This window comes from Mastigoproctus giganteus, chromosome 11, assembly GCF_048544385.1.
Source record: "Mastigoproctus giganteus isolate SK-2022 chromosome 11, ASM4854438v1, whole genome shotgun sequence".
Taxonomy (NCBI): Eukaryota; Metazoa; Arthropoda; class Arachnida; order Uropygi; family Thelyphonidae; genus Mastigoproctus; species Mastigoproctus giganteus.
In genome coordinates this window covers 141,788,672-142,276,258 of record NC_143585.1, presented here as the reverse complement: position 1 = coordinate 142,276,258, position 487,587 = coordinate 141,788,672, and the positions used below count along the sequence as shown (strand labels likewise).

The window sequence follows — 487,587 nt, the reverse complement described above, 5'->3', positions numbered from 1 at the left end:
TAGAACCTAAAGTTTTTAAATAACTACATAATGATTTCTAGCATATCAATAAAGTTTGGGCGATCAACAACTAGTATCAACATGCTGTAATATTGTAAGCATTTCCCATAAATAAAACCAATATCAAATAAATTTCTTACCTTACAATGAAAACAATGGGCACAAAATTTAAGTAATTTAAACACAAACACAAGGTAAAATCCAATCTAATTTTTTATAACTTGTCTACTAGTTATTTTCTTAATTGCAATTGCAAAGTGATCTGAAATTTTAATAATTTCGGAATTAAATTAATGAAGTTTCCATTCTCATAAATTAAATTTAATGATAAATATTAATATTTTACTTCTCAGCAACTTACTGAACCATTACAACGCCTAGCGATAATTCGTCGTAAACGATCACTACTACAGAAGCGCGTAAATGCCACAAAACACATGACAAGTCAACATTTGATAGCGCCCTCTATAAAGTAATAGTTTATAGACACCCGTTAGAGGGAGCTTCGAACCTGTACTCTGTTTATTTTGCTTTTTTTCCCCTGTGTGTGTACCCATGATGCTAAGCCTAAACTTTAAAGGAAATTAAAGTGATATGGCGGAAAATTTGGCGAAAAAACCTGCAAAGGGTATTTTAAAGTCGTCTTCTAGCTTTGACCAGTCAGATCCCAGCAAACAGTAAACATCTTTAAATGTTTTCTTTGTCTTTTTCGCATAGTGCCGATACGTTAATGATTTTGTGGCTCTCCTACAGTAGTAATCTGTTTGTTCCTTTCTGCTTATTTACAACAGCAAGATGTATCGTTTTGTGTCTTAACCGCGTATTTATGCAATTGAAAACTTTAATATTGTAAAATGCAGTATAATGTTTTGTTATTGTGGGAGCACCACAACATAATGACGTGCCTGCCTTAGTAATTTGTGCTTTCTCTTCTACATTGGACCATAATAAATGAATAGTCATCTTGAAAAAAATTGCAGTATTTAGATAAATATGAGGATTTTATTTTACTTCTTTTTTTTTTTTTCTTTGCGTCGCTCAATTAGAAATATTTGTATATGTCGACGATAGCGTGAATCACGGTTTAGAAATTAACCTTTGGTTGGGGGTAATTATTTTTATTAGATAAAACAATATCTCTGAACTCTATAATTTGCGCATACTGATAATCGCCAGCATTAAGCCAAAATATTAACCTGTACTGGTCTAGTGGGCGAGGTATTTCCTAAGAAATACTTGGGAAATGCTTTTTCTAATTTGTCTAAATAAAGATAGGGGGTTGGAATGCCGCCTCCGGTATGAGTGTGCTGTTGTCCAATATTTAAATAGGATTTCAGCAAAATTGAAAACCAAATACATACTACCGTAATGTTAAGTAGTATACTATGAATTGGTATTGAATATCTCACAAGTGTACGATTTATGCGTTGCAAATACATAGTGACAATGACATATACGGTTCAGAAATTAGTAGTAGTAATCGCATGTGATGCAAGAAAGCAAATGTATGAGCTTATGCAGCATCAGCCAAAAAAAAAAAATCACACCATTACCTCCAAATGCCTGTCCAGTTCCTCCTTAAATTTATTCAACCTATCAACTTCCACAACGACAGATGGAAGTTTCTTCCAGCAATTAACCACCCGCTGGCTAAAGGAAAATTTCCGCACATCTATTCTACATCTGTCCTTTCTTAATTTGAATTTATGCCCCCTTAGGTTCGTAATCTGAACAAGTGGAAGGATCCCATCAGAATTCAGCGTGCTGAACCCATTCAAGACCTTATACACCTCAATCAGATCACCGCGCAGGTGCCTAGTCTCCAGCCACTGCAATTTGCAGAACTTAAGCCTCTCTTGGTAAGAGGATCCCTTCATTCCCCTCACCAATCTTGTTGCCCTTCTCTGTACACGCTCAAGTAAATCTACATCCTTCCTAAAATGAGGCCTCCAGACCTGTACGCAGTACTCAAGGCATGGCCTGACCATTGCCTTATACAGAGGGATAATCACCTCCTTTTCCCTGCAAAATTCCTATATATCATTGACAAAACCCCATGACCTGCCCTGTCTGCATTGCTCAGAAAACTTCATATCTGCCTGCACAATTACTCCCAGGTCTTTTTCATTTTCTACCACCTTAAGTGTAGTACCACACAATTGGTACGTTTCTCTAGGGTTACTTCTACCCATATGCAGTACTTTGCATTTGTCAAGGTTAAACTTCAGTTGCCACTTCTTAGCCCATCTGCCCAAATTATCTAGATCCTGTTGCAGTAGCACACTGCCATTACTGTCATTAACAACCCTGCCAACTTTTGTATCATCTGCAAACTTCGACACTAAGCCTGATATACCTTCATCAATATCATTGATAAATATACAAAACAACAGTGGACCCAACACCGAACCCTGTAGGACTCCACTAATAACATTAGTCCATGAAGAGCAGCACCCATTGATTACCACCCTCTGTCTTCTCGCACTTAACCATCCTTTTATCCATTGTAGCAACTTACCCTTAATACCATTCTGCTCCAATTTGTACAATAGTCTTCCATGCGCAACAGTGTCAAAAGCTTTCCTGAAATCCAAATATATGATATCAAAATTATTTTTTGCATCCAGTTCCTTTGTAACCACATCATAATATCCTATCAAATTTGTCAGACAAGACTTTCCCTTAACAAACCCATGCTGTGTCTGAATTATTTCTGCAGTCTTCTCTAGATGATCCTGCAATGCATCTTTAACCAGCGACTCCATTATTTTACCCGGAACAGAAGTTAAACTAACTGGTCTGTAATTACTCGTGTCACCCTTCGATCCCCCTTTTTGAATTGGGGATACATTTGCACATCTCCAGTCTGTGGGAACCTTCCCTGAGTCCAAGGATGCTCTCATAATTATGGCTAAGGTTTTGCTTAGTTGCAAAGCAACTAATGCATATATTTGAATCTGTGGTTTTTTTTTTAAGCCTGATTAGCCTTCCCCCCCCCTCCCACTCTGCCTTTTTACCCTCTGAAAAGTATTCAGAAAAAGTGACAGCAAATTTTTGTTCTGCTATATATTTTAATAATTTATTTTTTCATAAATTAGCATTAAACTGCTTAAAAATCATCACAAAATATAATAGGTATCATGTGGGATATATGTCAAAGATATTTAAAAGTTTCAGAATAAAACCTTTTGATGTCATAAGTTTTTCATTATATACTTTGTATTAAAAACAATATTTTAAAGAATTTGAGTATCAGATTTGCTCCTGCCACATTCATGTGCTCTATTAAAGTTCTGCAATCAAGCACATAATGTGAATCAGACAGCAAATAAAAGGTGACAGAGCTGTAAATGAAATCTGAAATATTGGATGCTGATGTAATAATAAAGGTTTCTGTTTTATTATTTTGTGATGTGGATGATAACAATGGGTGCATGTGTAATTGGAATGCCAATTTCATTCAGAAATTTCTTATATCAGCAGCATACTAGTGACTGATATACTTTGCATACTGGGTTTTGCTAGTGGAACACTACTACTTACACAATCAATTGCGCACAATGTAAAATCTGCTAAAAACAACGTTGACCAAAAATTTGTAATTTGAATTATTCACCAGAAAATTGTAATCCTATGAACAAACACACTTCAAACAGGAACAGAGACATACAAGATATGAAACCAAAACTAAATCGATGTTAGACACCTATGCCTTTATAGAAGTGATTTTTCTGACTCATGATGTTCATTTTTATTACAAACTCATGGCATTTGCAACAAATGTGCAAGCCTAACTGTTACATATACCAGTATGCAGAATGCCTAATACCCAGGTCCATTTTTTATATATGTACTTCTCAAATACCAGCAAAATCAGGGATGCAGGTCAAAAATGTTCTGAAGGAATATTAAAATTCACATTTGCTCACTTTGATAGCAATTTAAATTTCAAGCACTCCCCCAGTACATGGGCTTGGCACACCCAGGGTCTTTAGCTGGATATCATCATTCTTCTCTTTCTTGGCAATTCCCTTCTACTTCTGACTCGTGTTTTCTCTCTCTCAGCGTAACTCAGAAATTTTTTTTGGCTGGTGCAGCAAAAACCTCAGGCTTCCTTACATCATATGACTGATAATATGTGATTGCTGGATTAATGAAACGCTCCTTTGTGCAATAAGGATAGGTGGAATACGATGAGAGTATGTCTGCCACGTGCAAAAGGAGATAATGTTGTAGAGCAGATATCATCTTTTAAGGTTACAATGATATTGTTGTATATGTTGCCACTAATGACATTAAGAGTAGATCTGAGGACTGACTTAGCAAATACAGTGCAACATTGAGAAAAAGTAGCATTGGGATTGAATTTGAAAGTGTCTGCGATTCTGCTCAGGTATGATAGGAGGAAGTATATGTTGAGAGCCTTGTCAATCAATTCGGCCCTGGAGAGAATGTGCAAGGCTCATGGGATAGAATATTTTTTCTCAGCGTGCTCTATACTTGTTAACAGGAGAAACTTTTTTTTACAGGGATAGGATATACTTGAATAAAAGGGTTGCAAGAATATATGCTGATGCTATCGAGGCAGTAATAGATGAGTTGGAAAATGCTAGCTTGAAGGGATACACAAACTAATAGCTTAACTACATCCGCAGGCAGAGGCAAAAGTGATTCTTGCACTGTTACTATTGATACATGCAGCAGCCTGGAAAGTAAGTGTTTTGGACTTCAGACTCTACTGTGGGTCATAATGGAACAATACACAGGCCATATTAAAGTAACCAAGAGTAAGAACATGTGTGTGTACACTAATGCTAGGAGAATTAAAAATAAATTTTATGGATTTGAAGTACTGATTAATTCATCAAATGCAAAATGTGACATTGTAGGAATAGCAGAAACATGTTGCCACTCAGACATAAGTGATGCTAAATTCGAATGTGGGGGATAATGTATACAGGAAGGACAGGAGAGGTGGAGGGGTTATGCTCTTAGTTAAGAAGCATATTAAATCTAAGGCAGGGCATCCAGTTGACATGGGTGACAAGTGCAATGTGTCAGTTTGGTGTGATTTTAGCACTAGAAAACAAAATTGAAAGTAGGAGTGTGTTATAGGACTGATGACTGTGATGAGATACCAAACAGCTATAGGGAGAAATAGTGGGCCAGCAAATCAGAATGTCTCATAATGGGGATTTTAACTTTCTGCACATTGACAGGAATTTGTGGGTTGATCACTCACACACTAGCAAGACTTGTGGATTTCTTGGATAACCGTTTTCAACAGCAGCATGTTAGAGAGGCAACAAGAGGAAGCAATTCTGTTGATCTGGTTATCAGCAGTGATTCTTCATACAGTAAGAATCTGCAGGTAAAAGGCCTACTGGGTGGCAGTGATCACAGTGTACTAATGTGTAATTTAATTAAATACATAAGTGCAATAGCATCATTAATACACAGCCATTTCTGAATAAACGGAATATTTATAAGGCAGCATCATTTTAAGTTATATCTCATATTGTGAATACCTTCAAAACGAGTTGCCATGATATTGCACTACTTCGAATAAGTAACGCTTCACCTAAGGAGAAGACTAATGTTACTTATTCTCAGATAGGTACCACCACCCTGACGGCACCGTTTCAGGGCTATTTTGTATATGTGTGCGGGATAATAACTCGACTATCCACTTGTCCCTATTAGACTTAGAAAAGCAAAAAGGTAGAGGGAAAGTAATAGTAGGAGTGGAAGAGGAAAAGAAACGGTGTAGAAGGATGAAAGGGACAGTAACTCCTTCAATTCACACCACTCAAAAACTCAAGACTCCTCGAATAGGCAGCAATGCTTCCCCAGTGAAGAAGGCTGTTGTTACCTATTCTTGGAAACTCCGGACATCATCAGGCTCCCCCTGGTGCCGTTTCAGGGCTATTTTGAATTTAATGTGAAAAAAAACCCATTGGACCAGATCTATTAAATCAAACAAATGAATTATAAAATCCAAACCTAAATCATGAAAAATCTTAATTCAGACGATCATTTCAAAGCTATTTGTGAATTTAATGTGAAAAATTACCCATTGGACCAGGTCTATTAAACCAAACAAATGAGTTATAAAATTTAAACCTATATCATGGAACTGTTTTGACGAGAGCTTAAGAGATCTACATTTTTATCAAGAAAACTGAATTTTGTAATAAATGAAAAAAAGCACAGGTTTTTTTTTTTTTTTCCAAATAACTAAAACCAGTACTTAAGATGAACCTCATCTCCAACCAAACTGCACAGAAGGGGTGGCTCTCCCCACCTTTTCAGAAACTTATCAGACCCTAAACGCCATTTTTCCAACTGTAAAAACCTTTGCATGGAAGCAGACATTGTTTGTTTCAAGTCCCAAAGATATCCCCTAAAAGTCCCAAACTTTTTCCGTTTTCGAAGCTTCCACACGATATTTTGCCTCTGTAATTAAAAATATCGTGAACATTTTTTTTCTTGCCCAAGGGATGATCGAATTGCAAGTAAATTACCTCCTCTAGTGTGAACTGTCTTATCCTCAAAAATCTACAAATTCTTTTCCAAACTTCCTGTGCGAATCGACAGTAATAAAATAAGTGATACACTGTTTCAATTTCGGTACAAAATTTGCATAATCTGTTGACTGTCTGACTAAATCTATACGTAATATTGTTCACTGGTATATTACCCTAACCAACCCTCCACGAAAAATCAATACGCGATGGGTAGTTTCTGCCAATTTTTAGATTTTTAAAAAACAATTGTGCATTATGGTTTCCTAAATTTGGCTTTTCTGGATTTTCTGAGTTAAACAGTGTCCAGTAGAGTTGTTTTAACCACCCTTAAAAGGATCTATATCTTTCTCCCTTAACTGTGTGCACATATCCCGAATTTTTTTGTAATATATAGGAATTGTCTCTGCTTTTGGCCCTAGATAATTGCCGTCTTTAATTAAGGCTGTATTAAATCCCATAAAATATTTTATCAGTACCGCTACTAAATGGTTAGATTGCACCATATTAGCCACATCCAGCAGTCTCTTACAGCTACACCTCAAATTAATTTTTGGAATACTTATTCCCCCATCTTCCCACGATAAAAATAAAAATTTCTGCACTATCTCTTGCCGTTTTCCTCCCCATAGAAACTGAAATGTTGGAACGTAAAATCGTCTCATTGTCCTAGCTGTGATTCCTGTTATAAACACCGTGTATAAGATCATAGGAAGAATTACGGTTCTGACAATAATGGATTTGTTCTCAAAAGAAAATTGTCCCACTTCCCACTCTTTTAAACTTTCCCGTATTTTAGTGGTGAGCCCTCCTACAGGTAGCATGGGACTCTCTCTAAACGGAACTCCCAATATTTGGATCGATTCATCCGACTCCACTTCTCGTTGTGGTAAAGGCCGATGTACCCATTCCCCTAGCAATTTGATCCTAGTCTTGTCTTCGTTTATGTTTAACCTCGACTTCTTACCAAAAGAAGTAAAGAGTGACATAAATTCTTCCACTGCATAACTCGTAGTGAGAGTGGCGGTAACATCATCCGCATACACTATACATTTACATTGCTCTGCCGGCTTTGGCAACGGTATCCCTTGAATGGCCTCAGTTCTGTCTATTCTTCCCAGTAGTGGTTCTAGTGCTAACGTAAATAACAAAGGACTAAGTGGACATCCTTGTTTGACACCCCTATCAATTTTAATATTTTTTGAAATTTCTCCATTTATCAAAAGTCGTGTGCTACTACGTGTATATAGATTTCTCAGGACTGTAAACAACTTAGATCCTATGTTCGTATCTTTAATTATAGAGAAAAGGTAGTCGTGGTCGATTCTATCGAAAGCCTTTTCTAGGTCGATTGCCAACACTAAATTGTAACTCTTTCTTTTCCGATATTCTAATATATCTTTTAATAGCCAAAGGTTATATTCTATCTGCCTCCCCGGTATACCGTAGCACTGTGTGCTCTGACTACCTGGGTTACGTCGCGTTTTAGCTTAGTTGTCAAAATCTTTGCAAATATTTTGTAGTCACAATTAGCCAACGTTATAGGTCTCCAGTTAGCAATTTTCGTTAAATCCCATCCATGCTTCGGAATGAAAGTAGTATAAGCATTTAAAAAGCCTTCGGGTACAACCCCTTCCTGAAAAAATTTGTTAAAGACGGCCAGAAGAATAGGCGCTACAAGTTCCAAAATTTCTTATAAAATTCAACCCCCAAACCATCCGGTCCGGGCATGCGTCGTAATTTTACATGATTTTAGAGCCACAGTTAGATCCCCCATAATTATTTACCTGTCCTGTAATGCTTTTTGCTCGGGTGTGAATTGTCCAATCGTCCAAATGGAGTTGTCTCTCTCTTTTTTCTGCAAAGCAAGCTCTTTTTCATAGTAATTTACAAAACTATTTATAATAGGTAGCATTGTTGAATGTGTGTGTTGTCATCGTCTTTAATTTCCTGAACCGTTTTGGCTAAATTATTTAGCCTTAGTCTTCTTTGGTAAAACGCAGCTGAAGGACTATCAGCCTCCCTAAATTTCAGCTGTATTTTTCGCGCCTTTTCTTTCTCTTCTTCCAATATTATACCGTCAATAATCGCTTGTACTTCCGCTGTTGCCCTTCCATCCCCGCACCGTTGGTAAATTCTTTTTTCTTGTAAGAGATCTTTCAGTCTATTCCTGTGTTGTTCGTTTCTTTCCTTAATTTTGGAGCAATAAAATGATTTAGCACTTTCTTTAATTTTTGCCAACATTTCCCACTCATTTCCACCTTGCTCTACTATCTCTTTAATAACTGTTGTAAAGTCCCAGTCCTCTCTCTCCAGAACTGCAGGGTTGAGCTTCCAATAGCCTTTACCCAGACTAACGTTCGTAAATAAATTTCACTTCCACATTACTGCCATGTGATGTGAAACTTGTCGACCTCCTGCAAATTTCACTGCCGTATCATTGTTATCTTATCCTTCAACTGACTTGTTGCATAAATGCAATCTATCCTAGTTCCTATATTATTGGCTATTCTCGTGGCCGCTCGTTTCCCCAGATTTTTTTCCCTCCAGACGTCTACCAAGTCCAATTTAGTACAAACCTCGATTAATTCACGAACCCCCCCCCCCCGTAGCATGATGCGGGGTACCCGCATCATGCTACAGGGGGGGGTTCGTGAATTTTGTCCATAATGGGGTCAGGATTTTGTCCATAATGGGGTCAGGAATGCAGTTCCAGTCCCCTGCCATTATAACCCACTGCACCCCCCCCTCATATAGTTGCCCAGCCCCTGAAACAGTTTTCCTTCCTAAAGTGGAATTTGGACTATAGACACAGATTAGTCTAATTGTGCGCCCCCCATAATTCCAATCCACTGCCACAACCTGACCTTCTGTATCCCTACCCGCCAGTCGTACACTCCCTAAAATTGGAGGAACCACTACTATTCCCACCCCTGTGGATCAATTTGTTCCAAAATCCTAACAACCGGTATCTGTTTTGAAACTGCTGGATGTCTGCTAAACTTGCGAAGTGGGTTTCTTGTAGAAACCAAATCTTCGCCCCCATGTTCATCATAATTTGCCATATCATCCTTTGTTTGTTAATCGCTCTCAGACCCTGTACATTTAACGACATAAATGTTATTCCGGATATTATGAGCAGAACTTTACTAGAACTTCTGCTAAGATATTCCTATGTTCGGCATTTAACTTTAACTTGTTACTGGTGAGCAACATGGTGAGATCTCCAATATTCTTGTTTTTAATATTGGAAATAACGAAATCGCCCCAATTGAACTGAATATTAACTACTTGACCCTCCTCGTTTTCATTCCAAAGAAAATTCAGTTCTCCTCGAGTTTTAACAATTTCCGCCAAGCTTCACCTATATTCCCTGTATTCCTTTGTGTTTCCTACTACATTTAACCATTCTATTCCCTTGTTTGTATGCCATCTGAATCCGAATCAGACCCCAAAGGTGTTTTGCAATCTTTCTTACCGCCTGACAAAATTGATACCTCTTCCCCTTCTATTTGTTTTGTTTCGGTCTCTTCTTGAATTTCCTCTGTTCCCCCTTTTGCTCTTTTAGTTTTACCGCGTTATTTCTTCCTTCTTCCCCCGCTTACGTACATTTTGTACTGTATTTTCCGCTTCCATATCCTTGGTTATTTCTGCGTGTTCCGATTGTGTTACCGACATATCATACGCTATTGTAAACGTTGGTGTGATTTCTTTAATCTGCTTCTCACCCCTCTGCACTACTATAGTTTCCACGCTCTCAGCGTTAGCATTAGCATTAGCATTAGTAGAGGCATTTGATGCAAGAAAGCAAGCTTATGCAGCATCAGCCAAAAAAAAAAAAAAAAAAGTAACATAAATAAATAAAAATAACCACTTCCACTTCACCACTCTGTTCGTTCGAAATACCTGTCCAGCTGAGCCTTAAACTTATTTAGGCTATCAACTTCCACGACAAGGGATGGAAGTCTGTTCCACCCACCAACCACCCGCTGGCTAAAGGCAAATTTCCGCACATCTATCCTACATCTGTCTTTCCTCAATTTGAATTTATGCCCTCTCAGGTGATTTTTCTGAGCTAGAGGAAGAATCCCATCAGCATTGAGCATGCTCAAACCATTCAAGGCTTTGTACACCTCTATCAGATCACCCCGCTGGTGCCTAGTTTCCAGACACTGTAATTTGCAATACTTAAGCCTTTCTTCGTAAGAGAACCCCTTTGTCCCATTCACCAATCTAGTTGCCCTTCTCTGTACTCGTTCCAGCAGCTCTACATCCTTCCTGAAATGAGGCCTCCAGGCCTGTATACAGTACTCTAGGTGTGGCCTGACCATTGCCTTATACAAGGGAATAATCACCTCCTTATCCCTGCTAGAAAAATTCCTATATATCATTGACAATACACCATGAGCTACTCTTGCAGCTCGTCTGCACTGCTCAGAGAACTTCATATCTGCCTGCACCACCACCCCCAGGTCCCTTTCATTCTCTACCACTGTCAGTGTAGTACCACAGAGTTGATACGTTGCTCTGGGGTTGCTGTTTCCCATATGTAGTACTTTACATTTGTCAATGTTAAACTTCATTTGCCACCTCGAAGCCCATCTGCTCAACCTTTCCAAATCCTGTTGCAGCAGCATAGTGTCAGTAGTGTCCTTGACAACCCTGCCAACCTTCGTATCGTCTGCAAACTTGGACATTAAGCCTGATATACCATCATCAATATCATTTATAAATACAGAAAACAATAAAGGCCCCAATACTGAACCCTGAGGGACTCCACTAATAACATTAGTCCACGATGAGCAGTGTCCATTGATTACCACTCTCTGTCTTCTCCCCCTCAACCACCCCTTTATCCATAGCAGCAACTTGCCTCCAATGCCACACTGCTCCAATTTGTGCAGCAGTCTTCCATGTGCAACAGTATCAAAAGCCTTTCTAAGATCCAAGTATATAATATCAAAGTTATTCCCTGCATCCAGTTCTTTTGTGACTGCATCATAGTATCCAATCAAATTGGTTAGGCAAGACTTCCCCTTAACAAAACCATGCTGTGTCCTAGCTATAACTGAAGTCTTGTCTAGATGATCCTGCAGTGCTTCTTTCACCAGTGCCTCCATTAATTTTCCGGGAACAGAAGTTAAACTCACAGGTCTATAATTACTTGTGTCAGCCTTTGATCCCCCTTTGTGAATTGGGGTCACATTTGCACATCTCCAGTCAATGGGTACCTCCCCTGAGTCCAAGGAAGCTCTCATAATTATGGCTAAGGGTTTGCTTACCTCCTTTGCTGCCTCCTTTAATATAACTGGATAGATCCCATCCACCCCAGGTGCCTTTCTTGTGTTTATCTTCAACAATTTCTCCTCCACTTTGCTGTCAGTTATTACAAGATTCTCTAGCTTACTGCTAGAGTTGAATACACCTCTGGCATTCCCCTCGCTGAATAACTCCTCATGTGTGAATGTCGATGCAAAATATTCATTTAGTTTGTTAGCTACCCGAGCAGGGTCATCAACAGTTGACCCATCGATCTCAAGTGGACCAATCTGATTCATCCCCTTCCTTCTAGAGTTTACATAAGTAAAGAACTCTTTGCTGTTTTTCTTTGCATCCCTTGCCAAGGATCTCTCGTAATCTGCCTTCGCCTGCCTAACCTCCTTTGTAACTTGGTTACAGATCAACTTGTATCTATCATAGGCGTCCGTGTCACGTGTTAATTTGTATGTATCCCATGCATTTTTCTTCTCTGCCATATGCCTCATTAGTTCATCTGACAACCATTTAGGCCTAAACCTTGAACAATATTTCTTAGTTGGTATGTAAAGCCTAGTAGCTTCCACGATAAGTTCTTTGAATGCTTCCCATTTTGAATTTGCTGTTGGCAGTATCATCAGTTGATCCCACTGTATAGAATTTAAATACTGTCTCAGTCCATTGTAGTCGCCTTTACGAAAGCAATACCCCTTCCCTTTACCCCTAATGGTAGTTACCTCTTTCAGTAACTCCCACTTCAGCACACTGTGATCACTGCCACCAAGTGGTTCATTTATCTGCAGATTCTTAATGCATGAAGAATCACTACTGATAATCAAATCAAGAATATTACTCCCTCTAGTTGCCTCCCGAACATGCTGATGTAGAAAACAATCATCCAATAAATCCACAAAAGCCTTGCTACTGTGTGAGTGACCAGCCCCCAAATTCCAGTCAATATCTGGGAAATTAAAATCCCCCATTATAAGACTCTCTGATTTACTGGCCCACTCTATTTCTCCGAACAGTTTCTTATTATACTCATCAGAGTCATTAGGCCTATAGCACACTCCTACTCTCAATTTTGATCTCCCAATGCTTATGTCACACCAAACTGACTCGACACTGCACTGTCCAGCGATGTCGACTGGCTTCACTTCCTTGGATTTTATGTGTTTTTTAACTAATAGCATAACCCCTCCTCCCTTCCTATCCTGTCTATCCTTTCTGTAGACATTGTACTCCCCAAATTCCAGTTCTGCATTTCTTATATCTGTGTGACACCACGTCTCTGAAATCCCCACAATATCTGCCTTTGATGTTTTGAGCAATACCTCAAATTCATCAAATTTATTTACTAAACTCCTAGCATTGGTGTACACACAAGTATACATGCACCTGTTCTTTTTCTTAGCTACCCTAACACAACCCATGTGTTTACTTGTACCCCAATGATTCCCAGCAGTCTCTGAAATATCCTGCATCTTATTTTCCAGGCTGCGGCTCATTCCAATAGAAGCAGTGCAAGAATCACTTTCACCTCTGCCAGGCATATCTTTTGGTGGCTCGCTCGCTTTCTGCTGTCCTCCCCCAAGAGCAACTCTTTCGGCAAACGTGCGTTCCGGGCATTGAATGAATTTATGCGTGGAAGGGCTATTTGGCCCTTCTTCGGTGGGTGGGTGGGTAGGTAGGTACCCAAGTGATGCAACGATGGCAAAACAGTTATGAGGTATAACTCCACAATATGAGAGATGTATGATGTATTTAGACTAAGATGCATTTAGGGCTAAAGCCTCAAGCAGCGAGCAAATTTAGACTATATATATATTAAGTGCAATAGCATCGTTAATACACAGCCATTTCTGAATAAACAGAATATTTATAAAGCGGCATCGTTTTAAGTTATATCTCATATTGTGAATACCTTCACAATGAGTTGCCACGATATTGCACTACTTCGAATAAGTAACACTTCACCTAAAGAGAAGACTAATGTTACTTATTCTCAGATAGGTACCACCACCCAGATGGCACCGTTTCAGGGCTATTTGGCCCTTCTTTGGTGGGTGGGTAGGTACCCAAGGGCCAAATAGCCTTGAAACGGTGCCATCTGGGTGGTGATACCTATCTGAGAATAAGTAACATTAGTCTTCTCCTTAGGTGAAGCGTTACTTATTCAAAGTAGTGCAATATCATGGCAACTCTTTGTGAAGGTATTCACAATATGAGATATAACTTAACACGATGCCGCCTTATAAATATTCTGTTTATTCGATAATGGCTGTGTATTAACGATGCTATTGCACTTAATATATACATAGTCTAAATACGCTCACAGCTTGAGGCTTTAACCCTAAATGCATCTTAGTTTAAATACATAATTACTGTCAAAGGTAAAGTGCTTTTGCTTTTGTAAGGGTAACTACAGGGATCTTACAGTTCTTAAATATTGTGCAGTGGGACCAATTGATGCTGTTACCAACAGCAAATTCTAAATTGGAAGTAATTGCAACGAAGAAATACTGTTCAAGGCTTAGACCTAAATGGATATCAGATAGATTATTGAGACGTGGCAGAGAAGAAACGTGTGTGGGATGCAAATAAATTAGCAGGGGATACAGAAACCTATAGTAGATATAAATTAGTCTATTAATAAAGTCATAAAGGAAGTTGGCAGGCTAAGGCAAATTATGAGAAGTCTCTTGCAAAGAAAAATAGTGCAGGTTTCTATGCTTGTATTAACAGTAGAAGGACAAAGTTGGGTCACGATGTCTGTAGGCTAACTGTTGGTTACGCCGAGCATAAACAGTATAAAAAAAACAGTTTATGCTCAGGTTGCAGACAAATTGAATAGGTATTTTGCATCTACATTCACACTGAGGAATTCTCTAAGAAAGGCAATGCCAGAAGTTTATCAAAATCTCACAAGGAGCTAAATGAGTGTGATAACCGAAAGGAAAGTGGAGGAGAAATTGTTAAAGATGGACATAAAAAAGCACCTGGGATGGATGGAATCTATCCAATTATATTATGAGGCAGCAAAGGAGGTAAGAAAACCCCTAGCCATAATTATGAGAGCTGCTTTGGGTTCAGGGAGATCCCTGTGGGCTGGAGATGTGCAAATGTATCCCCAATTCATAAAGGGGGATCATGAATAATTACAAACCTGTTAGCTTAACGTCTATTCCAGCGAAAATAATGGAATCACTTGTTAAAGAAGTAATGTAGGACCATCTGGATAGGCATGCAATTATACTGCAATCACAGCATGGATTTGTCAATTTGGAGTCCTGTCTAACGAATTGTTACGTTACTGTGACACAGTGACCAAGGAACTGGATGCAAAAAATAATTTTGACATTATATACTTTGATTTCAGGAAGACTTTTGATACTGTTGAACATAAAAGACTGCTGTACAGACTGGAGCAATGTGGCATTAAGGGCAAGTTACTATGGTTAAGTGGAAGAAGACAGATTATGGTTATCAATGGGCACAGCTCTACGTGGACTAATGTTATTAGTGGAGTTCCCCAGTGTTCAGTGCTGGACCCATTGTTTTCAATATTTATCAGTGATATTGATTAAGGTATATATAGGGCTTAATGTATAATTTTGCAATGATACAAAGGTTGGTGGATTGATTAACGACAGTAATCAGGGTAAGCTACTGCAACATTCTAAGAACTTGGGTCGATGGGCTAAGAAATGGCAGTTGAAGTTTAACATAGACAAATGCAAAATACTGCATATGGATAAGAGTAACCCCAAAATAACTTATCAACTGTGTGGTACTACACTCAGGGTAGTGTAGAATGAAAAAGACTTGGGGGTAATTGTGCAGTCGGATATGAAGTTTTCTGAGCAGTGTAGATAGGCTGCCAGAGAAGCTCATGGGGGTCTTGTCAATGATATACAGGAACTTTGCTAAAGCAACATAGCTTGCTTTGGAAAAAGCAACAGCTGTGATTCAGTTGCTTCAACATATAAAGTCTGGAGAGGGAATTTTCTAAATGCTAGAGTAGTAATGCAGATGGTTTGATGATGAACTGGGTTTAGCTATCAGAGTATGCTGTTTCTAGCAGAGGCATATGTGGGACCTGTAATCTAATTTAGATCACAGAAATGCAGCAGTCTGCTCCCCAGTTATTGGATGAGAAGGCACATAACATGTTCAGTCCCATTGTGCACTTTGTTAAAAATTGACAAATATGTCGTTAGAATGTCACCACATATTCGATAGTCAGCTTACTATCGAATATAAGACAAGAATTTTGTCTACTACTGGAATGATGTTTTTTCTAAGCTTTATTTCTGTTCATAGTGAAGGTTCCATTTCTGAAAAAAGTGTACATGGTCATGCTTCTTCTGAGATGGTGACCTGAAAGGATTAGCAGTTGCCCAGGAGGCGAGATGATCAGTGGCTTGTTGCAGTTGCCTTTTGATGACCCTCATATTACATGACTGAGAAATGAAGTGAGGTAGTTGATGGCGTGTTACATTTGCCTTTCGATGGCCCTCATATTACATGACTGAGAGATACTGAAACATCAGTAAAATTGGCACTTTACACTATTAGAGGAAGGCGTTTAGCAATAGAATTAACTTTGACAGCAAAATGCCTAACACTTAGAACTGACTGTTGGGAGAAATTCCTCCTCTTGGGAAAAGAGTGTCAAGAGAGAGATAATGGACAGATGACACAAACTTGGAATGAGCAGTTTAAGAAAATATTTTTAATAAAAAGAGCTAAATGACCTCTAAGAAACTCAGGTGTGTAGGATGTTTTGGCAGACACTTTAGCAAATGTCTTCCCTAGAGTATTTACAATTGCAGTTTGGTTTACAGTTGCTTATCCATTATGTTTTAAGTGATGCCATCTGGGTGATGGAAGATATGAAGTGGATCCAAGGTTCCTTCTAACTCTGACATCTAACTTAAACATGCTTTGGCATGTGCATGTTTGAAGGCTCTTAGAGTATCTGTGGTGCGATAATGAAGAAATATCCCCCACACTATGTTTTGAGCCTTTCTTGCTGCTGCTGCTATGCATTTTCCACGGTGAACTGTGACCTTGATGACTGCATGCTTGAGGCGGTGATCTGCTTTCTGCTTAGCATGAGATAGTGACAACCTTTGGTGAAAGAATAACTGTGAGTATTTATACTACTTTACTACTAGAAATATCTTCCTACATTTCTCTCATGGAAAATTAACATTTCTTACCTTTATTAAATGTTTGCTTAATGTGCTGAGAACATGGAGAGTGGTGTGAAAAGCAATGACTTGCATTCTGATATTGGGGATTTCCCACCCCTCTCCCATTGCTTTCTTGTGCTACACCAACTGATAAAGTTATACTACCAAATATACACTGGTGTTCAAAGAAAGTGCATCACCTAGGAATTTCACATTTCTAACCCTTTTTAGCAATGGTATGTTGCATTAATGACTAGCATCACAAATAGAAATATAAACAAAAGATATTTATTAATAATTAAGGCAAAGCTAAGTAATATTTGACAGGTACTCTCAAAATATTCCAAAAGGTTGCAAATGCTCCAAAATGAGCATTTGCAACCTTTATACAACAGTTTTGGTGAACCAGACAATTGTAGCTGAAATGTTATCAGAAGCCCTCAATTTGCTTCAGTTTATCATGTTAAATGGAAAACAAACTGAAAATTTCACTGGGTGCAAACTGATATTTAGTTGAACCATCCAACTAAATATCATGATGACCCTGATGACAGCAGCACACCGTCGAGGCATTGAAAATATCAATTTCTGAAGATAATCAACTGGTAGTTCGTGGTTCTAAACACGAATTATAGCTTCCTGAAGTTCACAAAGGGTCTTTGGTTTCTTTCTGGCAACTGCAGATTCCACACAATGCCAACAGTTATTATTATTTATTCAAGTTCTCTATAGGATTCAAGTCTGGGCTGTTTCCTGGCCAGCTAAGAGTTGTAATGGACCGTTCTTCCAACCATTTTTGCATATGTAAACACATTACTGTCGAACCTCTAATGCAGAAATGAAGCTAAAGTAACTACAGAAGTGCCTACTTACACTTTTCGCCCAATGACAAGGAGCAGAGTTGTCCTGAAAGATGCAGTTACTTGACAGATTGAAATGGTCTCTAATGGTTGGCAGCAATTTGCCTTCCAGTATAGCCAGGTATCCAACAGAACCTTTTAAAAACTGCAGGTGATACGAAATGCACCCCCCATATCATTTGACTGGTAGGGAATTTCACTGTAAACACCGTACAGTCTAGATGGTATTCTTCACCATGTCTATGGCGAATCGTTTGTCTCTCATCAGAGCCATACAAGTTGAATTTCTTCTCATCCGAGAAAATAACTGACTTCCACTGCTTGGGGGTCCATTTTACATGCTCCTTACACCAAATTAATCGCACCTTTTTCATTTTTTGTGTGAGTAGGGGCTTCTTAGAATGATGGGCTACAAGTCCATTTTTGAAGAGGCGTCTTCTGACTGTTACTGCACTTGCTACCAGTCCTGTATGTTCTTCCCATTCTCTTTTCAGCTCAGATGAAAAAGCTTTATGGTTTTTAAGGCATTAAAAATGCAGTCCTGTTTTGGCGTAGAGACTCATTTGCATCTGATTCCAATTTTTTCCCTATAAACAGAACCAGTATCTTTGAGTTCGGAAAGAAATCTACTCGCTGTCGATTGATTACAACACTCTATAAGCAATATGACGGGAAGAACATCCTTCCTCATGTAATACAACAATAGCTTTGTGGCGTCAATTGCACGTAACTCACTATCCTGACACAAGCAAGGAATGACTGCAACTCTTGCAGATTCATAAATACCGCATTCCAAACCACGTGCGTAGCTATACAATAAAGTGTACCCCGCCTTTACGATATTAATTCGTTCCAGAGACACCATCATAATGTGAACCGAATAACACATTGTTTTTTGGTAATTCATTTCAAGATCTTGGAGCTGACCGGGCTAGTCGGGTGGGTAAAGTGCCTGGCTGGCAACCTAAAGGTCGCGGGTTCGAATACTCGGTCTTGGATCAGAGTAGAAAATGCAAAAACTTGGGAGGTGCAATATGGCCACAGAAGCCGATGCGCCAACAACTAACAAAAAAAAAAAAAAAAAAATCTCGGAAGTTGAAATTTCCGCTGCATAACTAGGCTATTTATCTCTCTAAAATGTCATTTTTAAGGTCACAAGCATGACCTTAAGGCCATATAAAGGGTCGTGAGCATGGTTTCTAAATTGTATTAGTGACCAATTCAAATCATTAAAATGCACTACACTTTCATCATTATCATATGTTCCGTTATAAGAATCAATTTTGAACGGCTTTGTGTTATTTTTCTAAAGCACATTTCTGGAAGTCACGACCATAAAACAATAAAAACAATTTGCACTTTCCGGTTTATTGGGGTTTTCTGTTACTGCAAGCAATTATAAATGGGTAGTAAACTCAATGGTATTGCATTTGTGAAAATACCGAAAGTTGGAATTGTGTGTGTTTTTACGTTATGGTGAAATGTGTTTCCCCTTTACTGAAATCTTCAATCGGCTAAAAAACATAAATAAATTTTCAGAATCTTCTCTTCATTCCTTTTTTTTTTTTTTTTTTTTCAAAGCTTTATAAACTTGTTACTGCATGCGAATCGTGTTAGTTACAATTTGTGTGTGCTGTTAAAAAATGCTTATGCATGCAATCGTGAAATTTATAATTAAAAGAAAAGATTATCTTGGAAAGAAATGCCTCTTGAAGGATTTCTGAAGAAGATGACTCCTTGTGCAACAAACCAACGAGTGCCGAGCCAATAAAGAGTGATCAACAAGTGTGCATTTAGTCGATGATGATGAAGAATAAACATTCTTTAACATTTGTAAGTCATAAATAATTTCTTTATTATTATAATTTGCTTGATTTTACAAACTACGTTTTCATTTCTTTCGATAAATCAATAATTGTTTAAACATAAACTAATTAGCTAACTAATTTCATTGTTAAGAATGCAACCCCTATTTTTAATTATTTTATTTCCCTTATGTCTATGGGAAATAAATTCCTGCTTTATGAATTTTTGCTTTACGAGCGCGCACTAGGAATGAATTGACTCATAAAGTCGAAGAACTATCTAATACTCTACTCGAAACTGCTAATCGACAAGACCTTGAGAAGATAGCAACATCAGAATCTCTTACAAATCTTGTGATCATACCTGATAGGCCAAAGTTGTCAAACCCAAGTATAATCATCTCTGACGTTCCAAAAGACATGACTAAGGTGGATATTGCAGCTAATCTTTTTTTTAAAAACTTACATGATCATGGCTCTACATACAAGGAGATCTTACAGGATATTACTTTTAATTTCAATATTAGTTCAAAATTCAAGACCATAAATTGATAATAGGTTTCTCACCTCGTCTATTATCCCATATTATGAGTTGAAAGAACATATTTAGGCTTTAGTGCCCATAAATACTGGAAAGTTACTATTGTAAATAAGTGTTTTTGATGCTTTGGCCACTCCTCGCAGCACTGTTCCCATAAGAGTTTTCTGCAGCCACTCTGCCAGTGGAGGCCACATTTATGCAGACTGCCCTCATAAGAATAAGGCACCTAAGTGTATTCCATTCGGGACCTTCATTGTCCTAAATATCTCTGGGCATTAGAACTTTCTCGTATGAAAATCACTGCTGGATAATTCAAACAATATACCATCTGCTTTGCAGAGCTCATCTTGCACTCTTTTTAGTGCCATTTCTTTTCTATAGATCAATTCTCACCATCCAAGATTTATTGCTGATGGAATAAGAATTATTACAGCTAAAGACGCTTATGATATCATATTCATTCAGGAACCATTCTTTTCCAAACACATTTTCAGCCATTCTTCTAAAGTCAGGGACTATCCTATGACCTCGATAATTATCCAAACAGCAGACAATGGATATAAATCAGCTATTATTATTATTATGAACAATCAGCTTGATGTAATTATCATTACAGGATTACGTGAACAGAATTCTACCTGTGTGTTAATCTCAATATCTGCTTTTCCTTCTACTTGATTTCATTCTACTGCCATCCTATTGATATAAATATGTCACTCAATTATCTTGAAACGTATTACTCATGCTTCATCCTGCAAATATATTGATCACTGTTGATTCCAATGCTAAATCATTTCTGTGGTACAGTGGTGTTTTAGATAATAGGGCAGGCTCCTAGAAGACTTTTTGCTTACTCATAATCTACACCTCAAAAATCTTAATCAGCTAAGGACTTTCTCTAATACAATTTTTTTCTAATCTGAGAATCCAAAATATAGATCTATCCATCAAAATGCAGGCACAACTGTTAACTAGAATCTCACATTGGTCTGTACATGAAGATTTTAACAATAGTGATCACAGAACAGTTACTTTCAATCTGTCTCTACAACCTACATTCTTATTGCTCACTTCTTTTCCTCGGGTTATCAGAAGGTACTCCACTGAACACATTAAATGGACAAAATTTTTTCTACTGAATTCTATTGATTTGTTTACAGCACATGAGTATGCCTTTTATGTGCAAGCAGAACTCCTTCATGCTACTGCTTGCACTGCAGTGGTGCCTCAGTAGCAAGGTGGGCAGGAGCAGCAGTGCATACACATGCTACTTGATTAGACTTGGGTTCGAGCCCATGAACACCAAATATGGAGGATGCGGAAAGGTCAGGGAATGACCACCGCAACTCCACCCAGCAATATGGTCTTAGTTGCTAATGCTCCTAAAAAAAAACCAAACCAAGCTTGCACTGCAAAGAAAAAGTTCTCAAACCTAATACCATTCCTTGGTGGACAAATGAACTATCAGTATTGCATGTGTTCACACTACACAAAAACTTTTTCAGTGCAGATCTTGGCCAGAGATAGAAGTAAGAAGACTTAAAGATATATACAGGAATCTAAAGAGAGAGAGAGAATATATGAAGGCTCTTACTAAGCAAAAATTAATTACTTGGTAATCCTTAGTCCAAACAGTTGGTAACTCTGATCATCAGATTTTGATATTCAAAATTAGCAAATATAAACTCAACTGACATATCTAATAATGTATGGATGCAGTAATTAGCAACAACATGGGAACAACGAATTGGCAAGACAGAGTAAATAAAGTAAAAGTAAATTGCAGCCATTATCAACCCACTGCAGGATGGAAGCCTCCTCAACAATTCGTGCTGAGCGAAATGGACCATAATCTGCCACGCTGGTCCGGTGCGGGTTGGCAGATCGACCATATTTAGCAGTCAGGGGCTTGAACCCCGGTCTACTCAAAGAGCGTGTGCACTCCCGCTCCTGACCACTCGGCTGCAGAGAGTAAATACTATACTTGAACTGCTTATACCTCAAGATGAACCTATCACAGCTTAAAATCAGAACAGCTAACTCACTGTCCTGAAGACAAATTTATTTCTTATTTATGAACTGAAAACTGCTTTGGAAATAATCAATGTTGACAAACGGTACAAATGGAGGAAAAAAGGGGAGCATACAGAGAGGAGATATATCAGAAACATTGTACTATTGACATATACAGTAAACCCCCACTATTCGCGGGGGTTACGTTCCTGAGAAATGCCGCAAATACTGAGTTATGGCTCCCATAGTAATAAAGGGGTTCCGTTCCAAAGTATGAAATATATAAGAAAAACTAGTCTAAAATTTTGTCTGTGTGTATTATATGTACCTTCATAATATGACTATGTACATAGACAGTACGTAGTGAAATGCAAGCATATGGCATCAAAATGAAAATAAGAAACAATTTAATATTAAATGTAATGTTTATTAGAAATTTCAAAATCTTTCAAACCAGCGCCTTTGCTAGCTAAAAAACTTATCCCGCCAGTGCTATCACCAGTTTCACTAGTGTTGATAAAGGAGTTTTGCCTTTTCACGAATGATGAGTAAACTTAATGGAATTTTATTTTGAGTTTGGTCTTCTGTCCACAGATTTAAAGCTTTTTCCATTTTTTTTCTAATTTAACATCATGAGTTACAGAGCAAATTTTTGAAGCAATTAGCACGTTTTCACAGACACTATGGCGGATTTTTTCTTCCGATTTCTTGATTGATCATACCGTTGACTCATTGATTTTATAATGTTTTGCACTTTCACCATTAGAAATTTTGTCTAATAACTGAATTTTACTCGCTAATATCATCACCTTCTTTGATTTTTTCACAATTCCCTTGTTATTCGTAGCCATATTTTTGTAGGGGTTAGAAAAGAACTTGCCCACAATAAAGTCACTTTTTTCCGTTAACACACTCGAAAAAGTCTGTTTACACTAACACACTGCAAAACGGTAGATTTTTCACTTTTGTAAGCATATCAATTTATAAAATTAAAAGCAAACGACAAAACATTCCATGACAAGCGCACACATAACACATACTGAACAAGGATTAGAGAGAAACATCCATGCTCGCGATTTTGTCACCCCTCTCCCCTCACCCACTGAGCGCTGTTTTGACCGGGAAAGATGATTTTAGCCATGCCCATGTTTTTTTATGGCAGAAAATGTTCATGGCGATTTAAAATTCACATTTTTTTAGGTTTCATTTTATATTAAATCAGCGACCGCGAAACTGCGAATACAGATACCGCGAATAGCGGGGGTTTACTGTATTCAGGTATTCAAATTTTGCAGGGATGCAGAACACTTGAATACCTGTAAGTATACATATAGAAAGGATGTGCGTTTATGTATATATAACTTTGTTACAGTAATTTCTAAGGATTCCCTCAAATTAACCTCATGTCTCTGCTTCAGGCATCTCTACAAAACCACTCATGTACATTGTATTGGCTTATGCACTTAGTGATATCTTGTGTTGTATTCTATGACTGGGCTCTTAGCAACTAGCTAGCAGAAGTACCAGGAAACTTGTTAGCTTGCTCTCAGGCGCCTCCGTAGCCAGGTGGGAAGGAGCAGCGGTGCATAGCACAGGCTTCTTGATTAGACCGGGGTTCGAGCCCGTCGCCACCAAATACGGAGGATGTGGAAAGGTCAGGGAATGACCACCGCATATTCCCTGAGCAATATGGCCTTAGTTGCTAATGCTCCTAAAAAAAAAAAAAAAAAAAAAACCAACCTTGCTCTGTCCCCTGCCACAAGGAAGTGGACCATCTTCTGTACAAAATGAAGTCGATTTTTGGGTCTCTTGCCGCAACCCTGTGGGTGTAGTGAGAGTGCCCGGTAAGGAAAGGAGGGGAGAGAGTAGAAAGGTAGGGTAGACACGCATGCTAAAAAAAATTAATTAATTTTAAAAAATATATATATGAAACATAAAATGCAATACAAAAGGAAGGATTCTGATAGGAAAGATATATCAAGAATAGAAATTGCATTTTCTTTTCCTGAGAGAGAGAGAACTATCATAACACTGTACCTCCCAATTTCCTATTGGGAGGTAATGTTATGATAGAGAAGGCATCTCCCAACAGGGAAAGAGGATTGAAGGCTAAGCATTGGAGCTGGCACAATGCTCCATATGTGCTCTTTGACAGCATCACTTATCCTGTTATTTTAAAATTAGGTTGTGCCATGTGATTATCACATCAAATAGGATAGTCAAGAATACAGCAGGGCAGCATGAGCTGTACCTGAGCAACTGTAGGCATATGCAGTACTGGGACAATTTTGGGAGCCCCATGTGACCTTTTGATTTGTCATCTAAAAATTAACCCATGAGCAGGCATGCCCTGTCATAGAGTATGTCAGATGCAATACCTGTACCTGACATAAAGTCTATCGTATAAGTTAGTGTGACCACTAGAACTGTTTCTTGCTCCAGTTGGCTGTAATCTTGCTTCAGTTAAGGTCTGTGCAGTCTGCCCTATTGTGTCTCTCCCACCCGCTCATGTAAGTAATCCTAGAAACAATATTTTTCGAGGCGCCTCTGTAGCGAGGTGGGCAGGAGCAGCAGTGCGTAGCACATGCTTCTTGATTAGACCGGGGTTCGAGCCCCTGACCACCAAATATGGAGGATGCAGAACGGTCAGGAAATGACCACTGCATATCCCGGAGCAATATAGCCTTAGTTGCTAATGCTCCTAAAAACCAAATAACAACAAAACAACAACAATATTTTTCGAGATATTAAAAAAATCTTTTGCAAATAAATCCCTTGTTAATAATGAGTGTTTTGATACCATGGTGACATTAACCAATAATGAATCTGAACCTTCTGGGTGCCTGCCATTATTTATTATTTTTAGATAATTAGTTTAGTAAATAAGAAATTACTTAGAACTGTTAAAATAAATAATTCTATTTTTACACAGCCCATATGGCTGTGTGAAATTAGAAATTATCAACCAAGAAATTATCGGGAGAACAAAATCGTAAAAGAAGACAGGAGAAGTTATTAGAAATCCAAAAGCAACGTAAGTTATCAAAGTATATTAAAAGTATTGTGATATCCCAGCTGGTTGGTGATTCTCAGTTCTCTTTTAATGACGGAAATTAAGAAAACATAATGGAGAAGGTAACTGAGGAATCTGAAGATTGTGAAGAAAACCAAGAAGTTGTTTGTGATAATTGTAAATGTGAAACTGACTATGTAAAGGGTGCACTTGAACAGTACCATATGTTGAATTCCTAAAATTGTTTCACCATTTCCCATTTTCCTGTAATACATGGAATTCGAAAAATTACAATGGCATATGTCTTTAGGAAAATTAAAAACATTTTTAATAGCTGATGGATCAACCTGCATATGATTTAAATCAGAACTAGATAAATTATCAGCCCATGTGCCTGTGCATCATATTTTTTCGTTAAATTTGTTTCATAAGTAAAATCTAAAAAACTGAGAGTTTATACGCAGTGTTTTGCTTCGGTTGTAAGCTATTCCTTCGAGTAGAAGTAGTTCATTTAGGAAGGGAATGAGTGATTGGAAACATCTTAGTGAATGCTTAAAACTGTTCAAAAACTCTCCTCAATATATAAAAAGCTACAAAATTTGGTTTGAAATGGGTTTACATCTTAAAAGTCGTAAAACACTAGAGAATATTCAGTTAGGTATACAAAAAGAAAAAATCATTGGAGAAGTGTCCTAGAGAGGCTAATAAATATAACTTTATATTTAGCGCAAAATAATCTAGCTTTCCATGGTTCTTTGGATATATTATTTACACCACACAGTGGCCATTTTTTAAGTCTAGTGAAATTACTTGATAAGTTTGATTTAGTTATTAGCGAGCATATCCTATGAATAATATCATGTGAAACTCATGCACATTATGCAGTAAAACTATTCAAAATAGAGTTGATCAATTTGCTTGGAAATGCTGCTTTGGAAAATATACTGAAGCGAATGAATCTGATGAGTATAATGAGTAATTGTGCAGAGAAATAGAGTGGGCCAGTAAATCAGAATGTCTTATAATGGGAGATTTTAACTTTCCAGATATTGACTGGAACTTGTGGATTGGTTGCTCGCACACTAGTAAGACTTTTGTGGATTTATTGGATGACTGTTTTCTACAGCAACATGTTCGAGAGGCAACCAGAGGGACTAATACTCTTGATCTGATTATCTTTAGTGATTCTTCATGCATTAAAAATCTGCAGATAAAGGAACTACTGGGCGACAGTGATCACAATGTATTGATGCGGGAATTATTTAAAGATGTAACTACCATCAAGGCTAAAGGGAAGGGCTTTTGCTTTCATAAAGGTGACTATAGAGGTCTCAGACAATATTTAAATTCTGTACAGTGGGATCAACTGATAATGTTACCAACAGTGAATTCTAAATAGGAAGCCTTCAGGGACTTAATTTTGGAGGGTACTAGGCTTTTCATTCCAACTAAGAAATGCTGTTCAAGGTTTAGGCCTAAATGGATGTCAGATGAATTAATGAGGCTAGTAGCAGAGAAGAAGAATGTACGGGATGCATATAAAGTATCAGGCGACACAGAAGCCTATGGCAGGTATAAACTAGCCTGTACTCAAGTCACAAAGGAGGTGAGGCAAGCGAAGGCAGATTATGAGAAATCTTTGGCAAATGATGCAAAGAAAAACAGCAAGGAGTTCTTTACTTATGTAAATTCTATAAGGAAAGGGATGAATCAGATTGGATCACTTAACATAGATGGGGTGACTATTGATGATCATGATCAGGTAGCTGATAAACTGAATGAGTATTTCACATCTACATTCAATCAGGGGAATGCCAGAAGTTTATCAAATGCTAACCGGGAGCTAAGTGATTTGGTAATAACTGAGAGCAAAATGGAGGAGAAATTGTTGAAGTTAAACATAAAAAAGCACCTGGGATGGACGGGATCTATCCAGTTATATTAAAGGAGGCAGCAAAGGAAGTAAGCAAACCCTTAGCCATAATTATGAGAGCTTCCTTGGACTCAGGTGAGGTCACCATGGACTGGAGGGTGCAAATGCATCACCAATTCACAAAGAGGTTCAAAAGGTGACACAAGTAACTACAGACCTGTTAGTTTAACTTGTGTTCCAGGGAAAATAATGGAATCATTGGTTAAAGAAGCATTGCAAGATCATTTAGACAAGACTGCAGTAATAGTTAAGACACAGCATGGGTTTGTCAAAGACCAGTTTGATTGGTTACTATGATGTGGTCACAAAGGAACTGATTGCCAAAAATAATTTTGATATCATATACTTGGATTTCAGGAAAGCTTCTGATACTGTTGCACATGGAAGACTGCTGTACAAATTGGAGAGGTATGGCATCAAGGGTAAGCTGCTACAATGGATAAAGGGATGGTTGAATGGGAGACAACAGAGAGTGGTAATCAATGGACACTGCTCTTCGTGGACAAATGTTATTAGTGGAGTTCCCTTGGGGTTCGACATTAGGCCCATCGTTGTTTTCTGTATTTAGCAATGATATTGATGAAGGTATATCAGGTTTAATGTCCAAGTTTGCAGATGATACAAAGGTTGGCAAGGTTGTTAACGACAGTAATGACAGTATGCTACTCCAATTGGATCTAGATAAGTTTGGAAAATGGGCTGAGAAGTGGCAACTGGAGTTTAACATACGAGTTTTTCTTATGAGGGAAAACCTCTTAGAAGGAAAAATGACTTAAGGTTATGAAATATTAACTACACAAATAAAAATGAAAAGAATTTTTAATTTTTATTTATAAATATTTTCAGAATTTATAAATATTTTACTCTGCCTATAGAAAACATTTTTAAACTAAGGATTTCTAATTGCTTAACATTCTGTTCATTAAACGATTTACCAAGTAGGAAGGATGAATCCCAAAGGAGTTCAACCCTTCAAATTTGAAAAATATAATATAATCAGTATAACAATGCAATTTTAGGGCAATTGCCTCAGGTTGTGGCGCCTCCGTAGCCAGGTGGGCAGGAGCAGCAGTGCGTAGCACACACTTCTTGATTAGACCGGGGTTCGAGCCCGTTACCACCAAATACGGAGGATGCGGAAAGGTCAGGAAATGACCACCGTATATTCACGGAGCAATATGGCCTTAGTTGCTAATGCTCCTAAAAAAAAAAAAAAAAAAAAAAAACCTCAGGTTTCATAAGAAGTTAACTCATACAAGTTAATGTAAATACATCAGATTTGTACGCAGCCATCTACTAAGTAGTTACAGAATTGGCATCATTTAAGTATATCTCATATTGTGAATACCTTTTAGTAGTTACCATGATATTGCACTACTTCAAATAAGTAACGCTTCACCCTGGCCACCACCCAGATGGCACTATTTTTGAGCTTATTGTCTCCTCGTCGGTGGGTGGGCTGGTATCCTGGTGTTGTGATGATGACAAACCAGTTGTAAAGTATAACCCCACAATATGAGAGATGCCTGATTGTGTATAGTAATTTAAATTACAACTTAATTTTAGGGCAAGTTCCTCGGGTTGCTTAAGAAGTTAACTCACATGCAAGTTAGTGTAAATACATCAGATTTGTGCACAGCCAACTATTAAGTAGTTACAAAATTGGCATCATTTAAGTACATCTCATATTGTGAATCTATAATTTTAGAGTATTTGAATTTATAATTTTAGAATATTTGAACCTAGACAAACTGGTAAATGGCAAACAAACAGATAGCCTTAGATGATGGATGTATTGAGTGGTGCTAGCCCTCGTCAACGTACCATTCAGTGTATCCTTTTATTGGTAATTAGCATCACCATCATTTTATTATTATTTTATTGTATTTTATTATAAATTATGTGTTTGATTATAGGGTATAACAATGAAGTCCAACTTAGGTTACCTAAATACATGGCCTTATAGCCCTATAGGTATACTTTTACTCTGAATACCTTATTCCATATTCTTATTAAATTTCATTTGTCATTCTATTCCCTTGGTATATGGTTCAATAAATACTGTAATATATGTTTTACTGTAATATATGATGTGATCCGATTTCTATTTCTCTAATTCTAATTCTCTATTTTTATCACTTATTTCAGATATATATATATATATATATATATGTGTGTGTGTGTGTGTGCGTGCATGCATGCGTGTAATTGGCAAAACAGAAAGGCACATATTCCACAACATTAGACTGGAAGGAAAATTTTATGATGGCACATGCATGAGATGCAACGTTGAACCTCAAAGGGTTAATGCTAGGAGAAAAGAAATAGGATAGACCACATATTGATCCATTAGATATAAATGTCATAACTATTGGTGATCTCTTTTAGGATATTGGCAAAATATTTTGCATATATATATAAATATAAATTTTTTTTTTCTGGACGAGGATACCAGAAGTATACCAAGTTATAACTGGGAGTTGAATGATTTTATGACAGAGGGGAAAATGAAAGGGGGGAGTTGAATATAAAAATCTAGCAATTAAAGTAAATATCGGTTGTTGAAATCTATCCAATTATATTAAACGAAGCAGCAAAGCAGGTAAATAAACTCACATACTGTAGACACTTCCAGATTTTTCCTAACTCAGCTTTTTCTCAGTACTGTCCTGTAATTGTTAAGTAAATTCGCAGATCTCCATCTCTAATATCATTAGTACCAAGGGCGCCTCCGTAGCCAGGTGGGAAGGAGCAGCAGTGCGTAGCACACGCTTCTTGATTAGACCGGGGTTCGAGCCTGTCACTACCAAATACGGAGGATGTGGAAAGGTCAGGGAATGACCACCGCATATCCTGGAGCAATATGGCCTTAGTTGCTAATGCTCCTAAAAACCAAATAACTAACTAATTAGTACCAACAGGTATAACAATATCATCTTTTGTGCCATTAAAAGATGATAGTTGCTCTACAACATCATAAACTTTAGTCCCTGGCAGACATACCATAGTCCTATTTCACCTATCCTTCTTACACAATATATGAGGGGGTGATCATTTAATTTGTGGGATGGTGCAAGATCTTATCTTAATTATCATCATCTGAATCTGGATTTTTTCTTCTCGAAATACTCTCCCTTTAAATTTACACAATTTCACCACAGTTGTATCCACGCATTAAATGCTTCTTGCAAACTATTTTTTGAAAGACTGCAAAGTGCTTCCATTGTGGCTTTGCGAGCATCATTGTGTCGGACATGAAATGCTTGCCTTTCAGAGCTTTTTCAGACATGGAAAGGAAGACATCATACTGAGCTAAGTCCAGCGAATAAGGGGAATATGCAGAACCTTGAAACTTATGGCAGTGATTGCTGCCTGCACAACATTACCCATATATGACCTGGCATTGTCTTTATGGAGAAACCACTTCACACCAGAAAGTTCATTGACACCAGAATATGGCTGTCCTACCAGGACGCTCATTACCATATGCTGCACTCATCTCTTTAACTGTTTCCAATGCATTTGAGTCATGTCTGACACTATAACAAATCACATATCGCTGTTCAGTCTGAATGTCTGACATGATACTTGCTTCAAAACAATTGTCAGTGACACACTACTAAAAAAAACTCTTCATGCAACACTAAAGTACTGGCATGCGGACACAGTCTGCTCAGAGCAATCAGGGAGAGCACCTGTAGCGGCAGTTATGGAAGGTTCACCCAGTAAACATAAAATCTTGCACCAGTCCATGAATTAAATTTAAATTATCACTTCTTGCATTTGCCTGATAATATTATCACTGATAACTGCTACTTCCTGTGGAACAAGAGACCTTTGCCATTTATGATGTCATTGTGTTGTCTGTTGCTCAAGCATGGGCTCTTGGGTTGAGCTGGTTAGCTAAATTCTTTATGGGTCCCTCTCTTTTATTTCTTTGAGAGCATCAACTATGTTCTTCATGCCCTTCTCTAACCCGTTAGAATGCTAAATTTTCACTTAACATCCTCATGCTATTTACAACAAACATAAACAAAGTCATCAAATGAATTTCCATCTGGTTTTGGGGAAATTCATTTCAATTTGGTTATTTAAATAAATTTAAGGAAGAATTAGATAAATTATTAAATGGAGTTGGTTTTTTTTTTTTTTTTTGTTTTTTTGTTTTTTAATGATTCTGCATAAGCTTGATTATTTCCATCATTTCGCTACCACTAATGCTGTTAATCAATGTGGATGTTGACAAACAGTATATGGACATTGAGAAACAGTAATTCTTGGTGAAGGAGCTAGAAATATTTAAGTTTTTTTGTTATGTAATTTTGAAATGAGTTTTAGTCCATGATGTGAGTCCTTAAAATTTGGACACCACTTGGGGAAAAAGCAGAAAATTCTGATAACAGTTTGAAAAGCAAAAGCTTGTTTAATAAAGAGAAATTAATAGGGCTAATTAATAAGCAGTTCTCCTACAAATCATAACCTAATGAAATGTGTGATGTTTGGAGACCTATCTGGAGTGAGACATGATAAAACCAAAAGATGTCTGTTTGTGTGTGTGTTCGGTTTAAAAAATACAAGGAAATCGGGCACGGACTCGATGTTCTAATGGGCATTTAAAAAAAGCTTTAAAAAACAGAGTGGATGTCCTCAAAGGAATTAAAATTTGGGTCCATCAAGCTCTGCACTGCCCAACTCAATACCAGAGCCCATACTTCTGCATCTGGTAACAGATGCAGAAGGGAATACAACATCAGTTGCAGAGAAACAGTACCCCAAGGAAGAATGCACTGGTCGCAAAGGAAATAGTTATTGTGAAAGTGACTCTGTCATTGGGAAAACAGAAAATATGTTATCCAAAAAGGATGGGTGGAATAGGACTAGGGTGTGTCTGCCAGGAATAGAAGTAGGTGATGTAGAACAGATATCTTTGAAGGACACGAAAGGTGATTTTATTGTATACGTGGGCACTAATGGTATTAAGAGTCTTACTTAATTAATGCAGGGCAGTGTTGGGAAAAGTCAAGTTAGGATCAAAAAAAAAAAAATTGTTTGCAATCCTTCCCAGACACAATAGGAGGGAGTACACAACAGCCCTGGAGAGACTGTGCAAGGCTTGTGGGATGTAATTTTTCTCAGCATGGTCTGTTCTCATTAACAGGAGAGATTGTTTTTACAGGGATGGGATACACTTAAATAGTATAAAACAAGGATATTTGCTGTGCTATTGAGGCATTTTTTGGTGGGTCGGAAAACTGAAAGCTTTGGGGAGATACACAGACTAATATATTAAACAGAACCACAAGCAGAGGTGAAAGTGGTTCTTGCACTGCTTCTATAGGAACATGTAGCAGCCTGGAAACAAGGTGTTGGGGATTTCAAGCTCTGCTGTGGGTCATCAGTAAACAATAAATCCACAAGGTTTTTAGGGTAACTAAGAGCAAGACCAAATGCATATATAGTTGCATGTGCACTAATGCTAGGGGCATAGTAAACAGATTTGATGAATTTGAAGTACTTATTAGGTCACCAGATGCAGACATTGTGGGGATATCAGAGACGTGGTGTCGCTCGGACATAAGAGATGCAGAATTTGTGGAGTGCAATGTGTACAGAAAGGACAGACTGGATGGGGGGATTATGCCTGTATTGGGGTACTTAAACTTTCCATATATTGACTGGAATTTGTGGGTTGGTCACACACTAGACAGACTTTAGTGGATATATTGGATGACTGTTTTATACAATAGCATGTTAGTGAAGAAATAAGAGGTTGCAATACCCTTGATCTAATTATCAGCACAACATGATTGTGTGCTTCATGTATTAAGAACCAAGTAAAAGACACTCTGAATGGCAGTGATCATATGTGCTGATCTGAGATATGCTTAAAGACTTAACTACTGTCGATGGTAAAGGTTTATTTACTCTTGACAGTAGTCAACCTTACAAAAACAAAAGCTTTTGTTTTTGTAAGGTTGACTACTTTGATCTCAGACAGTTTCCAAAATTCTATACACTGGGACCATCTCATATATTACCAACAGCAAATTCTATATGGGAAACATTCAGGAAAATAATCAATGAAGCTACTAGGCTTTTCATACCAGCTAAGGAATACCATACCAGGCCTAGGTGTTTGGGTGGCAGATGAACTAATGAGACTAGTAGCAGAGAATAAAGACGCATAAAAATTATCAGGTGATACAGAAGCCTATGGTAGATATAAACTAGTCTGCAGTCAAGTCACAAAAGAGGTTAGGCAAGCTAAGGCACAGTTGACAAATAAGTCTGCCAAAGAATAGCAAGAAAAGCAGCAAAGACTTCTTTACTTATATTAACAGTAGAAGGAAGGGGTTAATCACATTCATCCACTTGATGTCAATGATTTAGCTGTTGATGATCTTGCTCAAGTTGCTGACAAACTGAATAGGTATTTTGCATCTACATTCATGCATGAGGAGTTGTTTAGGGAGGAAAATTCCAGAGGTTTAGCAAACTCTTAATTGGATACTAAATGATTTTTGATAACTGACAGGAAAGTGGTAGAGAAATTGTTGAAGCTAAACATAAAAAAGGGCACCTGAAGTGGCTTGAATCTATCCAGTTATATTAAGGGAGGCAGCAAAGGAGGTAAGTAAACCCTTAACCATAATTATGAGATCGTCCTTGGATTCAGGGGAGAACCCAATGTACTGGAGATGTGTGAATGTATTCCCAGTTCACAAAGGGGGATCAAAAGAGGAGGCCTTATTTTATGAAGAATGTAGAGCTGCTGGAACTAGTACAGAGATTGGCAATGAGATTGGTGAGGAGTGCAAAGGGGTGCTCTTACCAAGAAAGGCTTAAGTTCTGCAAATTGCAGGGTCTGGAGACTAGACAACTGTGAGGTGATCTGATTGAGGTATATAAGGCCTTGAAGGATTTGAGCAAGTACAATGCTGATGGGATTTTTCTTCTTACTCAGATTATGCACTTGAGGGGGCATTAGTAGAATTTGTAGAATAATTCTGCCCATCTATTCTACAACTGTCAAGTTGTACAATAAATGGGTGGAAATTTGCCTTTGCCTTTGATAGCTTTAATGAAATTCAAGGAAGGATTGGACAAACTTTTGGAGCAAATGGATGGATGAATTGGGAAGTGTTTTTTTTTTTTTTTTTTCTGATGCTGTGTAAGCTTGCTTTCTGGTATCATATGCCTATGCTAATTCTAAAAGGGGACATGAGTAATTATAGACCTGTTAGTTTAATGTCTGTTCCAGGGGAAATAATGGAGTCACTGATTAAAGAAGTAATGCAGGACCATCAATACAGGAATGCAATTATACTGCAGTTGCAGCATGGATTTGTTAAGGAATAACCTTGCCTGACCAATCTGATTGGATACTATAATGTAGTGATCAATCAACTGGATGCAAATAATAATTCTGTTATCATGTACTGGAATTTTAGGAAAGCTTTTGATACTGTTACCGTTAAAAGACTGCTGTAGAAATTAGAGCAGTGTGACATTAAAGGTAAGTTTCTTCTCTGGATTAAGGGATAGTTGAGTGGGAGAAGGCAGAGAGTTGTTTTTAATGGACATTACTCTTCATGTTCTAATGTCATTAGTGAAGTTTCCTAGAATTCAGTGCTCCACCCATTGTTGTTTTCTGTATTTATTAATGATGTCGATGAAGGTATATCAGGTTTACTTTTGAAGATGATACAAAGGTTGGCAGTGTTATTAATGACAGGCAGGGTTGTTAATCAGGGTAAACTACTGCAACAAGATATAAAAAAAATTAGGTAGATGCACTGATTGAGAAATGGCATTTGAATTTAACATCGACAGATGCAAGATACTGCATATGGGTAGCAGTAATCCCAGATTAACATACTGACCATGTGGTTCTACACTCAGGATAGTGAAAAATGAAAAAGAGCAGGTGGAAATTGTACAGTCAGATATGAAGTTCTGTGATCAGTGCCGGCAGGACAGCTCATGGGGTTTTGTCTATAATATACAGGAACTTTGCTTATACAATGGGATAATCACTTAAGGAAGTGATTATCCCCTTGTATAAGGCATTTTTAGGAAGTACGTAGAGGATGTGAGGTATTTCTTCTTGCTCTTTTTCATCTGGTTTCATGTTCTTTGTAGTTGGTTACTCATATCCTGCTTGATTTTTTCCAAGATTGCAGGAGCTATCATGTTCTTTGTGACAATGATCCTTCTCTGGTCTGCTATTTGCTGTTCAGTGTCCTGTCATGTTGATATCTAGTTTTGTTATTTCATAGTGTATTCGCAGGTTGAATGTATTCATTTCGACACTTCATTCCTTGGCATTTTCTTCCTTCCTGGGTGGTCACTAGTGCAGATGTGCAGGAAGCACCTCCAGTTGGTTGGGCTGGATGGTCTTACTCTCCCCTTTTTTATAGCCATACAGGTTAGAGCACTACTTACTCCACTTTGTTCCTTGAGAAACTGTCTGATTTTACAAACTGATCCCTCTACCTAAGTCCTGAATGCAAGTAACTTTATCACTGCAACATTCTCAATGCAGTATGTTCATGGCTTCTCTTTGACATCATCATCCATCTACAGAGGTGGACTTGTTTGGCTTTGGCTGGCATCGAGTGGTGGTATTAGTTCTTTAGATTATTACTGTTATCATTATTATTATTATAATAAAAAATGTTTCTCCTTTATGGGGTTTTTTCCGCCCTATGACATGTAATAGTACCAAGTGCATGGGGGTGGTTGGTTGTGTGCACTTATTATTATTACTGTTGTTCGAGGCACTCTCCTACAGGATTTTAGGATCATGGCTTTCTGGAGTTCCTTGTAGGTGTTCTCTGGAAGACCTACTGCTGCTAGGCTCTTGCGAAGAGTCTTTGGCACCGTACCGGCAGTTGACACAGTGATCTGGATGGTCATTACCTGTAGCGTATGCCACCTCACTTTGATCTCCTGTCTTAGGTCTGAGTACTTCCAGATCTTTTTCTTATATTTTTTTTTCTGGAGAGTGCTGGTGTTGGGCAATGCTAGGTTGTTGATCAGGTAGACAGCCATTTCCTTCTTATCAGTGAGAGTTATGTCTTGTCCATTGTATGGGATCGTCTTGTCCGTTATTGTGGTACGATCCCGTATACTCTGTGAGTAGAGGTCTCAAGTATGGACTGATGCTTATATTTGTAATATGGCAAACTTTCTTGGATCAGCTGGTATTTCTTTGCTAGCTTCTGATGTATTATCCTGGCCACCTAGCCATGTCTCTGAGTGTACTCCGTATGGGTGATTCCCTGCAACCTGCTGTGATGTGCTGGATTGTGTCTGGGGCTAGGTAGCATCGATGACATGTATCATCTGTTACTCCTTGGCGATATTTCTTGGAGTTCCTGGTGTTGCTTACCTGATCTTGGATGGCGAGCATGAATTCTTCAGTCTTATGGAAGAGCTTTCCTTTCTTGATCCAAGTGTTGGAAGCCACCTTATCTATGTAGTCATGATGGAATTCATTGTAGTGTCTGCCATGATGTGTTTTCTTCTTTGCCCATCTTTCTGTCTGTTTCTTCTGCGTGTGTGAATGTGTCTTCTTGTTGAGGTTGAGTGTTGTGTACCATTTGTCTACCTTTCTTATGGCTTGGTAGATTCATTCTGTTTTCCTGTTCAGTGAGGTCAGTCAATCCCTTCTTTATGGGCTATGGTTATTCTCTCGATGGCCGACTTTGTGTGGCGTTTGGCGACTCTTGGTCATCATTATCCTAGTTGATCTCATAATCTCCTCCAACTCGGTGGTGGTCCAATCTACGATCCCAAAGAATTACATTAGTACTGGGACATATAGTGTTCCTACCATTCAGCTTTGATTTTAGCAGGTTTCTCAGTTGGGCAGGCCTTGATCTACTGGTGGGCTTGCATCATCCCCAGATATTTTTATGTCTATCCCTCTATCATGGCTTCAATCTCTTTACTGGTCTTCAACTGGTAGTTTTGTCCAATTGATTACACCAGAATCCTTGGTGTCTACATTTATCTAGGCCAAATTGCATCTTGATATCAGTGCTGTGCCCTTTGGCGATCCGGAGTAGCTGTTGGGGTTTATTCTCGGTTATGGCATAGAGTTTGATGTCATCCATGTACATCAGGTGAGCGAGCAAGAGAGAGAGAGAGAGTGTGTGTGTGTGTGTGTGTACAGTTTCTTCCTCCTTTCTTTTAGGGTATATTCGTACTTGCTGTTACTAAGCATGGTGGACAATGGGTTGAGTGCTAGACAGAACCATAGTAAACTCAGAGTATCTCCCTGGAAGATGATCCCTCTTCTGATGGGTATTGGTCTGGTCATGATGTTTTTGACCTTTATGGTGGTCCTCCTTTTTGCCATGATTGCTTTTAGAAAGTGTATCAGTTTTGGGTTGACTTTGTAGATCTTCAGTGTCTCTGTCAGTCGGCTATGGGACACAGAATCGAAGGCCTTGCAGTAGTCAAAGTAGGCCATCTATAGGTTGCAGGGCTTCTTGCAGGCTTTCTCCATAACTGTAGCATAGTCAATTACACCTTGCACCCTTTGCTCATCTGCTTACATCCCGTTTGCTGATTGTCCATGATGTTCTGTTTCTCCAAGTGGTGTGATATCTTCTCAAGTATGTAGCTGATCAGGATCTTGTACATTGTTGGGAGACAGGTGATTGGTCTGTACTTTGCAGGATTTATGGTATCTTTTGCATTCAGATGGGTGATTCTTTGAGTTAGAAACTCCGAGATTGTGTCAAGGTGCCTTATTATCTGGGTGAACTGCTTCTCTATGTGCCTGTGTGTGTGTGTGTGCAGCTGAACTTATTGTACCAGTAGTTGTGGATCTATTCCTGTGGTTTGCCCGTTGTGTAACTTCCTGATCGACTATTGTACATCTTCCTCCCGAATCTCCCATTGTGTCATCTCTTGTATGTTCTTGGTTTTTTTTTTTCCTTTCAAGATCTATCCAAGGTGCATGGCTATTATTATGGCCAACTTCACTGCTCCAGAGGCTCCCCCAGAACTCCTTGCATACCTTCTGGTTAGGGGTTTGTTGCCTTCCTTCTCCTCTTGTCTGATTTTTCTGTACAAGGCTCTCTGGTTTTCATCAAATGTCCTGTTGTCTGTTTTCCTCTGAGCATGCTCCCTGTAATGGCGACGTCTCTTGCTAAGCACCAGGAGTTTCTGCTTAAGAGTCTCAAGATATTGTTTGATCCTTTGATTATAGGTCTTGCGTTTGGTGGATGTTGGCTTTCTTGAGGATGGCCTTCACTTTTCTGTTTAGCTTCTTACTTCTGTTACCCCATTGATATTGGGTCAGTTGGCCTATCTTCACTCTTGTATTTTCTCTTGTATCTTCTGCCATAACCTTCTTTCCCAGGCTGGTGGTTCTTTTGTTATATTGGTCTCGTTTCCCCTTCTATTAATCCTGGTGGCTGCTACAGTAATCTTCCTATCCTATTTATCCTTCCTGTACACATTGTACTCCCCAAATTCCAATTCTGCATTCCTTTTATCTGTGTGATGCCACATATGTGATATTCGGACAATATCTGCCTTTGTTGTTTTGACCAACACCTCAAATTCATCAAATTTATTTACTGTACTCCTAGCATGTGTACATGCAAGTATACATGCACCTGTTCTTATTCTTAGCTACCCTAGCATAGCCCATGTATTTACTTGTTCCACAGTGATTCCCAGCAGTCTCTGAAATCCCCGGCACATTGTTTTTATGGCTGCTGCTCATTCCAATAGAAGCAGTGCAAGAATCACTTTCACCTCTGCTAGTGGCTATTGTTAATCTATTAGTCCGTGTATCCCCCATCCCGAGCTAGCAGTTTTCCAACCCACCTAATACTGCCTTAATAGCATCAGCAAATATTCTTGGACCCTTTCTGTTAAGTTTATCCCATCCCTGTAGAAGCAGTCTCTCCTGTTAACAAGCACAGATCAGGCTGAGAAAGGTTTTACCCCATGAGCCTTGCACAATCTGTACAGTGACAAATTGATTGACAGGGCTCTCATCATATACTCCCTCCTATTGTGTGTGGGCAGAATTGCAGACATTCAAATTCAACCCTAACTTTTGGCGTTTTTTCAGCATTGACCTGTACTGTTGTTAAGTAATTCTGCTCTTAATATCATTGGTGCCAACATGTACAACAATATCACCTTTTGTGCCTTAAAAGATATCTGCTCTACAACGTCATCAACTTTTGCCTCCAGCAGACTTACCCTGGTCCTGTTCCACCTATCTGTTTTGCACAATATATTCCCCGTTTCCCTGACAATAGAGTCACTGACAACAACTAGTTCCTGTGGGACCAGCACATTCTGCCTTGGGGATTGCTGTTGTGTTGCTTGATGTTCACGTGCAAGCTCTGGCATTGATGTGTGCAGCTGAGAGCTTGATGGACCTCTTAATTTAAATCTTTCGAGGGCATCTACCCTGTTCTTCATGCTCTCATAAAGGCTCATAACAACGCTAAGTTGGCGCCTCATTTCCTCAACTCCTTACATCGAGCACACACAGAGACATTCACCTTGGCAATATCATATCTCATTCCTGATTGCTCCAAAAACATCAAACAAGCAGTACATTTCAAAAGGCTGTGATTCAGAGGACAGACCCACCCCTCAGTTCTCCCCTGAGCCACAGCACTCCCACTACCTTGAGCCTTTTTGCTTTGCTGCTCAGGTCTGAGGCATGATTTCAATTCAGTTTTAATACAATTCAAATATAAATTTAATACAATTAAAAATATTACACTAAACTTCTATCCCAATGCAGCAGTAAAAATATATATATTTCAGTATCGAGTTTTATCTTCTGAATTACATTATATTAAATTCTTGTCTTCTATCAAGTTTAAGTTAAAACGTTACGTTTGTAAAATTGAAGTATTTATTAGCATTAGCATTAGTAGAGCATATGATGCAAGAAAGCAAGCTTATTCAGCATCAGCCAAAAAAAAAAAAAAAAAACACACCACTCCCATTTCACCCCTCCGTTCACTCAAAATACTTTTCCAGTTGAGCCTTAAATTTGTTTAGGCTATCAACTTCAACAGCAAGTGATGGAAGTCGGTTCCACCAACCAACCACCCGCTGGCCAAAGGCAAATTTCCGCACATCTATCCGACATCCGTCCTTCCTCGATTTGAATTTATGCCCTCTGAGCTGATTATTCTGAGCAAGATGAAGAATCCCATTGGCATTGAGCATGCTCAAACCATTCAAAGCCTTATACACCTCTATCAGATCACCTCGCCGGTGCCTAGTCTCCAGACTCTGTAATTTGCAAAACTTAAGCCTTTCTTTGTAAGAGCAACCCTTTGTTCCATTCACTAATCTTGTTGCCCTTCTCTGTACCCGTTCCAGCAGCTCTACATCCTTCTTGAAATGAGGCCTCCAGACCTGTATACAGTACTCAAGATGTGGCCTAACTATTGCCTTATACAAGGGAATAATCACCTCCTTCTCCCTGCTAGAAAAATTCCTGTATATCATTGACAAGACACCATGAGCTACTCTTGCAGCTCGTCTGCACTGCTCAGAGAACTTCATATCTGCCTGCACAATTACCCCCAGGTCCTTTTCATTCTCCACCACTGTCAGTGTAGTACCGCAGAGTTCATACGTTGCTCTGGGGTTACTGTTTCCCATATGTAGTACTTTACATTTGTCAATGTTAAACTTCATTTGCCACCTCTCAGCCCATCTGTTCAACCTTTCCAGATCCTGTTGCAGCAGCATAGCGTCAGTGGTGTCCTTAACAACCCTGCCAACCTTTGTATCATCTGCAAACTTGGACATTAAACTTGATATCCCATCATCCATAGCATTCATAAACACCGAAAACAACAACGGACCCAACACTGAACCCTGAGGAACTCCACTAATAACATTAGTCCACGTTGAGCAGTGTCCATTGATTACCACTCTCAGTCTTCTGCCAATCAACCATCCCCTTATCCATAGCAGCAATTTGCCTCCAATGCCACACTGCTCCAGTTTGTGCAGCAGTCTTCCATGTGCAACAGTATCAAAAGCCTTTCTAAGATCCCAATATATAATATCAAAGTTATTCCCTGCATCCAGTTCTTTTGTGACTACATCATAGTATCCAATCAAATTGGTCAGGCAAGACCTGCCCTTAACAAAACCATGCTGCGTCTGAGCTATAACTGAATTCTTGTCTAGATGAGCCTGCAGTGCTTCTTTAACCAGTGCCTCCATTAATTTACCTGGAACAGAAGTTAAACTAATAGGTCTATAATTACTTGTGTCAGCCTTTGATCCTCCTTTGTGAATGGGGGTTACATTTGCACATCTCCAGTCTATGGGTACCTCCCCTGAGTCCAAAGAAGCTCTCATAATTATGGCTAGGGGTTTGCTTACTTCCTTTGCTGCCTCCTTTAATATAACTGGATAGATCCCATCCACCCCAGGTGCCTTTTTTATGTTTATCCTCAACAATCTCTCCTCCACTTTCCTCTCAGTTATTACAAAATCATCCAGCTCACTGCCAATGTTTACTTTACCTACATCATTCTCCTTCCTGAATAACTCCTCATGCATGAATGTAGAGCAAAATACTCGTTTAGATTGTTAGCCACCTGAGCAGGATCCTCAACTGTTGAACCATCAATATCCAGTGGACCAATCTGATTTATCCCTTTCCTTCTTGAGTTTAAATAGGTAAAGAACTCTTTTCTGTTTTTCTTTGCATCCTTTGCCAAGGATTTTTCGTAGTCTACTTTTGCCTGCCTAATCTCCTTTGTGACTTGGTTACAGACCAACTTATATCTATCATAGGCTTCCATGTCACCCATTAATATGTATGTATCCCATGCATTTTTCTTCTCTGCCACATGTCTCATTAGTTCATCTGACAACCATTTAGGCCTAAACCTTGAACAATATTTCTTAGTTGGTATGTAAAGCCTGGTAGCCTCCAAGATTAGTTCCTTGAATGCTTCCCATTTTGAGTTTGCTGTTGGTAACATCATCAGTTGGTTCCACTGTATAGAATTTAAATACTGTCTCAGACCATCATAGTCGCCTTTACGAAAACAAAAACCCTTCCCTTTACCTCTGATGGTAGTTACCTCCTTGAGTAAAAGAGCTAATTTGCTGATGCTATCGAGGCAGTGTTAGGTGGGTCGGAAAACTGCTAGCTTGGGGGGAGACAAAGACTAATGGATTAACAGTAGCCACTGGCAGAGGTGAAAGAGATTCTTGCACTGCTTCTATTGGAATGAGCAGAAGCCTGAAAAACAAGATGCAGGATATTTCAGAGACTGCTGGAAGTCATTGCGGTACAAGTAAACACATGGGTTGTGTTAGGGTAGCTAAGAATAGAAACAGGTGCATGTATACTTGCGTGTACACTAATGCTAGGAGTTTAGTAAATAAATTTGATGAATTTGAGGTATTACTCAAAACATCAAAGGCAGATATTGTTGGGATATCAGAGACGTGGTGTCACACAGATATAAGGAATGCAGAACTGGAATTTGGGGAGTACAACGTCTACAGAAAGGATAGACAGGATAGGAAGGGAGGAGGGGTTATGCTATTAGTTAAAAAACACATAAAATCCAAGGAAGTGAAGCCAGTCGACATCGCTGGACAGTGCAATATCGAGTCAGTTTGGTGTGACTTAAGCATTGGGAGATCAAAATTGAGAGTAGGAGTGTGCAATAGGCCTAATGACTCTGATGAGTATAATAAGATACTGTACAGGGAAATAGAATGGGCCAGTAAATCAGAGAGTCTTATAATGGGGGATTTTAATTTCCCAGATATTGACTGGAATTTGTGGGTTGGTCACTCACACACTAGCAAGGCTTTTGTGGATTTATTGGATGATTGTTTTCTACACCAGCATGTTCGGGAGGCAACTAGAGGGAGTAATACTCTTGATCTGATTATCAGTAGTGATTCTTCATGCATTAGGAATCTGCAGATAAATGAACCACTGGGTGGCAGTGATCACAGTGTGCTGAAGTGGGATTTACTCAAGGAGGTAACTACCATCAGAGGTAAAGGGAAGGGTTTTTGCTTTCGTAAAGGCGACTATGATGGTCTGAGACAGTATTTAAATTCTATACAGTGGGACCAACTGATGATGTTACCAACAGCAAATTCAAAATGGGAAGCATTCAAGGAACTAATCTTGGAAGCTACCAGGCTTTACATACCAACCAAGAAATATTGTTCAAGGTTCAGGCCTAAATGGTTGTCAGATAAACTAATGAGACATATGGCAGAGAAGAAAAATGCATGGGATACATACAAATTAATGGGTGACGTGGAAGCCTATGATAGATATAAGTTGGTCTGTAACCAAGTCACAAAGGAGATTAGGCAGGCAAAGGCAGATTATGAGAAATCCTTGGCAAAGGATGCAAAGAAAAACAGAAAAGAGTTCTTTACCTATTTAAACACAAGAAGGAAAGGGATGAATCAGATTGGTCCACTGGATGTGGAAGGTTCAACAGTTGAGGATCCAGCTCAGGTGGCTAACAATCTAAACGAGTATTTTGCATCTACATTCACACATGAGGAGTTATTCAGGAAGGGGAATGTCGTAGGTGAAGTAAACATTGGCAGTGAGCTAGATGATTTTCTAATAACTGAGAGGAAAGTGGAGGAGAAATTGTTGAGGATAAACATAAAAAAGGCACCCGGGGTGGATGGGATCTATCCAGTTATATTAAAGGAGGCAGTAAAGGAAGTAAGCAAACCCCTAGCCATAATTATGAGAGCTTCTTTGGACTCAGGGGAGGTACCCATGGACTGGAGATGTGCAAATGTAACCCCAATTCACAAAGGAGGATCAAAGGCTGACACAAGTAATTATAGACCTGTTAGTTTAACTTCGGTTCCAGGAAAATTAATGGAGGCACTGGTTAAAGAAGCACTGCAGGATCATCTGGACAAGAATTCAGTTATAGCTCAGACACAGCATGGTTTTGTTAAGGGCAGGTCTTGTCTGACCAATTTGATTGGATACTATGATGTAGTCACAAAAGAACTGGATGCAGGGAATAACTTTGATATTATATATTTGGATCTTAGAAAGGCTTTTGATACTGTTGCACATGGAAGACTGCTGCACAAATTGGAGAAGTGTGGGATTCGAGGCAAATTGCTGCTATGGATAAAGGGATGGTTGAGTGGCAGAAGACAGAGAGTGGTAATCAATGGACACTGCTCAACGTGGACTAATGTTATTAGTGGAGTTCCTCAGGGTTCAGTGTTGGGTCCATTGTTGTTTTCTGTATTTATAAATGATATTGATGATGGTGTATCAGGCTTAATGTCCAAGTTTGCAGACGATACAAAGGTTGGCAGGGTTGTTAAGGACACTACTGATACTATGCTGCTGCAACAGGATCTGGAAAGGTTGAGCAGATGGGCTGAGAGGTGGCAAATGAAGTTTAACATTGACAAATGTAAAGTACCACATATGGGAAACAGTAACCCCAGATCAACATATCAACTCTGTGGTACTACGCTGACAGTGGTAGAGAATGAAAAGGACCTGGGGGTAATTGTGCAGGCAGATATGAAGTTCTCTGAGCAGTGCAGACGAGCTGCAAGAGTAGCTCATGGTGTCTTGTCAATGATATACAGGAATTTTTCTAGCAGGGACAGAGATGTGATTATTCCCTTGTATAAGGCATTGGTCAGGCCACACCTTGAGTACTGTATACAGGTCTGGAGGCTTCATTTCAAGAAGGATGTAGAGCTGCTGGAACGAGTACAGAGAAGGGCAACAAGATTAGTGAATGGAACAAAGGGTTGCTCTTACGAAGAAAGGCTTAAGTTTTGCAAATTACAGAGCCTGGAGACTAGGCATCGCCGAGGTGATCTGATAGAGGTGTACAAGGCTTTGAATGGCTTGAGCATGCTCAATGCCGATGGGATTCTTCCTCTTGCTCAGAATAATCACCTGAGAGGGCATAAATTCAAATTGAGGAAGGACGGATGTCGGATAGATGTGCGGAAATTCGCTTTTAGCCAGCGGGCAGTTGGTTTGTGGAATAGACTTCCATCGCTTGTTGTTGAAGTTGATAGCCTAAACAAATTTAAGGCTCAGCTGGACAGGTATTTCGAACGAATTGAGGGGTGAAATGGGAGTAGTGGTTGTTTTTTTTTTTTTTTTTATTTTGGCTGATGCTGAATAAGCTTGCTTTCTTGCATCATATGCCTCTGCTAATGCTAATGCTAAATCCCACTTCAACACACTGTGATCACTGCCACCTAGTGGTTCATTTATCTGCAGATTCTTAATGCATGAAGAATCACTACTGATAATCAGATCAAGAGTATTGCTCCCTCTTTTTGCCTCACGAACATGCTGATGTAGAAAACAATCATCCAATAAATCCACAAAAGCCTTGCTAGTGTGTGAGTAACAAACCCATAAATTCCAGTCAATATCTGGGAAATTAAAATCCCACATTATAAGACTCTCTGATTTACTGGCCCACTCTATTTCCCTGTACAATATCTTATTATACTCATCAGAGTCATTAGGCCTATAGCACACTCCTACTCTCAATTATAATAGATATAAATAGGTGGCAATAGATAGCTAATAAATTTAGCTATCTATTGCGACCCACGTGGTTCAAACTCTCGTGCCAGCTATTTATGCCAAATCACCGATTGTAAAAGCTGTACTAATATTATTGTCATCCGTTACATCTACGTACGTGACAACTTAAATTATTAAAACACGTAAGCAGTGCAAAGGATTATAAATTTATAATTTATAATCCTCTGCTGACACTGATTACACTGCTACAAGTTACATAGAAACTTCCAGTATCTGCTATACCGATACGAGAAACAGTGGCGGCAGATTCAAATGCTACTATCAGTCAGCAGAATCGACTGCGGTTTTCTATGCAATTAACAAAGCCGAGTAATGAATAAATGCAATAAATTAATCAAAAAATCACAAAACTATACTAATAAATTTAAATAAAAAGTTATACAAAAACAATAATTTCAAATCAATAAATAAAAAAAGTCGACATAGTGACTTTGATCACAACTGGCTCGCGCTAGCCTCGTCAGCAGACCCCGATTTTTGGAGAGTTGCGATGTATTATTGGGGTATGCACACATTTCTTTCTATTCCTATTGTAAAGATTCTGGGTCTTAGCATATTCTCTCTTCCTTAATCGTTTTCTACTCATCAGATGAGTATTGGTATTGATCTGATGATCTCAAGAACCATCTTGGGATGAACTTCGGTCAAAGGTAGGAGTAGGATCAACTATAAAGGATTTAACATAGTTGTCTAATTCATCTATATCTAATCTGTTATCAAGAGCTTCTGCCAAAAACCTCATTAATTTATTATGATCATATGATAAAAGGGAACTTCAGCTATCAAGGTCAATGTTTGATTAGGCAAGGGCTCCTTAATCATCCAGACAGGAATGCTCTCCCAAGTATCCTTCAAACCTACTGAGCCAACAGATGACCTAATTGAATGACCATGGAAAACTCCACCAGAAGGTGGAGCCAGACCTGGCACCACACGAGGGGAGTCCTTTTTTATTGCCTCGACCTTTTCATATGAAGGTCCCTTCCAGATTTGATGGGGAAGGAACATTGAGAAATGGAGCACAAAAAAGGGCTATCTGACGTAGAAGCTGACGGGAGTCCACCAGCCCTATCAGAGCCAATGTTGAGATTCCGCGGTGGCGATGTCTGGACCAGCACAGGCAAGTATGTACTGCATTAAAGGTACCCAAACATATCTGATGAGAAATTTCATTCCCAATTGCTAATTCTCACCAGTGTTCTAGACCAGCGGTTCTTAACCTTTTTTTGCTCGTGGCCCACTTCCGAGTTTCATTCACTTCTGTGGCACCACCGTTCATATTGTTTAATTATAATAAATATGTGTACTTTATCAACTGCACTTGTTATTTATAACATGTATTATGTCTTTATAATATAAGGAATATTACTAATAAAAAGGGGGTTTATTAACTACAATCTTTATTTATAATAGAATTTTTACTCATAATATTTTGTTTATTCACAATATAGAATTATGCTCCTGTTATTGTCCCTTAGTTTATAATATTTTTGTCCCTTAGTTTATAATATTTTTGTCCCTTAGTTTATAATATTTTTGTCCCTTAGTTTATAATTATAATAAAATTTTATAATATTATTGTCCCTTGGTTTAGTGAGATCCTTGCGGATCTTACTAATTTCTTTTTTATATTAGTAATAATTTTATTTTAGAAGTGAACTTTTCGTGGCCCACTTAACAGTTTCCTTGTCCTCCAATTTTACCACTTTTACCCATGAACCCTCAGAAATATGGCAGGGCTTCCTGGGAACTATATGGCCCCCTTTGAGAACCACTGTTCTTGACCACAGTTGGCCAGTATTAAAGGGTATATATACTGTTCAGTGAGCTGGCTTGTTTCGTATCCCAAGCTTGTTAGATAAATTGTTTGACACCAATATCATGTGCCAAAAATTATCACCCAGATACTGCTTTCTTAGAAAACTAATCATAACGTGCTGTCTTCTCTGGAGCATTTTTTTTTTTTTTTTTTTTTTTTTTTCGTTGGTGTTAGGATAAATGATGCTTTGTTGGCCATGAAAATTGTTCATGGCTGTGGAAAAAATACTCTTCCACAGCCACAGACAGCTCTCATGTCAATCACAGAAAAAAGAAAGGAAACAAAAAATCTGAAATCTTTTACTTTTATTCCTATATGTCAGTGGTTTTCAACCAGGGTGCCTCAACAACATTCCAGGGGTGCCACGTAATTTGGGTTTAAGTTACTTAAACTTATTATTTTTTTTTAATTTATATGTTTATTTCATTATAAAATGGTGTACATTATGGTAGGGGTGCCGCAAAATAAAATAAATTACTTCGGGATGCCGTTATTAAAAAAAGGTTGAAAACCACTGCTATATGTGTATCCTCTCTTTTAATGTTGAAAATATCCCATGTGGTGTTTGTGCTTCTGTTTATTTTTTTCTCCTCATTTTATTATGCAGATCCTCTTGGACTGTTGGTGAACATATCCTGTCTAGTGTTTGTGCTTCTGTTTATTTTTTTCATCATCTTTTTATTTTTGAATGGAACATTATGGAAATGATTTTATAGGTAATCAATTTGATAACAGCACTGTTTCTAGTTTCCAAATTTTTGACTTTCCAAGGGGACAAAAGAATAAGATAATATAGTTAGCAAAAAATAAATAAATCATAAAAAATTGGCAAAAAATAAGAAACCAAGTTGTCGATGCATTCTGTTTATCTGTGCCCAGATATTGCCTTTTATTTTGAAAATTTGTGCTTGATTAAATGCCAGACCTTTCCTAGGGTTACAGTACACCCTAGGTTATAATACCTGTGTGTAAATTTGAAAATGCATCTTTTATTACCAAAACGTTCTGAATGTGAAAGTAAAATTTATCTCCTGTGTATTGATTGTACAATTCCTACTCATTTGAACAGCCCTGGTTAGATTTATTATCCACAAATTGGAATTTGCTAGGTCCCAAGGTTATTGAATTTTGAAGATTGCACCTATCGTGTGTAATTGAAAGGAGCAAAAAAAAAAATTAGAAAAATATATATCAATAAGTAACACAAATAAAAATAGTCTAATGCATTCTATAAAAGGCATTACATAGTGAAACCAATTGAAAGATGGGAAAAGGTACCTGCAGTTACATGTTAGTAATGCTGCTTTATTGCTGATGAATTTACAGCAATTTAGATTACAGTGTGTTTGTTTAGCATTTATTTAACTGTTCCTAATTTGTTTTTGTTTTTCTCATAAGCAGTTCTGCCAAATTTCTGATCAACCCATTTGGATCAATAAAGGGTTAAAGAAGGCTGCTATTAAAAGGAATGGTCCAATTAAGTAAAATAACTTAATTTTATCCACTGTTTTGAATATTCCTTGAATTAATTTTTCCTGTCCATAAAAATCCCATGGAATCTCTTAGACCCCCTCGAGTGCCTCATTTAAAATATTTTATCACTGATGAAGAAAACCACTATTCATAAGTTTACAAAAAAATTGATTTGTAAATTTAAATTAATGCAGTTATTCATGATATCCTTTTTTATGCATCAGTGGAGAGTATACCATATAACTTTCCATCGATAAATCAGAATTACTAACATGTAAATGTATTTTTTTTATCTGTCAACTTTAAAATAATTTATTGCATTTCATAGCAATATGCATAAATTAACCACTGCAGTATATGGTGTGCATTAATTAGTTCCATTAATTTGGAAGAAAAGTCAGAATGCAAGCAATACTGGAATGCATTTCTGGAGTATTCCAACTGTGAAGCCAAATCTCAATTAAAAGCCTTCTGATTTTCAGTTTTTAAAAGTTGGTAGGTATGAATATGTTCATTGAACCTGAATTAAAATGACAATCTGCTCATTGGAATAATCCAGCATCAATTGGCCTCCTGAGACAGTATATTTGTTACTTGAGTGGTGAGGTCTAGTTAGTCCCATCATAGACTTGAGGAATTTCTAAAGGCCTCTTCAGCCACAGATGTAGTTATTCTGATTTCAGGAAGAAAGAGTAGTTTCTCCCCGTTGAGTTTCACCTGGTTTTTCAGCCCACACAGCATGAAAATCATCCTTTGAACACACACACTTGTATAGTCATAATACACTGTTGCAATATGAACTAAGTTGCCGATGTGTCTAAAAACTAATATCAACAATTATCACCCAGACCAAAGGAAGTTTGAAGAAGCCAAGCAAAACAATAGAAGCAGCTATTGTATACATATCCTAAGGTATTCTTTGCATTCATCAGGCTCCACAAGGTTAGATAGTATGAAGAATATCATGTTTTGTTTTTAAAGAAATTTTTGGAAATTTTAATTACAAAAGAAGCAGCCAGACTTGTTAAAATGAGGTCTGAGAAAATTTTGCTTGTGACAGGATGCATGACACTGCATCCCATCATAAGGTCTCTCCAGGGAACCAATTTTTGTAAGAATACAACAAAAGATATTACCCAGTTTCTCTGTCTGCAGTTCCAAATCTTCAGATTTTGATTTGTTCCAGATTATAAATTGCCATTGAGGTGGACAGATTTTCCAGCTGTGGTGAACACTGCATGAATACTCAATTTGAAAGGAGCATTTAATGGTATTATAATTGTTTATAATTGTACTTTTTTCAGATTTAATTTAAGTATCATTTTCTGGACCATTTCTTGGATAATGTCTAAAATTTCCATGCATTAGGATCTGAGAGTATATTGGGTGAATGCTGTGATGTCTTTATCTTTAGCCATGGCTAAAGACAGTATGTTCAGGTAGCCTTCTAAAAAAATAAAAATCTCTTAGTGGCACCAGTTCAGATCGCACATAACAGAATCAACAAAAAAAGTAGGTGTTCATTTAAGCAGGGAGTTTGCTATAATTGTAGGAAGTCTTAGCCAGCTGCATCCATTAGTTATCTCAATAAACCTTTAAGATATTCATTGTGATGATTGGATGAAATGGTGTAGATGTTGTCTCATATGTTACATATGAGACAATTTGTGAAACACAGGCTTTGAAACACAGTTGCCAAGGCTTTTAAGAAATGTGGTATCAGCAATACGTTTTATGGTCCTGAAGATGGTGCACTCTTTGAAGAAAGTAAAAGTTCGGTAATAAAAGCATAGTGATTGTTGTTGTAATGTTATTGGCATTACACAGTGAGCAAAGGCTTCTTTTTGTTACATTGAAATTTTGTTTAGTAAAGACTTCTGAATTTGTATTTCAACCATTCAATCAAATAATTTTTTCCCAAAATTTGTCTAGATTCTAAAAGCATGGGGTGCATCTCATCACCTAGAAAATATGGTGTAATTTATGAACACCAGTGTAGAATTTGCCAATTGTCCCTCATATGGGAAGGGTAAGAATATGCAATTTGTGGGCACAAATTTGTATAATTGGTTTCTTACCTTAATAATTGTGTATCACATCTGTAAAATATTAGGTATGAACATTCTTAAAAAAAAATTACATTTTCACAAATTGCATTGGCCCTGGGTGCCAAGCTTATTTTGAGGCCAAGCGATATTCTTGTGATTTATAAAGCGCTCTTGTTAAATGATTGAAGTTATTTCTTTGTAAGTTCCTACATTTCTATCAACAGTCTTTCTTTAAAACCAGTTCTATACCTGAAATCCACAAGTAAGAGCCCAGAAAGAAAACACACCTTTCTTTTTCCCTATATTTCTAGTTCTATTAATCAACTAACACTTCAACCACTTGGCCTCCGAGCAACACTACTCCTGCCTCCCTATGGTGGGCTGAAAACCTGGTGGAAAAATTATCCTCTAGGACTAAAAGGAGTAACCATGGATATAAATTACTATCCACCTCTAGAGCCTTCAAACTCAAGGCCAGACAAACCCAGTGATGATGACTTGAACCAACCGAAAAGTCTCCGAAGAGAAGTGCAGTGCAATGAGATGCCAAACTTTCTGGTGATACACACTCTGGTTGGAGAGAGTGATATACACTCTCTCCAACCAGCCTGTCGGCAAATTATCACCATTTGTTATCCAAAGATATTTGGAATCCATTGCTGGAATGCCAAAAATGGTTAAATGACTGCAATCCGGAGACCTCCTTATTGAAAAAGCCAACTCCAAACATTCCAAGTGGCTGCTCAAAACAACGACATTTAATGGGCTGCCAGTATCTATTACTCCACACAACACCTTAAATTCCTCGAAAGGCGTCATAACAGAATGGAATCTACTTACAGTATCCGGAGAGGAATTAGTTCAAGAACTGAGTAATCAGTGTCAAACGCATAATGACTAAAAAAGATGGAAATCTCATCCCAACTAGATCAGTCATTTTAACTTTCAGTATCCCCAGATTTGCCATCCTCAGTAAAAGCTGGCTATTTAAACTGCCGAATTCAGCCTTATATCCCTAATCCCACTCATTGTTTTAAATGTCAAAAATATGGACACTTCCAACAAGCATACAGAGGTGATGCCATTTGTCCTATTTGTGGCTCCAAGGAGCATACACAAGCAGACTTGTGCCTCAAGTCCCATTTGCAAAGAAAGTCACCCAGCCTTTTCCAAATCTTGTGAAATGTGGAAAACAGGGAAGAAAATCCAAAAATATAAAATAGAGCACAAAGTCACATATCCTGAGGCACGCAGACAGGTTATGTTGACCATGCCCAGTCTCTCATATGCATCTCACACTCGAAGCTTTCATTCAACAGCAGCTCAAACAGATGTATCAATATCCCCTAGCACATCTGTAGCTAACTGGGTTAAAAATACATTACCAAACTCTGGAAAAGACACACATCAAACTAAAACCAGTGAATCGACCAACACTCCAACCAGTATCCCAACTGATACTCGGACAGTCCCGCATGACAAAGAAAAATTAAAAACTACTAAAGACAACAAGAAACCTGAATCATCCACCAATAGTATGGAAGTAGATGTATACTCAGATCATGAGGAACCCATACTAGAACTTCATGCAAATGACACTATGGATACCGGACGCCCCATCTTCCCAAAAAAAAGACTGAAAAAAATGCTCCTCAAACAAAAATAGTCAGATGAATCATCCTCAACTAAACCTAAATGAACCACAGCATCTTACAATGGAATTTCAGAGGTTTTTGTTGCAACACTGATGATATTCAATACCTAATTAACCGATATTCTCCAGTTGCTCTTTGTTTACAGGAAACTTACCTAACCTCACAAATTTCTCCTTCGATAAAGAACTATTGCCTTTATTGAAGAGATTGAAATACAGCTAATGCTGCTCGTGGTGGTGGTGGTGTAGCAATCCTAGTAAACTCGAAGATCCCAACTAAACGAAGATCCCACTTCGAACTGAAATAGAAGCTGTTGCTGCTCGTGTAACTCTCCATAGTGCAATAACACTTGTCTCAATCTACCTACTGCCAAACCGTACTTGCTCTTTAAAAGATCTTGAAGACCTCTTTATACAGATACCTCCACCTCTCTGTGGAGGTATCTGTATAAAGGGGACATTAACGGGCATCACACCTTATGGGGCTCTCCTGAATTATAGATGGGGTAGCTTAATTGAAAGCTTTTTAGAGGCACTAAATCTCACTATACTCAATACTAGTGCACTGACACACATACAGCTCCCAACAGGACACACCTCAGCAATAGATCTCTCAATTTGTTCACCAGTACTGGTCTCGACCATAGAGTGGTATGTAATAAATGATCCCATGGGCAATGACCACTTCCCAATAGTATGCAACTTTTTGATAGCACAGACTCCTTCAACTGAATCCTGCAGAAAATAGAAATTTGTCCAAGCAGACTGGGAAAAATTTCAGTCATCAGGTGCCCTTGATGAGGAAAAAATCCGCCTGCAGCATATTGATAATGTGACAGATTACATCACTTCTCATCTTCTGAATTTGGCTAAAGATACAATACCACTATCAAATCCCTCGGGCTGAAAGCATTATCATTACTGGTGGAATGAGAAATGCACCAAATCAAAGAGAGCAAAAAATAAAGCCTGGAATTTGTTTCGGCAATGTCCGAGCACAGTCAATCTCATTAACTATAAGAAATCAAGGGCAAAAGCACACTTCATACAAAAGCAAGCCAAGAAAGAATCCTGGACACATTTTGCATCCAGTTTTCACAGAAACGCTGATCTCAAAATAATATGGAAAAAAAAAAAAAAAATTAGACAGCTGTCTGGTAAGTTTCCCACCATACCTTCTCCAATCCTCTCCTGGAATGGGCAAGATCTATCTAATTCCGTAGATATAGCTTAATGCTTTGGGCAATACTTTTGCAGAAATCTCAGCAACATCAGCCTACCTCATTCCAACAAATTAAAAACACTAAAGAAAAGCATGCTATTAATTTTCAAACTGCCCACCTTCTCCCATATAACAAACCTCTCCAATATTCTGAACTGTTATGTCATTAGAACAACCCGCAATGGTGATGCCGGGCCAGATGGGATTTATTATGTCATACTACAACATCTTGATGACAAAGCTTTGTGCCTCCTCCTGGTCTTTTACAATCGTATATTTTTAGAAAATGTTTTTCCAGCTTCTTGGCATTCCTGAAGCCTGGAAAAGATCCATCCAACCCCTGTAGCTATAGATCCATATCTCTCTCAAGCTGCCTCAGCAAAATCCTTGAGAAAATTATCCACAGAAGACTCATCTGGATCATTGAGTCAGAACAGCTAATGAGCCATAGTCAATATGACTTTTGTCAAAACAGGTCGTGCTTAGATCTTATGGTCAAGGCTGAATTTGCTATTCATAATGCTTTTGTCAAACATGAACATCTAGTAATGGTTTCAATAGATATAGAGAAGGCTTTTGATACCACCTGGCGGCTGGTATACTTAGTGATCTGCCGACCGGGCTAGCCGAGTGGGTAAAGTACCTGCCCGGCAACCCAAAGGTCGCGGGTTCGATTCCCGCCTCGGGCTTGGATCACTGTACTGCAAAAACCTTTGGAGGTGCAATATGGCCACAGAAGCCGATGCGCCAACAACTACCAAATCAAAAAAAAAAAAAAAACTTAGTGATCTTTACTTTCTCGGACTAGGCAACCTTCCTATATTTGTTCAGAACTTTCTACATACTAGATCATTTCAAGTTCGATACCAACATGCCCTTTCTGCAACTTTCATCCAGGAAGAAGGTGTTCCACAGGGATCAGTACTGAGTGCCACTCTTTTTGATCTTAGAATAGATTCTATCCCTAAGCAGCTTTGAAATACAGTTGAGACTTACATTTATGCAGATGACCTTTCCATCTGTCATTCTCAAAACATGAGATCTTTTGAAAGACAGCTTCAGATCATCATCATCTCATCATCAGCCATTTTAAATCCACTGCAGGATGAAGGGCGATCCATTTACTACCCACAAACTCATGAATTTCATCTATCCATCTCTGCCATTGTCTTCCAGGTTTTCTTCTAGCTCCTCTTGGGTACCATTCTGTTATTTTCTTAGTCCATTTGTCATCATGTCTTCAAGCTATGTGTCCTGCCCAAGACTATTTTAGTTCTTTAGTTTTGATAAGAATGTCCTTTACTTGAGTTTGCTGCCTAATCCATGGTGTTTCTCTTCTTATCTAACAGTCTGATTCCCAATATAATTCATTCCATTCTTTGCTGTGTAGTTCTCAGCTTCTCTTCCATTCTTTTGGTGAGTTCCCATGTTTCACTTCCATAAGTCGTGGTGGGGAGTATACGTCGGTTCATAATTTTACGTTTCAGACAAATTGAGATATTGCTCCTCAGTATGCGACTGTATTTCCTGAATGCTATCCATCCAAAATTTATTCTTCTCTTGACTTGCAGCCATTTATCATTATTACAGCTAATAACTTGTCCCAGATAAGTATATGACTCCACCTTTTCAATTACTGCTCCTTCAATCATTATGTTCCTTTCTGTGGCATACTTGTTCAGCATTACTTTTGTTTTAGCCATATTCATCTTTAGTCCAAAATCCTTACAAACTGTGCATAACTGATTAAGATTTTTCTCTAATTCTTTAGGATCATGGCTTATGACCACAATTTCGTCTGCAAATCGTAAATGGTTTAGGTACTCTCCATTCATATTGACTCCTTTCTGTGACCAGTCTAATCTTATGAAAGCTTCCTCAAAGGCAGCAGTAAACAACTTCGGAGATATTGTGTCTCCTTGTCAAACTCCTTTCTCAATTTTAAATTTACTGTCTTTGTCTAGTCTAATAAAGGAGGTAGCATTCTCAAATATTTTCTTCAAAATCATGAAGTATGAAGTATCTATGCCTTGTCTTTCCAGTTCCCAAAACATTGCCTTATGCTGTACGGAGTCAAATGCCTTTTCATAATTCACAAATGCCAGGCATAATGGTGTTTTATATTCATTTGCTTTTTCCGTTAGCTTTGATATCAGCTAATGGAGAATATTAATAAAATGCAACAATGAGCAAGACTCAACAGCTGTCGACTCTCTCAGCAGAAAGCAGTTGCTGTCCATTTTTGTAGACAACACAAACTTCATCCAGGTCCTGAACTTCAAATTTCTAACGTCTCCGTCCCGGTCACCAGTAACATCCGATTCCTAGTAATAACCCTTGACAATAAGTTAAATTTCATAGATCATATTAAAAATGTACGGACTTCCTGTCTAAAAAAGTTAAACGTACTCAGAGCTTTATCTGCCCAAATGTGGGGTCCGGTCGTGCCTCCCTGCTTCAGTTATACAGGGCATTAATCAGATCCCATCTATGATTCTGCCAGAAAGAGTGCATTATGCTGGCTTGATTCCATTCAACAAAGTGCTTTGAGAATTGCAATTGGTGCATTCAGAACGTCGCCAGCACAGTCTCTACATTGATGCTCACGAGCCCCCACTAACTTTACGCAGGAAAACACTGTTACTGAAATATGCTGTCAAGATACAAAGTTGTGCCTTTCATCCCGTTCAGTCATACCCACCGTTCTTTTCAACCCACCATTAGAAAACCTATACAGAAACAAACCTAGCATAGTAAAACCAGCTGATCTTTGTCTTCTTGAACTGGCGCAGGTTTGGAATATTTCCATCCATTCCGTACAACGGGTAACAACTTATACTCAACCACCATGGGCTCCTCCTCCTCTTCCAACCTCTGTCACTGGAGAAAGAATATTTTGCAAGCATCAAATGTCAAACAACTTCATGCAGTTCACACTCAAAGATATATTGATTTCTCCTCAATTTATACAGTTGGCTCGAAATCTAATTCAAATGTTGGAGCAACTGCAGTGTTTCTGAATACAGTTGTATCAGTATCCCTTCCATCAGAATTTAGTATCTTTTCTGCTCAATTATATGCAATCAAACTAGCTTTAGAAAATCTCTATTCTGACTGTTTCTTAAAATCTGTTATTTACACTGATTCCCTCAGCTCAGCGCCTCCGTAGCCAGGTGGGAAGGGGCAGCAGTGCGTAGCACGCGCTTCTTGATTAGACCGGGGTTCGAGCCCGTCACCACTAAATATGGAGGATGCGGAAAGGTCAGGGAATTACGATCGCATATTCCCAGAGCAATATGGCCTTAGTTGCTAATGCTCCTAAAAACCAAATAACAAATAACCCTCAGCTCAATCATGTTGTTATGTAATTCCTCAGATAAAGTTCACCCTGTTCTAGATGAAATCAGAAGCTTATTACTACAAATTAAAGAAAGCCACCAACTGTTTACTTTTTGTTTTATTCCAGCACATTCTGGTATTTTATGCAATGAACTGGCCGATAAAACTGCAAAAACCTCAACTACCTTAGATTTAACTAATATCCTTATTCCAGTATCAAATTATGCACTAATGGTTCATGCCACTTACCTATCACAATGGACAGCACTCTCAGACTAATAATAAACTCTTTCAGTTTAAACAAGATCCGAAAATTTGGCGCTCCAGTGTCTGTACATCGAGACAAGAAGTAGTAGTCCTTTCAAGGGCAAGAATAGGTCATGCCCATCTGACCCACTTTCATTTACTCGCAGGGGGTGATCCACCACAGTGTACACATTGTTCTAATAATTTGACTATTAAACATATTCTCATTGGCTGCCCCTACTATAAACAAGACAGAACTTCATCCTTGATCTCACTGGTTAATCTTTGTAAACCAATAACTCATTGGTGATAAGGCAAATATTTCTGAATTTTTTTTGACTTCCTCAGGCAAACTGGGCATTTTAATAATTTCAGATTTTCTTCTGACTTTATGGAAATCTCTAATCTCTTAATATAATAAGTGAATAGGCACATTATAGCCTTAGCAGCTTATGTGCCATTAAGCCTCCATAACAACAACAACAAACTGCATTTGAGTAATTCCGATTATTGGTTTTTATATAAATTATTGACCATCAAAAATGATGGTCAATAATTTAAAGGTGAAAAGTACAAACTAAAATAAGCAAAAAAGTCTCAGTGAACATCAGGCCACAAATGAACCATTTTTGAGATAATGCAAATTTTCTATTAAGATCCGCCACTGACTATGGGAGCACTAGTTTAGCAAAAAGCTGTGAATCCTTTGCTAGGGGTTGATTTTATTAGACTTAAGATAATACATTTTTAATTTTTGGTTTCAACACCACAGGATTTTACAATGTTACACGTTACAGCATGTTACAAAAGGTGTTCAAAATGCTGTCCTTGCATCCGTACGCAGCTTTGTAGTCTTCTCTGCATTGAGTTGCGAATCCTCACAGGCATTCCTGGGTTATTTCTGATTTGCTGAAAGGCTCCTTCAACCTGACGCTACAATTTCTTAACTTTGTTAATGTCAGAAGTGTACACCAAGCCTTTTACATGACTCCGGATACAAAAATCCGTATGATTTAGCTACTCTTTGTTGCTGTAAACTCTTTCCTTTGACAAGTACTAGTATGCCTGCTATGTCTCATAGCATTGAGGGGAAAGGGAAAGAATGAACATAACCTAACCTAAACAAACAAGTCAGTGGTGGATCCCAACTAGAAATGTGCAATATCTCGAAAACAATTCACTTAAGGACCAATGTTTACAAGGCTTTTTTTGCATATTGTTGTCTGTACGGTTCACCTTTAAATTATTGACCATCACTTTTGAAACACTCTGTATATACACTACTGCCTAAAAATTTGGAATCGCATTTTCAAAGTTTTTATTAAAATAGGACCAACTTATTTACTAATTTTAAAAATCAAAAAAACTGAAATAGTATTTAAGAAACTTCTATAATATTTGAGAATATTCCAGAAAGGTGTAGAAGGTTGCTGAATGTTGTAGCAAGTTGTAGATGATTCTAGGAAGTGGGAATATTGTTTCAATATTATAGAAGATTGTAGGTGATTCTAGAATGTTTTGCAATAATATAAATTGAGGAGTAAGAGCTGGAACTTATAAAATCAAGCACCTGTCATCAGAAAGTGTGTTAAGTGTAAGTTTTATGCATTTCGTGATAAACATGCCATGAAATAAGGAACTGAGTGTTGAAAAAAGAAATACTATTATAATTTTGTATAAAAAAAAAAAAGTTATTCTACGAGGGGTATTGGCAAAAAATGAGGTGTTTCATTTAAAAGAGTACAAACTACAATCCAATAATTCAAGGAGATTGGCAATTTAAAGGACAAACCACAATCAGGATCACCACACATTACAGTGGAAACACAAGATAAGACCCTAATACTGATTTCTAAACACAGTCAATGACTTACTGCACCTGAAATCCAAGCTGAGTTCAATGGGAACAGTGAAACTCCTGTGTCTACATCCACTGTAAAACTTAGTCTTAAACAAGCAGAACTTCATGGGCATGTAGCAATCCAAAAAACCTTATGAGCCATCAACATTGGACAATTGAAGAGTAAAAAAATGTAACGTGAAAGGATGAATCCAAATTTGAAATTTTTGGACCCAAGCATAGAGATTAAATGAGATAATCAACTGAAGGAAAATGGAACCACATTGTTTGGTGTCTATAGTCAAGCAAGGTGATAGTTCCATCATGATCTAGGGTTGCTTCTGTTTTCCTGAAGTGGGTGATATCATCAGAATTAAAGGAATTTCAAGAAAAGAAGGATATAAAAACATTCTTTGAACAAAATGCAATAACCTCTGGACTTTTTATATTAGAACAAGACAATGACCTGAAGCACAGCTCTAAGCTGTGCAGGGACTTTCTAATGACTAAACAACAGGAGGGGCTATTGCAAATCATGGTGTGGCCGCCCCTGCAATCATCTGACCTAAACCCAGTCACAAAATTTATAAAAAATCTTGCAGATTGCATGGAATAATGTTAGCCAAGTCACTATTATAAAATTAATCACCTGAATGCCACATCTGTGTACAGCAGTGATAAAATCTCATGGAAGATATTTTGATGAAAATCAGTATAGTTGTTAATATTAATCATTTCAGTTTGTTTTTATTTTTCTCTTTATATATATTTAGTTATATATATACATACACACAGGCAGTTCTCACTTTATGAATTCCCGGGTTTATGAGTTTTTTTTTCAAAGTATCAACAAAATCGAAAATATGAACATTAATTGCAAAAAAAATGAATGTTAAGCATTCTTAAATACCACATTTCAAACCATGCATGTAGCTATACAATACAGTGTACCCCGCTTTACGATATTAATCCGTTATCATCGTTATCATCAGGGTTGAATTTGAAATTGTCTGCAATTCTGCCCAGACATGATAGGAGGGAGTATATGATGAGAGCCCTGTCAATCAATTCGGCCCTGGAAAGATTGTGCAAGGCTCAAGGGGTAGAATTTTTTTCAGTCTGTTCTGTACTTGTTAACAGGAGAGACTGCTTCTACAGGGATGAGATACACTTAAATAGAAAGGGTGCAAGAATGTTTGCTGATGCTATCGAGGCAGTGTTAGGTGGGTCGGAAAACTGCTAGATTGGGGGGATACAAGGACTAATAGATTAACAGTAGCCACTGTGCAGAGTTGAAAGTGATTCTTGCACTGCTTCTATTGGAATGAGCTGCAGCCTGAAAAATAAGATGCAGGATATTTCAGAGACTGCTGGGAATTATTGGGGTACAAATAAACACATGGGTTGTGTTAGGGTAGCTAAGAAAAAGAACAGGTGCATGTATACTTGCGTGTACACCAATGCTAGGAGTTTAGTAAATAAATTTGATGAATGTGAGGTATTGCTCAAAACATCAAAGGCAGATATTGTGGGGATTTCAGAGACGTGGTGTCACACAGATATAAGGAATGCAGAACTGGAATTTGGGGAGTACAATGTCTCCAGAAGGATAGACAGGATAGGAAGGGAGGAGGGGTTATGCTATTAGTTAAGAAATACATAAAATCCAAGGAAGTGAAGCCAGTCGACATTGCTGGACAGTGCAGTGTCGAGTCAGTTTGGTGTGACATAAGCATTGGGAGATCAAAATTGAGAGTAGAAGTGTGCTATAGACCTAATGACTCTGATGAGTATAATAAGAAACTGTACAGGGAAATAGAGTGGGCGAGTAAATCAGAGAGTCTTATAATGGGGGATTTTAATTTCCCAGATATTGACTGGAATTTGGGGGCTGCTCACTCACACACTAGCAAGGCTTTTGTGGATTTATTGGATGATTGTTTTCTACATCAGCATGTTCGGGAGGCAACTAGAGGGAGTAATACTCTTGATCTGATTATCAGTAGTGATTCTTCATGCATTAAGCATCTGCAGGTAAATGAACCACTAGGTGGCAGTGATCACAGTGTGCTGAAGTAGGATTTACTCAAAGAGGTAACTACCATTAGGGGTAAAGGGAAGGGTTATTGCTTTCGTAAAGGCTACTACGATGGACTGAGACAGTATTTAAATTCTATACAGTGGGATCAACTGATGATGTTACCAACAGCAAATTCAAAATGGGAAGCATTCAAAGAACTTATCTTGGAAGCTACTAGGCTTTACATACCAACTAAGAAATATTGTTCAAGGTTTAGGCCTAAGTGGATATCAGATGAACTAATGAGACATATGGCAGAGAAGAAAAATACATGGGATACATACAAATTAACACGTGACACAGAAGCCTATGATAGATACAAGTTGATCTGTAACCAAGTTAGAAAGGAGGTTAGGCAGGCGAAGGCAGATTACGAGAAATCTTTGGCAAGGGATGCAAAGAAAAACAGAAAAGAGTTCTTTACCTATGTAAACTCTAGAAGGAAAAGGATGAATCAGATTGATCCACTGGATATTGATGGTTCATCCGTTGAGGATCCTGCTCAGGTGGCTAACAAACTAAACAAGTATTTTGTATCGACATTCACACATGAGGAGTTATTCAGCGAGGGGAATGCCAGAGGTGTATTCAACTCTGGCAGTAAGCTAGAGAATCTTGTAATAACTGAGAGTAAAGTGGAGGAGAAATTGTTGAAGATAAACACAAGAAAGGCACCTGGGGGTGGATGGGATCTATCCAGTTATATTAAAGGAGGCAGCAAAGGAAGTAAGCAAACCCTTAGCCATAATTATGAGAGATTCCTTGGACTCAGGGGAAGTACCCATGGACTGGAGATGTGCAAATGTGACCCCAATTCACAAAGGAGGATCAAAGGGCGAAACAAGTAATTATAGATTTGTTAGTTTAACTTTTGTTCCCGGAAAATTAATGGAGGCACTGGTTAAAGAAGCACTGCAGAATCATCTAGACAAGACTTCAGTTATAGCTCAGACACAGCATGGTTTTGTTAAGGGGAAGTCTTGCCTGACCAATTTGATTGGATACTATGATGCAGTCACAAAAGAACTGGATGCAGGGAATAACTTTGATATTATATACTTGGATCTTAGAAAGGCTTTTGATACTGTTGCACATGGAAGACTGCTGCACAAATTGGAGCAGTGTGGCATTGGAGGCAAATTGCTGCTATGGATAAAGGGGTGGTTGAGGGGGAGAAGACAGAGAGTGGTAATCAATGGACACTGCTCATCGTGGACTAATGATATTAGTGGAGTCCCTCAGGGTTCAGTATTGGGTCCATTATTGTTTTCTGTATATATAAATGATATTGATGATGGTATATCAAGCTTAATGTCCAAGTTTGCAGACGATTCGAAGGTTGGCAGGGTTGTCAAGGACACTACTGACACTATGCTACTGCAACAGGATCTGGAAAGGTTGAGCAGATGGGCTGAGAGGTGGCAAATGAAGTTTAACATTGACAAATGTAAAGTACTACATATGGGAAACAGCAACCCCAGAGCAACGTATCAACTCTGTGGTTACTACACTGACAGTAGTAGAGAATGAAAGGAACCTGGGGGTGGTTGTGCAGGCAGAGATGAAGTTTTCTGAGCAGTGCAGATGGGCTGCAAGAGTAGCTCATGGAGTATTGTCAATGATATACAGGAATTTTTCCAGCAGGGATAAGGAGGTGATTATTCCCTTGTATAAGGCAATGGTCAGGCCACACCTGGAGTACTGTATACAGGTCTGGAGGCCTCATTTCAAGAAGGATGTAGAGCTGCTGGAATGAGTACAGAGAAGGGCAACAAGTTTGGTGAATGGAACAAAGGGGGTGCTCTTACGAAGAAAGGCTTCAAAGTTTTGCAAATTACAGTGTCTGGAGACTAGGCACCAGCGAGGTGATTTGATAGAGGTGTATAAAGCCTTGAATGGTTTGAGCATGCTCAATGCTGATGGGATTCTTCCTCTTGCTCAGAATAATCACCTGAGAGGGCATAAATTCAAATTGAGGAAAGACAGATGTAGGATAGACGTGCGGAAATTTGCCTTTAGCCAGCGGGTGGTTGGTTGGTGGAACAGACTTCCATCCCTTGTAGTGCAGGTTGATAGCCTAAATAAGTTTAAGGCTCAGCTGGACAGGTATTTTTTACGAACAGAGAGGTGAAGTGGGTTTTTTTTTTTTTTTGGCTGATGCTGCATAAGCTTGCTTTCTTGCATCAAATGCCTCTACTAATGCTAATGCTAATGCAAGAGAGTAGTGAATTGTTTCATCCAGCTCTTAAGTTTATTTTAATTAAATGGTTTTTTTTTTTTTTTTTTTTTCAAATTTTGTTAAAATAGGCAGTCTCCCAATAAAACAGTAATGATATACTGTTTGCAGTAAATGGACTCAACTACTATAGTGGATTTACTTAAGTGAGATTTTCCACTAACAAGTTGGCCTTTTTTGTTTGTATACAATTACGAAAAATAAAATGAAACTGAGTAACAGAAAAACAAGAAAGCAAACTTATATAGCATCAGCCAAAAAAAAACAAAAAAAAACACACACACACCCCTTTCTCATTTCACCCATCCACTCACTCCAAATGTTTGTCTAGTTCTGGACCAAAATATCAGAATGGGCTGCAGAACGTTTATTCACATGATAGTAATTTTATAATGCAAATGTTCGGGGAATTATTAAAAAATTTTTAATGTTATAATGTTTTTTTTTTACTAACTAAATAAACTGAAAGAGAAGTTAGGTTTATTCTGAATTAGATCAAGAGGAAAATTCAGGCAAAGAGGCGTCTGTGTGACATGGTAAAATGCATGTTATAAGAATTTTTAACTGAAAAAAAAAAAAAAAAAAAAAAAAACCAGCAACGGGAGAAGCAGATTCTGAAAAAAAAAAACAATTTGTGACACAGTCTCTAAATGGGCTTAGCAGGCTAATCAAAATGAAAATGTGATTCAATTTTTCAGAAGTGATTGGTCAAATGATTTAAGTTAGATGAAAGCAAGCTATTTAAACAGCTCGTGTAGGGAACCACATAACTGTAAAATAAGGTGACACCATCACTCAGACAGTAATGCTGATAGCAGTAATTAAATGGAGATATTATCATGAGACTCACAACAATGCTATATTTCATTTGGTGCATAATACTATATTTCATTGACAATGCTAAGTTTTCATTATGCTATATTTCATTTGGTACTGAACATGCTGACATTTCAACCTGTTCAGAAACTACGTTGGAAACTCTCTCGTTGTAGAGTTCCACTGTTTGATTTTAATAAATTTCTCCATACGAACTCATAATGAATATTTTAAATGCTACGTATCAAATTCTGAAGTATAAATTTCCCAGTCAAGTACAGCTTTCAATAACACTTTCTCCTTCAGTGGCGGTTTATTGTTCTAAGTGCTAAACACAAAGAAAGGTGGTCGTATTTATTTATTACTTACAGGACAACCTTGAAATCGCAGCAGTCACCATTGTACCCAAACTAAATATGTTGGGCTATAACTAATTCAGCATAAATAGATGGGAAACATTTTTAACTTCATAAACAATGAACACACGTGCGCCTGAACTACACCATCATATTAAAAATACACTGTTCTCTAACTGAAAAAATCATGGACACAGCTGACACTGAACTGGAGGTCACAACCATTAAACAATAAAAACAATTTGCACTTTCCGGTTTATTGGGCTTTTCTGTTACTTACTGCAAGCAATTATAAATGGGTAGTAAACTCGATGCTATTGCATTTGCGAAAATATCGATAGCTGGAATTGTGTGGTTTTTTGCGTTATTATGGTGAAATGTGTTTCGCGTTTATTGAAATCTTCAATCGTATACAAAACATAAACAAATTTTCTGAATCTTCTCTTCATTCCTTTTTTTTTTTTTTTTTTTTTTTTTAAGCTTCGTAAACTTGTTACTCTGTGCAAATTGTGTTAGTTGCAATTTGTGCATTCCGTTAAAAAATGCTTATGCATGCTATTGAAATTTATAAAGAAAAGAGAAGTTTATCTTGAAAAAAAAATGCCTCTTGAAGCATTTCTGAAGAAGATGACTCTTTCTGCAACAAACCAACGAGTGCCGAGCCAATAATGAGTGAGCAATGTGTGTGGAATTAGTCGATGATGAAAAATAAACATTGTTTAAAATTTATAAGTCATAATTTCTTTATAATTTGCTTGATTTTACAGTCTACATTTTAATTTCTGTGGATAAATCAATCATTGTTAAGAATGTAACCACTATTTTTAACATTATGTCTATGGAATTTAATTCCTGCTTTACAAGTGCTCGCTAGGAATGAATTAACTCGTAAAGTTGAGAACTACCTGTATATATATAAGTATAAGTATATATGTATATATATACCTGTATATATACAAGGTGTCTCAAAAATACACGGCATAACTTCAAGAATGAGTTCCTCTTTTGTAGACAATAAAAATATTTTGCAACATAGTTCCGGAAATACTTTGTTCCCGAGTTATTAACTGGGATGTCTTATCTCCCGCAGGTGATTTCCTTCATCACAAGGCACTGACAGAATCTGGTGGTTTTCCATTCCGACCATGTACTCAAATCAGGAGCAAGCGGATACGCACTTTATATACGGTTTGGCAGACGGCAGTGCTCTGGAGGCTCGTCGTTTGTACCATGATAGGTTCCCAGAACGAAGATGTCCAGACAGGAAAGCATTTGAAGGTATCCATCAATGCCTTTGTGAACATGGGACCTTTATACCTCATGCTGCCGACAGAGGACGACCAAGATCTGTGACTCCTGAAGTAGAGGAGGAGATTTTGGATGTTGTGCATGCCACTCCTGGAATCAGCACATGCAGAATAGCAATGCAACTGGCTGTTCAACATTCAACTATTTGGAGAGTGTTGTGAGAACACCAACTGTATCCTTACCATCTGCAACGGGTACAGGTCTTGTCACCAGCAGATTACATGTGCGAGTAATGTTCTGCCAGTGGTTCTTACAGCAGTGTGGTACAACTCCTTACTTTCCTGCCTTAGTGATATTCACAGTTGAAGCACAGTTCACATGAGACGGAATCCAAAACTTTCACAATCAGCATGTATGGGCTGCGGAAAACCCACATGCAATTGCAATTGCAATTCTTCCATCAAATCACCAACAGCGGTTCAGCCTCAACATCTGGGTGGGTGTTTTTGGTGATAAGTTATTTGGGCCCCATGTACTTCCAAACTCACAGGGCAGGCGTACAGAAACTTTCTGGAAAACACCATGCCTGATTTCTTGGATGCCAAGCCACTGATCATTCTTCAATAAGCACACTTCATGCACGATGGCGCTCCCACACATTTCAGCCACCTAGCCTGCAATTACCTGAATCAAAGGTTTCCTGGTCGGTGAATAGGTAGAGAGGTGGACCAACTGCCTGGCCTCCATGCTCACATGATTTAAACCCACTAGATTTCTTGTGGGGCCATTTATAGTCATTGGTGTATTTGACTCCGGTAGCTGATGTGGAAATTCTCCGCAATCAAATTGTGGCAGGTTGTGAAGCAATACGAAACATGCCAGGAATTTGGCACCATCTTCACGAGTCCATGAGACGTCGATGTGAGGCCTACAGAAGGTGGACATTTTGAGCAATTACTATAATGTGATGTGAACAGTTAAGTGTCATAGACAGACCTTCAAAACTCGGAAACCAAGCATTTCCGGAACTACATTGATATAAAATATTTTTATTGTACATATGAGGAACTCATTCCTGAAGTTATGCCATGTATTTTTGAGACACCCTGTATATAAAAGTGGAAAATGAGCAAAGAAACAAATAAATGGGAAAGACAGAAGTAGAAATGGAAGGAGAGTGGGAGGAATGTATATCAAAAAATTTTGGAAAATATTAAGTATGGGGCAAATACAGCCAAAGTTATAACCAAAATTAAAGTTAAAGTTTTACTAAAATTAAAAAATTTAGTCTTGCACCACCTGACCACTCCAAAGCAAAAAAAGTGTGACATGTCACTAATATGATATGATAAATCAACCACAAAAGAAACATGGATATAGGACAAACAAAGCAAGGAACAAAAAATAAACAACAGTTGCATCAGTCTTGTGAGAGGACACTCCGGATACACCATCCGTGAACATTACTGCATTTCAAACATAATGCAAATTATCGCAATGGACAGAGACAGACATTCACCGAAATGCTAGCCTGCCACGGAGGCTCTAATGCGGTAATTGTAAAAGCACAAAAGCTTAAGCACTCACCACTAAAAAGAGACTGTTGCCAAAAGGAAAGAAATGAAGTTGAGAACCAAAAATAAGCAGATTATAGAGGGCAGTATGAGCAGTGCAAAGCAATGGTCATAGCTTTCTTTATTTTTACTATTAAACATTATTTTTACAGTTTTACACACACACATAGATATACATAAACATGTTTAAAAAATTTAAATGGCATTTCATTCTTTTTGTAATTTTATCATCTTTTTACAGTTCGCAAGATATCAAATGGGATGAGATGAATATTCTTCAGACATTACATCCACCAGATAAAGATTATGGCCACATGAGAATTGATGAACCTAAAACTCCCTACAGTTATGATATAGTAGATGGAGAATCAGATCATGAAGGCACAACTTCACTTGATGCTGATCTCTTAGCAGAAAAGTAAGTGTAATGTTAGTGATACTGAAATTTCTCCATTGTCTAGATCAGAGTTTCTCTTGGGATGCTGCAATATGTAATCACAAGACTTTAAAATACTGTTGTCAAAATTCCTAAGGTATTTGAATAAAATATATATTATTCTATGTATCAAATCAAATTTGTTTTGCAAACTAAAAAGAGGTTGCAGTCTCTGATCAAGAACATGATGTATGTTAGCATCCAGCTGAAATGATATAGTAGTAAAATACATAAAAATGAGATGAAACCCATAAACTTGCTCTAGGGTTGATTTTTTTTTTTTTTTTTTTTTTCCCCCTCTCTCTCTCTTGAGTCTTCTAAAAGTGTTCTTTAAACTGTTTCTATTATTTTGTATTCACTTTGAAGTTTTTTCATTATATATACATTGCAGCTGTTGTGATGCCCCCTCCCCACTACATAAACATTGTTCTTACCTAAACAAAAAAAAAAGGTAAGGAACCATTAGGCAAGTAAAAGTATTAATCCATAAACATGTCATTGTCTTTCATTCTAATTATCAGAAATTCACATCCTTCCTGAAAGGGGGGTCTCTACAATTGTATAAAGTATAAGGTTGTGACCTAACCAAAGGTTCTGTATAATGGAATAATTATCTACCCATTCATCGTAGATAAAACATTATATGCTATCCTAACAACCTGTCTGCACTGTTGAGAAAACTTCATGTTAGACTGTACAGTTACTCCTTAGAACCATTCTTTATCAGCTACCTTAGGGTACAGATAACAAGATAATCTGGGATTACTGTTTCCCCTAAGTATAACCTTATCAATATTTCACTTTAAGATCAGCTAAATAATCTAGGTTTTGTGGAAGTGGCATACAGAACTTCCTAGATCTATTTTGCCATATCATATCATTAACAACAATTATCAGAAAAAACAATGACCACATGCTAAACTCTTTGTGACCTTGCTTGACTCATAAGAATAACCATTTGTAGCCAGTCTTTGCCTTCTGGCATTTAGTCAATTTTTTATCCATTGTAGCATCTTCCACTAATGTGATTTCCAATCCATAAAAAAGGAATTCATGTGGGACCATATCAAAAGCCATACTGAAGTCATCTGAATATACTCAATTAGAATCATTCTTTGTATACAGTTCTTTTTTGACAGACTCATAATAAATTATAAGATAAACTCTAAAAAAACAATGCTGACTTTCTTCTATAATTTTATTACTCTCCAGAAGCTCTTGCAGTACACCTGGAAACAAATTCTCTAACTTCATTCATCTGGCACAGGCATTACAGTTACAGGTTTGTAATTGTCTATTTTTCGCCCTTGAACCACCTTTGTAAACTGCAGGAAAATTTGCACATAAAAATTAGATCTTTCCAAGGATCAGTGCTGGTGTTTTTGATTTTTTTTAAATGACATTGATGAAGGGATACAGGACATGATGTCAAAATTTACAGATGATGCCAAGCAAAGCTTCTTCGGGACCACTTAGATTAGATAGACTTAATGGATGGTCAGAAAAGTGACAGTTTTAATGCAGCAAAATGCAATGTCTTACACTTGGTGGGGGCTGAACTAAAAACAGTATAGGGAGAAAGGGATTTTGGAATTACAGTATAATCAAACTTGAAGTTCTCTGAGCAGTATATACAGACAAGGAAAGCTTGTGATGTCCTACCAGTGATTTATCTTAAATTTGCTTGTAGACATCGGAATGTCATTATCTCAAGGCAGTTTTAAGACTGCCCTTGGAATTCTCTGTTCAAGTATGGAAACTGCCTAAAGAAAGTCATCAAGCTACTTGAAAATATCCAACAGGCAACAGTATATTTCCTGTTGGATCCTTTCAACTAGATCCCTTAGAGGAGACCTGATTGAGGTGTACAGTGCTCTGAGAGAAGAAAGTAAAATGAATGAGCATGGAATTTTCACTGTTATAAATGATTCCAGAAGTAGGACCCATAAATTCAAAATACAAGGCAAGAAGTTTCATCTGAACTGGAAGAAGTTGCCTCCATGGGTGGTTGAGGCTGACAACTTAGGAAAATTCAAAGGTCAGCTGGATAGACACTTGCATGAGGAGGGAGTCAAATAATTTATTTTTTTGTTATTAGTTACCTGTTATTATTTTTTTTTATTTACATTTTTTATTTTTTTTTTATTTTATTTTTTTTTTAGCAACCCCAACACAAAACTTATTAGAACCAATAGTACTTCAATACTGCATATGGCTGAAAATTGAGAGGACAGAGAGAGAGCTGCTGAAAAAACTTGACCTGAATTATTGTGATTTCAGTTTTCAGAAAATAGAAGATTTCACAGTTAAGTTCTGGAACTGAGTCAGCTTAAAGAAAACCAGATGTCACAATGAAAAGAATGATATTAATATTTTTTAAAATAATTTGGAACACAATTGAGAGATTGTTAATATACCTATTGGAAATATTTGGTTTTGAAAGAATTTGAGATTTTAATATCTGATTTTGAAAGCATTTGAACTGACTGCCACCAGTTTCTTTTAATGGCCTCTGCACAATTAAATCATTATCCTTTCAGCATGGATTTCAGTTTTGGGTTGAAGAATAATCTAGAGGGGATAAATTAGTATAAGATATGTTGTAGGAGTATCCCCCACAATCCCACACTTTGCCAAAAAAAACTCCTTAATAAGCCAGGAAAAATAATTTCTCTTCCAGGGAAAATAATGGAGTCACTGGTAAAAGAAGTAAAGCAGGATCATCTAGATGAGGCTGCAGTTATACTTCAAACACAACATGGGTTTGTTAAGGGGAAATCTTATCTGACCAATTTGATTGGATACTACGATGTGTTCACAAAGGAACTGGATGCAAAAAATACTTTTGATATGATACACTTGGATTTCAGGAAAGCCTTTGGTACTGTTGCACATAAAAGACTACTGTACAAATTGGAGCAGTATGGCATTAAGGACAAGTCGCAGCTATGGACAAAGGGAAGGTTGAGTGGGAGAAGACAGAGAGTGGTAATCAATTTGCCACTGCTAATGCCAAAAGCCAAACAATCCAAAAGTTATGCATGGTACTTCATGGACTAATGTTATTAGTGGAGTTCCCAAGATTCGATGTTGGGCCCATTGTTGCTTTCTCTATTTGTTATTGATATTGAGGAAGGCATATCAAGCTTAATTTTCAAGTTTTCAGATGATACAAAGGTTGGTAGGATGATTAATGAAAGTAATGGCAGTATTTTACTGAACAGGATCTCAAAAACTTGCCAGATGGGCAGAGAAAATTTAAGTTTAACATTGACTAATGCAAAGTAGTGCATATGGGTAACAGTAACCCCAATATACCAGCAATGACATAAAACTGTGCGGTGCTGCACTCAGGATAGTGGAGAAAAAAAAAGTTCTGAGAGTAATTGTGCAGTCTAATATGGAGTTTGCTGAGTACTGCAGACGGGCTGCCAGGGCAGGTTGTGGAGTCTTGTCAACGATAAGTAGGAATTTTGCAAGCAAGGACAGGGAGGTGATTATCCCATTGTACAAGACATTAGGCTTAAATTCCTCCCCACAATACAAACCCTCGCAATCAAGAATCCACTGCTACTCGAGGAAAAGATACCTATAAGGCATTACCCACCTACGCGCAAGAAACATTTGCACTTAGGCGAGCTAAGATTGCAGAACTCAGAGCCCAAGAACTAAACCGGACTGGCGTGGGATAATTCTCCATTCCCCCCGGAAAAAACGCAGACATAATCATGCAAACCCTAATAGGGTAGGATCTATTGCAGGCACCATCCAAGGTGTGGGATGCTGGCACTCCTCGGAGTGCAGGATTTAAAAGTCATTGCAAATCTGAAATGGGTAGGATATACTGCTGGCACTGACCTCAGTGCGGGGTCTACAGGCACTATGCCATTGGAAATTATACAGGGGCACCTGTCCCCTGTGACTTTTAAACCCATACTCTTTCCTATACTTCTCCTAAATTAGGGTGGATTTATTTTCCCTGTCAACCCACCCAAATTCATTCCCCCTCTAATCCTCTCTTCTTCTATGCTCCTCTCTCTCTCTCTTTTTTTTTTTTTAATTTATTACTTTTTTTACTTATTTTTTTTTATATTTTTTTAAATTTTTTTAAATTTTATTTTATTATTATTATTTATTTTATTTTTATTTTTATTTATTTTTTTTTTTAATGTGTTACTTTTTTTATTATTATTATTTATTTTATTTTATTTTTTTTTTTTTTTGGTCTCCATCAGGAAGCTCAGGCAACCCTGGCAGAGGCCAGCCAGAGTATAATGGGCGGCCTGGCTCACCTCCCAGTGGTGGTGGCGGGAAACGTGGGGTTCCCTTAGGGGCCTTGCAGCTAATCAGCCAGAGACAGAACAACAGACCACAGCACAACTCTGTCACAAACCAGACACCACACTTTTTCTGGCTTTTACAGAGATTCTGTAAATTCTTCACAAAGTACCATGGTGCAGATGTGGGAAACCACCGGTGGCGCCTTCCACAAAACACTATGCCACCATGTACAAGGCAATGGTCAGGCCACACCTAGAGAACTGTGTACGGGTCTGGAGGTCTCATTTTAGGAAGGAAGTAGAGTTACTATGAGTACAAAGAAGGGTAACAAGATTGGTGGTCAGAAGGAAGGGATCCTCTTACCAAGAAAGACTTAAGTTCTTCACTTCAGGTGCTCACATCTGATGAGTATGGGGTTGGCACACCCAAGGTCCTGAGCTGGATATCATCATTCATCTCTTTCTTGGTGATTCTTTTCTACTTCTCTCTCTCTCTCTCTCAGGGTAACTCAGGAATTTTTTTGGCTGGTGCAGCATAAGCCTTAGGCTTCCTTGCACCATATGGCTAATAATAATAAATTCAAATTCAGGAAAGACAGTTGTAGAATAGATGTGTGAAAATTTCCTTTACCAGTGGGTGGTTGATGGAACAAACTACCACAGGAACAAACCTTCTTTGTGGAAGTTGATAGTGTACATAAATTCAAGGAAGAACTGAACAAACTTTTGGAGCGAATGGGTGGGTGAAATGGGAAGGGTTTTTTTTTTTTTTGGATGATGCTGTATAAGTTTGCTTTCTTGTGTCATATGCTAATGCTAATAAGCTTTCTTTCTTGCATCATTTGCCACTGCTAATGGTAAAAGCCAAACAATGCAATCCAAAACTTAGGCATACAATCAAACCTCCCAGATTCAACAGCTTACAACACGATTTTCTGGTTAATTCATCCATTTGGCTATATTTAGTCAAATGGATGAATTCCATTAATAAATTAATTAATCCATGAAATAATCAGTTAAATTAATTAACCTTATTAATTTTCATTGTTAATTAATTAAATTGTATTTAAATGGAAATTGTGCCACATACTAAAGCAGCAAAGCAACGTGCGCAAAGTAGTGGGAGTGCTGTGGCTCGGGGGAGAACTGAAGGTTGCGATTCTCCAACTCATTACAGCCTAAAGAAATGTGAAACTTGTGAAATGTTTGCAGACCTTTCTGGGATGGGATATGATGTTGCCAAGGTGGATGTGTGTGTGTGTGCAAGAAGTGTGAAGAAGTTAGTTGCCAACTCAACGTTGTTAGGGTCCTTTATGAGAGCTTGAAGAATAGGGTAGATGCCCTCGAAGCACTTAAATTGGGGGACCCCATCATGCTCTCAGCTGACCACATCAATGCCAGAGCTTGCACTTGATCATCAGGCAACACAGTGACAAACTTCAGGACAGAATGCGCTGGTCCCACAGGAGCTAGTTATTGTCCGTGACTCTATTGTCAGGGAGAAGGGAAATATATTGTGCAAAAAGGATAGGTGGAATAGGATCAGGGTATGTCTGGCAGGAGCAAAAGTTGATGAAGTTGTAGCGCAGGTATCATCTTTTAAGGGCACAAAGGGTGATATTATTGTACACGTTGGCACTAATGACATTAAGAGTAGATCTGCGGACTTCCTTAGGAAGTACTGGTCAATTTTGAAAAAAGAGAGTTAGGGTTAAATTTGAAAGTGTTGCAATTCTGCCCAGACATGATAAGAGGGAGTATATAATGAGAGCCTTGTCAACCAATTCGGCCCTGGAGAGATTGTGCAAGGCTCGTGGGGTAGAATTTTCTCAGCGTGGTTTGTGCTTGTTAACAGGAGCGATTGTTTATACACGGATGGGATACACTTAAATAGAAAGGGTGTAAGAATATTTGCTGATACTATCGGGGCAGTGTTAAGTGGGTCAGATAACTGCTAGCTTGGGGGGGGGGATTCACAGACTAATAGATTAGCGGTGTCCACAGAACAGAATGTGCTTCTGTTTTTCTTGTTGAGAGTTATTCTTGCACTGCTTCTACTGGAATGAGTAGCAGCCTGAAAAGTGAATTTCTGGGGATTTCAAGGGCTGCTGGGAGACATCATGGAACAAGTAAATACATTGGTTGTGTTAGGGTAACTAAGAGTAAGAACAGGTGTATGTATACTTGCGTGTACACCAATGCTAGGAGGATAGTAAATAAATTTGATGAATTCGAAGTGTGTTGGTGAAGACATCAAAAGCGGATATTGTTGAGATGTGGTGCCACACGGATATAAGCAGTGCTTAAATCACCTTTATAAATAACAGAAAATTTTATATTATTGCGAAGTATTACACTTCCCCACCCGCTTACTTCATAATGCCACCTGGCTCGCAAAATTTTCTGGGGGAGAACACTGCCCTTGTATAAGGCAATGGTTAGGTCACACCTTGAGTACTGTATACAGGTCTGGAGGCCTCATTTTAGGAAAGATTTAGAGCTGTTGGAATGAGTACAGAGAAGGGCAACAAGATTAGTGAATGGAACAAAGGGTTGTTGTTGCCAAGAAAGGCATAAGTTCTCAAATTGCAGCTTCTGGAGGCTAGGCACCTGCAAGGTGATCTGATTGAGGTGTATAAGGCCTTGAATGGACTGAGCAAGCTCAATGCTAATGTGATTCTTCCTCTTGCTCAGGTTACTCACCTGAGAAGATATAAATTCAAATTGAGGAAAGACAATTATAGAATAGATGTGTGGAAATTTACCTTTAGCCAACCGGTGGTTTATAGTTGGAACAAAACTTCCATCTGTTGTCGTGGAGGTCAGCAACTTAAATAAGTTGAAGGCAGTACTAGACAAACATTTGGAGTGAATGGGTGGGTGAAATGGGAAGGTTTTTTTGTTTTGTTTTTTTTTTTTTAATTTTATTTGGCTGATGCTGTATTAGCTTGCTTTCTCGCATCATATGCCTCAACTAATGCCTGATGCTAATTATGGAGCATAATTATGTTCACAATAACTAAACATGCTTTCTGTTTACTTTATGCTTGGTTCTTTATAAACAACTTTGATACAGCAATATCCATCCATGCACTGTTTAAGAGAAAATTATGTAGCTTAGAAGATTGTAGTGCAGTGGTTAATAACAGTAATCAGGGTAGTCTCCTTCAAGAGTACCTAGATAAACTAAACAGAAGCGTTTTAAAATGGCAAATGATTTTAACAGTGATAAATGCAAGGTACTGCATTTGGTTAGGGTTAATTGCAGTATAGAATATCGTGTGTGGCACTAAACTCAAAGTAGTTGATAAGGGAAATGACGTAGGAGTAATTATACAGTCTAATATGAAATTCTCTAAGCAGTGCACACAGGTTACTAGAATAACTCTTGGTGTTCTGGCAATGATATACAGCAACTTTGCCTGCAAGGACAAAGATCTGATCATCGTGTTATATAAAGTAATGGTTAGGCCACATATGGGAAAACTGCACACAGTTTTCCCGATCCTTGGTCCATGAGGCTGTTACATACATTCTCTTGGTAATGCCAAGCTAGGCTTCCTATGTGCAAGTCTAAAACACTGATGGAACTGATATTCAGGTGACACTCAAGTCTTTCTTCCAAGTCCAATCTGTCTATGACAGACAAATCCTCTTCTTGCAACTTCACGATGGTGGGACTGTTAGTAAGCCCTGGGTATAACTCCCATGGACAAGTCCTGAAATACAGCACTTGGTATACTGGAGATGACCAACCAAGTGGGAACAAACATAAGCAAGAATCAAGGTGTACCGCCCACACCACACAGAGAAATGCCACTCGTCTGTGTTACTGGGCAATTTTTTCTTCTACTGAATACATTATGAATTGTCAAACAAATAGGACAAACTTATCTGCAAAAAGATCTGAATCTCAAAAACACTATCTGATCTAAAGCACTGGTCTCCATTCCAATCTCAAAGATGTTCATATTCAGTCTATATAGTCTGCCGAACCCCATGTACTTATTCTGACAAATCCCAGTTATCAGTTAATTCAACCACTGCTCATCTCGCTTGTCCAAATAATTTACTGCTTATTTTATTATAGGAATAATTTATTCCTTTCGCCTCAAAAGTGGTACTTGTGCAGGAGCTTAGAGGGGAACAGGTATTCTGTGTGTTATCAGACACTCAGTCTAAAACATTGATGGATCCAATATCTTTCTATTACAGAAGATTTAGGAGAAGTCCGATTGGCAGGCCAACCGGAACAATAGGAAATTTTGGAATTTGTAAAAGAAATGAAAGAGGTGAAAGACTTGTGGAATTTGCAGAATCTCAAGGATTGTCAGTAATGAACACTTTTTTCAAAAAAAGGGTGAACAGAAAATGGACATGGAAAAGTCCAAATGGATTAACAACTAATGAAATCGACTTCATCCTCACTAGCAGATGATATATCGTGAATGATGTTACCATCCTAAATAAGGTAAATGTTGGAAGTGATCACAGAATGGTAAGATGTACATTTGATACAGATGTAGGAAAGGAAAGGAAAAAAAACTGACTCGAGTAAATAATACAAAGGTCTTTGAGATAACAGAAGAGGAGAAAAAGCAGTATGTACTGGAACTTAAGAACAAGTTTGAGCTTCTGCAGACTGCTCAGGACCAAGATATCAGTGAGGAATATTACAACTTTCTAAGGTGACTCCGTAACCAGGTGGGAAGGAGCAGTAGTGCGTAGTACGCGCTTCTTGATTAGACCGGGGTTCGAGCCCGTCACCACCAAATACGGAGGATGCGGAAAGGTCAAGGAATGACCACCGCATATCCCGTAGCAATATGGCCTTAGTTGCTAATGCTCCTAAAAACCAAACAACAAACAAACAACTTTCTAAAAGTGATAAAGACCAAGAAACCTATAGGGAAAAGGAAATCTAAAGAAGAAAAAAATTAGTCAAGAAACACTTGTTATGATGAACCGAAGGCGACAAATGAAGAGCAAGATAAACACTGACAAGGAGAAAATTGAGTATACTGAGTTATGCAAAGCAATTAGAAAGAGACTCAGAGAGAACATAAGAAGATTTAACACAAGAAAAGTAGAACAAGCATTAAGGGAAAACAAAGGACTTAAATCAGCAACCATGAGCAGTAATACAGAAAGACAAATAATACTGAAACTGAAGAATAGCGATGGTGTACTTATAAATATCAGAGAAGGCATAATTCAAATAGCATAAGACTACTATAGAGAATTATACAAGGAGCGAGGGAATGATGTCAGCAGTGGGGAAGATGGATCACAAATTAGCAACACATACCTGATATTCTTCCTGATGAGGTAGAACATGCATTGAAGAAAATGAAGAATCAGAAAGTCTCGGGGGAAGATGAAATTACTGTAGAGTTGTTAAAATTGGGAGGAAGAGACATAACACAAAAACTGGCAAGGCTCTTCGCAAAGTGCATTAGAAAAGGTGTGACACCTAAGCAGTGGAATAATGCAATCATAGTTTTGCTGCATAAGAAAGGAGATAAATCAGAAATTGGAAATTATAGACCAATTAGCTTGTTATCCCACATCTACAAGTTGTTCACAATGGTCATTACTAACAAGTTAGAAAGAATACTTGATGAGAATCAACTAAAAGAACAACTGGCTTTAGGACAGGATTCTCAACTATGGATCACCTTCACATAATATGAAAGCAAATGAATATAAAACACCATTATGCCTGGCATTTGTGGATTATGAAAAGGCATTTGACTCTATACAGCATAAGGTAATATTTCAGGCACTGGAAAGACAAGGCATAGATGCCCCATATGTTATGATTTTGAAGAAAATATATGAGAACGCTACCTCCTTTATTAGACTAGACAAATACAGTAGGAAATTTAAAATCGAGAAAGGAGTTCGACAAGGAGACACAATATCTCCAAAGTTATTTCCTGCTGCCCTTGAGGAAGCTTTCAGAAGATTAGACTGGTCGCAGAAAGGAGTCAATGTGAATGGAGAGTACCTAAACCATTTACAATTTGCAGATGACATTGTAGTTATAAGCCACGATCCAAAAGAATTAGAGGAAAATCTTAATCAATTATGCACAGTTTGTAAGGATTTTTTACTAAAGATGAATATAGCTAAAACAAAAGTAATGATGAACAAGTATGCCACAGAAAGGAACATAATGATTGAAGGAGCAGTAATTGAAAAGGTGGAGTCATATACTTATCTGGGACAAGTTATTAGCTGTAATAATGATAATTGGCTGGAAGTCAAGAGAAGAATAAATTTTGGATGGATAGCATTCAGGAAATATAGTCATATACTGAAGAGCAATATTCCAGTTTGTCTGAAACATAAAATAATGAACCATTGTATACTCCGCACCATGGCTTATGGAAGTGAAACTTGGGCACTCACCAAAAGAATTGAAGAGAAGATGAGGACTACACAACGAAGAATGGAACGAATTATATTGGGAATCAGACTTTTTAGATAAAACGAGAAACACATGGATTAGGCAGCAAACTCAAGTAAAGGACATTCTTATCAAAACTAAAGAACTAAAATGGTCTTGGGCAGGACACATAGCTCAAAGACATGATGACAGATGGACTAAGAAAATAACAGAATGGTACCCAAGAGGAGCTAGAAGAAAACCTGGAAGACAACGGCAGAGATGGATAGATGGAATTCATGAGTTTGTGGGTAGTAAATGGATGGCCATTGCACAAAACAGAAGGAACTGGAAAGTTGCTGGAGAGGCCTTCATCCTGCAGTTGATTGAAAATAGCTGATGATGGTGGTGATGATGACTTGTGCATATATCCGTTCTGATATTCTTTCAGAGACTTAGTAATTTGTAATTTTCAATCTTTTCTGGCTTAAAATCTCTCTCTGTCTCTACTACAATCTGTCAAATTCATCTGTTGTCCCTATTGTTCTCCCAACTCCACTAATCACTTGGAACTCTTTGACTTCCTCTCTTTGAAACTTGACTTTCTCCAGTCCAACTATCCTAACAGTGACGTAATTTTCCTTAGTGATTTTAATGTTCACAACTCCAGCTGGCTTCCGTTTTATAGTCATTCGGACCTAGCTGGTCGAGATGCTGAGGCTTTTGTAATTGCTAATGACCTTGCACATATTGTTCATTTACCTACCAGAATGCCAAACAATCCTAATCTCACAGCCAAAACGCTTGATCTTTTTCTCAAAGGAGCCTTTTAAGTTAATGGTTGTGGTGAGAGATCTTCTAGACACTTTAGATTGTAACTTGCTGATGGTCTCTTCTCTTGTGGCCATTCTCAGCCTCATGTTGTTTGACATTACAAGAATACAAAATTGGATAATCTGTGAAATTCCTTTTCTTCTTTACCTTGGTTGGATTACTGTTTCAAATCTTCTGATGTCAAGGTTTGCTCAGATTGTGTCAGTGAAATTTTTCTTGTAGGGATGAAATCTTTTATTCCACACTCCACCTTAAAATCTCGTCCTTTATCTAAACCTTAGTTTTCCAAATGTGTGCTAAGGCTGTTCAAGATAAGAATATTGCATATCGCAATTGGCTTACATCCAAACCTCCAGGTTTATTTTGTGCCTAAACTAAAGCTTGTAATGATAGTAAAGCAGTTATTAATCAGTCCAAGCTAGATTTCGAACAGGTTAAGAATAGAAAACTTGCTTCATCTTCAAATGGCAGTCATGCATTCTGGTCTCTTGCCAAAGATATTGGCTGCAACTTTTACTGATCTCTTTTCTTACCTGCCAAAACCAGATAGTTCAATTGCCACTTCAGCCAAAGGTAACACTGACCTTCTGGCATCATATTTTTCTTCCAACTCGTGTATTGATGATCTTGATAAACCACCTCCTGCCATTACAAGTACACTCCGTTCAATGCCTCCTGTGGTCTTCCATCAAACAGATGTCAGAAAGATTTTCAACAATTTTGATGCTAAGAAAGTTCCAGGTCCTGATGGTATTTCTCCATTCGATCTCAAAACCTGTGCTCCTGAACTTACTCCTGTTCTGGGTTGCCTTTTTTCACTTTCTTATTCCAAAGGTGTTTTCCCTTCTGCTTGGAAATTTTATTTGCCCATATCCAGCCAGTTCCTAAAAAGGGTGACAAATCCCTCCCATCCAATTATCATCCAATTGCACTTACTACTACTACTCTTTCTTCCGACCGGGGTAGCCAGTTGGTTAAAGTGCCTGCTTGGCAACCCAAAAGTCGTGGGTTCGAATCCTGCCTCAGGCTTGGATCAGAGTAAAATGCAAAAACTTTGGGATGTGCATTATGGCCACAGAAGCCAATGCACCAACAACTAACAAAAATTAGAAAATTAGAACTTCTACTCTTAGTAACTATCTAGAAACCTTCTGTCTGATCACCAGTATGGATTCCGGCAGTATCAATCCACTGGTGATATTCTCACTCGTGTTACTCATTTATGAACAGAAAAGTTTGGTTAAACTCAAGCAGTTGCCCTTGACATTTCAAAGGTTTTTGATCGTATTGGCATAAAAGTCTTCTAACTAAGCTTCCATCATATGGTTTGTCAACTGTTTTTTTAATAATTGGATATCCAGTTTTCTCTCTGACCACTCACTGCGAGTGATGGTAGTTGGCTCTCTGTCTTCACACTTTTCCACTAATGCTGGTGTTCCCCAAAGTTCACTTCTTTTTCCCCCTCCTTTTCTTGTACATTAATGACCTTCCGTTGACTGGAAAACCTATTTATAGTTTTGCTGATGATAGCACATTCCATTCTACTTTCCAGTCTGAGATACCTTCTCCTGCACAAACATTTTCAACTTCTCAAATATCTCCTACCAATTCCTTAAATGCTGATCTGCAGGTGAGGCTCCAGTCGGGCAAAGAAAACTAAGTTGGTTTCAGTCCTTCTAAAAATCAGTCCTCTCTTGTATTGTGCATAAAGGATTCTTCTGCTTCTATGCTAATATTCAATGACACTCTGATTTCTAGGCATGATCATATATGTTGATTGGTGATTATTGTGACTTCTAATCTCTCTCTCTCCTGGAATAAGCACATTACAAATATTGCTTCCTCTGCATCTGAAAAACTGCATTTTCTCTTTTGTTCTCGGCATTACTTTTCTTCCAAACAGCTTTGACTCTGCTGTTCTCAGAAGAGAGCAGTTAGTACTATGCGGAAAATACTAATAGTATTCGCCACATAGTGCAAGTAAGCCACAGGGTTTTGCTACACTGGCAAAAAAAAAACAAAACAAGTGCATGAGAAAACACAAATTATACGCTTCCCTCCTCAAACAGGTAAGTTTGAGGAGGGAACTGTCAGCCTCAACTACCTGCAAGGGCAACTTGTTCCAGCTATCAACAACTTACTGGCTAAAATAAATATTCTTACAATGTAATCTAAAGCTCAATTCCTGTAATTTGAATTTATGACCTCTAGTTCTGTAATTGTTTAGAATAGAAAGAATTCTGCCTTCATTCATTTTACTAATCCCTTTCAGAGCCTTATAAACCTCAATCACATTACCTCTAAGGTGCCTGGTTGCTAAGCTCTGTAGCCCACATAATCAGAGTCTTTCCTCATATTGTCCTTCTGCCGATCTCACCATTCGAGTTGCCTGTCTTTGTACCCTTTCAAGAAGCCCGATGTCTTTTTCCGTGGGGTCTCCACACTTGAACACAGTATTCCAAAAGTAGTCTTACAATTGCCTTATACAGTGGGATTATGACCTCCTTATCTCTACAGAATAACGTTCTATAAATAATTGATAGAATACCATGGGCTTTCCTGGCTGCCTGTTTACACTGTTCAGAAGACTTCATATCTGCCGTATTGTAACTCTGAGATCCCTTTCCTCCTCCACTATTTTTAATTCAACCCCACTATGTGTATTATTTATTTGTGGGTTACTATTCCCCAAGTATAAGACCTTGCATTTAGCAGCATAAAAACATAGCTGCCATTTCTGACCATCTTAGAGGTCTGTTTGTTCAAGTCATCCTGAAAGAGTGCTGCTTGGCACATCATTAACTACCCTGCCAATCTTTACGTCATCTTAAAATTTTGACATCATGCCTTCTATCCCTTCATCGGTGTCATTTATGAAAATGAGAGACAACAGTGGTCCAAGAACCGATCCACAAGGAACCCAACTCCTGACATTACACCAATCTGAAGAAATCTATTAATCACAACCTTCTACCTATACCCACTGAGTAATCCATCTTAGAATCTTACCAGTAATCCCAACCTGTTCAAGCTTATACAGCAATGTCTCATAAGTGACTGGGTCAAATGCTTTGCTAAAATCCAAATAAACTATGTAGAAATTTTTCCCGAAATCCAGCTCATGAGTAATTGTGTCAAAGTAGTCTACTTAATCAGTTAAGCGTGATTTACCCTTAATAAAGCCATGCCATGTGCCCTTCAGAATGCCATATCTCTCTATTTAATTCCCTGGATTACACTCTTAATCACTGTCTCTTAAGATTTTTCCTACCACAAAGTCACTAAACGGTCTGTAGTCACCAACTTCACTCTTAGAACTGCTTTTATGTATAGGCGATACATTGGCACTTCTCCAATCCAAAGGAATCTCCCTGAGTCCAAAGATGACCTCATAATTAACCTCATCGGTTTAATGCACTCCTCTTTTTCTCCCTCAAACTACAGGTTATATGCCATCAACTTTGGGAGTCTTACTTGCCTTTATGCTCAGAAGTTTTTATAATAAACAATCTGTAATTAGGACATCACTAATTTCATATGGCTCAGCCTCACTCATACAGCATCTTCTCAGCACAAAGGGTCTTTCATCAGTAAATGCCGATCCAAAGTATCTGTTCAGTTCGTCCGCAACATCAGGTGGGTTGTCTAAGATTTCTCGTCCCCAGTGCACAAGGGTGCAATCTGATTCACTTTTTTCTTCCTTGTATTCACATACATGAAAATTTCTTTGTCCCAATTCTTTGCTCTCTTAGCCAGTTCTTTCTCATACACAGTCTTGGCCTCCCTGACCTTATTTGTGGTACTATTACAGATCAACTTGTACATGTTGTAGGCTTCAGTACTTCACTCTGTAACTGTCCCCTGCCATCTTTTTCTGCTCCTTTCGGGAAGGAGCAGCAGTGCGTAGCTCACGCTTCTTGATTAGACCAGGGTTCGAGCCCGTCACCACCAAATACGGAGAATGCGGAAAGGTCAGGGAATGACCACCGCATATCTCAGAGCAATATGGCCTTAGTTGCTAATGCTCCTAAAAAAAAACTAAATAAAAAAAAATAAAATAAATAAAATCTGCTCCTTTTGGCCATCCAGCTCCGCAGTCATCCATTTTGACATCCCCCTCCTCCTGCATTATTTTCTTAAAGGTATGTGTGCATTCATGGCTTTTGTGATTTTTGCTTTAAAAGTATTCCATAATTCAGATGTATTTGCCATCTCTCAGCAATCATTATCCAGTTTGCAGATGCCATATGGCACCTTAACCTGTCAAAGTCCCATCTTCTGAAGTTAAAATTGTGCCTTTACCGTTAACTACTGAAACATCTTTCTTCATCTTCTAGCTGACAAAATTTCCTATACTTTAAGCCATGTGATGTCATCTGAATCATTAGTAATGATGAGGTCAAGAATATTCTCACCCCTAGTACTTTCTCTAACATGCTGGTACAAATAACGACCATCTAGTTTATTTAAAAAGTTTTTCCCCATCGTGAATTTACCTCCCACTTATACCAATCAACCTGGGACAGTTAAAGTTGCCCATAATAAGACATTCACACTTGCTTGCCCATTCCATCTGCTTGTAAAGTCACTCATTATATTCTTCACAATCTTTTGGTCTGTAAATTACTCCCACCGCCATTGTTCCTTTGCTTCGGACTAACTCAATCCACAAAGATTCTATACTGGCAGATGTAACTTCAGACTCAGCAAAAGCTCTTTTCATACTCAGGCTGCTTTTGTTAAGAAGCATAAACCCCTCCACCATATAATTACCATCAGGGGTAAAGGAAGGAAGGGGTTTTTGCTTCCGTAAAGGTGACTACAGTGGTCTCAAACAGTTTTTAAATTCTGTACAGTAGGACCAACTGATGATGTTACCAACAGCAAATTCTAAGTGGGAAGCAGTCAAGGAATTAATAGTGGAAGCTAATAAACGTTTCATACCTATTAAGAAATATTGTTCAAGGTTTAGGCCTAAATGGTTGTCAAATGAACTAATGAGACTCGTGGCAGAGAAGAAATATGCATGGGATGCATATAAATTATCAGGCGACACAGAAGCCTATGATATATATATATATAGGCTATTCTGTAATCAAGTCACAAAGGAGGTTAGGCAGGCAAAGGCAGATTACGAGAAATATTTGGCAAAGGATGCTAAGAAAAACAGCAAGGATTTCTTTACTTATATAAACTCTAAAAGAAAGAGGATAAATCATTTCATCTATTAATTTAAAAAAAAAAAAAAAATCTTGTTTATACTCCAGCACGACCACAAATCAATCAATACAAATGTTAATCGTATTTAGCAGTCACAGGCTTGAACTCTGGTCCACTCAAAGAGTGTGTTGCTACTGCACTCGTGCTCTTGACCACACTGATGCTTGCATAAGTTTATCTTTAAAAAATAATATATCACCAATTTAACTTATCATTAGTTTAAGTTCATTAGCATTTAAATAAAACTTAATTGAATTTAAGTAAGAATTTCTACTTGAGGTCGTAGAAATTATACAGCATCTTACTAATGCTTTGCATAAAATAACAACCTTTTCTATTCTATTTCTAAGAATTAGTCTAAGTTCAAACCAACCACCCAAAGCTATAGCTGAATCTGGAAGTGAATCTGAAGAGGAGGATGAAGAAGAAGAAGAAGAAGAAGAAGAAGAAGAAACTGAAGAAGAACGAGGTATTGTTTTTCAAATTATAAATTATTTATTTGCCCATCTTTCATTATCTTGATTCAGTCATACTTTACTTACAAAAGTGAAAATATGTTTATCAAAACCACTCAGTTTTCTCATTGTGACTTGAGTTAGACTAAAGCAGAAGTGTTAGAAATATCAATAATATTCACCAAATAGTGCAAGGAACCCCAGCCTTTTACTGCAGTAGCCAAAAAAACCAAGTAGATAAGAAACTCTCTGCCCTGAAGCCACTCAGCTATTTGTATTTTCTTATCTAATTGACCCAGTACCTCATGAGGGACTGAGTCGAGTAGATAAGAAAATACAAATTATGTGCTCTCCCCCCCCTCACATAGGTACCTATCCAGTTGAACTTTGAATTTGTTTAAACTATCAGCCTCAACTACCTGAAAAGGTAACTTGTTCCAGCAATCAACAACTTGCTGGCTAAAAGAAAACTTCTTACAATCTAATCTAAACCCCCAACATTATCAAATTACAGAATTTTAATTTATGACCCTAGTTCTAGAATTCTTTATAACAGTAAAAATTCCACTTTCAGCATTTTACTTATCCCTCTCAGAGCCTTATAAACCATAATCAGGTCACCTCGGAATTGCCTGGTTGCCAAGCTCTGTAGCCCACATAATTGGAGTCTTTCCTTGTACAGTCATCCTTTTGCTGATCTCACCATTCAAGTTGTCTGTCTTTGGACCCTTTCAGATAGCTCAATGTCTTTTTTTTTTTTTTTTCCAAACAAGGTCTCCATACTTGAACACGGTATTCCAAATGCAGTCTTACAACTGCTTTATACAGTAGGATTATGACCTCCCTATCTCTACAGGATAACGTTCCATAAATCATCGATAGAACACCATGGGCTTTCCAGGCTGCCTCTTTACACTGTTCAGAAAACTTCATTAATCCCAGATTTATAAAGTTTTCTGAACTTCATAAATCTGGGATTTATGAAGTTCATAAAAATATAGCTGCCACTTTACTGACCATTCGTGAAGTCTGTTCGAGTCATCTCGAAGAAACGCTGCTTGGCACTGATTGTTAATGAATATACCAATCTTTATGTTGTCTTCAAATTTTGACATTGTTATTTCTTATTTTGAAATTGAGAAATAACAATGGCCCAAGAACCAATCCTTGGGAGATCCCGCTACTGACATTATACTAAACTGAACAATATCCATTAATCATAACTGTCTGCCCTGAAGCCACCCAGCAATTCATGTTAGAATCTTTCCAGTAATCTCAACAAGTTTCCATCTTATACAGTAACCTCACGAGGGACTGAGTCAAATGCTTTGCTAAAATCGAAATAAACTATGTGGTAATTGTTTCCTACATCCAGCTTGTGAGCACCTGCCAAAATAGCCTACTGTTTCATGACTCCCTTCCCCTGGAAACTCAGATTTTCATTCTAAAAAATAGTTGACTGGTCAAAGAGTACATATAGTTTACATACACAGTTTGCAGATAGTACACATAGTTTATAGACCTTTACTCATTTATTCTGTCTAGGCTATTCGGGCACGTACCTGCAAACTTGTGATGTATAATGTGTGTTGGTCCCGTATTTAGTAAAGCCAATCAGCATCATGTGGTGTCCACATGCTGTTGCATGGTTTCGTGTTATGTTGTTCAAGTTTAATGATTGCCCTCTTAATGCAGATGACCGCAGAAACTGCTATCATCTGGTTTCTGTTTCTTCCCCATGGAGGCAAGCATCATCTACTTTTTAGTAACTGCAGATTCATAGTATATCAGTTAGATGTTCGCCCCAACCCACAGATACAGGGAAAGATAAAAGAGAGGAAAGCTAAAAGAATAGAAAATCCAGAGGAGCAACAAAGTAGGATGGCTACAAAAAAGAAAAATGTGGCAATATACCATCCACAGTACTTTGCTTCATAGCCTTAGTAGCATTGTGTTTGGTTCTTGAGGCTGTCACAGACATTCTCTCAGGTATGCCAAGCTGGACTTGCTCCCAGGTAGCAAGTCCAGCTTGCTACCTGGACTTGCTACCTGGGAGTCTAAAACACTGTTGAAACTGATATTTGTGTGACGCTCAATTCAAGCGAACCTAATTTCAGCAAAGTCTGGTCAGTCTGTGACAGCCAAATCTTCTGCTTAAACCTTCACAATAGTGGGGCTGTTTGTGACCCTGGGTATAGCCCACATTAGAAAGTCTTGAAATACGGCAGCTAGCATACTGGTGGTACCCATGCCACACGGATGAATGCATCCCCTCTGTTTTACCAGGCAACACTAGTGGTAGGTGACTCTCAACTGGTGCAATATCATCACTTTGCTTATTGGAGGCTTGAAGTGGTGGAACCCATGTTTAGCCATCTCCGGAGCAAAGCTCCAGCAACTCCCTCATCTGTTCCATCATGCAGTATCATTAATGTCTTTTGAGGTATGATGAATATCATGATTAGATCCAGTCTTATTTACATTTTTGAAGGAATAGCTCTAAAGTGTATTCACGGGACAGGTGCTAGAGAGTCCACCAGATCAGTGATGCACAAACTTATTTCGCTCGCGACCCCCTGTATTAAATAAAAAATTAACGTGAACCTTCAATTTAAAACCCGAGGTAAGATGACCAGATTTTTAGCGAGGAAAAATAGCATTTTATAAATTATGTAGTAGAAAATTTTATTTGACTACCAAAAAAGAAATAAAAAATTGTTTCCATTTTAATATCTTTCTATACATTAAAATAATTTTCCTCTTAGTGATATTTATTCAGCCAATGGGAGAAGAGGGATGCGGTAAAACAAGCTTCTGTTTTAGCGTGTTCATGCTAGACAAACCTCGCGCACGTGCTTTTTTTTTATTTAGCATGACCACGCAGTACCATTCTTGAATTTTATAAGTAACATATTTATGTATTCATATCTTAGGAAGAGACACGCACACAGTGTTGAAAGCTTCTATAGGTATTTTGTTTTATTTTATCAAAAGAAGTGAGTGCAACGAGCAGGGGACGAAGCCCCCTAGTACACATTAAAATAATTGTTTAATATTTTAATTGAATACAGCAAAAACAACAAATCAAATTCTTATTCTTCAATTAAGATTGCAAAACAAAACAATTAATGAGAAGGATGAGCTTGGATAACAGATAATATTTGATCCATATTTGAAATTGCTTATCTCATGTCATCTTCTGGATCAAGTCTGGAATGCCGTTTTGTTTTTATGGCTGTTAATTTTGAGAAGCTAACCGCACATAAATATATAGACCCGAAAGGTAGCAATGTTTGTTTTGCCATTTTCTATAATTCTGGATACTTGTCTCGAAGAGAGAGCCAAAATTTTTCACAAGTTGTAAATAGTATTAGTAATAGTTATTTGTTTCTTGCATCACATGATGCAAGAAAGCAAAAAAAAACCAACAATTTCACACAACCATTCTCTCTAAAAGTTTGTCCAGTTCCTCCTTGAATTTATTTAAGCTATCAACTTCCACAATGACAGATGGAAGTTTGTTCCAACAATTAACCACCTTCTGGCTAAAGGCAAATTTCCCCACATCTATTCTACAACTGTCTTTCCTCAATTTGAATTTATACCCTGCCATGTGCATAGTCTGTGCAAGAGTAATCCCATCAGCATTCAGCTTGCCCAACCCATTCAAGGCCTTATACACCTCAGTCGGATCACCTCGCAAGTGCCTAGTCTCCAGACGCTGAAATTTGCAGAGCTTAATCATTTCTTGGTAGGAGCAGTCCCTTTGTTTCCCTCACCAATCTTGTTGCCCTTCTCTGTACATGCTCAAGCAACTCTACATCCTTCCTAAAATGAGGCCTCCAGACCTGTAGTTTTGAAATGAGCATATAATGCTTCACAGCGACAGGTCGATGAGATCTTCCTTTTGCTGAATGGTAGTTTCGGGACATGAAGAAATTTCAAAAGCAAAGGGATCACGAATCCAATACAACTTCTTTTTTTTTCTTTTTTTTCTTTTTCTGGATATGCATTAAATTGTTAGGAAAAATTCTTAATTAGCATTGTTAGGTAGGTGGCAACGATATCCTTAAATTGTAAAATGTCAATGTTATTTAAAAAATCAGAAAAATGTGTGAACATTTCAATATTATTACTCTCAAATTCAGCTGTCCAAAGATTGAGTTTCTTTTTGAAAGCTTCTATTTTATCTTCTTCTTCAAGAGGAGTGTTTCCATTTACAATGGGTTTCCTCAGCCTACGAGTTATTTTTTGGTAGGAATTTTTTCTGGTGCCTTGGTCGGTTAAGCCTTGGGCTGTCATGCACTCCATACGCCATCCATCCATGTCCTCCTAGGTCTTCCTCTTCTCCTTCCAAGGAATTTCCATTCCAGGATAGCCTTTGGATATCTGGTTTCTTGCATCTGTTTTACATGTCTATACTATGTTAAACACTTTTCTTTGATAGTGTCAATAATATTCTTTTTCACTTCCATTTTCTGTCTCTTCTAGAAGTTCTTGCTGAGCGTCTCCAAAAATCCATTTCTGTGGAGAGCAATTTGTTTTCCACTTGCCTATTCAACGTCCAGGTTTCTGGTCCATACAATAGAAGACTTTGTACAATAATTTGAAATATAAGTTTCTTTTTGTTTTATTTAGGATATTTCTGCTCCATAGAACAGAATTTAACATGCCGATAGCCTTTCTGCCGTCTGCAATTCTCTTATTGATCTCTGCTTGGGATGATCCATCACTTTGTTAAGATTGATTCCAAATATTTGAATTTATGAACTTGTTTGATTTTAAAACCTGCAATATTTAGAATGTGTCCTGATCCTGAAGACAACATTTCAGTCTTGCTAAAATTTATTTTTAGACCCCATTGTTTATATTCCTCAAACATTAGTCATTGAGGTTGTCACAGACATTCTCTCAGATATGTCAGCTGTACTTGCTACCTGGGAATCTAAAACGCTGATGAAACTGATATTCGAGTGACATTCAAGTCAAGTGGACCCAATTTCGGTGAAGTCTGGATGGTCTTGAGAGCCAGATCCTCTGCTTGCACCTTCACGATGGTGGGACTGTTAGTAATCCTGGGTATAACCTCCATGCACAAGCACACTGTGGGTGACCACCCAGGTGTGAACCAATGTAAGCAGGAGTTGAGGTGTGGAACCCACACCACATAGTGGAATGCTGCCCTTCTGTGTTACCAGGCAATACCACTACTTTGCTTATTGTGGGCTTGAAGTGGTGGAACCCATGTTTAGTCTCCAGAGCTAAGTTCCGGTCAACCCTTCTCCACCTCTTCCATCATGCAGTATGACTGATGACTTTTGAGGTTATGATGAACATCCTGGCAAGATCCAATCTTACTTACATTTCGAGGGTACAGCTCTAAAACAGTGTTCGCAGGCCGGCCGCCAGTTAGTACACCGAATCGAACCTGTTGGTAACTCTTTAGGAGGCATCTAGATCAGCTAGTGTATAATCTTGCTACCTCTACTCTGCCAGATAGTGACTGGAGGGAATCTGAGTAGTGTGTATGCGGGGGCATTGTCGAGGCCACGTTATGTCAAGGATCTGGGTATATTCTTACCATGTGTACGCCATATCCAAAAATTTCATTATTTCATACATCATGTCTCCCCCCCTACACTTTTTCTTACTATTGAATACACCATGAATTGTCAAACTAATAGAGCAAGCTTATGTGCGAAAAGATCTAAACCTCCCAAACACTTTCTAGTTCGTTTCAAAAATATACGTGGTCGCAATTCTAATCTCAATGATGTCCATTTCCGCTTGCAGTCTGCAAAACTCCATGTACTTTTTCTGATAGAATCTCAGTTATCGGTTGATTCAACTACTGCTCATCTCAGTTGCCTAAATTATTCGCTGTATGATTCCTTTCACCTCAACTTGTGCATATGTCCATTCCGATGTTCCCTGTCAGAGACTTGGTAGTTTGGAATCTCCTCTTTTCGATCTTCTCTGGCTTAAAATGTCTCAACCTCATTGTTCAAATTCATCTGTCTCTACCGCTCTCCCAACTCCACTAATCACTTGGAGATCTTTGACTTTCTCTCTTTGCAACTTGACTTTCTCCAGTCCAACTTTCCTAACAGAGGTAATTTTCCTTGGTGATTTTAATGTTCACAACTCCAGCTGGCTTCCATTTTCTAGTCACACCGAACCAGCTGGTCAATATGCTGAGGCTTTTGCAATTACTAATGACCTTGCACAGATTGTTCATTTACTTACAAGAATACTGGACAATCCTAACCATATAGCCAACACGCTTGATCTTGTAAGTAAATGAACAATCTGTGTACGTAGAACAACAGTTCTACGTACACGGTCGAAGTGAGTGGTCCTTTAGGCACCACAGATCACAACTTGGTGATTCTCTCTTCTCCAATGGAGCCTTTATCTCATGGCTATTCCCAACCTCGTATTGTCTGGCATTACAAGAATGCAAAATGGGATGACCTGCGAGATTTCTTTTCCTTGGTTGGATTACTGTTTCAAAACTTTTGATGTCAACGTTTGCTCAGATCGTGTCAGTGAAATTATTCTTGTAGGAATGGAATCCTTTATTCCACACTCCACTTTAAAATCTCATCCTTTATCTAAAACTTGGTTTTCCAATAAGTGTGCTAAGGCTGTTCAAGAGAAGAACGTTACATATCGTAATTGGCTAGTTTCATTTTCTGCCTACACCAAAGCTCGCAACAATTGTAAAGCAGTTATTAATCAGTCCAAAGATTTTAATTTTGGGAGGTCTAGATTTTGAACAGACTAAGAGTAGAAAACTTGCTTCTTGGCTTAATGGTAGCCGAGCATTCTGGTCTCTTGCCAAAGCTATTGGCCGCAACTTTTGCCCATCTCTGCTCCCACCTCTGTTAAAACCAGATGGTTCTGTTGTCACTCCAGCCAAGCATAAAGCTGACCTGCTAGCACCCCATTTTTCTTCCAACTCGTGTATTAATGATCTTGGTAAAACACCTCCCACCATTCCCAACATGCTCCATTCAATGCCTCCTGTGGTATTCCATCAAAAGGATATCAGAAGGATTTTGTTGAATCTTGATGCAAGGAAAGCTCCAGGTCCTGATGGTGTTTCTCCACTTGTTCTCAAAACCTGTGCTCCTGTTCTTTGCCGCCTATTTTCACTTTCTTATTCCAACAGTGTTTTTCCTTCTGCTTGGAAATTTGCTCATATCCAAACATTCCTAAAAAGGGTGACAAATCCCTCACATCCAATTATCATCCTATTGCAATTACTTCTACTCTTTCTAAAGTAATGGAGAAATCAATTAACCGCCAACCCTTAAACTACGTAGAAACCTTCCGTCTGATCAATTATCACCAGTATGGATTCTGTCAGTGTCGATCCACTGGTGATATTCTGGCTTATGTTACTCATTTATGGACAAATTCAATGGAAAAGTTTGATGAAACACGCAGTTGCTCTTGACATCTCAAAGGCTTTCGATCGTGTTTGGCATAAAGGTCTTCTAAACAAGCTTCCATCTTAAGGTTTGCCAACTGTTTTTTGTAATTGGTTATCCAGTTTTTTCTCTGCTTGCTCACTGAGGTTGATGGTAGATGGCTCTCTGTCTTCTAACTTCTCCACTAATGTTGGTGTCCCCCAAGGTTCAGTTCTTTCACCCACTCTTTTCCACTTGTATATTAATGACCTTCCATCCACTGGTAATCCTATCCATAGTTTTGCTGATTGTAGCACATTGCATTCCACTTTCCATTTTGAGAAACCTTGCCCTGCTTAATCAGCTTCAACTTCTCGAATATCCGCTACCAATTTCTTAAATTGCAGAGTGGGGCAAATACAACTTAGTTGATTTCAATCCTTCTAAAACTCAGTCTTTTCTTATATTTCACAAAAAGGATTCTTCTGCTCCTATGCTTATCTTTGGTGACACTCCGATTTCTTGGCAAAGTGATATATCTCTTTTGGGGATTACCCTGACTTCAAATCTCTCTCTCTCTTGGCACAAGCACATTACAAATATTGCTTCCTCTGCATCTAAAAAACTTGGTTTTCTCTTTCATCCTCGGTGTTACTTTTCTTCCAAACAGCTGTTCACTCTGTACAAATCACAAATCTGCCCTACTATGGAATATTGTTCCCACATCTGGGACGGCGTCCCCAAAACCTCTCTCAGGCATCTAGATTCCATTCAGAAGAGGGCAGTTAGGTTAATTAATGACTCCTCTCTAACAGAGTTTCTCCACTCGCTCTCTCATAGACGTACTATTTCTGCTGCATGCCTTTTCTGCAGATATTTCCATGGGCACTGTTCTTCTGAATTGGCTTCTATAATTCCCGCTCTCTCTTTCAAAACAGTCCGAACACATCCCGCCACCAGCCAACATCCATTTACTGTCCAACTTCAAACTCACAGAACCAACTTTTCATCATCCTAGTTTATTCATTCAACTGCCGTACGTATTGCCTGAAAATTACAGTCTACAGACGTTGAAGTCTAATATCAACAAATATCTGCTTTCATCTTCTCAACCTCCAACCCAAGCACGGTACTAAGTACTATAGGTTCTAATACCTCTCGTGTTTGTGGTTTTCACAAAAAAAAAAAAAAAAAAAAAAAATTGACAACATGCATAGTCTGCATCTTCTAAGTCTTTTACTCTCACCACCTGATCATCTGCAAAAAGTAAACTGTGAATATAGGTGTTCTTATTAATCGACAATCCCATTTTATTGCATTTTTTCTGACCAGGATCTTTGGCAGATGTCGATATAAATTTTGAAAAGTGTTGGTGAAATGCAACAGCCTTTTAAAGTATGGAATTCGGGTAATATTTTAATAAAAAGACACACTGTGCATCAGTATCATCTTTATTTCCAACACGTAAGGCCAAAATTCAAATAAGTGTCATATTTTCGTTTTGGTCTTTTATTGGTTGGTTCTTGTTTTTTCACCTCTGATTTTTGGGGAACAAAAGACTGTGATTGTTCATCCTCGCTTTGAAGTGTCACAGTATTGTGTTCGTTTTCATCGACCACAGTTGCACTACTGGAAATACTTTTCTTCCCATTTTAAAGTTCCTTTTTTCAACCACAAATCCATGGTCATTTATTTTAATAATAATATTTCGAAATACTGATAATTATCAAAAAAATTTATACAACAATACCCCTCATAGCACTGATAATTGGTACCGAAACTATTCCATGTTATGTGAAACTGTGCTGATTGAGGTATAATTATAATGGGTTTTAATTGAATGCATACCAGAGAAACAGTCTACATTATTATAATAATGTAGACTGTTATAATAAATTATAATAAATCTATAAACCACGGATGACCAACTTAATTTGTGATGCGATCTACTTTTTTCCTTCAAAATGTGCCTTAAAAAAGTTAATCAACACATATTGAAAAATGTTGTTTATAAATTTTAAAATTCAATACAACTCAGAATTCTTATTTTAAATTCACACGTATTTAAAATTTTAATTTATTTGAAATTTGTGTCTTCATGTCATCTGCCAAGCTTTCAAAATCGGGGATATATTGTGTTAAGGCCAACCTTAAAAAATCTTCTGTATGCAAGTCCATAAGAACACAGTGATTCTTTGTCTCTGTTTCAAATACAAAAAGGCCGATTCATATAGATATGTGGAACAAACAGTTCACTGCATTTTTTTACATTTGGGTGTACTTTTTTCTGCAAACATATTTCAAAAAGTCTTCTGGTGATCAAGCTTTTAGGAAGATATCGTTTCGCAATATAATAATTTCATGTTCAAGTAATGTTTTCTCCATGTGAAAAATCGCAGCGATTTTTTTCTGCAATTTGTTTCATATCTAAGTGGACATTAAATGGATAAGAAATATATTGAACAATGTTTTCAATTGTTTTAAAATTACTGATTCTGGTTTCAAAATCATCCACAACATTCTCAATTTCAGAAACATATTTCTCACTATTAAATACAAAAACAGGATATTTTTGCAAATGATCTTGCATATCTGCAAAATGGTCGAATTTTTTTTCTTTGAGATCCTTAGCCATTGCCAAAAGATATTTATATGCAGAAATACTACTAATCATGTCACTCACATTTTTATTTTTCCCTTGTAATTCCAAATTCAAATCACTTAATTTACTGGTAAAATCTGCCAAAAAAGCCAGATCACACAATCACTCCGTATCTTGTAGCTGATAATCATCTCCCCTTTGATCAACAAATTTTTTAATTTCATTCAGCAAATTTCGAAATCTCTGTAGAAACTTACTCCGACTCAGCCACTTTACATCTGTGTGTAATGTCCGATCTGGTTAATCTTTTGCTGGTTATTAGATGACGATGTACTGTGAAAATGACACACATTAGATAACAATTAATGTGTAGATAAAATACGCCTCCATCTGCATATTAATCTTCATTCGATGACGATTAACATGCAGATGGAGGCATCACTTATTAGATGACGATGTACTGAGCAGGTGACACACACATTAGATGACAATTAACTACCCTACCCCGCCTACTCCATAGATGACATCACTTATTAGATTTAACACATAAACGTATTTAACACATATTAGATGACGATGTACTGTGCAGATGACACTAGATGACAATTAACATGCAGATGGAGGCATCACTGGTTAGATGATGATGTACTGTGACACATATTAGATGATGACTTGCACTTGATGATGCAGATGATGTCTTAGATGACGATCTAACATGCAAACCAGGATCAAACTGAAATCTCAGTTTCAATGAAACAACCCTAGCTACTGAAATCAGTTCAGTGAATTCCACTCCGAATCTGTGTCTAGAGGAGAAATTCAAAAAGATTTCTTGCCATCGTGTTAGAGAGAAGTTTTGAATGATTGGTTTATATGGAACTGGGAAAGATTGTTTCTGGAGGCTGTTGATTTTGCAGTTCTGTCAGCTTCTTCGTTTCACTTTATTCCTTTGTGTCCCAGCACAAAAATATTTCTTGTTTTTCTTGTTGATTTTGCAGTTCATTTTATTCCTTTGCCCAAGACAGTTGGGCAATATATCCCACCCAGTGATGGGATATATTGTTTGTGGTTTGTATGGCTTGTATTACACTTAATGAATCACAGTATATTATTGTTCTCAAACAATATGTGGTTTTTAAGTGCTTCAGTACTATTTGAACCTCTATTAATAATTCAGTGTGGACAGAAGTTAGGTTGACAGTGTTTCAGAAGTTAGGTTGACAGTGTGATGCAGTGGTTTTCAACCGGGGTGCCGCAACAACATTCCAGGGGTGCCACGTAATTTGAGTTTAAGTTACTTAAACTTATTATTATTTTTAATTTTTTATTTTAATTTCATTATAAAACAGTGTACAGTATCTTTTTAATTTTTTGGTGGTCTATAATTGATGTTTACTTAATACCTCTATATAAAAAGAATAAAATTATTATATATATATATATATATATATATATATATATATATATATATATATATATGTGTGTATATATATATATATATGTGTGTATATATATATATATACATATATATATATATACAGGGTGTTTCAGTTAAACGTTTCAGAACTTCTAAGAGGGGTAGGGTACATCCTGACAACTCGAAATCATATAGCAATGTGGGGTCGGAAATGCTTTCCTGAAGCGGTGTTGTACACAGAAGCACCATAAAGAAAAGAGACCGTAAGTGAGAAATCGTTTTAATAATACATGAAAAGAAGCAAAAGGTACATGGATTAAAGTAAGTGTTCGAAGTTTCTTCCACGGGCTACAATGCACGCCTCACATCTCCGACGCATGGACATCCGAACATTCTGGAATACTCCAGGCGAATTTCAAATTTCTTGAACAAGAATGCCAAGTTAGTAGGATGAATTATTACACGAACGCAGAGTTAGCCGATATGCATTTGGCGTACGGGGCTGCAAATTGTAGTGGGCCAGCCGCACAGCGTTTGTACGCGGAACGATATCCGACGAGGCGTATTCCCAGTCATAATTTCTTTGCAAGACTGCACCAGAGGTTAGCTGAGAGAGGTTCATTTGAAAGAGCTGACAGGGACAGGGTAAGAACAGCACGGACTCCAGCCGTCGAACAGAATGTGCTGCAGCATGTACAGGGGAATCCAAGAATGAGTACACGAAGTCTAGCAAACGCAGTCGGGGTTTCTCATTCCAGCATCTGGAGGATTCTCCGAGAACAAGACATGCATCCGTTTCACGTGCAGCGTGTCCAGACACAGCAACCGGAGGATTATGCACCTCGTATTGCTTTCGTACAGTGGTACCTTGGAAAATGTGCTACAAATCCCCTTTTTCCTGCTGAAGTGTTGTTTTCCGATGAGGCATCCTTCACAAGGGAAGGAATTTTCAACACGCATAACGACCATATCTGGGCGGTCGAGAACCCGCATGCAATACGACGTCGTGCAGCACAGATTCGATTTTCGGTCAATGTATGGGCCGGTATTATGGGAGATCACCTCATCGGACCTTACCTGTTACCGTGTTGTCTAACCGGACCTATCTACTTGATCTTTCTGCAGCAAGTATTGCCACAACTTTTGAGAGATGAACAGATTTCTGCATCGACGCAACAGACAATGTGGTTCCAACACGATGGAGCCCCTGCCCATAATAGCAGAGATGTTCGTAACTACCTGGATGTCACATTTGGTCAACAGTGGATCGGACGTGGTGGTCCTGTGCGTTGGCCTGCTCGGTCACCCGACCTATCATGTCTTGATTTTTATTTCTGGGGTCATATGAAATCGCTAGTTTATGACACCCCTGTTGACAATGCTGAGGAGCTGGTTGCAAGAATCGCAGTAGCTGCCAAAGAAATTCGAAATTCGTCTGGAGTATTCCAGAATGTTCGGATGTCCATGCGTCGGAGATGTGAGGCGTGCATTTTAGCCCGTGGAAGAAACTTCGAACACTTACTTTAATCCATGTACCTTTTGCTTCTTTTCATGTATTATTAAAACGATTTCTCACTTACGGTCTCTTTTCTTTATGGTGCTTCTGTGTACAACACCCCTTCAGGAAAGCATTTCCGACCCCACATTGCTATATGATTTCGAGTTGTCAGGATGTACCCTACCCCTCTTAGAAGTTCTGAAACGTTTAACTGAAACACCCTGTATATATATATGTGTGTGTATATATATATATATATATATATATATATATAATTTGAGAATGAGAGTAGCCTTGTACAGGCAAAGTTTTTACTCCCCCTGGAATAGAGAGGTTTTTTTCTGTTTTATTAGCTTAAATTGGCATATTAACTTATTTTCTAGAGTAGCTTTATATTCCTAGTTACGATACTTAGTTTAAAGTTTAACTTAGATAGAGATTTTGTAGGTATTACTTAGTATCGGTAAGAGTATCAAATCCATGTGCTACAAGTTGCAGCTCCGCTGAATGAGAAGTTTTTTAGCCATATTTAGCCACTTTATTGACCAATTGTTATATTAAATTATTTTCTATCAGTAGCTTATAGGCATAGTCAGGATCCTTAGTTTATTCTGAATTGAGACAGCTAGATTTGGAAGTTAATTAATACTTAAGTGTCCGTAGATTTACCATTTGTAACTTGCCGCCATTGTTATTACGATACAACGTTATATCCCGAACTAGATAGCGTAAATTAGTATAGCATAGTATAGTATATAATATAATATTGTCAATTAATCAGTAAAATCTATTAATCTTGTTAAACTTCATTGTCAATTAAATTGTACTTTTTAACTAAATACATATAACGACTTAGATTACAAACGTAACATAATTAATTAATACATAACTTGATACGGAATTTATATAAACGGAAATCGTAGATAATACTTGATACTGAAAAATATATATAGCATTATAACTGTGTTGGGATACAAGTTTAGGGTTATAATTTTGTACTGAAATTGAAATTTTATTGAAATTAAATCAAAATCATGACTCAGACCAGAGCAGCAAAGCAAAAGGCTCAAGCTAATGGGAGTGCTGTGGCTCAGAGGAGAACTGAGGGGGGCAGTTGTCCTCTGAATCACAGCCTTTTAAAATGCACTGCTTGCTTGATGTTTGTGGAGCAATTGGATACGGGACATGATATTGCCATGGTGGATGTCTTTCTGTGTGTGTGTGTGTGTGCGATGTAAGGAGTGTAAGGAAATCAGGCGACAACTCAGCGTTGTTATGGGCCTATATGAGAGCTTGAAGGACAGGGTGGATGCCCTCGAAGGATCTAAATTGAGGGGCCCATCAAGCTCTCAGCTGCTCACATCAACGCCAGAGCTTGCACTTGGTCATCACACAACACAGCGGCAACCCCCAAGGCAGAATGCACTGGTCCCACAGGAACTAGTAGTTGTTGGTGCCTCTATTGTCAGGGAAACAGGGAACGTGCTTTGTAAAAAGGATAGGTGGAACAGGACCAGGACCAGGATATGTCTGTCAGGGGCAAAGGTTGATGACATTGTAGAACAGATATCATCTTTTAAGGGCACAAAAGGTGATATAGTTGTACACATTGGCACTAATGATATTAAGAGTAAGAGACCGGCAGAATTACTTAACAAGTACAGGTTACTGTTGAAAAAAAGCCGTAAATTAGGGTTGAATTTGAAAGTGTCTGCAATTCTGCCCAGACACGATAGGAGGGAGTATATGATGAGAGCCTTGTCGATCAATTCGGCCCTGGAAAGATTGTGCAAGGCTCAAGGGGTAGAATTTTTTTCAGCCTGGTCTGTACTTGTTAACAGGAGAGACTGCTTCTACAGGGATGGGATACACTTAAATAGAAAGGGTGCAAGAATATTTGCTGATGCCATCGAGGCAGTGTCAGGTGGGTCCGAAAACTGCTAGCTTGGGGGGGGATACAAGGAGTAATAGATTAACAGTAGCCACTGGTAGAGGTGAAAATGATTCTTGCACTGCTTCTATTGGAATGAGCAGCAGCCTGGAAAACAAGATGCAGGATATTTCAGAAACTGCTGGGAATCATTGCAGTACAAGTAAACACATGGGTTGTGTTAGGGTAGCTAAGAATAGGAACAGGTGCATGTATACTTGCATGTATTCCAATGCTAGGAGTTTGGTAAATAAATTTGATGAATTTGAGGTATTGCTCAAAACATGAAAGGCAGATATTGTTGGGATATCAGAGGCGTGGTGTCACACAGATATAAGGAATGCAGAATTTGGGGAGTACAATGTGTACAGAAAGGATAGGAAGGGAGGAGGGGTTATGTTATTAGTTAAGAAACACATAAAATCCAAGGAAGTGAAGCCAGTCGACATCGCTGGACAGTGCAGTGTCGAGTCAGTTTGGTGTGACATAAGCATTGGGAGATCAAAATTGAGAGTAGGAGTGTGCTGTAGGCCTAATGACTCTGATGAGTATAATAATAAACTGTACAGGGAAATAGAGTGGGCCAGTAAATCAGAGTCTTATAATGGGGGATTTTAATTTCCCAGATATTGACTAGAATTTGTGGGTTGGTCACTCACACACTATCAAGACCTTTGCCGATTTATTGGATGATTGTTTTCTACATCAGCGTGTTCTGGTGGCAGCTAGAGGGAGTAATACTCTTGATCTGATTATCAGTAGTGATTATTCATGTATTAAGAATCTGCAGATAAAGAAACCACTAGGTGGCAGTGATCACAGTGTGCTGAAGTGGGATTTACTCAAAGAGGTAACTACCATCAGGGGTAAAGGGAAGGGTTTTTGCTTTCGTAAAGGCGACTACGGTGGTCTGGGACAGTATTTAAATTCTATACAGTGGGACCAACTGATGATGTTACCAACAGCAAATTCAGAATGGGAAGCATTCAAAGAACTTATCTTGGAAGCTACTAGGCTTTACATACCAACTAAGAAATATTGTTAAGGTTTAGGCCTAAATGGACGTCAGATGAACTAATGAGACATATGGCAGAGAAGAAAAATGCATGGAATACATATAAATTATTGGGTGACATGGAAGCCTGTGATAGATATAAGCTGGTCTGTAACCAAGTCACAAAGGAGATTAGGCAGGCAAAGGCAAATTATGAGAAATCCTTGGCAAAGGATGCAAAGAAAAACAGAAAAGAGTTCTTTACCTATGTAAACTCTAGAAGGAAAGGGATAAATCAGATTGATCCACTGGATATTGATGGTTCAACCGTTGAAGATCCTGCTCAGGTGGTTAACAAACTAAACAAGTATTTTGCATCTACATTCACACAATGAGGAGTTATTCAGGAAGGGGAATGCTAGAGGTGAAGTAAACTCTGGCAGTGAGCTAGATGACTTTGTAATAACTGAGAGGAAAGTGGAGGAGAAATTGTTGAGGATAAACATAAAAAAGGCACCCGGGGTGGATAGGATCTATCCAGTTATATTAAGGAGGCAGCAAAGGAAGTAAGCAAACCCTTAGCCATGCCATAATTATGAGAGCTTGTTTGGACTCAGGGGAGGTACCCATAGACTGGAGATGTGCAGATATGACCCCAATTCACAAAGAAGGATCAAAGGCTGGCACAAGTAATTATAGACCTGTGAGTTTAACTTCTGTTCCAGGAAAATTAATGGAGGCACTGGTTAAAGAGCAAGTTCCCAGCAACTTGCTCTCTAGGCTGCTACTCATTACAATAGAAGCAATGCAGGAATCACTTTTGCCTCTACCTGTGGCTGCCGTTAATCTTTTAGTCTGTGAATCCCCCCAATTATCAGTTTTTCGACCCACCTAATACTGTCTCAGTAGCATCAGCAAATATTCTTGCACCCTTTCTGTTTAAGTGTATCCCATGCCTGTAGAAGCAGTCTCTCCTGTTGGTAAGCACAGACCACATTGAAAAAAAATTTTACCCCGTGAGCCTTGCACAGTCTCTTTCTCAAGACTCTCATCATATACTCCCCCCTATTGTGTCTGGGCAGAATTGCAGACACTTTGAAATTTAACCCTAACTCGCGAGTTTTTTCCAGCAAGTAAATCTGCAGATCTCTTACTCTTAAGGTCATTAATGCCAACGTGTTCAACAAATATTCTTGCATTTCTCAGACAACACACAAACAAGTGGATGTAAATCGAAAAGGGATGCCTGTAGGATACGTGTGCGCAAATTTTGTTTCAGTCAGAGAGTAATTGATTGTTAGAACAAACTACCATTTGGGTTTGTGGAAGTGGATAGGCATATTATTAGAGGGGTTGGATGGGTGAGGTGATAGTGGCTTCTGTTTTTTTATTTACAGTATTGTTTTTTTTTTTTTTTTTTTTTTTTTTATGGCTGTATAAGATTGCTTCCTTGCATCATTTGCCAATACTACTAATTCACAATTCTTCCCCAGTCCATTCTTCTTAATGGGTGTCTGAATTTGCCTATCAGTTTGGTGTGGAGTGGTGCTTATTTATTTTTGCTATATTTATTTACTATTTTTATTTAACATTCCGTTTTATTGTTTGAATTTGTTTGTTTCTTATACTTCTATATAGGTAGCAGTTATCACCTTTTCAAGCATTGCTCTTTGCGGATCGTATGGAGTGCATCAAACTATTTTGACTTGAAAGAAACTCCTTAAGTCAGATTATCTAAATAACCTTTGGATCTCTTATGGAATTATTGCAAATTTCTGAAAACAGGAAGATATTTTGGAATTTCTCCATGCATAAATTTCTTTTTTCGATTAGTTTTATTCTTATTAACATATTAAATATTGAATTGAGTAAAAACTTATTTGTTTCAACAGTTATTGGCACAAGCTGTATTTTCAAATACAGCATTTTGAAATTGATATTCAGATCTTCCTCCCCCTTCCATCATTCTCCTTTCAGTAAGATTTTGAGCATAGTCAGCATCATCCATATTGTTATTATTCTACTTTTTGCTTACAGATACAGTTGCATGCAGTTCATAATATCCAAATGGTTTTTGATTCAGATAATGGAATTTCTCTTTAGAATAAATAGTTCACATCATTAGTGCATTTAAATCATTTGGAATCCTAAGGCACTGTACTTTACTGGCCTTTACTGTTACAAAATTTTGTGTATTGGGATGTATATTTCAACTTTTTTGGGGGCTCCGGGTGCACAACTAGTGTAACTTCTGTGTAAATGTACCATTGGTTCACATAATTAAAAATTATGAGAAAAAATAGATATTTCATTAAAAACCTCATGTTTAATTTCAGTGTTTTTACTAGAATTTTTTGAAATGCAAATATAAAAATGCATACATGAAACAGAAGGTATACTGATTAAACAGCGACATAATGCAAGTCTGTTCATTCGCTTCTTTTAGGTTACACCAACTCTCTCTTCATCACTGCTACATTACACCAATGGAAAATTGGTCTTCATCAACACTATTTGTAGGCGTCCTTATTGATTGTGAAGCAGCCTTGACAAACTCTTGATAGTGAAATTTTCAGTGCCATGAAAATCTGAAGAATGTGTGGTATAGCTCTCCTAATGTCATTTTGGCCAATGCAAATGTGTGTATTCCTTGAATGAAATTTTCTTGGTCATTCATTATTTAAAAAAAAAAAAAAGAAAAGAAAAAATAGTGACTTACGGATTTATCGATTATTTGCTTTATTGAGTTAATTGTGGATATTATAGCAATAGTAGTTTCAGAGGAACCTTCTTGAACTTCAAATTATTAACTTGATCCATGATTCATATATGTACTTGGTTGAGTCCCTTTGTTGTAGATGATTTCACATGAGATAAATGCTTGCTTTTTATGTGAAAATCAAATTAACTAAGATATTTTCACTTGGTTATTTTTTTTTAGGTAATCATTCCTTTGCATTTTCACTTGAAATAAAACTGAATGATGCTTCTTATAGAATATATGCAGGGTGTTTCAATTAAAAGGATCTTAGTCACTTATATTTAGGTTTAAACCATTTGTCATCTGGACCTCTTTGTTATGGTTTGGCTGAAATTTTTGAATTTGACGGTTAAAGGAGACCAGTTATTACCATTAAGATCTAAATTAGAATTTTTTTTTTTTTTTTTTTTATGTAAACCCCAAACACGAGAGGTATTAAAACCTATAGTACTTAGTGCAATGCTTGGGTTGGAGGTTGAGAAGACGAAAGAAGATATTTGTTGACATTGGACTTGAACTTTTGTAGACTGTAATTTTCAGGAAATATGTATGAAGGAAAGTTGTTCCAGAAAACAGCAGTTGAATGAATAAACGAGGAAGATGAAAAGTTGGTTCTGTGAGTTTGAAATTGGACACTAAATGGATGTTGGCTGGTGGCGGCACATGTTCGGGCTGTTTTGAAAAAGAGAGCGGGAATTATAGAAGCCAATTCAGAAGAACAGTGCCCATGGAAATATCTGTAGAAGAGGCATGCAGCAGAAACAGTACATCTATGAGACAATGAGTGGAGAGACTCTGTTAGAGATGAATCATTAATTAACCTAACTGCCCTCTTCTGAACAGAATCAAGAAGCCTGAGAGAGGTTTTGGGGGCACCGCCCATGTGGGAACAATATTCCATGGTAGGGCAGATTTGCGATTTATACAGAGTGAACAGCTGTTTGGAAGAAAAGTAACACTGAGAGAGAAAACCAAGTTTTTTAGATGCAGAGGAAGCAATATTAGTAATGTGCTTGTGCCAAGAGAGATTAGAAGTCAGGATAATCCCCAAAAGAGATATATCATTTTGCCTAGAAATCGGAGTGTCACCAAAGATAAGCATAGGAGCAGAAGAATCCTTTTTGCGAGATATAAGACAAGACTGAGTTTTAGAAGGATTGAAATCAACTAAGTTGTCTTTCCCCCACTGGAGAATTACCTGGAGATCGACATTTAAAGAATTGGTAGCAGATTTTCGAGAAGTTGAAGCTGATTGAGCAGGGCAAGGTTTCTCAAAATAGAAAGTGGAATGCAATGTGTTACCATCGGCAAAACTATGGATAGGATTTCCAGTCAATGGAAGAAGGTCATTAATATACAAGAGAAAAAGCGTGGGGGAAATAACTGAACCTTGGGGGCACACCGGCATTAGTGGAGAAGTTAGAAGACAGAGAGCCATCTACCATCACCCTCAGTGAGCGATCAGAGAGAAAACTGGATAACCAATTACAAAAAACAGTTGGCAAACCATATGATGGAAGCTTGTTTAGAAGACCTTTATGCCAAACACGATCAAAAGCCTTTGAGATCTCAAGAGCAACTGCTTGTGTTTCACCGAACTTTTCCATTGAATTAGTCTATAAATGGGTAACATAAGCTAGAATATCCCCAGTGGATCGACACTGACGGACTCCATACTGGCAATCGTTGATCAGACGGAAGGTTTCTAGATAGTTTAAGAGTTGGCAGTTAATTGATTTCTCCATTACTTTAGAAAGAGTACAAGTAATTGCAGTGGGATGATAATTGGATGGGAGGGATTTGTCACCCTTTTTAGGAACTGGCTGGATATGAGCAAATTTTCAAGCAGAAGGAAAAACACCTTTGGAATAAAAAAGTGAAAAAAGGAGGCAAAGAATAGGAGTACGTTCAGGAGCACAGGTGTTGAGAACAAGTGGAGAAATACCATCAGGATCTGGAGCTTTCTTAGCATCAAGATTCGTCAAATTCCTTCTGACATCCTTTTGATAGAAGACCACAGGAGGCATTGAATGCTAGCAGGTCAGCTTTATCCTTGGCTGAAGTGACAACAGAACCATCTGGTTTGGACAGAGGTGGGAGCAGAGATGAGCAAAAGTTGCTGCCAATAGCTTTGGCAAGTGACAAGAATGCTCACCTACCATTAGGGCAAGAAGCAAGTTTTCTTCTCTTAGCATGCTCAAACTCTAGTTTGGGCTGATTAATAACTGCTTTACAATTGTTGCGAGCTTTGGTGTAGGCAGAAAATGAAACTGAAGAATTAGAAACAAGCCAATTACGATATGCAATGTTCTTCTCTTGAACGCCCTAGCACATTTATTGGAAAACCAAGGTTTAGATAAAAGACGAGATTTTAAAGTGGAGTGTGGGATAAATGATTCCATTTCTACAAGAATGATTTCACTGACACGATCTGAGCAAACATTGACATCAGAAGTTTTGAAACAGTAATCCGACCAAGGAAAAGAAATCTCGCAGGTCATCCCATTTTGCATTCTTGTAATGCCAAACAATATGAGGTTGGGCCATGAGATAAAGACTCCATTGGAGAAGAGACAATTGCCAAGTTTTGATCTGAGGTGCCTAAAGGACCACTCACTTTGACCATGTACTTAGAAGGATTGTTTGTTAGAAAAAGATCAAGCATGTTGGCTGTATGGTTAGGATTGTTCTTGTAGGTAAATGAACAATCTATGCAAGGTCATTAGTAATTGTTGCAAAAGTCTCAGCATCTCGACCAGCTGGGTCAGTGCAACTAGAAAACAGAAGCCAGCTGGAGTTGTGAACATTAAAATCACCAACGAAAATTACCTCACTGTTTGGAAAGTTGGACTGGAGAAAGTCAAGCTGCAAAGAGAGGAAGTCAAAGAGCTCCAAGTGATTAGTGGAGTTGAGAGAACGGGTAGAGACAACAGATGAATTTGACACAATGAGGTAGAGAGATTTTAAGCCAGAGAAGATCGAAAAGAGGAGATTCCAAATTACCAATTCTTTGACAGGGAATATCAGAACAGACATATGCACAAGTATGCACTGCCTTTGAGGCGAAAGAAATCATACAGTGAATAATTTGGGCAACTGAGATGAGCAGTAGTTGAATCAACTGATAACTGAAATTCTGTTAGAAAAAGTACATGGGGTTTGGCAGACTGCAAGTGGAAATGGACATCATTGAGATTAGAATTGAGACCACATATATTTGTGAAATGAATTAGGAAGTATTTGGGAGATTTAGATCTTTTTGCAGATAAGCTTACTGTATTAGTTTGACAATTCATGGTATATTCAATAGTAAGAAAAAGTGGGTGGGACATGCTGTATGAAGTAATGAAATTTTTGGATATGGCATATGCATGGTATACACCGTATGGACTATACCCACATCCTTGACATACCAAGAATATACCCAGATTCTTGACATAACATGACCTCGACAATCCCCCCCCCCCCGCATACACACTACTCGGAGTCCCTCCAGTCACTATCTGGCAGAGTAAAGGTAGCAGGATTATACACTAGCTGATCTAGATCCCTCCTAAAGAGTTACCAACAGGTTCGATTTGGTGTACTAACTAGCGGTCGGCCTGCGAACACTGTTTTAGAGCTGTACCTTCGAAATGTAAGGAAGATTGGATCTCCCCATGATGTTCATCATAACCTCAAAAGTCGTCAATCATACTGCATGATGGAAGAGATGGGAAAGGGTTGAGCGGAACTTAACTCTAGACTAAACATGGGTTCCACCACTTCAAGCCTCCAATAAGCAAAGTGGTGGTATTACACCGATTGATGAGAGTCATCTGTCTCCTAGTACTGCCTGGTAACACAGAGGGGCAGCATTCCTCCATGTGATATGAGCGCCACACCTCGATCCCTGCTTACGTTGGTTTACACCTGGATTGTTACCCACCATGTGCTTGTGCATGGAGGTTATACCCAGGATTACTAACAGTCCCACCATTGTGAAGGTGCAAGCAGAGGATTTGGCTGTCACAGACCGTCCAGACTTCGCCGAAATTGGGTCCACTTGACTTGAGTGTCACCTGAATATCAGTTCCATCAGCGTTTTAGACTCCCAGGTAGCAAGTACAGCTTGTTTGGCATATCTAAGAGAATGTTTGTGACGACCTCAAGACCAGCTGATTTTTCCTAATGGGAAAGTTGTTCCCATTGTTTGGTTTACCCTAAAAAAACATCAGTACACAGTGGCGTTTTTTTTAAGTAAAATAAAATAAAATAAAACAAAACTGATATAAAATAAAATAAAATGATTTTATTTGAAGATAGGGAAAAAAATAGAGAAGTAAAAAATGAGTTAGTTGTAGTGTGAATAGTTTCATCATAACTGTGCTTGTAAGGCAGCAGCTGTTCTACACAGCTAAATGACATGCTGAAGAGTGAATATCGCATGCAACTGTTTTATTTGGCTTTTTTCTTTTTTTTTCGTCAAATAAAACCTGTCTAAATTTATTTTCAAAAAGCATACCAGTAACAATTCTACACTAAACTGAGGATGGAGAAAAACTTTTCCTGTTAAGAAAAAACAGTTGATTAGGCAAATTTTAATTTGGAAATTGTGAAATATAAATGTTTATAATTAGTCCAATTTTAACATCTAATTCAAAAAATTTGAACTAAATATGATTAAAAAGGTCCAGATGACAAATAGCCTAAATGTGAAAATAAGGGAAATAAACCCATTGCCTTTCAATTGAAACACAATGTGTACATGTATATATGGCTACATGATTCTTTCTAAATATGTCAAGCACTTTTAATTATTATTGTGTGCAGGTTTCACATAAATTGTGAACTGAACGATTTTTTCTCCTTTTGTTAATTCAGGAGGATTTTTTTTTTTTTTTGTCATGTTAGAAGCCTTTCCACTACCAAAAATGTGGAGTTGCAAGATTAAAGAATTAAAAAATATATCTTTATAATTTAAAAATATTTAAATATGCATAATTATATATATATATAAAAAAAAAAGAGGATTCGAAGGAGGGTTTTAATTTCGTATTTCATTTTTGACCATACCAGCAAATAACTATATTTAGCAGAAGGGCTGAATTAGTTAACTGGGTGGACTCCAGAACTGGAAATGCATTTATGAAATATGCTAGTTTTCACAAGTTTATCTCTGACCTTTACACACATTATCCTGATACTGTAAGTTATGTTAGTTTTCAAAGTTTATCTCTGGCATTTAACACACATTATCATTTTGTGATAAAATGTTTTTCTCGGCTTTGATGACCAAATATGTTTCTTTCATTTCAACTTGATTAGGGTCATTTTAATGTGCTATTAAGGTTTGTCATTTCATGTTTTATTTTTAATTTCTCTCTGTTGTTCCCCCTTTTTTTTTACATATGAAAATACAGTTATTTATCAACACTAATGTAATATAATAAACTTTTGCTCACATAAAAAAGGGATTGGCTTTAATTACTAAGTTTGTATTCTTACTTGATACAGTTTTCTTCTTTAATAACTGCTGCTGTTGTTCTCTGCAAATATTTTAAAAATCCAGAAAAGTTTTGTGCTAGATATTTGTATTTTTATCACATCTCTGGTTAGTAAATGATAACTAACACAATTTTTTAAGAAGTCATATCTAGAAGCAGTGCTCTCTATAATACCCAGCAGAATTTTTTAAGTAGTATTTTTTAAAATATTAATAAGGAAAGTTTACTTGAATTGATAATAGTTTCAGCCCTCTGTGGCAGCATAGTGGCACAGTATGCTGTCTGCCAGTCATTTGGAGGGTCGCCTCCGTAGCTAGGTGGGAAGGAGCAGTGCGTAGCACACGCTTCTTGATTAGACCAGGTTCGAGCCCGTCACCACCAAATACGGAGGATGCGGAAAGGTCAAGGGAATGACCACCGCATATTCCCGGAGCAATATGGCCTTAGTTGCTAATGCTCCTAAAAACCAAATAACAACAACAGTCATTTGGAGAAATCTGAGTTCAGTTCCTCTCAGTGGAGAGATTTTCTCTCACACAAAGTGCAAATTGGTACATAAACACACTTACGTCTATAGATATAAATACAGTTATGAGTGCATGCTTGTATGGGGTGGGGGATTTAATGCCAATATTCATTAACCTATGTTTTAGTGCAATTTCATCATTTTTATACTTAGCCACCTACCAAATTAGACAAATTGGCATCCTTTTAATTGCATCTCATATTGTGAATACCTTCACAATGAATTGCCATGTATTGCACTACCTTGAATAAGTAGCACTTCACCAGTGGAGAAGGTTGATGTTACTTATTCTTGGCAGATACCACCAACCAGACGGCACTGTTTCTTGAATTATTGGCCTCTCTTTGGTGGGTGGGTAGGTACCCTGGTTTTGCAGTAGTGACAACCCAGTTATGAAGTATAACAAGACCAATATGAGAGATGCCTGATGGTGTGCAATAGTTAAGCCTAAAAGCATTCTTGGGCAAGATCCTCAAGCTTTCATAGCTTGAAGACTAAATGCTGACATTTTTGGACAAGGATGTGGTATATCTACATTTATTTTTGTTGAAGTTCACGCAGGGGGTCAGTTTCAAGTCACTAGGTAACTTTTTTTTTTGTTTACTTTGCTCTCTTAGCCATGAATGGGAACAAGGAATTTTTCATGTATGTGACTACAACAAAGAAGAAAGCTAAGTAGATCGTACCCTTGTCCACTGAGTGTGGAATAGTCTTAAATAACCCAGCTGAGGTTGTGGATGAATTGAATAGGTACTTTGCATCGGTCTTTACTGATGAAAGATCCTTCATATTGAGAAGAGGCTGAGCCATATGAAATTAGTGATGTTGTAATTACAGATGATTGTTTTTTATAAAAACATTTGAGCATAAAGGTAAGTAAGGCTCCCAGAGTTGATGGCATATACTCTGTAGTTTTGATGGAGAGTGTGAGGAAGTGTATTGAACCATTGAGGTTGATTATTAGGGCATCTTTGGACTTGGTGGAGATTCCTTTGGATTGGAGAAGTGCCAATGTATCACTACCAATGAAGTCTGACTTCATTGGTAGAAAAAATCTTAGAGCCAATGATTAAGAGTGCAATCCAGGGATATTTAGATAAATATGACATTCTGAAGGATACACAACATTGCTTTTTTATGGGAAAATCAAACTTAACTAACTTAGTAACTAACTTTATATCTAGCGATCATTTTCATAAATGACGTTGACAAAAAAGACATAGAAGGCATGATGTCAAAATTTGCAGATGATGTAAAGATTGGCAGAGTTGTTAATGATCAATGCCAAGCAATGCTCCTTCAGGATAACCTTGAACAGACTTCAGACATGGTCAGAGAAGTGGGCAGCTTTGTTTTAATGCTGCTAAATGTAAGGTCTTACACTTGGGAAATTACAACCCACGAATAAAGTATACACTTGGTGGGGGTTGTCATTTGAATGAGCCGTCATCCTAGTTGCCCATATGCAACTAGTTCTTGGCTGTGACTTGCATCAGAATCTTTTCCAAAGGTTAGTATGTTATATAAAACTCCATAACAAATTTAGTCAAACACAAGTGAACACAATCAAATTCAAAGATAATGAGATAGAACAACCATTTGGCCTCACGGCAGGGACAGCATCTCCAACCCCACCACAAGGAAGTAGGTTGCTCTATCTAGCGATTTATATCTGACATAAAATTACATCCTTAGTAAATTTGACAAATCTGTCAAATTTCGATCAAGACACAACTCCACAACTGTGGACTATATGAGAGCGAGTGTCCCGCCCTCTAGCCTCGCTCATGGGTCTGTATAGTTTGGACGTTTAAGCACAATGTGTTCTCCCGCTCTCCACAAGATTATAAAGCCTAGGTTAGCATTGTAGGACAAATAAAAATTTTTAAATGAAATTATATCTGGAACTAGATTGGAAAAGAATATGACTAAGAAGAGTGCCGGTGTTTTGCAAAAAGATGGTTCTTTATATCATGGCATTATTGCATACTGTGTGTGTGGGGGGAGGGGAGAGGAAATTATGAAGTTAAGCATTTTGTTTGAAAAGTTTGAGTACTTGAAGAAACGGGGTGTTGCCCCTGGAAAGAATTAAATAAGGTGACTGGGTAAGTTACCTACGTATGGAGGGACGGATATAATTTATATTTTATCTGCTTTTTTTTTTTTTTTTTTTTGGCCAGTGCATCAAAAGCTTCCTTGCACTATATGACCAATACTAATATTATTCAGATTATGGACCCCCTGTTGGGTAGAAGTGATCATTTGGAATTTATTCAAAAAATAACTATAGTCAAGAGTAAAGGATGGGATTTTGTTTTTGCAAATGTGATTATAATGTGTTCATTTTTTAGTGGATCAGTTGACATTAAAAAATGAAAATGCAAAATGGGAAGTGAATGCCATATGAACTGATTAGTTTGATAGGAGAGATAAAAGCTGCAAAGGATGATTATAAATTGTCAAGTGATACATAGTCCTCTGATAAGTGCAAACTAGTATTTCCAATTTACTCATGAGACTAGTAAGGCCAAGGTTATCTTGGCCTTACTAGTCTATCAATCCTTGGCTAAGTGTGTGAAGAGATGTAGCATGGAATTCTTTGCATATGTTAATACAAGAAGGAAGGGATGAATCACATTTAGTAGTAGTAATGGCAAATGATGCAAGAAATCTAGCATCAGCCAAAAAAAAAAAAAAAAAAAAAAAACAGTTCACCCATCCAATACCTTCCTAGAATTTGTCTAGTTCTCCCTTGAACTTATTCAAACATCTGATGAGTATGAGCTTGGAACACCCGGGATCCTGAGCTAGATGTCATCATTCTTCTCTTTCTTGGTGATTCTCTCTCAGGGTAACTCAGAAATTTTTTTTTTTTTGGCTAGTGCAGCAAAAGCCTCGGGCTTCCTTGCACCATATGGCTAATTATAATAATAATAATAAACCATCCACTTACACAACAACAGATGAAAGCTTGTTAAAACAATCAACCACCTGCTGGCTGAAGGCAAACTTCCACACATCTGTCCTGCAACCATAATTCCTCAACTTGAATTTATGCCCTCTCATGTGTAGGTCTGAGCAAGTGGAAGAATGCCATTAACATTCAGCTTGCTCAATCCATTCTAGGCTTTAAATACCTCAATCAGATCTCCCCACAGGTGCATATTTTCAAGATATTGCAGTTTGCGGTCTCAAATCTGTAACCTTTCTAGCTAGAGCACTATTTTTTTCAGATCACCAATCTGGTTGCCCTTCTCTGCACCCATTCCACAAGACCTACATCCTTCCTAAAGGGAGGCCTCCAGACCCTGTATACAGTACTCAAGATACAGCCTAACCATGGCCCTATCCCTGCTAGCAAAGTTTTTGTATATCATTGACAAAGCTCCATGAGCTATCTATCCTGGCAGCATTTATCATTAATAAATATTAAAAATGATAATGGACCAAGCACTGAACCCTTGGGCTAGTCCACAAAGAACAGTGTCCATTGATAGCCACTCTGTCTTCTTCCACTTAGCCATTCCTTTATCCATTATAGTAACTAGCCCTTAATGCTACATTGCACCAATTTACTTGTGCAATGTAGTCTTTGCAAGACTACATTGCACAAGTCTTATGTGCAAAAGTATCAAAAGCTTCCTGAAATCCTAGTAAAAAGGGGGAGGGAAGCAGCAGCCATTATCAATCCACTGCAAGATAGAAGCTTCTTCAACAATTCATGTTGAGGGAAATAGACCATAATATGCCACACTGGCCCAGTGTGGGTTGGCAGATCAACCATATTTAGCATTCAGGGTCTTCAACCTCTGTCTACTCAAAGATCATGTACTACTGAACTCTCACTCCTGATCACTCAGTTACGGAGCTGCCTGACCAATTATATGGTGTCAAAATTGATTTTTGCATCCATTTTCTTGATCATTGCATCATAGTAACCTATCAGATTGGTTAGACAGGAGCGCCCCTTGAAAAATCCATGCCCTGATTGCTGTATTATTGAATGCCTCTCCAAATTGGTCCTGCATTACATCTTTAACCATTTATTCCATTAGTTTCTCTCTGTAACAGACATTAAGCTAACAGGTCTGTAATTACTCATGTCGCCTTTTGAGCCTCCTTTATGAATTGGGGATATATTCACCACTTCTCCATTTCATAAGTACCTCCTCTAAATCCAAGGATGCTCTCATAATTATGGCTAATATAATTGAATAGATTCCATCCACACTAGGTGCCTTTTTTATGTACAAGCCCAATAATTTTTTCTCTACTTTCAGTTATCACAAAGTCATTTAGCTCCTCATTAGAGTTTAATAAACTTCTGGCATCACCCCTTCCCTAAAGAATTCCTCATGTGTGAATGTAAATACCAAAAATTCATTCATTCAATTTTTCAGCTACCCCAGCAGGATCATCATCAACAGTCGAAACATCAATATCAAGTGAACCAATCTGATTCATCCCCTTCCTTCTCGAGTTTACATAAGTAAAGACGTCTTTGCTCTTTTTCTTTGCATCCTTGCCAAAGATTTCTCATAATCTACCTCTGCCTGCCTAGCCTCCTCTGTGACTTGATTACAAACTAGCTTATATCTACCATATGCTTGTGTTGGGTGATAATTTTTATGCATCCAATGCATTTTTCATCTCTGCCTGAGTCTCATTAGTTCATCTGACATCCATTTAGGGCTAAGCCTTGAACAGTATTTCTTAATGGTATGAAAAGCCTAGTAGCTTCTTTGATTACTTCCCTGAATATTTCCCATTTAGAGTTTGCTGTTGGTAACATCATCAGTTGCTGTCTTTGTTTATGTCTTTGATTAAATTCCACGTTAGTACACTGTGATTGCTGCCACCCAGTGGGTATTTACCTTTAGATTCTTTAATGCATTGAAGAATCACTTCTGATAACCATATCAAGAGTATTGTTTCCTCTTGTTGCCTCTATAACATGCTACTGTAGAAAACAGTCATCCAAGAAATCCACAAAAGGCTTGTTGGCATGTGAATGACCAACCCACAATTCCAGTCAATATCTGGAAAGCTAAAATCCCCCATTATGAGACATACTGATTTGTTAGCTCTTTCTATTTCCCTGTATAGCTATTTGGTATACTCATCGCAGTCATTAATTCTATAGTATACTCCAACTCTCAATTTTGTTTTCTCAGTGCTTATATCACACAAAACTGACTCAACATTGCACTCTTAACCCAAGTCAACTGGCTGCACTGCCTTAGATTTAATATTCCTCTTAACCGAGAGGATAACCCCTCCACCTCTCCTGTCCTTCCTGTCCACATTGTACTCCCCCATATTCATATTCAATATCACTTATGCTTGAGTGATACTGCATCTTTGCTATTCCTAAGATGTCAGCATTTGATGACTTAATCAATTCCTCAAATTCATCAGTTATTTACAGTGCTCCTAGCATTAGTGTACATGCAGGTATATATGTATGTGTTCCTACTCTTAGTTACCCTAACACAGCCCATGTATTCATTTGTTCCATGATGACCCACAGGAGGGCCTGAAATTCCAGACACCTTGCTTTCCAGGCAGCTGCATGTACCAATAGTAGCAATGCAAGAATCACTTTTACCTCTACCTGCAGCTCTAGTTAAACTATTAATCTGTGTATCCCCAAGCTAGCAGTTTTCCGACCAGCCTATCACTGCCTCGATAGCATTAGCAAATATTTTGTGCCCCTTCTATTTAAGTGTATCCCATCCCTGTAAAAAAATCTCTCCTGTTAACAAGCACAGACCATGCTGTGAAAAATTCTACCCCATGAGCTTGCACATTCTCTCCAGGGCCAAATCGGTTTACAAGGCTTTCAACATATACTCCCGTCTGTCATGTCTGGGCAGAATTGCAGACAGACACTTTCAAACAAAACTGTCAGTAAGCTCCCTCTTACAAAATAAGTGATTTAAACAATGTAGTTAATCTTATTAGTTGCCAGCAAGACTGCTCAGCCAAATGCATGGAGCAAAATTAAGTGAAATATGGTTGAACTAGCATTTCTAATATGTGCACAGGTCAATTAGACAATGCCATAATTACAAATCGTAATATCTGCACTTGCTGATAGCCAACCTGCAGTCGATTTTTTGAGTGTCTAGTGTTTGGATAGAATCAGCCTTCAAAATGGCCAAAATGGCCAATCAGAAGTGAGCTCCTCTGCATCCATGATTTACTCCAAATATATAAATCATTACTTTCAACATATGCATCATGTTAATAACGATTGACAATGGTATCACAAGAAGATTAGTTCTCCACTTTTACCAGTGTGTGTGTGTGTGTGTGTGTGTGTGTGTGTGTGTGTGTGTGTGTGTGTGTGTGTGTGTGTGTGTGTGTGTGTGTGTTAAATTTCCTTTGTTCCTTTTGCTGTGTTTATTTCTATGCATAATAATGGGTACTTTTAAATTGAAACACTTGACTGAAATGCATTGCAGGATAAGTAAAAATACCTTAATGATTCCCCAATTTTTATTGGCCTTTATAATCTGGACATCTAGAGATTTGCAGATTATAGAAGTAATTAGAGAAGCTTTCTAAATATATCTTTTATTTTTTCCCAAATCAATTGATATTTCTTATTATTAGTAGTGGCAGGTGATGCATGAAAACAAGCTTAAAAAACATCAGCAAAAAAAATAAATAATAAATAAATAACCTGCACATCACCTGTCCATTCCCTCCAGGATTTCTTTAGTTCTTCCCTGAATTTATTCACACTGTCCACTTCCACAACAATAGATGGACGTTTCTTCCAACAATCAGCCACCTGCTGGCTGAAGGCAAACCTCCACAAGTCTATCCTGCAACTATCCTTCCTCAATTTGAATTTATGCCCCTCATGTGTGTAGTCTAAGCAAGAGGATGAATACCATTAGAATTGAGCTTGCTCAGTCCATTCAAAGCTTAAACACCTCAGTCAGATCACCTCTCAGATGCCTAGTCTCTGAACACTGCAACTTGCACAACTAAAGCTTGTCTTGATGAGACTACTCTTTCATTCTCTTCACCAATCTCGTTGCCCTTCTGTGCACCCATTTCAGCAGGTCTACATCCTTCCTAAAATGAGGCCTCCAGACTGACCTGTATGCCATACTCAAGACACAGCCTAACCGTTGCCTCCTTATCCCTGCTAGAAAAGTTCATATATATCATAGACAAAACCCCTATGAGCTGGCCTGCCAGCCTGTCTGCATTACCCAGAGAACTTTGTATCTAACTGCACAATTACTCACCCCCAGGTCTTTTTCATTTTCCACTACTTTAAGTTTAGTACCACACAATTGTTAATCTGGGATTATTGCTACCCATATGCAGTACCTTGCATTTGTCAATGTTGAACTTCACCTGCCATTTCTCATCCCATCTGCCTAATTTTTCTATATCTTATTGCAATGATATGTATATACCGCCATTAACCTCCCTGCTGACCCTTATATCTTCTACGAACTTAGACATTAAGCTTGATATACCTTCATGAATATCATTAATAAATATAGAAAACAACACTGAATCCTAAGGGACTCCACTCAACCATCCATTTATCCATACCAGTAACTTCCCCCTTAACATGCTGTGACAGCAGTATAATTGCATTCCTGTCTAGATGGTCCAGCATTACTTCTTTAACCAGTGATTCCGTGATTTTCCCCCAGAACAGATGTTAAGCTAAACAGGTGTGTAATTCATCATGTCACCTTTTGATCCCCTTTGATATTACTTTAGTATTATTAAATAATTTGGACTTAGTCATGCATGGTATGAATTATTAAGATATGATAATCCCTCCCTCCTTCCCTTCCTCCCCTATGCAGCTCTAGCATTTGCACACTGAAAGAAATAGTTTTTATTTCCATTCATTGTTTTGTATATTTTTATTTCATTTCAGCAAAACGAAAAGCCTTTGAGTACAAAAGAAAAATGCATTATAATGAATTTTATGCAGTAAAATTAGCAAGGAAGTTAATGTCACAAGATGGTGATGATGAGGAAGAGAATGAAGAAGAACAGCCAGAAACTGTGGGACAAGAAGATGACAAAGAACAAGAACAGTTATTTCTTGGCTAAAAGTGGTAAGAAACTGAAATAGCCCACACCTAACTTTATCCAGTAGGGAAGTAATACTGTTTGGACAAAACAATTGAGGATGCCATCAGCTGAAATTGAAATGACATTGGCTAACACATTATTTTTCTTTGTATGTGTATATGCAGGCAATAATAATTGTAAAGCAGATACTTGTGATAAAACTCCTGCCTGCCAAATATGCCTTGAACCCAAAATCCTTCTTTAGTAAAATGAGTTATTAAAAAAATTGGAAGTGTAAACAGTGCATTTGCTTTTTACTGATTCTAATATCATCCAAATAAGGAATATTTGTTTATATATAATGGTCATTGAGAAGGTATTTTCTGAGTGAGATATACAGACTAAGGTATCTATACCTCTGTATATGTATAAAACATATTCTTATTAATGTGAAAGTGTCATTATCAGAGTAATCTTAACCACTGATTATTATGTTTCTAATTCTACTGTAAAATAACTAAAATGCTTAATTAGATAATTAAAAAAAAATCAGAAATCTCTAGTCTACTTAAAATTTTGTTGCTTTTTGCTTGCATTTGTTTTGTATCAGTGAAATGAATATTCAGCATGCATAGATATATACATGCAGAGCTTTCCTTTTTGTTCAAACTTCCTGCAATGCTTTTTTGACAACTGTTTGGACAGTTATTTATTATTCTTGTAAATATCAGTTACATTATTATTATTTTTTCCCCTAATAGTGGAGTGGTTCATATTACCCGAAGCCTTCAAAGAACAATCTTGTACTGTTCTAGGAAAACAAAATGTGTGAAATTAATTATTTGGTGCTTTAATTGTATAGAAATACTATAACCTATTAGAAATGAAAAAGAAAGTGCCACTTCTGCAGTAGTATTAATATGACAGGCTTCCAGATTTTTGTTTGCATTACATTACTCTTTACTAAACTGCACCTCTAAAGTGGAGATAGCAAATAATTTTTATTAATGGATTTCTTATGTAAATAAGTTGTGATCAGCTGGTTGTACAGGTCATAAGATTAAAAATAATTTAAGTTAATTTGAATCTCTTTGTCGGCATTATTTAATTATAACTAGTTATCTTGCTTCATACTAAATAACACTGTGTCATATTAAATAACACTGTGAAACCAATTTTAGATATAGTCAACCATCATAGCTCTCTGCCCTGATGGAACTTCTCCCTGTGCCCTTCACTAATATTACCCAGATTTGGTCTGAAAAAAATCAAAGTAGAGAGTGCAACTAATGGAATTTATTAACATTCTCCATCCCATAATTTTCAATCAGCATGTCAACTAGTTCTTTGTGATTTTCACCTAATGATACTAAGAAAGCCATTCACTAAGGCAGAATGACTATCAAGCATTTTGCTCCATATCTGTCATTTTCTCTTCCAGTTCTTGTGGAACAATAAATATGCAAACTTTCACTTTTGCTTTAGACAATTTTGGAAACATAGATTGTATATGCTTGAAGGTGTTACTTTCAGAATTCAGTATTTTAACAATTTGTTTGACCAGTCCCAACTTGATATAGAGTGGTGAAAATGAGATAGTTTCTTGGAACCAAAGGGCTATTTATTATGCCAGGCTGCAACTGACTTTAGACCGACCATTCTCTTCTCCTGTAGTGCTGGTTAATGTCTTGCTATCTCACAGGCAGAAAAAGGAAGAGAAATTATTGAAACCACTTTAAAATTGAAAAGGAACCTTAGCATCTTGAAATCCACCACAGACATCCTGTTTGTACTAGTCATACTTGATCTTCTCATGCTTCACATTTCCATAGTCTTCTTTAATATTTGTCCACTGTTTTTCCACTGTTTTTGATTTTCTTAAATGATATTAACAAAGGGATAGAAGGCATAATGTCAAAATTTTCAGATGATATCATGATCAATAGAGTAGTTAATGATCTGATCAGCAGCTGTTCTTCAGGAAAACTTATACTTCAGAGTTGGTCAGTAAAGTGGTGGCTATATTTTAATGCAGCAAAATGCAAAGTTCTTACACTTGGGGGATTAGTGACCCCAAAATAATATACATGTTACTGGCAAGGTGTAGAATACCTAGGCAATGTATAGAACGCATGCAAAAGTACAAAATAAATATTTATTTATTGCCCTATGATACCACTATTAAATGAAACACGGTTCTGGCTTTTATACAAAGGCATACTAGGGGAGAATATTTCTCCTCATATCCCACTATTAAATGGAATATATACCTGTTATAAATACTAAATATAATATAAAAAAATGTTTGTAACATGGACACTTTGGAGACTTTCCATCTGTTTAACATTTATTGAATGCATTTCCCACTACTATGTTCCTAACAGAATCTTTTAAATTTTTTCTATTTATCTTTTTGCTTATTTATACTGTATATTAATTTTGTACCTTACTTACTGTATTTTATATAGAAATAGTACAATAAATTTTTACATCCACAATATCCTTGTTTTATTTCTAAAATTTTTTTACATAAATGCGGTTCTGTTTTCACCCATAATATGGTCCTCTTTGAATTTTGCAGACAGAGATCATTCAGTAAATTAATTTCTTCGACTCACTTTTCTTTCTCTAAAAAGACTACAGTAACAATTTTTTTTGTTGTTGTTGTTGTGTGAATGTAGTCCTGGACCAGACTATGGCCATCCCGCTGTGGGTATGTGAAGATACTATACTCAGAAAAATTGATCAGTGAAGTTGTGAATATGTAATCTTGCATATTACAATGTAAACAGCACATCCCAAGGTTACAATGTAATCTTGGGATGTGCTGTTTACATTGTGATTGGCCTCTTACCTTAGTGCGTAACAGTGTATACCGCCCATTTGTTTCTTCTCTTGGAGGCAGGCTGGACAGAACCACTGGGTCAGTAAAAGAGTTATCCAAATGGATCATATACTGATAAAACCCACCTTGTTATCCATAGAACAGATTCATAACAGGCAGTCATCCGAAGAAGATCAAATCAAGTCAAAGGTTGTTAACAGTATTCAACTATGGATTTATTTTATAGTATTATTTTATTATTATTTTTTTTATTTGAATTTTAAAATTTGAATCCTGGAATAGAATTCATGCTATGGTATAAGAAAATACATTTAAAAGAATGAGTTTTAGATCATTAATAATATATTGAAGAAATTATTTTGTGAATTTTGAAAAGTTGAAATTATTCTTGAAAAATCCCAAAGCAGATAGTGCATTTCAGAAACAAATGGACATAAAAGCCACTCGGTGCAATTAAGGAAATAGTACAAAATGATAAAAAAAAAAAAAAAAACTGTTCTACAAAATTCAAAAAGGACCATATTATGGGTGAAAATAGAAGCGTATTTGTGTAAAAAATTTAAGAAATATAATAAGGATATTGTGGATGTAAAAATTTATTGTAATACTTTTATACAAAATACAGTAAGGCACAAAATTAATATACAGTATAAATATACAAAAAAGATAAAAAGAAAAAGTTCAAAAAATTCTGTGTGGGAACATAGTAGTAGGGAATGCATATAATAAACGTAAAGCAGATGTGGCAAGTCCCCAACGTTTCATGTTATAAACATTTTTTTTATATTATATTTAGTACTTATAACAGGTATATATTGAATTTTAACAGTGACATGTGAAGAGTAGTATTTCCCCTGGTATGCCTTTGTTTAAAAATCAGAACTATAATTTATCATAAGATGATAAAGAAAAGTTTATTTCATACTTTGCCAGTAACATATATATACACTTATTATTATTATTATTATTATTATTATTATTAATATCCATATGATGCAAGGAAGCCTGAGGCTTATGCTGCACCAGGAAAAAAAAAAAAGTTCCTGAGAGAGAGAGAGAGAGAGAGAGAGAGAGAGAGTCAAGAGTAGAAGGGAATCACCAAGAAAGAGAAGAATGATGATATCCAGCTCAGGACCCTGGGTGTGCCAAGCCCATACTCACCAGATGTGAGCCCCCGGGTGGAGTTGATTTAAAAATGGTAGAGGAAGAAAGGGATCTGAGAATTACAATATGGTCAGACATGAAGTTCTCCAAGCAGTGTAGAAAAGCAGCAAGTAGGGAACATGATGTCCTATCAATTGTTGAATATTTGCTTGCAGAGATAGGTCATAATCCCACTATATGTGGCAATTGTAATTGGAATACTGTGTTCATGAATGGAGGCCACACCTAAGAAAAGATATCAAGCTTCATGAAATGGTTTAAAGACTGGCAACACACCTGGTTAGATCTGCAAAAGAAAATTATCCTTTTACAAAAGACCTGTATGTGAAATCTTGCAGCTGGGGTGCAGCAGATACCACTTTTTTATACAAGATGTCAGAAAATACGCATTGGATTTAGCATTAGTGGTGTAAAATGATGCAAAAAATCAAGCTTATACAGCATCAGCCAAAAAAAAAAAAAAAAAAAACCTCCCATTTCACCTATTCATTCCCTCCAGTAGGTTATTTAGTTTTTCCTCGAATTTATTTAAGCTATCAACTTCCACAACATAGAAGTTTGTTCCGACAATCAACCACCTGCTGGCTAAAGGCAAACTTCTGCATATCTATTCTGCAACCAGCCTTCCTCAATTTGAATTTGTGCCCTCTCATGTGTGTGGTCTGAACAAAAGGAAGAATCCCATCAGCATTGAGCTTGCTCAGTCCATTCAAAGCCTTGGTTACCTCAATCAGATCACCTCACAGATGCAGTCTCCAGATGCCACAGTTTGCACAACTCAAGCCTTCCTTGGTAAGAGTATTCCTTTGTTCCCCTCACCGATTTCATTGCCCTTCTCTGTAGTTGTTCCAGTAGCTCCCCATCTTTCCTAAAATGAAGCTTCCAGACCTGTATGCAGTACTCAAGATGTAGCCTGACCATTGCCTTGTACAATGGGATAATAACCTCCTTATCCCCACTAGAAAAATTCCTGTATGTCGTTGCTAGAGCAGCTGATGGGTCTTCTCAATGACACACAGGAATTTTGGTAGTGGGGATAAGGAGGTTATTATCCCATTGTACAAGGCAATGGTCAGGCTACATTTTGAGTACTGCATACAGGTTTATCATATCTAGAAAAGTCAGGCAGATGGGCTGAAAAATGGCAATTGAAGTTTAACATTGATAAATGGAAAGTACTGTATATGGAAAGTACTGTATAAAATCCTTTTCTAGATCCTGTTGCATCTAGAAAAGGATCTGTCATTAACCATGCTTTGTGTCATCTCCAAACTTGAACATTAAGCCTGATTTTCATCAATTAATAAATATAGAAAACCACAATGGGCCCAACATTGAACCCTGAGGGACTCCACTAATAACATTAGTCCCAGAAGAGCAATGTCAATTGATTTCCATTCTCTGTCTTCTCCTGCTCAACCATCCCTTTGTAGCAGCAACTTACCCTTGATGCCACACTGCTCCAATTTGTACACCAGTATGTGCAACATCTTTTATGTGCAACAGTATCGAAAGCTTTCCTGAAATCCAAGTATATAATATCAATATTATTTTTTGCATCCAGTTCCTTTGTTACCACATTGTAGTATCCAGGCAACTTGGTCAAACAAGATTTGCCCCCCCCTCAAACAAACCCATGATGCTGTGTCTGAAGTATAATTGCAGCCTTGTCTAGATGATCCTACATTAATTACACTAGCCAACATGATTTTTACCTTCAACAACTTAAATACTGCTTTTAACCAATTTTTATGCATAGATTTTGAAAATCACCATGATAGTTTCACATCATGTCACAGTTATTAAATATAGAGGAAGTTACATTTTACTGAAATATGCCAATTTCGCATAATATATGACATACTGATATATTTTAACAGATATAAGCTAATTCTCTTAATTTTAGCAATCGATTCTGGCCTCGATCTTCTTGTGATAAACATAATCAGATTTCTACCTATGGTTCTTAGGTTCAAACTGTGATGCAACAATTTACAATTTGAAGAGAGCACACTTAGCATTTTTGGTGAGGATTTTATAAGCTGTGCCAAGATTTTCCAAGTATTAACTGATTGTGACATGTTCTAAGGATAGTAAATCTATCCTCCAAACATATGATAGAACGTATATTTCTTTACACTTGTATGACAAACTTGAATTATATCTATATATCCCTTTATTTTGACATTAAATTTTGGTACATCTTTTGATGTACCAAAATGTGATCGAGATTTTTTTATGGTGATTTTCAGAATCAGCGCATTTATTTCCTCCAGAATCACATATTTCCATTGCAGAGGTATGATAAAAAATATTTTTTGTTGGCTAGTGTTATTTAACCAGTGATTCCATTGTTTTCCCCAGAACAGATAATAAATTAACAGGTCTATAATTTTTTTTTTTTTTATGAAAACCCCAAACACAAAAGGTATCAAAACCTATAGTACTTAGTACCGTGCATGGGTTGAAGGAGAAGTATGGGGAGAGGGGGATGCCGGAAACTTTGCTCTAGAGACTAAACATGGGTTTCACCACTTCAAGCCTCCAATAAGCAAAGTGGTGGTATTTCACCGGTTGATGAAAGTCATCTACCACTTGTGTATCACCCTTTATCCCACTTTGTGAATTGTGAATACATTTTTACATCTCCAGTCCTTGAGGACCTTCCCTAAGTCCAAGGATGATCTTATAATTAGGGCTCAGGGTCTGCTTACTTCCTTCACTGCCTCCCATAATATAATTTTATAGATCCCATCCACTCTAGGTGCCTTTCTTATGTTTAATTTCAGTAATTTCTCTTCCACTTTCCTCATTTATTACAAAATCATTTAGCTCCCTGTTTAGAGTTTGATAAACTTCTAGCATCCCCTTCCCTAAAGAATTTTTCTTGTGTGAATTCTTCAGAATACTCATTCAGTTTGTCAGCAACATGAGGACAATCATCAACAATCAAACCATCAATATCGAGAACCAATTTAATTCATCCCCTTCCTTCTAGTGTTTGCATAAGTAAAGAAGTCTTTGCTGTTTTTCTTTGCATCCTTTACTTGCCTGACCCTCTTTGTGACTTGTTACAGACTAGTTTATATATACCATAGGTTTCTGTGTTGCGCGATAAATTATTATTATCATCATTAGCCATATGGTGCAGGGAAGCCTGAGGCTTTTTCTGCACCAGCCAAAAAAAAAATAAATAAAATATATATATATATATAAATTAGTGTAAGGGTTACGTTCCGCAGAACTCTACGTAAGTCAGATTTTACGTAAGTCGGAATTTCCCCGTTGCCTGTGCTCACCAAATACAGAGGATGCGGAAAGGTCAGGGAATGACCACCGCATATTCCCGGAGCAATATGGCCTTAGTTGCTAATGCTCCTAAAAAACAAATAACAACAGCAACTGTGCTCGTTGAATTGATTGAATCAAAAAAGAAATGTTCAACGAACACATGAATAGAATTATATATTGTATTTATTCAATTTTTTATCTCATGCACAGGGAAAATTACAAAAGCGTGCAATTTAAAAAATGTCAAAATTATAAAATTACAAAAAGAAGAGACAGGCATACCGTCAGTAAGTTTTACTTCTCGAACATCGTTGCCAGAATTGACATCTGCTGATAATTATGCCACTGCGGAGGTTGAGGGCTGTGGAGATTTAGAAGGGGTCGGCCGCTCAACCTTACTAAAGAGCATATTAATGGATGACTGGAGGGTGGCTTTTTCTTTTCATCATAGCAAGCAAGCATATCATTCACCCTTTTGTTAACTTTTAAAAATCATTCACTGTCAGGATCAATCTTCTCAAACGTTGCCATTGCCGATGCAATTTGATGAAATGCCATTGCCATCTCTCTGGTGATGAAGCATCTCAGCTCCTCATTTAGTTCATCTTGAGCTTCATCAGCATTTTCTTCTTTCACTATCGCTGCCTACAAGTTAGTAAGTTCTTCGTTAGATAATTCCTTCCCTTCTTCCTCTATTAACTCCCCCACGTCGTTGGCAACAACCTCCAACTGAAGTAGCTTTGCAACCTTTACAATCTTATCTGTAACCTCTTCGTATGATTTGTCTTTTTCAAACCCTTTGAAGCCTTTTACGTGCCATGGGCATATTTTCTTCAATCTGCCATTAAAACAACTTTTAGTAATTTCAGACTAGGTTTATTAATGTTTAAGATGTCGTGGTAAATATTGTAAGATTTACAAGTCCTCTAAATGTAAAATTTTTCTCACCGTCTACTGCAGACAATGCCTAAGCACATTTTGTGCATAAATAGTTTGCGTTTAAATTTGAAATAATACCCTGATCCATAGGTTGGATGAACAAAGTCATGTTTGGCCGTAGAAATATGACTGTCACATTCGAATTGAAATCACCTAGGTGCATAGGATGTCCAGGAGCATTATCTAATAGAAGCAAAATCTTGAAAGGAACAACATTGTCTTTACAATATTTTTCAACCTCAGGAATGAAGCACCATTTAAACCAATCTTCAAAGAAAGATATTGTTATCCATGCTCTCTGGTTCGATTTGAAATGCACAGGTAGAGTGGCTTTATTGATGCTCCTAAATGCACGAGGATTTCCAGAATGGTACACAAGCAGTCGTTTTAATCTGTAATCTCCCGCTGCATTAGCCGCAAGCAAGAGCGTGGCCCTATCTTTTCAAGCCTAGAAACCTGGCATTGTCTTTTCCTCTTTGGCAATGTATGTTCGATCTGGCATTTTTTTTTTTTTTTTTTTTTTTTTTCCAATACAGAGCAGTCTCATGAACGTTAAAAATTTGCTGCGTTGAATATCCGCCTTCATCAATCATTTTTTTTCCAAAACATCACAAAATTTCTCTGCAGCTTCAGAATTGGCACTGGCAACTTCACCATATACTTTGTTTTGGAAACCAGCATGATGCTTGAACCTATTAAACCACCCGTTGCTTGGCATGAACTTGACTTGGGGTTCGCTTACTTATCCTTAATATCTTCATAAATACTTCTTGCTTTTGCTTGAATGGCCATTGGACTCGGTGGCACTTGCTTCTGAATCTGATTTCCCATCCATATTAATAGCTGTTCCATCTTCGATATAGAACCTGAACACTGTTTTGTGATCACTGTTGATCTTAAGTGTGTTGATCCTTTGACATGTTCTTTTATACACACGCTGTCCTTTAAAATAGTATTCACTGTTGACGCAGCGAGACCGAATTTCTTTCGATAGATGACAAACTTTGTCCTTCGTACTTAATTATTTTCATCTTCATTTCTAAATCAATTTTGTTTTGTTTCCTGGCACTGCCAGCACTTGCACTTTCTGTTGGTTGCTTTCCCTTCAACATTGTAATACGTAAATAGGAACGAAGAGAAGTTTCTGATAATTTGTTTTTTATATGATTGAAGAGTTCAGTGAATGGGAACTCATTTCCCCATAATACCATAACATAAAAACTCACAGAATTCCAGTTATCAGAATTATCGCAAATGTAATAAGATTGAGTTTACTACCCGTTTATAATAAATTGCGTTAACAGAAAAACCCAATAAACCAGAAAGTGCAAATTGTTTTTATTGTTTTATGGTAGTGACCTCCATAAATATGTTTTAGAAAAATATCGCAAAGGCATTCAAAATTGTTTGTTATAACAGAACATATGATAATGATGAAAGAGTAGTGCAATTTCCATTATAAAAATGACCTTTTAGAGAGATAAATAGCTTAGTAATATAGCAAAATTTTCAACTTCCAAGGACTTGGAACGAATTACAAAAAAAAAAAAAAATGTTATTGCGTTCACATTACGATATTTTCATAATACCTCCATTTATTCCTACAGATGCAAAATACGTTTTCATATTTCTTTTTTCTTTTTTTTTTTTTTCAACGGCCAGCAAAAAAAGTCGAGTTTGTGTAGGTCGGGGAGTTCCTGTATTTCTGAGTTACCGAGAGGGGGGGGGGGGGGGAGAGAGAGAGAACAAGAGTCAAAAGTAGATGGGAATCACCAAGGAAAAGAAGAATGATGATATCCAACTCAGGACTCTGATTGTGCCAAGCCATACTTGCCAGATGTGATCCGCATCCATGCATTTTTCTTCTCTGCCACAAGTTTCATCAGTTCATCCTGACATCCATTTAGGCTTGAACGCTTTCCATTTAGAATTTGCTGATGGTAACATCATCAGTTGGTCCACTTTATAGAATTTAAAAACTGTCTTAGACCACTGTAGTCACCTTCACGAAAGCAAAACCCGCCCCCTTTACCCTTGATGATTGTTACATCTTTAAGTAAATCAAAAATCAGCACACTGATCACTGCCACATAGTGGTTATTTTATCTTCAGATGCTTAAAGCATGAATAATCACTGCTGATAATCACATCAAGGGTATTATTTCCTCTCGTTGCCCCTCTTCTGCAGGGTTGGTTGATTGGTGGAACAGACTTCCATCTTTTGTTGGGGAAGTTGATAGCCTAAATAAATTTAAGGCTGAGCTGGACAGGCATCTGGAACGAATGCTGAGGTGAAACAGGTTTTTTTTTTTTTTTTTTTTTGGCTGATGCTGCATAATCTTTTTCTTGCATCGTATGCCTCTACTAATGATAATGCTCTAACATGTTGCTATAGAAAACAGTCATCCAATAAATCTACAGAAATCTTGCTAGTCTCTGAGTGACCAACCCACAGAGTTTCAGTCAATATCTGTAAGTTAAAATCCCCAATAATAAGATATTCTGATTTATTGGCCTACTCTATTTCTCTGTACAAATTTGGTTAGATCCATTTCATCACTAAGTCGTGCAATTCTTGCTAAGGCACCTCCTTAGCCAAGTGGGCAGGAGCAGCAGTGCGTAGCACACGCGTCTTGATTAGACCGGGGTTCGAGCCCATGACCACCAAATACGGAGGATGCGGAAAAGTCGGAATGACCACCGCATATCCCTGGAGCAATATGGCCTTAGTTACTAATGCTCCTAAAAAACCAAATAACAACAATACTTGCTGATTAAGGAAATGTGATATTTTACTTGAACAGGCTTCTGAGATGTTATCCCAATTATTCTGTTCACTAGATTCATCATCCAGTTCTGACAGACTCTCTGGAAGGTTAATTGGGAATTGTTAGGGTCTGCACTGTATGGCACCAGAGCAATAGAAGGTGCCATGATGGTATAAACTAAAGCAAGTCAATCCACGGCATCTCCGTAGCGTGGACAGGAGCAGCAGTCACAGCACATGCTTCTTGATTAGACCGGGGTTCGAGCCCGTCACTGTTGAAAGGTCAGGGAATGACCACCGCATATCCCCGGAGCAATATGGCCTTAGTTGCTAATGCTCATAAAAACCAAAACAACAACAACAAAGTCAATCCGCAGACTTTTTAAAGTGTTATACCTGCCATATAAAAGTAGCAGAGTTATCGTGATGGCGTCATGATTACTACATTGCTGTCCCTCTAACGTTGGCCTTCAACTCTCACAGAAGAAATGAAGTGCTCACAGTTTGATTACCCATGGGCATTCCAAAATAAGCTTCGTATGCACTGCCAAACTCAGTGACACCAGTAATATTATGTTCACCTGCTTCAGATCTATATAGCACACATAAACATAGAAGAATGAGTCTGGACATAACTTATATCTTCATTTGGCAGCCATAGAAACTGCAGAAAATAAACTTATTATATGAGTACTTCAGATTCTTACAATTCGGAATATTGGAATGCATAAATGTAATATAAATATTGCAAAAACATGATCCCTCCATTGCTACCAAAGTATTGACATTAGAGATAAAACCAACAGACTGTTTTAGATTCAGCAAACAAAATACATATCAGAAACAGTTAAAAATAAGCATGAACTTTTTTGTTATGTAATGTAGTGTACATTAATATATTATTTCTTGAATACAAGAGTTGTTTGATAAGCTGCTAGCCTAGCATAGAAGGAGTTAAACTTCACACTATTATTAAATTTAGTCTCCTTGGAACTAAGTGCACTTTTTCTAGTGATGCTCCAGAGTCATAGTCCCAGTTTTGCAGTTGCTTTCTTGAAGGTCCTGAAAAAAATATTGTGCAATTGTGCAGCAGCTATCAACTGTCCATCCAACCTAAATTGCCCTCCCGAATAGTTGGTTTTTAGTTTGAGAATTGGTGGTAAAAGTTGCTTTGAATTTGAATCAAAGTCATTTCTGATTGGGTGTCAAAAGACAGGCGATGCATTGCAGTAACCTTCCCTTATCTCATACCTAATTACTTGACAGAATATTTTTACCCATGAAATTGAGAGGACTTTAGCCTCTACTAACTTCTAAAAATTACCATTCATCCATCACCATGTCATGTATTGTTGTTTTCTGGAGTAAGTGCTGTTCATCTTTGCTGGTTCTTCCACTGAAATTTATCAACTTGAGATTTGAGAGTTGCATATCATGGGGCAGGCTCTCGTAATATATTTACCATGTCTTCATGAATATTCTTACTCAGTAGCCTACTTTTTTTGTATCATTTTATTGTGGCTTGATGTTAAATTTTTTTTAAAGCCTCTACTAACTTCTAAAAATTACCATTCATCCATCACCATGTCATGTATTGTTGTTTTCTGGAGTAAGTGCTGTTCATCTTTGCTGGTTCTTCCACTGAAATTTATCAACTTGAGATTTGAGAGTTGCATATCATGGGGCAGGCTCTCGTAATATATTTACCATGTCTTCATGAATATTCTTACTCAGTAGCCTACTTTTTTTGTAACATTTTATTGTGGCTTGATGTTAATTTTTTTTTTTCAATTTATCCAGGCTCAAAAAACGTTACGTTATGAACTATAATTTTGCATGTGTTCATATAAAGATTCAAATCACTGGGGGGAAAAAATAATATATATATATGAGCTGGATATCGTCATTCTTCTCTTTCTTGGTGATTCCTTTCTATTTCTCTCTCTCTCTCTCTCTCTCTCTCTCTCTCTCTCTCTCTCTCTCTCTCTCTTAGGATAAATTGGGAATTAAATTTTTATTTGGCCAGTGCAGCATAAGCCTTCCTTGCACCATGTGGCTAATAATAATAATATGAGGCTTAAAACTAATCACAGAATCCTTGCGTAATAAGTATACACAAGCAATAAAAACTTAAAATATTTGCCCTTCTCTTTCAGTGCATTTCTGGAAATATTGAGTAATATTAATAACATCTTACAAGTAATATGCTTTGAATAGCAATGGTGATGTAATCCTATATATTCCTCATTAAAACTCCACAAAAGTCCATTATTTAGTAATCCATTCCGATCTATGGATTTTAGATAACATGCTAAAAATTTACAGGGCAAACCAGTCTTCTTAAATAAAAGGGCACAATAATTACCGCTTCTGCTTCCCACAAATCATTGGAGCAAATCTTGTGGGTAGTGCAGAGAAAGATGATTTCTTTACGCAATACTCCAGTGATTCCCAAACTTTTGTCACTTGAGTCACATGTGAATTTAAATAATGGTATATCCACGGCACACCTTGCCATGTGTGTGAATTTGGGAACCACTGTAGTCTGCCCTCTTAGTGGCACACTCATCAGTACCACATATAGTATGTGTATGGATGTGTCAGTGCCTTTGTAGATTTTCATATTTTGACTACCAATTACATTTTCACATATGTATTTTGGACTTGTAATGCTTCGATAATTGAGTGTGTGTTTTGCCATATCAAATAAAAGTGTAACCTGGGAAGATTATCGAAATTTTGAGTATATATATCACTTTGCTGTAATCTTCTTTCTTATTGGGTTGCCAATCTTATCATCATTTTCATGTTGTTTAAATGGAAAGTTAAGTTTACTTTGTTGTTTCCTTTTTCTCTTTATGAAATTTTTCCACCCAATGACAGGTATTAGTACCAAGTGCATGAGATGGTTGTTTGTGGCCTCTTACCATTATTATTATTATTGTTCTTGGTCAAGGAACTCTTTGACTCTCCTACAGGTGTTCAGGATTGTGATTGTCTTGCTAGTGTTCAGGCTTTATAAACATCCTTGTAGATGTTTTCTGCAAAACACCTACAGGCCAATTGCTGCTGGGCTGGAGGCTCTTTGACACTATTGTGGTGGTTGACACATTGATCAGGGTGGTCATTACTTGTTCCATATGCTACATTTCTTTGACTTCCTTTCTTTGATCTGTGTACTTCCTGATCTTTTCCTCAGGTTTTCTGAGCAGTTGCTGGTGTTGGGTGCTGCTAGTTCAATCAGGTATGTAGCCATTTCCTTCTTGTCAATGAAGGTTTTGTGTGGTCTGTTGTGCAGGATCATCTTGTCCGTTATTATGGTGTGGTCCTACAGCCCAAATATAATTTGAAAAAATAGGGGTCTCTAGCACCTGAATTTCTTACTTGTAATACGGTACACTCGGTGCGTTCCTAGGGTGTGTTGTGTCCAGGTGCCAATTTAAAATTTCTGTCTCCCCCCCCTTTAAAACTTACATTCATATCTGCATGTAAATTTCAGGTTTTCAGGCACCCTTTGAACGTTGGCACCCGGGTGCAGTTCACCCCTTGCACCCTGGACGGCCCGCCTCTGGGTACACTTTCTTTGATCAGCTGGTATTTTTGCACTAGTTTCTGATGTATTATCCTAGCAACCTGGTCATGTTAATGTTAATGCTAATGCCATTATTATTATCTATCTTGTCCTAATGGGTTTTATCCTATCCCGTGATGGGTAGTGGTACCAGCTGCATGGGAGAGGGTTATTATTTCCAGTTACTATTGGTTGAGGAACTCACTGATATCCTAAATGATGTGTTCAGGATCACAGCTTTCTGGCTATGATCAGGCTCTAGCTTGAGAGCGTGTGGTCAGAAAGCTGTGATCCTGTCAAGCCAGAGCTATGGTCAGTCTCTCGATGCACATCTTTGGGTTGTGTTGGTGGCTCTTGGTCATCATTATCCTGATCAGTCTCATAGCCTGCAGCTGTGTTGATCCAATCTGTGATCTCACAGGAGTATTTGCTGATCTCCAGGTGTAGGATTTTCTTTAGGGTGCTAGTGTCTAAATGTGTGGTGATGATGGCTTTATGATATCTGCATTCTAATGAGAAAAATTATTTCGTCAGGGCATTAGATGGGTTTATGTGGGTGTGCCTTGATCTTAGGAGGGCACCTTTTGCAGAGTGCTCTAAGGGAGTTTGTATAGCCTGTAGTGTTGAATGATGGGCCTGACTGTCATGTGGGAGATGCTTCGGTCGTTCCATCTGACAGGTTAATACGCTTTTGTTGACCTTTCTGATGGCTCTAGATTTGCGAGCAAGATTGAGTTGTCTTCTAAATCTAGCTCACCACGTGTTCATGGGCCAGAATCTGGCTTTGAATTGGGCAAGATTTGATAATAAGTTCAGTAACTTAGAGATACATTCCCAATAAGCTCCTACACTTTTTAAGTGATTGGGTGAAACAGAGAGTTTCAATTTGAAAAAGGAGTGGTCTGAGATATAAAATGGGATGTGTGTGATGTTACTGACCAGAGGGATGGTGTGATTTGGGAAGTAGTATCTGTCCGGCTGGGCTTGGTAAGGACCTGGTCTAGGGCTAGCTTATTGCACAATAAGCTAGCCCTAGACCAGGGCTAGACGGTCATCATTATCCTGGTTGCATTAAACGACAACATGCAAAGCATCATTATTGCTGGTATAAAGGTAGGGGTTTTGAGAGCTGTTAACATCATGATTAGTCGTATTGCCCTTTGCCCAACATAGTCCGTTGATTATGTAGTACAGATGCTTGGATCTGTTCATGCCTGCTGTGTCCTTTTTTTCCCTAATTTCGAACAGAGGTTTTTGAGTTGTGAGATGAGCTCTTGTGTATTAGTGGTGAACTTCAGGACTGTCATCAGCTTCCATGTGGAGCTGCATACTTCCGGTAAAAAGGAGTGTATTTTCTCCACAGTTAAAGGGCCTTTAGTGTTGGGAAATTCATTTTCCCCACCTGCATCCTCAGAAGCATCTGAATTGTGGGAATCACAGTTAGTCTCCTCTTCAGCCCCCCCCATAAGTTCGAGTTCTTCATTTGAGTTGTGGGTGGTTTCTAAATGCTTATTTATTTACATGCTTGTTGGTATGAAGGAGGGGCGTATTTCAGATCTGACCATTTATCTTCTGTGATGTTCTGTATATTTTCATCCATCCTGTTGTACTGTCTTGGGATTGATTCCAAGAAATACCTCTTGTTTTGGTATATGTGTCTTCTGGAAGGGGTCCTATCCTGGTCTCCTGTGGTCTTTGGCTTTCATTTTCCGGCATGTTTTGTGTGGGAGGTATCTGCTGTTTGATGGTTTCTTCTGTATCCTCATTGTCTCCAACTGTCAACTCGCTTTGTGCATTTGACAATCATGGTGGGTGTCGCCTGAATTTCGTTATTATTCCCAGAAGAGTTAGTGATATGCGTGCAGTTTTTCCTGATGTGGCCCTCTTCATGGCAGAAGAAATGGAGGTATAAAAGGTGTAAGTGATCCCATTTAAGTCGGCGTTGATAAGTTTTGGGATGATTGATACATCATTATTGGCGAAGTGCATAAATGCTTGCCTGCAGAAGCTTTTTATTGGGGAAAATTCCGGTTTATGGTTGCAGAAAGTGCGTATTTTCCCGGTAACATCTGTATTTGGATAAAATTCCTCGGAGAAATTGATAGAAATCTCAGGTGGGACGTTCGATATCGTAACTTTTCTTGGTGCTAAGGCAATTGGCGCTGCTTCCAGGTGATGATGACCGATGTCTATTCCGTTTTGCTGGATAGTTTGCACCCAGAAGTGGGTGGCTGAAATACACCAGCACAGTTCCTGCTACGCGGGAGTCGTGAGTAAAATTTTTCGGCAGTACGTTCTCCGCAATTCCGGGAAGTATTAGCGGTTGCTTCATTTGTTGGACTGTTCAACCACGGTATATGCTGTTGTATGTCTCAAGAGCTGGGTTTTTGCAGGTGGAAGTACAATCCAAAAAAAAAAAAAAAAAAAAAAAACTTATTTTTAGGCCACCTGAATAATTAAATTCATATGCCATGCATTGTGTATTACGTCTGTAAATTGCATGTGTTTTCTGGTCGATTTGCCTGTTTTGCTGGATGAAAAACCCGAGTTTCTGGGGGTTAAAAACTTTGCTAACTCAGCCACAGAATGAAAAAGACCCATTGAAGTTCCTCGCATCAAGAATTCGAACCCGGGTCTTTTCCACCCTGTGTGGAGAGGATGGTGACAATACCGTTCTGCTACCCACACAGACAGCAAGTACAATCCGCTAGACACAGCATTAGTGAGTATTTAGTTACTGACCTTTTGAAACTTGAGGTATCCTGTTGCTGCAGGGTTTGGTGTCTGCCGTCAGGTTCACTGCTGGTAGTGTCTACTTTCCGTTGCTGTAGTTTGTTCTTCGCTGGCCATAGCTGTTGTCAATTGCTGGGGTGGGTGGGAGAGGGTGGAAAATCTGCAACTGGAACAGCCAGCCTTCCATAGCTAAAGTTGAAAATTAAAATCTAACCTGGCTAAAACTCCGCTAACTTTGCATAAACCAAATTATTACTACTCGAAAGCTCTGCCAAAGAGGAATCAAACAATAAAAGTCGACTGGGATGATTGTCACATACAAACTGAAAAGGGGGGAAAAGGGCAGGAACTCAAAAGCATTTGTCCGACGCGAGAGGGATAGAGTTATCAGTTGCAACTGAACTGTTCCCGTTTTTTAGAGGATATCTTTTCTGTAATGTTCATGATACTAGAAATAATAAATGATGCAAGAAAGAAAGCTTATAAGGCATCGCCCCAAATTATAAATCATCCCACATCATCTATTTCACCCCTCCATTAAGTTTTCTACTTTCAATGGCAACAACAGACAGATCATCATCAGCCATTTTCCACTGCAGAATGAAAGCCTCCCCAGCAACTTTCCAGTTACTTCTGTTTTGCGCAATGGCCATCCATTTACTACCCACAAACTCATGCATTTCATCTGTCCGTCTCCGTCGTCTTCCAGGTTTTCTTCTAGCTCCTCTTGGGTACCACTCTGTTATTTTCTTAGTCCATCTGTCATCATGTCTTCGAGCTATGTGCCCTGCCCAAGATCATTTTAGTTCTTTAGTTTTGATAAGAATGTCCTTTACTTGAGTTTGCTGCCTAAACCATGCGTTTCCCTTATTCCCATTATAATTCGTTCCATTCTTTGCTGTGTAGTTCTCAACTTCTCTTCCATCCTTTTGGTGAGTCCCCAAGTTTCACTTCCATAAGTCATGGTGGGGAGTATACATTGGTTCATTATTTTATGTTTCAGACAAACTTGGATATTGCTCTTCAGTATGTGACTATATTTCCTGAATGCTATCCACCCAAAATTTATTCTTCTCTTGATTTCCAGCCATTTATCATTATTACAGCTAATAACTTTTCCAAGATAAGTATATGACTCCACTTTTCAATTACTACTCCTTCAATCATTATATCCCTTTCTGTGGCATACTTGTTCATCATTACTTTTGTTTTAGCCATATTTATCTTTAGTCCAAAATCCTTACTAACTGTGCATAACTGATTAAGTTTTCCTCTAATTCTTTGGGATCATGGCTTATGACCACAATGTCACCTGCAAATCGTTAATGGTTTAGGTACTCTCCATTCACAGTGACTCCTTTCTGTGACCAGTCTAATCTTCTGAAAACTTTCTCAAGGGCAGCAGGAAACAACTTCGGAGATAATGTGTCTCCTTGTCGAACTCCTTTCTCAATTTTAAATTTCATACTGTCTTTGTCTAGTCTAATAAAGAAGGTAGCATTCTCATATTTTCTTCAAAATCATAATATGTGGGGTATCTATGCCTTGTCTTTCCAGTGCCGAAACATTGCCTTGTGCTGTATGGAGTCAAATGCCAGGCATAATGGTGTTTTATGTTCATTTGCTTTCTCCGTTAGCTGTGACATTATCCAAAGTTCAGAATCCTGTCCTAAAGCTAGCTTGCTCTTTCGGTTGATTCTCATGAAGTATTCTTTCTAATCTGTTAGTAATGACCATTGTGAACAACTTGTATATGTGGGATAATAAACTAATTGGTCTATAATTTCCAATTTCTGATTTATCTCCTTTGTTATGCAGCAAAACTATGATTGCATTAGTCTACTCCTTACGCATCACACCTTTTCTAATGCATTTTGTGAAGAGTCTTGCCAGTTTTTGGGTAATATCTCTTCCTCCCAATTTTAAGAACTCTACAGTAACTTCATCTTCCATTGGGCCTTTGTTATTCTTCATTTTCTTCAACGCATGTTCTACCTCATTAAGAACGATATCAGGTATATTGTATGTGTTACTAATTTGCGATCCGTCTTCCCCACTGCTGGCATAATTCCCTCGCTCCTAGTATAACTCTTTATAGTAGTCTGCTATTTTAATTATGCCTTTTCTGCTATTTATAAGTACCATCGTTATTCTTCAGTTTCAGTAACATATGTCTTTCTGTATTACTGCTCATGGCTGCTAATTTAAATCCTTCGTTTTTCCTTAATGCATGTTCTACTTTTCTTGTGTTAAATTTTCTTATGTCCTCTCTGAGTCTCTTTCTAATGGCTTTGCATAACTCAGTATGCACAATTTTCTCTTTGTCAGTGTTTATCTTGTTCTTCATTTGTCGTCTTCGGTTCATCATGACAAGTCTTTTTTGCATAATTTTTTTCTTTTTGGGTTGCTTTTTACCTATAGGTTTCTTGTGCTTTATCACTTTCAGAAAGTTGTCATATTCCTTATCGATTTCTTGGTCCTGAGCAGTCTGCAGAAGCTCAAACATGTTCTTAAGTTCCAGTACATACTGCTTTTTCTCCTCTTCTGTTAACTCAAAGACGCGTATTATTTACTGGAGTCAGTTTTTCCTTTTCTTTTCTTACAGCTATATCATGTGTGCATCTTACCATTCTGTGATCACTTCCAACATTTACCTTGTTCAGGACAAGGTAAATGCTGGATGTGGTTCACAGAATGGGAAGATGCCTCACTAATAGAAGATATATCATTCACGATATATCTTCTGTTGGTGAGGATGAATTCGATTTCATTAGTTGTTAATCCATTTGGGCTCTTTCATGTTCAGTTTCTGTTCATCCTTTTCTTGAAAAAAGTGTTCATTACTGACATTCCTCGAGATTCTGCAAATTCAACAAGTCTTTCACCAATTCCAAATTTTCCTATAGTTCCCCTTTCTGTGCTGTTTGGTCTCTTTCCAACCTTAGCATTGAAGTCCCGCATAATGATAGTGTACTGAGTTGTGTGCTCCTCCAGAAGACTCAATTTCGGTGTATCCTTAGCACCCTCTGCTTCCACTCTGATCCCTCACTGCCATCATCATGACCCGATGTTGGTCTTATTGGTGATGTATTTTTAAATTCCAAAATGTTGTTTATATCTTTATGGACCAGAAAGCCTACTCCACCTTCACTCCTTTCACTGTTTCCACTGGTGTACAGCAGATATCCACTTGATAAACTTATATGTGATTCATTTCTTCTTGTTTCAGCCAAAGCGATGATATTCAAATTCACATTTTCTAATTCCTTTTCCAGCTCTAATATCCTGTCTTCACCGATGATGATCTTACATTGTAACAGGCCAAATTTACAAAAAATTATTATTATTATTTTAGGGTTGCCCGTAATTAAATACATTAACCCGTATTTGTGTCTGCAAATTGCTAAATTACAAATCCGCACACGACCATCCACGATGTGGAGTAAATAACGTGACTCATCCGACCAGCACACCTTCTTCCAATCTAACGTCCAACTGCATGCTCTTTGCACCAGGCGAGTCTTTTGCGCTGATGAACCTTGGTTAGGAGAGAATGCCGTAGGGGTGTCTGCTCGTATAGCCCATACGTGCGGCGCATGGTCATGCCAGATATTGTTTCGGTTGGCTCATGTTGTATTGGTTAGTCAACTCTTCAACAGTACTGCGCCTGTACGAGTCGTCGGACCCGGCGCTCACCCCTAATATCTACCTTTCGCTGACCTTTTGCACTTTTGTCGTCGCGTCGTTGTTTGATAATTTTGACGCCAGTCCTGGTACACTTTAACTACAGCGGCTCTTGAACACCCCACCAGTTCAGCCGTTTGGGAAATCGAGGCACCATCTCATCGAGCACCCACAATCTGTCCTTTATCAAAGTCCGATAAATTCTTCCTTTTACCCATCACGCTCGGAATTTTACTACTTACTGAACCACTGACACCTTATCTATGTTATGTAGGTACCTCACGTGGTCAACGGGTCGCATTCAGTTTTCATAGGGGTGGTAATAATTCAGTGATCACTCAGTATACACCATAATTTTCGGTATAGTTACAAAAAAAAAAAAAAGTGACACAGGTTGCAACTTAACTTTTGAGCCATCTAGTAGTTGGAGCAGGCAAAGTTACTGTAAGTTGTGAAGAAATTGGACCTTAAAAAAAAGTTACGTGGCGCCATAAGAGTCCAGAAGCCACGCATTGGCTTGTATAGTGTTTCTCGCCTCCCCCCACAAAAGAATAAAAAAATAATGAAAAGAAATTAAAAAAAAAAAAAAAAGTATTGCGAAACGGAACCATCGATGCTTACTATCATCGTTCTGTTTCGGCTATCGCTTCAGAGGGCGATAAGCGCTCCACGTAAATACATAAGAGGGTAGTGGTTGAAGGAAGCTAAGCATAATGAAAAACATCAAGAGGTGAGCGAATTTGAAGATGTAAGCCAATTATTTGTAGGAAGCGATAGGTTTTGTTCTATAAGAGTTATCAATCTTAGTAGCAGCTTGACTAGTTATTGTGGCTTATATGGCAGTTATATAAACAAAGCTGTCTTTTCATCCCTATATAAATATTTATACATATATTGTCTTTCTTTAAAGTTATAGCTCCTTTTTTGAATTCTAGACTGATCAGAAATGGAATTGCGATAAAAAGCAATCAAAATTGATGTTATGGATATGTCACAATAAAGTGAAGTAGCTATTACATTTTCACAATTTATCCAGTGTTCCCATGTGATATTTTTAGAAATAATTAAACTATTTATTTTAATTCCCCTTTCGTGGGGAATTTCGTCCTTATTACTTTCTACATTACATATTGAGTATTGATAATAATATGTACTGTAGTTTTTTTATTATCGAAAACGTTTATCTGTTTTAGTCGCTGGTTTGTAGCTGCTTCTTTGAGTTGTCAAAAGGGCTAGACGTCTTGATGTTAAGTTATGTGTTGCGGTTTGCAAATTCGCTATGATACCTTCTATTATATTTGTGGGGCTGAGGTGTGGATAGTCACAACGTCTTGAAATTTGTGAGTTACATGGCAGTGTTTATTATTATTTTTAAAACATTTGTTGTATATAATGTGATCATATTTGTATACAGTGTAACACGATATCTCGTGTACTGTGTGCGTACTTGAGCGCTTTACCTGGCTGGAGTGAAATAACGACATGGCATGGATAAAACTTTCTGTTATTAGGTTTGTCAATTAAAGTGACTGGTGTGATATTCTATACGTGTAATATTAGCAGTAGCCTTTAATTAACAATGTCTGACAGAAAACAAGTGAGTAAATTTTGTGTTTATTTTCTGTCTTCACAAATAATAAAGCCTTCATGTATTCATGAAGGCTTTATTATATACAAACACATATACAAATACACACATGTTTATCATATTGCATTATTGAGTAATAAGTAAACAAAACGTCCACCCGTCTCATCTTTTGGTGATCAGTTTTATCAGCTTTCTCAAAAAAGTGTTCATATGTTTGAATGGTAATATTGATAGGATATCAACTTAATATAAGAAATTAGACTGTTCTATATGTGAAGTTAGCTGTAAAAAGATGTTATTGTGGATTTGGTGTTTACACATAATCAGAAGATTGTGTTGGGTTCAGTAGGCAAACAGTTCATATTCCAACCGTGAAAATTTTAAATGTATTTCATTTTTGTATCACTTGCAGATATGTGCCTAGGACAAGTCCCTGGTTAACCTGCCCTGGCATGGCTCTGTTTTTGATATTTAGTAATGGTGAACATATATAAAGTCTAAGTTTAATGGTAAATGGAATGGTTAACATTGATAATCAGGATATGCTACTTCAACAACAAAACCTTGATCTCATTGACATGGTGTGGAAAATGGCAGTTTTGGTATATGTTAGTATAGGTGACGACTACCAGTGCCAAACCAGCTCTTGTATTGCTTGATAAACAGGATTAAAACCCTAGATAGGTTTTTACCTGGACCAACACATGACTTTTAATGTCTGTTAAAATTGAGGGTGTGAGTGATATAATTAACTATCTGTCACTCACACCCTCAATTTTAACAGAAATTTGTGTCTGTGCCAAAACTTGTTTGTTTTGATTATAAAAATTTATCTATAGCCTTTTTACTGAATTGCAAATGTTGAACTATTTATTATAATTTGCCAATTAGAAAACATTGAATGAAAATAAATGATGGAAACCAATAGTAATGATAAAAAAAAAAAAAAAAGTTGTATATTGTATTTTTAAAAAAAATATTTTAGGGTTAGCAATCCCCAGATTGAAACCCAGATGTAGTATGAATGTCTGTATTTTTATCAGATGTTCTTGTTTAGCTGGCAAAATCATAGTACTGTGGCAAGATTAGCATCTGTTGCTGGTTTCTCATAGATGCCACATGGGAGTTGCCTAAAAGAAAGTTAGATGGCAAACAAAAATTTCTCAAATTTTTAGCATATTGAAATAAAAACAGAAAATACTGTCTATTTAGAAAATATTGATAGGTAAAAAGGCACACAGGAGGATTTGATTCCATTTACAAATTTAAAAAATAACAGAATTTTTAAAAAGTGGTGCCTGTCAGATGCCATGTTAGGAACAGAGGGTTAAAGGAATTTAACATTGCAGAATGATAAATAGTATAAATAGTATAAAATAGTATAGTATATAAATAAATAGTATAGTATAAAAAGGAATGATAAACATTCCTTTTTGCAGAATGATAAATAGTATAAAACAGAAATCCTAAACACAATATTTGTACACCAGAATAATTGCTGCTTTTTTTGACATTGTATTTTGTATTATAGCCAGTTATCTCTCTCATTTGATGTTTGTACGCTTTACTAGATAATAAGTTTGTAACATAATATGATGTGCTATGTATACAGTGGAATCTTGTTAATACAAAGTTGAAGGGACCTAAATTTTCACATTTTGTAGTAACCAGGTTCCCCAAAAGTGTCAAAAGTTTACCGTTTTTTTTTTTTTTTTTTGTTTTTTTTGTACATACTGTATATCTAAGAATTATAATAATAATATAAAAAATAAATTAATAAAATAAAATGAAAACAAAAGCCTTGTATAACAATACAGTAATAGGAATGACATTTTTTAAACATTTTATTTTATTTGTAAGATAAACTACAAGAAAAGTAATATTAACAGAAATGAAAATATTGTACAATATATATTTTGATGTATACAATATTTTAGTATCACAGTAAAAAGAATTACAATCTTAATATAAAAGGAGACATACAAACCATTAACTTTTTAATAAATTAATCTTATTTAAAGAAAGAATCCAATGTTGTTTGCACAGTTTTTGTCCTATATGCATTTTTAGCTACAGAACAGACGTTATCAAATGCAACAGTTGTTTCTTTATGCAAGCCAACGCATTCTGTATTATGTTCAATGCATTTTAGGTTTTAATTTTTTAGATGGCAGTGTGTGCGCTTCTTCACTTTTGCTGTCGCCGGTAACAAAAACATTGTTTTGTTTGGTACCCAGCAGTTCTTTTGGTTTTGCAATGGTAGCAACTTCATCATTCACCTTTACAAACCCTTCAAATTCACCAACAAAATCCATATGTTCCTTCAAATTCCTCCATTCCTCACTGTTGCTATCACATTCGTCTGCTAGACCATGTTTTTCTATGATGTTCTCTCCAAAGCCACTCTTTCTGAAACAGTTGATTATTATGCTTTATGTATTACTTTCCAAAGCAATAACAAGATTACGGATAGCATCCAAGACATTCCAATTTGGCTGCAAATTGTTCCATTCTATGTTGTGGATCAAGTACCTTATCAGGCGGGCTCTATATGCTCTCTTGAGGTTATAAATAATGCCTTGATCCAGTGGTTGCATTAAACTGGTGGTATTGGGGGGTAAAAACAACAGCCATATATTTGTCAGCTTAAGTGTCTTGGCAGAATGTGCTGTAAAATGGTCTAGAATCATCAAACTGTTCCTTTTTTCTGAAGCCATTCTTCTGTCCAATTTTGATAACCAAGACTTAAAAATTTTGACCATAAGCCAAGCACTTCTATTGGCCTCATAATCACAGGGAAGTTGGTTAACTGCTTTAAAACATCTTGGCTTGGAAAACTTATGGATCACAAGTGGGCATAGTTTTGTACTGCCATATGAATTTCAGCATAACAGAACAATGAGTCTTTGCTTACTTAATTTTCCACCATGACAAGACCCTCCTTGAACAGCAAATGTTTTGTTTGGCAGCAAATTATAAAATAAACCTGTTTCGTCAAGATTAAAAATATCCTTTGCCTCATTTTTGAAGGATGGACCGTACATAACACAACCAGTCTGTAGTCTTTTCTTTGTCGACTAATCCACTTACCGCAAACATTTGCGAAACTAAGTTATTCCTCTCTTTAAATCTTTGGAGCCAGAAACTGCTGCATTTGAAGTCATTAATCCCACGTTGCTGAACTAGATAATTTTGCCTTTTTTTGCAAAATCGGACCTGATATTGGCAAATTAGATGCATGCATTTGTTGATACCACTCAAAGTTTTGTTTCAAGCTCCTCGTGTTTTGCACCATGAATTCTATTCAAGTCTTTTTTGGTTTTTCAGTATTGTAAAGGGATGTTGTATTCCTTTGCAATGTCTGTTTTGCTTCTTTCCATCCTATCAGCCTCTTGTATAATTTTTAGTTTAATTTCCAGGCTTCATTCTGTCCGTCTACGTTTTGTCACCATAACACTGCTAGATAAGATTTAATACAAAAAAAAATTTTAATTAACTTAAAGACACAAGTTCCGAAAAAGACATCAGCTCAGATAAAATGGCACAAAAGATATAGATTGCTGTATAAGATAGCAAAAGACTCTTTGAACTGGGGTAACAATTGCAACTGACCTTTTTTCCGTGGAGAGCAAGAGAGTGCATGTAAACAACTTAGAAAAACTTTTTATTCTTTTATTAATTTAACAACTCATCCTTCAGAAAGATGTTTTTCAGAGTGCACTTGACATTGTAGCTACCATAAACTGCTTTTGTTTACACAAAACTAATTTCTAACAAGTCAGTGCCATCCTTTGGGAAGTAGGGAACCCGGTGGCCGGGGACAATAATTGGATCACTCAGCCAAGATTTGCATTAAACATACAAAATGACAATATTTCTTTCTCACGGGGTGAAAAAGAACTTTGTAATAAATGAGTATATTTACATAGAAAAGCCTATCCTTTAGCAGGGGAATGGTATGTGCTTCATATAAACGAGTACTTTGTATAAACCGCGTTTGTATTAACGAGATTTTACTGTATATATTTTCTGTTTACATTTTATGTACTGTATATGGGCTACATATATTATCTCATTTTATCTGAAAATCCTCTGTCTTTGCCTTCTAGGATATGTATGACTAGATATTTTCATAAATTCATCTACTAATAAACACATTTATTTATTAATACCAGACACACTCCACTTACTCTTGCTAACTAGATGTAACTTAAGTTGGCCTTCTCTTAAAATTTTATTCAACTAGGTGAGCAGCATAAATTTCAGCATTTTTTGATAAAAGGCATGAAATTATTTAAAATTGTGCACATGATGATGTTAAAATACTTATTGATATCACAATGGAGACTGGATACAAATAATTTTTGGTACTTGTGTGCTATCTACCAGCCTTTATGGCAGAGGGGAATTGAAAAACGATTTGTATTCACCCAGAAGTAGTTGTGATAGAGAGATAATTTTTTTTTTTTTTTTTTTATTGTGGGTTGATACCTTGAAGTCTTTATAGTAACTACATAAATTGTTTTGATCTGACAATTTTTTTTCTTTACATTGCTGAATGAAGGGAAGTGTCACAGTGGATAAAGTGGAATATAGATCAGTGATTTGGTTCCTCTTTCTGCAAGGTAAAACACTGAAAACAATCCAAGAAGAAATGGTCACTGTTTGTGGAGAAGACTGCCCAGGTTAAGTGTTATTGCACATTGGTATTAACAATTCAAATGTGGAAGAACCTCAATGCATGATGAAGAAATCCCAGGCTGCCCAGCAACTGCTATAACAGAAGAAAGTATTGCAAATATTGAGGCATTTAATCCTGGAAGTTCACTATATTAGTGTCAAAGAATTAGCTGTAGAGCTCTAACTTAGTGTAGGGTCTGTGGAGAACATCATTCATCAACTGTTGCATATGAGTAAAGTGTCTGCTAGACGGGTTCCCAGACTTATTACCTCATACTAGAAGGAAAGAGGTCAATGTGCCAGGAAAAGCAAGAGGAGTTTTCTTCATGTTTGGTCACCATGGATGCAACTTGGATATGTCATCATGATCCCGAAGCTAAGCTAATGTCAAAACAGTGGACGCATGCAAAATCACCACCGCTCCCAAAAAACGCAAAGGTGCAACCAAGTGCTGGCAAAGTGATGCTGTTAGTTTTTTTGTGATCAGTATGGTGTAATGCTAACAGATTACCTTCAAAAGGATTCTACTGTGACAGTGAAGTATTATTCCAACCTCCTCATAAAGCTATATGCTGCTATAAAAGAAAAAAGATGAGGAAAGCTGTCGAAAGGTGTGCATTTGTTCCACAATAATGTCCCTGCGCATTCCTTTCATCCTGCAGTGAGGTGTGTGCCCACAAATGTGAGTTTAAGATATTGCCACGTCATGCTTATTTCCTCAACTTTGTACTGTCGGATTTCTTCCTCTGTTTTTCCCTGAAGTTCTTTCTTTATGGAGGACACTCTGCTGCTGAGTTGTGGCTAAAAGGACAGTCAGAGGACTTGTACAAAACTGACCGGCGGAACTGTATTGAGAGATGGCAAAATACATGTATGTCATTTTGTCTAGTGACTATGTTGAAAAAGTGTAATACATGGTGTTTGTGTCAGTCTTCTATAACAGCTATTTCTGGGTGAATATAAATCTTTTTGAACCCTACTTCCTCTCATAAGGTACAGTTAAGCCTAACCTAACCAGTATACAGTAATATCTTGACTTACGCGAACTCAGAGTTACGCAGTTCTTGATTTTTTCGTTTGGCAACACTGCCGCCCACTATCTTTAAAGTTGTTTTTCGTATGCTATCGATATACGGTGCAACGGCGGAGAGTGAGAGCGAAAGATGAACAAAATTCAACTTTGCTGCCGCAGGAGTTGCACATATATACAAGAATTTGCATTCTAACTGTCATATTTATGTGTGCGTTCGAATTCATGCTCAACTTTTGTTGGAAATTACATCATTTTCACGAAGAAAAAACTTTCCTGGCTTTAAGGTTTCCAAAGACTGATTAACAGTGATGATTGGCGGGAATGCAGCTGGTGACTGCAAGTTAAAACCTCTCTTAATTTATCACTCCAAAAACCCAAGCGTTTTAAAAAATATATCTAAAATTAGCTTACCAATGATTTGGAAGTCAAATCATAAAGCTTGGGTGACAGCTTCCGTTTTTGACAACTGGTTTGGTCACCACTTCATACCCGAAGTCGAACGTTATTGCAAGTCTAAACAGATTCCATTTAAAGTGATGCTTCTTATTGACAATGCACCCGGTCACCCTCCTACCACCCTAATTAATTTCGACCCACGCGTGAAAGTTGTTTTTGCCTCCAAACACAACCAGCTTGCTTCAACCGATGGACCAGGGAGTCATCAAAACATTCAAGGCCTACTACACGAGCTGTTCGTTTGCATGTCTAAATGAAGCTATAAGACAAAATAGTGAGATATCTGTTAAAGACTTTTGGAAACAATTCAATGTTTTAGATGCCGTAAGAATCATTGAAGAACCTTGGGATGAAATTTTATCCATTTTTTTTTTTTTTTCCAAAAACGAGACGAAAACAGTGCCAGAAACTGATCATGTCGCTCATGTGATAGAAGAAATTGTTAATGTTGCCAGGCAATTAGATTTGGAAGTCAATGGTGATGATGTCAACGAGCTGTTGGATTCACGTAGTCAGAAGCTGACAATGAATGAGCTCATAGAGATGCATGAGCAAAACGTCACTGAAGTATCTGACACTTCAGACCCAGTTCCACCAAAAAAGCACATGACAATTGCAAGCTTGACAGAAGGTCTCAGCTCAATTGAAAAGGGCTTAAAAATTTTAGAAAACATAAGATTCCAACGAAGAACGCGTTATAGCTACAAAGCAAGGAATAAAAAAATTATTAGCTTGCTACGAAGAAATTCTCCGTGAAAAAAAAGAAGGCGTGTTTCATCAGACGAATTTGTTAGATTTTTATGAAGCCATCAACATCGAAATAAATTTTTTATGTAACTCATTTATTTTTTGATACATATTTTGTATTAATATGTATAAAGAATTGCAATTTTATTAAATATATTTTTCTTCTAAACTAGTGTTTTTGTTAGTCCTTGGTCGCAATTAAACAAAATTTATATGTATTTATATGCAAAGTTGTACCCCAACTTAAGCAAATTCGACTTAAGAGATTTTTGTCGGACCTACCTATTGCGTAACTTCGGGGTATTACTGTATATTTATTTATAATATGAATTATATATATAAATAATCCCTAAAGATGTACTGTAACTTACACTTGAGGAAGGATAATACCAGTAACTAATTTTTCTTTTTTCCATATGAATATAGTGAAAAAGATTCCTTTGTTTCATCAGAGTCATAATAGAATATCATTTAAGTGACAAATTGCATGATGTAAAGCAATGGAGTCCAGCTTACAGATGTGGACTAAGACTGGCCCTTAGAGCATTTGGAAATATTTAGCCTTTGTCTGTGTTTCCCTTTAGTGTGCACAGCAGAAATAGATAGCTGCAGCCCTTATGAAATACAAAAGGGATTCTGACTAATGAAAAATATAAATATATAAAACCTATAGGGGTGGACCAATTTCCTGGCCTCAATGCTCACTTGATTTAAACCCACTTGATTTCTTTTTGTGGGGCCATTTAAAGTCATTGGTGTATTCGACTCCAGTAGCTGATGTGGAAAAGATACTTGTTGACATTAGACTTGATTTTCTGAATAATTCAGTTTCCAATGCATGCCTTTTCTATAGATTCTTTCCATGGAAAGTATCTAGAAAAGGCATGCATTGGAAGAAAGTGTGTGTGTGTGTGTGTGTGTGTGTGTGTGTGTGTGTGTGTGTGTGTGTGTGTGTGTGTGTGTGTGTGTGTGTGTGTGTGTGTTCATTAATTAACCTGACTCCTTTTTTGAATGGAGTCAACAACTTTTGGAGAAATTTTGTGGGAATAATATTCTATGGTGGGGCAGAAAAGTAAGTAGAAGAAAAGTAACACCAAGAATAAGAAAGAAAATCCAATTTTTTTGATGCAAGGAAGCAATATTTGTGATGTGCTTATGTCAAGATAAATTACCTAAGTCATAGTAATCCCCTAAAGAGGTACATGATCTTATTGAGAAATCTGAGTGTCATTGAAGGCAATCATAGACGTGAGGAAATTTGCCTTTAGCTAGCGGGTGGTTGGTTGGTGGAACAGACTTCCATCCCTTGTGGTGGAGGTTGATAGCCTAAATAAGTTTAAGGCTCAGCTGGACAGGTATTTGGAACGAACAGAGGGGTGAAGTGGAAGTGGGTTTTTTTTTTTTTTTTTTTTTGGCTGATGCTGCATAAGCTTGCTTTCTTGCATCAAATGCCTCTACTAATGCTAATAAGAGCACAAGACCCATTTTGCGAGAAATAAGATGGGACTGAGTTTTAGAAAGTTTATTAATTAAGTTTTCTTCCCCCATTGGAGAATTACCTGTAGATCAGCATTTAAGGAATTGGTGGTGGATATTCCAGAACTTTTCCCAACGCAGATAGAACATGCCTGTCCGTGCTGGGCAAAGTTTGCCCTAAACTTTGCCCAGCACAGACAGACTTTGCCTAAACAAACTTTTGCCAAAGTTTGTTTAGGTAAAGCTTGTTTAGAAGATCATTTATGCCAAACATGATTGGAAGACTTAGAATGTCAAGAGCAACTGCTTGGATTTCACTGAATTTTTCCATCAAATTTGTCTAGAAGATGAGTAATATATACCAGTTTTTCACTAGTGGATCAACACTGATGGAATTCTTACTGACGAATTGTGTTAGTTTTTTTAAGTGCAGTGGTGCAATAATTATGACAGGAGAGATTTCTGACTCCTTTTAGAAACTGCTGGGTTATGTGTAAATTTCAAAGCAGAATTAAAAGCATAATTTCAAAGCAGAATTAATAAGAAAGCATAAAAAGGCAACACAGAATAGGAGAAAGCGCAGGAGTGCATGTTTTGTGAACAAGTGTAAAAATTCCATTAGAACCAGGAGCTTCCTTGGAAGAGAAATTGTTCAGAATTTTTTTTAACAGCCTTCTCTCAGAAGGCCACAGGTGGCATCGAATGGACTGTATTGGTTATATATATAATTTTTTTATGAAAAAACCCCATACATGAAAGGTATTGAAACCTATAGTACTTAGTACTCTAGGTTAGCTTAGCTTTGGAGATTAAACATGTGTTTCACCACTTCAAGCCTCCCATAAGCAAAGTGGCGATATTACTGATAAAGTTGCGATAATACTGAGAGATGGAATTCTGTGCGTTTTTACATTATTTGGGGAAATATTTCCTCTTCCATGAAATCTTCAATCATATAAAAAAAACAGGAATGAAGAGAAGAGTCTGAAAATTTATTTAAGCCTCGTAAATTTGTCACACAGTATCTCACTTATGCAATTTGTGCATGCCATGTTCGTCATTATTGATTGCTTATCTTTTTTTTACTGTTTTAAATTTTATGATCCAAAATATCAATTAGTAATTATATATTACAGTGCTATATTTACTGTAATATTTATTATAAATTTAAGATGTTTAATTTTTTTTGCTTTTTTGCATCGTATGCCTCTATTAATGCTAAAAAAATGCTAATGTATAGCAGTAGCTAAAAGATTGTGAGCACGGCTTACAATGACATCATATGAGCCTGTGTACACAGTTTTAATTTGTTACCTGCCAGTCTTGCAGAAAACTGCTTTGAGTGAACACTTGTTTTTCTCATTTGTGATATACTGAAAATGATATTAGTATTAGCAATGGCCACATAGTGCAAAGAAGTCTATGGCTATGTTGCATCAGCCAAAAAAATAATCATAAAATAACAAAAAATAAATAAAATAAAATAATAAAGAAAAAAATAGAGAAAAAGAAATAGACAACAACCTATGCGTTTCCCTCCTCCTGTAGGTAATTATCCAGCCGAACTTTGAATTTCTCTAAATTGTCAGCCTCTATCACCCATGCAGGTAATTTGTTCCAGTAATTTATAACTCGCTGGCTAAAATAAAACTTCCTGCAATCCAGTCTAAACATCTCCCCCAGTAACTTGAAATTATGACCCCTTGTTCTAGAATCATTTATAACCATGAAAATTTCATTCTTATTCATTTTGCTTATGCTTCCAGAGCCTTAAATACCTCAATGAAGTCTTCTCTAAGTTGCCTAGTTTCCAAGCTCTGCAACCCACATATTCAAAGTCTTTCCTCATATGAATGCCCTATTGCTGACCTTACCAAGCGAATTACCCATCTTTGTAACCCTTCAAGAAGCTCACTGTCAAAAAGCACAAAATATCTTTCTTTAGGTTCAGTCTCCATACTTGAACAGTATTCTAAGTGTGGTCTAACAACAGCCTTATATAATGGGATTATGATGTCTTTATCTCTACTAGCAGCTATTTGATAAATCATCAATAGGATGCCTTGGGCCTTCCTTGCAACCTGTCTACAATGCTCGGAGACAAGAACTTCTGACTGTATCATAATACCCAAGTCCCTTTCCTCCACTACCAGAGGTAGTAGAGGAAATTTGAACAATATGTGAAATTTTATATTGTAAACTTGGAAATTGAACCATGGAAATATGTGAAATGTTAATTAAGTTTTACAGAGATGATGATATTATGAAAAATGTAATTTCAAAGGTGCATTACGGAAATTTTTTGCTTGAAGATGAAAGAAGTAGTCATCCTTCAACATCCCGAAACAGTTAAAAAAAAATCAGTGAAGTCTGCTTGATCATTTGATAGGATTAATGGCTGATTGAGAAATTGCTGAGGGGAGTCACTTTCATTTGTTTCAGTTCAGACAATTTTGACTGAGGACGTGAGGCAAGCGATGGACAAATTTGTTTCATGAAGTCGCCTCATTTCATCCTATTTGTTCATGTGCACTATGTTAGATCCTGCATTTTTTTTTTTTGCAAAGATTACATGTGATGATTTTTGGGTGTATGTATATAACACTGAGACCAATGGTCATAGCTCCCATTGCAAAATGGTACCCTCAAGGCCAAAAATGTGTGATACTCGAAATCACATGTAACAGTCATGTTGATTACATTTTATGACAGCTATATATGTTGATTACATTTTATGACAGTAATGGTGTTAGCAGAATTTGTTTTGTGAGGTGCCCTTTTTAATTCAGCTTATTACCAAGAAGTTTTAAAATTGTTGAGATATGCAGTCTTCCATAAAAGACCTGAAAAGTAGTGAAATGTTGGTCGTTTAATCATAAAGCACTGCAACACACGCACATCACTTGCCATCCAGTAATTTTTGATTGACAAAAACATTTCTACACCCACTTTACAGACTGGGCACACATTCCATATGACTGTACAATTTATGACATCCCCAGAACACAGCTATCAGCACAGATTGTCCACCGACTGGGCTAGCCAGGTGGGTAAAGTGCCTGCCTGGCAACCCAAAGGTCGCGGGTTCGAATCCCGCCTCGGGCTTGGATCAAAGTACTGCAAAAACCTTGGGAGGTGCATTATGGCCACAGCAGCCGATGTGCCAACAACTACAAAAAAAAAAAAAAACAGATTGGTCCCCTTCCTGCCTGAGAAGAGTATCTGTTCATCACAGAAGAGGAAAATTATAAAGCCTTTGCAACCTTCACACAGCAAGTATTTAAAATGCACAGAACTATCCAAAGAATGTCAATTCAGCTCTACCAGCAATTAAACAATAGTTAAAATTGCCTACTTTTCCCATCATGCCCAGACAATGACTTAAACTGTCAGGATAGTAGCATTCTGTGCCCCCGACAGAAACCTGATATGACAAAACCGGATTGACCTGGATACCCCCCCCCAGGACTACTCTGCCATTTGTGGGAACTTGGGACACCAGGCCAAATAAGTAGCCATGTAGGGGACAGATGTACAGGCAGCCAGGGAAGCAGATTAGGCTGAAAAATATCAGTAAGCTAGTAGCAAGGGGATGCAATGTAGAATGAATGAGAATGAAAGATATAATTAATAGGCTGGGCACGGAGTGAAATAGGAATTATGGTAAAAGGGAATAAATATCAGTTTTGTTGAAAGAAAGAGTGACCCAGCATGAGTGAATGAGTGGAAGAGCAAATGTAATCGGCCGAAAGAATACAAAGTTAATAATAACTTACATTACTTTATATATGCTAACAAACATTTGCTAACAACACACACTATCACTGCATTCTCACCTGGCCTGCAAAAAACTTGCAGCTAGGCCTGCACCACAACTGAAGAATAACAGTAAATTGAGGTGCCCAGAGAGTTCAGTGCAGAAAGCAAGTGTTGAACCAATGAAATGAAGCCAGAAGAATGAATGAGAGTGCAAGTGTGCGAGATAAAGAACACAAACCATAAATTACAGTTAAGTACATACTAACCCTAGTTTTAATCTTTTATATTCTTGCTTAATTTAAATACTATTGTGCATTAGTATTTAAATTTACATTACAGACCATTGCATCCCTCCCTGGTGTGTGAGAAAAAGATGAATCAGTGGGGGGAAAAAAAATAATATATATATATATATATATATATATATATATATATATATATAACAGAAAAAAAAAATACATAAGATGTAAGAAAAAACTATAAAAAAAGTAGAATGGAAGTAGAGTGAGAATGCAGATTATGAATGAAGTAAATGTCTCCCGCCCACTGGCAGCTAACATATCCTACCCCCAGGGCAGGATGAGCAGTTTGACCGGCCGACCGGGCTAGCCGAGGGGGTAAAGTACCTGCCCGGCAACCCAAAGGTCGCGGGTTCGATTCCCGCCTCGGGCTTGGATCAAAGTACTGCAAAAACCTTGGGAGGTGCAATATGGCCACAGAAGCCGATGCGCCAACAACTACCAAATCAATCAGCAGTTTGACCATCCTACTGGATTCAACACTTACATCTTGACGATAAATAAGCTCATACACCAACCATTAATTGAAATAGCTCTTTACTGTGACTAGAATTTACAAATTAAAATAACATATTTACAATAAAATTTAATATATAAAATAAAACTGCTATGATACACTATATAAGAATTAAAACTGTAATAAAATCATTATAATAAAATTACCTAAAATAACTGGATTAAAGGCGATAAAACCTGTAGCTTTTGGAAGCATCAGCTTCCTTCCTCAACAGTAATAAATCTTCTGGCAACACTCCGTTATATATAACAGGCCCATGGTATTTCACCACGTGGTTCCATCGGCGCATGGCCAGAACTGGAAGCGGAAATAGCTCAGGAGCACGAAAAACAAAACCATTCATCCATACTTAGGACAATAGTTTCAAATAGGGGATGCAAACACATATCCCTATTTGATGAACGCATATCCCTATTTGAAGTGCCTGCGAATCAGATGAACAGATTCGCAGGCACTCGAGCCATTTACGGTCCCAGAATCCATGTGCTCGATCTACAATAACTGCATCCCCTAGGGAGATTTGATGCTGCCTCTCCCAATAATGCTCAGCCACAGCAGACTTATTATAATCAGTGGTTTTTATAGCATTTAAATGCTCCCCCAGATGATCCTTTAACCGCCGTTTTGTTTTGCCCACATAGCATTCCCCACAATCCGGGCATTTCATCCTGTAATTAACTCCACTACTAAGGTCCTTTGCGATTGAATCTTTTACCTGGGACACAACTGTGTGCAACCTCCGCCTGGGAAGCTGCACACAGCGTGTTTTGAAACCCCGTAAAATTCTGGTTAACCGCTCAGTAAGGCCCAGATAGTAAGGAATGTATGTGGTAGCCACAGGAACAAACGGTTCCCTACATTTGGACACTGTTCCTTTGCTGTATCTGTCCACGATCCTCTGGGGGTATCCGCATTTTCCAAGGTTTGCTGTGACCCGTTTAATTTCAAATTCTTTATCCTCAGAAGTAGTATGGTGTGACATTGCTCTATCTACTAGAGCTTTTACCACACTATTATGTTGTCCAGCTTGTGCTGAATTGTAGTGGGTGGATTGACCTTTACACATAGGTTTTTTTAAAAACCGAAGTCTTTAGCCTAGAGCCTATCCTAGAGATCAATACATCCAAAAATGCAAGGGTGCCACCTGTGTCCACCTGTGAAGTAGACTATAAATTGGGAGCTGTTGAGCCAATGAAGTGCATCCTCCTCTCTCCCCTTTTGGACCACGGTGAAAGTACACGATGAAAGTGTACTACTTCTGAGGATAAAGAATGTGAAATTAAATAGGTCACAGCAAACCTTAGAAAATGTGGATATCCCCAGAGGTTCGTGGACAGATACAGCAAAGGAATAGTGTCCAACTGTAGGGAACAGTTTGTTCCTGTGGCTACCACATACATTCCTTACTATCCGGGCCTTACTGAGTGGTTAACCAGAATTTTACAGGATTTCAAAACACGCTGTGTGCAACTTCCCGGGTGGAAGTTGCACACAGTTGTGTCCCAGGTAAAAGATTCAATCGCAAAGGACCTCAGTAGTGGAGTTATTTACAGGATAAAATGCCCGGATTGTGGGGAATGCTATGTGGGTGAAACAAAACGGCGGTTAAAGGATCGTCTGGGGAGAGCATTTAAAGGCTATAAAAACCGCTGATTATAATAAGTCTGCTGTGACCGAGCATCTCCCCAGGGGATGCGGTTATTGTAGATAGAGCGCATGGATTCTGGGACCGTAAATGGCTCGAGAGCCTGCGAATCTGTTCATCCGACAACAATACCATGAATAGGGACAGGGATATGCGTTTGCATCCCCTATTTGAAACTATTGTCCTAAGTACGGATGAACGGTTTTGTTTTTCGTGCTCCTGAGCTATTTCCGCTTCCAGTTCTGACCATGTGCTGATAGAAACAGGTGGTGAAATACCGTGAGCCTGTTATATATAAGGGAGTGTTGCCAGAAGATTTATTACTGTTGAGGAAGGAAGCTGATGCTTCCGAAAGCTACAGGTTTTATCACTTTTAATCCAGTTTATTTTAGGTAATTTTATTACAGTTTTAATACTTATATAGTGTATCATAGCAGTCTTATTTTATATATTAAATTTTAATTTGTAAATTCTAGTCACAGTAAAGAGCTATTTCAATTAATGGTTGGTGTATGAGCTTATTTATCATTAAGACATGAATTTACCCAACCACAGAGGCCTTTTTCAGGATATTCAACACTTACATGGACCTGACAACGATCACTGATGGAGACATACTGCAGCTCTGCTGCCGACAAGCCATTTGGCAATCTGTACTGGGTACTCATACCCAGTTCCCTTTAAAACTCCATCTGCAAGCAGAGGGGGGTGTAGGTGGGTCTCTGTCTCCCCCCCCATACTTTGCCTGGTGAGATGCTTCCTCACTGACCTCTTTAGGGATGTCTACTCTATCTTTCTCTTTAACCTTCTACCTGTTTCCTTCAGCCTCCCCTCCCACTCTAACTAAACTGACCGAATATGCCTCTAACAATGTCGCCAAATTCTAATCAAGGTCTAAATCCAACCTCTTTCGGCCTTTCCAAATTTTAGTGTTACCTCCCCCCCGTGCGTTTTTTTTTTTTTTTTTTAATGTGTGTGTGTGTGTGTATATATATATATAGGCCTTGTCACAGAAATCCTCAGATATTAGGTGGCGGGGCCTGCCAGTGTACTTAAATAATCTACTGGGTGCTTGACCTGCCTTCTCGTGATAAAGTGTGGGCAGTGGTGGGTTCCAATAGGGAGCAACAGCTAAATGGTCAGAGAAATAACCAAACATAATGCTACACGACAAACTACTCCCCACACACTTTTTAAATCTCTGACCTCCACAGAGTTCTATGTCACACTTACAAATAATACAAAGTAGAGATGGGAGGGAACCCCTGTTGCCATCAGACAACTAACACACTTTATTTTACCCACTTTATTTACTTGATTTAGCACCATATGCCTTTTTGATTCAAGAAATTCAATAAAACAAGATAGACTGCTTAAAAGTATTCATTCCAAAAATGTTTTCATCAGTGGCAGAAGGAGATTATATTAAAGAATATTAACAGGGTCAACATTTATCATTGAATAAAATTTAATTTTTTGCAACACATGCCAAAGTTTTTGATCAGATCCTGCATGTGTCATGATGTTTAATGAATTTCTCAAACCAGTGACTACATGCATTTGACTTTACATTTTTATATTTTGACTCATATTTCTGCTGAAAAGTATTAGATCTTGTGAGCTTCAATATTTAGAGATAAGTAATATTGGTAACATCCATGCCTCAGCAAACAAATCACTAAGAATTCTCTTTGTGAATTGGACTGCAAAGGAATATGTTGCACTGACAGTTTCATCTGATTTATGAACTTCTAGTAGTTTTTCTGCTTGATAAATCACTGTTTTTAGTGTAGAAGGGTCCAAACCCTAAAGCACCCACCTTTTTCATGTTGGTTAATTATGTCCATTCCTTTTTCCAGAGTTTGTTTTACACATGTTCACACCTTTAGAAGCTTCACCTGTACTACCTACCGTTTTCTTATGATGTTTAGAATTCTCTGTTTATGGAGTTAGCTTGAATAAAAATTTTAAAAATTAGAGGACTATATAACTTAGCTCAATTTTGTCAGTATTATTAGTAATTTATATGCCTGTAAAGAACAGTGGAACTTGATTGGTTGAGTGTAGTTTCTCATTGAAGTCAGTGGATTGGTCAAAAATTATGGGAGGCAGAACTTAGTTGATGTAGGAAAGGTAAGTCATCCGGATTTTAATTTAGAAAAAATTTTGAATGAAACATTTTTTAGAGACATTTTAGTTTCAAAAATTAGGGTTAAAATTAATTGAGAAAAATGCATTTTTCCTTAAAATTTTCAAAACTGACCTTTATACCTGATTAACTGTGTTAGAAATGATATCTGTCTTAAATAAATGAGGTTTACAATCTTAAAGGGTACTACAGAATGACAAATCAAGTTGCTAATTGTATTAAATTGTATGTGGAGTACTCTGTTAAAATGGGATATTTATAAAGTTTTGCTAGGAAAAGGAGGATGTAACAGAGTAGCAGACTTCTATATGTCACTTGTTATCATAAAATTAGAAAGTTTGAAGGTGTAAAATTTAGTTGAATGCAAAATGTTAGTTGCCTCTAAATATCAAAGTGACAACTGACAATGACTTTAAATATGTTATCATATTATATATTTGTGAATATATATAATTTGCAAATAATTGCATGCAAAACAACAAACTGTTCTCTTGTTTTTGTAATCACCTTAAATTTGTTTCAGAAGTTTGATTTTTCAAATATATTACTGTAAATAACAACTTCATTTCAAGAAGCAAGCAGTTAGGCTTCCCAGAAAAGTTCCAGGCATTACAACAGCTTTCTAAAAGCATGGATACATTGAGTCAGACACACCAAAGAAAGCCCTTTGTAAATCATTTATGTGAAAACAACCAGTCATTACTCAAAGGGAAGATATAATTAAAAAGCATTCGCTGTGTGAAAATTTCATTAAACTGAGAAAGATTGACTATAACTAATCATGACTAGGACACAAAAAGTCCTAGGCATAAGGTCATCATGGTATCTATTTTTGTGATGATGCCTAGTATTGTTTTAAAGGTTTCTTCATGTATATATATATCAAACATTCTGAAATTTGCACCTTTCTGGAAGTCCTGTCACATATTTGATGATTAGCTGTGACCATTATGGATGCTTAACTATTCATTCTTAGGGCACTGATCTAATTGGTTGAAAAAGCTGTTATGTATGATGAATAACAGCTCTGCAACTACCAAGGTTCACATTACATTATGATGTTGCATAAAACCAAACAGTTACACTGAGAAGTTTTTTTTTTTATACAGCATATTTTATTGTGTTTTTTTTTTTTTTTTTTATTCTACACAAAATGTGTATTATTCAGTTAATAAGTAATAAATAGTAGTTGCATACAGTATTTCAATACCAAAATGGACTGCTGCTGATAGCTTATATAGTTGTAAAACAAGATTAGATAAGTTATCAGTATCATTCTGTAAGAGTGTTATAAACTTGCCAATTTCACAAGTGGTTTGAAAAAAATGAAAATATCTATTAACAGAACTTTGCAAACCCTGGGTGTCAGGTCACCATGGAACATAAGAAATCCTTTCTTGCATATAGCTATTATGCACTAGCAGCAACATTATTTTCCTGAGAATTTAGCAGTTTTCATAAGTGACCTTAGGGAGGTACCTATGGGCTAGAGATGTGTGATTATATCCCCAGTTCACAACTGGGGATCAAAAGGTGACATGAGTAATTATAGACCTGTTAGCTTAATGTCTGATCAAGAAAAATAATGGAGTCACTAGTTAAAGAAGTAATGCTGGACCATCTGGACGAGAATGCAATTATACTGCAGTCGTAGCATGGATGTGTTAAGGGGCAGTCTTGTCTAACCAATCTGATGAGTTACAATGATGAAGTGACCAAGGAACTGGATGCAAAAAAATATTTTTGTTATCATACACTTGGATTTCAGGCAGGCTTTTGATACTGTTGCACAAAAGACTGCTGTACAAACTGGAGCAATGTGGACATTAACGGCAAGTTACTGCTATGGATAAAGGAATGGTTAAGTAGAAAAAGCAAAGAGTGGTTGTCAATTGATATTGCTTTTTGTGGACTAATGTTATCAGTGGAGTTTCCTAGGGTTCAGTGTTGGGTCCACTGTTTTCAGTATTTACCAGTGATATTGATGAACGTATATCAAGCTTAATGACTAAGTTTGCAGATGTTACTAAGGTTGGCAGGGTGGTTAATTTGACAGTAATCAGGGTAAGCTACTATAACAAGATTTAGGAAAATTGGGTTGATGGACTGAGAAATGGCAGTTGAAATTTAACATTGACAAATGTAAGGTACTGCATATGGGTAGCAGTAATCCCAGAATAACTTATCAACTGTGTGATACTACATCCAAGGTAGTGGAGAATGAAAAAGACCTGAGGGTAATTGTGCAGGCAAACATGAAATTCTCTGAGCAGTGCAAACATGCTGCCAGGACAGCCCATGGGGTTTTGTGACTGATATACAGAAACTTTACTAGCAGGGATAAGGTGGTGATTATCCCTCTGTATAAGACCATGGTTAGGCTGCATCTTGAGTACTGCTTACAGGTCTGGAGGCTTCACTTTAGAGACGATGTAGATCTGCTGGAATGGGTGCAGAGGAGAGAAACCAGATTGGTGAAGGGAACAAAAGGGTGCTCTTTCCTAGAAAGTCTTCAGTTCTGCAAATTGCTGTGTCTTGAGACTAGGCATGTGCAGGGAGGTCTGATTGAGCTGTTTAAAGCCTTGAATGGATTGATTAAACTGAATGTTAATGGAATATGTCCTCTTGCTGAGACAACACACATGAGGGGTCATAAATTAAAGTTGTGGAAAGATGGTCACAGGTTGTATGTGCAGAAGCTTGCCTTCACCAAGCGAGTGGTTGATTGTTGGAACAGGCTTCCATCTGTTGTTGAAGTGGATGGTTTGAATAAATTCAAGGAGGAACTAGACAAATTTTTGGAGTGTATGAATGGTTGAAGTGTGTATAGTTTGTTTTTTTATTATTATTATTATTATTTTTGTTTTGCATAAACTTGCTTTCGTGCATCATTTTGCACACACTGCAAAGGAAAATATAGTATAAGAAAAAAACTGTAGGAAACCTTCTCACTCTGTGATTAGTTAAAGGAACTTTTGTACTCAGTAAGTACTACCATAATTGCTACAGCAAAATGCAAACAGAAGTAGATGGAGGTGTGCTCATACTCAGCAACATAAACAGTATTGTTGATCACTAGTTGCTGTGTTGAGTCCCATGTTTTGTGAGAATATTTTCAACAAAATTGCTCATTCATATGGAATCCAAATATATTTCATTAACTGTCTACTTTGTCAATTTTCCAGACCTATCTTTATGTACATAATGAGCTGGTTTGGTTAGGGAAATGTTAATTGGGAATAAAGCAGTCCATTTTGAATCTATATGAAATTAAAAATATTTAATTCAGGATATAATTAGATGTGAAGTGGAAACATTTGTCTGGCTTTTGAAGGTTTATAAAAAATGAAGAAAGTCCTAATTGCAAATACAATATTTGTTTCAGTAATTTATGCTGTTTAGTCACATGGATCCAGCTGGTTGAGATTCTAAGGCTTTTGAAATTACTAACGATCTTGCACAGGTTGTTCATTCACCTACCAGAAAATCCTAACCATACAAACATAAACTGAGGAAAGGATTTACGACTGTAAATCCATTCCTCAGACTCAGCCTCGTGTTTTTTATCATTACAACAATGCAAAATGGGATGATCTGCTAGAGATTTCTCTTTTTCTGTCCCTAGGTTGGATTACTGTTTTAAATTTTGTAATGTCAGTGTGTCTAGTAAATGTGCTAAGGCTGTTCAAGATAAGAATGCTGCATGTTGTAATTTCCTGTCATCTAATTCTTCAGATTTAATTTCTGCCTACAGCAAAGCTCGCAACAATTGTAAAGCAGTTATTAATCAGTCTGAACTAGATTTTGAACAAGTAGAAAACTTGCTTTTTGTCCAAATGGAAATTGAGCATTCTGGTCTCTTGCCAAAGCTGTTGGCAGCAACTTTTTCCCGCCCATCAAAAAACCTGATGGTTCTATTGCTTCCTCAGCTAAACACGAATCTAACTTTCTAGCATCCTACATTTCTTCTGCTTCTTGTATTGATGATCTTTCTAAACCACCATTTCCAGTACGCTCCACTCAATGCCTCCTGTGGTGTTCATGATTTTTCTGACTTTAAAGTATGTCAAGATTTTTCTTGACATACTTTATCACACTAGTGTTTCTGAGCAAAACATTGAGACATTTATATGGTCACAGAATTCAACCCTTCTGTAGTTGTGGATCACACAACCACAGAAGGGTTTAGAACTGCTATTTTGCAAGAGAATAGGTAATAAATCATAGTTCTAGCACTTAAGAGTTAATTTTTAAATGCATTCTTAAATATTTCAAAATCATCTATATAAATAAAGTATATTTCATACAACTAGAAAACAAAATAGAATGTTATTAGATTACATATTTGTATGTGTTTATTTCAGGCAGTTGCAAGAAGTGTGTGTAATGAATTTGTATACACTGTCTCTGATTTACATTAGGATGCGAATGTTGAATTATATGAAAACTACATAAATCAGACTTTTTTTTTTTTTTTTTTACCTATACATTTATTTGTATTGTAGGGGAAGTGCATTCTTATGATCAAATTTTTGGTCTCATCAACCTGATTTAAGTTTACTAAACTACCGTTTAAAAACAAAAATTAAGCAGATCAGTATAAACAGGAAAGCAATAAAATATACATTTTGTACTGTATATGTAAACATTTATATTACATATGTATTGGTCATAACAAGTTGTACATATTTTAAGAAACCAAGGATGAGGTCTGAACAGAATTTTTCTTCTTCTCATACAGTGCAATACAGCATCACAAAATATCACTCTTCCTTGATTAAATTGCTGTTCTCTTCCACAGTGGGTCAGTCATCCTTACTGAGAATGGTCATCCCTTTCACAAACTAACTGAATGCTTTAGACATTTTTTTTTTTTTTGCCCATGAGCTGTTTTACCCTTACTGCTGGCTATCTTTTATCTCCTTCCTACACTTTTATCCCTCATTGTTCATCAGTTTAGCATTGTGTAAATTCCAGTGCCTTTTTCACTTTACTTATGCTTGTTTCATCAAACCAAATCTCTGCCATTTTCATTTGGTAACTAAATTTTTGGTATTGGAAAGTTCCTTCCTGTACACTGAATTCATGGATCATTTATTCTGCCATATGCCATTTATTGTAGCCCAAGTGGTTTCTTCTGATGATGGTACAAGTTGTTTGTGGATTTCTTGATTTATATCCTCTCCAGAACTCCCAAACTGATGCCTGCTACTCATTGTCTTGTCTCAGTTATCACCTAGTCAACTGACGTAATAAGCTTCGAATGTTGCTATCACCCTTAGGTTCAATGATTACAGCTCAGAGGCATTTGTTGGCTCAAAATGACTTGCATGTTGTCATCCAAATCTTCATTAGTAACCTGGAAGCATGTTGTATGGGATCTACACAAGTTCATATGCTTGCTTTCTTGCATTACATGCCACTATTACTATCTTTGAGTCCTCACATGTTTCCATCAATGCAGTGCTCTGTTTGTTCATTCCCCACAACTGAATCTTCCAGTACACTTAAACAAAGTGTTTTCTTTGATTTTTACATTGAAAATTCTCCCTTATTGCACGAACAGGAAAAATGGAGTAAGTAAAGCTTATTCTTAATAATTGTTTGCATGTGTTGAAAGACAAATTTAAAATTAGCGTAATTTCTTGCATACAAGTGTTGAAGCATCTGGCTTTGTTTTATTGCAGTGCTTCTGATTGTTATACTCTCTGACTTTGTATTATTGAACAGTTTGGCTGGCGTATATGCACATAGGTTTGTATATTTCCAATTTGCTCACTAACATTGAAGATAATTCCCATATAAGGGAGGTGATAAAAAAAAAAAAAATGTCCAAAGCACTAGAGAGGGGCCTTTATTTAAAAGAAAAAAAATTTTAAATGTTTTCACATAAAAAATGGATTTTTCATGACGTTCATACTAGATTGAAAATAAAGGCGGCATCAAAAAGTAAACAATTTTGAATTATTTCTTAGTGATTTTTATGGTCATAAGTGCAGTAACTTTTTTTTTCATGTGTGCATGTGATCCTCAAAAACACTAGTGTGACTGTTTATGGATTAGCAAGAGCTAAGTGTATGGTCAAAAACCAGAAAGCTCTTTCATTGAGATTTGTCTTTTACTATACTTGTTAATGAAGGTAGACAAGAAGTGAGAGTTTTCATATTTATCTGTAATCGTGATTTTAAATGAGTCATTGTCTCTGTATCTTTGGTTTTGTAGATTGGAGATTCACATTGTTCCAGATTACGTTGTGGACTGCTACTTTATTGTGGTGAGGAGATTTAAGAGCACCCCAATGACTGAGAGCTCTGCTAGTGGGAGCTTAATGTTTTGCTACTCCTCAACATAATTTTCAGAATGTTGAGGAGCAGCTCCTTTAATATCTGTCTAAAAATAATTAATGGCTGATAAGACTGGAATTCATCGCTAAAAGTAAACATTTACTTTTGCATCGAGCTGTAATCCGAATAAACCTCAAACGTTTTATCAGAAGCTTATTCCATTTATATAAACTGATCTCAAAGAACAAATAAAACAAAGTAAACTGATCTCAAAGAACAAACAAGCAAAGAACAAATAGAACTGTGTACCAAATTTTTAGTCAGGCAAGGGGGGAATGGCTCCCCAGTTTTTTGCTCCTCGTATTTTTTTTTTGCAGTAGTAACATGCTATAAAAGCTATTGGCTTCAATGGCTATTGCTGTCTAGGTGCCTAAGCCCAGCCCACCCCATTTATAATATGCAGTTCATGATAAAAACCAGGAGTTGCCACAAATAGTACAGGGTTCAACCAGTGTGCTGATATTCGACAGTTGTTAATTTCATCTATCCTTATCAGCACTTGTTTATTGACTGCTTAAGAATGACTGCATATGCATCATACTATGCTACTTTGATGCCATTTGCTGCATATATGTGTCAGCAGAAGTGAACATGGTAAGCTCCTTGTAGAGTCATTCTAACCAGACAGTGTAATTGACAATTGAAGAGAAGAGCTAGCCACCAGCCCTTTAGATGTAAAATTAAAATGCTCTTAGAAAATTAAAGGATAGAAACTAGACTGACAGTAGGGAAGTGATAGGAATGGATTAGGAAAACTCAAAGAAAGAAATAACTGTGAATATGGAAAGTAGGTCTATTAAAAGGAAAGATGAAATGGTTGGAGAACTAGAAAAGAGAAAAACTAGGATTTGTACACTAATAGAAACAAAAAGAAAAGAAGAAAGGTATAATAAATGTGAAATTATATATTAATATACAGGGCATCCCAAAAGTCACTATTTATTAGGCTAAATAGGGCGAATTTCTAAAAAATGTTTTAATGGCTATATTTGGGTCTGGAAAGAAAAAATAATAAATTATGAAAAGTTGTAGAACAATGTAAATGCCTATATTTTGTAGAAAAATATCCGTATAATCATGTCATTTGGACATTTTTTTTTGAAATTCATCGTATTTAGCCAAATAGTGACTTTTGGGATACCCTGTATAATGGCTTGCAAAGCTTAATACATGAATTATTGAAAAAAATGCTATAGAATAATCTAATCTGTAATAAGAAAGAATATTGTGTGTTATATTGAAATTAGAAAAGAAAATATTAAATATATTAAGTGAACATGGTCCAGAAGAGGTGGAAAGAAAGAAGTAGATAAATTCAGTAATCATTTTAAGGATTGAACTAATGAGACGGATAAGAATCAATTAGTCATAATAGCAGACTTATATGCCCAAATAAGGAATAAAATAACATCACGAATTTGTCAGTGGAAATAAATTATTAGTTTTGTTGTACAGATTGTGAATCTAAATTAACCATACATTTTTTTTTTTGATTTTTTTGAACATAAAGAACAACATAAAATAGCACGGACAAATAAAGGAGTGGTAAATCAGCAGTTGATTATATCTGAGGTTTCCAAAGTGTGGATCCCCTTGGGGTGCATTGTATTATGGGGAGAAGCTTGTTTTTATGAAGTACTCTTTTTTTTAACAAAATATGAACAAACTATCCCACTACTCCAGGTACGAAGGTACTTTATTTTACACTTTTGGGATTAAAATGTATTGAAGTACGGTAACCCTCGTATAACGGTAGTTTGGTTCCTATAAAATGTCGTGTTGTGCGAAACCGTGTTATATGGGACTAAGAAAAAGTACAGAAAGGGGGGATTATGTTCCAAAAGGTAACAAAAATACACTATTTCGTTAACAAAAATACACCATTCTCCATTTCGTGTCTCTTCTGCTCTCTTTAAAAAATCAGTAATTTGGTTTTATTTGCTTTTGCTTGATAAATCTTTGTGAATTTCATCATATGGAACTAAGTATTTTTGAATATCCCTTTTGAAATTTGGGCTCCTTTCATTCAAGAATCTGCATTCAAAAAATAAGATTCTAATTGCTCGGCTAACTTAATGCCTTCCCGTATGCTTTTTAGTATAAAATTTGGAAGTTAGAATTTTCATCTGCGCTATCAATCTTCTGAATTGATTTGGTTTTACCTCCAATGTCATTTCCACCAAATATGCTTTGCCAGCCTCTCTTTCTACTAGTAATTCTTGAATGTCTTCAGTAATCATATATATTTTTATTTTTTTAGGAGCATTGGCAACTAAGGCCATGTTGCTCTGTGTATATTGTCTATAAATTGCATATCCTGAGGTCAATTTTCTGTTTTGATGGGCGAAAAATCCATGTTTCCGGGAGGAAAAAACCATGCTACCCTTGCCTGAGCCCAACTAACTCAGCCATGCTGTGAAAAAGACCAATAAAAATTCCTCCCTTCATTGATGGGATTCGAACTTAGGTCTTTTCCACTTGGTGTGGGTAGAATGGCAATTCTATCAACTTTCCTACCCATGAGGGCTTCAGTAGTCATATCATCAAAACCTTCCCCTCCTACCGATGTAGCAAGTTCTACTATCGCACCGATTCTGTTTTCTGCCAGTTCCACTATATTTCCTGAATGAACTGATGCTGGCCAACCATTTTTCCACATTCATTTAACATTGACGATTTTACTTCTTTGAGTGATAAAGCAATGATTCTGATAGGTTAGGTCCACAATTGAGAAATGCCTCCATTACTTCAATAGATTCAGAATCAATTTTTTTCCAAAATCCATTTTAACAATTTTCTGATGTAATGAGTTTTAAAGATGGATCTAATGGGCCTTGATCTAATGGCTGAATGAAAGAAGTTGTATTAACCTAGTAGAACTGTGGCGGTAGAAACATAACTTCACCGTTTGGATGACTTAAATCTTTTGGTTGGCCTGGTGTGCTATCCAATAGTAATAAAATTTAGAAATCTAGATTTTTCTAGTAGTTCAACAAGCACAAATTCAATAGCACAGATTGTAACATGGTGATTTCCCAACAAAATAAAATACAGGGATTTCTCAATTTTTTTTTTTTTTTTTTTTTTTTTTTTTTTTTGACTAGTGAGTCAACAAGAGTGGATTCAAAAAGAGTGGAAACGTTGAAAAATTACATCCTACATAATAGCAGGGTTTTCTCCACACAAAAGCTCAAAAATACCCTGTTATGCGAAGTTTGCAGAATTTCTCTGTGTTGCAGAGAAACCGTGCTGTGCGAGGATTGCTGCAATTTATCAATCGTGTTAGAGCAAAACCGTGTTGTAGAAGTACTGTGTTGTATGGAGGTTGTCTGTATGTTAATTTACAGGCAACCCCCATACTCAGCTAAATTTTATGTTCAGTCTGTTTATTTACACTTGTTCTGGAAGATGGAAGTGAGCATGAAATTCGTGAAATATTTTAAGGAGACGTACAGTATCAAAGTTTGGGAACCTCTGGATTATCTAATCAATAATAGAAATGTAAAACCAGAAAATATAAAGGATGTAAATTTTATCCTTTTTTCCCCTTCCAATATCATTGAATATTGAAAGCAGTCATAAATTGGTAGTGGCAAATGATGCAAGAAAGCAAGCTTATATAACATCAAAAAAAAAAAAAAAAAGCACTACACACTTCTTCCATCCCTACCTTTCAAGAATTTTAGTTCTTCCGTGGTTTTATTCAAACCATCCACTTCCACAACAACAACAGATGGAAGCCTCTTCCAACAATCAACCACTTGCTGACTTCAGGTAAACTTCTGCACATCCTACAACCATCCTTCCTCAACTTAAATTCATTCATGTCCCCTTGTGTAGTCTCAGCAAGAAGAAGAATGCAATTCACATTCAGCTTATTCAATCCATTCAAGGTCTTAAACACCTCAATCAGATCACCCCACAGGTGCCTAGTCTCCAGAAGCTGAAGCTTGCAGAACAGAAGCCTTTCTTGGTAAGAGCACCCATTTGTTCCTTTCACCAATCTGGTTGCCCCTCTCTACATCCGTTCCAGCAGATTTACATCCTTCCTAAAGTTGTTGTTGTTGTTATTTGGTTTTTAGGAGCATTAGCAACTAAGGCCATATTGCTCCGGGGATATGCGGTGGTCATTCCCTGAACTTTCCACATCCTTCGTATTTGGTGGTCATGGGCTCTAACCCCTCTCTAATCAAGAAGTGTGTGCTACGCACAGCTGCCCCTGCCCACCTGGCTATGGAGGTGCCCTTCCTAAAGTGAGGCTTCCATACCTGTATGCAATACTCAAGATGTGGCCTAACCATGGCCTTGTATAAAGGGATAATCATTTCCTTATTCCTGCTAGCAAAGTTTCTGTATATCATTGACAAAATCCCATGAGATGTTCTGGCTGCATGTCTATACTGCTCAGAGAAATTTAAAGATTAAAGATTTAAAGAATCCTTTAAGGAAAAGCAAATAAAGAAACAAAATTGAATTATTATATGATGAAAGTATTAGAAATAAATGAAAATGCTATGGGACATTTCAGAGAAGTAATTATATTCCCCACTAAGCTTTTTATACAAACTAAGGGGTGTTGTACATAATTTAGGCCAAAATTGATCTCAGGTGAACTTATGAAAATATTGGCAGGGAATCAAAATGAATTGGATGGATATGAATTATCAGAGACAGAAGGCCACAGTAAATATAAACTTGTCTGCAGTCAAGTAACTGATAGAGTTAAGCATGTTATGACAAATTATGAGAAGACTGGCTAAAAAAAGTAGCATAATATTCTCTTCCTGTGTTAACATTATAGTTGGAGAAACTGGAGATGTCTAAATATATCTCTCCTATTCACAAAGGGAATGGGATCAAAGGAAAAGTGAATAAATATAGTGTAAGCTTGACTTTGGTAGATAAAATAATGGGGTAAATGGTTAAAGAATCATCTTGATAGGAACTTATTTATGTTGCAATCACAGCATGTTTGAATAATCTGTTAAGGTGGTTACGAAAGAATTGGATGCAAAAAATAGTTTTGACATCATATACTTAGATTTGAGTAAAGCTTTTGATGCAATTCCACATGAGTGACTGCATTATGAATTGGAACAGCGCAGTATTCAGGTAAAGTACTAACAACAGTTGATTAAGTGTTGGTTATGGACTAATGTGATAAGTGAGATATCACAGGGTTAGTCGTTAACCCCTTCCCCTCTCCCACCTACTGTTCAATTTTAATGCCCAAGTCTTCTCAAGTTTGGTAATTAATTAGTGAGCTTTTTTATGCTATTTGTGATTGTAAGTCTTGCATTTGATTTCAAAAGGATATGTGGATCATTCAAAAGGATATGTGGATCTCTGTACTGCTGCGCTCCCTGCTGCAACTCTTGTGGCATATGTATTTTATGCTTCACATTATTGCTATTTTTTTTAAAACTGCTGTAGACAGAAATGGGGGAAAATGTTGGCTTTGAGTTGGATATTTCTCCAGATGCAGAGCATGAATTTCGCAGATCAGGACAGGCAAGCTTTTATTTATTATACTCTTTTCTTATTCTCCTCGTAGTTTTGTTTTAATTAGTTCATCTTTTTTTCATTTTTGGACTTTACTCTATTATTTTTTTCCTTCCATTGATTCACAGGAGGAGTCTGATTATTGTGAACATTCATCTCAGTGCAGTGAAACAGAAAATGAAGGCTCCACATCTGAGGAAGAATATGGAGAAAGTGCTTATCTGGTTCGAGATAAGACAACAAAGTGGAGAAAGGGTCCTGCACCGAGGTGCAGCCCCGCTCGGCAATGGAACATTGCAATACATCTTTCTGGTAAAAAAAAAAAAAAAAAAAAAAAAAAATGGAACCAGGAAGGTTTATTCACAAGTGCCTTGCACTATTTCTAACTGATTATAATTTGCATGATGGTAATGAGCACAAATATGCATATGTCAAAAATAGTTTCTAGTTTTGATAGAGAACAAGATGCAAAGCCCACAACTTTTGAAGCAATATGAGCTATGATAGGCAATCTGATGTTAGCAAGAGTCTGCTGGAATGGGTATCATTTTTACTGCTGAGGTGAGTACAAATCTGATGATATAAACCTCATATAATTTAAAATGATATAGATTTATACCAATCCAAATATATTAGGATTAGTATAAATATACCTGCTAACTCTTCAATTTACTATGGAGATGCTGTCTTTTTTTACTTGTTTTTACCTCTTCTCCATTTCACTGTTAAAACATTTTTCATATATCTCAATAATATTGTGGCTTCACTATGAAATTGAGAATTTTTAAAAAATTCCATGAATTTCTAGTTATTTTCATTAACAAGTTGGCCTTCAGATGTGCAAGTTTACATTGCATAAATTATTTTATTTTTTTTTAATGAAAATCCCAAACACTAAAGGTATTAGAACCTTTAGTACTTACCATGCATAGGTTGAAGGTTGAGAAGATGACAGAAGGTACTTTTAGCATTACCATTAGTACAGGCATATGATGCAAGAAAGAAAGCTTATATAGCATCAGCCAAAAAAAAAAAAAAAAAAATCAACATTGGCTCCATGGAGCTGAAGGTGGATTTGTGAATAATGTCATGTGAAATGAAAAAATACAATTTAAGCTTAATAAAATCAGTTTTATTTTATTTGGTATATTCATTTACAATCATCAATAATAAAGGCTTGTGGTAACTAAAGTATGATACATAGTTCAAACAATTCAAACTATTAACATTGCGATTGAAGACCAAGTTGATACATGATTGACCACGTTGTAGTAGATTTTGTAGGATCTGATGCGAGTTTATGATTGAATGTTGATTCCATGAAGTCGAGAAATGGTGCATTTTCAAGTTTCTTAACGTCAATGTTGAAATCGCCCGCTAAAATTATTGGGATCTTTTGAAAGTTGAATTTCCTTACAACTTTAGGTATGTCTCCAAACTTTGGCATATAAATCGCTAGATTGGATATTAAGAAAACTTTAATCTGCTTCAATGTTGAATTAGGTGAGATGTAGAATGTTACGAGCAAAGTCTTCTGTCCATTTATTTTAACTTCAACTGCACGAATGTCGCCACAATTATCTGTACCAGTAATTTGCCGTAGAGAGTCTGCATCTAATGAGAATATGTGGTGTACATATTGTCGATTCGACTTTACTGTATATCACAACACCACCAGATCACACAGAAGGTGTTTTGAATTGTGTGATACATTTGTATCCTCGAACATCAATATTTTCATCGCTTTCAAGCGATGTTTCATTTAATGCCAAGATATTCGATTCCACGAGAATTGGATCAGTGTTTGTTATGATGTTTCAGACAATGTATATTCAACAATACCATTCTGAAACTCGACGAATACCATTCTGAAACTTGATCCCAAAATTGTAATGCGGTTGTAGAGAGTTTGTTGTTTAAATGTTTCAATTCAGTTCAAAGATTTTGTATCTTAGGTGCGTTACAACCGCGAGCATGGTAGAATGTACAGTCGTCTTTCTGATTTGGGATTTACAGGCCACGATGCTTCTAACTCTTGACAATGCAATGTATATTAGTTGCTGTTTGAGACTTATCGTAATCGAATACGATGTCTTTGAAAGTTCCACCTTGAGATTTATGAACCATCATGGCACAAGCTTCTACCAAAGGAAATTGTATTCTTTTGCATTTAAGCATTTTCCTTTTGAAAAATACTGTGGCGAATGTCTCATAATCGGAGTCCAGCCAAATTTTAATATGCCACAATGCGACAACATGTGCGGGTGAGACTTGAGACAACTCTTAATTCCAACATTCTTGCTTTCGAAATGTAACTACAATCTTTTGATTTCTGTTTCTTCCCTCCCAATGTGCTGTAAAGTTCCATTCACTCCATTGACCAAACCACCTTTAACATCAATGTTTGTAGTGATCATGTAAGGTTTTCTAGTCGATAGATGCAGTACGTATGACAAACCTCTGGTCTCTGCTACGCTCATTTGATGGAATTTTGTTCGCATACTAGTTAACTGTTCATGACTTTTGTAAACGGTGAAGTGATCATGGGCTGTACAATCGATGGTGGTGTTTACTTCCAACGCTTGAGAGTTATATTGAACAACATTGTTGTTATGATGAAACAAATGAACAGCATTTGGTACTTTTTGGCAAAATGATATAAAAGCATTAATGATAAAATTGACAGTCTCGTGTTCTAAATCAACTTTTGATTAATTTCTTTTCTTCAACGTCTAACGTTTTGCCGTTTCCAATTTTAGTTAATATGCCGGAGAATACAACATCACTCTGTCTCATCACTTGAACCAGTAGAAAGAAACTGAGAGACTGCCATAAAATTGCACCACCGACGGAATTCTTATGAGGCTTGAATATTTGCCTTGCATTCACTGGTGGCAACTGACGCAAATCTCCGCAAAATATGGTATCTAAACCACCAAACTCTCGATAGAATTCTCTGGTGATCTCTTGCAGTCTAGTGTTGATTGTATGCAAAATGTCAGCTCCAGTCGTGCTAACTTCATTGATGAATAATACTTGAACGTTTTGAAACATGTTACAACAGAGGTGCAAAGTTTCTCAAGCAAGACCACCATGTATTCGCATCATACCAACTTTGAACGCCAAATGAACTGTAGTACAGCCGCCTTCCCAGTCAACGCGCAGGCGATGAATGCATTGTTAAGCGAGTTGTGCACCTGACTTAAGCGATTGTAAGTTTTCATCATAATTTTCAAGGTAAACATCTTGCCACAGCCTGCTGGACCAGTAAAGAATATTTGAAGCAGTGTTGTGTTTGTCTGATCTGTTATTCAATGTATAACTTCAAGAATCAACTTGCATTGTTCTCTGTTCGTCATTTGAACCAACACAGTAATCGTTGCTGGTCGTGACATTATCTAGCCGACGTACCAGAGCAGATAGCGAGTTTGCCGAAATCATTTCATATCATCATTGTTCTCATGAAGTCTGTTAGTAGCATCCTTTGCAATTTGACTTGGAACACATTCCTCGCATTTTGCTCGAGCATCCTCTATCGTCCATTTTGATTCAAAGTTTTCTGCAATACTCTGTTTTGTCACTATCGATGTCTGACTCGTGCCTTTTTGCAGAAATTCATAAAGTACTCTTCATTTTCATCGTATATCTGAAGAAACTTGTTTGAATCTAAGATATCAACCATTTCGTTTTCGAAAAGCCAGTAAAGTAAAACCATCTCACGTGTTATACTCTGCCAATTCAGACATTTCATAGTGGCAATACCTTATGACTCGCATCTGTTTTCTAGGTTTACATTCTCTCTCTTCACAACACTGTATTTTGCTGCAAAATCAGCCAAGCAAAGCTGACTGAGCTCTCCATCTTTTGGTCTTTTCTCATATATCTGTATAATATTTTCATTCCGTATGTCGGTAGAATCATCATCGAGATTGTCTTCAGGCATTCACTTTTTGCTCTTATTTTTCTGACGCTCGTGAAGCCAAGTATTTGGAATGTACACAACTTCTCTACTAGTCTCAGACACTGGCTGGTGGAGCAAATACCAAGCTGCCTCTTGTGAGCTCATATCAATGCTGTTCAACATTTTAATGCTAATGTGTTTCAACAAGTCAGTGTAGTGTAGTCTTGATTTGGATACTCTTCTTGTAATTTGATCAACTCTCGATGCAAATGGCTTATGCCTCTGTTGGTTTTGTTAACATATTCTACAACGTATGATGTGTATGAATGTTCCTGGAGTATGAACTGTAAATCCACGTTTGAATTTAATATACCAGCTATCCAAGGATTGAAGGTATTAGTCCAAAGTTGTCATATTTCTTTTCATTAGAACGGTAGGTCTCATAAATGCTGATCGAATAACATCCAAGTAAGTTTTCATATCCAACTCGTGCTCTTCTAGAAACTGCTAAAGTATATCGTAATATTTCTTTTCAAGATCTTTCTTATATTGTTGAAAACGCCATTTGAAACTTGAACATCGATTGTCTTGTGTGTTCATCGGTATTAAAACTTGAGTTGGATCCATAGGCCAATATGGAATGTTGAATCTGCATTGATCATCATTCTTGAAACAAGTAAATGTATGTTTGTGCACTTGAATTGAGTAAGACTTCGGAAGAGCCGAAGCATCGATGCTGCACAATTCATCTATTATTTTACAGTCTTTGGCATATCTTCCGAAACCACTTCTTTAGGATTGTTTTGTAGCCACAGCAAAATGTGAGCATGCAGACTGCCATGATGCTGGAACTCTGTACGTTTGAAGAAATAGATTACTTTGAATTTCCCAAAAGGATTGTACCTTTTCGATTGCAGTATATGCATTATAACATCAACTAGCTTAATGAAGTATATTACACATGTGACTGGTTCCTCGTTGACTAGCTTCGTATGCTGCAATGCTGTCAATTCTTTCATTGGATTGTTAACTTTTGTATCTTTGCAACCGTTTAGTCTCTGAAGTGTTTTCAAGAGATGGCCAGCGAACCTCTGTCGCACTCAATGTCAGAAACATGGTCGGTTTACCAAGTTGTCTGATCATAGCAAAGACATCTTTCTTGCTTTGAGACCAGTAGTGTACAGAATTTGGAATGAATTTGAGAAATGACGAGTTGCGTTCTTCAACAAATCTTTGGTCTTCTATCATATGTTTTCTGATCGGTACATTTGCCAATTCTCAGTTTGTGAAGCATGTATTGCAAAGCATAAACTATGCCATGTTCTCTGCTTCTGGAAATTCATCTTCAAGAATTTGTATATGGTTTGGCTTTGGTAATCTCAGATCATTCTGAAACCACAGTCTGTAGTAAACACTGCAGACATATCCAGCAAACCTCTCGCACTCAATGTCAGAAACATGATCAGTTTACCAAGTTTCGCTGATTGCACAGTTCTTTTCGATGTTGATGGCTGGACATCTGCCTTTAATTGATCTTGCTCACGTTTATGTTTACAACTCTCTCTCGTGTGGTCCGCCGCCGACTTTGATGCTTGCTTTTCAATGCTAGATTTGTGATTTTGTCGATCTTTGAACACATTTATTTGACGTAACTTTCGGTATCATCACAACTTGATGAAACACAACCGCACTGCTCGACAAATGCGAAATAAAAGAACGAAGTAGTTACTTTAATGAGTTGTTCAACTCTCAAAAAAAAAAATCTGATTTGAAATCCATTTATACATCCTTGTAGAACTCTCAAAGGGAACAATTTTGTTGCTTACTGTTTCGTCTAACATTTTATAGTTTTCAAGATATTGTGAAAACAAACTTGAAAATGCTCGAATTTTCAACTCTCTCAACTTTGCATCGATATTACTCGGGAACCATAAGAGCTACATCAAAACTATTTATAGATGTAAAAACTGTTTCCTACTGAACAATTTTATCGTTTACTGTTTATGTCTGTCTGTCATAGTTTAAAAGTTATTGAGAGTGAAAGTAACCAAGGCGCAACGGCAAATGGCCAAAATTTGAAATTAAGTTTTTTCGAAAAAAATTATATTAAATATCAAAATTTATAATTTTTTCTTGCATATTCATCGACTGTGTTATATACCCGACAAAATAAGTATAATTGTTTATACTATTGTCTATTAGTTTCAGAGATATAACAGTGGTTAAATGTTTCACTTTTCATGACAGCCTGAGCACCGTAGGGAACCCCCTAGCATAGACATTATTCACATTAAAAAAAATTTACCATTTCACCCATCGATTCGTTCCAAAAGTTTGTCCACGTCTTCGTTGAATTTATTTATGCTATCGACTTACACAATGACAGATGGAAGTTTGTTTCAGCAATCAATTACCTGTTGGCTAAAGGCAAATTTCCAAACATCTATTCGACAACTGTCTTTCCTCAGTTTCAGTTTATGCCCCCTCAGGTTTGTAATTTGAGCAAGAGGAAGTTTTTTTTTTTTTTTTTAAACTTAAATAGAGATTTGGTGAGTTATTTCATAGTATCGGTAAAACTTGTGCCATTCGAAACTTGCCACCATTGTGTAGTATCGATACGGAATAGCATTACGTATATCTCAAACTAGATAATGTAAGGTATAATGTAAAATTAGATAGTGTAATACGTAGGACTGTAGTAGAAATCTATTAGCTTAGTATAGTATTGGCAATTAATCAATTAAATTTATAAATCCCTTTTAATTTTTATTGTTAACTAAATTGTATTTAAATGGAAATCATGCCCCAGACTAGAGCATCAAAGCAACTTGCGCAAAGTAGCAAAAGTGCTGTGGTTGCCGGAGAACCGTAGGGGACAATTCTCTAACGCATCACAGTCTAAAAAAAATGTGCAAAATGCGACATGTTTACAGATCTCTCTCTCGAACAGGACATGGTCTAGCCATGGAGGATGTCTGTCTGTCTGTGTGTGTGTGCGTGTGCGTGCGTGTGCGCTAGGCGGCAACTCAGCATTCTGATGGGCTTCTATGCTGGTGTGCAAAACTTAAGGACCAACAGTTTCTAAAGGTTATAACCACAAAATCAAATGAAACAACATATAGCAATTTGCATAACTGTGGCCGTTCAATACTGGTGCACATTCAAAAATTTGAATTGCAATGAGAGGGCTCAAAAAAAAACAGATAAAAACAGCAGTTCAGCAGTTATGTGCAAATTACCAAATGGTCTGCACGATTGTTGCAGACGTTCAATTGGTTTTATACAGTGCTACAGACAACGAAATGGCCAGTAGACAACATCTGGATAACTTTACCCGGGTTCGAATAATTGGGAAGCTCGAAGTGTGAAGAGTGTGGCTGCAGAGTTCAGTATCGCACATAGCATCCACGTGCGTGGTTGGCCTTCAGAGCGATAGGTACAGCTGGTCAAAAGGACCAGCGGTGGTTGTCCACGAAAAACAACGCCCAATGATGATAGCTATATACTCCTACCGGCCAAGAGAGAGGCCGACAACAGACATCGGGATCCATTGCAAACCAGCTACACAGGATATTGCAGTTTACTGTGGCCAGGCGATTCGACAAAGGTGGACTGTTTGCCCGACGACCCTGTGTCTCTTTAACACCTGCCCATCGGAGACTGTTTACAGTGTTGCATCGAACACAAGGGCTGGGCAGCAGTGCAGTGGGATAAGGTACTCTTTTCTAATGAGAGTAGATTGTCTCAGCAGCGATTCTGGATGTCAGCTAATCTGGTGAGAGGTTGGCACATGGTATCACCTCGCAAACATCACTGAAAGGGATCGATATGGCGGTCGAGGTGTTCTCGTCTGGAGAGGCGTTATATTGGATGGACGTACACAGCTCCAGATACAAGAAGGCAGTACTGTATCCAGTGCATGCTACTGTACTGAGGTAATCCTTCCCCATGTGCGTCATGTTCCAACCATTGGCCCCGAGTTCATGTTTATGGATGATAACACCACACCCCATCACACTGCAGCTGTTGATATGCTTTTGGAAAGTGAGGACATTGTTCATATGGATTAGCCTACCTGCTTCCCCTGATCTAAATCCCATCGAACACATTTGGGATGCTCTAGGGAGATGCCTAGCGGCACTTCCACACCCACCAGAAAATGTTCATCAGCTGAAGATGGTGCTGACTGAGGAATGGATGATATTACCACAAGAATTCACCAACAACATTGTTCTAAGAATGGACAGGCGGTGCAAAGCCTGCATCAACATTAGGGGGTGGCCATATCTCCTACTGAAGACCACCTCTTCCCTTTGTTCCATCTTTTGGAAGTGATGCATCTGTATCATGTCAGCCAGTGCTATGTTGCCATTTTTGAATAAAGTTCCTCTGTACCGTTTTGTTTCCGTTGTTGTGTTGATGTTGTTTCCTTCATCATTTCTGTACTTCACGAGGTTCCTTTGGTATGCTTTTCCCATATACAGGCCACTCCTGTGAGAAGCTACAGGTGAAAACCTGACTGGTCCTTAAGTTTTGCACACCAGTGTATGAGAGCTTGAAGAGTTAGGTGGAAGCCCTCGAAGGAATTAAAATTGGGCCCATCAAGTTCTCAGCTGCCCAACTTGAACACCAGAACACTCTCTTATCACACCAGGCAACACAGTGGCAACCTTCAGGGCAGAATGCACTGGTCCCACAGAAGCTAGTTATTGTTGGTAACTCAGTTGTCAAGGAAACGGGAAATATATTGTGAAAAAAGGATAGGTGGAATAGGACCAGAGTATGTCTGCCAGGGGCAAAAGTTGATATCATCTTTTAAGGGCACAAAAATGTAGATTGGCAGATTTACTAAGCAAGTACAGGTCAATGCTGAAAAAAAAGTCAAAAGTTACAGTTAAATTTGAGTGTCTGCAATCCTGCCCAGACACGATAGGAGGGAGTATATGATGAGAGCCTTGTCAATCAATTCGGCCCTAGAGAGATTGTGCAAGGCTCGTAGGGTTGAATTTTTCTCAGCATGGTCTGCGCTTGTTAACAGGAGAGATTGCTTCTACAGGAATCGGATACACTTAAATAGAAAGGGCGCAAGAATATTTGCTGATTTAATCAAGGCAATGTTAGGTGGGTCAGGAAACTGCTAGCTTATGGGGGGGGGTATTCAGAAACTAATAGATTTTAATGGTAGCTGCAGGCAGAGGTGGAAATGATTCTTCTGCTGCTTCTATTGGAATGAGCAGCAGCCCAGAAAGCCAGTTGCTGTGGATTTCAGGAACTGCTGTGGGTCATGAAACAAGTAAACACATGGGTTGTGTTAGAGTAACTAAGAGTAAGACCAGATGCATGTACACCAATGCTAGAAGCATAGTAAACAAATTTGATGAATTTGAAGTGCTGTTTAAGACATCCAAGATGGATATAGTTGGGATATCAGGGACTAGATGCCACTCAGGTGCAGAATTGGAATTTGGGGAGTACAATATGTACAGAAAGGTTAGGAAGGGAGGAGGGATTATGCTATTAGTTAAGAAACACAAAATCTAAGGACGTGCATCCAGTTGACATAGATGGGCAGTGCAATGTTGAGTCAGTTTGGTGTGACATAAGCACTGAGAAAGCAAAAATGAGGGTAGGAGTTTATAGGCCTGATGAATCTGAGTACAGTAAACAATTATACAGAGAAATATTGGGCCAGTAAATCAAGGTTTTATAATGGGAGATTTTAACTTCCCAGATATTGACTGGAACTTGTGGGTTGGTCACTTGCACACTAGCAAGGCTTTTGTGGATTTATTGGATGATTGTTTTCTCTAGCAGCTTGTTAGAGAGGCAACAAGAGGGAGTAACACTCTTGATCTGATTATCACCAGTGATTATTCATGCATTAAGAATTTACAGATAAAGTAACCACTAGGTAGCAGTGATCACAGTGTACTGATGTGGGATTTACTTAAAGATGCAACTACCATAATGGGTAAAGGGAAGGGTTATTGCTTTCATAAAGGTAATTACAGTGGTCTTAGAGTTTTTAAATTCTGTACAATAGGATCAATTGGTGGTGATGTTGCCAGCAGTGAATTCTAGGTGGGAGGCCTTCAGGGAGTGGGTATTGGCGGGTGCTAGGCCCTTCATACCAACTAGGAGATACTGTTCAATTTTAGGTCTGAATGGACATCAGATGAATTAATGAGACTCATGGCAGAGAATAAAAATGCATGTGATGCACATAAATTCATGTGACACAAATGCCTATGGTAGATACAAGCTAGTCTGTAATCAAGTCACCAAGGAGGTTAGGCAAGCAAAGGCAGATTGTGAAAAATCTTTGCCAAAGGATGCAAAGATAAACAGCAAAGAGTTCTTTACTTAAATAAACTTTAAAAGGAAGAAGATGGATCAGATTTATCCACTTGATATCAATGGTTTGACTTTAGATAGTCATTCTCAGATAGCTGCCGAACTGAATGAGTATTTTGCATCTACATTCACGCATACAGAGTTATTCAAGGAGGAGGGGGGCCAGATGTTTATCAAACACTAACAGGGAGTTAAATAATTTTGTAATAACTGAGAGCAAAGTCAACAAGAAATTGTTGAAGTTAAATATAAGAATAGCACCAGGGGCGGATGGGATCTATCTTGTTATATTAAAGGAGGCAGCAGAGGAAGTAAGCAAATTATTCGCCATAATTATTAGAGCATTATTGGACTTGTGGGAAAGTCCCCATGGACTGGAGATGTGCAAATGTATCTCAAATAATCAATTCACAAAGGGGGGGAATCAAATAATTAAGTAAAGACACAAGTAATTACAGATCTGTTAGTTTGACTTCTGTTCTAGAGAAAATAATGGAGTCACTGGGTAAAGAAGCATTGCAGCATCATTTAGACAAGACTGCAGCAGTAATTCAGACACAGCATTGGTTTGTCAAGGCAAAGTCTTATCTGACCAATTTGATTGGATACTATGATGTGGTCACAAAGAAACTGGATGCCAAAAATAATTTTGAGATCATATACTTGGATTTTAGGAAAGCTTTTGATACTGTTGCACATGGAAGACTACTGTACAAATTAGAGCGTATGGCATTAAGGTCAAGTTGCTACAATGAATAAAAGGATGGTTGAGTTTGTTTATTTGATTTTTACGAGCATTAGCAACTAAGGCCATATTGCTCTGGGGATATGCAGTGGTCATTCCCTGAATTTCTGCATCCTCCGTATTTGGTGGTGACTGGCTCGAACTCCGGTCTAATCAACAAGGGTGTGCTATGCACTGCGCTCCTGGCTATGGAGGTCCTGGATGGTTGAGTGGGAGAAGACTGAGTGGTGGTCAGTGGGTACTGCTCTACATGGACTAAGGTTATTAGTGGTGTCCCTCAGGGTTCTGTGTTGGAAACATTGTTGTTTTGTATATTTATCAAAGATATCGATGAAGGTATATATCAAGCTTAATGTTAAAGTTTGCAGATAATACAAAGGTTGGCAGGGTTGTTAATAACAGTAATGACAGTATACTGCTGCTGCTGCTGCTGCAGCAGTATCTGGAAAAGTTGGGTAGATGGGCTGAGAAGTGGCAACTGAAGTTTAAACATTGACAAATGCAAAGTACTGCATATGGGTAGCAGTAACCCCAGAGAAATGGGCCAACTATGTGGTGTTACACTCAGGGTAGTGGAGAATGAAAGAGACCTTGGGGTAATTGTGCAGTCAGATATGAAGTTTTCAGAGCAGTGCATACACATTGCCAGAGTAGATCAATGGGTCTTGTCAATGATATACAGGAATTTTGCAAGCAGGGATAAGGAGGTGATTATCCCCTTGTATAAGGCAATGGTCAGGATACACTTTGAGTACTGTGTACATGTCTGAAAGCCTCATTTTAGGAAGGATGTAGAGTTGCTAGAACGAGTACAGAGAAGGGCAAGAAGACTGGTGAAGGGAACAAAAGAATGCTCTTATGAAGAAAGGCATAAGTTCTGCAAATTGCAGCTTCTGGAGACTAGGCACCTGCGAGGCAATCTGATTGAAGTGTATAATTATGTGTATTGAAGTGTGAATGGATTGAGCAAGCTTAGTGCTGAGGTGATTCTTCCACTTGCTCAGATTACAAACCTGAGGGGACATTGGTTCAAACTGAGGAAAGACAGTTGTCGAATAGATGTGTGGAAATTTGCCTTTAGCCAACAGATAATTGATTGCTGGAAGAAACTTCCATCTGTTGTTGTGGAAGTTGATAGCTTAAATAAATTCAAGGCAGAATTAGAAAACATTTGGAATGAATGGATCAATGAAATGGGAAGGGTTTTTTTTTTTTTTTTTGACTGATGCTTATTTTTTGCTTGCTTTCTTGCACTGTGTGCCTCTGCTAATGCTAGCTAAATTCCTGTATATCACTGATAAGACCCCATGACCCACTTTGGCTGCCTGTCTGCACTGCTCAGAAAACTTCATATCTGATGGCACAGTTACTCCCAGGTATTTTCCATTCTCCACTACCCCGAGTGTTGGTACATTTCTCTGGTGTTACTGCTGTCCATATGCACTCCTTTGCATTTTGTCAATGTTAAACTTCAGTTGCCACTTCTCAGCCCATCTATCAAACTTTTCTGGATCATGTTGCAGTAGTATACTGTCATAAACAACCCTACAAACCGTTGTATAATTTGTAAACTTCGATATTAACCTTGATATATGTTCATCAATATCATTGATAAATATACAAAAGAACAACAGGCCCAACACTGAACTAGTGCGGAGTCCACTAATAACATTACTCCACGAAGAGCAATGTCTATTTTATTACCACTCTGTCTTCTCCCACTCAGCCATCATTATATCCATTGCAGCAACTTGCCCTTAATGCCATACTGCTCTAGTTTGTACAGTAGTCTTTCATGTGCAACAGTATGAAAAGCTTTCCTGAAATCCAAGTATGTTATCAAAATTATTTTTTGCATCCAGTTCCTTTGTGACCACATCATAGTATCCAATCAGATTGGTCAGACAAGAATTCCCCTTAACAAACCCTTGCTGTGTCTGAATTATTACTGCAGTCTTGTCTAGGTGATCCTGCATCACTTCTTTAACTAGTGACTCCATTATTTTCCTTGGAACAGAAGTTAATCTAACATGTCTGTAATTACTTGTCATCCTTTGTTCTCCCTTTCTGAATTGATGATACATTTACACATCTACAGTCTGTATAGACCTGCCCTGAGTCCAATGATGCTCTCATAATTATGACTAAGGGTTTGCTTACTTCCTTTGCCACCTTCTTTAAGATAACTGGATAGATTCCAACCACCTCAGATACCTTTCTTATGTGTAACTTCAATATCTTCTCAACTTTGCTCTCAGTAACCCACTGTTAAAATTTGATAAACTTCTTGCCTTCCCTGCCCTAAATAACTCCTAATGTGGTAATGTAGATGTAAAATACTTGTTCTTTTTGGAAGCTATCTGAGCAGGATCATCTACAGTCAAACAATCGATATATGAAGTGGAACAATTTCATTCATTCCCTTCCTTTTAGAGTTTATATAAGTAAAGAAGTCCTTGCCTGTTTTTCTTTGCATCCTTTGCCAAAGATTTCTCATAATATGCCTTTACTTGCCAAACCTCCTTTGTGCCTTGATTACAGACTAGCTGATATGTACCTTGGGCTTCTGCGTTGACTGTTAATTTATATGCATCCCATGCATTTTTCTTTTCTGTCGCGAGTCTCATTAGTTTATCTGACATCCATTTGGGCCTATAATAGTATTTCTTAGTTGGCATGAAAAGTCTAGTAGCTTCCAAGATCAATTCCTTGAATGCTTCCCATTTTGAATTTGATGTTGGTAACATCATCAGTTGGTCCCACTGTATAGAATTTAAAAAATCTCTGAAACCACTGTAGTCACCTTTACGAAAGCAAAATCCCTTCCCTTTACCCCCTGCTGGTAGTTAAATCTTTAAGTAAATTCCATATTAGTACACGTTATCCCTGCCACCTAGTGGTTCCTTTCTCTGTAAATTCTTAATGTATGAATAATCACTGCTGATAATCAGATCAATAGCATTACTCCCTCTGGTTGCTTCTTGAACATGCTGCTGTAGAAAACAATTATCCGATTAATTCACTCAAAAGCCTTGCTAGTGTGGGAGTGACCAACCCACAAGTTTCAATCAATATCTGGGAAGTTAAAATTCCTCCATTATAAGACATTCTGATTTACTGGCCCACTCTATTTCCTCTGTATAATTGTTCATTGTACTCATCAGAGTCACTAGGCCTATAAGAAATGCCTACCATCATTTTCTCTTTCCTAGTGTTTATGTCACACCAAACAGACTTAGCATTTTACTGCCCAGCTATGTCAGATGGATGCACTTCCTTACAGTCTATCCTTTCTGTACACATTGTACTCCACAAATTCCAATTAGGCGCCTCCGTAGCGAGGTGGGCAGGAGCAGCAGTGCGTAGCACATGCTTCTTGATTAAACCGGGGTTCAAGCCTGTGAGCCACCAAATACGGAGGATGCGGAAAGGTCAGGGAATGACCACCGCATATCCCCAGAGCAATATGGCCTTAGTTGCTAATGCTCCTAGATAATGACAACATCAACAACAAATTCCAATTCTGCACTGCTTATATTTGTGTGACACCATGTCTCTGGTATCCCAACAATATCTGCCTTTGATGTCTTGACCAGCACTTCAAATTCATCAAATTTCTTTGCTATGCTCCTAGCATTGATGTACATGCAAGTATACATGCATCTGGTCTTACTTTTAGTTATTCTAACACAGCCCATGTATTTACTTGTTTCATGACTCCCAGCAACCTACTTTCTGGGCTGCTGCTCATTACAATGGAAGCAGTGCAAGAATCACTTCCACCTCTACTGACAGGGCTAGCCAGGTGGGCAAAGTGCCTGCCTGGCAGCCCAAAGGTCATGGGTTCGAATCCCGCCTCATGCTTCGATCAGAGTAAAATGCAAAAACTTTGGGAGGTGCATTATGGCCACAGAAGCCGACGTGCCAACAACTAACAAAAAAAAAAAAAAAACCTTCCACCTCTGCCTGCAGCTACCATTAAAATCTATTAATCTCTGAATCCCTCACCCCTCAGCAAGCAGTTTACCGATCCACCTAACATTTCCTCGATTGCATCAGCAAATATTCTTGCCCCTTTTCTATTGAAGTGTATCCCATCCTTGTAGAAGTAATCTCCCCTGTTAACAAGCACAGACTGCGCTGAGGAAAATTCTACCCCACGAGCCTTGCACAATTTCTTCAGGGCCTTAATTGATTGAGAAGGCTCTCATCATATACTGTCTATTGGAAGAATGTCTAATTTTGAATGAGGTCAGGGGTGTGCAGGGTTATCCAGGAGCAAACAGTTGTGTGTGTTATCTTCTATTTTTATTTTCTGGTTTTATGCATTTTAGTTTTGTTTTTAGCTTAGTTGTGATTCTGGTGATAGGTCTTTGATTACTGACTAAGTGTTGCTATCTGATAGGTCAAGTGGTTTTCTGATGTAGTCTCAGTTCCAATCTCAGTAATGTCCATTTCCACCTACAGTCTGTCAAGTCTCACTTTTATCACCGAGTCAGTTATCATTTGCCTCAACCACTAATCTCAATTGCCCTAATTGTTTTCTGATTACTTTTCTTGAAAGGTGATCCTTGTGCATGTTTTTACCCTGATATTCCTTCCCAGAGACTGCTTAATTTGAAATATTTTTCACAGAGATACCTTATTTCAATAATTAACAGCTTTTTGGCTAAAATTACCAACAGTCCAGTCTAAATCTCTTACCTCACCTTAGCATTAGCATTTGTAGAGGCATATGATGCAAGAAAGCAAGCTTATTCAGCATCAGCCAAAAAAAAAACAAAAAACACACCACTCCCATTTCACCCCTCCGTTCGTTCGAAATACCTGTCCAGTTGAGCCTTAAATTTGTTTAGGTTATCAACTTCAACAACAAATGATGGAAGTCGGTTCCACCAACCAACCACCCGCTGGCCAAAGGCAAATTTCCGCACATCTATCCGACATCCGTCCTTCCTCAATTTGAATTTATGCCCTCTGAGGTGATTATTCTGAGCAAGAGGAAGAATCCCATTGGCATTGAGCATGCTCAAACCATTCAAAGCCTTATACACCTCTATCAGATCACCTCGCCGGTGCCTAGTCTCCAGACTCTGTAATTTGCAAAACTTAAGCCTTTCTTCGTAAGAGCAACCCTTTGTTCCATTCACTAATCTTGTTGCCCTTCTCTGTACCCGTTCCAGCAGCTCTACATCCTTCTTGAAATGAGGCTTCCAGATCTGTATACAGTACTCAAGATGTGGCCTAACCATTGCCTTATACAAGGGAATAATCACCTCCTTATCTCTGCTAGAAAAATTCCTGTATATCATTGACAAGACACCATGAGCTACTCTTGCAGCTCGTCTGCACTGCTCAGAGAACTTCATATCTGCCTGCACAATTACCCCCAGGTCCTTTTCATTCTCCACCAGTGTCAGTGTAGTACCGCAGAGTTGATACATTGCTCTGGGGTTACTGTTTCCCATATGTAGTACTTTACATTTGTCAATGTTAAACTTCATTTGCCACCTCTCAGCCCATCTGTTCAACCTTTCCAGATCCTGTTGCAGCAGCATAGCGTCAGTAGTGTCCTTAACAACCCTGCCAACCTTTGTATCATCTGCAAACTTGGACATTAAACTTGATATACCATCATCAATATCATTCATAAACACCGAAAACAACAACGGACCCAACACTGAACCCTGAGGAACTCCACTAATAACATTAGTCCACGTTGAGCAGTGCCCATTGATTACCACTCTCTGTCTTCTGCCACTCAACCATCCCCTTATCCATAGCAGCAATTTGCCTCCAATGCCACACTGCTCCAATTTGTGCAGCAGTCTTCCATGTGCAACAGTATCAAAAGCCTTTCTAAGATCCAAATATATAATATCAAAGTTATTCCCTGCATCCAGTTCTTTTGTGACTACATCATAGTATCCAATCAGATTGGTCAGGCAAGACCTGCCCTTAACAAAACCATGCTGCGTCTGAGCTATAACTGAATTCTTGTCTAGATGATCCTGCAGTGCTTCTTTAACCAGTGCCTCCATTAATTTTCCTGGAACAGAAGTTAAACTAACAGGTCTATAATTACTTGTGTCAGCCTTTGATCCTCCTTTGTGAATTGGGGTTACATTTGCACACCTCCAGTCTATGGGTACCTCCCCTGAGTCCAAGGAAGCTCTCATAATTATGGATAGGGGTTTGCTTACTTCCTTTGCTGCCTCCTTTAATATAACTGGATAGATCCCATCCACCCCAGGTGCCTTTTTTATGTTTATCCTCAACAATCTCTCCTCCACTTTCCTCTCAGTTATTACAAAATCATATAAAAATCACCTTTCTCTTCTTGGAGGCAATTTGAACTTATGGCTTCTATATTCTGGAATCTATTATGACAGAGAAAATTTCACCTTTGATCATTTCATTATCCCCTCTCATTTTACTAACCTTATAGACCTCCAGTCTAAAAGGTGCCCAGAGGCAGATTATCAAGTCAGGTGTAAGTTTCTGAGTTCTGTAGCCTATATTCAAAGTCTTTCCTTGTGTGGAAGCTGTTTTGTTTCACCAAACAGGTTGTCATTCTTTGGAACCTTTCAAGTAGCTTGATCTTTTTGTTTTTGGTATGGTTTGTATATTTGGATGCAGTATTCAAAGTGTGGTCTTACCTTATATAGTGTGATTATGACCCACCCCTACCCTCTCTATAAGCAAATGTTCAACAGATCATTGATTTGATGCCATAGAACTGAACAGTGAATTTCCGAACGTCTAAAAATTCATACGAAAATGCGAGGGATTTCGCCATCTAGTAACTTACAAGAAAAGCTCACCTATATGCACTGCTTGTAGAACTTCATATCCAGTCACATTGTAACTCCAAATCCCTTTGATTTTAATTTACCTGTTTTTAATTTGACCCCACTAAGTGTATACTTAGTTATTTTGGCTTGCTACTCCCTAGACCTTCTATTTTAACACATTAAAACATTGCTGCCACTTTTCTGAACATCCTTGAAGCCCTATCCAGTCATCCTGCAGGAATGCTGCTTTGTGCTGATCATTAACCACTTTCCCAATCTTCGCATAATCTGCAAATTTTTACATCATGCTCTCTGTCCCTTCATTACTGTTGTTTGTGAAAATCATAAAGAATAATAGTCCCAGAACTAATCCTTGCTTGACCCACACTTCTGACATTAGATCAATATGAAGAGAAAGCATTAATCACAAACCTCTCCCTCTTGTACTGCAGAAACCCTGTGAGCTTAGAATCTTATTTGTGATTTGAGTATGTTGCTGCTTATACTATAACCTGTAATGTGGAACAGTCAGATACTTTGCTAAAATTGAAATAAACAATATTTGAATTTTTTCTTGTGTCCAGCTTATGAGTATCTGTGTCAGATTAGCTAGCCAGGTTAATTTGACCTGGTTAGCCATTTTTATTAGAAACTTGGTTTTTCCCTTAGCAAACCATGTTGTACAACCTTCAGATTTACCTCCATGATTTTCCCTAACACTGAAGTGACACTGACTGTTCTGTATTATTCACTTCCCTCCTAGAACTGTCTTTATGTGTAAAAGCACTTCCCTCTTAGAAGTGCCTTTATGTATTGTGAGGATACATTGGCACTTCTTCAATCCAAACGAAACTCTCGCAGTCCATGTGTTGGACAAAGAGGTGAATGATTATCCCATTGCATAAAGCAGTGATCAGGTCACATCTTGAATACTGCATTCATATTTTGGAAACCCATTTTAGAAATGAAGTAGATCTGTTGGAAAGGGTGTAGAGAAGCCACAGAGATAGTACTTGATTGTTGGAATAAACTTTCATCTAGTACAGGGGTGGGCAACTTTTTTCGTCAGCGAGCCGAATGAAATTTTCGCATCATGATGCGGGCCGAATGAAAATTTCGCATCATGATGCGGGCCGGAATAGATTGAACAATTTAATAAAAAAAATCAGAACCTAAAAAATGTTATATTACTTGAATTACCAAATTATTAATGTATTTTAAAAAAAAAATATCTGAATGTCCAATTATCATTGAAAATGCGGCATTCGGCATCAATTTTTCTTTGTTTTTTAATTGGCTCATTTTATGGGCTATAAATTATATTAAATTAAAAATTGTAATAATTAGAAAAAAAAGGCATAAAACATAAAATATCTCGCACCAATATTATTTTTTTCAATAAGAAGTCAAACCCAAAGGAACTTCGTTCGATCGATGCTACAATAATAATTAGGAAATAACTCTTTGACGCTGCGTAGAATCACTTGGTTACTGTTGTACTGGCCGTGATTCCCGATTGAACCGAATTAAGCCGAACGTTTACGGCGAGTGTAGTCAGGTATGGATTTTCTATATTTATGCATTTACCGAGGGGCCGGATTCAACATCGTCGCGGGCCGGATGTGGCCTGCGGGCTGACTGTTGCCCACCCCTGATCTAGTATGTGTAGGCAGGAAATTTGAAAAAATTTAAACAAGTATTGAACAAATTATTAAGAATGGGCATACAAAAGAATTGAGCCAAAGGGTTTTTTCATTTTTTTATGCTGTGTAAGCTTTCTTTCTTGTATCAGTTTGTTAATACTGATAGGTGTAAACCCATAACTCAGAAATCATTTTCCTTAGAAAATAGCTTAATAAGGTGCATTAGCTTTTGATTCAGACAATTTTATTTTTTATAACGTTGGGGTTCTTCAAATTATAAAAGTACAAACAAACTTTATGGTATAATATAATTATGGGGAACACTGAATGAGCTGTGACAAACTCTTACAACATACACGCCATTTGTTAGTTTTCTATGCATTGTGTTACAACTTAAGCAATTTTTGCTATTGCAAATTAGATTTTATTGTCAAGAAAAGGATGTGGCATGATTTGGCATCCATATTTTTAATAATTTACTCTAAATTGAACACGATAATATAGCTGTTTCCTCCCTCTCAGAGATAAATATTTACTTTTAACACTTAAAGTAATTTTCATAGCCATTCATTTCCCCTTTACTTTGAATAACTGAATTTTTTAACACAACATCCCATACACACATGCACTTTTCCCTGTAGTGATCAGCCAATACTTTTGCAAACCACTTCAGTAACTGATTTTCCTTTGAGAGGTTTCTGCAGTATTTGGATTATAGAGTCTTTTTTGCTAGTTTTTGTTATGAAGTGAGTGTTTTTTTTTTTTTTTCTGTAATTCATTCTTTACTAATCTGTTTTCTTTTGGGTTTGGGGGCTCACAATTACAACTGCAGTTTATATGATCCCATGATATAATGAGAGAATTTATAAAAGTTGTACTGCATATATGATAACATGTAAAGACTCCTACTTGGATTAGGAACATTGTGTATTGTAACAGTTTGTTTACAGTTTAAAATTTAACAAGAGGTATTCTTTCTGGAAGCTTACTCCCAAGAAAGAATGCCTTTCCTTAAAAGATATGGGTTGATGATACGTGATGAGTGAAAGAGGGATATGGGTTGAAGGTTTCCATCTTATTTTGTGCATGGTTTACATTGATAATGGAAATATATTGTGAAAACAGCCAGACAGACCATATAATTTATCTGTCCCACCTGATGGTGCAGTACAGTGAATAGCTTCCCTCATTATTAGCAGTAACACAGGGGACTGTTGTAATGGGCCACTGGTACTGCATAGTATTATTAGTTGAGTTGCACACTTTGGAAAATTAAAGTAGAACCACCTCCATGGTTTGTAATGCATAAAAAGGAAAGGCAAATCAATCATTTTGTTTTATGGATAAGGCAACTGCTGAATTATATATTTTGTGAAAAAGGCAGATGTGTTATTGTTGGTATCTAATATGCATTTTGATGATGCCATTGATTTTAATACTAGTGATGACTTCATTTACTAATGATGATGACTAATGTCATATAGTGAAACAAAAGGTGTACAGAGGCGTACGTGCCACACAGTCAATGAACTATGTGAAACCTACTCCTGTTCTATAAAGACCAGAAGATAATGCTGTTTTTTCTGACTTCTTAAGAATTTCTGGGATCAGTGCACAACTCATCTCTTGGGAAAATAATCAAAATGATCCAGTTGTTTGTAGCACATTCCAGCAAGACATTGGAATGAATTTGAAGCTGAATAAAAGAACTCTCAGCCCATGCTTGCTAAACTACATGTGGTCTGTAGCTACCAAGCTGTCTTATTTGAAATCAGAACCATAGATATATATCCACGACTATTATTTAAATCATTTGGGTAGTTACAAATGGCACACTCTCCACTGTAGCCCAGTGGAGGATGTGCCATTTGCCACAACAAGTATTTCAGAAATCAGTGTTCCACTGCTGTAAATATTTTAAAATTATGTAAGTCACATGCATCTGATTAGTGAAAATTGTTTAGCTTATATTAGGGAAGTGCAGATGAGGAACTAATATCTCAGACAGTTTTTAAATTCTATGCAGTGGGATCAACTGATGATGTTACCAACTTTGAATTCTAAATGGTAAGATTTCAGGGACTTAATCTTGGAGGCTACTAGGATTTTCATACCAACTAAGAAATACTGTTCAAGGTTCAGGCCTAAATGGATGTCGGATGAATTAATGAGGTTCGTGGCAGAGAAGAAAAATGCATGGGATGCATATAAATTATCAGGCGACACAGAAGCTTATGGCAGATATAAGCTAGTCTGTAATCAAGTCACCAAGGAGGTTAGGCAGACAAAGGCAGATCAAGAGAAATCTTTGGCAAAGGACGCAAAGGAAAACAGCAAAGAGTTCTTTACTTATGTAAAGTGTAGAAGGAAGAGGATGAATCAGATTGGTCCACTTAACATAGATGGTTCGACTAGTGATGATCCTGCTCAAGTAGCTGATAGACTGAATGAGTGTTTTGCATCTACATTCACACATGAGGAGTTATTCAAGGAGGGGAATGCCAGAAGTTTATCAAACTCTAACAGGGAGCTAAGTGATTTTGTAATAACTGAGAGTGAAGTGAAGGAGAAATTTTTGAAGTTAAACATAAAAAAGGCACCTGGGGCAGATGGAATCTATCCAGTTATCTTAAGGAGGCGGCAAAGGAAATAAGCAAACCCTTAGTCATAATTATGAGAGCCATCATTGGACTCAGGGGAGATCTATACAGACTGTAGATGTGTAAATGTCTCTCCAATTCAGAAAAGTTGAACAAAGGGTGAAAAGTAATTACAGACATGTTAGATTAACTTCTTTTCCAAGGAAAATAATGGAGTCACTAGTTAAAGAGATGATACAGGATCACCTAGGCAAGACAGCAGTAATAGCTCAGACACAGCATAGGTTTGTTAAGGGGAAGTCTTGTCTAACCAATTTGATTGGATACTACAGTGTGGGAACTGGATGCAAAAAATAATTTTGGTATTATATACTTGGATTTCAGGAAAGGTTTGGAAATTGTTGCACATGGAAAACAGCTATATAAATTGGTGCAGTATGGCATTAAGGGCAAGTTACTGCAATGGATAAAGTGATGGTTGAGTGGGAGATGGCAGAGAGTGGTAATAAATGGACACTGCTCTACGTGGACTAATGCTATTAGTGGAATCCCCAGGGTTCGGTGCTGGGCCCATTGTTGTTTGTGTATTTATCAGTGATATCAATGAAGGTATATCAGGCTTAATGTCCAAGTTTGCAGATGATACAAAGATTGGCAGGGTTGTTAATGACAGTAAAGACAGTATGCTACTGCAACAGGATCTAGAAAAGTTAGGCAGATGGACTGAGAAGTGGCAGCTGAAGGTTAACATTGACAACAGCAAAGTACTCCATATGGATAGCAGTAACCCAAGAGACACATACCAACTGTGTGGTACTACATCCAGCGAGGTGGAGAATGCAAAAGACTTGGGGATAATTGCGCAGTTAGATATGAAGTTCTCTGAGCAGTGCAGATGGACTCGAGCAACTTCATGGAGTTTTGTCAATGATATACAGGATGATTCACTACCAGTGCGACAAACTTGCTGGAGGTGTAGGAGGGCACAAAGACGAATCAGAATCACATAGCATTGCAGTGTCCGAAATACGGGAGGTCGCGTGAACAGCGATCCCGCTGGAAGTCAGCATTTGCGAACCGGTTCCTGAGGCAGTAGGATGGACGAGTATTCAAACGTAGAACTGGCTGGCATGCACCTTGCATATGGAGCTGCGGACTGTAATGGACGTGCCGCTCTGTGCTTGTACCAGGAACGTTTTTAGCACAGACGTGCTCCTCATCATACAATTTTTGCATGTGTGCACAGAAGGTTATGTGAGACCGGTTGTTTCACGAGAGGTACCATGAATCGAGAGCGAACGACGAGGACGCCAGACAATGAGGAGAATGTCCTACTTCTTGCAGAAGGCAATCTGAGTATGAGTACTCGACCAATAGGCCAATGATTGGGTATTTCCCAATCCACTGTATAGAGGATACTGTCAACAAACCAAATGAGTTCATACCATTTGCAACGTGTCCAATCATTGAAGCCTGCGGATTATCCACTCCGGAGGACTTTTGCTACTTGGTTTCTTCAACAGAAACGGTTCGCAAATGCTGACTTCCAGTGGGATAGCTATTCACGCGACCTCCCGTTCAACGTCCTCTACCGCATGATGAAGGCATTTCGGACCTTGCAATGCTATATGATTCCGATTCGTCTTTGTGCCCCCTACACCTCCTGCAAGTTTGTCACACTGGTAGTGAATCACCCTGTATAGGAATTTTGCTAGTGGAGACAAGGAGGTGATTATCCCTTTGTATAAAGCAATGGTCAGGCTCCACCTTCAGTACTGTATACAGGTCAGAAGGCCTTATAGTAGGTAGGATGTAGAGTTGCTAGAACGAGTACAGAGATGGGCAATATGATTGGTGAGAGGAACAAAGGGGTGTGCTTATGAAGAAAGGCTTAAGTTCTGCAAGTTGCAGCATCTGGAGATTCAGCACCTGCGAGGTGATCTGATCTGATCGAGGTGTGTAAGGCCTTGAATAGTTTGAGCAGGCTGAATGCTGACGGGATACCTCTGTTTGCTCAGATTGAGAGCCTGAGGGGACATAGATTCAAATTGAGTAAAGGCAGTTGTAGAATCGATGTGGGGAAGGTTGCCTTTAGCCAGCGGGTAGTTGATTCTTGGAACAGACTTCCATCTGTTGTTGTGGAAGTTGATAGCTTAAATAAATTTAAGGCTGAATTAGACAAACATTTGGAGTGACCAGATGGGTGAATTGGGAAGGGTTTTTTTTTTTCTTTTTTCTGGATGATGATACTGTATAAGCTTGCTTTCTTGCATCATATATCTCAACTAATGCTAATATGATGTGTTTATGTTGCTGTATGTTTTGGTTAGTAATCATAGATATTGCTCTATGGTACAATTATTATTTTGTTAGAAATATTTTATTTTATTTTGTTAATAATTTTATTTTGTTAGAAAGCATATTTATGTCTGAAACCTTTAGTGATAATAAATTAATATTTATAAATTCATTAATTTATAATAAATTAATATTAATATACCAAAATGTAAATGGTATAGCTAGAAAAAATCTTACGTAAGTGACCGACATCAAAGTAATTTTTGTATGTGTTGTATAGTATTAAAACTATTTTCTTTTTTAAAATTTTTTTTTATCATAAATTGGTAGTAGAGTAGGTCACCTGAAATCTCGTAGAATTGGCTAAGAATCTGAGTTAAGTAACCTAGACAACAGAGCTCCTGTAATGTAGCATAACTTAGATAATAATATGCCATACTTATATATAATTTAGATATATTTCATCCTTACTTTCAGAAATTCACTTAGGGAGACTTTAAGGACTCCCTAAGTGAATTGTTGTAGGTAAGGAAATATTCACTTACGGAGTCCTTAGGGAATTAGTGGCCAAGACTGTTCTTGGCCACTAATTCCTTCACCTTCATTTATTATTATTAGCTACATGGTGCAAGAAAGCCTGAGGCTTATACTGCACCAGCCAAAAAAAAAAAAAAAAAAAAATCCCCAGGTTATCCTGAGACAGACAGAAAAGTAGAAGGGAATCCCTAAGAAAGAGAAGAATGATGATATCCAGCCTGGGACCCTAGGTGTGCTAAGCCCATACTCACCAGATGTGAGCCCCTGTTTGTTGCTACATTTTTGGACTGTTGATGGCATTGTCCATAATGAATACACACCAGAAGGGACAAATGATTAATAAAGAGCTCTATGTTGAAGTTCTGACACACCTTTGTGATTTAGCTTAAAGAAAAACACCAGAAAAGTAGAATTCCAAATACTGGTTGCTTCACAGTGAGAATTATCACAGTGAAGAAGTGAATGTAGCAGTGCGCATAGTATTAGGGTCCTTAATACTGTGCATAGTATTAATACATATGGCACAGATGTGGTTTCCCACTTCTACACCATATGTACGCTGTGAAGAAATACAGAACACTGTAAATGCCAGAAAGTGTTGTGTGTTGATGACTTTGTATTCTGTTGTGTGTCCTGGCATTTGGCCGCAGGTCCCCGGTGGGACTCCACGTTGCAGTGAAATGCAGCAGTGAATTATAATTCACTGCTGCATTGCTACTTAAGCAAAGTTATTTGGCCAAATGTGTAATTGCTCAAGCCAACAACTTGTATTCACCAGATATAACCTAATGCAACTTTTTTGTTAACTAAACAACAACAACACACAAAAAAAAAACAACTGCAAGGCATCAATTTGATGACAAACAAGCAGTAAAGAATGATACTATGGCTCTGATTTTGGTGATTTTTAAAATCAGCTCCTAGAGCTACTTCCAAGAGTAGGAAAATTGTCCTAAGTGTCCTTAGAAGGATCGTATTTTGAAGAACATTAAGTTGCCTGCCCCACGAGTTTGCTTATTTTCACTGTACTATAGCAATCTAGGTACCTTTTGGATGGCACCTCCGTAGCCAGGTGGGAAGGAGCAGCAGTGCATAGAACACGCTTCTTGATTAGACCGGGGTTCGAGCCTGTCACCACCAAATATGGAGGATGCAGAAAGGTCAGGGAATGATCATCGTATATTCCCGGAGCAGTATGGCCTTAGTTGCTAATGCTCCTAAAAACCAAATAACAAACAAACAACAACCACCTTTTGGACAGACTTTGTATGCAGGAAGAAAACAGCGACACTTGTGGTCCTCTGATTAGTTGAGAAATTAGAGAGAGCTATCTACTATTACCTGCAGCATGCCTGGAGAGAAAATTAGTTACCCAATTGTTGAAAGCAAAAGGCAAAGCATAAAATGTGAGATTGTTTTAGGAGTTTCCAAACACGATCAAAAGCTTTAGAAATGTCAAGAACAACTGCTTTGATTTTTCCATCAGATTTGTCCAAAAATGAGTAACAAAGGATATTACCAGCAGATTGACACTGATGGAATCCATAATGGTAATCATTTATCAGATGGAAGTTGAGGTGGTATAAGAGTTGACAGCTGATGGATTTTTCTATTAGTTTTTAAAGACTTGTGATAAATGCAATAATAAATTAATGAAGTGGGATTTGTCCTCCTTTCCAAAATTGGCTGTTTGTGAGCAAATTTCTGTGCGGAAGGCAAAACAAGTGGATTTAAAGAGGATTAAATGGTGACAAACATGAGTAAACTTTGTAGCACGGCTTTTAAGAACAAGTGGCGGCTAAGGTAAAGAAAGCCAACACGAGAACCACAGCAAACTTCATGAAACTTACTGGACAAACTTTTTTTTCCGCTACTGCAGTTTCTCCTTGCATTCTCGGTAAACAGATGCTGCGTGTTATCGGTAGTGGCAGTTTTTTTTTTTTTTTTTTTATCGTATGATGTGAGCAATACACGAAGGAACCAGTTTTTTCCTGCTTCCTTCGTGTATCGTGGCCATAAGGTCCAACCGGATAGTGCGGCACCATCATGATATCCAAGCCCGAGGCAGGATTCGAACTCGTGACCTTTGGGTTGCCAGGCAGGCACTTTACCCACCCGGCTAGTCCGGTCAGCGGTAGTGACAGTAGAAGTCAATAATGAAGTATTAATTAGTTTTTTCTCATTATTAAAAGCCGGTAATTTATGGGATTAAAGAGTGGGCTGAAATTTACTTATTGGTACACCCTCCAGACTGCCTCAGTCTTAGGGTGTTTGTCCCACCCTTCTGCTGTTTTTAATTAGGAAAACGACTTCTACTGCCACTACCGATAACACGCATTGTCTATAGAAGTTTTCCTATTTTAAAGCAGCTGGGAGGGGGGATAAACACTAAGACTGAGGCAGTCTGGAGGGTGTATCTGTAAGTAAATTTCAGCTGTGAAGGCATTACACTCATGAACTCCAATAATCTGCTTTTAATAATGAGAAAAAACTAATCAGTACATTGTTATCAACTGCTACTGCCACTGCCAATAACATGCACCATCTGTTTACTGAGAATCCAGGGAGAAACTGTGGTAGTGGGAAACGAGTTTGTCCAGTAAGTTTCCAAAGTTTGCTGCAGTTCTCGTGTTGGCTTTCATTACCTTCACCCAAGTGGCTAAAATGGGACCTTTTCTGTAAAGTTTTGTTTCTTGGGAACAGATAGATGCAGCCAAATTAGAGATTGAAGAGAAAATTCTAAAGGATTTGTTTTTCCATCAAAAAAATAGCCTCACTAATAATGAAGTGTACAAGCCATTGCCTTTTCAAAAATGTACCACCCACTCATCTCTTCAACATTCCATAACTGTTGAAGAGATAAGTTAAATGTAACAAATGATAACTATTGCTGCAAATTTTCCTCAGTTTAACTAGAAATCCAGGTTAGTGAACTCTTCTGTAAATTTTCCGTTAGTCATAATAAAGTTGTACATATTACGTTAAATTACCACAGTAATTTAATTTGATATTGTGAGATGTATAACAATACAAGCACCAGTCAATTAGTTTTGTGCAGCTGTCAAATTTCTTATAGCACAAGTAGTGTAAATTGTGTTTATAAAGAATTTTGTTTCTTGAACTTTAGGGAATGTATACTGACAAATAGGGAATATGCTAAAAAATTCATTGTTGTCATTTTATTTGTTGCAGGCTGTGGGGAACAAACAGGAAACTGGAACATAGCTGGCATACAAATGGAATTGACCAAGGAGAGGACCAGAGAGTATTTATGAAATTTCCTCTTGAAATCTGCTGGTCTTCAAAAGGTGTGTTTATGTGCTCCGGATAGAATTACATTGATGTCATAGGTGAATCCAGTGTGCAAAATGAACTACTGTCTGGAAGGCCTCAATATGTGACAATTGACAGAATTATAAAAAAAAAAAAAATCCAACAACTGTTTCAAGAAAATTGAAGATTGATTGTGATGGGATTGCAACAGTTGTTGGTTAATGCCAAATGGTGCCAATCTTCAGAACTCAGGCTCAAAATTTGATGGAGTCAAGGCAAAATTAAACAAATGACCATTGTTGCTTACACTTCTTCAGGTATTCTTTGCAGTCATCAGGTTCTATCTGATTGGTCAGAGAATATTGTGTTATTTCTAAGGAAATTTTTAGAACTTTCACTGGAAAGAAGCATCCAAACTGGTTAAAGCAAAGTCTCTTATAAACACTGCATTACAATGCATCCTGTCACATAGCCTGTTTGGTGATACAGTTATGCAGGAATAATCTTAGATTTTATCTACAATACATCTTTTGGTTCCCTTAGATTTTGATTTGTTTCTACAGTTGAGAACATACAACAACAATGTTGCATAAATACTTGCTATGAAAGGAGTGCTTGATTACATTAGCCTTCCTCAACAATGGAAAGCTGTTATTGACAAGCAGAAGGTTTTTAACTGTGCTTTGTTCATATTTAATGAACTATATAATTTATGAACATCTTTGCTGAATTTACTGATTGCACTTGCAGACAAAGAAATAAAATACATGCTCTGGCAGCTGTCTTGATTGTTGATAGCAAACTGACTATGCTATGGCCATTTGTGGAACTTTCTAGCCATGCCCCTTATTTACAAGAAATAAAGATGAATATGCAAAATCAAAGAAATGCTAAATATTTGTATACTGGTAATGGGTTGAATAAAATCACTGCATTAACTTATGTTTTTGTCTGATTGTTGTTCTAAAAATGTCTATAAATTTTTGTATTTATATAGGGATATATTTTTTAAATGGGGAAAATCTTAAAACCATTAGTATCAAATACAGTTTGAAATGTAAACACTGATTGCATAACAAATTCTGCTACTCATAATTATATATACAAATAATTTTAATTATTTCACCGTACATTGTCAGCAATGTAAAAATTTTTGTTTGATAACTGATGACATTATTGAATGTGATACCTTTTATCTTTAAAATACTTATGGTTATTACTTACCAAGGGTGAAACTAATAATGAGAAATAGAAATACTCATATTATTATACATTATTCATATGTTTGCATACAAAGAAAATTAGACATTTTTATATCATATTTGTACTAACACTATGAATATGATATTTTATTTATAGTGAATACAGTGAGATATCAATTGTCAGAACTTGTTGGCAAATAACTAATTCAGTAAATAATTTTTCTTTTTAGAATATTCTTGTTCATGCTATTGAATGCAATTTTGTAAACCAAAGCTTCTCTTCCTGTACATGACATTTTACTAAATGTCAGCAGATATTCTCCTTATGCCAAAAGTAAGTTAGGTATAATTTAGCTGAAAATTGCAACATGACTTACTGTACAGTATTTCAAAATTAATGGACTACAAATAATATGATGTCTCATTATAGATAGATATCAATTAATGAATATAATTGATTAATTAGTGTGAAAAAATCTATATAAGAAAATTATATGTTGGTGATTGTGCCAAAAATTTTAATGTTGTGATATGAAAATCACCTGTGTAAAACCAATCAAATAAGGAAAGTGAAAAAAAAACAAAAAAAAAAAAAGTTAAAGCATTTACTTTTATTTCTGTGTTTCTGTTTCTGCATACTAAAATATTTTTATGATAAATGTTGATATATTCTCTTCAAGAGAGAGTATATATTACGAAGAATATATGAACTGGGCCAGTGTCTTGCAAAGAATGATATATTACAAACTGGGAACTTACCCTCTCCCATTCCTTTTTTCCATAGTCTTCACACTGACAGTTAATGATTGATTGTATGCACTCTTCTAAGCTTAGAGAAAATATAATCAATTTATCAATATCATCCAAAGGAATAGTCATTAGGAATGTCGTTTTCAGTATAAACAAGCAGATGGTCAGATGTCCAGTTATTAATGTGTATAATCTTTATTTACCTTTTCTTTTTTCTTAAAAATTAGGAATTTTAAGAATACTATGCATAAATTTTTATTTCAGGGACATTCCTTAGACTTCGATTGTAGACTGCAATCAATTAAAGAAGAACAGTCCTTTGCAGTATATTCCATTTATTTCTACAAAGTATTTGTATACTTTGTAGAAGAATAAGAGAAATTTTACCTCAATATGATATGTAGAACACTTCCGTATGATATGCTCCAGATATTAAAACGAATAAAAGATTAACACAAAATTATTTCAATAAAAAATCAGTTGAAAATAATTAAAAGATTTTTACATAAATTCTTAAAGTACTTTTTCAATTAAATTTTTAATTAATTTTTGAATTGACTTTTTACTGTAATCATTTTGTGTTAATCTCTTATTTGTTTTAATTTCTGGAGAGTATCATACGGAAGTGTTCTACATATCATATTAGAGTAAATTTCTCTTATTCTACAAATATTGATATCAATGTAGAGTGTATTTGAGCTTCACAGCTCTGTTATACAGGGTGTTTCAAAGGTGATGGTCAATAATTTAAAGGTGAACTGTACAGGCTACAATATGCAAAAAAAAAAAAAAACCTAGTAAACATGGGTCCTTAAGTGTATAGTTTTCGAGATATTGCACATTTCTAATCAATTTATCTATATCATTTGATATCATATACTTGGATTTCAGGAAAGCTTTTGATGCTGTTGCACATGGAAGACTGCTGAACAGTTTGGAGAGGTATGGCATTAAGGGTAAGTTGCTACAATGGATAAAGGGATGATTAGCATTAGTAGAGGCATACAATGCAAGAAAGAAAGCTTATGCAGCATCAGCCAACAAAAAAAAAAAAAACTGCTCCGATTTCACCCCTCTGTTTGTTCCAAATACCTGTCCAAGTCAGCCTTAAATTTATTTAGACTATCAACTTCCACAACAAAAGATAGCATTCTATTCCACCAATCAACTACCAACTGGCTAAAGGCAAACTTCCAAACATCTCTCCTACAACAGTCTTTCCTCAATTTGAATTTATGCCCTCTCAGGCGATTATTCTGAACAAGAGTCCTATTAGCATTCAGCATGCTCAAACCATTCAAGGCTTTATACACCTCAATCAGATCGCCTTGCAGGTGCCAAGTCTCCAAGCACTGTAACTTAAGCCTTTCTTCGTAAAAGCAACCCTTTGTTCCATTCACTAATCTCGTTGCCCTTCTCTGTACTCATTCCAACAGCTCTACATCCTTCTTAAAATGAGGCCTCCAGACCTGTATACAGAACCCAAGGTGTGGCCTGACCATTGCGTTATTGACAAGATACCATGAGCTACTCTTGCAGACAGTCTGCACTGCTCAGAAAACTTGATATCTGCCTGCACAATTACCCCCAGGTCCTTCTAATTCTCTACCACTGTCAGTGTAGTACACAGAGTTGATATATTACTCTGGGGTTACTGCTTCCCATATGTAGTACTTTATGTTTGTCAATGTTAAACTTCATTTGCCACCTCTGAGCCCATCTGCTCAACCTTTCCAGATCCTGTTGCAGCAGCATAGTGTCAGTAGTGTCCTTAACAACCCTGCCAACTTTTGTATCATCTGCAAACTTGTACATTTAAGCTTGATATTCCATCATCAATATTATTTATAAATACAGAAAACAATAATGGACCCAACACTGAACCATGAGGGACTCTACTAATAACATTAGTCAATGAAGAGCAGTGTCCATTGATTACCACTCTGTCTTCTCCCACTCAACCATCCCTTTTAACCATATTTGCAATTTTCCTCCAATGCTGCACTGCTCCAATTTGTGCAGCAGTCTTCCATGTGCAACAGTATCAAAAGCCTTTCTAAGATCCAAATATATGATATCAAAGTTGCTTTGTGATCACATCATAGTATCCAATCAAATTGGTCAGACAAGACTTCCCCTTAACAAAACCATGATGTGTCTGAGCTATAACTGAAATCTTGTCTAGATGATCCTGCAGTGCTTCTTTAACCAGTGCCTCCATTAATTTCCCTGGAACAGAAGTTAAACTAACAGGTCTATAATTACTTGTCACCCTTTGATCCTACTTTGAATTGGGGTCACATTTGCACATCTCCAGTCCATGGGTACCTTCACTGGATCCAAGGAAGCTTTCATAATTAGAGCTAAGGGTTTGCTTACTTCCTTTGCTGCCTCCTTTAATATAACTGGATAGATCCCATCCACTTATTGCCTTTCTTATGTTTATTTTTAACAATTTCTCCTCCACTTTCCTCTCAGATATTACAAAATCATCTAGCTCATTGCCAGAGTTTAGTTCACACGTGGCATTCCCCTCCCTGGAATTTCTGTTTATACTCCGGGACGACCAAACGGTCAGAGAAGTTCACAAGATGGACAGAATACAAGAAACAGCACCGTATTCAGCAGTCATGGGCTTGAACCCCGGTCACTCGAGGCATGTGTACTTATGCACCCGCATGCCTGACCGTTAGGCTACGGTGGCCTTCCCCTCCCTGAATAACTCCTCATGTGTGAATGTAGTTGCAAAATACTCATTTAGTTTGTTAACCGCCTGAGCAGGATCATCAACAGTTGAACCATCGGTATCAAGTGGACCAATCTGATTCATCTCCTTCCTTCTAGAGTTTACATAAGTAAAGAACTCTTTGCTGTTTTTCTTTGCATGGTTGAGTGGAAGACGATGAGAGTGGTAATCAATGGACATGGTTCTTCATGGACAAATGTTATTAGTGGAGTTTCTCAGGGTTCAGTGTTGGGCCCATTGTTGTTTTGTATATTTATTAATGAAGGGATATCAGGTTTAATGTCCAAGTTTGCAGATGATACAAAGATTGGCAGGGTTGTTAACAACAATAAGGACAGTATGCTACTCCAACTGGATCTAGATAAGTTGGGAAAATGTGCTGAGAAGTGGCAATCGAAGTTTAACATTGACAAATGCAAAGTATTGCATATATGTAACAATAACCGAAGAGAAATGTACCAACTGTGTGGTGTAACACTCAGGGAAGTGGAAAGTGAAAAAGACCTAGTGGTAATTGTGCAGTCAAATATGAAGTTTGCTGAGCAGTGCAGACGGACAGGACAGTGCAGTGCAGTGCAGGGCAGTTCACGGAGTCTTGTCAATGAGATATAGAAATTTTGCTAGCAGGGATGGGGAGGTGATTATCCCATTATACAAGGCAATGTATAATGTACACAGTACCCTAGGTACACCTAGGGTACTGTGTACAGGTCTGGAGGCCTCATTTTAGGAGAGATGTAGAGTTGCTAGAAAGAGTACAAAGAAGGGCAACGAGATTGGTGAGGGAACAAAGAGGTGCTCTTACCAAGAAACACTTAAGTTCTGCAAATTGCATCACCTGGAGAGTATGCATCTGCGAGGTGATCTGATTGAGGTGTATAAGGCCATGAATGGTCGAGCAAGCTGAATGCTGATGGGATTCTTCCTCTTGCTTAGATTAAGAACCTGAGGGGTCACAGTTTCAAATTGAGGAAAGACAGTTGTAGAATAGATGTGCAGAAATATGCCTTTACCCATCAGGTAGTTAATTGGTGGAACAGACTTCCATCTTTTGTTGTGGAGGTTGATAGCCTAAATAAATTTAAGGCTGAGCTGGACAGGATTTGGAATGAATGGAGGGGTGAAATGGGAGGGTTTTTTTTTTTTTTGGCTGATGCTGTATAAGCTTGCTTTCTTGCATTGAATGCCTTTACTAATGCTAATGCTGATTTCTAGTTGGGATCCACCACTGACAAGGTGAACTGTATAGAGTTGAGATCCAACATCGACTTGTTTCTTTAGGTTGGGTTATGCTCATTCTCTCCGTTTTCCCTCTCACAATGCTCCGAGACGTAGTAGTCGTACTAATACTTGTCAAAGGATAGTCAATATGGAAAGAGGTTACAGCAACAAAGAGTATGCAGACATGCACTTTGTGTATTGTAAAGCCAACGCCAGTGCACTCGAGGCTGCACATTTGTATTAAGAAACATTTCCCTGCCGAAGGCATCCAAACAGGCACACATTCATGAGGTTACATCAGTGCTTTAGAGCAGTGGTTTTCAAAAGGGGTGCTGCGGCACTCAAGGTGCCGCAACAACATTCCTTCCAGGGGTGCCATGTAATTTGGGTTTAAGTTATTTAAACTTTTTTTTTTTAATTTATGTTTATTTTATTATAAAAGGGTGTACAGTATCTTTTTAATTTTGTGGTGATCTATAATTGATGTTTACTAAGTACCTCTATATAAAGAATAAGATTATATACTGTATATATATATATAATTTGTATTATGAAATGTAATTTTTATAATTATATTATTGTAAAACTATCATATAACATATATATTTTTTAATATTTTATATATATACAGTGGATTCCGGTTATTTGGGCCACCGGTTAATCGGGGCAGCCGTTTATTTGGGGCAAATCTTAAAAAAACAAAAACCAATCGAGAAAATAGCCATAGTTTACTTCGCTTAATTGGGACAAAATGCCGTTTAATCGGGGCAGGAGACCTCAGCACTGGAGATTACCCTACGATTGTCTCCGACCGTACCACGTAGTTCGGTCGGATTGCTGGAGGTCACAACCATAAAACAATAAAAACAATTAGCAGTCACCTGTTTATTGGGCTTTTCTGTTAGTGCAATCTATCATAAACGGACAGTAAACTCGATCTTATTGAATTTGTTGTAATACCGACAGCTGGAATTCTGTGGGTTATTATAGTAAAATGTGTTTACACTTCCATGAAATCTTCAATCAAATAAAAAAATTAATTTTCAGATCTTCTCTTCATTCCTATTTTTAAAGCTTCGTAATTTGTTACTCCGTTCTCACTTGCGCGTGTTGTGTTACTTGCAATTTGTGTGTGTGTGCCATGTTCTTTGTTATTGATTGCTTATCTTTTTACTGTTTTAAATTTTAACCCCCACCCATAAATGTCAGTGAACAGAAATGTCAACTAGTGTAGTTAGTATGTACACATTATTACAGTACGTATTAATTCTTCTGATTATCACGTATATTCTTCCGATTTTCACGTGTCATTTAATTTTTTAATTGGTAAGGTAATAGAGAGTAAATTTGTGCTTAATATATCTTTACTTTTATAGCCTGTGGATAATATTCCTCCTATTTTCGCTAATTAGAATCGCTGTTTAATAGAATTAAAATTCAATTCACAGTCATGATCACAATGACCGGCGGCCCCGAGTGCCAAGCGATAGTGACAAGTGATTTCCTCTGAGATATATAGTGTGCTATTTCTAAGCGACAAAGTTTAATTTTATTTCTAGTGTCGTTTTCTCTTTTGTTTAGCTAAAGTGGTTCTGTGCTTCAAGCGTTAAAGTAAGAACCAAGAAAGGAAAACTACCTTTCTTTTTTCAGAGTATATATATTAATTACCAACAAGCTACTAAACTTGACAACTGCTTGGTCACTGGTGGCACCGCTCCTGCCTCCACGTGGCGGGGCCGGTAACCTGGGAGAAAAAAGCCACTCTCCCGGGGCGAAAAGGAGCAAACATGGAATTTGACAATTTCCCTCCAATTGAGCCTCGCCTCTCATGTCTTAAATCAAATGATAATGACCATGACACATCACAGTCGAAAAGACTGAGGACTGACACAGAGCAAAAGGAATGTCCATCTTTCCTTATCTTATCTCTCCTTTTCTGATACAGAAATGTTTGAAAACACAGCAGGTTCACCTAAAATGGTGAAAAGACTTAGATCGGGTGATTTACTAATTGAAAGTGTGAGCCGTCAGCAGTCATAGACTCTGCTGAATCTCTCAGCCGTTGCTGGTATTCCCGTGCAAGTTACCCCACATGCGACACTAAATGCCTCCAAAGGGGTCATCACTGAGTGGGATTTGATTAATGTTACAGAAGACGAATTAGTCCAAGAATTAAAAGAACAAAAAGTCACACATGCTAAGCGCATCATGATCAAAAAAGATGGCCAGCTGGTTCCAACGCGGAACATCATCCTTACGTTTGGCACACCAAATTTACCATCGAGTGTTAAAGCCGGCTATCTCAATTGCCGTATAAGACCCTACATTCCTAATCCCATCAGATGTTATAAGTGCCAAAAGTTTGGACACTCTCGGACCGTCTGTCGAGGGGATGCTGTGTGTCCAAACTGTGGTTCAAAATCCCACGCACAAACGGAATGTGATGCGGAAACACCACATTGTTAAAACTGTCAAGGCCAACACCCTGCCTACTCAAAGTCCTGTGAACTGTGGAAAACAGGAAAAAAGATCCAAAAATATAAAGTAGAGCGGAAAGTCACCAAGAAGCAAAGAAGCAGATTATGCTTACTACAACTAAACACACCTACGCAGCAGCAACAAAGAAATATCAGTCAGCAGCCACTCAAACTGACGTGTCAGTTCCCCCATCCATGTCTATTGCAGACTGGGCTAGAGAAATACTCTCAAAATCACAGCAATCTACTATGGAACAGCATGTGAATGATAGTGCCAATAACACACCAATTACAGTACCGCCAACTGCTTTGCAGTCTTCTTCAGAAACTATAAAAACTAAAACAGCAGTCCCAAGGCAGAAAAGTCAGCAAAATGCAACAAATATGGATACTAATGAAAACATCAGCCCGGATGAGCCAATCTTAGATCTGTATGCAGATGATGACATGGACACAGCGCGTCCTATCTTTTCGAAAAAAGAAAGAATAAAATTTGAGAGACAAAAACAGACTGGACCTAAAAAAACAGACTGAATCAAACACAACCGCCAAAATCAAATAATGGATCACATCATACAGTGGAACTGTAGAGGTCTACGTAGTAATATCGATGATATCCATGACCTAATCCAACAGTATAGTCCGGTAAGCATATGTTTGCAAGAAACTAATTTACCTCTGCAAGTAATTCCAAAAATCAAGAACTATACTATGTATCAGCATAATAGAAATAATAATAATACCACCATGCGTGGAGGTGTGGCCATTCTAGTAAACTCAAGAGTCCCTACTAAACACATTCCAATGCAAACTTCCTTAGAAGCAGTAGCAGTGCGTGTCTCCTTAGGAATCATGTTAACAGTAGTTTCAATCTACCTATCACCAAACAAAGAATATACTTACAAAGGGTACTAGGAAAGTTTTGCAATACAGCTTTGTTTATTTAATTTTTTCAAAGTAATTTCCTCTACATTCAATACACCTCTCCATCCTCCGAAACCAATCTTTAAGCCAGTTCTGCCAAGTTTCACTAGGGAGTAAAGCACACTCGTTGTCCCAAGCCCGTAGAAGGTCCTCATCACTGGAAAACCGCCTCCCTTTTAGCTTCATTTTCACATGCGGGAACAGTGCAAAGTCACAGGGAGCAAGGTCTGGACTGTAGGGAGGGTGCTCGAGAAGTTTCAGTCCTGTCGTGGTCAAATATTCGGTGCAGGCTTTGGCGCAGTGAGCTGGAGCATTATCGTGATGGAGGTACCAGGTGTCCATTCTTGACTTTGGCCGCAGGTTCTTCATAGATCCAATGACTTTAGGCAGGCATTGTTCAGTATACCACTTAGCTGTGACTGTCTTCTGCGTGTCCGAAACGACACGTTCCACAATTCCACTCGATTTGAAAAATACAGCTATCATTTTCTTCTTTACAGATCGGGATTTTCTGACAATTACGGGTGTGTCATCATCATCAAAGACCCAAACTTTGTTTTGAGCCTTGGTCGGCAGATCGTAATAGTACAGCCAAGTCTCGTCACCTGTCACGATGTTGTTCACATACCGAGATTGTCCCTTATCAAACGCGCCTCCGTAGCCAGGTGGGAAGGAGCAGCAGTGCGTAGCACACGCTTCTTGATTAGACCGGGGTTCGAGCCCGTCACCACCAAATACGGAGCATGCGGAAAGGTCAGGGAATGACCACCGCACCGGAGCAATATGGCCTTAGTTGCTAATGCTCCTAAAAACCAAATAACAACAACAACAACCCTTATCAAACTTTTTTAACATCTCCCGGCACCAAGTCACATGTCGTGTCCTCTGCTCTTCAGTCAGTTGATGCGGCACCCAGAGAGAACAAAGTTTCTTCACGTGCAAATGATCTTGCAGAATCGAACGAATTGCTGGTGCATTTAGGCCCCAAGTATCCTCTATCTGTTGGTAGGTCACTCGCCTGTTTTCGTCAAGCATTTTCCTCACAGCAGTAACGTTTTCCTCCGTAACTGACGTTCGTGGCCTTCCCGGCCTCTCAGAATCCTCCAGAGCCCCTTTGGAATTCTCTATACCACCTGAATATCGTTGTACGATGTGGACAATCATCATCTAGTGCAAGAGTCATTTCTTCTAAGCACTGGTCTATGGTTAAACCACGCACAAAATTATACCGCAAAACTGTCCTTATCTCATTTCGTGACCACGATGCCATCGCAAGCACTTTACACTCTCACTACTAATGAATAACCGAGCCCATCGACTTGGCGCGGCGGCTACTATGCACGTATGAACATGTCTCAACATGCAGCAACAAGCAGCTTCCTGTGATTCAATGTTGTGTCATATTGCAAAACTTTCCTAGTACCCTTTGTATAATGACCTAGAAGTACTTCTGCTACAGATCCCTCCTCCATTTTGTTTATTTGGAGATTTTAATGCACACCACCCGATCTGGGGCTCCCCACAAACAGACAGACAGACGAGGTAAAGTTCTGGAGTCGCTGCTTGACAAACACAATCTAACACTGTTGAATACTGGTGCTGATACTTACATCCATTTCTCTACTAGAACAACTACAGCTATAGACTTGACAATCTGCTCTCCAACATTGTATCCACTCATCTGCTGGACAATTCTGTACAATCCGCTAAACAGTGACCATTTTCCAATAATTTGCGAATTCCAAATAACTAGAATCCCTCAGGTAAATAATTCCTGCTTAAAATGGAAATTTTCCAAGGCCGATTGGAAGTTATTTGCTCTCAGTATCTCATTCAATGATGAAATTATCAATTTCCATTGATGATGCCACATTGATGATGCCACACAGCACATCACATCTCAGATTCTGAATGCCGCAGCCAAGGCCATACCAAAAATGCGTACTGGTTCGTTTAAACATGCCAATATTTGGTGGAGTGAAGCGTGCCAACTTGCAAAAAAAAAGGGAAAAACAGGGCATGGAACCTGTTTCGTAAACACCCAACTACCGAGAACCTTATAAATTTCAAAAAACTGAAAGCAAAAGCGCGATTCGTAAGGAAAAAGGCAAAAAAAGATTCTTGGATCCAGTTTGCCTCTACTATAAGAAGAATACAAACAGCAGAATAATCTGGAATAAAATAAAAAAAACTAAATGGTAGATTTCTCTCAGCATCCTTTCCAATACTGAGATGGAATGGACAAGATTTATCATCTCCAGTTGAAATAGCTAATGCTCTAGCAGAAAACTTTGCCAATATCTCAGATACAGCTGCATATGAACCATCTTTTCAGCAACATAAAAGGACTGAGCAAAGCAAATTAAATTTCAGTACAAGGATAGCGCTCCCATATAATCAACCCTTTACAATGTTGGAGCTACAGGTTGCCCTAAACAAATCAAGAAATGGGGCATCAGGACCTGATGGTCTTTATTACCTCATGTTACAACACCTAGACAAAAAGGCTCTAAATTCCCTATTGCTTTTTCTGAATTGGGTCTTCTCCGAAAGCTATTATCCTTGCTCATGGTGTCATTCAACAGTGCTAGCTTTTCCCAAACCTGGGGAAAGATCAGACGAATCCATGCAACTATAGACCGATATCCCTTACCAGCTGCTTGGGCTAGACATTGGAAAAGATGGTACACGATAGACTTGTATGGTACATAGAATCCCACTCAGTCATCAGTAGTAATCAATATGGCTTTCGCAAAAACCGATCCACATTAGACCTTATGGTGATAGCTGAGTGTAATACGGAATGCCTTTGTTCGGAAAGAACATCCTGTCATGGTGTGCCTAGATATTGAAAAAGACTTTGATACCACCTGGCGCTATGGTATTCTGCAAGACCTATATGCTATAGGACTGAGAGGTCGACTCCCAATGATCATAGAGAGTTACCTTAAAAATAGAACTTTTCAAGTGATTTATCGTAATGCTGTTTCACAAGCTCTTATCCAAAGAGAAGGTGTACCACAGGGATCGGTACTCAGCGCTACCCTCTTTGCTCTTAGGATAAACAATTTAGCGCAGAACATCTTGGGTAACGTAGAAATCTATTTTTATGCTGATGATCTTGCGATATCTTGCCATTCACAGAATATGCATTCCATTGAACGACATTTGCAGCTTGCAATAAGCAAAATAGTGTCGTGGACTTCACGTAATGGTTATCGTCTATCAGCAACCAAAACTGCAGCCATTCACTTTTGTAAAAAATGCCAACTACATCCAGAACCTGAATTATTACTGGAAAAACAACCGATACCAATTACCAGCAATATCCGATTCTTGGGCATAACTCTTGACACTAAACTGACATTCCAGAAACACATACTAACAAACACGAACTGTCTGTATGAAAAAGCTGAATATACTTAAAGTCGTCTCATCTATGACATGGGGAGCTGATCGCTATACTCTACTCCACCTATACTGGGCCTTAATCAGATCTCGATTAGATTATGGTGCTCCTGTTTATGACTCTTCCCGAAAGACTCTGTTAGCCTGTCTCAACACAATACAACATAGTGCGCTCAGGATTGCTCTTGGGGCATTCAGGACTTCGCCAGTGCAAAGCTTATATATAGAGGCCAATGAACCTCCACTCCACCTTCGGAGAAAGATGCTGCTCCTCAATTATGCAGTTAAAATATATAGCCTTCCATCTCATCCTATCTGGTCATACCTCTATGATCCACAATGGGTAAACCTTTTCAGAAATAAGCCTCTTGAAAACAAACCTACAGGAATCCATCTACGAGAACTGATTCAGCAGTGGAATATGCAGTTGACCAATTTACATCAAGGCAGAGAAATTGTATAGTCTCCATGGAAAGTGTGTATACCTTTGTGTGATGACTATTTCTGACATTGGGGGAAACACTCCCTGAACAATCCAACCATTCAGAAACTACATGCAGCTCACTCTTTGGCAAATGCAGACACTTTGCAAATTTATACTGATGGCTCTAAAAATGACGCAACTGTGGGAGCTGCTGTGGTGCTATCAACATCAACAGTGTCTGTTTCATTACCACAAGAATGCAGCGTTTTCACTGCAGAACTCTATGCCATTAAGATGGGTTTGACCTTACTTGCTCAAGTTTTCACTCCGAAGACTATTATCTATACAGACTCCTTGAGTGCAGTGACAGCCCTCCAAGGCAATTCTCGCTCTCCACATCCACTAATAAATCAAATAAGAACTCAAATATCCGAATTTCATAACAATAGGCAGACTGTCACATTCTGTTGGATTCCGGGGCACACTGGAATACCAGGAAATGAGAGTGCAGATAAAGCAGCAAGAAACCCCACTGATAAAAACCACATCCGGATTCCTTACACAGACTACAAATCAATCATACGACGAATTTGCAATGAAAAATGGCGAGAAATTTGGCATAATCAGGTAAATAACAAGTTACGAAATATAAAACAGAATCCACAACTATGGAAATCTAGTTTCCGTTCAAACAGACACGAAGAGGTTGTGCTTGCCAGAGCATGTATAGGTCATACCCATCTTACACATCACTATTTATTGCGAGGAAATAATCCACCACTGTGCTTCCACTGTAATTCAAAGCTAACCGTAAAACATATTCTTATAGAGTGCAATCACTATCAGTATGCCAGAAACACATCATTCCGATCCCTATCTAATTTAAATGAACTTCTTCAAATTAGACATATGATTGGAGACAACTCCAATTTACCTGAGTTTTTCCACTATCTAAAACAGATTAATATATTTATGCTCCTATAAACCCTTTTATTAATCCTTACTGTGTCTCTCCACAGGAGCAAGCGCAATATGGCCAAAGTAGCTCTTGTGCCAAAAAAACCCAACAACAACAACAATGACTGGCGCTTACTGCACATCGTATAGTGAACGGTACTTTACTGTGGTGAGTTCGTCGTAACGTGATTTGATTGTACAGTGAACCAATTGTAAAGGTGGGGGGGGCATTGTATTTTTAACTATATACGTGAAACTTCGGATAATTGTGGCAGCCGCTTAATCGGGCCAAAATGCACTAGTCCCGATGTGTCCCAAATAACCGGAATCGACTGTGTATATATATATATATATATATATACACAGTCGATTGTGTGTGTGTGTGTGTGTGTGTGTGTGTGTGTGTGTATACACACACACACACACACACACAGGATGTTTCAAAAATTCATGGCATAAATTCGAGAATGGGTTCCTCATATGTAGACAATAAAAATATTTTATATCAAATAGTTCCGGAAATGGTTGGTTCCCGAGTTATTAACTGGAATGTCTTATCTCCCGCAGGTGATTTCCTTCATCACAAGGTACTGACAGAATCTGGTGGTTTTCCATTCCGACCATGTACTCAAATCGCGAGCAAGGAGATATGCACTTGATGTATGGTTTGGCAGATGGCAATGCTCCGAAGTCTTGTTGTTTGTACCATAAAAGGTTCCCAGAATGAAGATGTCCAGACAGGAAAATTTTGAAGGTATCCATTGCCGCCTTTGCAAACAATGGGACCTTTACACCTCGTGCTGCCGACAGAGGACGACCAAGATCTACAAATCCTGAAGGAGAGGAGGAAATTTCGGATTTTGTGCATGCCACTCCTGGAATTTGCACACACAGAATAGCAATGCAACTGGCTGTTCAACATTTGGCTATTTGGAGAGTGTTGCGAGAACAACAACTGTATCCTGTATCCCGGGTAGAGGCCTTGTCACCAGCAGATTACCCTGCGCGAGTAATGTTCTGCCAGTGGTTCTTGCAGCAGTGTGGTACAACTCCTCACCTTCCTGCCTTAGTGATATTCACAGATGAAGCACAGTTCACACGAGACTGAATCCAAAACTTTCACAATCAGCATGTATGGGCTGAAGAAAACCCACATGCAATTCTTCCATCACATCACCAACAGCGGTTCAGCCTCAACGTCTGGGTGGGTGTTTTTGGTGATAAGTTATTTGGGCCCCATGTACTTCCAAACAAACTCACAGGGCAGGCGTACAGAAACTTTCTGGAAAACAATACGCTTGATTTCTTGGACGACACGCCACTGATCATTCATCAACAAGCACACTTCATGCACGATGGCGCTCCCGCACATTTCAGTCACCTAGCCCGCAATTGCCTGAATCAGAGGTTTCCTGGTCGGTGGATAGGTAGAGGTGGACCAACTGCCTGGCCTCCGTGCTCACATGATTTAAACCCACTAGATTTCTTCTTGTGAGGCCATTTTAAGTCATTTGTGTATTTGACTCCGGTAACTGATGTGGAAACTCTCCGCAATCAATTTTTTTTTTTTTTTTTTTTTTTTGTAGTTGTTGGCGCATGGGGTTCTGGGCCATAATGCACCTCCCAAGGTTTTTGCAGTACTTTGATCCAAGCCCGAGGCGGGATTCGAACCCGCAACCTTTGAGTTGCCAGGCAGGCACTTTACCCACCCAGCTAGCCCGGTTGGCACAGTCAAATTGTGGCAGGTTGTGAGACAATACGAAACATACCAGGAATTTGGCATCGTCTTCGCGAGTCCATGAGACGTCGATGTGAGGCCTGTATTCAGGCAGAAGGTGGACATTTTGAACAATTACTATAAGGTGATGTGAACAGTTAAGTGTCATAGACAGACCTTCAAAACTTGGAAACCAAGCATTTCTGGAACTATGCTGATATAAAATATTTTTGTTGTCTACATATGAGGAACTCATTCCTGAAGTTATGCCATGTATTTTTGAGACACCCTGTATACATATATATATATATATATATATATAGAGAGAGAGAGAGAGAGAGAGAGAGAGAATATGAATGAATCGGATATAACAGGCAGAAAATTGAGTAGGGGTGCCACAAAACAAAATAAATTATTTAGGGGTGCTGTTATTAAAGAAAGGTTGAAAACCACTGCCTTAGAGAACATGGGTGCTTTGAAAATGGAGTACCAGCAGGTAGGCCCAGAAGCATAACATGTGATGTTGAGGAAAGGGTGTTAGAAAGAACATCATGTAACATCTGTAAAATGCTGTGGTGTTGAAACCAAAAATTAAAAATTTATTATCTTATGTTTAATAAAACCACCCTTAGCAAAGGATTCATAGCTTTTTGCTAAACTAGTGCTCCCATAGTTAGTGGCGGATCTTAACAGAAAATGTGCATTATCTCAAACGGTTCATTTGAGATATTACTGTGACTTTTTGGCATATTTTAGTTTGTACTTTTCACCTTTAAATTATTGACCATCATTTTTGAAACACCCTGTATATTGCTATTTGTATACTTTCATTCCTAGGTAATAATATGCTCAGTCGTGTTTGAATTTGATACATGAAAAATATTCCTGACTATAAATATATTCTGCTCTGTGAAGTTGTTTATTTATTTTTCCACTTTTTTTTTTTTAGGTTAACTGCTTATAAAAAAAAATTAATTGCTGGTCCTTGCTAAGACCAGCTGTTATTTGATGCTTAGCTGTGTGAGCCCACATTCTTTACCATACTTCAAAAAGGTAATAGTGAACACTAAATTTTTTATTTTATTTTTTTTTTTGTTATATTAGGGTTAAATTTTTTTTTGCTATATTAGGGTTAAATTTTTTTTGCTATACTAAGGTTAATAAACTTTGTGTTTTTTTTTTTTTTTTTTGATATTCTTGAACTGAAGTAAACAGTTTTTGTGAAATACAAGTTGTGTATGAAATAAAAATACCAGAATGGAAATGAAGAAGTTAAGTTATTAAAGGAATAAGTTTCTAATTTTAGTATTGATATTTGTATTATTAGTGACAAATGATGTAATAAAGCAAGCTTATATAGAATCAGACAGAAATAAAAAAATTTTCTTACCTCATTCATTTGCTTAATCCTTCCTTATCGTGCTTGACTTGGCACATTATGGTCTTAGTTGCCAATGTGCAAAAAAAACACCAACCAACCATCCTTATTCTGCAACTATCATTTTTCAATTTAATAAATTTGTCCCTTATGGGTCTTGTCCAAGAAACAGTAAGAATGCCGCTACCATTTAGGTTTACCCAATCCATTTAGTTCCTTAAACAGTTCATGCAGGTTCCTTAGTGCTGCAATTTCAGAACTGAACTTATTTTCATCAATTCCCATTTCTGTCCTTAACTAATATTGCCATTGCTCTTCTCTACACCCACATGTTTCAACAGTTCTAAATCCTTCCTAAAATGAGGCTTCCTTATTTGTATGCAGCACTTTAGATGTGGACAAACCTTTGTTATGCAATGAGATAATCACTTCCTTGTCCTTGCTGGCAAAATTCCTGTATGTCAGAACCCCATGAACTGTTCCAGTAGCCTGACTACTCTGCTCAAAGATCTTCATGTTGAATGTACAGTTATCCCTAGGTCTTTTTTATTCTTCACCATTTTGAGAATGGTACCACTCGATTCGTATGTTATAATGGGATTACTGCTTCTGATATACAATATGTACCTTGCATTTGTCAATGTTAAACTTTAAATATTACTTCTTAGCTCATCTGCTTAATTTTTCTAGGTCTAGTGATTACTGTCATTAACTACCCTGTCGACCTATCAACTCTAGACAGTAAGCTTGATATGCCTCCATCAGTTATTCCAATCAATTATTCTAATAACATTATTCCAAGAAGACCAGTGCCCATTTATAACCATTGTCTTCTTCCACCCAACCATCCTTTTAATCATAGCAATCTTGCTCCAAATGCTACACTGCTCCAATTAGTACAGTAGGCTTTCATTTCGAACAGTGTCAAAAGCTTTACTGAAATTAATGATGGCAAAATAATTTTTTTCTGTCCAGTTTCTTTGTTACTTTATCAACAAATCCATGCTGTAATTTCTGTATAACATCATTCTTGCCAAGATGAGCCTGCAATACTTATTTAACCACTGATTCCATAATTTTCCCTGGAAGTCAAGTTTATGTCTGTAATTAGTTATTTTACTTTGATCCTCCTATGTAAATAGTCATTTGCACATGTGTATTTATAGGGATCTCCCATGAATTCAAGGATGTCCTCATAATTATGGCCAAAGATTTACTTACCTCTTTTTGCTTCTTCATTTAATATAATTGAACAGGTCTGATCAGTCCCTAGTGCTTTCTTTCCAGTTATCACAAAATAATTTAGTTCCCTATTATAACCTGGTATGCTGCAGGCAATTGCACCTCTAAAAACTCTTTTTAAAGTGAATGTAGATGCAAAATATTTATTAGATTTGTCAGCTACCTGAACAAGATCATCAGTGGGTATGTCATTCATATCTAGTGGGCCAATGTTCACCCTTTTCCTTCTAGTTAACATAAGCAAAGAATTCTTTGCTACTTTTCTTTGCATTCTTAGGCAAGAATTTCTCATCTGCCTAACACCCTTAGTTAAATAAAGGAACCAAGCTTAGTGGAATCTGGAAGTTCTTAATGCATGAAGAGTCACTGTTGACAGATCAAGATAATTGCTTTCTCATGTTGCTTATCTAACAAGTTTCACTCTATCTGAAAAATTATATTCCCCATTATAAGACATTCTGATTGACTAAGCTTCTCTAAGACTATTTGTCTGTGTAGTTATTCATTATACTCATCACAGTCAGGCAAACAGCAGATTATTAAACTCATTTTAGTTTTCCTAGTTCATGCCCAGCTGATTCAAGGCTGCACTGGTCACTCACATTAACTGAGTTCATTGCCTTGGATTCTGTTTGCTTCTTAACACAGCATGTGTAATTCCTCTTTTGTAACGAAATGGACACTGGACAGAATCCATACTTCCAGCATGGATGCTGTCCAGTTTTTTTGTCAGTTTTGGGTTTACCCCAAAAGAGGTAAACCCAAAACTGACAAAAGTAAGCCCTCAGCACTTCAGAAGCTACCTAATAGACTCACCAAGACAAAATAATGGCTAAATTCCTACAGTGGAATTGCTCTGGATTCCCAGCAAAATATTGATGACATCAAGGCTCTCCTGCTCAAGTGCAAGCCAGTTTGCTTTTGCTTGGAGGAAACATATTTCAAGGCAACTGAAAACCTTTTCTTTCATAATTCTACTATCATATGTAAGGATAAAAACTTGGGATGGACTTGTCCCATGGAGGAGTTGCTGCTATCCATGTGGGCAACCAGACCCCTTTCCAACCAGTACCGCTTTCCACCAACTTAGAAGCATTAGTGGTTTGCCTTACAGTTGGGTTTTTATTAACAGTTTGTTCAATTTAGTTGCCACCTAGGGCTACATCTCCCAGAGACACCTCGATGATCTCATTGTGCAGATGTTCACCCCTCTATTACTTCTTGGAGATTTCAGTGGACATAACACAAGGTGTTATGTCCACTGAAATCTCCAAGAAGGGTAGTGCTGATATTAATGGAAAGGAACATGTCATAAAGTATATGCCCACTGACAATCTCTCCCTTCTAAATGTGGGAACTAACACCTTTTTCCACATGCCGACCACTAAGTTTTTTGCCATTGATCTTTTTTCTGCTCTCTTTCCCTCCTCCCTTCACTTACTTGGGAGGTGGAGGAGTACCCATATGGAAATGATCACTTCCCCGTGATAACCACTTTTATTAATGGGAGACCGTGTCTTCCTGTTAGGTTACCTTGGTGGAAGATTGATCAGACTGATTGGAATGCCTTTCAAAATTGGGCAAATTTTGACATCACCACAGTCAGTCACGAGCCTATCAATGATGCAGTTACATACATCACAAAGTATCGTTCATGCAAATGCAATTGCAGTTCCAAAAACATCCACCCAGTTTCCAGCTTATTCCAAACCACGGTGGAATGCAGATTGCAAAGCAACAAAAAAAGCTCAAAACAAAGCTTGTTGGTGGTTCCGACGATATTCTACCGTGGCCAACCTTATAGCATTTAAATGTGCACAAGCCAAAGCACACTATATTCGCCGTCAGAGTCAAAAGGAGTCATGGATATGTTTCATATTATCGATTACCCAGATAATCAGCACCAAGGTGATCTCAGAAAATGAAGGGAAAATATACAGCACACTCCTCATCAGTTCTGGAATATAATGGATGTACTGTTCCAGACTCAACTGCAGTAGCCAGTGCTCTTGGGGAAACATTTCCTAACATCTCAGGAGCAGCAGTGTCATCATCTTATTCCCCAGAGGTTCTGGTCCTTAAAAAAAAAAAAACAAAACTGAAAAAGAGGCCTTGAATTTTAAGTCCAACAGTGTTTACCCATATAATAAGCCATTTACCATCCATAAACTGAAAACAGTTCTTACCCTTACAAAGGTAGTGGCATTGGACCAGATGACATTCATTATGAAATGATTAAATGCCTTTCACTAAAATCCATGGACTTGTTTTTCCTATACAACAGAATCTTCCTTGAAGAGCAGTTTCAAGACACCTGGCAACTATCCTTGCCTTTGCTAAGCCAGAAAAGGATCCTAAATTTCCAAAAAATATCATACTATTGCTCTGACTAGCTGTTTGTGCTAAATATTGGAGAGAATGGTTAATGCTTTTTCTTTTACAGTACTTAGAATTGAATTGAATGCCTTGCTCTCTTTCAGTGCAGCTTCTGAAGGAACTATTCCACTTTGAACCACTTACTTAGACTGAAACCATCTATTTGAGATGCTTTCCTAAAAAGAGAGCATCTAGTGTTCATTTTCCTTGACATGAAAAAAGCGTATGACAGAACTTGGAGATTTGGGATTTTAAAAGATCTTTATAACCTTAGTCTTAGATGTCACCTTCTTATTTGTATAAAAAACTATTTGTCTCTTCATTCTTTCCAAGTTTGAGTAGGATCCACACTCTCTCAGCCCTTTTGTCAAGAGAGGGAGTACCTCAAGGATATGTCTTAGGTGTTACGCTTTTTTGCCATTAAAGTAAACTTCATTACTGAGCAACTTCCTCCAATTATAAAAAAAATGCACTCTATGTTGATGACTTCAACATCTTCTCAATCGTTCAACATGAGGGTTATTGAGAGATAACTGCAATAAGTCATTGACCATCTTAACTCCTTGGGCATGGCCAATGATTTCAGGTTCTCACCGGAGAAGATCATTCATGTCCATTTTTGTTGCAATTGTAACCTCCACCCTGAACCTTAATTACGACTTGAACAAAAAGCAAAATTCCTATAGTAAAGTAAAGTAAATTGCAGCCATTATCAACCCACTGCAGGATGGAAGCCTCCTCAACAATTCATGCTGAGGGAAATGGACCATAATCTGCCACGCTGGTCCAGTGCGGGTTGGCAGATCGACCGTATTTAGCAGTCAAGGGCTTGAACCCCAGTCTACTCAAAGAGCATGTGCCACTACACTCCCATTCCTGACCACTCGGCTACGGAGCCTTCCTCCGTAGCCGAAATTGGGCATGGAATTACTCTGTAATTCCTGTAGTAGCAGAGATGAAATTCTTGGCATGAAATTCAGCTATGTACACAGTGCATGAGAGGGCTGAACATTGTCCATGCTTGCTCGTTTGCTCTCTCTCTCTCTCTCTCTCTCTTATACTTCCTGGGATGCAAACCAGTGTACTGTACCCCATTACTAAAAGCAATATCTAACTCAGCCCACAAATCCAGTGAGGCTGTCAAAGAAACGGTGATGACACAATTAAAGTCTTACTTAAAGGGCATAAAAATTAACAGTATGAGAAAAGTGAAAGAAAATGGGGTGCTACTGGAAGAAGCAAATAAAGAGGATTTAAAAAAGGTGGAGGCAATACCTGAAGTCACAAAACTTGGGCTTAAAACAAAAAAGCCAAAAGGAAAAAATCCTCACATCTTAATTTTTGATATACCAGACACAACATTAGAAAAAGACCTAATGATGGATATATACTATAAAAACTTCAGTAGCATAATGACAATAGATGAATTTGCTGCTGAATTCCTTCTAAAAAGAGGAACCAAAAGCAAAAGAAATGGATTATTTAACATAATAGCAGAAATTACACCTAAAATATGGAAGGCACTGCAGGAACAACAGAGAATCTATGCTGGCTGGACCAGCCATAGATTCAGGGAACATTTCCCCATACAAAAGTGTTTTAAATGTCATAAGTATGGCTATACTGCCAGGGACTGCAGTCAAAAAGAACCTGTCTGTTGTCATTGCAGTCACTGGCCACGATTACAAAAGCTGCAAAAATAAGTCTCAGCAGCCAAAATGTGCTACCTGCAAGGCAGCACGGCTGACTGACTATGCACACAGCATCAGGGATGACCAATGCCCCTGCCATAAAAAATGGTAAAACTTATACAATCTAGGACTAATTATGGGCCAGATTGAAAATATAAACGTTGACTAGGGCTCTAAATCTCGTCCAGTTGAATGCTCAAAGAGCAAGAGCTGTTGTAGATCAGATCAAGCTCAGATTAGAAGAAAATGACATAATGTATTGGTACTCCAAGAACCATACACACATATGAGTAGGGCTCAAAGATACCCAAGAAACTACAAAATCATAGAATGCACCTCTGGTGTCCTTTCTACAGTAATAATAGTGAAAAACACTGACCTTACAGTCACAAAGGTGGGTCACCTCTGCTCCCCAGCAGCAGTGTGTGTGTGCTCTCATATCACTAGTGCTGTGGGACAGTTCTGTGTTATCTCACTTTATTCCAGACCTGGCGAAGATATAAATCTTACAATAGAATATTTACAAGCAGTCACAGACCTGCTACCTACAGCAAATATCATAGTGTGTGTGCTGATGTCAACTGCCAGTCAGCCTTATGGCATAGACATACAGAAGCCAGAGCAGGCACACGCACAATGGCCAGATGTTATCAGATTTTATAGCCACTTCACCCTTTCAAGTGATAAATCAACCTAATAACTTACCAACTTTTAGCAGTATCATGTGGGAGAGTGACATTGATGTCACTCTTGCCACGAATTCAATAGCCTATAAAATTACAGACTGGTGTGTTCAGCCAGCCTGGACCACATCAGATCATAGAGCCATCACCTTCAAACTAAACAGGCAATTACAAATAACCCAACACTCCTTGTTGGATACCAAAAGGTATAACCTCAAAAAGGCAAACTGGCAGATTTTTGCAGAACATACAGCAGCTGAGCTGCAAAAACAGGAAAATGAGTGGTCTAGATTAGACAACTGTAGCCCGGATGAGCAAGCACTGACTATGACAAACATTTTAACAAAAACAGCAAACCTGTCTATTCCACGGAAAAAGTCGAAGAAGCAGGCAGTCCCTTGGTGGTGCCCTGAACTGACTATACTCAGGAGAAGGGTGCACCAGGCTAGGAGAAATTTTCAAAGAGCCAAAACATCTTGGCTACAAAATGAGGTGGATGCACTGAGAGATTCTTATAGAAGTCTCAGGAATCAGTATACAGCCCTCGTAAGAGACAAGAAAAAGGAATGCTGGAGGCACTTGGTGGGAACTACTGGAAACAATAACCCTTGGGGAGTTATTTACAGAATAGTGACCAACAAGCTGCCAAGAGGAGATGTCTTGGAAACTACTGTCAAACCAGATGGAACCCCAACCTTGTGTTGGGCGGATTCTGTAAATAACATCCTAGACAGCATTATTCAGACTGAAACTGGGGAACATTCCCCCACCCAGCTAGACATTATAAAAGAAAACACTGAATATGACAATGCCAATATTGAACCGCTATTTACTACACAAGACTTAGATTGTATAAGTTATAGCATTATCTAAAACCAAAAATAATAAAAGCCCAGGTTTTGAACTCTTAGAGGTTGAGATTATCAAAAAATTAGCAGAAATAGCACTATATAATAACTGTATGACAGAAGGTATATTCCCAAAAATATGGAAAAAAAAAAGCTGTGTTAAGATTAATTATCAAAAACCCTGAGAAACTGCCTACTGATCCCAAATCATATAGACCAGGAGTGGCCAACTTAATTTGTGATGCGATCTACTTTTTTCCTTCAAAATGTGCCGCGATCTACCATTTCAAAAATTTCATTGCACATGGTGCACAAATTGAGGGATGACTGTATGTTTAAAATTCGTTGTGATCGACCGAAATTAAATCCGATCCGCTATCAACTGGTAGATCGCAATCAACTCGTTGGCCACCCCTGATATAGACCAATAGCCCTACTCCCTGTACTAGGGAAAATATATGAAAGATTAATATATAGTAGATTAGCTCAGTACTACACGGAAGCAGGTTTACATTGTCATAAACAGTATGGTTTTAAACAGGGCAACTCTATGGAGGCTGCCATGCACCATCAGTTAAACAGTTAAAAACTCTGGAAAAATATGTACTGGAAATTTCTATTGACTTTGCTGGAGCATTTGACTCACTCTGGTGGCCTAGTGTTCTTAGGAGACTCCGCCGCCGCCCCACAAAACCTCTATAAGGTAATAAACAGCTACCTTACAGACAGAAGTGTCTCAGTACGCACAAGGTTCCAGGAATTGAGACGCCCTGTAAATAAAGGCTGCCCGCAGGGTTCAATCCTTGGCCCTTTCTTCTGAACGAATTTCTGGCCTTGGATCTGTGTCCTGTAGAAAGCCTGTCCTTTGCAGATGACATGATTTTCCTTGTAAAAGGTAACACAAGTGGTTGTAGAGCAAAGATCAAATGCCGCCCTCTTGTAGCTGCAGGAGCGGGCACAAATGCACATGCTCAAAATATCGCCTGAAAAAACCAAATACTTTTAAAAGGCAATTTGGACATAAGAAGACGTCCACAAATCAAAATTAACACAACCACTATAAAAATGGTAACAGAACTAAAATATCTCAGAGTGGTCTTTGATTCAAAATTAACTTTTTACCCCCATTTGATCTACTTAGCAAAGAAAGTGAGAAATTATGCAGGTATGATTGCCAGGATCAGTTGAGCAGACTGGGGGATCAAAAGAAAGACCCTGGCAATCATATACCGTGTAATGTTCCTACCTGTTGTCACCTATGGAGCTGGTGCGTGGTTCACCCGCTCGGCCATAGTAAGAAATAGGAATAAATTAGAATCAATACAAAGGACAATACTACTTTCTATTACCAGTGCATGTTGCACAGTAAGCACACCTGTGCTACAGTTGCTGGCCGAAGCTCTCCCACTTTACCTGGAAGTAGGCAAAAGAGGCTTATATTATAGATTTAAAAAGGGCATAGCCACAGAATTTCTGGGGATAGCCCTTGATACAACCAACACCTTCAATGATTAAAAAAAAAAAAAAAAAAAGAATAGCCACAAAGCTCCAAGAGCTATGGCAAACAAAGTGGGAGCAGGAAACCAGAGGACTGGTTACCAAACGGTTTCTACCATGGGTGGCAGTTGTTAGCCCAAAGCCATCTAAGTGGTATGCCCCTGGACTTTTTGCAACATTTATATTGACAGGTCACGGCTCCCTAAAGGTGAAACTTAACCTCCTCAGGCCTGACTGATGACCCAAACTGCACCTGTGGCGAGAGTGAAGACCGAGCACACATTCTATATGAATGTATAATATATGACATCCCCAGAACAGTGCTAATAGCACAGATTGGCCCCCTTCCCAGGGGAGAAGAACATCTGTTCATCATAGAAGAGTCAAGTTATAAAGCCTTTACATCTTTCACACAGAAAATATTCGAAATGTGCAGAAAAATCCAAAGAATGGCAATTCAACCCACCCAACAATTAATCAATAGTTAAAATTGCCCAAGTTTCCCACCACGCCCAGGCGATGACTTAAAAATTGTCAGGATAGCAGTATTCTGCACCCTGACAGAAAACCTGACATGACAAACCTCCCCAGGACTACCCTGCCATGTGTAGGGACCTGGGGGCCCCATGCCAAATAAATAACCACATAGGGGAGGGAGATGTACAGGCAGCCAGGGAAGCAGACTAGCTGAAAAATATCAGTAAGCTAGTAGCAAAGGGATGCAATGTAGAATGAAAGATAGAATGAATGAATGAGAATGAAAGATAGAATGAATAGGCTGGGCACTGAGTGAACTAGGAATTATGGTAAAAGGGAATAAATGGCAGTTTTGGTGAAAGAAAACTTTCCCTAGCATGAGGGAAAGAGAGAGTGAATGGGAATGAGTGGAAGAGCAAATGTAATTGGCCAAAAGAATACAAAGTTAAAAATAACTTACATTATTTTATATATACTAACAAACATTTACTAACAACACAAACACTATCACTGCATTATTCCCTGGCCTGCAAAAAAACTTGCAGCTAGGCCTGCACCACAATTTAAGTTGAGGTGCACAGAGAGTGCAGTGCAGAAAGCAAGAGTTGAATAAATGAAATGAAAGCCAGAAGAATGAATGAAAGTGTAATTGTGTGAGAAAAAGAACACAAACCATAAATTCTACAGTTAAGTACAAACAAACCCTAATTTTAATTAGTATTTAAATTTATTTAATTATTTTTAATTAGTATTTAAATTTACATTACACATCATTGCATCCTCCCTGGTGTGTGAGTGGGAAAAAAAAAAAAAAATATATATATATATATATGAAACTTGAAAAAAAATGTATTAAAAAAAAAAAAATAGAATGCAAGTAGACTGAGAATGCAGATTATGAATGAAGGCAAGGCCTATATATAAAAAAAATAAATAAAATAAAATAAAAAGGGGTGAACACTAGAATTTGGAAAGGCTGAAAGAGATTTACAAGAAAGTGGTAGAATTTAGACTTTGATTAGAATTTGGCGGCATTGCTAGGGACGTACTCGATTGGTTTAGTTTTAGGCGTACTTCGTCTATTTAGGAATGGGGTAGAGACTGAAGACTGGGGGGAAACAGGTAAAAGGATGGGGATGATAGAGTTGGCATCCCCAAAGAGGTCAGCGTGGTGAGCCCCACCAGGCAAAGTGTCAAGTGTGTTTAGGGTCTAACAGCACCAGTGGTTTCCCCCATCTCCGTGTAGTCTACATTGTCATGTGTTACAGAACACTGTAAAGGCCAGAGATTTAAAAGTGTATGGATATTGTTGGATGTAGTGTCGTGTACCGTTGTTCATCTGGCCATTTAGCCGCTGGACCCCTACTGAGGCCCAACGTTGCCCACACTTAGCCAAGCCAGTTACACCAGTATTTTTAAATAAGTACTCTGGCAGGTCCTGCCACCTAATTTCCTGGGATTTCAGTGGCTAGGACCAAAAAAAAAAAGGGGGGGGGTGTGCTAGAGGTTGGGTCAGGCCAAAGGAGTTTTAAGTTATACATTGTGGAATTAAGAATTTTAGGTGTAGGGCTAGGATAATTTTGACATGGGATGAATGCTAGTTGGAAAGCTAGAGGGGGAGGGAGGCTGAAGACTGGGGGGGTGAGAGACAGAATTATAGGGTCGATAGAGTAGATGACCCCAAAATCAGTGAGGCAGACCCATGCCACACCAGAAGGAAAGAGGGGGCGGTGGGGAGGAGACAAGGGAACCTTCCCCTCCTCCCTGCCAGGACAGGGGAGAAACAGGGCCGTGCAAGGGAGCACGGGTTCAGGATCGCCACGTGGCATTGGCAGCAATGCTGCGTGAAGTCATAGTTGGCAGAGTCCAGTCCAAGAAGGTAAAATTAGAGTACTGCAATCCTGGGACAGACAGGTCCCGTTCAGGTGGTGAAGTCATTTCAGTAGTGAGCTGCATGAAGATATATTTGGTAGAATCAATCCGAGAGGATCAAATCCGAGTAGTGTCAATCCTGAGACAAAGAAGTCCCATCCAGATAGTGGAGTCATTTCAGTGGTGAGTCAACTTGGTGGGAGGCGAAGCCGAAGCGGCAGTCATGGTAGATGGAGGTGATGTTGAGGCTGCATTGTAAAGGCACAATTATTGTGCAGTTGAAAGTCTTCACGGGGATTGCAGTATGCTGAAGCAAGTAGTGGTCTTGACACATGGCTGATTAGGCCGTTTCATTGTCTGGTTGGGTCTGATTCTGTGGTTGTGGTAGGGTTTTCCGCCTCGTGAAGAGGCTCTGAGCAAAGTTCGAAAAGGATGTATAGGTATGGTGGTCTTCCAGGAGATGTTGCTCCTGATCTCTCAGGATGAAATGAATTTGTGTGATGAGAGAAGATCTGAGGTCATCATATAGTAGGCAGTCATGCATCAAGTGGTCCCAGGTTTCCTGGGCACCACAGGTGCAAAGGGAGCTGTCGGAAAGCCCAAGAAGGTTCAGTTTGCTGCGAAAGGCACCATGCCCTGTTAGGAGGCACGTGGTTAGAAGGCCTAGGGAGAACTAGGATGGTGATTTGGGATATACTTTGCATATGTCTGGTATAAATTCGCAGGTGATGGGCCCCTTTGGTGGATTCAGACCATCTAGCTTGCCAGGTCTGTTGTAAGTAGGTTAGGAGTATGCTTTTTCACTGGAATAGGTGTTAGCAGGATCTGTGGTAAAATCAATAAAGGTGGTAGACTTTCCTCAGTTGAGCTGGTACAGCATCCCCACATGGGCCACCTCAAGGTCTAGGGGCAGTACACCGGCGAGGACCTGTAGAGCGTGCGTGCGTGCGTGTGTGCTGGAGGTGCAACATGCTCTGGTTGTCGTAAGGAGAATCGGCAGTTGAATGATGTTTAGCTTTCTTCGTCCTACCACAGTGGAGGCTTTGGTGAACCATATGCCAGAACTGTAGGTGATAGTTGGTATGAATGTGCTTTTATACAATAAGGCTAGAGTGCATTTTTTGAGCCCCCAATCTCAGTGGGTCACCCTGGCAACCAGTGCAATGTAATTTCTTATTTTCTTCTGTAGGTAGTTGAGATGTGGGAGAAATGTTAGTTTTCTGTCGATGATAATGCCAAGGAGTTTCAGCTGAGTAACAAGCTTGATGGTTGTGCCTTGTATCTTGATTTGAGGCGACCTCCACGGATCAAGATAGCCCTTCAGGAGAATGGATTGGGTTTTTGTGGATGAGATTCTCAGATGGTTTTTCCGGATCCACTCTTGCAGGGTGGTAAGAGCTCTGTTGGCAGATACTTCAAGTTGAGCCCTGGAGTCCCCTGCCAGGATCAGGGAGAGATCATCAGCATATACCAAGGTCTGGACATCGCCTAAGTCAGTACTGAGAAGCTTGTCAAGTACAGAGTTACAGAAAAGGGGGCCCAGGACAGAGCCCTGAGGGCAACCTCGGTGGACACGACATTCCACACTGGAGAAGGGAGCCTGATCCACAATGCTCTTGTCACTGAGATAGCTGGCAATGCAGTTGTAGAGATTTCCTGGGAGCTCACCGTGTCTCAGCCGTCCGAGGACGCTAGGCCACCATAAGGTGTCAAACGCCCCAGCAAAGTCGATCGAGATGACGAGGAGGTACTTTGGGTGCAGTTTCTGGCACCATTTGTAATGGTCTCCAGCGCATCGACTGTAGACATGCCCGGTTTGAATCCAAATTGATTTTGTGCTGGTAGCTGTGCAGTATTGTAGTGGTTTTTCAGTCTCCGTCTAAGGAGCTGCTCAAAGACCTTACTCAGCACAGAAAGGAGAGCAATAGGTCTGTATGAGTTAGGGCAATTGTGCGGTTTAGTTGGATTTTTGAGTATGAGCCGAATGGACGCAGTTTTCCAATCAGTTGGGAACCATCCCTTTAGCAGGCAATGGTTGAAGAGGTTTAGCAGGATTTCTGGAGTGAATTCGGCAACTTTTTTAATTATTTCGGGCTCAAACATGTCCAGGCCTGGTGACTTGTTATTTCTCAGTCTCTCAACGGCCATAGAGAGATCCTCGACATTGAAAGGTTCTTCCACGAGTGTTGAGTTATAGTTGTTATTGTCGAGGCAAAACTGCTGCTGTTCTGGTGAGTTGTCATCTGGTGGCTGTTTGAAAGAGTGATCAAGTATGTTTGAAATGAAATGCTGCCAGGTGGCCTTGTGGGGTGATTGTGGAGCGAATAACTTCACCTCTTGGCAGTTTATTTGTTGTTACCTTGAACACGACACCCCAGGGATCAGAGTTACCAAGTGCTCCCTGGACAGCCTTTTACGGTGCCTGATCATCGTGTTGTAGGCGTTTCGAGTTTCTCTGTACTCTTGTCAGAGGTATTCAATTTCTGCGGGGGGCCAGGATCGCCTGGCCCGTTGGAATGCATGCCTCTTTTGGTTTACTTCACGTCTGAGGGCCTGAAGCTCCCCTGACCACCAGGGGACTGCCCCAGGGATGGGATTTTTCCGTTTTATTGCTGTATTTGTAGCATTTGTAATTATGTCCGTGACCTTGCGCTGATGGGAGTCTGGATGCTGAACTTGCACATTCTCGGTTTGTATGTGCAATATCCCATTGATGAGTTTTTTTTTAAACAGGCTCCAGTCAGCTTTGTTCAAAGCGTATCTATGTTGCTTCTGTCTGAGAATTGTGGACTGAGTGATCGATCTGTACATGTTGAAAGTTATGGCTCGATGGTCTGAGGTGGGCCAGCCCTCCCGTACAGTCCAATCCGACAGAAATCTAGCAAACGACCTGGTGGAGAGAGTCACGTCAATCGTGGCTTTCCAAAGTGAGCTGGAAAACGTCAGCAGGCTGTTGGGCCTATTTATGACTTCCAGACCACTATTAGCCAGGAACTCCTCCAACAGCTGTCCATTTGCAGTACCTCTACACCCTGGGGGTCTCACTGTGCCAGAGGGCAGAGTGGCAATTTACATCCGCACAGATGACAATCTTTGCACCCGCCAGTTCTGTTAAGACGTGTTGTAGGTACTGGACTGCAGGTAGGATGTCCTCTCCCGGCCTGCAGTACAGGGAAACGGCATAGAAGTCGCCCAGAGAGGAGATGATTTGGGCACAGGTGGCCCATGGAGAGTAGAGATGAGATATCTGCATCACAGTCAAGTGAGGATTCCTCACAGCGATTGCTGCCCAGGGTGTCACACCAGGAACCTGGACAATTTTGTAGGACAAGGGGTATCCCCTCATTTCATTTGAATGAGTGTAGGGTTCTTGTATTAAGAGAATGTCGATGTTTTCCTCATCTGCCTTCTGTCAGAGTTGTCCCACAATGGCCTTTGCTCACTGCGCATTTATTTGCAGGAATTTTATCTTGTTGCTGTTATACTGTTTATGCAGTGTCCCCATAATTTATTCATTGTTGGAGCATGCTCTTGGCCTTGATGTAGATGGCATTTTTTATCCCGAAGTGAGTGGGCATGAAGTAGTTTCTGGCTTTTACAGTTAGCACAGATTGGTTCATTGGCTTTGTTCGGGCAGGTTTCATAGCTGTGGCCTTTATCAGCACAGTGACCACAGGTCTGTTCTGTCTGGGTGCACGTGTGGGTTGTGTGACCGAAACGACAGCATCCGAAGCATTTTGGGACAGCTACATGCTCCTTGTAGCGGTGGGAGCTCCAATTTCTGCACACTCGATTGTGGTGGATCAGTATGTGCCAGGCTGTTGGTGCCAGTTCTCCAACCCAGTTGAAGGAAGTGCCACTTCTAGACTTCGTTTGGTACTTTGGCTTTATTAGGTTAGCTGGGTCCTCTTTGGGGAGTGCATGTTGGAGGTTACGCCTGTACAATTCATCTCGTATGGTTTTGGGGTCCAGGCCCTTGTCGATGTCATAAATTACTATTGAGGCTGCCTTTTTCCTTGGGGGCTCAGCTAGAAGGCCCAGGGTGGGTATCTTAGCATTTGTTAATATCATATCAGTGTCGTCCTTCGATCAGTTTCTATGATGATGCCCGTATTTCGGGTCTTTCGGATGGATTTTATTTTAGTGTTTCTCAGGTTATCAGTAAGGGAAGCGATTACAGTCTTCTTAATCTCCTCGCTTGTTTTTGGTGCATTGGCTGTGGCCGGCTTGAGAACTACCAGGTGTGGTGTTGGTAGTAATGTCTTTCTTTTTGGTGGCGGGTCCATTCTCGTATTTGGCTTTGTGTTCCTCAGTGCATCAGCAAAAGTTGGGGCACGCTGTAGCATTTGTGTGCCCCTACATTCGAGGTATGCCTCGAGTTTGGCCTCATTCCTCTCAGAAGCAAGGTGAACATTGCGCAGGATGGTTTCAAGCTTTGCCCAGATACCAACAATCTCGCCCCAAAGGGTTGAGATAATGCGGCTGGAAGACTTTTTTAGTTTATTTTCTAGTTCAACTCGCAGGGCCAATACCTGCTCATTAACAGTGCCCTCTGGAAGAGTTGGGTCGATGTTAGACGACTCTTGCTGTTTTGTCGTCTTTTCGTGGTTGTCTTGTGTGGGGCCCTGGGATCCCCGGGACTCTTGAGGCTCACTTTGCGAGCGGGTTTCCCTGTTCAGTTGGAGAACTACCCGTTTTCTGTGTTTCTTTTTGGATACCGGTGTCAGCCAGATATCCTCAAAATTATCCGGGATTTCAATGTCAGGTTGGTCACTTTTTGTGCTATAAGTGGTTTGTTGAGCGCTCGATGACTGTTCAGTGACATTACAAATCAATTCGGTGGGATTTGTACTGGGTGTATCCATATTCTCAGATTAGTTGGAAATATCGGTTTATCGAGAATATTCTGATCACTGAGGTTATTGCTGCACAGTTAGATAAAGGTTGAGGAATGACAGTTTGGCGTCAACCACAGGTTTGTGGCTAAATTTGAAGCCAGATAGCGCACGGATGTTGATTTGGGCTACCCCCCACTGTCACGTGAGGGAGGATGCACAAGCGTAAAGATGTTTGCGGAGCAGTCAGGTATGGGACATGATACTGCCATGGGGGATGTCTTTGTATGTGCGCGATGCAAGGAGTGTAAGGAAATCAGGCAACAACTCAGCGTTGTTATGGGCCTATATGAGAGCTTGAAGGACAGGGTGGATGCCCTCGAAGGATTACAAGTGAGGGGCCCATCAAGCTCTCAGCTGCCCACACCAATGCCAGAGCTTGCACTTGGTCATCGCGCAACACAGCGGCAACCCCCAAGGCAGAATGCGCTGGTCCCAAAGGAACTAGTAGTTGTTGGTGACTCTGTTGTCAGGGAAACGGGAAACATGCTTTGTAAAAAGGATAGGTGGAACAGGACCAGGGTATGTCTGCCAGGGGCAAAGGTTGATGACGTTGTAGAGCGGATATCATCTTTTAAGGGCACAAAAGGCGATATAGTTATACACGTTGGCACTAATGATATTAAGAGTAGGAAACCGGCGGAATTACTTAACAAGTACAGGTCACTGATGAAAAAAAGCCGTGAATTAGGGTTGAATTTGAAAGTGTCTGCAATTCTGCCCAGACACGATAGGACGAAGTATATGATGAGAGCCCTGTCGATCAATTCGGCCCTGGAAAGATTGTGCAGGGCTCAAGGGGTAGAATTTTTTTCAGCCTGGTCTGTACTTGTTAACAGGAGAGACTGCTTCTACAGGGATGGGATACACTTAAATAGAAAGGGTGCAAGGATGTTTGCTGATGCTATCAAGGCAGTGTTAGGAGGTTCGGAAAACTGCTAGATCGGGGGGATACAAGGACTAATAGATTAACAGTAGCCACTGGCAGAGGAGAAAGTGATTCTTGCACTGCTTCTATTGGAATGAGCAGCAGCCTGGAAAATAAGATGCAGGATATTACAGAGACTGCTGGGAATCATGGGGGTACAAGTAAACACATGGGTTGTGTTAGGGTGGCTAAGAGGAAGAGCAGGTGCATGTATACTTGCGTGTACACCAATGTTAGGAGTGTAGTAAATAAATTTGATGAATTTGAGTTATTGCTCAAAACATCAAAGGCAGATATTGTTGGGATTTCCGAGACGTGGTGTCACACAGATATAAGGAATGCAGAACTGGAATTTGGGGAGTACAATGTCTACAGAAAGACAGGATAGGAAGGAAGGAGGGGTTATGCTATTAGTTAAGAAACACATAAAATCCAGGGAAGTGAAGCCAGTCGACATCACTGGACAGTGCAGTGTCGAGTCAGTTTGGTGTGACATAAGCATTGGGAGATCAAAATTGAGAGTAGGAGTGTGCTGCAGGCCTAATGACTCTGATGAGTATAATAAGAAACTGTACAGAGAAATAGAGTGGGCTAGTAAATCAGAGAGTCTTATAATGTGGGATTTTAATTTCCCAGATATTGACTGGAATTTGGGGGCTGGTCACTCGCACACTACCAAGGCTTTTTGGATTTATTGGATGATTGTTTTCTACATCAGCATATTCGGGAGGCAACTAGAGGGAGTAATATTCTTGATTTGATTATCAGTAGTGATTCTTCATGCATTAAGAATCTGCAGATAAATGAACCACTTGGTGGCAGTGATCACAGTGTTCTGAAGTGGGAGTTACTCAAAGAGGTAACTACCATTAGGGGTAAAGGGAAGGGTTATTGCTTCCGTAAAGGCGACTACAATGGACTGAGACAGTATTTAAATTCTATACAGTGGGACCAACTGATGATGTTACCAACAGCAAATTCAAAATGGGAAGCATTCAAAGAACTTATCTTGCAAGTTACTAGGCTTTACATACCAAATAAGAAATATTGTTCAAGGTTTAGGCCTAAATGGATGTCAGATGAACTAATGAGGCATATGGCAGAGAAGAAAAATGCATGGGATACATACAAATTAACATGTGACACAGAAGCCTATGATAGATAAAAGTTGATCTGTAACCAAGTTACAAAGGAGGTTAGGCAGGCGAAGGCAGATTACGAGAAATCCTTGGCAAGGGATGCAAAGAAAAACAGCAAAGAGTTCTTTACTTATGTAAACTCTAGAAGGAAGGGGATGAATCAGATTGGTCCACTTGATATTGATGGGTCAACTGTTGATGACCCTGCTCAGGTAGCTAACAAACTAAATGAATATTTTGCATCGACATTCACACATAAGGAGTTATTCAGCGAGGGGAATGCCAGAGGTGTATTCAACTCTGGCAGTAAGCTAGAGAATCTTGTAATAACTGAGAGTAAAGTGGAGGAGAAATTGTTGAAGATAAACACAAGAAAGGCACCTGGGGTGGAAGGGATCTATCCAGTTATATTAAAGGAGGCATCAAAGGAAGTAAGCAAACCCTTAGCCATAATTATGAGAGCTTCCTTGGACTCAGGGGAGGTACCCATGGACTGGAGATGTGCAAATGTGACCCCAATTCACAAGGGAGGATCAAAGGCTGGCACAAGTAATTATAGACCTGTGAGTTTAATTTCTGTTCCCGGAAAATTAATGGAGGCACTGGTTAAAGAAGCACTGCAGGATCGTCTAGACAAGACTCCAGTTATAGCTCGGACACAGCATGGTTTTGTTAAGGGGAAATCTTGCCTGACCAATTTGATTGGATACTATGATGCAGTCACAAAAGAACTGGATGCAGGGAATAACTTTGATATTATATACTTGGATCTTAGAAAGGCTTTTGATACTGTTGCACATGGAAGACTGCTGCGCAGATTGGAGCAGTGTGGCATTGAAGGCAAATTGCTGCTATGGATAAAGGGGTGGTTGAGGGGGAGAAGACAGAGAGTGGTAATCAATGGACACTGCTCATCGTGGACTAATGTTATTAGTGGAGTCTCTCAGGGTTCAGTATTGGGTCCTTTATTGTTCTCTGTATTTATAAATGATACTGATGATGGTATATCAAGCTTAATGTCCAAGTTTGCAGACGATACGAAGGTTGGCAGGGTTGTCAAGGACACTACTGACACTATGCTTCTGCAACAGGATCTGGAAAGGTTGAGCAGATGGGCTGAGAGGTGGCAAATGAAGTTTAACATTGACAAATGTAAAGTACTACACATGGGAAACAGCAACCCCAGAGCAACGTATCAACTCTGTGGTACTACACTGAAAGTGGTAGAGAATGAAAGGGACCTGGGGGTGGTTGTGCAGGCAGATATGAAGTTCTCTGAGCAGTGCAGACAGGCTGCAAGAGTAGCTTATGGTGTATTGTCAGTGATATATAGGAATTTTTCTAGCAGGGATAAGGAGGTGATTATTCCCTTGTATAAGGCAATGGTCAGGCCACACCTAGAGTACTGTATACAGGCCTGGAGGCCTCATTTCAAGAAGGATGTAGAGCTGCTGGAACGAGTACAGAGAAGAGCAACACGATTAGTGAATGGAACGAAGGGGTGCTCTTACGAAGAAAGGCTTAAGTTTTGCGAATTACAGTGTCTGGAGACTAGGCAGCAGCGAGGTGATCTGATAGAGGTGTACAAAGCCTTGAATGGTTTGAGTATGCTCAATGCTGATGGGATTCTTCCTCTTGCTCAGAATTAATCACCTGAGAGGGCATAAGTTCAAATTGAGGAAAGACAGATGTAAGATAGATGTGCGGAAAAATGCCTTTAGCCAGCGGGTGGTTGGTAGGTGGAACAGACTTCCATCCCTTGTCGTGGAAGTTGATAGCCTAAATAAGTTTAAGGCTCAGCTGGACAGGTATTTCGAACGAACAGAGGGGTAAGTGGTTATTTTTTATTTATTTATTTTACTTTATTTTTTTTTTTTGGCTGATGCTGCATAAGCTTGCTTTCTTGTATCAAATGCCTCTACTAATGCTAATATATATATATATATATATATATATATATATTTGAGTTAAGCTGTAATGTATAACATGAGTAGTTAAGTTGTAATGTATAACATGGCTAGTAAAATAGCTACTCAAGAGAAACCAAAAAACCTATACGGGTGCTAAATGTAGCCCGGAAAAAATACATATGCCAAAAATAACATAAAATAAGCAATACAAATGTACAATTAAAAAGTTAATTATAGGCGATCAGATACATTGAAAGGGACTTTTTCAAGGGCTAACCCTTTCAATGTATCAACCATAATTAACGAGCTATCCGTTTCTGTAGTCATCGTCCAGCATAACTTGTCCTGAATGATAGTTAAAATTTAATGGGATAGAGGGCCATAAATATAAAAGGCATATTTGTTGATACATTCCAATTTAGCAGTAAGCTAGCGAGATGACTGTTAGCCCGACGGATAGCCAAAATTTTAATTAGAGAAGGAGATATATCCATTTTTAGGCCTATGTGTATAGTTTAAAATATATGCAGTCTAAGCACTTACCAAGTAAAGTAGAAGCTTGTGCTAACTAAGGCGAACGGAAAATGTAGAAGTATAGGTATAGTACCTCAATCCCCCTCGAATACTCTAATAGTTCATGAGGTATGAAAAATAATGATAAAAAAGAGAAAGCTAAAAAGAATAGAAAAGCTAAATCATAAACTAACTTAGGATACAACCAGGAGCGTAAATTCCTGACCCTTATAGTAAGGGATCCTGGTTATGGCAAGCGATGTAAAGACAATAGAATGCGTTAACATTACGTAGAAAATATAAATGCTTACTACGGTATACCCAAAGTACAAAAAGCCCGCGTGAATCAGCACATGTAGATTATATACATGCCTACCGACCGAAGCCCCCCTCCCTAGGAAAAGTAGTTAAAATAGTTGAACTATATATTTAGTATTAAAATATGCGCAGCGCCCTCTGCAGTTTTTATATGCTGCATAATGTTATACATAGAAAATTCCCACAATTAGATATCTCTCGAAGTAATTGTAGATGTTTACAGAATAAGTTCCTACCCACAGAGCAAATATAGGTACAACGTTTCTAATGTGTGTAAGCTATATAAAACTTACTCCATGTGCAGTGCCTACTATTTACATATATACACATGTCCAACAAAAGCTACGTAAGCCAAAGTAACGTAACTACTATGTGACAAAATAATATTACAGATTAGAAATAATATTATAAAATAGATATAAATTAACAATCCTATTTTCTTTTCACATACTTGGATATATATATATATATATATATATATATATATATATGAACTTTTGATGAGGTAACCTTTTTAAAGGTAACCAAACTCCTCATCTTTTTTGAATTTTAACTTTGTCATGACTTTTTGCACCGTAAAAAATCAAATCAAACCTTTCTTGTACACATTGTACTACTTACCATATTCAATTGCTGCAAACCTTATGTTTGAGTGGCAGCAAGTTTCTAATAATCCTACAGGCCCTATATGATCAACTAACCAGTACTTCAAATTTGTTTACTATACTCCTAGCATTTTTTGAGGATTGTATTAGATCACAGCTGATTGAATCATTCTATAGTGGAGGAAATTGTATTTATTGTTTAAATATTGTAAAAGTTTTGGCCAAAAGTGTAAACGTTGGTTACATCTTTCTTTCTAGCTGTTCTCATCTTTTGAAAAAATGGATGGTGTCCTCCAGCGCCATCTATCCCGTATTTATAGACGAGATTCCAGAGACAGACTTTCTGAAGTAGGGAAAAGACAAGTTCGCTTTGAGAGAGTTTCTGTTGATGGAGATATTCTGAGGTTGGCTTGAAGTAATTTTATAGTTGTTTTGTCACATGCATTATTATTTAGCTTTAAAAATAATTTGCTGTTACAGATGTATTATGACTAGAAGAAGTAACATAGTAAGTTTTGCAGAATGGTTAGGTGTGAGTGAATGTAATGGTTGCTGTGGAAAAAATGAAGCAATCAACATAATCATCCCTAAGGGCTGCATTCTGGTTTCCTCATTTTTTCTAGACCCTTTTTATAGAACCCACTTTTTTGGCCCTCTAACCACTTCCCAACCACACAAATAACATTATTACTTATTACTGCACATATACAATATCCGAGTTGTATTGTGCATTGCTTGATGAAAATGCCACTCAGTCTATTCTGATAGACTATGTAGCGACTTATGCCCACAGAGAAAATAATGAATTCAGCTGAAATCATCATACTAATCTCCTACTAGGATATTAGCTGTTCCTAAAATGTGATGGAATGCAGACTAAAGTAATGTCTTGTTAAATACTCTATAACTAAAAATCTAACACAGTACAAGAAAGAAAGAAAGAAAAAGCTTGCTATGTAAGGAGGCAAAGAAAAAAAAAAAAAGAAAAAAAGAGGCATGGATCTACTTACTTTCCAAATTGATTCAGCAGCATTGACATAGTTTTACTTTCAAAAATACAAAGAAAAAGCTGAAAATATTGGAAACTTTTAATACCAGTCATCTTAAAGTCGATTGCACTACACAACAGCCTCACACGCTCAAAAAATACTGCAGTAGGTCCTGCTGGAATTCAATACATAATGATTAAGCAAAGAATTCCTTAGAATTTTCCTACAACTGTACAACTGAATATACTTGGATAATATCTATGCAAGTAACTGGAGACATTCCTCTGTCCTTTCATTTCTAAAACCAGGCAAAGATCACTTGGATACTTACAGTTATAGGCCTATTGTACTTACCAGTTTATGCAAAATGCTGGGTAAAAAAATTGTTAATGCAAGGCTGGCCTCGTTTCTGGAACCCAGTAATTGCCTAAGTCCACATCAATATGGTTTTCAAAAATTGAGGTGCTCACTAGATTGATGATAAGAGCTAAAACAAATACTGGCAGTTCCCAAATAAAAGATAATGGTATAAAAGATAAAAGAAATATAAAAGATAATCATCAAAGATAATGGTGTGTGTGTGTGTGTGTGTGTGTGTGTGTGTGTGTGTGTGTGTGTGTGTGTGTGTGTGTGTGTGTGTGTGTGTGTGTGTGTGTGTGTGTATTATTAATTACTTATATTTATTATTTTATTGCATTTACCCAAAAATCAATATAAGTATTCACCTAACCATCAATTACAAATTGAATACAGGTTGCCTAGTCACAAATTAACCCTCCCTTAAAACATACATTATAATTAAAAACAGACCAATCAACCAACAAATCAGACCAGATGGCACTCCGACCCCCTGTAAAGCGGCTCCCGGGCAACTTGCACGTCCTTTCTCCCACCAGCCCACAGCCATACTGATCACAGGTAAATACCTATATACTTTTATAGTAACTATGATACGTACCTTTTGGGTTTGGGGTCTCAATCCCAGTTTGCAGCTAATAGTAATCCAAAATTTAAAACTAAAGTTAACCAAAAATTAACAATTACAGATTATAAGATTAATTTGATTTACTTGAATTGTTAACTTTGGACAACCATAACCTAAAACTGAGTACTTACAAAGCAAAACTGTTATTGAGACCACAGAAATGGGTATGCCCATTGCATTCTTTTAGTATGATTATCTATCTGCTCAAAACCCCCGAGGAAGTAGCAGAGAGATGGCCATGTGAAAGAAAGTCACCTTCCTATTTTATTTTTATACTTTATATTTTACACCTTATACTTTTAGTAGAACTACCGCTAGCCAGTTAGTTAGGCCTTAATTACTGATAATACTTCCGGCCAAAAAAAAAATCCCCCACCACCTGCAAAGCAAATTTCTATCAGGATCTTGACCTAATATATCAATGGTGTATAATGTTTAATTGTTCATCCTACAATAGCATTAACGCCTGCATAAACGCAATATTGTCTGAAAAAAAATTTAACAAATATAGAACATTGGCTTAAAAGTTGTGATCAAAAAAAAAAATATATATATATATATATATATATATATATAGTTTCTCTGAACCCTCTACAGAAGTTCTGTGTTGTTTTTTTAGTTACGGTCTCCAGACTAGAATACAGTATCGCAAGTGCCCTATAGCATTGTGTTATAATGACTAATAAATGTCCTTCTCCCTACCAGCAAAGGTCCTATAAATTATAGTAAATCATAGACACCATGTGTTTTCATAGCTGCCTGTCAATCTGACATGAAAATTTCAAGTCAGATTGAATCACAACACCCTTTTTTTTTTTTTTTGCTCTGAACCACTTTTAGCTCTTTAGCTCTTTTTCTTCTAGCTTGTTTGTGACTTAAGCATTTCTATTCCCCAAATGTCTAACCTCTAGGTTTACTGCTTCCCATATAATCTTGCATTTCAGTACCCAGTACCTTGAATTTTTTCAATATTGAACATCAATTGCCATTTCTTAGCAATTCAGGTTAATTTACTTAGGTTTTGTTGCAGCATCATACCCTGATTTCTGTTCTTAAACATCCTGCCAATCTTTGTATCATCTGCAGACTTTGACATTAAACTTTATAGGTCTTCATCAGTATTGTTGATAAATATTGAAAGCAGTAAGGGGCCCAGCACTAAACACTGTGGGACTCTGCTAATAACATATTTCCAGAATAGCAGTGCTCATTAATAACTACCCCTGCTTTCAGCCCAGCTATCCCTTCTAAAAGTTTGTCCAGTTCCTCCTTGAATTTATTTAAGCTATCAACGTTCACAACAACAGATGGAAGTTTGTTCCAGCAGTCAACTACCTGTTGGCTAAAGGCAAATTTCTGCACATCTATTCTACAGCTGTCTTTCCTCAATTTGAATTTATGCCCCCTCAGGTTTGTAAATTTAGCAAGCGGAAGAATCCCACCAGAATTGAGCATGCTGAACCCATTCAAGGCCATCTACACCTCAGTCAGATCACCTTGCAGGTGCCTAGTCTCCAGCCGCTGCAATTTGCAGAACTTAAGCCTTTCTTGGCAAGACGACCCCCTTCGTTCCCCTCACCAATCTTGTTGCCCTTCTCTGTACTCTTTCAAGCAACTCTACATCCTTCCTAAAATCAAGCCTCCAGATCTGTACGCAGTACTCAAGGCATGGCCTGATCATTGCCTTATACAAAGGGATAATCACTTCCTTTTCACTTCTAGCAAAATTCCTACATATCATTGACAATAATTGCAGTAGCACATTGTTAATGACAGCTAATGCCATTACCGTCATTAACAACCCTGCTAACCTTTGTATCGTCTGCATGCTTGGACATTAAGCCTAATCAAAATGAAAATGAACCTACAATTCTTCTTTGATCAACGAAGAACTCCATTATTTTTCTCCTTTATGAATCAGGGAGATATTTGAACACCTCCAGTCAATAGGGATTACCCCCTGAGTTAAAGGATACTCTCATAATAATGGCTAGTTGTTTACTTATCACATTCACTGCTTCTTTTAATATAATTAGATTCCATCAGCCCCAGGTGCCTTGTTTGGTTTTAGCTTCAATAGCTCCTCTTCTGTTTTCTTCTCAATTATCCCAAATCATTTAGCTCCCAGTTATAACTCTGTATACTTCTGGTATTCCTGTTCCAAAAAACTTCGTGTGTAAACGCAGATCTAGAATATTCTTCAGTTAGTCAGCAACATGAATCAATCAGAATCAATATTTATGCATCTATATCTAGTGGGCTAACATTTTATATTCCATTTATTCTAGTGTTAATAAGCAAAAAACTTATTGCTACTTTTCTTTTCATTTTATTGCCAGACACCACCTCCAATTTGCTTTTGCCTGCCTAGCTGCCTTTGACTTGATTGCAGGCTAGTTTTACTTTCTGTATGCTTCTATGTCGCCCTGATAATTTATAATCATCCTATGCATTGTTATTCTCTGTCAATAGTCTCATCAGTACATTTGTCGTACATTTAAGTCTGACCCTTGAACAGTATCTCTTATTTGGTATGAAAAGCTTGAAATATTCAGGACTGTTCTGGTTTAGTGGTATTTCTGGCATTTGGATATCTTAACTCCAAAAGAGTACAGTGCTTAAAAAATGATGTTTTGATGCATAAGCTATGGTACGAAATGAAGGCATCTAAAAAACATGTCTTACAAAACCTTTTATTTAATATGATTGTACCATGCATATTAATTGAAGAATGTATTCAGTTTCTGTTGTCCTTTTGACTTGATCGTAAAACATCTGAGTTTACTTGAAAGCAGAAAAAACAGTGCTACATGAAACCCTAAATATTTAATGATGTAAACATAGTAAATACATTTTTACTTGCCAATTCTTGCACTGAAAAATCAGAATTTGCAGTGTTGCACTCGGTTCATTAAAAAATGGTGAAAAAACATCATGCAATAAATTATATGAAATTTTTATTTACTGGGAAATCCTTGTTGACTTGCAGATGTAGATCTACAGGGGTGTGGCAATACCAAACCAGAAACCAGAAAAGAGGATGATGCAATGGATATTTTGAAAAGATCCGTCAAAGTTATCTGCTTGCTCCTGCTATGCCTTTCATTTTCAAATTGTACTTAGTATAAATGACCATAAATCTCAAATTCCATTAAATTTTCACAACACGAAATAATTTCCGACATGGTCATTTTCTTTGTCTTATTGCTGTTATCACCTATCTTCACTCTCATTTGTTGTAGGTATTGATAACATTAACCTATAATAGTATTGATAATTTCAGAGTCCAATAAATGGGGACATTTTTTTTTTTTTCCACATTCAATCCATTCCCCTATGTCATTCTCATTAAGACTCTGGAACAGCTTTGAATCCCTTCACGTAGTGGACAAATTCTGCAAAATGATCTTTATCTTCAGATAAATTAAATATAAAAAACCCATTGTTGTTATCTGTGAAATCATTGCATTTTGATTCTGGTAATATATTATTCCAACCTTATCCCATCCACATGAAATGCACCACACTGCAATCCTTCAATGTGATTTCCTTTTTAAAACTGTTCATAGCTGAATGAACCATCTGAATTTAAAATTTTTCTGATTAATTCACTTTGACAATTGCTTTTAAAAATTCTTAATTATGCTATGATCCATAGGTTAGATTAGAGATGTGAATTTTGGGGTAAATGTGACACAAAAAGCATTTTCCTTGATGAGTGTATCTACTTGAATGGTGAATGGGACAGTTTGTCTGCTAACAATAGTATCATAGCATTTTCAGAAAGTCCAACCTTTTTTGAAATGATCCCTTAGCACAGGTACAAAAATAATATTAAACCACTCATCAGAATTGTTTTGAGTGATTCAAGGTCAGTATAGTCAGGCTCCCATTAGACTCTCTTACACACAATGCTGCTTTTTCATTACTGGAAGCAAAACAAACCTGTTTCAACCGTGTATAGATTTGCTCTTGACTAAGTCTGTGTTCCACCTTCAACTTTGAAAATCATATTCTCTATAGCTTCATGATTTGCTGATATTTTTCCCGAGAAACTTTTAGATAGGGTTTCATTGGCAATATTTGAATTTCTGAAATCATCGCTTAGAAAAATCACATTCTCTTTTCATTTTTAATTCTTTGTGTTACTTTTGCTTTCTCCATTATCTTTCTGAGAAAGGAATCGCTTCATTCCTATGCTGGTAGAATTATTCATACCACTGATTAGATTGCTATTGTTGGGTTTATGTTGAGTTTTTCCTGGTTTTTCTTTACATTGTTACATGTGGATTAAGGAATGGGATGTGTAATATATAATTTGCACAAATTAAATACATCAAAACAATTTTTACAAACCCTTCAAAACCTATAAATGATGTAAAACCATCACTGTGATTGTATGTTATGATCTGCATCACCCTGTCTGTATTGTGCAGGTTGGGCTGCCATAGTGTCACTGACTGGTCATGGAACCCAGCAGATTATACCATCACCACATGGCATTTGGTGATGGCATAATCTGCAATTGTAATCAATTATTACAATGACATGATTTAAAATATGGAGGATCACACACACAAAAAAAAAAAAAAAACACGACCCTGTTAGAAAAATTCCATTGTTCGGATGCTTCTAGTATTTAGAAATTCAAGGAAATTTAAAAGAAACAAGTTTTTTTAAAGTTTTTATTTCTTGTTATCTTAAATGCAATCATTCTTAATTTAAGGAAGGTGTTTTTAGGATGTTGCAGATATAAAGTGTGAGAGTGAGAGAAATGTTTCAGAGAGTCTGTGATTAAGTGGTGTACTGTAAGTGGTGTACTGTACTAATAGAGGTTCATGGTGTACTGTACTAATTAAGTGGTGTACTGTACTAATAGAGGTTCACGGGTTATTTTATTGTGCAGCTCTAAAATCTAAATGTGCAGTTATAATGTTAGTTTTGTGCAGTATAATTATATAAAAATCAATAATGTACGTAACAATCTTATTACGTTGAATCAGATAGCTGAATGTGAAAAGAATTAATTAAATAAAACACACCTCATATTAACAATATGATGCACTAAAAAGTCAAAAATAAACTATATATAGAGTCTAAGTGCAGTTAATAAGCTGTGTAAAAAAAAATATTAATTTCATGAAGATATAAACAATACTGTCTGTGTTTATGTCTTCTGCACTCAAATGACAAAACCTCAACCAGATGCGCAAGTTTCCACATGCATTGCATGCAACACATGACTGACCCATCAGTTCAGATAACTTCAGTTGGAATCACAGACTGGCAGTTCTTATGTGGTTGCAAGAGAAAGATAGAAATTTGAATTTAACCAGTGACAATGAATCAGAGTGGATTCATTGTCATTGGTTAAATTCAAATGCACAGACTAATCTATTAGTCTGTGCATAGAAATTACAGAGTAATAGAAAGAATCCCCCCCCCCAGTTAGCATTTACCTATCCACCTAACACTGTTCTAATATATTCTTGCATCTTTTCTATTTAAGTGTTTCCCATCTCTGTAGAAACAGTCTCTTTTAACAAGCACAGACCACACTGAGAGAAATTCTCCCCCCCCACAAGCCTTGCATAGTCTGTCCAAGGCACAATCAACTAGGCTACCCTCATGTACTCCCTCCCTCCTGTCTTATATGGGCAAAATTGCAGACAATTTGAAATTTAATCCTAACATGACTTTTTTTTGCTAAATTGCCCTATACAGTACACCCCCGCTATTCGCGGGGGTTACGTTCCTGAGAAATGTCGCGAATACTGAAAACGTGAATACTGAGTTATGGCTCCCATAGTAATAAAGGGGTTCCGTTCCAAAGTATGAAATATATAAGAAAAACTAGTCTAAAATTTTGTCTATGTATGTATTATACAGGGTGTTTCAGTTAAACGTTTCAGAACTTCTAAGAGGGGTAGGGTACATCCTAACAACTCGAAATCATGTAGCAATGTGAGGTCGGAAATGCTTTCCTGAAGCGGTGTTGTACACAGAAGCACCATAAAGAAAAGAGACCGTAAGTGAGAAATCGTTTTAATAATACATGAAAAGAAGCAAAAGGTACATGGATTAAAGTAAGTATTCGAAGTTTCTTCCACGGGCTACAATGCACGCCTCACATCTCCGACGCATGGACATCCGAACATTCTGGAATACTCCAGGCGAATTTCAAATTTCTTGAACAAGAACGCCAAGTTAGTTGGATGGATGATTACACGAACGCAGAGTTAGCCGATATGCATTTGGCGTACGGGGCTGCAAATTGTAGTGGGCCAGCCGCACAGCGTTTGTATGCGGAACGATATCCGACGAGGCGTATTCCCAGTCATAATTTCTTTGCAAGACTGCACCAGAGGTTAGCTGAGAGAGGTTCATTTGAAAGAGCTGACAGGGACAGGGTAAGAACAGCACGGACTCCAGCCGTCGAACAGAATGTGCTGCAGCATGTACAGGGGAATCTAAGAACGAGTACACGAAGTCTAGCAAACGCAGTCGGGGTTTCCCATTGCAGCGTTTGGAGGATTCTCCGAGAACAAGACATGCATCCGTTTCACGTGCAGCGTGTCCAGACACAGCAACCAGAGGATTATGCACCTCGTATTGCTTTCGCACAGTGGTACCTTGGAAAATGTGCTACAAATCCCCTTTTTCCTGCTGAAGTGTTGTTTTCCGATGAGGCATTCTTCACAAGGGAAGGAATTTTCAACACGCATAACGACCATATCTGGGCAGTCGAGAAACTGCATGCAATACAACGTCGTGCAGCACAGATTCGATTTTCGGTCAATGTATGGGCCGGTATTATGGGAGATCACCTCATCGGACCTTACCTGTTACCGTGTCGTCTAACCGGACCTATCTACTTGATCTTTCTGCAGCAAGTATTGCCACAACTTTTGAGAGATGAACAGATTTCTGCATCGACGCAACAGACAATGTGGTTCCAACATGATGGAGCCCCTGCCCATTATAGCGGAGATGTTCGTAACTACCTGGATGTCACATTTGGTCAACAGTGGATCTGACGTGGTGGTCCCGTGCGCTGGCCTGCTCGGTCACCCGACCTATCATGTCTTGATTTTTATTTCTGGGGTCATATGAAATCGCTAGTTTATGACACCCCTATTGACAATGCTGAGGAGCTGGTTGCAAGAATCGCAGTAGCGAAGTACCTGGAGTATTCCAGAATGTTCGGATGTCCATGGGTCGGAGATGTGAGGCGTGCATTGTAGCCCGTGGAAGAAACTTCGAACACTTACTTTAATCCATGTACCTTTTGCTTCTTTTCATGTATTATTAAAACGATTTCTCACTTACGGTCTCTTTTCTTTATGGTGCTTCTGTGTACAACACCGCTTCAGGAAAGCATTTACGACCCCACATTGCTATATGATTTCGAGTTGTCAGGATGTACCCTACCCCTCTTAGAAGTTCTGAAACGTTTAACTGAAACACCCTGTATGTACCTTCATAATATGACTAATGTACATAGACATTACATAGTGAAATGCAAGGCATCGAAATGAAAATAAGAAACAATTTAATATTAAATGTAATATTTATTAGAAATTTCAAACAAATCTTTCAAACCATCGCCTTTGCTAGCTAAAAAACTTATCCCGCCAGTGCTATCACCAGTTTCGCTAGTGTTGATAAAGGAGTTTTGCCTTTTCACGAATGATGAGTGAACTTAATGGAATTTTATTTTGAGTTTGGTCTTCTGTCCACAGATTTAAAGCCTTTTCCATTTTTTCTAATTTAACAGCACAAGTTACAGAGCAAATTTTTGAAGCAATTAGCGCGTTTTCATGGACACTACGGTGGATTTTTTCTTCCGATTTTTTGATTGATCGTACCATTGACTCATTGATTTTATAATGTTTTGCCACACAGGAGACACTTTCACCATTAGAAATTTTGTCTAATAACTCAATTTATTCACTAATGTCATGACCTTTGATATTTTCACATTTCTCTTGTTATTCGTAGCCATATTTTTGTATGGGTTAGAAAGAACTTGTCCACAATAAAGTCACTTTCTTCCATTAACACACTCGAAAAAGTCTGTTTTACACTGCAAAACGGTAGATTTATCATTTTGTAAGCATATCAATTTATAAATTGATAAATTTATTCAATTTATAAGCATATAAATTAAAACCAAACGACAAAACCTTCCGTGACAAGCGCATAACACACTGGCGGATTAAGGATAGTTGGGGCCCCTAGGCAAATCATATTTTGCCCCCCCCCCAAAATAATAATAAAAAATAAAGAATAAAAATTAAAAAGAAGTTAGGTGGCAAATAAATGAAAATTTGTACTTTTGAATTTTTTTGCCTAAATTTTCGCTTAAATTAATCAAGATTTTTATGATGTTTACTGAAAACATTAATCTATTTTAGAACACTATAGGAAAATGTCTTGGCTTGGGGCACCCCCAATGTCTGGGGCCCCTAGGCACGTGCCTCATTGCCTTAATGGGTAATCCGCCACTGATAACACATACTGAACAAGGATTAGCGAGAAACATCCACGCTCACGATTTTGTCACCCCTCTCCCCCCACCCACTGAGCGCTGTTTTGACCGGGAAAGATAATTTTAGCCACGCCCATGTTTTTTTATGGCGGAAAATATTCACGGTGCTTTAAAATTCACATTTTTTTAGGTTTCATTTTATGTTAAATCAGCGAACGCGAAACCGCGAATACAGATACCGCGAATAGCAGGGGTTTACTATACTTGTTAAATAAGTCCTCAGATCTATTCACGGTATTATTAGCTCCTACATTTATAACAGTATCACCTTTTGTGCCTGTAAAAGCTGAGATCTGCTCAGCAACATCATTAACTCTTGTTTTTTCTTAAATGTTGTTATTTAGCCATTCAATTGGGTCCAACTCTTAGCGACTCTGTAGGCAAACTCTTTCCACAGTTATTTGTTTTTTCACAAATGATTGTGGAATGTTTATGGTATCAATCCATCATCTTTGTTGTCCTCTTCTTCGTGTTCTGCTGACTAATCCTAGCACAATTGCTGTTTTTTAAACGAATTAGCGTGCATAATACGCACAAAATAAGTTAGTTTCAGCCTAGTTATTTTAGTTTCTAGTGTGGTTTCAGGCTGGATGCCGTTTAAAATCTTTTTATTCATAACTTTTTCGATCCATGGTATGTGTAGCAGAATTCCCCAGCTACAATGTAAACAAATCAATTTTTCTTCTGTCTGATTTTTTAATTGTCCAGCTTTCGCATTCATAAGTTATGAGAAATATGTTGCTGTTGTCAAGTCAGCACTTAAAAGTACAGGTCAATGTTGAAAAACGCCGTGAATTAGGGTTGAATTTAAAAGTGTCTACAATTCTGCCCAGACACGAGTGTCTACATAAGGGAGTATATGATGAGAACCTTGCCGATCAATTCAGCGCTGGAGAGATTGTTCAAGGCTCAAGGGGTAGAATTTTCCTCAGCCTGGTCTGTGCTTGTGAACAGGGGAGACTGCTTCTACACGGATGGGATACCCTTAAATAGAAAAGGGTGCAAGAATATTTGCTGATGTCGAGACAGAGTTAGGTGTGTCGGAAAACTGCTAGCTTGGGTGAAGACAGATGGACTAATAGATTAACAGTAGCCGTTGCAGAAGTGAAAGTGATTCTTGCACTGCTTCTATTGAAATGCAATTGAGCAGCAGCCTGGAAAGCACGGAAATGGGGATTTCCAGGACAGCTGGGAGTCAATGTATATCAATGCTAGCTAGGAGCATAGTTAATAAATTTGATGAGCTTGAAGTGCTAGTCAAGACATCAAAGGCAGATATTGTTGGGATATCAGAGATGTGGTGTCACAAAGACACATAAGCAGTGTAGAATTGGAATTTGGGGAGTACAGTGTGTACAGAAAGGATAGACAGGACAGGAAGCAAGTACGGGTTATGCTGTTAGTTAAGAAACACATAAAATCTAAGGAAGTGCATCCAATTGAGTTTGTGGACAATGCAATGTTTAGTCTGGTGTGACATAAGCACTGGGAAAGGAAAAATGAGAGTAGGTGTGTGTTATAGGCCTAATGAAATTGATGAGTATAATGAGCAGTTGTGTAGAGAAATAGTGGGTCAGTAAATCAGTGTCTTATAATGGGAGATTTTAATTTCCCAGAGATTGACTAGAATTTGTGAGTTGGTCACTCGCACACTAGCAAGGCTATTGTGGATTTATTGGATGATTGTTTTCTACAGCAGCATGTTCAGGAGGAAATTAGATGGAGTAATACTCTTGATGTGATTATCAGTAGTGATTATTCATGCATTAAGGATCTTCAGATAAAGGAACCACTAGGTGGCAGTGATTGATTACAGTGTGCTGAAGTGGGATTTACTCAAAGAGGTAACTACTATTGGGGTAAAGGGAAGGGTTTTTGCTTTCGTAAAGGTGACTACGGTGGTCTGAGACAGTATTTAAATTCTATAGGGTGGGACCAACTGATGAGGTTACCAACAGTAAATTCAAAATGGAAAGCATTCAAAGAATTAATCTTGGAAGCTACTAGGCTTTTCGTACCAACTAAGAAATACTGTACATGATTTAGGCCTAAATGGATGTCAGATGAACTAATTAGACTTGTGCGGAAGAAAAAAAAGCATGGGATACATATAAATTAACATGTGACACAGAAGCCTATGATAGATGTAAGTTGATCTGTAACTGAGTTACAAAGGAGGTTAGGAAGGCAAAGGCAGATTACGAGAAATATTTGGCAAAGGATGCAAAGAAAAACAGCAAAGAGTTCTTTACTTAAGTAAACTATAGAAGGAAGGGGATGAATCAGATTGGTCCACTTGATATTGATGGGTCAACTGTTGATGATCCTGCTCAGGTAGCTAACAAACTAAATGAATGTTTTGCATCTACAGTCACACATAAGGAGTTATTCAGGGAGGGGAATGCCAGAGGTATATTAAACTCTGGCAGTAAGCTAGATAATAACTGAGAGTAAATTGGAAAAAAAATTGTTGAAGATAAACATAAGAAAGGCACCTGGGGTGGATGGAATCTATCCAGTTATATTAAAGGAGGCAGCAAAGGAAGTAAGCAAACCCTTAGCCATAATTATGAGAGATTCCTTGGACTCAGGAGGAGGTACCCATGGACTGGAGATGTGCAAATGTGACCCCAATCCACAAAGGAGGATCAAGGGGAGACACAGGTAATTACAGATCTGTTAGTTTAACTTCTGTTTCAAGGGAAGTTAATGGAGGCACTGGTAAAGAAGCATTGCAGGATCATCTAGACAAGACTTCTGTTATAGCATTGACACAGCATGGGTTTGTTAAGGGGAAGTCTTATCTGACCAAATTGATTGGATACTATGATGTTGTCAGAAAGGAACTGAATGCAAAGAATAATTTTGATACCATATATTTGGATCGTAGAAAGGCTTTTGATACTGCTGCATATGGAAGTAAAAAAAAAAAGTAAAGTGCAGCCATTATCAACCCACTGCAGGATGGAAGCCTCCTCAACAATTCATGCTGAGGGAAATGGACCATAATCTGCCACGCTGGTCCGGTGCGGATTGGCAGATCGACTGTATTCAGCAGTCAGGGACTTGAACCCCGGTCTACTCAAAGAGCGTGTGCTACTGCACTTCCGCTCCTGCCCACTCGGCTACGGAGGTCGGTACATGGAAGACTGCTGCACAAATTGGAGCAGTGTGGCATTGGAGACAAATTGCTGCTATGAATAAAGGGATGGTTGAGTGGGAGAAGACAGAGTGGTAATCAATGGACACTACTCTTCGTGGACTAATGTTATTAGTGGAGTCCTCCAGGGTTCAGTGTTGGGTCCATTGTTTTCTGTGTTCATCAGTGATATTGATGATGGTATATTAGGCTTAATGTCCAAGTTTGCAGATGATACAAAGGTCAGCAGGGTTGTTAATGACAGTACGCCACTGCATCAGGATCTAGAAAAGTTGAGCAGATGGGCTGAGAGGTGGCAACTAAAGTTTAACATTGACAGATCTAAAGTACTGCATATGGGAAGCAGTAATCCCAGAGTAACGTATCAACTGTGTGGTAATACACTGACAGTGGTAGAGAGTGAAAAGGACCTGGGGGTAGTTGTGCAGGCAGATAAGAAGTTTTCTGAACATTGCAGATGGTCTGCAAGAGTAGCTCATGGTGTCTTGTCAATGATATACAGGAATTTTTCTAGCTAGGATAAGGAGGTGATTATCCCCTTGTATAAGGCAATTTTTAGGGGAGTGGGGGATACGGCATGCTGATTAGGGGGGTACAGTCGGTCCTCGTATAACACGTGTTTACATTACACGAATTCGATCATACACGATTTATAAATAGGGGAACGATATCTTATATAACATGAACCGAATTCGCTTATGCATGATTCGACTGCCATTTCTTGTAAACACAAAAAATGGCAGTCGAACGCAGAATCACCCCAACCGAACGCAACATGATAGGAATGAAGAGAAGATTCTGAAAATGTATTTATGTTTTTTATATCAGTGAAGGGGAAACACATTTCACCATAATAACGTAAAAACCAACACAATTCCAGCTATCGATATAATCGCAAATGCAATTAGATGGAGTTTACTACCAGTTTATAACAGATTCCACTAGCAGAAACGCAACTGGAAATTATTTTATAGTAGTAACCCCCGGAAATGTGCTTTAGTAAAATGTGGGGTGTTAATAGTGTATCTCGGCCTTTACGGTGTTGTTTATTCAGTTGCTACACGGGCGCAGCTTTGTTTATGTGTATCAAGCGTGCCTCCTCGTTTTGTAATTGTGCTTTATTCCCTAAAAATAGTAAAATACTTAAAAGGTGTGAAAAGGAAGCGTCCTGGCGAAGACACTGCAGATTCAGAGAGAGAAAAAAAAAAAAAAAGCAATATCGATAAACAGAGGCAGACTGGGTCAAAAATTCTTACCCAGGGAAAATTTATAGTGGCCTCATACTACGGTTTATGGCCAAAATCACACCGGCCTCCGGCCCACCAGGATTTCCAGGGTAAGGCTTATGGCCAGTCCGCCTCTGTCAATAGAGAAAAAATATGAAATTGTGAAACGCTTTGAGCAAAATGAAAGACCATGTGATGTTGCACGTGCTACATACCTAAATGAGGCAACGCCGAGAATTACAAAGAATGCAGAGAAAATAAAAACAACTTTGATAGCAGGAACAACACAAAGTGTAATTAAGACACAAAGAATTGGAAGAGATGGAACGGCTGTCATCTGTTTGGATAGAAAATCAAACAAAAAACAAGTTTGCTTACGATAGAAGCAAAAGCATTAGCAATATTTTATTATGTAATAGTCGTAATAAAATACGTAAGTATTTTATTACGACTATTTTATTTAATGTAATAAATTTTTTACTATTTTATTAATAAATTTTTATTATTTAAATAAATAATAAAAAATAAATATTTTTTTTATTATTTATTATATTATAATAAAAATATATATTATATTATTTTTTATTACATATTTTAATCGTTATAAAATACTTACGTATTTTATAACGATTAAAATTACCCGATTATTTATTGTGTTTGGTAATGTTTTGGTTCCAAATGTGTGTTCAATCTTGGGTGGTCGGCACCTAATCACACTTTTCCCATAGGGCCTGTTGTTTATATTACACAATTTTGCATTGCACGAGGGTTTCTAGGAACACAACTATCGTGCTATACGAGGACAGACTGTACTTATATATTTATAATCTCTTGCAATCACAACCTTTTCTTATTTTGAGTTTATTTTTCATCCTTTTGAGTTTGTGAATGCATCATATTGGTGGAATTTTTGAAATCAGATAAAGGAAAACCGAAATTATGCTTTAGTGGACATTTGTTTTTTAAAGACAGGCAAAATGAAACAAAAATTCATTGGAAGTGTCAAAATTACTGAAAAACCAAATATGCTGCTCGAGTTACTACGGTAGATAACACCATCGTTAAAACATGGAAGGAGCACAATCACTGTGGAGACGCAGCAGGAGTTGAGGCCACGCAATGTCTTGATACCATTCAGACTTATACAGAAACAACAAATAATACGCCTCATAGTATTATTTCAAATGTTTCGAGAATCTGTATCCAAGCGGTAGCCCCTAAGATTCCAAGTGTAGATACAATGAAACGAACGATCCGAAATATAAGAAATTTAAATTTTGATGGCCCAGTTCTTCCAACGTATCATAGATACATAGTTTTTTCAGACAAATACAAAACATCATGCAATGGAGAATTGTTTCTACAATTTGATTCTGGACCTGAAGACAATCGTATGTTAATTTTCAGTACGAAAAAAAATTTGCAGTTGTTAGCGCGAAGTGAACACTGGTATGCTGATGGGACTTTCAAAACTGTTACCTTACTTTTTTATCAGCTGTATATGATACATGGATTAAAGGACAAAATATTGCTTCCATTAGTTTATGCATTATTGCCTAACAAGTCTGAGGAAACGTATGTATCTCTACTACAGCAGCTGAAAGTATTGGAACCGGCGATGATGAATGCTTGAGGGAAGAGTTTTTCCTGACGCTTCGCAACGGGGTTGTTTTTTCCACTTTTCACAATGTATTTTTCGTTCCATTTCAGAATAATGGATTGAAACAACGTTATGAAACTGATGCTAATTTTGCTTTAAATATGCAAATTTTGGCAGCAATTGCATTTGTGCCCCCTCCAATTGTGACGGTCGTTTTTGAACATTGTGTGAAAATGGTGTTTTTCCTCCAGAATTGCAAGTTGTTGTTGATTATTTTGAGGATACATGGATTGGACGCCAAACCAGACGACATCTTCTTCGACCACCAAAGTAATCCCATGAAATGAGGAACGTATGCACTTGTTCTTGAAGGATTACCAAGAACGAATAATTTTGTTGAAGGGTGGCATAGAGGATTTGAGGAACAAGTCGCTGCTTATCATCCCAACATTTGGAAATTTATCGATTGCATTAAAAAAGAACAAAGTATTAACGAAATGCGTATTGAAAAATATTTAAGTGTAAGTGATCCGAACAACAAAAAAAAAGAAGTATCGCGATTGTGATGAATGAATTAAAAGGCTTGTTAGTGCATTTTACACTAACACTTAAATAGAAAGGGTGCAAGAATATTTGCTGATGCTATCGAGGCAGTGTTAGGTGGGTCGGAAAACTGCTAGCTTGGGGGGGAGACAAAGACCAATAGATTGACAGTAGCCACTGGCAGAGGTGAAAGAGATTCTTGCACTGCTTCTATTAGAATGAGCAGAAGCCTGAAAAACAAGATGCATAATATTTCAGAGACTGCTGGGAGGCATTGTGGTACAAGTAAACACATGGGTTGTGTTAGGGTAGCTAAGAATAGAAACAGGTGCAGGTATACTTGCATGTACACCAATGCTAGGAGTTTAGTAAATAAATTTGATGAATTTGAGGTATTGCTGAAAACATCAAAGGCAGATATTGTTGGGATATCAGAGACGTGGTGTCACACAGATATAAGGGATGCAGAACTGGAATTTGGGGAGTACAACGTCTACAGAAAGGATAGGAAGGGGGGAGGGGTTATGCTATTAATTAAGAAACACATAAAAACCAAGGAAGTGAAGCCAGTTCACATCGCTGGACAGTGCAGTGTTGAGTCAGTTTGATGTGACATAAGCATTGGGAGATCAAAATTGAGAGTAGGAGTGTGCTATAGGCCTAATGACTCTGAAGAGTATAATAAGAAACTGTACAGGGAAATAGAGTGGGCCAGTAAATCAGAGAGTCTTATAATGGGAGATTTTAATTTCCCAGATATTGACTGGAATTTGGGGGCTGGTCACTCACATACTAGCAGGGCTTTTGTGGATTTATTGGATGATTGTTTTCTACATCAGCATGTTCGGGAGGCAACTAGAGGGAGTAATACTCTTGATTTGATTATCAGCAGTGATTCTTCATGCATTAAGAATCTGCAGATAAATGAACCACTAGGTGGCAGTGATCACAGTGTGCTGAAGTGGGATTTACTCAAAGAGGTAACTACCATTAGGGGTAAAGGGAAGGGTTATTGCTTCTGTAAAGGCGACTACGATGGACTGAGACAGTATTTAAATTCTATACAGTGGGAACAACTGATGATGTTACCAACAGCAAATTCAAAATGGGAAGCATTCAAAGAACTTATCTTGGAATCTACTAGGCTTTACATACCAACTAAGAAATATTGTTCAAGGTTTAGGCCAAAATGGATGTCAGATGAACTAATGAGGCATATGGCAGAGAAGAAAAATGCATGGGATACTTACAAATTAACACATGACACAGAAGCCTATGATAGATACAAGTTGATATGCAACCAAGTTACAAAGGAGGTTAGGCAGGCGAAGGCAGATTACGAGAAATCCTTGGCAAGGGATGCAAAGAAAAACAGCAAAGAGTTCTTTACTTATGTAAACTCTAGAAGGAAGGGGATGAATCAGATTGGTCCACTTGATATTGATGGGTCAACTGTTGATGATCCTACTCAGGTAGCTAACAAACTAAATGAATATTTTGCATCGACATTCACACATTCATTTATTCAGCGAGGGGAATGCCAGAGTTGTATTCAACTCTAGCAGTAAGCTACAGAATCTTGAAATAACTGAGAGTAAAGTGGAGGAGAAACTGTTGAAGATAAACACAAGAAAGGCACCTGGGGTGGAAGGGATCTATCCAGTTATATTAAAGGAGGCAGCAAAGGAAATAAGCAAACCCTTAGCCATAATTATGAGAGCTTCCTTGGACTCAGGGGAGGTACCCATAGACTGGAAATGTGCAAATGTGACCTCAATTCACAAAGGAGGATCAAAGGCTGACACAAGTAATTATAGACCTGTGAGCGTAACTTCTGTTCCAGGAAAATTAATGGAGGCACTGGTTAAAGAAGCACTGCAGGATCATTTAGACAAGACTTCAGTTATAGCTCGGACACAGCATGGCTTTGTTAAGGGGAAGTCTTGCCTGACCAATTTGATTGGATACTATGATGCAGTCACAAAAGAACTGGATGCAGGGAATAGCTTTGATATTATATACTTGGATCTTAGAAAGACTTTTGATACTGTTGCACATGGAAGACTGCTACACAAATTAGAGCAGTGTGGCATTGGAGGCAAATTGCTGCTATGGATAAAGGGGTGGTTGAGGGGGAGAAGACAGAGAGTGGTAATCAATGGACACTGCTCATCGTGGACTAATGTTATTAGTGGAGTCCCTCAGGGCTCAGTGTTGGGTCCATTATTGTTTTCTGTATTTATAAATGATATTGATGATGGTATATCAAGCTTAATGCCCAAGTTTGCAGACGATACAAAGGTTGGCACGGTTGTCAAGGACACTACTGACACTATGCTGCTGCAACAGGATCTGGAAAGATTGAGCAGATGGGCTGAGAGGTGGCAAATGAAGTTTAACATTGACAAATGTAAAGTACTACACATGGGAAACAGCAACCCCAGAGCAACGTATCAACTCTGTGGTACTACACTGACAGTGGTAGAGAATGAAAGGGACCTGGGGGTGGTTGTGCAGGCAGATATGAAGTTCTCTGAGCAGTGGAGAAGGGCTGCAAGAGTAGCTCATGGAGTATTGTCAATGATATACAGGAATTTTTCCAGCAGGGATAAGGAGGTGATTATTCCCTTGTATAAGGCAATGGTCAGGCCACACCTAGAGTACTGTATACAGGTCTGGAGGCCTCATTTCAAGAAGGATGTAGAGCTGCTGGAACGAGTACACAGAAGGGCAACAAGATTAGTGAATGGAACAAAGGGGTGCTCTTACGAAGAAAGGCTTAAGTTTTGCAAATTAAAGTGTCTGCAGACTAGGCACCAGCGAGGTGATCTGATAGAGGTGTATAAAGCCTTGAATGGTTTGAGCATGCTCAATGCTGATGGGATTCTTCCTCTAGCTCAGAAAAATCACCTGAGAGGGCATAAATTCAAATTGAGGAAAGACAGATGTAGGATTGACGTGCGGAAATTTGCCTTTAGCCAGCGGGTGGTTGGTTGGTGGAACAGACTTCCATCCCTTTTAGTGGAGGTTGATAGCCTAAATAAGTTTAAGGCTCAGCTGGACAGGTATTTTGAACGAACAGAGGGGTGAAGTGGGTTTTTTTTTTTTTTTTGGCTGATGCTGCATAAGCTTGCTTTCTTGCATCAAATGCCTCTACTAATGCTAATGCATACGATGAACGGGGTGATATTGTTGATTATCTAAGAGGTACAGCGCATAATATAGTATTTCTTATTAATAATGTACATACTGTGTTGTAAATATTAGTTTCTTAGTAATTAATTATCCCAATGTGACTGATTCTGAAGATTGCTTAAACATTCATTTTGAATTTTTGCAGTGTACTATGACATACATAATGTTATAATTAGCATTTTTAGCATTAGCATTAGCATTTAGCATTAGTAGAGGCATTTGATGCAAGAAAGCAAGCTTATGCAGCATCAGCCAAAAAAAAACCCACTTCCACTTCACCCCTCTGTTCGTTCAAAATACCTGTCCAGCTGAGCCTTAAACTTATTTAGGCTATCAACCTCCACCACAAGGGATGGAAGTCTGTTCCACCAACCAACCACCCGCTGGCTAAAGGCAAATTTCCGCACGTCTATCCTACATCTGTCTTTCCTCAATTTGAATTCATGCCCTCTCAGGTGATTTTTCTGAGCTAGAGGAAGAATCCCATCAGCATTGAGCATGCTTAAACCATTCAAGGCTTTATACACCTCTATCAGATCACCTCGCTGGTGCCTAGTCTCCAGACACTGTAATTTGCAAAACTTAAGCCTTTCTTCGTAAGAGCACCCCTTTGTTCCATTCACTAATCTTGTTGCCCTTCTCTGTACTCGTTCCAGCAGCTCTACATCCTTCTTGAAATGAGGCCTCCAGACCTGTATACAGTACTCAAGATGTGGCCTAACCATTGCCTTATACAATGGAATAATCACCTCCTTCTCCCTGCTAGAAAAATTCCTGTATATCATTGACAAGACACCATGAGCTACTCTTGCACCTGTCTGCACTGCTCAGAGAAATTCATATCTGCCTGCACAATCACCCCCACGTCCCTTTCATTCTCTACCACTGTCAGTGTAGTACCACAGAGTTGATACGTTGCTCTGGGGTTGCTGTTTCCCATGTGTAGTACATTACATTTGTCAATGTTAAACTTCATTTGCCACCTCTCAGCCCATCTGCTCAACCTTTCCAGATCCTGTTGCAGCAGCATAGTGTCAGTAGTGTCCTTGACAACCCTGCCAACCTTTGTATCATCTGCAAACTTGGACATTAAGCTTGATATACCATCATCAATATCATTTATAAATACAGAAAACAATAATGGACCCAACACTGAGCCCTGAGGGACTCCACTGATAACATTAGTCCACGATGGGCAGTGTCCATTGATTACCACTCTCTGTCTTCTCCCCCTCAACCACCCCTTTATCCATAGCAGCAATTTGCCTCCAATATCACACTGCTCCAATTTGTGTAGCAGTCTTCCATGTGCAACAGTATCAAAAGCCTTTCTAAGATCCAAGTATATAATATCAAAGTTATTCCCTGCATCCAGTTCTTTTGTGACTGCATCATAGTATCCAATCAAGTTGGTCAGGCAAGACTTCCCCTTAACAAAACCATGCTGTGTCTGAGCTATAACTGAAATCTTGTCTAAATGATCCTGCAGTGCTTCTTTAACCAGTGCCTCCATTAATTTTCCTGGAACAGAAGTTAAGCTCACAGGTCTATAATTACTTGTGTCAGCCTTTGATCCTCCTTTGTGAATTGGGGTCACATTTGCACATTTCCAGTCTATGGGTACCTCCCCTGAGTCCAAGGAAGCTCTCATAATTATGGCTAAGGGTTTGCTTACTTCCTTTGCTGCCTCCTTTAATATAACTGGATATATCCCATCCGCCCCGGGTGCCTTTCTTGTGTTTATCTTCAACAGTTTCTCCTCCACTTTACTCCCAGTTATTTCAAGATTCTGTAGCTTACTGCTAGAGTTGAATACACCTCTGGCATTCCCCTTGCTGAATAACTCCTCATGTGTGAATGTCGATGCAAAATATTCATTTAGTTTGTTAGCTACCTGAGCAGGATCATCAACAGTTGACCCATCAATATCAAGTGGACCAATCTGATTCATCCCCTTCCTTCTAGAGTTTACATAAGTAAGGAACTCTTTGCTGTTTTTCTTTGCATCCCTTGCCAAGGATTTCTCGTAATCTGCCTTCGCCTGCCTAACCTCCTTTGTAACTTGGTTGCATATCAACTTGTATCTATCATAGGCTTCTGTGTCATGTGTTAATTTGTAAGTATCCCATGCATTTTTCTTCTCTGCCATATGCCTCATTAGTTCATCTGACATCCATTTTGGCCTAAACCTTGAACAGTATTTCTTAGTTGGTATGTAAAGCCTAGTAGCTTCCAAGATTAGTTCTTTGAATTCTTCCCATTTTGAATTTGCTGTTGGTAACATCATCAGTTGGTCCCACTGTATAGAATTTAAATACTGTCTCAGTCCATCGTAGTCGCCTTTACGGAAGCAATAACCCTTCCCTTTACCCCTAATGGTAGTTACCTCTTTGAGTAAATCCCACTTCAGCACACTGTGATCACTGCCACCTAGTGGTTCATTTATCTGCAGATTCTTAATGCATGAAGAATCACTGCTGATAATCAAATCAAGAGTTGAGTTTAGTTTAGTTTAAAATTAACCAATTGTTATATTCTTCAAATAATGGATTTTTTACTATTTTTGTGATACATGTAACTATTAAAATACATAATCTACCTATTAAATTACATATTTCCATTCATGTGTTTTTTTTTATTTCCGTACTATTCACTCACAGTTCGTAGAATTCAAAAAATATGCTAATCATAGCTTAAGGCAGAAACTTAAATAAAAAATAACTTTTTATGGTTTGACCAAACATATCTCATTGCTTCTAGATGGTAAAATGCGATAAACTGATGTGGCGGTAAATTGTTTATGCGATAAACTGAAGCGGTGGTAAATTGTTGGCGATAAACTTTCCTAGACTCAGTATTTCTATACACCAATGTGCATATCCCATTCACATTACAGGCTTTACGAACGTTTTTAACAGACGACACCTTAATAAAACGTACCTCTCTTTCCATCAATAATATCCTTGAACTCACTTCACTATTACTAAATGCCAGATATTTCAGATAACAAAATTTTTCAACAAATATTCGATTTACCCATGGGTTTAGGCATTTCCGCTCCTCTATCTGAAATTTATTTAGCTACAATAGAAAATCAAATTTTACAACCCTTTCCTTCAGAAATAAAAGTATACACACGTTACGCAGATGATATACTCATAATAGGTAATAGATCCACCCTAGACAATCTTTTTTCAAAATTTAATTCAATACATGATAGATTAAAACTCACTCTTGAAATTGAAACGAACAATCAAATCAACTTTCTTAACCTTACCATTTACAAAACAGGCACAAAACTAGGTACAAAGATTTTCAGAAAAAATACACGCACAGGAAAATACCTACATTTTGCTTCGCACCATCCTCTTATTACAAAAAAAGCTGTCGTATACAACCAAATCCATAATGCCATAAAATATAGTTCCTCACAAAATTACTTAACTAACGAACTTCAATACCTTACAGAAAAATTTATAGCTAGGAACTACCCAACCCAACTTATCCAACACACCATTTCTGCCGCCAAAAGTAAAATTAACAACCCACCCAAACCCACTACTAAGGCAAATACACGCATCATCCTTCCTTACCCTAGCAAACTTGCCGGACAGTTCCGCCGAGTATTTACAGGCACAGATATCTCCCTCATTTTTTCAGCTTATAATGAACTCAGATCCTTATTTAATACTTACAAAGGCACACATAAGTACCTGACTAGCGATTTGAAAAATATAATTTATCTGATCAAAGCAACCAAACTGTGATGCCTGCTATATTGGTAGTACTACAACAAAGTTTGGTTCTACCAAAACTTCTAATACTCGTGCGTACTACTACTATAATAGTTTTAGAACTGGACAATCTAGCACAGAACTTACAATACATGCCCATACCCACAATCACACTCCCCCAATAGATTTCGCTATCACTATTATTAAACTTAAAACCAGCCACAAAAGTTTTTTCAATATGAAGCTCTCATTATTGAATGGTTCAGACACCATTCTAATCTCAATATATAAATGTGAAACTCCTCTTTAATCTTTCCCTGGCTTGGAATCTTTCACATTTGAGATTCCCACATGTTCCAGAGAGCATCACGAGAGTATAGATAATTCTTTAAATACAGCACGCGTCTACTCCCCCACTTAACTTCTCCAACTGAAGACGTTATAACTTAATGAAAGTCCGTCATTATGACTACTTCGCCAACTGAAGGCGTTATAACTTAACGAAAGTCCATTGTTACGACTATTGGCATTATCAATTTTCTACCTTATGACAACCAGGGACGGAGTGGTGCACTTCTGCTTCCTTGCGCTTATCTTAAATTCTGTTAAATTAACTTATTTTTTATCCCTTCTTAATTCATTAATTTAATTATTCCACCTTAAATTTACCCATCAGTCTCTCCATAAAACTATTGCAGATTATATTCAAGGCGAGTACCGCACATTAAGCGTTTGCTATTTAATACTTAGTCTATTATCACAGTATTGTAAGAATTCTATAACTTTTTTATATATATATATATATATATATAAAATGAAACATATTTTTAGAATATATACTGCCTTTTTTTTTTTTTTTTATGTGAACCCCAAACACGAGAGGTATTAGAACCTATAGTACTTAGTACCGTGCTTGGGTTAATAAAAGTTATATGCCTTTTATACATGTATGCGTTCTTACCTTTTTGGCCAGATAACTTTTTCAAAGTTACTAGATTCTATTATCACCTTGCCTTGGTGCATAATAGCAGTTGTTGCTAATGCACCAGAAAAATCTTATACCAAATCAAATTAAACTTAAAAAATTCTTCAGTTGTATTTTACCAGTAAGCACCTTTTAAAATTTGAGGATTCTTGGTGTTTATAAAATTTTAATTGAATATTCTTTTGTTAAAAATTACATATCAGTGTAAACTTAGGTATAGCAATTCTGAATAGGTCAGTATTTATAATTTCTTTTCAGTTTTATCCATAGGAAGTAATATTCATAGAAACAAATAATTAAATTAAAAAATCTTTTTTGTATATTATTTCTGTATTAAATTTTCTTCTCTAAAATATCTTTAAATTTTTTCTCTAAGTTATATGCCAGATGATGTGGATCGAATTGGTGTTTATTCTGCTGCCGAACCAGTACAGCCTGAAAATAATTACTTTGAGGTAGAAATATTAGACAGTGGTGTAACAGGAAATATCACAATTGGTTTAGTATCAAATAGACATCCAATGGATAGGCATCCAGGATGGGTTCCGGAGTCCATAGGATATCATGCTTTTAATGGGAGGTACAGTAGTTATTTTTTCTTTTATTTCTTATGCAGAGTGATGATTTAAGTTTGGGGATAATCAAAGAGGTCAAATCTGAGTCAAAAATGCAATGAATGTGCATGATTAAACATTATTTTTGTGCTAAATAGCCAAAGTTTATGGCATGTGTAGTGAGAATTCGCGCAGCAGGCTGTGGAAAACGTGTGCAGGCTACATGATATTTTATCCATTGTTTTGATTTCAGCAAAACAATGGTTAAATAATGTATGCTTTGTGTCACATTGTCAAATTACATACTTTGGATATTCTGTAGTCTGCTTCAAGTGTTTTGCATGATGTTCAAGTTATAGGTAGCCACATGGTGGGATTTGTGTAGTAGTACTTTTCAAGGGGGCACAGGTGCACAATAGAAGTATGAATTAAGCTATTGACATGAAATTTGATTTAAGTCGGCAAAAAAAAAAAAAAAAAAACCACAATAAGTCCTGAAATTTTGAAAAGGGTTGGTGCTGCTCTTTCAGATTTATAGTAATGCCTTGTGGGGGATGATCTCTGGGAGATAGCTTTGTAGTTGGAAGCAATTTAAAACTTTCTAAGGTATTAATAAAGCATATACTGAAATTTTAGTGTGTTAAACTTTTTTCTCGAGTAATGCCTAAAAATCTGATGTATAGTTTTACATGTGCAGAGTGGCTAGTTTATTGTGAACCTTGATCTAATGGGAATTAAATACCTTTAGTCCTCAGAATAGTCTTAAGTCATCAGGACATGGACTCCATGGTTTCACATTTGCTCATTCAGTTGGAATCAGAAGACTAAACAAGCCAGTGAGGTGTGTTAAAGTTGTCCTCATGCTCCTGGAACCATTTCTGAATGATCTGTGCCTTGTAACATGATGTATTATCCTATTAGAGATAACAGTTAGCAGATGGATAAACACTGAGCATGGAGGGATGCACCTAGTCACCAACAATGTTTTAGTTGGTTGTAGCATTCAAATGTTGATCCATTAGTATCAAGGGATCTGACCTGTTATGAAAACTCCCCACATGATTGTACTTCAACCAGCTTGCAATGTTGACACTGCACATTGGGTACATTCATTCATGCTGTTATGAGAATGGAACAACTAGAATCATATTTCATCTGACTAGGAAATTTTCTTTTTTACTCATTAAATGTCCAGTGTCTGTGTTCCTCTACCCACACTGCTTCTTTTTAGCTGAAAAGAGTGGAACCTAGTGAGATCATTTGCTGCTGTGCCAAATCTGTTACAGAGTCCAGTGCATTGTTCACCCCTTTTTGTACTGGGCTGTCCTTTGAGTAATTGTGGTCTGTCTATTAAGCTGCACAATTCTCTCTCTCTCTCTCTCTCTCTCTCTCTCTCTCTCTCTCTCTCTCTCTCTCTCAAACATCCAAAAGCTTTCTCTGGAAATAGGCCTGCCATTTACTGGATGTTTTCTGGTTTTTCGTATATTCAACACTATTCTGAGGAAACTCCTCAGTAGGGCAATAGTTTCCTTGATCCTTGAACTGCCACCAGCTAATATACCAGTTGCTAAGTTACTTAGATCATGCTGTTGGCCCATTCTCTCATTTATTACATGTGGCACTGTCTCTGGAGAGGTTGGTTCCATGGATGCTGGAACCAATAATAAACTGGCCATTTGGTGTTTATCTGATAGATAAGAGTAATAAAACTATATTGTCATAGCTCTTGTATCATTGCATGACAATAATGTCCATTACAACAGTGGATTACCCAGGATACAAATCGTTGAAGAATTGTAGCTGCTGTATTATTTCATGTATCACAGTAGTTACCCCTCTGTATTCCTTTCCATGTGAAGCGTTTCATCTGTAAACAGAACCATACCTGTTCAAAACTTTGGTTGTAGCTGATGTGAGTGATGACGTGTCTAATAATAGAATTGCTGTTAAGAAGGACGAGTTGGCATCAGTGCCTGCATCTGTTCGTGTGATAGGAATATTGACACATTCTTGTGGAATGGCCACCACACACACACACACTGTCAAAACAACTTGTGTTGCTACCTGGTAGGTGTTAGTGCTTACCTCATTGTGTACACAGTGAGGCGTATGTGTTCTATTACTGCCAGCATTCCCTAGAATGGCAGTTCCAGCGTCACTGAATTTTGCATTGTCCAAAGACATACAGATGCCAGCATACTCTTTGAAGGACTATATTTCAAAATTGGCTGTGCTTGCACTTCGAGAGCTGCTGTTATATACAGTAAACATTAAAGAACACAAAATTGTTTTTGATCCCATGTTACTTGGACAGATTTGGCTCAACTTTATTTTTTGAGTTAATTTTTTTAAATGAGACATTGGCTTGTGTTAAACGAGAGTATAAATTATATATACAGTTACACCATGATAATAAAATTGGTATATTTTTCATATTACTATATGAAGCCTTTTCCAATTTCTTGTTTGCATATAACCTACAAGTGGCAAAAAATAAAATAAAATAAAATATAAAACTGCTTAGATACATTTCAGCAGTTTGACATTATTTTAAGTAAGGAAAGCAAACAAGCTCTCTCTCTCTCGCTCTCTCTCTCTCTCTCGCTCTCTTTGTTGACACAAATATTTAGCCTATAGGAACAGTATGTTTAGGTGTTCCCCTATTATGTCTAATCTATGAACTATTTTCATGATATGTAATTAATCATATACATTTTTTTTTTTTTTTTTGTATGTTTTTATCACATGTTTTTGCTTTTTTTTGCATGTTTTGCATTCATTTAACCTGTTCTCTGTAAGGATATAATTAGTAACAAATTTCTTTGAAATAGTTCTACGTTCTGTTCACTGACTTGAAAATAACCCCCATCCAGCTAATATTTTTTTGCAGATTCTTTTTTTTTTTTTTTTTTTTTTTCCTTATCCTTTTGTATTACTGCTTTGTTGACTACTTCACTTAAATTATTTATTTTTTTTATTTTGTACCTGTCTTGCATGTCTCTCATTAGTTATGCTCAGTCATTGGCTGTAACGTTTTGTGTGAATCTGTTTTTTATTAGGTATTTTTTAATTATATTTTAGCTCTTTTGGAAGGTAACAATCTTTACACAACTAGTAGTAGTAGTAGTGGCATGTGATGCAAGAAAGAAAGTGTATGAGCTGATGCAGCATCAGCCAAAAAAAAAAAAAAAAAAAAAATTCAAAACAATTCCCTCTAAATGTTTGTCCAGTTCCTCCTTAAAAAGTTATTTAACCTATCAACTTCCACAACAATAGATGGAAGTTTGTTCCAGCAATTAACCACCCGCTGGCTCAAGGCAAATTTCCGCACATCTATTCTACATCTGTCTTTCCTCAATTTGAATTTATGCTCCCTTAGGTTCGTAATCTGAACAAGTGGAAGAATCCCATGAGAATTCAGCGTGCTCAACCCATTTAATGCCTTATACACCTCAATCAGATCACCTCGCAGGTGCCTAATCTCCAGCCGCTGCAATTTGCAGAACTTAAGCCTCTCTTGGTAAGAGGGTCCCTTCATTCTCCTCACCAATATTATTTCTATCTCAATATTTATTGGGTGGTGTGGATTAAAATTCACATAAGTGCCTAAATCAGTTATAACCATGGCATCTAAAAATTGACTCACATGGGTAGTAGAGTTATGAAAAAGCCCCATAAAAATTCCTGACGTCATTGACAAGATTTGAACTCTGGTCTTTTCCACCCAGTGTGGGGTGGGAAAGACCCAGGCAATTCTATCAACTCTACTACCCATGTGAGTCAATTTTTAGATGAATTAGCTGGAAACACTGGTTTTTCGTCCAGCAAACAGAAAATCAACCACAGAACACATGCAATTTACAGACTATATAGGAGCAATATGGCCTTAGTCACTGATGCTCCTAAAACCCTACAACAACAATCTAAAAATTGCATTTCCCCTCCCCACATCTGCATTCCAATTTAAAATTATTCAAACTGTTTAATTTTTGTAAATACCAAAATTTTTGTTGATTTGTTTTCCCCATCTTCCCATGTAAAAAAAAAAAAAAAAAAAAAAATAATAAAATAAAATAATTCATCAGTGCATAATGATGGTTTGGATGAGGTCTGTTCCAATGGCATTTTTTTAAAGGTCTCCATGAAAATAATAGTGTGTAGTCTAAAAATCATTTCTTGGCTATAGCCTCAGAGTATGAAGGAGTTTACTTATGCATGGTTTAATGCACACACATCATTTATACTACCAAGGTAGTTTTAATTATCTCATAGTGTGAATACCTTCACATGGTATTGGTATTGCACTACCTCAAATAAATAACACTTCACCTGTGGAGAAGACTATTGTCACATATTCTCAGTGGATGGCACCATTTCAAATATTTTTTGCCTCTCTTTGGTAGGTGGGTAAACTAAGCCATTGCACACCATCAGGCACCTTTCATATTGTGGAGTTATACTTCATAACAGTTGTCACTATTGCAACATCAGGGTAAACCCACCCACTGAAGAGAGGCAAAAAATGGCATTTTGAAACTGTGCCATCAGGGTGGTGGTGGTGGTATCTGCCGAGAATAAGTAACAATAGTCTTCTCCATAGGTGCAATTTTACTTGTTCAAGGTAGTGCAATAACATGAGAACTCCTGAAGATATTCACAATATGAGATATGATTAAAATGATGCATTAAAACTGGTGATATAAATAATGTGTGTGCATTAGCCCATGCATAAATAAACTCCTTCAATAAAGTGTAGTTTTTCATGCTAACCAAGCCATCCATTTTTGAGCTACACTGGGGAAAATCTTTATGGAACCTGTCGGATTGTAGACTGTCCTTTCAGTATTTGTCTCCGAGATCTATTAAGTGATCTGCATATCATGGCATACATGGATGCCCACTGCCCAAGGCCATCCCTATTACCTCCCCTGAATCTAAGGATACCCTCATTAGTATAATAAAATGTTTTCTTACTTCTTTTTGTATGTGCATTGTGAATACTGTATATGCTTGCTACAGTACTGTTTTTTTTTTTTAATATAATTCTGGAAACAGTATTTCTCAGTTGGGCAATTTTATTGCCTGGCTGAGTAATACACAACATTGAAACTGAACTGGACATCCTAAATAAGTTTGTAAACATTGGTGGGCATATTAGCATTAGTAGAGGCATTTGATGCAAGAAAGCAAGCTTATGCAGCATCAGCCAAAAAAAAAAAAAAATAAATAAATAAAAAATAACCACTTCCACTTCACCCCTCTGTTCGTTCGAAATACCTGTCCAGCTGAGCCTTAAACTTATTTAGGCTATCAACTTCCACGACAAGGGATGAAAGTCTGTTCCACCTACCAACCACCCGCTGGCTAAAGGCAAATCTCCTCACGTCTATCCTCCATCTGTCTTTCCTCAATTTGCATTTATGCCTTCTCAGGTGATTATTCTGAGCAAGAGGAAGAATCCCATCAGCATTGAGCATGCTCAAACCATTCAAGGCTTTATACACCTCTATCAGATCACCTCGCCGGTGCCTAGTCTCCAGACACTGTAATTTGCAAAACGTAAGCCTTTCTTCGTAAGAACACCCCTTTGTTCCATTCACTAATCTTGTTGCCCTACTTGTTCCAGCATCTCTACATCCTTCTTGAAATTGCCTTATACAAGGGAATAATCACCTCCTTATCTCTGCTAGAAAAATTCCTGTATATCATCGACAATACACCATGAGCTACTCTTGCAGCCCGTCTGCACTGCTCAGAAAACTTCATATCTGCCTGCACAACCACCCCCAGGTCCCTTTCGTTCTCTACCACTGTCAGTGTAGTACCACAGAGTTGATACATTGCTCTGGGGTTGCTGTTTCCCATATGTAGTACTTTACATTTGTCAATGTTAAACTTCATTTGCCACCTCTCAGCCCATCTGCTCAACCTTTCCAGATCCTGTTGCAGTAGCATAGTGTCCTTGACAACCCTGCCAACCTTCGTATCATCGTCTGCAAACTTGGACATTAAGCTTGATATACCATCATTAATATCATTTATAAATACAGAAAACAATAATGGACCCAGTACTGAACCCTGAGGGACTCCACTAATAACATTAGTCCATGATGAACAGTGTCCATTGATTACCACTCTCTGTCTTCTCCCCCTCAACAACCCCGCATTTTCAATGGCAGCAATTTGCCTCCAATGCCACACTGCTCCAATTTGTGCAGCAGTCTTCCATGTGCAACAGTATCAAAAGCCTTTCTAAGATCCAAGTATATAATATCAAAGTTATTCCCTGCATCCAGTTCTTTTGTGACTGCATCATAGTATCCAGTCAAATTGGTCAGGCAAGACTTCCCCTTAACAAAACCATGCTGTGTCTGAGCTATAACTGAAGTCTTGTCTAGATGATCCTGCAGTGCTTCTTTAACCAGTGCCTCCATTAATTTTCCAGGAACAGAAGTTAAACTAACAGGTTTATGACATAATATTAATGACATATTATTTTTTTTTGTTAGTTTTTGGCGCATTGGCTTCTGTGGTCATAATGCACCTCCCAAAGTTTTTGCATTTTACTCTGATCCAAGCCCAAGGTGGGATTCGAACCCGCGACCTTTGGGTTGCCAGGCAGGCACTTTACCCACCTGGCTAGCCCGGTCATCTGACATATTATACCATCTGCTATGCAGCAGATGGTATAATCCACAGTCATCACAAGTCTAATTAGTATTACTCTAGTAAAGAGTGATATTAATTAGACTTTACATGCCTTCATTGCAAATGCCCATGGACTAACAAATGCATATAAGTGTCAATTACTCTTGAAAGTGTCTAATTGGGAGGTTTAAATTATTAAATTATTAATATTTTCAATAATATAAATAATTTAATATTTTAATTATTTATATTATTGAAAATATAAAATATTATATTACACTTACTGAAGTGTCTGCATCTCTATTAGAGAGTCCATTTTGAGAGATCATATAACATATAATTTCTAGTACATTTGGACAGGAGCAAAGCCTGAGTGTCTGCAACGAGAGGGTATCCATTGTGGGGGGGGGGGGGGCATTAGTGTATTGCATTTACCAACATTAATCTTCAACTGCCACTTTTCAGCCCATCTGCCTAATTTATCTAGGTTTTGTTGCAGTAATAAGTCTTGATTTCTTTCATAAATTGCCCTGCCAACCTTTGTATCTACCGCGTTTATAGATAATTGTTTTGTTTTGAGTATATATTTATCAAAATATAATAATATTAAAATGCATAAAACATATTTGTGTGAATTCTCTCTGTGTCAAGTTGGTGATAATGTTTAATGTCTATTATAGGTCATATAACATTTGACTATTTATCAAAATGTAACAATACTGTAATAATTATATTTTAATAATATTAAAATAATTGTAATAATTAAATATAATAATGCAGTATCTCTGAGAAAAACATATAAAATAAAAACAAGGTGAAGTAAAATTCCTTTAATAAACTTGGAATAAAACAAAAATAAAAGTAATAAATCACAATAGCTTTCAGACGGAAGGTGTCCTTCAGTTGTAAGCATTATTACAAAATACAGAATGTCATGTGCAGGCAACAACACAGCTACATGTGCAGGGAAACTGCATGATACATGTGCAAATAACAATTAGTTGTTGGAAGCAGAGGCTTGCATTTGTAGCTGTAACGTTTGGCTAGGCTGCAGGTGCCAACATTTGTCATTTAGGAGGATGGTTGCCCTCAGTGATGGAATGGATACGAGCTCCTCTGTTTCAGTTAAGGGAATCGCTGCAACACGAGAAGTGGAGTGATTCCAACCAGACACCGACTGTAGTGACTGGATTAGCCAATTTTGACATCGTGGTGTGGGTCGATGTTGTGCTAGGTAGACTAGAAGTGCTCAGTGATCGCTGAGTGTTCGGCGTCTGCAGAATGAATTGCTTTCTCATGCTCAGAGACTATTTCAGAGTCTTCTGCCAATTTCACCTACTCAGCAACCAGTGCAGTCATGGCAGGAAATGCGGTACACTAAGCCGCTTCGTAGGAGTGGGGGAAATCGGTGTTTTAAAACTCGAAACGAGGGATCGCAACCTGACGCTGCAAGCACTTCATCCCACCCTACAAGATTGTTGTGACATGCTCTGGTAGTATGGGATAAAGGTGGCCGATGTGTGCTGGCCAATTCACCAACTTCTTGGCACTGCGTGAGCCTTACTAATCTGCGCGAGCCTTACTAATCTGCGCCTAACCCACTCCAGTTCTGTGGATGAAAGGTGCACTGAGATTGTTAAAGTAAAAACAGATCTGGCAAAATGCGGCTACCCTGTCAATGCCTTAGACAGGTGTGACTTGTAGGCCTGTGACCACGTTGCCAACTCTAGGGCCACGTGCAGCGATGACCTCACCTTGACTGCCTTTATCCCATACTACCTGAACCTGTCAACTTTCTAGGGTCTTTCAGGCTCACAGGATAAAGTGCTTGCAGCTTCCGGACAGAAGATTGCCATCCATTGTTTCGAGTGTTAAAACACCAATTTCCCCCACTACACAAGCCGCTCCCTACTACGGGGAGCAGCTTGGTGTACCCCATTTCCTGCCAAAACTGCACTGGTTGCTCAGTAGGTGAAATTGGCAGAAGACTCAGAAATTGAGTCTCTGAGCATGAGAAAGCAGTTCGTTCTATGGTGTTGAACACTTCTGGTCTACCCGGCACAACATTGACCCACGTCGAGATTGATCCTGCCACTACCATCATCGTGTCTGGTTGGAATCACTCCACATCTTGTGTTGTAGTGATTCCTTTAACTGAAACAAAGAAGCTCGTATCCATTCCAACAACTATTTGTTGCCTGCACATGTATCATGTGTTTTCCACCTCGCATATCTACCATTGCTGAGCACATGACATTTTTAAGTTGCCTGAAGGTTATTTGGACAACTGAAGAAGGGTATCTTCCATCCGAAAGCTATTGTAATTTATTACTTTTATTTTTTGTTTTAAGTTTATTAAAGGAATTTTACTTCAATCTGTTTTTCTCAGTAATACTGCATTATTATATTTAGTATGAATCCTGAGACCGTAGGCCTGTTTCCATTGTAATAATTAATATTTAATAAATATATGCCTCATTTAATATTTTTTGTCTCAACATAAATAAATGAGGCCCCTTAACTCCTTTTGCATCCAGGCCCCCCAAGTACCTTTGCATTGCCTTGTGCTTCAGGTTCAATTGAAAAATTAAATGTTTGTATGATTCATAAAAAAATTAAATGTTTGTATGATTCATGGTGATTATCAGTTATGGGCTTTTTCATACTATTTCTTAAATGGACATGTTATTTGAAATGTATTTTACCTTTTAAAAACATAGATCTATTACTTGAAGTGAGCTTGCAATACTGAGGGCAACTTGTGGTGAAATGCTTTCACAATATGAGATTAATGCATTTCAGATCATTACTATATAAAATATTGAGCTGTTGCCCTAATCTGTGCAGTAATGTCATCGTAATCTGAAGACTTAAAATTAAAATGATAAAATAGTAACCACTTCAGTATTGTTTTGGGTTAGCTGCGTTTCTTTATTCCTCTTTTATTGTTAATTTTTTCCTTTAGAATTAATTTGCACAATAAATAATAATTCTCATTATTTATTTATTTGAAAACCTTTCCATAAGCATAATGAATGTCACTGTGTTATGATAAGTGTTCAGAGAATTTCCATGCTATAATTATACAAGTTGTCATACACTACATAGTATTGTTATGATTAAATGAATATTTTGCAAATTTTGGATTAATGTATAAATACATTATTTTAATTTGCATGTATCCAAAATATAAATATCTTTTTTGCATATTTATTTGTTTTGTTTTGGTTTTCCTCTCTTTAGTTTGTACAAGGGCACCTCTAAAGGTTTAGTATTTGGACCAAAATGTGAAGCTGGTGATAGAATGGGATGTGGTGTTAAATATGACCATTTACCTCCCCAAGACAACCAGAGGCCTTTTTTATTAGTTTTTTTTACGAGGAATGGAAAAGAAGTAAGAGGGGCTCTTATTAAATTTTGTTTCATTAACTTAATATAATTTTGAAACTTTTTTTTTTCTTTAATAATAATTTCTGATATTAATTGTTTTTACATGGCTTAATATTATATAAAGTAGTGCAACAGTAAATGTGCTGTTGTGTGTGATTACCACATTTTTTACTATCCAGTCATTGTATAACATTGACAATTGCTAAATCATTTGTAAGTAGGTTTTTTAATTTACTGCCATCTTATTTTTCTCCTTATGTCTTATGATGATCAACATCATACCATTTCTTTGAAAGTTTATTGTGTAGAAATCTACTCCTGCTTATATGAAAATGCAATTACATTATAATCTTGGTAATTTGTCACTAGTATATGTAGTGCCACTTATTTCAAAAAAAAAAAATTTTCCCGGGGCCCAGCTGCCCTTCTGTGGCAGACTGATTTTAAGTGCATTAATTGCAGTAGGTTGGCCATATGGAGATGTTCTGTTCCCTCCAAAGATCACTATTAGAAGCCATACTTGGCTTCTAATAGCAAACCCCCTCCCTTTTTTTTATGAAACCCCAAAACAGAAAAGGTATTAAAATCCTGTAGTACTTATAACTGTGCATGGGTGGTAGCAGTAGTAGAGGCATGTGATGCAAGAAAGCAAGCTTATATAGCATCAGCAAAAAAAAAAAAAATTTCACACATCCATTCCCTCTAAACGTTTGCCCAGTTCCTCGACTTTATTTAAGCTATCAACTTCCATAGCCACAGATGGAAGTTTGTTCCAGTAATCAACTACCAACTGGATAAAGACAAATTTCCTCACATCTGTTCTATGGCTGACTTTCCTCAATTTGAATTTATGCCCCCTCAGGTTCATAATCTGAGCAAGAGGAAGAATCCCATCAGAATTGAGCGTGCTCAATCAATTCAAGGCTTATACTCCTCAATCAGATCACCTCACAGGTGCTGTTAGTCTCCAGATGCTGCAATTTGCAGAAATTAAGCCTTTCTCAGTAAGAGGACCCCCTTCATTCCCCTCACCAACCTTGTTGCCCTTCTCTGTACTCGCTCAAGCAACTCTACATCCTTCCTAAAATGAAGCCTCCAGACCTGTTCGCAGTACTCAAGGCGTAGCCTGACCATTGCCTTATACAAAGGTATAATCACCTTTTCTCTACTAGAAAAATTAATGTATATTATTGACAATACCCATGACCTGCTCTGGTAGCCTGACTGCACTGCTCAGAAAACTTCATATCTGACTGCACAACTACTCCCAGGTCTTTCATTTTCTACCATCCTAAGTGTAGTACCACACAGCTGGTACGTACCCATAAGCAGCACTTTGCATTTGTCAATATTAAACTTAATTTGCCACTTCTCCGCCTATCTGCCGAACTTTTCTAGATCCTGTTACAGTAGCACACTGCCATTATTGTCATTAAATGTTGCCCACATTTAAGCCATCAATGATGGCATCAATTTATCAATGATTGTATGATTGTATACCATCATTGATACATTTAAGCCATCAATGATGGCATCAATTTATCAATGATTGTATACCATCATTGATAAATATACAAAACAACAGTGGGCCCAACACCGAACCCCGGCAGACTCCACTAATTACATTAGTCCACGAGCAGCAGCAGCATCCATTGATTACCACTATCTTCTCCCACTCAACCACCCTTTTATCCATTGTAGCAATTTGCCCTTAATACCATGCTGCTCTAATTTGTACAGTAGTTTTCCATGTGCAACAGTATCAAAAGCTTTCCTGAAATCCAAGTATGTGACATCAAAATTATTTTTAGCATCCAGTTCCTTTGTAACCACATCATAGTATCCAATAAAATTTGTCAGAGAAGACATTCTATTAACAAACCATGCTGTGTCTGAATTATTACTGCTGTCTTGTCTAGATGATCCTGCAATGCTTCTTTAACCAGTGACTCCATTATTTTCCCCGGAACAGAAGTTAAACTAACAGGTCTGTAATTACTCTTGTCACCCTTTGATCCCCCTTCGTGAATTGTGGATACATTTTCACATTTCCGGTCCGTGAGGTCTCCTCTGAGTCGAAGGATGCTCTCATAATTTCGAACATCCTTTGGAGTGATAAAGCCCACTTCTGCTTAAATGGAGAAGTGAATACACACAACTGTCGCATTTGGGCAACAGAAAACCCTTGCGTTATCCAAGAGGTCCATTGTATTCTCCAAATGTGACAGTGTGGTGTGGATTTACGGCCACATTCATGATCGGGCCATATTTTTTTGAACAGGTAACACCAACTGGACCCCGCACTTGTTCCGTCACTGGACAGCAATATTATGAAATGTTTTCAAATTTCACAATACTAGAGCTGCAACAATGTGGGTGCCTTCAGGATACCATATTCATGCAAGATGGTGCAGCACCCCACATCCACTGTTGTGTCCAAAGATTGCTAAGGCAACACTTTACAGATGAACGATCATTAGCCGTTGTTTCCAGACATCTTGGTCACCCTGATCACCGGACCTCACCCCGTGCGACTTTTGGTTGTGGGGTTTTGGAAGAAACAGGTGTATTGGGAAGGACTTCGAACTCTGGCAGATCTTAAAGACAGCATTAGACGTCATGTGCTGGCTATTTCAGTTGACGTGTTACGTTCTGCTGTAGAAAATGCTGTTCTTCGAAAGGAAACTGTTGTTGACCAAAATGGAGGACACATTGAACAATTTTAGCACTGTTCAAGTGATTTGTATTGCCACAGCACCATATAGTGACAAATTTTGTAACTTATTTTTTTTTTCCCAATAAATGCAGAGTGCATTCTTTATTGTACCTGTTGTCCAAATTTCTCTTCAGTACGAGCCTTAGAACTCTCTCCAGAACCCTCTACATAGGGATACTTTAATTATGGTATAGTTTAGGGCTAAAGCCTCAGGTTACATAAATAGTTTAACTAATGTACAAGTTAGTGCATTCACATCATTTCTATACATAGCCAACCACATAAGTAGTTATAAATTAACATCATTAAGTATATCTCATATTGTGAATACCTTCACAACGAGTTGCCATGATATTGCACTACCTCGGATAAGTAACGCTTCAAAAATGTAGTTATTGGAGACACAGAGGTTAATGAGATTATTCCAAAAAAACTGAATTACAACCAATAATATGTTTGTATTTATTATAAATTTCATTCAGGACAAATTTCAAAAAATCTTAAGTTAGCTAGGTCTATGCTGGTGAATAGACCATTGAAATCAAAAGTTTGTACATGAGAAATGTTGTCAGTACTCAGGGCATTAATAACTGGAATGTTGTTATTAATTATTCTACTATTAGGAAGGATGTCCATTATAGATTTAAGTAACTTTTATAAAGTTTTTGGGTTTATGGGCGTAAATGTATTTGCAGGATGTAATAAACCTAAATCCTGTAGGGTTTTTATGGAACTTAGGTATAAGGAAAGTTGTAGTTATTAAAGTTGATTTTTAGTTTTTTGCTGAAAGCTATTAACTTCTTTGTGATGGACTTATACAACCTATAATGGACATCCTTCCTTCTGGGACATTAAATTCCCCCATTATAAGACAATCTGATTTACTGGCCCACCCTATTTCTCATAATCCAGGACGTCTGGTCACTTTAGTTTTGGTAAAATAAAAAATTAACAATACAGCAGTACAGTTGTTTGTTGTATTCATCAGATCTATAATACACTTACTCTCATTTCTCCTCTCGCAGTGCTTATGTCACACCAAACTAACTCAACACTGCACTGTCCACCCATGTCAACTGGATTCACTTCCTTAGATTTTGAGGCACCTCCATAGCCAGGTGGGAAGGAGCAGCGGTGTGTAGCACACGCTTCTTGATTAGACCAAGGTTCGAGCCTGTCACCACCAAATACGAGGAATGCGGAAAGGTCAGCGAATGACCACCGCATATCCCGGAGCAATATGGCCTTAGTTGCTAATGCTCCAAATAACAAAACAAACAAACAATCCTTAGATTTTGTGTTTCTAAGTGTTTGCTGTTTGTGTAACTAACAGCATGATCCCTCCTCCCTTTCTATCCTTTCTGTACACATTGTACTCCCCAAATTCCAGTTCTGTATTCCTTATCTCTGTGTGACACGACATCTCTGATATCCTAACAATATCCCTTTTATTCCTTTTTGCTTTTATTCTAAATAAACTGAACTATACATATTATAAAATTTCTTACCAATTGATATAAGCTGTAGTGTTAATTGTTCATCAAATTATTCTAATAATATCCAAATTATTTGTTGATTTTTTGAAATTGTTGATGTGATCTTTTGTTTGACATGGCTGTCATGGGAAATGATCCCTCTGTGTGAGCCATAATTTGATATAGGGAACATCATCAAACTCTTTCAATGATTTGAAAGAGTTTGATGATGTTAAATTGATAGTCATTAGGTGAGTAGTCTCAGCAAGTAAAGAATTTCTCTTAACATCAACAATATTGTTCATGGTGCTGAATCCTTTGTGAGCTTCTGACTGAATGGCAATTACATTCAAAATTTTTCTACCTATTATAATACTGTATGAGACATTTATATATTCAATATCTCTATCGACTAAGTCACGAAAATCATTTATCGAAATGTCACATTTAAGTAGTTGGTTTAATTTTATTAATTTTTGTTCGCCTTCAATCCATGCAGTTCCACAAACTTCATTTGGCCAAGTTTCAGGATTCAATAAATTGAAAAAACTTAAAAGTTCATTGTATTTTTCACTTTTGTCATCACAACAAATGCGTTTTCATATACTTTATTAGACAAAAGTTTTTTTCTTGGAATTGATACTTTATTATTATGGCGTAACTAGAAAAAGTGGTCCCCAATGCAAAGTTTTGTGTGGGCCCTCCTCAAAATATTTGTTTTGGTTAAAGTGACCAGATCCTTAGTATTTCAATGTGGCACATTGATTTTACAACCCCCACCCCCTCTAAAAACAATAAAGATATTTTTAAATTTTTTTATTTATAAAAAAATATTTACATACAAAATATAAATTAAATACATATACGGTACTTCTTTTAACTAAACTTATAAAATAAAATATCACACTTAAAAAAAACAAAACAAATATAGCCTATATATATATATTTTTTTTTTTTTTTTTTTTTTCACATATTTGTTTTATTTCACAGAAATACCTATATTATATAGGTATTTCTGGGAAATAATAATTAAAATACATACTACTTTTAACAATAAGAACAATAGAAATTAAATAATTTTCTTAATAATTCTTCATTATTTGCTGTTTCTTCATAAAATTCTTCACAAGCAATTTGTAAAATTGCACTTAACTTGTAGTATTGCTTTCAGCATTTCTACGGTCAGTTGTGTTTTTACTAATGTTCACAACTTATTTACTACCGAAAAAACTTGCACCATTGGTTCCTAGCAAACATAATGCAAATCATTTGCATTATGTTTGCAATTAAGGACAGAAGCTACATTTCCAGTCCAGAACAATTTCTGGGACAGTTTGCAATACAGGGGCAAATGACTTAAATCCCAGATTATGTCCCACATAACGGTCAAAATAAATTCTGAAAATTAAATGAAGTAATATATTGACTTATTTGATTTAGAGTGGTTTTTGTCTAGATTTAGATTTGGCAAAGTCATTAATTTAGAAACGTCCAGTCTTTCAACTTCTATCAGTGCTAGCACTTATAGACGTTGTCCCATGGTGTTTCTCAAATAGTTCATAATTAATCTTAATTTTGAGAAAGAGCTATGATACAGTAACCTGAATTGTCAAAAATAATAAGGAATAATTCCGAAAAACTAGCACTCATATCGTAGTATTTTACTGACTAGTTCTGAAGATTTACGAATAGTTTTAATTTTTGCAATTTCACTTTTTAGTGACTTTATGCAAAGTAGTAATTGCATTGAAAATTTCTTTTGTATCTTCTTTGAATTTTTTTATAATGGAACTGTCATTCATTTGGATTAATTGAGTGAGGAAGAAATGCAAACAAGTCAAAAATGTATATAGTCCTTAAACTGTTGTGCAGTTCCGTTGCCACCAAGTCAATTACACAATAAAAAAATTCTAACTTTAAAGAGCAGTTCTGCATTTTCAAATCAATAGATCTCTGCCAGTTCGTCAAAATGTTTCTTAACAAAACGCCTTCGTTTATTTGCAAATTGACAAGGTATACCCCATTTCTGCGCAATAGATGCTTCCTTGACGATATTTTCATTTTCAAATTCATTTCTTAATTTTTTCACTTGATTATATGATGCAGCTTGACTGATATCCATATTCATTCTCTACAAAATCGTTGATGTTTGATTAATACTTGATAAGATTTTTTTAATCAGTACAGTGGTTAACACAAAATCAAAATTTTCAATATTATTTTTAATCCAGACAGCTTCCAACTTTTCATCGCTTTTTGACGATGGTATGATAATTTTATTTAATGCCATTAGCAAATTGGGAAATCTCAATTTTATAGTAATTATAGATGCAAGCTGACTAGACCAACAAGTTGGATTTAATTTCTTTAATACAATATCGCATTCACTTGTAATAGCAGTAGTGGCATGTGGTGCAAGAAAGCAAGTGTATTATGCAGCATCAGCAAAAAAAAAAAAAAAAATTGCACCACTCCCTCCAAATGCCTGTCCAGTTCCTCCTTAAATTTATTTAACCTATCGACTTCCACAATGACAGATGGAAGTTTGCAATTAACCACCCGCTGTCTAAAGGCAAATTTCCACACATCTATTCTACATCTGTCTTTTCTTAATTTTTGCCCCCTTAGGTTCGTAAACTGAACAAGTGGAAGGATCCCATCAGAATTCAGCATGCTCAACCCATTCAAGGCCTTATACAGATCACTGCACAGGTGCCTAGTCTCCAGCTACTGCAATTTGCAGAACTTAAGTCTCTTGGTGAGAGGATCCCTTCATTCCCCTCACCAATCTTGTTGCCCTTCTCTGTACACGCTCAAGCAAATCTACATCCTTCCTAAAATGAGGCCTCCAGACCTGTACACAGTACTCAAGGCACAGCCTGACCATTGCCTTATACAGAAGGACAATTACCTCCTTCTCCCTGCTAGCAAAATTCCTATATATCATTGACAAAACCCCATGACCTGCCCTGGCAGCCTGTCTGCATTGCTCAGAAAACTTCATATCTGACTGCACAATTACTCCCAGGTCTTTTTCATTTTCTACCACCTTAAGTGTAGTACCACACAGTTGGTACGTTTCTCTGGGGTTACTTGTACCCATATGCAGTACTTTGCATTTGTCAAGGTTAAACTTCAGTTGCCACTTCTTAGCCCATCTGCCCAAATTATCTAGATCCTGTTGCAGTAGCACACTGCCACCGTCATTAACAACCCTGCCAACCGTTGTATCATCTGCAAACTTCGATACTAAGTCTGATATATACCTTCATCAATATCATTTATAAATATACAAAACAACAGTGGACCCAACACCGAACCCTGTCGGACTCCACTAATAACATTAGTCCAAGAAGAGCAGCACCCATGATTACCACCATCTGTCTTCTCCCACTCAACCATCCTTTTATCCATTCTAGCAACTTACCCTTAATACCATTCTGCTCCAATTTGTACAATAGTCTTCCATGCACAATAGTGTCAAAAGCTTTCCTGAAATCCAAATATATGATATCAAAATTATTTTTTGCATCCATCTAGTTCCTTTGTAACCACATCATAATATCCTATCAAATTTGTTAGAGAAGACTTTCCCTTAACAAACCCATGCTGTGTCTGAATTATTGCTGCAGTCTTGTCTAGATGATCCTGCAATGCCTCTTTAACCAGTGACTCCATTATTTTACCCGGAACAGAAGTTAAACTAACTGGTCTGTAATTACTCGTGTCACCCTTTGATTCACCTTTGTGAATTGGGGATGCATTTGCACATCTCCAGTCTGTGGGGACCTCCCCTGAGTCCAAGAATGCTCTCATAATTATGGCTAAGGGTTTGCTTAGTTGCTTTGCCACCTCCTTTAATATAACTGGATAGATCCCATCCACCCCAGATGCCTTTCTTACATTTAACTTCATCAATTTCTCCTCCACTTTCTTCTCAGTTATTACAAAATCATTAAGCATCCTGTTACAATTTGATAACCTTGTGGTATTTTCAAACCTTAACTCCTCATGTGTGAATGTAGATGCAAAATACTCGTTCAGTTTCTTTGCTATCTGAGCAGGATCATCAACAGTCGAACCATCAATATCAAGTAGACCAATCGGATTCATCTCCTTCCTTTTATAGTTTATATAACTAAAGAAATCCTTGCTGTTTTTCTTAGCATCCTTTGCCAAAGATTTCTCTTAATCTGCCTTCGCCTGCCTAACCTCCTTTGTGACTTGATTACAGACTAGCTTATATCTGCCATAGCCTTCTGCGTCACCTGATAATTTATACACTCCCAATGGCAGGAGTCGTGGAATAGACAGACTGCGAATAAATTATATCGTATAAAGCCTGTAATTGAACCGTGGCAGTCTAGTCTGCGCAGGAATCATAAGGAGGAAGTTGTTCTTGTCCGGATCCGCATAGGACATAGTCATTTGACTCATTTGTTTTTGCTGAGGGCTGATGACCCTCCTATGTGTGAGTCCTGTGGCACAATTTTATCAATTAGACACATTTTAGTTGACTGTCCAGATTTTAGCAATATCCGTTTTACCACTTTTACCCATCTGACTGAGCCGTATATGCTCAGTCAGATTTTATCCGACAATGACCATGTGTCTGCTATTTTTGGCTTTTTGAAATCAGTAAACCTTTTCACTCATATTTAAAAAATCTACCTTGTTATTGTTACTTGTTTACTGATATTTGTCTTTTAGTTTATACTTGTTTTCATACCTTGACTTAGTGACCTAAATCATTAGGCCACTGAAAATGTTACTTTTTATGACCAGGTTTTGGCACGTTATAGCCATAGTCGCTAATGCGCCAATAAAACCCAAGCAACAAACAAACAACCCCTAGTGAGAATCTCTACTGTTACTGTGTTATTCAGGCTTCTCTGCTGGCGAAGCATTGCTTATTAGCATTAGTAGAGGCATTTGATGCAAGAAAGCAAGCTTATGCAGCATCAGCCAAAAAAAAAAAAAAAAAAACTCCACTTCCACTTCACCCCTCTGTTCGTTCAAAATACCTGTCCAGCTGAGCCTTAAACTTATTTAGGCTATCAACCTCCACTACAAGGGATGGAAGTCTGTTCCACCAACCAACCACCCGCTGGCTAAAGGCAAATTTCCGCACGTCTATCCTACATCTGTCTTTCCTCAATTTGAATTTATGCCCTCTCAGGTGATTATTCTGAGCTAGAGGAAGAATCCCATCAGCATTGAGCATGCTCAAACCATTCAAGGCTTTATACACCTCTATCAGATCACCTCGCTGGTGCCTAGTCTCCAGACACTGTAATTTGCAAAACTTAAGCCTTTCTTCGTAAGCGCACCCCTTTGTTCCATTCACTAATCTTGTTGCCTTTCTGTGTACTCGTTCCAGCAGCTCTACATCCTTCTTGAAATGAGGCCTCTAGACCTGTATACAGTACTCTAGGTGTGGCCTGACCATTGCCTTATACAAGGGAATAATCACCTCCTTATCCCTGCTGGAAAAATTCCTGTATATCATTGACAATACTCCATGAGCTACTCTTGCAGCCCGTCTGCACTGCTCAGAGAACTTCATATCTGCCTGCACAACCACCCCCCAAGTCCCTTTCATTCTCTACCACTGTCAGTGTAGTTATTCGAGTTAGTGAAATACCAGGCAACTCACTGTGAAGGCATTCACAATACGACATGTAAAAAAAATATGCTAATTCATCTACTTCAATGATTTACTACGAATTAAATTGAAATGTCTTTGTCTTTCATTGCACTGACGCTTTGCACTAACTGGTTCATCAAGTAAATTTCCCTGTAGTCTGAGACTTTCAGTCTGAAACCCTTTTTAGTACTTACTTACATATTTAAAATTCTAACTGATAATCATAATATTGATTATTAAATATTGCACACAGCAACATTTAAGCTGTGCCTGGCTTGTTTATTGTCTCATACTGCAAAGGAATTAAATGTGCCAAGTTTTGTGAAGTAGTGAGTTGGAATATGAAATGTGCCGCCTTCCACATGCACACATTTCCCCTTTCAGCTGTTCTAGCATATTTCATCTTTGTGATGGTCAACATGCCAAAACAGTACAACTGTGTTGACCTGTGCTATTGATATTATCTTTATTACAGTTTTTTTTTTTGGGGGGGGGGGGACTTTTTGTTGCCAAGTGGATGTTAATTCATAGTCCTAAAAGACTAATATTTAGTGACAATAAAAGCATAGTCAAAATAATGCATTGAGTGCTTTTAATTAGTTTCAAAGTTGCTTTTTTACATGTTTCAACAAAAAGGTTCTGCATAAATTTGATAAAGTGCATCTTTTGTTTTATTAAAAATATGTTAACTTTTTAACCTCCTAAAAAAATCTCATATTCTTATTTATATGGAAGGTGGTTGGATTTTTATGGAAGATATTTCAGCTTTCTATTCAGACACTGCAATTGTTCTAATTAATTTTTACTTTAAAATGTCTGAGATTTTTTATACTGAACATAGTATAAAAAAAAATAAATCATTTCAAAACTTTTATGTCTATCTTTGAAAAGATTGGGACAGTAATGTGCCCGTGGCCCCCTGGTGGATTGTTTCCCGCTGTGAGTCTGCATTCTCCAGGAGAAGAAGTGAGGTTAACATTAAATGTGAAATGGATGGCTGAAGAAGATATGCCAATGTGTGTAGACAGTAATGAAGATGACTGGTCTAGATTACATGACATTAGACTGAATGGTTCAGTAAGTAGGATATATAGAAACCATAAATGTTTAGCTTGTGTAATTTAAAATTTATTTCATTCAAAATTACTGATTTATTCATATACCATAATGCACGTAAATTACCACTGACTCAGTGTTTAACTTGATTCAGGTTAAAAGTCAAACTGGAGTAAACTGCTCTCATGAGTATTTACATACTGATTATATTTAAGAAAAATGTATTTATTCAAAGAATAAATGTTTCAGAACACCTTGGCTTTAATGGCAGCTATAATCCTTTTTGAAATATTTTTAATCAGTTTACAATAGTAGATGGTCGATACTTTTGCTGTTCCATTTCTTGATAGTAGTTGTTATATCTGCATAGTCAGAGGGACTTGCTGACTGTGCTTTATCATAAACTGGTATTCCAGAGTTATTCACAAAAGTAGTATTAGTAGTGGCAAAATGATGTAAGACAGCAAAAAAAATCCACACCCAATTCATTTGCTTACCCATTCCTTCTAATAATTAGTCTAATCCTGCTTTAAGTTTATTCATACTACCCACTGCCACAGCGCCGCATGGAATCTGTTCCAGCAGTCAGTTATTCTTTGGCTGAAAGCATACATCTCTCCTACGACCATCCTTTTCAGTTTCAGTTTGTCCCATTGTCCTCGAAAAAGTTAGGATGTGATGTGATCAGCATGTAGTTTACCCAATCCATTGAAAGTGTTAAATTTTGTAATTAGGTCTTTTTGTAGATGATTAGTTTTGGCAGTTTTGTGCCTCTTACTAATCTTCTTGATATGCTCTGCATTTATTCCAACAGATCCACATCCTTTCTAAAATAAAGCTAAAAAACTATATAGCACACAAGATGCAGCCTATTGCCTTATACTATTATGTACAGTAGAGCATCGGTTATCCAGAATAGTTGATGTCAGACCTCTTCCAGATAGCCAAATTTTCCGGATAATTTTATGATTAAATTAAATAATAAAAAAATATAAACTAATCTCAGAAATAAGAAACATCCATCCAGGCATTTTTATACAAAACAGGAAAATTGAAAGATTTTTAAATGCTCTGTTTTTTCGACTTGCCGATAACGAGCCCGACAATCTGTGTATCCCAGTGACATTTGCGCACATAGCAATTGTAACTTGCTATTTTCTCATCTTAAAACCTGGTGCAGACATTTCTCTTTTAGTGGCTAGGGTTTTCCTCAGTAATGCTTTCCATAATAAGCCGTCTCATCAACATTATAAACGTTTTCTTTCTCCTAATTTGCTTAACTGAAGCGAACTTACTTTTAAAGGACACTGCTGCCGATTTGTCTTCAGAAAGTTTCTCGCCTTGAATGTCTAGTTAATGTATACCCTGTCTCAGTTTAAAATTTTTCAGCAACCTGCGCTTGCCTTAAAATCTTCATTTTCAATTAAAATCCAATGCTTTTTCACACAACATTGGTCCAGGCACTGGTTTAACTTCTCTTCTGAAGGGGGGGGGGGGAGAAAAAAGTGCACAGTCTAAAACGGCATTTTCAGGTGCCAACATTGTCTTTTTCCTGCTAGATCCTCCTTCTGTTATATCAGTGGAATTTTTCTTGATGTAAGTTGTTGAAGCCCCCACATTAAATTTCCTAAATTTTCACCTTTTTTAATTCTATTAATAATTTCTGTTTTTTGTTGCAATGTTAAAACTATGCGTTTTCTTTTCATTCACATTTTACCATAAAAAATTAAGAAAGATAATAAAATCGCACAGTTTCAGGCCAATATTATTCTTACTGAATTTGGAGCTAAACTAATCTGAAATCCAAGAAAACCCAGTAGTCTCTGTGATATTTTTCTAAAACACATTTCTGAAGGTCACAACCACAAAACTATAAAAACAATTTGCAGTTTTCAGTTTATTGGGCTTTTTGTTTGTACAATCTGTTATAAACAGGTAGTAAACTTGACTTTCGCTTAGTATAATTAAAATTCAGTTTGCAAGCTTGATCACTATAACTGACTCTTGCTGTACTACCGTTAATAAAAAAAAAAAAAAAAATCAGTCTTTCAAATTATTCCGGATAACCGATGTTCTACTGTATAATCACTTCCTTGTCCCTGCCATCACAATTCCTGTATATCAATTATAGAGCTGCATGAGCTTCCTTAGCAGCCTGTGTGCACTGCTCACAGACTTTTATATCAGACTATGCAAATTTTTTTTTTTTTTTTGATTTGATTTGGTAGTTGTTGGCACATCGGCTTCTGTGGCCATATTGCACCTCCCAAAGTTTTTGCAGTACTTTGATCCAAGCCCGAGGCGGGAATCGGACCCACGACATTTGGGTTGCCGGGCAGGTACTTTACCCACTCGGCTAGCCCGGTCGGCTAGACTGTGCAATGAGGTTGGTGCTATCCAATTGGTATGTTATCCAGGGATTCTTGCTACCCAATTGTAGCACCTTACATTTATTAATGTTAAATCTTAATTCCCACTTTTCAATCCATCTGCTTAATTTATCTGGCACTTAAAGTAGCATACTCTGATTATGCCAACTTTTGTATCATCAGTAAACTTAGACATTAAACTCAATATTTTGACATTGTATACTTAGATTTTAGGAAGGCTTGTAATACTGTTGCATTTACAAGTCTGCTGTACAAACTTAACCATTATGGGATGGTTAAGTGGAAGAAGACAGAGTGGTTATCAGTGGAGTTCCCCAGGTTTCAGTGCTGGGTCCATTGTTGTTTTCAATATTTATCAATGATATTGTTGAGGGAAGGCTGTTTGTTTGTTATTTGGTTTTTAGGAGCATTAGCAACTAAGGCCATATTGCTCCGGGGATATGCATTGGTCATTCCCTAACCTTTCAGCATCCTCCGTATTTGGTGGTCACGGGCTCGAACCCCGGGCTAATCAAGAAGCGTGTGCTACGCACTGCTGCTCCTGCTCACCTGGCTACGGAGGCGCCGAGGGAAGGCATTCACAATATGAGATGTAACAAAAACTACACCATTTCACCATAGTAAATCAACAAAGTTGATTTACTATGAACTAAAATGATGGTTTGCACTAACTTGTTCATCTAGTAAATTTCCCTTGTAGTCTGAGGCTTTCAGCCTTAAACCATCGCACACTGTCTGGCATCTCTCATATTGTGCAAAGTATAATTTTTACTATAGTATATTTACTGAGTCTGGGAAATAATTCGCTATCATCTTGTGTCCCACTTTGCAAATACTGAAGAACCTGAGAAATACAGAGTTTCAACTGTATGCTATTCTATAGCTACGAGTATTTCAGAATTTGCGTAATAAATTTTATGGCAGCAGCTGCAGTTAAAAGATTTGCTTCTTTGCGGCATACTGAATCTATCACTAACTTTATAGGCATTAGTGTAGATAATTAATTATATTAAAGCTTTCTGCATGCAATAACTCAAATCTTTGGCTTGTTTAATTAAATGTTTACTGAATCAATCAAGTTGTAAGAAGATATAGTATTCCAATGTTAAATATATATATTATTTTATTTATTTTATTTTTTTTCAATATAAATTCTCTAGCAAATTTGTGTATTGTCATGTTATCCTTAAAGTTTTTATAATATAGATCCGTCATCATAGAATCTACCCCTTTTCAGGAGTAGATTCAGTAATGTCGAAGATAATTATGTTGGGATTTCTCCATTGGGCTTCTCAGTTTCTAATCCCAGCTCTGTCACCTCTGGATTACTTTCTGTTTTATTTAAGTCTTCTTTGTTATAGCTAACTCAATCAAAACTCCATTATTTCTAGTTTTTCTTATGTTCACTTTTATGTGAGGTTTCAGCTTGGTCATAAGTTTCCCTCACTGCCTCACTAGATTTAAGTGTTAATTCAGGGTTTGCCTTTTGGATTACTATATTATTTTCCTTGGCTTTGGGTTTTTCTTTTGTCTGCGCTGACTGAGCTGAGCCATTTCTGCTTTACTGGTTCCCACCATTTGAGCATAAAATAGTTCTATAATTATCTTTTTCCCCAAGTACAGACTCTACCCTTGCCTTTAGTACTTCGTTTTCTATTATTCTATGTTCCAGTAGGGTTGTGATCCTGTTTGTCTGTTTATGTAAGAATTCTTCTAGATACAACTTTATTGCATCAATTATGGAATTTAATGCCTCTAATTTTTTTCTCCTCGTCTGTATTTTCTTTGTCTTTGTTCTCAGATTGTGTTTTCTCCTTTTTGGCCACTTTTTATATTAAGTGGCCTGGGGGACAAGTTTCCAGTTCCTCTATATTTTCCTCATTTGGTGGTAGTTTCCTGTGAGTTTGCATCACTTGGCAGGTTAGGAGATACTTGAGACCTTCACGAGGTTCCAGTTACGTTTGTTGCTGGGGCAAGCACTTGTTTCTTCAATGACTCAAATTCTTCTTGTAACACCCCAAGTTATAATTTGAGACTGGTACACTCCTTACATCAGGAAAGAAACGAACGCCAGATGGGTCTGTTTACTAGACCAAGCTATAGAAATAATGAAGTTACAACTCACACCAGAAATGCTCGCAGGTATTTTTGTTTGAGTTCCCATGTCCCTGGACTTTGTAAAGTTCAAATTTTACTTAAATTATGGTTGCTATAAGGTCCACTTACAATACAAAGATTATGAAATTAAAATTTATGTTATATTTCAGAATTAATGTTAACAAAATATCACAGAAGTTATGAAATTCCCGCCAAAATATCAATAACAAAGGCCATCTGAATATTAAGCTGTAGCTTTCCAAATACTTATTTAAATACAAAAATAAACTAACCTACATGACTATAGGAATTCAAACTACAGTTTAATATATTAAAATAAAAAAAATAATAATAAAAATATGAAACACTCAAAATTATTTCAAAAACTAACACCTACAATTTAGAGCTTTGGAAATACGCAGCCACAAGCTGTAGCTTTAATCCCAGAATCCCATGGATCTTTCTTCCTCACCCTGCCGTTGAGAGAAATTCTAAGAAAAATATTAACATTGCTTCTGCAAACCTTATGCTGCAAGGAGGCTTCTCCACTTAAATGACCCAATCTTGGTGGGCAGGGGGAGAAGCTGGTTTTCTCACAAAAAATCCTAGGGACATTAGCTTCCTGCCGAGTTAAGAAGGAAATGATGTATATTGAACAAAGCAGTTCCTGCTCGTTTCTAGTTTTTTTCATGTGATAATATCCTCTCCTACCTTAACCTTTCTTTGAGTGGTAAGATTTGCTTATCTTCAAGGTCACTAACCACGGCAGTTGTATCTTATCTCTTACACAAGCATCTGTTGCTTGTGCAAGAGTTTTCAATGCATGCAGAAAAAAGGCGATCAGCAATTTGAGAACTTAATTGTGCTGGTTGTCTTTTTTGTAACTGTTTGTTGTGTATCAGTAAAGTTTTTTTACATTTTTTAAGCTTTATAGATGTATATATAACTATTGTTCATAATAAATTAGAATTGATTTTGTGGGTGTGGTGAACATTAATAAAAGAAAATCTTATACCATCAAGGAAAAGCTGACTGTAATATCAAAAGAATAAAAAAGTGATGTCTTTAAAGCACAAAGAAAATGGGAGTTAGGTTTGTAGAAGTTAGTATTGTAGAAGAAGGAAGACTACATTCCTTCTTGTATGAGTTGGACAAAACTCAGAGACTGGAAAGGAAGAAATCAAGGCTCTGCAAAAACGAGGCAGTGGATGATTATTTATATATCCAGTTCCTTCAGAAACTTGGTTTAGGGTATCCACTGCCAGGTCACATTCTGAAGATGCAAGCAGAGAAATTTTTTCAAGGCTTGAGAGTGAATTTTCTGCCACTGATGGATGGCTTTGGCAGAAATGTCATGGTGTTGATCTTGCTCCATTACTAACAATTAGTAATGGAGCAAGATCACCAGATGCTGATAGTGCAAAACAATTTCTTAGCGACTTAAAATTTATGCTTGAAGGTTGTTGGACTGTTTTATAGAATGTTACCAACTAAATCTTTGGACTTTGAATCAGCTCTGAAGTTAAGTAAGGATTGTGTACTGTTTTATTTTGCTTGAATAAAACAGCCACCTGTTTAATTGGGAAAAGTAGGAATCCATGGTGCTTAAAAATCCATCATTTGAAAACTTCTCTCTATAGAATATGTGAGCAGCTAAAAGCATGGATGACTGCAAATTTATATTTGACCTGGTTCCACGAAACGTGTACCTTCAGTGCAACTGCATTTGGTAAAAAAAAAAAAAAAAGTTGCTGTTTTCAGATAACTATCCATCACACCCACCTGCTGACAGTCTCATATCCAAAGATGGAAAGATCAGGGCTATGTACTTACCAAAAAATCCCATTGATCAAGGAATCATAATTTTAGGGTAAACCACAGATGCAAGCTACTTTTATTTTTGTTGTCAGATAGTGATGTTCCTCAATTTCTAAAGTTGTTGACTTTAAAGCAAGGAACATACAAAATTGATCTTGCTTTGGAAAGTATTTTGAAAGATTCAATTCAAAATTGTTGGAGGAAAAAGTGATTTTCTGAAAACAGCTTATGGAGAAAATCAAACTGTAATTGATAAAGAGCAAAACAGTGGACACATTGCAATCTACAGGCAGTTAGAGATTTCCTTGAGGAGCAAGAACTCACAGAGAATATGATCAATCATTGGGTTGTTATCGACAAAGAAGAATTAGTGTGTCATTTATTAACAGATGAAAGCATCGCCAACAAGAAAAGGATGGAGGGAAGTGATGTGGAAATGGAAGCACCTATCAGTGTTCCCACAGACCAGGAAGCATTACAGGGCTTAGACTGTGATTGGGTGGTTAGAGGCATATCAGGAAGTTGAGCAAGTAAAGATTTTGCAATTAGTGTCATTAAAAAGATTCTGCAATAAAAAAAAAAAAAACTTTTTAAAGAAGTGATAAAATAAATTGCTTGAATTTTTGTATGTTGGCTTATCGCAACATGTTTTTTGTGAAAATCAAGGATGTTTTAAAATTGTTTGTTCATATTAAACACTACTTGAGTTATCAGTCACTTTGCTGGTGACAGCAAAAGACAAATCTGCACATGTTTGCCATTGCAGACATAAATACAGTACATGCTCTAAATAACAAATTCATTTCATGCAATTTTTTTCATGAAATGAAATGAACAGCAATCTTTTCTGTTCACTTCATTTCATACATGTTTATTTTTTAGTGGTTAAAAAGCACTAAACACAAAGTTACATTTATCATGCTCAACAATGTAACATTGAAAGGATTTTCTTTAGACTTTTAAATGAATTAGAGAAAAATTGGAGAGATCAGTTAAAGCAGTTGTCGTGGGTCACAGCTCATTCCCAAAACCCCGCAGTATAACTGGGGAGTGGTATATTGTTATAAACACAATATAAGTCCAGTTATCTGAAATAGTTGGGACAGTGTTTTGAATGGTTCAATTTTCATAAAATCAATTATAAATGCACTATACATATGAAAAGCAAGCATATAATTGTTCTGCCATTCATTTTATTAATTATACATTACTTACTCTATATACATTATACAGCTTTAAAATAATTCCTGATGTTATGCAAACATGTCAGTTTTTCTTAAAAATTGTCAGTCTTTGTTCCTGTATTACCAGCCATGTAAATTGGTTCTCATTCATTCATTTCTGATTCAGCCCATGTAGTGAAGATTTAAAGGGCATTAACTGCTTTGGAAATGCCTAAATCATCTGGTCCTGCCACTGTCTGTGGGTGAGAATGTGGGAACATTCTCCAAAGTCACCCAACCTTTTAGATTGATTGACTTTGAGAATGTCACTTCAGAACAAGTGACATAGTACACCGCTGCATTTCTGAACAGCATTCACCTGACTTTCATAACTTGACGATGACCATACTGACTGTCCACAACAAAAAGTGCAATGAGTTTGTGGAGGATATAAGCACACACATTGGCTGACTATCTTCTAGAAGTCTACCAAACATTCTTCCACTCACCAAAGTAGAGGACTGGCTACCCAAACCAGTAATCCTCATGTGATAGGACCTGAAACCCAAATAGGAAGTCTACACCAAGGAGCTCTCTCTGTCTCGGTAGGTAACAAGACCAAACAACAAGACATCTTCTTATCAAATAAACTCCCCCACGTCCCCAGTTTTGCGAGGTTAGCAGCCGTGCAACACCACAGAGCATCTGACACCTAGAGAAACCATAAATTTCACCTTCTTTGTGTGGGCCCTACAAAATTGCTCAAGACATCAGTGTTGATGGATTTTGGCAATACAACCAACATTTAAAGTCTGAACCCCAAGAAGCAGTCCTGTATCACAATTCTATCTTGTGCAGACATCATTTTGGCACAATATACTAACAGTAAATGATGTTTTGATGTTCTCTGCACCCACACTCAACAGTCTGATCTGAAGAGACTGTGTAATGAGACTGAGCCCTCCAGTTTGTTTTCACTTTCCTATGGTCCAACTACGATGGACTGGACACTTCTTCAAAAGACGTTGGTGGGTGTTGAGCTTGGAGCAGCATGAGCACTGTTGAGAAAACCCATGCCATGCAGCTCTCCACGGACCATGGATGCACTTACCAACTCGGTGGACTTCTGGATTTCTGTTGTAGTACTTTCTTTTTTTGTGGATTGGCAATTCCTCTCCACAAACACTTACATTATCCTCATTCTTCCATCTTTTCTCTACATTGGCTTCAGTGATTATCACATGACAAATTGCAAATATGGCATCTGACAATTAATCTTCATTGAAATTCTGTAAGAGCCTTGCTGCATGCCATTTTTCTTATCTCTGTTAATGGCTGTACACTTTTAAATCTGTTTCTACTTTGTATACCTCTCATTTTCATCACTCACTTTATTGAGAGAAAGATGAGGGTGTCCAAATACTTAGAGTAATGTATACCCTGATTAATAGTGAATTAAAAAATAAAATAAAATGAAGTTTATTGATTTTATCAAAGTTAACTTGTTAATCTTTAAATACATTTCTAAAGTCTTGATTCATAATTTTGACTTCTTCCAGATACTAGAATATGCTGGGAAAGGAAAGAGCATCATTGATGTAGGTTTGGCTCAGGCAAGATATCCATTAAATACAACTTCTCATTACTTTGAAATAGAAATAATCGATCCTGGAGAAAACTGTTATATAGCTATTGGATTAGCTAGAAGGGTCTGTTCTTTCTCTTTTTTCATATTTTTTCCTTTTTTTTACGATGAAATGTGTGAAAAATGCATGTTTAGCACCTCAAAGAAACCCAGGACAGTATTTTTAAATTTGCCAGACAAAAAAATAAATAAAAATCATCACACTGATAGAGCAGCAACTGTCCTATGAAACTCTGCCAGATGAAGTTTCTGGCCACATGATGATGTTATCACTAATAGTACAATATTAATCAGTTAGACATTGCAGAATGTAGTCTGCTGACTTATTTGTTGGTTATTTCAAAGCCATTGGCTCTACCACTTGGAAGTGATAGAGCCAATGGTTTTGAATTTTAAATAAGGTCTTTTATAGTGCGCTCTGCAATTTGCTTTCTTTTTAGAAAAGAAAGTGACTGACTTCAGAGAATAACATGTGTCAATTTTAGTCTCAAACTCTGAAAAGCCATAACATAGTAGTAGTGGCATGTGATGCAAGGAAGCAAGCTTATAAAGCAAAAACCCATTCCTCATCATCTGTCTTCCCCACTTCCAACACAACAGATGGAAGTTTCTTTCAACAATTACCCAACTGCTGGCTGAAGGCAAACCTCCACACATCTACCTTGCAACCATCCTTCCTCAGTTTGAAATTTATCCCCCCCTTGTGTGTGTAGTCTGAGCAAGAGGGAAAAATTCCATTAGCATTGAGCTTGCTCAATCCATTCAAAGCCTTAACCCTTTGTGGTCCAATATCATGCCTACCACTTGTAGATCAGAACTATAGAAGACAAACTGCAGTGTGGTTTGCCGAGGTTACTGTTGCCTAGCAGTTTTTTGTATTTCTGTCAACAACTGTATGTAATTATTTGAATGAGTGCATATGTCACATAGGTTGTTTTAGTAGATGTCCTGTTAAGCTGGACTTCTTACTACAACTGACAGGACTCTAGACAGAAATGTAGTGATGAGACTTTCATTTTATATTTTAGCTATTTTTTATATTAATCCTCTGGCATTTTCTGCCATGAAGGGAATTTGTCTCATACCAATGTACTACTATATTTATATTTGGTAGGAAAAATAAAGATTCTTATATCATAAAATTCCATTCCCAATGTGATGTCACATCCAATTCACTCATTAGCATTTCCAGTTATGGAATTTGTTTTCTAACTATGCTGGTGCAATTATTATACTGATATCTCTTTACATTTCATATAAACAACCTGAAAAGCTAAATCCATGTTATTTGTTGTTTATATTCAATTGTTGAACACATACAACATTTTTTTTTTATTTCTCTTTCAGTTGGACATTGTGACCATCAATGTTTCTGATTATGAAATTTGTTTGCTTCAAATTCTTTATATGAAGTGTAAATAGATGTCAGTACATCTATTTATACTTCATGTGCAGAATCTGAAAAACTAAATCCATGTTTATATTAAATTATTAACAGCAGGAAGTGGGTTTCTCCCCCCCCCCACTTGAAATCTAAATGTCTCAAGTGGCACAGCTGTTAGTGTTTTCAATTATGAAATTTGTTTTCCTCATGTGCTGGTTCAATTATTGTACTGCTATCTATTAGTGTTTCATATAAACAATTTATAAAATTAAATCCAAGTTTATATTCAATAGTTAATGGCAGGCAGGTTTTTTTTTTTCCTGTCCTCAATTCTGTTGTTGAAATTTGTATGACTGTCAGTGTTTCAGATTAGAAATGTTATTTTCCTGCTGTACTATCTATCCATTTATACATCAATAAACAATCTGCAAAACTAAATGGATGTACAGTGGTACCTCGACATAAGAGTTTAATTCGTTCCGTAACCTTGCTCGTATGTCAAATTGCTCGTATCTCAAAGCAATTTTCCCCATTGAAATTAATTGAAATGCCATTAATCCGTTCCAGCTCCCAAAAAACCACCTCAGTTGTTTTTGTTAAGTGTTTTTGAATAAGAAAAATGTACTGTATTTACAAGAAGAAACATTTATTTATAAATAACAAATACATATTCTATAGAAACATAATAAAAGAAAAGGTGAAGTGCTTACAGAAGCGTATAATTTTCGTCATTGGTCTTCGCTTTTTTTGTCACGCTTTGCTCATTTTCACCTGCAGATCGTTTAAAAAAACTGTCCAAGGAGGTTTGTTTCTTCCTCCCTTTCAGGATATTGCGGAAATGTGTTAGGCAAGTTTCGTTGAACAACTCCGATGCACGACCAGTTGCAACTTTTTCGGGGTGATTTTTATCCACGAACTCTACAACTTTCTCCCACATTCCCAAGATCTCCTTTATATTTCTTGTAGAGATAACCTTCTCCATCTCTGGCTCCTCTTCAGAACTAATTTTTCGTTGAACCACCATATGCTGCTGCGAATGTAGATCGTGTAACTCCTCTGTTGTCAACTCCTGAGTCTGTTCCTCGACAAGTTCGTTCACATCTCTCTCATCCACCTCCAGACCCATGGATTTTCCCAGAGAAACAATCTCCTCTACCACTGACACTTCGGGTTCCAATCCTTCAAAAGCCCTTTCAGCTACAGCCTCAGGCCACAGCTTCTTCCATGCAGATATTAAGGTCCTCGTTGTAACACCCAGCCAGGCCTGATCAATAATTCTTAGCATATCACGATGTTAAAGTGGTCCTTCCAGAACTCTCGAAGGGTAAGGTTTGTGTTCTCCGTCACTTCAAAGCAGCGCCGAAAAATGTGCTTGGTGTACAACTTCTTAAAATTAGAAATCACTTGCTGATCCATGGGCTGCAGGATAGGAGTGGTGTTGGGTGGTAGGTAGAGAACCTTTATAAACTTGAACTCTTCGAGTAAATCATCTTCGAGATTTGTTGGGTGAGCAGGGGCATTGTCGAGGACGAGAAGGACTTGCATGGGTAGGTTGTTTTCCTGTAGATATTTTTTAACAGAAGGGCCAAACACCAGGTTTATCCACTCCACAAAGAATTTCCTGGTGACCCACGCCTTCGGATTTGCCCTCCACATAACTTGTAGTTTTTCTTTTAAAATCTTATGTGACTTAAAGGCTCTGGGATTTTCCGAATGGTATACTAGCAGAGGCTTGATTTTGCAGTCGCCACTCGCATTGGCGCAAAGTGCTAGAGTTAATCTATCCTTCATGGGTTTGTGACCTGGCATCGTCTTCTCCTCTGCCGTTATGTAAGTCCTATTCGGCATCCTTTTCCAGAAACGCCCTGTCTTGTCACAGTTGAAGACTTGCTGAGGGATGTATCCTTTGGCTTCTATCAATTCGGAAAACGTTTTGATGTAAACCTCAGCTGCCTTCACATCCGAACTTGCTGCCTCACCATGCCTGATGACGGAGTGAATGCCGGTCCTTTTCCTAAAGTTGTCAAACCAGCCCCGGCTGGCTTTAAACGAGTCTTCCGATTCCTCGTTTGTGGAAGTGTGTGGGATCTGCTTCAGCAAATCACCGTAAATCGCTCGTGCCTTCTCACATATGATACTTTGTGTTAAGAATCCTCCTTGAAGCTGCTTCTCTGTCACCCACACCATCAGTAGTTTCTCCATTTTCTCATGGAGAGAGGTCCGGAGCTTAGAAATTATTGTAACGCCCTTGGCTGGCGTTATACCCTTTATCAACTTCTTCTGTTTAAGCACAGTACATATCATTGATGTGCTACGCCCGTACATCCTCGCCAAGTCAATTACTCGCACACCTTGCTCATGTTTTTCTATGATTTCACGCTTTAATTCAATAGACATCATCTTCTTCTTCGGACCCATGGTTATAAAAATAAATTTGATAATGTTTTGTAAATGTACAAAAAGCAAAAAACACGAACCCAACTTATCAAAAATGCTACGAAAACGAGGGAAACAAGCACACAGACTGAGGTCTAGTCTGAGGTGGGAGAAACTGTTAGACGCTGCACACGACCCCAACATACACCCCGCATGTTGGGGTCGTGTGCAGCGGTGTAGTGTGCGATTCCTCGTATCTCAAAGCAAAATATCGCTCGCTCGGCGGCTCGTATCTCAAAACACTCGTATATTAGGGCACTCGTATATCGAGGTACCACTGTATATTCAGCTGTTAATGGAAGGTGGTGTTGTTTTTTTTGGTATAGAAGTCACAAAATAACTTAGTCGTAGAGTGAAGTATTTAGACATTACATCAAGATCTGGTTGAGGCCTTTCTGTTGGCAAAATTGAGAAATTGTTAAACCTGTCTGAATTAATTTTCTTCCAGGAAGAAATATTACATGAGAGCTTTTAAACTGTTTTGTCATGTTGTTTTATATATTAGCTCATGTAAACCTGAAAATAAATAATTTTTAAGCATTACATTTCAACTAGACATTTTTCTGGTTGATAAAGCTGGACTGCATGAGGAAAACAATGAAAATAATGCTGTAATGGAAGGTGGTGTTGTTTTTTTTGGTATAGAAGTCACAAAATAACTTAGTCGTAGAGTGAAGTATTTAGACATTACATCAAGATCTGGTTGAGGCCTTTCTGTTGGCAAAATTGAGAAATTGTTAAACCTGTCTGAATTAATTTTCTTCCAGGAAGAAATATTACATGAGAGCTTTTAAACTGTTTTGTCATGTTGTTTTATATATTAGCTCATGTAAACCTGAAAATAAATAATTTTTAAGCATTACATTTCAACTAGACATTTTTCTGGTTGATAAAGCTGGACTGCATGAGGAAAACAATGAAAATAATGCTGGACTGCAAAGGTTAAACACCTCAATCAGATCACCTCACAGTTTAGTCTTCAGAATTGAAGCCTTTCTTGGGAAGACCACCCTTTCATTCCCTTCACCAATCTCGTTGCCTTTTCTGCATCCATTTCAGCAGATTGACATTCTTCCTAAAATGAGGTCTCCAGATGTATTTCTACCATTGCCTTATACAGTGGAATAATCACCTCCTTATCCCTGCTAGGAATAATCTAGCAAGGATAAGGAAACCTCATATGCTGTCCTGGCAGGCCTTTGTATACTGCTCAGAGTATGTTATGTCCAACTGTCATTGCGCTATTTAAATTATTTCAAAATTTAATTTACTGATTTACTTCTATAACTCATTTTTTTTGTTGTGCAACTAAAGAGGCATTCATTAAATTATCTATGTTGACTATGAATATACTTAATCTATAAAAAAACTCTGTTTAATCATACTGTCATAACTGTCTCCATCTCAATACAGAAGAATAGAAAAGATTTAAAGTAGTCATCCCAGAGGAACTAAAAGCTATTTATGATGGTACTGTCCCTTCTGAATTCCAGATAATATTTTTGTCTATTCAGTTGAAATGGGGCAGAGAATCCACAGATGATACTGCTTGGGATGACTAATGGAAGTGGCGGCTCCAGAAGGATAGTATTTTAAATGATTGTTCGCAATTGCCGGAAAATATAATATTTCTAAGGGATCATTACTGACTATCCCTTATGAACACTTCACCATGTCCAAGGTCAGTTCTTGCTGGGTGCTAAGAATGCTCTCACCTCTTCAGAAATAATGCAGGGAAAATTACACAAGTAATGCAAATCCATAAGAATTTCTTTCAAGAATTGTAACTAGTGGTGAAATATGGATTTATCACTCTGGTCCAGAAACCACCACCACCAGAATATTTCAGATTCAACCCTCTGCCAGGAAGATTGGGCTGTCATTTTTTGGGATATGGAAGGAATTCTTTTGACAGCTACTTGCCACATAAGAATACAGCAATATCCCGCATAGCACTGATAATTGGTACTGAAACTGTTCAGTGTTATGTGAAACCGTGCTGATTGAAGCATAATTATAATGGGTCTTAATTGAATGCGTACCAGAGAAACAGTCTATAAACAATTTGTGGTTGATAGCCAATTAAAAATATTGCAAAAATTTTATTAATGAAAGGTAACATCATTAGAAATGAGAAAAAAGCTTTGTCGTTTGTTTAGGTATTTCAATGAAGTCGTTTCTTCTTTTTCTCGGTGTAACAAGTCTTTGTTAGCATCAAAACCCATCTTGTAAAATTTGCCGCATCTTGATGCTATGTTCAACATCTGGATCTCCGTTCATAATCACCTCGCAGGTTATGTCACCCCCCCCCCCGAAAAACTTTCTCCAATTCTTCTGTTGAAAATTCTTTTGGTGCCACTTCAGTGTTATCCACTTCAGAATTGTTTTCCTCTTCTTCATCTGCAGTTTGCTTGTCAATTTCAAGCAGAGTTGCATCATCTAAGTCGATGCAGTCACTTACATTGGCAGTGTCAAAAAGTTTCAAATCCCAAATCTTTTCCGATCTTCACAATGTCTTTGGCAATTGTCTGACTTCGTGATTCAAAACCAGTGAAATAATTTGCCAAATGGAATGCATGTTGTTGGCAGTGATTTCTAGCCAAGATGCAAATATATTTTTCATCGGATTTAAAGGGGTAAAAATTAAATTGTGAAATGAAAAACTATCATGTCGTCCTGTCAGGATGGAATTAAGAATACTGAACACTGCTGCACATTGCCGGTGACTGCCTGGGGGAGCTATTGGCACATGTGCATGTGAGACAATAGAGTTGGCACTGCAGCATATATGTAGAGTACGTGTCTAAGCTGTTGAATGAGTTTTAATATGTACAGTAAATTTTTGATTTAAACTTAATTGAAAACCATGTTATAGTTGTTGTTGTTATTTGGTTTTTAGGAGCATTAGCAACTAAGGCCATATTGCTCCGGGATATGCGGTGGTCAATCCCTGACCTTTCCGCATCCTCCGTATTTGGGGGTGACAGGCTCGAACCCCGGTCTAATCAAGAAGCGTGTGCTACGCACTGCTGCTCCTTCCCACCTGGCTGCGGAGGCGCCCCATGTTATAGTGAAACCCGTGCTGTTTGAGGCCATGCTAAGTGAGGTATTGCTGTACAATTATTGGGAATGCCTATTATGCTGCTGTTCTCAAAAATTTAAGGGGGAGGGGGATCATAAAGGAAAATTGACACTGAGTCTTGCTTCTTCATGACAATGCTCCTGCACACCAGTCCCTCTGAGAGATTACTGATTCTAGGAGTTAAAACCCTTCCTGTTTCACCCATCCATTCACTCCAAAAGTTTGTCTAGTCAGCCTTGAACTTATTTAAGTTGTTTACCTCCACTACAACAGATGGAAGTTTGTTCCAACTATCAACTACCCTCTGGCTAAAGGCAAATTTCTGCACGTCTATTCTACAATTGTCATTCCTCAATTTAAATTTATGCCCCCTCAGGTGCGGAATTGAGCAAGAGGAAGAATCCTATCAGCATTGAGTTTGCTCAAACCATTCAAGGCCTTATACACCTCAATCAGATCACCTCGCAGGTGCCTAGTCTCCAGACATTGCAACCCTTTGTTCCTCTCACTAATCTCGTTGCCCAACATCTTTCCTAAAATGAGGCCTCCAGACCTGTATGCAGTATTCAAGGTGTGGCCTGACCATTGCCTTGCCAACCGGGCTAGCCAGATAGGTAAAGTGCCTGTCTGGCAACCCAAAGGTCGCGGGTTCATTTCCCGCCTCGGGCTTGGATCACAGTAAAATGCAAAAACTTTGGGAGGTGCAATATGGCCATAGAAGCTAATGCGCCAACAACTAATACAAAAAAAAAAAAAAAAAAAAGACCATTGCCTTATACAAGGGGATAATCACCTCCTTATCCCTGCTAGCAAAATTCCTATATATCATTGACAAGATCCTGCCCTGCAGCCTGTCTGCATTTTTTTTTGGTAAACCAGTGTCCTAGTGGACACTGGTTTACCAAAAAAAAAAAAAAAAAGTAACCTTATCCAACATGACAGATAATTTCATGTACCTATGTTATGTTGCCATTTTTGTGCATCCATAAGATATAAAACTGAATTCAGAGTAACTGTTTTTAATGAAACTTATGTTGTTATACATTTACTTATTTTTAATGATATATCAAGCCTCATATATTAGCATTGCAAGGTATGCAAATCTGCTCTATATAGTTTTTATATATGGATGTAATTAAATAGTGAATGGAATAGTTGACCAAATCATTAATGAAAGAAAATAAAGATGCAGCAAATTTGTTCCTCTGCATGATGCTTGTGGTATAGAACTAAAAAAATTATAAAATAAAACAAAACTTATGTCAAAACTGTAGAGCAAAGATAGTCAAAATTAAACCAATAGGGAGGGAAAGAAAGGTAACAAGACTAAAGATAATGGAGAAGCAACACTCCAAAATAATTTTGAAAATCTAAATGAATCTAAATGAAAAAGAGTTCTTTACTTATGTAAACTCTAGAAGGAAGGGGATGAATCAGATTAGTCCACTTGATATCGATGGGTCAACTGTTGATGATCCTGCTCAGGTAGCTAACAAACTAAATGAATATTTTGCATCGACATTCACACATGAGGAGTTATTTAGCGAGGGGAAAGCCAGAGGTGTATTCAACTCTAACAGTAAGCTAGAGAATCTTGTAATAACTGAGAGTAAAGTGGAGGAGAAATTGTTGAAGATAAACACAAGAAAGGCACCTGGGGTGGATGGGATCTATCCAGTTATATTAAAGGAGGCAGCAAAGGAAGTAAGCAAACCCTTAGCCATAATTATGAGAGCTTCCTTGGACTCGGGGGAGGTACCCATAGACTGGAGATGTGCAAATGTGACCCCAATTCACAAAGGAGGATCAAAAGCTGACACAAGCAATTATAGACCTGTAAGTTTAACTTCTGTTCCAGGAAAATTAATGGAGGCACTAGTTAAAGAAGCACTGCAGGATCATTTAGACAAGACTTCAGTTATAGCTCGGACACAGCATGGTTTTGTTAAGGGGAAGTCTTGCCTGACCAATTTGATTGGATACTATGATGCAGTCACAAAGGAACTGGATGCAGGGAATAACTTTGATATTATATACTTGGATCTTAGAAAGGCTTTTGATTCTGTTGCACATGGAGGACTGTGCACAAGTTGGAGCAGTGTGGCATTGGAGGCCAATTGCTGCTGTGGGTAAAGGGGTGGCTGAGGGGGAGAAGACAGAGAGTGGTAATCAATTGACACTGCTCGTCGTGGACTAATGTTATTAGTGGAGTCCCTCAGGGCTCAGTGTTGGGTCCATTATTGTTTTCTGTATTCATAAATGATATTGATGATGGTATATCAAGCTTAATGTCGAAGTTTGCAGACAATACAAAGGTAGGCAGGGTTGTCAAGGACACTACTGACACTATGCTGCTGCAACAGGATCTGGAAAGGTTGAGCAGATGGGCTGAGAGGTGGCAAATGAAGTTTAACATTGACAAATGTAAAGTACTACACATGGGAAACAGCAACCCCAGAGCAACGTATCAACTCTGTGGTACTACACTGACAGTGGTAGAGAATGAAAGGGACCTGGGGGTGGTTGTGCAGGCAGATATGAAGTTCTCTGAGCAGTGCAGACTGGCTGCAAGAGTAGCTCATGGTGTATTGTCAATGATATATAGGAATTTTTCTAGCAGGGATAAGGAGGTGATTATTCCCTTGTATAAGGCAATGGTCAGGCCACACCTAGAGTACTGTATACAAGCCTGGAGGCCTCATTTCAAGAAGGATGTAGAGCTGCTGGAACGAGTACAGAGAAGGGCAACAAGATTAGTGAATGGAACAAAGGGGTGCTCTTACGAAGAAAGGCTTAAGATTTGCAAATTACAGTGTCTGGAGACTAGGCATCAGCGAGGTGATCTGATAGAGGTGTATAAAGCATTGAATGGTTTGAGCATGCTCAATGCTGATGGGATTCTTCCTCTCGCTCCGAATAATCACCTGAGAGGGCATAAATTCAAATTGAGGAAAGACAGATGTAGGATAGACATGTGGAAATTTGCCTTTAGCCAGCGAGTGGTTGGTTGGTGGAACAGACTTCCATCCCTTGTCGAAGTTGATAGCCTAAATAAGTTTAAGGCTCAGCTGGACAGGTATTTTGAACGAACAGAGGGGTGAAGTGGGAGTGGTTTTTTTTTTTTTTTTTTTTTTGGCTGATGCTGCATAAGCTTGCTTTCTTGCATCAAATGCCTCTACTAATGCTAATAAGTTAGAATAACCAATTAAATTTAAAAGCCAATCATATAAGAATTTAACGGCACCCTCCTTGATGAGTACCAGGTTCAAATTCTGTAAAAATCACAAGTGCCAGAGACTTAAGCCAACAACAGTAAAAAATAAAACAAAATAAGCAAAAATAGACTGACCATTATGCCCCATAATGGTCAGGGAATCACGCCATTTAAAACGTTAGACAAATTGCCATAAAGGTGATTTGCTAGTGTTATTTATATAAAGATCAATCTCATCTTTGCTGTAATGTCTAAGTAAAATTTGATGTGTAATTGTTTGTTTGCCCATTTGAGGAATATCTAATCCTGTATGGCAATCAGGACATAAATAAATAAATATTATTATATAACATTGCATTGAGTAATATTCACAGTGTTTCCCTGTTTAACAATAACTGTTCATTACACAAAAATAAACCATATGCTCATCATCAGAGCTTACATACCACATATATATACTCAGTGCTTTTTCTGTAAAAAAATTGGTGCCGGTACTCATTCTGTGCTATCAGGAAAAAGTGAAAAGATATGATAAGTATTTTGAAATTTTTTCTCGCCTGATATTGTTTTCAGAATAAGAACAACAAGTTAAGTGTATTAACACACAGTTTATTATTCAAGTATGTAAAAAATAATAACATAAGTAAAAATAAAGTTGTTGTAGAATATTCCAAATTTTTATTAAGTTCTCATCCGACACCATATGCCAGGGGTCGGCAACCTTTTTTGAATGAAGAGCCATTTTTGATCTAATTAAAAAAAAAATTGGAGAGAGAGCGAATCTGAACAGAGTAGGAAGGTGTTTATTAAAAATATATATATATTTTTTGAAATATTATTTATTAATACTGAAAAAAAGTAACAAACATCCAATTAGGTACAAATTAATGTGACTTTTGCGGATGAAGTTCTTGAGCAAGTGTCTTCCAACATCGTGCGAGTATGTCATAATTAAACATGCTCGCATTGTTCAGATGACGGTTTCTTGATTTATTTTTAATATAGTTCATGTTCAAAAATATTTGCTCGCAGAAATATGTCGAACCAAAAATTGAGAAGTCCAAACACAAATATTTTCAAATTTATATACGGGTCCGGTAAGCTACACCACGCATCGAACACAATTTGGTCTGCATTTTAAACTCATCTATCGCCGTCCATTTGTGTAGAATTGCATGGGCAGCCTTTTGCCTCTCCAAATCCCCAATTTCAGTTTTAAGGCTTTCACTGCACGCCCTTGATTTTTCAGTCCTCTAACTCCATTTAAAATTGTGTTTCATGTGAGTTGTAAAGTTAAAGAGCTGCATATTGCTCGTTAGCTGCAGGTTGCCAACCTCTTTTCTTCCTCTGTGTGTTGGTTGCTGAATGAAGTTTCCAAAGCAGCCACGAATCGACATATTTTGCTGAATCAAAGCAGGTCAGCAGTGGGCCTACAATTTTAAGAAAGAGTAGTGAAGAATTGTTTTTGTCATCAATGAATCGCTGGTTGGGCTGGCGATCAGATTCATTTGTGAAAATCCTCGTTCACATTCACTCGATGAAATTGGTATCTTACTCAGAGCGTTCATCAAATGCTTCAATTCTTCTGCAACCTTATCAATTAGGTATCACCGAAATTGATGAATTGCATCTCTTTCATTTAACTGTTACCTAATTGACAATTTTCTATCTTCACTTTCACCAAATGCTAACAATTCATGTTTAGAAGGTTTAATACCATTATTGTTCTCGTTTTCCTTCTCTCCTCATCGGTATTGTCACTAAATTTGAATTTTTTTTTTTTTTCTTTTCTTTTTTTTTTGAAGCTGTCCAAAATGTCGGTGTCATTCGGATATTCAGGTACTGCGACCATGTAAACAGAAATAAGGAAATGTTACGGAAAAATGTGGATAATGTACTTCCGCGAAACAACAGGTGGTTATTTGTCGGGGTAAAAGAAAATCACTTTTATAATTCTCGAACGGGGAGCTTATGGTTGATTCATAAAGGTGTCCAACCTACGGCCCGTGAGGAAGGTGAACTAAAACAGCATTTTAAATTTTGTTAATTATAAAAAAAATTTTCTCATTAAATGTAATGTTCAGTAGTTGTGTATTGTACTTAATAAAATTTTCGAATATTTCAATTTTACTTTTACATGCAACAAGATATGGAAAATATAACACACTAATAAAGAAATCCAACTGGATTTTTTTGAATATGGCCGCTGTACAGGAAAAGGTTGGACACCACTGCAGTAGAAGGTGGGCCAGAGCCCATTGGGAATACACGATCTGCTCACTCTTAACTAGCACAACTCCGTATGTGGGAAAGGTGGTCGGATAGGTTTTACCAGTAACACTAAGTTGTAGAATGCGTTAGCTCTTAATTCGGGCAGCAGCAGCACTAACAGTGCATACCAAGTTAATTCTCTCTTAATTCGTTCGCTATATGAAAATTTTCTTCACTCAATGGAAACTATTTTAAATGTAACTTCCAAGGGGAATTCAAAATAATTCACTATAAAAGGACTTTGTTAATTAGAGGTCCGATTTGAGTAATTTAGAATTATGAAAATATCTTAAAAATAGACAGCAAAAAAAATGCAAATTTAGTTAAATAATTTTAAGCTTATTTGAATAGTAGGTAAACATGTGAAAAAAAATTTTGAAGTGCACTGCATCCAAATGTCACTGTTAATAAAGGTGCTGTACCGTCCCAAAAAAAAAAAAAGCACTGTATATACTTATTTGACATGATAAGTTATAATGTTACTAATTGTCACAGATAGTATGTTAAAATTTAGGGATTTTAGTGTTTAAGTTTGTTTATGTAAAGAACTTTTAAAATAAGGGTAAAATTTTGGATTATCTTGACATAATTAGTGTCTACCAGACTGGCTAAGACTCTCTGAATTTTATTTTATTCTATTTTTTCAGGATTATCCCAAATGCAGGCATCCAGGATGGAATAAAGGATCCATAGCATATCATGCAGGTAACAGTCATTATACTGTTTAATTTTTATCCCAAACAGAAAGCTTTTTGTGGTAGTGTAGCAACTATGCCACCTGACTCCCATGTTGAAAGTTTCAGTGTCCATTGCTAGGCTGAAATGATTTCAGCATGGTATTCTAAATATTGGCTGAGTTGATCAGAGACTAATGGTTTTTGTGCAGAATTATTGGCAAAATGTATGTGCACTTTATAGACATACTATATAGCCTTGGTTACCTTAGTGCATAATGTAATAACACATTATGATTTCAGCAATGTTAGCCTAATTTTGATGTTTTGCTCAAGTGATTTGCATTTTGTATATATAATCAAATCACCCGGAAATAGAACATTATTTTTATAGTACAAAAAATTTGTGTGTGTGTGTGGTGGGGGGAGATTTGCACTTATTTTTATGAAAATAGTATATCATAACTAGATATTAGATAATTTGCACTAAAAAAACAGGCAAAATATATGAAATATCTTCCAAAATGCTATATATCCATAAAAGAAAATGCTACCCACCTCATCTGTCCATCCTATCTTCCATAACACCAGATGATAGTAAAAGGTAAACTGCAGCCATTTCAACTCACTGCAGGATGGAAGCCTCCTCAACAAGTTGAGGGAAATGGACCATAATCTGCCACACTGGTCCAGTGCTGGTTGGCAGATTGACCGTATTTAGCAGTCAGGGCTTAAACCCCGCTCTACCCACTCGGTTATGGACACCAGATATCTCTGGCTAAAACAATTTTTTCACATCTACTGAACAGTCATCCCTTTTTCATTTGAGTTTATGCCCCTTGTGTGCACTGTCTGAGAAAGAGTTAAATACCATCATTAAGTTTACTTGAACCATTTAATTTTGTTGCCTTGCAAGTGCCTAGTCTCTTAACACTGAAATTTGCAGAAAGGGTACACCTTTGTGTTCTTGACTAATCTGGTTGCTCTTCTCTGCACCTGTTCCAACATATCCACATCTTTTCTGAAATGAGTTATAACCTTTGTCTTATACAGTGAAATAATCACCTCCTTGTCCCTGAATATAATTGACTGAACCCCCATGATTGTTCTAGCAGCCTGTCTGCACTTCTCAGAGAACTTCATGTCTGACTGAACAATTATCCCAGTTCTCTTTCATTCTTCACTATCCTGAATATGGTGCTGTTGGTACATTAATGTGGGATTACTATTACACATTTGAAATAACCCCTGCTTTATGATTGGTTCACTGTATGATGGATGCTCCATAATAAAATACTGTTCACTATACTTTGTGGTTATGTTTGTGAATTAAATTAATTCTATTAAATGGCGATTTTAATAAGCAAAAATAGGAGGAATATTAACCACAGGCTATAAAAATAAAGATATAAAACATACACTTTATTACATTACCAATTAAAATTAAATTATGTGAAAATTAGAAATTATTTTCCACAGGTTAGCAAAAAAATTTACACTTACATAGATTAATTAATACTGTAATATGTACATACTAACTAATTGATATTTCTTGGGTTGCCTTGCAAATGTTCACTGACATTGTTTTGGGCTGTAAAATTTAAAACAGTAAAAAAGATAAGCAATCAATAATAGAGAACACAGCACACAAGTGAAATACAGAGTAACAAGTTTACGAAGCTTTAAAAATAGGAATGAAGAGAAAATTCTGAAAATTTGTTTTTTTATATCATTGAAGACTTCAGTGAAGGGGAAACACATTTAACCATAATAATGTAAAAACCCACAGAATTCCAGCTATCAGTACTATCTCAAATAAGCACAATATGGGCCTTAGTAGAGTAGCCCTTATGCCATTAAACAACATACCAACAACTATCTCAAATGCAATAACATCCAGTTTACTACCCGTTTATGATAGATTGCACTAACAGAAAAGCCCAATAAACTGGAAAGTGCAAATTGTTTTTATTGTTGTGACCTCCAGAAATGTGCTTTAGGAAAAATATCACAAAGGCATTCAAAATTGATTCTTATAATAGAATCATATGGCAATGATGAAAGTGTAATGCATTTTAATGATTTGAATTTGTTTCTATGAAGTGGCTGATTCTGCTAATCGCTGCCTACTTATTTCACTTTATGATTGTCTTCTACTGGACCACGTTGTCCTTCTTCTCAGCGTCTTTAAACATGTTGGCCACGTGTTTTGTTTTGCACCTATGTACAATTTTCATTATAAAAATCTCCTTTTATAGAGAGATAAATAGCTTAGTTATAAAGCGAAAATTTCAACTTCCAAGGTCTTGGAACAAATTATCAATGTATTATTGTGTTGACATTATGATACGATATTTTCTGGAATGGAGTAATATTGTAAAGTGGAGGGAATTCTACTGTACCTTAAATTTGTAAATTGTTCAAATGAGTTAAGGTCAATTTCAATTTTTCAACAGGTTTGGCTAATTTGTTTAGATCTTGTTGCAGTCGTATATCTTGATTAGTATGATTAAACATTGTCTCAGTTTCTTTAAAAAGCCTAATAGCTTCTATGATTACATCATTGGTTATTAGAATCATCTGCTTTAGAGAATCAAATTTCAAGAACTGATTCAAATCAATAAAATGCACTACACTTTCATCATTTATTAGAATCAAATTTGAACGCCTCTGTAATATTTTTCTAAAGCACATTTCTGGAGGTCACAACCATTAAAACAATTTTCAGTTTATTGAGACTCTTTATTTGTACAATCTGTTACTGATAATTTTGCCAAGGAGGAGGAAAATGAAGATGAACCCTAACGAATTCCAGTTACAAAACGGCAAACTCATGAAGCTATAGCTGTCCTGGGGAGAGCGTTGGAAGAAACTGGTACTGTATTCAAGTGATTATATATATAGACTGTTGTACAATATTGAAAAATCTATAAATAGACTTTGTAGTCTATTTATAGATTTTTCAATATTGTACAACAGTATGCCAGTAATTTAAAGCAATCTAAAATAAGTGACTATTTAAAATTATAGTCATATTACAAAGTGTTATGTTTAATTAAGCTATGTATGTAAGTATAAATTTATTTCTATTTTGATAACCTGTAGATAATATTCTTCAGATTTTCATGCATCATTTAATTGGTAATAAAGTGTAAATTTTTGCTTTATATCTTTATTTTTATAGCCTGTGGATAATATTTGTCAATTTTCGCTTATTAAAATTGCAGTTTATTAGAGTTAAAATTCAATTTGCAAACATGATCACTATAACCGGCGCTTACTGTATATCATATTGTCTTGGAGGAATTACTAGTAATAATGCCAGTAATTCCTTGGGTTGAGCTAAGAGGTGATTAATGGTACAGTATGTATTTTTAACATAGTTATAAGCATGGATAAGCACCAGCAACACAAATGTGAATGAATGCCCTACAGAAAGTAGTTCTGAACTGCATGGCATTGTATTCCAAGGTGAGTGGTGTCACATGCACTGAACTTCCCACCCTTCCCTAACCCTATATATTCACATTCCATTTTAAACTACATTGTGTTGGCTGGTTATCTTGCCCGGAAAGGGTAATTATATTTTAACGGTTTTTGAGTGTATATACAAGCATTGACTAATTAGGTATATTTGTTATTTTTCTTATATACAGATGATGGGAAAATTTTTGTTGGCAGTGGTGTAGGTGATCCTTTTGGGCCACGTTGTCATAAAGGTAAGTCTTCCACGATATTGAATTTTGCCGTTTCATCATATTTTGTGTTTTTCTTTTATAATAAATCCCAACACAAAAAAACTTTACACATGCATAGGCTAGTGCCATGGGAAACAAAGGAGAGGAAACTTGTGAAGTAGAGAGCATCTCCCAAGGAATGGAACTAAATTGAAAAGTTAGTTTAATGAGTTAGAAGCATTTTAACTGGCTTTAGAAAACTGTAGAAATAATATGCAGTGAAAATGAGAGGGAGAAATCTTTTTAATCTAGCATTTGTAAAGGGCTGCTTTGGGGACCACTTTAGGTGTTTAAATATTCTATTATACAGTGGATTCAAGAAAGGCTAGTTTTAAAATAGATAAGTTCCCTTTTCTTCTCAACACAGAAGCATTTACAGAATAACAGTGTGCTGTTGTTGTTTTTTTAAGTAGTGTATGGTTTACATCTCACAACGTATATATGAAAGATTATGTATGCTGCCTCAGGACCACAGCCAGCCTTAATAAAAGTATAAATTATTTAAATGGAGTTAATAAAAATTTGCATCAGATAGTGTGACACTAATTGATGTAATTTTTATGAGCAAAATAATAATGTAAGTAAACAAGCATATGTAACACCAGCCAAAACTAAAATTATTGGATAAATACTTGAAAATTTAAGTAGTGGAAGTTTATTCCAACAGTCAGTCACTCTTTGACTTAAGGAACTTATTTTTTTGACATCTGGTTTACAGTTATCCCCTCTGTATAATACATGACTAAGCTTAAAAATTTCTTGTCATTTTGGTTTGCTCGACTCTTTCAAGGCCTTAAACATCTCATTCAGGTCACTCTGCAGCTCACAAAACTCAAGCCTCTCGACGATGTTCACGTCAGTGTATAGTTACTCCCAGATCCTTGATGGTAGTTTAAGGTGCATTATCCTAGGATTACAGCTACCTGATGCAAAAACTTGCATATTTCAGCCCATCTGAATAATTTGTCTATCTTGTTGAAGTACCCTTCTTTGAATCATCAGCAAACATACACATTAAACTTGGAATACCTACATCAGTTATGTTATTGAATATTAGAAATGTAAGGGTTGCACAAAGAACTCTTGAATTCCACTCATAAGGTTAGTTCACATGACCCACTTTACCATCTTTTATTCATTGTAGTCATTTATCCTGAAAGTCAGATTTTACAACAGTCAGTATTGTGTGACTGTATTAAAAGTTTTATGGAAATCAAATTAAAATGGTGTAAAAGTTGGTCCTTCTCTCCAGTTCTTCACTGAAGCTACTAGATCACTAGTGTCCTCAGCATAAGCTCTTTGCATGTAAATGTGGGCAAAAAAGAGCATTATTTCCACATGAATAATACTCTTTACCCTTCTTAAAAACTGATAGGCTAATGGTGACAAATCAATTTTAGCTTCTGTTAGCATAACAGTGATTTCTAGTCTACCTGCCTTTATTGTATCTCCTAACAATAAAATCCTCCAATAAAACCATACCCTTTTTGAAAGGAGCAGTCTACACTTGCTCATTCTCCTCTGAGACTTGAATTGGAAGTGCATCACTTAGAAAGTCACTAGATACTGCTATGGATAAAGGGATGGTTGAGTGGGAGAAGACAGAGTGGTAATCAATGGACATTGTTCTTCGTAGAGCCCCCGCTCCAGAGTTCCATTTTTGTTGTTTTCTATATTTATCGAGGTATGTCAGGCTTAATGTCCAGGGTTGTTAATGACAACAGCATCTATAAATTTGGGCTGAGAAGTGGAAACTGGAGATAATTGTGCAGTCAGATATGAAGTTTTCAGAGCAGCTCATGGGGTCTTGCCCTTGATATTTAGGAATTTTGCTAACAGGGATAAGAAGGTGATTATCCCTTTGTATAAGACAATGGTCAAGTCACTCTGGAGGCTGAGCTGCTGGAACAAATACAGAAAAGGCAGTGAAATTGGTGAGAGGAACAAAAGGATGCTCTTGTCAAGAGAGGCTTAAATTCTGCAAATTACAGTGTCTAGGCACCTGCGAGGTGATCTGATTGGGGTATATATATAAGACTTTGATTGGTTTGAACTTGCTCAATGCTAATGGTATTCTTCCTCTTGCTCGGATTATGCACCTTGAGGAAAGAAAGTTGTAGAATAGATGTTCAGAAATTTGCCTTTAGTCAGCGGGTAGTTGATTACTGGAACAAATTTCCATCTGTCATTGTGGAAGTTTGGTAGCTTAAATAAATTCAAGGAAGAAGTGGACAAACATTTAGAGAAAATGGTTAGGTAAAATTGTAAGTTTTTTTTTGTTTGGCTGATGTTCTATAAGCTTGCTTTCTTGCATCGTAAAGTTTGGTATTGTGATCAGAAACAAGTACTCAAGTGGCTGTTTTGCATCTATAGTTTATTTTTCAGAAAATTAAAATGAAATATGAATTTTCAACAACTCTTATTTTTGAATTTGGCCCATCCTTCAAGAAGTACTACATGAAGTCAGATTATAACATTCTCAAAAACAGTTGTGTGATGATGAGCAGTTTTCTTTAAAGATATTGTTACATGATAACTGTTCAATTCAGTCAGAATTACACTCATTTTCCACAAATGGAATCTTTTTGGGTATCACATGATGCAAGAAAGTATCAGCCAAAAAAAAAAAAACTCCCACATTGCCTGTCCAGTTCTTCCTAAAAGCAAATTTTTCACATCTAATCCTCAGCCTTCATTTTAAGTTTATATCCCTTTGTGCACATTGTCTGAGAAAGAGTTAGAATGTCATTGTCTCTGAGTAAACTTAATGATGATATTCTAACTTTCCCCATTTAAATACTTCAATCAGATCACCAAAAACTGGTGATTTTTTTTTTTTTCCTACAGATTTTCAGAAAGGGGGTAAAGAGAGCATTATTATTCATAAGGGGGACTAACAATATCAAATAACTATGCTTAAAAAAATTCTGCGAGTTAGATCAGGATGTGTGTGTCTGCAATCCTGTCCAGACATGATAGGAGGGATTATATGCTGAAAGGCTTGTGGATTACCTCACGAGTTTAGGGAAATTTTTATTAGTGTGACCTGCACTTGTAGGTAGAAGGCATCTATTTGTTTGAACAGAGGGATTTTTGCTGGTATCATTGAGGATTCCCATTTATTCACCTCAATAATTCTTGTTTGTTGTTACAACAACTGATGTTGGCAACATTTCAAATGAGTGGGAAAAGCCTAAATAACTTCAAAGGGTGGGTGTAAACTATAGAAGAATACTTAGTCTTAATTTGTCTACGGTAATATCAGGAGTGTTGTCAATGAAATAGCTGAATTTGAACTCCTGGTTAGGACAAAATAATAAACATGGTGCCGCTTGGAAATTGAAGATGACAAGTTCCACTGTGGTATGTATAATGTCATAAGAAGCATGACCCCATTGGGTGATTTAAACTACATAATTATAAAGTTTATTACTTATATTACTGCAAACTCCTGTGACCCTTTTAATCATAATATTATTTACACATTTTGTTGTTCACTTTAGGTGATGTTATGGGCTGTGGAATAATTTTTCCATGTGACTATGTCTGCAACTATGATAGTGATGAATCAAGAGAACTTACACCATCTCCTAGTCATGATCTTGATGCAGATTATGATGGATCTCTGAGTGATTCAGAAGATGAAGAGTGGTGGAAAGAAAAAGATAATGTAGAAAATGGTAGCATGGTCCAGGTAAAAGAAAGCCAGTTTATTAGAGAGAGACTTGTCTTTAAGTAAATATCTCTAATTAAAAAGAAAAACCAAATAATATAATCAACTAATCATTTTTGAGTGCTGCTTTCTTATTCTTTCTGTTAAATAATAATATTTCTTTTTATTCCTGCCTGGTTTTTACACAAAGCTGCAAATGCTTAAAGCAAACTATACAAGTTGATTCATATTACTAATTCTAACACTTTTTTTTTTGCCAAAGATATGAGCCACTTATGGGAATACTTCTAGAGCAGAAGACTTGAAATTATGAGCACCTTTCATTATGATCCCATGTATGTTTTCTTTGGGTACAGAAGGAGGGAAATTTTCAACATAATCATTAAGAAATGTGGAAAATATAGTAGAGGGTGTGTTACAGATTTTTTTAAACCGCCTCCCTCCCATTAATTTTCGCTTTAAACTAACACATTTTATGCATTGGTGGACTTCAAAAATAATTTGTACTGAATTCTTCATTCAAATAAGACTTATAAAAGTAAGGGAAGTCAACTGGAAGCACAAAATATTTTTATTGAAATGATATTCATTGTAATAGGATGTTGTTGTAATTTGAAGAGAATGCACACATCAGTTAATTTATCCATCTAATTATTTAACTTAAAAAAAATATTGGAAATGTGCATTTTAATTAGGGGTTGATTTATTTCCTTAGAATGCTGTTTTCAGCAGAAATGTTTGGTGTTAAAAAATATACAGCCAGTCAACATATGTTGTTACAGAATGATGCTGGCATTGCTTCACTTTTGGTTGTGCTTGCAAAGAAACATAGGTCACTCAGTCAGTGCCAGTCAACTGAGTACATTATATTGGTTACAACGAAACTGCAAACTCCTGTGGGTATACTTTAGGATTGCATCCAAGAAAAGGCTGATGCTTATAGAGGGAGTCATAATAATAAAATAAATAGAAACTTCATCCATTACATCCTGTTTTATCTAATCCTTCTCTAGCTGAATACAAATTAGTAGCATTAAGATTAGCCATTTAGTGCAAGGAAGCCCTAGGCTTTACTGTTTTTTTTTTTTTTTACCAGTGCAGCTGAAGACAAATAAAAATCAGCTACGTTATCTCAAACTTTTCCACATATCTGTTCAGCAACTATCCTTTTTCAATTTATGTCTCATCTGAGAAAGAATAAGGATGATATAAGCATTTAATAGTCTTAAACATTTGATATGAATAGTTTCCACAAATAGTCTTTTTTTTGGTTTGCCTTTGTGTTACTCGTCTTTACATTTGTTCCAAGCGATCCACCCACATCCTTCTTGAAATGAAGCTTCTAAACCTATGTAGTCTCTGAATGCAGCTTTACCATCTTGCTGGCAAAATTCCTGTATTATCATTGACAGAATAACATACACTGTTATAGCATTGAGTCTGCACTGCAAAATTACCCATAGGTCTTTTTTATTCTCCACCACCCAAATAGTATGTTATTCTGGGATTATTGCTACCCATGTGCACTGTTTCGTATTTATCAAAACCTCAATTGTCACGTCTTTTTGCAGTATTATATCTTGATTCCTGTCATTAAACATCCTGCCAATGTTTGCATTGCCTACAAACTTAGACATTAAGCCTTCATCAGTGTTGTTAATAAATATTGAAATAGTAAGGGGGCCTCAGAACTGAATCCTGAGAGATTGTACTAATAACATTAGTTCAAAAAGAGCAGTACCATTCATAATCACCCTCCATATCAGTTACTTGACCATAGTGCAATGGCTTTATTGCAATCTGAGTATATGATGTCAGAATCATTTTGTCATAATAGCTAATCAGATCTCACTTTAAAAAGTCCATGCTGTTGTTAATGCATTGCTTCCATTATTTTCCCTGGAATAAAGTCAGCTTGCAGGTCTGTAATTTCTTTATCCTTTGATCATCTTCAATCTGTAGGGACCTTCTCTGAATCCGAAGGTTCTCTCATAATTAAATTATGTTCATGGATTTGCACATGGGGCTGCTATGTAATTCCATCATTTACCACAAAATTATTAGCTCTTAGTTTTAATTTAGTATACTTTTTGTATTCCCATCCCTAAAAACAGTTTCATACACGAATGTCCAGGCAAAATATTTACATCAGTTGAAATAAGACGAAAAGTTGATATTTTTGTCTTATTTTGCTAGTTGCCATCATAAATGGAGTAACACATAATCCATCTTTAAATTTATGTGGATGTCCTAAGTATATCGCTGGAAATGACAGTTCCTCAGCATGTTCGTTATAAACTATCGACATCAGTTGATTGTGTTGTCCAGGAGCAATTGCAAGTCTTCATTCCAAAGTTATGTATTGCTGTGCCATAAGTAATTCGATGTAATCTTCTACATTGTCTACTTTTTTTGCGATTGGTAAGTCTCAGTGAAACTGTAGCAAGCAACTGACGATAAACTGATGTTATAACGTTTGTACAGAGGAGTATTGATTAAATGCCTTAGCCACGATTTGACCATTTCTTTTCTCGCATATCCTTGCAAGTAATCGATTTATGAATCAAATGCTTCTTGATGTGAATGTTGAATGCATAGTCGTAATCTAAAGCATGAGGCAACTCCCTAACCATATTATTCACATTTACTGGAACATTATGACTTGTCTGACGATGCCAAAACCAATCATTCGTTTATACAATCGAGTGGCGGTAAATACGATGGAAACAGATGAAGCTGTTGGACAATGATGGTACATTTCACAATTCTAAGCATGTATTGCAAAGCATAAATGATGCCACCTTCAAGAATTTGTATATGGTTTGGCAATCTCAAATCATTCTGAAACCACAGTCTCTGTTGCAAACACATTCGCTGATTGGCTGACATCTGCCTCTAATTGATCTTGCTCGCATTTACGCTTATGACTCTCTCTCTCTCACATTCTGCCACCGATTTTGTGGCCTGCTTTTCAACACGTTTAGTTGATGTAACTTTCAGCATCGTCACAACTTAACTAATGAAACACAATCGCACTGCTCGACAAATGCGAAGTAGTTACTTTAATGAGTTGTTCAACTCTCGCAAACTAGTTATATATCCTTGTAGAGCTCTCAAAGGACAACAGTTTTGTTGCTTACTGTTTTCAAGATAATGCAAAAATAAACTTAAATGCTTGAATTTTTCAACTCTTAACTTTGCATCACTATTACTCAGGAACCATAAGAGATACATCAAAACTACGTTTCCTACTGAACAATTTTGCGTGTACGCTAGCTATCATAGTTTATTGAGAGTGAAAGTAACCAAGGCACAACAGCAAATGACAAAAATGTGAACTTTTTATTTTTTTCGAAAAAAAAAATATTAAATATCAGAATTTCTAATTTTTTCTTGCATATTCGTTGACTGCATTATATACCCGACAAAATAAGTATAAATTGTCTATTAGTTTCGGAGATATAACAGCAGTTAGATGTTTCTCTTTTCGGGACAGCCTGAATGCCATTCAAGTAAAAAAAAAAAAAAAAACTCCATCCCATATACCCTCTAAGAATTTATCTAGTTCTTCCTTCAAACCACCCACTTCTGCAACAACAGCTAGAAGTTTGTTCCAACAATCAACCAGCTGCTACTGGAAGACAAACTTCTGCACATCCATCTTTCCTCATGTGTGGTCACAAAAGAGGAAAAATGCCATCAGCATTTAGCTTACTTGATCACCTCAATAAATCTCCCCATAGATACCTAGTCTCCAGAACTGAAGCCTTTCTTGGAAAGAGCACCCCTTCAAATGAATGAAGTATTGTTTATATGCATTTTGTGTCCACATGATTGATTTAATTTGGCACAGGTGGTTTAAGCTAATGCTTTCAGAAACTAAATTGGACATACACCAAATTTAGTGGTTTTGAGAATTAACAATGTGTAAATAAGTCTACATAATTTTAAGTTAGGTTTTCTTGTGTTTAAAGGTTTCTGCTATATGGAGAAATGGTGCTTTAAAATCGGCTAGAAACACTGGTCTTTGCCAACCAGTTAAAATTTGCCCTGCTTAACCCAGATTTACTCAGTCCTTTGTTTTTACCTTTTTTTCCATGACCACACAAATCTGCAGTTTATTTATTATTTTTCAATTAATGGATTTGACATTCCAGTATCGAACTATAGAAAATCCATTTACTGTTTTTAGTCTGTACTAAATTGTCCATCCGGCCATTCTTTTGAAAAATCTCAGAGTATTAGCATATATATGATTTAGGAAAACATAAGCCAAAAAAAAAAATCCACACAACCTTCAATAATCTGTCTAGTTCTTCCTTGAATTTATTCAAACTACCCACAGTTTGATTTTATGTCCCCTCCCCCCATGGGTGTAGTCTGAGCAAGAATGCCAAATTCAGCATACTCAATCAGATCACCTTATCCATGACTAAGGTTGCCTTAGTCACAAGACTAAGGCAACCTTAAGAAGAAAATCCCATCAGCTGTCCTGGCAGCCTGTCTGCACAGTTACTCTCAGGTCTTTTTCATTTTCCACTACCCTGAGTGTAGTAGCACATAGTTGGTACATTAATCTGGGGTTACTACTACCCCTTTGCAGTACTTTAACATTGACAAATGCAAACTTCAGTTGCCACCTCTCAGTCCAGCTTTCCTAGATCCTGTTGCATACTGTCATTAACAACCCTGCTAACTTGGACATTAAGACTATTATGCCTTCATCAATATTATTGATAAATATAGAAAACAACAATGGGCCCAACACCGAGCCCTGGAGGACTCCACTAATAACCACTCTGTCTTCTCCCATTAACCATCCCTTAATGCCATACTGCTCCAGAATGTACAGCAGCTAAAGCTTTCCCGAAATCCATGTATATGATATCAAAATTATTTTTTTTGCATCCAGTTCGTTTGTGACTACATCGTAGTATCCAATCAAATTGGTCAGACAAGACTTTCGCTTAACAAACCCATTACTCGTGTCACCCTTTGAGAATTGGGACCTCCCCTGAATCCAAGGATGCTTTCATAATTATGGGTAACAGTTTGCTGCCTCCTTTAATATAACTGGATAGATACCATCCAACCCAGGTGCTTTTTTATGTTTAACTTTCTTCTTCACTTTGCTCTTAGTTATTACAAAATCATTTAGCTCCCTGTTAGAGTTTGATAAACTTCTAGCATCCACTTCCCATACCCAGAATTACCCATTCAGTTTGTCAGCTACCTGAGCAGGATCATCAAGTTAAACCAATCTGATTCATCCCCTTCCTTCTAGAGTTTACATAAGTAAAGAAGTCTTTGTGACTTGATTTCAGACTAGTTTATATCTATAATAGGCTTCTGTGTTGCCTGATAATGCATCCCATGCATTTTTCTTCTCTGCCACTGAAGCCAGCAACGTTTGTAAACAAGCTATTAGAAATCCATGATAATTTGCTCCTTCTGAAAACATGTGTAAGGGAGTCTAAATTGAGGAAAGATGGTAGTTTATTGTTGGAACAAACTTCCATCTGGTGTTGTGGAAACAAGTAGTTTGAATAAATTGAAGGAAGAATTAGACAAATACTAAATGGTCTTCTTCAGTTGCATTGATGATTTTGGCAAATCTAATGAAATAGAATTTTTTTTTTTTTCTCCTCAAGCAAACAAATGCACATTTTGGCCATTTGTTATCAGTAATGTAACTAACAGATACACACCACACATTCTAAATTGTAGACAATAAAGACCAGGAACTGAACCTCATTAAATGCATAGCTAGAAGTTAATAGTTGAGCTCTTGGCAATAATGCAATAGGCATAGTCTAAACAGAAATGAAGTTGTTCTTTCTCATATAGGATACACCCCTCCCTTCACATGCAGTAAAACATTTACTCAGAGACTGCACAGTGTTAAAATTGTTCTAAAGAGTGACATTTCTCTCACATCTTAAAAGATATAGAATGTAAACATTTCAGCTGAGTTAATATGACCTTGAAACGTGTTTCTCTCATAATAGGCGCAGTATGCAAAAAAATGTGGAATTAAATAATGTATTATTCTGTTGTGGTCCTTGGTTACCCATAAAAAAATACTTTTTTTTTTTTTTTTTTATTTTGTACAAAGGGAGAGCTGGGTTAATTTCTTTTTGCATAGAAATTGACTCATTTCTAGCCTGTTCAAGAAGGAGAATAAATCTCCCCCCCCATTTGTCATTATACTTAATTGTCTATTACTTTACAAAGTAATAGAGAATTTCCATCATAAACATTGACTTATATTACTTGGCATAAAGGCCCTTCTTAACAAGTTTCCACTCTATCTTCAAATTTCTAGTTAATCCTGTCTGTAGCATGCTACTTTGTCAAAATGGAAATAATAAGGTCTGCACTACACAAACACCAGTTCCTTAAAAGCTGATCTCTAGATAATTACACACATTCCAAATAAATAACAGCATTACTTTTTATTAGAAATATTGTTGCAGTAACATGGAAAGTCATAGTGACAAAATTCAAACTGTCCTAAATTTAGGAATCTGTAGACTTCTTAGTAAAATCTTTTGATATCTTAATTTTTTTTTTCCTTCTGTTTTTAGGTGTTCTTTACTCGAAATGGCAAGACAATTGGCCAGAAAGATGTGTGTATTCCAAAAGGAGGATTTTATCCAACTGTAGGAATGCTTAGCAGTGAAGAGAAAGTAAAGGTGGATTTGCATCCTTTAACTGGTTAAGATAATATTCATATTGTCCTCTGTATATTTTCCACATGATTTATAGTCCATCATAAGTCATCATTCACCAAGAGTGGTGTTGGTCTTTACACCTTACTTTGAACTTCTAACATCTCATCTTGTTAATTTCTTTACTTAGTCATGTCATTGGTTGTGGTACGATTCAGATCAAAGGAAGCGATTTGTAAATTGTTGGAAAATCTGTGTTAAATAGTTGTAAATATACAGTTCCTGTAAAGTGTATCTTAAGAATGCCGACGCATTTTTCTTATACATTTAAACATAGTGTAATATATTGCTATTTCAAACTACTTAACAGAATTTCTGTTACGCTTTTTAATTTAAAAATCTTCACACCGTCTAATTTGTATAGTGATGCAATTATTTTTTAGAATCACATCAGACAAAAGATTAACACTGAAATTATGTGTCCCTTGTATAAATAAAATTCTGAGTTTATTACATCGGAACTGTGAATAATGTCATTCTTTGCTTTGCATTGTAACAGTTAATGTCAATTATTATGAAGAAATTTTAACTAGTCAAATTTAAGTACTTAAGTAACAGAGAAGATAATGTGCAATAAATATCTTTTAATTGTTTTAATGTCCCTTGTATGCAAATAGGTGATAAGTTAAATTAAAATATATAATTTCAGTGACTTCTGAATTTTATTTTGATATTTGGTAGGTGTTTATTCATTATTTCTCATTTTTTTTTTACCATTAGGGAGCTCTTCATCTTAGAAGAGTTTAATTGCTTGCTCAAGAGGAAGTTTTATTTGATTACAGATCACTTGCAAACTTGGCACTGTCAGTTTGCATGCTTCTAGTAATTATAGATGTGGCTACTATAACAGTGGTACCTGAATGTAAAATTTGCATGTCATAGTTTCATGCAGAATTTCAGAAATGAGCCACTCTTTTACTGCATGATTAATACAAAATTAAGTACTGCAGGCCTTTCAGGATCCTACCATTGGGGGGGGGAAGGAGAAGAAGAAGAAATATGGCTAGTTTCATTACTGAAACTTGCAACAACTGTGTTACACCCATTGCTCGTCTGTAAGCAAGCTTACACAGCATCAGTCAAAAAAAAAATCCCATATCCATCCTCCAATAGTTTGTCTAATTATTCCAACTGTCTATCCACCACCCATCCCCAATTTAAATTTGTCCCCTCATATGCATAGTCTGAGCAAGAGGAAGAATCCCATGTGTTGTTTACTCAAGCCTTAAACACCTCCATCAGATCACCTTGCAGGTGCTACAATTTCCAGAACCAAAGCCTTTCTTGGTAAGAGTGCCCTTTATTTTCCCCTCACCAGTCTCAATTGCTGTACATTCTTAAAATGGCACCTTGAGATATGGCCTTATACGATGGGATAATCACTTCCTTATCTCTGCATATCATTGACAAAACCTTTTGAGCTGTCCTGACAATAACCCCCCCCCCCAGATTACTGCTAACCATATGCAGTACCTTGCATTTGTCAATTCTAAACTTTAACTGTCATTTCTCAGCCCAATATTTCTAGATTGTGTTGCAGTATCTTACCTTCATTAACCACCATTAATAAATATTGAAAACAATGGGTCCAGCACTAATAGTCCTTTGATAACCACTCAAACATCCTTTAATTCTACACAGCAGTATCAGAAACTTTCCAGAAATCCAAAGTATGATATCAAACTTATTTTGTGCATTGAGTTCCATTCAAAGAACAAGTGTTGAATACTGCAGTTAACACTTGTGATGATTTTCAAGAAAAAGTCTTCTTGCATTATTAAAAAAAAAAAAAAAAAAAAAACAGTTCAGTTTCACAAGCAACTGTGCCAAATGCTTATCTAAAAGTCCAAGTATATAATGCCAGAATTGTTTCTTGCATCCAATATAAATTACTATGATCTGTGACCACATCATCATAATTTATGAATGAAGATGATCTTTGAGTTTCTCTGCCAGGGTGTTAATCTAACCAGTGTACAGTTACTTATCTGATCCTTGACCTCATAATTAACTTAAAGATTTGGCACATTCCTTCGAAATGACCAGGTAGATACCATTGATATCTAGGGACTGGCCAAATTTCTAGACTCAACTGTTTAAATATCATCACATGTCCTACAATGCCCAGAGATGTATTGTTTTCTACTGATCTTCATAGTAGACGTCACTGGCAAGCTGGATAATATATTCTACTTCATATTTATGTAATAAAATTCCTTGACAACTGCTTTCTCATAGTCGCTATTCCTGCTGAAACCACTCTGTTCTTAAATTTTCTCATCCATCCTGAATGGGTGCCTTGAAAGTACCCATAGTTTAGCTGTACACTCCTTATATATCAATTGATTGAGTCCAAAAGCCTTCTTTCTGCATCACTATATTTGTTATTATTATGGCATAAGATACAAGAAAACAAGCTTATAAAGCATCAGCCAAAAAAAACCCCCTCCAATAATTATAATTTATTGGAGGAGATGGACTAGTTCTTCCTTTAAACTATCCATCCTCAATTTATGTCTCCTCAGCACTGAGTTTGCTCAAGCCTTAAACGTGTCAATCAGATCACCTCACAGGTGCCTAGTCTCCAGATGCTGCAGTTTGGGTAACCGAGTACACTTAAATAGAAATGATACAAGAATATTTGCTGATGCTATCAAGGCAGCGTTAGGTAGGTGTTCAGACTAATAGATTAATGCTAACTGCTGGCAGAGGTGATTCTTGCACTGCTATTGGAAAGCAAGCTATCAAGAATTTCAAAGCCTGCTGTGAGTCATCATGAAACAAGTAAATACATGGGCTATGTTAGGGCAGCTAAGAGTAAGAACAGGTGTATATATATATACACACCAATGATAGGAACATAGTAAATAAATTTGAATATGGGAAGTACAATGTGTACAGAAAGGACATTGTCACAGTCTCCAGGGTTATCCCTATCCTCCACTGGGTGTAGTGCATTGTTATGTTGTGGTTGGCATTGGTGTTTACCAACCAGGGGATAATAAACACCAGGTCAGCTCCCCTTACCTAACCCACAAGGGGGCACACCATATTCTGCTATCAGGGAGCCTTCTGGACACAGGTTCCAGAACACCCAAGATTTGTTGTGGAAAGGTATAAGAAAGACAAAGGTGGACAGTTGCAAGCTGGAATCCACCCAAGCAAGAGTTTTAAGCAGGGAATCCCCGATTAACAGTCAGGTTCATGAATAGATCACACCCAGTTAAAACCTGGTTCAGCAAAGGTGAATTTCATGGATGGGGTACCCACACTGTACATCATTATCAGCGGCAAGATACATTCATAATGGATTTCAGGGTTGGTCCTTAAGGCACCATTCTCTTATTGTAACTCTAGATATTTTGCCCAGCATTGCTTTTAACTTTTTCCTTAAGCTGTTTGCAATGCAGTAGAAAGGATAAAGGAGAAGAGATGGGCGGGCAGGAGCAGCAGTGCGTAGCACACGCTTCTTGATTAGACCGGGGTTCGAGCCCGTGCCCACCAAATACAGAAAGGTCAGGGAATGACCACCGCATATCCCCGGAGCAATATGGCCTTAGTTGCTAATGCTCCTAAAAACCAAGAAGAGACTGGGGGCATATTTCTTGCCTGCACAGTGGCCCTTATGGCATCCTCCGCACCTTAGTTGAGGTGTTGTGCTTTGACATTTGGAGTTGAGTTTTGTTTTTGAGCGTCGTGCTGCTGTAAAACAACTAAGATTTTCTAGGAACTGGAAGGAGGGTTATAGGACAGTAAGATTCTGTTCTATAGCCTTCCTATAACTGATAATGATGTACCTTGGGGCTTATTTCGGTGACTGGTGTAAGGGACCAGACCCGATAGATTTTATTGCTGTATTTATTTCCTCAAAAGGTAAAGAGGGGTTCTTCTGGATGGGGCGCATGGCAGTCTCTCCAGGAGAGAAAGTTCTGTTTTATAGAAGACTTATGTTTCTCCTGAATGGATCTCGTCTGTGACTAATTTGTAAATTAGTCACAGACGTCAACTTCCTCCGTTTATGCATTTCTATTCCTGTCAAATATATTTTGTTTGGGTTGTGATTACTACAGGAATGCCCTGTAGGGATGACACAAATCGGAGGAAGTTGACTGTTCCAGGAGTAGTGGTACAGGTACTCCCCAACTTCACATAAGTTTTTGTCTGCTGGTGTAAACATCGCAACGTGAGCCCAATAACACGTTTTTTTTTGGTAATTCATTCCAAGACCTTGAAATTTTCGCTATATAACTAAGCTGTTTATCTCTCTAAAAGGTCATTTTTATATTGGAGTGCTACCTTTTCATCATTATCATATTCCATTATAAGAATCAATTTTGAACGGCTTTGTTGTTATTTTTCTAAAGAACATTTCTGGAGGTCACAATCATAAAACCAATTTGTACTTTCTGGTTTATTGGGCTTTTCTGTTAGTACACTCTATCTTATTGCATTTGCAATAATCCTGATAACTGCAATTGTGTGGGTTTCCCCTTCACTGAAATCTTATAAGAAACAAATTTTCAGAATCTTCTCGTCATTCCTATTTACTTATTACAATGATGAACGAAAAGTGCAAGGAAACCAAACAAAATTGATTTAGAAATGATGATGATTAAATTCTGTAGCAGCAGAGAAATTTTGTGATGTGTTGGGAAAAAACCCCATCTAAATTTTCACAGCCCTCAACTAGAGACATTGATTCTGGCAATGATGCTCGAAAGGTAAAACTTGCTGACGTTATGCCTTTCCCCCTCCCTACACATGAGTTGAATAAATAATTCTATTTACATGTTCGTCAAACATTTCTTTTTTGGTTCGACCGAGTGCTGCATAAACTAGAGTTTCGCAACCCTTCTGTAAGTCGGGGAGTGCCTGTATTTGTATTTTCTTTTCAGTTAAGATTTTACTGAGTTGGTTGAATAGTAGTTGTTACTCATAGTTTGTTGTTTCTTTGGCTTTTATATATTACAAACATATTTCATCTCTGTAAGGCACCTCCGTAGCCAGGAGCAGCAATGCATAGCACACGCTTCTTGATTAGACCGGAGTTCGAGCCCATGACCACCAAATAACAATTCATCTCTGTATACAGTAGGTTACGTTCCTGAGAAATGTCGCGAATACTGAGTTATTGCTCCCATAGTAATAAAAGGGTTCTGTTCCAAAGTATGAAATATATAAGAAAAACTAGTCTAAAATTGTGTCTTTGTATGTATTATATGTACCGTCATAATATGACTATGTACATAGTGAAATGCAAGCATATGGCATCGAAATGAAAATAAGAAACAATTAAATATTAAATGTAATATTTATTAGAAATTTCAAACAAATCTTTCAAACCAGCACCTTTGCTAGCTAAAAAACTTATCCCGCCAGAGCTATCACCAGTTTCGCTAAAGTGTTGATAAAGGAGTTTTGCCTTTTCACGAATGATGAGTGAACTTAACGGAATTTTATTTTGAGTTCGATCTTCTATCCACAGATTTAAAGCTTTTTCCAAATTTAATATCACGAGTTACAGAGCAAATTTTTGAAGCAATTAGTGCGTTTTTACGGACACTCTGGCGGATTTTTTCTTCCGATTTTTTGATTGATCATACCGTTGACCCATTGATTTATAATGTTTTGCCACTGAGGAGACACTTTCACCATTAGAAATTTTGTCTAATAACTCAATTTTATTCGCTAATGTCATCCCCTTTGATATTTTCGCATTTCTCTTGTTATTCGTAGCCATATTTTTGTACGGGTTAGAAAGAACTTGTCCACAATAAAATCACACTTTCTTCCGTTAACACACTCGAAAAAGTCTGTTTTACACTGCAAAACGGTAGATTTATCACTTTTGTAAGCATATCAATTTAAAGCAAACGACGAAAACTTCCATTACAAGCGAATAACACATACTGAACAAGGATTAGCGAAAAACATCCACGCTTGCAATTTTGTCACCCCTCTCCCCCACTCACTGAGCGCTGTTTTGACCGGGAAAGATAATTTTAGCCACGCCCATGTTTTTTTATGGCGGATAATATTCACGGTGCTTTAAAATTCACATTTTTTTAGGTTTCATTTTATATTAAATCAGCGATCACGAATAGCGGGGGTTTACTGTATATGTTTGTTGTCATTCCTAGCCTTAGCCTTACACTAGGGACAATCAGTGACCACACCCTGGGCACCTGGAAGCAACCAAAAAAAAAAATCTAATGGATAGGTAGATTTTACTATTCTGGTTTAGGAAATAGCACCTGATTCCTTCTGACACTTCTATTACCCAATTTTGATATCCTCCTTTTTGTCTCATTGGGAATTTAAACTTGATTGTATTTTTCACCTCATCCATATTATATCCCAAATCTATTAGATTTTTGTGAATAAAGTCTTCCATTATTTCTTGTCATGTCAAATAGGTGTATTATTGGTCTCATCCTTTTTTGAAGGTTGGTAAAAGTCACTGTTTCAATAATCACTCCATTGTCCCTAGCATGAATATATTGCATACTTTGTTTCCTTTCAGGATTTCTCTTAGTTGAGTTCGAAGTGGAAACAAACTGACAATTCTCAAATGGGGTCCAGGTTCAGCAGCTCTAAATGTGCGCCATCAGTTGACTCTCTGGCAGGGGCCCCTGTTTGTTCAGGATGTGGACTTGGCGCATTTCGGAGAAAAAGCACTTTAGTTGTTTTCTTGAGAAGACTGCACCTTTTGACATCATATTAGGAATTTCAATTTGTTTTTCCAAGTTGTTTCACCCATAAAAGGTCACACAATTGTCTGGTTGAGGTGATTGTGCACTTTTTTGAACCAGTGCTCGGCTACCATTAGGGTAAGAAGCAAATTTTCTACTCTTAGCCTGTTCAAACTCTAGTTTGGACTGATTAATAACTGCTTTACAATTGTTGCGAGCTCTGGTGTACGCAGAAAATGAAACTGAAGAATTAGAAACAAGCCAATTATGCAACATTCTTCTCTTGAACAGCCTTATCACATTTATTGGAAATCATGGTTTAGATAAAAGGACGAGATTTTAAAGTGGAGTGTGGGATAAAGGATTCCATTCTTGCAAGAATAATTTCACGGACACGATCTGAGCAAACGTTGACATCAGAAGTTTTGAAACAGTAATCTGACCAGGGAAAAGAAGTCTCGCAGGTCATCCCATTTTGCATTCTTGTAATGCCAAACAACATGAGGTTGGGAATAGCCATGAGATAAAGGTTCCATTGGAGAAGAGACAATCACCAAGTTGTGATCTGAAGTGCCTAAAGGACTTCTCACTTCGACCGTGTACTTAGAAGGGTTGTTTGTGAGAAAAAGATCAAGCATGTTGGCTGTATGATTAGGATTGTCCGTTATTCTTGTAGGTAAATGAACAGTCTGTGCAAAGTCATTAGTAATTGCAAAAGCCTGAGCATCTCGACCAGCTGGGTCGGTGTGACTAGAAAACGGAAGCCAGCTGGAGTTGTGAACATTAAAATCACCAAGGAAAATTACCTCACTGTATATGCATAATACTGTATAATGGTCAACTCAGATTAGCTAGTGAATGGAAACTGTAATTAGAATGATATATGCACGGTATCTCTGAGTCAACTTGTATATTAGGACTGTATGCTTTCTAATTCCATTGTATATGTAATAAATTTCATGTTTTGTTTTCACTTTGAGTCCTGTTATTCTAAGTAACACACGCCTTGCTTACCTAGTTAAGAGTTTACTCTCACACAATTTAGTGAGAGAATCCTGGTCTCTGATTAAGGGGAATCAAAAGAAATTACCCTCAAGATCTTGAGAATCTTCTGTGATATATGCAGAGTATAGCAGTCAGGTGGCAAAAGGTGGGGCTTTGTAGGTGTGAGGGTACCTAAGAGAAATTTAAAGAAGGGTAGTAATCTTGTGTGAGATATAAGTTTAATAAATTAAAAAAAAAAAAGAAAGGAAACAGATTAAACCCCCCCCCCAGCCCCCCACAATAGCCTAAACAAATTTAAGGCTGAGCTGGACAGGCATTTGGAATGAATAGAGGGGTGAAATGGGAAGGTTTTTTTGGCTGTTGCTGCATAAGCTTGCTTTCTTTTTTGCATCCATTTGTTGAACAGTATGATTGTACTGTTACCATCATACTATCATGTTTTGGCACAAATTACACATGCAGCGCTACGAGATCTGCAAGAAAGGACAGTATCCACTCAATACGCTTGGCTCAGGATCTCAACGAGTACAAGCTCGAGGTGGTAACGCTGCACATTCCGTTTCGCAATGAGGAAGCAGAGATACTGTCAGAGGTGAAATATGTCAAGATCTACGACGACAATGAAGAGCTCATACTAAATCGTATTAATCGGACTTATACATTCGCAAAACGATGTGCCAAGCCAACGACACGTCGTTGAGCCTGACGAAGCATGCGGTAATGATCTGCATAGCCTTATAACGCGACTGCGAGAAGACCCCTTTCGAAACTTTAAAACCATCCAAACAGCGAGATGAATGAGGATCTAAAGCTTGCCACGCTCAACCGACTGAGCGCAATTGTAAAGAAACGTGAAAACTTGATGACCAACGAGGATTTCGGCAACTTAATGAGAATGACAAGCAAAAGATTCTACTCATACATGTAATTTGGAGTCTTCCAATCGTGAACCGATTCAGATATTCTTAACCCGCCTAACTGGTTGCAGAGAAACGTTTATCATTCGCCTCTTGATGGAAATATACAACCACTTCAGTAATACAGATGGGTACTGTAATGCCTACATTACACGTGCTTCAACTGGTAAGGCGCTAACCCACCGCTTTTGTGAAAAATGCCTACAAACAAGATGGCGATTTCTTTTCATTTTATTTTGCTCGCTAGATGTGTACTTTGGAAAGTTAGCTCCCAACCTAAACATCAGTCGGTAATCAGTTGACTGAATTTCTTCAACTGTCATCTCCATCAGCCGTGTGCATTGGTAATTGTTTTAGACTGCCCAAAAGAAAAGAATACTAACTAATCTTAGCGAAAAATCCTGTTTGAGTTTAAAATTTCACGAAAAAAGCCGGAAATCATAACGTGAACAGAGCTGTTCACTGGTGTGGACATTATATTTTTTAAGAAATTTAAATGAATGCTATCATCCGTTCGCAACGACTCATGTTCACAGATACACCTTGCAAACTTTGTTATCTCTATAAAGTCAAACTAGAGTCAGGCTAAGCTTATTTTGTGAATCTCTCCAAACCAGTTAAGTTTATTCTGTCGACGCTTTATATCCTTAAAAATAAAGAAATACAGACACAGTTTTATCGGCTACCTATATACCCGTTAAAATAGTATTAAATTCGTTGTGTGAACAAACACAAGCGCACCGATTGGCCAGTTTAAATCTACTGTATGAGTGTTGTTCGTTTAGAATTAAGATACAGACGATGTGAATTAATTCTGAATTTTAAATCCGGACAGCGAAGTACGAAAGTCCAGATCCTCCCGGGTCGTTAAAAACCAACAAAGACACTTCAATTGTTGGTCTTTGTGTCTTCAATGATAGCTTTTGAAATTGTGCTGTTCGTTCGCAAGTTGTGTGTTGCTGTTTTCACATCAGCATTCCTTTTGTATTTGTGCTTTTTCTTTCCATTAGCATGAGATCTCCGATTGTACCTATTATGGAGATCTAAGCAACTCCAAAAAGGATTAACTAGCTGTAAAGGCAATGTTGGTTCTGTTACGTCCGACTCGAACCGTTCCTGGGTAAAACGATTCACGGTATGTTGTGTTGAGTTTAGCAGTGACATAATGCGTTCGGGCTTGTTTACGAGGTTCAACTCAGTTAGCATCAAAAGAGCCGATTCGCGCAACTCTTCGTGTGTCGTCTTTATGACTTTGAATTGGTGATAATGTCAGGGGTGAGATAACAGGGGTTGTAAAGGGTGCATCGCACCCAGGCGCTGACGCTAAAGGCCATTAAATTATATAATTTTTATATTACAAATCAACAAAAAATTATAAAAAGCAAGGAAAATTGATTTTACGTAATGACATATAGGTAATGCAATTGTTATTGTTAATATAGTTTACTATAGGTATATATTTTTCTTTGTAGTGATGAACATTGCATTTCTTTTATATGTTGAAATTTCTGTAAAAAGTTTTGTTTTCTGCAGTTAATTCTGAATTTTAACCCTGATTAGGTCCGGCCTTCTTTAATTTCAACCCATAACATTATGCCTTGTGCATTTAGTCTTCAAAGACGTGTACATACGAATCGAACTCGTCTTCATTAACTTTTCAGTGACTGACGAGAAAACAGTTGATGTAAAAGACGGCAAATACCCTTGGCGCGCCCGTGGATAAATGTGATGGGGAAATCTCAAAGCATACATACGTCTTTCCAAAAAAAAAAAAAAAAAAAAAAGTCAATGTTTCGAGTTAAAAGCAAAAGATGAGACGAGATGATCTTTCCCTTCTTCGAAATTGTATGACCGATAGAAAGAATTATCTTTAAAATTCGAATCAAAATCGTTGGCTGTGACTTGATGGAAACTCCCCGGGAAATATAAACTCTCAGGCGCGAGTTCGGTATTTTTATCTCAGGAAATGACTCGCTACTGTGAGCGTTAAGTTTAACTGTTGCAGTCGTGTTTGGGCTTGTTGACGGTGCTTTTGTATTCTGCTAACATAAAATAATCTTTGTGTGTTGCTTTCTGGAGGACGAATACAAGCTCAAATATAGGCCGTTTTCACTCGAATAACAAATAAACGTGTTCTTCAAAGAGATAGAGCGTATGCGCCCGTGTCAGGTGATAGTTCCAGAGGAATGAGTCCAGAGATGTTCAGATTAATTTTACCACTGAAAGGGCACGCCTGGGCTTGATTAATTTGAACGCAAGAATACCGTTCTGTCGCTAATGGGAATGCGATCAATTCTTCGAGTGACATATTTTGCTTTTGAGTTAGTTGTGATGCTACAAAATTCTAACCTGTACATATAGCTGTCCATGAACAAACGGAACGGATTAAAGACAAAGTTTACTGAAATCATCCTTCGCAGTCTCACAAAAGAAAAACTTTACAACTCCGGGGTTTAACCCTCGAAACTGATAATTCCAAGGCGACTGCTGTAAGCAAGAAATTCATTTTTAATTTCAGACTTTGTACTTTAAAACTATCAAAAGTACCCTTCATCGAAGACTTCCCCTCTAAATTCTGGAAAGCAAGGCTAGGAATATAGACTCAAACATGAGTCGTTTCCTTTCAACTGTGAAAAGGACAGAAAATGTATGTTCTTCTAAGAAAAAAAAAAAAAAACTATAGTTACGTGGATTTTCATTCTGATTGCTAACTTGGAAAATAATTTTTGTATGAACTTTAAATTATCCTTTTTTGTAAATTTTATTAGTATCTGTGTTCCTTTTTAAGGATAAGAACTTTAAAATTAACAACTAAAGAGGCTAACCAACTTAACTGTGTTTCAAGAGTTTCACAAATAAACTTAAGTCTGGTTTTCCTTTTTCAAACTTTGGAAACTAAGAAATAAAAAAAAACATTTATTTGCTGACTGAGAGAAAAATAAATTTTTTAATCGCTAAACTGTTAAGAAGCAGATTAGAAACGTTAATATTGGTAATTAGATTTTTGAGAAAAACAATGTTATTTGTTGGTCACTTAAGAAATGCATCTCGGTTTAGCGTACACGCTTTTTTTTTTTTTGTTTGGTAGTTGTTGGCGCATCGGCTTCTGTGGCCATAGTGCACCTCCCACGGTTTTTGCAGTACTTTGATCCAAGCCCGAGGCGGGAATCGAACCCGCGACCTTTGGGTTGCCAGGCAGGCACTTTACCCACCTGGCTAGCCCGGTCGGCGCGTACACGCTTCAATTGCTTGACAAAACTAAATGGTTAAGCGTGTTTTGGTTTGTTTTTGGAAATTTAAGTCGAGTCAAAAAGTACACTTGATAATACTAAAATATACAGTTTTATTCTTGAGGTAACATCGAAAATAACTTAAAATGCCAACCTTAACGTAGGTAATTTTCACTTAAACTCATTTAAGCAAGCAAGCAAGCATGCTTGATGTCCCTCAATATACGCTTTTATTGCTGTTTTTGTCACAGCTAAAACGTCGAACTTAATGTTGGGAATTTTCATATTAACATCTTGTGCTAACAAATAAAAAGGGAAAAAAATTAAAATCTAAAGGAAAAGCTAAATGTGGTCACTGAGAAATAGTTTTCTGAAAAAATGAACACAAGGATTTTGTACATGTCATCTACCAACATTTAATTTTTTGGATTAAGTTTAAAAGATACAAACAGACAGAGGTTTGAGAAAATAACGTAATCATTGCAGATAAACTTGATAAGACTTCAAGGAAACACACAGGTTCAATTTTTCAGGTTTTTAAGAACACAATTTTATTTTCAGGTCTCAGCAACAGATGGAAACAGCAAGGAATTTTTTTATCTTTCAGAAAAAAAAAAAAAAAGTATTTTCTTCCTGCAAACAAACAAGATGCCACGTCTGCGTTGCAGCCGCCACAGCATAATCACTCCAAATTAAACCTTCCTAATTAAGACCCACAATGCACTGCCACAAATCTCTACCTTCAACTACCACTTTTTTTTTTTTTTTTGATAGTTGTTGGCGCATCAGCTTCTGTGGCCATAATGCACCTCCAAAGGTTTTTTTTTTTTTGCAGTACTTTGATCCAATGGGACAATCAAAATGCTGTCAAAATTCCTGTATATCATTGACAAGACACCATGAGCTACTTTTGCAGATTTTTTGCACTGCTCAGAAAACTTCATATCTGACTGCGCAATTACCCTCAGATCCTTTTCATTCTCCAATACCCGGGTGTAGTACCACCCAGTTGATACAGTACTCTCGTTACTGTAATTAATCAACTGAGTAATTAAGTCTTGTAATTCTCTCTACTTGCTACTTAAGTCTGCAGATCTCCTACTCTTTGTCATTAGTACCAACAGTATCACCTTTTGTTCTCACAAAAAATGATATCTGCTCTACAAATTCAACTTTTTCCTCCCCCCAGCAGACATACACTGGTCCTATTCGTACAATATATTAGTCTTTCTGATAATAGTCACTGACAGTAACTAGCTCCAGTGGATTCTGCCATGAAGATTGCCGCTGTGGTGCCTGATGCACAAAAGTGAGATCTGGCATTAAGTTGGGCAGTTGAGGGCTTTACGGGTTCCCCATTTTATTCCTTCGAGAGCATCTACCCGACTCCTCAAACTCTCAGAGATGCCCATCAGAACGCTGAGTTAGTGCCTGATTTCTTGACACTCTGCACATAGAAAGATACCCTCCCTGGGTAGGTGATGTCCTCCTGTTCCAGAAAAGTGCAAGTTGTGAAATGTTTGAGGATATTTTTTAGGCTGTGATGCATTGGAGAATCGCTCCCTTCGTTTCTGCCCGTTGCATGAGTTCCCTTTGAATAAAATTGATTAACAAGATTAATATATATTTTTTTAATGGAAACCCCAAACACGAGGTATTACAACCTATAGCACTTAGTACCGTGCATGGGTTGGAAGTTGGGAAGACGAAAGAAGACCTTTGCTGACAATGACTCGAACTTCTGTACACTGTAATTTTCAGGAAATGTGTACGAAGGAAGGTTGTTCCAGAAAACGGCAGTTGACTGAATAAACAAGGAACATGAAAAGTTGAACAACAAATGGATGTTAGCTGGTGGTGGCACGTGTTCAGACTGTTTTTAAATAGAGAGCAAGAATTATAGAAGTATTTTTATTGTGCTTGTGCCAAAAGAGATTAGAAGACAGGGTAATCCCCCAATTCAGAAGAACACTGCCCATGGAAGTATCTGCAGAAAAGGCATGCAGCAGAAGCAGAACGTCTATGAGGCAGAGACTGTGTTAGAGATGATTCAATAATTAACCTAATTGCCCTCTTCTGAATGGAATCTAGAAGCATGAGAGGTTTTGGGGACACTACCCCAGATGTAGAAACAATATTCCATGGTAGGGCGGCTTTGCGATTTGAATAGAGTGAACAGATGTTTGGAAGAAAAGTAAGGCCAAGAGCGAGAGAGAAAACCAAGTTTTTTTGATGCAGAGGAAGAAATATTTTTATTGTGCTTGTGCCAAGAGAGATTAGAAGACAGGGTAATCCCCAAAAGAGATATATCACTTTGCCTAGAAATCGGAGTGTCACCAAAGATTAGCATAGGAGCAGAAGAATCCTTTTTGTGAGACATAAGACTGGAGTGAGTTTTAGAAACATTGAAGTCCACTAATTTGTCTTTGCCCCACTGGAGATCAGCATTTAAGACGTTGAAGCTGATTGAGCAGGGTTGTTTGTTAGTTGGTTTTTAGGAGCATTAGCAACTAAGGCCATATTGCTCCGGGGATATGCGGTGGTCATTCACTGACCTTTCCGCATCCTCCCTATTTGGTGGGCACGGGCTCGAACGCCGGTCTAATTAAGAAGCGTGTGCTATGCACTGCTGCTCCTGCCCACCTGGCTACGGAGGGGCTTGACCAGGGTGAGGTTTCTCAAACTGGAAAGTGGAAGGTAACGTGCTATCATCAGCAAAATTATGGATAGGATTTCCGGTCAATGGAAGAAGGTCATTAATATACAAGAGGAAAAGAGTGGAGGAAAGAATCGAACCTTGGGGGACAGCAGCAGCATTAGTGGAGAAGTTTGAAGACAGAGAGCCATCACCTTCAGTGAGCGTTCAGAGAGAAAAGAGTTGGCAAACTATAAGATGGAAGCTTGTTTAGAAGATCTTTATACCAGACACGATCGAAAGCCTTTGAGATGTCAAGAGCTGGCAGTTAATTGATTTTTCTCCATTACTTTAGAAAGAGTAGAAGTAATTGCAATGGGACGATAATTGGATGGGAGGGATTTGTCACCCTTTTTAGGAACTGGCTGGATATGTGCAAATTTCCAAGCAGAAGGAAAAACACCTTTGGAATAAGAAAGTGAAAAAAAGGCGGCAAAGAACAGGACTAACTTCAGGATCACAGGTTTTGAGAACAAGTGGAGAAATACGATCAAGACCTGGAGATTTCTTAGCATCGAGATTCTTAAAAATCCTTCTAACATCCTTTGGACTGAAGACCACAGGAGGCATTGAATGCAGCACGTTGGGAATGGTGGGAGGTATTTTACCAAGATAATTCATATATGAGTCTTTTTTTTTTTTTTTTTGATTTGGTAGTTGTTGGCGCATCGGCTTCTGTGGCCATATTGCACCTCCCAAGGTTTTTGCAGTACTTTGATCCAAGCCCGAGGCGGGAATCGAACCCGCGACCTTTGGGTTGCCGGGCAGGTACTTTACCCACTCGGCTAGCCCGGTCGGCATATATATGAGTCGGAAGAAAAATGGGATGCTAGCAGGTCAGCTTTATCCTTGGCTGAAGTGCAACAGAACCATCTGGTTTGGACAGAGGTGGACAAAACTGGCGGCCTATAGCTTTGGCAAGAGACCAGAATGCTCGGCTACCATTAGGGCAAGAAGCAAGTTTTCTACTCTTAGCCTGTTCAAAATCTAGTTTGGACTGATTAATAACTGTTTTACAATTGTTGCGAGCATTGGTGTAGGTAGAAAATGAAACTGAAGAATTGGAAACAAGCCAATTACAATATGCAACATTCTTAGCACATTTATTGGAAAACCAAGGTTTAGATTTTAAAGTGGAGTGTGGGATAAAGGATTCCATTCCTACAAGAATAATTTCACTGACACGATCTGAGCAAACGTCGACATCAGAAGTTTTGAAACAGTAATCCGACGAAGGAAAAGAATCTTGCAGGTCATCCCATTTTGCATTCTTGTAATGCCAAACAACACGAGGTCGGGAATAGCCATGAGATAAAGGCCCAAGTTGTGATCTTAGGTGCTTAAAGGACCACTCACTTCGACCGTGTACTTAAATGGGTTGATTGTGAGAAAAAGATCAAGCGTATTGGCTGTATGGTTAGGATTGTCCGGTATTCTGGTAGGTAAATGAACAATTTGTGCGACGTCATTACTAGTTCCAATAGCCTCAGCATCTCGACCAGCTGGGTCTGTGTGACTAGAAAACGGAAGCCAGCTGGAGTTGTGAACATTAAAATCACCAAGGAAAATTGGACTGGAGAAAGTCAAAGAGTTCCAAGTGATTAGTGGAGTTGGGAGAACGGTAGAGACAACAGATGAATTTTACAGAATAAGGTAGAGAGATATTAAGCCAGAGAAGATCCCAAATTGCCAAGTCAGGCAATATGCACAAGTACCACCATCGAGGCGAAAGGAATAATACAGTGAATAATTTGGACAACTGAGATGAGCAGTGGTGGAATCAACCGATAACTGAGATTCTGTCAGAAAAAGTACATGGGGTTTGGCAGGCTTTAAGTGGAAATGGACATTGTCGAGATTAGAATTGAGACCACGTATATTTGTGAAATGAACTAGAAAGTGTTTGGGAGGTTTAGATCTTTTCGCACATAAGCTTGCTCTATTAGTTTGACAATTCATGGTGTATTCCATAGTAACAAAAGTTTGAGGGGTGTCATGCTGTATGAAGTAATGACATTTTTGGATATGGTTTACACATGGTAGGAATATACCCAGATCCTTGACATAACGTGGCCTCGCCAATGACTCCTTCATACACACTACTCAGACTCCCTCCAGTCACCATCTGTCAGAGTAGAGGTAGCAAGATTATAACACTAGCTGATCCAGAAGCCTCCTAGAGAGTTACCAATAGGTTCGGTCCGGTGTATTAACTAGCGGCCGTCCTGCGAATACCGTTTTAGAGCTGTACCCTCGAAATTAAGGAAGTTTGGATCTCACCATGGTGTTCATCAATTAATTAATTGTCAATACTGCACCAATCTAATAGATTCCTAAATGCAGTGATACAATACTCTGCCTAGTTTTACGTTATACCTTGTGCTAATAAGTTCAGAATATATCACAATGTTAAATTAGTTATATCCTTAGTTAAACTCAAAAATTGTAGGAAGTTTTCTTTTATCCAGCGAGTCGTTGATTATTGTAACAAGTTGCCCTCGCTGACAGTTTGAATAAATTCAAAACGTCAAGTGGATAGTTAACCTGTGTGAAGAGGGAATCGTATAATTTGTATTTTCTTATCTAACTGGTTTTTTTTTTTTCGCCAGTGAAGCAAAAGCCTGTGGCTTCCTTGTAATTATATGGCGAATGCTATTACTAAGGATCCCTATACGATTATTCCATTTCGAATTTACATTCCTTTGCTCATTTAAAATAATTTTTTATACAATACCCCAAGTTTAAACAAAATTATTTCCGTTGTAATTTTTTTCATTTTTTAAATAATAAGAAATTCTCTACTTTACCTGCAGGCGTCCTGAAATATCTGTGCACATTCCCGGGAGTGGAAGTGAGGGAAGTGTTTTTGATTTGAAGAAAAGGTTGCACTAATGCACTTGGCTTCCTCAAAAACATCTTTCACACTCGTTATTCTTAATACTTTTCGACTCGGTACGAACAAATCTGTAACACTTCCAAGCTTTTAAGGTATTTTTAAAGGTCGGCACCGTTAGTATTGAAGCCAGTGGTGTTCAAGTCAAAAGTATTTATGCCCTAACCATCAAAGCCTGTCAAAGTTTTGTTGGTATTTTCTTCTTTTTATTTTGAAAATGCTTTGTATGAGGTAGTGATCACTGTCAATTTCGCTGCCTCTGAATACTCTAGTGTCTCTAATTTTGTCATTTAAATTTTCATTAATGATAATATAATCTATTACAGACTTTGTGTTTCTTGCTTCCCATGTGAATTTATGGATATTCTTGTGTCTGAAAAAAGTATTTGTAATTTTAAGTTTATTGAAAATGCAGAAGTCTGTCGGGTATCTTCCATTATTGTTGACCACGGGTTCGCCTTCTGATCCTCTACGTTTGTCTACTGTTCGAGCACCAACCCTTGCATTAAAATCTTCTGCTAGTATGAGATACTCGTTTTTGTTAGTTTGGTCTATGATCTGTTGTAATTCATCATAAAATTCTGTGGTTTCATCAATGTTGCCTTCTACTGGTGCGTAGATGCCAGTGATTGTTATCGTACAAATTTGTATAAGATAGAATTTTTAGTCTAGGACCAGGGTATGTCTGCCAGGGGCAAAGGTTGATGACGTTGTAGAGCGGATATCATCTTTTAAGGGCACAAAGGGTGATATAGTTGTACACGTTGGCACTAATGATATTAAGAGTAGGAGACCGGCGGAATTACTTAGCAAGTACAGGTCACTGTTGAAAAAAAGCCGTGAATTAGGGTTGAACTTGAAAGTGTCTGCAATTCTGCCCAGACACGATAGGAGGGAGTATATGATGAGAGCCTTGTCGATCAATTCGGCCCTGGACGGATTGTGCAAGGCTCAAGGGGTAGAATTTTTTTCAGCCTGGACTGTACTTGTTAACAGGAGAGATTGCTTCTACAGGGATGGGATACACTTAAATAGAAAGGGTGCAAGAATTTTTGCTGATGCTGTCGAAGCAGTGTTAGGTGGGTCGGAAAACTGCTAGTTGGGGGGGATACAAGGACTAATAGATTAACAGTAGCCACTGGCAGAGGTGGAAGTGATTCTTGCACGGCTTCTATTCAAATGAGCAGAAGTCTGAAAAACAAGATGCAGAATATTTCAGAGACTGCTGGTAGTCATTGCGTTACAAGTAAACACATGGGTTGTGTTAGGGTAGCTAAGAATAGAAACAGGTGCATGTATACCTGCGTGTACACCAATGCTAGGAGTTTGGTAAATAAATTTGATGAATTTGAGGTATTGCTCAAAACATCAAAGGCAGATATTGTTGGGATATCAGAGACGTGGTGTCACACAGATATAAGTAATGCGGAACTGGAATTTGGGGAATACAATGTATATAGAAAGGATAGACAGGACAGGAGGGGAGGAGGGGTTATGCTATTAGATAAGAAACACATAAAGTCCAAGGAAGTGAAGCCAGTCGACATCGCTGGACAGGGCAGTGTCGAGTCAGTTTGGTGTGACATAAGCATAGGGAAATCAAAATTGAGAGTAGGAGTGTGCTATAGGCCTAATGACTCTGATGAGTATAATAATATATTGTACAGGGAAATAGAGTGGGCCAGTAAATCAGAGAGTCTTATAATGGGGGATTTTAATTTCCCAGATATTGACTGGAATTTGTGGGTTGGTCACTCGCACACTAGCAAGGCTTTTGTGGATTTATTGGATGATTGTTTTCTACATCAGCATGTTCGTGAGGCAACAAGAGGGAGCAATACTCTTGATCTGATTATCAGTAGTGATTCTTCATGCATTAAGAACCTGCAGATAAATGAACCACTAGGTGGCAGTGATCACAGTGTGTTGAAGTGGGATTTACTCAAGGAGGTAACTACCATCAGAGGTAAAGGGAAGGGTTTTTGTTTTCGTAAAGGCGACTATGATGGTCTGAGACAGTATTTAAATTCTATACAGTGGGACCAACTGATGATGTTACTAACAGCAAACTCAAAATGGGAAGCATTCAAGGAACTAATCTTGGTGGCTACCAGGCTTTACATACCAACTAAGAAATATTGTTCAAGGTTTAGGCCTAAATGGTTGTCAGATGGACTAATGAGACATGTGGCAGAGAAGAAAAATGCATGGGATACATACAAATTAATGGGTGACATGGAAGCCTATGATAGATATAAGTTGGTCTCTAACCATGTCACAAAGGAGATTAGGCAGGCAAAGGCAGACTACGAAAAATCCTTGGCAAAGGATGCAAAGAAAAACAGAAAGGAGTTCTTTACATACTTGAACTCGAGAAGGAAAGGGATGAATCAGATTGGTCCACTGGATATTGATGGTTCAACAGTTGAGGATCCTGCTCAGGTGGCTAACAATCTAAACGAGTATTTTGCATCTACATTCACGCATGAGGAGTTATTCAGGAAGGAGAATGATGTAGGTAAAGTAAACATTGGCAGTGAGCTGGATGATTTTGTAATAACTGAGAGGAAAGTGGAGGAGAGATTGTTGAGGATAAACATAAAAAAGGCACCTGGGGTGGATGGGATCTATCCAGTTATATTAAAGGAGGCAGCAAAGGAAGTATGCAAACCCCTAGCCATAATTATGAGAGCTTCTTTGGACTCAGGGGAGGTACCCATAGACTGGAGATGTGCAAATGTAACCCCAATTCACAAAGGAGGATCAAAGGCTGACACAAGTAATTATAGACCTGTTAGTTTAACTTCTGTTCCAGGTAAATTAATGGAGGCACTGGTTAAAGAAGCACTGCAGGATCATCTAGACAAGAATTCAGTTATAGCTCAGACGCAGCATGGTTTTGTTAAGGGCAGGTCTTGCCTGACCAATTTGATTGGATACTATGATGTAGTCACAAAAGAACTGGATGCAGGGAATAACTTTGATATTATATATTTGGATCTTAGAAAGGCTTTTGATACTGTTGCACATGGAAGACTGCTGCACAAATTGGAGCAGTGTGGCATTGGAGGCAAATTGCTGCTATGGATAAGGGGATGGTTGAGTGGCAGAAGACAGAGAGTGGTAATCAATGGACACTGCTCAACGTGGACTAATGTTATTAGTGGAGTTCCTCAAGGTTCAGTGTTGGGTCCATTGTTGTTTTCGGTGTTTATGAATGATATTGATGATGGGATATCAAGTTTAATGTCTAAGTTTGCAGATGATACAAAGGTTGGCAGGGTCGTTAAGGACACTACTGACGCTATGCTGCTGCAACAGGATCTGGAAAGGTTGAACAGATGGGCTGAGAGGTGGCAAATGAAGTTTAACATTGACAAATGTAAAGTACTACATATGGGTAACAGTAACCCCAGAGCAATGTATCAACTCTGCTGTACTACACTGACAGTGGTGGAGAATGAAAAGGACCTGGGGGTAATTGTGCAGGCAGATATGAAGTTCTCTGAGCAGTGCAGACGAGCTGCAAGAGTAGCTCATGGTGTCTTGTCAATGATATACAGGAATTTTTCTAGCAGGGATAAGGAGGTGATTATTCCCTTGTATAAGGCAATGGTTAGGCCACATCTTGAGTACTGTATACAGGTCTGGAGGCCTCATTTCAAGAAGGATGTAGAGCTGCTGGAACGGGTACAGAGAAGGGCAACAAGATTAGTAAATGGAACAAAGGGTTGCTCTTACGAAGAAAGGCTTAAGTTTTGCAAATTACAGAGTCTGGAGACTAGGCACCGGCGAGGTGATCTGATAGAGGTGTATAAGGCTTTGAATGGTTTGAGCATGCTCAATGCCAATGGGATTCTTCATCTTTCTCAGAATAATCACCTCAGAGGGCATAAATTCAAATTGAGGAAGGACGGATGTCGGATAGATGTGCGGAAATTTGCCTTTGGCCAGCGGGTGGTTGGTTGGTGGAACCGACTTCCATCACTTGTTGCTGAAGTTGATAGCCTAAACAAATTTAAAGCTCAACTGGACAGGTATTTCGAACGAACGGAGGGGTGAAATGGGAGAGGGTTTTTTTTTTTTTTTTTTTTTTGGCTGATGCTGAATAAGCTTGCTTTCTTGCATCATATGCCTCTACTAATGCTAATGCTAATGCTAAAGTCAATTAGCCAAAAATACTAGCCCTTCGACACCTCTGTAGTTTATAAAGAGAGACTGGTCCAGTATGCTTTTCTCCCATGGGATTTACCAAGCTAGTGATTCTATTAATAATTCAATAAGCAACATCCAAGATAATTTTGCCTCCTCAAGAAAAAAATGTCACGACTGTTCGAACAACGATCTATCAAACAAATTAAAAGAAATCGGAAAGTACGGATTATTACTCAATCCAAACTAGAACAGCGGGGAATTTAACTGTTTAAACTTCTTTTGCACAATTTCGAATCTAAAAAATAAAGTACGAGTTCCTCATTTTCACTAAAAAAAAAAAAAAAAGTTTGAGATGGTACGTCTGATCATTATTCGCAACCCCCACGTGGTAAAAAAGGAGATTGAAGTAATTTCGAAAGTTACGTGTTTTCATATAAAATGAAAAACTATATAAAAAAAATGGATGCATGTCTCTTGAAGTGACATACATTCATTTTTTAACATATTCTTGCTACCGTAACTTTCAATAGCAGCAGCTTTGGAAAACATTTTTTTTAATTGTAAAATGCCGCTGTTTCGTGTCTTAATTCAAGGTAGAAAAATTAAACCAGCAAATTTTTCTAAAAAAAAAAAAAAAAAAGTGTTCGATTTCTATACTATTTCCAATAAAAGAAATTCGGATCCATAAGTTTGGTAATCTGGCGTCAATCTAAAGAAAAATCTTCCAAAATTATGACCGAAATGAAACTGCTTTTGCAAACAACATCCCCGCACTGTTCAAGGGACATTCCTAGTCTCCGGTGACTGGAAAATTATTATTCACGATTAACAATGGCCAGCAAATTCAAGCTATGCCAATGTGGCCATTATCAACACCCACAGAGACAACATTAAAAAAGAAAAAAATCAAGCTAGAAAGAAACTTTTGCGGGCGAATTCATAAGTAGAATGGAAACGAGAAGACAAACATTCAGTTCATAAAAGTACATGTGATTTTCGTGTACATATTTAGTGATGATGATCTTAAAAAAAATAACAAGCTGCAGTTATTTACTCATAATTATATTCATGCGGATTATGTTCCTTAGGCTAAATTAATTCATTCATCGTAATATATTTTCATTTTGGATCGTCCATTGATGGCAGTTTTTTTTTTTTTTTTTTGTACAAGGTTGTCCCACCGTATTTGAGATTGTCGAATTGGAACGAACGTCCTTCATCGACAACACAAAACTCACTCGTACCGTTTTCGCCCAATACCCTTTTCCACACAACGGAGCTAATATTCGTTCATGAATCTCAAAGTATTTCACGTCGCTTAAAAATTTTGAGGTCATTTGCACAATGCTTGTTGAAAAGAGCCAAAATTCTGTGTTTTGTTTGCCAACCGATCACACAAGTACGTGAGAACTGAATTAATGGCTTTGCCGATGTACATCTCACAGCAGATTTAAACATTGTAATCTAAACACGCCTCCGTAGCCGAGTGGTCAGCAGCGGCAGTGCAGTAGCACACGCTCTTTGAGTAGACCGGAGTTCAAGTCCATGACTGCTAAATACGGTCGATCTGCTAACCCCCACTGGACCAGCGTGGCAGATTTTATTATGGTCCATTTCCCTCAGCATGAATTGCTGAGGAGGTTTCCATCCTGCTGTGGGTTGATAATGGCTGCAGTTAACTTTAATCTAAACACGAAAAATGATCTCGATTCGCTAACTTCATTTATTATAGCACAGGAAATCAGATAAAACAAATCCCAACCAAATTTCAAAATACAACAGTTGGACTTCAGCCCACTTACTGAAAGTAGAAGTCTTCGTAACGATCCTTCATCCAAATATCCTGTATCACTTAACTGTGTTGATCGGATTGGTCTGTGGGTTAAAACTATATTACCAAAAATCTCCGGGCACCCATATGAGAAAAAATAACCGTACCCGATAGTTAAATGTCAGAAATAGGTATAAAAAGCAAATATATTCACGTTAGAGGTAAGCAGATTAACAAAATACAGGCGATAGACCGAGGTGTTAAGACTTCCAACAGAAGTCATCGTAGGATGCCATATTAGCAATCAACCCGCTCACCAGCAGAACTGCAGCATTTTAATCGATGGTGTCTCACATTCGCCAAATGGATACTTCGTGGTGCTTCTACAGCCGGGGCACGTTCTGGTAGAACTCAGAAATTGGAGGAAAGAGATCAGAGAGCATTCTGAACAGTGGTACGCAAAATCAGTCATCGAATACTGTAAGGGCTCGGAGCGCTACAAGAACAATAAGTAGACAGTGCAGCAGGTAATGTACAGCGTTCGACTTACATAGTGCATGACCTGTCGGAACTGGTCTCTGGAAAGGTAGGAAGCTGCGCTGTGGAATGATGAATCACAGCAAAACATTTTCCCATCTGTTAAGGTCGGTGGAGGCGCTGTTACCGTCGGGGTTATTTCTCATGGTTTGGTCCATTGATTATCGTTCCTAGAACAATGAACGTCACGTGATACATTCACTTTCTCGACTATTCTGTTTTTCCGGTGGCAACAGTATGACAATGCACCGTAGCATACTGCACAGTCTGTACAAAACCTCCATTGACCTTATCAGAGCCCCAACCTCCCACATTCAACACCGAGCATGCTCGAAAGAAGAAAGGAACCAAATATACAGCTTTCCTGTTACAATTTTTTTAGAGTCAGTTTACCGACGAGGACGATGGGCCAACACGTTAAAAGTGAAACACGTAGACGTCCTTCTGTATATTTGGCCCACTAGCTTACAGAAGCTATAATTATCAGAGTTGTTTAGTAACAGTTTAGTAATTTTAGCATATATGTTGTTTGCTCCTTTATATTCTAATTTAAAATAGGTTTTAATTTCCATTACTTTGAAGCGTTTTTGTTATTTATGCTTCTCTCCCCCCCCACCTGTGATATTACACGTAGCAGATACCTAGCTGAAAACGTGTAAACACTTTGTTATTTTCATAAATCTTATTTCGTAAATTCGTGCATAAAAGCAGTACCAGAAAAGTGAGACTTTGCCACTATAAACTAGACCCAAATACAACGGTGGCCCCTCTACAAGCCCAAAACTGGAATCAACATCGATACCCGTCAAATGACAACCAAGACATAGTACTCGGAGGCGCCTCCGTAGCCAGGTGGGAAGGAGCAGCAGTGCGTAGCACACGCTTCTTGATTAGACCGGGGTTCGAGCCCGTCACCACCAAATACGGAGGATGCGGAAAGGTCAGGGAATGACCACCGCATATCCCGGAGCAATATGGCCTTAGTTGCTAATGCTCCTAAAATCCAAATAACAAAACAACATAGTACTTATGCATCATTCCTAATAATACGTAATCATCGGGACCTAATAAGCCTCCTCTGCCCGAACATTTGGCCTCTTGCGAAGGTCAAATCTTTGTCGACTACGCTCAAGGAAAACGGAATCCTATGGCATAATACAACCAAGTAAAGTATTTCAAGGACGGAGTTCTGCTGAATCTTTTATCCTCTTCGCTCGAAACGTCCGGGGTATAGCAAATAAATTGCGCATGCTACAAAACTTCTTGCTACTTGAAGACTTGACATTTATCTGTCTAACAGAGATATGGTTAACCACGTCTCTGTTAGACATGGTTAACAAGCAACTTCATTTCCTTAACGGGAACTACGCGTACCACATTACCTCAAATGAGCGCACCCATAAACGAGGGGATGGTATGAGGGGCTTGCACTACACAAATACCGTCAGAAGCGACTCCTCCATCTTTGAAGGTGTGAGTGTCACTTGTCGCAATAACCTTCAAGACTGCTTTCATCACTGGGTATTTTCCCTCTGCGGACCCCATCAACAAGACAGGATCAAAAGCTGGAACTCTATCTACCTTCTGCAGAATTTCGGAAGGTTTAACTCGGATCACTGTCCTATTATCATTGAATTTAGCCCCTCGCCTAAGAATATTAACCAGAATAAAAACAAAAAAGCAACTATCACAAAACCAGTCTTCTCCACCAAGTTCATCCAAGAGGAAATAATTCTTAAATTTTTTTTTTTAATGACAAGCAAAAAGCCTATGGAGAATGGCAAAAAAACACGAACCCCAGAATCCTATACATTTTTCAAAATGAAAAGAGCCAAATTCAACAGGATAAGACAAGCCCATTATAAAATAATCTATGAGAAAAGTTCAGAAACAAAAGCCTAGCAACTCGAAAAAAACTTCCACATGACTTGGGAAGCTTCCAGAGAATGGGCAGATCACACCTTTAGAGATAATGGTAATATACCACCTTGCTCAAGCCAACCTCTTAACCCAATAGCCCCTAGAGAAGCTATCCATCTGTAGTAGAGAAATAGCAGCAGTCATCAGGGTCTACCAAACAAGTTTCATTATTAAGTTACGTAGCCCTTACCTGGTGGACTTAGCATCGTATACTTTCAATAGAATCATTGAAACAGCCACTCTCCTTAAAGCCTGGAAAACGTACCGCACAAAACCAATACCTGAAACCAGGAACGACTGCAGACCTATTAAAATTTTTGAGAAATCCATAATGAATGTTTTGGCCATCGTTCATCCTATCTTCACTTAGTCATTGAAAACAGGTCCACCATTACTAACCTCCTAGATACAAGTTGCAGGACCCAAAGCGCCCTGAACAGTAAAAAGCTTGTTGTCCTATTCCTGGACAACAAAGCCGTTTATGAGAGGATAGCAATCCAATCCCTCCTTCACTTCCTGGAATCTCACTGTTGCATTACAGGAAACTTATTCGCACTACGGCGAGAATTACTTACAGAGAGGATCATAATAGTAAAGCATGAAGAATTTCGATTTCCAAAGAGAGGTGCTCTCTGTGACACTATTCACCGCAGCCCTTGATCCTTTTTTCTCAACCTGCAATCCCGGGGGCTCACATCTGGTGAGTATGGGCTTGGCACACCCAGGGTCCTGAGCTGGATATTATCATTCTTCTCTTTCTTGGTGATTCCCTTCTACTTTTGTCTCTCTCTCGGGAACTTTTTTTTTCCTGGCTTCCTTGCATCATATGGATATTAATAATAATAACATCCTAGCCTATAACGATCTGAAAATATTCTTCCAATCCAGCAATAATGATGGTGAGCATAACGTTGCTCTTCAAGTCACTCAGCTGTTAACTAATCTAGCCTCCTCGCCTCGAAATTAAGCCTTTTAAAAGTGCTCAGATGACCTTCTCTAGAAAGCATAAAATACATAACATCACGATTCTCTTAAATGGCCAACCCATCCAAAAAGTCGATCAACACAAGGAGCTGGGAATTACCTGGGACAACAAGTTATCCTTCACTGAGCATTTCGCTACCACCAGAAAGAAAACACTAGTTGCCATCAGGTGCTTAAGACAAGAATTGGCAGGGGTTAAAAATGCTCAACTGGTGAAAGAATACACTGTTAGGTGTGTTGCCCTGTACGCTTCGATCATCTGGTGCTCAGCTCCTGAAACGTACGTTAAAACCTTCCTAAACATAGAATATTGGATACTTAGGTGGCTAAACAAGATTTTCAAATTCCCCTTCGCTGTCTCCAGAGGCATTTTGTATGCAAATATGGACTGGACACTTTGGATGTTTGTCATTTGGACAAATATTCATATCCTATCCAAGCTATTGACAGAAAGATATGATGCGCCAGTACCTATAGGCATATCGCACCCACGAAGTCAGGCCACTTCGCTCTAATCTAATCTCCTTGAAAAGCTTAAACAGGATGTTCCCACTAAATACCATAGAAACCCATAACCGGTTTCAGGTTAAATGTGAAAAACTGTGCTCCAATAAGGCTTACAGAAAGATTATCTACCAAAACAACTGAGTCAACACTACTAGCTAGAACCCATCGTCTTTTAAAAGTGCTCTGAGTTATGCTGTCATCGCGGCTTTCGGGTGCGAAGTTAATAAATTTTAGCGTTGCGAATCTCCTCTACGAAGACATCCAGCAATGAAGAACAAACCTTTTATATTTCCTTTATTGCTAAACTGTAAATTTATTCTCTACAACTACCACAATGAATATACCCACCCTCTGGTTTGCAGAAAGTTATTTAGCTTCAGAAAGTGAAAAAACTTAAATGATTATCATTTAAGTTTTTTAAACTTTACTTAACATTCAAAGGCTGAATAACAGTTTCAACTTTGTTCTTTCCGGTAAGTAAACTACGCAAAGACCATCTTACTTCGCGTTGCTTTTGTTAGCTACAGTAAAAACTCTTGAGAATGAGCAATTGCCCCAGAGTTTCAGTTCTCTGAGAAATTACGATAGTACGAATGAAAATGTTAATTGAAAATTTTCCGGTATAACGTAATTAAGAAAACATTGGAGAAGGGCCCTTCAGCTAATTTGTAAGCCAAGGTGCTGCCAGGAGAAAATTAAACTTATTCATGAAGAGTTCTGCTCAAGATATACTGCAAAATGAAGTGAAGAAAAAAAATAGATTGCGTTTAAAAACACAATTAAGGGCGTTATGTGAGTGGACAATGCAGAAGCAAAACTTTTATCTTAAGTTTTAAAATGTTTTCATGAGTAATTTGTCGTTGTAATAGTCTAGGAAAATAAAAATATCAAAATGATTTCTTAATCGTTAAAGCGCTTAATTTTTTAAACTTAAGAAATAATTTTTCAATTCTTATAAATTCATTTCCCTGTCATCGAGCAATGATAAGAAGACTCGTCCTAAATATGGAGGCTTTTTACTTTATGTGCTCTCTCTTAGAAAATTTCCTCCACAAAAGATCATATCCTTTGGAATTTTGCAAAGAGGTCAGCTAGTTATTTGTGTTAAGTTTCAATTGTCGGATATCTAAATGGGAGGAACAACTTCAAGACTTTTTTATACGTCTTTTCTGCATTTATCTCTCCAAACTGTCACTGGGCTTCAGTGTACCGATGCATTCCATTTGTCGACCTTTCACAGCATGGAACTTTAAAAATAGAACTTCCAACAAGGTCTGTTGGAAGCAATGATTATCCACCATGTTATTCACAGCAACTCTTGAAACAAGTTACCAACCCTTACCATTGCAGATGATGTAAAATTCATAATTACACCAAAGATCCAATCACTACTCCAGAGATATGCATGCATGCAAATACTTTCATCCATCAATTCCAGTCCAACCTACCGCAACGAATATAAAGAGCAAGAAGGAACACAGGTGAATGAATAAATAACAAGAGTTAACTGGTATACGCAATCCTGAGCTGGCCAAGAACTATATTCTAATATTCCTGCTTCCTATACCTCTGCATGCATCCAATGTTTAGTCTTTCTTCTGCTACTGAAACAAATATCAGTTCTTTCTTAAAAATGGAATACTGGATACTAATATGGCTGAAATGGACAGCATGTAATCTCTTCAATATCTCGAGAGTTATTCTTTATTCTGACCTGAATACAACTCCTTGTAAACACACCTGTTCGTCCCGAGAAACCTTTACCCAGTTATTAACTAGCAAGATTAGATACTCCTCGCATCAAGACTATCCTGATTCACCCTAATGGGACTCAAAAATCCCCTGTAGGAATTCTAAGCTCCGGTAATCTCTAAATAACCTAGGTGAGATAGCTAGATACTTTTCAGCTATGACTATGAATATAATCAAAAAGCGGCCTAACAAAATACAATGAGGCAGATACAGGACACTAAACCATGCAAAATACGGTACCTATCAACTGGTGACGCGCTAATCCTGTGAAGTCTTCCATTTGTGGTAACCATAATCCGCGCTTTCCAGGAAAGAAAGAAGCTGTATTTACGTTCGTTAAAGACTATGTAAAGGAGAATTAAGAATGCAACATGATCTACAAGCAGCCGTTAGCTCAGATTAAGACTTGTTAACAGACGCATGTGCTAACTTCAATTTTAATTTTAAACGAGTAACTAGTCCAAAATATTGTTAAAAAAATAAACTACTCTAAAAGCATTTTAACTATCTTTGTGAATTCTTGTAAACTTGGGTAAACGAGTAGTTCACAATTTCCCAACTAATTTTAACTATACTGAATTAATTGCTGAATATCTAATAATTATAGGTGGTAATTATAAATCTGTATATAACACCACTTAAACCCATGTGTACCTTGACCCTGGATTGTCGACAATTTCAATTTAATTAACAGATCTTAATAATAGCGACTCAAGCTAAATAAAATATGATAAACTTCATATATGATAGCACACAAGTAGGTTTGTGGAAAGAATTCAAATCAAGGGGCTAAAGGCTTATGATGAAACTCGACAGCTGATTTGAATATCATCAAGCACATTATGCAAAATATCTAAACTCCTAGCATCTCCAAAGTTACCTGTTGTAAATTAGCACTAAACTAGTTTTTTAAATATGTATACAGATACAAGATTACAGAAGTACTCCAATATATAAAATCGTACGAAAAGAATACGTCATATCCACAATACAGAAAAGAAATTATGAACAAAGACCAAAATACACTCAGTGATCACCGAATTGTGACCACCTACCTAATACCGTGTTGGGCTACAGTTCGCACGGATAACAGCCGCGATTCGCCTGGGCATCGACTCCACTAACGTGGGAAAACGTGCGTAGGGATTCGCAGCCATGCTGTCTGCAACGCTTTCCACATAGTGTCAGAATAGATGACGGTTGCGTATCTATACGCCTCTCTTCCCATTCCAAAACATCCGAAAGGTGTTAAATTGGATTGAGGTCAGGCGAATTTGGAGGCCAAACGAGATGTGTGATATCTTTGAAAGTGTCTGCAATTTTGCACAGACAGACACGATAGGAGGGAGAATATGATGAAAGCCTTGTCAATCAATTCGGCCATGGAGAGATTGCGAAAGGCTCGTGGGGTACAATTTTTTTCAGAGTGGAATGTGCTTGTTAACAGAAGAAATTGCTACTACAGGGATGGGATACACTTAAATAGAAAGGGTGCAAGAATATTTGCTGATGATATCGAGGAATGTTAGATGGGTCGGAAAACTACTAGCTTCACAGATTAACAGTAGCCGCAGGCAGAGGTGAAAGTGATTCTTGCACTACTTCTATTAGAATAGGAACGCAGCCTGAAAAGCAAGGTGCTGGGGATTTCAAGGACCGGTGGGAGTCATCATGGAACAAGTAAATACATGGGCTGTGTTAGGATAACTAAGAGTAAGAACTGGTGCATGTATACTAGTAAATAAATTTGATGAATTCGAAATGCTGGTCGCCACATCAAAGGCAGATATTGTTGGGATATCAGAGACGTGATGTCACACAGATATAAGCAGTGCAGAATAATTGGAAATTGGGAAGTACAATTGTGTGAAGAAAGGATAGACAGGACAGGAAGAAAGGAGGGTTATGCTGTTAGCTAAAAAAGGCACCAAATCTAAGGAAGTGCATCCAGTTGACACGGGTGGGCAGTGCAATGCTGATCTTGATATATAATCTTGATCTGATTATCAGCTGTGATTCTTCGTGTATTAAAAATTTACAGATAAGGGAACCAAAGGAATGGCAGCGATCACAGTGTACTGATGTGGGATTTACTTAAGGATGTCAATATCATCGGGGTAAATGGAAGGGTTTTTGCTTTCTTAAAGGCGACTACAATGGTCTCAGACAGTTTTAAATTCTATACAGAGGGGCCGATTGATGACGTTACCAACAGCAAATTCTAAATGAGAAGCATTCAAGGAAGTAATCTTGGAAACTACTAGGCTTTTCATAACAACTAAGAAACACTGTTTAAGGTATAGGCCGAAATGGGTGAACTAATGAAACTTGTGGCAGAGAAGAAAAAAGGCATGGAATGCATATAAATTATCAGGCGTCACAGAAGCCTATGGCAAATATAAGCTAATCTGTAATCAAGTCACAAAGGAGGTTAGGCAAGCGAAGGCAGATTACAAGAAATCTTTGGCAAAGGGTGCAAAGACTTGTTTACTTATATAAACTCTAAAAGGAAAGGGATGAATCAGGTTGGTCCACTTGATATGGATGGCTCGACTGTTGATAATCCAGCTAGGACAGCTGACAAACTGAACAAGTATTTTTCATTCACACATGAGGAATTAAGTAATTGGAGGACAGAAGGTTATCAAACTCTAACGGGGAACAAATGATTTTCTAATAACTGAGAGCAAAGTGGAGGAGATTTTGTTAAAGTTAAACATAAGAAAGGCACACACCTGGGGTGGATGGGATATATCCAGTTGTATTAAAGGAGGCGGCAAAGGAAGTAAGCAAACCCTTAACCATAATTATGAGAGCATCCTTGGACTCGGGGGAGGCATCCATGGACTGGAGGTGTGCTTGGAGTAATTGCTGATTTGTTAGTTTAACTTCTGTTCCAATGAAAATAATGGAGTCACTGGTGAAAGAAGCATTGCAGAATCATCTAGACAAGACTGCAGTAATAATTCAGACACAGCATGGTTTTGTTAAAGGAAAGTCTTGTCTGACTAATTTGATTGGATACTATGATGTGGTCACTAAGGAACTGGATTCAAAAAATAATAAAGAAAGCTTTTGATGCTGATGATTGCACATGGAATACAAATTGGAGTAGTATTGCATTAAGGGTAACTTGCTACCATGGATAAAAGGATGGTTGAGTGGGAGAGGACAGAGAATGGTAATCAATGGACACTAATCTTCGTGGCCTAATGTTATTAGTGGAGTCTCCCAGGGTTCGGTGTTGGGCCCACTGTTGTTTTGTATATTTATCAAGGTATATCAGGCTTAATATTCAAATTTGCAGATGATATTAGGGTTGGCAGAGCTGTTAATAACAGTAATGACAGTATGCTACTACAGATGGATACAAAAGTTGGACACATGGGCTGAGAAGTGGCAACTGAAGTTTAACATTGACAAATTGCAAATGTTAAACTTTAGTTGCATTACATATGGGTAGCAGTAACCCCAAAGACACGTACCAACTGTGTAGTGGCACACTCAGGGTGGTATAGAATGTAAAAGACCTGGGGTAATTATGCAGTCAGATATGAAGTTTTCTGAGGAGTGTAAACAAGCTGGCAGGGCAGATCATGGAGTGTTTTTAATGATATACAGGAATTTTTCTAGTAGAGAAAAGGAGCTGATTATTCATTTGTATAAGGCAATGGTCAGGCCACACCGTAAGTACCGCGTACAGGTTTGGTTGACTCATTTTAGGAAGTATGTTAGAGTTGCTAGAACGAATACAGAGGAGGGCAACAAGATTGGTGAGGGGAACGAAAGGGTCCCCTTATCAAGAAAGGCTTAAGTGCTTGCAGCGTCTGGAGACTAGGCACCTGCGCGGTAATTTGAGGTGTATAAGGCCTTGAAATGATTGAGCAGGCTCAATGCTAATGGGATTCTTCCTCTTGCTCAGATTCCACACTTGAGGGGGCATAAATTCGAATTGAGGAAAGAGTTGTAGAATAGATATGCGGAAATTTGCCTTTAGCCGGCGGATAGTTGATTGCTGGAACAAACTTCCATCTGTCGTTGTGGAAGTTTGTTATTGTTATTTGGTTTTTAGGAGCATTAGCAACTAAGGCCATATTGCTCTACGATATGCGGTGGTCATTCCCTGACCTTTCCGCATCCTCCGTATTTGGTGGTGACGGGCTCGAACCCCGGTCTAATCAAGAAGCGTGTGTTACGCACTACTGCCCTTCCCACCTGGCTACGGAGGCCCCCGTTGTTGTGGAAGTTGATAGGTTAAATAAATTCAAGGAAGAGCTGGACAACCTTTTAGAACGAATGGACGGGTGCAATGGGTTTTTTTTTTTTTGACTGATGCTGTATAAGCTTGCTTTCTTGCATAATGTGCCTCTACTAATGTTCACTGTGTTTCTCGCACCGCTTGTGCACAATGCGGGCCCGATGACAGCGCATTATCGTCTTGGAAGATCCCGTTTCTGTCCTGAAAATAATGCAACATGGCAGGGTGTACCTGGCCTCCTAAGAGCTGACGGTGCACCTCATATTCAAGTACAATGATAACAAGTATAAAGGATGTAGTGGAAACTACTTTAAATTCACTCTTTAAAGAAGTTATAATGCGTAATATGAGGGTGATAAGGAACAAGGGAGTTTTGTTGTAAACCGATCATAGAAATGACGTGCATAAAATAGCAGCTTCAGATTCTTTCGCAACATTGGGATTAAAATATGACAAACCAAAATTTAATGCTCCTATGGAGTATTAAAATTTGGAAAAAATTCTGGTGTATGACGTATCAAAGGATATGAGTAAAGAAGGTATTATACAGGACATGTATTGTAAAACCTTACACGATTTTGATTATTCGGAAGAGGAGATGAAACAGGAAATAGTTTTTACATTTTATACTGGTAATAAAAATAGAGCTTTAAATTGGTTTATTGGTCTTCCACCGAAAATGATTAGGTGTTTAGAAAGCCAGGTAGAATTTATTTAGGTTTTTCAGCATATAAACTCCGGCGTTTTACAGTAGTAAACAAATGCTTTAAATGTCTTGGATATGGACGTGCATCACAATTCTGCACACATAAAACTGTCTGTGGCCACTGTGCGGAGGGTGGCGTATGAAGATTATTAATAAAGACAGTGATCCTAAATATATTAATTGCAAGCGACTTAATAAAGATTACAATCATTCAGCACGAGATCAGAAATGCCCTGAGTATCTGAGCGCTATGGAATTAGTAAAAGTAAAAATAATTGATGATGAGTAATGGCACCTGACAACTTGGATATTACTAAAGCTAATTTGGTGAGAAGTAGTCAAATAAAAGTTATGCAAATAAATGCTCAAAGGTCACGTACAGTAGCTGAATTACGAGTAAATGTGGCTCAATATGGTTACGATATTGTGCGTTTACAAGAACCCTTTTTATGTATCTGTGGTTCAAGATATTCGGGTCTGACAAGGCTTGCACAATTTCTGGATATCCAGAAATAAAGAATTGAGCAAGCCTTGGACTGGCAACCAAAATCTGCTATTATGGTGTTTAATAATAATATCAATTTAACTGTTATATCAGGTTTATGTACTCAAAATGCAACGTGTGTTTTAATAGCTGCAGAGCATAAATATTTTTACATAATTTCATTGTATTGTCCTCCATATCAGGATATTAACCTGTTCTATTGATTATCAGGAAAGGGGTTTTATGGTATTAGGCAATACAAACCTAACCGTCACTTTGGATTCTAATGCAAAATTTATTCTCTGGCATAGTAATCAGGCTGATTATTAGAAGAATTTATAATTGCACATAACGAACCAGGAAGGCCTTGTACTTTTTCTAATTTAAATAGAGAATCAAATATTGATTTGACTCTCTTCTGGGGGAATCCAGGTTAAAATCTTGGATTGAGATGTTAAGGGAAATTATACTAATAGTGATCATCGTGCATTCCATTTTCTTGTTATTTCAGTTATATAGAAAACCAATATAGATGTGCAGCGAATTTAATAAGATTTCCACATAGAAAACTCGACTGGGATAGATTTAAAGAATCATTATGTCAGGACTTATTTTACACGAGAGGTAACGGAATTTAACGTATTAATGGTTAGGAAATTAGTATAGATGCAGAGAATTCAATTTATTGTATATGCAACCAGGAATTATTTTTCATATCAGAGTATTCAAGTTGAAGCACATCTGTCATACAGTAGGAGGATATATAGAGGGTGTCCCCAAGGATCAGTTTTGGGTCCAATTTTTGGAACTTAGTATTGGATGATTGACTTTCTAGGAATCATGCACACTGCCATAAGATTGCATATGCAGACCATCTGGTAATTTGTATAAATGGCAGATCTAGGAAGATTTTGGGGGAAACAGTTACGCCGGTTTTACAAGGTCTAGAAACCCTTGGCCAATACTAATAAGCTAAAAATTTCATCAGAAAAAGGTAATGCTGATTTTTAATCGCCATTTCGATTATCGGAGACCACCTGGAGTTGTGATTAATGGAGAACAAATACCATGTCTCCAGAATTAAATATTTAGGAATCATAATAGATAATCGGTTTAGTTTCATGCCACATATTGCTAGTATTACGAAGAAAATAAAAAGGTTGATGATGCGGGTGGGAGGTTACAGAAAAAAAGACTTTGATGTTGTACCAATTAAAGCTCGCTTATGCAGCTAGAATATGGTACAACTATGAGTTAAGTTCGGAATAAACTGTTATCCTTACACAGGTTCATGTTATTAGCCATATTTCGAACATGCAGAACAGTGTCAACAAATACGTTGCAAGTAATGGTGGGAGTTCTACCTTTGGATCTTTATATAGTGTACTCAGGGTTATCATATGCTCTGCGAAAGCAAATTCCAGCAACCATTATGGAGACCAAAGTAAAAGTGATATCAAGAAAGAGAAAAAAGAATACTGCAGCTTTTATATAACTTAAGGCAGGAAAAATGGATTGTTAGTGAGACAGGAAAAGTTACAATGAAGTTTATTCCTGATATAAGGTATATTACTTGTACATCTGCCGAAAATGGCTCTATCCCTCCATGGTTACGTCGTATTCTAACTGGACATGGGTCGCTTAAATTTAAGTTGTGTCACTTCGGATTAGAGGTCGATAGTGAGATTGTGGTTTAGAAGAGACCTGGGCACATGTGCTCAATGAATGTCCGCATTACTTTGACGAGAGGCAGGAACCGATAGTGCAGGTTCCACAACGACAGCCAGGAATGGAACAGTCATTACTGGCTATGGCTAGTAATTTCAATGCATTACAGAAGTTTTGTATTTGTGCCTTCGATAGAAGAAGAAACCTGGTGAATATTGATGGTCCTGGGCATGGGCGTCCGCATAGGGGGGCAAACGGGGAACTTGCCCCTCCCTGGGATCGAGTAAAAAATTCCACAAATTATAATCGTAAAAGTGATTGAGATATGTAACCTTACACCCTCGACCATGGGACGCTTTGTCTGCCTTAAAATTTTATTACGGGTTGGCCGGTTTCGGCCCTCGGCGGGGTAACCATAGAACACGTGTTTCATCTATTGCAGCAATAAAAGAGTTCCTGTTTTTGGTTCATCGATTGATATCCCCCAAACTTTACCAGAAGTTTTGGAACATTGCGACTATTTCCCTCCTATTAATTCGGCAATAACTATTGGTATAACATTAGTTGTTATAATCTGTACCATTGAAAGAAGTTTCAGCACCTTGAGACGTGTGAAAACATGTTTAAAGTGTCCACTATCTCAGAAACTCGCCTATAAGGTTTATGTATGATTAGTGTGCACAGGAAGAAACTAGAAGAGGAAGCGGTAAAGAAGAAATTTATTGAAAATGTCATCAATAGGTTTGCAAGCGATAGACGGAGAATTCAATTCTTATACGATACGTGATTATTGAAATTATTATTAATGTATATATATGAAGTTATTGTAAAAGAATATAAGAAATAGAAAAGGAGAAAGAGTGACAGAAGAGATGAATGCCATCAAATTTATGATTGTACATTACATCTGTTTTCTGTATATAACAATTTTTTAGTTAATTGTAATACCAACTAGATAAATTGGAGAATTTAGCATAAATGTATTAGGGGTGCAAACTATACTCATTAGTTCAAAGGGCCAAGTTTAGGTAACCTAAGTTGGACTTCTTTGTTGTACCCTATAAATAAACACATAAAATAGTAAAATTAAAATGATGATATAGCTAATTATAGATATATGGATACACTGAATGGAACGTTAACTAAGGTTAGCTCCACTCAATATATCCCATCAATAATTAGCTGAAGCTATCTGTTTCTGTTGGCCATCTGGCAAATAGAAATGAGTATAGTTTGCATCCCTAGTACTTTTATGCTAAATTCTCCAATTTATCTAGTTGGTATTATAATTAACTAAAAAAAAAAAAAAAAAAAACTGTTACATATATATATATATATATATATATATATATCTTGTTTCCTTTATATTGTAAATTTATATACATTATGTATGTGTTTTTGTATTGATGCAATACTGTATTCTATAATGTACTTGTTTAATTAAATAATTATTTAAAAAATTAAATAATTTATTGATGTAATTATTTGTCTCCAAGCTTTGTCTTCCCCCCCCCTGAAAATTTTCTTTGGACGCCCATGGTCCTGGGATGTGGACAGGAACACTTAAGTTCTTCATGACTTGCAATTGACTTCACATTATGTGCACTCTCTTCCATTCTTTTTTTTTTTTTTTTTCGTATTTATTTTTGCTGGTACCTAGGTACGGAATATTGCTGGCAATGATGGGTTGCGGGACCAGTTGTATTTATTTTATTATTATTTTTAGCTGGTATCTAGGTGCGGGATATCGCAATTTATGAGTTGTGGGCGCCCTGGGTAAGGGATTGCTGGCATCCACCGGTGAATGTGGTACGTTACAGCACAGGCTACTGGTACAGGTTCGACTCCACGTGCATAGGTTGGGCACCAGGAATCACCTATCCAGGTGCTAGCTGCTCCCTGGTGGCAAAGTGGCCTGACATAAACAACGCATACATAAACACACCGTAATACTGTGTCAGGCCTTTTTACAGAGATTTTGTATTCCATCATAGAGACATTAGGTGGAGATAGGCATACGTCTAGGAACCACCATAAACAAGAAACACATACATACAATTCTGCAAATGGGCCTCTGAGGTTGTACAAGTTCCGATTCATAATAACTGCAATGTAATGCACCAACCGTATAACTGAAACTTTATTAAAATAGAAAGAATATAAGACCGGATCAAATTAAAATGATAAAATAAAATACACTGATTGTACAATAAAAGCAGTAAAATAATAAAATAAAATAATAGCAATTGCGCTACACGAGATAAAAACAACCGTAGCTTTCAGAGGTGACCGCCTCCTTTATCGACAGTAAGACAACTTGTCATGGGACATCCTTAAATATCTGCGGGATAGCGACTCGCGGCACTTGTTATCGTATTAGTGTGGGCAGTATCCTCCACAGGGGCACAGAAATGGCTCGGGAGCGTGCCAGGCGGAACGGTTCATCCCGTCCAAGAATTACGGTTTCAAAGAGGGGATGAATACGGAGCCCCTGCCTCTATTAATGGCGTTATGCTCAGAAAAGCACATCCGCAAACTCTTTGCGGTTCCAATATCCGTGTGAACGATCGACTATGACGGCATCGCCAGGTGAAATTTGGTGATTCTTCCTCCCAAAAAATGGACTCCCTTGAGCATAGAAGATATTTGTAGCTGGGTAGAACTATATCTCTTCATTACTACTACGTTATTTCGAAACACTCTGTATAAGCGGGTTCACGGCGCAGCGATGGGCTCTCCATTAGTGCTGTTGTAGCAAACCTAGCCATGGAGGATCTCCAGTCTAAGATTTTTGATGGGTCTGCTTCCCCATGCGTGCATGGCAACGATAAGTCAATGATACATTGGCCATTGTACAGAGGGGAAGAGAGGATGCGGTTCTCAGTTTTCTTAATAGCTGCTCCCCTTTAATTCAGTTTATCTCGGAGGTGGAAACAGACGGTACACCCTCCCTTTCTTTGATGTGTTAGTTTAGAGATGGCTCTAGAGTAAAAACGAGTGTGTATAGAAACCCGATGAGCAGGGGGCAATATAAGCATTATAACACGGCACAAGATAACAATCACAAAATTCTTGGCCTGAATGAATGGTCCCGCCTGGCACGCTCCCGAGCCATTTCCGGTTTCTGTGCACCTTTGTGCTGCGAGCCATGATCCTGCAGATATTTAAGTTTGTACAATAACAAGTTAAGTCTTACTGTTGATAAAGGAGGCGGTCCCCTCTGAAAGCTACGGTTGTTTTTATCGCTTTTATCCCGTAAAGTGTAATTGCTATTCTTCATATTTTATTTAATGTTACAATCAGTGTATTTTATATTATAATATTATTTCTATTTTAATAAAAGTTCAGTTATACGGTTGGTGTATTACATTGTAGTTATTATGAATACATGCAGATCTCATCAATGAAACCTTGGTCCATAGGCACCAGGGGTCCTTGTTCTTGCCAGCAAAACATGCTCCATGTTGTACTTAGGGAAGGACGTTACATGTTTGTTTTCCATGAAGATTAATTCCTATAATTAATAATCACGTGAAATTAATAGTTTAAGCTTATAGCCCAAATCACTATACATTTAACGTTATATTTCAGGCATCTTAATGTTACCCATCATCCGACTATGCTGTTAGGGGTAGAAACCCTTTCTATTTTTCTTCGGCGTGTTGCACTAAGTATTTGAACTCATCCGACCAGCACACTGGTTTCTGTAAGTGGTCAAGGTCATCAATAACTAATCTGCGACGCACTCACGCTACAATTCCACCCCTTTTCATCAACAAATTATTGATTAAGAAACGCATTGTTCACTTAAGCAGTCAGTACCAGGAATTATGTGGGAAAGGTAGAGGGCAAATAACGACCTTCCTATAGAATTTCTGTCCACTGTGTACCACGTGTATGAAATTGTCTTTCATACTATAGCAGTATTACACGAAAGAGTAATTTCATGTATCGATTCTGTCTATTGATTGTAACAATATCTGCAGTGAAAGTATCCCTGATATCATGGAAGCTGTTTGTTCGGCTAGTTTTCTACAAATTCATTGGGCACGATTGTACGGTGCCAAGTAGCCCAACGAATACAACTTAAAAGTTCTACTGACTGAGGAACTAGGCTCCAATCAAGAATTTTCTATTCTAACAGAAAACGCAACTAATGTGAGATGTGAATGAATATAATTTATTTTTATGCTTTATTTAATTAAAGAATAATTTATTCGAATACATTTCCTTTCTAAAATAAAATACTAATTAATTTCTTATCAAAAATGCGTGAAGGTTCTTTTGCATTTCATCAATGTAATTATTCTGTAAATTGTGACTTTATCAATTAACTCTGTCAGAGAAAAGGAACATTCATTGCAGCAAACAAACGATTTCAAACTAAAAACGATAGCTGAATTATGCTGATTAAGCGTAATAAAAATCGCAATGCAATGGCTGATTTAATTCAATATGTGACGGTGCAGCTTGTAATATGTTTTCCATTATTTGTCTCTTGCACTGGGAGATACTGCTGTCGCATAAATATTACGTTAGGCGGCCATTTTCTTTCTCCAAATTTCGCGTCATTTTGTGCTTTGAATAATTTCCTGTGTTTATCCGAGTAATCTGTGTACACTTCCGTTCTTGTAGGCAGTGAAACATCTAAGATACCGAAAACGTGCCGCGAAGGAGATGAAAAATTGAATATGCTGCAAAACACAACTATTTAAAATCGATGAAGCAATTAGCTGTACTGATTGGGGGTGGTGGTGATTTTATTTTTTAAAATCAAATAAGTCCTGTTGCTTAAGTTAAATCGAAGTTCAATAAGTGAGTCGCAATAACGCATGCCATTCAGGGCCTCGATTCCTTCAGCGAGTATGGGAAGAGGATGTTTGAAATGCGCTTAGTTTCGAAAAGCTGCAGGTACTGATTATGCAAATTACAACACCTGTGGCAAGCACTGGACTAAATGCAATTCCGTGGCCACAAATTTGGAATTATTTTGGTTTTGGGATTTATCATGCGGAAGGTATGCACGACTTTTTCTCCTTTCCTGGTTCAAGCAGAAAATGCTGCGATATTTCCTACCCGAATGATCACGGGCGAATTTATAAATTTTAAAGTCTTAAAATATCCGCTGACGGGGCCTCTTATAGAGGGGATTCAGAAAAAATAAAATTAAAACAGTGACGCGAAACTGTAATTTGAATTTATTTATTTTAATAAATAATGTGGTATAACGAGTGGCGTGTAATGTGGGTCTGAAAGATTCGTTTACGTATATCTGATTTCAAATGATAATGAATTAATGCGCTATTGCATTAAGTCGTTACCTCGATCATTCAACAGTTACCTTATTAGTGTAAGCCTAAATATTCTGCACTCTCAAAACTGCTAAGATCAGAAGCACTAATCATATTTGGCGGATGCCACATAGTTCGGTAAATATATTCAATTAAAACACGGGCGCTTTTATTTTTCGGAAAACACCCTGTATGATATGCATTAGGCGACAAAAGTTAAGATATAGTTGGCTTTGCATACTTTCTATCGATCTGAAGTTGTGCGCTTGATCACGTATCAAATACACTCAGCCTCTCTGCCTATGTCCATATCGTTATCATATGCAAATGAAAGGTTTAAGTCGGTACTATTCAAACCACTGTCAACGGTTTTCCCATTGGTGGGTAAGTTGACGAAATCAATCTCTCTCCTCAAGAAAAAAAAATTAAGTTTTTCTTTAAAAGTGAATCTATAATCAGTGTTGGGACAACTTCTGTTTCTTATCTTCCTTAATGACATTGATCAGAGAGAGAGAGAGAGCGCAGAGGAAGTTGTCAAAATTTTCTGCTGATTCAAATGGCCTGCAAAACAGCAAATGAACTTCACTGCTTTTAATTATAAGGTTTTTCACCCAGGGAACAGAAATCCAGGAATTACTTAGAACCTTGGGGGAGTGGGCTTAAAAGTGGTTCAAGGCGAAAAAGACTTAGGAGTTACGATTCAGTGGGTCATGAAATTTTCCATGCGGCGTAAACAGATCATGGCTATGATATATTGTATAGGATTTGCGCAAAGACAATGCTTTGCTATTAGACAATGGCGAAACCGCATTTAAGAGTATTGCATTCAGGTATGGACTGGGGGGGGGGGGGAAGAGTGCTGAAATTGGTGAACTGGTCGTATCCACGTAAAGAACAGCTTATAAAGTGCGGAAAACTGGAGAGTACAAATGCAAAATTTTGGGGAGTAAGAGGATTATCTCAAATGTGTACTTTCGGGGTTTGAAGTGTAATTTTCTTCTATTTACTTACATAAAATAACGAGTGATACATTTTTTTTACTGCAGTTATTTATGAAATATTGAGCTTTGCAGTAGTTTTTTCCTATGGTGCATTGCCATATTTAAACTATGTTTACAAACAGAAACTTAAGCTGTCGTTTCATCAACTGTTTTTCAGCTATCAGCATGCCATTAAATATGTAGTGGTGATGATCTAGCAATGTTTTTATTATTATTATTGTCTGAATCAAGCAGGCGGTCGTGGAATTTGCTAAGGAAACTATTAGTGAATTTCTTTAATTCATTTGCATTTTGAGATTATAAATGCGTGTAGTCGTAATGTGTTCTGTTATCTGTTTATTTAAATCTTTTTAACAATAAACAAATAACATGGTAGATGAGCATTTTAAACTGACTAAAAAACTCCAGACTCCCCAGAAAAGGTTGAATAGCACTGGTTTAAGTAAAGAATCAGATCATGCAGCATATTGTCAAACTGTGTCCAATTAGGTGAGGGGCGAGGTCTGTACGTAAGCCGAACCAAGGCTGGTGCTCCTTTCACTTCATCTTAGAGAACAGTCGTTTCAATTGGTTTCGTGACCATTGGGGATGTCCACAGGGCTCGATCCTAGGACCAACTTTCTGAAACATGGTCCTGGATGAGCTCCTAAATCAAGATCTTGGGCATGTTAAGTCCCAAGACTATGCAAACGATTTGTTCCTTTCCGTGCCTGCCAGCTCAAGAGCCCACCTTGAAATTTCTGCTAACCGAGCACTCTGGCTCCTCCAAGAGTGTAAAGTGTATTGATGTCTAACGGCACCAGGGGTTTCCCCCATCTCCGCGTTGCTTTCATTGTAGGTGTACCAGTTCACTGGGAAGGCCAGAGATTTAAAAGTGTGTGTGTGTGTGGATTTTGTATATGTGTAGTGTTGTGTATCGTTGTTCATCTGGCCGTTTAGCCGCTGGACCCCTACTGAGGCCCAACGTTGTCCACACTTGGCCTCGTGGAGGCAGACCAGGTACACAGAATGAAGTTTTACTCTGGCAGGCCCTGCCACCTAGTTTCCTGAGATTTCAGTGACTAGGGCCTAAAAAAAAAAAAAAAAAAAAAAAAAAAACACTCGGTAGGGGTGAGCGCTGGAATTAGAAAAGCCAATTGAGGTGTATGCGGTTTAATTTGGATGAAGTTAAGTTTTTGCAGTTTGCGTGGGGTTATACGCTGGCGTATTAGGTAGAGTAGGGGGGAGACTGAAGGCTGGGGGGAAAAGACAGAAGTATGGGGACGATAGAGAAGGCGACCCCAGGATTTTCAGTGAGGCAGGCCCAAGCCCCACCAGGAGAAGAGACAAGACTGTCTCCTCCTCCCCACCAGGGGAAAGGGAGTAAAGGTACCAGGCAAGGGAGCCCGGTACAGATCGCCATCAGGCATTGACAGTTGTGAGCACATGGGGGTCCAAGCGATCTGAACTGGATCTTCTTTGGTGTTCTTTTTCAATGTAGGAGTCAGATCCCAGTCGCAGGGTCATACATGAATGAAGTCCTGTGTCAGGTTGTCTCTGGTTCAGACGTAGGTCTTCCTGGTTGTCAGTTCCCTCGTGAATAAGGCTAAATGATGGTCATGTTCGTAGTTGTGGGTACAATTTTCTTGTGTATTCCGGTTTTCTCTAGTCCTGGTTTTGGGATTCATCATCAGCTTCTGGGTGCTGTGCATGGTGGTTTGCTATAAGTGCTCGCCTTCTAGCAAAGAGTTTCTGTGCAAAAATGGTAAGGGCTTTGTATGCTTGTTCCGAGTCGAGAAGATGCTGTTCCATATTCTGCGGGAAGTAGGTGATAGCAGTGGTGAGCCTGCATCGCAGGTCCTCATACTGGTCGCAGTCATACATGAGATGTTGCCATGTTTCCTCGTGGCCACAGAGGCAACGGGGATCCTCAGTGATTCGGAAGCTAAATAGTTTTGCATTAAATGGCCCGTGCCCTGTGAGCAGAAAGGTGACGTGGAGCCCTGGTTGGAACCAACTCGGGAGTTTTGGAAAGACACTGTTTACGCTAGGGAAGAACTTCTTGGTGATTTCCCCTTTAGTGGATTCTGTCCACCGATCCTGCCATTCCTGTCGGAGGTGGTCGAGCAATCTGGTTTTTTCAAGCTTCCTGTTGTTGGTGAGATCCAACGTGAAGTTTACGATAGTGCACGGTATTTCTTTTGCCATATTATATGTCAGGGCGCATCTGATGATTTCCAAGTCCAGCGGGAGGACTCCGGCCAGAACCTGGAGTGCGTGCGTTCTGACTGTGGAGACAGCTCGTGTGATTGTCAGAATTATTGACCGCTGGATGCTGTCCAAGGTTCTTCTATTTACCAATGTGGTTACCTTTTTGTACCAAACTGGTGAAACATATGTGATGACCGGGATGAAGGTAGATTTGTAGTAGAGGGACAGGGTCCGCTTGCTTAGCAACCAGTCCCTCCTGGTCACTCTTGCGACCAATGCAGAATATTTCCGTATCTTTTGTTTAATGTACTTTAGATGGGGCTGAAAAGACAGATTTTTGTCAATGATGATTCCGAGATATTTTATTTCTGTAGCAAGTTTTATTGTGGTGCCTTGGATTTTCACTTGCGGTGGTCTGGCAAGGTCGAGTCTGCCCTTCAGGAGTACCGAGCAGGTCTTACTTGGAGAAATCCGCAGGCAATGGATTGTAGCCCAGTTTTGCAAAATTCTTGCGTGGTTGGCTTTTTCTTCGATCTGCGCTCGTGAGTCAGCAGCAACAGTTATTATCAAATCAGATCAGCTCCTCCAAGAGTGGGCTACCCAGCACAACCTGACAATCGCGGCTGAGAAAACCTCCAGCATCCTCCTGAAAGGGAATCTAAGCTCAACCAGACCACCGCAGATTAAGATCAATGCCACAACCATCAAGCACCGCACCCACTTTAAGCACCTTGGTGTAATCCTGGACTCAAAACTGTCCTTCCCCACACGTACAGTATATCCAAAAGAAAATAAGAAATTACACAGGATTGGTGACAAGGGTCACCCGCAGGGACTGGGGTCTAAACCGACGTACCCTAGCCCTGTTTTACAAAGCAGTCTTTATTCCAGCCATCTCATATGCTGCAGGGGTCTGGTATCATCGGGCAACTATTGTCACAAATCAGAAGAAATTAGCTACCGTTCAAAGAGCAATACTACGTACCATCACAAGAGCCTGCTGCTCGCCGTGCAGCAGGCTCTTGTCCTCGCTGGAGTCCTCCCTCTAGATCTTGAAATAATTATATGTGGCATGTTGTATCATCTGTCCAAAGGAATCCCCACTACCACCATTGGATTCACCACCACCCCAGCAATCAATCGCAAGACAGAAAAAAAAAGCCGCTTTCTCGCACATGTGCAGAAGGCCTGGCAGCACAGATGGACAATATCCACTTAGGGAGTAATTACAAAGAAATTCATCCCTCAAGTTCGCAATGATGACGTTCCCAAAAGCCCCGAGCTGGTTTCCCCTGGCCTGTACATAACGTACCTCCTCACAGGCCACGGGTCGATACAAGAAAAATTAACGTCTCTGGGCATCACAGATGATCCACGCTGCCACTGTGGCACTGACGAATCTTGGCACCATATAATGTATGACTGTCCTGACTATGAAGACTTGAAATCTATTCTGATCACGAAGATTATTAATTTGCCAAAGGATCAAGAACATATACTAATTCATAACCATGACAATTATAAATAATTCACTTTTGCACAGGATGTCTTCAACAGACGAAGAACATTAAGGAGCCTAAACCACCAAGAGCAATAACTTGAGACAGATTCTGGGCACCCCTCTACAGTAGCATCAATCGCCGACCTCATCAAAGCTCAGTTGAACTGAAATTCACTTCCTTCATCCAAGTTCCATCGGGGTGATATCTGCAACTGAATCTCCAGGCAAGATCAACCAGTACCTGATCTCACTGAAGACTCCAAAACCCAGACACTGAAGACACCAGCGGCTTTTCTGCCACAAGCCACATTAACGATCGAACCGAGTACTCGAACCTGGTTTTCTTTTACTCTCTTCCCCGACCGGGGGAAAATTGGTTCCTGTTTCCTCCCCCCCCTGGCGAGGCCTGGGCCTGACTCTCTGGGGTCGCCTTCTCTATCGTCCCCATACCTCTGTCTTTCCCCCCAGCCTTCAGCTTCCCCCTACTCTGTCTATCTCGCAGTGTACACCCCATACAACTTATCAATTAATAACGTCCAAATTTAAACCATGCTTACGTTTCTCTTGGCCTTTTATATTCTAGCGTTAACCCCCTTTTCTTTTTATTTCTTTTTTTTATTATTTTTTAATTTAATTTTTTTTTTTCACATAGGCCCTTGCTACTGAAATCTTTGGAAACTAGGTCCAAAATCTACTGGGTACCTGACCTGCCTCCCCGGGGCCAAGTGCGGTAACAGTGGGTTCCAACAGGGGCCCAACGGCTCAGAAGAACAACGGTACACAACACTACCCACACACTTTTTAAATCTCTGGCCTTCACAGAGTTCCGTGCTACACAGAGTACACAACGCGGAGATCGGGGAAACCCCCTGGTGCCATCAGACAACTAACACATTTTGCACTTTGACATGTTTGCAAAACTAAGATTGGATTCAAGAGCGATAGTCAAATGTTATGTTCATGAATAAGTGCAGATTCACTTCAAAGTTCGATTATCAACCCTTAATAGAAGGGGCCGTAAACACGCAAGGCATGTACTAAGGGGCTCACTTCGAGAGAAGAATTGATTGCAGTTAAGTACACAGAAGAAATTCTTAAGCTCCAAGAAAGCTTTTATTGACGCAGTAGGTATCCAGTTACTTTTAATGGGCGATAACGCTATCCTCCACAGAGTTCAAGTGATGGAGGACTTTTTTTCAGAGTGGGTATATTTCCCGATTGGAGTAGCCACCGAGGTCTCCAGATTTAAATCCCATTGGATTTAAATGTATGGAATGCTCTCGGGAAATTGAGTCTCAGCTCTCCCACCACTTCTGCATCTGCCAAAACAAAACTGGGAGATGAATTCAGATCCAGAGACCTCGATGGTCTCCGGATCTGAATTCACAAAATGATATTTACAAAATGGGGTCCATTTTGTAAATATCCCGAATCCAAACAAAGTTATCAACTGCTTTCTTAGAAAAGTGAATTTCAATAGCGCCAAAACTTTTGAATATTCATGAACAGCACGAGTGCCATTCATGAAAGCCGCGAGAATGTTGTGGGCGTTTTCAAGTGTATATGAGCTAATATTAATATATAAACTAATATATAAGAAATGATACGATCTAACCCCAAGTTCAAAAGGCATATTGTCGCATCATAACATTACATCGGTGGTACGTACCAAATTTCATTAATTTCTATCAATTGTATTGTAAACTATCGCAATTTTATCATTTATACGAGATGATAAAATGTCACCATAGCTTTTGTCCACTAGTGTGGTATCTCTCCGTTGGGAATAAGTAGAAATCTCCGACTGCCCTCCCTCTGAAAAAACTAGCTGTCGGTGACACTAGAACGAAAGTTAATGCTGCCTCAGAGGGATGAGGGCTGTCATGTATGGTAGATTAAGCGGAATGAAAATGATGTCATCGCTAGGTGGAATAATAGAAGGGATTTTTTTTTTTTTTTTGAGGGGGAAAACGTACGGTTTGAAAGTGCAGTATGAGGATTCATATTGCATTTCCAAAAAAAAACAAACAATTTATTGCAAATTCACCCAGGACAATTGTCAGCTAGAGCATGCTACTTACACAGTACTCGCTATTATTGTTTTTAGAATATGTGCCAAGGCAACTAAGGCCATGACGCGTATTATGTAAAATTACATATCCTTCGTTCTGGTGATAAAAAAAAAAAACGAACATAGGAATGTACGTGATACTTTGTGGAAGGAAAAAACCATGTAATGCTCGTCCTAGACCGACCAACTGGGCCACGGCGCCATAAGTCAAAAATTCTCGCTGTGAAAAGAAACATATTTAAGCTTCGTTCAGCAACGGGAATCGAACCGAGGCCTTTTCGCTCACCGTGTGCAAAAGCTGTGTTGAAGTTGTCGATGGCTCTTCGGTTGTTTTCTTTTCCGCGCGATATCAGGAAGACCAGTTGTAACAGAATACTGCAGATATCGTCGAAAGATGCTCCACAACAATTTTGAAGGGTTCTTCTGGCGAACGAGCGACTTTTACCGCTTTTGGTGTAGGCGGATAATCAGGAAGGTGCAGCTAGAGCGCGATCAGCGTCTACATTAGTTCTAGGGAAGTTTCCATTATTGTGTAGTGGGAACTTATAACGGTAAGGAAATGTTTACTCGTTTTGTTTTCCAGCTGGAACTAATATCACAACAGATTATTCAAATAGACTGGTTCGTAACAGCGGTTCCCTTACTATTACAGAAAATGTGATCAACATAAGGCATCTATTTTCTGTATACGTACAGAAAGTGATCTTTGAGTTGTTTTCTTTCAGTTATTCGAATATTACGTAACACCGCTTTCAAGAAAAACATAAAATTATGATTGAGCAAAGCGTGCATTTGCCGAACATTTCTGCGAACCCCCCCCCCCCCTCTCTGAAAGAAGCGCTCCGTGCTTTTACGTAAGAAAACGGTAGTAATATTTAGAGATGAAGTGAGGATGAGGAAACACTCGGAAGTGCATCACATTTCATCGAGGCCGTAAAACCCTTGCCGATCGTAAGTAAAATGGTGCTTCCATTTCTATATCCTTTCCAGCGTTTCTTCCCATCAGCTACCCTCCGAAGTTCCATCGTAGGCGAAGAAGAAAACAATTGAACCACTCTGACGAAACGATGCGATCAAATAGTGGAAGGATAAATGTTATTTGTTCCAGCGTCGCTGCTGCTGCATTTATTTCCATTGACGGGCCATGAAGATAATGCACGAAGTTTCTCCCCTGTCAGTCACCAAGGCAACGGGGACAATGCGAAATATCTTACAATCATTGGAAGACTGTGCGACAGTCAGAAAGGAGCGATAAGTGTGTGTGGGGAGGGGGATTGTTTAATTTGCTCGGGATCCCTTTAAAGCATCATTTTTATACGTGCAGATGAGTTGGAGGAAATGACGTTAACATTCCCATCAGGTTCTTGCGCTGCCTTCCCACAACGTTGCGGTGTCGTCGACAATATTTCGAAATGGAAACGTGAGTCGCCTGATGCGTTTGTTGAAATAATTAAGATAATGGCTTTCGGAACAGAGCGGGGGATTAACGCGGGTTACGAAATATCTCGCCGACGATATCAAGATGGCAGAAGTTTATTAAGAAGGCAAAATTATACCTAAGATTAAGGAATGAGCAAAACTAATAAATGCCGCTTGATTTTTAGGAGCGTATTAGCATCGCGTCTCGTCCATAAACATAACTGAGGCCAGCTTGAAGAAATTCCGTACACGAAGTCCTCGAAAAAAGTCGATAACATTTTGTTGTATCGTTTTTCCAGTTGAATGACGTCACTAATGTACCTCGTGCTTTTTTCACTTCCTTCGTAACTCGAGTGAAAAAGGCACATTTAAGATAAAGCTACCCACAGTTGGCACTTCAAAAATACGTCTTCAATTGTCCATTTATTCAAACAAAAAATTGACATTACATTTTGATAGGCAACGTGGAATGACTTTATATAACAAAAGCTTCCCATGGGCACAAGTAGCATCAATAAGAACGATGGACATCACAGTGGCTGTAGACCCAGTGCAGTAATAATTAAATTAAAAAAGGCGAGATGCAAAGAACTTAACTCGCTGAATACACCATGTATTAAACAAAGTACGTTAAAGTAGATTAAATCTCTGTTGTATTTCAATAGAGATTTAATCCATCTGCATTTCAACTTATCATAAAGTGGAGGGATCAGTAGTTCACCTTTGCAGGTTTGGAAGTAAATAAAGCTTCGATATAATTTAAAACCATTAATTTTAATAATTGGTGTCATTTAGTGGGTAAATTCGGATATACCTTCCAGAGCATTGAATTAGGGGCAGAATGACAGTTACTATTATTCAAAAATGCGTAAATATACATTTTCGAAATTTCCAGCAAAGACCAATAATGATTCCAAGTATAATAATACTATTTAAAATAATACAGCGTTCACACAGCCTCGACTGAAGAATTCAGCTAATCACGGACCTCTCCAAATGAGTGGCAAAGGCGATATATCGTGCCATGATCTGCAAAATATAGATAATACTTATTTTGCATTCTACACTTAAAATAATGGCACGATGAAAGTATTAACTCACGCCCATACCAATTACTCATTCATTTACTTTTCATATCGTTGAATGGATCGAACAACTGTTCTTACAAAAGTAGAAGAAAATATCCCTGTAATTACTGCAGTGTCTAAAAGCAGGTTTTTCAGTCACTAAAGATAGACTTTTAAGAAATAGTAGTAGTGGCGCGTGATGCAAAGAAAGCAAGTATATGAGCTTATGCAGCATCAGACAAAAAAAAAAAAAAAAAAACACACACCATTCCCTCCAAATGCCTGTCCAGTTCCTCCTTAAATTTATTCAATCTATCAATTTCCACAACGACAGATGGAAGTTTGTTCCAGCAATTAACCACCCGCTGGCTAAAGGCAAATTTCCGCACATCTATTCTACATCTGTCCTTTTTTAATTTAAACTTATGCCCCCTTAGGTTCGTAATCTGAACAAGTGGAAGGATCCCATCAAAATTCAGCGTGCTCAACCCATTCAAGGCCTTATACACCTTAATCAGGTCACCGCGCAGGTGCCTAGTTTCCAGCCACTGCAATTTGCAGAACTTAAGCCTCTCTTGGTAAGAGGATCCCTTCATTCCCCTCACCAATCTTGTTGCCCTTCTCTGTACACGCTCAAGCAAATCGACATCCTTCCTAAAAGTAGTATCAGTATTTAATGGAGAAGATTAACTACAAATTCATCCAACAATCACTGGTCGAATCTGGTACGAAGGTAGCTTGAAATGAACCTAAGTATTAATATAAGAGTTGCAATCTGTTAACAAAGCAGATATTTTGAAATGTGAAGGAATATTTGAGAGGAAGTGGGGATGAAAGATTTCACGGTTCATCGTACGTGAACAAGTTATTAGCGATGAAAAGGAATATCTGACCGTATTGAGTACGCAGTGCAAATAATAAATTAAATAAATAATAAATTAGAACTCCTGTTGATAGTTTTTAAATATGAGGACATGGCACGCCACTGCTAGTAGCTTTTGGAAGGAACACTGGGGCATTAGCAGTTTTCAAAGCGATGTATGATAGCTTTCATTCCTTCTTAAGGAAGTTCGCATGTATATACAGCTCCTATTGACTTCGTCATGTTCGTTTGAACGTAAAAACTCGACTTCCAGTCGGCGGGTTTTTCAAGAAATTTCTATCTGGTTCTTTCAGAAAAATATATCTACTCATTAAAATCGGATAAACAGAATTCCAGATTATTAATATTTGTTTTGCTTTCCGCTGATATCACGTAGGCTATTCACGGAGAAAACAGATGCTCTCAGTTCGCTAAATATATAAAATATGAATTTAACCATTCGTGAAAATGCCTATTCACGATAGGGGGATCGAGTTTTGCATCCACAAACGTAAGTCATGTCATTCGAAAAGACTCACCAGAAAGCGTATTTATCATATGAACCAGAATTCAATGAGTTAAATTTTAAATACTAAATTCAGAGGAGAGAAAAATTATCTGTATTGTAACATTAAAATAAAACAGATTGATATACATTGATGCCGCAATCTTTCCATCGTAGCCACAGGTCAGACGTTTTCGTTAAGTAATTGATGCATTTGCGCAGTTGCTCAATAACTGGCATTGTAAATCAGGATATTAAAAGTAAACGATAATTGCTGAACCAGTAGGCAACGGGTTAAAAAGTGTTATGCGGCGTTTTAACACATCGGACATACTTGATCAAATCCTGACACGAGCAAAGTTCTCTTTTTATTTATTTTTAAAAGCTGCTTTTGTTTCCATTTATTAATTTAATAATAATTATTCAAGTTTTAATTTCGTAATTATTATTATTTATTTTTGGAAATTTGACTGTGTTGATAAATGCTGTTGGTTGTCGCTGCAATTATAAGCTTAATCGTTAAAAAAATTCACATTCAGGGTACGTTAAATCTTACTTCGGTTAGATAAACTTTTTTTATATTAATTAGAGCATAAAGACAAAATGTGTTGACCTTTTGTTATTAAAATCCAGGCGGAAATAAGTAAAACGTTGACTGCATACTACGAAACTAATGTACGTGTTATCATTAGCCATATGGTGCGAGGAAGACGGAGGCTTATGCTGCACCAGCCAAAAAAATATTCCCAAGTTACCCTGAGAGAGAGAAGTAGAAAGAAATCACCAAGGAAGAGAAGAATGATGATATCCAAGCTCAGGACCTTGGGTGTGCCAAGCCCATACTCACTAGATATGAGCTCTATGGGGGGGGGGGGGTTATATATTAAATAACAAAAAATCCGTATAATATGCGTTGCATTTCAATATTTATTAAAAGTCCGGTGAGAAATAAGTATTACAAAACGTTGGGTGAATATTAAGTTTTGAGGTACGTGCAGCGAAGTTAAAAAACAGTTACTTTTATTATTAGTTAATTATAACTTAATAAAAAAATCTAACGCGCCTGAAATGTAATGTTTATTATTACTAGGAAACACAACTTGCTCACCGGTAAAAAAAAGTTTGGTTTTTGCTGCAGTAGCTTCTCCTACCCATTTTGACAAGACTTCACTCTTAATTGATGCCTAATTTCATTTGTTCAAGCTGTATATTCGTGTTGCGAGTTTTTCCACCCCATGATTACTGGGAAAAATACTTAAATTCGTGCAACGAGTTAATACTGTTCCCCCTCTTCTCTCCCCCATGGATTACATAAGGCAAATAAATCCGAAAGGCAGGCGAAACTCCCTCCCCTTCTAACCCAAATAAGTTTTCAAAATGCTAACTTTTGGATCTTTTACAGAATAAGTTTATTTGAATATTCAGTTTTCAATTTTCGTTTATTGCTTGGCGTGTTACCATAAAAATGTAATCTATTAATTTTTCTGCTTCGTAAACTCATCTCAATTAGGAGTTCATCTAATTCTTGCGCGGAGATTTCCATCAGCATTAAGGCCTTGCGCACTTACTTTCGACCATGACCAGAGTCCTCAGTGCGGAAGGTAACGTGGAAGGTCGTTCTCGAGGTCGATTTCGAATGATTGAGCGGCCGCGCTGAGAGCGCTACAGCCTCTAAAACATTTTCTACGAATAATCAACTCGGCAAGGACCTGCCAGTGGAGCGACTCTGGAATGGAAGACTGGATTGCATTCAAAGTTATCCTCACATACGTACATGACCTTGTTCCTTTTCTGGAGGAACGGATGCATCTTAAATATGTACAGATATCGCGAATAGTTTGTATTTTAAACAAACCCCCTGGCTTGTAGCCGTGAAGGGTGTACAGCGATGTGTCTTCTGTATACAATAAAGAGTTCTTCTTCAAATAGATTTTACTTTTTATTTAAAACTTTGTCAAGGTTTGAACGATAACGTATCAGAAAACGTTGCGAAGACGACGACTACTTCTTAAGAAGAAATTATTGAAATCATCGCGTGAAGCTCGAGGATTAAAAATTAACGAAAACTATGCGAGAAATATTTCATTAACGCAACCGCTTCGGATTATGGCACGAGAAAACAAAGATGTAGGATTTTTGCTTCCACTGCTAGGCGAAATTATCTCCTGAAAATTTCATTCCGAGAGAATACTCTCAGTTGGATGTTTACGGATTTTATTCAAAGCAAAGAGGAGTTGAAAAAAAGTGTCTGTTCTTTGTTCAATACTTAGAAGGCGACGCAGGAAGGAAGCGTTGTCATTTCTTACTCTTTGGAGATTGATTTTCGCCTTTCGTTCTTTTAAATCTAATTATCTTTTACCTACTATTTACCGGCTACACCTACAGGTTGAAATCAATTTAGTTTCAGGGCGATAACGCTCCTTATTCAGTATATTAAGGAACTCCATCTCCGGCTTTACTGGCCCTAATAAATGCCCTTATTTGATTGCACATTCGATAACTGAAACTACGAATGTTTTTAGGATAAATGTAGAAGAAGACTTATTAGAAGGAGACAGAGTTTACGTTACGGTTGTTAAGGATTTTATGCAACAACAACGTGAAGTCTGAATATATAGTAGAAGAAATAGCTTCTGAAGTCATTTGTTACATTAACATAAAACTAGACTATCTCTGTAGCTCAGATTACTAATAGAACAGTTTTTTTGCACGATTTATCTGTATGTTGGTAATTTTCGTTTTGTTCCAGTGCCGTTAAAAATAATAATTTAATTTCCAATCATATTCATAATTACAACGTTCTATAAAGAATGGTATTAATAAAAGAAAAAAGTAAAAGGATACGTAAACAGCAGTTAAATTTTAATAAAGTGAAATGGTCTGATATGAATTATGCATTCAAAAACTGCAACTAGAATTATTAATGATCCTCGTCAAGCACCAGATTGTTTTTATGAAATCGCTGATGAAGAAATGGATGGCCTTGTACCATGCTGTAGGTCAACATATTCAAATTATACTGGTTCTCAACGCAATTAAAGTTTCTGTTGGCAAAAAACAGAACGAAAAATACATAGGTTTAAGATAAACACGGAAGTGTGCTTCTGTAATAAGTACTCTTCTTTATGGAAGACAAGTTAAGCCTACATTAAAAATGTGACTGACAAATATTTGAACTTTGTTGAGAGAAAAATCTTTGAGGTTGAAGATACTAAGCCTATATTCAGTTCTAAGGCAAAAAAATGAAAATGCTACAGGGAATACTATTCTATCCAAAGATCTCATATCTTTAGGCCGATTACTTTGCAAGCAGCTTTGAACAGAAAATATAAAAAACCAAATATTGACGTCGATCTAAATAAAGTATAGCGATATACTGAATTTATCTGAAGTAAATCAAGCTCCAGTAGTATACTAATAACATGAAAAAAAAATGTGGAACGACACTGCATTTAAGAAAAAAAATAAAAATAATTCTCTTATTTTAATTTAATATAAAATTATTTTCTGACAGTGTAATCTATGTCGCTCAATTAAAAGAGGTATTTGTCTCTCAGGGTGATCTGGCCGAACAGACATGATGATTTCTTCCGTAACAGGTATCTCTGGCGTTGGACTACAGAGTACAAATACATCTTTGATTTCAACAAAGCCTTTGATAAGGTAATTCATCGGAAATTGGTGAAAGTAACTGGATCATTACGGACTCAGAGGTAAAGCCGTAGAATAGATTGCAAATTGCTTGGAAGGAAGACAAATGTCCGTAATTTTTCAAAAGGTAATGTGTTTCTTATTGTTTTAAACCAGAAGCTGGTGGAACCATAGAATTAATCTCTGGGGCTCTTGTTATTTTTCATTTATATCAAAAACTTACCCAAGTGCATTACAGAATTCCAAAGTTAAAATAAACATTTGTTAGGACGACATAAAAATTTACAATTCAACAGATAATACCAATGACTATAATTTTAAGTGAATCTTTTCAATGATCAAATTACTAATTTAAGAATATAATAAAACTGGAATAACAGTCCATCAGGATCGAGTATGAACTGATGAGTTTCACTTATTGTGTTAATAAAAGGGTGATTTAAAAAAGTTAGTACCTTGAAAACTTTGAGTGCTATTATTATAGAATCGCCATCCTTTGATCTTCATAGCTCAAACGTGATGACACCAGCAAAAAGTTAGGTTTTCCTTAAAAGATTTAGAGAGAGTTCCATCAATTGGCATTATTTATATAAGACAAGTCCTAGAATATGCCTCACAGGTTTGGTCTCCTTATGCAGCAGCCTACTAAAAATTATAAATAGAAAATATTTAAAAAAAGAGAAATATACTACGTTTGTTTTATGAGTAGATTACAATGTAAATGAGAAATCTTATTATCAGTGTTGTGAAATCTTTGGACTTGAAGAATTGCTAGAATCTAGTCACAAATATCAATTTAAATGCACGAGTTACATCATTAAGAAATTATCCATCATTAAAACCATCCTACGCAGAGACAAATTGCGGTTATTACAGCTACTATAACAGGAAGGCAAGATTAATAAATATGGCAAAGTTAGAGGTATTTGATTCACCTGTACTAAGAGACAACTTCAATCTCTAAATACATTTGCTATATGAACTTTGAAATTTTTAAATTTATATTAATAATGTCCTTTTAATGTAAGAGAAGAAAAGCAGTTTATTGTATCAATAACGCTGATCCCTCTTTTACGTTTAAGATTAATCAATGATGATTTTACCCTCTCGCAATTAATACAATTATCACTTTCTGTAATGATTTGCTTTCGAATCGTCTTATGATTTCATGTGGCTGTATTTTAAGGCGTATACGTTTGCTGTTTTTCAGCTGAAATAAAACTACATGTCGTGGCCACGGTATGTACATCGACACGTGCTGCTTTCTTCCTATTTGTTCTCCTTCCGGAACAATTTTTAAATGGCTGAGTCAGGAACGAAGGTGCTTAATAAGCAATAACCTTGGACAGTCACTCAAAATTTGACTATCGATTTATTAACAAAATTAATGTGCTCGGAAAGCTGTTTCGGCTGTCTGCTCCCTTCACGTACACACGGCGTGGATGTTGCTGGAGAGGAATTATCATCTTGAGTGGAGGATTCAAATATCAGTTGACGGAAATCTTCATAAAGCGCTATTTGTGGCAGTCTGCATTTTAAATCGGTCAAGAACGCGTGATCCGTCAGGGAACCATGTCTTCACACTGCATTTTGTTGACAACGATTCGAAGCACAATGTACGCGTTCGAATCTATCATGTTACACACACACTGTCCGTTATGAGAGCAGCCTACGTATTTTGCAATTATAAACTCCTCTGGCTCTGTATTGATCATCGCGAAATATAAATAGAAATACGAAATTCAATACCATCCGCAAATAATATTGTTAACAGTTTCCTGCCGACGGGAAGGAATGGAATGAGAAATCAAAAGCACTTGTTCAAAGGTTCTCTCATCAAATTTAGATGGATTTCTCTGTTTTTAATAATTTTTTGCTATTTTGTCTGATTTTCGTGGAAAACTGCAAATTTAACCATAATAATTCATCAACAGCTAATATTAAAGTCGGGGAAAGGCAAATTTCTTTTATTAATCTGCATAAATTATTTAATTTTTTATTAATGGCATGGATAGAATCCTGCATAATTAAGATACTGTTTGTTTTATATCGCTATCATCCGGAAAAAATTTTCTTTAAAATGGAGGTCTCTCAAGCATGAAATTCGGATTCGTAAGATTGAACTCATTTCTATTTTTTTCAGAAAATATCCAAATCATACGTTGCCATGATCTTCTTTACAACGTACTAAAATTGCAATTCACTGTACCATTTGTATAGTAAAAACAGACTTCTGTTTTTGAGCATCGAAGGCTCTCATCTTTTGCTTGGAGCAATCGGGTTGTTTGTTCAACGTCGCTGGAGCGTTTTTAGAGAGCAGAGTTTGCGCTATATATTAAAACTAATAAGATAATATATTTTAAAAACATGTTTGTATTATTTAAATAATGAAAACATATCTCAGGAAGAAATAATCGAACGATGCTGCCTCGACTGAAAGTAATTTTTCGCTCACACATCACTTCTCAAAAGTTTCCTCCTTTTTAATCATTCTTTATATTATGGTCAAATAGGAAGAGTTGTAAAATCCCAAAAGATGCGAAATTAAGATTGTTCACTCTCTTACTTGATCGAACTCGAAAAATCACGGAAAGCCCAGCAGAAGTGGCAGACAAGTTGAATAGGTACTTTACATGGCTTGAATGGCTATTCGAACCACGAGGATCAGTGACATGACCCAAATCATTTTCTCCGTGCAACGTTACCTGCACCAACAGTGCATCCACGTTCGGGACTCGATTAAAATACACAAATTTAAAAACGATTTAAAATCTTCTGTACACTTGGCGACCTCTTGGTCCCAGCCACCGTCAAAAAATATTTTAGAAATAGTGACCTGTTACCACCCCTAATCCCGAGGAGGTAGGTAGGTAGGTAGGTCATTATTATCTAGCTCCAACTGAAAAACATTAAAATTTTGATTATAGTACATTAAGAATGAGATCATCATTAGACTCTTCCCCCTGGACTGAAGAAGCGCTAACGTCTTCCCAGTCCGCAAAGGAAGTACGAAAGACGGAAATCTGATGGGCAAGGATGAATCAGCGAGTCCGACTTCAGTGGTGGGTATAAGATCGATATCTCGGATTACGGATACAGAAACATCCCTATAGGAATAGTATCCTTAATGAATCACAGAATGGGTTCGTTCTGGGAGAAGTTATGCCTGACCAATCTAATTAATTATGATAAATTCATAAAAACAGTTGGACGCAAGAAACAACTTTGACATTATTTACCTTGACTTCGATAAAGCTTTTGGGTTCCCCAGGAAAGGTTATTATGTAAAGTGGAGTAAATTAGGATTAACGGTAAGATCCTTCATTGGATCAAGGGCTGGATAAAATGTAGGAGACAGTAATCATAAATCTACATTCCTCGGGGTGAACCTGTGTAGCCCTTCAGGGATCATTACTGGAGCCACGTCTGTTTATTACTTTCCTTAATGGCATTGATGAGAAAAATACAAAATTCTGGGGAGTAACAGAAGCACAAATCTCGTGGCGTTTACCACATTAGTTGAGGCGGAGAGTTTGGTAAAGTTTTCAAAGCGAAATTCGATAGCCAAGTGTGATCATTTTCAAAAATTAATAACCGAAAAAAAAAATAAAGCACTAGAAAAATATTTTTTTTCTAGTACCTGGAAAAATGTGCAAATGGTAGCAAAAGTGTTTATTTATTAAACCCGAACTGGAATTTAAATATTCCAAATGCACCCATCATGACTGTATGTAACTGAAAGAACACGGGGAATAACACTGTTGACACTCACGCAAAGTTGTCAAAAGGGATGCATAAACCTCACGTTGAATGCGACATTTCATGTTAGGTGTGCATTCGTTGAATACACCCCCTCCAAATCCCAAGGATCAGGTCTAGTGAATGCAGAGGGCAGTAATTGGGATAATTCATGGCGATTAACTTCTCTTCTATTAATATCGCACGGAGCAGGCCGGAAACTCATCAACAAATATGCGGGTGTGTTCCATCATGCATAAAAATCGTGTCTCGGAGGCAATTTCTTTCTCGGTATTACCTCTATTTCCAATACACGTTTCAAGCGTCGCCCTGTAATCATTGTAGTTTTCATTTTGTTATCAGTAGGTTCTTTAAAAAAGAGAGGTCCGAACATAACTGAATTGTAACACAGTTCTTGAAAATGGAAAGCAGTTTGCAGACTCGTGTACGGACTTCCTGCAGCCTAAATATGACAGTTTATGTTCATTGATCCATTCAATGCAATGCAAAATGAGCCTCATTTGTCCGTAGCACACCTTTAACAATCAAGTTGGTCTGCTTGAATGTCTTGCGCATTAGGAAATGTGTTTCAACAGCTCTGCTGATAGAATTTGCTAATCTGGCTATTTTTATATGAATAATGATACAAATTAACCGCAAGAGATTTCCTAACTGCTCCAGGGGACATTGAAGGTCCGTGAAGCCATGTGCATACTTCAACTTCCTTCGATGCCAATGGACGCTTGCTGCTGTAGACCTTCAGAAATCCGTGCAACTTCCGCTTAAACAGGAGGGATTCCATTTCGTGCTCTATTATAAAAAAGTTTTCTAGTTTCTTCATACTTTTCCAAACTTCAGTAGATGACTACAGAACCCGGCGCACGTTTTCGTTGTCCAGAAACAGTAAAAATCCATAATGACACTGATTGCTTTCACAGTACAGACGAAGTAATCATGTTCGGTCTTCTTGTGGGAACATCGTCCAAAGTGAAAATTCAACACCACGACGTGGCAGAAACATTTCCTCGCATTATAAATATCCGTAGACCGCACTACAGCGAAATTTGTAATCAGTACAAAAAAATCCGATACAGCTGTTTATGAAACTACATTTTTCTAAGGGTTATAACCACCCTGTATATCGTACGTCCTTCGCGGCAGCTTGGGTGGAACGATACATCGCTGTCTGAGTTTGGAGGTCTAGTTCGATTTTCATCTGCGACTGAAGGATCCTTTAGAACGGTGTCCGAGACAATTCCTCCCCCCCCTCTCCGCCTGAGATCGGCTAATTATAGCTGTAGTTAAAGAACTGGAGCTACAGTATGCCGATCTCAGACGAAGGAGGATCCACTGCACAACATTAAAATCGGCCCTTGAACACGCACACGTCGCACACCAATAGACACGTGTCCCGTATTAGAATTATTCATGCGACATGGGAGGGAATAAAGAATAAAGTGGGAAATTATAACGAAATCGCGTCCCAACCACATCAACACATATACAGAAAAATGTAGTACATAAACAAAATGTTAAAATATAGAAATTAATATTAGAAAAATTGCGCGAAAAGAATGCATGAAAATTTAGCACGGTTACAGTAACGGTTATATTAAGATAATGCAAATATTATGGAAAAATAAATTTAACACGTTCATCAGATATCGAGTCATAACGTCATCTACAGCCCGGAATCCAATCGCTCATGCTTATCTGTACTCCAATTTTAATAAATGATCACGGCCGAATGTATATCGATATCAAACAACCATATTAGAGTGCACTGGCAAGGTTTGCTATTGAGACAATTAGTAACATGATTGTTATTATGCAAACTAGAATAAAAAAATAATTAACACCACGAATATGCATCGAAACTTATATCACCTCGCTTCCAGCAGGGATGTACACTATTCGCACGCTGAAACAAGGCGAAATGAGGACTTTTTCTCCCGTTTCTCTAACACGCTTTCTGCCACTTAACATACTAATAAAGATGTTTAAAAATGAATATGGTTAAAGTAATATCGATAAATCAAACTAGATAAAATTAACTATTAATAAACTAGAAACTATTACTCAATGTTTGTTATTAATCAGGAAAAACTACATAAACCAAAAAGCTCCAAACGTTTACAAAGAATCTGATCTCCAAAAGGAATTAAACATATTCAGCCAAGAGGAAATGGATACCCAAAGTCTCTTGTTTAGTATAATTATAGAAGACACCAAATCCAAGTTTAATAAAACACAAACATACCCAAAGCGTAGGAATTCTCACTATCCCCTACATCCCGGTGATAAGTAAAAGATTTTTCCGGGGGGGAGGGTCAGCTCCATAAACCTTTTCACATACTACATGGGCACAACCTCACCAAAAACATCTGAAAATTTAACTAAGGAGAACACAACCCAAGAGGTTCAGTATACAAACCAGTATACCGAAACAAAGAAGTTCACGCAGGAAAATCTCACAGAAACCTTTTAAAAAGTACAAGAACAAAAAACATCCATAACGGATATGGCTAAATGTGAACTGGTTCTGCATTTCTTGGGATTTTAAAAATCCTTGGTCTTTTCCACTGATTCCAAAAAAAGAAAAAAAAACAGAGGGAAGTTCAAACAGCAAAGACACAGTCATCACCAGGAAAGAAGATAACAACTAGGCAGAGGGCTGCTGTTTCCTCAAGCAAAGGATCACTACACAGACAAGAAGTTATATTTAATAACATCCTGCCAGATCCAAATCCCAGCAACCTCCAAAATGACCATCCTCTACAGCCAACAAAGGAGAATCGTACTTGAGCACCACCAAAACAGCTACTACCTTAGACGTTGCAGCACAAGTAATCAAAGGGAAGTTACTAATTAATTTATAAGCTTCTAACTCAGCTGTTAGAAATAATAGTGACAATCTTATCAAAGCACAGGACAGGATTTTTCAAACATTGTTTGGTCGCGGAACAATTTTATAGATTAAGTTTTCTAGAGAACCCCAATGTCTTTCAAAAAATATGAATAAAGCCAAATGGTGCAAGGAAGCGGACTTTTCTGCATCAGGCAAAAATTAAAAAAAAAATGAGAAGAACAGAATATTCATACTTCTCCCAATCTCACAAGGTAACCATCCAATTTCTCTTTGAACTTAGCCAGCCTGTCTACCTCTGCAAAGTTGGCAGTAAACTGATTCCAGTGTTCGACAGCCCACTGCCCATAGGCAAACTTCACGAGTCAAGTCTTCTGTTATTCCCTGAGATTTTATATTTATGTCCCCTGGTTCGTATCTTACCTACCAGGGATAACATACCTTCCACACCCATTTTTTCCAACCTATTTGCGGGTATTCTAAGGCTAACTTTATTTGCCAGATGAAAACCTAGGTGAAGAAATCCCACGTGTCCTCCTAAGACCGACTAAACAGTAATTCATCATGCCTCAAATAAATTTCCAATAACGATGCCCATCGTTTCTTGTTTATATATCACATTTCTGTTTCAGAAATCCGATGCAGACCTGAAATGTACTACTTGTCTCAGACTGGAAAAACAGACTCGCACTTCCCTTCGAGAAAAGTATGAATTTCTGAAGGGATTTACACATGGTGGTTAACTTAATGTTCAGGGGGTAGTGTAGAATTGTCTCCGGACAAATTGCGTTTTTTATTCCATAAAAAGATCTAAGAATATACGCGATTACAGATGATACACAGCGTATCCTACGGTACAATGGAAGTAATATGCAGATAGTTCGTTCGAGCGAAGGTTAAGGATGACCATAATGATCTGGAGCTGCCCTGACCAGTCATCATCGACGTATATATACGTCGCTACAGACATATACAGGGTGTTTAAAAAATGATGGTCAGTAATTTAAAGGTGAAAAGTACAAAAAAAAGCAAAAAGGTCCCAGTGAACATCGGGCCACAGATGAACCGTTTTCGAGATAATGCACATTTTCTGTTAAGATCTGCCATTGACTATGGGAGCACTAGTTTAGCAAACAGCTGTGAATCCTTTGCTAAGGGTGATTTTATTAAACATAAGATAATACATTTTTAATTTTTGGTTTCAACACCACAGGATTTTACAGATGTTGTTACAAAATGTGTTCAAAATTCTGTCCTTGCATCCGTACGCTGCTTTGTAGTCTTCTCTACATTGGAGTTGCGAATCCTCAGGCATTTCTGGGTCATTTCTGATTTGCTGAAAGGCTCCTTCAACCTGACGCTGCAATTCCTCAACTGTGTTAATGTCTGAAGTGTACGCCAAGCTTTTTACATGACCCCAGATAAAAAAAAATCCATAGGATTTAAGTCTGGTGATCTGGGAGGCCACATCACAAGCCCACCTCTACCTATCCATAGTTGACCATACCTTCTAGTTGGTTGGTTGGTTGTTGGGTTTATTGGCGCATTAGCAACTAAGGCTATAATGCGCCAACCTTCTAGTTAGATACCGAGTCACAACTCGAGAAATATGACACACCGCTGTTGCATCCACTGCCAGAGGTTCACTCTGGGGAGGGTAGTCTGTATTGCTGAGACCTTGTACACGCTGGATATTGTAGGGCTACAGTAATTGGCGATGTAAAATTCGACACACTGCTATGACTCAGTACACGCTCCTGCAGAGCAACCCTCCTTGTCGAAATTCCTGAATTTTATTCTATTCTTTCTAACACCCTTTCCTCAACATCAGATGTTATGCTTCTGGGCCTAGCTGCTCGTATTCCATGTTCGAAGCACCCATGTTCTCTAAGGCGTTGATGTACCCTGATAAATTTGCGCCTGTTGGGCTGCCTTCGGTGGGGAAATGCTTCTTGGTACAAACGTGCAGCCTCGAATACGCTGCCGTTGGCTTTACCATACATGAAGTGCATGTCAGCGTACTTTTTTGTTGCTGTAACCTCTTTCCATGTTGACTATCCTTTGACAAGTACTAGTATGCCTGCTACGTCTCAGAGCATTGAGAGAGGGGAAAGGGAGAGAATGAGCATAACATAACCTAACCTAAGCAAACAAGTCAGTGGCTACTCCCAACTCTGTACCATTCACCTTGTCAGTAGTGGGTCCCAACTAGAAATGTGCAATATCTCGAAAACGATTCACTTAAGGACCCATGTTTACTAGGCTTTTTTTGCATATTGTAGTCTGTACAGTTCACCTTTAAATTATTGACCATCACTTTTGAAACACCCCTGTATAACGTATTTCAAACTTTCTGGGGACATTCCACATGCGATGGTTTTGTCAAACCATCCCAAATTTCATCGAAATCGAACGAAGAGAAATCCAGCAATTAATAATTTATATTTTCCTATACCATATCGCACAGGTCATCCAAACTATTAAATCTGTTGTGTGATGATTAAAGTAATGCATGTTAATTGATATCATTGCAATCTGCGAAATTTTTTAAATAAAATTTAATTATCTCGTAACTTGTATCTTGTTGAAATTTTTATTCTTGCGTTTTATTTTATATTCAGTCTGAATAATATCATTATATCAGACCTAATTGTATTTAACACATAGTGGAAGATAAACAAATTATGTAATAAATGAAGTTTTCAAAATTAATGAATAAAATCAAAAAGATTCATTAATAGAAAGAGCATTTTATAAGAATTCATACATTAAACAACTTCAAAATAAAAACTGAATTTGTAATATACTGGAATTTGGCAAAGAAGTCTTTACTGTCACAGTTCAGTGTAATGCAGTGTAGCCTCACATGAAATAGGGTTCCATGGTGTTGTAAAGATAGTGAACTTATAATCTCACCGTACAAAGTGAGACTGAACCTAAAATTAACAATTGAAGACTCAAAAAGACGGATAATCCGCTTGTTGGGATCTGCAGAAGGGTCTAAAGGAAGACTTCAAATATGTGAACTACAGAGCTTGGGAAATAGGCTCCTTGGAGTGGACCTTACCGAGGTTTTAAGATCTGAGAGGGATAGTAAAATGAGTGAAGGCGAAATTTTCGCTGTTTTTATTCTAAAAGTAGGGGCCATAAATCCAAATTTTGGGGAAAGAGGTTAGACTGAATTGGAGGAAGTTTTCTTTTAGCCAGCGAGTTGTTCATTACTGAAAAAGTTATCTCCATGTTGAGGTTGACAGCTCGGGAAATTCAACGGTCAGCTGGATAGTTTATTTTTTGCCTGTAACATTATATGGATTAATACTAATATTAACTCCATTCTCATTAAACGGTGAAATATCAGTATAACGAATTCGTGCATGCGAACAACATATATTCGTTGTAATGGAATTTCGTTACACAGAACCACAGTAAAAGTGTCAGAACAATAAATTTATTTATCAGTTTGGAACAAGATTTTCTCCCCTGGACAGCAAGTTTGCTAGAAGAGTGTTCATTCTCTGATAGTTTTTCAGTTATGCAATATATAATTTAAATAACGTCCAAAAACATTACACAAAATATATGCAGTTTGTTAGACAAATGTCTCTTCAAATATTGGCACTTTATAGGAGATGATCTGGAGACACTGAGAGAAAAAAGGTTATTCAATCAAACAAGCTCTTAAGTTATAACTGACAGAGTCGCTGCAAATAATCAAAGATCTAGTTGACGTTTTGTACAGAGCCAGGAGTGTTTGAATGAACGAGAAGCCTGAAGTCATCAGCATATACCAAAAAAAATTAGGGTTTTCTGACAAGAACGGTTGAAGTGGCGAGCAAATAGCGTCGAGGACAAAACTCCATCGAGCGGAGCACTCCAAGTTACTTTAAAACTTAGCTGCTCACCATGGTAGTAAATCAGCAATGAAATGAAATTTCAGAAATGAAACTAGAGTATGTAATATAGGAGAGCATTTACAACTTTAATTGGAGGAAAATAACATAAAATTGACTTTTATTGTAGAATGCCTTTTGTATTTAAAAGAGAGTTTGGAGCACGTTGGTGATGGTAGATCGCCCACTGATGACATTATGGAGATATGAAGGTGATCAATTATTCTTTGTCTGAATCTAATTTGTCTGTAATCCTTCAGACATTTTGGGGATTTGGATTTTGTAACTGGTTTGACATAATAGAATTTTAAATTAAAGACTTGGAGCTAGTTTTTATAATTTCATTAAATATGTAACGAAGAAGAAGATCAATGATGTAAATGCTACAAACTTTCAAATATGAAAAAGGGAAATCCTTTCGAGCCGATCGTAGCTTTACTGGGAAATTTGTTGACCACCTTTATTACTGATTCTTTAGAAATGTGAATAGTTGTAAGGTTGGATCTTGTGATTTTCTTAATATTTAAAATTCAATACAAATACTGCTTTTACATATTACAAAATAACGAGCCTTACTTATTAAAGGCAATTTTATATTTTTTTTCGTAGCGAGATGAATTTTTATTACTCTAAGGGGGTATTCTTGTTACAATGATATTTGTTAAAATGAAACATTTTTACAATGAAGATACGTAATATATCTGATTTTTTTGTATTAAAGTTAAACGCCATAATTCCGTACATGCACCTGATAACTGTACAGTTATTGGGCATATGTTTATTATTATTTATTCCAAGCCTTGCCTAACCAATATAGTTATGATGTCATAAAATAATTGGATGCAAAAAAAAAAAAGAGAACAACTTTGACTTTTGTAAAGCTGTTGATACAATTGCACATGGAAGGCAACTTAGTACAACTAGAGCAAACTGGAACGAACCTTCATTGAAAAAAAGAGCTGGCTAAAAGATAAAATAGGAGAGTAGTCATGAATGGATATTCCTCGGTGTAGGTCAGGGTAGCAAGTGGAGTCCCTCAAGGATCAGTTTTGGGACCACTTTGTTTCTTATCTTCCTTAATGACATAAAGGAGTTGTCAAAGTTTTCTGATGATTTAGGATTGTTTGTTTGTATTGAGGTTTAATGGCGCATGGACTACGGGGGTCATAATGCGCCCTGATGATTTAGGAATGGAGCGGTTAATGACCAGGACCAAATCATTTTGCTTCAAAATGACTTGGATCAGTTGCACAAATAGTCTAAAAAACAGCAACCGAAGTTACTTCTAAGTGTAAATTTTGCAGAGCTGTGGAGCAGAGATCCAGGTGTTACAAGTTAGGGAAAGAGAAGAGTTAAAAGAACTCAGGACGAAAAAGACGTTTGGGGCGGGGTTTCAGTCACATATGAAGTAAATATTCTGTAAAGAAGACATATGATACTCAGTCTGTAATATATAGCAACTTTAGGGAACAGGAAGACCCTTTATTGGTGGTGAGACCGAATTTAGAATATTGTATTTAGGTCTGGAGACCATACTTGAAGAAAAAGACAGCTTCTATAAAGGGAAAGGATTCAATGAAGGAAAGAATTGATGTGCTGCTAATCGATATCCATGCGAAAAACGGCTAAGAAGGTACAGACGGAAAAGAGAGAGACATCTTAAAAGAGAAGAGCGAACCTGATATAAGTATAACAGGCCTTGGAATCAGCAAAATAAACCAGTGAGGCATATTTTCACTGATATACAAAATTTTGGGCAGTAACAGAGGGTTGGATCTCATGAAGTTTACTTTCGGGCAGCGTATTGTAGACGATTGGAATGAATTGGTAAAGTTCAAAGCCAGATTGAATAGCCATGATTTGGAAGGGATCGATTGTAAGTTTTTTCTTTTTTTTTTTGGCAGATGCAGGAAAAGTCCGCTTCCTTGTTTGTGGTGACTTTGGTAGAAAGTCACCACAATGCCAAACATGATCCCAGTTTCCCCATTAACTTTGTGCGTGTCCATTTTTTTTTAAAAAAACAGAAAATAGTTTCTCTACACAAGCCCCGATTAAAATAAAAAAATTCAGCGCTATGAATAAAGAACGGCGAACGTGGCATTTGGGCTACATTTTAACCCATGAGTTCTCCCTCGACAGTTGAGCAGTGTACAACTTGGTTCTTTCTCATGCCATGTGATAAAGGTTTAGGTTCGATTACTGTCGCCAGCCAAAGTTGAGAAATAAGTTTTTTTCATTTCGAAAACATAACGAATGGATCTCTCACATAAACTGTACTGGGGAAGTGATCATGCCCTTGATCTGCACTTTAGTGCAGATCAAGGGCATGATCTTTCAGAGGGACCAGGAGAATTACAAAAAAAAGCTGCTTGCCGTTAAGCCAAGGAGTTCCGAAAAATTATTTAAGGGAGTAGAACCACGATTTGTTGCCAGCGTCCTCAGTATTAGCACCCAGATTATGGAGCAACATATCACTGAAACGAATACCGACGCTGTGTTTTTCACGTGGCGCTTTGGTTACATAAAATTGAAGCGTATAATACTTTAATCTCGCCCTTTTCAAATCGCTGCTCGACACGAAGGGCGGAATTTTCCACACTGGTTAGTTATTAGTGCGTGCAAATTGCATTTATACAGGCTTCCGTGGTGGAGCAATTATCAGACCCTCCTATGTCGGTCCCACGACTACATAGTTATTATAGCAAATCCCAATTTATGTTCCATTCGCGTTCACGATGCTCCACGTAAGTCATTACACAACGTCGGACTGAGACGAAGTTTGGCTTATTCCCGAATTGTTGTTCTATCTTTTGGGGACAGTTCCTAATGATGTAAAGGAGCACTCGGGAGAAGCAACCTGAGGCTGAAAGATCCATATTCTACTTCTTATTTTCTGCTTTGTTTGTATTTAACGCTCTTTAATTCAAAAATCAATAGAAACCGAACATATCTCGCTTTAAACGTTTTCAATTAAATGAATAAATCCATTTTGACTACCATTAAGTATACGCGTGTCCCGTTAATTGTAAGGAATCGTATTTACACAGCGAGTTATGAAAATTGTCAATCAGGACTCAGCCAAACAAAGTTCTCATTCATGTTAGATGCTTCAGTTTGATTTCTTCAAACCAAATTCTTTACGAAGATTGCAGAAAAGAAACCTGCAATTGAATTTCATCCTAAATATCGGAGGGGCACAGATAGTGAAGCACTCGAGATTTACTATTCTTTACCATGTGTGGGTGACGATATTTTTTTATGATCTTCGCTTTTGTAATATAAGACAGGAGGAAGAGAAAGTAGCACCGACTGACATTCACAAAGAGTGAAGCCTTATTTTGCATCCATGTCTGGTGATTTCAAGTTTAAATAAAAAGTGGATCTTGCTGAAAACGAACTGTCCCTAGACTTTGAATATGAACTTATCTCAGGATTTACCGCACATTACAAAAAAATAAGAAAGGGGCGATTTTCGAATCACTTGGAAATAGCTTAGATTTCTCCTTTGTACTCAATGGAGGTGGTTTCGGTGGTCGCATTGCACCGTATACGTGCGCTATACGCCTTACAACGCTCTCTATTAGTCGTCGACATGTTGAATTATAAATTTTTCTGTTTTTTTATTAAATACGGTGGAGAACGATGAAATCAGTAGGGGTACTGATTGGATCATGCGTCGCTCGAGCCTGATAAGGAGTGGTACAATGATAGGGGGGATGAATCATTGCCAATCCCGGATGCACTGCACATGTACGAGCTCTATATGTCCTACAACGCTCACCACGGTGGACCTCCACTTTATGATTGGTTCACTGTACGATAAATCACTTTACGATGGACACTCCAAAACAAAATACCGTTCACTATACGATATGTAGTAAGCGCCGGTCAGTGATCATGCTTACGAATTTAATTTTAATTCTATTAACTGCGATTTCCAATAAGCGAAAATAGGAGAAATATTATCCACAGGCTATAGAAGAATAGATATAAAGCGCAGTTTACACTTTATTACCTTACCAATTAACAAAATTAAATTATACGTGAAAATCGAATGAATATTTTCCGCAGGTTAACAAAATAAAAAGGAAGGCAACTACACGGGATATTTCCGGGTGGTCACCCTCCCAATTACTAACCCAGCCTAACTTCGGTGATCGCACGAAAACCAGGGAATTTAGCCTAGTACGATAGTTAGCTGTAATACTTATGGTCGCATTTTCGTTGCGTTTTTTGTCAATCCACGAACGCAAGTTACTTCCATTTGAAAACTGCCTGGAGCGCGCCTAAAGAAGTTTCACTTCAAAAAATCTTAAGATCTTGGCATATATACCACTGTGAAGACATTAAAACCTTGGCTTAAAAGTGACTGTTATAATTATGGAGTGCCAGTTCGTTTGCCTCTAAGCATTTCATGATCTGAGTAGTTTGCCTGAAGCGACAACAAAAAACAAATTCTATTTTTTTTTCTCTTCGCGATCAAAAAATTACTTTCATTTCTAATTTTCAGTGTGTTGACACTAGTCTTTCATTTTGGCAAGATCTTTGTAGGATTACTTTTTCGAAAGATGCTAGTTTTGATAACAATAATCAAACTGAGTCATCTAAGGGACGTTCTGGTGTTTCGGAATGCTGCTGCGCTTCTTTCCTCTTGCTGTGTGTGCTTCGAGCTGTGTATTTCGAAGAAGCATGCGTGTCGCAAGATATAAGACAGTTGCATGCTTATTCCCTCTCTCGCGATAGCATCTGCTCCTTGAAAAATACTGTGACGATGCAACAGATGCTATGCGATAGTAATCGCAGGATATCCCAATAGACTCGCATCTACCCTCCTCATATTTGATATTTCCATGTAGACTATAAAAAAAACTATAATTCCAGCCACTGTCGATCGGATTGTTCACGTGCATCACAAATATATCATTCAACGGAGAGGACCTCCGTTGCATGATGAACCTCTTTAATTCGGATCTAGAGCTGCCAGACAGCAAAAAAGAGCGAGAGTGGGCCAATGGTTTAATCAATCGTTTCGTGATACGTGCTCACTTTACAATGCCTGCATTTCCATCTGAGATCCTGAAGACCACCTTATATCCGTTTGTGCCAGCTGTGGTCCATGGGGGCGAACCATCAGCACATAAAAAGGTACACGGGTTAGATGAGCAAAAATCGTCCCTTACGAATGAAAAGAGCAGTTTCCGCTAATTTCCTTTCGAGAATAAACTTTATATTCTCAATCAAAAGAAAATTACACTTTTGATAGAGAATAAACAAGTTTATTTACTGTAAAAAGAGAAAATGGTGCGGTTCTAACTATGGAGTTGCTTAATCTGTTATGGAGATTTATGCGCAGGCTTATCTCATAAAGCTTTAAGAAGGTAAAGGCTCATGGGTAAGTGTGCATGGGTATTCCATGATTTAGAGTAATGGAAGTGTTGGAGAGAGCACTGGATACTGCAAGTGCATTGGTTATGGATTGGTTTCGTTCTTAGAAACCGCATACTATGCTGTGCAGTCGATGGACGAACACTTCTAGGCTTAAAAATGAATCAATCTTCTTCGAAATGCTTAATAATATTCAAAGCAGTATTTGAATAAGGAAGTCCTACATTTTTGTTTGCGGTTGAAACGCTGTCAGACGTGCTACATCACCGTCTATTTTTGCGATGAAGTTGATTAATGGAGCGTCATCTTTCGGTAACAGCTTGTTAACACAGAGAATGGTGAATAAGAACAGCAAGATAACGCCCACAATACTTCTATTCACTTATTATAGATTATTTTTAGAGAGCAAAGAGACTAGAACCACTCTGTACATACTGATGTGCATGCATTATAACGTAAAAGTATTCCATACATAAATAAACATAATTAAGGAAATGAAACAGATATATTGATTTGAAAAGCACCAAGCTTAAATGTTTATTTTTGTTTAACAAAAATAAATCCTAAGCTTGAATTTCATGTTTTTCTTTAAATCATTTTTTTTTAAATAGAAAGACTACACTAAGAAACAGTTAAAAACGTTTTGGCATTACCGTTAAAAAATATAAAGTAATATTGCATTAAAATTATGGAACAAAAGGTCAGATAAAATTTAATTTAGAATCTACAGCACTTGCTAACATTATACTGAGAACAGAAAAATCAAAATAACGATTGCAGAAACACTTTCCTCCAAAGATAGACACAAGAAGATTATCACTGAAAGGGATCTGTAAGAAAGTATAAGGAAATACAACCAGCACAAATACGCTACAAAGCAGAGACCGCCACAGATATTTTTAAGGAGTAACGATCCTGTTTAGACGAATTCTTTCTGAGAAAAACCAGAAAAACGTGATATTTCGAAACGTGGAGATAATCACGTGGAAGTCAAGGAATTTGAAAAAAAAAAGTGATTCTGCATGGAGAGTGGTACTATAACAAGCGGAGGCTAAGGTTTCGGTACGACGTGCATTTCAAAGATGCATCATTCACCAAAACGTTCGTCGAGATCGCTACATACCCGATTGCATTAACAAGCGAAAGCATTCCACGGTCAGCTCTATGTCTGGTAAACTTAAAAGGCTTGGACACTCCTGAGTTGCTTAGCGGAAACAAATGTTGTCCGAACCCAAGAGGTCTAAATGAATCCGTGGAGTGAGCAATTTAAATAGGAAGCCAAGATCATTTGTCTTCTTTCATATAGGATTTCGCCCATATCTAGGTCACTCGGCGTTATATATTGATTTATTCTTTTAGTCCTGTGGGCGTGGATTCCACAGTTATGAAGCATACTCTTCAAAAGGGAGGACTATAGTTTTATGGGCAATTTATTTGGTTGGAAGTTTATGTTAAAAATCCGATATTTTAAATTGCGGAAGTTATATTACTGAAATAATATTACGCAATAAAATATAAAAGAGGTTTCGCCTCGAGTATCTCTAGAAATTTTTCATTAGATGTTCCACAAGCACGTTATTGGCAGTCTCATTTAAAAATAACGAGCCGTGTATTTACATTACTGTCATTGTGAATCATCTCAAATTGGATTCCCTCCACATTTCATCGCTTTATCCCCACTGGTGACTTCGCTTCACTCAAACCTCGTCGCTTTAAGAATCATCTTTGCTATAGAACTTTCCAGGGATTAACGGGCATCCCAGGAGTGTTCTCGGACTGCCGCAACTTTGGGCGTAGAAGTACAGAGAAATCGGAATCTGTGACGAACATCTACGCGGGTGAAACTTATTTTTATCAAATATAATCGATAATGAATGATCCTTACAATACAGGAATTATTCGTTCAATGGTCACGCTTTTGCAGCGATCATTGGAAAGTGCGTTTCCTCTGGCTCTTCTTTTAATTTTTCCAACTCCCAGCGGTGCTCCTCTGTCATCCTTAATGTATTGATCGCAGTCTGTCCAAAAGGTGGCGCTGCTAAAGTATACTATGTGCGTAGACAGCAAGGAAAGAGAAGACAACATGAAATCTAGCGCGAGCCGTCCAACCGGCAGTATTGAGCGAGTTGTGTTTTCAGGATTCTCATCCCACTGCCGCCCCTTTCTAGATGACATTTCAATGGCTTATGTGGTCTTTTGATCTGTTACTTGTTGATCGTTATAAGCAGGGTTCGTATTGTCATCTTGATGGTGCACGGAACGTTTTTTTAAAGATGATCGCGTAAAAGATCAGATAAGTGAGAAGACTCTGTGGAGCATTTCTTCTGAGGGCTTTCATCTTAAAAAGGTAGGTTTGGATAACAGAGTTCGATCTTTTTGCGTAGCATTTCAGAATTGATAGCTCATATTACACTCTTAGAATAATGGGAGAGATATCGAAATACGGTTGCGATATTTCTTTCTGTCTTTTTTTGAAATACTTTAAAAAAAAAACTTCGAACATATGATTGATTTCAGAGATAACTGATAAAAAAAGAGAGAGCATTTAACTTAAGGAGCAGATACTGTAGACTAAGATGAAATAGGGTACAAACAGATCCGGAATTGGAGTGGCAGGGATATTTTGTATATAACAAAATATTTTATAAGACATAACGAAAAGTACCAAAGAATTTTCTCTGATGACTACCAAAGGGAGAGGTTCAAAACATAAATATTAATGAAATTCTATCTGCACTAAATATCAATAAGAGACACTTATCTAAATACTTCTTCCAGAGAAGTCTCTTTAGTTATTATAATAATCAGAACTTCGTGGCTTTGATGACTTCCTCGTCATTTTGAAATTTTAACGCCTGCGAACTCTTAATGGTCCGAACAAATGTCAAATTCCCACTATCCAATTCCTCGCGGTATTTCGCTGCCATTGCAGTTGTGCGAGACTTGGAACTGTCTTGCTGGAAACGGATGCTTTTAGATTACTGACCTACATTTTGATAATATTGCTGAGTTTAACCTTTATCCTTCAAATATTTGGTAATTCGAATTAACAGCCTTCCGTTCCTTAATGAAATCAAAGTGACACCTCAGAATTCACAGTTGTTCTCGCCGAAAATGGACTTCATTTACTAGAGATTTTTACGACCTTCATTTGTAGGTTTTTCATTACCATATATTTTCAATCAGGACACACATCATCGGTTAATAATAAACAACAGTTAATGCTCATAGTTTCACGAATTTAAATCGATATCCCTTCCATACGTGTGGACATGTATTGTATCTTATGTAGTATAAGATAATCCACTCTGCAGTATATGCTGTGACGATACAGAAAATTGAACAGCGGTCATTAGGAAGGCTGCTCCAAGTACCCGTCCACACCACGAGAAGGTGGGCCACAACTATTCACGTACTGGCTTAATGAACTAAATCCCGCATAAATAAAGATTCAATCCAGAGACCCTAACGTCCTACCTCATCCGGGAGGGATGAAAGCACCCAAGAATTGCACCTATTCATACAAGGACAGGAGAAATAAAAGTGTAAAGGAGGACTGATCCCTCAGGTTAATCTGAACTCGAACTGTCTTCAAAGTTAGGTGAATTTTTCATACGTTTTAAAGAAAACGTACTTTTTTTTTTCTCAATTCTTCGGGCACAGCCATTACTTAGTTGGCAATCAATTTTTCTGCAGAAGAATCTCTGTCGTGTTGGGTAGAGTTTAATTATAGATCTTCTTTCTGACAAACGTTCGTGTTACCTATGAATTCTCGCTGAATAACGCGGGCTTCTTTTATTCCTTAATCCACTTCCTTCACCAGCATTTTAACAAGCATTCCAGTTTGTTATTCACGAAGAAACCACTGCCGCTGCTCTTCAGCTAACATTAGCATAGTTTCCTTACTGACATGCTTGAATATCAAAATCCACTCTCCGAGTTAATTTTACTCTCAACCGCAGTTTTCCTTTGTAATCTAAATGCGTTTGCATATTATAATAGGACAAGTAGACAATTCTGTCAGGGAGATTAGTTATTAGACAGAAAGCAATAAACAATGTTCGGTGGCTTATTTAATCTGCAAAAACAAGAAACTGAACTGAACCTGATTAGCTCCATATTGAAATCTACTAAATCGCCACAACAGTGAATTGTTTCATACACTCGCGATTACTCAGCTTCGTAATTCATCTGTTTAATTCTGATTATTATCATAAACTCAATATACTTCATTAATGTTTCATTTTTGGAATCATATGTATTTGAAACCTCAAAGCTAGAAATCGAGATTTAAGGGAATTGTCCGAGTTGTCACTCTGTGAAAAGTTAAAAAAGGAACAATTACTTTCGTAGTACGGTGATCGCAGGAGAGTCTCGAGGGCCACGGTTAGATTCCTGGCTACTCCCCCGAAAACAATGTTTTATTCAATCTCTCTCATTGCACTGACAATGGACCTACCCGAATCAAATCATGGTTTGTGTGAATAGCAAAATTTTCCTTTGAAGGACAATGAAGAGCATTGACTTTGAGGTGTTTCCAGAACTCATCCAGTGAAAAATTAGAACACGAAGAAATAGTTTGTTTAAGGGACATAAGCGTATGAGGCTATAATGCGCCAAGTCAACGAAGAAATAGTAGGACGTTGAAGATGTGGAAGGATTAGGCTACAAGTTTACTCAGAACGCATGTCCAAAGTGCGAGAGTCGATTACAAAACTTTTCCTGAGAAGAGCTGATCAACAGCACATAAAAATACATCCAGTAGATTTGTTGCGCGCCATCAATGAGATTCGAACCTGTACTTTTCTAAACAAGAAGAATGATAGATTCTTCCCCCTTCCCATCCACGGAAGTCAGATGTGAAAAATCCAAATGGACGCCCATTGAGATTATTTTCACTCGCATTCAGCCAAGTACTTTTTATGGTAGCAATGTGAATTGTCCACAACGCGAGCCAATCGAAGTAATCCCTGCAGAAAGAACAAATTGCGATTATTTAGTCTTTTCAATCCTTAATGAAAAAAAGTTAAATTTCGCTTAGTCGTGCTGTCATCATTCTTCAACGCAAACATTATAATCTTAAATAAAACTGGGGTTCGGATTTTTATGTCACTGAAAAGTCATTACATAAAAGATTGTAAATTGTCAGTGGGAAATTAGATAAATACAGAAGTCAAAAATGACACGCGTAGAAATGCGTAATACTGTTTAACTGCGGAAAATGCAATTTCACATTTGATTTCGGCTCGCTCTCGCGGAGTTTCGTTCACTTCGATTCGCTTACCGTAAAGTAGCGGAGTAAGCCACCTGCGTTTTAAACACGTTTCGCCGATTAAATCTCGTGCATGCATCTGCGTTATTGGGATTTCCGAGGAAATCTGACGCTCTGTGGAAGGCCAACAGTAATGCAAGCGAAATTCGCTATGAGACAATCCATTCAACGTCAGAATCATTAAGTTGTAGTATATTTACTCGAATAGCAGATGACGGGATGTCACCGGCGTCAAATTTACTTCTTAATGAGGCGAGGCGTTTCCAGGAAACGACCATATCCTTCCGGTCACATCTCCGGACCACTGAACGATGACACTCCACATTAAACAGAGAAGGAAACTATTCGCTTTGTATAACATTTAAACTATTAAAAACCTTTCGTACTGAGTCCGCGAAACTTGAAAATAGATTCCAGCGGGACATTATTTCGTTACACGCGCGTTAAGTTAATGCATCAAACGAACTCAAGCAGTTTCTTGAACAACACACCGATTGTAACGTGTAGGACAAGTTAAACAACTGTGGCCTGCCTAGAGGACAATACAGAGTTTCACTCAGTGTTTTCCTTCTATTCCCGTTCTTTTAGTCCGCAAAGTTGCAGCATCGTCATTGGCAAGCGCTCTTCAATAACATTACAATTTGAAGAATGGGACAGTTTCCGAATATCATGAGAGGCAACGCGAATCCTATTTCATTTTTAACCTTCCCCCTTCTTTCAAGTAGCAAAGAGAAACATATGAAGTCCCAATACGTTCGTGGGCCAACGACAGAACAACTTGGCGATGGAAATCTTTAATACGCATTGGGGGTTGGATCAAAAGTAATCGCTTGCACTGATAGTAAGAGAAATATTGTTATAAGAGCTTGACGCGCTCAGCAATTTAAACCATCCTACTTAGTTGTCATGTATTCTGTTATCCTTGATATAACAGGAATTATCTCGATAAATTATTGGTACATAGGAATGAAGGACCTAATATAATACACGGTTGCCGAATATAACAGTGTTATATTAGGTAATCTTGATAACCATTTGTAAGGTTTGTCAAGACCAACGAATTTAGATGGGCTAAGTAGGAGGGAATGGTTTACTCTGAGATTTGATTCTGGCGGTTGGCAATTGTTAAAGAATGTTTCCAAATTTCTGAAAATAGGGAGGTATTTGACTTATCGGTGCGTTCTTTGCCAACGTCTACAGCTTTATAGCCATAGTTGAAATTTCGCTGACTGGTGAATTGCTCAAAATGTTCGCTCTAATATATTTTCATATTTTTGTTGTAGAAAAGGAAAGGGCGCATCTATTCATAAAGATTGCTGAACAGTGTAAATACTTTCAGTTTAGTCTGAGTTACTTGGTACCATTCCAGTCAGAATTCGCAGTTGCGAAAAGCACATTGGTGATTTATATATTTCTAAACATACGAAACAGCTGGCATCTTTGCCTTTACGAGTGTGAACTGCAAAAGGATGTTTGGCCAATTAAATAAATCCGTTTGAATTGGTTTAGAAGAAACGGGTGTAATTAGTAATGCCCAATGAAATATCGGTAGAAGATACAGAAACTGTGTGTGTAGTACGGAGTGGAGTGGTCTGTGATAGGGGAATCGCCAGTTAACTTAATTTCTCTTTTGGGTAATCGATGGGTTTTTGAGGATCTTCCCCATGTGGCTCAAAGGAAACTAACTAGTGCTGCAGCTTAATTTCGTGGTTGCAGAGGAACAGATAACTTCGATATTTTTGTAATAAGAAAGGTTTGAAGTGTGGTTACTCAAAACTAAAAATGTTTCTGACTATCTTTGTATTCTAGAAGATGGGCACAGGCGCAGAGAGGTCTTATTTATCCAGGAATAAGATTGGATTTAGTTTTTGCGAGGTTAATTCTCTCGCACTGAAGAATTACCTTTAGATTTCATAGAAAATATTGGTACAATATTCGAGAAGTTGTGGTTGATGTGCAGAGCACGAATCTTCAAAGCTTCAAGCTGATGGGCCCTGATAAAAGCCGACAGATTGATATGCATTGAGAACATCAGTATCTTCTTGTTTACTAAGAAGAGACTGATCGTCAGAGGACCGAAACAATGTTATTTTTCCAATTCCTGATACCTTCATTTCTTCCTACAACATAGAGACCAAAAGATGGATAAGTGTTGAAAAAAAAACACGATATTTTTAATTCCCAATAAACGATTGAATACGGCGAGAATTTCATGGTGTATTCCTTGCCGAGTAAGAAATACCAGAAGGGGGTTTCGATCGCTTACTGTCTCGTTTGCGACAGCGAGTAGACAGAATTTACTTCAAGGTCAACATCTCGTGCATAAAATTATATTAAAGGATTCAAAGTTAGTTTATAAAAATAAGTACATAACGAAAGCTGCAGTAATACATCGCATTAAAAATAAAAACACAGTTTGTGTGCACACGTTATGAGATGAGGTGTGAGCGTCCACTAGATGTATCGTCTTACAGTTTCATGATTACGAGAACTCTGCATTTTGTGTCGAGTCTACTTACATGACTCCGTCAGAATTCTACCACTGTTTCTTGTTTACATCACAAGACAGAAAAAAAATCGCGCAAATTTAAATCGATTATGGTTATCGCATACCACTAAACGATAATGTGACCTGGAGTACCGATTTATAAAAATCGAACAAAATATTCTAATAGTCTTTAATGAAATTCTCAAGGGTTGATAACTTTGAAAATAAGCATCCCTTAAAGTAAACTTTACGAAGTTCCTCGAAAAAATATAAAATGCTTCCACTATAGTCAAGGGCCCCGTATAAATTGAAAGAGTGAAACGGACACAGATGGGAAAAAGACGTTACTCACTGTTCAAAAATTTGTAAAAGTTTTTAAGGCACAACTCCGCTGTTAACTAACCCTGCATTTATTATAATTTCCCGATTTGCACACCGCACATATTTATACAGAAAATTTCCTCATTCGGATGAAATAAAAAGCTTCATTGCTCAAACAAAGGTGAGAGGTCATGTTTAGGTATAGGAAGCGTTGCTATAGTGACTGGTTGCAGCGATGGCTAATGTACGTTGGTGAAAACGGCAGCTGAATCCTATCAAGAACACCCAATAAAGTACTATCCTCAAACAAAGTACTATCCTTAAACCTTTAAAATACCGTCAGACTTCAAGAGGAGCGTTATTCAACTTGAAAATACATACGAATACCGCAATACACTTTGACCAGCTTTCTTCTCTGAAAACTTAAAGCTCAATTTTCCGGAACCTTCCCCAAACACAGTTAACAGAAAAAGTTACTAACAAGTCGCGTTAACATTGGTCATTTTAATCAGTCATGTTTCAGAGACGAGATTAATTGACCAATCCAGGCTTTCTTTACTGTAACGTGCACTGTTTAGAAAAAATATTCTAGCGCATCTTTAACCAAGTTCCATCGATAAATGTGGCATTTATTCTGCTTACTGTCCTGAATATATTAAAAAAGAGAAAGCATTTCATGTAAACCGCCTCCTGGATATTTTTTATAAACTTTTCTTCATTAGCCAGTGCTTAGACAATTTTATTTTTAATTATGGCCAACCCTATGGAACTATTGAGCAACGTAATTCGCCAGAAAGTTCACTCTAGTTTTCTTTCGCTCCGTCCTAGAATAAATTTGTCACGACTACAAGTGACCTGTATTTGCGTTCTTGTGTAAAATTTCTCGGGTTGCTTTATGAATTAGTTTCTAATTCTATTTACTGGAGATTTAAATATATTATTCCGCCGCATACATTTATAAATATATTGTATTCATTTTGTATTGAACATTACAGTATGGTGTCACTCATTTGGAGAAGTATGGTTCGAGATCCGTCTGATGAAATGCTTGAAGGTCTCTCTCTTTCCCCAAATCGGGGCCATAGTTAACCAACTTTCAGTCCCCACAAAGTGTAAATCGACCTGAACAGGCTGGAACGGTATGTTTTGTACATCGCATCAGCTTCTTTACGCAGATTTTAATCCAAACTTTGAAAAAAGTCTAACAGAAAGTGAGAAATTATCTTTATTTTTCTTCGTCTCCCTTTCTTCAGAGAATCGAATTCAGAATCCTTGCAACAAACAGCGTAGCGTGAAGTTAATAACTGCTCCAGGCTGTAAATAAGGAAATGACGCCAAAGCTGGTCTCCGAAAAGAAAAACTGATCATTTATTTTAACAACTTCCAAATGCTGGGCGGCATAAAAGATCATCTTTCTCTCCAATACTTGCCGAAGGAAACACTAATGAACAGTTCCGTTGCTAATTAATAATTTGTTTGGCCTTTGTTTTTACCAGTGAGGTAGGAAATCTGATTCTTGTTAGTTTTCTGTATTAGGACATACTTTACTTCAAATAATGCGAACAGAGAGACTTTCTGATTACAGAGATGAGTAATCCTGGAATGACATTATGAACAACGCTTTTTTTTTTAGCTCCTGAATTAAAACACGCTATCGATGGTTCGCTTTGGTTTCGCGCATGGCTTCCTCAGAATCAGTTGGCTTCGTGTTATTTCGAACTACCGCAATGCTTTAGTTCAAAAGCGACCTCTTAAAAAAAAAGCATTGAGACAAGTGGAATGAATCGCTTGCGGGAAAATGAATGTCTTTGTACTTAACATAATCTGCTTAAAATGTTAAGATTGCACTAAAGACAAAAAATGTAGAATAAAAGAGATATGAGACCGGGTACCATAGTTTCAAAATCGATAAGATTACCACACAACGGCCTGGCTATTATGAGAAAACTTCGCAATTTGTTAATGGCCAAGCCAAGTATTTTGTATTAAACTTAAAATTTCCATTTCCAAGATTCTACATTCATTTTAATTCTGAGGTCAACAATATCGATTTGTTGAGGAATCAGACCTATCGAGTATATCCTCTACTTTTAGGGTAACGTAGTTTTAACATTGCAACTAAACGCCTAATTTTTGTATTTACCAAAAATTCTTATTTATACTCAACCATCGACCAATCTGTAATACTAAAGTATCAAAGCCTTTTATAAAAAAAACAGTCAATCTTTTTTATATCTAGGAGACATCTTCTGGCTTTCCTTACAAAATAAATATACAGTACTTTAATTCAACTTTCTTTAATTCCAATTTTATGTCAAGTTTCCTTTGCTTTTCCAAATACAAGCCATCCGTGCTTATAATAGAGAGAGAAGTAGTTAAAACTAGCAGACAGAAAGAAAAAAAAGCACATACCAACTTTTATTTTGTGTCTACAGCTGGACTCCCATGCAATACAGATAAATATAACTCCAACACCTTCGGGACAGGCCTTGTGTGTTGGGGGGGTTCGAGTCACGCTTAGTGAGCTCACTAAAATAACTTTTTTTTATAGAAAAACTAACGATTGATTGACGTATAAGGGTTTCAGATATTACTGAAACCACTGATCGTCAACATTGTGTTGAGTACCCAGTGAGCTTTTGGTTCTTTTCAATGCCAACTCAAGACTACTTCTATGATTATTGCCGTCAATGTTTCATTGGGCATAAATCTAATTAAAACGATGGAATCAAATATCGTCACCTCCCGAAGAAAAAATAAACAGATAATTCAACTATCAGCAGGAAAGATGGAATATTATTAGTTAACAAAAGGTACCAAACAACGAAAGATTATTACTGAATCCAATGTTTGCGTTGCTACCCGGAAGGCGCGTTTATTCACAAGTATAAAGATGTTTACCATGCCATTAAAAACAAAAAGGCCGTTATGAGCAGCTAAATCAGCCACCCTCCAGTTCCCAATAACATTATTATATATCATGGAAATCAAAAACAATAAAAGCAATTTGTTAGCCATTTTAAATCTTTCTCTACAATCGGACACGAATAAATATCAACAGAATTTAGGCTAGGACTGCCCTCGCAGGTATCACAGTTGATATAACCTTCCTCCCACCAACACTGGGTGGGTGGAGAAGGTGAAGAAGTTCGAATCCCATTAATGATCTAATCATCTGGTCTAGGTCCAGATGATTTTGTAAATACCATGTAATTTGTACCTTCCTGTTCACCACACTGTATTAGTGTTACTACTGATGGTAATAATAAACTGATAACGAATATCTGTCTAGAAATATTAAGTCGTCCTTGGTGGGAATAAATTTTCAGGAGCATGTTTCAAAATCTTATTTAAAATTGAATTCTGATGTAAACGGACACTACGCTGAAAACGAAAACACCTTACACTATTGCTGCAGGTATTTTAGCTGTAAGTCGCTACGACACTTATCTGGCACCCCGTGTGAAGTTTTAATTTATACGCATGTCCCCTGGATTACTAGGTTTTGTAGTAAGATAGTCACTCATCTGGTCATCCACTTAACTAATAAAATCTTCTGAAATTATGCGTAATTTTACAAAAGAAACTGCTTAGTGAATAATGTTTTTAAAAATACGTAGATACTTGGATTCTCTCGTTACCATTCACAACAGCGAGCTGTCAAATGGACTCGACTGCGCAACAATTGTTATGGGAGCAGGACCAAAAATCGACATTATGCTTCCAAGTTATAACATTAGTAAAATTAGCAGCAGATTCCTCTAACTCCATTACAAGCATAATTCTACCAATTTAGACTTTCCTTCTGCTAGAAGACGAACACAGATGAATGCGTAATAAAGCACATACATTAAATACTTCAGTATCTGGCTACGATAATGACCCTGGAGGACTCAAGTTTATCCATAGGATATTCTGTACACATACACCAAACTACCAGTAAAGCAAAGCGTGCAAATCAAACAGAACTTCAATACTGTAATTCTATCACACCTCCGAATTAAGCTAAGCAAACGGTAAAACACACGAATTATTCGAAACCAATCAGCTGTCTCCAAATAACACGAAGCACTAACCTGGCCAGGGACTGGAAAGATATCGATCCGAACAAAATACTTTTATTTTCTTTGGGGAGGGGTGTACTTAGCGAGCTATTGGCGACATCAAAAGGGAGAGAGACGTGGCAAACATTGCAAATACCAGTTTAATCAGAAAGAGTTCCTAAAAGGCCTTTTAGCGCCACGGAAAGCATTTCTGTAACTTACTTGTCGTTCGATTAGCCGACAATCAAATTACGTGCCGTTCGCCCCTCTTTGGACTTTACTAATCCTAAATGACAGCAGCTGTCAATCAACTTCAGCGTCACACGAAGAACGTTGAGGGCGTGAGGAAGTATTTGCAGAAATGTTCGCATTTGTCGCACTGTAATCGTAAAATGAATTTTGAGAAATTGCTAACTATTTCAAATCTAACAATAAGTGTGATTCTTTACAGAAATGGAATGCGAACATCAATTTCAAAATGAGAGGTTGCCTTGGCCAAATTCTCCCGGTGCGATCTTTATTAATTAGATCGATATTGTTTCAGCATACGTGGAAAAGAAGTTACTCTTCTCAACTAATGGGAGACACAGAATTCACAAATCACGCGAAAGCTAAAATATTTCCTGTAGAAATTACAAGAGGCCATTTTAACTTATTAAATTGCAGCAATTGGATTTCCGATATATGTGTTTAAGATCCAGTTCTAATGTCTTGGTGGGGGGGGGGATTTCGTATTGACAGAATTGTTAATGATCGTACAATACAGATTAATTACTCCAGGATACTTGGGTTGCGTATATGCAAATTATTAACGTGTTCAGTCATTATGGTTACGTTAACTGAGCTCCCCAACTTTATTTCCATTAGTCGTTTCTAATTAGTTCAAATTTGCTTGATACTTCTTCGACCAATTCACAAATGAATTCACCTTTCAGCGGTTACAAACAGTTAGGGAGAAAAGTTTCTATTAAACGACTAAGCGAATCTTCCTTCCATAACATTTCACATCAAGAATAAAAAGATTCGCACACAAGCATGATCGGCCATACTCCAATATACGGTGCCCCCTTGTAATTGGTTGTCAGAACGGGGGGAAAGCAGTGATTGACAAGTTTTGATCCCGCCTACTGACTGCGTCCCCTCTTCGTTTCACGTGGATGTCACGTGACACGACGTCACTGGAGCGCTAAATGCGAAATTCGTTGCGTATATTCTTTCTTTTGAATGTTGGTTTTTAGTGCGTACGGAGGTGAGTTGTTACTTCTTCATTTTCTGGTTATTGCCTCGTGGTTTTCAGTTTGTCGTTATCCCGTTCCATCCTGCTGGTGAACTGTTTCTTTGTTTATTGCTGCTGTGAGGTGAGTTTAGTTTGTCTTGTATTTCTGTGTTATTTTCACGTATTATTAACGTAGTATTGTGTCCGTTGCGGTTTTTTTTTTAAAAAAAGAAAAAATTCTATGTTGCCGTTTTGTGCTTATGCAAAGAGCAATTTTATTGTTCGTTGCACGTGTTAATTCAGATGTATTAGTGGCCATACAAAAAAAATGTATATTGGGAATTACGTTTTTAATTAATTGTCTTTCGTTTGTGTTTAATTAAAAATGGTAGGTTACCTTTTTGCGGGACTTCGCCAGTTATTTGTCGAAAATTGGTCGTTTGCTGCGTCTCATTATATATTTTTTCGTTTTGAAGAACGTTTTTCAATTGGGAATTACGTTTTTAATTGTCTTTCGTTTGTGTTTAATTAAAAATGGTAGGTTACCTTTTTGCGGCACTATGCCAGTTATTTGTCGAAAATTGGTCGTTTGCTGCGTCTCATTATTTCTTTTTCGTTTTGAAGAACGTTTTTCAATTGGAATTACGTTTTTAATTGTCTTTCGTAACCTACCATTTTTAATTAAAAATGGTAGGTTACCTTTTTGCGGGCTTCGCCAGTTATTTGTCGAAAATTGGTCGTTTGCTGCGTCTCATTATTTCTTTTTCGTTTTGAAGAACGTTTTTCAATTGGAATTACGTTTTTAATTGTCTTTCGTAACCTACCATTTTTAATTAAAAATGGTAGGTTACCTTTTTGCGGGCTTCGCCAGTTATTTGTCGAAAATTGGTCGTTTGCTGCGTCTCTGTTTTGAATAACGTTTTTCAATTGGGAATTACGTTTTTAATTGTCTTTCGTTTGTGTTTAATTAAAAATGGTAGGTTACCTTTTTGCGGGACTTCGCCAGTTATTTGTCGAAAATTGGTCGTTTGCTGCGTCTCATTATTTTTTTTTTTCGTTTTGAAGAACGAAATTAGTGTGTTTAATTTGCAATTATTTTGGCTGCTGCTCCGAAAAAATTACTGTTGCCGATAATTTCGTTATTTTTCGGTTCTGCCATACTGTTATGTCGCGTGACATTCGCCACGTGCAGTTGTCGAGAAGAAGAGGGGGAACGCAGTGAGTGGGCGGAGTTACGAACCGTACGTCACTGCTTTCCCCTTCCTCTTCTCGACGTAATTGTCAAAGGGGCACCGTGTTCTGGAGTATTACCGCATGATCTCCTGCTCCCTCTAATGCAAGTTTTAATTTAACTTGAATGACAAGAAGAATATCCACGCAAAATTCTAATTGTAATCAACACTTAGAAATCACATACCATCCATCAGATTGCACCACTCATAACTAAACACTGAGAAAGACAAACGAAAGCACGCAACCCCTCTGTTTAGCAGAAACTGGCAAACAGAACAAAAACCTTTACGCCCTCTGTCGGTTTCTCATATGAGTTATCTATGAATAACTTCTTAACGAACAGAGAAAGACAGCGTTACCCATTCTACGTAAAAGTTGCAACAGGTGGAGTACCACCTGCTCTCTTCAATAGCCCCCACACGGGGAAAAACCCCCGTGGGGGGGTATTGAAGAGAAAATATGTCGGTGTCGCGTATGATCGGTTTTTGTTCAGCGAGGGGAAACCCCAGGGGCCACGGCCTAAGACCGAATAACTCAAGATACTGAACGGGAAATGTATGGAAATAATTATGAACTTCCATCACTGGGATTCGAACCCAGACACTCCACTCAGTACAGCCTAGCGTTTAGCTAACATGGCTACCGGGCCCCGAGGATTCGACATTCATAAGTGTTATTTATTTCTTCAAGAAGGAAATTTATAGAAACTTGGATTACACCTTTGTTTGATTTCTGGAGCATCAACAACTATGCGGATTTTATGCTCGTTAACTTCGAAGTTAGGGGGTGTTAAAGGTGGCAATAACGGCTAATAAGAATTTATAACTAAATACTTACCGTACTGCCGAACATAGTATTTTATTGTGCGCATGGGCACCTCTCCTAAATTATGTTTAGATTCATTTCTAAAATTCTTCTAATAGATGGTGCCACTGGTTAATAGAAAACTTCAACTTTCGCTTAAAATATAAAATTAAAACAAGTCCAAATAATGTTAAGCCAAGTCGAACGGGGCACAGGAAGAAAGGGGGGGATTAAGTTTCCTCTCAGTCCTCACTAAGACTTTCGGTATGCACTTACAAAAAAATATATCTTGTTTTTTTCCGATGTGTGTGTGGGGGACGGATTTATTTTTCCAACCCAATCCCAGATTTGTGCGCTTTTATTTGGTTGCCCATGCTTGTCACCCCATCGAGCAAATTTCACCAGTCACGTGTTTCGCCCAAAGGGATTTGTTATCAAAAGTACGATCACAAAGAAATATAAAGTTGCACGCTCTTAAATGCCTTGTTCTCCCTCTCTACAAGACTTAATAACTGCGTAATGTCAGTATTTATGACAGCAGCGTGGAAAATTATATTCAAACGCAATTAGAAAGCACTCGGGAATCGAATTACTGGGTGGTAAAGGATAACTCCAGCTATCCCACTTACAAGATCTAAACTTCGCTGTTATCAGAACACAGAACTCAGCGAGCAGCATTAACAGGTCCTCTATTAGTCCCATTACAGCTGCTAATTGAACATTAATGAAACGCTAGATCCAATATCAGTGTTCACTTAGGCGGAAAGATGCGCGTCAGGCTAAATATGGTTGTCATTTAAGGTTCATTGGTTATGACAGCGACGGACAATCCCCAGACAAATACGCCGGGTTTCAGAGTTCAAGAGCGGTTTCTTATCGACTGTCTACATAATGCGAAAACAAAGTGTAATGAGAATAGACAATTTTTTAACAAAATTTTGATTATTTATAATCTTGATAAAAGCTTCATTTCGACGCATGCGCTACGCACATGTATCTAGCTAATTTTAAAAACACGCACAATGATAACCGATCACAAAACGAAACGTTTTAAAAAGATTTCATTAAATTATTGTTGTCATTAATTAAATTTATTGGTTCAAGGTAGAACACAAACAAGAAAAGCGGACGAACAGTACTGAAAAAAAAAAGAAAGAAAGAAACGAAGAAAGCGGCAGACAAGAGTTGTGCAAGGGAAGAGAAAGGCTACAGTCAGTCAGTGCCATGACTGACTGTCTGTAGAATAGTAACAACCCAGTAGAACAGCAAAATTCGACGTACCCTGTCATGGATGTGGTATCGCAATCGATGAGTTCCATTCCTGTCATCAAAAAACAGGAAAGTGCGGTTACAGTGGGCTCAGGAACACCAAAATTGGGCGATGGAGGATTGGGAAAAATGTTGCCTGTTCTGACGAATCCCGGTTCTTGCTATTTTATGCTGATAGGAAGACCAAAATATGGCGAAAAGAGCATAAGACAATGGATACATCCTGCCAGGTGTCAACAACGCAGGCTGGTGATGGCGGTGTTATCGTGTGGAAAGCGTTTTTGCAGAGCATATTCGGCCCTTGATATCATATCAGTGGAGCAACATTTGCATGCGGCAAGGTTATCTGGAATCTGTTTCCTACCAGACACATCTCTTCATGGCTGTAGTATATCCATCTGTAATTAGATTCTTCAAACAGGATAATGCATGTCAGAACTAGATCCAAGAACACGAGAGTGAATTCAGCATACTGAGGTGCCCTTCACAATCAACAGATCTCAATCCATTTGAGATCTACGGGATGAAGCGGAACGAGTTCTTCGGAATAGAAATCCGCATTAAATTGCAACAACCGCTGGAGGAACCTATGGACTAGAAACGCTGGTCCATAGGTTCTTACGGAATTCGTCGAAAGCGTGCTCGCTTTCGACGAATCCCGGCTGTTCTAACCGCTACTTAGAATTCAATGGCTACTCAGTGCACATGATTGGAATAGCTTTTGAAACACGCTATACTTCAATACGAATTATTCAAGCTTCGACAAACCAAGATCGAATTGACCAAAATATCGACTTCCTGTTATCAAAAATTGATTCAGCTTGACGAGGAAATGTATCAATCAATAAAAGGTTCATTGAAAAATGCAGGTGTCCGGCTACTTTTATCAGTATAATGTAATACCGTTCAATAAACTGCGATATTTGAATAAAATCATCCATTCTTGATAATGATCCATTAAACATATTTAAAATTTCGTCTATGTAAGATAGGAATATGATATAATTCAGACGCTAATTGAACTGGTGAGTCGGTTATTACAAGTAGCTATAAATTATCCCATTTCAATGTGCAATATGCTATTCCTGATATTGTCGGATGACAGATTTATTAGAAATAGTCGAAATGTGAGGAGCATGAGTTAATGTTCACAGTGCATAGAAACTGAAATGGCCAGAAAAAAAAATAATCCAGAAAAAGCGCCACTTTGTGGAATACCTTCGTGATGCATGGAGCAAAGAAGAGAACGTTTGATGCATGGAGCAGAGAAGCCCAAATTCGCATGATTGTTTAGGAGTGGTTAAAGAATATGAGTAGCTATTTGAGCAGTGATTAGGCAGAACTTCTCAAGAAGACTTATAATTAACAGAATGAAAGGCTTCAGATAAATCAATAAGAACTGTGTGGATGGAGGATTTGTCATTCCACGACACAAAAACTAGCGATAACGGTGTTTCTCCAGAGAGAGAGAGAGAGAAAGGCATGTTGATTGATCCTTCTTCGCGAAATGAGTTGAGAACGGTTTAGAGGATTTAAAATGCTAATGACCTCAACATCATTTTATTTAAATCTTTAGTAAACAGAGGAGCAAGGGGGTTGTAGGTCTCGATGAATGGTTTACATATTTCTAGGCAGATTTTTCTTCTGGTATTCCTCGATGGAATGTGCCAAGATATTGCTGTTTCACTGTCAAAGGAAAGTAACTCTGGAAAGATTTTTCCAGCACCAGCAATCGAAATCATTAATAGTATGGATAATGACCTCGAATGTACACGGTATCCTGTTCTTTAGTCAGTTTGTCGGAATAAAAAACTATCATGATGTGAAAAAATACCCGTAAAGAAGTTTCTTCGTCTTGAAAAGAAATTATCCTTAACTTCTGCCAGTAGGAATCACAACCACGTCGTTTACTAACATGGAAAAATGGCACTCTGCTGACTGCAAGAGCCAAAAACCAAAGTACGAGAACAGCGACAGTCCCGGGATTTTTTAAAGGGGACGACTAAAACAGTATTCCAGAGAATCGTTCAGCATTAATCATCATGTAGCAGAAAAAAAATTCAAAAAATACGTTTGCCGACACTTTTTCTCGCTGTCTGAATTCCTATTCCTTCATCTATCTTAGAACATTGCTAACACGAACTGCCTCTACATCGTGGACATTAATCAACTTGTTATGGATATCAGCAGCGATACATTCTTTCTTCCACAGGAATTCAGTGATGGCGATTTGTTTTATCCAAATATCTAAGGTTAATGTTTCTAAATCTATAAATAAAAATATGCATCGTGAGAAGAAGACCGTTTGTTTGTTTTTTTAAATGTGCAAAGTATGAAACAAACATGTAACGTGGTATTTTTTTTTTTTTTTTTCATGCAACGTACTGCATTTGGAAAGCAGTACTCCCAGAATAACATACCATTTGGACCAAACTTAAAGTAATAGTGTACTAAAACTATCAAAATACAGATCAAAATCCTGTCAAAGATAAAAGCCAGTGGGAACAAAAAAAGGGATCATTCCGTTGTATAAGAGAACTTAAGTACTGAATGCCGGTTTACAAGTCTCGTTTTAGAAAGGACGTAGGTCCATTGCAACAGATACAGAAAGAAGAAAGAAGATTAGCTAAAGACACAAAAGGTATTACTATCCCGATGGACTGGGGTTCTGTGAATTGCAGTCTCTGGAAAGCAGGCATCTATGTGGTGAGATAACTGAAGTGTATAAGGCTTTAAAAGGACTGACACGCTGCGCACAAGTGGACATAAATTTAAATTGAAAAACGTTGGTTGCACTCACCCAGAATAAACTTCCACCTACAGTTGTGCGAATAAATAGTTCGAATAAATTTAAATTAACCGAAATGGACAAATGGGGTGGGTACTTTTTTTATGGTGTTGCACAAGCGTTCCTTCCGTTCATCGTGCTAGCAATATTAATACTAAAATCATTAATCCGGAAATAACGGGCCAATAAAATTACAAAAAATAGCTTCCCCCCCCCCCTTTCTACAGTAATACATAAGTCAAGGAAATTTGGAAGTTGCTTGAACTCAGCGTTATAAAAGTCAGTACTTTTAAATCTAAATCTTAAGTCTAAAGACACTGTGCAACCTAACCCTTTCCAAACTGTAATTTTAATGTGACCGAATATCTTTTAATAGTCTGGATCACGTGTTTCAATAGATATATCGGATTCCACTTCAACTTCTAATCAATCACTTCAACAAAGTGATTGATTTGAAAAGTTGGATTACTCTTACAATTTATGTAAAACCAAACACCAACTTCATTGGAAAGCACAAGAGCTATGCGGTAATGCGACCTTTACAGGGTTTATTACTAGCCCAGGTCACGGTAAGCGTCAATTTCAAAAGTTATAAGCAATTACACTAAGTTATCACTTTATTGGGTGCATTTCCTTTTTCATGAAATGCTGTCCGTCAGTAACATCATCACGCGTTTGTATCATGCAATATAAAATAGGTTCGAAAATATGCATGGATGCAATTCAATGTGAGAATGGGCAAAACAAAAGTATAAGCGACTTTAATCGGCGCTAGATGTGCCGGCATGAGTATCTGGGAACCTGCAATCCTGCTGGGGGTTTCAGGTGATAATCACCATGGTTTGTTAATTTTACGACGTAAACTATAGATCATCAACTCAAACAGGTGGCCCCCAAATACTTAGTTTCGTGATGGTGCTACAAGAACAGAACCTGGTGTCAATCAGATTCCATTTGGTGGCAGAGCCTTGGCATGGTTGGATCGTGATAAGCGTAGAGATTAATCAAAGACTCTCCAATTAGAGAAGCAATTCTAAAAAGTATCGATGGAAGAAATTCTCCCTATCATTAGTTGTCATTCAAAGCGGTGTTCGATGGGCATTTCCAGGAATTTTCATGGAAAATCAACCCGTAAATTAACTTGCCCCACCTCCCAAAGTCAACTGTGTATGAAAAGAACAGTGACTTATTCAAAGAAATAACTAGTGTAAACAAGAATCCTTGCCATAGTTGCTTTGACATGCATGAAGAACACTCATACAAACTCTGTTCACTCGAAGACGGGATTCTCCCGCCCAAAACCAAAATGCTATCCCGGATGACATACATGAGCCAACTCAGTCTGCCACTCGCGATAGTAGACAAACATGCACCTCAAATCAAGAAAATTGCACAGCTGTGGAACAGCTTCAACAAAGTGATTGCAGACAACTGAAAAACCAGATACGCCTCCCGAAAAAAAAAAGACAGCATTCGTAACAGTCTGCTAAAAAGTGAATCCAGAATAATTGAAAATCTTTTGTTTTTTCAGATGAACAAAAGAGGAGCTTGTTGACAAGTATGAATGAGAGCACTGTGTTCAGTAATACGGTGTATACACTATATTGCCAAAGTTTGATGCGTTCGTTTTTCCCAAATCCAAAAACAATACGTAAGTCGAGGCGTTGAACTTAACGAATCCCACGGGAATCATCATAGAACGCCGTGTTAACAATCAATCTGTTCGTACCATTGCAACAAAACTGTAGCATCCTAGCTCAACGGTGACGTAATCACCGCGCGGATACATCATAGTGCTATGAAAAGTTCGGGTACGCAGCAGAAATTGACAGAAAGAGATTTAAGGGCTCTCAGAAGAATAGTACGCATGTTCCATCGGTCTTCATCGAATAACAGAAACCCAAATATCATATGCACAGAATCGACTTTCCTGTTGATGATCTATAGTTTAGTTGATTTGTCGATCTCTAGTTTAGTTAACAATCCATGGTGATTATCACCTGAAACCCCCAGCAGGATTGCAGGTTCCCAGATACTCATGCCGGCACATCTAGCGCCGATTAAAGTCGCTTATACTTTTGTTTTGCCCATTCTCACATTGAATTGTATCCATACATATTTTCTAACCTATTTCATATTGCATGATACAAACGCGTGATGCACAACCCATCGTGATTTTTCCCTGGAACATAGTAATTCTGTGTTATGGAGTGGAAAACCATGTACGGTTCTCCATTCTAATGATGGTTTTTGGAACTGGCAAAAGCTAGTCTACATAGAACATTGTCATCAGCGGACGACTTTGGGACTGGACCAAGAATCGCCAGTTCAGGTTATGAAGTTTTGACGGAGGGTCTATCACCATCTAGAATGGTATGGGGCCAGACCAATGTGTCTACAATACAAAGCAATATTGGCTGTTTTTAATGATAATTTTTAATAATTATTTTTTTCTTTTTTCTGTGTCTCTTCTGGCAGGCAGGTGGCTGACAAATCCAGAATTTACGGAGATGATTTTGGGGGCACTAACCATGGAGGCGTGATGACATTGTCGTTATGGATCTTGAAGATCTACATTTTGCTGATGACTCCGATGATACTTACGAAATTGTGCTCCTGAATGACAGTAGTATCCCTCCAGAGAATCGGCTTTCACCTTGTCATGCTATTCACCTCCCCCCTGCGAAAGGTAAGCACATTCCAAATGCAACAATTAAAATGATCATCATATGTTCTCTGCCACATCGTAGGTCCGCGAGAGCCAGAACTGATCTCATCTATATGTATGTAATATCTGTTTATTTCCAATATTTGATTTCGCCTCTGTGCCTGGCTGTATACAGAGAAATATAACATCTTCTGTGACAGTACTATCTTACAAGATACACACACAGATAAAATGGTTTAATCAGGACAAGATAGGCTCAAGAAAAATGTACAAATAGCACCAAAACATAATTATGCACAAATAACATAGGTAAAGTAAAAGGGGACAGAAAATAGATCACAGAAAGATCAAACTCTCTTAGAGTTTGTGTTCTGTATGATTTCTCATCACGGACTCTTCCTGGGTCTGCGTCCAGTAATGTGTTCGAAGAGAACATGTTCCATAGACTGTTTGTTGTTGAGAGCAAAGTGGAGTGGTAGACGTAGGTCGATTTTAATTTCTTCCAGCTATTCTCGGACTATATAGTGTTGACAAGGCTAGGAACATTGATTTCCAGAGGAGCTGTGCGATGTTTTTGATTGCGAATTGCCGCTTTCAGGGGATGACATCTAAATTCGCATATAATATAATATAGGCCATAGAGATGGTAAATGGCTTACCAGCTACCCTGTTCATCCAATAGGGACCCAGTATTCAAGGCTTATAAACTTATTTTGTTATGTAGATGGAGCAGATGACCAAATTACCGACGCATACAACGAAGTTTATATAAAACATTTCCGTATAGAGAAATGCTTGTGGCAACATCTCTATATGATAACGTCAGCTGAGGATTTCTTATTCCTCCCAGTTTCTGGCTGATTGTCTAAGTGCCCGAGTATGCTTTTGATCAGGTGTTGACCAATTGCTTTCGGAAAATGCGACCACCATCCCAGGTAAGACCCATGTATGTGTGTGAGCTGACTGTTTTTGACCCGTGACCCTCAATGCCGTTTTTTATACCTTTTGTTGGTGCATGTCATTTGAGTGGTTTTCGAAAAGTTTAGTTCCAATCCGATCCAATGTCACACAGATATTCTTCTAGTAGCTGCATTTTGGAGGTTGAGTTGCTGGTTAATCAACGGTGTGCATCCTGGTTCTTTTGAGCTGATAAATAATTCCAGAATTGGGGTTGTAAACCAGGAACAGCTCAAGGGCGCCAAAAGAGTAACTGTTAACACCTGTCCCTGAGATATTCTTGATATAATATTATAAGCTGTCTTTGTTTTAGGATGGTATCAATAATTCTTAATATTCTTCCAGTGATTCTAAAGCGAGTATTCAGTACGTATATCAGGCAGGAACGAATAATCTGTCATAAACTCACTTTGTGAAAAAAAAAAAAGGCCAAGTCCTTTTGGATCTTGCTATTGAGAGCTAGTATTCTGAGCAGGGTGTGGAGTAGGTTTGTCTTCGTTGGCTTCTACTGGATGACGGTATGTAGGTGAGTTGGTCTCTGACCAAAACAGTGTTGAGCTATGGTAGGTTGAATAGATTTTTTCAAAAAGATTTTGAAAGGGAGCAACTTATAGATATTGGCCTGGAATCTTTTTGATTTTTTTTTTGTATTAATCTTCAGGATTGGTTTAATAATGTAATAGCTTCATATCGTTGGTAGAATACCAAACTTGAGGGTCTGATTAAACAGATGTAGTAGTTTTCGACTCTATATGAGCTGCAAACTTTTATGATAAACTGAGAGAATTCGTCAAGCAAAAATTATAGGGTAATGTGTTTCTCTCTTTAAGTCCTCGCGAGTTATTTCGATGTCTCCCAAAGCCTGTGTTATTACTGTTTCACATTCGGCAACAGTAAATTGAAAACTACGAAGGGGAAGTTCAAAAAAAGATTTGCATTCACCCAAAAGTAGTTGTGATACATAGATCAATTTTTTTTGTTGGATACCTTGAAATCTCTATAGCAACCACATAGATTTTGGTTTCGATCTGACAATTATATTTTTTTTTCATTGCAACGCTGAATGAACAGATGTGTCACAATGGATAAAGTGGAATACAGATCGGTGATTCGGTTCCTCTTTCTGCAAGGGTAAACGAAAACACCCAAAACAATCCAAGAAATGGTCACTGTTTATGGAGAAGACTGCCCAGGTTTGAACTGTTAATATCAATGTGGAACAACAATATACAGTGTTGTTGCACATGGGTATAACCTTCATCACGCACTGAGGGAGATTTTTCCAAAATCCAAATGTGGAAGAACCTCAGTGCACGACGAAGAAATCCAGGATGCCAAACAACTACTGTAAGAAGAGCGTTACAGTTAAAAGAACTAGTTGCAGAGCTCAAAATTAGTGTAGGGTCTGTGGAGAACATCATCTATCAACAGTTGCATATGAATAAAGTGTCTGCTAGATGGGTGCCCAGACTTCTGACCCTTTACCAGAAGAAGGAAAGGGCACAATGTACACATGAAATATTGTCGATGTACCAGAAAAATCAAGAAGAGATTTATCACGGCTAGTCACCATGGATAAAACTTGGATCCATGGTGAATAGGATCACTATGATCCCGAAACTAAACAAATGTCAAAAGTATGGAAGCATCCAAAATCACCATCCCCCAAAAAGGCAAAGGCACAACCAAGTGCTGACAAGGTGATGCTGTCAGTTTGGGGGAGGATCAGCATGACGTAATACACGGAGTGGACAGAAATTATGGGATACTTAGGTGGGCCTACCTAGTAACGGGTAGGCCCACTTTCACCTGGATAAGGGTAGTCACACGACGAAGCATTGAGTCCATTAGTTCAGGAAAGCGTTCCACAGGTATTTCCATCCGCGCTTGCTGCACTGCTGTCCATAATCCAGTCGCATTCCTGGGTGGAGGATCCAAAACTCAAACGGACCTTTCCACATTCCACAGCATCCCAAAGATGCTCCACAGGGTTCATGTCCAGTGAACGGGAAAGCCATTCCATGGTGGTAAAATCTGCGGAATGCTCTTCAAATCATGTTCTACTACGGCTCTGTGGGGAGGCGCATTGGCCTGCTGGAAGAGTCCATTGCCCTGTGGGTGCACGATGACCATGAATATACGTGTCAATCCTTGCAGATGGTCTGCAAGGATTGACACGTAACCTGGACCGTCCAGAGATGCGTCTAGACGTACCAGAGGTCCCAATGTGTGCCAGTTGAACACGCCCCACACCATTACTGACCGCCCACCTGCCTGAACAGTTCCTTGTTGACATGACAGGTGCATAGCTTCGAGGGGTTTCCGCCAGATACGCGCCCTCCCGTCGACTGGAAATAGCTGTAAACGGGACTCATTGGACCAGAAGACCCATCTCCAATCATCTAAAGTCCAGTGCCGATGTTCTTTCGCCCAGTTGAGGAGTGAAGTCCTGTGTCGTGGTGTTAGCAATGGGACTCTGGTGGGTGGGCGTCTCCCGTAACCGTGATGGTCTTGGTGGAGACGTTTCTGGCACCTCCCTCGATGGTGATTTATGCCACTGTCGGCGGTGATTTATGCCACTGTCGCTCTTCCGTTGGCTGAAACAATGCGAGACAGACGTCGACAGCCAAGTTCATCCACCACCTTTCTCTGCCCACAGCGTTGTCCGCGATGAGATGTTATTCATCAAATGGCATATTCCCGCTACACTCTTGATACTGTCGAGCGGGGATAGTGCAAATTCTGCACCACCTCTGCGATAGAGTGACCCAGCGCCGGGCACCCACTATCATCCCTCATTCAAAGTCGGTTAACTCACGACGTTTATCCATACTGACATCGAATTGCCGTCTACGTGAATGCAGTGTACCTATATATCTGCCAAGCGGTGGGTTCGTCCACTAGCGAGAGGGGTGACAGCGTCGCGTTGCCCAGGAACCAGGTATCCTATGAGTTCTGCCCTTTCAGTGTATTGATATAAAGGTGTCACAGCACAGCCTTCAAAAGGGCTATGCTGTGACGGCGAAGTATTATTACAATCTCCTTATAAAGCTGCGTATTGCTATAAAAGAAAAAAGCTGGAAAAAGCTGACAAATGTTCCACGATAATGCCCCTACACATTCCTCGCAGGAGGTACGCCCATGAACGTGGGTTTCAAATATTGCCACATCCTGCTTATTTCACAGACCTTGCGTCACTTTGCTGCTGATAATGAGGTTATTTCTGCAACTGAATTGTGGTTTGAAGGACTTCTACAAGCTGCGGAAGTGTATTGAAAGGTAGCGTCACTTTGCTGCTGATAATGCAACTGAATTGTGGTTTGAAGGACTTCTACAAGCTGCGGAAGTATATTGAAAGGTAGCAGAAATGCATCATTTGTCTGGCCACTACGTCGAAAAAGTGTAAAACATTGTTTCAAACTTCTATCACAATTACTTCTCGGTAAATACAAATATTTTTGGAACACCTGATTATTCATTTTGAAGTTTCTGACTTAGAATCCTTTTGGATTGCTTCAGTTTGTTCAGAACAATTTCTGCATAAGCTTTCCGATTTTTCTTAAAGAAAAAGTTTTCGCTCTTTCCTTTCTTGAAAGTGATGTACTCAACAGTTCGTCCAGTTTTGCGTCATCTCTTGTACGCTTTTTCTTTCTTGATAAAGGCTATCTCGCTTTTTGCACTGAACCAGAATTTGGTTTGTTGCTCGATTCGAGCATCCTTTGCCACACAAGACAGGATGATTTGAGACTTCCTCAGCCAGACAAGGAATGGCGGCATCATCAGTCGGCAATCTCTCCTTGTCTGTAACCATTCTAATATCCTCCTTGCTTACTATCCTTGTCTCAGACCTATAAAGAATGACGCTCCAAATGAAACATGTAACTCGTCATAATTTTAATAGTAATCTCCTTTTCATCCTTTCCAACTATCAACAGTTTATTCTTATCAAAATCTGTATAAGAAAGTGATGACAATGCGTATACAAATATTGTTTAGTATTCGGCAGCAATGCCATTCTTCTAAAAAAACTTTGAATCATCTTGCACCAGTTAAGAACCAGCAGACTTGAATGAATTAAAGAAATATAGAATCTGTTCTTAATCCTTCTCTAGCAAAAATGAACTGCATAGTCGAGTCTGTGCCCTTTTTTATGTTTCGGTGGTGCTAGTAATCCGACCTTGAAGAAGCCTTCCAACCTTTCATTGGTTTCGTGTTCTGTGTCTTGCGGGTATGCGCACGAGGAAGGAAGCTAGCCCAGTTGTAAAACAAGTGTTTTGTGAAAACATCCTTTCAGGAAATCGATTTTACAATTCAGTTCAAGCTAGTGAATCGGGTTTAAAATAATTGTTTATTTGCTACTGCCGTGGGATAATTTTGAAGAAAGAAAATTGAAATCCTTGAAGATAACGTAGTGTAGAACAGTTGGTTGGTTTTTAGGCGCATGAGTAACTTCAGGCCATATTGCGCCGTGTATAATATCTAAAAATTGCGTGTTTTGTGGTCTATTTGCTGTTTGTTGGAAGAAAACCTTGAGTTTCCGGGAGGAAAAACCCTCGCTTGAGCCCGACTAACTCAGCGACGTTGTGAAAAAGACCCATAAAAATTCATCGCGCCATCCACGGGATTCGAAGTCAGATCTTTTCCATCCGGTGTGGAGAGGACGGTGATTATACCAAATGTCATACCAGCGATGGAAAAAGAATTGCTCTGACAGTAAAATTGTTTCGCAACTTTTCACTCTGTGATCAATCGAGGTTGTAGTTAGCCGATCTTAGATGGAGGGAGTAGAATTCTCCGGGAGTTATTCCTGGTTTTTCAGCCCATATACTATGTGAATTGGCCCATACATTTTAACGAATGTGACACAGAATTGCTTGATTTGGCGTCTAAACACCAACATCAACAAATGAAAGGCATGGGGCAAATACATGTATAGGTGTGAAATTGAAGAGTATTTTTATAGCTTTGCTTCAAAATGGGAAATTTAAATATCTTAAAATGTACTAATAAAATAGAACACCAAATCTGTATAAATTTTATTTTCTTCTTCATTTTAAATACCAAAACAAAACAAAAAAAAAACCACTTTCTTGATGACTAGAAACAAAACCATTCAAATTAATTTTCAATCGCTAGAATTTTAGTATAGATCTATCGAGTATATTTTTATTTTTATTTTAAAATACGTCAAAATATCGAAATTTCCAGGAGTGTTGTCGTCTGTGGCGATTTAATCAGCACTCGTTTGGAGTGGGCCGGGTTCGAGTACTGTCTGAGATTATAGAAATTCTTCAGGCCTTTTCAATTGGAGTTGAATTTATCGATCTGAGACGGGGAGTAGAGGTTTCCGGGTGAGTTATTCCTGGACTTTTTTATGCCCGCACAACATGCAAGTCGGCTTGTAAACCACATAGCCAGAAGGTACCTAACCCTTATTAGGATTACTCTCCCAAGACAGGAGGAGGGGTGAAATGGGGGCTGACTCTGAAATAAGGCTGAATTGTCTCCCTACCAACAGCTGCGATAGCACGTTAGCTCAGATGAATGATTTTATTGGTACACTTCTTGGAGAAATTCTGGGGGGAACAGCGTTTGAAAAACCATGTCGTGATTTCTAATTGGGTAATTTTTATTGGCTTACCGCTTAAAAGATATAAGAAAAAAATTAAACATCAGTAACGTCGAAAGAAACCAACTAATATATACTGAAAGTGAAACACCATTAAAACCAAACTATTTCAATTTATAACTGGAATTTTATTAATCTGCTGAGAGTGTGCCTCTCTAACGAACCCGTATTTGATAAACTTCAAAAGGCACGTTACCCTTTTACTCATAATAAAAAAATATATATTATTTTACCCGTTATGTTTGAATGTCAGATAAATCCTACCTTTTATTTTTAAGCAAAGCTTTACTTTTAGCGAATAACATTTACAACGTGAATTTCTATTATTACTTTTTATATAAATGTTTCAAATACAAGTCTGGAAGTATGTTCCAAGAGAAGACCTTTAAAGCGGTGGGGTGCTCAAGTCTCGAGATCTTTTCGCGCAAATTCATTGTTGGATAGATTGAATTGCATTTGCACCACCACCGCCTTTTGAGAGTTCATCTGACGTGAACGGTGGACAAATTGGTATATTTCTTGGAGGTTGTTGGTCCCGTAGGTTTTGTCAGTGGGTAGAGTGTCGCTGTCAATTCTAAGGATGTCAAAAAAAAAGTCGATAGAACTGGCAGGAAACATCCTCCATAGACTTCGATTCCGAAGATATCGGTGTCCTTCTTTTGTGTGAGATAGTGTGATGATTTGGTAAACGCATCTTGAATGCAGAATAGAAAGTTTTAACCCCTGAGATACGTTATTTGATAATCGAACGCAACTGAAATGTAAGGTAAGAAGCAACGCAATGCGCAACTCGTTAATTCAAAAACATTGTTGGAGTTTCGCGAAATCATTCAGTTGTCAGCCCTCTTTTCTCACTTTGTGAGCATGCTCCCAAAGACGCAGAGAAGTTTGCCTTAAACAAACTGGCTTTTTCAGCACCAAGTGCGTAATCGATAAAAAGTCACAAGTATGAAAGTCAATTCGCTACGTAAAAAACTATCTGCGTGTGGTATTGCCCTCTATAATATGCCCCTGTTTAGCAGTCAGGACAGAGAACGAAGAAATATGAAACTATTAAAAAGAAAACAAACAGGAATTTACGTTATAAATAAAATTTCCGAAAATTATGAATTTATTCAATCCAAAATGATACTACAGTAAAAGATTTTTCTTATTTTGGGCAACTAGTGAGTTGCCTTCGATATTTTTCGATTCGTTAGAGAGGCGCATGCTCAGCAGATTAATAAAAATTCAATTATAACGATCAAAATCGTTGGATTTAATCTAATTTTACTGTTAATATTAGTTGGCTTCTTACTGTGTTAAAAAGGTAAACTGCAGCCATTATCAACCCACTGCAGGATGGAAGCCTCCTCAACAATTCATGCTGAGGGAAATGGACCATAATCTGCCACGCTGGTCCAGTGCGGGTTGGCAGATCGACCGTATTCAGCAGTCAGGGGCTTGAACCTCGATCTACTCAAAGAGCGTGTGCTACTGCACTCCCGCTCCTGACCACTCGGTATTGATGTTTAATTTTTTTCTCCTATCTTGAATACACGGCGCGCCAATAAAAAAGTACCCAATTAGACTTTAAACGTGTTACGCAAAATCACTCATCTGACATAACATGATTATCGTACTTATGAGTAGGGAAGCAATTTGTAGCCAACTTCCACTTCACCCCTCTTCCTTATTGGATGAGTTTACAAGCCGATTTGCATTTTTTTGCAAGCTGAAAAACCGGAAATAACTCCCGAAGAAAGTCTTCAGCCTGAGATCCACTAACTACAGTCTACACTGATCAGAACTTTAGAAATTCCTCTGGTCTTCGAGGGGAATCGAACCCAGCCCACTCTAACCGAGTGACAGGTGGCGAAACCATTTTACTGCCGCCTTGAGAAATTCTTCTAAAACTAAAAGTAAGAAATTATCTCCAAGGATTTCAACAACTATGTATACATTTTTCTCTCGTCAAAATTGTCCCAAACAGTTGGTAGTAACAAAGAAATAGTTGTTTTAAACCCGATCGTAAAATCAATTTCCTAACTTTTCACCAACACTTTTCTTGAGAACTGGGCTAGCTTCCTCTCTCATCCACACACATTCCCTCAAGCTACAGAACTCCAACCCATTGAAAGGAGCGGGAAGCTCTCTTTCTCCACTGAAACTTATAAAAGGACACAGACTCGACTATGCAGTCCACTTATGCCAGGGTTAGCCGATATTGTCGAAGGTTCGATATTTCTTGAGTTTTTTATTCTTTCTTCTTACAACTGGCACAAGTTGTAAGTTTTTTTAGATTTATTGCTGTCTCGAAAACTGGGTCGTATTTATTCAATTTCATTTCAGCATGTTTTCTTTCAGGTGGAAAGGAGAGACAATTTACCCGTTGAAGCAGTTTTTGTTACAAAGTATTACAACTTTAGAGGGCGCAACAGAGATGGTCTTTCGACTTTTCCAAGGAACGTCTGGAACGATTATGGTGTGTTAGGAAAGATTTATTTTTTCAAATAACGCGGTGGAAGAATGGCACAAATGATTCCGTTTCGCGGTTTTCAGCATAGCACAAATGATTGCATGCTACACACAAACATTTTGCTGTATGGTATGCAACCATCAACCTATCTAGCGTTCAATAAAAAATTAAAGACACCTGGATTTAGACATGCGGATCAAACTCGTTGTAAGTCGGTTTTTTGAAATTGAACTACGCCAGTATTTGTGAGCTACCTTAAATTTTACAACGTGCATAGTTTCGATTTAATTTTTACAACTTGCTCAATGATCAGTTAATTTTAGCCAGTTTCATGTCTGCTATCGTTATTTCCAGGGGCACAATTCTTCCAGTTTGGTGTCCAAACACGTGGGTCATTTGATCATTTGATCAAAAGGATCAAATACTGGTTGACAGATAATTTCATCAGTATTAAGTTGTCTTGTGATACCAATGAGTTTCTTCTGGTTTTTCAACCCTCAACTAATCCATGCACACAGAACAACATAGCCTTTAGCTGCGTTAGATACGTTTTAAAAAAATTAATAAATAATCTTATTTCGACTTAAGTTATTACAACAGTCAGCAAATGTATACTAGAGTCATATCGGATTGAATACTTTTACCAACGTTTGAATCTTGAATAATGTATGCTGCTTGCAAGGCTTTCCACAGTGTCCGAATAGATGACGGTTGCGTGTTCATACACTTCACTTCCAGTTCCAAAACATCCGAAAGATGTTCAGTTGGATTGAGGTCAGTCGAATTTGGAGGCCAATCAGGATGGGTGATATCTTCACTGTGTTCCTTGAACTACTTGTGCACAGTGTGGGCTCGATGACACGGCGCATTTAAGCTCCCTTGGAAGATCCCATTTCTGTTTGAGAAAAAAATGCAACATGGCAGGGTGCACATGGTCTCCTAAGAGCTACCGGCAGACCTGACCAGTGAAATGTTCGTCCATATTCACCAGGGGTCCTAGTTCTTACCAGTAAAATATGCTCCATATTAAGCAACCACCGACACCTGCCTGAATACTGGATAGCACCATGCACGGTGGATCCATGGACTCGTGTTGCCTGCGCCACACACGAAGGCGTACTTGGCGTGTTGCACCAAATATCCGACTCATTCGACTAGCACACTCGTTTCCAGCCCTACAGTGTTCAGCCAGCGTTGTTGACACAGCATTCTCCGTCGATGATGATTAGCGGCGACGAGAGGGGGGGTCACTTGGATCGTCAGCTGTGGAATACGTCTGAGTGTGTGTCATATCGTCATTTTGGATATTGTTCTTGCGTTCCCTATATTATGTCGCGATGTCAGCACAATAACCTGCTGTTCAGCCGTAAAACGTATTGCACCACAAACATCCACCTTTCGTAATTCGTTACAGTTCTGTCGGTACGAGGTGGTTGACCCATTCGACACCATTTTTTGTAAACCTTAACCACAGTGGGCAGTGAGCGACCGAAAAGACGTGCCCTTCAGATGTATTATTATTATTATATTATTTCTCCCTGATTGGGGGATTCCACTCCGTGACGGGTATTGGTACCAAGTACACAGGGTGGTTGTAATGTCTGGTGTTACTGTTGGTCGAGGAAATTTCTGACTATCCTACAGGTGTTCAGGATTGCGACTTTCTGGAGTTCCTTGTAGGTGTTCTCTGGGAGACCTATTGCCGCTAGGCTGCTATGTAGAGTCTTTGGTACCATACCGGTTGTTGACACGATGATTGGGATGGTTGATACTTCTTGCATATGCCACATCTCTTTGATCTCATGTCTCAGGTTCTTGTACTTCCTAAATTTTTCCTCATGGATTTTCTGGACATTGCTAGTGTTCGGCACCGCTATGTCAATCAGATAGGTAGCCTTTTCCATCTTGTCCATAAAGGTTATGTCCGGTCTGTTGTGCAGGTTGGTCTTATCCGTTATTATGGCGCGGTCCCAGTACAGCTTGTGGGTTCGGGTCTCTAATACTGCCTGGGGGTTCGTACTTGTAGTATGGTACACTTTCTTTGGTCAACTGGTATTTCCTCGCTAGCTTCTGATGTATTATCCTGGCTACCTGATCGTATCTATGAGTGTACTCAGTCTGGGTGATCCTTGCACCCGGCGGTGATGTGTTGGATCGTTTCTGAGGCCAGGGGGCATCATCGACACGTGTCATCTGACATTCCAGGCTCCTTTGCGAGCGATGTATTTTCTATAGTTTCTGGTGTTGATTACCTTGTCTTGGATGGCCAGCATGAATCCTTCAGTCTCGGGGAAGAGCGGGTCATGTATGTATAGTATCTTATGTAGGACGGCACCTGAACGAAAGTTCATCTCCGTAAGAGCGGGACGCTTGTGAGCCATGCATTGGAAGCAATGTTATTGATGTGATCTTGATGGAGGTCACTGTAGTGTCTGCAGTGGAGTGTCTTCTTCGCCCATCTTTCTATCTTCGTTTCTTGTACCGTTTGGGCCGGAGGGGTTTCCTCGTAACTGCTGCTTTATCACTTTGACTTGCAGGACAAGATGCAAATTACCACTGATCTACCGTACTAGCTATGCAGCATAGTTCATTACGGATGGGGTGGTCATAGTTCATTGATCACTGAGTGTGTGTATATATATATATATTCTTTTCTTTTCTTAATTTCTTCAGTCCTCTCTTCCAAGGACTAAACTTGGAAGTGACTAAACTTTCTTTTGATTTCTCAGACCTTTTTCTTCAATGGTTTCATAATTCCTGGTCCCTTATATGACACACCAAACTGTCACATAGGCGGAATTGTCGTATGAAGAATAGTCTCATATCCAATTGAGGTAATCTCTCTACAATCCCCTTCCTTCTGTAAATCCAAATCTTCACTTTCTACCTTACCTCTCAATGCTCTTCAATCTTCATTAAAAAATTGCCTTGCTTTATGCGTACAACCTTATTCCTTCCATATGTCATTGTTATCTTTCTTTACCCTCTTACCTTTCTTAAATTTCACCCTTAAATCTGAAATCAGTATATTTGATCCCAAATTTTCCGCGCTATATTATACATTTCTCTCATCACTGAATAATCGAAATGCTATCATCCCACGCCTTCTGGCATTTTCCAAGTATAACGCCTAAGTATAAAGTAATTTTTTTATTATTAAAACATGAATTCGTTGTCACCAATTTATTTGTTCTCCACATGTTCAACCTGTTCTCCTCTCTCTCTCTCTCTCTCTCTCTCTCTCTCTCTCTCTCTCTTATTACTCCCTCTTAATCAATAATCTTCCACACAGTCCCATTACCTTTCCTCTTCCCACACAGCAACTGTTTTCTCCATTAATTATTTCATATACTCTCCAACGCATAAATCTGTTAATTCCAGGGTATTCAAATTTCGTGTTGCTGTTCTAACTCTACTTTCTATCCTTCACCTCCATTTTTTACATCTTTTCCCCCATGTGAGGATTTCAGAGCGTCCAATGTCACTAACTTTTGAGTTCTCGGCCGCATAAAAGAAAAACACGAATAAGACATGGTAGCTTGCCATTGTTTTCCATACCTTGGAAGAGAAAGATTCCCGCATAGTTAGAGAAGCCAATCGAAGGAGAATGGCAAAGGAATGAGGAAAAAGTAACTAAGCTTGAAAAAAATAACAAAGACTTAATTTAGGTATGTGTCTCTGGTTTTTCAGACCTGTGATCACCAGGAAGTAAGTCCCTAAGATAAAGATACATTGAAATTTATTATTTCTAACAGAATGATCATTGCGTTGCATGCGGGTTAGTAAACATCAATTGCACTTACCATCTGAGAGAGGGATAGAGAGAGAGAGAAAGAGAGATAACATGTGTGTGTGTGTGTGTGTGTGTGTGTGTGTGTGTGTGTGTGTGTGTGGCTTTGATGCAACACACACTTGGGGTGTTTAAGGAGAGCACAGACTAGAAAAAGTAGATTGAATATAGAAACATTAAATCTGCCAGAAATTTCTGAATAACCTCTCATTTGAAATGTGAAATGTGATCCTTTGATTTTCCACATTTCTTGCCATATGATATGATCTTAGAAATTTAAAATTTATTTGTTAAGGGATCATGGAGATCTGGTAACTGGTAAGCTAAATTTCTCAGATTTCAAAATGCTCTTCCCCTTTTGCCACAAAATGTTTGAAAGAGAAGTAAATCTTCTAGAAAAAGGCGATGAGGTTGTTAGTAGTTTTTGTAAACATAGGTGGTAAGGAAAGGTGGGTATTCATTGCTCCTTTAGAAAAGAGTGTTTTCCGTAACTTGTAAAACACCGACACCTCATCGGATAGATGATAAATATGCCAACGTATGTTTTAATACTGACTAAAAGCATGGATACCAAAACAAAATTTGGATTCTTTTCTTTTCTTTTCTTTGGCAATTGATGTATGATATTTCCAGTATCCTGTTTATCATTCAGAAACGTGAAAACAGCAACACACTCATTTGATGTCAAACAAACTGTTTGGAAATTAACGGAATACATAGAAAGCGCGTTGTAACTTGTGCAACTTGCGATGAAGCGGGACAAAAATTGGTATGGTATGATGGTGTACCATATATAAAATGAGGAGACAGCAAGAAACTTCAGGCACGTATAAGGGACATTTATAGGGGTTATATAAGAAATATCAAAACGGTCACATGACATCAATACTACGTATGATCCCCTGCAACGACTAAACAAGTCTGACACCAGTGAACTTGCTCCATGTAAGGGTGTCTATAAGATTCTGTGGCAACAAATCCCGTTCTTCCACCAGCGCAGACTGAAGCTAACTAAGTGACTGAGGAGTTGGCTGTCAGCATGCAACGATGCTCAAGGGCGTCCCACTGTTTGATCGGATTTAAGTCTGGTGATGGCCACGGCAGTCGTTGGATATCTTCAGTTTCAAGATATTCCTCCACCACTTGAACTCTATGTGCAGTGGCATTGTCGTGCATGAAAAGAAAATCTAGGCCAACTGCACCCCTAAAGTCGCACATAGGGTTCGAGGATCTGTTCTCAGTACCTCTGCGGTCATGATACCTCTATCAAAAATGTAAGGAGGTGTGCGGCCGTTGATTATTATTCCGTCCCACACGAGAACACCGCCTCCACCTTAAGTGTCTGGTGTTGGAGGATGGTACTACCGCATTCCCCATTGTCTCCAGATGAAATAATGTCTGGAATCTCTTTTTAGTCTAAAACGGGACTCATCAGAGAACGGAACTGTACCCATTTGTTAGGGCTCCAAGTCACATGCTCATGGCACCAGTTTCGACGAGCTCTGCGGTGGGAAGGGCAACAGTGCCTTAAGTATTAGGTGGATATGAGCCCATTGATTCGTAATTAAGAAAGGAACGTTGGAGTTTGCAACGAATAAGTCTATGAAGATAAATAGGGTGAGGTCCTACCCTGATATAAGGAAAATATATGAGAAGAAAGATTTGAAAAATGAAAAGAAGAGATTTTAAGTGAAAGTGATGAGGTTGTAGTAGGAACATCGGAGCTGTTCTACATTTGGCCGGTTTGATTTTTTTTTTTGATTTGGTAGTTGTTGGCACATCGGCTTCTGTGGCCATATTGCACCTCCCAAGGTTTTTGCAGTACTTTGATCCAAGCCCGAGGCGAGAATCGAACCCGCGACCTTTGGGTTGCCGGGCAGGTACTTTACCCACTCGGCTAGCCCGGTCGGCTACATTTGGCCGGGTAACTTTTGCCATTTTGCCTGAGGTGGATGATATGGCTAAAATGAATAACTGGACAAAACTGGAAATGTTTTGCAGTGATAACTGGGCGTAATTGGGTGTTGTGAGAGGTCCAGAGTGATGCGGTAGAAGATTTTGAACACTTGTTTTATAATTGTCCTTTATATAGTGAAAATGACGGTTCATGAGAAAGACGGGTACTGATGCATTTCAGTTGCAGGAGGTTTTTAAAGTTCGAAGATATTTTGATTATTTTTTGGAGTTTATGCATGAAGTGTATAATTTAAGACGGGGGTTGTATGGCTGATTTTCATGTTGTTTTATCTACCTGTCGTCGTTTTGTTTTGGGGACACGTGTATATATACAGGGTGTCTCGAAAATATTGGAACAAACGTTTAGAGGAGGTAGGCAACATCTAAAGGATTGTGAATCGCATAGGAACCCATAACCGGAAACGTCACCCTAAGTCGGTAGACGGCGCAGTAGTCGCCTCACGAAGAGCATGCATCGATATACGAACTGTGAGCTGGCAGACATGCACTTAGGGCATGGATTAGCAGAGGGCAATGGACGAGCCGCTCAACGAATTTATTTGATAATTTGATTTGATAATTTATTTATCCCTATTTTGTGTTACAATTGTTGGGAGATAACAGTAAGAAGGGAGGGAGTGTTACAAGCTTTTTGACAACTATTCCTTCAACTTGTTTACATAATCTCCAAACTGGAATGCATTGTGGAAAGTTCAGGAGTTGAGTGGAAGGTGATTTAGATCAGATATCCCTGGTGATGTGTTTAGTCAGGAGCTTCTTGAACCTGTTTAGTGAAATGGCATTTTTGATATTTTCAGGAAGATTATTCCATGTTTTTGCGCCTCTGTATTTTATATTTTTCTGACCTATGGCTTTTCTAAAAAGCGGAACCTTCAGGTTCGCTTCATTTCTTAAATTATATGTTATTCCTTCTTCTTCTATTGTTACAAAAAAGGATCTGAAGAGAGGAGGAAAGTTTGGTGTTTTCAAAGCATTGTAGACAAAGACCACCTCAGCTTTTTGTATCAGTTGGTAGATGCTTAAGAGTCTCGCTTCCTTATATCTCGAAGTCACCGATGCATTCCAGGAAAGGCCCAAAATTGAACGAACACATCGATTGACAATTGAATTGATTCTCGCAAGGTTATCTTGACTGGTCGGGTCGTACCCCATGAGATGATTCCATATATAAGGTATAAGGTATAAGGTATGTTAGTGTCTAACGGCTCCTGGGATTTCTCCCATCTCCGCGGGTGTACATTGTATCGGGGCCAGAGATTTGAAGTGTGTGGGGGTCATGTGCTGTATATTGTGTTGTGCCCTTTGTTCCTCCGGTCTATTAGCCGCCGAGCCCCTAGTGGGACCCGACGTTACCACACCATGCCACGGGGAGGCTGACCGGGTGTACCACTGTAGCTAGAGTACTCTGGCTGGTCCTGCCACCTACTTTCCTGGGATTTCAGTGGCTAGGACCAGATTTAAGAATGAGATGATCGCTGTTTCTTGAGCAACGGTTGTAATTTTAACAGAGCGTAGGGTTGTTCGCTGATAACTTGTTCTAGGGCCAAATAGGTCGGGCAGTAATTTTGATGTTTTTAGATTTAGACCTGTGGGGGCATGAGTGTGTGTGTATATAAAAATATATATACACACACACCCACACACAAATATATATATATATATATATATAAACTAAAAAAAAAAAAAAAAAACGTTGTGCAAGAGAAAAGTAAGGGAGGAAGGCAAAAAGACTGGAGGGTAGGAAACAGAAGAAAGGGGCCAATAGGGAAGATGGCCCCTGATGACAGTGTGGCATGCCCAACGCCTCACCAGAGAGAAGAGTGGGGTGGCGGGTGGACGAAAACCACCTCCCCACAAAAAAAAAAATAAATAAAAATAAAAAATAATAATAATAAATAAAAAAAAAAAATCATTCTGTAAGAGAAAAATAGGGGGGGGGGGAGTAAAGAACGGATGGCAGGAAACAGAAGAAAGCCGGAAAAAAAAAAAAAAAATGAGAGAGAGATATACCCCGCAAGTTCAGGGTAGGTACAGCTAGCACGGCCAGTCAGTTGGAGCCGACAACTTGCTGGAAATCCAGCAGTGTGAGTGCTGCTATGGTGGATGGGTCATGTTCAGTAAGGTCTAGTTCAGGTGCCGTCATTGGGACTCCATTTGGTGAGTCTTTGTCGCATCCAGACTGAAGGCTGGTCCAGTAGTCCATCAGAACGAACAGTGGGGGTGGTCAAAACCGGGAGTCCAAGATTAATGGTCAAGTCCAGGGATCGATGCTAGGCCTCTTCTTGATGAGATGTGTCACGTCTGGTCGAGAAAAGTTTGTCCAGGAATCAATGATGAGGAATTTGTCAAAGTATGTGTGGACCCTGTCTTTGATTGCACTGCTGGTCAAGTCTTGTGCAAGTTGGTCCAAGGCATTAGCATTCATGGCTCAATGATGAATAGCAACAATTGGCAGTCATGGTTGTTATGACCTATTGATTCGGATACTAAGGTGGTGGTAGTGCTTTCTGCCTGGTAAATAAGTCCATTGCAAATTGAGTCAGAGCTCGGTAAGTTTCTTCATTCTGTAGGGTGAGGTGTTCTTGATTTTGGTAGTTGAAGCGTAGTTTTGTTATTAGGATCCTCCTGAAGTCCTCGTAGATTTCACAGCTGTGGGCAAGGTGCTCCCACGTCTGATCCTCTCCACAGTGGCAGCGGGGTGAGTCTGAAATTCTGAAGTCATGTAGTTTTTTCTGGAAGGAGCCATGTCCAGTGAGGAGGTAGGTAGCATAGAGTCCTGGTGAAAACCAGACAGGTGTGAGGGGGTAGAAGGCCCTGACATCAGGGAGGAATCTTTTGGTGACAGCGCCTTTAGTTGATGTCTGCCATCTTTCTTGCCAGGTGTCTGTTAGATGTTCATTAAGTCTCATCTTTTCAGCGTTTCTATTATTTGCTGGGTCAGTGGTGAAACCTGCACAAGTAACTGCTCTTCCTTTGGCTATTTGGTAGAGCAACCCATGACGAACAATCTCCAGGTCCAGTGGAAGAGATCCAGTGAGGACCTGTAGCGCATGGGTGCTGACAGTGCGACAAGCACGCGAGGACAGAAGGAGAAGAGAGCGCTGGATAGTTCCTAGGCGCGATCTGTTTACTACGGTATTGGCCTTCTTGTACCAGACTCCAGAAGCATAGGTGATAACCGGGATGAAAACTGCCTTATAGAAGAGTGACAGCGTTCTCTTCTTTAAGCCCCAGTCCTTCCGGGCAACTCTTGAGACTTGGGCAGCATACTTCCTGATCTTAATCCTGAGTTGGTCTAGATGAGGAGTGAAGGAAAGGTTTTTGTCTAAGATCAAACCTAGATATTTAAGCTCTGTTTTTAGTTTTACTGTAACACCATTGACCTTGATTTGGGGTGGTCTTCTCAAATCAAGGGTGCCTTTTAGTAGGATCGAATTGGTTTTCTCTGGGGAGATCTTTAGGTTGTTATGCTCTGCCCAAGCTTGAAGGGTGGAGATGGCCTGGTTGGCAGTTGCTTCTGGTTGGGTTCTGTTATTGGCAGAAAAGAGCATGACCAGGTCATCTGCATAGGCCTGGGTTTGTACATTGTTGAGTTTGGTGTTCAGGAAATCATCCAGCACCAGATTCCAGAGGAGAGGCCCCAGGACAGATCCCTGAGGGCATCCCCTGAAGACTGGTCTGGAGACACTGCAGTGGGGAGCAGACACGACAACTCGCCGGTCCTGGAGATAGGTCTTGATGCATCTATATAAGTTTTCTGGGACATGCGCTCTTCGGAGTCTGCCCAGGACGCTGGGCCACCAGAGGGAATCGAAGGCACCAGCAAAGTCAAAGGAGATTAGTAGAAAGTATTTGGAGTTGCAGTTGGTAGCAGCTTCAATGATTGTTTCCAGTGCATCAATCGTGGAGCGTCCTTTCCGGAAACCGTACTGCTTAGGTGAGGAGAGACCAGCGTCATTGTAGTGGGCTTCTATTCTATGGGAGATCATCCTTTCGAGAAGTTTGCTGAAGACTGGCAGCAGTGCAATGGGCCGGTAAGATTGTGGCAGATCATGTGGTTTGGTTGCATTCTTCAATATAAGTCTAAGGATTGCAGTCCTCCATTGTGTGGGGAAGAATCCTTGGTGGAGACAGTGGTTTAACAGGTTGAGTATTGTAGTGGGAATAAGTTCAATGGCCTTCTGGACGATTTCTGGATCGAGCATGTCTCTGCCCGGAGCCTTCTTGTTTCTGATTCTAGATGCAGCTAAGTTGAGCTCGGTTGTGGTGAAGGGTTCTTCAATTGCAGTTGTGTGATATGTTTCATTTTCCATGCAGAGCTGTAGCTGTTCCGGTGTGTGTGGGTCAGCAGGCTGCTGAAATGTAGCGTCTAAAATATTATTGATAGTATCTTGCCACGATCTGGTATACAGTCCGTTCGGTAATTTTGTGGTTGATACGACCTCGCCTCTGGGAAGCTTGTTAGTGGTCACTTTGTACACAATCCCCCAGGGATCGGCGTTCCCTTCAGTGCTTACCAGGGCTTCCCATGAGCGCCTTTTGCGCTGTTTTATTGTTGTGGTATACTGGTTCCTGGTCACTCGATATTGCTGCAGTAAAGCCTCTGTTTCTTCTGGAGGCCATGTTCTTCTTGCACGTTGATAGCGTTTTCGTCGGTAAATGACTTCGCGTCTAAGAGCCTGGAGTTCAGGTGACCACCAGGGGACAGCACCAGGTGTGAATCTCTTCTTTTTGATAGCCTTGTTTGCAGCATTACTGACGAGCTGTGTAATTGCACATTGATGCTGGTCTGGGCTGAGGCCGCTAGGATTGAAGCGGCTGGCTGCACTGGTCAATTCCTCCTTAAAAAGGTTCCAGTCAGCCTTATTCAGGGCATATCTTCTTTGTTGAGTTCGGTTGGTTGGTTGTGTGACTAGTGAACGGTGTAGTTGGAAGGTTAGTACCCTGTGGTCAGAGGTGGTCCAGTCCTCACGGACTGTCCAGGAAGCAAGGTGCTGAGCAATGGAGCTTGAGGCTAAGGTGATATCTATTGTAGCTTCCCACAGGGTACTGGAGAAAGTTGGCAGGCAGTTAGGTTTGTTTAGAATGACCAGGTTGCTGTTAGACAAGTAGTCCTCAAGACGTTGGCCATTTCTATTTCCTCTGTGATTTTGAGTTCGGCTGTGCCAGGCTGGGGACCTGCAGTTAACATCAGCCCCTATAATGAGTTTAGCATTTGGCATTTGTAGCTGGATGGTCAGGCTGCATTAAGGAAAGGAATACTAGTCTGAGAAGGGAAGGAGGTACCCAGGCAGAGGCTCGGGCGAGTATTCCTCGCCCTTTATGGAGAACGCTTCCCAGACAGACATGTACCGGACCACAGTTTGTTTGCGCGTGTGCGTCAAAATTTGTGCGATTATGGGTCATTTAGAGGTAACAGGAGTAATGCGGGCAGACCGCGCTCGACGCGAACTCCCGCCATGGAAGAAAGTGTGTTGAATGCCGTCCAGAATAATCCTATTACCAGCACACGTGCCGTTGCCTCTGCCTTAGAGGCAACGGCACGTGTCTCGTTGCAGTGTACAGCGTGTCTGGCACGACGATTCCGTACACCCCTTTCATCTCCAAAGGGTTCAGTTACTGCTCCCCCCAAGAGCATCCTGCACGTATGGCTTTTGCGCAGTGGTTTCTCCAAGAAAGTGTTCGAGACTTGAATTTTCCAGCCTATGTTTTGTTCACGGATGAGGCTTATTTCACTCGGGAAGGCTTATTCAATCAGCACAATGCTCGTGTGTGGGCTCATGACAACCCACAACATCGCTTCGCAATAAATGTGTGGGCAGGTATGGTCGGTGACTGCTTAGTCGGCCCCTACCTGTTACCATCCCGCATGAACTCCGCTAAATATCGGATCTTTCTTGAACAAGTTCTACCAGGGTTACTTGACGATGTTCCAGCAAATGTGAGACGCAACATTTGGTTTCAACATGACGGGGCGCCTGCCCATTATGGAAGGTGTGTTCGTGACCATTTGAACAGGCGTTTTGTTTGGGCGTCGATGGATTGGCCGTGGTGGATCCGTTGCCTGGCCCCCACGCTCACCTGATTTATCGCGCCTTGGTGGAACCTTCGAGCATCTGTTGTAACATCATGAAATTCATCCCTCTCGTACTCCATTGTTAATATTATGTCAAATAAATGTTTGCCACTAATTACTGTTTTGTGTCATTTCTGCTTCTTGTGCCTCTGCTACTACTTTCCCGTGACGTTTCCGGTTATGGGTTCCTATGCGATTCACATTCCTTTAGATGTTACCTACTTCCCCTAAATGTTTGTACCAATATTTTTGAGACGCCCTGTATATAGCGTATTATATGAGAGGATAACATTTTTGTTTGATGTATAAAATATTTGTTGATATGTGATAATTTTATTGCGAATAAAATTTTAAAAAAATTGCGAAAAAAAAAAGAAAAGAAAATACAAACTATACGCTCCCTTCTTCAAACTGCCAGCCTGTCTACCTGCGGAAGCAACTTGTTCCAATATACAACTCGCTGATTAAAAGAGAACTTCCCACAATCTCGTATAAACCTCTTTCCCTGTAAGTTTAATTAATGGACCCTAGTTCTGGAATTCTTTATAACGGTGAAAATTCTGCCTTCGTTCATTTTAATAACCCCTCCCAGAACCTTATAAACCTCAACCGGTTTCCTTTGAAGTATCTTGCTGCCAAGCTCTTTTAGCCCACATAATCGAAGTCTTCCCTCGTACGATAGCCCTTTTGTTGATCTTACCATGCGAGTTTACCTTCTTTGGGCTTTTTCAGAAGCTCGATGTCTGTTTTCAGATGAAATATCCATATTTGGACACAGTATTCCAAATGTGGTCAATTACCACATTTGGAACGCTTACAATTTGCACTTTACACAGTGAAACTATGTTAGATAAACCAATAGGACTCTACGGCTTTCCTGGCAACCCCCCTGTTTACACTGCTCAGAAAACTACATATTTGCCACTATTGTAACTCCCAGATTCGTTTCTTCCTCTACCGTTTTAATTCAACCTTAACAAGTGTATGTTATTCTTGGGTTGCTATTCCCCAAGACCTTGCATTAAAACATAGCTACCAATTTTCAGACCATTTCTGACGCCTGTTGAAGTCATCCTGAAGAAGCGCTGCTTGGCACTGAACATTAACGACTCACCCAATCTTTACGTCTCCTGCAAATTTTTGACATCATGCCCTTTATCCCTCCGTCGATGTAGTTTGTGAAAATCAAAAATAACAATGGTCCAAGAAACGACCCTTGAGGGGACACCACTTCTGGGGCGCCTCCGTAGCCAGGTGGGAAGGAGCAGTAGTGCGTATCACATGCTTCTTGATTCGAGAAGCATGTGGTGACCGGGGTTCGAGCCCGTCACCACCAAATACGGAAGATGCGGAAAGGTCAGGGAATAACCACCGCATATCCCGGAGCAATATGGCCTTAGTTGCTAATGCTCCTAAAAACCAAAACAACAACACCACTTCTGACACCAATCTGTAGAATATTCATTAATCACAACCTTCTGCCCTGCAGCCACTCTGCAATCCATTTTAGTATCTTTCCAGTAATTCCAACATGTTCCAGCTCATATAGTAACCTCTCGTAAGACACTGAGTCAAATGCCTTGTAAAATCCAAATAAACAATGCCGAAATTGTTCCCTACATCTGTCTCATGAGAACTGTGTCAAAATAGCTTACCAGGTTAGTTAAACATAATTTTCCCCTTAACAAAACTATGTTGTGTGTCCTTCAGAATGTCATTTCTATCTAAATGTCCCTGTACTACACTCCTAATCATTGCCGCTAAAATTTTCCCTACCACTGAAGTGAGACCAACCCGCCTGTAGTTATCAACTTCACCGTTAGAACCTCCTTTACATATTGGCAATAAGTTGACGCTTCCCCAATTGCAAAGGAATCTCTCTACGTTCGGTGTTGCCCTCATAATTAGCCGCAATGGTTCAATACATTCTCTACCTACCTTCCTCAAAATTACTGGGTATATGGCATCAACTCCAGGAGCTTTACTTGCCTTTAGACTCGAAAGTTTTTTTTTAAAAAACAGTCATATCTAACTTCGAAATCACTAATTTCATATGGATTACTCTCCCCCGCACAGCCTTCCCTTAGTATAAAGGGTCCTTCGTCAATAAAAACCTATACGAAGTACCTATTCAATTCATCAGCTGGGTTATCCAAGACTTTTCCACACTCAGTATACAAGAGTGAGATCCGATTCGTTTTCTTCTTCTTTGTATTCACATACGTGAAAAACACCTCGTCCTCATTCTTTTCTCTCTTAGTGTTCCGGCATTGTTCCTGCATTGGGTAAAGTCCTGCAGCTCTCAAGGAATAATGCAGTTAGCCACACCTACGTCCGAACTGTCGTCTTATCACCCCAGACATACCGACTCTTCGCTACTGTACCATATTGTGTCAATCACGGCCCATCTGCTTGTTATTTGTTATATACTGTTTGCTTGTATTCAATGTCATTTTAACTCTTCAAAATGTCACCTAAAGGAGCTGTTCAATGGATTATCTGTAAAGGAATATGCAGTAAATTTTTTTGTGATGGGTGTTTTCTGATAAAAAAAATTTTCTAAGTCATCAAGTGCATTAAAAATAAAACGAAGATGCCCTTCCTGTAAAAGAGCTAACAATGGAAGTTAAAATGTACAGTCTCCTTCTAGTCAACATGAGCTAAATTTTCAAAATACCCCAATCTCCCTCACAACTTTGGCCATCTGTCATACTACAGTCTCCTAAACCCTCCCATCATTCAATGAAGTTAAATAATGATGCTTCCACCCAAATGGAAGACTCTTGCTACCCCCACTTACAACATCGCCAAAGATTGATAGGAAAAAAGGCTCATAAATATTCCTCACGTCATCGACGAGACTCCAACTCAGATCTTTTCAACCCGGTGCGGGGAGGACAGCGATTTTAATGACTGTGCTACCCAGAGCTATCCTGTGTTCCGAGGGCCTTCAGAACTGAGCTAATGAATTGTGCCATACAACCATATCTACACCCTGATATTTGGACAAATGGTCTTCTCGTTAAGCCATATTATGGAACTATTGGAGGTACAGTCAACAACTCTAGTGAAAAGCTACCATCTATTTCTCAATCTGCTCAGCTGTTAAAGGATACTTCGCCTGGTTCGTATCCTAGTCCACCATTCATTCTGCCACTATTAATAGAACAATTGCATGATATCGTGCGTTCAGTTGAAAAGTGGATGCAGGAACCTCTACAAAATGTTTTTCTACTGCCAAAAATCTCAACTACACGCCTTATATGACGTCAAGGATTAATCGAAGAGGTGGAGGGGCAGCAATAATTTTAAAATCGGATATTAAAGTTAGAAATATCTAAAACTTTGAAGGAATTTCTCTGCTAATCCAAATTAAAGATGAACTGCTACAAATTTATAATATTTATATTCCGCCAACACTTAGAGATGACATCATTAATGAAGTAATAACTTGGATCACTACAGTTCATAAGCCTCAAACTAACATAATTATAATGGCCTATTTCAATCTCCTCCTGGCCAAATATAATTTCCAAATAAAGTTGCTGTCCGACTCCTTATTAGTTCTAGGAGCCAAAAGTTGCGGGTGATACCAGAGGAAATCAAGCGCTTGATCTTGTTTATTCTTCCACTTCAATAAAAAACTGAGCAGCACCGCTACATTTAAATCTGGCCACAGAAGTGTTTGCAGTTGTATAAACTGCAAACAGGAATTTACTGCGGGGATTCTCGCGACCTTTCCCCCACTCCTCCGGAAATCCCCAAAAGAATATCATCAATAAACTTCCTTCAGAAAGAAATATTTTTGCAGCTCTTCAAATGTTACCCATCGGATTCTCTCAAAATCTACCAATGCAGGACGCCACCATCCTTCTAATAAAATGGCTGAATCAACTAAAAACAGAGTTGGCATCTAAACTTGTAAGGCTATCTTTTCATTCCAAACTTGGTTCAAATCCCATCTAAAATCATACTTTAAAAGTAAGCAAAAATACCACAGATGTGGAAGAAATATGGCACTTCATCAGCATACATAAAATATAAAAAAAGCAGAGCATTATTTCAGCTAAAACAATTCTGTCTTACAGAAATTATTTAACGTTCAGGCTAAAACACAATAAAAGAATACTTTCTACAAAAACAAGAGCTACCTTACAGCACAGTCAAGTTGTAGAATGGATAAAGTTCAATATACAAACAAGTAATTCTGTTATTTACACTGAAGACGTGCAACACAATTTCAAAAATTCATTCTTATAATCAAGCGGATAGCGTGAAAATGTCTCCTTGTCAAGCCCTGCTGGTTAACCACTTGTGAACAAGAAGACAGTATACGTAGAACAATGTTGTTGAAAAGTTCTTTTTTTTTTTTTTTTTATGAAAACCCCAAACACGAAAGGTATCAAAACCTATAGTACTTAGTAGCGTGCATGGGTTGAAGGAGAAGTATGGGGGGAGGGGGATGCCGGAAACTTTGCTCTAGGGACTAAACATGGGTTTCACCACTTCAAGCCTCCAATAAGCAAAGTGGTGGTATTTCACCGGTTGATGAAAGTCATCTACCACCTACTAATTTTTGCGGTAACATCGTCCATTCCTTTGTCAGCGCCATCTTCAGCTGGTGAACATTTTCTGGTTGGTGTGGACGAGCCGCTAGGCGTCTCCCCAGAGCGTCCCATATGTGTTCGATGGGATTTAGTTCGATGGAACGGGCAGGACAACCCATACGAACAATGTCCTCACTTTCCAAAATCATTATCAACAGCTGCAGTGCAATGGGGTGTGGCGTTATCATCCATAAACACGAACTCGGGGTCAATGTCATCTCGGAACAGACGCACATGGGGAAGGATTACTTCAGTACAGTAGCGTGCACCGGATACAGTACCGCCTTCCAGTATCTGGAGTTGTGTACGTCCATTCAAGATAACGCCTCCCCAGACGAGAACACCTCGACCGCCATATCGATCCCTTTCAGTAATGGTTGAGGGGTGATACCCTGTGCCAACCTCTCGCCAGATTAGCTAACGTCCAGAATCGCTGCTGAGACTGAATCTACTCTCATCAGTAAAGAGTACCTTACCCCATTGCGCTGCTGTCCAGTCCTTGTGTTTGATTCACCACTGTAAACGGTGTCTCCGATGGGCAGGTGTTAAAGGGACACAGTGTACTGGCCGTCGGGCAAACAGTCAACTTTTGTGGAGTCGCTTACTGTGGTAAACTGCGATATCCTGCGTCCTGTGCAGCTGGTTTGCAATGGATCTCGCTGTCTGGTGTCGGTCCCTCTTGGCCTGTAGAAGTGTATAGCGATCATCATTGGTAGTTCGTTTTCGTGGACGACCACCACTGGTCCTTCTAACAGCTGTACCTTTCGTTGTGAAGGCCGACCACGTACGTGAGACGATGCTATGGGCGATACCGAACTCTGCAGCCACACTCCTCGCACTTCTGCCTTCCTCGAGCTTCCCAATTATTCGACCCCAGGTAAAGTCATCCAGACGTTTTGTACTGGCCATTTCGTTGTCTGTAGCACTGTATGAAACCAATGGAAAGTCTGTAACAATCGTGCTCACCATTCGGTAATTCGCACATAACTGCTGAACTGCTGCTTTTATCTGTTTATGTGAGCCCTCTCATCACGATTCAAATTTTTGCACGTGCAGCTGCTTTCTACTGAACGGCCACATTTATGCAAATCGCCACAGGCTGTTTCCTCTGATTTTGTGGTGTTAACCTTTAGAAACAGTGTATATATGAATACCGCTATGCATATTGATTATTTACTATTTCATTTCCTGTGTACTAAATTATTTTCCCCCTAGCCATGTGCTGTAACGGGCTTGCTGTATTAATGAATATTTATTAATAAATGAATGAATATTTATATTTTTCTTGATATTTCAACCAACCACTGCGTGATTACTCCCTGCCAACGGTTCCTGTACTTTAAGCGCTATGATATCATTTGATTCATGAGTAACAATGAGTTCAAGAATATTCGTACCCTTAGTATTTTTCTAACATGCTGGTACAAATAATAATCATCTAGCTATTTAAAAATTTTGTTCCGCATAGCGAGTTTCCTTCCCTTCTTATTCCAATCAATTTAGGGGCAGATTGAAGTCACCCATAATAAGACATTCGCCCTTCCTTGACAGTTCCATCTGCGTGTAGAGAGTCTCGTTATGTTCTTCACAATCTTCTGGTCTGAAAATCATTCCCACTTTCATTATACTTTTGATTTCACACAGATTCTGCTGACAGAAGTTACTTTTGCCATTACAGAATCTATGTAACTTCTTCTCGTGCTCAGCCTGCTTTTGATAAGCAGCATGACCCTTTCTATCTTCCCTAAATACATTATCCATACCATGATGGGACTCGTCATCCCCAATTTCTGGGTGGCATCACATTTCTGTTAGCCCCATTATGTCAGCATTAGTTGTCCTAACCAGGAGGTCGAATTTACCCATTTTTTAATTGACAGCACTCCTCACATTATTGTAGACCAATAAAGACTAAGTATTCTTCTACAGTGTTCTACACTGACACACCTCTTTAAGTAAATTTAGGCTTGTTCCCCCTAGCTTTATTTTCCCGCTCATTTGAAACGTTGCCACCCACAAGATAGGTTGATAACATCTGAAACGAATTGAGAATATCTGGGATATGTCGGAAAGGGCAGTTCGGCTTTGCAATTCTCTACCGACGACAATACAGCAGCTGACAACTATCCTGGTGTAAGAATGGTAAAATCTGGAACAAGAATCCCTCAGCCACCAATGGAATCCATGTCAAATGTATGGGCTCTAATTCCGACAAAAGATCGTCCTACTAGATAACGAATAAAGGTTTCTAAATTTTTGGCCAGTAAATTTATATTTTATTAATGCAACATATTTTTTTCAGATAACGTTGCGTCGCCTGTGTCCAAAATCTTGATTCCTCTTGCTACACCTGTACACCACGAAATCAGAGGAAAAAAGACTAATGGAAGAATACGAAAATCCCTTGCATTCAGTGCGTCTATGGTGTGATGTGAACCTGAGACCACATATCTTATTGCTATTTCTGCATGCGCAATATCACAGGACACAGCACTAAGGATGAAACTACAATACAATATGCAAATCTGCTGTGAGCTAATTTCAAGCCCTGCTATCCACCTCCCACAACGAAGATGAATCCATCGTAATCTTCATACCTCCAGCAAGTACTCCTGATTGTTCTCCAATTTAAAGGTACGAGTAATTAGTAAAGTTACTAGTTACTTTTGTGGTTTCAACTTTACTAGTACGTGCTACTAATAAAGTTGAAGCCACGTCAAAGAAGACAACATTTTACACAAACTGAACTGGAAGGTCTGGTACGGACTTAGTGCCACCGAAAAATTCGGCACAGCTCTGTACCTTTCTTTGTTACGTGGTTTCATAATTTCCCAAGATAAATGACATTATGTTGCAACCAGAAATGGGACAGCGATTGGAAAATTATAATTATACTTCAATGTCTTTGAAAGTGGAGGGCTGGTTATCATTTGAGAGTACTGTAAACCACATTTACGCAATTGTAAATCAAAAGCCTCAAGAAACTTGTCAACAACAACATGATTTCAATTCCTGTTGTCAAAACATGCCTTGGCCTCTTGAAGGACCTAAGTTATAACTTGGCTCATTCTGAAGAGTGATGATTTATGAGATGATTTAATACACAAGAATATGAACTGTTCCTTAGAACTAATTAATAGACTCGCTCTCGGGGTGTGAATAAAAAACAAAACAAAAATGTCATGTCATATTAGAGTTATTACCGGAGAACCCCCTCATTCACCCATGTGTATTATGTCCGTACATTGCGCGTGTTCTCTGGTCGGTTCTCCTATTTATATGGAGGGAAAACCCAATGTTCAGAAAAGAAAAAAACCTTGCTGAGACCGATTAACTCAGCCACGGAGTGAAAATTGTCCATCAAAGTTCCTCGCGTCATTTCAGATCGGTTTTCATTCGTCAGGTTGAAAAATGATCCGAAACTGCGCTGATCCTGTAAGATTATCGCATAATAACATGTTATTAAAAATAAAATTCTGTAAATTTAACTTCTGTGCTAAAAGAAGTCCCACGGAACAGCAAAAGCAATTATTACTAAGTGGCCACAGCGCGTCAAGTGCTCGAGCTAAAATGTCTACATAATGAATAAACAAGAGTACGTAACCAAAGAAATGTTTTCGTCTTACATTCAAACAAGAAACTGGGTACGCTTATTACACTTATTATTAATGATCCCCGCCTTTTTCAAGTTTTATATGAAAACATTTCAAAATAATTCGCTTGTTTTAAGACATGGAAGAAAAATTATCTCCTAATTGTTAACATCGTAAATGGTGTCACTACACGTAAAAGAGCACGTGTTTGCCAAAGATTATGCAGAAGATTTCCGTCGTGTTCCATTGCGGAAATTGCGACAAAGTCCACTGCGGAAACAATTTACTGCAACTTCTTTCGCAAACTTCCACTGGGAGCAAGTTCGAGCCAGCGAGCATCGCATGCGTGCCGGCATCACATCTCTCAAAAGAGGAAAATATCTTTAATAAGGTCACCGTGTAGCGCATCTCTCATCCAACTTCGTTCCATGCACGAACCCAGAGGCATTTGCGCCCACTGCTCCGGCAATAAGGAGCGTCACCACACCAATGATCATTACTCCCACAAACACGCGCACGTACGAATGAGGCCCAGTTTATCTAAGAGATGCTGTTCGTCTCAATCGACAACATGTTATTCTAGAATTAGCCCGAAACTGTCAAAACACCACGTGTGGATGACACTTGAGTCGGTTGACATTCCGTAGCCCTCGGTTGGGATCGATATCTCACTATAAACCTTTGATAGCTTCGAATTCGGCTAATGAGGGGCAATTAAGTTGCTCACATTGTCCGGCTGCAAGATGCATCCTTTCAAGAAATGAACGACATCATTCATATAAGGTCAGCGCAGATGTGTTTATTCCTGCAAGGATTTTACCTACTTCGCCTGCCTCTCTCTCTCTCTCTCTCTCTCTCTGTTTAAGGTGTATTATATGATTATGCACCCCGAGATGCTGGAGGCATTTCATTTGAATCCTTATCGATTTCTCTTGTTTCACTTGTTCGTGACGCGTGTCGCGTTTCCTAACACCCTGTTTAGAATTCGTCCCGCGTATTGAAAGAGCTCTTCAAGGTTGCCTGCATTGGTCTGGTAGGATTTAGACTACATCTTAGAGGGTTTTTCTTAAAGCCCCTTGTTCGTGAATGACTGTGAGGTTCTCGAGACAGCTGTCTTACTTAGGCTTTCCAGTGAGGCGTGAGCACACGTCGACAGCAGTCGCTCGGCTCTTTGAAGTCTGTTTCTTCGGGTGTGATGTATAAGGTGGGCGACGTTACTCCTGTCTTGAATAGTAAAGGCGTGTTTAAAAACAGTTTGACAGCTTGACCTTCCCCTCTGCACATTTCGATAGGATTTTCTCGAGCAGCGCAAATTACCTTAGAGAAACAGTTTACTCAACTTTTTATTTTTTAACCAAATAAAAAGAAACGATTACGTGTGTCTGTGTGCACTCACTCTGTGCGTGTATCTTAAATTAAAATTTAATTATTGTTCCAAAACATTAATAGGTTGAATATTCATCGCGATTAGAATCACCGGAAATCGATCCGACTTAAAACATAGCAAATCGTATCTAATGCAAAATAAAACAGCATAAAGAGATGTAAATAAAATATAAAAGATAAAATATAAAAGTTGCATTATAAGATAAAAATTGATAAACGAAATGAAACCATTGAAATATAAACATCAAAAAAATAAATGGTCAGAAAAACAATGAATAATCGGGTAAGTGGTGAATGAAATAACGCGCTATTAAAGAGGAGATTCTAAAAACAAAGAAGTTTTTTTATATAAAAAATTTTGAAAATCAGGTAAAAGGATAAAGGTTAACCAGTTCACGGAGGATACTTTTCCCATTCATCTGAATTCAAGCTCATACAATGAATGAGAAGGTGTAAGACGGCTGGATCTTTAAATCTGAATGTATGGAAAAAGTGATCGTTGATACATTAATTATCTCTGCGTTAGCAGCTTAAAATGATACTTAGGAAGGTAGAAATAATATTTTGGTTATTCCAAAAGAGTGTTTGTGTTAGTACAGTTAGAAACTGAACTATATATATGTGTGGGTGTTAAAAGTGCTAAAGCAACTAAGCCTATGAGGCGTCAATATATTGTGTCTGCAAATTGCGTGTGTTCGGTGGTCGATTTGATGTTTGCTGGATGAAAAACCCGAGTTTTCGGAAGAGAAAAAAACATCATTTTTTCACCTAGGTTGAGGGGTGATTATGTCAACTGTGCGTCATGTCTGTAAGTCAACTTATGTCAATAATGCTACTCGCAAAGAGAGAAATGGAAGCGGCCAGCCGCTTGATAAAATCTAATTTTCTGTATGCTTGTAACAATTATTATTTGCATGCGTGTGGCATAGCAATTATAAGAGAATAAAATGCCTACGGCTAGTTTTTATAAGCACATCCTAAATATTGCTTATTCTGCATCGAAAACACTGGGTTTTCTCTTTCGCCCTCGGCGTTACTTTTCTTCTAAAAAGCTGCTCTATAAAGCTGAAACCAGATTGGTCACTCTGTAGAATCTCAAATCCGTCTCGCGGTGGGACATTGTTCCCAGATCTGAGGTGGTGCCCCCATAAGCTTCTAGACTCCATTCAAAAAAGGGCAGTCAATTAATAAACGGCCCATCTTTTACAAAGTCTCTCTACTCTTTGTCTCATAGACCTTCTGTTTCTGGTGCATGCCCTTTTTAAGGATACTTCTATGGGCACTGTTCATCTTTCCTACTTTAAACTCACAGAACCAACATTTCCTCCTTCTTATTTATTCCTTAAACTTCCGTTTTCTGGAACAATCTCTCTTCACAGGCATTTCTTGAAAATTGCAATCTACAGAAATTCAAGTGTAATGTCAACAAATATCTTTCATCTTCAATCCACGCAGGGTACTAAATACTATAGATTATAATACCTTTCGTGTTTGAGGGTTTCATTAAAAAAAAAGACTCCGTTAATGGAATTTGGTTCAGTCAACAATTAAAATTTTATTTTTTTCTAGGATAGGCAAAAACAAGTACCTGACATTGATATGAAGATCATAATATCGTCAGTGTACGTTACATTCTATTTGCTTTTGAAAATAGTGTTGGTAAGATCATTAACGTAAATGGTGAATATCAGGGGTCCAAACAAAAACCATGCGGAACAGCTGTTAATAACGTAAAGATATACGAAAAATTTCCAGAATGTTTAATCTGATATATTCTACCAGTTCCATAAGCCAGCCCAATAAGAGATGAGTTAAACCGTAGAGTTGCAATTTGCTTCTTAGCAGATTACGGTGAACCAGAGGCCCTAAAGAGATCGATGGAAATGACGTAAACCCAGTTTCTCTCATCCAGTTCGGAGGTAACGAACTACCGGATGAAACCAGATTGGTCATCACTGATTCCCCAGGGCGAAAGCCATACAAATCGGAAGACAGCATGGGCGGAGGAGGGCTCTAAACGAAGGTAGTTTCACACGAATGCTGGTGCCAAAAATCTTTGATATGCTATTTAATAGTTATTGGTCTATTATTAGAAAGTTCAAGTTGGTGTCCATTTTTATGGATAGGAATGATAAAGGCCCTATTAAATTTCAAAAATAACTTTCATAATTTGCATAAAGTAGAACAAAAATATTTCTGTAGCGAAATAGTCCTGCTCTCTTCGCCTATAAATTATTACACAAATCGTAAAGAACATGCATTTATGTGATTAATTCCTTAACAATATTAATATCTTAATAATAGATTACAAAAATTTCTAAATAATGCTACTAATTTAATAATATTAAAATTTTAATAAATAATAATAATAACACGACCATGGAACGAGCATCCGGAAATCTTACAAACTGTCTCTGATACTGATCACTGGTCGAAAAAAAATTATTCCAGGATCTTTTCTCTGAATTATCTAGAGTTAGCAATAGTTGAGTATATTGTGAATGTATGCTGGGTCAAAGAAAAATCATATACTATTCTAAACGTCTCAACCAGAAATGAAGTTTTATTAAATTAACCAAAATTTAATGAGAATTTTGAATTTCAATTTTTAAATACGAAATTAAGTAATTAACATTTTAAATCAGGATATTATAAGCATAAAACTATAACAATTTAACCAGTGTATAAAATTAGTTTTATCTGTGCTTTTATTACTCCTGGTTTATATCTGATCAAATCCAGACATAGGCGAAGTTTTGTCAGACTATTTCTCGATTCTTTTAACAGAAAAACTAAACGGAATTATAACATTTAATGGCAAATTAAATCATAATCCACTTTAGGGCCTAAAATTGTTGCCTTGGGGGTTGCAGTTATTACCAAGCTTTGGTACGAATAAATATTATTAATAAATTAAAGAATATAGTTAATTTACAAATATATTATAAGGCAGACTCGGGCCTCTGTTAGAGAAAATCTACACTAAAACTATTGTCTGTCTATCAAGTGGTTTTAATGAATAATGATTCTAAAGAAAGATGTCGCTAACAGCCAAACCAAACTAAAACTCAAGTACTGTTCATAATGGTATCGATAATTCTTATTTTTAAATAATTTGGTTTGAATTAATCAAAATGAACTCGTATCTTTAATTTGATAATAAAATATTTTTGAAAATTTGACTTTAATGAAAGATATTTGAGAATGTGTGTTGGTAAATGTTAGGCGTTAGCACTGCAGTTATCAGTTTTCTTTAAAAAATATATATATGCAAAGCAGCATTTTAAATCTAGCTCAGAGGTAGGTGTCGAATAAGGTTAACTTGTCTTGTACATAATGAAGTTTTCACAAAAAGACCCTGAGGTATGGTTATGTTCGTATAACAGCTATTTACATGTTAAAGGAAAAATCTTAATATCGGATGGAGTCAGTTTTACCTTCAGGTGCCATCATTATTCTTAACAATAACATATTGATTTTATTCAAATGAGCTCAGTATCACTGAAAACGGAGAAAATGAAAATGCAGACTATGACGGTTTTAATACGTAAGAAATGTAAAAGATTCTTTGTCGACGAGATCGAGTTTGGGATCGCATATCTTTTGGATAAACATATTAACCATTCAAAAATAAAAACAAATTTCTTAAACGTAGTGTGAAAAGTGATTTAAATAAATTAAAGATTTATTCGAATCATTTTGATGTACAGTTTCCGAAAGATTTAAATTAACTAAACTTTCTAACGTTTTCATATTTTTCTGGGTTTTGTCAAGACTGTGTTCTTCACGATATGAAGCAAAATTTAAAATTGGAATAGAATATACATAATGACGTTCTTGTAAAGAGATTTTTTTTTCCTTTTGTAAAGAGAAAGAAATACTGCTTTTTTATGGTAACCCCAATACAAAAGGTATTGGAATCTATAGTAGCGCGAATAGGTAAAGGATTGAGATGGAGTATTCAGAAAAGACACTTATTAAAGTTGAATTCGAAATACTACAGACTGTCATTTTCAGGAAATATAACCGTGGGAAGGTTGTTCCAAAGAATTAGAATGGATTCTTTGGATTAGAATTAGAAAGGGGAAAAAGTTGTTGGATGAATTGTGAGTTGGACTGAATTGATGTTCATTAGATGCCAATTCAGAACATTGCCCACGGAAAGACCTGTAGATAAAAATGCTGCAGAAACTGAGTATTTACGTGAGAGGGTATGGAGTGAGTTTGTAGGAGAGGAATCATTCTTAGCTGTAAAATTTAAGAAGGGTTAAACTGTTCAGAACAAAATTACCAGTAGTAGTAATGGCAAATGATGCAAGAAAGCAAGCTTATATAGCAACAGCCAAAAAAAACAGTGCGCCCAACCGTACCCTCCAAGAATTTGTCTAGTTCTCACTTGAATTTATTCAACCACAACTTGAATTTATTCTTCCACAACAACAGATGGAAGCCTGTTCCCACAATCAACCACCCGCTGACTGAAGGCAAACTTCAACACATCTATCCTGCAACCATCTTTCCACAACTTGAATTTATGCCCCCTCATGTCTCGAGACGCTGCAATTTGCAGAACTGAAGTGTTTCTAGGTAAGAGCACCCTTTTGTTCCCTTCACCAATATGGTGCCCTTCTCTGCACAAGACATTATACAAGTTACCGAGATGGAAAGATAAAGCCAAGTTCTTCGATGAAGAGAGGGCGAAATTTATGATATGTAGCTCATGCCAAAAAATGATTAGATTTCTCGTGTTTTTTTTTTTTTTTGTATATTTTTTTAAATTTATGTAGAGCAAACTAAGGCCATAAGGCATCGACATATTATGCCGGTGAATTTCTTGTAATTAACGTTAGTCTGTTTCTGTGGATTAAAAAATCCGATTTTCTGAAACAAAATAAAAGCACAGCGTGAAAAAAAAAAGCCATGAAAGTTCCTTTCACAGAGATCGGTTCGAACTCAGGGTTTTTCCTTATAGAGAGAAGAAAAGCAGCAATCGTAACGACTATACTAACTGTGAGGGCAGATTTTACGTTATTTTGCTGAATTTGAAATTGATGCGCCCAGTAAAGTACATAGGCGCACCCACACCTCTATTTTATTAGTTATATTCGTTGTGAAATTGCAATTCACTCCATTCCATGAAATAGCAACAACAATGAATGAATGTGTTCCCATTATTTATTTTAATTAAAACATGATAATGAAATTTATATTATCTAACTTGGACGAAAAATTTATGAACTACCCTGAAAAATGGGGTTGTGGCGAGTTTGAAAGGACAAGATTTGTCATTCTCTAAAGCTGTCTTTTCTTTGGGCTTAACCATCCCGTTCCACCAGATATAACTCATGACTACGGTGCTGCGAGGAAAAATTCAGCGCGAAGCCCTTTGAAGACGCCTAAAAGACATTTGTCTGTATTTACTGAAAAACTCTTATTTGCGCATAGTTTCTATTTCGGGAAGAAGCAAAGCTCTTTTCCGGGTGGTGTCCGATAGACAGCGCGGAATAGTTGTTAGAAATGTTGCTGTGAAACTATTGTATATTCCATGAATATGCTCACATTGTCAAAATGTTCCACCTCATTTATTTTTTAAAAATGAATAATCCCAAATCGTAAAATTTTGTTTTTGTTGGAGGTAAACCATAAGATTCGTATAGTTGTTGTTAGTTTAGGGATTTATTAGTTGCATCGGCAACTATGGCCATAGTGCGCCATGAGATTAGTGAAATTACTTGTATTAATATTACAAAAAGCTAAAAGAAAGAGATGGACGCAGTTCGCTTGGTTTTAAATAGGAAAGGAAATTTATTCGTGGGTTAATGAAATCCTCAGTTGATTGAAATACCGGTCGTTTAGACAGGTAAAATTCAAAATCGTAACAGTTATACTTGTATTGCTAAAACTCATCAACAGCAAAGAACACGAGTCGGTGTTATTTTAACATATAAAGTTCCTAATCATTCTGATGAGCGGCGGGATTCGAACCTGCCATTATTTTGCTCCAGGGCGAATATTTTACTACGCCCTCGCCATCAGACACTGCCTCCCTCGTTCGTCTACTGCTGCAGGAATTTCAGCCGAGAAATCTATTAGCCGAACCATTCAATGTTTCTAAGAGATTAATTATGTAATGATACGCTATTATATCACGTGAATAGTTCAAATTATTCCATTAAGTACTTATGTCTTAATTACATTAAATTTGATTTAAAACTTAATTTAAATTTTAGCTCGTATGTTGGTCTGATTATTGGATTCAGCAAACGGTGAAGTCCTGAAACATTACCTTTGATACAAACATAATGTTTGCAGCAAAGGTAACATCAAATCAAACGTTGTCTTTGAATCAAACAATGTTTCATTTGCAAATGATGCAAACTTTCAAATCCTACAAATTTTTAAAAAAATTGTTCAAAAAGGAAGTTTCACAGAAAAACATAAAATTGGAGAATTCTTTACGAAATTGTATTTTGAAACGGGCACAGAGAAATTCTTATTTTTTATGTGCAGTTGAATAGGAGGCACGATTTTCATTTTTAAAAATCAGAAAAATGTGAAATTTTTTTTTCTGTAGCTGATTTATCGGTCCGATGAATTTGATCTCATCATTCACTTAATTCAAAATATTAAATTAAGTGAATTCTCTCCAAGTATTAAACAAACAACACATATTGTATTCTTCTTTTGTTTTTTCCATTTCTTCATCGGTTACTAAATATGGTTCCCATTCCTTAAGACTAACTTGTTGCATCATCTTCCTCATCTGTTCCTTCTGTTGTCTTCTGAAGAAACCAATTCCAATTAAGCTTAGGAGAATCAAAGCTAACAGAAATATTCCAATTCCGACACTCAAGATAATAATTCATTTTTGTATTTTCTTTGGATGAGGATGACCAGCTCTTAGTAATGATATGGTTACAAGACCTAGATTCAAAACAATGACATTGACCATAACTCTTACTGTAGCCCCTTTCCGATTGTCCAAGAACGGGCCAGCCATACAGCATATTGTTTTACTTATGGGTAAAGTACAGTTCAAAATGATTTTTTAAGCTTCTCTTCGGTGACAGTTTTGTCCAAATGCAGCAGGTTATCACTGCTTCTTTCACTTCTCATTAATCTATTTCCAGTATTATTTGTGGCAACAAGAAAATCAGATTAATATACAGATATCTCTTCTATTCTTTTTGTAGTGTGCACTTCCAGTATTCTTATAAATCAGTGTCACATTACAGCTCCCAGGAACTGAAAATGTTCTACCGTCATATATCCAAAGCTCTCGTACGATAGCTGTTCAATAGAGGATGATCATAATTTTACTGCTTGCCATTTCTAGCTGAGCTGCAGATTTTGATTTTAAGACCAAACCAAGCTACGTTACAAAACAGTTTGACAGCTGACTCGTTCACAGGCTGAGACTTTGACGGTCGGTCAAGTTTATGCCTGTTCAGTTTCGCCTACTTAACAATAGACGTGACACACGAGGAACAATATGGCGATCTCAAATTTGTTTCCATCTCAAGAAAACATCAGCTGAAGCATATGAAATGTTAAAAGAAGCTTACGATTAATCTGCACTCCATGTAGCACAGATGTAGCAGGCGGGTCACAATGTTTAAAGATGGACGTGATTCAATCACAATAGTCGGCGCTCTTGGAGATCCAACCACTGCAGCCACCACAGAAACCATAAACTTTCTGTAATCGTGAGATAAGATGTTGTATAACAATCAGGCAATTGGAAGAGATGTTGAGAATATCAGTAGGAAGCACGCATGTATTCTCCATGAGCATTTGCATATGACACATTTTTGTGAACGCTGGGTTCCAAGACTGCTCGCACCCGAGCAACAGCAAGTTCACATTGAGGTTTCTCAGGAGCTGCAATGAATGGTTACTGAAAATGGTAAGGGTTTGTACAAGATAATAACGGAGGATGAGACATGGCTTCATCATTTCGACCCAGAGAGTAAGCAACAAAGCTCTGTTTGGAAGTTCAAGCCATTGCCAACACGGAAAAATACAAAAGTTGTAGCTTCTGCGGGAAAGGATATGGTAGGCTCTTTTTTTTTTTTTTTTTTTTTTACATTCAAGGAATGGTTTACCAGCATGTAGTGCCACGTCATACGACTGTTGCGGGACTTTTCTACAGAACTGTACTGCACACTTTTCAGGATCACATTCGTCGCAAACGACCACAACTCCACGGGGATGTTGTATGATGACAATGCGAAACCTCACATTACTCATACTGTCATCGAGTAGCCAGCATTAATATCAAATGTGTTCCTCATCCACCTACAGTTCTGACCTTGCATCAGCGATTGTGATTTTTTTTTAATTTGCAAAGTTGAAGAAGGAGGTGCGAGGAAAACATTTCCAGTTGTTATAAGAAGTTGTAAAGACACCGGAGGCGATTCTGAAACACATGTAAAAAAATGGCTTCCGCCATGTTTTGAAGAATGGCAATAACGTTGGAGTAAATGCATTTCATCAAATAGAAACGACTTTGAAAAGGACCATAAAAATATGGATGATTAATAAAGGTATGTTGTGAAAAAAATATAATTCTTTATTGAACAGTCCTGGTATTTTTCCAAAAGTCATCAGGGCACTTGTGGCTATGAAAAATAAAGATGTATATATGCAAATAAATAATTAATTTGCCCAATTTGACTGCTTAAGTGGGTCATGAAACCCTTTCACTAAATTCCGGTAAAAACTTGATAGTATTGTGCTCCAATCCTCTTTAAAGGGATTCGTGAGCATTATCAAAAGGCTGCTTTTTGGACTTTCCCTAATTTTGCATTCCAGTTCATCCCAAAGATGTTCATTTGAGCTGTGGATATCTGTGCCGACCACTGCAATGTTTGAATGTCATTCTCTTGCAATCACGCTTTCACAATCCTTGCTTTGGGACCAGGAGCATTGTCTTGTTCAACAGGAGAATTGAACAAGACAACAATAAACTGGGCATCAATCCTGATAAGTTCTGTGAGGACAAGCTCTACAGAAAGGAATGCCTCAAGAACTGTTGCCAACTATTGAACCTGTGACGATCGCCTACACCTGGAATTTTTGCCTGCTGCATTTTTTTTTCATATTTTTATTTTTTAATTCTGATGTCTATTACTATAAACTTTGTTTTATTTGAAACGTATGTAAGTTCAATTATGTAAATATCTCGGGTCGAGCACGCATGTACTCTTGTACATTGTACATGTGATTCCTCGCACTTCAGTAAGTAAATCTCTCACCCTCCTGGCACACTGCCATCTCGGGGTGACCCACAGTTTCTTGTGGTTAATAAACGGATAATAATAATAATAATTGGCTTGTTGGAAGGTATAAGGTCACCTTCATAAAATTTCCACAATGTAGAATTGTCCGGAATATCAATTTGGACGAAACATTGATGGTTCCATGCACTACGACTAATGGATCTAATCTATATCAACCAACCAACCCACACATTGTAAGCGTTCTCCACAGACATCCTTCATGCGTGAACATATCCATCACGTTGGAAAAGGGTGTAACATGATTCGCTGCTCCACAAGACTGATTTTAGTTGTTTCACAGTGTAGGTTCGATGTGCCTTGTTCCATACAAATTGAATGAAATGTTTCTGTATCAAAGTCTTGTGGACTGCAGATCGTCCGTTAAAATTCACAACGTTGAGCTCCCTAAGTTTCCTGTCATGCAAACACTTAAAAGTTTTTTGTGCCCCTCCTCATCACAGCTCCAGAATCAGATTTTCTGCAGTCTGACGATAAGATGAGGTAACCAACCGCCTTAACTTTAAGTTTAGCTAGTTCAGGCTGAGCATCACTTCTAGCCTTTTCTATCTTCGTCATGCTGCGAATTGTCTTTTTTTTTTGTTTTTTAGCAACAGCATGCATATTTTCTCCACATGACATCCAACCCTCTTTACTCTCTTCAACTCTGTTATCATTTTCCATCGGTCCATTGCTTGACGTACACATTTGAAATGAATTCCAGGCTAACTGCTAATCACCTTTATTTGACCAAAATACTTCTATATCTTACACGCAATTTTATGCAATTAGAAGGCTTGTATATTATCTGTTATATAATGATAGATTAATATGGTTCAGAAATATTAATTAATAATAATGTTAATTACTATTATCTGCAACGGGAACACCCGGAACGGAAGAGTAATCGCCAGTAATGTTATTTTGAAGCTAAAAATCGCTTCCTGTAACCTTTAATCCTATAATTAATCCACGGTTGAGTTTAAAAGGATAAGTAATCTCCTTATATTATTCAATATAATACGATAATCAGTAATAGTGTATAATTACAATGAAATTCATCCTATATAAGTTCCATGGCATACACAAGATTCGGTGAAAAAGAAATACCAGTTGAGCCATGCCTTTATGCACAATACAGGAAAGATGAAACCTTAGGAATTTATCACTCAAAGCCTTATTAGCATATATACCTTGGCACCACCACTACTACAATTAACAATCTTTTATCAGTTTCCGACTCATAAATGAAGGGTTCTGAATTTTTCGCTGCACATTTAACATCCTCATCAAATTCATACTTTCTTGCCAAGAAATTCCACTTTGGGCGTTCAAATGTAAATTAAAAGAAGAGTGAGATATTACTGCCCGCTCTAAATCAACGTTTTTCTCAAGTGAGCTATACGTTTTTGTATTAAAATAATAGATGTAGATTTTGTGTTCATATTGGTAAATGTGTGGTAAATTACTGTGGATTTCTCTAAGAAATTCAACTGCAATGCGACCGAAAATGTGAGATACCGTAGGGGCTAACTAAATAAAGCATAATCATTCATTTAAAAAAAAGAAAAAGGAAAAAAAAAAAACATTCTGTATTGCTGTACTCAAACTATTGTTCAACTCAAAAGCCTGATGCATGTATTTCTACACTTCCAAGATACAAAGAAGCAATACATATAAGAAGTCGTTCAAATATTACATTTTATTTATTTGTCTGTTTGTTTGCAGCTCTTAGTAACATACGAGAGTTCGTGGAAACCACCATCGTGCTGAAGAAGGACAAGAGGAACGAGCTGGGGGTTAGTGTTGCAGGAGGAAACGACTCCTATTTGGTAGGTGAGAAATATTTTCTGCTATTCCTACCTTTTCTCACGCAATCCCAATAATAATAAAACTCACCGCGATATATAAATGCGTATTAAAGAATGATCTTTTAATTTATGCTCTTTTTTTTATGATTAAGAATTATTGGCAAAGTCCTTACCATTTTTCTCTCGAAAACGTAAAAATAAACAATAGAATTTGAGTTTTTTAAATAATCATCACATTTTAAGCGTTTAAGACAATGCCATCAAGAAACAATACCAACTCATTTAACTCGACAAAAGCCCTCTTGATTTTATTAGCAAAACATGATAGATTACAAACAGTTAGAAAAATAAAGCAAATGTTTTGTTAATGAAGTTTCAAAGTTTCATTTAGAAGGGTTTTAAAAAGGGAGCACTATCTAAAGTAATTTCTCTACTCTCTTTCAAAAATAAAAGATGAACATCAGTTTCTTAGAAGATTCGAATGTCAAGAGAAAATTTGGCTTGTTAATGAAGGGAGTTAGAGCAGTAGAGTAAATAAGCCCCGAAAGCACACATCCTGTGAGACACTCATGCGGATAGATTTCTGAAAGAATAAGCCTAAGGGTTCGAGAAGTGTTCTTTTAGTCAAGAGATTGAAAGAAAGGGAAGAACATTGCCACCGAAGGAACGTTGCCACACATCGTATAGTTTAAGTTCTCAGTGTCTGTCCACCAAGAGTCAACTTCCAATAGATGCTGCAGAAATGGATCAGAAATCCTGATTTTGTGAGTAATTTTTTCCCCTACGGATTAGATCAAGCGTCTTTCACGCAAGACGGCATTTTTAATTTTCACGTTTGCCATGTTTGGGATTAAGAAAATCAGAATGCCAGTGTTCAGTTTGCAACATCAACATCGTTTTTCTCGGTTTGGGAAGGTATCCTGGGAGGCCGTTTGACAGACTTACAGGAGCTTTAAAATGATCTAACAGAGTTTCTGGAGAACATGTTTATGCATGATGGTGCACCAGCATATTTTTTTTACTCGTGAAAGAACATCTGAGAGAAGGATATGGTGCACAATGGATAGGACAAGGCGGACCCCAGAAGCCTGACCTCCCAGGTGATCTGACCTAAATCCCATGGATTTTTGTATCTGAGACTATTTGAAAGCTCTGCTGTTGTATTCAATGCCCTTACGGTGGACGAACTACAATAACGTATTCAATATGGCTGTCATAAACTCAGAGACGTCCCAGGGATTTTTGAAAAAGTACGGGCTTCAATGTTGAGAAGACTGCATTGCTGCATCCGGATGAATGGGCAACATTTCGAACATCAGCTTCAAGAGATGCACTTAAAGTAACCGTTTGAAATGATCTATCCAAATTGAAAAACTGATTTTGATGATAAAAATGGCGATTATATTTCGCATTTTCATTCCTCACCTTCACAAAGCAATGGCGTGAATCATTTGAACACTTTCGAGCTAATACAGTCACTTCTCGGGTAATCCACCCTAACCAAAAACACTGACTCTGAAACGGCTGATTTGCAAACACGGTTACTCAGACTTTTTAGCTTATTTTTAACTGTTCGTCTCACCATGAAAATATTTACCATTATTTTTAAACACCCTGTATGTGCAATTGTATGGGTTCAGCGACTTTAGAAACACTGTATAACTTTAATTGAATGCTAATTTTAAACGAATAAATAATAAAATCTCAAAAATATAGAGTTTTCTATATTTTATTTTAATTATTTATTCATTTAAAGAATAATGACGCTATTCAAATGACGTTATTGCATTACTCGCAACCTTCAAGATCCTTGAGGTTGTCACAGACATTCTCTCAGATATGTCAGACAAGCTGTACTTGCTACCTGGGAGTCTAAAACGCTGATGGAACTGATATTCGGGTGACACTCAAGCCAAGTGGACCCAATTTCGGCAAAGACCGGACGGTCTGTGATAGCCAAGTCCTCTGCTTGCACCTTCACGATGCTGGGACTGTTAGTACATGCGCAAGCACATTGTGGATGACTCAGGTGTGAACAAACGTAAGCGAGGGTCGAGGTGTAATATTACCACTGCAATACCACCGCTTGTGGTGGTATTGCACGAGGTGCAATACCACCACTTTGCTTATTGGAGGTTTGAAATGGTGGAACTCATGTTTAGTCTCCAGAGCTAAGTTCCGGTCAACCCTTCCCCATCTCTTCCATCATGGGGTATGACGGATGTCTTTCGAGATCATGATGGACATCATGGCGAGATCCAATTTTCTTTACATTTCGAGGTTACAGCTCTAAAACGGTGTTCGCAGGCCGGGCGCTGGTTATTACACCACACCAAATCTATTGTTAAACCTCTAGGCGGCTTCCGGATCAGCTAGTGTATAATCTTGCTACTTCTACTCTGCCAGATAGTGACTGGAGGGAGTCTGAGTAGTGTGTTTGCCGGAGGGGGGCATTGTGGAGGCCACGTTATTTCAAGGATCTGGGTATATTCTTACCATATGTACACCATATCCAAAAATTTCATTACTTCATAGAATGTCCCCCTCACGCTTTTTCTTACTATTGAATACCCCATGAATTGTCAAACTAATAGAGCAAACTCATCTGCGAAAAGATCTAAACCTCACAAGCACTTCCTAGTTCATTTCATAAATATACGTGGTCTCAATTCTAATCTCAACGATGTCCATTTCCACTTGCAGTCTGCCAAATCCCATGTACGTTTTATGACAGAATCTCAGTTATCTATTGATTCAACTACTGCTTATCTGGGTTGCCAAATTATTCGCTGTATGATTCCTTTGAGGCGAAAGGAATCATACTGCTTATCTGGGTTGCCAAATTATTCGCTGTATGATTCCTTTCGCCTCAAAGGTGGTACTTGTGCATATGTCAGTTCCGATATTCCCTGTCAGAGACTTGGTAATTTGTAATCTCCTCTTTTCGATGTTCTCTGGCTTAAAATCTCTCTACCTCATTCTGTCAAATTCATCTGTTGTCTTTACCGTTCTCCCAACTCCACTAATCACTTGAAGCTCTTTGATTTCCTCTCTTTGCAACTTGACTTTCTCCAGTCCAACTTTCCTAACAGTGAGGTAATTTTCCTTGGTGATTTTAATGTTCACAAGTCCAGCGGGCTTCCGTTCTCTAGTCACACAGACCCAGCTGGTCGAGATGCAGAGCTTTTTGAAATTACTAATGACCTCGGACAGATTAATCATTTACCTACCAGAATACCGGACAATCCTAATCAAACAGCCAACAAGCTTGATCTTTTTTCTCACAAACAACCCTTCTAAGTACACGGTTGAAGTGAGTGGTCCTTTAGGCACCTTAGATCACAACTTGGTGATTGTCTCTTCTCCAATGGAGCCTTTATCTCATGGCTATTCCCAACCTCGTGTTGTTTGGCATTACAAGAATGCAAAATGGGATGACCTGCGAGATTTTTTTTCTTATTTTCCTTGGTCGGATTACTGTTTCAAAACTTCTAATGCCAACGTTTCCTCAGATCGTGTCAGTAAAATTATTCTTGTAGGAATGAAATTCTTTATTTCGCACTCCACATTAAAATCTTGTCCTTTATCTAAACCTTAGTTTTCCAATAAATGTGCTAAGGATATTCAAGAAAAGAATGTTGCATATCGTAATTGGCTTGTTTCCAATTCTTCAGTTTCATTTTATGCCTACACCAAAGCTCGCAACAATTGTAAAGCAGTTATTAATCAGTCAAAACTAGAGTTTGAACTGGCTAAGAGTAGAAAACTTGCTTCTTGCCCTAATGGTAGCCGAGCATTCTGGTCTCTTCCCAAAGCTATTGGTCGCAACTATTGCCCATCTCTTCTCCCACCTCTGTCAAAAGAAGTTGGTTCTACTGTCACTTCAGCCAAGGATAAAGCTGAACTTCTACCATCCCAATTTTCTTCCAACTCAAGCATTAATGATCTTGGTAAAACACCTCCCACCATTTTTCCAACACACTCCATTTAATGCCTCCTGTGGTCTTCCGTCAAAAGGATGTCAGAAGGATTTTGGCGAATCTTGATGATAAGAAAGCTCCAGGTCCTGATGGTATTTCTCCACTTGTTCTCAAAACCTGTGCTCCTGAACTTACTTCTGTTCTTTGCCGCGTTTTTCACTTTCTTATACCAAAGGTGTTTTTTTCTTCTGCTTGGAAATTTGCTCATATCCAGCCAGTTCCTAAAAAGGGTGACAAATCCCTTCCATCCAATTACCGTCCCATTGCAATTACTTCTACTCTTTGTAAAGTAATAGAGAAATCAGTTAACTGCCAACTCTTAAACTACCTAGAAACATTCCGTCAGTATCGATCCACTGGTGATATTCTGGCTTATGTTACCCATTTATGGACAAATTCAATGGAAAAATTCGATGAAACACAAGCAGTTGCTCTTGACATCTTAACGGCTTTCGATCGTGTTTGGCATAAAGGTCTTCTAAACAAGCTTCCATCTTATGGTTTGTCAACTGTTTTTTGTAATTGGTTATCTAGTTTTCTCTCTGGCCGCTCACTGACGGTAGTGGTAGATGGCTCTCTGTCTTCCAACTTCTCCACTAATGCTGGTGTCCCGCAAGGTTCAGTTCTTTCCCTCCGCTCTCTTCCTCTTGTATATTAATGACCTTCTTCCATTGACCGGAAATATTATCCATAGTTTTACTGATGATATCACATTGCATTTCACTTTCCATTTTGAGAAATTTTCTCTGCTCAATCAGCTTCAAATTCTCGAAAATCTGCTACCAATTCCGTAAATGCCGATCTCCAGGTAATTCTCCAGTGGGGCAAAGACAACGTAGTTGATTTCAATCCTTTTAAAATTCAATTTTGTCTTATCTCGCAAAAAAGGATTCTTCTGCTCCTATGCTTATCTTTGGTGACACTCCGATTTCTAGGCAAAATGATATATCTCTTTTGCGGATTACCCTGACTTCTAATCTCTCTTGGCACAAGCACATTACAAATATTGCTTCCTCTTCATCTAAAAAACATGGATTTCTCTTTCGCTCTCAGCGTTACTTTTCTTCCAAACAGCTGTTCACTGTGTACAAATCGCACATCCGCCCTGCCATGGAATATTGTTCCCACATCTGGGGTGGTACCCCCAAAACCTCTCTCAGGCTTCTTGATTCCATTCAGAAGAGGGCAGTTAGGTTAATTAATGACTCCCCTCTAACAGTCTCTCCACTCGCTTTCTCATAGACGCACTGTTTCTGCTGCATGCCTCTTCTACAGATACTTCCATGGGCACTGTTCTTCTGAATTAGCTTCTATAATTCCTGCTCTCTCTCTCTTTCAAAACAGTCCGAACACGTGCCGCCACCAGGCAACATCCATTTACTGTCCAACTTCAAACTCACAGAACCAACTTTTCATCTTCCTCGTTTATTCATTCAACTGCCGTTTTCTGGAACAACCTTCCTTCTTACGTATTTCCTGAAAATTACAGTCCACAGAAGTTGAAGTCTAATGTCAACAAATATCTTCTTTCGTCTTTCAACCTCCAACTCAAGCACGGTACTAAGTACTATAGGTTCTTGCGTTTGAGGTTTTCATAAAAAAAAAAGGGATCCATTCGGAGGCAGATTTATTATCCTTTCTCAAACCATACAACCCTCATTCTGTGGAGCCTATAAACCCACAGACAAACGAGAGATCAATCAAATAATTGGCGATACACATGACAGAAATCTGTAACCTGAGCTTTCATCAACTAAAGGATAAGAAGGATAAAATACATGTATAGGACGGGAACAAGAGAAGAGCCACAAGAGCCCTCAAGGGATACAGTGGCTCGCAGACTTAAACAAAGGGGATATACTCGGAAATCTGCAATTAGCTTTCCTCTGAATCCCACAGGATATTCCGTTTAATTTGGAATGCAGAAAATATGTCAGGGTTAAGCCTTAATAGCAACTCTCGAGGTTCTTATGTCTGGAGAGAGCGTGGTATCATTATTAATGGCAGCGCCCCCCATATCTTCAAGGCGAAACCTTGACTGCTAGACAATTCGGAGATGAAAATTTAGAACCCTATTTAAGGCTGTTTCAAGGGATGCATTTTGTTCTCATTCGTTTCTGTGGGTAATACCGTAATGCTCATCTGGTTGATGAATTTCCGGATACGGAGGTATCCAAATAATGGAGTGTCCTAACACATTCCCAGACCTGAACTTTATAGAAAATGCCTGGGATGCAATGGGAAAACGAATTTAAAGTCGTCCCCTCCTCTAAACTAGAAACTATACACGAACTGAAATCTCCTTCAAATAGAAACAATTCATTGTCCAGACCTCCTGAATAACTTTATTGGAAGTATGAGGGCTTGCTGTGGGAGTTGTATAGCTACTGGGAGGGGACACCATTGTGCAATTCTTAGTATGAAATTGGTGATTATGCTTTCACAATGTGCACGCTCATTACATTTCCGCGCATTTCATGAGTTATTCATTGTCAAATGTGTGCGCAAAATTTCACTGAGATGTCGATAAGCTGGTTGTTAGGGTTTTAGGCACATCAGAAAGTTCGTACCCTGACCTAGATAAAACATCAATAGGAAGGAGGTGCCGTTTTTCATATAAGTTGTCTACATATTCAATAACTAACATGTGAAATTTCATTCCCGTAAGTGATTGTACACCAGAGGTGGAGCCCGGGATCTGAGGAAGGATGCTATAGTTGACAAAGTGGAGTGTCGAGCAGTGATCAAGGTCCTGCATTTGCAGGGCAAGAAAGCTCAGAAAATTGAAGAAGAAATGAAAGCTGTGTATGGGCAGAAATATCCATCGTATGACACTGTAAAAAAGTGTAAACAGGAGTTCCAATGCGGTCGTACAAGTGTCTTTGACGAGCCAAGAGAAGGAAGGCCATCAACATCCACAGACAGTGAGACGGTTGCAAAGGTTGAGCAGCTGGTGCTCAGTGACAGACGTGTGACAATTCATTTCATCGCAAATGCAGTGGGAATTAGTTATGGGTCTGCCCATAGCATTTTACATGACCATCTGCACATGTCTAAGGTCTCCGCGCGATGGGTTCCAAGACTGCTGACGCCTTTGCAGAAGCAATGTTCTCGCCAACTGTTGGATTTGTGTAATGCGGATGTTGAGAACATTTTTGATCGGTTGGTGACAAATGACGAGTGCTAAGTGTAGCAGTATGATCCGGAGACTAAAGACATGTCAAAGCACGTCTCAGGAAGTCATCAATGAAGTGAAATCGGGGAAAAAAGTGCGGACTTCTATGATCAAGGCATTAAACAACTGATCCACAGATGGGAGAAATGTGTTACCACATTGAACTGTGTTACTGAAGTGTACATAGAAAAGGTTAAAGTTCCTGTGAAATTTCATCTTTCTAGGGTTATTATAGGGTACGAAGTTTTTGATACCCCCTCGTATTTTTGTAAATGGCACGTGTTCTGTGGTCGATTTGCCGTTTTCCAAAAGAAAAAAAAGGAGTTTCGGGAAAAAAACCCATGTTATCCTTTCCTGAGATTGACTAACTCAGCCACGTTATGAAAAAGACCCATAAAAATTCCTCGCGTCATTGACAGGATTCAAACTCAGGTCTTTTCCACCTGGTGGGAGGACAGTGAGTTGGTGTAAACTGTTGTATACGAGATCACGTCGAAAGCGCATTGGAAATGAAGCACCAACACTTGGTTGGTCAAGAGTAGCTGCTTTTTGGCTTACCTTCTGTGAAAAATAAAAACAAGTTATTCGCCGGACATCCGCTACAAAAATACATAAAATGTAGAAGATGCCAATAACTTCTGTTTGAACTGAGTGGCAACGCAACATCAAATCAAATTGAAAAATATCTTATTTGCAAAGAGGTTCAAATCGAAATGATAGATACTGTTGTACTACTGCAAGAAGAGTATGTTCGGGTATAATACACGAATTGTTCCTAAAATCAATAAAATTTGGATGGTACACGAACCACTTCCACCTGTTTTGATAAAATGGTGTAACTTATGATAAGTAGAATATTTATTGAAATTATTTTAGCTTCGTTAAAAATTATTAATATTTATTTATAAAACTGTAGAATATTCTAAAATAGAAGAAAAAAAAGGAAGAGTACGACTTAGACAACGATGGATAGGAAACATTGAAGAATGGAGCAGGCTCAAATACAAAGAACTTGCAAGGGCGGCTGAGAGGAGGGAAGGACGGAGATCCTTGGCAGTCAACCTCCTGGAAGGAGTTGGCACGTGATGGACGAATATATATATATATATATATATATATATATATATATATATATATATATACTGGTCAACAAAATTAACAGAACACGTAAAAAACGTGGTGTAACTCATGCAGCTTGCGATGGAGCTGGACAAAATTTGATATGCTGGTGTGCCATAGAATAACGGTGAAATGAGGACAGCGAGAAACTTTGGACAATATAAAGGGCATTTATAGGAGTTCTATAAGAATTGCCAAAAGGGTTAAATTACAGTTCTCATGTGGGGACGTAATGATCAACGGTCGCACCTCTTCGTGTTTTCGATAGGGGTGCCGTAACTGAGCATAGATACCGAGAACAGATCCTCGAACCTTATGCGCGACTCTTTAGGGGTTCGGTTGGCCCAGGTTATCTTTTCATGCACGACAACGCCACGGCACATAGAGCTCAAGTGGTGGAGGAATCTTGAAACTAAAGATATCCAACGGCGCGATCACTACAGTTAAATCCGATCGAACAGCGATGAGACACCCTGGGCGTCGCATTGCACGCCGACATCCAACTTCTCGGTCACTCGGTGAGCTAAGGTCTGCGCTGGTGGAAAAATGGAATTTGTTGTCAAAGAATCTTATAGACGACCTTATACTGAGCATGGTTCACCGCTGTCAGGCCTGTTTAGTCGTTGGAGAGATCATGCGCCGTACTGATGTCATGTGACCATATTTTCAGCATTTTATATCGACATCTCTAATGTGACGTTTCCGGTAATTCTTATACAACCCCTATAAATGTCTCTTATAGCTCTCCGAAGTTTCTCGCTGTCTCCTTATTTCATCGTTATTCTACGGTACACCACCGTACCAAATTTTGTCCCGCTTCATCACAAGCTACACCACGTTTTCTACGTATTTTGTTAATTTTGTCGATGTGTCTTGTGTATATATATACACTAAGTTATCACTGAATTATGACTATCCCAATGAAAACTGAATGCGATCCGTTGACAACGTGAGGTTCGAGAGTGCGCAGGGAGTCGACCTACACGTCATAGATAAGGTGCCAGTGGTGCGCGGTAGGTAGTAAAATTCCGAACGTGATGGGTAAAAGGAAGGATTTATCGGACTATTAAAAAACCAAACTATTATATTTAGGCCACCCGAATAATCAAATTCATCTGCCGTGCTGTGTCTTATGTCTGTTAATGGCGTGTGTTCTCTGGTCAGCTTGTCTGTTTGCTGGACGAAAAACCTCAGTTTCTAGGGGGAAACCTTGCTATCTACGCCTGAGACCGACTAACTCAGCCACGGAGTGAAAAAAGCCCATTAAAGTTCCTCGCGTCATCGACGGGATTCAAACCCGGGCTTTTCCACCCGGTGTGGGGTGGATTTATCGGACTTTGATAAACGTCAGATTGTGGGTGCTCGACGAGCTGGTGCCTCGATTTCCCAAACAGCTGAACCGGTGGGGGTGTTCGAAAGCCGCCGTCGTTAAAGTGTGCCAGGACTGGCGTCAAAATGGTCAAACACGACCCGACGGCAAAACTGCAAAGGTCAGCGAAAGGTTGATGGGTTGATGTTAGAGCACGGGGTCCGACGACTCGTACAGGTGAACAGGCACAGCAATGTTGAAGAATTGACTACCCAATACAACATGGGCCAACCCAGAACAATATCTGGCATGACCATGTGTCGCATTGCTCGCACATATGGGCTATACCAGCAGACGACCCCTACGGTATCCTCTTCTAACCGAGGTTCATCCGCGTAAAAGACTCGCCTAGTTATTGTTTTTATTTTGGTTTTTAGTAGCATTAGCAACTAAGGCCATATTGCTCCGGGATATGCGGTGGTCATTCCCTGACATTTCCGCATCCTCCGTATTTGGTGGTGACGGGCTCGAACCCCGGTCTAATCAAGAAGCGTGTGCTACGCACTGCTGCTCCTGCCCACCTGGCTACGGAGGCGCCTACTCGCCTGGTGCAAAGAGCATGCAAGTCGGACGTTAGAAGACTGGAAGAAGGTGTGCTGGTCGGATGAGTCACGTTATTTACTCGACACCGTGGATCGTCGTGTACGAATTTGACATCAACAACATGAGGCTCTCGATCCATCATTAAAGGTATCAAAAGTGCAGGCCGGTGGAGGCGGTTGTATGGCGTGGGGCATGTTTCACTGGCAGGAACGTGGACTCCCTGGCGCATGTGGAACAACGTATCACTGGTCTCCGCTATCGTCAACTGCTTGCTGACGTACACCCCGCTAGGTTACACTTTTTCACGAATGGCGATGGTGTCTTCGAAGATGACAATGCGGCTAGAAATCGGGCACTTGTGCAGGAATGGTTTGAGGAACATAGTTCTGACTTCCAGCATATCGATTGGCCTCCGAACTTCCCCCAGTTATCAATCCCATAGAGCACTTGTGGGACACTATGGAAAGGCATATCAGGCGTCTGGATACACCAATCACCTCCATACCTGCATTGCTGACCGCATTACGCACAGCTTGGTTGGCCATACCTCCCGAACACTTCCGACATCTTGTTGAATCAATGCCACGTTGGATAGTTGCTGTACTGAGGGAAAAAGGAGTATTAGATAGGTGGTCATAATTCAGTGATCACTCAGTGTATATATACACATGTGTAAGCTCAGTCTCAATAATTTATAGTTTAAAAGATCTTGTTAAGTAGCAGAATGCCCATGGCGAATTATTAACATTCTTTGAGACTCCTGATTACTGATAAAGAATATGTTCCTTATTGTCACACAGTCGATGGCGCTATAACACTGTATATTCACTGCTTCTTTTCTCTTGCAAGAATTTGTTTACAAGTATACCTGCTGTTGTATGTTTAAAATCTGGAGGTGAATTAATCTTTTAAAACAATAAACCAGGCTTTACAAAAGTAGTATTTTGTTCAAAGTAACTACTGTATTCGTCTCTGTTTTGAGTTTTCTGTGGTCCTTTTGCCTGTTTGTTTGGAAAAAAATTACGGCCATGGGGGGGGGGGGGAAGCCATGTAACTCTCGACCAAGACGAACTAACTCGGCCACATGGCGTAAAAGCCCATAAACGCAGCAGCTGTAGTCCTCTTCTTCGAGAGAATTCAGGGGCCACGACTTTTCCACACAATATTTACTAATATTAAAAACAGTATTTTAATGGTGTGAAGAATTATAAGCTAGGGGCATTGTGGGCCTATGTTACTCTTGCTCCGTATAACGTTCACAACAAGCATACTATTCCCCGATATAATGCAATATTGTCAGAAAACCATTTGGATGCTGCGCCCTCAGAAATTTGTGAAGTAGACACAATTTCTTCTGCACCATGCTGATTCCAGGAGGAATTCCAGGACTCTTCCACACCATGCTGCTTCCTCCTGGAATCAGCATGATGTGGAAGAGTAAGTATTAGAAGAAGAACTAGTATTACTCACAATCCAGAAGAGTAGTGTCTCGTCTTTTCTTTGATTCACAGTTCAAGAACTCTGTTGCTTAACAATACAAACTTACACCCATCGATTCCTGTTGCGTATTCGGTTCATATTAAACTACGCAAATGTCAAATGTGTTAGGGAAGATGAAGCATGGCGAGTATAAATGGGATTCCTCAAGATGAAGGGGATACCTTCTGGGTTCAAAAGATAGTCTCACTAATTTCCCTTGCTTTCTCCGCCTCTAGGTTAGCGGATCAACACTACAGGAGAAGAGCATGGTCTGATAGAAAACGAAGTGTTGCTTCCACCACTCCATATCAATGTGGAATTGGTAAAACAATTTGTTTTCTGTTTTTAAGCAGTCAACATCTGCTTAACTTGGAGAATAATAAATATGGCACCTCCTGGTTCCAGTGTTAAAAGTACTGGATCCAAGGTGACATCTTTAAGTATAAGCGATCTATGTTTCGAAAATTATCTTATGCAAAAGTGAGCAGTGGCATATTTATTGTTCTTGAAGTTAAGCAGATGTTGGCTTCACAAGAACAGCAAAACAAAATGACTAATGTTGAAAGAGATGCCTAGCAGCCGTTCTATATTGTGGGTGAATATCTCGATAACATTAAGAGTGAAGATTACAAAGAACTAGTTGACAAGTTGATTGAAAATTATGGAAAACGGGATGCAGGACGTCTATCAAGCCCAATTACTTGCATTTTCACTTCAATTTTTTTGACCAAATCTGTGCGATGCTACTGAAGTGCATAGGCAGAGAGAGAAAGAGATTCCACCAGTACTGCAATGAATGGAGCAGAGGTACCACGAAAGTGGGATGAAGCTGTGATGGGCAACTTTATCTGGCTCTCAGTTCGAAACGATCACACTGACACAAAATTTCAGTTAACAACTGTCGTACATCTGGCTTTCAAATCTCTTTAAAATCGATATAAGCTCAAAGCTTCGTTACCAGTAATCTCGTAACATGGGTACAGGTACGATTCGAAATAAATCATGTAAACCACAACTTTCATTAAACATTAATGTGAACTTTATACGTTAAAGGAATCTCACAGTTTAAATAGATTAACGTGGACTGACATTAGTTGCAACCTATTCCTGATTGTACTGCTTTACTCTTTTACTTCTTACTCTTTTCTAGGAACAAGTATGCGTGACAGAAGTTCACAAAGATGGAACAGCGTGTCAAGATGGTCGCTTGAAAGTTGGCGATGTATTATTGGCGGTAAATATTTGATTTTCCTCTTGAATAATTTTTCTGTATAAATTAAGAAGTGAAGCCGCAGCCCAGAGGTCAAACGCGAGGGTATAGTAGTTCACGCATTTCAGTTCATCATGGTTCTAGTCCACATGACTGGTAAATATGCCATCCTTGTCTGAGACCGACTAACTCAGCCTCGTTGTGAAAAACATCCATAAAAATTCCTCGCGTCATTGACCGGTTCGAATCCAGGATGACAGTAATGTAAATCGAGAGACAGGATAATAGGCTTGTCATACGCGAACCGGTCAATGACGCGAGGAATTTTTATGGGTGTTTTTCGCAACGAGGCTGAGTTACTCGGTCTCAGACAAGGATGGCATATTATAAATCTAATAATAACGGGTATAATGTGGTTTGATATCTTACAGATTAAAATAAAATAATAAAAACACTCTTATTCCACGTGGGAACAGAATTAAGAATTTTTGTTGCACCTCAATACATGCCCCCGTAATGACTAGAAGCCCACGTTTCGAGACAATTTTACGTCTCGCACTCATGCTTATGATTGTGGACAGGAGATTCGCCGAAACCGGATCAGACCTCTTTCAAACTTCTCTTCTTACAGTCTATATTATAGTCTTCGAAAAAGTCGCGTGCATGAATTCTTTTTTAGAACTTTGTTTAATATACTAAACAGCATAATTCACACATCCACTCATATATATATATATACACACACGAATAATTGACCAGCACTCTTCTGAGTTTATAGTCAGTTATTTTTTAATTTTAATCTCTAGAAGAGACTATGGATTCACCTCGAAAAATTAGTCATTATATGCCAACCGATGTTGTGACTAATGGAGGAATTGCCAGCGATGATTCCCCTGTGATTTACAGCCTTTTTGCTTTCACTGGTTGTGGCATGTATGCGGAGCTTTAGCAAGCTGGTGGAGAGTATTTCTTTGTGTCAGATGTCCGAAGGACAGAATTCAAAACTCGACATACTGTCAGACGAGTTGATGCCCTGGAGCATGAATTCGCTTCCTCAGATGAGTCAGATGAGTTGATACCTGGGAGCATGAACTCGCTTCCTCAGCGACTCAATAACACCTAAGTGTCTGATGACAAAATGGATGACTGCTGAGGATAAGAGTTTAATTAAGCGAAAGAAGCAAACATTAGATATAATTCCGTGATCACGTGATTTCGATTTATACGAGCATTATAAAAGAATATGTAACAAAGCCACAAAAAGAAGAGAATAAATAAAACATGTGTCTTAATTGGCGGCAATGGAAGGTCTATAGAAAGCCCAGAAGAAATGGCAGATGAGTTAAACAGATACTTCTTAACGATATTTACAGTCGAAAGCAACCTCAAAAGAATGTTGGGGAACCGGACAGCTCCAAATTATGCTAAAATGATCTCAAACAAACGTTTGTTAGAAAATCTGAGGTTAAAGGAGGTCAAGACTGCATAGAAGATGGTATATATTCAGTTGTAATTAAGAAGGCTGCAAAGGAGTGCAACACACCATTAAGAATGTTAATGAGAGCGTTGTTAGACGAGAAAAATCCCAATGGACTGGAGAAGCGCTACTGTCACTCCACTCCACAAAGGCGATGATAAAGAGAAGTTGGGTAGGTAGGCCAGTGAGTTTGGTTCTTATGGTAGGGAAGTTCATTGACTAAGGATACAATTCGGAACCAACTCAAACCATACCATACAAGAATCGTATCTTGAATGGTGTACTTCTGCTTGCTCATACTGAAGCCAGGAGAGAAAAAAAAGGGACTATGTATGTGAAATGTGTTTAGCTTCAGAGCTAGGGAAAGACAAATTAGAAGGCGTCCTCGATCCCTTGTGGACGCTAATGGAATCGCTATTGGCATACGCCAGAAGTCAAAGCGCCGCGTACAGGAAGAGATGGCAATTCCCACAGCCAACTTATGCGCTTGGAAAACATTACTCAAAATCTCCAAAGTTCCACCTTTTCGACAGTCAGGTGGCTTGGTCTCAAGCGCTGAAGGACCACTGGAACATTTCCAATGCAAACTGTATACAGAAGGCTTTAGAAAAGCATCCATGGTTATTCCTATCATTCCTTCCCACAAGAAAGGCTCTCTGACTTGATGCCGACAGCCCCAGTGAGCCAAGAGCAATAGGCCAATATTCTCTTTACACATAATTACACTTCTGTTTTGAAACTGATTATCCATATCTGTTCATCTAGACTGAACACGCTTCTATCCTATTGGCATCAAGGAAATAGACGACAAAGGGAGCCCGATCTCCATATCTTTGAGAGAGACATGTTGACCGCTGAAACGTGTTGGAACGAGACCTTGAACCCTTTGTGAGGAATTTTCAATGGGTTGAGGCCCTAAATTAATTTTTATCGACAGCAATATACCCCTCCAGAGCTGGTCTATGGATTTTTTTTAAACCGCATTTATGGCCAACAAAATCTTTGGATTATGAATATCCGTGATTCTCTGGATTTTCCTCCACAATTTGTTCTTGTAAAGAAGTAAGCTTTATTACCACAAGGCCTTATCAGCAAGGCATCCTTCTAAGAGTTGTTTGAGTATCATTGTTTATCATACTCCCGCTTATATTACAGAATCATGTAATATAAGTCCTACACCGGGTCATGATTATGAGTCATGAGAATGGGAGCATCTTTCTTTTCAAACTCAATATAATCGAGTTATGTAATAACATACATCCAAAAAGTATCTGATGGAATTTCATCAAGAACATATTTTCTTGATACGTCGTTAAATTTTATGGGTAACTTAACTTTTGGACCAGTATACATATAAAATTGCAAGAACTATTTTTCAAATTAGGTATTACGGGTATCCACTGTGAAAAAATCTTTTAATGTAAATTCGGGTTTAATTTACTTAATTCTGATTACAGTAATGTCACAAATTCGACATTTCTTCAAGTCCTACGGATAATATATCTTTGTAGGTGCAAAACTCGAGATGATATCGTGGGCAAACATATATTCAAATTAACAATCTTATCAAATACAAGAATGCGGGTTTTTCAGATTTCAACTTTATGTAAAAGCTAAAATTTTAAGATCTTTCGCAGTAATATAATTATAACCATTCTTTCTTCTCTCTCTCTTTCTTTTCTGTTTTGTTTATCTAGAACAACCTATTACTCGTACACGCTGCGTTTCATGGATTTGTCAAAAGAATTTCTTGAAGCCGCTTCGTGATTACACAACAAAAATCGAAGTTCGCTACACAGGGCTAACGCATTATCTGTCAAACGGTGCACAGAAAAGAAGTGCAGTATTTCTTATTTTCGCAGTACTTTAATCAACACTTCGATGTAAAATTTGATTGCAGTTTTCCCTCACAAAAAATTTTGCGCAAATAATTACCATCACGCTCTGCAGCTTAACTTGACGATCAAACTGTGATGGTTCGATGTCATTTTTGATTCGTTGTGAACTCGCAATATAATCGTACAAACGTTTCAATTTTTATAACTAATTTCGTTTGTAACGCAACCTAGCTTCAGTTTTACTTTTTCTGACTGCTCATCAGACTCTTTGCCTGTAGTTTGTTAACTGCCCTCACATCCTCCATTCTAACGAACATCCCCTTCGTTGCAGGTGAACGATGTTTCTCTTCGTGACGTTGCTTCTACAGATGCTGTGAAATTTCTGCGCGAAGCTGCTTCTCCTGTAAGACTTCTGGTACTCAGGGAGAACCCCCAGTCGCTCTTCACAACGAATGAGAGTATGCTTTCCTTTTATTTTGAAATTCAGTGCTTTGTGTTTCCGTCTAGAACTCATTCATTTTAAAATATATTGCGGTTACAAAGAATGGAGAGGCCAGGGGAGGTAAACCGGACATGTCGAAAAAGAACATCGGCCAAATGGTTAGGTGAAGAATTCGCAGGGAATAGGGGCCCATGAGGAGAAGGGAACTAACGGGATAGTCCCGATAATTTTTCATTATAAATTATAGAATAAATAGATAAATATATTTATTTGATGAATAAATTGCATATAACAATAAGGGAATAACATCGGTATTGGTAAATTTGGTCATTAATATAAAATGCTAAACAATAATGGTCCCTAGGACGAGCCTAGAGGGACTCCTGTAGGAGAGGATATTTGTCGAGATGTTGAACCGATATAAATGACTTGATAATGCCATTTGGTAATATAATCGGTTAGATAACTGAATAGAGGAAGAACAATGTCGTAATTTTTAATTTTATTGCGTATACCGGCGCGTAAGTCCACCTACTTGAAAAAAATTCGTGCTCTTATCGGTAGTTGTTAAGTGGCTCTTCTGACTGCTTTTGGATAGCACTTCATACATACCATAATTGCTACAGCATTGCCAGTGTATATACACAATATTTTGTTCGTAGTAGTAAACTACAACAGTAGTGTAAAAGGCATCGATTTAATTGTATCTCATCTTCACAACGAGTTACGATGATATTGCACTACCTCGAATAAGTAACCCTTTATCAATAGAGAAGACTATTGTTACTTATTCTAAGGGGATATCACCACCCAGACAGCACCGTTTGAAAAATGGTATGGGATAAAACACCACAATATGATACAATTAAATCGATGCATTTTACACTACTGCTGTAGTTCACTACTACGAACAAAATATTGTGTATATACACTTGCAGTTCTGCAGTGAATTTCAAATTCGTAGTTTATTACGCCTGGTGCGTTTATTTTTCTAGTAACACCATAATTGCTTACTACCTGGCCTCTTCTGTTTTAGAGGAAAAAATAAAATAGAATAAATGAAATTACTGTGTTGAGAGGACAGACTATAACCGAAATTAATACTTTTATTAGATAAGAATTTCTGTCCAGCATTAAAGGACATTCTATAATTGTAAACACTTTCAGAGATATTTAATAATCACTTCACCTCTTATTACCTCCTTTCTGTATGGAAAAGCAATTTCATATACAATGTTGTGTGCGTGTATTTTTTTCAGATCCCTCCAAATTTATTACAGTTGAGCTGCGAAAATCCAGCATTAAGGACCAACTGGGAATCAGCATCATGCAGAGAACGTAAATAAATTTTGTCTCTTTTATAGTAAATCTAAGTATAGAAATGTTAATTGTACACGTTTAGTTATCGGAATCCTGCTTGGCACGAGGCGTGGCTTCAGTTGCATGGCAAGTCCAAATTTTTAAAGTGGAGAACCAACCGAGTGCTACAGTTACAAAAGCAAGGAATATTTTTACGTGTACTGTAATAGCAGTGTTTATAAAGTTCGCAAAAAGTTTGTAGGAAGTATTTAATAAAATAATTTAATAATTAATTTATTTAATAAGATAATATGTTGATTTACATTATTATTAACAGTTGGGCTTTTTAAGTTATGTAAGTTAGTTAATAAAGGACAAGACAGTTAAACATATCTTGTCCTTCATTATATTTTTGCGACCATTATGCGATGATTGAAAGTCCTTAAGTAGTACATACGGACATGTGTTGTGTCTTATGAAAGGCGGCTCCTAAACGTTAGCTCAACTCCGCCATGGTTCTCTGTGAGGGTACACAAAACTCTGTGGTGCGGTTGGCCCAGATTTTCTTTTCATGCGCGACAAGGCCGCTGCTCATAGAGCTCAATTGGTGGAGGAATATCTTGAAACTGAAGATATCAAACGACTGCCGTGGCTAGCACAATCAGCAGACTTAAATCGGATCAAAAATGTGGGGAACATCCCTTGGGCGTCGCATTGCACGCCGACAGCCAACTCCTCGGTCACTTGGTGAGCTCAAGCCTGAGCTGGTGTAAGAACGGGATTTGTTGCCATAGAATGTTATAGACACTCTTATATCGAGCAGGTTCATTGGTGTCAGTCTTGTTTAGTCGTTGCAGGTGATCATATGTCATACTGATGCCATGTGACCATATTTTTGAGCATTTTGTATCGACTTTTGTAATGTGACCTTTTTAGTAATTCTTATATAACCTCTATAAATGTCCCTTATATCTGTCTGAAGTTTCTCGCTGTCTCCTCATTTTATCGTTATTCAATGGTATACCACCATATCAAATTTTATCCCGCTTCATCAAGCTGCACGAGTTGCACTATCTTTTCTGTGTGTTCTGTTAATTTTGTTGATCAGTGTTTATATGCCACAATATGGCCTAAGTTTGCTGAAAAGCCTACAACCATACAACAACAATCCAACCAATCTGTTTACAAGACGAAAAACCCTACTTTCCGGGAGAAAGTACCATGTTACCCTTGCCTGAGAACAATTAACTCAGCCACGTTGTGAAAAAGGCCCATAAAAATTCCTTGCATCATTGACGGGATTCGTACGCAACTTTTTTCTTACTCGATGTAGGGAAGATGGTGATTATGCCAACTGTTCCACTTTAGAGAAAACATCCATCGCAAGCTATGTGAATAAACAGGCGAGAGTTTCCTGATAACCCCTAGTTCTGATCATAGAGCAAAAACAATATGTTTGGTGATCCATGTTGAACTGACACTTCTGATTCAGATTTGTTCTTGAGGTCGTCCACCAAAGGAGGCTGCTTAGTAATAGCAATATACTTGTGTGCAAAACTTAAGGACCAACACTATTTCTAAAAGTTACAACCACGAAATCTTTACTTAAGGTATTCTTTACTGATGAGAGTAGATTCAGTCTCAGCAGTAGAAAAGGTCGCAAACATCACTGATAGGGATCGATATGGCGGTCGAGGTGTTCTCGTCTGATGAGGCGTTACCTTGGATGGACGTACACACCTCCAGATACTGAAATGCGGTACTGTAACCAGTGCACGCTACTGTACTGAGGTAATCCTTCCTCATATGCGAATGTTCCGAAGTGCCATTGGCCCCAAGTTCGTGTTTATGGATGATACCGCCACACCCCATCGCACTGCAGCTGTTGATATACTTTTGGAAAGTGAAGACATTGTTCGTATGGATTGGCCTGCCCGTTTCGGCGATCTAAATCCCATCGAACACATGTGGGACGCTCTGGAGAGACGCTAGCGGCACGTCCACACCCACCAGAAAACGTTCACCAGCTAAAGATGGTACTGACAGAGGAATGGATGATGTTACTGCAAGAACTTAACAACATTGTTCTAAGTATGGACAGGCGGTGCAAAGCCTGCATCGACATTACGCATGTCGATATCTCCTACTGAGGACCACCTCTTTCTTCTCTTTGTTCCATTTTTGGCAGTGATGTATCTGTATCATGGCAGCCAGTGCTATATTGTCATTTTTGAATAAAGTCCCTTTGTACCGTTTTGTTTCCGTTGTTGGGTCGGTGTTGTTTCCTTCATCATTTCTGTACCTCACGGGGTTCCTTTGGTATGCTTTTCCCATATCCAGGCTACTCCTATGAGAAGCTACAGGTGAAAACCTGACTGGTCCTTAAATTTTACATACCAGTGTAGTATTCCCCATATAGTACAAGAAAGCCACAGGCTTTTGCTGGATTGGCAAAAAAAAATAAATAATAAATAAATAAATTAATTAATTAATTAAAACCAAGTAGATAAGAAAACACCTTCCCTCCTCACCCATTGAAGTATCCAGTAGATCTTGAATTTATTCAAACTGTCAGCCTCAACTACCTGCGGGGGCAACTTGTTCCAGCAATAAACAACTCGCTGGCTAAAAGAAAGCTTCCTACAATCTAATCTAAACATGAAGGCCCGTAATTTGAATGATAACCCCTAGTTCTAGAATTGTTTAGAATAGTGAGAATTCCACCTTCGTTCATTTTACTAATCCCTCGCAGAGCCTTATAAACAGGTCACCTCTGAGGTGCTTGGTTGCCAAGCTCTGTAGCCCACACAATCGGAGCATTTCCTCATACGGGCGTCATCCTTCTGCCGATCTCACCATTCGAGTTGCTCTTCTTTAGATCCTTTCAAGAAACTCAATATCTTTTTTCAGATGAGGTCTCCATACTTGAACACAGTATTCCTAATGCGGTCTTACAATTGCCTTATACAGTGGAATTATGACCTCCCTATCTCTACAGGATAACATTCGATAATTCATCGACAGGACACCATTGGCTTTCCTGGATGCATGTTTACACTCTTCAGAAAACTTCATATCTGTCCGTATTCTACTCCCAGATACCTTTCCTCCTACACTGTTTTTAATTCAACCCTACCAAGTGTATAATTTATTTGCGGGTTGCTGTTCCCAAAGTAGATAAGAAATACTTATCTACTTTGGGAACAGATAAGTAGATATCTGTTCCCAAATTACCAAATTATGATATTAGGGTCCCCTGTAAATGATTACATCTACCCATAGTTATTTTGTCTGTAAATTGCGTGTGTTCTCTGATCGATTTGCCTGTTTGCTGGACAAAAAAACCCCAGTTTCTGGAGGAAAAAACCTTGCTATCTACGCCTGAGACCGACTAACTCAGCCATGGAGTGAAAAAAGCTCACTAAAGTTGCTCGCGTCATCGATGGGATTCGAACCAGGGCCTTTTCCATCCGGTTGTTCCCCAAGTGTAATAAGACCTTGTATTTTTGCAGCATTAAAACATAGCTGCTACTCTCTGGCCACCTTTGAAGTCTGTTCAAGTCATCCTAAAGAAGCACTACTTGGCACTGACCATTAACAACGTCATCTGCAAATTTTGACATCACGCCTTCTATCCTTTCGTTGATGTGATTTATGAAAATGAGAAACAATAGTGGTCCAAGAACCGATCCTTGAGGTATCCTACTCCTGACGTTACACCAATCTGAAGAATATCCATTAATCAAAACCCACTACCTTCAGCCCTGCATCCACTCAGCAATCCATCTTAGAACCTTACCAGTAATATCAACCTATTCAAGCTTATACAGCAACCTCTCATGAGGGACCTAATCAAATGCTTTGCTCAAATCCAAATAAACTATGTCGAAATTATTACCAAATCTAGATCATGAGTAACTGTGTCAAAATAGCCTACTAAGTTAGTTATTCCTTGAATAAGCATGATTTACATCTTAAGCTTGATTTATACTTTAGAGAAAACATCCATCGCAACCTACGTCAATAAACAGGCGATAGTTTTCTGATCATTAGAGCAAGAACAACGTATTTGGTGATCCATGTTGAACTGACACTTTTGATTCATATTTGTTCTTGAGGTCGTCCACCAAATGAAGGTGCTTTAACAAGCATCGTTAATGATAGAGTTTTCTATGTATACCGAAGAATTATATCGTTTTATAATAGAGCAGTTTTCACATAATTTTTGTTTGGATTAACCTAAATCTCTTGAATTTTTCAGGAATGGAAGAGGAGTGTTTGTCACATATGTCGTGAGTATCAAAATTTATTTGATGGAGTCTATATATTTAGAATCTTAATTTATTATACAGAAAGTGTGGATTTAAGATTCAGAGTAGTCCTACTTTTATAAGTACTCTTATTATTATTGTGCTGTATTGTATTGTTCTCTTACCTTCAAAATTTTTGACTACTGTGGAATAACAATTGCGCTAATACATGCCTTAGAAGGAGTTTCGGAATGAGCACAAGTTCTGACTAAAAGTTCCTGAATTGTATTTTAAAAAGAATGCTGGGTATGTTTCATCAGGTATGTTATGCTGTTACTCCCAATAGTAGTCTCCTTGAGACGTTCACTATCAGTAATGTCGTGACACAATCAAAGCCTCTCCAATTGTGGTTGAAAACGATCGGATTCGAGCCTATCTATGATGTAATTCTATGATTTGTTCGTTTTTTTTTTTTGTTTTGTTTTTTTTTTCTCACAATGTGGCTAAGTTAGTTGGTCTCAGGCAAAGGTCGCATGGTTTTATAATCGAGAAGCAAACAGACAAACCGACTGCACACAAACACAATACCTTGGTTGCTTTGGTGTCTAATATGCGCGTATCTTGAGACTTAATACTTCGAGTCAGTGGTGTGAAACTAAAAATTCTGGGTTCTTTCTGGTTTGGCGAATTGTCCCCAAGGTGATTTTTAACAATCAACTGTCAGCCCCTGGACACCTTGGGACACTGTTGTGGTAGAGTTGTCCATATGATATATATACTGACAGAGAACAATACGAACCTTCGTATTAAGAGATTCACAGACAGAAGAAATGCAAATAAATGCGAATATATGCAAATAGAAGCAAAGAAAATTGTGTCGTGGGTGATGACTTTGTGGGAGATTTCTTTGTTTTGTAATTTTATTTTAATTTTTTCTTTTCCTGTAAGAAAGCCTATATTCTGTTTAAACCTTTACTCTATTCTCGTTTCCTTACCCCACATTCCGTATTCTGACTCATGTACCTCACAGAAGAATCGGGTTCGTATGTATATTTATTCTTTCCTGTCAGAATCTTGAGAATTGTTGTATTAAGTAAAATTCCTCCTTCGGACTAGGCTTGTATATTCAAATTGCCTAGTTACAACTGCAATTCTTTATTACATATATATATATACATGAAATGAAGTTAAAGATAATTATGCACATTATATGGTAAAATAACACAACATATATGGTACATTAAATGAACTGTTCCGTTATATTAATTGATATTCATATACATCATTTTAGTTAGAACAAGGATACTTAAAACTTTCCACGAATCTCCCCATTATTATAGCTTCTCTAATGTATAACCATTTAGGGATCACACTCAATTCCTTATTCGACTTTCTTATACAATTTATTTTATAGCTGCACTAAACACAAACTTCCTCTGGCTTGCCATAATACAATTGGAACCATCTTATATGCTAGTATTTATCCTAATTATCTGTTTTATACCTGCACTAAACACAAAACCTTTTCTGTCTTAGTTGCCATAATACATTTGGATCATCTTATATGCTAGTATTCACCTTAATTATCTCTTTGATTTAACCCGTCTAATATAGCTACTTTACATCTGTTCATTCATATTTAATTTGACTATCTCCTTCTATTTCTCTGTTCATTACTATGTTCTAATAACAATACTCAACTCATCTACATATATATCTTAGGGTATATTAATTATACGACTTTCCTCTTTAATTTTCTTATTATCTCCCTATAGTCCTTCTAATAATCTATAGTGTGCTTATTCTAACTGGGCACTTACTTCTATATTTTGGCGGGATGTTTTCGTAAGGGCCTTCTACTTCTTCCTCATTCAGCGCTGCTATCTTCCGCCATCCAGAGCTATTTCTTACTGCATCCAGGGCTGCTACTCTGCTTTTCAGGGCTGCTACTTTCTGCTCCCAGGGCTATTTCTAGGATATTATCACCTTCCTCGGTGAACTTAGTCATCTATGTATATCTTCTTCTTCCATTCTTACTGTTTTAACGAATTGCCTTTAGCTACCCCTTACACGTTCATCCCTTTTCCTCACACCCTTACATTTCCGATAAATTCACTTCGACTCTATCTCCTCCCTATATTTCCACTCAACTCTTTCTCGCCCGCTTTTTCGCACGCTATCTCCTTTTGTTTCCGAACTTTACACTTCCCTTCAAGTTTGGCACGCCTCCCCCACACGGATTTCCACCATCTTCCCTAGACCCTCACATTCACCTGATCTCAATCCTATTGAGAATATGTGAGATATGCTGAGCGTGCTATTCGGCAACGAAGTTTCTTCCTTCAACTCTATGGGAGCTACGCGATATTTTGCTGTAAAAATTATTACAATTTGACCAAAACGCACTAAAACACCTTATTGAATCCATCCGCGCCGAGCACTTGCCATTATTCGAAATCCGATTCGATACTGAATAAAGGTTCGTATTTTTTTGGCTAGTGTGCGTGCGCGCGCCTAGTTTCACCACTGCTTTAAATCCAGACATTTTGCTACTGTCGGAAGAATTTCTGGAGATTTTTGATTACTTTCAACATTTGCGTATTTTTCGCCTAGGAATATGAGAGACCATCTTGGATATTCTATTGCTCGTGAAAAGACATTATAGCACATTAGCGACCGGTCTGTTGCCCTGCTAACACTGAAAGCAAGTTAATTATGAATTTTGACACTGGATCATGCTTCAACAAACTGGTTTTACTGAAATTAGAGTGCCACTGGCTATTTCTACAAAGAATTTCTAAGCTAGCATCTGGATTTCTGTGCTATGAATATGTCAGAAAATAGTTGGTGCTGAAGACTGCCCGCGCCAGACTGCAAAGATATTCACTGTACTATCTTTTGATGGCACCGTCACAAATTTCATATAGTTTACACCCGTTAGGCGTTGCAAATGCGTCAGAGGGCTCAAACACTCCGAACCAGGGGCGTAGCTACCGTATAGCAAAAGTAGGCAAAGCCTAGGGGCCCTACTTCACCAGGGCCCATAAACAGATGCAACATATAAGGAAAATATTTTTCTCACTGAGCTCCTCAACAATGTTATACATTCTAGAATAAGGAAGGAATTCTTCTTATATCTTATCGCCAAACTCAGGCGGCAGCAGTCTTTATTTTGCTTTTACAAATGCAACTTTGTATAGTGATCAGACACCCGTTCAGTTACTGTAAATGTATGCGTCATATCGTATGATGTGTGTGTGGGAGTCCCCAACTTGACAGGAGGGCAGGGGATAGGCCCACCGTATACGAACATTTAGCCATATACAGTGATCAAAAGTTGTTATTTGATTAATTTCAGTTCAAGTTTGTTCAAGTTCAAGTCATTATCAAAACAGCAATTGACATACAAAAATGTATTTATTTATTTTTATTGCAATTTGTATTTAAAATATAAAGTTTAAAATTAAATTAATAAAATTTTAGTTAAAAATCGATGAAAAGAAAAAGGGAAAGAGTGGAGACCAAAAAAAGAACAATGAAGAAAGCAAAAGAACAAGCAGTCAATAAATTACCTAAATTAGATCATTTCTCTACAAAACACAGTAATGAATTATGTCCAGAAGAAGGTAAAGAAAATACCAGTATTGAATCGGAAAATTCAGAAAAGAATGCTGCTGGTGTAAATATATCTGCGGATCATTTAAATCAAGCAGGGTCATCAAGCGAAAACAATTCAACATTAATAGATATGCCTTCCTCGGAAATTAGTGTTGAACGCACTGCACTGTTTATTCCCTCAAGCGATCTTGGAGAATACGTGGACATCAACGTTTCCGATGAAACAAAAAGAAATATTATGAGTTTGTCACCTCAGAGACCTAAAGGACCATTTCCAAGGGATCCTGGATAACAAAATAGAAGTTTTAGTTCAACTATTCTACTTCAATGTTATTCCTCTTCCCCATCTCTTCCTTCATGTAGTATGACTGATGACTTTTGAAGTTAGGATGAACATCATGGCGAGATCCAATCTTTCTTACATTTCGAGGGTACAGCTCTAAAACAGTGTTTGCAGGCCGGCCGCCGGTCATACTTTATGGCGCAGAAGTGTGGACCTCAAACTGCCACAATGCATCTGAGACGGATTTTTGCGGGCGAATTTTGGCTATTGAAATGGGCCATATGGAAATTTCGGCTTCCGCCTGCACCAAGGACCACCCAGATGGCAGCAGCTCTAAAAATCAGACGTCTTCCTGCCATTAACCATGAGAGAAGACTCGTCTTTGCTGTAAAAAATGATGGTTGGCATTATTTCTGACCCAGGCGTTTGGGCTAACTGCGGTTGGGGGATCCCAGTCCCAAGCCTTCGGGCCAATCCAGTCCTCCAGGCCACCCCAAATCGGTTAAAGTTATCCGATCGGTTCTTACCCGTGCAAATGCTGCAGTACATATACTCCTTGGATGGCGACCTCTACAAGTTCGCATTGGATATAAAATATAGGCTGAACTTGCTCCATCGACTTCCTACTCAGGACTACGTCACAGGACATTAGAACCTGCTCCCAAGGACCTGTCCATCACTGCGATGAATCCATCACTACAGTGTTCCAACTTTCTGCGCCTGCTCAGATGACTCCAGCACTGTAAAAGGACTGCTCCCTGGAGAATAATTTAACATGATAACATGCTGTTGTGTATATATGTTCATATGTAAATTTTTCATTTGTTTTCCAATGTTTAAACATACACTTGTATAATTAGCAATAATATTGTTTTTTCTCCTATCTCATCCTTGTTTATTACATTGTATTAGCCTTTAATGTAAACCCCTGGCTTGTAGCCGTGAAGGGTATTATGTAAGGCGTGTGCGATAAAGAGTTCTTCTTCTTCTACACTGGACCGAACCTATTGGTAACTCCTTAGGAGGCTTCCGGATCAGCTGGTGTATCTTGTTACCTATACACTGGCATACAGTGACTGCAGGGAGTCCGAGTAGTGTGTATGAGGAGGGCATTTTTGAGGCCACGTTATGTTTAGGATCTAGGTATATTCTTACTATGTGTACGCCATATCCAAATATTTCATTACTTCATACAGCATTTCCCCTCCCCCAAACACACACACCACTTTTTCTCACTATTGAATACACCATGAATTGTCAAACTAATTGAGCAAGATTATCTGTGAAGAGATCTAAACCTCCAAAATACTTCCTAGTTCATTCCACAAATATACGTAGTCTCAATTCTAATCTCAACGATGTCCATTTCCAGTTGCAGTCTGCCAAACCCCATATACTCTTACTGACAGAATCTCAATTATCGGTTGATTCAAATACTGCTCATCTCAGTTGCCCAAATTATTCGCTGTATGATTCCTTTCGCCTCAAAGGTGGTACTTGTGCATATGTCCGTTCCGATATTCCCTGTCAGAGACTTGGTAATTTGGAATCGCATCTCTTCGATCTTCTCTGGCGTAAAATCTCTCTACTTCATTTGTTGTCTCTACCGTTCTTCCAACTCCACTAATCACTTGGAGCTCTTTGACTTCCTCTCTTTGCAACTTAACTTTCTCCAGTCCAACTTTCCTGACAGTGAGGTAATTTTCCTTGGTGATTTTAATGTTCACAACTCCAGCTGGCTTCCGTTTTCTAGTCACACCGACCCAGCTGGTCGAGATGCTGAGGCTTTTGCAATTTCTAATGATCTTGCACAGATTGTACATTTACCTACAAGAATACCGGACAGTCGTAACCATACAGCCAACACGCTTGATCTTTTTCTCACAAACAACCCGTCTAAGTACACGGTCGAAGTGAGTGAGTGGTCATTTAGGTACTTGAGATCACAACTTCGTGATTGTCTCTTCTCCAATGGAGCCTTTATCTCATGGCTATTCCCAACCTCGTGTTGTTTGGCATTCAAAGAATGCAAAATGGGATGACCAGCGAGATGTCTTTTCTTCTTTTCCTTGGTCAGATTACTGTTTCAAAACTTCTGATGTCAACGTTTGCTCTTAGCATGTCAGGGGCGCCTCCGTAGCCAGGTGGGCATGGGCAGCAGTGCGTAGCACACGCTTCTTGATTAGACCGGAGTTCGAGCCCGTGACCACCAAATACGGAGGATGCGGAAGGGTCAGGGTATGACCACCGCATATCCTCGGAGCAATATGGCCTTAGTTGCTAATGCTTCTAAAAAAAAAACGAAATAACAACGAACGGAAACGAACTTAGCATGTCAGTGAAATTATTCTTGTAGGAATGGAATCCTTTATTCCACACTCCACTTTAAAATCTCGTCCTAAAACTTGGTTTTTCAATAAATGTGCTAAGGCTGTTCAAGAGAAGAATGTTGCATATCGTAATTGGCTTGTTTCCTGTTCTTCAGTTTCATTTTCTGCCTACACCAAAGCTGGCAACAATTGTAAAGCAGTCATTAATCAGTCCAAAATAGATTTTGAACAGGCTAAGAGTAGAAAACTTGTTTTTTTCCCTAATGGTAGCCGAGCGTTCTGGTCTCTTGCCAAAGCTATTAGCCGCAACTTATGCCCATCTCTGCTCCCACCTCTGTCAAAACCAGATGGTTCTGTTATCACTTCAGCCAATGATAAAGCTGACCTGCTAGCATCCTTTTTTAATTCCAACTCATGTATTATTGGTAAAACACCTCCCACCATTCCCAACACGCTCCATTCAATGCCTCCTGTGGTCTTCCGTCAAAAGGATGTCAGAAGGATTTAGAATAATCTCGATGCTAAGAAAGCTCCAGGTCCTGATGGTATTTCTCCACTTGTTCTCAAAACCTGTGCTCCTGAAGTTAGTGGTTTTCTTTGCCGCCTTTTTTTAACTTTCTTATCCCAAAGGTGTTTTTTCTTCTGCTTGGAAATTTTCTCATATCCATCCAGGCCCTAAAAAGGGTGACAAGTCCCTCCCATCCAATTATCGTCCCATTGCAATTACTTCTACTCTTTCTAAAGTAATGGAGAAATCAATTAACCGCCAACTCTTAAACTACCTAGAAATCTTCTGTCTGATCAACGATCGCCAATATGGATTCTGTCAGTGTCGATCCACTGGTGGTATTCTGGCTTATTTTACCCATTTATGGACAAATTCAATGGTAAAGTTCAGTGAAACACAAGCAGTTGCTCTTGACATCTCAAAGGCTTTCGATCGTGTTTGGCATAAAGGTCTTCTAAACAAGCTTCCATCTTATGGTTTGCCAACTGTTTTTAGTAATTGGTTATCCAGTTTTCTCTCTGATCACTCACTGAGGGTGATGAAGATGGGATGGCTCTCTGTCTTCTAACTTCTCCACTAATGCCGGTGTCCCCCAAGGTTCAGTTCTTTCCCGCACTCTTTTCTTCTTGTATATAAATGACCTTCTTCCATTGACTGGAAATCGTTATCCATAGTTTTGCCGATGATAGCACATTGCATTCCACTTTCCATTTTGAAAAACCTTTTTTCTGACAGATTGCCCTGATCAATCAGCTTCAACTTCTCGAATATCCCCTAACAATTCCTTAAATGCCGATGTCCAAGTAATTCTCCAGTGGGACAAAGATAACTTAGTTGATTTCAATCCTTCTAAAACTTAGTCTTGTCTTATATTTCGCAAAAGGGATTCTTCTGCTCCTATGCTTATCTTTGGTGACACTCCAATTTTTTGGCAAAATGATATATCTCTTTTGGGGATTACCCTGACTTCCAAACTCTCTTGGCACAAGCACAAGCACATTACAAATATTGCTTCCTCTGCATCTAAAAACTTGGTTTTCTCTTTCGCTCTCAGCATTACTTTTCTTCCAAACAGCTGCTCACTCTGTACAAATCGCCAAGCCGGCCTACTGTGGAATATTGTTCCCATATCTGGGGCGACGCCCCCAAAACCTCTCTCAGGCTTCTAGATTCCATTCAGAAAAGGGCAGTTAGGTTAATTAACGACTCCAGTCTAACAGAGTCTCTCCACTCGCTGTCTCATAGATGTACTGTTTCTGCTGCATGCCTTTTCTACAGATACTTCCATGGGCACTGTTCTTCTGCATTGGCTTCTATAATTCCCACTCCCTCTTTCAAAACAGTCTAAACATGTGCCGCCACCATCGAACATCCATTTACTGTCCATCTTCAAAACTCACTGAACCAAATATTCATCTTTCTCGTTTATTCATGTGTGTAAAACTAAAATTATGTTGATAATCTCGGTTCCAGTAAAGCGAAGGGAAAATTACAGTCTACAGAAGTTCAAGTCTAATGTCAACAAATATCTTCTTTCGTCTTGTCAACCTCCAACCCAAGCACGGTACTAAGTACAATAGGTTCTAATACCTCTAGTGTTTGGGATTTTCATAAAATAAAAAAGAAAAAAAAAAGTTCCTCGTTTGTGGCTGTGCTACTCCGGACTACGAGACTGAAAAAAATCTATCTTTTCGGATAAAAACTCAGGGTTTCTCAACGAGGCATGTTCGAGGCATGTGCTATACGTGAAATGTGACAAAGAACGCAACGATTGATAAAGATCTTGAGGAACAAGTAAGATACAGATCCTCATTTTGGAAAATGGTACTAGAACGGTTATTTCGGATAATGCTTATGTTGGCTAAAAATTCTTTAGCATATCGCGGTCATCGGGAAGGATTTTCGGAAGATTACAATGGAAATTTTTTTATCGCAAGTCCGTTTACTTTCTTACTATGATGACGTAATGAAACAAATTATTGGCAGTAACTTATTTAAGCTCCACTATCCAAAATGAGTTAATAGAATGTTTAGGTACCAAATTAACAAAAGAAAGTGTTACACTTAAAATTAATTCAGCACCATTATATTCACTAATTTTAGATACTACTCAAGATCTCACAAAAAAAGATCAATTAAGTGTTATTGTACGACATATTCACATGATTTGCGAGAAATGAAAAATCCAAAGATTTTGAAATTTGTGAAACGTTTTTAGGATTCTATGACATGAATGATCATTTGGCAGAAATGATGACGGGCCGACCGGGCTAGCCGGGTGGGTATAAAGTGCCTGCCTGGCAACCCAGAGGGCGCGGGTTCGAATCCCGCTTCGGGCTTGGATCAGAGTAGAAAATGCAAAAACCTTGGGAGGTGCATTATGGCCACAGAAGCCGATGCGCCAACAACTAACAAAAAAAAAATGATGACGGATAATATAATGAAAATATTACACAAACTAAATATTCCCATTGAAAAATGTTATGGTCAGGGATATGATGGGGCTAATGCCACGAGTGGGGTTTATAATGCAGTCACGTATTAAAATGATCCAATCAAATGCAGAGTACATTCATTCTGCAAATCACAATTTAAATTTAGTTATTAATGATAGCGTAAATTGTAATAACGCTTCGACATTCTTTAAATTTTGTATAATTTTTTTTGGAAATAGTACGAAAAGATGGGATCTTCTTTCTAAATTTACTGGGGAATCTGAAGTTACATTAAAAAAAACTCAACCCTACTCGCTGGTCTCCTAAATTACCGTCTATAACAGCTGTGAAAGTTCGTTTTGCGGATATTATAAAAGCTTTGACAGAAATGAATCTTAAATCAACTAAAAAAGCAGACCGAGACGAAAACCGTAGAATAATGAAGCAAATGACGACATTTGATTTTATTTTCATTTGTATATTTTTGAATAACGTGATGTGAGAAATTAATTATGCTTCAAAAACTCTACAGAAGCATGATACAGACTCGATGAATGTACTTCTGTATTGGATCGAGTCAGCAAATATTTACAAAACATTCGAAATTCATACGAACAAATTAAATACGAATCTGAGCAAATTGCCAAGGAGTTCGGGGTAGATCCCAAATTTGAAGACAAACGACAACGTAGAACTAAAAGACAGTTCGATGAATTAGCTTCAGATTTTTTGTTTGATGATAGAGATTAGTCTGTTTTTTTCTAAATCAGTGTTTTTTTACTGTTTTAGACAAAACTAATACAAATTAAAAATCGTTTTGAAAGTATGAAGTTAGTAAAAAATTATTTTGCAATACTAGAACCGAAAAAAATGATATGTCAAATGCTGATATATTAGGTGAGTGTGAAAATCTCATAAAAAAAAGTATTCATCTATACTCACTTTCTCTCTCTCTCTCTCTCCCCAACTGCCGATTCAATATTGTAATTTAATCACACTTATTAAACAAAAATTATCAGCAGACATGTCTATCAGACAATTTTTTATTTGACTTTTCAGAAATTTTTACTTTATGTTATTTTTCACCCTGCCAGCTGCCTCTGCCGAAAGAAGATCATTTACTAAATTAAGAATAACAAAAGATTATAAAAGAAATGCTATTGGTCAAAGTAGACTGTGCAATCTTGGCTATTGAGCATAAATATGCCAGTAAAATGGATTTTATTAATGATTTCGCAAATGCAAAAGCGCTAAAAGTAACATTTTAACTTTTTTCGTAAATTTATTAGCTATAGTATAATTTTTTATGTTTGTCTAATGGTACAGTATTTAATAAATAGTATCATTTTATAGTAATAATTTTAATGTTTTTTATGTTTGTAAAATTATAAAGAAATAGTAAATAAAATACATATTTATGTTATTAAAATGATTCAACATTTTTTTTATATTATACTAATTAAAATTTATTTTAATAAAAATAAGGAGCCTAAAATGATTTCTTGCCTAAGGGCTCAAAAAAACTTAGCTGCGCCACTGCTCCGAACAAAACATTCTCCATCTGTTGATATCTTCGTCATCAGCGTGCAGTCCAAACCATTCCTGTCGGGTCCATTGCTTTTTATTGTTTTCGCCACGCTAATTGCCCCGCCAGCATGGTACAACCGAAAGAGGGATTCGTTAAACCCGCATACTTGTTTTAAGATGGCTCCAGCAGATTAACTGAAGGGGATTAAGACCAGGTATCTAGTAGGCAAATTTGTTTAATTTTTTTAAATTGAAGCCGGTCGACTGACCGGCTTCAAGTCATTCAACGGTTTGCTATCTCAAAGAATCATCTGAACGACGATGACTTGCCATCCTCAATATTGGAGATGTGACTATCCCACTGAGCAAGCCAAAAAACGGGAATGCTATCATTAGAACTGCATGATTTATAGAACAGAATTGAATTTTTTCACACCGTAGGCAGGTTACGAGTAGTTCGCCTCGGGAAGGGGTTAATGGTTTTCCCTTCCAAAATATGTTTCATTTCGCAAACAAAGAATACAAGCAGTTTACGGACTCGGTACACTGTAGCGTAGCCTCGTGGATTTAGTTGCATTGGCGCAAATTCTAAAACAACAGCACCCATCTTCTAAGAAATGGATTGGACTGCTTAACTTTGTAGTGGTGCATATTTCGAAATTTTAAGCCCACCCTCACTGAGACGCATGTCAGTGAAATAGTGTAATTTCTTATTGAATGCAGGACGATTGTTCCATAAAATCTTTATCAATCTCCACTGATAACTAAGCAAGCTTAAAGTCATCGTGAACATATGAAGCATACAATTTCACCAATTTTAATCAGTTGAGAATACACTTCTGTACAGCTAACACTGATAAATGGATTTACTTATCAGTTCATTATTTTACAAACATTTCACATCTTCCTCCAAAAATGGTTGTACAATATATATGTTGCTCTTCAAAATTCTACCCTTCTGCACTTTCTTAATGTACATTTCAGAGATGGAACTCTGATGAAAGCTCTGTATTCTTAAAGGGAGAAACTGTTCCTCAGTAAATTGTTTAATTGGAATCTTTCTTGGTATGAAGAAACAGTATCTTCTGTTATTATTATGTA

The 487,587-nt window shown here is 38.1% G+C and overlaps 3 protein-coding genes across 6 annotated transcripts in view; all 3 read left to right on the top strand.

Moving 5' to 3' along the window:
• The first annotated feature begins 533 nt into the window (after nucleotides 1-533).
• On the top strand, nucleotides 534-118,432 carry LOC150078484 (protein phosphatase inhibitor 2-like). The gene is made up of 4 exons (XM_090384249.1): nucleotides 534-677; nucleotides 67,967-68,143; nucleotides 85,237-85,355; nucleotides 117,889-118,432. Exons 1-4 carry the CDS (start codon nucleotides 595-597, stop codon nucleotides 118,065-118,067), a joined length of 558 nt encoding a protein of 185 aa, XP_090240375.1. The 5' UTR covers nucleotides 534-594; the 3' UTR covers nucleotides 118,068-118,432.
• A 21,225-nt stretch (nucleotides 118,433-139,657) lies between these two features.
• LOC150078483 (SPRY domain-containing protein 3-like) lies at nucleotides 139,658-318,673 on the top strand. 4 transcript variants are annotated; one of them, XM_090385550.1, is made up of 12 exons: nucleotides 139,658-139,752; nucleotides 198,795-198,898; nucleotides 214,138-214,241; nucleotides 235,819-235,964; nucleotides 260,905-261,108; nucleotides 270,974-271,124; nucleotides 281,850-282,035; nucleotides 291,042-291,191; nucleotides 304,162-304,219; nucleotides 307,845-307,907; nucleotides 311,429-311,619; nucleotides 318,186-318,673. In XM_090385550.1, the coding sequence occupies exons 3-12, from the start codon at nucleotides 214,197-214,199 to the stop codon at nucleotides 318,318-318,320; spliced, it is 1,329 nt and encodes a 442-aa protein (XP_090241676.1). In that variant the 5' UTR covers nucleotides 139,658-139,752; nucleotides 198,795-198,898; nucleotides 214,138-214,196; the 3' UTR covers nucleotides 318,321-318,673. The 4 variants fall into 4 exon arrangements, with proteins under 4 accessions (XP_090241676.1, XP_090241678.1, XP_090241677.1 ...); XM_090385552.1 differs by having other exon boundaries at nucleotides 139,734-139,770; XM_090385551.1 differs by lacking the exon at nucleotides 139,658-139,752 and adding an exon at nucleotides 140,252-140,362.
• Nucleotides 318,674-392,031: 73,358 nt separating this feature from the next.
• Nucleotides 392,032-487,587, top strand: part of LOC150078482 (E3 ubiquitin-protein ligase LNX-like) — a 129,599-nt gene continuing 34,043 nt past the window's right edge. Inside the window, exons 1-7 of the mRNA XM_090384337.1 lie at nucleotides 392,032-392,287; nucleotides 411,857-412,063; nucleotides 453,522-453,625; nucleotides 466,420-466,503; nucleotides 470,126-470,252; nucleotides 471,496-471,574; nucleotides 475,797-475,827. Coding sequence (XP_090240463.1) covers nucleotides 411,931-412,063; nucleotides 453,522-453,625; nucleotides 466,420-466,503; nucleotides 470,126-470,252; nucleotides 471,496-471,574; nucleotides 475,797-475,827 — 558 coding nt within the window. The 5' untranslated portion in view covers nucleotides 392,032-392,287; nucleotides 411,857-411,930. The remainder of the gene's footprint in view (nucleotides 392,288-411,856; nucleotides 412,064-453,521; nucleotides 453,626-466,419; nucleotides 466,504-470,125; nucleotides 470,253-471,495; nucleotides 471,575-475,796; nucleotides 475,828-487,587) is intronic.

Excerpts from the sequence above, each read along its gene's own strand:
- LOC150078484 (XM_090384249.1), top strand. The coding sequence starts at position 595 with ATGGCGGAAAATTTGGCGAAAAAACCTGCAAAGGGTATTTTAAAGTCG. Across the intron at positions 678-67,966 it reads CAGTCAGATCCCAGCAAACA|TTCGCAAGATATCAAATGGG; the intron begins GTAAACATCTTT and ends ATCTTTTTACAG. Across the intron at positions 68,144-85,236 it reads GCTGATCTCTTAGCAGAAAA|AATTAGTCTAAGTTCAAACC; the intron begins GTAAGTGTAATG and ends TCTATTTCTAAG.
- LOC150078483 (XM_090385550.1), top strand. The coding sequence starts at position 214,197 with ATGCTTAGCTGTGTGAGCCCACATTCTTTACCATACTTCAAAAAG. Across the intron at positions 214,242-235,818 it reads CTTTACCATACTTCAAAAAG|CTGTTCTCATCTTTTGAAAA; the intron begins GTAATAGTGAAC and ends CTTTCTTTCTAG. Across the intron at positions 235,965-260,904 it reads GTTGATGGAGATATTCTGAG|TTATATGCCAGATGATGTGG; the intron begins GTTGGCTTGAAG and ends TTTTTCTCTAAG.